This window comes from Echeneis naucrates, chromosome 1 (genome assembly GCF_900963305.1).
Source record: "Echeneis naucrates chromosome 1, fEcheNa1.1, whole genome shotgun sequence".
NCBI lineage: Eukaryota > Metazoa > Chordata > Actinopteri > Carangiformes > Echeneidae > Echeneis > Echeneis naucrates.
Genome location: NC_042511.1, coordinates 4,402,007 through 4,893,264, shown reverse-complemented (window position 1 = coordinate 4,893,264; position 491,258 = coordinate 4,402,007). Strand labels below are relative to the sequence as shown.

At 41.1% G+C, this 491,258-nt stretch overlaps 15 protein-coding genes across 16 annotated transcripts; 7 read left to right on the top strand and 8 right to left on the bottom strand.

The window, feature by feature from the left end:
* Positions 1-2,658: 2,658 nt before the first annotated feature.
* Positions 2,659-22,765, bottom strand: gna12a (guanine nucleotide binding protein (G protein) alpha 12a). 2 transcript variants are annotated; one of them, XM_029497861.1, is made up of 6 exons: positions 22,039-22,765; positions 16,243-16,461; positions 7,308-7,358; positions 7,030-7,230; positions 6,559-6,765; positions 2,659-5,698 (listed from the first exon to the last, which is right to left on the bottom strand). In XM_029497861.1, the coding sequence occupies exons 1-6, from the start codon at positions 22,357-22,359 to the stop codon at positions 5,537-5,539; spliced, it is 1,161 nt and encodes a 386-aa protein (XP_029353721.1). In that variant the 5' UTR covers positions 22,360-22,765; the 3' UTR covers positions 2,659-5,536. The 2 variants fall into 2 exon arrangements, with proteins under 2 accessions (XP_029353721.1, XP_029353730.1); XM_029497870.1 differs by lacking the exon at positions 7,308-7,358.
* A 61,214-nt stretch (positions 22,766-83,979) lies between these two features.
* On the top strand, positions 83,980-280,839 carry LOC115045525 (protein sidekick-1). Its single transcript, XM_029505265.1, has 46 exons — positions 83,980-85,447; positions 157,049-157,205; positions 159,621-159,727; positions 161,248-161,395; positions 185,688-185,821; positions 202,705-202,731; positions 209,268-209,370; positions 212,604-212,779; positions 215,355-215,438; positions 216,904-217,098; positions 218,085-218,201; positions 218,358-218,525; positions 218,907-219,009; positions 219,100-219,273; positions 221,244-221,380; positions 222,639-222,786; positions 228,677-228,817; positions 232,024-232,205; positions 235,415-235,530; positions 238,708-238,903; positions 240,747-240,845; positions 242,057-242,248; positions 245,189-245,310; positions 245,398-245,510; positions 247,227-247,377; positions 249,697-249,937; positions 250,137-250,252; positions 252,947-253,133; positions 254,062-254,160; positions 256,821-257,015; positions 263,443-263,644; positions 266,875-266,978; positions 267,135-267,205; positions 268,052-268,184; positions 269,565-269,621; positions 269,776-269,877; positions 271,489-271,604; positions 274,841-275,027; positions 275,142-275,279; positions 275,368-275,529; positions 276,162-276,287; positions 276,764-276,928; positions 277,387-277,524; positions 278,752-278,872; positions 278,964-279,093; positions 279,788-280,839. The coding sequence occupies exons 1-46, from the start codon at positions 85,297-85,299 to the stop codon at positions 280,091-280,093; spliced, it is 6,537 nt and encodes a 2,178-aa protein (XP_029361125.1). The 5' UTR covers positions 83,980-85,296; the 3' UTR covers positions 280,094-280,839.
* Positions 280,840-283,687: 2,848 nt separating this feature from the next.
* On the top strand, positions 283,688-288,950 carry LOC115045501 (zinc finger protein 665-like). Its single transcript, XM_029505232.1, has 2 exons — positions 283,688-283,861; positions 284,627-288,950. The coding sequence occupies exon 2, from the start codon at positions 284,722-284,724 to the stop codon at positions 287,791-287,793; it is 3,072 nt and encodes a 1,023-aa protein (XP_029361092.1). The 5' UTR covers positions 283,688-283,861; positions 284,627-284,721; the 3' UTR covers positions 287,794-288,950.
* Positions 288,951-289,190: 240 nt separating this feature from the next.
* gpank1 (G patch domain and ankyrin repeats 1) lies at positions 289,191-293,657 on the top strand. The gene is made up of 4 exons (XM_029510773.1): positions 289,191-290,474; positions 290,571-290,712; positions 290,803-290,878; positions 291,753-293,657. The coding sequence occupies exons 1-4, from the start codon at positions 290,058-290,060 to the stop codon at positions 292,192-292,194; spliced, it is 1,077 nt and encodes a 358-aa protein (XP_029366633.1). The 5' UTR covers positions 289,191-290,057; the 3' UTR covers positions 292,195-293,657.
* Positions 293,511-298,211, bottom strand: LOC115048893 (cytochrome P450 3A30-like). Its single transcript, XM_029510747.1, has 14 exons — positions 298,035-298,211; positions 297,840-297,933; positions 297,662-297,714; positions 297,424-297,523; positions 296,889-297,002; positions 296,705-296,793; positions 296,139-296,281; positions 295,919-296,046; positions 295,623-295,698; positions 295,374-295,534; positions 295,199-295,266; positions 294,519-294,677; positions 294,047-294,209; positions 293,511-293,932 (listed from the first exon to the last, which is right to left on the bottom strand). Exons 1-14 carry the CDS (start codon positions 298,103-298,105, stop codon positions 293,831-293,833), a joined length of 1,521 nt encoding a protein of 506 aa, XP_029366607.1. The 5' UTR covers positions 298,106-298,211; the 3' UTR covers positions 293,511-293,830.
* Positions 298,212-298,501: 290 nt separating this feature from the next.
* Positions 298,502-302,794, top strand: LOC115048902 (cytochrome P450 3A40-like). Its single transcript, XM_029510761.1, has 13 exons — positions 298,502-298,635; positions 298,737-298,830; positions 299,218-299,270; positions 299,643-299,742; positions 299,835-299,948; positions 300,278-300,366; positions 300,457-300,605; positions 300,716-300,843; positions 300,920-300,986; positions 301,079-301,239; positions 301,665-301,891; positions 302,029-302,191; positions 302,499-302,794. Exons 1-13 carry the CDS (start codon positions 298,562-298,564, stop codon positions 302,586-302,588), a joined length of 1,509 nt encoding a protein of 502 aa, XP_029366621.1. The 5' UTR covers positions 298,502-298,561; the 3' UTR covers positions 302,589-302,794.
* Positions 302,795-303,672: 878 nt separating this feature from the next.
* foxk1 (forkhead box K1) lies at positions 303,673-316,291 on the top strand. The gene is made up of 10 exons (XM_029505335.1): positions 303,673-303,688; positions 303,836-305,137; positions 308,377-308,592; positions 311,150-311,345; positions 311,456-311,602; positions 311,914-312,107; positions 312,381-312,553; positions 312,628-312,888; positions 313,752-313,925; positions 314,115-316,291. The coding sequence occupies exons 2-10, from the start codon at positions 304,692-304,694 to the stop codon at positions 314,345-314,347; spliced, it is 2,040 nt and encodes a 679-aa protein (XP_029361195.1). The 5' UTR covers positions 303,673-303,688; positions 303,836-304,691; the 3' UTR covers positions 314,348-316,291.
* Positions 316,292-317,319: 1,028 nt separating this feature from the next.
* On the bottom strand, positions 317,320-336,271 carry radil (Ras association and DIL domains). The gene is made up of 21 exons (XM_029505991.1): positions 336,182-336,271; positions 334,595-334,684; positions 334,278-334,392; positions 332,946-333,450; positions 330,193-330,308; positions 329,908-330,084; positions 329,347-329,818; positions 329,134-329,247; positions 328,590-328,720; positions 327,145-327,182; positions 326,847-326,998; positions 326,550-326,662; positions 325,854-325,970; positions 324,977-325,100; positions 322,701-322,873; positions 322,390-322,540; positions 321,359-321,585; positions 320,477-320,810; positions 319,586-319,725; positions 318,906-319,045; positions 317,320-318,639 (listed from the first exon to the last, which is right to left on the bottom strand). Exons 3-21 carry the CDS (start codon positions 334,359-334,361, stop codon positions 318,540-318,542), a joined length of 3,408 nt encoding a protein of 1,135 aa, XP_029361851.1. The 5' UTR covers positions 334,362-334,392; positions 334,595-334,684; positions 336,182-336,271; the 3' UTR covers positions 317,320-318,539.
* Positions 336,272-340,131: 3,860 nt separating this feature from the next.
* Positions 340,132-347,624, bottom strand: LOC115045806 (monocyte to macrophage differentiation factor 2-like). The gene is made up of 7 exons (XM_029505723.1): positions 347,393-347,624; positions 344,017-344,098; positions 343,674-343,834; positions 343,335-343,409; positions 343,137-343,238; positions 341,792-341,861; positions 340,132-341,709 (listed from the first exon to the last, which is right to left on the bottom strand). The coding sequence occupies exons 1-7, from the start codon at positions 347,404-347,406 to the stop codon at positions 341,506-341,508; spliced, it is 708 nt and encodes a 235-aa protein (XP_029361583.1). The 5' UTR covers positions 347,407-347,624; the 3' UTR covers positions 340,132-341,505.
* Positions 347,625-348,647: 1,023 nt separating this feature from the next.
* On the bottom strand, positions 348,648-353,713 carry arpc1b (actin related protein 2/3 complex, subunit 1B). The gene is made up of 10 exons (XM_029499711.1): positions 353,539-353,713; positions 352,892-353,010; positions 351,991-352,095; positions 351,198-351,420; positions 350,998-351,105; positions 350,534-350,770; positions 350,377-350,452; positions 349,393-349,592; positions 349,151-349,241; positions 348,648-349,062 (listed from the first exon to the last, which is right to left on the bottom strand). Exons 2-10 carry the CDS (start codon positions 352,953-352,955, stop codon positions 349,024-349,026), a joined length of 1,143 nt encoding a protein of 380 aa, XP_029355571.1. The 5' UTR covers positions 352,956-353,010; positions 353,539-353,713; the 3' UTR covers positions 348,648-349,023.
* A 1,519-nt stretch (positions 353,714-355,232) lies between these two features.
* arpc1a (actin related protein 2/3 complex, subunit 1A) lies at positions 355,233-360,917 on the bottom strand. Its single transcript, XM_029498928.1, has 11 exons — positions 360,624-360,917; positions 359,859-359,952; positions 359,483-359,587; positions 358,891-359,113; positions 358,369-358,476; positions 358,135-358,238; positions 357,916-358,024; positions 357,143-357,218; positions 356,864-357,057; positions 356,176-356,266; positions 355,233-356,083 (listed from the first exon to the last, which is right to left on the bottom strand). Exons 2-11 carry the CDS (start codon positions 359,920-359,922, stop codon positions 356,045-356,047), a joined length of 1,113 nt encoding a protein of 370 aa, XP_029354788.1. The 5' UTR covers positions 359,923-359,952; positions 360,624-360,917; the 3' UTR covers positions 355,233-356,044.
* An 8,011-nt stretch (positions 360,918-368,928) lies between these two features.
* LOC115045989 (proline-rich protein 18-like) lies at positions 368,929-369,768 on the top strand. Its single transcript, XM_029506069.1, has one exon. It carries the CDS (start codon positions 368,929-368,931, stop codon positions 369,766-369,768), a length of 840 nt encoding a protein of 279 aa, XP_029361929.1.
* A 923-nt stretch (positions 369,769-370,691) lies between these two features.
* abcg2b (ATP-binding cassette, sub-family G (WHITE), member 2b) lies at positions 370,692-376,590 on the bottom strand. The gene is made up of 15 exons (XM_029505943.1): positions 376,439-376,590; positions 376,018-376,077; positions 375,799-375,916; positions 375,571-375,726; positions 375,080-375,237; positions 374,682-374,833; positions 374,407-374,499; positions 373,838-373,989; positions 373,537-373,688; positions 372,941-373,030; positions 371,887-372,011; positions 371,274-371,428; positions 371,090-371,179; positions 370,923-370,975; positions 370,692-370,839 (listed from the first exon to the last, which is right to left on the bottom strand). The coding sequence occupies exons 1-15, from the start codon at positions 376,588-376,590 to the stop codon at positions 370,692-370,694; spliced, it is 1,854 nt and encodes a 617-aa protein (XP_029361803.1).
* A 1,084-nt stretch (positions 376,591-377,674) lies between these two features.
* On the top strand, positions 377,675-382,434 carry hapstr1b (HUWE1 associated protein modifying stress responses b). The gene is made up of 4 exons (XM_029503526.1): positions 377,675-378,089; positions 380,023-380,103; positions 380,222-380,497; positions 380,618-382,434. Exons 1-4 carry the CDS (start codon positions 377,894-377,896, stop codon positions 380,854-380,856), a joined length of 792 nt encoding a protein of 263 aa, XP_029359386.1. The 5' UTR covers positions 377,675-377,893; the 3' UTR covers positions 380,857-382,434.
* Positions 382,435-407,391: 24,957 nt separating this feature from the next.
* On the bottom strand, positions 407,392-490,409 carry grin2ab (glutamate receptor, ionotropic, N-methyl D-aspartate 2A, b). The gene is made up of 20 exons (XM_029499885.1): positions 490,317-490,409; positions 489,366-489,596; positions 471,246-471,470; positions 470,990-471,148; positions 435,076-435,242; positions 434,839-434,973; positions 434,635-434,734; positions 432,689-432,894; positions 429,412-429,526; positions 429,102-429,304; positions 424,295-424,463; positions 423,160-423,313; positions 421,700-421,825; positions 419,395-419,624; positions 418,625-418,785; positions 415,941-416,128; positions 414,988-415,226; positions 413,114-413,297; positions 412,026-412,818; positions 407,392-411,944 (listed from the first exon to the last, which is right to left on the bottom strand). Exons 1-20 carry the CDS (start codon positions 490,332-490,334, stop codon positions 410,945-410,947), a joined length of 4,803 nt encoding a protein of 1,600 aa, XP_029355745.1. The 5' UTR covers positions 490,335-490,409; the 3' UTR covers positions 407,392-410,944.
* Positions 490,410-491,258: the final 849 nt, after the last annotated feature.

The window sequence follows — 491,258 nt, the reverse complement described above, 5'->3', positions numbered from 1 at the left end:
TCATGATTGTGTGTGTGTGTGTGTGTGTGTGAAGGGCAGAGACAGAAACACAGGGAGGACTTGGCTCATTATTAAATATCAGAGTTCAGCTGTAGGCCCAATCAAAACAGCCTTAGGGAAACGTCAGCTTAACCAGAATCATGAGACCAAACTCACTTTCACACACACACACAACTATACTCAGATACAGCGCTCAGGTCTGAGCTCGCCAGCGTATTCCACAGACCCTGAGTTTCAAATTGCCCCGAGGTATGATTTCAACTAGAAAATAATAATTAGTCCACTGGTGGGGGTTTAGTGTGCAGGGGCCTTGGTCCTGGGGGGTCAAGTGGCAGTTTCTCTGTATTTAGATGGTCTCGTATGGGGATGTGGGAGTTGATAGTGTGTTAATAAATACCAGGGATGAGATAAATACAACCACTGTGTGTGTGTGTGTGTGTGACTGTGGAGATATCCTGCTCTGTCTGGACGCCGTTATCGCTAATTATTTCACCAGTTTGCGTTTTTTTGCCTTTTTTTTTTTCCTACTGCTCAGTTTTCGCCTGACTGATGAAAAAGGTCTTTGAGGAGCTGTAAAAGTCCCGTGTAAGTATTTTAATTATTTCTCACTGGCAGCAAGCAGAAAACTGCACTTTTATCATTTTTGTTTACATGAAATTTTCTTCAAAAGCTGCATCAGCTTATCAGCACATCTCATCAGACCAGACGCAGGCCCGTTTGCCCCAGTTGCCCCTTGGGCAAATACTGAACTTGAGAAGATTCCTCACTGCTTTACTTCTTAGAGAGGATCCAAATATTTGTACGTTTTAAAGTTTACAGCTAAAATCTACTCAGTGATGTTGGGTAGGTGAGACAGTTTTAAGCTGATGGGTAATATGTTCTGATACATTGGGGTGGTTACTAAGGTGTTGCTATGGAGTCCCTCTCCTTTTATTAGCTGGAGCTTCAAAATGATGCTGGATTTGGCAGATGTTTGGTTTTGGGCACTGCAATTACACAATTAAAATCTGCTAATGTACTAATTTGGAGGCACACAACTGTAATGTCCAGCACATGGTGGTAGGTCGTGACATCAAAATGAAAATCTATGAGTTGCTCTAATTATCAGATATATCCGTCCTGGGGGGTGAAAATGGCACAAAAGAAACATAAAGGAGGAGATACCAGAGGTAGCTGAGTTTTTGTTTAAGGAGATGATTATTTTTTATGTGCAATGACATAAAATTTTATATGAAGAGTAAAAAACATAAAAATAAGAGTCTTTTTTTGCTCCAGAGAAGATTTTGATGTTACAATAAGAAGCAGTGAAGGAGAAAAACAATCATAACATGGAGCAGGGTGACGAATCCATCCATTATCTGGACCACTTAACTGGGGAGATCGGGGGGGGGGGGACCAGGACAGGCTGCCAGTCTATCTATCACAGGGCTGAACTATGGAGGCAAACGACCATTTGATTTGGATCACCAGTAAACCTCATGGGAATCAAACCTAGAACCTTACAGCTGTGAGGCGACACGCCTGCCTTCAGGGAGAAGAGTTTGGCTTCTTTCTGAAACATTAATACGTTTGTATTCACATTTACATGTTAGAGTAAAATCTGATAACGTCAGTATGTAGGCCACTGGGAACACGCGCTGAAGTGAAACTCGAGGACAAAATGTCCTGCGTTGGCCTCTGGTTTCAGAGACCACTGGGGATCTATTTTTCTGCTCCCTGCTTCTTCCTCTCATCTCCTTTGTAAGATACTGCAGGACGCTGGTTTGGGTTTCTCTGATGTGTGTGTGTGTGTGTGTGTGAGACAGACAGAGAGGGAGGGGACCGGATCGAAACAGGCAAAGGGATGTCGTCCTTACAGTCTCTCCATTTTGGGATCACGACAGGAAGTGGGCTCAACAGAGGAAACATGACCTCCCCCACCGCTCCCTCCCTCCCTCCCTCCTCTTTTACTTTTTCTTGTATTCCCTTTTCCTCCCTTTGTCTCCCAGGCTGGGCCTTCATATTCATATGCTCTTTTCTCTTTTTTGGTTGCAGAGATCATGGAGGCATCCGTGTGTGTGCGGTGTGTGTGGACCTTAAATTATATTCTACTCACATCCTGTATAAATAAATCTATGTGATTTCTAAAACAACGCTAACACTGAGCTCCCTCCCTCTCTCTTGAGACTTACTGTCTGTTATGTATCAGAGCTGCTCTGATTAAAAGCCAAAGCAAAGGTCAGACTCTGCTGGGTAACAGAGATATTGCTTCAACTTCAACTTTACTCTTATGCCCAGTGGTGTGATAGCTTTAGCTGATGAGCTTCATATGATATTACACGGAATAAGAGCCCACAGTTAGTCTCCAGGCTGTACATCAGTTTAATGTTACTTATCAGGAGCCTCAACTCTTAACCCCCCTGGATTTGCTTGTGTTCATAAATAGTGATCAAACTGTCCCCAGGACGTAAGGAAAAACACATTTGAGTTTTATTTCCTTTTCCTTCATGAACTCCAACTATGTTTTGAAGTCCTCAGCCATTTCACCGTCTTTCCCCTCTTCAGCTAGTCTTCTTTTTTAACCACTTTCCAGTTCAGAGGTTCTTAACCTCTTGCTTTACCATACACACATTCAGATACACACAGACGCCAACACTGAGAAAATAAAGAAACAGCATGTCAGCAGAAGGCAGTGTATTTCACCACAGAGCACAGAGCCAAGGCACTGGGAAACAAAAAAACAAGAGCTGAAGACCTCCCTCCCTCTCTTCATCCTGCTCGCCTTTCTGAGCCTGCCGCCTGTTTATTTGTTTCTCTGCCTACCTCCCCCAGACGTTTTCCCTTCTGGTCATTTCCAGTGCAATAACGACGCTTATAAAACAAAACAAAATCCCAAAAAGTGGAAAAGGTAAAGTTAGTTAATGACAAACATTACAGCAACATTACATTTACAGTGATACTGTTAGTGGCGTGGTTTTTTTTTTGTTTTTGTTTTTTTTTTGTATTTGGAGGTTAACACACAGTGTCAGGCAAATACTTAGAGTATTCTATGTACAGGAAGTATAAACATGCACAACAGGGCCATAAATCGCTACGAACACACACAAAAACAGACTAATTACACAGGCGTATGGAAGTGCTCATGAATAGCCTCATTCCCCTTCAGGCCGTTCAGACTGAACACTCACGGTGAGAGGAGCAGCTGGGTCTGACTGCTGTGCACCAAAATGCACATCAGGAAAATGCTTGGAATCAAATTTTCTCACCGATCCGCTAGCTGAAAGCAAAATACTCTGAAACATACTGGAAAACATCCAGGGAACCATCCGGGCTAACATTTGAACATATTTTGAAAATACCTTCTTCTGATTGGCTGACGGGACACCGACAACCACTGATTGCTTTAAAATCAGTGCACAAGTATGTAAAATCGCACGCAACCACAGAAACGGCACTTTTTTTTTTTTTTTTTTATTCATACTACATTGTTGTGAACCAGACTTGAAAATCACTGCAACTAGTGATTACTTTCATTTGTGATTCATCTGGTGATAATGTTCTTGATGGCTTTCTAAATCATTTGGTTTCTAAACCTGCATTAACGGTCTGATTCGGCCACCTGGGGGATTTTAATAAGCTGCGGCAAACCGTTTAGTGCACAGTTGACTAGTTTCAAATCCAGGAGGAACCTAAATATTTATTTTGAGTCATATTCCTGGAAATATGATGAGTCCAATAACTTTATGTCAGTAGTCTTTGAAACTCTGTTTTTGTTCTTCACCGACTCCTAAGGGAGATATGAGGCTGTTCATCTGCTAAACTCTTCATAATGTTTGCCGGCTTGTCGCCGTCTGTCTGCTGTGTAATGCAGAGCAGAGTTCATAAGAGATTTATTCCTTTGAATAAAATCATTTGCCCGTTGCGGCTGCCATTAAAAGCAGTGACACTAAACCCCTCTGTGGGCTGTAAAACCAAAATAAAGAGGTGAAAAGATGTTTATATGCTTCGCTCGGCTGAAGGGAGTTGAAGAGTCGATTGATAACTCTCTGTGGGTTCATCACTATGAGCAACCTTTACTGTTCACACAATAATGTTTTCCAATGGCACTGTAAAAATATTGACTAGTGCAGCTTTAAAATGTCAGGGACTAGTGAAAGAGCTGGAGGAGACGTCAGCAGCAGCTGTAGCCTAAAGTGTGAACCTCTTTAATTAGACAAAAACCAAATATAAATTACCACATCATGACCTTTGTTCAATTAATGAAGAATTATTAATTCACTATCAAGATTGTTGTTGGCATAAATTTCTATTTTAGTCCAATTACTGGACTAACCAAACATTCCAAATGTACCACATCCTTAGCACGATAACGTCGTCCGAGGTACCCAACGATGGAAAATACCAAAGAAAGAAGAAAATATCTCCCCGTGTGTGATCATCTACGCACGTTAGCTGCTCACTCTTGTTTGTTTCATCCACTTGTTAGCATTTTGATCTTTTGTGCCAGAGCCCTCATCCCTGCAGCTACAGTCTGTACAGTAAAGTCCAAAATGGCTGCCAGAAACAGGAGAATAAAGCTGACCAGGAACAAGCAGATTAACTGTATCCAAAAGTCTCGTTAAGGAGCCTCTTCATACAGTGCAGCTCAGGTCAAAGCCCAGCTATTGTGCTGTACATATTGGGAAGTTGCGGTGATGAACCATAATTCATACAAGATCAGGAGCTGTGTGTCTTTAAGCCTAAAAGAGTCTCTAATTTGACTGTCTGCTGTGCCTGCTGCAGAGGGAGGAGGCAAACAATCCGTCTATTGTATCAGAGATGAGGAGGACTAGATGAAGAGGGACATGACTTTCTGTCTGCAGCTGTTCCTCTCCTGTATGACAGCAGGACAGAGAGAGAAAGGGGACATCAGATAGATGAACGTCTTTCCTGACGGGAACACTTGTGCAACCTCGTCACATCGCAGAGCAGATGACCTTCACCCCTCTCTCTTAAACACATGCACATTAAGACGGGCCATTCTTCAGCTCACTCTAAGAAGCACCCCACCCCCGCCCCCACCTCCGCCTCCGCCTTCCTGCTTGCTCCTCGCACAGCTTGATCCAGCTCCATTTCAACAGTCTGCCTCAGTTTAGTGACAGGGTTGTCATCAGTCATATATACAGCTGAGAAAAAACACTTTCAGTGCTGACGTCGTGTAGTTGGTGCTTTTCTCTCTTTTTCTTTACACATTTATCATGTATATTGAAGAAAGAACACTTGAGAGTGCCTAAGGGAGGAGAAGGTGGCTGTCTTTCCAGCATACAAACTTTTTTAGGTTAACGTGGGGGTTTGTCCTCCATCACCCTCACAGTTTCCACAGGGAATGACAGGGGTCCAACAGATCCAGAGTCACTTCACGGTTCCACAGGTTCAGATTTCAGATAGATCCACTGTGTGGCCCAACTGACTTGTCCACAGGTCACAGCGAAGCAGACCGTCTCCTCCCGGCTCGAATTCGTGGCTGGCTTCACAGTTTACAGTCAGAGATAGAGGCCGTCGCCTGCCGCAACGAAGGTCACTGCAGCATGATATCTTTGAGGTTTTCCTGCAGGATCGTGTCCTTGACGGCATGGAAGACAAAACGGATATTTTCTGTGTCCACGGCTGTGGTGAAGTGGTGGAACAGCGGCTTCCCTCGGTTCCTCCTTTTACGACTGAACGACTGCACCAGGAATGCCTGGAAGGAGCGGAACAGGAACAATAACTTGATTTCTTAAATGTCATGGAAACGAGAAACTCTGTTTCCGTTATTGAGTCTGGACTAGATTTTCCCTGGAGAAAAATGGATAACCAAATGTTTAATCTACTCTATATGTACACACATTTGCATCAGGAAGACAGACGGTGTGAGGCAGGATGAAAAGAAGCAGGTTATTCGAAGTACCAATTTATTATTTATAACCACATAAATAAAAAAAATCTAAAGAAGGTTCCAGAGTTGAGCATATGAATATATTTGTACTTTCTGCATTTTTGTCACTAGATGTTATTGTATCACAGCTACATTTAAAACCAGGAAGTTATGGTGTGGAGTGATGGTCTAACAGTGTATTTAAACGTGCTTCTTCCTGAATCAGGTTCCGCTGAGTACAGAGACGAGGCAGCATCAATGCCAATAGAGCTTCACTTCGGGTTTTCCTGCTCGCAACCATTAGTGGTATTAACAGAAAGGCGCTCATGTGAACACACAAGTTCTACACAAGTGTAAAGATGATGAAAGGATTTCTAATTCTATACCGAGTTTGGTGTCGACCTGTTTTGATGTAACTCATTTGATTTGATTTAGATGACCACACCCAAAGGGGATGTAAACTATCCGATCAATAGAAGCACCAAAGTATCCCTAACTGTGAGTGTTATTTCACTGAATTTGGAAAAACGCATCTCTTCAGAGATACAGCCCAAAAACACTCTAAATTATATTTGAATAGAATGCAAAGCTAAGTTGGATTGTGTGCCTCCTTTTTCTGGTTTTGAAGTTGAACATCCACATTTGGATAATATGCTCCTTCCCTGAATGTGTGTGTCTCTACATACCTGCACGTCCTCTAGCCTACGAGGGTCTCCTCTGAAGTCGGGAAAGTTCTTGCGAATGTCCGCTGTGCGGATTTTGTCCACCAGCAGATCAGTTTTGTTGAGGAAGAGGATGATGGACACGTTGAGGAACAGCTTGTTGTTCACTATCGTCTCAAAGATGTTCATGCTCTCCACCAAGCGGTTTGTCCTTCGATCCTCCATCAAGACCTAGAATTACACACATTTTTTTTAGGTTTTATCTGCGCACCAAATCAAGAGCTCAACCTTCATCATGTGACTTGATTTGAACTGGAGCCTCGACTGAGGAAACAATCAAGGTTCCTCAGACAACCACAAAGAGACCTTTGTGTAAATCTTAAATGAAGCATATCTTATTTTTCTTGTCCATTTTGTAACTCCAGAAGTCAACAGAATAATGATCGGACTGTCTGTCCAACCTTTTAAAATCTCCATGTCAGTGTATCATGATACCTGGTCATACTCAGATGACGACACCATGAACAGTATCGATGTGATGCCATCAAAACACTGAAACCACTTCTGCCTCTGAGACCTCTGCCCTCCCACGTCCACCATCTTGAAAGGGATCTTCTTGATGACAAAGTCGTGCTCCACAATTCCTTTAGTTGCCTTCCTTGCAAACAAAATGTCCTGCTTGCTTGGGATATAGTTCTGGGAAAGAAAAAAAAAAGTTTTAATAGTGGAAGCATTGCAGAATAAACTCTATCTAAGCAGTCGTCGTGACTCACCAGTTGTCCAATACGATCCAAGTTATCCAGGAAGTATTTCACTGACTCACTCTGCAGACAGGAAGAGAAAAAAAAAAAGCATTAGGGGTGAAAGTGTCTTATTACGCATTAACCAAACAGAAATGTCAGAAGACACAAATAATCCAGTTAACCTCCAGAGTCTGGTCATTACACTCGTTTCAATTCTCATTCCGTCCATGTTCATTTTTCATCTTCTCATAGAAGTTAACTGATCCAATAATGCATCAATCGATTCAACAGGGGACTGAAAACACGAGAGCAACGTTAATCACATCAGTCCCATCATATTTTTTGGAGCTGCTTTCATGGCCAGGCCTGACCAATATCAGCATTCTGAATGTGACTGTATCCAGATCTGAGTTTATGTGTGCTGAGTGTTTATTGTGTTGTCTTTAATCACATTTAGGGAGCTTGTTCTCATTGCCACAAAGACACTCTGTTGACTTTATGACTCCATAAAAGTGTGAAAGCAGATATTAAAGCTGCACTTACCAATATTATCTTAATGACAGAGGATGAAATGAGCATGTGATTTATGGGGCTGTTTGGAGTTGGTGTTTTAGTATTTTTGGTGCATTGTTCAGTGTTCTGGGCTCTTTCTGCTCTCACCAAGTTTGATTTAACAGGGACAAAAAAAAAAAAAACTTTAATAAGCCCCGTTGCACCCCCTGCACACCACATAACAACCACACACAGAATTATCTGCTCAACAGGACTGGTGGAGACCAACACCCAAGCTAAAAGAACCAGTCATTTTGGATTTATTTATTTAGAGGCAAGAATCACAACTACTGCAAAGGATGTTCCTCTAAACTGTTAAAGAATCAGTGAATTTAGCTTTAAGATTTGACCAAAGAAAGTCGAAACTGTCAGTCGAAACTGGATGAGAAGTAAATTAGGATTCAACATGTGAGGTTTTACTTCACTTGCAGGTCTTCACATATGCACCTGAGATTTTTCTGGCAATTTTTCGACACTCCAAAAATTGTTCTTTGTGTATTCTTGCAATTTTTGCCTCTTGGTGACAGTGAAAACAAGCTGTGACCACAACATTGACATCTCATCCCCGTTTAGGTTTATGTGGGGAACTTTCTTCCCTAACAGTTTTCAAATGGAGAAATGATTCAGCAACATAAGCATAAATTTGGGCTGTTGTTTCTGAAAACTTGTTTTTGTCTCAAGAAGCTCCCGGGGGAAATGCGTGCTCCTTTAGTCGCTGAATGCTCCATTAGGTTCCCCAGGTAGCTGCTGCCAGTGTCTGTCTGCAGTCTGGTGATAGTGTCAGGGGGTGTTTACAGTTTTTCACTGAAAACAGCTGCCTGCTGTGGCGGGAAATGACACTACGAGAAAATGAAACAGAATAGCATTTTTGTCGATGAACAGCCAGAGGCCACCACAACAGTCTGTACAACTGAGGAGAGAGGTGATAATTCTCCGTCTTCGTCACTTCCACCGTCTCACTGAACTGTTATTATTCAGAGACACTTAAACGTGTCGCTGGAGTTCAGTCCAGTTCTGCTTGGGAAGCAAATCAATTAACACAACTCTTGAAACTTGACTTGTCATTCATCACATTTGTATTCATTCTTGTCAATAATACACTACAGTGGCGTAGTAATGTGGCTTAAGTGCAGGCTGTAATTGATAATACAGTTCAAGAAATCTTCATCAGGCTGTTAAATGATTCTGTTACTGATGGGAAAACGGTGGGAGGGGCATGTTCCCAAGCACAGCTGTATGTGTTGTTACGGATATATAAATTAGATACTTTTACACGGGCTGCAACTCACGAAATGAACAGAAACACAACGAAGCCAGGCTTAAGATGAAACCATAGCTGTGCAATGTCCAAACTACCTTGATTATTCTTCCACACAGTTATGATTCCTGACTATAGCTAAAAATGAAATCTCTTGCTAAACACACACATTCAACAGGAAACAGCTGTGTGTGAAAACAGTGGGGAGAGACATGGGGGATGGAGGGATTAGCAAGTCAGACAGAACTGAGTTACACAGTCATTTTAGTGCGCGCGCACACGCACACACACACACACACACACACACACACACACAAAGGCCTCATGGCATTATAGCCTTATTCCTCTTTAAGTCCGTGACAATAAATACTATTTCCAGAATTTGTAGATTTCAGTCTCTGTCAAACTCCTTGTGTGGCTGATAACGTCATCTCTGTCGTCCCTAACATGTCCCGTTACAACGAGGAAACATGACCCCTGTGCTGGTGAGATGTGACCCTGTGACCCCGCCGCTGACCTACAGTGTCACTGCAATAGGAAACACCAAGCCGGATGCTCTGATTGGCTCAGCAGGACATGAGTAGAAGGAGGAGGAGGGGCTGGTTGGAGGGAAAAGCAGGGAGCGGGGGAATTCCCAGAGATGAAGGGATACACAAACACAGACAGAGAGACAGACATATTTCAGCACGCGCATAGACACACACGCACACACACACTGATCAATTTCACAGGCAGTTTAACTGTCATCAGCAGAAACGAGACAGTCTGAGCATTCATGGCAGGGAAGGCATTAAACTAAATATCAAAATAAATTCACTTTATTAGGCCAAAGATCCATTTTAGTGCCTTGTAATGCAGATCATAAGTAGTAAAGCTGTAAAATATAGCTATAGTGTGTGTGTGTTCAAGTGAACGTGTGTGTCTGTGTGTAGCTGAATAAGGCAGGAGGAATGCCTCCATTCAGGGCTTGTGTGGGCAGATTAGGGGCTTTATTACAATAAAGACAGAATAAGCTCACATTCTGCAGTGTGTGTGTGTGTGTGGCCACAGGTACATGTGTCACTAGCTGTGTGTTTGTGTGTGTGTGACTGGGTGTGCCACCACCCTTTCTTTCATGACAACCTGACAGTGAGACTTCATTAAAGTGAATATCTGAGTCTTAATCACAATTTTGTTTTACTCTGAAATGAAAATTGTTTTATTATCTTCATAATTTCCCAAATTTTTATAATTTCTTCAAATTGTTGGTTGTGTGAGCAAAAGGTCAAATTAATTCGGATTCAAACATATTCCATTTTTAAATTCTAAAAATTTCAGAGGCAGCTGTATGGAGGCAATTCGACAAAATAAGTATTACTGATCTGTGTTTTTTGTGTGCTTGTATATAATTTGTGTGTTCTAATATTTTTCAGTTTTCTTTAGGCGCACTTTGTGTGTTTAAGGTTCTTAATGTCTGGTGAGCACAGCGTTACTGTAATAAAACTGAAGCATGAAGCTTTGAATCCAAAACTTAACTTAAGTAACACCCAAACAGACTCACATATAAAGTACTGTATATACAGTGCGGCCAATAATAAGCTGCTAACACTAACAACAGCAGACACACACAGGTTGAAATCTCATCATCCCAAACATATGGAATTTGTGTTTCAGCCTCTTTGACAGCCTTTTCACGTCTCTGTTGAGCTTCAAAGCTCTTCAGCTCCTGTATTCAGGATGTCTTAGCTGGAGACAACAGCAGAAGTTTATCATCACAGCATGTTCTGCAACTTTGTTTTTGTCAGGCAAAGGTGGTTTAGATGTTTATGTCCTATCAACGCCTCTGTTATCTGGGTGTGGTGGGGACACCAGTAAACAAAATCCTTACACACTCTTGCTTTGGGTTCGTTTTTCTGTCACCATCTCCACGCTCTCTGAGCCCATCCCCCGGCTCCTTCCTACTTTCCACTCCCTTCCTTTGCTCCCCTCTTTAGACTCTCTTTCCCTGCTCTCCTTCTGTCTGCCTGTGGCCTGGCTCCAGCTGTGCCTGGGAAAAGCTGACTGCGGCATCCCCGGAAAGGCTCTCTGAGAGTGGAGAGACAGTGAAAGTTTGGAGTCTAAGTCAGCACAATGACTTCACGGTAGACTTTTTTTTTTTTTCTTACTTTCAAAAAATGCTAATTAAATGACTTATTGTCAATGAATCCCACGAATAGACGTGTTAGCCGATCTCAGTACTTCTTTTTTCTCCACATCCTCACAACGCTCAGCACCCAAAGCTGAAGTTGGAGATCTTCAGAAAAGTGTACAACTCAGTTCTGAAAAATGGGGGAAGTAACTTCCTGAAACATCTGTTCACTTCCCTTTTTAGAAAAAGAAACAAAACGAGAGCAAATTATGCATTTTTGAGCACTATATTTAGTCAGAGGGCCACAAGGGAATTCCTGGATTTTTCAGGTCTTATTCTTAGAATTGTGGTAATTCTGACTATGGGTCGTGTTAACTTTCCACTGGGTACCTCCGTTCTAATGATTTGGAAAAACTTGACTCTGGCAGCACAGAGCATTCTGGGGCATGCACTGCAAACCTCCTGATGTTTTCCAAAACCCCCGGGTTAGCTATTATGCCTGTTAACTGTGTAAAGATCTACTTCCTGGGAAACCTGCCAACTAACTTAACAGCTGCCTGTTAATCTCAGCTCATCCACTTGTGGTTTACTTTTGATATTGCTATCAGTGGATTGCTGATAGCATGTAAAGAATAGTAGCAAACATCAGAAGATGTATTTATATTTTGACTTTACATTTTCTTTTCCAAGGAAACCAGATGCAGTGACTGAGTGAGAGCGAAGCTGGCTGCACTACATGACCAGCTGTCCATGCAGTAATACAATGATGCAGATGAGTAGTTTGTAACATCAGCGAAACAGCTAGTTTGTTTAAAGGTCCCATGCTGTCTAAAGTGAGATTTTACTGTCTTTTTTTATTATTATTATAGAGGTCAACGATCTTTGTTAATGCTGTGGATGTGCCAAAGGCTCAGTCCCAGAAAGATGCAAACTGGTAACTGGCATAAAATAAGCTGTCAGGACTTTGGTCATGTCATAACTACAGAGTGAAAACAGCCAGTAGAGCCCACCTCACCCCCCATCCAAACTGGCAGGATTTAGTTTATCCATATAAACAGGCCAATTCTAACAACCATGCTAATCAGTGCACCACTCCGCTGCCCAGTGTTTACCTGTAGCCTGTTACATTTTCATTTGATTGCTCGGAGAACAGACCGCCAGAGGAGAAGCTGTGAAACTACACTGGGAAGGTTTTTGGTTTTCTAAAGACACACAAAAAAATCTTGTGGCTATGGAAAATGAAACATCAGATAAGCATCAAATATGGGACCTGTAACACAGTGTGCTGCTCTTTACCATCATCCGGACGTGTCTAAAGTCACATTTACCGAACTACAGCGGTGTGACTCACTGGTCAGTCACTCCTCAAAGACAAACCTTTTTTTTTTAAATGCACATTGTATATACAACCGAAGCCATGTCAGCCACAGCGACATTGCTCACTGATGAGTTTTGGGACATGAATGAATCTCTATCACAGAGAGGCAGAAGTTGTTTCAGGCTAACAAGACAGTACTTGTTCAATTCATTTGGTCTTTTCATGACATCTGAAAAGACAAAGTACAAAAATATCAAGAGTGTTATCCTTTAAGCTGGAATGATGTAAGTCTGTACAGCTGGAGCAAACGAGTTTTATCACCATGACTCCAGATAAGACACGGCTGTCTGACCCATAGCTGTGCACTGACATCTCACACGTGCGCACACACAGATACACAAACGCACACATACAGTATGTTAAGTGAGAGGCAGACGGAAGTGGCTTCTGTCTGACTCCAGATTATTTTGTCACCGATAAATGTGTAATGAGGTAAAAGGTCACATTTGCAGCTCGGAGCAGATAGTATCACTCCAGCATCACTTTTAAATAAAGAACAAATAAGCTAGATGCCACAGCCGATACAAAGCACACTGACAAGTAGACCATCTGGTGAAGCCGATGGTGTGAGACATTCACTATGTTGGCAATATGGTTAGCGATCATTCATGACATTCTGTTGAACCATTAAGAGTCATTAACAATCTGTCTGGCCCTTCACAGCATATTTGTAGACACTTGAAGCAGCAAGTGGTTTTCCAGCCGCTCTGCCGCTCACAAATTGTTTTTTAAACTACAGTGAGCGGCGCCTTTAAAACCGTCACCATTTGTTTGGTTCTCCATAGACAGCAGAGAAAAAGACTGACTGAGATGTGTGGAAAAAAAATAACACAGGACGGTCTGACTGGAGACTGTGAGCAAGCTGCTAGAGCTCCTCTTCTACTCTTTCTGTGACAACTCGAAGCAAAGATGTCATGTCGTTATTTAAAGTGAGCCTACACCAAAGCTAAACTTATCAGACCCAATCACAAAGAGACAAGCTTCTTCACGACTCCAACTTGAGTAACTCGACTGAGCTTGACTGAATAAATTTATCCTGTTTGATGTTGTGTCGTAAAATTCTTGTAAATCTTTGAAGCGGCAGCTCAAAGCCAACGTTAGCGTGTTAACATGGTGCGGTACAAGGGGGTTGATATTTACCATGTCCATGTTCACTGTGGAAGCCTGCCAAATTTTACTAATTAGGCCTAACCATGAGGCTCAGGAAAAGGTTGATGAAGCTCTAATTTTGTTGGTATTTAATGAGCCAAGTAAACCCAAGTACTGGACAAAATCACCCATTACTTTCTGACCTAATTTTGACCTTATGTTATTCAGAAAAATAATCATTAAGATGCTGTTTGGTTCCATCCAGTTGCTTTGCTGCACGAGTGAAAAACCTGAATCCGCTGACGATGCACAGGTTTGTTGTTTGTGAGATATTTCAGTCTGGACCAAAGCAAGTGATTGAGAGACACTGCTAGGCCGACAGCTGCCAGCTAAAAGACATCACAGCAAACTGAGACTCAGATCTTAACTTCCAATCAGCGAAGCCTTATACCTCCTGAGGGTGAAAAGAGAGAGCGGGCTGCCAATGTAGCATAAAGATGCTCAGACATCAAACCTTTCAAAGAGCTAAGTTATGAGAAACCTTCAGTGTGTGCAACCTGCTGGTTTTCATCAGTGTCTTTTTTTTTTTTTTAATATTAAGGTTGAAAGAAAAAAGAATGACACAGCAATTTACAAGCCATTTCACTTGGTGTTTGGCGCAGTGTAGTGTGGCGGGCGAAACTTGACAAGGCTCTGCTTCACCGTCTCCATTTCCAGTCAAGAGAAAAATAATTACATATTTGGAAAGTGTCCAAACAATGAAAGGAGAGAGGTGAGTTACTCAGGAAAAATAAGAAATGCATCCACAGGCTCCACTCAGCGCAGCACTCCTTCACTCAATTAATGGGTTCAAACATCCAGCTGCTCCATATGAAGCTTAGAGCATGTCAGGGACTATTGTCCCAGTGAGGACTGGCTGAAGTCCTCCTCTTCACTGCAACATCACTAACGTTATGTGTTCAAAGTTCACAGCCACAGGAGCTAAAAGGCAAATTTACACTATGCAAGTTTCTTTTTAAATTCAATTTGTGTATTTGGTATGATTGGCCAGTTTGATAGTTCACAGCAGGATGATGGGAAGAGGAATAATGTATGTCAAACGCCCTGCGCTGTACGTGTGTTAGCCAGAAATAGCCTTTTGCCACTGCTCTGACACAGAAAAGGCAATGTTAGATTTTCATACTGATAATATAAGTGAGTAAGTGAAGAATAAGTTGAGCCCTACTCAGTCATGGGTCATTCACTTGTTGCTCTTTCGCTGCTGTGACGCTTTAGTGGAGACGCATAATGTCAGCCAGTGAATATCTATGAGTAAACATGACTCTTGGTCAGTGAATGAACCGCAGTCTGTTTTTTTATGCAGACATTCATGAGAGGATTAGTGGAAGTGGCTTATCTTTGTAGCCTGGAGGGCAGGACACACCCAAAGAGTTAGAAGGTCATTGGGGAGCAGAAAAATGACAAAATTATCCATTTTCCCATGATGTTTTTTTTTTTTTTTTATTCAACACATGTTCCTCTTTAACTGGTAAAAATATATCAATAAATAAGCAAATAAAGAAATCTGGGCAACATGGTGGAGTGATAAGTGGAAAGTTCTGGATTCAAGCAGAGGACCTGAAGTCCTTCCTGTTCTCCTGGTACTTTTGTGGGTTCCTTCTGGTTTCTCTGATTTTCCACAGTACAAAGAAATGCACCGCAGGCCAGTTAGTGACTCTAAACTGTCTGTCGACGAGAATTTTAAGTGTGAATGTTTGTGCGTCTCTATATTTCAGATGTGAATGACTGGCGACAGGTTCAGGGTGAACACCGCCCTCAGTCAATGTCAGCAGGGATTGGCTCCAGCCCCCCTGTGACTCTGTATAGATACACAACACAGACACAAGAAAACTGGGACTATATCTCCATTGTTACAATTATTTAGTTTTAAAGGGTCAGAGTTGTTTGGAATTTAGTGATATGACTGAAACTATGGGATTGAGGTCAGAATTCCACTTTGGTTTATTTGCTTCATTAAATACTAACAAATGTAAGATTCATCAGCTGTTCCTAACGTTTAGTCCAAATCTGCAAACATTAGCATGCTAAATAATCGCCTTCTCTACAGCATGTGAGAGAAGTGAACTCCTGTCATGGACAGGTGGACATGAACAGGTTGAGACAGGATTATGGAAGTTTAAATAAAATGTTCTTGATTATGTTTAAACTCTGACTGAAACAAATGTATACAAAAACGTACATTTTGCTGAAATCGCTTATTTAAAGTTGCTGTGTTTTAATCTGCCAAACGTGCATATGTGTGAGGCGGTGAATATGTAAGTGTATGTCTGATTCTGTTATTTTTTATATCTATCCTCTGTAGTGCACTTTGTAAATGCTCTTTCTGAGAAGTGATTAATAAAGTAGAGAAACTTTTGTACTGTCAAAATCCATCATTCATCTGTAAATCCCACGAAGGAGGACATGAACCTCCTGGGGGGGATTCTGCAGTTAAACACATGTCTGGAGTCAATAAAAAGAAGTTGATCCTCTCACATTAGGGGGGGAAAAAAACCTGGAGCCTGCTCCCCGATCTACTCACCAGTTGGAACTCAGAGCGCCGTGCATAGGCCTCTTGTATGCCAGTGTCGGCCCACAGCGCGCTCAGCGCCATCACATACAGCTGGAACTCGCTGGGTTCGACCCCCGAGGCGCCCACGCGTCCTTCCCACGACATCACCAACATGCCTTGCTTCTCGTTCTCGCAGATCTGCCAGCTGATGCCCAACTTGTCCCGGGCGTCCACCAGCACACGCATGCCCTGCAGAAGCACAAAACAGCTGTTATTCCTAATGTCAGCAATATCATATAAATATTTCCTGACCACATAAATGAAATGAAAAAAAAAAAAACAACATTCTGCATGTGCTGCTTCCAGAGATGAACACCACCACTGAGTGTAGTGTTACATGGAGTAAGTTTAACAGCAAAGCACATGTCTCCAACACACACACACACACACACACACACACACAGCTACTGGTGGTTTTATGAAGAAAACCCATGTAGACTGATCTGTGTGGGAGGTCTCCTACTGAGAAACCAGCACACAGACATCCATTTCAGTTTCAGTTTTCATCTGTTTCTCCTTTTGTTGTTGTTTTATTCCACCATTTTGATCCAGTCTTTCCTGATATGTTCTGTAGCCAATTTAGTTTGAAGTTTTTTTTAAGCGACAGTTCTTCTTTGTACTTTATTCTGAAATTCCCAGATATCTACCATATTTCACAACATGTTAGTTTTCACAATATAATGTGTTACTGAGCTGGTCTAAGTTTATTGATTGACACGACAGAAGACTTGTCAGCAAACATTATCAGTGAGGTACAAAGTGTTTTAGGAGGTTAGTGAGTCTGTCAGTGACTCGTGACAATCTAACCCTTGTGGTGCAGTCAAGAGTTTGATGTCATATTCACAGGGTGTTACATGCCCACGACGTCAAGTCACTGACACAGCTCAACTCTGTCTCTACAAAGACAGAAAATCCTTGAGAGAAACACAAAGCAAGGAGAAAAATCAGGCTTAGATAAGGAAATAAGGACCTTCTTTTCAGATAGGTGGATTTACAGCGGAAGAAGAAAAAAAATAGCCAGTCGGTAAAGATAAATAAATAAATAAATAAATAAATAAATAAATAAATAAATAAAAGACAGTTTGAAGAAATTCTCACCACTGCAAATACTGTGTGTTTCTATCTGTGCTGTGGTGTGCTCATTTATGACCTTTTCCCCCTCTTTTCTGAATATATATGTTTTGTGTGTGTTTTTTTTTTTTGTTTCTTTTTTTAATGGTAGGAATCAGTAAAACAGACAACACAACCCAAACAACTGAGGAAACCTCACACTGTGATGAGTGTCAAACAAAAAGACACACGTACACATAATCTAACACATGCCGCTCCAACACCAGCATGTTGGTGGTGAAATTTCTTGACAAAGAATCACCGTCCTTGAGTCACACTGAGTCATGGCTACCGTAACCATTTCATTTTCTCTGTATGTGAACTAGCATAAACTTCATCAATTTACCAATCTGTGATCTCCTTCCTGTAAACTGCCCGTTTCCTGCCAGCTAGTTCGTCCGTCTTTCTCGGCCTGTAAAAAGTCTGTGGTCTTGCCTTTATAGTTTACATTTCTACACTAAATACAATAACACCGTATCAAGTTGACCAGGCCTGTCCTGTTTCAAAACCTCCTCCAAATTCGGACAAGAAATGCTGCCCTTTTTTTGCCCAAATTTGGAGCACAATACGACAGTATCCTCCTCAGTCTCTCGTGTGGACTGGCCGGTTTATTATGGGACATTCAGGTGACCCAGGTCAACATTCAGGTCAATAGTGAAACTGTGGGACTAATAAAGGTTTAAACTTTTTAGCATGTATATGCATACAGGTTGTCAACAGACATTTAGACCATGACACAAGCATTAGTAACAGTAAATAATGAATCATTCTGATTGTGGTGTTTTACAGATAATGCCATAATAATGTTTTAATCTTTACTCCAGTGGATTCTTCTCTATTTGTCCTTCATGCATGGACGTGAACTGCAAAGTGTATAATTAACACTAATCCTTTTTTATCAGAGGTATCTCAACTGCTTGAGGAGGACTTAGTGGTGATGAACTTCGAAAGGTTTGCCTCTGATCGCTGATAAAGGCCTTATGAATACAGCATTCATTTTACATCTCTGTGAGGTCGTAGTTTTCAGGCTGACCTCCAGCACATGGGACGGTCTGTGTTCTTTCACAGGATGTAGCTCTTTTCCCGGACTCCAGCCTCTGTCTGTGAAACTTCGTCTGAACTTGTCTGTTTGACATTTACAGTAGGTGTAGCTCATAGATAAGTACCAGAAACACCAATATTCAGGGACAGGGGACTGTTTCACAACCTTACCCCAGACACTGAGGGTGAAATCTGTTGAAACACATACAGATGCTAACAAAAGACCTGCTATTTCTGTCAAAATGGGCCTAGGAAGACATGTAAATTTGATGTCTGAGCTGACAGCATGTACTTTTATAGGCACGATGTGGTTGACAGCATCTGCTTACTGGTTTGACTGCGAGCATCACAGGCCTTTGTCTTTTAGCTCAGTTTTGTAGTCACACAGGAGCTGCCTTCCTGTATCGACGTTGTCCATCCCATCAGCTGCAATAACCTCCTCCTCTACATTTCACTGCCTCATTGTCTGCTCGAAACACACAGATATAGAGAACATCACTCCCATTGTGGAGCAGACCACAAAAACTCTCAGAATACAAAATGAAATCCTGCGATCAGAGGCTCGTTTCCCTGACCAGAAACAGACCAGTGTTAAGTTGTGATTAACCTCTTCAATCTGCACAGCTTAATCAGTATCTTTTTCTGTATTATTAAGTCTTTGAGTTTTCAATAATGCCAAACATGCTGAGCTTTGGGGAGTCAATAGTTGAAACGCCCCCTGGGCTCAGCTGATAAAGAATATACAGCATATGAACCTCACAGAGTGGTCTTACTTTATCTGATTTAAGCTTTTCTTTGCTGAGGCCCCATGTGATGATTACAGCATAGTGGTACATGCTAAATCAGATGGGAAAGAGAAATAAAGTTTATCACCCAAATCAGTTACTGACACAATGCTAAGTTAACATAATAGCCACCAAAATAATGGTCACACCAGCCGCAGTGAACCTGTGACCAAACTAAACAAAGCAAAAGCTTGTTTTATTGCTAATGAATTGAGCTTCTTAGTTGTGAGAGCAGGAACATGCAACATGCTCCTTCACAGTTTACACACCCCCACTGGAAAGCTATTAAAAAAAGGAGAATTAAAAGAAATGTGATGACAGCGAGAAATTGCATAATTTCTTAATCTCAGACACACCACTTGCAACATCACACCTTATTGATGGAGTCTGGGGTAAAAAAAAGCTAAGTGTGAAAAACGATAATGATATAAAAACACAAAACTCTGCAGAAAGAAAAGAAACACGTGGGTGAAGTGGCTATTTGTAAGTTTTCTCTGCGGCTGAATGTGTTTTCCTTTGGTGGTGATTGTCACTTAGCAGCATGCTGTTGAATTTACAAGACAAGAAGTTACTATATTCTTCAGGGCAGACTTTACACAATATTGAGCTGCTGTAGCAAATTCACAAGATGGACTAATTGTCAAAGAGGTTAAAGATGGGTCATTGTAATTAGAAACACTCATTGGTCCATATTTTAGTGTAGAGCTGTTTATTAATGTCTTGCTACCTGCAGTTAGTGTGTTCAGTTTGATGGCACTAACTTCCACAGGCTGCAGTTTTTCAGCTAGTTTGTTTGGCTTAACTTGTGAGAAATAAATGATTTCACTTGGAGGATTACAGCAGAGCTTTATCCGTTACCAGAGGTATAATTACTGGGACTGAAGGAGCAGGACCACACCTGAACTCTACCCCTGTTATTTATCTTTAGATGCCAAGTAATGCCACACACCTGTGTGTTCTCACTCAGTTTTATCCCTCCTTCCTCCTCGCTTTGTTCTCCTTCTCTTTATTTAAGCTCCAATGGCGGGAGGCTTTTCTACACCAAACAGGTGACGCTGATCCTCCAACAACGCCCTGAACTGTGGGAAGGCACCCTGGTAATTCTGGTGTTATTTATGATTAAGCATCATATCGTCACCTCCAGGACTATAGTTGTGAATACATTATCTATATTTGATGCCATATGTTATTCCAAATTATAGTCATCATACAGTATGTTCAAACACTGTTCAAATACACATTTTTATATTTTAAGTTGAAGTGGCTATATCAATGTGCAATGAGATTCTTAACATGCCTTTTCCTTGGGCTGGATGTGTCTAGTTAAAATATGTCTCTATCCTGTTGACTGTTAACGTCATGCAGCTTAGAGTTAACAAGCAGCTAATGCAGAAGGAGCCGAAATGATCAAACAAAACTAATCTTTGAAAATTGAAGTAATTTTTGAGCAAAATTTCCAAAAATAATACAAATTAATAAAAATGTTAGATCAGATTAGATAAGCAATGTCATGACACCACCAGACAATTAATTGATTATTCCACAAAACATTGACCACTAATTAATAATGAGCATAATCTTTGTTATGTTACATGTTATGTTATGTTGCTATGTTACATCCTGCAGTACGGCATTAGATCATTTTCAGAATGGCAAAGATACTTAGAGGCTGACAAAATAAAATCAATTGAGAACAAATTAACTCTCAGAAATCTCTTTACCATGCAGAAATGACACTCATTTCAACTCATTCATTCATTCATTCATCCATCCATCTTCTGCTGCTTTTCCACTTCTGGGTCACGGGGACAGGCCAATCCCAGCCCACATTGGGCGAGGACAGGGTCACCCTGGACAGGTCCCCAGTCCATCACATGGCGAACACAGACCAACAACCACTCACACTCAGACCTACGGACAATTTAGAGTGACCAGTTAACCCAAACATGATGTCTTTGGACGGTGGGAGAAAACATACAAAGTCCACACAGAAAGGCCCCCTGGCCCGGGAATCAAACCCATGACCTTCTTGTTGTGGGAGCCACTGGGCAACCACTGTACCACCACGCTGCAGTCAGTGAACCTGACTTTCAATTTTTCTGACAGCCGACCAAATAATCCAAGATGTCAACATGGGAATCTGCAAAATTTCACGGTTCACCACAAGTGTGTGTTAGTGGAGGAAATACCTGACAGAAGAGTCAGTGACGGCAAGAATCATCTGATTGTTGTACAGTGATTTGTGGATTTGAACTCTTGAACAGACCAAAGTTTTAGAAGTACAAATGCGTGTACCTACTGGTCTGGACAAAATAAACATTTCCATGTGGCTCTCTGTTCTGACACGCCGAACATCATGTTTCTCTGCAGTATAGATGGTGGTGGAGTGTATTAGGAGGTGGGGGTGGGGGGCAGGGCCTCTTCATGCTCTGTTGGAGGGGGTAGGGCGCTTAACACTGCCATGGATGGGGAGAAGTGCAGGCTCTTATCATCTTTGTGTGTGTTTGTGTGTGGCACTGAGGACGGATGTGCTCATCCCTCAGGAATAGTCTGGTATTGTTAGCTGGTGAAGGAGGCCCGGCCATGACAGCAAACAAAAGGGGGAGCACACACTGACACTACAGGATAAAAATATGCACTGTGTCAACAAACCTCTCAGTGTGGGTCAATCAGCTTCTGATCAAAAAACAACATCACGTTTTAGAGGAAAAATGACAGCAGATCATTCAAATGAAAAGGAAAGTGCGTCCAAACTTTTGAGCCCAGAAGATGAAACTTTGGACTTCAGGCTATAAAGCTGTGTTTTGGAGGCCTCCGGCTTTGTACTGACCTTCAGTATATTCTCATAGATGGTGTCCCGGAAATCCAGCAGCGCCTTCTGATCAAACTCCTGTCCGTTGATAATGCGCATCTGTTTGAGAAATGTGGACTTTCCGCTCTCTCCGGCCCCGAGCAGGAGGATCTTCACCAGCCGGCGCACAGCTCTCCTCTCCCGGGCGAGCATCGCGTCTATCTCCCGGCTCCTGCGCCGCGCCTCCCGCTCCTGCGCCGCGTCCCTCTCCCGGCTCCTGTCCTTGCCGCCTCGGCCCGGGTCCCGGCTGGCGTCGGCCGGCAGCAGGCAGCGGCTCAGGGTGCGGACCACTCCCGACATGGCGAGTCGTGGGAAAAGTTCAGCGAAACTTCGGTGGGAAAATGTTCATTCTAGGACGTGACCTGCGGGGTGGAAACGGCCCGGCCCGGCCCGGTGGCATCCACCTGACCGACAACAGCGTCTGTCCTGCCGACAAACACACAAACGGGGTCTACATTTAGATGGCGCTTTTCTCTAACGCTCAACCGGCGGACAGCCCGAGTCCATTTTGGTTGGACCGCGCCATCAAAAACAAAAAAACTAAACTAAACTAAACTAAACTAAACTAAACACTCAGGAGAAAGTGGCACAAAGTCCAACACTTCTAAAGCTTCGATGTTTCCTGCGCGTCTGATCATCCAGCAAACAGAGGAAAGACCAAACTAAACAGCCAGCGGTTTGTGAACTTGAGCGGCTCCTCCGGGCGGCGGTGGGACGGTCACACCGATGAGGGGGGGGGGGTAAACTACCGGCCACCGCCGTGGGGGGGCGCCACCCTCCACAGCAGAGGACTGAGGTTATGTTGACCCCCCACCACCCCCTCATGTCCCTTCATGGAAACGGTTTTCCCTGAAGGCAGATGCCTCCCCCAGCAGGATAACACTCCCTGCCAGACTGCACAACAACAACGGCTCAAAAAATGGTCTTCAGATTCCCCTGATCTCAGTCCAACCCAGCATCCTGTGGTCCACTGAACCCAGAACCCAACGTAACTTTGACCTTTGCTATTGACCTCTTAGTGCCAGAAACCGCAACACACCTTCTGAGGCGGCGTGGAGTCCATGTGTGGACAGGTGGGGGCTGTTGGGGTGGGAAACAGGGGGTCATAACATTAAGGCTGATGTGGAAAAAGTTGCCTTACTGTCGCCATAAATCTTACAGTATATATCTGCATATAGAGCCTGCAGGCCCCTGATGAAAAATTAAACATTCCCTACAAATATCCAATCAAGGCCAACCAGTTTGGATTTGTTTTTCATTTATTAAACATTTACTGCTCCAATTAAACGAACAAAACAAACAAACAAAAAAATCACTGGGAAGTGTGAAGGGAAGTGAAGCATTACAAAAACAGAAACAGAAAAAATAACCGTCTGATGATTACTACTGAGAGCAGGGTTCTCAAACCTTTGCATACATACATAATTATTTAGGATAAAGAAAAAAGTGAAGCTTTAGAGATTATGAGTTGACAGTGTCTAAAAACACAAATCAAATGTAAAAAAAAAAACAAACAGTTTCACAAACTGGGCTTCTGCTTTTGTATTTGCTTTTGTATGAGTGTTATCAAGATATATCTGAAAGAGGAAAGCACGCTCAGTGAAACTTGCTCTTAATAAAGCTCGGAAATCACAGAGTAGCTGCAAGGTGGCCGAAACGGATGATTTGCATTCTAAAAGCCAATTCCTCACGCTGTGTTTCTTTTCTCTTCCTGCTGTCAAACAGCCAAACAAGCCAAACTGTAGCATCAGTCCGTGCACAAACCCGTCCATGTCCCTGGGAAACTTAAGCCTCTCATTTGGCCAAGCTAACTGGAGACCCCTCTGCTCCACAACATCCCTGCCAGAGAAACTGTTTGTCTCATCCAGGATGCTTCAGGGCCAGTTTCACTACTAGAATAATCAGTTTCCCATTCGCCAGTTGGGTCCACAGACCTCGAGTACTCCAGCAGACACTTCTCTACCCACTAACTGTTTGTTGCTGGGACCAAGATGGTGATCGTCTGCCAAAGGAAGTGGGCCCAACAATACCAGCCAGCTGGACGGGGCAGCAGACATTGAGGTGGGAGTCTGTGAGGAGGTGTGAGGGCCATCAGAGAAAATCCATTCGGATGCCATCACTGCTGAGCAATGCAAACAAATCAGCATCTGAACCCTTCTGTGATCAAAAGGAAACAGTGCACCAGCGTTCTCAGCCGCTGCCGAAATTTCATTTCAATCATCATTTTATTCAACTGGCATGGCCTCATCTTGTTACAAAGAAACCAGCACATAAGACACGCTTTCTTTCTTCCATCTAATGTTTTTGCAGAGATGTGAAGAAATAAATTACATCAAAACAGATGCTTAGATGCCATCAAAGCCAGGAAAACAGATGCCAGGACGGATTTTAATAGAATAATGCTTATTTAGGGATGTGTTCTCAGCATTGTTCTCCTCTTTCACTACTTCTAATTTAAATGCACCTGCGTTGTGTTTTCTCATGATTAGTGATGCTATCATTGTCCCCTTACAATCATTATAACGGTATGATCAATGTACCAAGTGTACATGTTTTAAGACTAAGGTCATATGAATAGAAGCACTGTACTCATCTAAAGCCAGCTAGAATTAAATTGACAGAATGACAGCACTAAATTTTCTTCAAACAACTGATCTGAATTTGAGGGGAAGAACAAATGTAAATGTTTCAAACATTTTCCTCTTTAGAAAATGAATGATTTTACTAAATTAATTGGCAAAATTAATGTAACATTACATAGTGGAGCCTAAGGATAGCCCAAATAATAGTGAAGTCACAAAAACAAAAGGGCAAAAACTAATGGAAGACAAAGTTGCATTCTCTATGCAAGAATAGAGGTTTTTTGAACACTAGCAGGACCCTGGAACTGGAGTAGCTAAGTGGAAATAATATAACCCCTTGTGAATTTTAATATTTGGCCTTATTATCTGTGCTTCCTTTGTAAAAAGCCTGTTGTGAAAAGAAAATAGATTGAATTAGTGCCCTTGTGTGATATTCTGTGATACAAGCCTTTTTGCAAAATGAAGTTTAAATGAAATTGACAGCACTCTCATTCTCATTGTGATCTAAATAACATGGTTTAAGCTGGATTTCATACAGACAAACCCCTACAGGTTACACTTTGTCAGAACAGCAACAAGGCCAAGCCTTTTCTGAAAGCACAGGGAAAAAACTATAATTGAAATTGTTGAATACCAAAAATTTATGTATTTTTTGCAACATTACTAGACAATTTTGCTCTTTATAACCCTGACATCTCCAGTGTTCTCCATCTGAACCTGGAGAAAAAAAAACAATTCACATGTGAATGCTTTTTATTGACTTCAGCTCAGCATTTAAAATGATCAGCTGCCCGGCACTTGGTCAGCAAAGTGGCACCTCTGATGGGCCTCAGTTCAAGTGTGTGGTGAAGAACCTCTCCTCGGTCATCAGTCTGATCACTTGCTCCCCTCAGGCCATCCTGCTGACACACAACTCAAAGCCAGGTCCAATAACTAACTAACTAACCACATCATCAACTACACACGACACCACAGTAGTGGGCCTGATCAGGAACAATGATGCTCTGTCCTAAAGGGAGGAGGTGGAGGAAATTGTGGACCAGTGTGGAAAAAACAGCCTGGACCTGAATGTAAACAAAACAAAGAAGGCTATTGGTGACTTCAAGAAAAAAACAGACCCATCAGATTTTATGGGAAGGAATATGCTGCCTCACAAGGGCCAGTATTATCATCAGGGACAGGGTGCCCCCCCCAGCACGGACTGTTCCCTCTGCTGGCCTCGGGAAGGAGGTACCACAGCCACTTCTTATGTCCTGCTTTGTTTTGCTTGTTGGGCGTTTTCTTGGGTGGGTCAGTGTATTGTTTACATGTTGTTTTATGACAAAATGATGTACTAAAGCCTTGTTAATTTGTTTTATATATGAAATGTTATATTCTCTATTTGCCCATTTTTGTGGAGGGATATTTGCTCTGTTGCGTTTCCTGTAATTGTATTTTTTCCTGGTTACAGGGTTTCATTGTGCAGTTCAAAGCGCTTGTAGTAGGTATAGGGATTTTAAATATTTGGCTATAGGTAATAAATAAAATTAAGGTTCCTAGACTTTGTACCCTCGAAAGACAATGATCAACAGCTAAAACACCTTCTGGGACAGAGTTTCATGTGATCGTGCAGATCTGCTTTCTTTGGACAGAGGGCGCTGTTAGATTAAATTTGAAACTTGGAAAAAAAAAACTTGCGCGCATTTTTACACACACAAACACACATATAGACGTGTGTATATGTATGTCTACAAAAGTCACACTTTTATCACTCAATTAAAACAGAAAAGGAATTCAGATGCTGTGTGAAATGTGCTGTCAGCAGGCAAAGTATCAGCAATGAACCAAGACGAAGCTGAGTAAGTCACCCTAAGAACATCATGTTCATTATTGACTTAGTTGTGGAGTTTAGCAATGTGAAAGACACACACAGATACACACAGAAAAGATCAAGTTATTCTGTTAAATGACTCTCTTCTTTAATGAGCAGTCGTAGCAGTCGCTGGGACTGGTGGAGTGTGAGTCTGCACATATTTGTGTGTATGAAGAAGTGAGTGACGCAAGCACAAGCTTAAAATGAATCAGGACAGGAACACACTCCTTTTCATGTAATTAGCCTAAAAGCCTTTTCATCAGGGTTGTAACCACAGTCACACATAAACACTAATGGATATCACTGCACCAATATTCCACATTCACCTCTTCACACTACTGCAACATACATCTGTGAGACGGAACCCATTTTCTCCATCTGATTTTGTATTTGCATGATTTATTTGTATGCTAATGAATGTGGGTAGGCATGTTGAGTGTGTGTGTGCAGAGGAGAACAGGGCCGGAGCGACTTCAGCCAGAGGGGGAAGCTTGGGGACGTAAGCATGTTGCCTTTTTGTTAAAAGTCATAACGACATGACTACGGATCCATTCTGATGCCTACCCTGCTCATCATCTTCTCTCTTATTCCCACTTTACTCTGATGTAAAAATTCTTATTCAGGCACACTGTCTAGATGCCCATCTGACTTGAGATACTTTGGCACCTAGCACACCTTTTGTACCTGACTGAAATGCCAAACGGCGCCGTTAGCGTTGACTGACAGGCCCACACTCCAGCCAGCACAACATGCTTCTCTCCCTCCTGTTTCTAATGGCAGAGCTGCTCTCATTGCTTGATGTCAGAAAGATAACAAACAGTGGGCTGAGTGGCAGTCAGCATACTGTATGGAGGAGCACAAAAGTTTTTTGTTTCTGTATACGGAAAATTAACAGAGAATCATAGTTTCATTCTTCATAGTTTGATGTAGTAATTATTATTTATAATATCTGACACCAGGTAAAACAGGCTATAATTAATATTGTTATTATAATTAACATTGACATGTTCATAGCAATTCACCTAGGCTCAGTGCTTAGCTCCAAGAAGGTTTACAACAAATTCAGCTCATTGTTTCCATCTTCCCACAAGTCATTGCTCTAATTAGTTCTATGGGCCCGCAATGCTCTAGCTGCTTATCAACAACAGCCAACAAACATTGTTTTCAGCAAGCTAGTGAACATAATGAAGCATATAGAGACTGAACTGTACCGTTTCACAAGCAGTTTGTGGACTCTGAAAACAGCTAGAGTGAAAATTGGACTTTACCTGGGGCCAAATATATGCACTACGCATATGCATACACGATTGTGTCGGTACACATTGTTAACACGATGCATACTATATACACAGTCTTTTGAGTCTGATCAGTATGATGATTCCAGTTGGCAACAAAGGAGAATAAAAGTGTGAATTTGTGTGGTATTTTATTTAGTTCTTTTTTCTTTCACTACATTGTGTTAGGACATAATATAGTAATGTAAATATAGACTTGTGCATATACACACAATTTCAGGATGGTTGAGATGTAAAAGAGAAAAACACAAATGACAGATATTGGTGGGGTTTTACAAATCTGACTCAAAGACTGTATCTGCATGGTTCCTGTTTTGTCTGTACAGACTTTTGCACCTAAATATACAGAGAATTGACACGTCAGATTTTGCCCCTGGTGCCCCAAGGAAATCTATGAACCTCTGTAAATGCTGGATGTTTTGTTGTATTACTGTTTGCTCTCAAGTTCTCTAAATCAACTCAAGATGTGATATGTTGGTCTTACATCCCTCTGCCTTGAGTGGCAAAAATGTATCACATATTTATTTGCACAGATCTGGGAAATGTAACTGTTTGGATGGTTCAAACCACAAGTTGTCGAAACTAGTTAAAAGAAATGGACATGGCAGCTATTGTCCTATTTCTATGGCAGTTTTAATGAAGGCCAGTTGAACTAGGTGCTTTTGCTGCACAGACCTTTTTAACAGTTTGAGTAGAGAAGATAACAAGTTTAGTTTGGCCTTCTCTCCAATTAATTTGACCTTTATCTTGCAGGTGGTAACCAGCCTTCAAGTTTCCTGGAAGAGTTTGATGATTGCTTGAATAGACTATGACTTTGACATGTCTGCTTCCTGCTTAAAGTCAATGTCATTTTCTCTTTACAGTAACTAAACCTTTTCCAATCACCTTTTGCTTCCACTTTCTTTGTATGAAGACAACTGAATTGTAAATTCCATTATGGGTCACTTTGTGATCATCGATGCGAACTAATTTATCTGATGGTTTAATATCTCTCATGTCCTGCCCTTTTGGATGTTGTAGCAGTGACATCATTCTATCAGAGCTCAGCTATTTCTTTGGTAAGTTTTCTTGAGTGTAATACAATCTTAGACACTTTAATTTCACGTCTGCTGTAGGTAGTAGGAGCACAATTTTGGAAAGTTAAGTCTATTGATGGGTCAAAAAAAGAACTGATAATCTCTTCAAAATTATGCTTGATATTGCTCACTTAACAAAAATGCCAAACATTCCCTTGTGAGCATTTGTAGCTTTTCTCTCTACATGTTGCTCGAAAACTTAGTGTCTTTGAGTTTCGAACTGCAGATGGTCCAAATCAAGCAACCAAAAGAAGTGACCTTGGTCTCTGGGACGCTGGAATGACATTTATACTATTTTCAGATATTCTAATAAATTATGAAAAATTATTTATACATGAACTTATGATGAAATGAATCATTAATAATCATTAGCTGTAGTTTGATTGATGTATGGTTTTGTCTTAGGCAGTGGATGAAAAAGATCATTCTTGTTCATGCCTGCTGGTGTAACTGGCAACGACAATGTCAAAATCCCACTCAAGCCTTGAACAGTTTTCCAGCATGCTGGCACGTGCAAGTCCACTGACAGTCTACTGTGGAGCTTCTAACAGGCTCCTCATATAAGAAGAGGTGAACATGGTATTCCAACACCTCACCTCCCACCAGCTTTTTCCTGTCTGCAAGCCAGAGTTTGTCATTTTACACTTGAAGCATTTTGCTGCCACTCTCATTCAGAGTGAATTAGCCTGGATGGAACAGCAGGGTTAGCTTTGGTTGCTGTATGACTGAAATAATAAGTGGGCAAAAATTAAAAATTCAAGGTTGAGCTTTGTACTGTTACCATGCAATTTTATTTGTATCTCTGTGGCAGTCATGTAACGGGTGAAGTACTTGAAAAAGAAAGATGAAGGTTGTTTTTTTTTTTTTTTTAAGTAAAAGAAAGTAAATTAAAAGAACAGGGAATATGTGATTTAGTGGAGAGAAGGTGATGTCATGTGCTTCTTAGAAAATAGACGTTTATAGAAATGTGCACTTTGCACATCTCCTTGGTGAGAGAAGATAGTTTGACAAAAAAAAAAACTAAACCTAACCCTAAAACAAAAAAGTACTGTGGGATGATTTACATGGTAGAACTCAAAAGGGAGCTGAGTAAACCTGAGGAGCCCTGTTTTGCCTGTTGCTTAAAATGGCATCCAACAATGAATGACATTGGACAAAAAAAAAACAAAAAACAAACAAACCCCAAAACAAAACACAAACAGGAACTGCAATATAGAGCCACACTTCAGGCCCCCTACCCATCCATGATACACTCACACAGGCAGAGTGCATATAACATCATGCTCTTTATGAGCTTTGTTGCACCTGGATGAACTCCAATTTGATCATTCATAAACCCTCAGCATGCTTCAACAAACTGGATAATACGACTTGTTTTTCAAAAGAATCAATCCCTTACTTTTTTAAATTTATTTTTGTGCATGGGCATGTACATACACGGTGGACATATGCTGTTAAGGATTGGGAGAAGATGAGGTCAGAGGCGCATGCATTAAAATTACATAATAGAAGATTAGATTTAAATTGATGTCATTTTTAAACCACTCATTGAATCTGTGCTCATCAAATCTCTGACATTAGAGGATCACAGACCAGGCGGCCCATTTTTAAAATATCAGTATAATGTGTTATATCAAGTTTGAAGCAAACATATCATCAGCACTGACCCACACCTCCCTTGTCCCTTCTAGCTTTCTGCAAAGTGTAAAAAAAGGAAAGAAACAACTGAATAAATTAAGTCTGCGAGTACACAATCCAGCAACAACCATTAGCCAGTGATGCAAATAATGCTAACGCTAAGCACGCTAGCAACAGCAAGTTAACAAACATTACAAACAACGTTATTTACACACGGAGGAGGATAGCAGGTTTTGAAGATCAGCTGCAGCTCTGTAGCATCTTGAAGGTTTTGATGATCTGAGAGATGACTTCATTTATCTGTACTGATGTCCTCCATTCATGACGCCATCACTCCTTTATATACAGTTTGATCTGAACAGAGACGCTTCAGTGTGTATCACTCCGCGTCACAGGTGTTATAGCTCCAACAGGAAGAGGTGAAGTTTTGAATTCATTCAATAAGTGTACAGGGTTGTGTAAAAACGTGTAAAGTTATAAAGTGCAGGTATACTGTTGTTGTATGTGTTGCAGAACCCCACTGTCTTTTTTTGGTGGCGGTACTACTTGTGTTGGCCGAGCCAAATAAAAAATAAAATGTATCTGACAATTCATTTCCTAGTATTTTTTTTATTATCATTATTAACAACAACAACAACAACAACAACAACAAGATGTTTGCAGAACTGCTGTATAAAAACCAGGTATAGTATATTTACTTGACAAAGCTACTTGTACTTGCATTGATGTAATATTTGCCAAACTGAAGTAGTGAAGTTGTGTACTCTGTCCACCTCTGATAAAAACCATATCAACATGGCCGCAGGCAGAAATTGACGTCTCGTAGAAATCAGCTGTTAGCGGCGGCGGCCGGCCGCCATGTTGGTGGAGGTAAACAGTACCTGCCCGGTTAAACCGGAAACCAGCCGCAGAGACACCTCAGTGGAGGAGGCCTCTCTTCTTTATACCCGACCCCGGAGCAGCCTTCCGTCCCATTAAGGACCTTCTTCAGGTCACCGCGTCCGGACTTACCGCCCACTTGTGCCGGCTCGGAAAGCTAGTTTAAAACAAACCGGAGGGAGCCGCCATTTTTGTTATTTTAACGGACGTTACCTTTTCCCGTGGACGAAGGCTGGAGGCTTTCAAAGGGAAAGGCGCCGAGGATAATCCTGGATCTTTGGCAGGTGGGGCGTTACTTTTATTGTTATTTAGATTAGATTTAGTTATTTAAGATGATGGATGATTTTGAACCGGTCCAAAGTGCAGGTGACGGACACATCCACGGTCCTGCTGACCGCAGTCACAGCTGCTCACAGGAGTCTTTGAGGGTTGTTTAAATACCACCACATTTACATTCACACCTACAAACATTGTCGGTGATTTCTGGTTTTTAGAAACCAGCAGCTGCCTCTGGGACTTCATACTGAGACATGAGGGCTTAATGAAGCCGTTGTAATTAAATAGGCCTCACCAGTCAAACGCCTCCAGGGAAGATCAGGTGTACTAATGAAAGTCGTCTTCAGGTCCTGGTAGATGATCTGATAAGTGTTTAGTTTGAAGCAGGCCCACATTGACCTCTTTCACTGCAGACCTTTCAAACCTGTCAATCAGGTGCAACCATTGCTATTAACTGTGTCTGCATTTCAGCTATATGTTTAATTCCCAGAGCTCTGGTAGACATTTTTTTTTTAAAGGCAGACAATTTGGGATGCCATAGCAGGGAAAGCACAGGTGTACCCGATAAAAAAAGGCTGCATTTCATTTAGAGGAACCTGTTCCAAAGTCCTGGTAGTGTGTATTCTGATGAACTGTCATAGCTTAATTAAATCTGCTGCAGCTCTGCTTTCCCTGCTATGACAAATCAAAATGTCTGCTGCACATTTTTTTATTAAAAGACAGAAATGGACTCCTCATTAATGATGTTATTTCCGCTTCTTTTTCTGCTACGAAGGGTGAAAACATCTGAAGTGAAAAACAGCCTGTTAGTACACAGATCTCATCACATTATTCCCAGTATAGCACCATCAGACCCGAGCAGAATGTAATCAGCCAGAATAAGTGAGCACCTGTGTGGTTGTCACATTTCTGACTTACATGAAAGTCTGATAAAGGCATTGGTCTGACCTGAGCAAGTTCATATGTTTTCGTAGTAGACCACATGGACAGCTTTGTAATATTTTAGTGCGCACAGTCAAGCTGTCACATTGAAGACAATTTGTTGCAGCACAGACAGGTGGGACCTATTTTGAGACGCTCTCATAGGGCCATGTGGGCATATGTAGTGTGCTACTCCGTTTTTCATTTGTGTTGTTGCACCTGATTGGGTAGAACAACAAATAACAAGACACTTAAAGTAAAAACTGTTCAGTTGGGCATAAAAAGAATTAAAGCACACTGTGTAACTTGTGTTTTCAGGCGTTTCTCAGCTCTCATTTAATTGAATAAAAGCCCAGTTACATGTAGGTAATGTAAGTCTGTGTATATATTAGCGGTGTGCCAAAAAAATCGATTAAATTAAGAATGTGATTCTCATTTACTACAATTCAGAATCGATTTAAAATGTATACACACAACTTATACACATCTGTGTGACTTATGAATTACACAAACTGTTATAGCGCGATCACTCTGTTTAATAAATATCAATAATCAATATGACAGGGTGCGAAGAACTCTGTTTCAGCAGAATAGTGATGTGATTGTACCTTAACTGTCCTTTCAGATTTGATGCACTGTCTCGTAAATTGATACCCCGTTCACACATTCACTATCCCCTATATAATGGGCACTTAATAGTTTACTCTATGGGGGTCAGTAAATTGCGATTTTGGACACTGATGGATCATCTTCCTTTTAGTTGTATGACTCTAATTTTCGCAACTATAAATGTGTCACATTGCTTTATGGGGTTATTAGCAGAAACTAGTGTACATACCATTGACTTTTTCCATTACAGGAATTTTAAGGACACTATAGAGCATAAACCTCACAGTTGGGTATTAGGAGCTTAAATAAAAAATAACCAACAGTAACAATATTACACCATGCAATAATTAGGGAATGCTTTTGGGCACAGTAGAGTTTCTTTGACCCCAGAAAATCACCAGCATATCCCCACCAGACAGCAATCTGAGAAGAAGTCTAATCAGCTAGAACGATTGAGCTTGCCTATGTGCAGACCCTTTAATATTAAATGAGCCTTAATGACAGGCCACTTACACGGTGCCCTTTTTGAGCAACTGTGGGATTTGGGGGAAAATTTGCTCTGAGTTTTTTTATGGTGAGGGTTTTTTTTTTTTTTTTTTTGTTTTTTTTTTATTAATGTCTGGCTGTGCAGTTTAAAAACGCACTGAAGGGCACCTGAAGGAAGAGTGCTTAAATACATAGTTATAATGATCTTGACTGATTTGAGATTTGCCAGGACAATGTGGGCAGACACAAAACATATGCTATTGATGTTGTCTTAACAGGAGTGTTAACTGGTCAGTATTTTGATTTCCGATAAACAATCTGATATAATATAATTGCATTAGTGTGTCTACCAATGATTGGGGTGTTTTTTATTTTCACTAATATAACAAAGCGGAGTCTGGTGTTTCCACAAAGTATTTCATCTTAGCAGATCATAAAACATTGCTTTGAGAGACATTTTCAAAGTTCAAGATTCAAGAGATTTTGTGCTTTCCCTTTCAAGTACTCAAAAGCAGCATTTTGAGTAATTATGACAAAAGAGTTATGTTTTAATAGGCATCTGTTTGGTTTTTATTATATTTTGGGTAGAAAAATGGGAGTGAATTATAAATTAATCCTTAAATTGTGGTGTTAATATCATCACTATTTAAGTTTTATTTTTCAAGCTGAAATTTATAATGACCTTTGGTGGTTTTTGACTGCCCATGCACATTTTCACAACAGACATAAATAACTGAGTGGAGACACTTGGAGTGATAAAAAGCATGTTAATATATGACTACGTTTTTAAGCTTGGCTGAGGTGGAGAAGTTGGTTTTTGACAAAAGCAAACTGCAGTATGAACAGACTTGGCAAATAAATCATGGTTTGTCTTAAGCCTGTGACCTACATGTTAATGTAAGGGACAGAAAATGGATGAAAACTTTAGTGTAATCAGAATATTATATTCCTAGGGATGATTAATAAATGAAACCATTAAACATATGAAACATATTTTCCATTATCTTTTTTCTGCATAGTTTTTCACCTTCTGCATTTTGGTGGGCATTCTTTTATTTATTTTTTATTCTTTATCTTGTTGGACCCCTGTAGTGGTTTTAATGGTACTCAACTGGATAAACAGCGCCACCAACTGCTTATCTTGATTAACTAACTCCCAATATTTGCATAGTAGCATTGGATGGAAATGCAGATTTGTATATTGCTTAGCCATTTTTTTTTCCAATTCTTATTGCTATCTCTGCACTCTGTCCAGTTAAACTCCACAGTGTGGTTGCATGTTTAACCCTTCCTCTGCAGGTTTGTTCCCCTCTGCTTTTAAACTTAATAACTTTACTTTCATTGAAAAATCAGAGCGAATACAACATGATCTCAGGATTGATGTGGTCATCCTGTCCCACTGCAGTAGCTTTGGTTTTATTATGTAAAACATCTACTGTGTCCACTTCGTTAAAAATGAGTCAAATGTACGATGCTACAAAAATGAATGTGAATCCACAGAGATAATGTTGCCTCTGCTACCACCGTAAGAGAAGATGGGCAGCAAAAAAGTAATTTTTGTATATAAATCATTTTCAATTACTGTTCACAAGGTGCACTTTGTATTTAGCCAGAGTTTGTGTTTCAATGGTCAATGGTAGTTTTATCTGACCAAAATGCCCAAATTGTAGCATTTGGTAGATTGTAAATATAGTGAATTCATCGCATCATCCTCTCAAACTGTTTTGGATAATCTAGAAAATTGAGAGTCTTGTTTTTGTAACCTTCAGGTTGCTGCAGCAGGAGTTAACTCATACAGAGACGTGGAGTCACACCAGGAAGAGAAAGTGGAGCAGAGGGAGGCGAATGAGCAGAGATAAATGGGTTGAAAGACACATGAAGGAGACACAGAAGGTGAGGTGGACAAATGACATTTTTATTTTCACCTCAGTAAGGGAGAGATGGAACAGCTGGCTCCTCTCTCTCTCTCACACACACACACACACACACACACACACACACACACAGTGATACATCCACCTTCGTCAGGACTTACTTGCATTCCCCTCTTAAATCTCTCCAATAGGCAAAAAATAGCCAACCCCAACTTCAAACCCTAAAACCAAGTCTTTACCCTCACAATGATCTTTAATGGTGTGACAGAATCCCCTCACTGTTAAAATGTGCCCACTCTGTCAGAAATGTTTTTCCTAGTACACACAGACACTCACATATGCACACATTTCCATCCGTTCATATTGGGATGAGATCATGTTGAGCACAAAGTAAAGAGATCATGATTTTTGCATAATGGATGTATTTGTGACACTGTGGGTGAGGATGTGTGTTTGATTAGTTCTACATCTACGCTTTTCTACATCGCTGTGTCACCAAAACACTGCTTGCTTGACACACACACATGGATTCATGCACATCCACATGCACACACCGTTGAAGGTTAAGACAACAAAATGGTATTGCAGATAGCAGGTACAAAATCCCTTTCCTTACAAAAACACACAAACGGACATTAATGTGTGTGTGTGTGTGTGTGTGTATGTATGTGTGTAAAATGAGGAACTCTGCCATTTGGGAAAACCAATTACTTCAGGTAAATAATATAACCCCTCGCCCCTTAAGCCAAACAATGAATTTGCTAAGCGAGAAGGCCTCCTCTTTTACATTAATGCAGCCAAACTCAGAATTATTTTTGCATGCTTCAGAGTACGTCACTTTGACTCTCAATCTTTCATCACCCTTACGACTATACTAAATTTTACCTTGGAAAATGAGCCTCAAGCTCTTATGTGTTTGTCTACAATCTAGTATTTTGTCTATGAGGATCAGCAAATATCACCTGTTATTTGGTTTCCTTGTCAGCTCTCACAAGTTTAGATGAACTCTATCGCATGCTCTCACACACACATTTCCCCCTGAGACCGGGTGTAATTATGAGGTTGGCCTGGAATGGTTTGATAACTAATAAAACAGAGATTTCTGGGGAAAATAAGGAAGAGAAAATTAAAGTGTTGGAGTGTAGAAATTCTAATTAAAATAATGCAGAGTTTATGGTGTACAGGACACAGAGACGAAGAGGAGGAAGGGAGGGGAGGGAGAGCAGGGAGTGAAGGAGTATTGGCATTAGAGCAGGAAGGGAGGGGGGAGGTACGCAGTGGGTGAGGAGGAGGGTTATCATATTTTTACAGAAATTTCCTCATTTAAAATCTTCATTAGGTATTCCCTCACTTTATATTTGTTCTGTGCTCTTCCATCACGCCACGGCTGCCTCTGGTGCTCGGCTGTGTGGCGCGATAGAGCCTGCCTCATTGTGAGTGCGCATGTGTGTATGGGAGTGCACGTGCACGCACGCACGTGACAGTGTGAAACAGTGCGAGCAAAGCCGGCATGTCCAAGTACGTGCATGCTGGCTCCTGATTATCCTTTGAGTTTATTAATTACAACTCTTTGTCATTCACCCAGGTTCTATCAGTCGCCACACAGAACACTCTTCCCTCCTCTTCATCATCTCTTTCCTTAGTTTCATTACGTTTCTGTCCCCACATCTCCTCCTCCTCCTCCTCCTTTTCTCACTAGAGGAGCAAACACCAGTTTTGCATCAAAGAACAAGAGACTTTCGCACGTGACCGAACAATTTACTTTTCTCCGCAATCTATCTCTTGCAGCTGTCACTTCGGGACAGACCTGTTGATTTGATCATCTTTGCTCCTCTGTAAATAGGTCTGTCTGGCTTTAATCGTTTAACACACATAGGCAGTGGTATAGATTTTAATCTGACTAATCCTGGATTACAACTCAGCTCTCAAACATTGTATGTGGGAGTGTATTGGCGTGAGCTCTCCTTATATTTTAAAGAGTCTGTGTGTCTATCTTTTTGTAGCTTGTCACTTTTTATTCTTTGTTCTTTACTCTGATCCCTATTAGCTTCAACAAAGTCCTTGCTGGTCTCCCCAAGGTTCATAGAAACTAAAGGGAAGCAATTTAAAGATCACACATTAACAATAGACCAAGAATAGGAAGGGAAAACATAAGATTTACTTTGTGGTTTATTCAAATACCCAAATTTCTTATGCCTAAAATTTTCCCAATAACGAAGCTCTGGTTGTTGTGAAAATAGTTAAATTAGGGTAAAAACACATAGAAACTGGACGTAGTTTGAGGCAATGAAATAGTGAGATTATTTCCAGTATAATAAATGTTCTATTGTGACTGACCTTGATCTAATTTTACTGACGTCATTTAATTACTATTGTTGGTGAGATTATCTTTGGTGTTTGTACTCCTATTCCTCTTTGACAGTTCGTTTTAGTGAGTGTCAACTGTTTTGTGTTTTTTGTTCTTTTCAGAGTGGCCATCGGCAGAAAACGTACTTTATTGTGTAGCACATTCCAAGCAGAGAAAATATCTAGAGAAAACAGTTTTTAATTTGTCTGTGGCCATAGCACAAGAAGATGGACTCTGTTAACCTGATTATATGACCAGGATATAACCAATGGATTGTAGTTTGTCACAATGCGGGTATGGCATATTATTTCCAAATTACATTTTGCATAATATAATTCATGCAAATTTTAATTTAACCTCTGCAGTTAGCTATGGAAGTTATTCCCGCACATATTAACTCAGAAAGAATAATAGTGGACTAATGTGGCTGCTTACATATTCATGTGCAAACATGTCTGTGTTTGTTTTACCTGCTAAATACCGTATGTAATTTGACAGTATGTTTGTGTGGAGGAAATGAGATGGTATTTGTTCTCATTCACAGCCCTGACATTTTCATTTTGAGAGAAGTGAACAAATTATTTTTCTCTCTTTTCTGCAATATTTCTGTCTCTGTCAGTCTCGTATAAGAATTTCTTACCATTACGTTTGTGTGCATTGTTGACACATTCAACGTGTGTGTATATTTTTGTGTAACTGTGTGCCACATATTAACACACATGTGACCTCTTTCCCCTGTTAGCTCCGCAAAGGCTTCAGCTTACTTGCATGACTGAACATACACAATGCTGTTGTCCAAGAAACTAAAACACACTCTTCCCTGACCCACATGTCTGTTATTGCTGTCTGTCGCCCACTACACTACACTACACACACATCAAAATCTGAGGTGTCGATAATGAAAACGGCAAAACCTGAAAGAATTGAGAATGTCAATATTGTGTGACAGACAACCCATTTTAAAATGATCATACAAAATGTTTTCAGATTCAAGACAAATATTATATTAGAGCTGGAGCTTTGTCATTTGCATCGCTGATTCATCTGCTGAACATTTTTTTTTTGATAAATGGTTTTGTCTATGAAACACCAAAACACTGTTGAACAGTCCAAAGACCCCAGAACCCCTTGTATATTCATTTTATAATTGAGAGAGACAAAAAATATTCCCATTTCAGAGTGAAGTCTGCAAAATATGGCATATGCTCACTATTAATGATTAAAAAAAAACTAAAATTATAAATTCTTGCTCAATTAGTTTTCTATTGATCAAATCCTGATCAACATATGATATAGATTTACCTCAGACACCATTATCACCAACTTAAAGTCCTTGTGCTTAACTGCAAAGGGGCTAAAAGTATTATGATTCAAATGCAAATAAGGGCTCTCTTAATGCCCATCTCTATTGCTTGTCACACCCTCGTTGATCAGCAGGTTAATCTTGAACCTAATTTGTCTCCTGATAATCACACAGGCAACCTAATTTCAGGATGGTTTTAGGTGATTATCTTCACAGATGATCTTAACTTTACAGAAACAAATGCACACTGGTTGTGACCACACAGAGTCCAAATCGTGCTCATTAAAATGTGAACTATTTAACATTTTGAAATCCTGTGCGATGGCAGGACACCACCTGTCTCATATTCAATTCATCCCTGATGCTAGATGTGCTGTTAATGCAGGCTTCAGTCACATCACATGTTCTGCATCAGCAGATGTCCAGCTGTAATGGAACTCTAGATATTCAAATGTCATTTTGGTTGAGATGGTACCACGATAAACTTTGTATATCTTTGTATTCCTCAATTTCATGTTTGGTGACAGGAGATGTGATACCAGGCTCGAGTAAACAAGATATCAATTTCTCTTAACAATACTTTTTTCTCATTAACAAACTAAAACAAATTTTAAATTTGTCTCAATTTTAGTTTAATTAATAGTGAACAGTCTGGGACAACTGAACATTTATCAAGGACAAGTGGTACTGTAAAGGGAGGGAAGTAAATTGTTAATCAGTGGTGCCAGTTAATGGCAAATGATATAAAAGATATTGTAATACAACAGTGCAACAAGGTTAAGATTGACTCTAATATATCAGTGTGACCAAAGCCAGTGTAAGACACCACAGGCCAAAGTTCATGGTCAATATACTCATTGACCATATAGAGAGTTTAGTTTTTATCTATTTATCAATTAAAAAAGAATTAGTGACAAGGCTTGTTGGATTAAGCGTAGATGAAACTAGCAGAAATCAATGTGAAAGCCTCTAAGGTATCCAGCCTGCCAATCAGTGGTGATTTCGGTGTCACTTCTTATACAGCTGTTTGGCTCAAAACAGGTTACTTCGATGCCTGTTGCATAAAAATTGCACACTTGCATGCTGTGTAGTTTACTCAGAAAAGAGAAATAATGCAGAAAATTATAATAATGTAGCTTGAATACTGTTGCTAGTGGTGATGTTATAAGGGAGGCGCTGCAGAGATAAAATGTGTGAATAGTAGAAAAGCCATAAATTAACATGCATGACATATCTCTTGTCTTTTTTCTAGCAGAATTTTACAGCCCATAACTTAACTTGTACTTACGTCATACGGATCTAAAATTGTTTACAGAGTTCTCTTTTGGAGATGTATTCTTGAGTAACTTTCACATTTTTACAGCTGGAGCATCAACAGCTTCTGTAATGTGGCATGTCATTTGAGAGTAATGACTGGTTTGTGGACTGTCAGAACAGGTTCGTGAGACATGCTGTTAAGTGGTCACATCAGATTTGAAAACAAACAGCGATAAAGGAGCACGTTGTCAATCTCTCTAGGAAACATGGCTGTTCATAAGGAAAGTGACAGAAATGAGAAAAGTGTGAAGTACCAAGACTGGCTTCTTTCTTGCCTCTGCAAAACTGGCCAATCATGACACGACGCCAGTCGAAATGTCTTAGCAAGCATGAGGCTTTTAACTTAAAAAGTTCTACAAGTAGCCGGAGAGTCAAACTATAAAAGGGGTCAAATGAGTAAATTGCAATGAGTTTTACTACCAAGTAAAACTCTTTGTCATCAGGTTTAGGGAAACATTGTGGTTTAAGCAAACAAACAAGACACAAGATTAACTGGTAGCTTCAATCAGGAATCGAATACATGTGTTTATCTTCCTTTTCTTTCACTCCTGTAATAAGTAAGTTTGCCAATAGGAAGACATTCCCAGACACACTTTGTGCCATTTTATTTTGAAAGGCCAACAGCCAACAGGGGATATCTACCACTTAAACAACCAGTGGGGCATCTAATGACTAAATGGGTTTGCGTTTATAAAGCTGAATTTCAATAGTGTCATAATTCCCATTGCTGTATGCAGTTGGTAGGTATGACACTGAGCGGCAGGTTTACGTCTGTGTCTTTGGGTTTATCCTGCAAGCGTTTAGCGTTCAGCAGCAGACAGAAGCTCAGTGTCTGTCTGCTGGTCTGTATGTCCACTCACCACACTCTGTTATTCTCTGTTTATGCTTTAATTAGTTAATTAGTGTCATGATGACTTTTGTCAGGCAGCTTCAGGCCTTATTTGTAAACACAACCCTGAGGACTCAACAAAGCAAACACCCCACCACACACTCTCACTCACACACATTCAAACGCATACTTGCACATATAAGCATCAAATTAACATTTAAAGAGAAAAATATCAACAAAACCAGGACAAGGGAGCATGGTGCTGTGCCAAAGTCTTCAAAGCCAACTTCTGACAGAATTCTTGATGAGTCAGAATAAAACAACATGAAAATGAGAGTAAAAGCAGAAAAACAAGAAAACATCATTCTCTCTCTCCTTCTGTGTATGTGTGTGTCAGCCCTGGCTTTCATGTTCACAACTATGTCAACAGCAAATAGCAGAGAGATTATTCTTTTCTATTTTCTTTGATTAGGCACTTAATTATTAAAGCTGTACATTTATGAATGAGTGGTTTTTTTCTCTACTGAAGAAGCACTTAAATTTTATCTTTTCATTAGCTCTGCTTTTATGCTTATGTGCACGTTTTCCACTTATGTGTTGTTATAAAACAGCCTGCAAATAGATTTTTAAAGACACATTAGGCTGTTAGGAATCGACTGTCATTGTTCATAGAAAATAATGTTAAAAAGCAAACTTTACTGGGAGGGTTAACCCTAAAAAAATATGGAAAAAAACAGTACAGATGTGGAATGAAAACATTATTAAAGCCTGGATAAATTTACCAGAAGACACAACACACACTGATCAACCCAAAACACTTTAGAGAACACCAACCTCAAAATTAACACAACAGAATAGTTTGAAATTTTTGGACCCATTATTGACTGGAAGTGATGGCTGACTGTTAAACCAGCAATACCAACACCTTGAAAGCTCATTAACAATCACATTAAGACTTTTTGGTTTATTCTTGACAAAAAACAACATTACTCCCTTCAAATGTTAAGTTAGAGTTGTGTCGTACATTGTGTTTTTGTTTTGGGTTTCTTTAGATTTAAGTTGCTTCCAACATCAATAATTTATATGTTCACAAACCTCATAGTTTGTATTTGATTGATCAAGGTGATGAGCGTCCTTATATGGGTTTGTTTTCGTGTTGATAAGATATAAGCATGTTAATTGAAAGATGCTGCATGTCCTGAAGCAGTTTTTCTTGGTCCTTAGAAAATGGAAAGCCCATGCTTTACAAAGATGTCCAGGCAGTGGCATGCCCCTTACATTTTTACCATGCTAGATGCCTAAATGCAACAGCCAGGTCGATAAGCACCTGTTTATCTGAGTTTGGTGTGGGAGAACATGACTGGTCTCAACCGCATCCAACACCTGTGGGATGAGTTTGGTCCGGGTCTTATCAGCCACCATCAGTGTCTGAATTAGTAATGCTCTAGTTGGAGGAGTGGGCAAATCCCCATGGCCATGCTGCTGAGATCCAAGATCATCCAAGAAGAGTGGAGGGTATTATATCCACAGATTGATTTTCACAGGTGTGTAGTGTGCATTGTTAAACTGTGTTTGGTGCTTTGAGCTCAGCTACTTGGCATGAGGCTTTTACCTTTTTCCTCTACTCTTTATATATGTAACTGTCTGTATACCTGGTGTTAGGGACGATGTGGAGTAGTGTATCTAGAATGGGTCATTGACCAGCAGTGACAGGGTGGGCAGTCAGAGCCCCAGCTTCTCTCTCCACCATCCTTGAACTCTAATTGATCCAGGCGGTCAGGCTAGCAGCTTTTGTGTGGGTGAATGAGCAGCTAATTATATAATCAATTAATATTTATATATTCATCTAATATTAATAGCATTCCGTTGGAGTGATTTATTAGCAAGTGAGGCCAGGTACAAACATGTAGCATGAAAGCCATTTTAAGTCATTTATATTATGCATGTATATGGGGGGGGGGGGGGGGTCCTAGTCATGTGTTTAACTTGGGAACCGTTCTGTAAGCAATAGCTCGCTTTAGTCCTCGGGAGTGACTCTTTATATCACCTAAGGAGATTGTTTGCCCCCTGCTTTGTGTCAGTCCAAACAAGACTCCTTATCTGTGATGAGTCTGTTCCAAAGGTCCGTTCCACAGTTTGCCAAATGTGCCATTTTTTTCGCCCACCTGCTATCTCATTATTTATTGGGTTTGTACCTTCAGGCTTTCTCCCTCTATGGTTTTGCTTGTCTTCACTTTTTGAATGAAACCTCAATTAATAATATTTAACCTCAACCACTCTGCCCCGTGGTTTCCATTCAAATATCGATGAATGATTACACCGACGCTCACGGTCTAAACTTTTATGAATATACTTTATGTTATCTACAAATTAAAAATGTTATACAATCAGAAATATAAATAAGTGGAACTTAATGTTCCACTAAAACTAATACACAAGCAGCAATTGTTATTCCAGGTGATCACCCATCATTCTTTCCAAAAAAGCTTTTATAAATACAAAGATTGTACTGAAGCACAGATGGCGACCTTTTCATCAAAACACTGATCATGTCACCACCTTCTCAAACATTATTTGGATGCTATTGTTGTTGCACCTGTTGAGGAGAATTGTCTGTTTTCTGTAAATGATTCAGTAAAAAGCAGAATGAGTAGCTATTTCACTGCTCTATTCACACTCAAACACATACACAAACATGGCGTTAGTAACATCTGGCTGTATATGTTTATTTGTCATCTTGTAGTCTTTTTATGCTCTGCTGGACACTCATTGGTGTCTGCATTTAAGTGCTTTGGTTTGACAACATGAAACCGTTTTTTGCAATTTATATGTAAAGCTGGGAGTAAAAAACATCAGCTGCAATGATACACAGTGACACAGAGAGAGCTCTAATTGGACAGAAGGTTGCTGGTTGACAATGTGTGAGACTGCTTTGCAAACAGTGTGTGTGTATGTGTGTACATGCACACATACCACTTAAACCTGAAGACAAGACACCTTGTGAGATTTTTTTATTTTTTTTATTTTTTTTTATTTTTTTTAAAGCAAAGCTTGAAAGTAAAACTGATGTTCAGAAAAGTCTATTCATCGGACTTGAACAGGCGCTCTGACTTTCTGCTCCTGTCTTGGCCTGTAAACTGTGAAGAGCTGAGGAGGGGGAGGATTCATCTCAGGGGCATTCATACAAAAGCAGCTAGTGTGGTTTTCTGTAAATGAAAGTTTATACACAGAAATTACAGGACCATAAATGTTCCTATTATGAGTCAGTTGGCACATTCAGTGAAGAAGTATTTGCACCTTTCTTGGTTTCTTCTGTGTACTAAATGGTTTCAGAATATAAAACTACATTTGAAATAAAACAGAGATGACCTCTCTAAACATCAAACCAAACTAAATAGTGATTTAATTTGTAAAATTAAATAAGTAATCCGACACCCATATCTCCCATTGATTCCCTAACCATAAAAGCTGCTTATTTAATCTTTTACAGCAGCAACAGCTGCATTTTGAACCACTCTTTCATGAAGAAAATTGTGGGATGCTTTTTGTAACTGAACTTCCATCTTCCAAACACCTCCACACTTCCACAACTGGCAAAACTGAGAGATGGTTTCATGTCTTTCTGTGGCAGCAGTTGTCCATGTTCCCTTTGACACGGTCCTGAATGAAGATAAGAGAGGCCCACAGTTTAATACATGTTTTCTTAGCTGCTTAGCATGCTCTTGCTTCACTATGGTGCCACGCTTTCTTCACGTAGTGATAATGGCTCTCACTGCTTCTTTACAGTCACAGAGCCATAGAAATATATTTATAGCCCTTCATGGACAGATGTATTTCAGTCAGTTTTTTCCTCACCTTTTTGCAACTTCCTTTCAGCAACTTCTTAACGCTGAAAAACTTTTCCACTAATGATCAGTAAATTGGACACGGCTGGTAGTAATTAGGCTGGGTATGTTTGCTCCAGCTGAACCCAATTATCAATAAAGTTTGGTCAGATTTAGTGATTACATTTTTTGTCATTTTCTCACATGCCCATTTGGTGTTGATTTACTTATTTGCTCCAATAAGTAAAAGTATCATTTAATAACTGCATTTTGCATTCGCTTAATTTTTGAAAAATGAAGAATGCATTTTAACAGCACAGCTTGTTTATATATCGATCCATGAGATATATTTTATGCAGATGGATATGTTGCCGTACAGTAGCAGTAGATTTTTAATGGCTGACCTTATGCAGCTCTTCACCTTAGACATTTCCATAGAACAGTTCACTTAATTTGTCTCTGTGGGCTTAACTGAATATTCTCCCTCCACACTGAGTAAAACAAACACAGCCATCTGCTAACCTGCGCTGGAGAAAGCACTCACCTCAGAGGAAAGATCCACCGATTATGCAGTCGAGCAAATGACATATTTACAGATTGTAGGATTGTCAGTCCAACGGTTCGTTAACCCCTGCACTCCTATTTCAGCATTCTTAAATGTAATGATAAATAGTTGTGACTTGGTGACATGACTTTTGGGCATTGCTGTAGAAGCTGTAAGTTGAAGTGAAAAGTTTTTAGAGACAGTTGGTTAACTGAAAAGGCCTGACAAAGCCATTTTAAACAATAAGGCCAATATTTTATACTTATCACGTCAGTCCACCATACTGCCACTTTTCTGAAAAGATAATTTCAAACCTGATTAAAGTCATGAATTATCCAGGATACAAGTGATTTTTACAGATATGGCATCACGTCATTTAAGACAGAGGTCGTTTGATCAAGTAATGCAATTTCATCATGTTAAGGAGTCAGTGAAGCAGAGAGGAGCAGCAGCTTCATCCCTCGACAGCACTCATATGATATGATGAGCTGCAAAATCCAACCCAAGACGAGACAGGTCTTGTCCTCCATTATTTTACAACCTCTCTTTAAGGCTGCTGCAGGGTCTCTGCAGTGGCTTTGTAAGAGAGTGATTACCTTTTTTTTTTTTTTACCCTCTTCTTCTTCTAGTGATCACTCAAAATGAAGCAGTGTGTGCTTATGACACCTCATCACAGGTCCAAAGTGTTGAGTGAAGTGCTCTTCAGTCTGAAAGATGTATTTTTTTTTTTTCTCAAATTGCCTTTAAACTGAGACTCAGTCATATGAGTAACTTTGGGGGAGAGATTAGGTAAAATTATCTTATCCAGGAAAAAGCAAAAAGAAACAAAATTTAGGTAAAGCTCTCCTGTCTCATTAATCATCACATCGTTGTTGGATATATTTTATGACTAGTGTTAACATTGACAGCCAAAAAGGCATATTAAAATTTTTGGTGATGTCAGTTTTGGTGGTCTTTGTCAGTAACAGTGACATTTTACTCACATTTTTGCCATGCACAGGCTTGTTCACAGTTCTGGTTAAAAAAGGTTAAAAGATTAGCTGATATGCGTCCATACTCATAATATTACTCATAATATGTGTCAACAGGTGCTGCTCTGATCCTATAATCTGTTGAAGAAGAAAAATGAGGAGAATTAGAGCTGTCAAGAAATATAGAGGATGTCAGAGTTGTGGAAAAAATTTACTAATTCTTTTTGATGACAACAGGAAGGATCACCATCAGAAACTAACATCAATATCACGTTGCTCATCTTGATAATGTGATGTCTACAAATCATTTTTGTAATTTTGGGTGCGCGTTTTCGTATTTTGCCTCGGCTGATTTGCTACTGTCTTGTGTCTATTTGTCAATGGATTATAGATTTATTTAGCGTGTGTGTTTTGTTTTTTTTTGTCCCCCCCCCCCCCCCCGAACCATTGCGTTCACACTGGATGTGTTGTTTCTGCTGCCAGCCTGATTCACTTTGCAGGAAACCTGGATGTTTTCACTTCCTCTTCATGTTAAATGGATAAATATTGAATTTATTTTTGACACAAAAAGGCTAACATGCCACTGTCTCCATATGCAACCACTAAAATATACAGTACTATTTTTACTAACTATTTTTGCACTTGTACACATATATATATGCGTATGTGTATCGGATTCAGCCGATACATAGACTATCATACAAAAGTTGTGATCAACTGTTTTTAAAATAACACGAAATGAAAAAGACATGCGTCACACAGCCAGTTTGTTCACTCTAATCAGCTTACACTGACACCCAAATGAAAACCAAGATTTTCTGCATCTTCTGAACTTCTGAATTTTGTAGAGCCGAGAATACTGTTTTGCTACTGAGCTCTCCAGCACCTTAGTATGTCTAACTATAGTTCTTTTATCGGCTATGTTTGTTAGAAAAATTGACTGTCAAAATTGGTTTTGGTCACATACACTAACATACACCACCATTTGCTAAGAAAATCAATAATAAGCAAATCAAAATCTGGGCTGGGAGTCACTGGTGCAACCTGTACAGTATTCTAACTTCCCTCAGCACAGGTAAACTTCATCCAAGAATGTTTCTTGTGCTTTATGGGAATGGTACTTTCAGAAGAAAAGAGAATAAATTTGCATTTCCCCTGATAATCAGTCCAGACTCTAGGAAAAAAAAAATCTTCAAGACAGTAGCAAAGCAGATGTACTTTTACAGTAATCCCCTGATTTCCAACACACAAAGCTCAGAGCTGTCTAAAGCAGCGTCTGTCCGTCTTTCTTCTTTTCTCTGATCTGGTGTAAACAAATACATCAGTTCTGAGTACTCCAGTTATATCTTACCTAACATGAAAAGAGAGAGGGGCATGAAAATAAAGTGAAAGGAGAGCGAAAAGCAGAGGCGCACACTCAAAGGCAGACAAACCAGTGGAGAGTGACGCAAAGGAGGCGCTGGATTGGGGCTTGAGAGCTCTCATACATCATCTCATTACGTGTGCTGTGTTTCTGTGTTGGTGTCGTGTATTTTTATATTTCTCTGTGTGTATCCCAGTTTGTACCAGTGCCCCATGGTACATTTCTTCATGGGCACACATTTACGTGTTTGTAAATGAGGAGTGGGCTGGTGCATGCTATTATTTGCAAGTAAATGTTTCTTCTGCTGAATTTACAGCTGCCATCCATCATGCATTTCCATTGTCCTCAAATGCTGGTCTGTCACTGACTGACATCAGGATACATGGCATCAGATTCAAATAAGGTCTCTCTCTGAGCACAAACGTTGACTGCATGAAAGGGAGTACAGACTAAACACTGAAGAGTGGTTGATAACACAAAACGGAAGAACAGCTGAGTCCAGACCGCATTAACCGAGAGATGATATTTGACAAACTGCTGTTCTGATTTCAGATTAGAGAATGGATACCTAAGTTTTTGAAGGCGGAGTAGCAGAGCGGCTATTAAAAATCTGTGGTGCTCTGTGCTTGATGTACTAAGATGTCTTAATAAGGTCTCACTGCAACAGCTTCAATGGGCCTTGGCATTGATCCTACATTTTACAGCTTATTCCCTCCTTTGGTGTTTTCATGATGGCGGTGAGAGAGCTCTGGAACACTTCAAAATTCTATATCTGTTGAGAAATGGCGGCTTTGAAGTCCATAACATACGATTAACTTCATTTTCAATGCTTCCCAAGCTATGCAGTGACCCCTCGCGCCCTGTGGATGGGGGCAGTGTTACCCTGAAAGAAACCTGTAGGATAAATGTGATCCTTCAGAACAATTTGGTTTTAGTCCACCGTGCACCCAGCGGACAGGCACGTTAAAAAATGTCCCCACAGAATAACAGAGCCATCAGATCCCTGGTGTACTCCACACACTCTATACACTTGCCCATTTGTCAAGAATATGGTGAAGGATGACACATCTGACTGTATCACTGTTTCCTCATCAGTGGAGACTAGTGTGAGACAGAACTCTCAAATGTGCATTCATCTTCATAATGATGAGTTTATGACCCTTCTGTAACATCGCTCTTTAACAGTGGATGGACTGTCACTCACACTGTCTGACCACGTCCTACGTTGACACTGTCACCACTTTTCCTTACACATCGAATAACATTATGAGCATTATTGTAATGAATTTCTGACCCTTTTTTTTTTTGTTGTTTTTCTTTCCCTCCACACACTGAAATACACATTCCCTTTCGTCAGAAGCACCTGTATTTCTCATGTGTCCCCACTTATTTAATCAGGTATTTTCTCTGAATTGTTTATGCGTGATGCCCCCTAACAAGACATTATGTTTATGTTGCACCACCCAAATTACTTTCTTGTCAGCATAATTTGGAAACAGATTTAATCAATGTACCTGCTGAGCTTAATACATATTTACTGAACATATAACAACATATTTCATTAGTTTGTCTACAATATGTGCTCATAGCTACAAACCATGATTGTTTGTTATGATGAAGTCCAGGAACTCAGCTGTATATGGAGAATAATTTCCTTCAATATCGACAGTCATTTGAATCACAGGAGAGTGTAAGATAAGTGTTTTGTATGGATATTCATGCACATTACATTTCCTTAAAATAATATTTAAAAAAAGTATGCAATCAAACCTTGACTGAGACGGGGTTGTCTGAATCCATTGATTAATCAGGAGCTGTCATAAAGGTAGATGGGTTTCTGTAGAATGCATTTATACCTTTGAGGAGGTTAGGTTAGGTTTTTTGTGGAAAATAGATTCAAAGTCATTAACAATGGAGTGTGGAGATTTTAATATATCATACAGTTGTAGTACCACACATAGGCAGGATTACATGCTTGCAGGAATGTTTGCAGCTCAAAATTGTATCAAAATTTCTGCATTGCACTTAAGGCATTTTTTAGCATTCAGCATGTGAAACCTGGCAAGTAAGTACTGACTGCAAACATCTGAAAAGTCTGATCCAGCAGATATTGTAAAAATTTGATGAACATGTTAGAAGGAGAGGGGGCAAATTTTCTTTCTAATGCTTTTATTTATCCATGATAAGTTTGATAAGCTATCATAATCCATAATAATAATAACTTTACCTCTGCACCTCAGAGTTCAGAGGTTTTGTACTTAGTAATTGGATATCTACTGCCACTGGATCTGGAGATAGACCAAAAACTAATCAGTTCCTTCTTGGCCCAAGTTCCCACCAAATGTCACTGGAATCTGTTGAGTCTTCTTTTTTTGGTAACTACCAGACAGACAAATAAACACCAAATATAAGCATCTGTTTAGTATTTCTGTTTATTTCTGTCAATGTTTATCTGTCACTGCTACTTAGCTGTTCCCTCCACATACCACAAGAGAAGGGAAAATGTGTCACTAAGATTTGTTCAAGCCTAGATCTTATGTTTGAAGCTTGGAACACATCACATGATTTAAAGCCCAATTATAACGCAATTTTGGCCATGACCAAGTGGTTTCCAACATTGTGGAAGGACTGTGTTGGTCTGCAGAAGATAGTCCAGGTTACGTTGGAAAGTCAACTTTGATTATCATCAGTGTGTGGAGCTTTTTATTTTGACGTATCACTTGACCCTTGAACATGCTATCAAAGCAGTCAAGATAAATTTAAATATGTCTGACTCTTTGGAGTGAGATTTAATTCAGCAATTTATTGTGCTAAACAAGTTTTATCTGAATGCCATCTGTTGCTTTGATTTATCAAAGGCCAGTCGTATGAATGAGTGTCTCCACAGCTGACGTTACATTTCTGTTTTCTATTGTCAGCTTTTTTATGTTGTATGTCTCAGTCTTTGCTTGCACATATTTGGCTTTTTGTGCAGCGGTAACGAATGCTGTCTGGAAACACCCTCAATAAGCCTGCATCTCCATGGTGCAATTCAAGATGCACTCGAAGGCACAAAAACATATTCAAAGGCATAAAAACTTATTTGAAGGCACTAAAACTTATTTTGACAAAATAAGTTTTATTTTGTCGTCCGTTTATTGTGTATTTTACAAACTGTACTCCGATCATGTCCACGTTAATTCCAGCACAGACAGATGACTGGAATGCATCCAGTGTGTATCTCTTTTTGTGCATAAGCCTATGCTTGCTCTCATATTTTGTAGTGCTAACAGCTTGGCTGCAAGAGACTTTCCCTTTTCAGTTTTCCAACACACACGCACACACACACACACACACACACACAAACACATGCAGGATATAATATGTAGTGACATGTTTGAGTGGAGCTCAGAGACAGAGTGAGTGAAGCGAGGAACGTCTTTAATGTAACACCTACTCATCTACATCAGAAACAAACAAGTCAAAGACGACACCCCTTCAGACAGACTTGCACACTGACTCATAGCATCATGTGCACACAAATACACACGCACACATACAAAACAGGCTGCACTGCAAATGGAATATACTCTATATGCAGCCATGCTGTCAGATGCTGGTACCAAATAATCAAGGACAGACATGGGGGAAATTGAGATGCATAATCTCGTTGAATAGAGTGTTTCCTGACCTTCTCTGCATTGGGAATTAATAGAATACCAGTAGCAGATGCTGATATAAATCTGGTGGACTGCTAACCACTGCAGAACATGCCAACACAATATCCTTTGCATAACCTTTAAATGAAAAGCTAATTAAAACGTTAATTGCTTTGTACTGTGCACTGGTTTTCACAACAACAAATGTCCCTCTGAAAATCAAAAAAATCTTATTGATGACTTGGCAATGGATATGTTACGTCATATATATGTCACGTTACCTTCCAGTGTGAGGGATAATTACTGAAGCAGTGTTGCAACTGCAGAGTGGCACTCTGGGTCGAATGAGCTGTTGTGAATGAAGGCTCTGATATCACTGTAGAGTCAATGAGATGAGACAGACTATACAGGCAGTGTCAGTGATGGAGCAGGTTGCTTTCAGCACCCTTTCTCCTTTACAAACCGCTTCACCTTCTGCTTTCCATGTGTCTATAAATACTTTAAAAAGTCCTAAGATGTATGAATGGCTGCATCTGTATGTAGTTTTAATGTAATGTGGACTTGAAGAGGGTTCAACCTGGCTAGCAGAAGTGCTTTATGATGCATAGTGACATTATTGTCATTGCGTGTCACTGTGGCAATGTTTTTCTTGATTTTATGTTTGCTAGTTTTTTGCTGTAGTTGTTATTTTGTTTGTTTGTTTGTTTGTTTTTTTTTATTACCATAACTTGCAACCACAGATCAGACAAGGTTACACTAATGAGATGGACAAGGTATGCATGACAAGTAGTAGTGGATAATAAATGAATCTGCTCCAGGTCGTGTGTAAATAAGAGGCAGTAATATGCCATCTTCATTTTTAACGTATAGTGCATAGCCATGGTTAGATTAACCCATGTCTACAAATGGGAGAGCTTTTTTTTGAAGAAGAAAAAAAAAGGTAAAGTGTAGATACAACTCTGAAGGAGAAGAGACTGACTGATCTGATTGGGCTGTAATATATTTCCCTTAGTCACAAGAGTGATTTAATATAATTAAACCGACAACCTGAAAATAAAAACCAAAACAACAACAACAAAACAAAAAAAACAACAAATGCAGAAAACAGTGGTAGGTAATGAATTAAATCAATGTGATCTTGACTTAGCCATTTATGCTATCCACCGCCTGACCTACACAGAGCACCCATAAATGTCAGGAATCTGTTGTAATGTTTATTAATAGTAGTGTAAAAAACTGAACTTTGTCCATTTCATGATAAAACCTCCACTGCTGTGCAGCACATTAAGTAAGAATGAGGAGCAGTAGCTTGGTACTACTGTTAACATAGAGAGGCTCCTGGAGACTTAACATCGACAAAAACACAACAGAGCACTCTGCTTTTCTCAGGAACACAAACACACACACACAAAAAAATCAATTCAGCAATTATCTTGTCACTAAATTACATTTTAATTTCATTACTCTGACAAAGGAAGAAGAGTCTAAGAGACTTCCAAGTAAATGCAGTTTGTTAATTTCAGAATAAAAAAACAAAAAGAAAAACCTCTCCTGTCTCACATACCTGCCTCTGTTATTTTCTGTTAGTCAGACAATGACCTTCAATCAAGGCTGTCAGCTGAACTGTCAGATATGTTTCATTTGCAGCTCAGAAGGAGAAGGCAGTTGTCAGAGGTTTGGCACACTGTACAGGAGTAACAGCCGTAATATAGTGCTTTGCTCTCTTTTTATTGAGTCAAATATTGTTTTGAGGGCTACAAATTCAATCTCTCAAAAAGTTTGCTCCTTCCCATAAATCAACTGACAGTATCCATCCATTACAGCAACTCTCCATTCAAGCCAGAATCAGTCCCTCCCTTACTTGGCTCTGAATGTTACACAATTGAACAAGAGCCGTTATGACAACATCTTCAAACTGCTATTAAGAATGTGCTAAACAGGATCCTGAGTACACTGAAAGGTCTATAAATAATCAAACTGCCAATATTAGCAGGTCATTATGTAAATTCCAAATGGTCCATAATATATGGTTACTAAGTCATATTTTAAACAATTGAAAAGACATATCAAGACCTTCATATGGGGCAACTGGACCCACAAATAAGAGTCCACATACTGTACCCAACGTCAAATTTCTTATTTTACTGTTTTCAAGAACATTTTTGGATTGAATTAGTGAATTTCAAAACAAAACAAGGAACAGCTTGTTACCCTGACCTTTTTATTTAGTTGTTTTAGTTGTTCTTTACCATTGAGTCTAAGCGTCCAAGCATCCTTCTTAGCCTGCTTTTTCCCATTAGGTAATGATTTAAATTCAGCAAACATTTCTTCTCCTCTTCAGACAACCACTTGTTCCCTCCATCTCAAAATTATTCTGCCTGCCCAACATAGCACAGGCACAGTTTATTATTCTTTAGCAGTTACCAGTTTTAAGGTAGGAATGGTTCCTTTGAAAGCTCAAAGTTGTATTATAATTGAATCAGATTGTATCCGAAGTTATTTCACATTCTCTGAATCAGTGAATTATGGAGAAAGGCCTCTTGAATGGGAAGTTGAATTTCAAAACTTTATTCCAAAACACATGGGCTGTGTGTAGTTTCTGTCAGGTTATTTAGCACTGGAGTGAATTCAGCATATGGCATCACATCCAAGTGTTAACCCTGATAATAATGCAACAGAGCCCACTAACTGTGATAGGAGAGAAACAATGGCGATCCCAACCTCCAACAAATGAATGGTGGCAATTCTTAAAATTAGACAGCCACAGTTTGGTGGCCATTTTACAGAGTGAAGGATAGAGGCCTGCGAGACATAATTCACATCATGTCCAACACACAAGGGCCACAGTTATCACTAGGATATATGAGCTGTGTGAAATCATGAGGGCAAAACTAGCTAAAGAGTTGGATCTCACCTCGACAACGGCACTTACTCGTGACTACTTGACATCACTCAGAAATAATAGCTACCTCAGCTAGTTATTTCAATGAAAAGTGGAAGTGAGTTCAAATAGTTTGGCTGTCATAGTAACTGAGGAGAAACATGATTCTGCAGTTTGATAGATGGATAGGGCAAAGCAGTGGAGCCCTGAAAATAAAGTAAATGCATGTAGCACAGAAGATAATTACAGCCGCGAAATAGCTGCCAATTCGCACACAGCATTCATCGCTCTGTCAGTGTCTCTGCAGAATAGTACACTTTGCAAATGCAGAAAGCAGCTGAGCTACTTAAAGTGCAGCTCACCAAACACAGCAGAACCTGTGAAACAAAAGTTACACATGAGCTGAAGACTGAGTCACTTGGGCAGCACCTGCCAACTTGATGGACTTGGACTTTGGAAGTGGCTAAGGCTGTGTAAAGAAACCAACAGCCCATAATAGATGCTGGCGACATTGCTGCAGCCCTGCAAGTAAACCTCACTTTCCTCCCTCTGTCTCCCTCAGGATGCTAACTCGGGTCAAGCTCATTACTTAGAGAGGCATTGTTAATGTGTGACACAGTGCTAGTAAATAGCCTACTAATATAGATTACCTTTTGCCGGTGCTTTCAGATGAAAAAAAAAAAAAAAAGCCAGCTATAATTGTTGTTATATAATTCTTTTGTGTCTGAGTCATAATGAATGTGATTGAGTCCCTCACATTTCATACATTTTGAATTGTGTGTTTTTGTTGAGTGGTCACCACCTGTCTCAGGTGATGGCGCACTCAAGAGCTGACCATGCCCACACACTGAAGTTTCACCATGGAGATGGTGAAACAAACAGAGCATGGTGGAACATTTCCACACTCCTCTCTACAAGTGTTAAGGTGCTCAAGTGCCTGCACAAAGCTGAGAGAGCTGAGACACGGGCCATGATTGCTGGCATTCTTAAGGGAAACATGTTTGCACAGCGACCGGCACAAACAGCAACGCCTGAAGCTCCACAGAAGAAAGCGGCTCTCTTCAGAGTCTGAATCTGATGAGGAGTAGGTCTGTTTTGAGACATGTCTGCAGGATGAGCGCACTCTGTCATCTGCATGGTGGATTGTCCTCCACAATGGTGGTACAAACATGCGGGGGAAGCACAACAAGCTTGCCTCCCTAACTCGCAAGTACTTCTGCTACATGAGTGCCTTATGAGAGCTTGGTTCACCTCTCAGTCTGCTGAAGAAATGAGCAGCATTGTCATCTGGAAATGTTACCAAATTTGTGTTGTGTGTTGAGGCAACTGGCTTGGTTCAACAAAATAGGAATAGTGCAAATTTAAAATAATCTGAGAAGGCCAATGTGCTGTTGAGAAATTAGCTTGTTTAATAAATCCGGTTTGTGAAGCAGGTTTTGGTATGGAAAGAGGTGCTACATCTAAAATCTGTGTTTTCTATTTCATTGTCAGCTCAGTTTTGTTTTCTCTGTTCAGTATTGCTCAGCCTTGGTTTGAATAAAAGCCTAGTAAGTGCAGTTTAGTATGGAACTTATTGTGTCCACTCCTCTTAACAATAAATAAAAAAAAATCTTTCATGAGGGTGAAATTTCAGGAGATCAAAAAAAAAATTATTTGTGATTGTTCACGTTTAACTACACAAAGTCATGTGATTATGTGATGAACAGCAATTAAATTTTTTAAATTGCTCAACAGTCGTAGTGTGAATGTGCATGCAAAATGGGGAAGCTGACTGTGTGTGTGTGTGTTTGTGTGTGTGCGTGTGTGTGCGTGCATAATTGGTGATTCTGACCAGTTTCGACGTCAACACGGCTGCATCGGACAGCTGAACAAACCCATTACTCTGGCTCAGTGCTTCTGACACACACACAGTGACCCCCAGTGACTTTAGTGTACCACATGACCTTCTATACACTCTGAAAAAGGGTGGGGAATGAAAGAAGTGTTGGAAATGGAATAAAAAAAAAAAGGGGGGGGGGCTTGAGATTGAAGAGTCAGAAGAGCTCTGGAGGAATTCTGAGGTTAGAAAGACTGTTTTGAATGAAGACACAGTGTGTTAGAAAGAATGAATGAATTCTGTCTGTTGTCAGTTGAGGGATGCATTGAACTACCTCCTACCCATTTTCCCACACACAATCTCAAGCAACCCTCCCTGCCCTGTACTACCATTCCCAGGTGTTTGCTGTGATGAGAATTTGTAGTGAATGTGTAGTAGGCATCACTTTGGTTCAGACATGGCTAGGATTCACAGGGTCGGGGTTAGGCATTCAGTTGTGATAGTTAAGGTTAGTGTAAGGACTTGATGAATGCATAACCAAGTGTTCTCACAAAAATAGGCAAACTTGTGAGTTTTGTCCGTGTGTGCATTTGAGTTTGTTTGGAAGGTGTAGGCATTAAATTGAGCGATGGAGAGCGCTCATTGATTTCCACAGTAAAGGAAAAGTAATTTTCTCTGGGCTGGAGTCAATGTGCACATAACTGTGTGTGAGCGTGTGTGTCTGTGTGTGTGTGTGTGTTTGTCTGCTGTATAGGTGATTGAAACAGTGGTGAGAGAAGAGTATTAAAAGACTTTATAGGCTCTCCTCATAGATATATCACTCCAAAATCAGTTGATAGCAGATTATAATTGCAGCAATAAAACAGGAACACTGCCTGAACAGTCCAAACAGAAGCCCCGCTGAACCTCACATGCTTTTATTTGTGGGAATGTTGAAGGTCTCGGGCCAGGTTTGCCTCTACAGCTCTAAATTGCTTTCTAGTGAACTGGTACATGACATTTTTCAACTTGTAGAAAGGAGAAATACACCGTTTGCCTCAGCCAGCAAGTTGTATGGGTGAGTTAAGTGTCAGTGGCTCATGAGATTTATAACACACTGCTGGAAATTGAGAAGCTTTTATTATTATAAAATATTTTTTATAGTGTAAACACCTGCGCTGTCCGCTGTCACACATCCTCCTGTGATGAACATGGACCAGGTCTTGCGGCTATTTCATGATCCCAGTGTAAACACAATTATTGTAGTCCGTCCTTTATCTGACTATATCTGACCTCATAAACCCCTCGTCCTTACCACGTTACAGCAGCAGACACACTAAAAAATAAATCAGGCTCCAGTTTTATTTTTTTCCCATTAATAACGGTCAGTTCCGGAGACACACAGATGACCTTAGTGATGAAACATAACCAAGGTTAATTCAATATAATCTGCTCAAAACGTGATTTATCTTTTTGCCAATAGTACAGAGAGACACACTGTCTGGAGATATTTATCTTATTGATTTAACGGCATATTGTTTATAAAATGTATCATGCATCAGAAAACAGACATTGTTTGGACACATGAAAACAGATAAATCTCCTAATGATGGATAGTGGTGATGGGTTAAGTGATAAACACTAAGTGAAGACATTAAGTGATACATGACTCTTCATGTGAATGTGTACTTGTGCATGTGTGACCATGTAGTCCCACTATTCATTCCCCATCAAGAAAAAGGACAAGAAAAACACTTCATCAGGAATCAGATATATAATTGAGCGGGCTGGTTGTTGCGTCATGAGTGACCTTACATTCATATCTCTCTGCTGACTCTGCCGTGTAACGTGGAAGGTGTTGCTCAGGCTCATATTGACAAACTAATTGATCACACGACTACAGCTCCCATTAGACATTTTCAGCATTTTCCAACTCATTGTCAACCATCATTCTGCTGTTTTGGTTTGTTGTCAGCACTGATCGTCGCACCGATTGACCCACTGTCAACACTGTTGAGCATTTAGCAGCTGAACAGACAAATTGAACTTGTGTTGCTTTCTTGGACAGAATCTGATCCCTAAATGAATACTACTATTCTCTGTGTCTGCTGGATGCAAAAGTGGGGAACCATTTCCTCTGAGATTCATGATGTGTTATGTGAAGAAGGGCTCGTGTTACACTATTGTATCCATTGCTATTTCATTTCATAGTTTCATTCTGATTGTGTGTAATTCTAACAGAAAAATCCAGCATAAAAAACTGCAATGAGTTGTCCATCTTGAATTTCTTTGCTCATTTTATTTGGTGCCTCAGTTTTACCATGATTGAAATAATGGCCAAATGTAGAGTTACTGTGCATCTTGTATCATGTCGGTGGATGGGAGGAAATATTCCAATAATCTTCAAGTATCTGCTTTACCATCAAGCTTTGATCTCTGTCCTTGAAAATCAAAGAGCAAGAGATTCTTTCAAGGCTGCCATTTTTTTCACAAAGGCAATCATAATAATTATCACAATGAAACAGGAAGAAATCCATAGTAGAACGTGATGCAACATAAATACAGATAAAAGACGCTTTGATTTTCACACAGAACATTTCCGTGCACTGCCAGCACAGCTTTGGCACTGCCAGATCACACAATACCTTCACTCAATGGCTTATTTTAGCATTCAGCCTGATCGTATTGTTGATTGTATCTGATTTGATTAGTCAAATTACAGTAAAACCCTGAATGGTGGGAAGCACGGCTCACCTATGCAATTGCCACTCATACAATTAAATAGCCATTATACAGTTAGAATATCATAGGATTATACAAGGAAACTTTGTACCAGTGTCCAAATGTGCATACTGGTGAAATACGAGAAATGTTTTATTCACCAGATAACACTCTGCCTCGCTTCACCAAACAAATTTTTCCGTTGAGCTGACCTATTTCATTAATCATTGTCACTGCCAAGCAATATATCAATTGCCCTGTTTCTTATCAACAAAATTACTTGTGTTTTCTTGTAACACCTTCTTGCTTATTGTTATGGGTGTCACATTCAATTGGTGTTCGTGACAAGATTTGATAAGCCTCATGTACTTTGGGTAAACCTTTTGTAATTTGCAAAGACATTTCTTCCTGTTCTTGCCTGAGTAAAGCCGAATTCTTAATGTACAGTACATTACAGGTTCTGCAGTTTGTATATACACCCTGCTGTCAGTCTATTAGATAGACTTTCTTTAAACCAGTGCATTAGAACCAATGTTTACAGAGCAGTATGGACTCAACTTCATGATCTAATGTACTTCAGTGATGTTGAACCATATTGCTTTGCAACGATAGGTGTCTGTTTCCGACCTGTTAATATCAATGAGGGTGGAACACAGGAGCAATTTGTAAGTTTTATTTGAAATGGGCTCTTGTTGGACCCAAATGCAGCACAATGGCAAGAGATCATTTGTAATGGTCTTTACTGAGTAACTCACAGCAACATGGCAGATAAGGAGTGAGGAGTGAGTCTGTGGCGAGGAGCATGGTTTGGGGAAGCAGAACCGGGACCAGGGAACAGCACAGTTCAGAGTGAAGTGCCAGGGACTCAGGATGGTCAGGCGAGTGGATACCAGCAGGGAGCATGGAGGAATGCTGAGCAGGTCTGGAGGCAGGTGACCAGAGGCGGGGGAGGGGGGGGATAAAATAAAAAATATCACTGAACAGCCAGGGAAACAGGCAGACAGACACCAGAGACGCTGGTTGGGGACGAAGGCTGAGGTGATTACCAGGGCTGAGACAGACGAACAGGTCAAAGGCAGGCAGAGTCAGCAACGGGAGATCAGTCTGGACAAAGGTGCTGGAAAGACCTGCATGACCCAAAGAACAATCTGGAAATGAGTGTCTGGAGGTGGGTGCTTATTTCCAGGGTTGATTACTGATGAGGAGCAGGTGGGGAAGGTGAGTGGAGGTGAGTGGAAAGTTCCTGGCTGCAGGTGAATGGAAAAAGCAGGCAGGAGACCGGAATGGATTGTGACATTGTTGTTGCTAAATGGCCAAAGCTAGCAGTCTAGAAGACACAATGCAACCACAGCATCATATTTCATTCCTTTACTCTATAAGGGATGTCCCCAAAAGTGGAAAGCAACACTTCCATTAACTCTATCACATTGTTTCTTCTACTGAGGCTTGGACACTAATGTACTTGCTGGCTGTAGCATCCAATCTGTCCTGAAGACTTCTCATTGCTCATAGGACCTTTTATATTATAATAACAATGATGGGTGAAGCTCTTACCGTGTGAAAATCACCACCTTCAAATGCCTCTTTACATGGTGTTCCTAATAAACTGACATCGGAGTGTAACCCCTCGCTTTGAATGATAAATATTCTTGAAAAGTAAACTTCAAACTTTCAGATAGTTCTGGTTCCTCAGAAAGAGAAAATGTGTAAAACACCCATATTGAAGCTAATGAGAGCTTTTGGAAAGCCAATAAAGTGGAAGTGGAAGTTAAACATTTTGTTGTCTTGGACTGAAAAAATCATCAAATGAAATGCTGTGTTTGTAATCTTGGTAAATTTATCTGCAATTTTTGGGCAACTATCATCTGTGAAACCTGCTAGTGCCGCCACTTATAAACTGCTCGTAAGCAGCGCTTGTAAATTGCTTCTGTGAATCGGGCCCCTGATCAGCTGTTCCCTCAGCCGTCCACTTTAGGATCTTTAAAATCTTCACAGTTCATCACAAGTTTTTTTTATTGGGAACAGAAGGTTCATTAATTGGCTCTTAGAGGGGGATTATGTAAAACATGAACTGCCGAGCTGAGGCTTTTAGGATAGTCAAACTATATTTTGGGAACTGTAGAAAGAGTGTAGAGGAATGTAGATGAGGCTGGTCAAGGAGCAAAAAAACACTGAGGAATTCTCTGATCAATGTTTTCCCATTCAGTCAAACTTAGTCCTATAACCTAATGATAAAAACATTTCATGGGTGTCTTTGTCTAACAATTATTTTGCTAATGAATTTATTGAAATTCATTTGTCATTTTTATCACTCTGCAGTACTTCAGCAAGCAAAATGATGTCAAAACTGAACTTAGTCTGTTGCACATTCAGTTTGAAACAACACCTGCACAGAAAATCACTGAATGTGAGGTTTGAAAAAGCACTATCTGTGTCCCTGATGAATATTTGAGTAGTTTGCAGTAGATAGTGATGCCATGGTTGTAAAGAACTGAGTAATGTGTGTTACATTAACATGTTATTCAATGAAAAGTGTTTCCATCCTTATTGCAGTTTAACCACATCCGCACTTCATAATGACGCAAATTGCTGTTTTCTTGTAATGAACTTCAATTTTTTCCATCGGTAGCACTCACATGTTTTTTCTCTCAGGTGTTCTTAATAGCACAGCTTTCCCTTCACAACTAATCTGTTTTTCTTTCTATGATAATTAGTGTTCCAAAGTTTCACTGACAGATCAATAAATAAAACAAAGTCTTTATATAGAGTAAATTCAATCAAGATGAAATTGTCACAAAGGAATATAAAAGTAATAGTTTGCTGGGGTTTCATGTGCTCGTAAATGTAAGTTTAAGCAATATTTTTTTATCCTAATTCATTATGAACCTAATGGACAGTGTACCATAGTTCTCATTGAGGAGCTGGGCCAGTGGAGTAAATAATAGGAAAGAAAAACTTCCATCTTATCCATCTTCCATCTCATAGATCACTTGTGTACCAATTAAAGGGGGCGACACAGACGTGTGTATGTATTTAGATAAAGAGGGTCTGGACTGTGAATTGAATTATTATTTCAGGCTGGGAAACTTAACACCACCCCAAGTCATTCTCAAAATCCATGCAATATTTCCCACTTAGCCATTTTACAGATTTATTCTGTTACAAAGAAAGTGGGGGCTGCATAGTCATAATAAAAACTAAGGTATGGGCACGTACAGTGCTGCCATAGTTCAGCAAGATAACCTTCACGCACAGATATGGAGACAGAAGAGGGCCGACAACTCACTCCTGCTTGTTATATTGTTGCTGGTAAAGTTGACCGTTCATGGCTCGGGCTGAAATGAGCCTCAGGCCACCAGAATGTGTCCTTTTTCTGCAGATGGGCTGTCCATCGCCATGTGCAGCAGAAGTTTACTACGGGAGTAGAATTTGTAGATTTTACACTCACACAACAAGACATGTATATCCTCAGCTGCATCTCCCACAAAGTGACCGGTGGTGTCACAAGCTCCTCCACCCAGTTGACTGTATTAGTGTAAGTGGAGCACATCACTGCTATAACAGTTAAATGAACCCCAGGAAACTACTCTAAGTGGGAGTTTGAGGGTGTTAATGGCATAACTGCTGATATACCTGTGAAAGCCTAAAAAATGACATTTTGCACCAACTAACAATGCAAGTAATACCTGCCATGACGTTTCTTTGTCTCTGTATGACTTCAATTCCTGCTACCTAATTTCATTTTCACTGCTGAAAGCTTCCTAACTGTGCCATCACTTTGCATATAAGGCGGCAGCGCTGCTAATTTCCCTGTCAGTCCTCTCTGTGGGACCTTAGACCTTATGTTTCGTGTCAAAGATGTAGACATGCATGGCGGCAAACACATTGTTACACATTTGAGCACACGTCCCAATAGCCCGAGGACAGCCTGGAGCAGCTCCAATTAACACTGGCACTCACTAAACAAAAACCGCAAACTCCTCTGTTCTGTAAATTTTTGGGGGACTTTCAAAAGAGGGAGCTTTAAAATCTGTCCTTCAGGGGGAATTGCCGCCCTAAAGCAACATGGCACAAGAGAGACAAACACACACACACATGCACACATTTCCACAAAGGGATGTTTGATTAGTATTTTTCCGACAAGTTTTTATCTTTATTACCATCGTCATCATTCTAACCTCCGCAGTAATGAACATCTTGCCCTGAAGAAAAAAATACACACACACACACACAGAATGGCACGTGTACAAACAGAGATGAGCACGCACACTTCTATGTAATGGAAGGCTGAGTGTGGGTGGAAGAGAAGAGGATCGCTGGTAAGGAAGGGATAGAAGGTTGGATGTTAGGACAGGGGAAAGGCTGAGGGAAGATTAAGGATGAGAGCAAAGTAAGGGGGTGGAAAACAGCGGTATAAAGGCAGAAGGGCAGAGGGAGGTACATGGTGTGTTGAGGAAAAGATGAAAGGAGGATTAAAGGACACAGAGTGAAAGTGGGAGGGCAGGAATGCATGGTGGGAAGAATGGCAAGAAGAAAAGGGACAACAGCTTCAGCGTTAATTCATCTGGCCTGGAAAGTAAGAAGTGAAGGAGGGAGGGGGAAATTAAAGAAAGAATGACTAGTCTTGAGTGGGACCACTGATTTACATGATAAATAATGGAAGGACATAAGGGATTGCACTGCTAAGAGGACAACAAGAGGGGTGATGAGGAATTGAGTCAGGATGGATGAAAGAGACTCTGTCTATCTCTTGTTTCTCAAGAGTCCAGAGAGAAGGGAAATGAAGTGAAAACAATGTGTGGGCTGACACAGAGCTTATAGATTAAAATTAGATTAGCCAAAGCAGAAGAATTTTAAATAACTCAGAAATATAAGTATAAATATTATTAAATGTGAGAAGATCCATAAAGACTGTTGTCAGTTTAAGAGATTTCTTAATTTTTCACTAAATATTTCAGATCGGCACCTAAGAACACCCACAAGTACCCCAACTATTGCTTTAGTTTCAAGTACGTTCAGTGCTGTGTGTAGTCATTTCATCTGGTAAATACTGTATTCAAATTGTAAATTAAATTAAATTAAATTATTCTGATTAATGAAAGGACTCTCTGGGATGCTTTTTCTTGTTGTTCTGAAGGCAACATAAAGAAATAACTATCAGTCTTGTGTCTCTGTGTCAAGTAAAAAAATGAAGCATCTCTGTTTGAGCTTTCAGACAAAGGGTGTTACATTGTGCAGAGGAAAGCCATTATTTTCGAAGCAGCAGGTTTGGTGGGCCGCCCAAATAAACTGAACTCTGACCCTGAATTACAATGACGTCCATGGTGTCTTTCCACTGGTATTCAGATATTAATGGGTGGCAAAAGACAGTCAAAGTTTTACTGTTGCAAAGCATGAAAGTGAATTCATTTTCTGCAAGGCTGAAAACATCTTAGAAGCTAGAAAATTAATACTGTGATTTTGTGCTTAGTGTGGTCCTATGCAGCATCCCAATTAGCAGCATGGCGAGGTTTCCATCCTATGTACCTTCTCATCATTAACCAATCATTAATTTCCCACACTCTTGTTATGAAGGTACTGGCTAAGGTTGTCGGGTGTGTTATCTTCATTCATGCCTCATTACATCGTTATCACACCCTCATCTAACCCTCTGATTTAAATAAATAATTGTAGTTTGGTTGAATTTGTTCGAAAAATGTGTCCTCAGGGAAAATGAATTTACAGCGCAGGCACGAGAAGACACATTAAAAACAAATAAAAAAAGGCTTAGTCCAGTCATGATAGATAGTTATAATAAGCAGGGATCATTATTTTTGTGTGAAAACAAAGAGAAATGGTATTTTGCGTTAGTGGAAAAGTAGATTATCACAGTGTCTAATCACCAAAAGTCATTGTTTTCCTTTTTGATTTATTTTTGATTTTCTGTGAGGTTTTTGAACGTCTTCTGGTTAATTAGATGATGATCACCACCACCAGCTGTACAAGGAAATGTAGAATTCATTCAGCTAGTTTTGTTTCTTATCTTTTCCTAAGTTAAAATAAATCAGCTAAACTGGGCAAAAACAAACAGCATGTGTTGTTTTAAGCATGAATTGAGAATCTGTGTGCTGTTGTGTTGGTGAAATTTTGGTTTTGCAGGCAGGCCATGACTATGGGTGTTACATTTATTTTATATGTGGTGAATTTAGCAGAGAGCATCAGGATAGTATATTAAGCTGAGCTACAAGTGTTGAAGTATTCACTAGTGGCCTGAAATAGAATGGCCTTGAGCAAGCGAATGCTTATCTCCAACAGTGCTACAGCTCTGAAGATGACCCTGCACCACCTGTGGCTACACACACGCTCCTTTGGTCAATCAGTGCTGCATTATGCAACATTGATGCGGCTCAGGCTGTGTGGAAACTCGCTGTCCAAATCAGATTTTTGGCATCAAGTCATTTGGTAAAAGCAAAAAGATCCACACAGAGGCTTATTTTTGCAAATCCAACTTCCCTTAGTTTGTAGCATATCTTTTCATTTTTTTTTCACTGCCTTGCCAGCTCCACATCATTCCCAGATCCTCTTTGGCTGCAGCCTACTGCAAACAATAGAGAAAAGTCTTTAATGAAGAAGTTGAACTCTGAACTTTAACTCGAACTTGACCAGATGTGACAATACAAATGATTTAATACGTCTCTATAGTCAAACCTTTTATGCACTTCCATCAGCCGTTAGAGGCGTCCTCTCATGAGAGGTAATGGAACAGAAGCACTTAAGTTAATTAAGCAGCCTTATCTATGGTCCCTGCGCTCAGAGAAAAAGACCCGTTTGAATTGGCGATAGCTACATAATTACCCTTTATCTGCACGTGGAGGGGTTAGGAGTTATTCGATGAAGAGCAGTTTTATTTAAGAGAGAACTTGAATATCAATCGTCGGTGCAGGCTTATATGTTTGTGTGTGTGTTTTGTGTAATGAATATGTGTGTTCATGTTATGTGATGAGGGGTGATTAATTTTAAGATGTAATTATTATTGTCTGCTGTGATTATTGCTCTGCAGCCACGAAACAAAATTTGATGCCCTTTTCCACATATATAAGTATTATACACACATACACACACACACACAAGCAGACTTAGACAATGTTGAAGCAAGTCAACAGTAAATCTAGTTTCCATTTAATTGAGTGAAACTTTTGTCCATCTGGTCTGAGCACCGAGCTTTCTTCTCTGTAAGACAGCTGATGAAATCACAACGAGGCTGCGTAGCATTTCCTCTGGAAGCTGTAAGTATGTGTGGATGAGCTATTGCCTCAGATTTGAAGTATTTAATCTTGGGAAAGGTGCCACACTCCTCCTTTGGTTTTATAATACAGTCTTTGGCTCTTGAATTGAGAACAGACTTACACATTACAAATCCTACTTTGTACACTCCTGCTTCCCTCCTTCCCTCCTATAATGAAAAGACAGATTGTGCCCTTATGAAAGTGGCCTGGCAGCTGTTATGAAAGATTCGTCTGGTAGTTGAATCTGACTCAGACTCACTATTTAGCAGTGAAAAAAAAAGAAAAAGAAAAAAGAAAAAAACAGAATTTGTCGCGGTGTTATTAATCAGAGGATATCATTGATAACTGATGCTGCAGATGACTCATTAACAGTGAATAATGCCATATTTGTCACTGTACATACATATGTGCTGTGCACATGTAGCCATATCTGTTCCCTGTGACCTTGACTCACTGTTAAATTTGTTGCAGAAAATGCGACGCTTGCCTTAATGCTGTTTGCATTTCCAACCCTGCCTCCTTTAAATTACTTCTATATACAACTAAACTGCAACAGTAAGTGCAAGTTTTGTTCATAATTGCTCGCTGATTTAATGTTCAAAGGCAAAATGTTTTCCAAATGAATGAAGAGCTGCTTTTATTAACAGTGGCAGAGTTGCTATGAGGAGACTGGAGTGGATACCAGGTGCATTAAATGCACAACTCAGCAACAAAAGGAATTTGCATAAGATCTGGCTTATTTATTGTAAGCAAACGTGCTGAAATCACTCTTTTCTGTAGCATCTTCTAAATCGATCAGAGAATATATCAATTTTATCAATGTAAAATGGCACCATTTCATTTGTGACATTTTATACATGTTAGACAAAGACATTTGACATTTTGAGCTCAAAATTCTCAGATATGATGAAAATAGTTTTTTGTAAAGCCAGAGTGACCTTGAACTTTGACCACCAAAAGTAAAATGTTTAAATGAAATTTTATGCTAAATTTGGCAGTTTCTCAAAGCGTAATTTTTTGGCAGACAACCGGAAACATCTCACCTCCAGTCTGAGCTGTTGCCAGCACAGAGGCATAAAAACTCAGTTATCAGGCTACACTATACAATTAAATCATCCAATCAGCCATCCACGTGATAGCACGTAAAGTCATGTAGATAAAGGTCAGGTGCTTCAGTGACCAGCTGCTTTGACTGAAACACATGATCTCCGAGGATCTTAACATCCACCGGTCTCTAGAGTTGTGTTTCAGAGAGGTGTGAAAAACCGAAACATCCAGTGAGCAGCAGAAACACCCTGTTGCTAAGGAGAAAAGTCAGAGAATAGACCGAAAACTGGAATAAATGTAGCCTAGTCTGATGACTCTTTATTTCTGTGGATGGCGAGACGGATGGCAAACCACTGTGACTTCTGCCATTGGTTGTTGGCTGCAATTTAGGTGGAGCTGACCTGGTCTTTACTCTATCCTGATTCGTCAGGCAGGTTACTGTACCAAACCTGTACAGTAACCTTTCTGTGATTTAAAAAATATTTTATCAAGCTATATTGAAAGCTAGCAAATGAAACTCATGAATGAATCAAGTCAAAAACGGTGTCAACATGGAGCAACGGAACATTTCAGATTTCAGTCAGGTGTTTCAAATAATGAAGTGCACGATGAGTGTTGAAGAAGAAAGAAACACACAGCATGACTTTTGATGCAATAATTATGTAATTATTATAATAGTTATAATCAGTGAATGTCACTCACAGAAAGATGTGTTCATAGAAATGACACAGCAGTGCTTTTGTGGCTCCACAGGGAAATAATAAATGCTATGGCTTTGAATGTAAGAGGTGGAACAGTGACGGAGAAAAGAGAGAAAGAGGAAGGACAGAAAACAGACATGCAGCGAGAGCTTGATTGGGGATTTAAAACAGGAAGAGAAGTGAAAAAGCCTTTGATCAGCACGGAGAGATGGAATAAAGTCACCTCTGTTCCATTACTACCCTGTTGCTGTGAAAGTGGAAGTGGATTGTGTGTGTCCACAGGGCTTTGTCACACACTGAAAGGCCCAGTGGTACACACACATGTTCAATCTATTTTCCGTTCAAAGACACGCTCATCCAGGAACCGTGATAGTCAGGCTGTGATAAACGTTAGTGTGTCTTTGTATATTGTACAGGGTGGACTCCATTTTGATCTTGCCATTGGTCACCTCCTCTCTCTGATTGTTGAATAGGGTGAGTGGCTGCAGAGGAAACTTCTCAACCAAGGAAATTCCTTGATTTTATAAAATTTAGCTTTTGTCTCCTCAGCTCACAGGTTTGTGACAGCATTTCAGGTGAAGTTAAAATTTACTAGCGCAGCATGTATCAACACAAATCAATTACTCTAACGCTCACTGTCCGTTTTCCACAGGTTGTCTGAAATTTATTTTCTTGTTCTCTTCCTGCTGTCTTGCTTTTGCTGAGACACCAAAGCAAGCAGGTGCTTGATGGTGTACTTGTTCCTGACACATGAACAGCAGCTACCTGAAATAATTTGTTGGTCTCTCAGATTTTTGAAGGACATGAACAATTTATGTCGATGGAGTTGTGTTTTCAAGAGCTCTGATTACAACACAACACAATTTGTCAGTGCCACAAACTACAGCCTTCACAATGGCCATTAGATTAAATCAACACCCTTGACTGTTAGTTTTAGCCAGCTGTCCCAGAGCCCATTCACTGCATTGGAGACCGTTCTGGAAAGTGTTATTATATTCCTGAGTTTAGAAATAGGCTTCACGGGTGTTTGCTTTTATTGGGCTTGAGTAAACTTTTTTTTATTTTTGTGGGAGCCACCTGGGACTCTCCAAGCAGCAGTTAAACCCACTAGGTGTGCCTAATAAACTGACAACTGAGCTTAGGCACACATGTTGGTATAGCTTTTTGAGAAAAAATGTTGATGAAAACTGCTGAATGTTGACTTCTTCTTATTCTCCAATATCCTCTGCTCATCAATATGCTCATAAATAATCCAAACAGGTCGAACTGGTGTTTGAAGATCTCCACTTTGGTCCAGGCTGAATTATTTTATATTTGTATAACAATTGTACATACATTGAGGTTGAAAGTGAAATCACTTGGCATTCATTTTGGGGCAGACAGGTCATGGTCTTTGTTGACTTTACTTTTCATCTGAGATCAACAGCAAAAGGAAACTACAAAGTACAAACTGCTCACATGCATGCAAGCAGTAAAAAGGTGCTGAGAGTGCTTGTTCTTGGTAATTAGAGGTCAAATTTCAAAAAGGTAATGCATTTGTTTCTTGTGAGTGAACAAGTACATTCTTGCTAAATTTTGGGCTTGGAATGAGAAAATAATGCATTCCTGCAGTGTTGTTGCTAAGAGCGACAAGGCAGTGGATTTGTATTCACTGATGAATCAGTTAATCAGCGATCAATGGCTTTTGATAGCTACTCTACAAATCAGAGGTGCTCTGTGTGCTCCTTCAGTTTTGGTTTTAGCCAAACGTGGTAATGTTTCAGCAGTGAGTATGACATGGTGTCACTCACACACACAGATTGTAAATCAGAAGGTAAATCAGGATCTGTCCTACACATAGACATGCATATTTCAGTGTGACAATTTCAAAATGGTACCCTCAAATCCATTTTTCCACAAACAGCGGCCTCATATGTGGATTACACTACTGTTGACCAACACAGAGCCAAAGGTGTAATTAAAGAAAGCTGGCAGGTTTTCTCTTGGTCGTCCTATTTACAATCTCTCAGCCATACATCTCCATCCCTCCTGTTTTGATTTGCTCCTCCAGCAGATTTTCTTCTCCAGAGGCTGAAAATCCTTAAATGGGATTTTTTTATGCTCTAACAAGAGCATGTGATGACACAAAAACATGAATGGAAAAATGTATACTAAATCCAACTCTATCTGTCTTGCCTCCCTCTCTCTCTTTCTACCCTCTATGGTGTGTATTTTTGTGTGTGTGTGCTTTACAACAGACTGTACAATGCAACGGGAACAGAGATTGAAAGGGGATTGACTGAACTAATATCTGTCAGCATACTACATCTCCGTGGAGACAAGACGTTCATTTGACACATGCATATACAAAATGAACACACACAGGCTAAAGGTAGAGATTCTCTCCCTCTCTTTGTGTATGTGCAAACATAAGTGATACATGAGAGCGATATGTCGATACAAAATATAAAACATTAAGCACTGTATATATTACCTCACTGTTTTACAGAGCACCTTGCTCATTTTTCATTGAAGAAAAAGAAGAAATGGATGCAGCGAGAAAAAATACTGATGCTGATGGGCATTAAATATTCAGTCAATATCTATTATGTAGAAGAATGATTCCCCCCTTTCTTTGCGTTTTCACCGCACCGTTTCTCTCTTTCTGCAAAAATGAAAGACTAAGATTCCTTTATATGTTGTCGGCAGAAAGTTGAACTTCATCACCAAAAACCACCATTGCCAACATGGCAATGACTTACTCTGCAAAAAATAAATAAATAAATAAATGCGGGGGCGGGGGGGGGGGGGGGGGGGGGGGCGTAGGGATATGAGATTTGTCAATCTGAGTCTCAAAACATGTCAGCTGTACAATAAACATGTTCCTGCTTTAAAGTGGGGCAGTTTAACATCACAATCAAGCAGCCATGTATGTGAATAGCTTCACATTTTGGTACCTCCATGTTGGCTTCATTTTTATGATGGAGAGTCCCATTTGGTCCAAGTTGTCCCAGCCCGAGCCTGATCTGGTTTTAATTTTCTTGGCTGCTGATTATTATCATCTAATTTTCATTTAAAATATGATAACCAGAAATAAGGCCATACACCTTTTATATAATTCGATGATCTTCCAGGGTAAAGTTATGTGTCTTTGTGTCTCCGATATCAGTGGCTTTCAATCCTGTTGCATTTATTTTGAAAATACATCCTCCCCCCATCCCCTCCACTTGGCATGACTTTTTAATATAAACACTCACACTCCATAAATCAAATTCAGATGCAAAGTAGACAAGTGAGTCCTACTGAAGGAGAAAGCTTGAAACTGAAAACAGTTGCCCTTATCCAGGCACAATGATTAATGATAATAAATTCATAATGAGAAATGAAGTAATGTAGATGTTCAATCAAAGTCTAAACCCAAAATATAGTTTGTGACTTGCTTTCTTAGCATACTGGGCCATAGAAAATAAGAAATTACAACAGTGCATTTCGATCTACAGACTGGTGACAAATAAAAGGAATAGCCTGTCCATCGGAGTCGGGGTTACAATTTATTGTCTCGTAAAGGAGAGTGGCACCGAAAATCTAAAGTGATTATTGATTATTTATAGACGAAAGAAACATTTCAGTCTTCCTCAAGGTTCACCTTTTACTCATCTAGATTTCATGGAGTATTTGCTGAGCATGCAAATGATGTAAATCGATCTCAAACCCAGCCATCTTTAAAATACCAAAAAGGAGGGAGGATCTTTTGTAGGGAGGCTGCTCCCCCGTTCCCCACCCTGTAGTGCTGCAGAGGCTAAGTAGCTCACATTTCACCTCACTAAGACAATTGAACTTGGTGTTCCTTTAAAAATTTGACTGCTCTGTGGATGTGCTTCTAAAGTCGATGATGCTGTTGATTCATTCATTCTCTTTGGCCATGTAGGAGTGGACTGATCTTAGATATTCTCTCAGATCAGATTGCAAGACTTCAACTTTTTCCACAAGTTAAAAACTTTATTTTGGACAACAGAGGAATTGTTTTCATGAAGATAAAGGCCCAGTTATTGCCGTGGCACTAAAAGCTGAGAGCCGGCCATCAAAATGAAATACACTATTTTCAACATATACTTTTTGGCCAATAATTGATTTTCTAAAACTGATATTTTTGTAGCACCATTCCAGCGTGAACAGTGTGGAAGTGGTTAACCAGACCGATATGAGAAGACAAAATTTTCACCTTATTCTGCAAGCCCCATCAGTTTCACTGGCCACTGGAACAACACTTAACTAGTAGAGCAGCTGTCCATCCTGAAAACATCCCAGTTTTGGTTCAGGCTTGCTGCTCTGTTACTCTGGAAATGCGGGATGTGTAAATAGGCAACTTATTGGCTTTTCATGTCAGCTGAAAAGGTGATGATACAGTCTGTCAGTATTGTTTTTACAACTTATTTCTGCTGTCCCAAGTGGCACAAAAAAATCTGGTAGAAGTTGTTTATTTCCTGCTCTACTCACCAAGCCAAGTTGCTTGACTGGCAACATTTGATTTTGAGCTGAACTGCTTTTGTGCACAAGTTTGTTTTGGATTCCACCCTAAGGTTACAAAATATATCACAGAGGAAACAGCATAAGGATGTGAGGATAAAAAAATGTCGTGTCAGGAAAAGCAAGGATGTTTCTAATAACATTTACCTTTGGCTAGCTTGGATAGCAAAAGGACCCTGAAACAGGAGTATATAAATGGAACTCTGAATTATTTACATTGTGCTTTCTATGCTATGAAAAGGACCTATAGTGTAACAAAACATTATTTTTAATGACTGTGAGATTTTTGTGGTTGTGAAATGAACATCTTGAGGCTTAAACAGCCTCTCAAATGAGCCGCTGGTCCTCCAGTTCCACATGTCTCTTTGTTTCCTCCCCCTGCAGCAATTTAATTACATTGCAGGTATAAATGAGTCAGAGATTAGATGGTGGCAATGAAAACCAGCAGAGCCTTTGTTCCTCAGCGTTTGAAGTTTAGTCTGTAACCTGCCAGGGGACAGAGAAAACTGTTGAATGTGAAAACAAGAATAAGGAGGGTAAAATGAAGAGAACGGTGTTTAGTGAGATAAAGTGTTTTCAGTTGAATTGATTCTCAACCAGTGCAGCTGAGACTACTCACACACACACGTACAGATTTGCACCAATGCCACTCTCCAGCTGCACGTTAAAACTTAATGCTTGTAAAAACCAAAACCAATCAAATCTCCTCCTGGGTGAGAGGGCAGGTGTTCAACTGCAGTTGGCAGCTAATTTGGATGTGTGTATTTGTGCATGTGTTCACAAATATGTGTGCCTGTGTGTGTGAGTGGGTAATAGAGTGTGAGGTTGTGTGGGAAATCCACTTCAGCGTCAGCCAGCCATTCCACACATGCCGATCTTTCGGGGTCAGGGCATCCACTGAGCCCGGGATCTGATTGGTTCCTATGATCCGGCCGAGAGGTAGCAACCCAACACAGTCGCTCAACCTCACTCACTCACTCACACACACAAACAGACAAGCATGCTGAAATTCACTTCACGCCATGGTGTTAACGTTTTTGTGCTGATTTTTTTTTTTGATTAATGCAAGTGCACACAAACACGCACACACTTTCTCTATGCGTTCAGAATTTTCGAAACAAATCAGCCACTGAGATGAGGGTTTGGGTTGCCTGAGGGGGGCAGTGTGGCTCTGTAGTCCAATGGGAGACAAGAGGTAGAGGAGATAAAAGATGAAGATAATCTCACCTCCCAACCTTCACCTTTCCTCACCCAGCATCACCTGTTTTTCCTCACACACAAGCACGTCCTGAGACTAAAACCGATGTGTCACTGTCTCATCTTTTACTCTGTTTATGCTGCCTTCAAGGTTCCATAAGCTCTTATCTCTGTGCACTGTAAAATGAGCTATATCCTAAATATAACTTGTTATACATTCAAGGGCTGTTGGTAAAGAAAGGAAAACAAATTCCAGAGATCTGCAAAGGGAATTCAAATGAATGTCCTTCAGTACTTCTGAACAAAAAATATAACCTGATCTCTCTTTGGATGAACTGGTTTCCAACCACTCTCTCGCATGTGTCAAGGCTCTGCAGAACAGAAGCCAGTACTTTCCTTGTTCATTGTGTATTGTTCACTTTGCGTTTGACATACTAAACTCCTGGTAGATTTTTTTTTTTTTTTGGACAACAGCAGCGAAGACAGCCTGTGTGTGTTTTAGTTGAGAGACACCAGTAGTCAGAAATGGAAGATGTGAGGGAGTGATATGGTGCCGTGATGTGCATCATCTGTGATAGATGCATGCATGCAGAAAGCATGTCAGAATGCACATGCACCAGTTCAGCTCAGCCAAGCGTATACATGTTCAGTGGTACTGCGTGTGTGTGTGTGTGTGTGTGCGTGTGAGCTGGGATCCGTGTTTAACCCTGAAGCCATGCATGATTGCTTCATGGTTAAAAAAAAAAGTGCATATATTTCTGTTCCTCAACACACACAAAGTACCAGGCTGGATTCCGGGAATCGTTTCGGGAGAAATACACTTATTTGGTTTTTGACAAAGATGTTAGCTGAGAAAATCAACACCAGTCTGACCTGTGTACACTAAATCTGAAGGCCATCTTGAAACAGCCTGCATGGTGCTGTTCACCAGTAACAAAATCTGCCTACCAGCAACTCTAACTCACTCAACATTCAAGGACCTCGTCTACAAATCATACACGGTAAAGGTCAGTCTAACTGCCAAAACAATCACTATATCATTTTTCTTTTGGCATATAGCTCAATGCCAGGAAAAAATCAGCTCAGGTGTTAGTATTAACAGCTGGACAGTTCCAGGCCGCCTGCTTCCTCTCGTTTACGTTAACGTTCATATCTCTCTTTAGTGTTAGAGCAACAGGACCGTCAAGGAGAGAGTAAGTGGGGTGACATGCAGCACAGGCCTGCAGTTTGGATCCTCATGGTACGTGGTCAGTCAGGTGACCCGCTGATGGGCCACTATGCCTGTCTATCCTGCTGCTGCTATTGTCAGCCTGCCGCAGACCTACGTCAGATACAGTATAGTGGGATATGTTAATTATCAGGGAGATTCTTGTATAGGGAAAGTGTTTTCTCTCATGATCTTTCCATGGAGCTCTGTTTCTTCCTTTTTCTGCTCTTTGTCTTTCACCTGACTGGATGAAAAAACAAAAACAGCTTAAGTAGAGAACTCTTGATGTAAAATCTTTCAAAAATGAATGAGTCAGTCATAGTTAGTCCAGGTCCTTTTGTACCATTCCTGCCACTATGCTCACTGAACATTTCAGCCTCTGTTAGCATTCAAAAATTCGTATTGATCAGATGTTGAAACTTGATACTGGAGTTTTCAGAGCTATAGTGTGTGCAGCAACATATCGACTGGAGCCAAACAAAAATGAAGCAATGTAATGATCCAGTCTAATGAAAGCATGCGCTGCACAGTAATTAACACTAAACAAATTAATAGCTGTGAAACTGATGGGCCTGGAACTACTATTAAAGGTCAAGGCGCTGAGGAAATTCTGTCTGATCCCAGTTGTTTCTGGTCTGAATTAAAAATCCTTTTGTTGTGAAGCAATAAGAACTAAACTGCACTGATATGACCTTAGAAAATAAGCCACTGGAAGAATTCATTGCTGGCACAAGGAGACTCTTCATTGTTATTCTGAGGTGTTTTAATGTGTCTCCCTGCAAAACAAGTGCCACACAGACACAATACATTTTTATATCACTATTCAGTCTTTGCACCTCATATGCCTCATATGTGGGAAAATGTTAATTATGTGCTTTAATAAAGAAGCCATGATGCACCTAGGTAAATATAAGCCTCAGCCAAATGTATCTGTAGAGGAAATAAAAGAGAACGCATATAAGGAGGAAACAATGCAGATTTCTATGTTTGCCATTCCCAGGGGGAGAATGAAATCCATATGTGGTTTAAAGATGAAATTGGTTCCAAATAAGAAAAGGAGTGAGTTTAGAGGAGGATGAGTAAAGGGCAGCGAGGTGGAGACGTTGGGAAAGATGGCTGAATGGAAAAGGGGAACTCAAAGCTCATGTTGTGTATCCCTCTGGGCATGGCATCACTTTTCAGTGAGGTCCCTGTAATGTTGTCCACACCCTGCAGACTTGAAGGGCAGAGAACAAGTGCCTTTGGGTGTCCCAACTGAGCAGGAACAAACGCTCTTACAGGCCTGCGTGTTCAAGCATGGACATGTGCTCCTCTTTTGTTTGCTTTCCTTTTATGTGTGGTTTGCGGGTGTACAGTGTGTCCACTCCAGCTCCCTCGCCTCCACAGTGTGATGCTGGATAATTGTAAGTGATTGCAGGTGCAGTGAGGAGTCTCAGAGTTTGATCCCAAATGTTGATGCTGCAGCTCCCTGAGACCAGCTGCAAGGTCTTACAGTCAGTGTGGACAAATGAAGAGCTGACCAGCATGAGATGAGGCAGATTTCCAGATTAACTGTCCACTTTGTTGCATTAAGGTTGACACACAGCCGGAGCTAAGAGATCAAGCACACGCATCTACAAAGAAAGTAAAACAACAACCAAAAAAAGTACACCCACAGACTCATTGGCCAGCACACAGTGGGAGCTTATTGTTTTGTGTTTCTCTTTGCACCCTCTCTGCCTCGTCCACACAACCCTGAAGTCGTGGGTTATATTTTCCCTGTCTTTACTTCAATAGCTTCTCTCTGTGTGCTTTCCTCACTTACTGTTCTTAGTTCTCCTTCCATAAAAGCCCAGACTGATTTTCACACCCCTTTTTTATGTGCTTGACTCACTAAAAAAGTGATCCCTCTCCGCGATCCTCCTTTTCTCCCACCGGCGTTACACTTATCCCCACTTCCCTCCCTATTTCTTTGAGCCTGTTACAGGTGTGACCTAACCCCTTACAATTCCTTCTTCATTTCTTTCCTCACACCCTTTTTCACATGAAAGACTTACCGATACCCGCAGCTCACCCCCATGCCTGCTCTTTCTTCTCAGTGCACCCTCACCTTCTCTTTTTGCCCCAGGAGATTGAATAACAGGAGCCAGTGGTTTTTGGAGATCAAGTTTCCATCTCCCTGAAATGCAAGAATGCAGCGTCACCCTGGGCTACAATGAAACTAAACAATAAAGCACACACTTGGGTGCACAGACAGAGAGGCTCACGAGGCATCAGAGCAGGCCAATGTAAGTGTGTTCGATTAGAAAATTAGTTCTATTTATTCAGTTTATTAGCTTTTAATGTTCTGTCTCCCCCTGTAATTATTTTTCTCATAAATGTGAAGGAAACAAGAGAAGGCAGATAAAAGAAACACATCAGGATAGAGACAGGAATATAATTCCTGTGCACAAATGCATTCAAGCTTATATATATATATATATATATAGAGAGAGAGAGCTTTAGCTCTTCCTTGACATTCCTTGACATTTTATTTTTAAAGTAACAACCAAAGCCTCAACAGAAACACCATGATATGGTGTTTTGATATTTTAACAGAGGATGCACAGTATGTGGTACTGGTGGAGGCCATGCAATCTGGTTAGGTGTGGTGCAAATGTTGTATTTAATCATGATTCTTGTCCAGCAGCCTGTGGCAATTACATGAAAGAGCATTTTATTTAAAAAAAATCACAGATTGTTCTGATGGGAACAAAAGATCTGAAAGCAACAGGAGTAAGCAATAGATGATTTTAGTTAGTTTACCACATTTTTGCTTTAAAACTGTGTCTCTTTCACTCTCTGCAGCCACTTTTCCATTGTGTGGTGTTTTCCCAGCACTCCGCTCCCATGCCAGGTCAGTTAATATTGACATTATCTCCCTTCACCACGATGACAGCTCCAATTGCTGGAAGCTGCTCATTAACTCAACATGGGCTTGTATGTGTGTCTGTGTGTTTGTGGGTGGGTGCACACATGAACGACTGTGTTGATTGCCTGGACAGAAGTCATTAGCTTAGTCAAACAGGTGTTAAAGAGATCGGGGATAGTCCCAATGTTTGCCTCTGAGAGAATAACAGCGATTGGTGTCATCGTTCAGTCCGATCAGTGAGCCCTCTATGGAGGTCATGTCATCACTGCACTATGAGTGTACCGGAAGAGAGTGTGGGAGATCTGTGTGTGTGTGTGTGTGTGGACAACAGCAGAGCACACAGAGAGAGATTTGTTGAGCAGATGTAGTGCAATGTGTTGGGATAGATGTTCATGCACATGTCAGGTTAGATATTCATCTGAGCTGAAGTTAGAAAGATTAATGTGTGCCCAGTGTGTGTGTGTGTGTTAAATTATATGTGACTCTCTTTGGCTGAGAAGCTATAACAGGATGTTTTGTTAATAGGGAGCAATAGATGGATTGAGAGTAGAAAATGCAGTAGTAATTGTAGTGGATACACAGATAATTGGAAGCTGAATTGGCTTCAGAATTAGAACCTGTGAGCACTCAGTCAGTCGGTGCCTGTGAACCAGATAACCCAGTGAGTGAGTGAGTGAGTGAGTGTGTGTGTGTGTGTGTGTGTGTGTGAGTGAGAGAGAGTGTGAGAGAGTGTGTGTGTGTGTATGTGTGTGTCTGTTGGCTAGCTCTGTTGCCCCACTATAAGAAAGTTGTGGGTTCGATTCCCGGCCTGGGGCCTTTCTGTGTGGAGTTTGCATGTTCTCCCGTGCCTGCATGAGTTTCTGTGTACTCCAGTTGGGCGGGGCAACATTGACTCAAATGACTTGGATCACTTTAGTGACTGACGCAGATTAAACCGAGTTTACCGCCACTAATAGAAACTGGACACATTACAAAATAAAGCCCAATAATATTATGCTGAATGAATGTTCCTGCAAATGATGCCAAGGCAAATTGTTTATATGTGCTCCTCTGAGTTATTGGCTGAGCATCGCAGGTATGAAAGATTGAGAGCAAAGTTATGAACATTTCAACTCATGATAGATTGCTCAGTGTTACATGCTACAAATACTTTCACACATTCAAAGGATTTTTTCAGATTCAAGAAACTTCTGGATTAGCAGCAGCTTCTCCAGTAATTAAACCTCTTTAAATGATAAATATAGTCAAAATAAAATGTGTTTATGCAGTCAGTAGAATCTAAAACTGTGCTGTGTTTTTCAGAAACTCATTCATTTTTCTTATATAAGTCATGAATTAGACTGGACGATCAGCATTTTTGTATTTATTAGTGTTCTTTCTGTGAATTCACATTTAGAGGTTTATTTGATAAAGGCCAGAGACTTTGGAAAAGGCTAAAAAAAAATGGCAATATGTGCCCTTGGTCTCTATCACGTACTTGTCCTTACAAAATAAAAATACATTAATTAAACATATTTCTGCAATAAAAACATTCACAGTGATTAATATTCGATGAAAACATCTCCAGTATGGACTATGGAGAAAATTTGAATCTGCCATAACTTATTACTACCTTCTTACTTAGACACAGCACACGAGACTGGAAACTTTTTCTTTTTGTAATGAGTTATGACTCGAGTTTACTGAGGCAATATATCAATAATAGTAATAGCTTTGAATGGCTTGTCGCTTCAGTTACTGTGGGTGTATTGTGGATGTATTCATAAATGAACAGAATTTTGAATTTTTTACCAAAATCAGTATTTTTACATGGTTTTTATCAAGCAAAATATAGCCTAATATAATTTACCCCAAACATTATCCTTGTGAATTTCGAGCCCTCTTTCAATTTATGATTCGGGTCAGTTCTGGGGAATATTTTCCCCTGCAGCGAAATGTTTTAGAATGCTGCTTACATTCATTCACAAAACATTACTGCAATATCTATGTCCTGCTGCCGTTTGAACACAACAAATTAAAAAGAAAAAAAAGGAAGTGAGAGTTTTATGAGAAATATGGGCTTGTGGAGAAAAGCACAGGGAATCTGTAAAAAATGAGAAACAGCTTTGATGAAAGCGGAGGTCACAGGTAAGCTGGGACATCATTGTATTGAGAGTATTTGTACAACGTCAAGGACGCCACACAAAGTGGCATAGAAAGCTGTCTTTTTTTTTTTTATATGAAACATGGTTGCAAACAAATTAAAGTAACTGTTAAAAAAAGAGAACAATAACTTTGCCTATGTAAATCTGAAAATTGTGAAATGGTAATGGTATCATAGCAACTGGGATCCAGAATTTAGGAGCAGCCCGTCACTGTCTACAAACACGTTGCTTTGCTGTTGCGAAGAAAGATGACTGACGGGGTGACAAGTAGGCCAAGATCCAAAGGAGCAAAGACCAGTGGGTGGGCCGACAGGGTGGAGCAGGCCAGCCAGGTGCATGGTTGTAGAATCCCAGAGAATCCAGAGATTGACAAAGGTGGTGTTGCAGAGTTGTTATGATTGTACAACCAGGCAAATATGGCAGAGACCCTGCCTGACATAAAAACCAATTAAAGGCTGGTGCCATGATACTGGGAAATTAGACAAAAACAGACTACGTTGTATAAAGTGTTGAGTCACCACAAGCTGTGAAGACACACTCCCTGCTCCTTTACATAGATTCTGTCAGTCTCTGAAAATCTCCAATCCTCTAAGTGTTAAGCAGGGCTGAGACTTTCAACTATATTTATCAAACTTTTATGAAATAGAGTTAAGGTGGCCAAAATCAATATTTAAAACATAACTTATAAAATCCAGGGAAAACGTACAGCTTGTAGTAGTTTATCTACAGAGAATTATCACTGAGATTTGTGCTCTCCTCAGCTGTACAGAACTTTATAGTGAGTCTCATCTCAATGTTTATCTGTCCAGTCCACACATTTACCGTTTTGGCTCTTTTTCACTGTTCTCACAATTTCATTTTCTACTGCAACAGGAAAATGTTCTCACAGAGAAGGCTTTTAAAATCCCTCTGCACCGTGCCTGCACAGCCACAAGCAGCAGAAAGACGCAGTTTGAGACTACGTAAATAAAGTGCAGCATTTAGTAACTGAAAAGATATTTCCCCCAGGAGTTAGTGGAAACCAAAAACAGAGTTTAATATTTGAATATTAGACTTAAATTCACCATGTTGCCAGAACCAGACTTCAAATTAATAATAATCTGCATGACTGTAACATCAACTGAAAGTTAAGAAAGAAAATATTACAGTAAAAATGGGTATGTCTGTGTCATCTGCGCTTATTACTTTACCAGGGAAAACATCCATGGAGACATGGTGGTGCAACATGCTGTGATCCGCAGGAGAGGACTCGCTCCCTGTGTAGATATTATCAAGGTGCCAACTGCTCTGCTGGGGTCCACTCAAGTAATTACGACATCAAAATGCAAAACAATAATGCAAATTGAAATCCAAGACAAAAGGAAGCATGAAAATGAGAAAAACACAGATCAGTGAATCTATGACTGATGGAAATAACGACAATATCAAGCAGTCATGATATATCTAATGAATAAACATTAGGTACGATCAGATCGTGGTACCAGAAAAACAACATAAATGATAAACAATGGGCACACAAGGTGATTATACACTAATGAAGACCTCCCATAATAGAGTCCCCTTACACATCTTAGATCTGGGTGCTTTTGTATTCACTGAAGTACTGTATAAAAGTCCTATTATGAGGTGCTTGTACTGCGCTCACATGTTTAAATTATTGTTACTTCACTTTTCTACTACGTATAGGGGGGAGGAACAGTGGTCAGTGGTTGGCGGCATTGCGTCACAGCAAAAAGTTTCTGAGTTTGACTCCCAGGCCTTTCACCTTGCACCTGCATGGGCTCTCTCCATGTACGATGGCTTCCTCCCACTGTCCAAAGGCTTGCATGTTTTGGTCATTTGCTGACTCTTAATTGCGCGTTGGCCTGAGTGTGAGTGGTTGTTTGTCCCCTCACGTCTTTATGTGTTGGGGTTGTGATAGATGTGGAGACCTATTGATGGTGTACCTTGCCCCCTCGCCCAATTATAGCTGGGATTGGCTCCAGCCGACCCGCAACACTGACAGAGGGGGTGGATGGATGTTTCATAGGCAAATGTTGTGTTCTGCTCTGCTGGATTTGTTTCATAAAGGCGGCTGCTTTTTTAGGTATTTTGCAAATTCAGATTATGAACACAAAATATAACAAGACAATTATTATGTATTTCTGTCATTAAGAAAGACTAAAATGATATGAGTACTTTTAGTATTACATTTGCATTACATTTTGTTAGTTTTTTGGCATTTTCACGTCAGTAAATGCTGAACTTTCTAATTGAGTTCCTTTAACCAACCAGTCATCAACCAGTGGATTTACATCTGTCATGTCTTTGTACTTTAATCAATTCTTATTCTGCAAAAATCTCTAATAATTCTACTAGCAATTGGCATGTGAAATACACAACACTTCTAATATACATTTGGGTATTGATAAATTTTGACAAAAATTCTCAAATTAAATACAGTTAGTCGGCTAAAACTGTCCCCTGGCTTATTGATATTGTGTCATATAATATAGTAATCTGGTTGTGAAAGTACTTTTAAAGTAGTAGATGGTGATTTGAGTGATTTGATGAGGAATCCAGAGCACTATCTGTGGTCTGGCAGTGCAGATGGAGCTGCAGAACCGTTCCATGGAAACTCCACGCAGTGTCGTAGCCACTTTATTTGAAACAGAATGTTTGAGACCAATTGCCAAATGAGCCTGGATGGAAAGATAAATGGATGTGCTGAGGTGAAGGTACTCGAGGAGAGTGCGTTGGGGACAGCTAGACAGCCTTGGGAGACTATTTGGTCACTCAGGGGATGGAAAGTCTGTCTCAGTGGATTTATTGAGTCAATAAAAGATAAGGTCACTGTGTTGTAGGCTTTAACATTAATGTGCCATTTAATGACCCTCAACATGGAAGCAACTAGGTTATAACCAGTACTAAGATATAGCTTAAGGCGGTTATTTTGTAATGAAGCAAGTGCCTGTGTGTGCAGCTGGACCACCGGTGATGCTTCAGAGAGTTTCTCCTTAGTAAAATAATATATAGTCAAAATTCTTTGAAGTATGTGAGGTGAAAAAATCCTGGACTCTACTCTTCTCATTTGCAGTCCTGCCAGCTACTGCCTCCTAACTACACTGACATAACTACACATTCTCTTTAAAAAAATGTTTTAGTGAAATATAAAACCTGCAAAAATAATCAGACAGAATAAAATAACTAAACTGACAAAGCCACCAGAGGCTGTACAAAGGGAGTGGGTTTTCTTTATGTGAGGGTTTGCTTTCCTCTCCCATCAGCAGTGTCGCTTTCAGAGGGAATTTAGATATATGTTGAAAGAAAATCAAACAATAAAAAAATCCTACATAAGTCATTCTCTTCTTCCAAGTCCCACCATGGAAAGAAATGTAGCCGTTGCCTGAGAGCAAAAAAAAAATGGTAATGAGGAAGGGTGGGCTGTCAAATTCAGGCTATTTAAAGTACAGAATAATTTCATGCAGTACCCGAAAGAAATGTAAACAATTTTGCTGTATCTTCACTTTTTGACAATACAATTATTGCATTTGCTCAACAGAAAAAAAAAAAAAAAGATGTGATGACTGAGTCTATGAGGGACACAATTAGAAAGAAATGGGTGTGGAAGCAACTTACTGCCCTTCAATAATTCTGTATCGAGTAATGTGCATAATAAAGCTGTGTGTGTGTGTGTGTGTGTGTGTGTGTGTGTGTGTGTGTGTGTGTGTGTGTGTGTGTGTGTGTGTGTGTGTGTGTGTGTGTGTGTGTGTGTGTGTGTGTGTGTGTAGTGGGGGGTCCCCGTTTACTCGGTGCTGCTGCGCGCTCTTCCCGCCCCCTGTTTCAGACTGACCAATAGGAACAAAGGAAGCTCCCGCTCGACCAATGAGCATCGAGGCAGGATGGTGAATAGAAGTTTAGTTTGTGAGTTGCGGGCAGATTGACGGAGGGAGTGTGTGGATTTAGAGTGAAATGAGTTTATTCAGACATGTTTGTTAATCTGTGTGTTCCCGTAAAGTCTCCTCACGCTGCTGAACACGGTTAACCAGGACCCCCCCCACACCACCACCCTCTGAACCCGCAGCTGTGTGTGCGGAGCAGGGCCGGCTGGCAGGTGTTCAGAGACGGGGACACATCGCTCCAGTCGGCTCCCCGAGCCTCAACAGGGCGCCGGACACGGCCGAGGACACCGGCCCAAAGAGCCGCCAACCGGGAACAGAAACTCCCCGTGAGTACCGTCAACCCTGCCGGAGCCGAGTCCCGTTTTTAAAGTGTCCGTGGTTAAAGAAAGGCTGCCGTGTCGCAGTGAGAGTAACGTGAACGCGTCGGTGTAACGGCCGACCCCCCCGCCCTGAAACCGACCGTTACTTCAAAAACAAAACAAAAAAACAAAACAAAACTCCTTTTTGTTCACGGCGGTAGAAAAATCTAAATCATGGCCTGGAAAGTTACTCCAAAGGCAATTCTCTTCTGTGGTTGTTAACCTGTTGTATCACCCCCCCCCATCCATCCACCCAACACCAGCACCCCCAGTAATCTGAGATCCAGCGCATTACGGCAAGTCAGCGTGTCCGGTAGCCGCGGCAGGAGTCCCCTCTGTGGGGGAGAGGTGGATGATTTCCGCCGGTGAGCAGTTAATGGGGATCTGTAACTTGGGCTCAGAGAGCACAGAAAACTACAGACATTCAACACAGTCAATTACTGAATTGATTTTTTTTTATTGCTCAGAGGCCAAAGAGCGGATGGATAATTTATGTGTTTTATCGCTTCCCAGTTAATACTCCTGTCGAAACAGCCAAATGATCGGCGGGACAAATCCCCGGTGAAGACATCAAAACAAAGGCGGATTTGAGCGTCTGTCAGAGAGTAAGCCGATGAGTCCGAAACACACTCAGATGTATTAATTCTGAGCTCCGATCAATCCAGATGAAAATGAGGTGTAGCAGGGCACACACGGACTCCGGCAGCCGTGCCACAGCAAAGACGGATTAACGGGAGGACTGACTCGTAAAGGAAAGTCTCCTCACACACACACACACACACACACACACACACACACACACACACACACACACACACACACACGCACACACACCCTCAGTCTCGTTCTCACGCTGCCTGCTGAGGTTTTTGGACACCGGAGCTGGGGAGTCTCAGTCGGCAGTGACAGCCGTGAACTCGGAGCTCAGAAGCGCTGTGTCCCGGTTCTTTCCTGCCCGGAGAGACTTTCAGCAGCAGAGCACCAGCGGACACGGACACGGACACTGTTGGTCCCGAGCGATGAAGCCGGGAATTGGCTGTCCCGCTGGGCCCGCTGCAGGGAGGCTGGTGATGGTGATGGGGACCGGGACGACCCGGAGTGGAAGCCGATGTTTGCCTCTCTTTCTCCTGCTCCTTCTCGCCAGCAGCTGCCACATGTTGCACGGCCAAGGTAAGAGCTGGGTTCAAATGTCAGATAATGCAATGGAGAATATTTCTATTCATGTATCAGTTGAGGTCTGGCTGTTTAAACAGCAGTATTTGTGGAATTATGCAAACTGTTCTGTCTGAAAACACTGACAGGCTCATTTGTTACTCGGACCATGGTGACTGAGGGAGTGTGAGATGATGACTCCAAGTATAAAAACAAGGGTGTGATTTATTAGACTGAGTATACAGTAGAGTTTATCCCATTACTTAGAATGTGTCTTTGTCTGCATGGGGGAATAGACACTGTGGGGTGTTTTTTGTGGCTCAACAACCTTTTTTTGTAAATTAAGCCAGAATGACTGTGTAGGAGGAGGAGGCAGGAGGGGGTGTGGGATGCCTACTAAGGTTCATGTGTTTAATTTGTTTTTATTGTGATGATGATGCATAGATTGTAGGATGATTGTTGGATTATGGTATTGAGGATCTGTATGGAGGGGGGGCAGGCTTACAGCTTCCAGGCACTGATAATCCCCTTCTTAGTCAATGACCTGCTTAACTATACAAATGTACAAACACATATATCCTTGCAACTGCACATCTTTATTAATTGGAGTTGCTTCCCATTAGTCCTGTATTAAGCCTGTTGCGCTGGAAGGCATCCAGATTATTGTTGGTAACTTGTGACTGCATTATTTTACTGTGAAGAGTAGCAACATGAGAGAAGACAGATATGATGAGATATCAATATATGGCCAAAGCTGTTTGTGGAAATTGTGTGTTGCCATGTTACATTAATTTCTGGGCACTTCTGCAGCTATAAGGAGTGATGGAACTAAACTACGTGTGTGTGTGTGCGTGCATGCATTTCATGGGATCATGTCAGAGTGGCAAAACAAAAGCACAGAAAAGGTCAGACTGATGTCAGCACTCAGTTTTCTCTGGGTCACAGATGGTGTGGTGGGCAGAATATAAGGCTGGGGGTGATCGGGAGGAGGTGGTCTCAGGAATGTCTGTGCATGTAAGTGTCTGTGTTTGAGATGGGGTAGAGTTATTTGTGACCGCATGGAGAATGTGTGTGCACTGTGTGTGCAGGGATGTGCCTATGTGAGTGAAAAAGAGAGCCAAGGGAGGAGTGCAAGAAAGTCATAAGAGGGAGGCAGCGTGGCAGGGGGAGAAAAAGGTGTTGTGGGAAAGGAGCGGAGAGGGGAGTGGCAGGAAAAGGGGATGAGAAGGAAAAACTGAGAGTGGTGGTGGGGGGGTTAGAGAGGCAATGCAGCGCCCCATACTTGTCACTCAGAAAGCTGTGCCTGCAGTTCAATCGATGATGACGGTATGACAACATCTCTGTGTGTGTCAAAAGTTGCTCTGCTCTCCCTTCTTTTCCCAGTCATCACACTCAGTCTCTCCCCCTCCCTCCTAGGTGTTGAGGAGTAGGTGGAAGACAGAGGGATGGTGTGGTTGCAGAGTCAGCTCCTTCTGTCCTCCCTGTAATGTCAAGGTCTCAGCCACAACACCCAAGCTACCACCCCCACCCTCAAACCCACCAGACTCTCTAAGCTGCCTTGGCTCAAAGGGGTTGCCCTATTGTGAAATGACTATAGCTCAGAGTGGCTGGCAGGGGTTGTGTTTGTGTTTGTGTTTGTGTGTGTGTGTGTGTGTGTGTGTGTGTGTGTGTGTGTGTGTGTGTGTGTGTGTGTGTGTGTGTGTGTGTGTATGTGTATGTATGTATGTATGTATGTATATGTGTGTGCTGGGGGTAGGGGTGAATTGGGAATTAATGAAACTGAATCGGGATGAGGCTGCTGGAGGGGTGGGGGTGGATTGTGTGTGGTTATTGATTTGATAAGCTGTGCCAGGCGGCCAATCGAAGGTTGTAGATTTTCCAGGTTCCGACCCCTCTATCTCCAGCATTTATTAGGATGTTTTATTTTAGGAGGAAAAGGATGAAATTCATGAGCCAAGGTTGATCCTCCTGATCTCTCCCCTTCACTCTCTCTCTCTCATTCCCTTCTCCCCCTTCTCCCCCTTCACATCTTTCCCTTTTTCACTCTCTCCCTCTTTCTCTCAGTTAATCGATGCCCACACCCCTCCTCATAAATGCAAGGCTTTATATGAGCCAACTCGCGTCTCTGGAAGCACATTTAAATAAGCTCATCGATCTTTCATTTTAGAGTTTAAGTGACGGCAGCATTTTACTGTCTCTCTCCTCCTCCTTCTCTTTCCTTTCCTCCACCTCTCATCTGCTCACCTCTGAACACTCCCTTATTTATTCATAACCCCTGCCTCCCTCCTTTGCTTCTCTGTCACAGAGTAGGTCCTGCTCCACAGCTGTTTGACTGATTCACGTTTCCAGCATCGATATAGACAGAGCCTCATTCTAGACTTTACATTCTGGTTGAAGTCAGGAATAGCTCACATTCAGTTTGTTTCAAAATTTAAATCATACTCAAAAGCACTAACAGGGCTCCACAATGCCTCAACTGTAATATTGAAGTTATTATTGCAAAATGAAAACAACAACTTCCCTGTTCAATAGCCATGCATTCCAAGAAAACCACTGGTCTTCATCATCTCTACCCTTGACCAAGGTAATTGCATTAAATCGCAACTTCATGCATAAATCACAACTACATCTTAGCTTTTAAAGTATTTAATTTCTCTCTTCAAGATAAACTTAAGGTCACAAACATGTTTGTTTGGCTTCTTGTTTTTTGCGCTTGCTAAAGTAAAGTTTTGTTATCATTGCTTAAGTCAGAAGTTTTCTTAAGTCTCAAGTAGGCCAAGCAAAGTTTTGAAATGCCGTGCTCTTCCACTTAGTACATCTATCAAACTGATTAGGTTTGATATGACACGTATCATTGGCTTAGCTAAACCCAAGCTTGATGCTGATTGGACCACTGGACATGCTTAAGTGAACCGAGGCCACTGATATGACATTTGGGCGGTGGGCTGCGGCCTGGGAGAATTCTGCATTATGTCAAAATCCAAATTGAATAGACTAGCATGCAACTTGCACATGTGCACAACCACACACAGACATGCACACACAAAGTCTTTCTGTCTCATCAGTGTCAAGCAGTTAAAGCGGATGTGGAAATTTGCTTAACCATGTTGTAATGAGGATAGGGTACATTAGAGGCCTCATCTAACTGATTATCATCGACCATGCTGCACAACCTTACTGTGACTTTTCCACCTCCTTGGCACTCTTATGTCTGTTTTACATGTTTTTATTTTATTACACTGATGTTCTTACTCTGTGTGGTGACCTTTGAAACCAATGTTTTCAGAACAGTTATGAAGCAATTTGGATTACGGCCTGTTTATTTTAGCATGGTCCGTTACTTTAGCATGCAACCTGGGGATTTTGAGTCATTGCAAACAGTAAATTTAGGTTCTTTTTTTCACACATACAAATTTAATCTCACATTGCTGTGGTTCAAATTCTGGAGGCCTTGGGAGAGACTTATGGGCCTGATGGATTGTGCGTGTGCATGTGGCTGTTGGAAAAAGAAGGGAAATTATGGCTGAGAGGGCTGTGTATATGTGTATATATTTGTGTGATCATGAGTGTGTGATTTTGTGTGTGTGTGATAGATGTCAGGTTAGTCAGGTCTAAGAGGAAGTGAGGTCCCCGGTCGACTCCCTTATTTCCTGTCTGTCAGGAGGAACAAATCACCACACTTACCTGACACTTTGTGGTCTGTGTGTGTGTACCTGGCTGTGTGTTTGAGGGGGACATGCGTTTGTGTGTGTTGACCTGTCTCTGTGTGTGCTCGATCTGGGAAAGAGATTTTTGTCTTGACAGGACTGCGGACTACATTCTGTATGTGTTGCTGGCAGGTGTGTGTTTGGGTTAGTGTGCATGTATTTTATGTGTCAGACTTGTACTAACCTTCTTTCTGTACTAAGTGTTTTCTTCTAGTGGTAGAAGAAGTCACAACTATAGAGAGGTCTTTTAATGGAAAGTAATTACTCCTGGGTGTGTGTGTGTGTATATATGTGTACAAAGGAGAGTGAAGCAGGTGCATCCAGCTTGTCTTCTTTTGTTCAAACACAAACTTGCTGTTGCTGATATTACTCTTTTTGTGAGTGATTAGTTTGGTTGGTGAGGCCACTTAAAGGTCAGCCGATTCATGTTTCCTTGTATTACTCTGCCTGTGGTCAGTTCATTCATTCATCTTCTGCTTGTTTCTGGGCCACAAGGGTTACTGGAGTCAGGCCCAGGTCACACTGGGCGAAGGCCGGGTACACCTGTCAGTCCATCACAGGGCCAACATATAGAGACAGACAAACTCACATTCACAACTTAGTCACCAATTAACCCAAACATGATGTCTTTGGAAGGTGGGAGGAAACCTACGCAAGCACGGGGAGAACATGCAAACTCCGCACAGAAAAGCTCCAGGCACGAGAATCGAACCTACTACCTTCTTGCTGCGGGGCAACAAGCGCTAACCACTATGTGGCCATGCTGCCCCCTGTAGTCAGTTACAGTCACAAAATACATAACATTAGATGTATGCCGTAGATGCATGTGTGTGTTTGTGCCCAGTCAGAATATTTTCCTGTGTGTGGAAATATGCTATTTATGGAAGTTTTCCTCAAAAATATCCTTCAGAGCTTTGAATTATGAGCCAAGTGGGATACATTCTGGTCTCCCACTGCCTACCTCTCAGCCTTCCTTCTTTTTGGTCTTCATTTTTTGTGTTTTGTGTCATTCAGTACTTCTCCTTTTTATTTTATTTAATTTTTTCTTGTCCCCCCATAAGGGACTAAAGAATCCATTGCTGCAGGACCACATAGGTGGAGTAGAGGCTGTTTTGTTGTTTAGGCCTTTGTGTTTATTACGTAAGATAGCAAAAGAGGTTGTTCATCCACTCTGTATACGTTTTTTTAGGAGTTAGGTTGGGCGGGGGGGCAAATAACTGAAGCTTTTAGCTTTCAGTAGTTTTTAAGGCAAATTTACAGTCAGATCTCCAAATAATGCAGAGTAAAATGAAGTCTACTTAGTGCATGAACTGAACTGATGAAAGATATCTCAAATCTGAGAAAGAAAGGGGTATGCCCTAGGAGATGTGGGCACACACACACACGTCAAACTATTTGTCAATGAAAATGTGAAAATGTGTTTATGATGTCAACGTACAGTGGTTCTCATTAGTCTGTTTACTGTACGGCAGAATGATGTGAGCCCAGTCATTTACACACAGTTTATGCACAGTTGTTCTTAGTTGTGTATTAGAAGTGTGTGGGATTTGTTGTGTCACTTCAACAACTCCATAAAGAGTTTGGGTTAGATTGGTTTTCTATGTAGAAAGCCTGAATGTAACTCTGTGCGATATCAATAAACTTGATTTGATATACACCGTTACTCACTCACTGAATTGGATATCAATTTTGTGGCATTTTGTTGGCCTTGGGGTTTTTTCTGTTGAACCTGTAAGCATTTGGTTAACATTTGGTCTAACATTTGGTTAGAACTATGGCCATTTTTCCATTCACTTCAACACAATGTGACTTTTGCAGTCGCATTTTAGCATTACCTTCAGTTATCAAACCTGGTGTTTGAAACCAATTTTTATACATATTTTTTGTTCGTAAAATTTAGTTTTTATATATTTATTTGTATAGTTCTATCAATTTTCTTCATCTTTTCTGGCTTTATCAATCCTCTTTTCTTTTCTGCTGTAACATGCACATTTCCCTATCTGAGGGAATAATAAAGGATTATTATTTTATTTTTTATGGTCTCTGGTTTTGGCTGGCATGTTCTGCATTGAACAGGTGAAGGGGATATACAACAAAATAAGCTTGTTGTTTATCCCCACTCTGGCTCTCACTTAACACTCAGTGATGTACCAAAAACTAACATTACTGGGGAGCTGATCCGTCTTTGTGTGCTGTACCCATTTTTTCACCCCAGGTTTCTCTTGTATTCAGTGCAACTGAACAGCACACCTGTCAAAAGATGTTGGTGTTTCACTTGTTGCACTGCTCGATAATAGGAAGATATGGTAGGTTGTGTTTATAAGCCTTGTAGAGAGCAGGCTTAAGGTCAGTTCCTGTATGACTGCACGATATGAGGAAATCTAAACTAACATTCGTTAATTTTCTGGTGCCTAGCAAGGAATCCATCTGACATGTGGCAAAAAGAAAATTTATGAACAAAATCATTTTCTAGAGTAGACTTGCTGTGTATAAACTGGAAACTAATGTAAATGAACAAAATAATATTCCAGACATGAAAATGCAGAGAGAAGACCACTGACTTCAGTTCATCCTCGTGCTGCTGCTGATGTTGCTTGCAGGTAACGCTGCAAGAGAGGGCTTCCTTTTACAACAGGCATTTACTCATAGCTTAAACACTAGAGCACTGTGTTTGTGTAAAAGAAAGTATGGTGGCATGATGAAGGACACTCATTAAGTTTTGAGATTTCATTAAGACACTTTTTTAGGACATAGTCATATTGTGAGGAAAATACATGACATGATTATTCAGTGTGTACTCGTCTGTTACTGTTGCTTTTTAATGTTAACTTACCATGCAATGAAAAATTTATATCAATGGCCTTCATTATTTCTGAAAAAACATGTCAACTTGTGAGCAGAGCTGGAAAATTACAGGTCAGAGGTAATGAATACGAGGAGAAAGAGACCTAATGTTGAGTCCTCTAATGAACATGATAAACAAAATGAATAACGAGGAAACCAAAGATGCCAAATAAAAGATAAACGATTCACAAAACCCCAAGCTTCTCAAACGTGAACCCCACCCCCCAAAAATATATACTTATATATTCATGTGAATAAGTCAGTCTTTTTCTGAATATTTTACTGATTAAGTTTCACTGTTTCTGAAAGAAGATGCAGCCAGAGGAAGATAAGGCAAGACCTCCTAAAAGAAACCAAGAGCTGCTGTGACAGGGTCATCATATGTGGTACAATTTATGGGGCTTAATGGATTTTAAAACTTTAGAACATTTTTAGAACTTTCAGCATTTGGAGTGCAAAGTGGTTACGCAGGGCTGAATGCCTCAAAAAAGTACCATGGACTGGATTAATCTTTAATCAAGGAAGTGATTACATGGTTTTCATATATGCAAAAAATGTTTTGAAACGTTCACTCATGAGCTGCAGGTTGTGTTCTGGACAATACCAGGTCCAGAAGAGGAATTAACATCCCATGTAGCCAGTCCATTAAATTAAACTGAATAGATGCACTTTTCACTAAATGTTATTATGAATTGGTCTATTGGAAATGGTTATTACACAGCAGATTTCACACTGGAGGTTACAAATGAAGAAAGGAATTTCATTCATAATTATCGTCACTGATGGTGACAACCTGTAGTATATCAGCTACAATGGTTAAGATGGTTTCATTTTCCTGATTGAGCTTACAAAATACACATGCAATAGACTGTGTTCAAGGAATGGGTCCTGCATATATATTATATGGATAAATACAAAAACAATAATTACAAGTCTATTCATGTGATATATTTGTATGCCTCATGCATAAATATTTTCATTTTATGTAAATTATAACATTACACCCTCATATTCCAGTCCATTTGGTATGAGAAGAATATTGAGTACAGGACAATGAACACATACATCCACATTTATACTTTCATAAATTCAGATTTACATTTTTAATGATGCTGAAATCACATGCTAATGTGTCATATGTAAGGTAATGTTGGAAAGGATTTCTATTCACAATTCACAATTCAACAATTGGTGGAAGTACAGTAGCAAGTAGCTGGAGATACTCATACTGAGACACTCACACCCTCCTAACACCCAGGAAATGTCTTCAAATCCTGGCTTTGGACTGTCATTCATATGGTGGCAGCATGAGTTGAAGGTTCAAGAGCAGTCTTATCGTGAGGTGAAGAAAGCAGCTCTCTCTACCTCATGTTTCAGACAGTATTGGAATTCAAGCTGGCAACTTTCCAGTGGATCATACCCAAGACTGTCTCTTTATTAAGGGACTTTCTTCTGTTTATCGCTCTCTGCTTCGTCTTTACCTCCTCACCTCACTTTTCTCGTCTGCCTTCATTGTAACCGATGTAACTATGGCATTTGCAGGGTGTGGAGTGCAGATTGTTCAACAGAGAAACATTGAGTACAACCCCCATCTTGCTCACCATACCCAATGCACCTGGCTGAGGCTCCATTTGTTTGTGTTTGTTTTGATTGTGGTTGGCGCCATCTTGCCATTTGGATAAGACCTTTGCATAGTGAATATCTAGTCACGGAATATGACTAAGGTCAGGTGGGGTTGAGCAGATGAGTGGGACTGTACATCGTTGTATGTGTGTTAAAGCAGTATGATTTACTTGTTCAATGTAAGGGCTTCACTCTGCTGCAGGTGTGTGTTCTCAGCTTGATGCATTTGATCTGCCACAGGTGTTTGAGAGGGTGGCTGTGTGTGTGTCTTCCTGCATGTGTGTTTGTGCACACCTGCCTACCTGTGGTGATTTATATGATAGGCTCAGAGCAACAGAGAACTGTTTCTCATCTAGAAATAAGCAGGGAGGACTATAGTTAGTGTGTGTGTGTGTGTGTGTGTGGGTGTGTGTCTAGCCAGAAGTTTTTAGCTCAGTCCTTTGATCCAAACTAGAGGTGAGCGTACCTCTGTGAGGAGCTAGCCAGCTGTATGGAGACTTGGCTGATGCTACTGAAGTGAGTATATGTGTGTGTCTACGAGAGTGTATGTGGGGCAAGCCAAGTGCCTGGCCAGACTCAAGAAGTGTTGGCTAGTGTTTGTGCTGCATGTATACGTACAGTACACGTGAGCAACACATAATAATGTGCCTTCATCTATCAGTTTCCTGACACACAGCGAGTGCTGATGTGAATCAAGCTCTGTCTTTTATAGTACTAGTCATTGAAAATGACAATGGGAATACGTTGATTTTCTTTTGAAAGGTTCAATCATGAATGCTTTAAGAAGGGTCCACTAAAATTCACACAAATGCTGCCTTTTGTGAAATGGGCACCAAATCAGTTTTCTTTCCATTTCCTGTAAATTCCCTGTGATGTGATTATGTCTCTCTGTCACTGCGCTGATTCCAACACTACCATAACATCCTTGAAGGAACTGCTAACTCATTTTCAAGGTAACATACCTAAATGCAGAATAACTTGTTTAATTTTTTTTTTTTTTAAGAGTTTGTTGAAAATGTCCATAAATTATTTGTGTTTTATAACTATCTCCTTAGTTAGACCCTAATTTAGATCTGTGATTTAACTTTTTGCAGAGTGGCGCTGACATTATAATTTTACATCTGCACCTCAGTGCGTTAATTCCATTTTAGGGAGTTACATGTAGGGATAAGCAGCTTTCTGCAAAAATGATTCATTGCATCAGTGCTGACAGGGCAGTGAAGTTGTACACACCATCCGGCCATAAAATCATTAATCATATTTTAACAAACCACTAATCACTCCCTATCAAGACAATGAGAAAATCTGGACAAGCTCCCAGTCAGGTCTGGACTATTACTGTACATTTATGCTGGTGGTTCCATCTGCTAGTTATTCCCTTCACAACTGCAACCTGCTCTCCTTTAAGTATAAAAGTTATTTTTGATGGCTGACATATGGAGTTTTAAGGATGCTAAAGAGCAAGGAGTTGGAAAATCACCGGGATCAGTTTAAAAAAAAAGTCATTTTCAAGATTTCAGGTCGTTGTATTGTTTTGCTTTTTGCTTTGATATGCATGGCTTCATGTTGTGTACTGTGTACTTAGTTTCACCAATATTTGCTGTTCATCCGGTACTGCCTTTTTACAGTAATAAGTGGTGCTAAAGACCAATTTACTAACTCTGGTCTCACTTCCCTCCACATCATGTTTTTACTGAATTGGAGCCAGTGCTAATTTGTGAAATGCTCTTTTTTAAAGGCTACATTGTGTTGTGTCACAAATATTATAGATATTTATGACACAGATACTGAAGATACTGGATACTGATAATTTTAACAGATACTGTTAACTGTATACTGTTTCAGTGGCATGGAATTGAACAGATATTGATTAAAAATGATTTGTCCCAAAACAGAATAAATGTGGTGTTGATTGATGGATGAAGAAATTAAATGCAACAGACAGATGAGAAAAAGTTCTGGCATTGTAAGAGAAGTAATCAAAGTGAGAAAAACAGTCATTTAAGAAAAAAGTGTGTGGAAAGAAAGAATAGGTTGTCCGTCATGGAGTCAATGAAAGAGATGGATGGGAAGGAGAAGACAGCTCAGAAACAAACCAACGTAATCAGAACACAGTCTGATTTATTTGGTCAAGACAGATGAAGTGAGTTCCTCAAAGATGACGACTAAAAAGAGAGAAAATAGTTTGTTGGCTAATGGACTCACTTTATCCATTTTCCTTACCATACTTCTAATCCCCTCTTACTCGCTTCATCTTTATTTCCAGTCATTACACATCATTCTTTTTTTTTTTCTTCCCTGCTTGTGTTACATCTTCCTCCCCTTTCTACCACTTATTTCTCTCCTCCACTCTCAGTAATTGGGAAGGGGCGGTGCACACGTATTCATCTCATTAAGTGCGCGCGCATGCACATACACACACGCACACACACTATTCTCACAGACAGTTTGTCATCCTGTAGTAAAATGAATGTGTGTTTGGATTGAATCACAAGTCATCTCTCACAAGATTCATTTTATCTTGTGAATGTGGAAGCAGAAACAGGGAAAAGCAAACAAATGAAAATAAAATGAAAGCATTCAAGTGAAAGAGAGAAATTAATTATCCTGTTTGCTTGCTGATGCAAACCCTTCAATAGCACCCTGTGTTGAGCTGCTGTAGAATTTGCACACCCAAGTGAACATTTCAGGATACACACATACAAAGATACACTCTCGCACTCTGTTATCTTCAGTTTATTTCAACCTAGTGGCTCAGCTGTGTTTAACTGTTGGTTGTGTGCTGTCTCAACATTCGTTTATGATGAAAAACTTGGTTCAAACAAGTCGGAGTTGATTAAGAGTTAAGAGCTGCCAACTAATTGCATGCATAATAGCACTTGTCCTAGTACCACCTGGGTGGTGCATGCACATTGTATGCCAGTTGCTGCGGTGAAAACCAAAATGGAATAAAAATCTATTGAACTAAATGTTTGTTAGTTAAATATTTATCTATCGTCTCTTTGTTTTATCTTCTTTACAATACTTACAAAGCTTCTCAGATGTGACAATGTATTGTCCTTGCTAGACATAATTTTAAACAGAATGTCTCTAAACAAAACTACTAATCTAACTACGAATCTAACTTAGAGGAAGTTAGATTCATCTCTTTCTCAATTTTCTAACATCTTTCTCTTTTTTTACATTGCTATTATAGTTTGATGATGCAGGAGTAGGCTTATTGCCAGTGTACTAATGGTAAGTAAAATTAAATTTTTCATGCAGGCCCTTTTAAGATTACATCATGCATCTTGTGCTGCTTTCACGTGACAGAAAAATAAAAAATCTTTAATTAATCATACATTTAATTATCTCTTCTTATAAAAGAGGACAAGGGATTTATCAAATGGACCACATTATAAACAAAAATCTGTAAACGAGCCAAATCACATGACAGGATTATTTTTTAAATAGATGATACCCAGAGTTTCCCTGAGAATGACTTTGGCAGTATACAGGGAGCCAGGTTGATGTGTTTTGATCTCTTCAGTTTAGTTGTAATTCAGAACTGTCAAGTTTTTAGTGTAGTCTTTTTTCATTATAAAGAAAGTTATTAGTGGAAAAGAGTTGTGTGAAAAATTTATAGCCACAGAAACTGGATTTCTTTCTGTACATTAATATCTGGGCTTTGATAAAGTAATGCTTCAATAGTCTGATTTATAAAAATGCTCTTCTGTCTGTTTCTCAGTGTTCACACCAGCTGCACAGCTACACCTGGTGATACAGTAATTTTCATACTAACATATTCATCTACAATATGAACCTCCTGCACTGACTTTGGCTACTATGATGGTAAAAATTACTTGTTGACACCCCCACACTATTTCTCAGTACAGGAAATTGGATAGAGGCCAGCATGTCATGGCACAATTTATTTGATTAGTGGTGTTTTATGCAATCACTGATGAATTGTGTTAAGCAGCTCATTCACCTTCTTATAAGGTCTGCAATAGAAATGTGTAATTAGTCAGGGTCAGCAGATCTTAGGACTGAATGCCATAGAACTGTATCATGATTGAATACTTCTCTGTTGAAATTCTTTTCTTGTACAGTTTGATTTTTCTTAGAGGACAGTGTGACCGTCATTATCTACTACTTCAGACAAAGACATGTTGAATTAAGATTGAAATAAAGATGATGTTGAAGGCAGAGTTGTCTAAGCAGAATTTTGTTTATTGGAATTCTCAGATGTAGCTGAGAGGAGAGTACATGCAAGGCTGTCAAGATCGGTGCACATGAATATGAAGTGATAGCTTACTGAGGATGCCAGGTGTGTCTCTACCTATGAAAGAGGAAGCCATAACATTAGAGGGTTAACGTCTCAAAATAATACAGCTCTCCATTCCAATATGCTGACATCTTGTAGATTTACCTGAATAAACGTATTTTTCATCAGTACAAATTAGAAAAACACGTTTTCCTATTTCAGCGAAAGAATATGACAAAAACATTATAATGAGAAGAAAATCAGAGTTAGATTAAAACTACCACGTAAACAAAATTTTATATAACAAGGGAGAAAGTTGTTCAAGAAAAGATCGACGCATAGATTATTGCCCATAGTTACTGATATTTTGCTCAGGACAAAAACTATAATTAATATATAAACTGTGGAAAAGTCCATAAAAATGTTCATTGGCTCCCAATAGGACAACGTACCCGTCTTAGAGAACTGAGCGTTCTTCACATTGTCCGTTTTTAAGTGAAGCTATAACAGCCATTGACTGTCATCGCTGTACCCACCCGCCTGCTCAGTTTTTGAGAGCCAATTTGTACCAGTCGATGATAAATAAGTCACGCATGGACAAAAGAAGGTCTGACTTGCACAGTGAAACCACAAATTCTCATGCGGCCAGTGTAGCATTGGTATTATAACAGTAATCTATAATAGTTTTCTGTAATAATATGTTGTGTACTCTGAAAGGCTCTGTGTGGGTTTTGCTCCAATAATCCACTGTTCTAAATGTCAGTCCATGGCTCTAGGCAAACATTATGCTGATTACTGCAACCATCATTTCTAAACAGCTCCTCATGCCTGGCAAACACACCTTGAATGGCTTTTGTTATTGTGTTTGTATGGGTGTGTGTGTTTGGACCTGAAATTTACTGTTCACTGTAGTCGTTGGCCAAATCTACTTGATTATGTGCTTTCAGAGTCACTTTATTTGACATTTTGGCTTATTAGGATGTCAGTTGCTCATCAAAGTGCCTGTGTGTGGGCTGTGCTTGTGTACCTTGTTCATCGGAACATTTTTGTGCATCGGAAGTGTGGATAATCGCGGTGTGTTTGTGGATGTGAATGGGGTTTTGAGCCACCTGCTTTTAACAGGCTCAACACAATCTCTGTTGGAAGAATTTCTGGTTCTTCAGCTTCTCTTTCTGAGCTCTCTCTGCCTCTCTGTGTCATTTCTCCTTCTCCCTTACTTTCCCCTTTTCTCATATCATGCTCTCCCTGTCCATTGCTAGTCTAAATCTAATTAGCTCTGATCATGAATGTATTAGGCTTGTGTAATGACACACCTGGATCTCCCTCTCCTTTCACACAAACGCACAATCACATTCAGCACACAGCAGCCATTAGATGCCAACCTCTATTGTCATCAATGAAAAGAGTGAGGGAAACGGAGCAAAGGGGTGCTATGTTTTGTTTGTGTGTGTGCTGCTGGATGAACAATACTGTGTGGAATACAAGACCAATTCATTTGTTCGTGTTCCTCGTATTTCCCTCCAGCAATGACTCTCCAACACAACAAGAAACATATTGAGCTAATGTATCCCAAAAATTAGAATCATGTAAGAAAAGACAACTCTGGGCATCATGTAGCAGCTTCTATTAAAGTTTTAACAAACAAACGTTTACTGTACATAGCTCTTATTACACACATATGGGTTAAAGGGGAATATCCAGAAATTCTCCTGAAGCAGTACATTGCATTGCATTGCACATATATACATATTTAGAGAGACAGACAGATGGACATATTGTGAAAAAAGAGCTGGTTAATGTGCTGACCGAACAGCAAAACACAAATTTAAGTGGATCACAGTGATGCGTGTGCTTTTTTTTTTTTTTTTTTTTTTTTTGACAATTTGACATGCATTAAAAAAAGATGGGCATGCATCAGAGTTTACTACTCCACAGGTTTTCAAAGTTCAAGGAGAATCTCCTTTCATTCATTCGTTTGTTTTTTTTTGCTCTCTCATCCCTTTTGGTCTGACTGTGTCTTTCCATACTGTCAATCCCCACCTCCATCCTCTGTGGTGTCACATTACATTCAGTCTGCAGAAACTTTTCCCTTTTTCATTTATCCCACACCTCTCTTACTCTGTCACTTTCCACCCCCTTCTCCCTGCCCTGTCCTCATTTCCTCCCCTTTAATCTCACTCCTTGTTGCCCCTCTCTACCTCCGGCTCTATACAAGGAAAAGGGGGTGGTAACTCGTTCCCTAGGGGAGATCCACAAACTGCACCCTTTGGCACCAGCTGTCTCTGTGAGGCCCAGTGTATGGTTACTATTTGTGGTGCCACATGGCTCTGGGTGATGGATTTCTCTCTTATGTGTGTGAGAGAGTTGGTGAGTCAGAGAAAAGGGTGTTTGGTGAATTTGGTCGGTAACTCTATCTTTGACAACATGCAACTAAAAGCATTAGGTTATAACAACTGCCAGCAGTGGATAGGGCTTTGGGCAAGGATAGAAGGACAAATGGGGTGTGGTGCTGAACAGCTGTGTGTATATGCTTTTGTATTTGTGTGTGCGCATCTGTGTGACTGTGTGCGTGTATGTCGATAGCCCATTCCTTCAACGCCAGTCACTGTGTGAGCACTTAGTGATTATGGTGGCCCAGCGTTCTTAATTTGTGTAATCACTGTTTAATTGGCATTGAGGAAAACACATTAATTAGACCAGAAGAAGTCTCCGGCTTCTTCGTGCAGTCATTCATTAGTCTACTTCAATCACAGGCAGCATGGGAGCCTGACATACTGCGTTGCAATCACAAGTTTATGAAGCCACAAGGATGGCAACTTACTGGGCACACATGTTGCCATAATGCCACTTCATGAGTGCAATTACTGACACCTTGACCTGTTTAAGTGATGTGTGAGGGGGTTGTGTCACCAATTACAAAGGTGTTGAAAGTGTAATTTTCTTCAGTATTTAAATAGGTACTGTAACTACTATATAGTAAATACTGTATATATCCAAAAGGCCAGGGATGAAAAAATAAGAGCGAGAAAGCACTTTCTTACGGGTGCTATTGCTTCTCCTAAAGGAAGGAGAACAGAAAAATAAAGCAGTTTTTCTGATTATTCTAGTGGATAATTTTATGATAATCTGAAATTAAGAGCATTATCTGTTAAAATGCAAAGCCACTTTGATCTGTTGGAGAATAAACTGGTTTTAAAGGGATTTCTGTTGAAGTGTGAATCTTATGTTTTCGCATTAGAGCAAATCTGAGTTAATGTACACCACAGAATCAACTGAGCTGTCTGCAATAAGTATTCTTTTCCAGTTTTAGAACATGAATGGTTGGCTTCATACACAGGGCTCCTGAGTAAAACCAAGATTTTATTTATTAGTTAAAACTAAGGCTGAGAATGACTACTAAGAATATTGTGACATATACACTACAGTAAATTGCTGTACTTTGTTTTAATTCAGACACTTAGAATACTGTGTTCCCTTCATACTGTTCATTATGGCATAGACTCGGATGATTAGTTGAGCTTTAGCTATCTCTAATTTAGTGTGCATTTGTGTGTGCATTTTGGCCTGCTTGTTAGCGCCACGCAAGAGCCAAAGTGCAGTTTTTAATTACAGCTCTCTGATAATTTAGAGAGGAGGAGAGAGACAGCACGGGAGGAGAAAGAGAAAGTCATGGAGGAGGGTTAGTTTAATCTCACAGTTCGTTTCACCCATTGCTTTTGGGTTTATACTTCCTTTTAAAGACATAAATCACTGATCATCCAGAGAAAGACTGAGCGAGAGAGAGAGACTGTTAGATTAGCAGCAGTGGTTATATAATCATAATCAGATTATAAGAACATTAGCTATAATTTCTTTCTCTGTGATAAAGAGGTAAAAGATGGAAGAATTACATAGGGGCATTTCAGCTGGCCAGCTGTAGATGTGAATAAATTGGGTCATGGAAGCATGTATGTGTGTGTTGTTTGTATGTGCATGTATGTGTGAATATGTGATTATGCATCAAGTGAGAAAATGTTTCTGTTTGTCTCTTAAGTACATCTGCTCTCAGTGACTTCACAGTGTGTACCAGCTGCTCACAGTTGGAGCATCCATAAATATACAAATAACTCATGAATTCATTCATTTAGTCCCATGTATGTCTGGCTATCTGATCTTAATATTATACTGTCTGTGTCAACCTGTGTGCTCAGTATGTGTATGTGTATGTGTGTGTATGTGTGTCATAAAAGTGTTTACAAGAAAGAGGAAACTGGATAATTTTCTCCTCCTCTTTTCAAACATTTCTCAGAGGAAAGGATTGGGAAAAGGAGAAGAAGTAGAAATCAAGTGAAGTTGGAGTAGAGAAAGAATAAAACATGGAACTTTCCTTTTCTTTCCAGGCCAGTGATTCCCTAATAGGAAGTCAGTCATTTCTGTGGATTTTTGTTCTAAATTTGTTAGAGGGAACCATAAAATGAACCTGAAAATTAAAGTGTTGCCAGCTATTTATAAACAAATTGAAACAGTGCTGCACTTTTTGCCACTTTGACTTTCCTAACGTCCTCCCTCTGGCCATAGAGGAAGCTGGCAGCAGGGAAGAGACAGCAGAAGAAGAAAGTGGGTGTTATTTCAAGTAAAAACTTTCTTTCCTCTATTCATGGCGGAGCAAGTGGGTGATAGGGGAGTCAAGAGAGCTAAAAGAAGATGGGGAATGCTGCTTTGTGCTGAAATCCAGTGTAGGCTGCAGGACGTTATAAATAGGCACGGATATGCATCATTGACTCGAGGCTCTATTCTGGTCTTTTCATGTAAGTGTGGTTGTGTGTAGAATTATGATTGTGGTGGAGTGCGTGTGTATTTGTTTTGTATATTGAAAGAGTGTGTCTTCACACCTTAGCCAGAAACAGGAGTGTTAAAACCTCTCTGGCAGTGTGTGCAGACAGCGTTTTCACTCCTTTCTCCTGCATCTATCTCCCTCTGCCACTCAGTCCATCCTAGAGGACATGTTCTGAGACATTTACACCCTGGTTCTGTCCCTGTGATATTTTCTCCTACCCCATGAAGCCTGTTTTCCCCACCCGTCCCTCTGTTCTCTCTTTTCCTGACATGCCTTCAGAGACCCCACCACACTCAACCATCAACCCCCCCCCAGTTTCCATCATCATCCACATCCTTTTTTGTCGATCCCTGCTTCTCTCTTGGGTTCAGGTGTGTCTAATCAATGTCTAAGCTCTTTAATCCTCTCTAGATGCTGCGCTGCCTGGTGTCTGTGAGTGTGTGTAAGCATGTCTGCCTGATTGTAGTGTCCCTGTATTTAATACAGACAAAGAATAAAAATAAGGGAAGTCCAGGTAACAGATGAACTCTTCTGGATGAATTTGCCTCCTGTGAAAGTTTAAAGTGTCCTGTGAAAACAGAAGAATCTTTTTCAATATCATTGCATAGATATCAGTTTGAGAACTAGAAGTAAACTTTCCTCAGTTTTTGTGTTATTCTACTTCCCAATCATGTGACATACCATGGTCATAAGTAGTGCTTGTAAGAAAAGCTACTGAACTTAATTGTTGCGGCCACTTCCTCAATGATTTTAATGCTACTTTCTGGGTTGAACAGTGAGTACCCCCCCCAAAAAAAACAAAACATAAAAACAAAAAACAAACAAAAAACCCATTGTTAAAACAAAAAACACCTGTATTGGCTACAACAAGGGGGATAGTTTCACCAGTGGAAGAAAGTTCTCCATTAGATTAAGTGGAAGAAAAGCTTTCTGAAGTTTGTCACAGCAGTATGGCTGTGAACTGGCTAAAGGCTGTTAAGGGTTTAAAGGTCCTCTGGTACTAATAGCTGGATTTGTAGTCTGCTTAGCCAAGTTAATGACAGGGTCATCCAGGGCCCCAACCGTCACTTTCTCTCCCTCAAACTAATCTAAAAACTTTATAGGGATTTATTAATCTCTCTTTCACTCTATCTGGATGTGTGTGTGTGTGTGTGTGTGTACGCGCATGTGTATGTATGCTGTAAGTGCCCAGGGCAGTATACACACTCATATGTGCTTAACTCTGGTCTCAGTTCAACTCTTCTGGATTAGCTCCTGTCCTCTGCTCTCGTCACCCACCCCCCTCCATTTTTAGCATTTTCTTTTAGCCGAGGCCACATCTGTTTCTGCTGCCATTCATATGCATTTATTCACACTTATTGCAGCAAACAGATTTTTTTCTCTTCCTCTCCCCTAGTCTTTCCCCTCTTTTTCCCTCTCTCTTTCGCTCTCTGTCTCTTTCTCTCTCTGACATATGGCGGTGTGATATCCACACCCGCAAGGCTCTAATTTATTTAGCTAACGATCTACCCCCACCCCCCCTCGAATGCAGAATGAAGGTCTAATCTTTTCCTCTTTCTTTGCCTTCGTCTCTCTGCCTCCTCCCTTTCTCCTCACGCTGTCTATTTTGGCTTGCCTCATCTCACCTGTTGTTCCATACGTGTAAACGAACACACACACTCTCTCTGTTGTTCAATCTAATAAAGCAGGGACACGTCTTGTCAAGCTGGTTTGTAAATATTTAGAATGCGTTAAACTGAAAATGGAAGCTGGTCTGTTTGTTCGTCTCTGTGTTTATCTATAGATTAATGATGACTAAAAATGCACATTGTTTGCATATACAGTTTTTCTTTTTGTTTTTTTTTTTGTGAAGGTGTGAATAGGACGTTCATTACTTCAGGGCTTTGAGTTGTTTGCATGAAGTAGTACTACGATTCAGAAACTATTTAAAATGTCCCAAAATTGATTAAAAAAAAAACAAAAACAAATCTGCAGGCTGTCTTCCTCCATTCTGTATGTGGGACATCCTGACATCACCACATACGCATGCACAGCAAGCACCAAAATAACGGAGGAACAAGAGATTCAACCGGCCCCATCCTCCTTGAAGGACGGGGTCTGGTGTCTCATCTAGTCTGGTCTGCAGGGGTCCAGTCTCTGGTCTGTTCTAGTCTCTAGTCTCTGCAGGGGTCCGGTCTCTGGTCTGGTCTGGTCACTACTTTCTGCAGGGGTCCGGTCTCTGGTCTGTTCTAGTCTCTAGTCTCTGCAGGGGTCCGGTCTCTGGTCTGGTCTCTACTCTCTCCAGGGGTCCGGTCTCTGGTCTGTTCTAGTCTTTATTCTCTGCAGGGGTCCGGTCTCTGGTCTGGTCTCTACTCTCTGCAGGGGTCCGGTCTCTGGTCTGGTCTAGTCTTCATTCTCTGCAGGGGTCCAGTCTCTGGTCTGTTCTAGTCTTCATGCTCTGCAGGGGTCTGGTCTCTGGTCTGTTCTAGTCTTTATTCTCTGCAGGGGTCTGGTCTCTGGTCTGTTCTAGTCTTTATTCTCTGCTGGGGTCCAGTCTCTGGTCTGGTCTCTACTCTCTGCAGGGGTCTGGTCTCTGGTCTGTTCTAGTCTTCATTCTCTGCAGGGGTCCGGTCTCTGGTTGGTCTAGTCTCTAGTCTCTGCAGGGGTCCGGTCTCTGGTCTGGTCTGTACTCTCTGCAGTGGTCTGGTCGCTGGTCTGGTCTAGGTCCTGGGGTAGGTCGCTGTTCTTTGCTGTAGCCCAGTCCACTACTCGTCACAAATTAACCAATTAACTTAGACATGTTCAGGTGCCCCACTGGGAATTGAACTGCACCCACTATATACAAATTAGCACTCCCAAAAAAAAAAAAAAAAAATAAAAAAAATAAAATAAAATAAATAAATAAATAAAAATATAAATAAATAAATAAAAAATTGTTGATGCAAAATGTCGGCCAATTCTGTGTTATTCCCTGTTTATAATGAGTTGCGTCTTTTTGTGATTGTGAATTTGATAGGGGCCTATTTACCAAATGCCTGACATCAGCTTCACAGTGTGCAAGGTTTGCAAAATGAGGAACCCATGTTTAACTGTATTATTATTTATTTTTTATTATTTATTTATTTTTTTTAATAAAGAGACACTTTTTGTAACTTAAGCAATATGTTATATTGCTTTTATGCAACAATTCCATCTAAGCATGGATAAATGTTTCAAGCTTATTAAATGTGAAAAAGACACTTTAATGTCTCCATTTGTCATCCTGTCTCTTAAAGCAGACTGGAGTAGATCATGAGGAACCTTTGCACAACTATAGATTGAAGCAGAATCAAATCGTGAGATAGTAAAAGATTCCCACCCCTATATCCAACATGATGCAAGTGCATCCTGTCCACTTAAGCATTTATAAATCATGTGTGGTTGTGTTATATCTGCATCTGTGTATATTTGTGTGTCACTCCAGGTAATACAGGAGGATCAGATCAGATTTAGGTTTTGATCTCTCTGCTTGACTGCTTTCAAGAAATAACACTTTCACACCTACATTCACACACACACACACACACACACACACACACACACACACACACACACACCTTCTCCCTCTGCTAGTTCTCATTTTAATCCCTTAAATTATCATACTGGTGCTTAGCTGAGGTGCATACCTTGCATTATCATTAGGACCAGGCTAATTTCCATCGGCTCTCATCGCCCCTCCTCTCCCCTCCTCTCCCCTGTGTACTTGAAGTTTGCAGAAACAAACTAGAGAAAGGCTGAGTGATGTACTGCTGTGGACGGGGTCATTGGAGAAAATGTGTTTTAGCCATAGAACAGTGGAAGGATGCACTTATGTGTATTGGTGTGCACAATTTGTTCAACTGCGGAGAAAATATAACATTTCAAAGTAAAGGGCTGTTTCATGTCAAGATGAAGTGGTGAAAAATTCAAGTCAAGTACATGTTTCACCTGATATTAGCTTTTTTCCAGTCAGGTATAAATTCACCCAACATTATGTCACATAATCAGACCCCACTGGTCCCTCTAACAGATTCCACAGACTGGAGAGGAGTCTGAAATTAAGTCAAGGGATGGTCAACGAATGAGAGAAGAGATTAGAGTAAAGTTTAGGCTGCTCTCCTGGTAGCCATAGCAACACATCCACCCTTGGACTGGCTGGTATGTCTGTGAAGGGACGGGGATCGGCTGTAGATGTCAGTTTGGATCACATCAAATTATGGTGGACTGCAAGTTCCATTAGTTACTATATGCACAAGATTACCAGTGATGCTCTTCTGGGAGCTGTTGAAACATTATTAGAATCTGTAGTTGTATGAAAGTGTGAATGAATGTATTGGATAGGAGTAAGGAACTCTTTACCTCCTTCTTCTGTGTGTGTGTTGGTAGAGCAGTATTGCAGTTTAGTTTGATTTGGTCCTAAGAGGCAGCTTAATAAATTGCTTTTTCTCTGCATTAAATCAGTGGGGAGATATTTGATTGGGAACTAATTTTTGACTGTGTGAAATGGCGTGTCTGGGGTGTGTATGCATGTATGTGTCTGTGAATGTGCTGTTTGTGTCAGGTGCCGAATTGAATTGTATTCAGTCTATTTTTATTCTGCAGACCTAGCAGGGAAAAAATCAGCTTCAGAAGGAAGTCAGGTGTGAATGAAACTTGCCTGTAAAAGGCATTGCAAAAGCAGATGCCATGAGAGCTGCTCTCTTCCCCTCCCTTTTCTTTGTTAACCCCAGTGCAGCTTAAAGAAACATAATATTTGAACTTTGCAAAACATTTTTGTTTCACTGACAGTATAATCTGTGTCTTTGTTGTTTAAATGAGACAATTTGTTTCTGTGAATATGTTTGTATATTTTTTATTTTGTGAGCTTATAGCCAATGTTAGAGACAAAGTAATTAGCTAAGTGTTGTACTTATTTCCAGTCCAACCTGCAGTAACTTTGTTTTGTTTATTCAAATAAGGTATCATGTGTTTGTTCTTTACTCAGGAGTTTTGCACATTGACTGCACCAGAAGTATGTGTCTGTATATGTGTAATGTTAAGCAAATGTGTTTGTTTACATTTCAAGCTGCAAATGCAAGGAATATCTTCAAGTTGCATGGCTTTTTTGTGTGTGTGTGTGTGTGTGTGTGTGTGTGTGTGTGTGTGTGTGTGTGTGTGTGTTATAACTCCATATGTGTACTTGGACGAAAGCAAGTGCATGTGCATTTATCTGCACATGAGTTGTAGAATTCATTAGCTATAACACTATACTTTATGGGTTGCTCTCTGATGGTGGACGGTTTTATTGGACCACTAATTGCCAGTGCAGACTAGATTGTGGTATGTGTGTGTGTATTTTAAAATGGAATTTGGTTTAGCTGATTGGTTCTCACACTCCCTAAAAAAGTGTTGTCATTGACTATTGCTCCTGTGCTTTTTATTTTGATATGTGGTCATATGTGAGTGCACCTTTGGGGTATGTTTTTAATGATATGGATCTGTATCTGTGTGTGAGGATGTGTGTGTCAGTCAGAATGGTAGGCAGGCACGAGCAGATGCAGATCAATGCAACTATCAGCAGTTACATTGATCTATAGTTCTGTTAAGCCTACTAAGCGCTGATCAAAAAGTCTGATACATTATGTGCCTATAGCGCTCCCATCCCAATCCTTTTACTGTCCCCATCATTCTTCCTACTATCGCTCTGAACTGGGCTGAGATGTGAAACTAGAATCTTCTAACATTGCTTCATGTCATTACTGCAGCCACTTCAAAATTATATCAGCACAAAAGGTTTTCCAATGATCCAGTGATACAGGACATTCATTTCAATTTCTTTTAGACAGGACTTGTAGCAGTGTTGACTCAAAAGTTGCTGAAGTTAGTTACAGCAAGTACTGTGTGTAGTTTTCAGTACTCTTCCTGGCAAAGGAATGAGATTACAATGCCACATGCATGTACAGACACACACACACAGACAAGCCAACCTCTGGCCAGCATCCCATCCAAGGTATTAGGGGGTCTTAAGAGGCAGAATTTACTAATGACTTCCTTTATCTCCTACAAACAGCTTTAGACCTGATCACTGAGGCTCTACATACACTCTCATACAGCCACACACAAACAACCAAAAATACTGTGTGTGGATAAAAACAGATAAGCTATAGCAATGTTAGACAGTTGAATTGGTAAATTTGTTTTGTCAGAATCTTTCTTCTTTTTACTTTTATGTTTGTTCATTTTTATCTCCGTACGTACACACAGACTTTCATTCATCAGGTCGTGGCCGATGCTGGAGCCAGCCCCAGCTCACATTGGGTGCAGGCGGGGTACACCCTGGACAGGTCGCTAGTCTATAACAGGGCCAACACACAGAGACAGAGCCCAACAACCACTCACACTCACACTACAGACAGACCTACAGACTATTTGGAGTCACCAGTTAACCCAAACATGGGAGGAAATCTGTGTACCTGGAGGAAACCCACGCAGGCAGGGGGAGAACCGAACCTGCCACCTTCTTGTTGTTGGGCCCCAGTGCTAACCACTATGGCGCTGTGCTGCCCCCACACAGTCTTGTGTGTCAAATTCATGTCTCTAATACTACTTTTTTTTACTGGAAAGATGAATTTGTGTAAAGGGCTCTTGCCCTGTGTCCTCGCCTATCCACACTGGCTGCCACTATGTTTCCATTGTCTTTTGTTTTGTATTAGTAAACTAATTTACACCACTAAGGGAGAAAGAGGGGGATGAATAAAATGGAAAGAGACATAAAACACAGAAAAAGCAGTGGGAGTGTGGATTGAGCCAAGGCTTTTATTTAAAGAGCTAAGGCAGGATTTGCAGTAAATAAGTCCGGTTAGAAGATGGGACTAAAAGATGGGTTCAAGATGGGGAGAGGGAGCTCGAAAGAGATTTGAGCGGATGAAGAATGAGGGCAGCAAAGCCTGGTTGCTCATCTAGCAGGCTCTAAATACAAACATACAAGGACATGTTTAGATACAAGCATTGTGGAAGTAATGTAATATTCAGAGCTTTGAACACATTTAATGACTTGGAAACCTTTAAACTTTGTTTGCCCCACCTCCACTTATGAGGGGAATTGCTTTGCCAATTTGCAGCTTAGAGCCCTGCCACTACATGCCACTGAGTGGGCTTAGATCTGATTGACCATCTGTCTTTATATCAGATGTAAACCTTCCAGTGTAGACCATCAATATCTCTTTATCACAGAGTAGACAAGTTGAAGTATGCATGAGTGTGACGAATGTTTGTGTATATGTAGAAAGCACTGCCTAGAGATAATGCTGGACGTCTGCGTTCAGGCAACCGTCATCAAACAACTCTCCTGTTGCCTCTTGTTCTCCTTTCATTCTTTAGTTTCCCTTCTCTCCACTCTGGTAGTTGTTTGGGCAGGTTTTTGCAGTTTTGCACAATGTGCTTTGTTTCATGTGAGCAATCTGTATCCTCCTTTCTATCTCCTGATTTCTCTTGTCTTGCTCATCTCTGCCTTGAGCTGGGTTTCATGGTAGCATGAATGTGGCCATAAGCAAAACAAAATTTTGCAGACTGGAAAGTGAACACCTGTTTTGCATTTCTGCTCCGATGTATGGATGTGGTGTCATTTTTGCATTTCAGACAAGATGTAATTCTAAAAATGTGAGTATCATTACATACATTTTCCTGAGGTTACTCTCCAGATTCAGTGAATTCACACATGCAGCTACTGTATAAATTAATTAGTATTTTGTACATTACCACACAATCAGCCATCAGTTCCCTTAGTTGTTATTTTCTGTAGGAAGAAAAGAAAAAGAAGAAAGAAAAATTCATCACCAGTAATTTTTGGAAGCTGTTGAAGTAATTTCTTAGGCATCGATTTGTTTGTGATAGATTATCAAATGTGAGCGTATGCTGCAGTTTTTCTTTTGTTAAGATTGTAAATTGAATGTCTTTGAGTTTGGGACCATTGGTCAGAGAAAGCAAGCAATTTAAATGTACGCTATGCTTTTGAATCCTGTGATGAAACAGAGTGTGAACTCAAAACATCTCACTTTATCTATTGATTTATCTGTGTAATTTTGTCTTTACATATCTGCATGTTTCATTTGCTTACTCGTTCATTCACTGATAAGGAGTGGTACCATTATTGTCTTTTCTTAGTATGAATGAGATGGATGAAAAATGTTGCTCTTGTGAAAGTGAAAAAGAAAATATTCTTTGGTTATTTTATATTCTGTCTGCATGATGATTTGTTACCTGATTATAAATTGGTTGGTGGCTTTGTATTCAGTTGGCAGATACAGGAGTGTAAGTGCAAAATGAAGTGAAAACCTGAGTGCTGAGAAAATGGTGGATCAGTAGCAGTCCAGCAGGGTCAGCAAGGCAAACCTAATTAGATATTGGCTGAAAGCAGCATCTGATTTTAGTCTGTCTCAACATCCTTCACAGTCACAGTCATAAACTAACATAAACTCACAGGTCCACAATGGCCTCTTTCTGTGTAACGAGGTTAGTGGATAGCCTCTGAATGTTGGAGAGTTTGAAAGAGCACTCAATCCCCTGTGATCTGAAATTGAAAACTGATCATGCAAAGGCTTTCAGACTTCCTCTGCCTCTTTTACTTTCTAGCTGTCTCCGTCTGCCCCTTCTCTCCGGCTCGCTCCTGGCACATGTCCTGCTGAGACGATGGAAAAGAAAATAGACAGTCACGCACTTACGTAGTCCCACAGAAAACTGGGAACTTCACTCCTGCCATTTCTCAGTCTGGTGCCGTCAACTCTTATGCAGACTAGGTCGAGCTGTTGCAAACCTGGGCTACTTTTCATAGCTTTAAACCCAGAGTGCTTTGTGTGTCTAGGACGCAGTTTGTGTCTGTGTGCGTTCATCTTTGTGTTTCTGTGAGGGTGTGCGTTTGTATGAACACTCTCCAGAGGGACTGTTATCTGATCCATTGAGATGAATGGCCTGTTTGTATCTCCTCTATACAGCTGACACTATCAAATAGCCGCTGCCTTTCCCTCTCTTTTACTCTCTAGCCATCATCTAACCCTGTTGCCCGTTGGTCTCTTCTTACTCTATTGCGCCCTCATTTGTTGTTTACAAGTCGAGCAAAGGATGACTGGCATTTTATCTTCCAGGCGGGAGGAGCTGCAAAGATAGAGGAGACAGGAAAAGAGAACCAGAGAGAGAGAGATTCAAAGACAAAGGGGTGAAGGAAGCCTCTCTGTCTGCCAGTATCTGTTGCTGCAGGGCAGGAACAAGGAGGTGTGTGTGTGCATGTGTGACAGGGAAAGTGTGATGGTCAGAATTAATTCAGACAGACCATTTGATGCCTGAATGACTCCAGTTCCTCCTACTAATGCTCCAGTTTTTCTGTTTCTCAGGTTCTCCCCTTTCCATGTATCTATTCATCTACATCATTATTGTCAACTTGATGACTTAGTTTTTCCAGTTAGCTATAAACTTGTTGAATTGGAATAAAGTCACTGGCAGCTGTTTGGCTTGTCAGCATGGGCAATATTTGGTGCTGTTTGGCGCTCAAGCAAGGCAGCACCCAGTGAATTGTCTTCCACATTTGCCAGCATTTACATATTTCCTAAAAATTCCACTTAATTCAGAGAGCTTCACCCCAGACGTGAAACAGTATTTATGATTAACAGAACACTGTAAACAAAACTGATTCAATTTAGCACCCTCTGAACTCACAGAGTCACAGGAGATGTTGTGAATTCAGATAACGCAAAACTGGGTTGCCCAAAGGAAAATAAATATAACAGTGTAACAGGACTTTTAGTTCAGTATTAAACTAATTTATCACTGTTGAAACAAGTTTTATCAGTATATAAGCAAAATGTTCAATGACGCCTCAGCCTAAAAGTCCACTGAGCCCCAGTGGCTGGTGGTGGGTCAGCCCACTTCAATCACTTGTTTCTGTTTCTCCACACTGATGCAACATTCACTGTCTCCAGTCTTCTCCAATACTTAGTCCTGTGTGCTGAGTTGGAGGCTATGCCTCATTAGTAAACATTAGCAGCTCAACTAGGCAATAATAACAGCTCCATAAATCAACACTGTTCCAGCATACAAGTCTTACTAGCATTATGGACCGTTCTAATTTATTTTTCATGGGTAACACTACAGGTCGGTTTACTGGTCTATCCACTCCTGTTAACAACAGATGGCTGATAATGTCATTGTTTTTGATTAATACATTTCTCGATGGTCACTATGTCTATTTTCCTCTTAACTCTTGCTGCAGCCTGTTTTGTAAACATCACTGCCTCTGAATGGGAGTTAGAATTACCCATGTGCTTGAGCATTTTTGTCTGCTTAAAATTGTTGCCAGAGGTAAATTGGTACTTATTGTATTTACATCAATGTCAATTGTCTTGTATCTATTTAATCAGAGACAAGGCACTTTTCTTGTGTATATGTTTGTTGCGGTGTTGTACTGGACTATGCGGGTGATAATCTGTGGTGTTATTGAGAGTGTTATACTGGGAGTTGTATTCTGTTTCTATTCTTTTGACTGTCAGACAGGCTAATCCTATTTTCTTCTTGCATTTGGTCCTCCTACTCTATCCTCTGTTTTCCTCTTGTGTTTTCCTGCTGAATAGCCAGGCTCATGGGATGCTGGCCATATGATTCCACCTTTGTGTCTTAAACAGCTCCTATTCTACTCTATTTCATTGCTTTTTATTATTTTAGAAAAATCAATGTATTTTTTTCTTCGGCTGCAACTCTCATTTCTCCTCCTATTCCCATTCTGACATGGCTGAAGGAACAATCACTCCTTTGTCTTTTTGTTGTCTGGCTTTACTTTTTTGATTTTAGCTTTGTGGTTTTTTTTTTTTTTTTTTATGTGTGTGAGTATGAAACTGGGTGTGTCCGTGTGTCAGGCACCTTATTTGATGTTTATCTGTAGTGTACTAATAAATCATTCATAATGCAGCTTGTGTTTTTAATTAAACTTGCATTCAGATGCTGTCGTCACAGTTGTGCCTTTTTGATGGTGTAAAAAGAGGCATAAAAGCATCTCTTTCTGTCTCTGCCACCTTCCTTCTCTCTGGTTCGATCTGTTCTGCAGCTGACAGGTAATTTATGAGAGGGAGAAAGAAGGGGGCTACTCCGACAGACCTGGAGCATGCGCGCACACACACACACACACACACACACACACACACACACACACACACACACACACACACACACACACACACACACACACACACACACACACACGGGGTAAATCATCACCTTGTCTGCGTAACTGATAGTTGAGTTCAGAGTTCAGTGACCAATACCTGACATCTCTCGATATAGATTTATACATGCATGCATGATCATGTGTGTTTTTGTTTACATTACGTTTACGACATTAGTGCATGTCCATCTTCAATCTGCGTGAGTGTATTTTTTTTTGTGTGTTTGCCACTTTTTAAAATTTAATTTAGGAGTCTGTGAGTCACGTGCATAGGATGGATTAATCACAGGATAGATAGATCAATGTCACACACAACCACAGACATGCACACATATGCACACACACACACACAGAAGGTAATTCATATGGAGGTTAAATGTTGGGTCAAGTGGCAGAGCTGTGGTGTTGGCCTCAAGGTCAGTGTGGGTACTACCCCTACCTCCTTTCTCCCTCTAATAGTCCTGTCATTTCACATAAGTTCAATCAGGACAACAAATCCACCTCAGCTCACACCTCCATCATTTCCACATTGTGCACTTAAAAATTGCAGCTTTTACTCAGTTTGTGTTCTTAGTTGTGGGTGGACTCCGCATTCTTTAGGAACTAAAACGTGATGGTGAAATTATGAAGAGGCAGAAAACAAAGAGATAACAAGGTCATAGGTAGTATCGTTTCTTTTGTGAAAGGTTTTTCGGCATGTGTATGTGTATTCTCTATTCTCTCATGGCTGATGTGTCTTTATGGTTAGTGCAGAGTGTTCAGAGGGTAGACAGTGTATATATCTTTGTGTAGCCTCTGAATGTATTGTGTTTTTAAGTATATGCTAATGTTTTTATCTCACTGTATCCAATCCTGTTTTTCTAAACTGAAACCCTCAGAGATGTATTTTTGGCTTTTGTTGTGCTTGAATGTGCTTATGCGTTTGCGTGTGTGTGTGCGCGCGCATGTGTACACGTGTGTGTGTATGTATGTGCACATTAAAATGTTTCATCCAAGAGATCAAGGCCTTAGGTCAAAATGATAGTGGAGTACAATAATAGTTTTTGTCTCACCAAATTATATGGAAAAACCCTCAATCAGCATTTGTTTACTGCTTTCTCTGTCTCACTCTTGCATTCTTTCTCAACACATAAACACACACACACTACTTGACCCAAAAAGCATGCATAAGAAGTTAGGCAGTAAAAAGGCTAAACCGTCTTTGTAAAAACAATGTGGATGAATAGTTCTTCGTGTTCTTTGTGGCTGTTTTGTTCTTTATTTTTCTAATTAAGGGCCACAGGGCAATAATGGACTTACCTGCTGTGGGGCAGTATATATTTACTCATTACTGTGTGTGTTGGTACATCAGTGAGTGTATCGCATTTATGTCTTTTTGTTACTCTTTTGTCAACACAGCAGCTTTATTGACTTTACACGTGTTCATATGTAAATGTACATGTTTTGTCTTACATACAAACACAACATAGTCTGTTTGTGTTCCTGGTTGAGTGTGTTTATGCTCACATGCTCTCACACACACATTTATTTATATGTGTGTATGTGCATATCACCATGTGTGCTTCAGGCAGGATGGAAGCAGGCTCTTGACATTTGCCATATCAGGCAAGCTTCAACCTTCTTTCATGTCAATTAAAGCAATTAAGAGATTAAGTATGTGAATAGAGATTAGCATGAATTACCATATCTGAGGGAGGGACTGGATTACTTCCTCTGTTCCCTCACTTAGTCTCACACCTTCTTCTGCTCTATCTTATCTCAAATTTACTAATTTGTTCAGGGGAATCATCCAAAATCTTAAAATACAATTTTTTTCAGATTTTACTGAACATTGTTCTGTCTTTCACGGGTCAAAAAATGAATCACATCTATACAGTAGAGATCTTTCGAACATGACAAATATGTGTAAAATAAAGAATAACTAAATTAAAGCAAGATGCATTTTGCCTGAAGGAATGAATGCAAAGTTCTGGTTTCTCACAGTGGTCGTGGTTAATAAAAGAGCTCGATGTTATCCAGTTTGCTTCAGTCTTTCAAGCCCATTGCACTCACATCACACAACCTTGTTGACTGGTTTACCCTCTGTGAGGAGAAGGATACTTTCACTGCTCCCACTGAGTGGCTGAAAGTCACTAACGATGATGATGATGCCATTTTACTACAGTATTTCAGCATGTCTGCTTCTACCAACATGCTTGTGAGCTGGTGATGAGCTCTGATCACAAACACAGTCTGAGCCTCTGTATCAGACGTAGGGAGCACAATAGAGGAGGAGATTCAGGAGATAACAGGCTGAAAGAAAGATGGTTCAAACATTAGTTGGCTGACAGACAGAGTGGCGGCATAAGTAGGAAAAGTTTGCATATTCTATATTCATCCAGTGCCTTCCTTCAGAAAAACTCAATTTCAACAATATCAGAATCTGTTTAATTTCATAGCTGTTGGCTGTTCATGCCATGGCAGTATACAATGATGCAACCTTATTTATTTGTTTTTACGCAAAGTTATTTTATTTATTTTACGCGTGGACTTCTCTTAAATTCATCACATGATAGTGATGTGATGTAAGTGTGAATTGTCCTTTTTCAGTTTTTCTGATCCTATTAAAACAAAATGCAGCCCTGAAGCAGCGTGATACTTCTCCCACTTGTCACGAGAAAGAATGTGCCAAGAGCCGAAAGAATTTCACAAGCTGATACTGGAGCTGAGAAATAACTTCAAGATCCACCCAGTAATGTCAGCAGCCCAGTCTGATAAAATACTTAAAAGCACACAGCGAACAAAACAGCCCAATTACCATGATCCTGTGGATCCCTAACTGAAACTGGCAGTATGGTGGACATACAGCTCACACAGTGTATGTTGACTCAGGGAAACATCATCTGTAGAGAGAATGTTCATATCTCTACTAGGGTGTGCAATTCCAGCAAAACTGCTGTTCTGCCATTGCAGGGAACTATCTGACTTTTAATCAACAACCTCAAACTAATAAAGTGAATGCAAGGCCCGTGAAAAATTCTCCAGTAATTTTGGACTGACTGCCTTCAGATTACAGAAACGTATTTCAGTGGCCAATGATGAATTGCATTTGTGAAGTTCATGCAAGTAGAGCTACTGTGTGTGGACACACTTAAACAACGTATCTGGTAAAGATACAATCAAGAGAAACGGTCATGATTTAAACCTCTGACATTGAAGCACACAACCTTCTTTGCTCTCAAACGAGAAAATTTATCACCAAGGGATTTGGTGAGTTAGCTGGGTGTTTGCTCTTCTCAGGAGCTCCACCCACAGTGCAGCAGTGCTGGGTCTCTGGGTTGGCCAATGACATGCTGTTTAATCGTGGACTCAAAGTAACTCGTAGGTGTGAATGTGAGTGTAATTGGTTTTTTGCAAGACAACCTTCTGATCGACCCTCCAGACAGTACTATGTCTGATCAGATTGGTTCTATATTAAACCCAACCCTCAAAGGATAAGCACTATAGCTAACATACACACATCTGCAAAGGATCACCCCCAGTGTTTTCCCATCATTCAAAAAGCGTACCTTTTCATTTAGTCTCAGTGAAGCATATCTAGGCCTTGCCTTTTGATATCACCAACGGTCTGATGCTGTCTGTTGTTTTTAAGAAACGAACGATGCACCCATTTGCACAAATTCATACTGAGCTGACTAAACTAGTTCCTTTCATCCTTTGACTGCTTCTTTCAAGATAATTTTTTAAACTGGTACATTTATTCATCTATTTTGCTGCTTGTTTTCCAGTCCTGCTGAAGTGAGAACTAAAGTGCTTCTGTCAAACCAAAATAGAAGCCTGAGAAAGGTGCTCACACCTGTCATAGAAGAATACAATTAGACGTTTCTTTTTGAAACTCCCATGAAATGTAGAGTTAAAGTGAAAGGGAGAGAGGCAACGAGAGAAAAGATGGACATTTTAGCACATTGTCACTAATAGAGTCCATTTCTTTAACCTCAATGATTTAACAGTTCTTTTGGATGGATAGAGGCTGTGAAGGAGGAGGACCGCATGAGCATTTTAGCACTTCCTGTCGTATTCCATCTCATAGTAATGACCTCTAACCTTAATGATTCATAGCGTAGGAAGGGACAACACATGCACGCATAGATTCACCTTTATACAAACTCAGTCTGACAGTCTTCCAACTCTACTGAGTGCTTTTTCCTGAGAAGAGTCCATGCACCAGCAAGCCTCTTCATACTCATTCACTGGCACTTCTCTGCTTCAGACCTACCATCTCACACTTAACTCTCTCTAACCTATCATTACATCATGAAGTAGCCTCTGACAAGTACAAGTTTAAAGACACAATTTAACTTTCGTGTATCCAGACTTACAAAGTTGCTGTTTAGTGCTGTGTGTGTGTGTGTGTGTGTTTAAGTGAGGTACTTTAACTGTTGTGCACATCTTGTTCTACAGACTTGTCCTAATCACCTGCTAAAGTGTCTGTGTTGCCCTTCTCATCAATCACACCCTGGACTTCTCTGACCACCTTTACATTTGTATGCATATGCACATGAGACCTTTCAATGATGAATGCAATTTTGCTTACTGCCTGTCTCCATCTTTAACTTCACACACCTCTCATACATTCATGGTCACACAACAGGTACACAAAGCACATGCATACACACACACACACACACGCGCCCATATGTGCACACATACATTAATGCAATATCAAGCATTCATAAATGAATTTATTATTCCTAAACGCACATTTCTTGTTGACGTAGCTCTGCAATGCTACACAAGTGATGATGGGTGTGTGCACGTGCGTGTGAGGTCATAAATCTGTAGTGCTGGGTGAAATGTATGCAGGTCCCTAAAGGCTGTACCAGTGAAGACAGTGAATATTTCTCTGGGTAGGGTAAACATTGCGGAAGGCTTGCCCTCTCCTCCAGTTACTGCACCCTTAATGCCCTCCCACCCCCACACACTGTTCCTTCTTCATCTCAAGGGGAGATGAATCTTCAGGTATTTTAAGTTCCTTTGATAATCCCTTTTCAGGGAGCCCATCAAATAACACGCATGCATAAACACACACTGGCAGACAGACAGGCAAACACGCTGGCATGCCAAGTGTCTGTCTGTCTGAGTGTGGTTGACGTGTGGTTGTGGAGGTGATCAGTGAAAGGCTGATCCAGATCTTGTCTATTTCAATGTCGAGTAACATCTTTAGCATGCTTTGCCATCACATCACATTACATCAAATCTCATTACGTCTCTTCTGATGGAAGACTGTCACAAACACGACCCCAGTGACAGACTCGTCCTTTGTGGTTGACTCATTTCTCACTATCGTTCATTTCTATCATTTTCTTTGTCCCTGCCACACTTCCTTATCACTACCCACATTCTCTACATCTGTTCCCCATTGTATTTCACTAGCTATGCCTTTTTTTTAACCTCCCTCTACACAGACATATATTCTCATACATGCACACACAGTGGAACGGACAATAGGGTGATAGACGGTCTATTGAGAAGTAGAAATTGCTCCCTGCTGATTTGAATATGTTTAAGTTCTTAATAGCTGCAAGTCAGCATAATCCACTGCGATAAGCTACGCACAGACACACACAAGCACTGGCTGTGCTTGTGTGTGTTATTCCTCCATGGGTAGTATAGCATTAGTAGTGTGCAGGGTATTTACCTTTGCTTCAGTGACAGCAAAGCACTTTCTCCATCTTCTATCTTTACTTCATACTTCCATGCCCTCATCCAACTCCTCCCCATCACACCCCCACTTAAACATATATATATATATATGGATACATATAGTTTTGTTGACATCTCTCCTGAGTTGCAAAAGCAGCATTTTTTCACACTGCATGAGCTCTTCCTTAACGCGCTCTTTACTTGGGTGTGGGGGCTGAAATTATGTCAAATATAATAATATTATATTAATGTAAACTGCTTTTTTAAGGCATATGTTCTCACATCCATAGTGATGCCTAGTATAGTCTTCTTCTCTCCTAATATTTTTGTGTGTGGGTGTATATGTATGTGTTTGTGTGTTCGCATTTGATCACTTGTGTTTTTTGACATTATACTTGGGCACTAAACATCTTACACACACCACATTCACGCACACACACCTCTGCACAGACACGCAGACTCACAAGTAAGTAGGCTGGTAATATTCCTTAGGCGGAAAAGCTGGTCTGTGCTTGACGACCTCATGCTTTCCTAGGGCTCCAGGAAAATTGTGGTTTTGGGAAATTTTGATATGCTGTAGTGCATGACTCTGCATGTGTAGCCACGTGTGTGTGCACGTGTGTGTTGCACAGCATGGGTGGGAAGATTTAAGGTTTAACAGAAACTTTCTTTCAACTTGGGCATCTTAAATGAGCTTCCACTCACCAGTTTTCTCCCACCTTACCTATTGTCTGATAAATTGGTCTGACGCACACTTTCCACTTAACACTACTGTCATCATAAAGACGAGCACATAAAACACTTCAGGATGAAAAGTCATTTGGTTTTAATCATTGCTTTATTATAATGTGGTATAATCATTTTAGCTTTGAAAAAGTCATGAAGCACAGAAATGTCTGCCTAGTTTATGAGATTGTGCATGTCTTAGCTCCTCCTCCTGTGTTTGGCCTCTACGACTTCAAATCTAGTGCAAACAGAGCAACTAGATGTGCAGCTAGGGGGGACCGCACAATCCTACGTATAAAAAGTACATTTAGCCAGGATGCCTTTCCATAAAGAGCAGCATGTCAATGGAGTCCAGTACCACAATCAATCCTATTATTATTATCATTGCTACATGTTTCCCTTTACTGGGTTTTATATGCTGCATTTGCACTTTCTTTTTATCAATACTGTATATGCTCATCATCACCACAATTATGTTATACATAATAAATCGAATGCAATTTGGACACAGAACATACTTTATCAGCATGTTAATTTAAGAGGTCATGGTGCTGACACTTTGTCTTTCCCTCTGTGTTATCACAGACTGAGAAAGAAGCTGTGATAAAATAAATATTACAAAATATCCCTCCACAAGAGATCCTGTGCCGCTGCAGGAGAATTGTTGTTTTCAGCTTGGTGCTAGACTGCAAAAAGTTGAAAATGTGTTTACTTCTGTGATGAGTACAGAGAGTTATTCACTTTATGCCTCATTAGAGAGAGATGGGGCGAGAGAATGAAGAAAAAAGAGGAAAAAAGAGGGATGTAGTCAGTGAAAAGATGTGTGTGTACACGTGAATGTTTGTGTCCAATACCAGTAAGTTTACCAAGCAGATAGTGAAAGTGTTTCAAAGAGAACTTTCTTCATTGTATTTCTGCCTCTGTTTTGATGGAGTGTGAGTGTGTGTGCATGACAGTGGGACACAAAAAGAGACAGAGGCCCTGATATGTGGCACCAGAAATGTTTTTCTGCATTTCCTGCTTGGGTGACTGTGTTTGCCGTCATCTTGTTTGTTGTGCCTAGCCCATAAGTGCATAGGACTGGAGCGGCACCTCTTAGGTTCATTGCCCTCTAAACGGCTTAGTACAGCAGTGACCCTGAGTTGCTCTGTGATGAAAAAAGCTTGAGAGAGAAGGCAGAGTTTATGTTCTCTTTCATATCCCGATTTTCTTAAATGGGATTGGCCCATTTCGCGGTTGATTCTGTGCTCACATTGTGTTCACTAGAGCCTGACCTCTCTGGGCCTTTTGAAACCTATAAAAAAACAATATGTACTGAAGGGCTGGACAATAATACAATATCAATATAAATTGCAATAAAAAAAAAATCAGTAAGGGTGGTTTTTAAACACATTTCTGATATTTCGATGTACAATATTTACAGCATCTGCCACTGACTGACATTCATCACAGGGCACTGCCATCATTTCATGGCATCAAGCTGAGAGCCAAGAACAGAGCATAACAGATTGTGTTGGTCATGACATGACATCACCACAGGCTTACAGCCAGTGGCTAATGCTAAAGGTGAACTCTAATCGCTATACAAATGTGACCGAACAAGCTTCCACAAGTCATCATAAAGCAGAGAGAAGAGAGTAGGTCAGTGGTGTGGAAGACACTTGGCTGTTGCATATGCGTCTCAACGTGCCACAAAATGTGCTGGAGTGGAGCTGCCCAGCAGCTGGAACTGTCCACCTGAGCTGTTCCACTGGGGAGAATATTCTGTGAGCCTGAAGATGAGAGCTGAAGCCAACAGATAATCAGCCTCCGTTGTGAGCATTCTTGGTAGTTTTTCTGTGACCGTTATTAAGTTCACATCGATATCAGAATTATATCGTATCAACTGACAATACAAAATATATTGTTATGTAAATCTTGGCCATTTTGTCCGGCCCTACTTGGTTATATAAATGTTAAGCTTAAAAAATAAACTGTGGAGGGATTCCTTGTATTTTGAGTGCTAACCAACTAAGTGACATTTTACAGTACAATGTTTGAGAATTCTTGAGAGAGAAAAGACTTGTAAGAGTGGCTGGATTACATATCCTTCAAATCCTACAAAAACCCAGGGTGAACTGGTGGATTTTTTTTCTGTTGTTAGTTGCAACATTCACACAATTAAAGAAATCTGTTTCCAACTCAGCCACTGACAAATGCCATTGATATCTGCGGAAAAGAAACCACTTGAACATAGTATACCTTGACATGTTGAAAAACGTTACTGCCAAAGTACACTTTTGAAGTCACTTTTATTTTTCAACACTATAAAGAGTCTCTCTAAAAATATGTCTCACCAATGGTTACCTTCCAATATAAGTTGCAAAGTACACTTCAAAGTGCTGTTTTCCAAGCCCAATAATTCAGTTTTAAGTTATCTCCACAGAAGAACCCTCAGCGTAAACAGGCCTCAGCAAAAGAGTTTTATGGATGAAGTGTTCTATGATGGAGTTTTCTGTCTTTACCTTTCTTGGCCTTAAGAGGAGCTTTAATGTTGGCTGCATGGAAAGAAGGTTGATGACAGTATGAGTGCGTAAAATGACCTTTCCGTCTAACAACAAAGGTTATTAATCACAATTATGCCCTTAAGCAAAACACAGACCTTAGGGGTCTCGACACAGGGAATTGCACTACAGTTTGAGTAACATTAATTGCAGTGATTTTGGGTTGGTTCTTGGCCCTTGCTGCTATCATGCATCTTCTCAATGGGCACTATTAGGACCGTACCGTTCTTAAAAGAATGCATCATCAGAAATTGATGGTTTGAGTATCAGACACTAATTGCTTGTATTGCTTGTAGGTGACTGTAAAAACTGTAGCTTGATGGCAGCTACAGTCAGTTTGGACTAAGACCAAATGGAGTTCATGCCTGTCAAAGTGGTCTTTCCTTTTAGCCCCACTTCTTACCAGATGGCAACTGAAATGCACAGTTTTGTTGTTTGCCTCCTAACTGAAGGGCGAGGAGAATGGAAGGGATCAGTGCAATTGCACGCTCACTGAAATTGTGTGTTTTTTGTTTTTTTTTTTCTCCTGTGGCCTTATGACCATTTTCTGATGTCCTTCTCTGTGTATTTTACTTATTTCACTGTATCATTTCAAGTCAAAATATACCATCTAAACTCACCAAAATATACAGATTATAATTTATTCCCTTTCTGAAAAAAAGCACAACAACATCAAAAACTCTTGGCTCCTCATTAAACCACAGTACCAGCACAGCAAAGGGCAACCATAGCTGCTTTCCAGTCAACAAAGCTCAGAATGGTCCAGCAAAATGTTTATTGTGGCTCAGTCTTTACTGCCGCAGTGTACAGTGTAATCCTTTGAAATACTCTGTAACCATCAAAATACCTCCAACCTTCCACACAGGATAGGACACCTTTAAACAAGGAACTGAAGAATTGGGCTACTTTACTGGAAAAACTAAAAGACAATATATCTGCTGTGGTAACTTCAATCTTTACAATGCCTGAAATTGGTACTACAAAAACCTCTGTGCAGTGTCTTTGTGTTTGATAAGCCACAAAATTTTATATCCAAGTTTGTAACACACTCACAATTCACCAACATGCTGCAGCAGAACAGCAGATAGATTGAATTGTGTCATTAGAATTGTATCAGCCAGTTTGGAGCTCTTTAAAAAAAAAAACAAAAAAACTTTCTTTGTATGTGTGTGCCTAGTTGTGATGGTACTGCCACATGCCTCTCTCTCTGCCCTCCCCCTCCCTGTCTCCTGGTTAATGGTTGTATAAGTGAGAAGTGGTATCCAGGGAGGTGATTGCGATACCCCAGTGGGCTGAGCGGCAGATGGACCGTTGTACTACCAACAGTGCCCCCCGCCCCCCATCGACACATAACTTCACTGTCTTCATTAGCCGCCTCAGAGGTTATGGCCTCATCTTCTCCTGCCTCTCCCCCTTCTCACCTTCTCATCTCCTGTCTTACCCAGTCACCCGTTTGCTTTCACCTCTTTTCACTTTATCTTTTAAACCTGCTGCTCCATCAGTGGTGTCTCAGCCCTTCATTTTCCGTTTGTCCTCTTAAGACTCTATCTCTGTCCTTCCTTCCTTAACTTCCTCCTTTGCATCTCCTGTTGTGCTGACAGTTATCCCTGACTCCCTTTCTCCCTTACCTGTTGCTCCCTAACCTTTTCTCTGACTCCCCCCCGTGTCCATCCATGCCTCTTTCCCACTCCATCTGTTTCTTTCCATTCCAGCCAACTGACCTGCTCCATGGTATTATGGGGTTTCCCTGTGGTGGTTACCGTTGTAGTCTCTGACAGGTGTGTGCGTGTGTGTGTGTGTCCCATGTGTATTGCTGCAGGCTTTCATTCAGCATTAGAGATTAGTGATGGCACAGAGAGCAATTCAGGGCAAATATGTCCCTGCTGTCAGTGACTTGGAAGTCAGCACTTTAATTCTATGATAACTGTGGCCACTAAAGTGTGTGTGTGTGTGTGTGTGTATCACTTAGTTTCTTCCATCCCAATGGAGACTTCAACCTGAATGCGCAAAACCCATGGGGACTCAAGTAGCCTTGAGAACAGAAATTGGGGTCTCCACAGGTGGAGACTACTTTTGGTTAGTTGATTTTAGGATTCAGGTCACTATTGGGTCATTGTGAGGCATTTAGTTGGCATGGTGAAGAGTACAGGGCAAGGAAAGGCATTGTGTCAATGACGGTCCCCATGAGGATAGTAGAACTAATGTGTTTGTGTGCGTGCAGATGGTTGTATGAGTGGCTGTGGCTGTGTTACTATGTCCAAGTGGTATAGAGGAGCATAGAGAATGAGCTGTCATAACTGGTTATGTCTCATTATAACACCTCTTAAAGGCTCCCCAGCCACAAAATGAGCTATTTTAGCACTGCTGTCCTCACTTATCCCAGGCCGAATGTAATATTAGTGCAGTGTCTCATGCACACATACACTGTAGACGTGAACTGAAAGAATCCAGAGTTACAGATCAATTATAGTGATTGTGCGTGCTTGTGTGTGTGTGTGTGTGTGTTTTTTTTTTTTTTTTTTGACAGAACTAAAGACAGTATTTAAGTTTTTCTGAAGACTACAAAGCGCATTGTGGTGGAGACCTCCTGACAACCTCCAGTTCCAAGCAGCTCTGAGATGACAACAACGATGGGGTTTTTGCTTTCAACACATCACTTTGGTGCGCTCAGACTGCAGGGGGTGGGGGGGGGGGCTGCACAGAGGTGAGACAGACAGTCACTGAAAAACAGAGAGAGGAAAATAGGTGGAGGCAGCAGGTTAGGATAGGTGAAGAAGCTGTGCATATGGGAAATTTAAAAAAGGGCTTTTGTTTCTGCATTCCTGTGTTTGTAAGTGAGGCTGCAACACTTGTATTTGACAGAAAACTGTGTTTAAGAGCAAATAAACCTGCCTGGTGAGAAAATTAGAAATATATCTCCCAGATCATACAAAGAGACATCAGAAAAACTTAATGGCGCATGTTGCAACCCTGAAGAACTGAAGGAGGGATCTGTAGAGTAGATGATTGTATAAACAGTCATATATGTTTGAACAATGACCAAAGGATAGGAAGTGGGATTTAGGTTTCCAGGATTTGATACCTTTAAACCTTATGCAAATCTTCCCGCAGTAAATTGTGTTACTGCCCCAAAGCTAAACTCAAGTGATCACCCCTATTACGTCTGTTGCCATGAGTCAGTGGCAGTACTTCCACAGCATGTGACCTGAGAACCTTGTCAATCTTATGATTAAGTACACATCAAACTGGATTAACAAACATTACAGATGCTATAGTGTGTGTTCACAGCGCACCAGTCTAACTTCTAACTAACTGATAAACAGTCAAACACCCTGAGATGTTTACTTGATGATGTTACTTAGGAATGATTGACGTACATTTGACAACATATTTCTATTTCTATTTCTTCTTCCTCTTTCTTTATGACCTAAATGGAGGCTTGATCATGTTTCATTGTGTGGTGGGGAGATCTACATTGCATCAGCTGCTTTTTTTTTTTTTTTTTTTTTCTTTTTTGCAAACCAACATGTCTTGCACTTGCCAATTTACTTCCTTACTTCTAATACAAGGACTAAGATGGAATAAAAAAAAAAAATGAAATTACTCTTTCTCTCCGCTCAGGCTATATTTTTGAAATGCAAACGATGTGGGAATACAAAGTAACTTCACAAAGGATCAGACACATTTTTTCCCAGATAATCTCAGCTGCACTACAGCAAACTGCTTGACAAATCATGGAATGCAATAAATACAGGGAAGGTAAATGAGAGGTCAGAATGCACCAGGCTGCAGAACAGACTCGCACTCCTCGTTGATGCATTTGACCCTTTGTACTCTCTTGTTTTCTTGCTTGACAGGACAGCTAGATAGGAGGGTTGATAGGGCCACTGGCCTCCATGATAGGTAGAGGTAGGCACTACACAGCACATACTGACTTGCATTTTCTCATTGATCCCATCCATGCATGAACGGGCACATGCACACACACACGCACAAGCACATAAAGATGCAGGGACTGGATAATAATCTTGATTTCTTTGAATCTGTGGGAGGACCCGTACCCAGTGATTGACTCATTTATCCGGCTGCAGGGGGGGCTGGGAAGCGGCCGAAGATCCTCAATTTTTGGATGAGCGTGGTTGACTTTTGTCAAATTGTGCTGTTCTTTATGCCACCAGCTCAGTTGATTTAAAGGTCTTTGCAATTTTGTGTGTGACCCAGTGTGTCTGTGTGTGTTTGTGTGGTATTTTCCAGCTCACTGTGTGAGGCAAGTGTTGGCAGATTGCCAGGCCCAGGCACTACACACAGAAGATGTAGTCTCAAATGGCAAACCCAGATGCTGCGGCTCACAGCCCTTTTTCCATTTGTATTTCTGTTTCTACCACACCTCCTCTCTAGATTTCACTTTGTGTCTTATTTCTTTCTTCTGTACGTTAAAACAGTGTCAAAGAAAGAGACAGGAAAGTGTTTGTAGCTGGAGGACAGTGTGTGATAGGCAGCTTTGATAAGTGAGGAAGCTGGACTTTGATCTCTCCCCTTTGGATTAATGCAAAGTCTCAAAACTCAAAAATCCACTGACACACCATTCCTGTTTCAGCACCACAGGAGAAACTAGATCCAAATGTGAGAGATTGAGCGTGCATCCCCTCCTTTCCTCTCCTCTTCTTCTGTCCTTCCCTCTCCTCTCCTTTTTTCTCTTCTCCTTCCCTCTCGTTCCTCTGTATTGCTGATGAGCTATGAATTCAATCCTCAGACATTTTCTGGCTATAAAAAACACTTTGCAGCCTTTTTTTTTTTTGGTTTATGTGCATGGCTCGGTAGAGGAGAGACACCGTTACAGTGTTGCATTTATATACAACCCTGCACTGTTGCCCACAAATTCAGAGCATTTGTTGATTTTTCTGTTTCATGTGTCATATATTTTGAGCGATATTTTCTTTCCAGTATTTTCCCCACATTCCCTCCAGAGGAAAACATGCTAAAACTGTACACAGAATGTATGACTGCAATAAAGCATATACTGTTTCCTCTCCTGGCCTGTTTTTCTCCCCTGCTGCGCTGCTACATGTTGGTTCTGTGTGGTTGGACATGTCTGGTCCCTTAGGTGAGTTGAATTTTTCTTACAATGAAGTTCATTACAAAATTACGGAGACAGTCAGAATTTCAAGGGCTTTTGTACGGAAGTCTTGTTCCTAATTATATACAGTGTGTATAAACTGCATATCATGGTTTTACTTGAAGTAAGTCACCATTAAATCTTGGCATATCATCAATTAGGAAACATATGACTGACTTTTGAGCACCTGCTGTAAATTAAAGCAGTTATGGTGGTGTGCTCACACTGCTGAGTAGTTATGACCACTGGCTGTTAAGTAACATGTGTCCCTCCTGCACTGTAATCAAGTTCTTGATTCAATCTGTCTCTCTTTCTGCTTCCTAACTGTATGAGCTGCTGATGTCCCCCAGTTTACCATGAGTCTTTATCATCATTTACAACTGTGAACACCACGTCAGCATGGTAATGGTTATAATGACTTTAACAATAACTGTGCAGCACTTTCAAACAAAGGTGAAGATTGAATTGATGCAGTGATTTAAATTTTCCCACTTCATTTATACAGATGCAATTTTTTTGGTAAGAACTGTACACAATCACATCTTTCCTCCTGTTGTGGCATTTTAATCCTTGTTATCCTGACAGGATAGCAAAAAAAAAAAAAGCAGAGATTATGTGCCCCTGTGCAGTGCTTTTTTTCATTGTTATTGACGCACATAAAAAGGCTGTGGCTCAGCTGGTAGAGCAGGTTGGCTGTTCCTGGCTTGGCAGTTTGATCTCCAGCTCCCTTGAACCCAAGTTGTATCTGGAAGAGCATCTGGTAGAAACTCATGCCAAATCAAATATGTGAATGATGATCAGCTGGGATGGGGTCTCTCGGGAGCAGCCAAATGACAGCAACAATGGCTCCCATAAAAGCGCGGCAAACCACCAACATAATATTCATTGTTTTGTTCATCTGCTGATAACACTGACATGTCTTATTTTGTAAATAAGTTGCAATGGTATGCAAATAGGCAAGCATTGCACGAATGGGTTGGAATATAAAGAAAATGTAATGCAGCCCTGTTGTGAAATATTTTATGTGTGGTCATGGCTAATCAACTTCCACCCAGAGAAATTTTTAAAAGAACCAGATGACGTGCTGCTGTACTCCCTACAATCAGGGTTTGTTTTTGTTTTTTTGCTGCGAGTAGGTGGTCTTGACATAGCCCAGTGATTTTATTTGAGGAGAGAACTTGAGAATGGATCTGTGCAAACGGCTGCAGGCATTATGTTTGCATGATGACATTATTCATATTCCCCTCACCTGTATAATGGGTTGAGTGGTGGCATCGTATACACACTTGGAAAGTTCTATGGATTTTGTGGCGTTTTAAATTGAACCAATTTGGTCCTTAGAGGCACTAAGAAAGAAGCTCTGACTTCAGAAGACTCCTACACTGAATATGTAACAGCACAATTTGAAGATATCTGAAGTCTTTCCAGTTATAGTATACTGTATTTTTATGCAACACCTAACAGTCCCTCTAGATTCTGACAGCTCGAACTTATTTTTAACAAAATTAATGGTCTTCCTACATTACAACTTTGAACTGTTGACAGTTAAATATGAAATACCATCTGAAGCATGAACATTGTGACTATTTACTATAAATTGTTTTTCAAAATTACTTTGACACATTTGGACAAAAACAGCTGCTTTGAATTTTCTCCTCAATTTCTCTTCACTCTCTGTTTCTATTTTTCGGAACAGTGCTCATTGCAACCAGCAATGTAAACTGTAGTGATCAATTTCTTGCAGTGGGGAGACATATTTTAGACATCGAAACTTCTGAAAAATAAATTAGTATTCGAAATAAACTTGTATGATGTCCGTACGATGTAGTATGTATGAACAATGCATGGCCATTGAAAAGACCTAGTCCAAAGTTATTCTTTTATACTATAGAATTGCCAAAAATCTTCTACATCATTCAGTAAAATGCAGTGCTTATTGAGAAACTACACATTAATGTTGAATTATTGTCCAGGCCTACATGTGTACCAGTGATTTATGTGATTTTGCGAAGTCTGTGTGAATGTGTTCTTAAGTAAACTGCTGCACAAAATGCCAATGCTTTCAGTGGAGTGAACCCTGTAGGCAGAGGTGCAAGTGTAATTTCTGCCACTGAAACAATTTTGTGGCACCCAATTTGTACTGATTATAGTGTCATAGCTTGCTATTGAATTGCATGACAAAATGCGCATTGGAGCACTGTTGGCTTCAGTGCCAATAGAATCTGTTTTTCCTCCACCATTGTTTTCTGGCGTTGGCCCGCCCCATTTAACAGCAGCCCACCAAATTAGCCTTTCACAATTACAAACAAAAAAAGAAAAATTGTGTTTTAGTTATGTTATTTAGCGAATTTATGTACATTGTTTCATGCTTTGTTGTATTTGGTGGTGTTTATCTGCTCTCCTCTGCTATCAGTTTCAGGGTATCTTAGCCCCTCTCTACAAATAAAGTGGAGTGGAGTAGAGGATCGATAGATTGGGTTGTGACAAGCTCGTAATAAAAGCACTAAAGATGGACAAATGTCGACCTAAAATGTCTGAAAGTCAACCTAAAATATCTGCAATCAGGTGACAGTGGTGGAGTTGCAGGGAAGCAACTCCATACAGAGCAAGCTCTCCTGCTGCCCCCAACCCCCAGCCAAAGAAAGCATTAGCAACAACGGCTCCCTGCTCCTGTTTCATATTTTCTCTTTGCTGGTATAAGGTGACTTGGCTTCATCTGTAGTCTGGCAAAACTGACAGCAGAGAAGCCTTGAATAATTTTGAATGTATTTGCAGTGATGTTTACTCCCTAATTAGATATATTTTCATGGAAATTTTTTTAGAAAAATTGTGGCATGGCTTCATAAGTATTTTGTTTTACTGACATCATAAAACCCAGAGACCCAAATGTTGATTTGCATCATTATGTCAGTGGCAATTACTATTGACTTTTGCTTCTTGCTGGTGAGTGGGCCAAATGTTTGCAAGGACTTATAGCAGCCATAACTGAGGGCAGTATTTATGCTGACATAATCACTTTGGACCATGCAGAGAGCTCTGGTGCACAGACACAACTGAAACATGCATGTTTATTTTAATGTGGGCATGTCACGATGTTCATTCTGTAATAGATCTACAGCACTTTGGTAGAGGAGAGTGTGTGGGTTTCATTAAGGTTCCATTACGGCTGTCATAATCAGTTACCAGACATTATTTATGGTGTATTGGTGTCTGTAGGTGTTTGAATGGAAAGGTGTTGACATTCTATGTTGCCTTTTCAGAATATTGTGACTGATTTGTGTTAAGAATTGATTACGAATTGATTGATTACTCAATTGATCTCAGATATTTATTATTAATATATTTGTCACAAAAGTAGAATTTAGTGGACATTTTGAAGACATCACTTTGGCTCTGGACACGCTGATGAATAGTGATGATGAACAACAGTGTTTCGTTGTTTGACATTTTATTAAATAAAAAGAATTTTAAAAAAGGAATCCCTTATTTAATCTCAAATGAAAATGATATATCATGTACTTCAAGTTCAGAACCCACCACTTAAGAACTGATCTGAGGGGGACCCAAATAAAGTCAGCCACCAAAAGTCACAAATAGAATAAGACCTGAAGACTAACAGAGGGAAAACACCAGCAGCAGGTTTAATCAATTAACCTGCAGTTGTGGTGGAAAAGTGCTGCAGAGTAATAATATTAATAATAATTATAATGACTATGTCCTCAGAACCAATGCAATTGATAGGCCTAAAATAATTTGTTTTCTATGCTTCAGATAACAAATGAAGTACGCTATTGGCAACGGGGTGGTTGAGAAATTGTCAAACCTATTTAGGTTTAAAACATTTATTTCACAAACTTAAATCCTGGAGGCTATTGATTTTTCTAAAATAATCTTGGCTGCCTTTCTTGATGCCATGTTCGCTTGGATTGATTTGGATCCACTTAGGTCCTGCAACAAGACTTTATCTGATCCGATCATACACAGAGGAATTTGGACATGGTCTGACTTGGGTCCTGGTACAGGTCTTGCTTCCTCTGAAGACCTCCACTGTGCTCCACCTGGTGTTCTTGTTTCTTTTTCAGTGTGCTCTGTCTCGTATGGCAGCCTTCTTTTTTTTTTCCCAATCCCATTATCTCCCTCTCTTTAACCAGCCTTACTTGTACCACGTTTCTTATCCCTTTTTCCTCCTTTTTCTCCTTTTCTCTTTTGGTCTCATCATTCTCACCTTTCTTTTTTCTCCATCTCTCACACTAATCCGCAGAGGACGGTATGGGTCTGCTCTCTGGGATTGAAGGAAGCAGAGTTTAATACCCTACCTGAGTTTGTGTGAGTGTGTGTGCGTGTGCAAGTATGTGAGCAGCTTTGCGCATGCTTGTGTGCACAATTCTTTGCTTGTGTAAAAAGGAAGATATTGGTCTGCACATAAAATACGATTCAATGGTGCAGCGTTGAATTTCCATTTCTCTCAACTGCAGAAAGAAGCCATGGTGGCAAGACAGAGACGACAGAGTTTGTCTTCTAGTTCAAACTTGTATGTTTCTCCCCACTACCATACACACATTCACTGTAGAGAAAGAGTGTGAATGATATATGGAGCTCTCGTCTCTGATAAGCTTCATCCATGGCTCCTTTCTATTACTCATCTATTGCGCCGTTCAGGGGATCTGTACTCTTGTTAGCTGGTCGATGGCTGGGCAGGAGTAGAGGCAGGAGGAGGTGGAGCAGAGCAGGTTCCAGGCCTTCAGATGATACTACTCATTCTGTTAACTCTCCTCTTCTTCTCCTCTCCTTCTTCCCTGTCTTTTCCTCGCTCTCTACATCCATTTCGCCTTCCCTTCATTTCCCAGGCAGTAGAAATTACTTGTCCCCTTGCAAGGGCGCATCATCAATCCCATGATTCATTGCATGTTGCCATCATAATGGCAGCTGCTTTGATTGAATCGAGGGGGCGCGTGCGTTTGTGTCTCTGCTCGGACACTATTGCGTGCACGTGAGAGATGACTTCTGAATGAAAGGTTTATTTTTTTTAACCTTTTAAAAGCCTGTTTGTCTGCCCTCCACCTCTCGCACGTGCTCTCTCTCTGCCTCTCGGCTTCTCCCCCACCATCTGTCTTGCCATTCCACCCACACTCTATAGTTCTGGAGTGGTGTTTGTTTGACCCTCCCTTGTTTGTCTTTCTTTTTTACAGTTTTATCAGTCCATTTTGCATTAAAAAGTAATGCTTCAATAAATTGGGTTTTTTTTTTTGTTATGGGCATGTTCATAATGGGTAATACACTCAAAGAAATGGAAGGGCTTTTGCTCCCTGTTAATTCACTGCTTACTAATGCACATCGTTCTTCCCATTAAAGTCTTATTCACTGTTTGTTTCTCTCTGTCTCCTTATTTTTTATTTTCATATTCTTAAGTATAATTTCTTCATTTACCCAATTTCACTCATGCTAATGGCTCAAATGTTTTCTTGCCTTTTTTCTTTTCTGTCTCTGAGTATTTTTTCCTCTTTGGCAGAAGTGTGATTGGGGTTAAGATGTCAAATAGATGTTGGTGGATGTATTTGACTTTTTTGTCTCTATTTTCAAACAGTGTCTTATTTTTGTGGAGAGCCAGTCCTAATTCCTGTAATTATAGAGTTCTTGTCAGATTTAAAACTCAAACACCTGATTTCCCACTTTGTGTTATCTTAAAATAATAAAAAATTGAAATTATTAAAATTGAAATTATTAAATTATTAAAATAAATGTGAATGGACAGTAACAAGATGTGAGGGAAAGTCTGTTTTGATTTCCTTAACAAAACAAACAAACACATGCACACACACATAAATACATATTTTATATTTTACAGTTGTCAACAAAACATACATATTGTACTGTAGGTGTTACTTTTAAACGTGTCTTTCAAATTTCCCCAATAGGGATCAATAAAGTGTTATTATTATTATTATCTTATCATTAAAAACCTTTCTGAAACACAGTAAGTCTGTGCTGGTCAACTCTGTGGAATAGATCAACATAAATATCATGACAAAAGGAAGATGGAAGAATTTAGAATCATAACACATGCAATCTGACTTTATGTAACTCATGGGATTACTTGTCTTACTGCTGTCATGCAGATCAAATTTTAATTTTGCAAGCAGTACTCATGGGTAGCACGGCAGCATAGTGGTTAGCGGGTTCGGTTCCCGGGCCACGGGCCCTTCTGTGCAGAGTTTGCATGTTCTCCCCGTGCTTGCGTGGGTGTGAGTGTGACTGGTTGTTGGTCTCTGTCCGTCTCTGTGTGTTGGCCCTGTGATGGACTGGTGAGCTGGGATTGGCTCCAGCACCCCTGTGACCCAGAAACAGATAAGCAGTAAAAGATGAATGAATGAATGAATGAATGAATGAATGAAAGCTGTACTCGTGCTTGGTGAAAGCTTGGTGACTTTCCAGTGGAGAATGGTGAAAAATATTTGATAGGATTTGACCCACATGTACTAGTATTTATCACACAGGCAGTTTTTGAGGTGTTTTTGTGGATTTACTGTAGATGACAGATAACTCTTTTACAAAAGGGCTGCAGCTAATACTCAGCTGCCATATAATTAAAGATGAGGTCACTGGTATCAGCTGATTGAACCGTTGAGCATTTCATGTGGGCTCATCTCACATGATGATGTCATTCACCGGCCACTGTATTGATTGCTGTGGCTGTTGCTGTGCTGCCTGACCAATCAGTCCTGATAACCGCCTGGTAAATGTCTGCCTGTGATTGACCATGTATTAGTGTGTTTGTTAGTGTGTGTCTAACAAAAAAACAGAAGATAGTAAGGCTGAGAGAATTAGATTGTCACAGATTACTCTCATGCAGGAGACCAATATTCAAACAACAAACACTCACACACACACACACACACACACACACACACACACACACACACACACACACACACACACAAATAAACACACAGGGGGACTGTGGCTTTGCTAGGCTGTTTCGACCAGTCAATAGGCAATCAGCTTGGTGTGTATGCAAAAGTGGTGATTCCCTCCTACCTACCACTAAGTGCTGTCAGATATCACAGCAAATTGGAATCATCTCACACATAACGACAAAGACCCATGCACACACCCACACCACGGGTAGAGGAAAATCATTGATAGATGGGACATAGTTGTTTTTTTTTTTAATCCTTGAATGAGAGTATGGACATAACTATTGCACAAATATTCATGTAGGATGAATTTCATCAGCTCATAAAAAGAAGCTGTCATCAGTTTTTTTTTTATCCTGTATTTCACACGTCAGCTTCAGGCTGAATAGATAATTTACTTAAAGGTCTATATCTTAATAGAATGATAAAGGCTGCCAAATAATATCTGAAGGTCTAATATCTTGTGATAGAGGGAATTATGGAAAATGTGAACTTCTGAAAAAGGCACTTATTAATGTACAAGCTGTCAGTTTTGGTCGCAGTTGAGGTTGCGTCTTTGGGGTATGATTCCCCACCACCTCCTCTCTCATCTCTTATTCACCTTCTCCACCTACCTTTATCTACGTCCTCCTCCACTCAAAACGGCTCCTCTAGTGACACAGAGCACAAGTTAAAACACACCACCTGTCTGTGTGATGAATGAATCAATGTGGGATAGGAAGGAGGACACCATGGGGAGGTAGAAGATGAAAAGGTCACACAGTTTCCTGAATCAAAACCTCCAGTGTTTGACCATGGAGAGTGCTGGTGGTGTTCTTTCAGGTCTCTATTATCACTGACATCAGACGGTTGGCCAACTGGAAGAACATGGTGGTAATTCAGTGTTTGTGGGGTTGGAAGAATGGCTCACACCAGGTGCTTCATGAGCTGAAGGAGCCACAAGAATTATATGGTCCTTTCCTGTTTCCTGCATGATAGCAGCAGAGAACCAAAGGTAAAAACATTAACATCCTGAATATTCTTTGCTCTGTTAGTCTCATTTATTGGCTAAACAAATCATGAACAACAATAACAGTTTTTAATGCTGATTAATGCTGTCACACGCCCAGAGTTTTTTTTTTACCAAAAACTTCGCCAATTCTTTGTATCTTGCACAAACAGGGATGCAGCTAATTATTGTTTTTATTAGAGATTAGTGTGTCAATTAATCAGTTAATTCTGAAAATACAAAACACTGAAAAACATCTATTACAATTTCCCAGACGTTAAAGTTACATCTTCATATTAAGCCTGGAAGTTATGATTATTTTCATTATTGTTTAATGAGAACTTACTTTCTTGATCTGTTAGATATGCTAATGGTGTTATATTTGTTATTTTTTTTGTTTTTTTTTATTGTTTATTGATTAATCCTTGAGAATAAGAATCCTCACTCACTCACCTAAATCCTTAAATTTAGGGTTAGAGAAAGATTTCAATCCCAAATCACACTTTCTACAAAATACTCCCTGCTCTGAAATGGCCATTACAATGAAAATATCTATCTCTTAGGTTCCCTTGAAAAGCAAAACCAATCATGATGCTAAGCTTTATTCAACAATTGGCATCACTCTCTCCTCACAAGTGTAAATACAATTCGCTTAAATGTTTTCTTAGAAATATAAGGTTTTGAAACACAAGACTGGCTCAGTTGGCTCAGACTGGCTCTTTAATTTTAAGGAAAAATAGAGGAGAAGATGAGTGGGAGGAGGCTGAGGAGGAAGAAGGACAGTCTCAGATGAGATACGGGCTACATTACTTCACCATGTTCTCAGCTGGGTGGCTGGACGGAGAATTCAGTCTGACCTGAGCAGCTACACAGCTGCAGCTATCATCTGTACATTCAAATGAGAACCAGTAATTGTACACCACATCTCCTTATGCTTGCATACTTTATTGGGGATTGGACTGTAATACTTTTCTGGTATTTTCTTTTTGCTCAAAACAAACATATTTGATGAAATTTTACTGGAGGAAAAAAAAGTATATTTAAGAGTTGGCATCAAAGTCAAGTTAACCTTGTCTGTGCTGATACTAATACTGATACTGTAGTACACTGCAGTCTGACCTATCAGTTACTCAGTAATTGTTGGACAGTATTACTACTCATTTTATTCTGAGAAAAGAGACATGATGTCACCATGTAACAGGCCATGGTGAAAGTCAGCTCGACAGCAGACTCGATTGTGAAATGTTGGTATAAGACAACATTTTTTACCTTTACCTGGGCCATTCCACTCAGCTGCTCTGGTCCAGAACTGCTCCATCCACCAGCCACTCTTTATTGTTCTACACTTCCTTCTGTAAACTCAATTCAGGTATTTTCAGGCCAATTCAGGTTTTGCATGTCAAAGCAATGTGTGTAACCCTGAATCCCTCTCACACACACTCTTCTCCAGAATATGGGGTATGATGGGAAGTTGGTGTGGAGGCTTGCAGCGACTAGTTCTGATCTCAGAAAATTACCTACAGCGAGGAACAATATTGCTTGTTATGTAGATTAGCTTCTGTGGACAGATAAAAACAGGAGGCAGGATGCAGCTTAATTTCAGCTTTTCTTCCATTTTTCATTTGCATTTGAATGGATATGGCTTTCTATTTTGTTTCCTAACTGGCAGCAGTCAACACTCAATATACCAAAGTCACCAACTATCAAGCTACCAATCAGATATTCTAAGTGGTATTTTGTGTTGATATCCATCTGTTGTTTGTGGGCAGAGCTATCCCTACAAATTCCTACAAATTTGTGTCATTTAATGCTTTGTTTGCTTTCTGTTGGAGAGTTTGTAAAATTTGGTATTTTTGGGTTTGTGATTTTGTTTTTGAAAACATGCCAAAAATTCAGAAATGTGTTTCAACAAAGCTACATGTTGAGAGTTGATCAGAAATTGCAGCTCCTTAGTGAATTGCCCATTTTGTCCAAAAATCACTTCAAAACGGAAAGACTGTCAGTTCCTAATGACATAAAACAGTCGTTTTAATTCAGAAAATATTTTTACATCTCTCCTTGATTATTGATTAAAATATTACTATATAGTACATAGAAAACTTATGACTGATTTTGTCAACAATGCACACAAATATTGAGAACTGAAATGAGCAACCATTGAAACAAAACAGTTTCTACATCTCTCTCTTCTCACTTGTCGTCCTTCTTCTTTATCTCTCCCTACTGCCTCCCTTTATCATGCAAAAGTACATTCAACAATACATATGCACAAAAAGAGCCTCTCATTAAAGCTGTTTTTCTTTCAGCTCCTACAGCGCATCATGCTTCTTTTTTTTTATGGGATGTGGTTGCATTATAGTGGAAGCCTGCTGAGTGGCTGTCCAACTGTGGTCAAGTCTTCCTCCTTTCCTTTGCTTCATTTCTGTCTGTCCAGCATTTGCTTTTCTTTACTCACCTATTCTCCAGCTATTTTTTTATTTAAATATAATGCACCTTGAGTTTTTGCCTTAATTACTTCTTACTGATTCTAATGTGGGGAAGTCCTTTCCCGTGGCCTTCACCTCTTCACATCACATTCCTTATCTTGATCTCTCCAAATGCACTTCTTCATTATTCTCTGCTCATTAGATATTGCAGGCATAGAATCCACAAATCATCTGCAGTAAAGTAAGAGACAGCAGATAGACGGGAATGGTGATATTTTTTGGGAGGGATGGGGATTAATAATGAAAATACAAATGAGGAAAAAAGCATGAAAGACAGATAACAGTAGATGCACGAGGGAGCTGAAGAAAGACAGTGAGAGGAAGAAGAGGCGGGCATTGTGGAAAGCTAAACCATCTACTTTAGCAGGGAGTAGATAATCACTCCTTCATAGTTCCTTAGGGATGAATAAATGCAACGTGCGCAGGGACTGATAAAAAAAAAAAAAAAAAAAAAAAAAAAGTAGGGGGGTAGTATTTAAAGAAGCTAGTTTATATAAAGCTGTGGATGGAATGAGTTTGCAGACCTGAGCTGCAGAGCTGCAGTGAGCTGCAGTGAATTAAGTTGAACCAATCTCTGGCTAAGATGCATTAGGTTACTTTGACTGGCTCACCATGAGTCATATAAACATTGTCTCCAGTTGAGCGAGAAACATTTTCTTACTAAATCTCAATCTCCCTTTAATTATTTTGGGCACATGAGTTACATGGCTCTGCCCTGAAAGAGATAAATCATAAGATAACCCATCACAGCCTCACAATACTAATCCCTCAGGGACCTTTAGTTTATTTAAAATCAGACTGTTATTCCTAATTTCCCATGTTGGATGTGTTTGATTTCTGATGTTTGAGTACCTTATTACTCACATCTTAATTTGCTGTTGATGGTACTTGTTGTTGCGAGCTCAGTTTCTCCACCTGGAACTGGATGTTGTCTGGATGTCTGTACAGCATTAATTCCAACAGTACATCACCACAGTCTGGTCATATTAATGACAGCTGCTCTGAGTTTCTCTTTGTTTGGCTTTTGTCACCTTTGTCAGTGACAAACAGGTGGTTTGCCTTACCCCTGGAGTCTACCGAAACTTTGCTTTCACTAACTGTTTAGACTAGCTGTAGAGACTCCAAAGTAAGAGACAGATCTTACCCATTTGCCTTGCAAGCTGATAAGGAAGTACACAGCTGCATTATAAATAACCTATTCAAGAGGATAGTTGCTGCCATTCTTGACACAACAGATAAATGGCAAGTGAGCAGTGTGTGTGTGTGTGTGTGTGTGTGTGTGTGTGTGTGTGTGTGTGTGTGTGTGTGTGTGTGTGTGTGTGTGTGTGTGTGTGTTTGTGGGTTTGACACTTTCTGGAGGTTAATATACGCCTGGTGTAACGAGAGGGAAATTGCTTTATGCCACTAGGCCCTTGGGCAAGAACAGCACAGTTATGATGAACAAGAGTTCTACAAAGCCTTCACTTAAGATGCTACCACACACATACAGTATGCACTCGCACACACACAAACGCACGTGTTCTTATGTTATCCACACACTCATGCACATAATAGGCATAGACTGACAAGAGCCTCGCCCTCTTTTTATTTTGTGTTCAGTGAGTATGTCTGCCTTCAGTTTGTGTGTGTATGTATGCACGTGTGTGAATGTCAGTGAGTGGAGCTGTCACAGAGCAGATTGTCCCATCTCTCATCATGGCATGGTCGTGGAGTGGGGGGAGGTGGGGGGCTGGTTGTGGGCAGCTTCATGTCTTTGCTGATATAAAACCCTGTCAACTGGAGACAGGACCTGTCATTGTGCGTGCGTGTGTGTGTGTTATAAGTGTTGCGTGTAAGAGAGAAAGACTGCCTTTGTCAGGCAGTCAGGACTGTGAGAACCTGTTTGAAAGCAGTCTAAAAGGTCAAAGTTAAGTCAGATCAAAGCGCAGAGAATCGTGTGTTTGGTGACTGAGGTATGGCCATAAAGATGAAAGAAGTACACACACTCTAAAAACATTTCAGTGATAGAATCAGGGACAATACTGTAATCCAATGTTGGAGTAATGAATGTTCCAATTAGTCTGCACTTGACAGTATGTCCTCATAGCGCAGCTTTTACCACCTGGTGTGTGTATATGTGTATTTGTGAGTTCTTATGTGTGTTTGTGAGATATATTCCTTGTGTGCCATCTATCTCTGTCTTGCCTGCTCTCCAACATTCACAGTAAGATTGCAGCTTATTACCTGTCTCTGCAGTGCTGTCCCGAGGGGCAGCCATGGGATATTGCTGCTCAGGGAGCTATTGTGTGTAGGTCAGAACAGCATTGGCCCTCTTATGCTGCAGCGGCCACAATCTGCCAAAACCTGCATGAGTATAACCAAAACAGGCATCATTTTTTTCACTTATTATTATTATTATAGTTGATTCAGACAAAGGAGTTTCACTACACATTTTTCAATATGTTGAAAAATGCTCAGCCTTCTGAATCAGATATTCACAATATGTCAATATTGTATTACAGTTGCACCCACTTTTTCCTGAACATGCTGTATGCAGAGCAATAGTAAGCAGAAGAAGAGCAGATATTATAATTTCAATGAGCGAATGCTGAATACTTGTAAAATACTGTTTATCAGAGGACAGGGGACTGTACAGTATGTGTGTGTTTGTGTGTGTGTTTGGCTGTGCGACTTACTGTGGTCTTGCTGGATATATTAATTGACTAATGAAGCCAGAGGATATGCCTTTGCCTTTGCATCACCTAGAATTAAAATGATTCATTAATTGATCAGTTTACTGTAAAAAGTGAGATCAACGGTTTAGGCCGAGATGATCTGCAGTTAGATACTAAAAATAATTCTTGTTTGCAGTGAGATGATTTATGTTGGTGGTATTAATAGTAGGTGAGGCTGTAGTCAACATGATGTGTCTCAAGTCAAAATAACTATGCTGTATGAGTTTAGCATCAGACCCAGATCCCTGAAGAAGACAGTGGGAGCTGGCTCCAGATGTGTTGTGGTTGCTTCAATAACAGCGGAGTCACAATGCTCTCTGCATGCGTTTACACTTTAAATTAACACACTGCCTGCCTTTTGCATGAAAATCATGTGTGTTAAATAAACAAGCAAGTTCTTGGCAATACTCATCCTGCTAACCCTATTGTATTGTGCATATTGTACACCACAATTGTACACTCTCACCAAAACTTTGTCTCTCTTTGACTTGTCCTCCTGCAGTCCTCTCTTTGACAATGAATAGTCAGTTGACATTTTGTGAGTCTTGCAAAAGAAAGGATACTTTGGGAGGTGCTGAATTTGTCTGCTTCTTGTGCGAAGTGAAAATGTTGTCCCTGTCACAGTTGCTATGCCGTTAGCTCCGACACTGCTCTGGTGTGATTGTGACATTGCAGCTGCACATGCCTGCATCTGCTGAAAGATCTCAGGAGAGAGAACAATTTTGGAAAAGTTTAAGCGGTGCAGAGGTGTAAAGTGTGACTCCTTCTGTGAATCCACACCACTTTTTCTCTTTCTCACAAATCTGGAATTTGTGATTGTACATAAACATAAATAATGTTTTCATTGGGTATGGAATACAGAACTTTATGCCTTTTTACTTTATACTAGATTCCATCCATCCTTCCATTTTCTACCACTTTTTCATTTCCGGGTTGCAGGGGGAGCCAATCCCAGCTCTCAATGGGTCAGGGCGGGGTCACCCTGGACAGGTCGCCAGTCCATCACAGGGCCAACACACAGAGACAGACAGACCAACAACCACTCACACTCACACTCAGACCTACGCTTTACACACTTTAGAGTCACCAGTTAACCCAAACATGATGTGTTCGGACGGTGGGAAGTGACCCATGCAGGCAGGGGGAGAACATGCTAACTCCACACAGAAAAGCCCACAACCTTCTTTATACTAGATTATTAATTTCTATTAATATTCAAAATATTTTCTGCATCACTTTTATAACCTCCATCCTCTAATACACATTAAATAGATCAAAAATGAAACCATCCATCCGATTTTTAAATTATACCTCATTATATAAACCACAGAAGCTGAAATTGACAATACATGTTCATACACTGTAATTATGCAGGTTATGTCACACACAAAAATTACCAGTTAGGCATTACATCTTTGGATTTCTGAATTCATCAAGTAACATTAATTTACCTGAAGGGTGTACGACTTTTACTTTGACATTATGAAATTGATTTGATATGACATAATCTAACTTTTGAAGTTTTTTTTTTATCAGGATTGGCACTTTAAAAAGGAAAGTAGCTTTTAATATGATGCAATACAGTTAAACATAAAATAACATAGATTTCACATTAGTTAGTTCAGATGTGAAAACCTTCTATGCTGCATAAATCTTCTAATTGAACCATGAAGCAGCTGTAATAAAACTGCTATGTATTTTCTGCATGAGCTGTGTTGAATTAAAAGTTATTTTAATAACTTATTATAGCTCTTGCAAAACAACCTCAAACAACAACTTGGAATATGCTCTTGTTCATTATGTTGTACATATCAGTGAGGTGTCTTGGTTATGATCCAGAAATCAACATTAAGTTAGTTTAAGCATTCTAACAAGGAGATATGCATACATCATGGCTAATTAAAATGCATTGCAGATAATATTGAAATGTCGTGTTATTTCCAAGATTTAGCTTATTTTAGCAGCATGGAAGTTTGGTCTCATAAAAGAGATCATTTTGATCTCAAGCATCTGTCTGGTACAATAAAGATAAAATAAAATAAATTAATAAATACATTTTGCAGGCTTGCATTATCTGTCTGTGTGCAGTTTTGTGCTTTTTTTTTTTTTTTTTAGTGAATATTTCTCCATCTCATTTAAATCGTCTTGTTTCAGTTAAATCTTGCAGCATGAAGGTTTCACGTATTTGGCCCATTTTATGGAAGGGGGAAAAGTATTTTGCTTCACATTTATAGTGTTGAACATTTTGCTTTAGGTGCTGTTAAGCAGTTTTAACATGCAAGAAAAGCTCCGGAGCAAATAGTTGGAGCGAGGAGACTGCTGCAGAGCGGAAAGAGATTGCAGAGCAGGGAGGACTAACTGCCAGGCCCCCTGCTGATTAGCTTGATTAATTAGACCTAGACTTTATCAAAGTGATATTTGGGGTTTGTATGAGGCTCTCTGTAATGATAACATTTGTATGTGTGCTGTCATTATGCGTGCTTACTTTGGCAAACAGCCAGTTTATTCTGGTCTCAGGTCCATAACCCTCGTCATACTGATTTACTTTACTTAAATATTACAGCAGTTTTTTAAATAATATCCTTTTAAGTCTTGATTTGTCAATGTCACCACTTAACAAATTGAATGTCACTCTTAGTAGTGCAGCCTGGATTTTATCTTATATTCTTTATAGATCTGAGTGTTCGGCTGTCATGCCTTCCTTGTGGAGAGTCATTTTTTCATCAGCACTCATTGACACTTCTTTTGAAATCCCAAGAGACTCCCTCTTTTTTCCCAGCAATGCATGGCTTGTCAGTGTGTACCAGAGCTGGAGGTGTCACAATGCCAGAGACCCAAACATTAAAATGTTCTGGACATTTTTTACTCCCACCATAAATTCTCTTGCAGAATGCACTGGAGGAAAGGAGCTAGAAAGAAGGGCTGAGTTTAAGTGGGAGAATGACAGGTGAAGGTGAAGACAGCGGATCATGACAGACACTTCCCAGTTTGGACAGACTTCACATATTTGTTTCCTCTTTTTATTTATTTTTTTTTTTATTGAGTCCCTTCCTCTCTCTCCAAGACCAAGACAAAGTTATTACGGTCAGACCACAGAACACTTACAGTGCACTTGTAAAGAGAGTACTGCTGTATGTGTTTATCATCCGTGGTGATAAGCCTTTCAAACAGACTGACAGATGGGCTTCACATGAACTCCTTTGTTTCTCTTTCCAATAATTTCATATGTTATTCTCCATTTTTCTTCTTTTCCTCTTACACTCTTACACATTTCTGCTCTTGCATATCCCCACAAACACACTCAATTGCTCTCACACCCAGACACATATCGCTTTACTCTCTCACCCCTTATGTTCGATCAGTCTCTCCATGTCTCTCTACGCTGCCAGCCAACAGTAAAGGGCATTTTCACAGCACTGCTGTGTCTCCTCCATTAGCCATTCATGAGCTTTCCTGGCTCAGGTCTGTATACCTGGATCGGGGCATTCAGGAGATGGAGTGGCTGAATGAATGTGGATTAACGAGAGTGTCACGTTTAATACAGGCGTGTGGTCTCACCAGGAGTGACAGAAAGTGAGTGGGAGATTGAATGCTTGTTTATCTCATCAACCGACTAAAGGAAAAGAAGGTCCCGACCTGCAGCAATTTGTTTTGTATGGCTGAAACAGAAGATGGGTTAGCTCTGTTTTGAGGATGCGTCTTAAGCGGTAAATATATGCTGCCAAGAAATGATAGCACATGACCATGTGGACTTGTTGATTTTTCTTTGTTTTTCTTTTTCTTTTTTGCATATGTGCATAAACAGCATTCCTCTGGGCTCACCTTTTTTCACCATATTCATAAAGTTGAATGAAAAAAATAAGAAGAATAAATGAAAGATGGGGAGACTGCAAGGAAACAGTTAGTGAAAGAAAAGTTTTCAACACAGTGTAGTACCAAAAGGTGAGGTAAAGCTTGAGCAGGGGTCAAAAAATCGCAGAGAAATGAGAGGGCATTCAGTGAAGTGAGAGGGAAATCACTTGTCTCCTGAAATCACCTGTCTTTTTCAATCTGTAGTTCAACTGAGCTGAACTAGAAAGGACAACGGATCCCAGTGATTGCCTGCTCTGTCTTCATATATGTCTTTTCCTGCAGCATACTTTATATCCACAGCATTGTATATAGACTGCTGCATGCCTGAAGGATCAACAACTCTGTTTTGTTCTTTCTGCACACAAATACACACACTCACTCATGCAAAAAACATGTGCACACAGTCACACATGCACACACAACTCACCACACTGACCACACTGAAAGGCAGGACTCTGAACGATGAATTCCTGACTTGCTTTAAAGTTTTCTTTTGTTTGTTTTGTTTACATTTATTTGAGATACTTGTATGTCAGTATATATGTACGGCCAGCCAAGTTAAGAATTTATTTGATCAAAGCAAGTTTTTATTTCTTAACAATGTGAAAAATTCCTAAATTGCAAAATTGAGATGAATGTTTCCTCTGCTCTCAAATCCCAGCTGTCTGTAGATACAACAGTAACATAGGCTGTCACTGGCTCTCCTTGGAGACGTCAGCATTGCTGTGCTTTGCCAGTCAGCAACAAGCTTGAGCAATGGCAGCAGGACAACAAAATAATCCTGTAGCATTTTTTTGGCAATGTCCAACGTTGACCACTGCTGTGTAAAAGTTATAAAAACTTAATAAATAGGCTGAACCCATTTGGGGAGCAGAGGTTAATGAGGTTAATGACAATCACTGATAGTCCTCATAGTCCTCAGTTATGGAATTTCTTGGCAAATTTAACTCCAGTCATTCACTATCTCATATACATGTGCGCACACATACACACACCCTGAATGCAAAGATTCACCCTGTATTTCTCTCTTTAACCTGACATTAACATCAGGTTATTCAGAGTTTGAATGAGTTGTCCTGTCTGTTTGCATTATGTTCTGGTCTTGTTTGTCTGAGTGTGGACAGTTCTGAAATGTTATTTTTGGTTCCTGTCTGAGAGATGGCCAAGAATTTTTTTTTGTCCTGAAACCTTGACCTTCCCCACTAGAGTTTACTCATGAAGCTCTGTGTGGTGTATGCATTTTCAGTGTTATTGTGAATATTATTCATTCATTCATCATCATCTACCGCTATCTGTTTCAGGGTGACCAGTCCCTCACAGGTCCAACACACACAGTTTTGTAGCATCCTCACTTGATGGGGGAAAACTTGAGTGAGTAAAATGACTGAGCACCCCCCACAACACTGCTTATTAAACTGGGACAACTACTGCTATTAATGATTTTTTTTTCTTCGGGAATATGAGAAAAGTATGCCTGCAAACAAGTGCAACTCACAGTTGGTCTCAAAGAATATTTGTGACAGCAAGATGATTAAAGGTATTTTGAACAACCATCTCTTTAGACCACCGTCGCAGGTGCCTCTTAAGTTTTTACCCAAAAGAAATCTAAAAATACCCCACAGCCACATCGAAAGGCGAAACAATAAATTATTCTGCAAACAATGAGCGCATATGCTTCAACCGCTTGTCCAACTGTTTTCTTAGTCATTATAAGTTGACTTGTTTGCTATTACCTGAGACATCTGTGCTGGGATAAGTATGTTACTGGCCTTCTATGTATGTCGCTATTTATTCTGAAGCTGTCACAAATGCTTAAAAACATGGAGGGAAGCAAACAGCCTGAAAATAAAGTCGTATTGTATTTTTTGCAAGGACGTTTGTCATTGAATTAATGTGTCTGTAACAAGAATATTTACAGACACGGAGTCTGCCCTTCAAATGGCATGTCGCTGAGCTGCCCTTGTCTGATGAAGGAGGGAGGAAAGTTGAATGAGAGAGACTAGGGAGACGTTGTGTGTGTTGGCAGTTGCTGGCAGATGTTGTCTCTGTGAAAAGGAGGAAGTAAAAGAGGTAAACATCCACATTTGCACACGCATACTTGCATTCAAGGAGCATATGGACTCATCCACAGTCCGCCATTCGTTCACAACATACAACCAAACAAAAATGCCTACCTCATACCGAACAACAATAAATTAGTTAAAATACTTGAAGGAAAATGGGGGTTGGACAAAGAGGGACAAAGACAGTAAGTGAGTTAGCAAGAGACGTAGGTCAGGGGAAGGGAAACTCAAAAGATATTTAGCCCTTTTTTCACACCCACACAGGTATCAGATAAATGGCATTGTCAGAGGACATAACAAGTTCCTTTTGAATAAAGAGCTATGTTTCAGTCCTGCTGAAAATCAGTGCTACAGGGGAGAGATGAAAAGGGGATGGAGGTGAACAGAGGGCAGGGATGGTGGAGACTGATGAAGGCAGATTTGATAAAAGACTGGAGGGAGAGTTGAATCGGTGACTACTGTGGAATAAGGTTGTGTGATGGGTGTATGAAGAGCGCGGACAGTAGAGAAAGACTTTCTGGTTCTTGCCTGAATTTTTTCTGGCACCAGTATAAATGAAGTGGAACATGAATTACTCATCGCCAGCATTGACGTTTGTTTCCCCAAAGGGCTGAATACACAGTTTTAAAATGTAGTTTCTCCGTCAGGTGACGTCTGACATTCTTCAACAATCAAGGGCTTGTTGTGTTTCTCTTTTTACTTGAGGAAAACGTTCTAACTTAGGAATTACTCATGTCTACATAGAATGCACTCATTCATTCTGGTAGTCTGTTTTCGCCTTTTCCTCCCTTCCTCTCCTCTGGGTTTAGTTCACATTTAAACCTCTGCAGTTCACATGGTTCATTTAGGTCACTTCACGTGAGAGTTGTGACATTCACATGAATAAAATTAGGAAGAGGTGTGAACCTTCTTCAGTGTTATGCATTCTAAGTGGCCGATAGCCTGAAATATTTAGACTACCTACTCAAAATGACCCAAAGGTGAGATGCCTTGAGAATATGGTGTCTTTTGCTTATGTCATGTGGATACTATAGATATACTTGGTATTTGGAACCCCCCCCAAATGCTCAATAAAAACTAAATACATAATAAATGCAGGGATGAGCATTCCTTTATGGTTACAAAATCTTTTGTAGTTTCTGTGGACAAGTTGTAAGCTGTGGCTCCCGTCCATGAAGCTAATATCAGCAGCACAGCAGCTCAAGAGACCGATACTACAACTGACATCACACACAGTGCATATCTTGGTAAACCAGAACCAGAGGACAGTTCTACGATGCACTCACCTTCGCTGTCTATCTTTTTGCTGGTCTCTTGTCTGCAGTTCCATTCAATTTCATTCAGAACTCCACATGGGAGAATGGACTGCTCCTTTTTCTCCCTCTGGTAATCCTTAAATTGGCACTATCTGTTAGCATGTGCAGGATTTAGTATCTCTCACCCCCATTGTACCTTCCCCCATCTTTCCTCTAGTCTTCTTCATTCCCTTGTCCCGTGGACAAGCTGGAAAAGTGCCATGTGTCTCCTATTTCCAGAGCCAGGACTGTGTAGGAACACTGGATTGTTTTTTTTCTGCATTCACAGAACAGAATGCTAACGAACCGTGAGGGATGTTCACTGAATCTGCCAAAGTGTTTCACCTTGAGTCACTCACACGTGATCTCAGTGACTCTCATGTTATTCACACCATGTGTGCATGAGTTTGCTAGTTTGTTATTAAATTCATTAGTCCAATAAATGTCAAAATATTATTCTAATGAATACTTCAAATGTTGCCTGATTCTCAAGCGGAGAAAGTTTTGTTAATTTTCAGTTGTTTCTTTTTGTTTGTTTTGTTTGAGATCTTTGGAGACTTTTGTGAGCAAAGAGCTGGACACAGATGGAGCCTCTGGATCCATAAACTTGAAAAAGTTGAGTGCAGAGTGAAAGAAAAAAGTGATGCACTGTTTAGGATGCTGCCCCAACTCTCCAGCTCCCTGTGTGTTTCCCCTCGTTCACCCTTAACTTCTCACCTCCCCTTCTTTGCTCAGGTGACCTTCTCCCTCTCCCTGTCCTCCTCTGGCTCCTGCACCCCCCTCCCCTTTCCCCCTGCCTGGTCTAGCAGGCTGTCACCGTGAAATTCTTGGTGCCGCGGTTTGGATCTCTGCCTTTAATAATGAATGAAAGGATACTATTCGTCAATCACTTGAATACCACATAGCCCACAATGCTCAAGGTCAGGACAGTGGCAGCTGTCAGAGGGGATGATGGCTTGCACAGACAGGTGTGTGGAAGGCGCCTTGCAGATGCACCTCACATATACGCAAAAAAGAGCACTTGAGCCTCACTAAAGGACGACCAGGTGAAAATTTGACAAAAATGGGGGCGGGGAAGAAAAGGAAGGATGCTTTTCATCTACAGTGTTTGGCTGAAAAGATTTGATGTGATGTAGAAGTTAAAACAAGACAGTGAACATAGTCAAAGCAGAAACCGTGAGAGGAAAAAACATACGGATGAATTCAGTTGTTTTTTTGGATTCTCTCATTATCCATGTGGATCTAGGTCACCTGTGTGTGTGTGCAGGTGAAGTCCAACAGCTGTAATGTGAAAGGGGGGTGGTGATCGTGTCACACATGTCCAGGACCAAATGGATATTGTCCCCAATCATGTAGACCACTTCACTCTGTCCTCTTCTATTTCCCTTCTTTTGATCTGTCTTTGAATGCAGCCCTGACTGAGTGGATTGGTAATATGTTTATGTTCATACAGGTTTATTTTTCTACCGATGGGGAGACAGTTTTTAATGAGGGGCTGTAATGAGGGAGTTGTAAAATCCTCAGGAAAAGATAGCAAGAGGAGGGAGTCTGGGGGATAAAAAGAAACTGCACACTACAAGAGAGGAATAATTATTGTCTGCGTGTGTTTGTGTGCCATTTTGAAGTATCAGAGTTTTCATAGTCACTTGTGTGCACAACTTTCTTTGGAGAGAGAGGAGCGTGCCATTTCAGCAGGAGGTATTTATTTCACCCCCCCACCCACCAACCCTCTCATTCACCTCCTTTCTCCTTGTGTCTGCCTGTCTGCTCATCAGGAGATAGAAGCTGACAGTTGTTTGAGTGTACGTGTGTTTTGCTGTGTGTGCGTCTCAGCAGATGTGCCCGGCAGTGTGGCCAACCTCTTAAATGTCACTGATCACAGTCTCTTCCGCCTGATTACTCCTCCCTCCTCCCTCATGGATCGCCCTACACAATTCCAGATATCATCTCTCCATCTCCCACTCAGGATCTACAATCCTTCTAGCCCATTTATTACCCCCTTTTTTTCCCCCACCCATCCAACTGCACTGCCATGTGTTGTGTAAAATTACGCTGTGTAATGTGCGTTATTTTACACAGCACATGAGTCTTAAAGAGTACACACACAGGCACACACAAAATCTAATGCACAAAAAACTAAAATTGCTTTGCTGCTTTCAAGCTGATTTTTGCAATTAAAATTGTAAATATCATATTAAGAATTGACATGTCAACTAGATGTCCATCACATAATACACTTACACACACACACACACACACACACACACACACACACACACACACACACACACATACACGTAGCTATACCGTACACACACATACTTACATTGGCATTAATTATTAAATGTGGCAGAAAGCAATAAACTGGAATTTTAAAACAACTGCTCAATCATAATTTTGCTTAACATCCTAGATTTGCTTCGGTTAATAGAACTACACACTGGCCAACACTAAATGGGCACAGGATCAGTTGGCAAATGACCAAAATCAATATAATAAAGTTTTAATTATTCACATTTGCACTTTGCATTTATGTATTTTGCACCTGCTACTATACATATTACTTGCACAACAAAATTTGAACCAAAGCTCAACCTGCTGAGGTTCTTTTTATCAGTTATCATGATTTTGTCAGTAGATGCAAATTCAAGTATGGTGAGTTTTTTTGAATGTATTTGAAAACCAGACTGTTCACTTCAGCATTTATGTGCTCATTTGTGTGTGTGTGTGTGTGTGTGTGTGTGTGTGTGTGTGTGTGTGTGTGTGTGTGTGTGTGTGTGTATCCATTTGTTGATGGCAGAGCCGACAAGTCTGCAGTTTTGGCGTCTGCCAATCAACACGTCAGGATCAGTTATTCATCTGTCAGTCCATCACAGACAGCTGTCAGTCAAACTTTGTAGAAACCATGATTGGTGCAGGCAAGGAAGGCGCTGGCAGCAGGGAACTGTGATTGGCTGTCAGAGCAGGAAGTGAGTTTGGGGAGGTGTAATCCGGTCTTCAGGGAGAGATGCGCAGTCTTGTAGGCAGTCTTACGTTCAGTAGTCAGTTAAAGTAGCTGCCAACATCCTGTCTGCCCCACCCAACATTCATTCCATTTAACAACTAATGAAGCAGAGGATACTTCTTGGTTCTTAGAGCTCTGTTCTGTACCTCCAGTCCAGTTCCCTGTGGACTCCTCGTCTTATAGTTCAACGGTGGGTCTGCTGTGGACGTGTGGGTTTGCATCAGAGCTGCTTTGATTTCATCAACAGATGAGGCAGCAGGTGTTTTCGCCCATATCACTAAATATATACCAATAGATATGGTTTCTAAAGATGCTTCCTATATTTCAATATGTGTATTGTTTACAGCATCTGTCACTGACTGATGTTCATCAGAATGCATCAATACATCAAATTTGTCCGCCATCTGAAGCTGTTCACCTCCATAGAATAACCTGAGAGCTGTAGAAATTTGAACCAGCCTTTCATGTGTTTCTCTGGATGCTCACTCTCTTTTCTGCATTCTGAGCAATTTTCATATTCTTTATTGCGGCTTTTTTTTTTTTTTTTACACTTTTGTTACAATCTTTTTGCACAAGAATAGATAATCAGTCTATTTTGTAGTTTAGATATTAATGTTGACAAAGACATTCATTGTTGGCATTCTTGGCACTTCTTCTGAGACTTGTATAAAAGTTATATTGATATCGGAATTACATCATATCAAATGATGATTTGAAATATATTGTTTCGCTTCTTGTAGCATAAAGTTCTTGGATTTTCGTTTTCCATCAGTTACATTGGAATTGTGAGAAAAAGGGACGAGAGGAATCAGTATAGCAGGTGACGACTGTTTCCTTGTTGGCAGATGAGTATCGTGATAAGACAGAACCTTTTGTGTGGACCAGCTGGTGTGGAAGACATAAAACCTGCCGCTGAATCAGTCTAATGGTCTGTTCTCTGATCCAGTCACTGACTCCTCTTTTCATTAAGATGATATTGCACATGCCTGGAGTTGTCAAAATTACCTCATAGGGGAAACAGTGGAAATTAGTTTAAGAACAGTGAAAAGCAGTCTGAAGCAGAGCTTTTTCATAATCCAGTTCATCAGCTTTCAGGTCAGAGCAACAACTCACCTGAAATTCACCTCACTCTCCTGAAGTCCAGTTTCCTCCAGCTCTCCCTGCAGACTTTGCACTTCTTACTGCATATTTCTCTCAATGCCCTATTTCAGTCAAATGCTGCATTTTACCTTGTTATCGTTCTTTTCTGTCCCCATTTCAGGGGAAATCATCAAGATAAATGGTTATTGATGGATGTCAGTCCTGAGTGGAATTTAAGATTGCTAATGATGCTCTACTAATAATACTCAGGTGCAGTGCCTGTTACTTCTTATTACTGTGATGTGTGCCCCTTTTCGACTGTTACCCAATTCTTTCTATCAGCTGTATTAGTGACAAGATTTTTGTATGTTTAAACTTGACTTCTGTGAACTATTCGATTGGGAAATGAAATCTAATTTTTCAGCCTCTCCGCTTACACTGTTCAATTAATTAGCTTTTTCCCCCAATCTTCATTTTCTGACTGGTAGCAGCACGCCAAAAAGCTCAACTCATAATTCTTCCTGTGGGCGCACACATTGTCAGTTAAATTAAATGTTTTTTAAATGCCTGTTGAAACAAGCGCAGACAGACTTATTAGATTAAAAAAGGAATAAAACTCATTTGCACCCCATAATCAAATAGACTGCTGTTACCACTGTTTGAAAAATGCTTAGCTATGCAACTTTTACTGACGTATTCATAGAAAATGACTGAGAGACTGATGTAGTTATTTTCCCCCCTTCAACTTCATGTGTCGAAAATGTAGTGTGAAGGGTGAGGGTGAGTGTGTGTGTGTGTGTGAGACACAAAGAGAGAGACAGGCTATCTGCGAATCAGTATTCATAGACTTTTGCCAGGCCTGTCTCACAGTAGGAGTTCAGCGTATGAAGATAAAGTGATTTTTCTTGAGTGAGTGACCCTAATTCTGACCTGACATCCATACACACTCGCACTGTAGACACATACACACAGTAGTATCCAATAATTAAATAGGCACAGCAGGAGTGAGAGATCAACTTTGGCTTCATTGCTGCACTCTCTCTTTGTGTGCTCTGAAATGCTTTTACACCACAGGCTTTTCTCCATATATCTGGAAGCAAACTGCACCACCTAAAGTTTTGTTTTGACTGCCAAAGGCAAACTGGACAAATTTCAAACATCCAACAGACACAATATAACAATCAACACCTTGAGCCATACTATTGGCCAGTGACCTCATGTTGAGCCAGAGAAAATTTCACACCTCACCACAGCTGTTGCAATGAGATTTTGAATTAATTTTGGAATGTTTAATGCAGCACAATGTAAGAGTAATGATCTTTACTGGCCCATTTGTAAAGGACAGGTCATTTAGGGCCTAATTTACACTCGTTGTGAAAATGCAGAGACAAAGTGGAAAGGAGATAGCAGGCAGGATAATGGTGGACGTACAGCCCTGGAGCAGTGACCCTGCTCCTCTTCTCCTCCTGTCCTTTCATCCCCATCTCCACCCTCCCTCCTCTATCATAGCGCTCATCTCCTGGCAAATTGAATTCCTCCCTTGTATCTGCCTAAGCAGCTTCATAAGCCCGACCTGAGAGCAGAGACGTACACGTTACAGCAGTTCAAGTGTGTGTTTACGTGTGCACACGTGCACGTCTCCTTCTTGAACGTTCCTCCATGATCTGGAGGCCAATATCCCTATTAGGCAATATTCTTCCCAAAGGGACAACAAAGAGAGGACCTTGAGCTGCCACACGCTTTGACAGAGAGGGACCAAGGGGCGAGAATAGAAGCAGGGAAGAGGAAAGGCACAGAAAACAGACAGACAGATGGGTGGAGGAACAGAGAGAAAGACAGATTAGGAAAGGGGAGACTGTGGGTGAGAGAGAGAGACACATGTTGACTCTGAGTGACAGAGAAACAGCAAGGGAGAAAGAGAGACAGATGACACTAGAGAATGAAAAATGCTGTTAGCTGACCTTGTCCCTCTCAGACGTGATGTTCTTTATCTCTATTTGTAGATCCTAATGGACTCTTTTAAAATGGAAGGAAGTGATTAAAGGGCCATGAGGAAAAGAGATGGGAGGCGCAACAAAACATTCATCTGAGCACAATAGGGAGTATATGGACAGTGTTAGATATGTGAGATGGAGAAACTGAAAGCAAAGAGGTACAAAATGTCCATTTCTTCTCTGTTTGTGTGGTCTGCAAAATGCAGACAACGGTATTCCTAATTGAGGGTCATTTCTGATAAGCTGCTATTGCAGTCTGAGCTGCTGTCTCTCTTTGTTACACACACGCAGGCAGGCAGGCAGGCACACAGGCAGGCAGAGGTGAGTTATGGTGCTGGTCAGCAGTATGACATTGGAGTCTGCATTGCCAGCCATCGTCTGTAGAAACGAAATATTCCAAATAAATCCTTATGCTCACATGCACACTCACACACAAGCACACACACAGAGAACTGCATATAAATCTATCGTAGATGGAACACTTCCCACTTACATGAAGCAGGCAGCTATCAATCCTGAGGAGAGAGGGAGAGGCGGAAACCGTTGAAAGCAGAGAAAGAGAGAGGGAGAGGCGGAAACCGTTGAAAGCAGAGAAAGAGAGAGGGAGAAGAAGGTGGCCCTGAGACATCCACAGGGACTACGGAATAAGGATAGAAACAGGAGACAATGGAGACAAAGTGACAGAGCTGGAGGGAAGGCAGAACTGAGAAAGTTGAAACGGCAGGGAGGAGAGAAGATTAAGTTGACAGGAGAAGGGGAGAGAAAGAAAGAATGTAAAACTCTGCCTTAGAGTTATAGTCCTGTCCATTCATACTGTAGCAAGCAGATAAGCCTGCCCTCCTTAACCCGCTTTGTGCGTGTGTGTGTGTGTGTGTGTGTAAATGGTTGATGGCTTTGAATAAATCTCATTGTCTGCATCCCCCTTCACCCTTACCCCACCCAAAGCCCATATGCAGATACAGATTTTTTTTTGAAGTGGATCCAGCTCTCTATCCTACTGTGTTTGTGTTGTGTTGTGCCAGGTGTGACAGAGTCTTCAGCTTTATGCCTCTTTGGTTATGTTGTAGTGAGCCAGCGTAGCCAAACGTTAAAGACTGAATGCCATCATGCAGCAGCTGCACCTGAGCCAGAGTAGATGCACCATGAGTGATAATACTCAGTTTCTCTATAGAGGAAAAGAATAGATGAGACTGCACAATTGTAGATATATATATATAAAGGTTGTGTGTCTAACTCCAGTGAGCAACTTTTTCATCATGTCTGTAGCTGCTTCTTCTGAAATGACAGGATGTGCAAACTCATTTCGACTCATCTGTTTGAAAGTAGACTGACTAGCGTTTAACCTTTGTCTTTATGCAAATCATTATTGTGAAATATGCACTGCCATTTGATGCACTTTACTTGATGCCAAAGACAACGCTGATACTGTGTGCAGATAGACGGGGTCAGGTCAAATTACATCCCGTAATTTTAAGGAGAAAATGTGATTGAACCTTTTTTCCGGACTGCTGGTGTACATCAGTGCTGGGAAACTGGATGGGTCGAGGCAATGATACACATCATCATGTAGGCTACTGAAGCTTGGGCTTACATACACTGCTGTAGGCATAAATGTTGTTGACATGTATCATCTACCGTGAATGTGTTTTTTTTTTTTTCCTGCTGCCAGGTATCATTTGAAATCAGTGATGATCTATGATATTGGATACCATCAAATATAGCAACGTCAGGCGGTGACTTGTAGTTACTGTTGTTATGAATGTCCATTTAAGATCAAGTCGATGGGAAAATGAGAGATCAGGAGTGGAAGATGAAACTTGTATTCAAGTCCTTATAGCCACAGTCTGCCAGAGGAGCAGAGGAGCAGCTTTAATAGAGTTCACTAATGGAGTGAGGATCTCCAGCCAGAGTCCTGGTGAATCCCACAGATGTGTTTAGTCAGATTTTTGGCTGCTCCATCGCATTAACATCTTGTCTCCGTACTTGTAACTACTGAAGGTTTGAATGAGAGAGGCAGAGGAAGGGTTGGAGGATGTGGCTGGAAAAGCAAGGCAGGAATATGTGTAAATAATAAAATGTTTTAAGTTGCTGCTTTGATACATGCTAAAGGTTGTGTTTGTATTTGCCTTGACATTTGCTAAATGGCAGTTCTGAACATCACTGCTGAATTTTTAGATTACAGTTTGAAGAGGAGATACATTATATTATAATAAACACGAAATCAGGTTTCTGCTATTAACATTCTTTGTGATGGCCAGACACAGCAAAACCTTTGCTGCCACAGCGGGAAACAAAAATAAATCAATCCAACAATCCATCATCTAAAACAACGCCTTGCTGACTCACTGGAAAGTCCAATTTTCACCTCGGCCCCACAGACACAGGCGACTGAATAACACTAGCTTAATGGCACTAATAGACTCTAAAGTCTTACATTTTCATTTAGCAGACGGTGCTCAACAGTACAGTATTACTACAGTATGACAATGTCATTTAGCTGCTCTCATAAGGCTGTCATAGAATGAGCTTATTCAGCATTTTTCAAAGAAAAGAAAAACAGATGATGTTGGTAAACAGAGCAGGCATTTAGTTAGATGAGGGGAGACAAACTTCTTGGTTGGTCCAGGAAACAAAGCAATAGAGGTTTTGTTTTTTTTTTTGTGGATGAATGCATCAATTTACTCTGTTGTTCAAGAATGGCTAATGCCAACTTTTTCCTTTTTGTGTCTCTTTTTGTCTATCAGAGGTGGCCCCTTCCCTGCGTGGGGGCGGATCAGGGCAGCAGGTGATGTTGGAGGGAAACCGTCTGGTGCTGACCTGTCTGGCCGGAGGCAGCTGGCCTCTGCAGTACCGGTGGACTCTCAACGGCAGCAACATCACTGACTGGACGCCACACTACAGGTCAGCTAACACCAACTGGCTGTGCCTGACTCTTTGTCATGGATCCCTCTGTTATCTCTAAGTGCACGTCTGTGCCTGATGGTCTGTCTGGCATCTTTTCTTCTGAGCCATGCCTGTAAGATGGAAAAACAGCTGCGGCAAAAAAAGCTGTGCCCATTAGTGATGGAGTGTGTTCAGGGAAGGTCAGAACATTTAGATAGCGGAACATGAAATTAATACAGTGGAAAGTGAGATTAATAATTACATTAGCACTATAAATATGTATGTGGGGAAAGAAGAGGAGAAGCAATCAATATGTCTGAGTTTCTGTCTCTGCTTTCCTCTCTGTACCTCGCTGCTTCTCTTCCTCTGCCACTCTCTTTCTGTCCCTGTGTGTGTTGGTAGGTAAGAGCGAAGCAATCCCTCTCGGCCAGACTGCAGCTGTGAAACAAAATTGTTTTTCGCATCATTCAGAAATAGAGGGAATCTCGGGAAAGAATGCACACTGAGGGAGGAAGAGGTTGAGCCAGCATTTTGTAGGCAGTCGTTGTTCAAGCCAGGAGGCGTTGTGTCACTCTGGACCGCTTTCAGTATTCTGGCTACATTAGTTTGGTGAGGCTGGGGCTATGTTGAATTGGCAGGCTGTGTGTGTGAGTGACCATCTGCAATTATAACCTGATTGTGTTATACTCGCTCAACTTCCACATTGATTAATTTTTTCCACTGTAACTTGATTGTAAGCAGGGTCAGTAGATACAACAGTTATCTCCTAATTGCACAGTTAGTGATTCAGACCTCAGCACCTTCTGCTTGTGTCGCAGCGTCCTTGAGCAAGACAATGAATCCCGCTTGGTCCTAACTGTTTGCCTTATTGCTTGCACAACAGCTCATTGCCACAAATGTGTGTGTTAGAAAGATTTTGGAAAGAAACTGAGTGAAAACACAATATGAATAAACAAAAATAAACAAAGAAATATCTTTTCCCCCAATCTGCTTTTAAATAATAGGCAGCTACTTTGATTATTAAAGCAGAAAGGCCAAATATTTGCAATGTATCCTCTACTATGTGAAGATTTGATATTCATTGTTGCAGATGAATGTTTGTGTGTTTTAAGATTGCTGTTCAGACAAAGCAAGATATCTAAGCACCTTACATTGAGCTGTTATGAAATATACTTCTAATAGGTTTGTTTTGTTTTGTTTTCTGTCTTTGATTATCAGATTAACTGCAAAAAATCTTTGTTGTTTTCAGTTCAATATCAGTTACATTTTATTGACTGAAATTTTGAAATTCATTTTGATTTTTCCACAAATCATAATAAAATCAAATCACATTATCATCATTTATATGACTGAACTGAAATTGTGACTCATATTGTAATCACTACATCTGCCCAAATGATATAGATGTGATTAATTTTTCACACCCTCCAGCCTACTTCATTAATTATATTTGAATAATTGGTTTAATTTGAAATAACGAGATGTATTGTTATGAATGCAGATTGATAGAGCATGCTGGGTTTGGTGTTTTTATGCTGTAAAATCTGTTAAAGCTGTTCTTGAGTTGTCCTGAGTCACACTGGGAATTTGACTTCACATGGAGAACTGTTTCAGAGAAATTGACTGAGAAATTATGGTATTGATTTGGGCCTCTCAACACCGAACTTTGTGTTGAGTGAGACAAATAAAACAAAAAAACAAAACTTGGAAATTCAAAAAATATTGTGCGGCCCACCGCATGCACTTGTTATAAATGTAATAGAACACAGGCAGAGAGAGAGATGTAGCGTCCAGTATCAAAATCTGTTTCCGGATGAGAGCTTCTGTGTAATGTGTCATTCCTGATTCAAATGGAATTGCGCGTGCGAGTCTTTGATGTATGTGTGTGTTTTTTAGAGTGTGGGTTTGTGTATGTTGGCAGCGTGCACTGACAGCCTGGGAGTTAAACACTTGGCTGTCCTGGTATTCATAATGAGCCCCAAAGCGATGTCCAGTTTTACTGTGTCTATCCTGTTTGTGTGCGTGCGTGTGTGCGCGTGTGTGTGTGTACATGTGTGTGTTTGCCTTGTGTGGCACCAACCTAGATCCTATGCCAAGCTTCCCATTAGTGAAGCACAGTCCATTAAAGCCCCATTAACAACCCCTCTTAGAACGAAAAAAGCATGCACACAGTGGAAAGCATTCTCATACACAGCACAGCAACACACAATACACCGTACACATGCACCTTCTGTTTTTGGGAAGCTTTGACTAGTCGAAGCCCAATCTATTCTCTTATCAGGGTCATTCAAGTGAACTGCACAGGAGAGCACACATATGGACTTTCCTTCCCTTCTGTGTCGCTGGTCTCTAAACATCACTCCTCCACCCAAATATACAACTTTAAACTGACACACACCTTCACGACCACCTTTTCTGTGTGTCCATCTCCAGGTTGTCTGTCCAGTCTCTGAAACGGACTGATGCTGGCCTGTATCAGTGCATGGTGAGGAACAGGATGGGAGCAGTAATACACAGAAGAACTGAGGTGCAAGTGGCCTGTGAGTACACATCCACACACACACATTGGCAAAAGGTGTAGACACCATTATAATCATGCTGGTACAGGAGCTGTTTTAATGACACTGAGGAAAACTTAAAAGGGGCATGGAGTCAAGCAGCTTCTCTTTTAAAGTCCAGCAGAAATAATTTTCTTAGAAATTTTGTGTCAACTTTTATTTTTCTTTTGGGCAATATTTTATTATTATTCAAAGGAAAGAGAAAAAAGGCCTTTGGATTTGGATTTCTCCTTTCTCATTATGAATCGCACGCTAGCTGGAATTTGTATTCAACATTTTAAAAAGTATCCACACAAATAAATTGCACAAATGTTTCCCTGAAACAATATATTTAGAAACAGTGATTTACAAGCTACATGTTAGAGATACAGATTTACAAGTTAAAATGAAATTGATCAGAACAAACAGAAATCTGAGCAGGCCATTTTGACAGTGCTGATATTTTAGGGAACAGAGAATAGGCCAAAGTGGAGGAATCTGGCATAACTCTTTGAGGACATAGATTTTGACAACATGTCAGGTTTATCCTCTGAGCCTCCCTTCAGTGGAATCTGTAATTTAGTTTTCCTTTCATACCTCTTTCTGAAAAAGTGAAACATGTTCCTGGGGTTTACTTTCCATAATATGAGTCATTAAAAAAGTACAACTTCCATCAACCTGCTGTGGATAAATAGATCATTGTATCTTTGGCATTTTTTCATGTCTGTTAGATCCACTAGTACCTTTCAGCGTTGTGTCTCCAGGTAATCTCTGCTGTCTGAAGCTTCTACAATGTGCAGTACTTTTCTCCTGCCGTTATCACGGACATGTCTAAACTAACTGCACGATCCCTCAACTCACCCATGAAGTCACTTCATCTGTCAAGCTGTGACATTTATCCCACAGAGATCCAGGGAAAAAAGAAAATTGTGTCCACCAAAAGCTGCTATATTATATAAGCCGAGATATTACAATGTTTTCCAAGCAATTATCAGCCATATCCGAATTAAGTAAATCTGTCTATCACTCCATCCATCCATTCAACTAATTAACTAACTAACACGAAGTGAGCTGCACAACACACTGTTGAGGCAGAAAGGTTTTGGTCCAAATCTGTGTTTTTGGCACAAATGGCTGTCTTTGAATGAGTCTTCATGACTCTGGAACAGACCCAGGAAGTTCAGGTTATTACACCCTGCACTTAAGTCCTCACTGTTCAAGTATCAACTGCTACACAGAAAAGGTTTGCAGACGGGTCTCTAGAAGAAATAGTTTGTACTTGTTGTGCAGTTAGCGACCAAGCTTTTCCCCTTTCCAATCAATAACTGAATGATATTTAATCCAAAGAACAGCCGAGTGACAGTAAGCAGCACAGTAAAGAGAAAATGTCTCTGATGACTTACTTTGTGACATCTACCATGTTAATATTATTACCAACAAACCAAACAACACACTTCTGTTTTGACCCAATGTAACTTTTTTTTTGGCATCTATACTAACGTCATTCCTGATCTTTTCTCCAGTTTTGGGGAACTTTTCCACTGAGGAGCAGAGGAAGACTGTGACTCAGGGCAGAGCAGCTATCATCAGCCCGCCACCTCTTACTTCTTTCCCCCGACCCTTAGTCACATGGTTCAAAGATGGACAGAAGATCATCCCCAACAACCGAATGTAGGTGTCTCTTTCACTCTTATTCTCTCTCTTGAACACACTCACATTTATATACTGGCCTGAGGAACAGAATGAAATGTGTGTTTATAGATAGATAAAACTTTATTTTACCGTTTTTTATCTCAGCGTTGTGTTTTTAATTAATGTGCTCTAGGAGGACAAAAATTCTTTTTAATCCAAAGCTCAGCAATTGTGAGGAATAGTAAGTCACTTAGATAAGTGACCTTCTTCATCAGACATTTGTACAACAGTCTTCATACATTTTTGGGACAAGATGAAATTCATGTTTCAATGCATCACATCTAAAAGATTATTTAGTAATTTTAGGTGTACTGGAAATCTTCTTTATGTTAATTGTTCAGCAGAGATATGAGGATCTGTGGATGTGTTGTGTAAGCTGTGTTTCACAGCCTCTTGCTTAATGCACTTGTCTGGCTCCTTATGAAATACTTATGATTTGCATATTGCTCCTTAGCTGCTACAGCTATTCTGTCAGTATTGTTGTTTTGAAAAATGTTCAAATTCTGTATTAATAATGTAATTAGTCAGAGAAAGCTGAGAACTGCGATTTGTTGTGACAGGTTTTCAGTTTGCTATGGATGAACTTAAATCATTAAAGAAATGTACCTTTTTCAGTTTACTCAGTAAAAAAGCTGTGGAGAAACAGATCTTCAGCATTTTCATCAGCCTGCTTTCACTCTGAGATAACTAACTCGCCATTAAGAGCACTAACTGCTCCCCTATGTGTTATTGAATGGAATTGTCAGTGGCCTTGGTGTAGACATAAATGGTCAGACAGCACATTTTCACTCCTTTAATAGCAATCACCTCTTTGAAATACTTTTGAAATACTTTGTGAAAGAGGCTTTCTCTCCTCTGACCAGACCATGCACGTGCCAGTGCTGCATTCATGAATGCAGTGAGTGTAAGCACACCATCGGCTGCCTGGTCAAGAATTGGACTTCACACTGGCCATTCAAAATTATCTAAAATTATCTAATGCGAACTGTTCCAATGACGCCATCCATTAAGAACAGCTTTCCACAATACTCAGTTTCTATTCACAGTATTACTATCTCCAGTATCTAGCAGTAACATTTACTGCAGAAGTTAATAGCACAATGTGAGACAGAAATGCATTGCATCTGATGCACTGATCTACTCTCATTCCTGTAATCATCATTAAAATTAAAGGACTTGGAGTGTTTGTATGGACAGAGACCTGGCTGCTTTTCTTGCTGCTCTCCAATACATGTCCAATACATGTACACCCAACACATCTGCCTGGTAACCTAAAGATGCTCTTTAAAAATGATAATACTTCATAAAAAGATGTGTAACATGTTTTACCCCTCCCCTTACACCTTTTAAAATTAATATGGTGACATTTACTCAATATTGGTAGCATTCATTCTTTTGCTATTTCCTTCATCTTAGCAGCCACTGTACAGTTAGAGTACTTTGGCATTGCTCTCTTGCTTTGTGTCTTTTGTATCCTGAAGTTATCTTGAATGGTGATTTGTTTCAACATCAACAAAGGATTGTCTGTTTATTTCAACTACAACAATGTCTGTTCCTAGAATCTGCCCAACTACTGCTAATTTTGAATTTATAAATACATTTTTTCGCCCACCTGACTGAACACCACTAAAAAAAAAAGGCCTTTGACTTGCTGTGTTTGGTCACACCTTGCATATGTCCACGAGGAAAAAAGATATCAAGAAAGACACGCTGCCCAATCCAGCTAAAAACTAGCTTTATGTCCAGCCTTGTTATTTTATGATCATTTGTCATTAGTTCCCATCAACTTTGACTTTGCTTTTTTAGTTTGAATGAACATGGGAAAGGACTCTCCTGCTAACTTAATTGGCCTTCACTGAGTGTGACTTAATGGCCTGCAATTATTTTGCTGCTCAAGACACAGCATACATTGAAATGTTCAGAGTATCACCACTGCAGTGCTTTAGCCTTCTTAAACCTAGCTCCCTGCTGCTATCCATTAAAAACAGAAAACAGTAAGTCCTTTGTTCTGCTTACTTTAACTAATTGTTTTTCCTGACTAAAGCCCATTTGAACATGACCGAAAAACTTCCATAACTTGGAAGATAAAGTTTCTGCAAGAGGAGTGCTGTTTCTGTGGTCACCTTCACCTTTTCTCAAAATCACACATCCACAGTAAGAGCTCTTCTGTCATCAATGCTTGTTATTGAAATAAAAAAATGAATATGTGACCAACATCATATTTATATGAACTAAAAAAATGCTTCCTTTCACATCCAGCTTGTGGATAGTTGTTAATGCAGCACTGATGGCAGGGTATGAAAATCATTCAGAACACATTGCCAGTTCCCTTTGTAAAATTTGGCCACTAATAAGTCCAGGTGCATGTCCAGGCATACAGATTTACTGCAGACTTGGGGCATGGTTGAAAATAAGTAGCCTTTCTATATCAAAAGCTTAATGAAAATTCGTAGCTGCACAAAAGGTCACATACAGGCTGAAAAAACATCTTTCATGGAGAGGAACAGGACACCGTCGCCATTTGAACATGGGCATCATGTGCGACCATCCAACTAACGCTTTTGAAAGAATGTACTGGCACCTTGCCAACACTGGTACCTAATCTTGCTTTACGACTGACATGGAGCTGTGATTCATTACTCTTCCTGGAGTTACTCACGATATATTATCATACACATTATTCATCTATTCTAAATTGAGCCTGACTGGAGTGGAAATCTTAGCAGTAACTGTTGATCCTTGTTCATATGAGCATAAAGGACAAAGTCATATGAAATATCGATCCTGATCTTATGTGATCTGTTTAGCAGGATCAGTGTCAACTTTATTGCACATTAAAAAAGCAGAAATATTATGTTAAGGGGAAGGGGCCTGTTCTGGAAGCTCCACACAAAAAACCAGACTAAGACAAGAATCAGCAGACAGATTAGTTGTCATGTAATTATGGCAAAGGATCAAAACATGAAATGAATAGTGATAACATAAAATAATGCATGCTGAGTTGGAGCTGATGTAGCTGCAGAGAGTGCAGAGTAAGCACTAACGTAGTAGTTGCTGAGGTAGGTTAGCAGAGCATTTAAAACACAATATGATTTGACAGTGAAGAATTGGCTGTCACAGTTTGGCAGGTGATAACATTGTGTCCAAACCTGTAACTAATGTAGCTTCGTTAGCTCCGTTCCTCTTTTCCCATAATTTGATTATGGTGAAGAGTCTTAGCATTTAATTATTGAGATAACTCATTAAATTCTCAGGTTACATCAGCTATTTAATGCAATCAAAATTGTTTCATCTGAATACAGCACTACCTCCAGCAAAGTCACAAAAATGTTATGGATTGTTGTGAAGTACAATGTTTGTGACAGTCTTAGAAGAGAAACTGGAGAATTGTTTGACACCGTGCAGATCTCAACCCTTCATGTAGGAGGCATTTTGTTTAGACCATGGACGATGTTATGCAGAAAGGGAAACATGTCACCTCTAATATTTGATATAAATCATTCGTCCACCTTCTCTTTAAGTCTATGCCTGGTCCATGACAATGAAGGAGTAAAACCAAGAGATTCAGTCAGTCAGTATTTCATATGAAACACAACTCTGACAGACAGCTGGCACAGCCACCAATCAGACCATTCAATTAATCCAAAGGAAAATTCCACGCTAAAACCTTCAACAGCTGATTACAGGCTCCCATTTGTGAGTAGACAGAGTAGACTTTGATAAAACTGCCCGTCATATGTGGCGCAGTCAACCTAAATTTAGCCAGCAATGCAGTGAGATGAACATAGTGGTTGTTTTTACTGAATAAAGACTGTCTTCGTAAGAAGTTAGTAACATTTTTTGGTATTCATTCAGTTGGCCTGGGAAATTAAGGTTGTATAAAGATCTTTAAAATTGAAATTGTAAATTGAAATTGTTCGTATTCATCTAGCTGTCAGCACATGCACTGCAAATACTCACAGCACAACTGAATATCGACGTGCTCCAAATACTGACAATTTTTGTTGGGATTGAAAAAGGGAATAATCATGATTCAACCGACCCCATGGTGAAGACGTTTATTTTTGCACCATTTCCTGCTGTGATCGCTTTCAGAGCACAAACACATTAAACAGAGGTGTCACCTAGCCACCTCTGCGCGGTAATGCTAGAAACATAGAAGCAACACTGCACTTGCAAGGGCGAGCTGCAGCCCCAACACAAGTTTTAAAAACACAATCACAGGATAAAGCATTTCACAGCTCCAGCTCCAACACATTAAAGGAGCCAAAGAACCAAGCTGAGGAGCGACAAATTCATTTCAGTCTGCGTGGCAGCTAGCAGCACAGTCTCTTTCACCTCTGTGTGTGTGTGTGTGTGTGTCTGTGTGTGTCTGTGTGTGTCTGTGTGTGTCTGTGTGTGTCTGTGTGTGTGTACCCTGTAACTATCTGTTGTGATATTGTCCCTGAAGTTCTGTGTGATGTCTCAGTGCTGGCAAAGGCTTCAGTCACCCTTTTTTTTTTAGCAGGTTAACCTGCATGTTTGAAAAACCTCCACTTACACTAGTTATTTTGTCTGTAATGTGTAATGTACGAAAAGGTTCCTTTGTTGTATTGTGGGTGTTTGAAACACATGTATTGTCTAATAGATTCATTTGTTTATTTTTTTCGTATGGGTGAATGGTAGAATTATTTTGAAAGGGGAAGTTGAACTTTTGATCACAGCAATTTTCTTTCATCCTTTTAATTAAGCTTTTTTTCTCTTTTGGTTTTTCATTTTTTTAATTGCTTTTAGTGTATTTGTTGTTATGCAGTTTTGTTTTGCATGTTGGGTCTAATGGTCCTTATGGCTGATAAAACCAAACCTTCACAATGGGCAAACTTTAATGAATAAAATCAACTTAATGAGTAGTTAAATTATAACCCTTTAATCAACCTTTAATAATAGTTATATCCAAACAGCAGTTCATGTTTTAGTCCATAACACCTATTCACACTGCATTTTGGATGGCACTGTGCAGCTGCTAGAGAAAAAAGTTAATTGAATAAAAGACACAAATTGAGAAGTTTCTGAGAAGCCTTCTCTCCCCATTGATTTCTTTATCACAAAGTGTGCTGCACTCTTCAGCACAGTGGCATTGGCAGATTGTTTTGGTCCAAGAAGACCTGATTGGTTTGCAACTTTTGAGCAGGGAGTTATTGTAAACTTCAAGCTTGTTGCACCAGCACCTGTATCCATGGCAACAAGATAAAAATGGCAGTTGGTTCTGTCACTTGTGGAGTCAGTATATTTTGTAATAAAGAAGTAATTTCAAAGATATTAATAGGTAGCTAAAATGCATGTCGTAACATTTCATTCTCAACCCACCATATTTTTCTGTTTCTGCTCGTTCCGAAAAATTAAACGCACTTGTACAGTGACAGGAAGACTTGGATGATACTGCCTTATTTTCTGGTATTAATACAGTCTAGATTAAAAAAGTATCTCTGCGTTGAGATGAAATATTCTGATTTGTGTGCAGTCCACATATATTCACCAAGTTGAAGATTCATGCATAATTCTTACTTTGAACCCTCACAGAACAGACTAATTTGCACCTTTCTGCACAGCTTCTCTCTTTCCTCAACAAGGCATGTCTTCCTCTGCCGTTCCTCCTCTCACCTCCCTGCTCTGTCTCTCACTCAAGATTATTCTCCACTCTGTTGTTCTTTCCGATGGTTCCTACTTTCTGTCTCTTTTAGTCATTATTATTACCATACATTGTGTTCCTGCATAAACTCTTGAACTGCTGACTGCTGTGGTGCGTGCACATACACGCACGCACGCGCACACACACACACACACACACACACACACACACACACACAGACGCAATCTGTCTCTGTAGGCCAGTATCAGTTGCGTCTACCTGGCTTGAGTGTCTCTGTGTGCACTCATGCGTATCAAAGCCAGTGCACTGAATATTTGCACGGCTCTGTGTGTGTAATGGTGTGTGGATGTGTCCGTGTTTGTGTGCGAGGTTACGCTGGCTGATCCTGCGGTCCGGTGAGACAGGGCCAGATGGTGCCTGGCGGTTGGCTGTCTTCTTGGTGACCGAGCTGATGATGTCGTTTATGAAGTTTATTGATCCGATATGCATCACTCCCTGAATCCCCCGCCCTATCCCGCTGTCTGTCTTTCTGCCTGTCCCACTGCTCTGCTCTCAATTTATGTCCATGTGCTTCCTCCAGTCGCCACTCTGCATATCCAGCACACACAGTCTCCATCTACCCTACCCCCCCCCCTCCCACACACACACACACACACACACACACACACACGCACGCACACACACAAACACATCTTGTATGTCTATGGACATTCCCCAACTCCCCAGCCCTCAAAATACTGGCCAGCAAAGAACTTACAAGCTGTCACTTTCCACACTCTCTAATCTAATGGAGCCCTGACTCTGTGCCCCTTCCATCTTCCTCCTTCATGCTGCTCTGCCATCTTTCTGATTTGCTACCTCTCCCTTTCCCCACATAAAATGTTTTTCTTCCCTTCATCCTTCCATTTTCACATGGACTGTGAATTTAAGACATATTGAGTCTGTTTTGGTCTCTGCTGTCCGGCAGCAGTCAAAACAGCTTTTGAAACAGTGCTGTCACTTCGGTGCTGCTGATATATATTTTTAGCGATGACCTGCAGTCCAGGTCGAGAAGAGCTTACTGCTGCTTTTAATTAGCTCTGAGGCCTGTGGCAGATGGACGTGAAATGATTCAGATAGCCAGCAGCTTCAAGAGGACAGCCAGGCTACAGAGAATTAGAACACTCCTTTCTTCTTCCATGGGGGACACAGGGAACCAGACTGATCAAATAAAGGCAGTGATCTATGCAGAAGCATGGCTGGGAGGGCAGTGAATATTTTTCAGTTTCTTGTTGTTGCTGAGTTGAGTGGTGCGGATGGCACTGTTGTCACAGGTGGTCAGTGTCAGTCCTCGGCCTGATGAGATACATTTGTCCTCGCAGACCTGGCCTAAACAGCCATATGCTGTAGGTGTGTGTCTTGACGTTCATTCATTTTAATTTGTCAAACACCACTTTAACACAGGTAACAGAGGGAGCCATTCATTATTTTGCCCCTATCCATCACACATGCTCAGCTGAGGTCTGAACAGAAGGAACTTTCTCGCTGTATGAACTTTGTGAGCAGATGTTGTGTGTGTTTGTGTCTGCTAGTGTGTACACACATACCTGTGTATTAGACAAACAACAATTAAGAAAAAGCCGGGATGTGTAGACTTAAATCATACCCCATCCGGTGGAAAAACAACCGACCATTTCAAAAGTCTTCCATCCACAACAGCCCTGCCGCAGTTCATAATGACTCATTTTCTCACGGTAGCCAAAGGGGAGGATCAAAGTGCCTGAAAAAGAGGTAGAAGTAGACATGAAAAAAAAAAAAAGGTTACAGGAAGTGAATATAGAGTAAAGAGTTTAAGCTCATCTGAATCCATTGTGTCTGGAACTTAATCTCTGGAGCCACCAGAAGCTTAGATACTGTATGTGACTTTCCTCTCAATTAAATGATTTAGTTACTTTTGGGATTATAAAAAATCCCAGACATGTGAGATATTAGGATGTATGACTGCAGTAGGCATAGCCATGTGCCACGGTGGTGTCTACTTAGTGTATATTGTATTGAACAATCTTGTGTTTCTCTCTTTCTTAAGAGATGGGTTCAAAGTATGTACCAGTTCAGCCATCATTTGTCAAGGTCTGCCTATCGTTTGTGTACGAGGCTGAAGAACTAGATTCTAGTTGCCTTGTATCAGCTGCAAAAACACCCACCTGATGAATGAAGCTTTGCAATCTTTCTTCAATCACCACCTAAATGGCATCACTTTACCCTTACCTTGCATCTATGTGAACAAATCAGATTTTCTTGGCAACAAATGTCCATATATGTCTTATTTGACATCTTTGTTTTAATACTGACAATTTCATAGAAAATGTTAGGTTCATACTCTTTTTTTTTTTTTTTTTTTTCCCTTTTTGAACTAGGCTGCTGGTGTCTTTAAATAATTGTACTAACCTTGCTGTTTTAATTGACAGTTCCAATAATGTTTTTTGTGAGTACAGCTACAATTTGTTGTCTCCCGAAATGGAACAAGAGGAAATATCCATTGTACTTATGTCAGTTACCTGAACAAGACATGTTAATTGCCTTATTATCACTAATAGCACTAGGCATTAGCTGAAAGGTACACTAATGTAATGTGAGGGAACAAACTATTTCCAATTGAACATGTCTACATTGAATAATTATGGAGAAAAAAAATAAGGCCGGACGTAAAGCAACATGAATCCTTTTTTTGACGCCTGCCTGAACTTCATATTTTCCAGTTTACCTCTCATCCCATTCCACATCTGTGCTCCTCTCTCCCCCCCCCCCTTCTGCCCATCCTGTTCCATAATTGAATTGCTCCTTTGGTCCTCTAATGTGGCGGCAAATAACAGAATGAAAATTCTCCACTGTAAACTCTTCCATTTCCACTTCAATATCCCACCTCTCTACATTTCAATGGACATATGTCTCTTTCTCTGTCTCTCCCTTGTTTGTGTTTCATTCTCACCCTTGCTTTCACTTTGTCGTTCTTTCTTGTCAGTGTTGGCAGTTGTTGATCCCAGTTCAAAGGAGAAATTGTAATCCTGGTATTCCTCCCTTCACCTCCAGCTCACCTTAGCTCTTGAAATGGAAATTCTGCAGAGATTTGGATAGAAGTTTAAGATTGTGCCAAGGACGTGGACTGATGGTGTTTCAGTGTTGGTATAATCTTGCTGTTTGGTGCTTTTTAGAAATAATTATTGCCCAGTGGAACTAATTGGCTTAATGGGCGCATGAGAGCAGCAAAGGCTGAAGCCAATGCACTTCAGCATGAGAGACTCAAATTAAAAGTTACGCATTTACGTTTTGCAGAAGAATCTACTGCAAAACAATCTGAGCAGCATTCTGATCTAAAAGTTTGACTTGGTTCGCCTTTTTCTTGTATTGTTAATCAATGTTGTATTGAATTGCTTTTCGTGTTTGGTGTTTATTATGGGCGTCATGAAGGCTCCGTGGAATGCAATGTGATTCAAATAGGGAATAAAACAATATCAGCATTCAGAGCCCAACCTAAGAACCACATGCATGAACGTCAAGTCTTACTGAATCAGCAACATGAAAACAGGTGCTCAATACACTGCTCACGATCTGACAGCTTAATACCTTCGCCTTAACTCCTCATCTTAGCTTGCACTCTGAGCCTCTGCAGCAGTTCTTGTGGCTGTACGCTACATTCAGACCTGACATTGACTTCAGACGATCGATGATGATGCTAGGGTGTCCTTTTGTTTAGTTTTGTTTTTAATTACATATTTTCCTTTGTCAGTTGGCCCGGTCCCAGAGCATGAATCCTTAATGGTGGACATTGGGAGAGCTAATGTGAGAGACAGTTACAGTAAAAACTAAATGTAGTTTTGATGTTCCAATGGCCCGCTGCGATTTCTCCTAATACTCCAAATGGACAGTTTGACAGTGGATGATCTCTGCGCTTCATCAGCAGTGCTCATAATTTTCCACCCTTAGAACAAGTGAGCTGAATCTGCAACACTGGCAACATTTCACTGGCAGAATGTAACCTTAATTTAGGAGGTCTCATTAAGAAACACCTACTTGTGTGGAGAAGAAGTTTGTCCTGTTTGAACTGCCACAAATTATCAAAGTTTTGTGGCCTGATCATTTCTGCTGGACTGACTGGTTCGAGTTTATTTTTCCGTTGCCTTGAAGAAGATTGCAGCTCTTTTCCTCCTCTTCAGCAGCACCTCTCCAAGTGCACTGCACGCCGCAGTGTACCGCATGACCACATTGGTGCTCGCAAGAAAAAGGTGTTTCCTGTGAAAACACCTGCCAGAGTTATACAGACTGTGAGGTTACAGTGACTTCACAACACATTAATATAATTTGATGTCACTCGTCAGCTGTCAGCCAAATGGCTGATGAATGAGCGACTGAAGGGGAGGAAAGTATGAAGCAGCTGATGCTAATCCACTAATGTACAACTTCAGTATTCTGTTAATGCAAACTTTCTCTCGTCTTTCAAACTAAAAGTGTTTCATTGCACTCAAAGCAACATGCCCTCATCACCTTAGAATCTTGGAGCATTTTGATGCATGGCTGTCCTTAAGCCCTCAGTCTGAACACCCACTTAGTAAATATGTTCATGACCTACCAGTCTCCTTCGGGGCACAATGTGTCCCTTGATACAGTTGGAACTCTAAATAAATTGCCAGCAGAGAGTTTCAAAATGGGTCTTGAGGTTACTAAGCTGTAATTGGAGAATTTAATATTCTGAAAACTCTGATTTTGTTTTGGCAATAAGGTTAAAATGTTAGTGTCTTCAAATTGAATATGTGTATGTGTCTTTGTGTTTACATACAGCATATCTGAGCTAATATGCATAATGTATTCAGTATTCATTTAGTTTACTAACCATTTGTCTACATTTGTAATCAACACTGTACATAATTGGAGAAAGGATTTTCTCACAGTTGACTCAGGCTTTTTCTTTTTTTTTTTATCTCCTTCTCTTTGTGTCTAATTTAGGTCCAGTGTCATACATTTTATCTGCTGAGAGACTGGTTGTTGTTAAAAATTGGCTGGAGGCAACTTCTTGTTCTACCACCACACTATTATGCATGAATTTTGCAGTAAAGAAATCAGATGACTTGTTTAATTTTTAATATTATCACTGTACTGCATGGGGGGGTGTGGGAGTGACACGTGTGGCAAAGGGAGACAGGGAACCAGGGGTTGCTTTAATTGCATTGCATTTTCTTGTAATATTATTCATCCTCAAGGTGGAGTGGGATAGAATTGCATTATGAAGACAGCACTTTAGGGCCTGCCGTCGGACTATGAATATTCATTACTTCTTCTGCCAAAAGCAATTTGTTGTAGCTTTGTTTGAAACTGTTGATGTGTTTCCCAAGTCTGTAGGCTATAAGAGGACCAACATGGACAGCACAAGGTAAAAACGTTGTCTTTTAATAAATGACAGTTCCTCTCCTATCTTGACACAGAATTGGGTGGATATTTTAAAGTAGATAGCACCATTATTTTCCCAACCTCAGCTCGCAGTCAGATACATTTGTTGTTTGCTGAGATAACAGCCTCAGTGTCAGGTGAATTTGAGACTCCTCTCATCTGTCCTTAACGCGTGTCCTTTGCTTATAACTGTGCTCCAAATCTGCTGTCTTCTTTCAGCCACTTTTTTCAAACAACTAACTTTTTTTTTTCAGTAGATAGAAAAGACATTCACTCTGAAGCTGTACTTAATGATTCTTCTAAATGACAAAGGCTTACCCTGCCTCACACACTCAAGGGAGGCAGACAAGCAGCATGAGACTGAGGAGGACGGGCTGGAACAAAGAGCTCCCTAAACTGCAGGAGTGCGACAGGGATGATTGCGTCGCAGTTTCAAAATATGTGACAATTTACTACCATGACTTTTTAGCCTCCTTTAACATATTTGAATGATCACAGACTAATTGTTATAGTCACTATATTTGAGGAGCATCAAATGCATACTTTATGTACTGTAACAAGCCTTAATGGACCACTGTTTACATTTTCCAAAACCCCTGACCCGGATAATGAAACATTGTCTGCATCTAGATATCTCTGTGGAGCAAAACATATGCAAATTCAGGATGTAAACATACCACACATTACCGTGTCACTGAATTTATGATGGCTCGCATTTTGATCTCAGACATACTCATCCACAGCTTATGTGTGCAGTTTGCCGTGTTTTATTCAGGTCTTTGAAGAAGTACCACTTACAGTCTGAAGTTGCCATCCACTCTGCTGCACAGAGGCTCATGATCAGAGTACAGTAGTGGCATTCACAGCAGCTGCAAACCCCTTTTCCTGGCAAAAACTAACAGGCTGCTTTTTTTTCCACTCCTGAAACGCTGATCTGTCCACCCTCAAGTGAAAAACAAGCACATTCTGTTCTATATCACATGAAGTGACCCCTCGCACATCCTGTGCGTTACTAGTCATGCTATCAGCACGGCTCAAGGGACATCTGTTGGTGAACCACTTTGGTCCACACTGAAAAATCTTAGCAATTATTGGGTGTATTGACCAAGTCCAAACAGTTTGAACCCCGCTGACTTCAGTGATTCCCCGACCTTTCCCGTAGAGCGTACAGCTCATTGGCTTTCACGGTTAGAACCTTTTTATGGACGACGGACTTTGGCATACACAATGATTCCTCTCAGTCATTTTTGTTCTTGAGTTTAAATAATACATTGCTTGTCGTATTTTGGAATGGTACCCACAAAATGTGCGACACTTATCTTTGCTCCCCACAGGACAAGGCAAGTGACCTTAGAGATCCTCTTCCCACCACAGTAACAGATTCACAATTTGTTTTAAGCACTATAATCACTTGAAATTTGGATGGTTGGATCACCTTTCAAATTTGGCACAACATTCAGATGAGTTATTACTTTGGCAAGGCCTTACCTTTTCAAAACTACTGACAATCCCATCAGCCTCAATAGTATTTATTGCTAATTGAATATAATGACAAGTTAGACCAGTTTAACGTGAATGGATAGTATTTCCTTTGCGACCATGTTGGCTTGCTAATGTTTAGCATCAAGCTAAAGGCACAGCTGTCCCTTGTCAAGCTGCCAACATATCTTTACATTTTACAAATAAAATACTTGTAGATTAATTTGGACTGTTCTGAAAACTTAATACCAGGTGTAAATCAAGCTCCAATTTCTTTACACGTGTAGGGCTGTAGCTGTTGATTGTTTTAGAGTATTCTATTAATCATTTCATAGATGAGATAAGTAGTCGAATAAATTGTTTTGTTTTATCACACAGCAATGGTAAAAAAAAAAAAAAAAAAAAATTATTATTATTATAAATTATTATAAAATAATAATAATAATTATTTTTTTTTATGTTAGGTTATGTTACATTATATTACGCTACGTTGCCTTACTTTGTGTCAGCTTGATGGCTTTCAGTTCAACTGCTGCCTGACTGAAAACGTGCTATAATGGTTTTGGTATGGTTCCATTTTCCAGCGGATGCACGGCACAATGTTAGTGTTTTTGTGACTTGAAATGGTCCCACACCTTTAAAATTTTCTGTTCCTTCCTTTTTCAGTCCCCTCTTTTCTTGGCTTTGGTCCAGCTTATCTATGATCACGCCACTGAATTCTCAGTAATAACCATCCGTGTGAAACACAGGCAGAGTGTGTCGGGTAATGAGAGTGAAATGAATTAATCGAAGCTTCGATTCAAGAAAAATTGCCTCGATCATTTTTTGTTATCAAATTATTCAAATAACTTGAGTAATCGTTTCAGCCCAATGTACAAGTCCATTACTTTTTAACTGTTTGACATGTTTGGTAGTCCCTGTGTGTCTCAGCTTCCAGGATGTGCAGTTAGTGATTCTCTACTCATCTGTTTCTGTCTGCCATTGAGCAGCTGCTTCTGTCTGAACTGATCACTCAGAGGCAGGCAGAGAAGAGAGCGAGAGAGGCTGCGGCTGTGCATATGTGGGTGTGTTAATGTGTCTGTGTCCAACCTGCATAGCCCGCATGCTGATGATGATTCATGTTAAAGATGTGAATTTTTGAGAGGTGCACTATTTTTTGTCTATATCAGATTTGCCCTTTTTCCTCTTTCTCTGCGTCCTTTTATCTTGTATTTGTCCCGTGTGGTGTTTCCCTGCCTATATCCTATTTCATCTCAGGAATCATTAATCCCCCATTATATTACTGAGCCAACACATCCCCACACGCCAGCTTCTGTGTGTGCATGTGTGAGCGTGTCCTCTGTCTGAAGTTGTTAAATATTCTAAAGACAGAGACCTCTTTTAATTATCCACTAATCACACTTTTAATTACCTGCCACACACACACACATCCATCATTGACCAGTTTGTACACACATGCAAACAGATCCTGTGCACACAAATACACACACACACACACACACACACATCTGTCATCGGAAAGAGTTCTTAACCTATTGACAAAACAGAGAGGGGTAAAGCAAAAGGGGAGTTTAAAGAGAGAGAATGAGAGACGACAGAGAGCAGTGAGGAGAGAACGATGACGGTAGAAACCATGAAACAAATGAATGAACAGATTCGGGAAATCCAAAATAGATTACATAAAGGAACAGAATTCTCATAAGGTTTTGACAGCGTAAAGTTTTGTTTACCATCCTTCTCATGTATGTATATCTTTGGACTTCCTAAACATCCAGCCAGACAAAAAGGAAGAATGATGATTGACTAGGAGTGCCACAAGATGACATCCTCCAAGATCTGAGAGATGGATCAATAATTAGAAGGTCACAAGTTTCTTCTGTGTCACAAATAAAGGCAAAACTTTTAGCATACCCTGCTCCTAGAAATTATATTGTGCTGCAACCTCTTTGCTGATGTATTCTCGTGGGAGTTTTGTGTTTATGACTCAGGGGCTTATGTCAAGGAATAAATGCTTTCACTGTATGACCTGCTGTTCTCTGTTTTTTAGTGCAGACACTTAGCTGTCTTACTCTCTTTTCCTCCTTTCCTCTCCCACTTTCTTGGTTTTCACTGCTTCGTCATGCTATGGGATTTCTGTTCTCCTCATCACCTTGGCTCAGATAATTACAATCGACAACAACCAAATACACATTCACTCACACCTCCATCATGCTCATGCACATTGTTGCATGTGTGTTGGTCCCTTATCTTGTGCTGTTGCGTTCGCAATGACATGAACGTCAGCTATCCATTTTGCACTCAAGTCTCTTGGGCAGTTTTTCTGGCTCTAAACAAACAATTGGCCTTTCGCCAAAGTAGGCGGGGCTGCAGCTGAGGTAGTTTTTATGCCGAGCAGGTGGCTTACTGCAATGTTGGTTCCTCTCTAGCATGAAATTAAGCTTACATTTCTGCCTGTTGTGATAAAATACAAATGGAAAGGAGAATCTTTATTTTGTTGAATTGTATACACACAAAACTCAAAAAAACCTTTTCATTTATATCATAGAGGATGCATTTGTTAAGACCATTTTGTGTGGTTCAATTAATGTTTTGAATTTCAAGATGCACAACAGTCTCTGTCACCCTGTATGGTTCTTGCAGAAGGAACAGGTAAGTGCAATTGATGCACTCGCTGACAGTGTAGCTGCAGGGTTTGTGCACATTACAAGATCTATGAAAGCAAGTGTGTGTAGTTATAAAATAATGTAGATTACATTGTTTTCATCTGTAGGCAGACTCATTTTTTTTTATACTGTATTGATTTTCTATCACCACGGTGACAAGAATATCAGTTAAAACGCCTTGTTTTAGCGAAGACGCCGTAACTGTGTGCTTGTGTCGCTGTTGACAGTAAAGCAGTGGCATTCTGCTTGTTTACACCATACTACTGCTAAAAACGCTTGAAGCTACAGCAAGCAATTTGTCTGCTATCAGCTATAGGAAAGTATCCATAGCACCAGATATTCATAGAAACAACAATGAAGCAATGCTCAGCTGACTGTGTGACTTCAGATGTGCAACAACTTCTAAATCAGGGTTGGTTGATAGGAAGATACACTCTTCTGTGGCATTTGTGAGCCTACACACCTTTAGTATACCGTTTTGTGTCCCTCCCTGTTGTATGAAGTCATTGTAATTCATTTTAAAAGTCAATGAGCAATCTATATTCTGAGTCTTTTTATAAATTAATTGTACACTAATATTGTGTATAAAATAGTGAAAATCTCCTGTTTTTTCAAAGGTCTTATGAATAAAACAAAAGCAGCATATCCTGATGTTTGAAAAGCTGTAACCAGCTAATGTTTCGAATTTTGGCTTTAAAAACATTCTAAGTGTTTATTTAATTATCAGAATAGTCACAGATTAATTTCCTGCACGTCAGCTAATCAAATTGTTGCAGTTTTTTAGATTAGTCTAAAGCATTAATTTCCATCTAGTTATTTCCTTCTCATTTCATAATTGAATTTCCAGAATTGTATAGAACTGCATCACGACTTCTGAAGTAAGTCTTACAGGCTGGGCTACGCTGAACTTTCCTGACTCACTCTTCTCAGTAAATACCATCCATGTAACCAAGAAAATCTAACACCTGCTGTGTGTCAGCTACAGGAGCCCATCAAAACGTTAATTCTCTCCTGCAGATAGATTGTGAAAGCCAAATATAGATCACATGGCCCGGTGTCACACTCCTCATCTCAGGTTTAAACAGTCATACAAACCAGAATTAGAAAATGACAGCTCATATTCAAGTGTGAAGAATAACGGGTGGCTGTTCAGCTGATCTCGTTTCCGAACAAGGTGTGCTTCTCCATCTGAGAGAGACCATGAGACAGAAAGACAGCAAGAGAAGTCACCGCCAGTTCTGTAGTTAATTTGAAGCAGACGTAATTAGTCCTAATTAGGATAATAGCTATTCGTCTAGAGATCCTTCCACCTAATGGGACTACAGCAGTCACTCAGCTGCTCACAGACACAGGCTCACAAAAGGACTTGTTACCGTCCATCCAACTTCCCTGCTGCAAGAATGTTGCCTTGTAGATTCAATGTATAAGCAGTTTTGACAAGTATTTGTACGATGAATGCTTTTTGTGTTCATTTACGTGAACAACCACCTCTATTTGCTAACGGATGACAAAAGAGACAGACAGCCAGACACAAGCTAGTGAAAGAGAGGAAGTGAGTCATGGAGCTCCTGTAGCTGAACAAACAATGAACGGAGGGAAAATTGTTGCCCCTCTATTTACTCAGCATCAAGCCCTCACTCCTCCCTCCTCTCCCCTCTTCCTGCCCCACTTTGGTTTCCTTTTCCTCTTTCATTGCCTTTCCCTCAGGCCATGCCAGAGGACATTAAACGAATGCAGTCTGTCCAGCAGCCTCTCTCTTACTCTTTTTTGTCTCATCCTCCCTTTCTCTCTCATATGCACACACATAGCAATTACTTTCAGACTGCAGGCCTAGGGCTGTGTGGGTGCAAGGATACTCCATTCTCCACACTTCCCGTGTGCTTTATAGAGGACTTATTGGTGATGGCAACTGGCCAAGCTAGTGTGCAGCCACAGAGGAGTCTCCTCTCTGTGTTCGTTTGACCATTTGAAGGAACTGTAAAGGAGATTCAGGAAGCAAGCCTGTGATTTAGGTGCTGTGTTAATTGCAAGTCACAGAACTGTAGAGTGTGTAGGGCAGAAGGTAGGGAAATGTTTTCTGAGTCAGTGAAGGAGCTGTTAAAATCTCTCACAAACACATTAGTGTTCATTACTGTTGTAACCTCTACCATCTTTCTTTTTTCCCCTTCTCTTTCTCTCTCTCTTCATTGGACTGCTGCAGTCACATATTCAAGCTGTATTTCTCTGAGAGGAAAATCATCAAATTTCATCAAGCAGAACTAGGACATTAACAGTGAATAACTTTAGATTGGGTTGTGAGTTATTAATAAGGTGTGGACAGAAATGGAAATTCATTTTTGACATTTGATAGGAGTCATGCACTTTATGGCTGAAGCTGTGAAATCCTCACCTCAGCTGTCTCTTGGTGGGATTATGACCCATTACAGTGCCATCGCTTATCAATTTCATGCCAATGGCAATCAGTATTATTGCTGTTTTAAACATTATGACTTCAAGTTGGAGTTGAGCTGAGGGTTAACAAATTGTTTGGATGTTATCAAGATTTAAACGGCTGATAACTGCCTTCAGTTTAATGCAACTAAAACATACGCTCCTGTAATTTATTCTGAAAAGCAGTTAATGGGTTTGTTAAGTGGTTGTGTTTAGCATAACCTTTAACATGTCGGTGCCGTTTTTGATTATTCTCTGTCATTTGATGATTATCTCAGCCGGCACCAGCGATCATGTTTTTTCCCCACATTGCTGAATTAAGATATGTGCTGACCAAGGCTGAGATGTATACAGTTATCATGCTTTTATTTATTTTCTGGATTCCTATGCCACCATCTTGACTAAAGATAAACCTTATCGTGTCTGCACGGGGCTCTGATCAGATTCCACACCCATTTTCCCAGTACCCCCTCTACAGGGGGGTACATCTCATTGCTGTCATGATTTGAACCCATCGGACCGTAGCTAGGTTTTTTTTTTTTTTTTTTATATTTTACAAATAAACATCAGATTCATTTTGTTAACTATGCATTTAACTTGAAGCAAAAGCAAACATTCTTATCTTATTTATTCGCACAGAAGTCAACCTTGCTGCAGTTTTGTTGTATTGAGTACACAATGACAATAAATGGATCTAATCTAATCTCTAACAACTCTGTATGCTTTTTGCCTCTGCTCACCACTAACAAGAACCATCCTTAATCTGAAACAAAGCTGAAGTTCCTTCCAGACCCAGATCCTGATAGACTGAGCCACTTGAAACAAATTTTCTCATTTGTCTAAATTTAGTCTCTTTAGTGATTTTTGTCTCTCAGATTTGTTTCAGCTTCAGACTTTGGGCTAGAGGTCTGGACAAGGCTGCTACCTGCCGTTTTCTCTCGTTTGGAGTGGAGCACTGAGCAATGACCTCAGCCACACCCAGCACCTTGGAGATGAACTGGAACGACGACTGACAGTCAGGACCCATTAGTGTCACTGATGGGCCTCTTTTGCTTTTCTTGCTGAATCAGAGTAAATCCCTTCAGTCAGGTTCCAAGTCTTCAGGAAACACCTCCCAGGCAAGCGCAGGTCTCTGTGGTAAATGAAAGTAGTAGTTATGTTCAAACATTCATATAGTTTATTTGGCTGTCCACATAATTTTGGCCATGTACTGTGGCTCAGAGCCTGACTTAGTAGATGGAAATGTGTCCAGCACTGAATGTTAAATGTTTCCCTGTTAACATTTTAACGTCGTCCAAAGGTTTTGCCGTGTTTTTGTTGTGATTTGAATTGAGATAGGACAGATTCAGGTCCTATAAATGGTTGATGCACATTTTTATTGCATCAGCAGCCTGCTTCCATTATTTCCTCTCATTTGGTCCAACTCCACCAGGCTTATTACGGGGAATGCAGAATTGCTTTGTGGATGATTTGTTTTCTGTCTATTGTTTGTTACGAGATGAAACGGAAACAGACATGTTTTCTTTTAAGTGTTTGAGGGATTTATTTAAAAGCAGGGAAGCCCATCACAATCCAGCCACACCATCCTGTTTAGCAGCAGCTACAATAGTAAATGTATGATAGCTCACATAACATTGGGTTTGTATGGGATGTAATTCACTGACAAGGTGTGCTTACACTGCGCACAACAGTTCCATGGAGAAATCTGAAATTCAGATGCTTGAATTTGTTCGACTTTAATGCGCAGTGCATCATTGAGGTTTGTTGTGTGTGAGGCCAAAACATTGTTTATATAAACAAACATTAACAGCTTAGTTGTATTCCATTGTTAAGCTATGCTAGTTATTTGCAAAGAGCTAGCAGGCATTGTTTTACATTTTATTGGTGGAGTGATTCTTGAACGTGAAACTGCGAATTGGAAGCATTTCTGTGCACTACAGTATTGCTACGGTAGAAGCAATCTCTTTTTCTTTAGACTTTCTAAAAGAATACTTGAGCATCTCTCTAGAATTTGACACAGAACACACTTCACTGTTAATGCCAGCACCCATAAATAAGGATTTAGATTTCAAAAGTTTCAGTTCCATACCTCATTGAACTTTTAGATGTATTTTTTTAGTAATCAGACACTTAAACAAATGCTTAATTTTAAGATAATTTTTGAGGCAGTGCAGACTGAGCAAGAGGATTAAAGAATGTTCAACAAATTTACTGTAAAAGAAATCTTCAAGGTCAGGCTGTGTCAACAATGGCTTCATTTAAACTGTGCATGGAAAATCACTAAAGCAGTCACTGTCAAGCTCCTGGCAGCAGAATGTCAAGAGCTCCTGGCTGTAGTCCAGGTCTTCGTCTTAACTCAGACTGTTTAATCCCATTACAGAAACAGATCCGTCTATTTTCCTAAACCACACATAACTGTTATGGGAAAAGTTCGGTTCTTGTCATTGCTTTCTCTTTTTGCTACCAGGCTCATTTTCTTTTTTTCCTGTACTCTTACATTACAGTAGTCTGCTGCACCTTATATTATCTCAGACTTTCAGCTTGTCTTTGTGCCCAATTTACCCCACATCCTCACAAGAGCAACTTTCTGTGAGCCATTTGCCACCATCCCTGAGGGAGTCCATCCTCCTAAATCAATGAAAAATACCAGCTTCAACCACGAGAAGCAACCGAACCGAACCAAGAAACACATTTCCTGATGGATGACTCACATTTATCCTCACGACGTCCAGTGAAGTTACAAAACAAAGTTTGCATTTTTTGTTTCTTGATTTTTTTATTTTTTTTTTTTTCTAGAGGCTTTAGTTTGGAGTTGTGCAGATAAAGACAAAAAACATAAGCCAAGAAAAGTGATCACAGCTTATTTTGATGAATATTGTGCTGAAGCATCCCCGTCCTTGCCACATTCAAAACAATGCTCTGTGTGCAGCTGAGTTTTATAGTTACCAATTACTTTGGGATGGAGAACACCACACCACAACTCAAGCTGACAGGCAATTTTGAGAGCCTGAATGTTTAGAAAATTTTAATACCTCAGCCCTGTAAAGTTTGTCATAAATAAATCCTCAGATTAAGCAGGGTTTTGCTCCCCCCCCCAACAGGTAACCCCCCTTCCTCTGCGTGAACATGCACACACACACACACACAGTACAAATCTGCGTACGTTAACTGCCAATCAGTCCCACAGAGGATGTATTCATGTGTCCACAAACATCCTCTTGAATGGTCCTAACTGTGTAAGGGCCGCTGTGAGAAGGTGTGTTCATGTATGTTTACACAACATCTGTACGCTGCATGTGTAGGCAACAGGTTATTGATTTGCTTTGGAGAAGCTGCTGTCTCTACTCAGTCTACAGTGGCGTGTATCTCCTCCTGCCCTGCTGTCACACTGCTCTGCCCTCAGCCTGTGTGTGTCAGACACAGCAAGGGCTAAGAGGGTGGCACGATGCCTATTAGAGATAGAGAGAGAGGGCAGACAGGGCAGAGGTAGGCTGTGTTGGCAGGAGACCTGAGGCAAACACTCTTAGATATAGATGGGAAAAAATCTCTGACTCACTCACTCATCTTCTGGCCTGTGACATGTGTGCGCTAATTAGCGCTTGGCACACTCGTATGTGTGTGTGTGTGTGTTCAGCTGTCTGTTTTGCAGTGTGGACACCCATGAGTGTTTATTAAATGAGTCTTGGAGCCAGACACTTAATGTAAGACCAATCTGGCTTGGTACTTTGGTTCAAAGAAGTTACGGAGGAGGAGATGGGAAGTAAGACATGACAGTTATATGGACTGAGGCGGAAGGAGAGTTTGATGGAGAGGTAGCTCAAGGGAGAGAAATGCAGGGAAAATTGGAAGAAATCAAGAAAGAAATGTGCAGATTGTAATCTGAGTGAGGATGGAAAATGGGATTTCAGGGAGTCAGAGAGGCTGTTTTCTATTATTTGAGTGAGGATGAGGGAAACAGGGAGGAATGCAGAAAGAGGGAGCGGGATCTGGTTGATTACAGTATTTTAATTTTGCTCCTCTGCCTTAGGATAAACTGTCAAACACATGCACATAGACACATGAACACACATAAGCATGCAGAGTTATGCACTGCTTTTCAATTCAGTTTGTCTTTAATTAAAAGCCAGACAATTTTGTCCAGTTTAATTAAATGTAGAATTAAAGACAGCAGAAAGTTGCATGTTTTATTTAATCTCAACCACATTTCCATTCAATCAGAGCGGAAACACACATGCAGCTCTGTGCACAACTGTTTTAGTGACTGTGTGTGTGTGTGTGTGACTGACACATATATCGTAGCTCTTAGGATGTGACAGTGTAACCACCCACCAGCTACTCGAAAGAAATGGGGGCATTTTATTATTTCTTGAAGGGAATTCCAAATGAGTTGAAGTCGTCTATAATCTGTGCTCCCTCGCTTCTTATTGGCTTATTTCTTTCCATGTTAACTTTGTGTTGCTTTATCTAACATGTAACTTCCATGTGAACATTTAATGGGAAATCAAGCCTTAGAAGAAAATAGTCTAATAAATCACTGTAGCCATCAGCCTGTGTTATCAGCAGTAGTTTCACATGTAAATAGGACATATAAATGGCTTCATGGAAATGAGGAAGGATACTACATGAACAAATGCTTTTAACTTCACAGATTTTCTGATTTTAATATACTATCTTAATTGGTCTTATTGCATCCTCACCCCCACCCACTCCATTCCTTTGAATGTTAATAACTAAGTGGATTTAGATTCCTGCAGACCTCCCAGGCTCTCTCCTCCCTCTCCCTCAGATACTGAGGGCAAGTGCAGACAAGCCTTCGCTGTCTATTAATCAGCATGTGCCGGGTAAAACAGATATGATAAAATGGGCTGGTCAGTGCAGATAATGAGCTTAACAGCTATGAATTGCATTATAGACATAGAATCTTTTACTTCTGTTGAACAGGTAAGCAAGAGGAGGAGAAAGGTCTGCTGAAAATCATTTCAGGAGAGAAAAAGAAAGACGAGAGTTAAGAGAGAGAGAAAGTTAATTACACACATACACTCATACATGTACACACAAATGGAGTGTCAGTGTAGGGGTTGAGCCGCTGGCTGTTGTGGATGTTCTCTTGGGAAATCACCCTGAATAAAATTACACCTGAGGAATTCTGTCCATATGTGACTTAGCTCTGTAGCTCTGCTCTTTTCTTCTCTTCGCTCATATATATCATAATCAATAGTTCATGTAAACATAAAAGCACACCTCTGTACTTGGTCACTGGATATAAAGCTGATCTTAGAGCTAGATCATGTCAGTTGTTGTCTTTTCCGTATTCCAGCCTACAATTTATAACATTACAGCAAATGAAATGGAATGAGTCCATGAACTGAATGAACTTGCCACCTGAGGTGAAAGCCACACATTTATATTGATCTATTACCTCTCATACAGTAACAAGGCTGCATAATGTCTGTAAAGGCTCCTTCCAGCTAATCGAAGCCAATATAAGGCAGGTGACATACATGTTTCTGATGTTCATACACGTGGTAGTGCTGCACGGAATCATTGATTTGAGCCAGAATAAATGGAGTGGAAACCATGTCTATCAGGTACAAAATGACGCCTGCAGGCCTTGTTTAGGAGTTTATCCATTACTGATATTTCAGCACTGCTAAACCATTTTCACAGGAAAATAGGCCCATCTTACACACACACTCATGCTTATGTTTTTGTTTTTTGTTGTTTTTAGAATGATGTCTTTCTAGATAAAATTGTCATAATCATGGCATATCTTTTCTTCTCTTATTTTTTATTTGTGTTGTCAAAAACATGTTTGTTCCTCAGAGCCTTATGATGATGCCCACAGAAGACAGTCTTGGTGTAATTGTGTTTCAGGAACACAAAAACAAACTCAGTCTATAAGAATAAAAGACAGTCATCTCAGTCTAATATGCTTTTATTCTCCTTTTAGACATATTGATTTAAATTCAGTGGAGCCTCTATGGTTCGGAATATTTGGGGGATCTGGAAAACACATGTAGCATCACTAAAAACATCAACCTGTTCTCCGTGCCTAACAGCAGCTGTTCCCAGGCAGACAAGCTCAAACGCATGAAAACCTGAGCATTACAAATCTATTTTTTACCCTCCTCAGGTCCCTAATGTTGCTTTCCTCCTTATCCACCCTGTTTCCTTCCAAAATCAACCCTTCCTGTTATGCTTCCATTTAAAAGCAGCAACACTACACAAGTCAGTTTCCAAATGTTGGTTTCTTATGTCTGTGTGCTCATGTGAGGACCGTTAGATCATGTTTTTATGATTGTGTGTGCTTATATTGTGTATTTGTGCTGTATTGATTGCTGCATGTACATGGGGAAATGAGGATGGATCAGTGAAAAGACGGGAGAACAGCGATAATACACAAACAGCAAGAATATTCTGAAGAATGAGAGAAATAAAATGAGCAACATATCAATCTGAGACACGAGGAGAGATTTATTTAAGCTTCCAGAATCCTTTTTCCTTTCTGATGCTTGTATCCAACGTTCCCCCCTCCCCTTATGAATTCAAAATGATCCGTGTACCAAATACTCTCCTCTTGTCAGAGTCTTAGTTTGAACAGTGCTCTCCTAATCCCCTGTTGTCTGCGCCTTTTGCTTGTGTCCTACAGAGCAATCACTTTGGACAATCAGCTGGTTGTCCTGGCAACCACTGCAACGGACGCAGGACGTTACCATTTAGAGGCTGTGAACGAGATGACAGGAGAGAATGTGACGAGTCCTGCCATCTACCTGAGCATCTCAGGTAAAAATGAACAACTTGACTCATTCAAAAGGCTTTTGGAGAAGACAGGCAACACGGCTAATTAGCAGCTTGTACGGTTGAAGCATCGGTCCAAGTCAGTGTTGTATGAAATTATGGGATATATTTAAATCACACCGCAAAACAGAGTCTATGCAATCATCAAATGACTTTGATCAGATGAGTTTTGTTTAGCGGTAGCAATGAAAGGCATTGGCCATAATCTAATTTCACAGCCAAGACTCAACAGCATTCATTTTCACACCATTTTCTTTTTTTCTTTTTTTGTGTGTGTGTGTGTGTGTTTGAGCAACAAATGTGCAGCTCTTCTGGACAAAGTTTAGCCACTTTAGCAGGCAAGAGGCTCCCCTCTCACTGTCTCTACTTTGTTCTTTGGGCTGATGTGTGTAGCAGCAGGTCGTTACCCAGAGAGAGGCTTCACCGTGCTCCAGAGACAAAATAAGAAAGACACTCTTGCGTTTAACTTTCGCTCTTAGTGATGGTTTTATTTTTACTGTAACCATCACCATATTCAAAGTACAGTCTTTTTCTTTGACACTTGTGTTTGGTCAGTTAAAAAGATCTGTATTTCATTACAGCATTATTAGGGTTGGGTTTTCATATTGGTAGATATAGTATTTTAATTGATCTGAATCCATTTTAATATAAAATATCTGCAACAAAGATAGATATATAACTGGCACTATTTCTAGGCTAAGAGAACTATACTGAGTTGGTTCTCTGTTACTGTGAATGTAAGTGTGATGCAGCCTTGAATGAGATGAGAAGCAAAGGATTATGTACCCGTCTGACAAACAACTTTTTCCAGTTACCTGATCCAAATACTAAGGGAGGTGATTCTGAATCATTATGTTCAGGCCTAAATTATTGATATTGTATGAATCCCTCTGAGGTGAGGTAGACAGATTGTTTCATTAGACAGAAATCATCATGTTCTTGCAGAAAAACCAAAACGAAAACAAAACATGCTCCTCTCACAATTGATGTGTAATGCCAAGTAATGACACAAGCAGAGAGGACATAACCTGTGAAGAGCCTCCTTTTATTTTATCTTCCAGGAAGGTACTAACGGTGCTGATATAATCTGAGCAACATTCAAAGCAAAATTCAACATCGGCCACCATTGTGAAGTCTGCTTATCTAATGTTCTGAACGCTGCCAAAAGAATCAGATAAATGAGAAGAAAAAAAGATTTGCCAGGCCTAAAGCTTCGCAAACTCATCTTTATATTTTACGAGAACAGTTATTATCATGTTATATGACATGTATTAGAAGAGAATTAAAATTAGAATGGACTGAATTGTCACTATACAGTGAGGCGCGTTCAACAAAATGATATAGTAGGTGCTCTAACCAAACCACAGTGCACAGCTAAAACAAATACATCCAATCACAACAACAAACAAACCTGGAAACACAAAAACAGTAACTGACAAGCAATCAGGACACAGGTGACTAAAACAGTTACCTACAGAATGTTAGAAATCATAAGTGATATCATTTTGTAATGTTAGTAATTGGAAACCTCGTCACTCAGAATGAATGGTTAAGGTTGGTGCCTGCGCCGCCATCCCAGCTCACTTTACTGCTGCATCCTCTTCTGTATCTCCCCTGTTTCTCCTTGGAGGCCTCAGTATAGACAGTCCAACAGTCCTTCAGTTGGAGTGTTCACTATGGTTAAATGAGGGAGGAGGCAGCGCTCTGTCCCTTGTGGCTGTACAGAGTTTTAATTAGATTCTCTTTACAGGGTTGTATCCTTTGTCACAAGTACATACACACACATTGACACTTACCTCCACTCACACACACACAATCTAATAAATATATACGCACAGCACCTTGTTACAGCTGTCAGTGAGTAGAGCTCCCTTGGGCGTTTTTTTTTTTTTTTTTTTTTTTTTTTTTTTAAGGGTAATGTTCGGCTCCAGTGATCATTTCTCAGCCATAAACGTCAGCAAGCTTGTGTTTATGCTTGTTTCTGTTAATCGTCAAGTGTTGTAAGATTTCTTGCAATAAAACAGCATATTTGATTCAGGTATTGTTCTTGAGAATGGGAAGTAGAAGAATTAAATATACTTACTTAATACGCTTTTTGTTCATTTGTACATTGTCCTTTTCCTTCCATTTCCTGTCTTCTTTCTTTTCCATTCTATTAAACAACCTGTACAGGATCTGAAGGCTGAAAATCGTAACTGTCAGTCAAATTTTCCATTTCTAAAAATGTTGTCTGTCTTCAAAATTCCCCCAGAATAAATGAGATACCTATTTTCTATTCTCCTCTTTCTCACTCTGATTCGAACATTGTGCTCAACAGAGGAGAACAAGCGAGAAAGAGGACAGGTAGTAAGAGACAAAAAAAAAAGAAAAAGAAGTAATCAAGTGAGTCATGATGCAGACTGAAGGATGTCACCAACAACCTGTTAATGTCAGGACTCCTGAAGTAGAAATCTTTTTCTGAGTGAGCGCGCGTGTGTGTGTGTGTATGAGTGTGTTTGTGTGTGCACTTGTGAGAAGGAAACATTCAAACACAGTTCTGCTTAAGTCACATTTATGCTGCGTTACAATTGTCTTATTTTTGGCTCATCCACACAGTCTGTAAGAATCAGGAAACATGGTGGACAGCAAGCGGCACGACCTGCCTACTTGACATAGCCATTTTTTGCATGTCCCTGACCGCAATGCTGTAAGTGTGGCCCAGACTGCTGAAAATAAAAGGCACTAACTGTCATCCTTGGTTGAGCTGCAACAGCCACAATTGATAGCAGCTCAACAGCTTGGTGAGAGGTCACACACTGTAATCACTGGAAGTACAGCCTGCCTCTAAAATAAACAGCTCCTGGAGCTTTTTATCACCACTGCCAACATATGGTGCTACAGGAGACATTTTCAGTTTGCCGTCAACAGCAGCGGGAACATGACGGATTGGACAGAAGTTGGAATTTAAATATTCAAAGATGAACATGTGCTGCACAAGGTGGCCAAATATGAAGTCAATGCAGCAAAGCATATCAATGCAGCAACTCCAGGGACTGAGGGTCAGGCTCAAGGTGCAATCCTCCGATTATTCAGTTACAATGTGCATGTTTGATTCAGTGTGTGCTTGCATTAGAGAAACAGAGTTCTAATGGCCTCAGGGTATTTCTGTTTCAGGGAAATGAGGATCCCCACTCCAATTAATTAAGCTCCATGCATACCTGACATCATTTCTCCCATCCTGTTTCTCTTTAATAAATAGACACACATTCACACAATCACACACACTTCAGCCTGCCAATCAAAGCGGCAGTCAGCCTCCCTGTTGCCCGGAAGAGTGTGCGCAGCTCTGCGCTCCTCTTTAGCTCTCAGATGTAGAGGTCTTTGTAGATTTCTACATCAGACCATTACAGCAGCACAGAGACTAGAGAGGGAGAGACAGACGCACACACACACACAGAAGCACAGAGATATGCAAACATACACATATGTAAAGGATACATGCTGAGAAATCACTCAGCATATGTGGACATCATCAAAGATGTGCACTTTACAGATTAAAGAGATGAGACAAAACGGTTCCAGCCATCAGACGCCGTAGGATAAAAAATTTAAGGCGTGATAAATATAATCCCACATGAATGGATCTAACATATGAAACAATTGGAGGGGAGAGGGGAGGCGCGCTGGGTAGAGAGGAAAAGATGAACAGAAGGCAGGATAAGAGAAGAAAGGGTGGTTAGGGGCCGACACATATATGCTGATACAATTACTGTAGCACTAAATGCTATCTGAGCTCTGGGCTTAATAGTTGGATCAGCTGCCTCCATCTTTTCTATAGTAAGGAAAGCCATGTCACGCTTGTTATTGTTCGCTGATCTGCAAAAATTAGCTCAGAGTATTAGCTGCATGCATAGAAACACTGTGAAGAGTGATTTTCCTTTTGAAACAGAACTTCAATTGTTGATGAGAAAGAAAATTCTTAACAATTGATCCAGCAGAGGCCAAGATGTTCTGACTTTTAGGCCCTACGTGCAATTTATACCATATTTTCCTGAACCACTGCTGCTTCATAAAAGGCCACATCTTTCCAATGTCCGTGTAGTGCAAAGGTTACCTCTTTCAAACCTACAACGAGGACATTCATCTGAGCAGCACTTTACCTAACGAAAGAACTTATCTTTTTTTCAGTAAATCTGTAGTGTTCCCCTTTAAAATTAACAAAATATAGCTTCTCCATAATTACTGTATGGTACTCAGTGAAAACTGCAAACAAAGTTTCTAAAAGAAAGTTCTTGTGAAGACAAGAAGGTTGGAAAAAGTTGTTTGAAACTGTCAAACTAAGCCTTGGAGCTTCATAGTTGTGCACAGCAATGATTTGCATTATATATTTGATTCTGCTGCATAAAGAGAAAAGGCAGCATGTTATTTTCTCTAATACTGTATGCAGTAATGTTGCTGAATAGAGCAGAAGTAAAAAGATAAACAATCTCAAGAAGAGCTAGTGATGCAAGAGTGAGACAGAAGGGACTGCTGAAAAGAAAGCTCAGAGACCGATTAACTTCAAGTGCATTAATGCATTGTAGGATAACCTTATATTCTTTTAAAACCCTATTTATGGTTTGTATGCATTGGGAAGGATGTGAGAGTCTGGAGGTGATTATGTTGGCTTGGTGATTGAGGAGAACCTGCCTGAGTTTCATTATGCCTGCTGTTGGAGGCCCCCCTGGTGTCTGTCGTCGTTACGTCACTCCCATTGTGTCCCGCATAGCCTCTATTCTCCTCCAACTCCCATCAGGCCGTGCTTGTTGCCCTGTGGCCCTGAGAAGTGATGGAGTGGCCTTTGTCAGGAGCTGAGGAATAGACCCATGTAGCATCTGACTCAGCATGACCTCAGGATAACCCACACACACACGTTACGTACACACTCAGGGTCAAAGAATCTACAGCAATTACAGAGGAGATTAAAAATAAAAGGTTCAGTGTTGAAATGCAGATGAACACCGTATGTACACAGGCTATTAGGTTCGAAAGCTTTAACCAGAATATGGTGTAAAGTATCTAGTGAACACTGAAATCTGCTTCTGTGTGTGTCTGTATGTGTGTGCCTGTGCTTGGCAACAACTGTTGTGTTGTTATTTTTGTGTGCATGTGTCTTTGTTTCATTTGTTTCTTTCTCTAATCATCTTCCCGCCCTTCCAGATGTTTCCTTTCCACATCACTGAGTCTTAAATGAGAGCCTGCCGCGGATCTGTCTGTGCACGTGTGGCTGTGTTTGTCTAAGCATCTGTCTGTGTGTGTGTGTGTGTGTCTCTTTGCTCCAGGTCCCATCCCAGTTGTTCTGTGGCGCGTCTAATTGGAGGTATTTTAGTATCCCTAGAGAGTGTGTGCAATTGTACATTTGTGTGGTAGAATCTATGTGGTTGGTGTGTATCCGTGTTTTTGTGTGTGCAGTGCAACGTGTCGTCAAAGACAGTGACACCTGCCACCCTCATTTATAAGCTATAACATAGGATCAGAGAATCGCTGTGTCCCTGTGTGCCGCCAGTTGTTTCCGGTGCTGCAGCTCTCATAATGCACTCCAAGTAGTTTGCATTTTGCTGCATCATGCCTCAGTTGGCTTTAAGGAACACCATAGCAACCCCTAACCAACATGGCAACGTAATGATCTGTGCCTCAGTGTGTTCTACGTGAACAGACAGTCTGCAGCTTCGAGTGTTGGATGGGGAATATGTCCCCGGAGCTTTTAGTCAAACTAGTGAGAGCAGAATAGTGACAGACATGTCAGAGTTTTTTGGCTGGTGAACCCACATAAACAAAAGAAATGCCAAATTTGGAGGTGTGTTCAAAACCACCTCCAGTATGAGCACAGGTGTAAGCACTGAACGGTGACACTTTTTTTTTTTTTTTTTTTTATGCTTTTAATTCATTTCCAGCAGAATCTATGGCAATGTGTAGAAGCAGCTGCCAGTATTCTTTTTTTAATGCTGAGATAAAAAGATATTTTTGTTAAATTTAGTTCCTGTCAGCTCACCGGTGCTTTAGCTGCCCTCAGATCAGAATAATATGTATTAATAGAATATTAATCATTTAAACATTTTTAAAACTTAAACTATTTGCACATTGTGGTAGAACAACCCATCATGTTCAACCAAAGGTTTTTAATGTTGAGCAACAACAGAATTCTGAAGCTGAATAAATGCTTCACACTGCAGCAAATACATCTAATCATGTCATTGTTCAGTGCTGAACCTAAAAACTGAGCCCCACATGAAAGGAGCATTCATGTAAGATTTCTATGCAAACCTCTTTTGAGCCTGCATTAAAATAATTTGTCAGTTAACCAGTCAGTTGATGAAGCAGCCAGCAGAAAATCACTCTGGAGAGATCTTTGATAGTTGAATAATTTTGTCAAATATCAATAAAGAAATCCAACATTCCCAAGAACCTTATCAGATACTGGGGCTTTTTTGGGTTATGCTATTTTAAGTTCAATATGTTGCAATTTTTAAATGCTTAGCAGTTATTGATGTGTGGACCCTGTTTATAAGCAGGATTCACTTCATTCGTACAGCAGATGTCATGACATTTTCTGACTGTGCAGAAAACTTTCTGTCAAAGCAACAAGCATGGAAACTTATTTTAGTCCTGTTGTTTGTGCATGCTGGCAGTATAAGACAGCCAGATACAGCACTTGCAGCAGAAAACAGATTTAGACAGGTTCCTTTGAAAACAGACTTTCCAGACAAAAGAAAACACCACATGGGCTTCAGATGCTGCAGTGTGTGCAGGCTTACTTGCCAAATATCTCAACATTTTCGCACAGCAGCCCTCATTTTGCGACCATCTGTGATTACTCTTGAATATCACATGGCTGGATGTATTAAGTTAAAAGGAAGCTTCACTTTTGCTCATGTGGTTCATTAAGGAAATTAGATTAAATCCTTAATGTCCATGACTCTGCTCTGTGTACTTTCCATTAAAACAAACATGAGTGGTGTCTCATGCAGCATCACAGGGTATCATTTCTTCACACACCTTTTGTGATTATTTAAGTTGCATACTTTAAATGTGAAAGTGTTTTCATAAGTAATTATAAATATGCAGGCCAGACTCTGGTCTCAGCTTTTGAAGTAGATTTCTCTGGAAGCCTGCATCCAAGTTCTCCCAATTCTGATGTCTACAGTCGGTATCGTGAAGGTCACTTAACAGAGTCACTGACGCATTTAATTGCATGTAAACTTTGATTAATGAATGCCAGTATGCTGGAGTCTCAGAGTGTTTTTACATGCCTACATCTATTACCTTATGTCTGGTAGGTTAATTTGAAAGATCTAACCTTGTCTGAGGACACATTAGGACTACAACAATCTCCTTTGTATCGTGAGTCTAGTCATTTGAATTCTACAGATGTGGAACACACATTCACAATCAGACAAATAGGCACTAATTCTCAGTGGTTTTGATAAAGAGGCTTGGCTAATGAATCAGCGCTTTGATTAATTCTTGCTACAACTGGTTGTGTCTGGAATTATTATATTCAATATTTCAGTGGCAAAGGGATCAGGCTTTTCCTTGCTGATCCCCATCTCCTCTCTGTCTGTCTTATTTCTGTTTCTCTTGGTCCCTTCCTAGCTTCCCTCTCTGTGTAATGAGGCTTCTCTGTGGTTCTTTAATTAAAACCCTAGTGTACAGACAGAGATAGATGGATGGAAGGACAGAGAGAAAACTCACTCATGGACTTTGCCAGTATGACAAGCAGATTGTGTGGCAGTGTGTGCATGCTCTACTTGTTCCCCCTAGTTATCGATTTAATTGCAAGCATGTTTCACAGCATGATGAACTAGATTAAGACGGATGCCCGTGTGTATTTTATAGAAGAGCACCCACTCAAACAATCTTCAATATCTTATTGCATTTACAAATGAAACAGTCATGAGAAAAAAGGGAGGTATCAAAAAAAAAAAAAAAAGCCAGGTGGCGAGAGAGGTGTCCAGTGGGAACGGAAACTAGGAAAAAAGGTGCAGACAGTGGATGTAACAAGTTTCTAGGAATCAGTGGACTACTGGAGGCCCTGCCAGTGTTGTTTACTTTCAGACCAGTCAGGGCACTGTGGTCTGGTGAGTTTGGTTGATTTGTAGACAGGGAGGGACGTTTCCACTGGATAATATATAACACAGTAAAAACTACAGAGTGAGCGATACCGTGGTCAGATATGGTTTTTTCATCAGGGCTTAACTCACTTAGCTGTTACTTGGCAGGGTAGAGTACACCCTGAACAGGACCATGGTCTGCAAAGACACACAGAGACAACCATTCACAACCATTTATTCAGTATTTTGATTTACCTCTGTGCAGAAAAGCAGGCCAATTTTCCGTAGCTTACACTCAGTGCCGATTTTATTGCAACACTTGAAATGTTATTTTTCTGAGCATTTCATTAAAAGTGGCTTCACATGTTGTGCTGGATGCTGTGTAGCTGTTTACTTGCAATAATTCTGACAAACTTTCTATAAATCTTGGCTCACAGTTAAAGGGTGTCAGATATCATGACTGTGCTCATTTAGCTGCTGACAAGAAAAGGCTGATATGAAATCCTAATTAAAGGATTCAAAGAGCCAGTGTAAAAAATAACTAAGGAATCCAAACCATTATTCATCATACATAAGGGTGTGAAGTTAACTGAAACAGGATGACCAGATGATCACACCCTTCGTTTCTTTGAGTTCTTAATGCATTCAGTCATTTCCTAGGTAGCTGCCAGCAGTTTGTTTTGGATATTTAGTTAACTGATAAACAAATATTGACGTGTCTTCTGAAATCTGAAATGAGAAGACTGATAACAGCATTAATTCGGCCCTTGATTTTATTGGAGACAGTTGGGTGCAGGGAGGTTGTTGTGATGAGACAATTTATGTTTTAATTTGCATTCAATGGTGCAAAGGCACGCTCCAGTTAAAACTGTATGTTTTTGTGTGCAGAAGGAACAATTTCCCATGTTGATATTCATTTGTTCAGTGAAGAGGTGCAGCAACGTGTACAGGAACAAGCAGGAGGGCCGTGGAGAGATGTGTAGTTATTGTGGAGGACCCAGACACAAATGAGGTTGATGCACCTCTGAGACTGACTAATGTTCACCTACAGATAAACACTGGCCACAGTTTCCATCCCTGCTCTCATCTCTGAGGAGATGAAACGCACACGTCAAACACACAAGAGGTGCTGAATGACGTGTCAAGTCCACAGAGGAGTAGTGTTGTGTTCAGGGTCTTAATCCTGTCAGTCACTGATGCGTTCCTTATTTCCACCTCACTCACCTGCATATGTTTCAGTCTGCGAGTGTTAATGAACATTAATATTCTGAATAGGACTATTATTCCTGCTCAGGCCTTGAGTTGAACGCAGCGTTTTGAAGACAGACATTTAACACTTTTCCCACTGTGTTCACCAGTGTTGTTTCATTCTGATCCTCGTCACTGTGTGGAAATGCATGAAGCTCTGTGGCACCAAACTGAGAAACCCAACGGGGTACACTGCTCATATGCCAGCTTGTATCAAGTACATATTGACTATATTCCTTTTGATAAACAGTTTTTTGAGGATCCCGAATATAAATGACATATTACTGTGTGTGCCAACACACTCATTGTCTATGTGCGTCAGTGCTTCCTGCTGAGTGTAATAGGTTATAGGAGTAGCAGACAAGTCAGCAGATGTTAATTTGAAGCAATAAAGGTAGAACAGAAAAAGAGACACAGGGGAGTGTGTGAATGATGGGGCAGGGTGGCAAGGGAAAGATTGGAAAGAAGGAAGGGAACAATGATAAAGGAGGGGCAAATGGAAGATATTTTATGAGGAGCTGAGGAAGGGGAATATGCTCAGGGGCCGAGGGGAGGTGACAGGGAGACAGAGACGGGTGACTGCATTACTGCTTGGAAACAGGAAAACCAAGTGGAAGTGAGGCCATCATGTGCCAGAGCAGTTTGACACTGTCCTGGGGGATTGATTGAGTCTCTTATTGTCACTCCAGTTAAGAAACTGAATCATGTTTCCAAAAAATATTCCCTGATTAAAAGTTACAATGTTGGAAGGTGCCTGTCCAAAAAACAATGCCTTTCGACTAGGTTGCTATCTACTGAGGGTGACGGCCGTACCATGTGATTCACATCATTTTACCACACTCGATTCATCATGAAACACTGACACAAGAGTAGAGCTTAATCAGAGTCCATTTTTTTCCAAAAGGAGGTTAAAGCCAAGCAAGCTGTCAGAATCTGGCAGCGGTACCAAAACACAAAGCAAAAGAAAATCTGAAAACAAGGAATGGAATCAAATACACAAGAAAGTCACATTAAGAAATGCTGGAACAGGGAGCGAGACTCAAAGACACAGGTGAAACACATTAGGACAGGAAAGGACAGGAGGACTGGGCTGAGATGCAGATTTCAAAATAAAACAGGAAATGTCAAAACAAGAACCTAACTAAAATCTGACAATATTACTAACTGGTCCTGACATTCATTCATTCATTCATTTATTCATCTTCAACCACTTTATCCGTTTCCAGGTTGCGGGGCTGCTGGAGCCAATCCCAGCTGACATTAGGTGAGGGGGGGGACAGGTCGCCAGTCCATCACAGGGCCAACACACAGAGACAAACAACCACTCACACTTGCATTCACACTTGCAGTCAATTTAACGTCCTCAATTAACCTAAACATGATGTCTTTGGACGGTGGGAGGAAACCCACACAGACACAGGGAGAACATGCAAACTCCGCAAGAAAAGGACCCCAGCCGGGAACTGAACCCGGAGCGGCACATAGCATCTATGTGTTTCACTGACACCACGGTCCTAAAAAGTGTGGGTGGTGTTTTAACCACACTTTCGTTATTTCAGACAGCCTTGCTAAAATACAGCCACATTTCACACCCACTTTCTAATCTACACACTCAGCCATACATAAGTGGGGGTGCGTGTTTTTCCTCTTGTCCCTTGTGCCATCAATTTGCAGATTAGGCAGTATTTCTTGAATCAGGGTTTGAGATGAAATAAGCACTCACTAAGAATTATTGAGAGAAGAGGGGGTAAAAAAGAGGAACAGATGAGGCTGCAGTGAGATCAGCACAGAGAGGGATCAGGCACCAGAGGGAGTAAAGAAGAAGAAGAGCTGAGCATTGAGCAAGTGTGAAATTGGGAAAGCTTTAAGGGTGATAGAGATGGATAGGGAAGGAGAAAGAGGGGCAGAGTGTAAAAGTTGAAGATTGAGAGGGGATGCTGAAAACAGGAATAAATCAACATGACTTTTAATCCAAAAATAGTTTCCGCACTTTTCCTCCTCCCCACTCATCCCCACACTCATCCCCACACTCCTCCCCCACCTGGTTGTTTGGAGTGATTGAGTCAAAGTGGAGATGTGTGTTCACGTATACTGCAGACACACATTCACGCGTAGAGCAGCGTGAGCACTTGCAGACATATTGTGGTCCAAAGACAGACAGATGATGTCCATTACCAGACCCTGCTGTCCAGAGCCGCGGTGGAACAGCTGCAGCCTGATCTCACTGATCTATCACTGTTCTAATGAATCTGTTATAGCCAGGCCCAACTAATCAATCTTTGAGCCACTAAATCAATTAAGCCATTAATCAGACAGAGAACCTCACTCTTCTTGTCCCATTGAGCGATAGCTTTACATATGCGCATGGACATGAAGACACGGACATAAAAACACCTCTACACATGGAACAAGTGAGTGTGAATTTCATTTGCGAGTAATTAGTATATTTTCGCAAGAGCCATATCTTAATGACGCACTCATCACTTTCAGGAAACAAGAACATACTTGAAGGTGACATACTGCAGCCTTCTTTGAGCGAGACTCACAGTTTATTTCCTGTTTTGTTTATATTTTTCTATATTAATTGTTGGGAACTCATTAGTATGTTTTCCAATTGGAGAATTTATGTTTGGGTTTTTTTCTTTAAATTGCCTTTGAATTGTTACTCTGACAAAACAAAGAATTTTAAGAGGTTATATGAGATTGAGTCCAATGTTAGTTGGCGTATTTTGTCATTCTTTTATGCTGTAACTAAAATGGTTGGTCTGTAAATGTTGATTATAGCACAAAGTCTCTAAATATCTGTGAAACAAAACCCAGAAATCCTATGAAATGGACTTTAACTACAAAATAATCAATAATAGCTATTATCCTTACTTATACCTTGTAAAAATATGCTATGTACACACTCTTAATTAACACACACACAAAAGGGAGTTTTCCCAAAGGGGATTAGTAATTCTTAGTACAGTATTCATATTTTTATTCCACTCCAAAGACAGTGAGATTGTGAGTGAGCGCTTTAGTGTTCGAGGAAGTTCTCCATTGATCTTTCACATTCCTCTGGGCCTCGTCCTTTAACCTGCTGCCGTGTAGTAAATGAATGGATTGTGATAAAAGCTGATGCTACATGGGGACCAGTGAACGCTGGAACTGGACTAATACTTGTTTTTAAAGGAATCACTGAGAGTTCAGTATTCTCTTACATATGAGCCTCATTGAGTTATTTCAATATGTGGGACAAAGTTTGAAGCAACAGGAAAAAAGTAGAGGAAAGACAACAAAGGGAGAAGGAGAAGATTACCCTGCAGCATTATGGATGGAGCAGAGAGAAGAATAAGGGGGCAGTCTGAGTTAGTGAAGACACATTTCCTGTTCTTGTGTCTTGAGAGCCCTTCTTCTATCTTGTGTTTCACCCTGATGTAGTGGGGACAGGACACAGGAACACAGACGTATAGCTGGAACTCATTACTGCCTTTTTAAGATACACCCTTCCACTTCAGCTTCCCCCTGTCTAAGAATTGTCTTTCATCCCTCACTTCTCTTTTAATATTCTTGAGTTGCTCTTGCAGGATCAGAGGCTTCGTATTTTCTCTCTCTGTCTCATATCAGAGGCAAAAACTTGCAGAGGCAACTCTCTTCTTTTGAATTGGAAATGATATCTCCTTTTTATACCATCATTAGGCTCACAGCATGAATTGAACTAGATCTAATTCCCATTTTCGTTACATGGCACTGTCATGTTTTTTGTTCTCTTGTTTCTTTTTGAGGATGAATGCTTGTTTGTTGACTACTTTTGATGACACTTTTTATTCATCTACTTCTTTATGTTACTCCTGAGGTGATGAGCGATAATGTTTAACAAGGGGTTGGTGTTTGTTGTTTTTTGTTTTATTTGTTAGTCTGTTTGTTTGTTTTGGGGGGTTTTTTAAGTCTGCATTTGAGTGTTCTCCTCTCTTTGGACACAAAAGAAGACAAATTAACGAAGAGAAAGAATAAGAGAAGGAGGATGTTAAAAGATTAAACCGTGAGCATCCTCCACACTAGGATGATTGACACCTGTAAAATTTCACCTCTACACATATGGGACATAGCATATCAGCGCTCATTCTTTGTGTGAAGGAGAGTCAGAGCAAAAGACACGTGTCAGTCAGGTTGTATGAAAAGCAGAGTCGAGTGTGGAAACATTCTCACTGCTGTTTATATCCTGCGTATTAACGATTACGCTGCTCAGTTCTGTTCAGATTTACAAAGTGAGACAACCTACTGGGTGTAAAGAGAGCAAGCATATGGACTAGAAAATGTTATGGTCTGGGCCCATCAGGAATTGAGCTCTGAGCTCTCAGGTCAACTCTCCTGTCAGCTTATTATTTTACTGGACACAGCTTTGTGTTTGTGTGTGTGTGAGTAGTTGTATCCACGAGTCCTTGTGTTTCTCTCATCAATTTGTTAGAATAAAATAGGAACGTTAGATTTGTACGGCCATTGAATTTCAAATGGGTGTGTGTGTGTGTGTGTGTGCTAATGCACATGTGTGTTTTAGAGTGAGAAATTGGAACAGAGGGAAGGCAGAGTGAGATTGACAGGGTAAATTGGAATGGTAAGGGTTTTAAGGTTGAACTCTTTAAAACGGCAGAGACAGAGAGGAAGAAAAGAGCCGAACATGTTGCTAAAAAAAAAATTTTTTCACTCGGGGAAATGTGACATTGGATGCCAACGTGAGTGGATGGCGAGAACAAAATGAGGCAGAGCAGCAGAATAGATTTCACCAAGGGCGAGGGGTGTCATGTTAGATGTAGTTGGAGGGGAGAAAGAAAAGGTGGGGGAGGGGAGGGGGTGCTGTTTGTCAAAAGGTGGGAAGAGGGGTGAGTCATGGAGGTTCTGCACAGCTGGGGACTGTGGGGTCAGCACCTGTACAGGTCAGCTGGGGAAGTAAGATCATGAAACATGACACACATAGCAACAACTACCTCCACACATACAGAGGGACAGGTATGTGCAACCGTTGTGTTGTAAGGCAACACACTGAACAACCCCAACATATATAAAAGGACAGGGACAGGTTTGTAGGATTGTTGTGTTAAAAAAAAAAAAACACAGTACACAACTATTACACTTATCTGCTGCACACAAACACATACACACACAGTGGCAAGTACACACAAAGGACATGGTGACCTGCTTGTTTGTAGGTCCTTCAGGCAGTAAATACACAAGCGCAAATTTATGAATACAAATCATTCTCGAGGCAGTGTGGTAGCATAGAGGTTAGCGCAGTTGCCTCAAAACAAGAAGGTTGCAGGTTTGATTTCCCAAGCCTGTGTGGGTTTCCTCCCACCGTCCAAAGACATCATGTTTGGGTTGATTGGCAACGACATTGTCCGTAGATCTGAGTGTGAGTAGTTTATCTCTGTCTCTGTGTTGGTGACCCCGCCCTCACCCAGAGTGAGCTGGGATTGGCTCCAGCAGCCCCTGTGACCTGGAAACAGATAAAGCAGCTGAAGATGAATGAATGAGCGAAATCAGACTCAGAGCTAAGGCACACTGTGGCAGACACTAACATCTTCACATCAGCTCAAAGTGTATTTTAAACACATCACTTTAATATTATTCATGCTGCTAAGTGCTATTTCATGAAAACACAGGCTAAAAGGTGGACCAGGAAAACACTGTTCACCTGTAATACAGTCGTTACATGTTAACTGTCTGGAAATACACACCAGTAACACAAACACAAAAATGATCTCAGCCACTTCAAAGATTTTGAGAAAACTACAGGAGAAGTGAATGTTACTGGAAACGCGTTTAGTGGATTTAGCCCGGTAAACATCATGAATCCACATGCAGTCTCACTCACACTCTTTCTGTTGTCCCCTCATGTCCCTATTGTTTCTCTGTTCCCATTTGATACTGAAGATGATTCACTGTGACACATCATTTGAATACACATGCAGAACTTTGTGCCCCAAGACAAAGCCTGGATGTTTCTGTGTGTGTCTGTTTGCATTGTGTGTGCTGACCCACTTCCAGACCCCCCCCCCCCCCAAAAAAAAAAAAAAAAAAACAGACCTCCCAGTACTGTTGAACAGCACAGACCGTGCTCTTGACTGATCCAGGTGTGTTTTTTTTTTCAGAGCTAACATCTGAGATTATCTTGTATGAAAACAATCTAATGTACGCATCTTATATACATTTATGTTTATGTCATAGACTGAAGATGAAGATGGACATACTGTAGTTTCTGATGTCACCCATTACCTGGGAATAGCATCATTTGCATTTATCTGTGTTTTATCTGTCAACACAAGTGTTCCCCTCAGTATAATGTCTTATGGCTTCTTTCCTTCAGACAACCAGCAGAAGACTTTTCTCACAAAGTAAAATCTGAAATTGGTGAAGATGAGTTTCCTTATTTTGTAATTTAATAGGAAAATAAGATAAAAACTCTGTGAACTGGCCTTTTTTCTTAGCTTGTGAGTTTTTTAAAGGTGCATGTTGGCTTTTTTGGAGGAAGAGTGAGGGCTTTATCTGACCAGCTGTGTTTTCTCGGATAGGTCACACAGTATCCACGCCCTGCTTTGCTCAGCCATTGAGAACATAAACTCGAGAGTAAAATGTTTCCCGAGCTGATGAAAGATGCCAAAAATCATCCAGTGGAGCGGCCCCTGATCGTAGTTAGATGGATTTCAGCCCTGCCCTCTTCGTCCATTTTCATCCAGTCTAGGCCATGGACATATTTGGTCAGCACCAAAGTTCAGAGATTGGAAGCCCAGCTTGAGCCCACAACAGATTAATCTTTATTGACAACAGAAACAATTACAACGATGAGCCTCTCTCTCCTCTTTCCTGCGTGTGTGTGTCGCATGCTGACTGAACTTTGTTCTGAAGCTGATGTGCCACATCAGAATCTAAATAAGGCCCTGATGCATGTTTTTTTAACACACACACTTTCTTTCAGATAGAAGCACACACAAACACGCCCAGTACTGTATTCAAGAGGTGAGTGGCTTACTGGCTGAATAGGAGCACAAAGGGGGTAGTGTATTGATAGATGAATAGTGGATGTAGATTTTATGCCAGTAGAATGTCAATGCCATCATTTCCTCAAAGCCTACAGCGTTGCTTCCACCAGATGTATGACAAATACAGTGAGAAAGGCAGAGCAGGGGGAGAAGAAAAGAATGAATGAGAAACAAATTTTGCTAGCTGGCAGTTGATGGATGTGCTGCAAACAGCTTGTCTTCCTCTGGACTCCATGATAACACAGCGCTTTTTCTTCCTTTCTCATTCATTTCTCTGTTTCTTTTTGTCTGTTTGTTTTTTGCTTCTTCTCAGGGAAAGAGTTTCCTCTTCCTTTGTCTCTTCAACTAGGCCAGCTGATTTGTAGAAGCCTGTATTTTCTTTTGTCTCTTTTCAATGTGTCTTTTTCCTGCACCCCATAAAACACTTGAAATCTAAATTATATCTCTCTTGTTCTCCCCTCTCTCTCACTTCTTATCTCCCCCTTTCATCCCACTTCTTTTCATCACATTCACTCTGGCTGATGGACAGTTGGCAAGAAGAACCGTGGGTCAACAGGTAAAGAACCCATTTACATTTACATTATCTTCCCAGCTCTCTGCCTGTTTCTAAACAGAGGCAAATATTTCTGTGACCCTTCGCTCCCACCAGAAGGTCAGAGCTAAGGGCTGCTCAGCTAAATGCTTTTCTGAAGGTCACATTGGCAGCAGTAGTGTGTATTGTACATGATGTAAAATATGTTCCACTACTGCAGTTTCACAGTTTTGGCTTCATGGTTGCTAAGAAAACCTGCAGCTGCCCACCTCTAACCTCAAGGTCAGCCTGCTCTATGCCTACCGAGTGTGTCAGATAGTAAAAGAATCTGAGGGTTTGCAGTAGTGAGTGGGTCTAAAAAACGGCACAGTGTGTCTTTGCAGGCTAATGAGTGTTGATTTGCCTCAAGATGTATCTTGAGCTCACATGTCACCGTTAGCACAACTGACAGATGAGATACTCTCGGGTGAGACATCTTTACAAGGAACAACAACAAGATTTTGTTTTAACTTATTTCTCCTGCTTTGGTATATTTTCGAGACTGAGGCAGAAAATGTTAGTAGAACTATGTTCTGTTTTCAGTCAGAGTTAAAGAAGCGAAATGTAAAAAAAAAAATTAAGCCTACAGTAATTGTGCCGCACAAAAATCTTTTAGACGTATCATCCTTCTTCTTCACTTGCTGATTTAAAGTTTTAGTAGTTATCATATCTGTCATTATCTATTCTGCACAGGATATACAGCTCTTAAATACATCTAAAATAGTCTAGTTACAGTCTTGGCAGGCGAAGATATAGCATCAGAAGTGCAAGTTCTACAGGGACAGCTTGGGTTCAGTTTAGTGTTTTTTGTAGCTGGCCAGCTTCTTCAAGAGCGCGAGTCATTCTAAATCCCTTCTTGGAAATTATTTATGAATATGTCTCCTCTCCAAAGTAATGCTGACAAAGGGTTAAATAGGACAAAGCCTGTGGTTTGGCTGTGTTTAATTCAGGTTGACTCAGTAAATTAATTTAGAACTAATTATTAAATCCGTTTTAATATGTGCTGTCTAAGTTCTGCTCATCACTCCCAACAATGAGATACTTAGTTCTGCACAGCAGGGACCGGGCAGTGACGAGGGGAACCCTGAGTCAGACTCTAAAAGGGGATGCCAGGGTGGAGGCGGGACTTTTTTCAGTGCTACATGAACAGCAGCACTGGCAGCAAGTGACAGGACAGCTCTGAGGCGTGGAGACAGTACTCCTCCATAAATGAAAAGGCTGCAGAGGTTCCATGTTGCAGGGAGAAGAGTGTGCCATTGGAGTATGGTGGCTGACTTTGGTTGACTGCCTGAACAAACTCGCAGGCGTCACTTCATATGGGCGACACTTTGTCTGCCTGCTACGTCTGACATGCCAGTCGATTTAACTGCAGCATCACATGAGTGTGTCTATTACCTGGAATTGGCTAAATCCCTCTAAGGTGTCATTCATCTCTACGCCTCCCACAGCCATCCGCCACTGAACCAAAGGGATTTTTAAATATCAGTTCAATCGAAGTTGATGTTGTGAAACAAGGTGGACTGACAGGAAAAAAGGAGGGTCAACTCACACAAAGCAACAGACTCTTACTGTACAGGCTACCTGCACACTGAAGTCTGCAGTTCACCACTGTGAGTGCATTAAGGGCATTTGTGATTATATCTGGTTTAGGTGCATTTACAGACCAGCCTCCCTCCTTCCAAAAGGAAAGCTTTTCACACGTGGGAGTGAAAGCATGCGAGTGCGATTTCACTGATGTTTCCACATGCCACTCACTCATTCAGAAATTATACCTGGAAGTGTCAACCTGATTTTGAGCACATATTTAAAAAGATTTGGACTGCAATATGAGTGATATGAAATCAGCAATAACTTGCGGGTGACGTAACCAAATGAGAGTAAAATTTGTGCAACCTGCTGGTGGTGATGCCATATAGTCTGCAAACACTGTAATTTCCTGCTGCATGCTGAACAGCAGGCTTGGAGGGAAAACATCCCCACGTTGCCGGTCAAAGGAGGAGCATTTCCACCTGCACACCGAGTGTCACTATTTCTGTAGCAGCTGGAGGTCTGCAAGCTCAGTGAAAGGCCACGCATAAAGCGCCACATACTCAAACATAATGTAATGGATTTGTTGCTCAATATGGCGAGCACACTTTCATATAATATCACTTGGTCCTTTTAGAGCACTAACCATCTGCAAATGCGTAAGTGCCTTCACTTTTTTTTCCATAAAATTTAATCTTATGAGTCATTGATAAATGTAAAAGATCTTCAGAATTAATGGGGTAAAGATGTTTTATCTTAATTTACCCCAATGTACCAAAAAGATCAGCAGGCATGAAACAATTGCACACGGCCATATTTCAGCACGGTGGTGATGAAATGGTGCCTCATTAAGTCACTGTGGATTTTGTCAAACAGCCAAAAAACCGCAACGAATATAGTTCTCAAAATTAATCAAATAATCACTGAGCACTCCCAAAAGTTTCAACCCTGCCTTGCCTTTCCATTCCTACTACATGTGTTCTGTTGCTCCTGCTCTCGTCCTTCCCTTGCTGTTTCTCCCTCCCTCCATCACTTGTGTGGTGCAATGACAGAGATGGATAGAGGGTTTGGCAGATGAAGAAGAGATGAATATTTAACATCGGGCATCTTTCTCACTGCTTCCTGTTGTCTGTATCTGTCGTCCCTCAGGGCTTGGATCTTCTGCTCATGGTGTGTGTGTGAGTGTGTGTGTGGTGTGTCTTGGTTTGTGGTTTTATATTGGCATTCTAAGGCAAGTGTAGTCAGACGAATACACTTAGCTGTCAGCATGCAGCATTAATGAATGCAGTGACACAAAAACATTCCCCCACTCTCACACTCATGTAGCACTTTCTCAGGAGAGAGAGAGAGAGTGATCAGCCAATGATCACCTTCTTCTCTCCATTTGTTTCTATATATGTTCCAGAAAAAAAAACTCTTTAAAACATAAAGAATTCAGTTTCTTTCACCTCTAATTTCTTTGTTGTTGTTGTTGTTGTTTTTTTTTTTGCTGCTCTGTAAATCTTTCTCTTTCTAAACTTCGTCCTCTCCTGTTGTGTGTGGTCTCACTGTGATATGTGTTAGTTGGCTGTGAACCCTGCAGACACATATCTGACAACTCTATTAATACAGTCAACTAACCCCCCTGTGAGCATTAATATGTGTTTGTGCATGCTAAGAGAGATGTGTGTGCCTTCACCTCGATGTCTCTGTAGAGATTTGTCTCAAAAGATTTATAGCCAAAGGAAGATCACTCACACTCACACTCACACTCACACTCACACTCACACTCACACACACACACACACACACACACACACACACACACTGGTCTACTGACACTAGTTTGGAGTTTGGAGTGACTGACAGGTTTAATAGGAGAACAAGCTGTAATCTGAGCGAATCCATTCAAAGAGGGATTACATCCTAATCTGTGGAGTCTTTCATCTCTGTCTCTCTCTGTTTATCCATCTCTATCTCTTTCCTGTCCTAAAGCTACATCAATCCTTCTACCAATCCGTTTTGTTTTGGGTTGTTTTTTTTTTTTTTGTTGCCCCTCGCCTCCCTTTTATCGTTGCCATCCTTGATTTAATTTGGGATTTTTCCATCAGAACGACACGCAGACACACACGCACATTCTCACACAACTGTGTCACGTCAGCAGCACTTTACTGTCAATTAGCTATGATTGCCCTGATTAGATCATTGTAATGTTGCAATACCTCACCGTCTCTCTGGTGCTACAAACTACACTCACATGAAAGTGGACACAAAAACTCGCAGATTTGATGTTTATCTTTTTTCCCCCTCATCCCCCCATCATCAGGTTTGATTTATTTTTAAACTGCCTTAACAGCTCCTCTTTTTATCATCCTCCTCTCTTAATAAATCCCCAAATTGTTGTGATATTACTTCATAATATTTCAACCCAGAAATTTTTTCTGCCCCCCATCCATCCATCACTTCCACTCCCCTCTCGCTGCCACATGGTCTTTCTCGTTTGGGAAAAGAGGAATCCACTCAAGTTAGATTAAACTGCAGGACTATCTTTGTAAAATCTTTACAATGAGCCTTTTAGCTGCGACAGATTACACACACACACCATAACAGGCCTGCCTGTTTGAATATTCCTCCCCATTTAAATTGAGGGAGATTAATTTAATAATCCCTGTTTAAACAACAAAAATGAGAAGATAAGAGGATGATAGGGAATAAGGGAGGGAGAATAGGCAGTAGGGAATGTGAGGTACAGATGAGATGAATTGATAGCAATTTCCTCGGAGAAAAAGGATGTTAGACACGCTGACAGAGAGAAGAGAAGAGTCAGATCACACAACCATATGGCATTCTGCTTTACCCTCTACTTCTACCATCGCGTCTGTCACTCTAGGAAGAAGACCATCTGCACAGCCCCCTTTAGTTTTTCCCACCTACATATATACTCAATCTCTTTCCTCGCAGTCCTTTTCGCTCCTTTTTCTCTGTGTCCTCCCTTGTCATAGTGTTTCTTCCATTTGTCCTGTTCTATCATTCTGCTCCCCTCAGACACATAACCCAAGTTAGCCGGTTATGTTGACATCCCCCTTCCACTCATTATACACAGCAGCTGCTGCCATTAAAGCCGGACTGATGGCTACTAATCCCTGTCTGACCTCTGCTTCCCACAGTGGATGGCTAATGGACACTCCACTCCTGCTCTTTCTACTTCTACCCCTGCCCTCTGTCATCTTTGTCTCTATTTTTCTTCCACCCACTCCCATTTTTAGTTCTTAGCTTTCAAACTGAAGCATGCCATATAAAATTTTGCCCGCTCTGAAATTAAGGACAAAGTGGTATTGTTTGTGTTTGTGTGTGTGTGTATATGTGTGTGTGTATATATATATATATATATATATATATATATAAGTATGTGTGTGCATTCTCAGAAAAGAGACCCAGCAGATCAACTCAGCAGGCAGATTTAAAAGTACAAAGTCTTAGGGAGAAAAACAAGGGAAAAAAAATCCAAGCAGGCAAACAAAGTAGCAAGGGTTGAGCGAAGGCAAAATCTAAAAACCACGCACAAGGTCAAAAACAAAACCAGCATCAAAACAGGTGGTCAAAGAACAGAGCACTGGAAAAAAGACCGGACAGACAGCCAGGCAGAGTAAGTGTGTGTGTGTGTGTTTATATATATCATTTTATGGAGGAGCTAATAAGAGGGGAACAGTAGAGCAGGCGGTGTGATTGACAGGGCCTAAAATTACAGCAGAAAAACAATGTGAATGCACAAACTGCTTTACTTAATGGATGAAATGGCGATTGTGAAGACTGAAACTGAAAACCGTGTGTGTGTGTCTACATGTGCATCTAATATTCTATGTGGCAGTGGGATATGACTTTTCAGCTCTTTCTCTGCGATTAAAAAAAAAAAAGTGGAGAGTGAGAAAGAGGAATAAAGAGCAGAGTCAATTACCACCTTTCCCTCCTTCCCTTCAAAAAGGAGATCAAAGCTGCTGCCCGCCTCCCCCTGCCTTCGCTGCACACCCTCCCTTCCTTCAGGCACTATCAGAGTCAGCCTGTTAATTTGTCCTCCTTACTCCTCCCTTACTGGAAATCTACATATTCATGTTCATTCATCAGATATACATTGTAGTCATGATGTTCGTACATTTTCAAAACATTTTTACAGTTTTTTTACCACTCATTTGTTTTGCTACACATTTGATGACAGTACAGTTGTCTTTCAGGCCATAAGTAATGCCCAAATCATCCAATCACAATGTTGCAAAAATAGCATTCTACCCTCCAACAAACCTTTTTTGGTCATAAATCATTTTTCTTCTTCTCATCCTCACACCACTGTACTCTTTTCTAAGCACTAATGTATCTCACACACACCATCCTCTCACTGCACCCTGTTTGGTAGTGTGTTTCTGACAGAAGAGTGGTGTGTTTGGCAACAACATCTCTGGGTTTGTGGGTGTAGTTTTCCTCCCTCAGTCCAAAGAGGTGTGGGTCACGTTAATTAGTGACTCCAAATTGCCCTGTTTGTGTGTCTCTGTGTGAGAACTGCTGATGTCCCCACATCTCACCCACTGTCAGCTCTATCAGCTACAGCAGTACTTAATCTAACAGAGATCGAAATACTAATATATGGCTAATGACTTTTTAAGTGTTTTTTCAATTTTTGGCAGCATTTTTTAAGGTAGAGCAGTGACACTGCTGAAATAAAACTGGACCAAGTTCAGGTGGGCACAAAGTTATCTGAGCAGACTCGCCCTGGTTTGATTCTGAGTTGAGTCACGCTCTTCTTGTCATGCCATTGGCCGTCAGTCTGTCCCGTTTGCTGTCTGTCTGCACTGTTCTGCCTGATAATACAGGCACAAAATGCTCAAAAGACTAAATGTGCCCCTGGGTTAGATGCTGCACATGTAGATGACTATAGCAGTGTGTGTTGTGATCCATGGTTGAGATTATGCTGCTGTGTGATTTATGAGCTAAACCGACGCTCATATTTTTTCCCTCTGTCACAGATCCTGAGTCAGAGCTTGTGATGCCAACGATTGTAGTTGGACCTAAAGACACAACAGTGGTGGCTTTGAACGAGGCAACACTAGAGTGCATCGCAAATGCCAGGTAACTTTCTTTTATTTACATGCACACCAACAACTGTACACAACAAGACACACATATATCTATATATATATATATCTACAATTCCTTTCCTGCCAGACAGCATTATTTTCTTCCAGGGCAATTAGAGGGACACTACATAAACTCAGAGCTCAGCAAGTCTCTTCCCTCAGTATTAGTTTGTAGACACACTGACACGCACACACAAACACCAGTACCAAGTTAACTTGACAGAAGTTGGACGTCCCATCTGACATCAGCACAGAAGCTAAAATACACCCACAAATTCACACTGCCCCATGCCAACACAGGAGGTGTACTGTAGTCTGACTCAACAGATGTTTGTCAAAGCAGCAGCAAAGTCTGTTTCAGTTCAAGAATTGCCAGAAAGTCAATTTTAAGCAGTTTCCACTCATTGCTCAGATCCACACTGTCCGACCTCCCTCTGTGTCCCCTGCAGCCAAACAAGGAACTGAGCTCCAGCTCTTGTGTAATTGATGTAAAGGAATTCAGGTTTTGTTTTTCAGTGCAATGTGGATGTACTTTAAACAAGCACCAATTTCCAACGTTGTGTGTATGAATTAATCATTGACATTAACACAGCAGAACTACTTCAAGATGAATAAGTACTGTCAGATTTCTTTGTATAGCACCAAATTGTAACAAAGTTGTATCAAGGCACTTTACATATAGAGCAGGTCTAGACCAAACTCTTTATAAAATTATTTAAAGAGACTTAATAGATCCCCCCCCCCCCATGAGCAGGAAGAACTTCCTTTAAGAGGCAGAAACCTCAGCAGAACCAGGGGGGGTGGCCATCGGCCTCGACCGGTTGGGTTGAGAGAGAGGCACGGGGGGAGGCAAAGTTGGGCAGAGTAGGGTGAGAATGATAGCAGGAGGAGGGGATATTCAAAACAGGTGTAGGGAAGAACATGATGCTGTATGGAACTCATGAAGATGTGGGAGCAGCAGGCAGCAGGAACATGGAGTAGTGATGATTCACCACCTGCAGGATGAGGACAGGAGCTGGGAGAGGCAGACTTTGGGAAAACATGGTTAGTGAATGCAGTACACATGCTTAGAAGTGGGAGAAACAGTTTCAGTACTTGTAATGTTTTCTGTCAGACATAAATTTCACTAACTCTGTAGGCATAAGGGCGGCTACACAAGTAGCTGCACAAGGTGAATGATATCAACACCCTTACCTTTCTTCACATGCTCACAGGGACGTGGGCTTAGACCAGACACGCTGAATGACACTGGGCTGCCTTGAACATATCAAAGCACTGCCAGCCAGAGTGGCAACAGCTCTGAGCTGTCGGGACTGTTTGTGAATTTTTTTTCCCTTGATAATGCTCTTTAGTCTGGGTTAGTCAGGGCACTTTGTTCAGTGTGAGCTGAAGTCCCTTTAAAATGTCTCTTAGTAACTCTGAACCAGCATTTGACCGATGAGTAACGAAGCCATATTCCTTATAAAAGAGAACTACGTATTAAAAACCAGGACAACAGCAGGGTGCATTTCCATCGTGCAAATAATGACCCAAAGTTTAGACTCCATAGATTCATCTTTTCCCAAGTAATTTGGTCTCTGTATTCAGCCACATTAGTATTATAACTGAAGACAAATCAGTACAGTCTCCTGCATTTCTTCTGCCAGGAACAATCCTTTCCACAGGGACTATTTCAGATATCAGAGACGCAGCCACTGAAAGATCACTCCAGAGAGATAATTTTGTAGCTCGGGAACAACTGAGAAAGACAAAGTATACCATTGCAGTTTAGAAGAAGGAGGACCACAATCTGTAAATCAAATGCAGTGCTCCAGTCTGAAAGAATCTGCTATCCAGATCCATTGCCCATTAATCAGTCACACACTCCAGTGCAGTCCAGGTAGAGAACTAAAATAATTAGGAGCTTGACTGAGAACAGCCAGGACCAGTAGGCCTAATATAAAAGAGCTTAAAAATCAGCTTTTTGGTGTTGGAGTTAATTTTTTGCTGTGGGTAAGATCCACTGAGTAAGCACATTCCAATTTTGACATATAAGTCTCTCTGTATATCTAATTAGTTCTCTTTCCAACTTTATCTTTACTTTGAGGTGCATATCTGAGGGAGGATCAGCATACTTCTGACTATATCTCGAAAAAATGGCTAGTTTTTTGTCTGGCATTATATATGTACTGATTCCTAAATAGACTTGGTTACAAACACATCTAAATTACTTACTTTGAAGAACTAAAATATGATGCATATTTGTTGTTGGTGTGATTTACTAAATTGGCCTGCTTAGCTCTCAAAACAGCACCAACAGAGAATACGGCTCTGATTTTCCAATCATCATATTTCCTTAATACGACTGAATTAGCAGCTTGTCTTCACCTACTGCGTGTCACCTAATGATAGCACTTTGTTCATCATCTTATGTAATCAACAAAGTTATTGCAATGATCATCATAATCAACCAACGCCTTAGAAACTGAAAGAATGGAATAAAAATGAATCAGAGAAATTTAACATGAATGCTGTTTTGGCTAATACGTATTTGGGAATGTGACTTGCATTTCAAAAGGAAGCTTTTTTGTGTCATTAATAAGACAATATCATCAGTTTAGATTGGAAGACAACTAATGAGACATCTGAACAGATTCTCTGGCTGATTGTTTGTTTGTTTGGTTTTACAAACCCCTCCAACCTAAACCTAATTGCTACAGTTATCAGCAGTGCACGCCTCAGTCCTTATCACCATAGCATCTTATTAATGAGCATTTTGGTTTGTGTCATTACCGCTTGATTAATTTTCATAGTTTAGTATTTGTAGGAAAATCCCATGACTCTTCTGTGACTTATAAGCTGTCTGAAACAGAAAACAGCTGCTGATGACATAAATAGCTTTTTCCTAGTTTTCACTTTAGTGCTGTTTTTTAATTCAGGGTGATTTGAATTGTTACTGTATTAATGCTTTGTTACTCATAATAAACACTAAAGACGTTGTTTGATCAAATCAAAATCTTGTTCTCCCTTAGAAGCCATTTTCCCAAAATCCAAAGAAACTGAGTGAAGCTCCTTCATGCTGAGGAGAGCTGACTGCTCTGATGTACACACTGTCATCACTCATTTCCTGCCTTATTGACAAATAAACTGATGGATTTAATATGTTGTAATTGCCTTCTGTCACTCTTTGGCTTTTTCTCTGATTCAATCGTTCACTACTTCTTCTTCTTCTTCTTCATTTCGCAGACCGGTGGAGAGCCTTACAGTGTCATGGAAACGTGATGGGCGTCGACTCGCCACTGGGCGTCGGTTCACAATTTCTGCCCCAACCTCTTCTGACACTGGGTTATATGTTTGTGAAGCGTTGCTTGGCAACAGCACTGCCAAACTTGTGGAGGCAAAGGCCCACTTCACTGTAATTGGTAAGAAAAAAGTCTTACACACACACAGACTGCGCAACATGATTATCCATGATTATCCTAGCAGGCTTGACCATCAAGACAAATGACCTCAGCATGTGCCATTAATTCCTATTTTAACCTTGGTGCTTTTTTGTACATTTTTTTTGCTCCAAGCACTCTTTCATTCTGTTTATTCCTTCATTTATTCTTACTTCTCTCCTGCCACCATGACTGTGAAACAAACCCAGGCAACAACTGTCAACTGCAGGGCTACTAGAGCTGAATCTGTTGTGCACACCCACCAAGAAACTGTCCAGCGTGGTCACACACACCTGTTACATTCATGTACACACTAAGTCACCCGCGTGTGATTACTAATACAAGCATCCTCATACAAAATCACAAAATGACGGCACCGGCACACATGCCCATTCACCCGACGGGCTAAATTAGTTTTGTTCCCAGGAGTCGCTAATCAATACGAGAACACTGAAAGCACTCAAACAACAGCGCTCTTGTCACAATCCTCTCCTGTCCTCCATATCTGTGTGTAAATAGAAAACAACACAGGCAGGCAGCATGCGATTGATGAAGCGAAACTTTTCTCACCCAGTTTGTCAGCATCTTTCTGAACTGCTGCGATTATCGAAGTGAGGGAGTAATGTAATGCCGAAAACAGGCTACCCATGCCTACAGAACACTCACTAGTTAGAAAACACTTGCCTAAATATTTAAACCCCCACTTGTTCTTCGTCTATGGCCCTGCACTCTCTATTACTAGTTTTTACACCCTTTTCTCCAAGTCCTCCTTTCACTCTATGTTATCATCCTTCATTAGGCCAAGAGGACTGTTAAGGCCTGCGTGGCAGGGGCAAATTCTGCATGTATTCATACGTACCAGAGGAGAGGCGAATGATGAATACATTAGAACTGATCCCCTTTCTGCTATTAGATCAACAGACCTTTATGCAATGAAAAGGATTCCTAAACAGAATAGTGTATGTGTCCCTGTGAGAGAAGGAGACTGCCTCAAACGTATTCATTATTCAGTCTCATTTCTTTTCTGCCTCAATCCCCAAATCAGAATATATATGATGCTCCATGCTCATGCCATACGACTACGGTTGCAAACAACAATATTCCTGTTGTTCTTCTCCATCTTTGTTTTGCAGGCAGACAGCAGGGAATCCACAAAAGCTTAAATCTCTAAATCCAGCCACCCAAACTCGCCAAAATGTGTTGTTGTATTTTTTCGTCTAGGTACTTGCACTCACCTGACTGAAAGGGATTAACGTGTCTGTGTTATCGGTGTCACGCCACGAGGCTGTTATTCATCTCTTGTTTTTCTTGTTCTCTTTTCATTGTGCACTCCACTTGTTCTCTTGTCAAAAAAAAAAAAAAAATCCACCATGCGCAATAAAGATAAGAGATGTACATACGTGTGGCTTTAAAAGTTCCTGCAGAATAGTAAAGAACTTTCAACTCTTTTTAGCCACGTTAATAATGTAGCACCAACATGGGAATTGTCCTTACCTGTGCACATGCGCACACATGCACCCACACAATGCTTGTCTAGTTTTTTATTTCCACATGAGCTTACCCAGGAGCTGTTTGAAGGAATGATGGAGTAATTGAAAGATAAAAATTGGAGGAATTGGATTTTAATCTTTCTCTGTAAAGTACAATAGCGTTAAAATCACAGCCCATAATTATTGTACATGGAGCCTTAGAAAAAAGAGCTCAAGTAAAACTTGAATCAAAATCTTTTCTTTCCATGAGAATAATATCTTTGTGACCAGCGTGCACATTGATTATTAATGCATACACTGGACATTTCATTTTCCTCAGTCATTTTTCACTGAACAGGTGCCACAACTGTGTGGAGCCACTTTTGCAGAGATGCCAGACTGAGAATGAATTAGCGTGCCTGTCTCCCCCTCCCTCCTCCTCGCTGCAATTGCTGTGTCAATCTCCTGGAAAATATTAACAAATGTTTTTGGAAGAAATGTAGTACACTGTGGTAGCACTGAGTAAGAATATGTAGCAGTCAGTAATATTTTTTTATGTAACGTAGCATTATGGTGATAAACCAGAATATTAGCATTCTTATATTCACATTCAAATCAAGTGAAATTTCTCTGAGCCTCTGTGAGAATTTAAGGAGACGCTGGTAAAGTTGTTTAAAGGGAACAGTTATTGGCAGCAAAATGGAGTAGTTTAAAAAGGTGATTGTTTCCCCTGAGAAACTCGGAAAGTGTGTTTTTCTGTGATTGTGTGGAAGTCATTTCACAGAGAGCATAGACAGAAAACCTGCCTTGCAATGGCACTCAAGACACTTAGGGCCAAAAAGCTGACCTGTTTTTATCCCACAGTGCCAGGGTCTACTGAAGAAGTCTCTTCTCTACTGAAGACTAAATACTTGTTGAGGGCAAACTCCCAGCTTGAATTTTCTTCAGAAATTTAATGATTGAATATGTTTTCTTATTATTAATAAATCAAACATTTTCATGCAGCAGACGGTGTTAGTGTTTGCCGTTCATTTCAGATGTTATTCTACAAATGTAGCCATACAGAATGCTAACTCTGTTTTCTGCAGAGCCCCCGTCTCTGACTGCTCAACCCAGGAGGAAGATCTTTGCTGAACTTGACAGAAATGTAGACATCCCCTGCCTTGCTACAGGTACACTGTGTGTGTGTGTGTGTGTGAGCATCTGCATTAGTCTTGAGGTTTCAGCAAGTTACTTATGTCAGCCCACACTGAAAGCTGGGGGCAGACATCCTGCTGTAGGAGTGTGTTTCCATCCACTTGTTTGTATGAATGTTTTCCATTTGTGCTTAAAAACATTAGCAGCATTGCAAGAAGTTTGAAAAAAAAAAAAAGATTTAAATGTTTTGTTCTTTAGCAAAAAAAGCAAAGAGCAACAAAGTGCAAATGAAACAGACGCAGCAAATAAATCATGATCTACATGAAGCAAGTCAAGCTTCTGCTCCTCTAGAACGATGAAAACATCTGACGGGTTATGTTGTGTGAGATTTGACAGGCACTCACTTAATTGTGTTAGCTTGCTGCACACTCTTTCGTTGCAATGGTTCAATTTGTCAACCCATCAACCCGTTCTCTGCTGATGTCTGTATCCAGATGGGTCATAGAACTGCTCTTAGTGCCGCGTCTATGCTGCCAATGAATGGGACAGTTTGTCACGGGTAGTGGTCATGCTCTGTCAAGGTGACTGTCCATATTGCATTATCCCGAGGTCTGACGTCATTTAGCATGTGAATCAGTAAGATTCCCAGCATCCTGAGCAGTGACCCCACACTTCTGTTAGTGAGTTTAACCATCTTGCACCAAGCTTGAAAACTCCACTTTTTCATAACTCTTGTTTTTAAATGGATTACGTGAAAACTCTACTTAGAGCCCCGCCGGACTAAAAGCTGCTTGCTTCCTCACACACACACACACTGAGTGAGTTTATGTCCTTCCTCTGTAATCTGATACAGTGGCAGTTTAATTAAATAGCAGAGGCCTGGGGGTATGGAAGGAGAGATGGAGGCAGGGAGGAGGAACAAGCAAAAGAAGAAAGGTGTTGTGTAGAGTGACAGAGTGAGGAAAACATGGATGGGGTGAAAAATACTTTACTCGTGTCTGTGAAAGCTTGACGCCAACAGATTGAGAAAGGGTCTGAAATTCATCTTTTCTTCCCTAAGACACCCACTCACTCTCTCTCTCTCTCTTGCTCTCACACACACACACACACACACACACGAAGTGTTGAGATGGAATAATTGCATGAGCCCCCTGCCAAATCTGGCATCTCAGACAGGTGGGTGCTGATACTGTAGGTATTAGGTGTGCTGCTCTTTACCACATATTTTATTCAGGATGTTTTTTAGCCCCTTATGTCACCCTTACACTACCGCCCACACCACACAATCAATATATTATTAGCAGTCATTATGCCTGCATGCATATTTAAAGAGAAAGATTGGATAACAGCGAAGAAAGATTGGCAAAAAAAAGATTGTCTGGTGTTGTTTGGGAGATGGAGCAATATGCTCAGCAGCAGGTCAGAGCAGAATGGCTGGTTATTAAGGAAATTGAAAATTTTCTCCTTCTGTGTGTTTGTTCTTTGTACGCACATGTGTAGGCATCCCCCATCCCAGGATAGAGTGGTATAAGGACACAGTTCCTCTTTCCAAATTGGCCAACCCCCGCTACAAGGTCACCACAGCAACTGGGTTGACAGTGCGCAGGGTGCAGCCCGGAGACGGAGGAATATTCCAGTGCTTTGCTCGTAACGCTGCCGGAGAGACCCAGATACACACACAGCTCCTCGTGTCCAGTAAGTTTTTCTGACACTTATGCAATCTTGTATATATAATCTAGCAGTAGAAACTCTTGTTCTCTGCAATTTCTGCAATCTTTTTTGGTCTGATTTCTTCCTCTCTTGATGGTATTATTAGCTTCCCTACTTACTTCCTCCTGTTTGCACGTTATATGTTATTTATATTAGCTTACATTTGCTGAATTGAAGATTTCTTATCAATCAGCACCCAGTTGCTCTTCATGTGGTCTATAAAAAAAGTCACACCCAACGTTTCCTCAAAATATTCAGTTTCCATTTAAATAAAACAGAAAACAAAAGAAAATAAATCATGTTTATTATACTATTTTTCAAGTGTTTGTTCATTATCTTTCTGTTGCACAAGTGACTGACTCATTGATTTATTGCTTCAGCTCAATGTTTCTTACCACCTCAATTCATTCAACTAACATGAAGATACATGCAGCCATTTGCTGCTGATATGCATTGTGGACTATGACTAAGTGGCCACAGACATTGAAAATTTCATTTGAGAATAACTATTGTTTTGTTTCACAAAGGGAAAATATGTATTAAAGAAACAGCTGATCACAACTCACCTGAAACAAAACGTTCCTATTTTAAAATTCAGGAGGAAGTCAATGTCAGTTAACTGATCTGCCTGTTCTTGATGCTTGGCAGCTGGTGAAAGTTTATATGTATGGTTGTATTTTGCTCTGTAGAGTTGGGTTCTGTTTAGTGAGTGTTTGATTATAATTAAATATCCCCCTGGAGATCCCCCACCACCACCTTCCACATTTATGCGCACTCACGGAGCCCCAGGTAATGAACAAAGCCTCTATTGATCGCAGAGAAAGATTTCACGTTTAGACCAACGTCATCCTTTCCTTTTTCCATTTTCCTGTTTTCTCTTTGTCAGTAAGCATCAGCCATTTTGTACTCAATACCTCGCCTAAACAGCTGCTCTCTCTCCTGTCCTCTCATGCTCTGATTCTTTGTTTCAGGTGTGGCCCCCACTTTTACATTCCCCCCATCTGACCAAACAGTAACTGACGGTAATACAGCTGTGTTTGCATGCCAGACAAGTGGAGCGCCAAAACCTGCCATCACTTGGAGGAAAGGTAACAGGCCACACATGCTCCATGTTACATATGACACAAACACACTGACGTACACCCAGACACACACAGAATGTGTATGTAATTAATTGTGTGTAATGACTTCATGATTTCCCCTCCGCTCAGGCTGATTTTCTTACCGTCTCTCTCTCTCTATAGGATTGCAGGTTTTAGCCAGTGGCTCTGTCCAGGTTCCCCGGTTCACACTGCTGCAATCAGGTGGATTGCAAATTCAACCAGCCAGTTTTCAGGATTCAGGAGAATACACCTGCATCGCCTCCAACTCGGAAGGAACTATCAACTCCACTGGCACACTCACTGTTTGGAGTAAGACACATGAGTGCACAAAAATATATTAAACTGCTCAATATACATTTGCTAAACAGACTAAAACAGACATGGAACAGTTAATTTATCTGAAGCTGTCCAATTGCATTAACTCTGGCTAGTGAACAGCAGTGTGGTTGGTTATTGATGCTGTGGGCTGGTGCTAAGTTAAAATGAGCCTGTGATTGGCCAAGTAGGAGGATGATTGATTAGGCTGGGAACTTATTGATTGGTTCATTTTTGTCAGTAGGCCTGTATGTATATATCTGAGCAGAAGACAGGAAGAGAACACTAAACAAGTTTAATTTAAAGCAATGCTTTTATCCCACCTGCAACACGTCCCTACTCTGTGTTTCACTCTTTCTCTGTGGTGTTTTGCAGGTCGTACAATCATTTCTGTGCCTCCGACAGACCAGCGTGTTATCAAAGGAACCACTGCTATTCTAGCCTGCAATGCTACACATGACCCCAGAGTCAATATCAGGTAGACTTTTGTCATTATACACCTTCCTCCTTATTTTCCATATGGTATAAATAAATACAAATAGAGCACAAGTATACCTCTATGTTCCAGTTTCAAGTGGGATCGTGGTGGTGTGCCAGTCCTTCCAACCAGTGGTGGCCGTGTTTCTGTGCGCCAGAGCTCTCTCACTATTGGCCAGACTTGGTCAGGTGACATTGGGGATTACACCTGCACTGTGACATCACAGGCCGGCAATGACTCTCGATCTGCACGCCTTGAAGTCATGTGAGTTCCAAGAATCCTGAAAGCAGTTTGAAACATGTCACCTGTTATATCTGCCCATGGTGTATAATTCCTGAAAAACAACATAATAGAGCTTCCCATTTCTCAACAGCTTGTTCTCCTTTATATAATCCAGTTTTGTTTTTGATTTTTGAGAGAATTATCTCATCTTAGATTTATGTGTTAGTGATATAAGTAGTAGATAGTGAAATGCAGAACAGAACATCAATCCAAAAAAACTAAGTGTGACTTGTTTTCTTCCTTGGGATTGAGCACAAATAATGACTTTGACTTTTTGTGAAGCAATCAAGTGGGAAACAGGTGATCCCTAACTAGCAATCTGGGTGATTCAAATTGGAGATATGATTGGCAGGGAGGGTGCTTTGGAGTGGAGCACAGAAAAAATTCTGGAAATGATTGGCTGTACAGAACAGAACTTTGGCAAAACACAAACAAAGTATCATCTGATTTAAATTTTGCTTAATGAAATAATGGCTTGTTTCCTATAATAACCGTGCACTGTTAGGGGCCAGACACACACTTAAACAAAAACACATCAATACCCTTAAAACTGTAAGGATGTGTGCTAATGTAGGAATTACAGTTAAGGATCATGTCTGTACATGCAGCACACTCACTGCTATCTGCTGCGTACAGTGACGACGTGCATTTGTACGTATATTGTGTTAATTTGATGTATGTGTATGGAATCCTGCAGTTCTGGGGAAAAACATTCAAAACATGTTCCTTTCCTGTGTGTGGTATCACTATGCATCCCTGAAACTCAGATTAAAAACATGGCACGCATATTTCAAGCTTATCCCAGGCTCCGTTCAACACAGCCTCATTAGAGCCAATGTGAGAGAACGCTGTCAGGTAGTGGCCTTTATATATTAATAGGTACTTGTATAATATATTTATAAAAGGCACTTATGATATATTAATACAATTGCAGGGTAGGAAAGAGATAAAACATGAGTCCACATCCCTCTGAATTATGGAAAGACAAGAGGTTACATGTGTCAAACTCAGAGGGAGGGAGGGGATCTCTGTTTATGGCTCTGTGAAAACATGTGGGGAACGCCGGGATGTCTGTGCGACTGCGTGTGTGCAGTTGTGTATGTGTATGAGTGACATTCTCGTTAGCTCAGTATCAATGGGTCATAAAGGCTAACAGACACCGGTGGTTGAGGAGACAGACTAATTACCAGCAGGTTATTGGTTCAACTCCCGCAAGACCCATCCATGTGTTGTGAATGCTTGTGTGTGTGTGTGTGTGTGTGTGTGTATTTGTGTGGGCTGTGTGAAGGTAGTTGTGCTAACATTCTCTAAGCTCATCCATTAATTAATACGATCATGTCAGCTCAGAATAGAAAACATCGTTCTCATTTTTCCCTGCTCGCTCTCTCTGTGCCTCATTCGCCACCATCCTGCTTCTTCCCCTCCTGTGTGCTGCCCCCCCAACCCCTCCGCTAACATTATGTCTTACTCTCTATTCAGCTCTCTCCCATTCAACTCCACTATGTACTTATGTCACTTTCTAACTTGATGCACAATTGAATTTTAAAAACTAAAACCAATTAGAAGCAAAAACAAAACTTTGCATAATAATCTACACGGTGGACTTGAGTTTTCCAATGATTTCTACAACTGCAAGTTGTTGCCATGGGAGTCCGTCCTCGCCACCCATTCCACATAATGAAGGTGAAGGTGACAATAGCAGCACATCTCATCATGTAGCTAGCTTTAGAGGTACTGGAGAGCATATTTTGTTACATTGAGTTGACTGAGCTCAGCTGTATCCTGTCTTAGTGCCAAGATAACACAGCCAGCAGCACTCTAGCGCTTCATATTCAGCATACAGAAAGCAAACTTAAATCCCCCCTTAAACATTTGGTTGTGGTTGAATTACTAGACGAATATCTGTGAAATTCACACTGCATGTGCTCTTTTCTTGTTTTTGTTGTATTCAGTGAGCTGCCACACTCCCCTCGCTCCCTGACGGCTCGTCTCAACGACTCTGACTCCCGCGCCGTCCTCCTGTCCTGGCTACGCCCCTTTGATGGGAACTCCCCTCTGCTGTCTTACCTGCTGGAGCTATCTGAGAACAGTACGTGGGCATGTGTGCGTTTCCGTGTGTGTGTATGTGTGTCCAAGCGTTCTTTATGGTCCCGGTGTGGCAAACAGCTGTTCACTTGCTGTCTACCAGGTACTGACACACACTCATTTACAAGAGGCCGACATATGGAGAATGTTGTTGCTCCGTAAATTAAATGTTCATCCAGGTTCCCTATAAATAAACTCTTAGCCACATACACACACACACACTCACAAACACAGCCTCTCTCTTGCGGCCTCTCCCTCTTTTTCTTGCTGTCTTTCACTCTCTCTCCCACAGATGTTTTAACAGCAGGCCGGCTCTCTGTCAGAAGAGAGAAGGACTGAGGAAAAGACTGACAGGAGACTCAGACTGCAGGGAGATGGCTGTGGAGCTGCTCTAACTCCCACTCATGCTCTAAACTAATGGGGTGGGGGTATTGGGGAACATTACATGCAGAGCCAAGTGCTTGGCACATGACTGTGGGAGCTGCACTGATGGACAAATGTCAAATGTTAATGTGGTTTGACATTTTAAGTAATCTTCATTTCGATAACTTTTGGGGGCAGCAGCATGAACGAGACTTTAAGTTTTCTGCTGTCATCTCAGCGGCTGCTCTGTATACCAAAGTGATGTGAAAAAATGATGCATTATCATGAGAGACAAGAAAAATGTGGCGAGGGTTAAAACCAGCGTCAGAGGAAGAGGAGGAATACTGAGTCTAGACATCAATTTCAGCAAAAACTAAGCACAGACTGTGAAGAGTCCAATGTACTGTAGTTTCTGTTTTATTTGTGTGAATGTTGTGTATGAGTTTTGGGGTTATTGTTTTTGTTTTCTTTTGTTTTTTTTGCTGCATTATGACTATATGACTATATGACTATAAAGGCGATATATTTCTGTCAGACTCTCATACATTTGATGGGTTTGCTTGAAATGGGACTTAAACTTTCCCACCCTATTATACCCATAGACCTGTGGCTGGTGCATTGATAATACTGTAGCTGTCTGTTGTATCTTGAGGAAAAAGATAAACTGGAAACAATATACAGCAACATCTGTGCTTCATTATTAATCTCCCTCCTCTCATTCTCTAAACTTTCTTTCATGTTGCATCCTTCAGCTTACCACCCTTCATTCCTACCATCCATCCTTCTTCTGGCTTTTATCTATTCCATTTGCTCTTTACTTCTGATTCATGGGTTCTGAATCTTTCTGTTTGTCCTGCCAGATATTATCAGCTCGTATCTTTGTCTTGTCTTGGGTCTAGACTCTCCGTGGAAGGTTTACCTATCAGAGGTCGATCCTGCAGTGACTGAAGTATCAGTGGGAGGACTCACACCTGCCAGGACCTATCAGTTCAGACTTTGTGCTGTCAATCAAGTGGGCAGGGGTCAGTACAGCGCCGAGACACAGAGGTAGGTTCAGGATATGCACATTATCAGACACACACAGTCATTTACAGGCACCTGGGACACACACACACACACACATCACAACCCTTTTACTCAATGCTTCTTGTGAAACCACCCTACTGTTTCATAGATTTTTTCCAAAAGGACATGAAACCAATTTTTTATGTAGAACATGCTATGATTTGTGTGAAGTACTTTTTTTTGTACCCAGTTCCATCTCTGTGTAATAGACTTGGTCACACTGCCTTACACAAACTGAAACCTTTCTACAGTCTAAAGGCATAGCGTATGCACCTGCACACACTCTAATTTGTGACTCCAAGTGTGTGAATGTGCGTGTGAGAGTGATAGTGTGTATGTTATCATGGGGATGAATAGGAATATGGGATTCAGAATGGGGATGAAACAGGGATGGGTTCTAACAAGGCGAGGGTGAAGGGAGCAGTCCTTTTTGTTTAGAATCCATTTCCATCCTTTTCAATGAGCAATTTATATTCATCACATCCATGCTGTAGATGTCTGCATGTTTGTGTGTGTGTATTTTTCCGCCAGAGTCCTTTCATTGCACATAGTGAACTAAGCAGCAAAAATGATGAAATTAACGGTTGTGCATGTCTTTGTGCACAAGTGTGTGTAAAAGGGAGTGTGATTTGGCCTAAAAAGTAAATAAATTGCTGTGCAGATGTTTTATGTTTTGTGTGTGTCTGTGGAAGAGAGAGTGTGTGTGGTTGTGTGTTTATCCCAAGAGAAAATGCTAATGGGGGTAATTATGATGCCTTAGCACTGATGGAACTGGATAGAGTGAAAGAGGGTTGGAGGAGGTGTGGCAGGCCTCTTAACAAGTTTGCCCCTGAACACACACATACGCCAAATCCCTGACACTCATGCACAATACAACAGATGTGGTGATTCATTGTAAAGTAGACACCACCATCTACACACACACAAAAACATGGTTTTGTCTGGCTGAAGAGACTGACCATACACAGATGCCAGTTGTAGTTCTGCCAAATAGACTCTCAGCAACAACGGCAGCTGTGGACAACAGCGCATGCACACTCGCACACGCGCACACACAAATACACATACCCACATTTAAGCGCAACTAATACACTTCAGGTTATAGTCCGCTTCCTTTTCCTTCCTTGCAGCTCTTTGACACGCTACTCAAGTTTTTGTTGCACATTCTCACCTCTGTTCTCTTTTTATTCAAAGTATTTGATTGCTTCTTATTTTCTGTCAATACCTTTCTTCTACATGTACCAGGGTATTGTGTCCAATAGCCATTCTGCTGCCTAGTTTACAATCCGAGGTTGGTTGTTAGTGGCCCTGGAGAATAGATTGGATTGAACCTTTCCAAATGAATGACTGGCAGTAAGACAAGTCATCACTGGTCAGTGTATTACACCAGATGGATACCTCTCTTTGGTGGGTGTTTGTTTCATACGTAACTGCGCACACTCTCCTTCTCATCTGCTGGATGCTCGCCTGGATAAGACATGCACATGATTAGTTGCAGATGCCAAGGGGAGGAAGAGTGAGGCAGAGTAAAAATGTCCTGCAGAAGTTAGGAGTGCCAAATGAGAAGGATGACAAAATGCAGTAATGTGGACAGAGTGAGGGAAGGGAACAGAGAGTGAAGAAGACGCTTGTAATATTGATGACAAAAAGCCCTTATTAAAGTTTGAACGTCCAGCTGCTGCTACACTCTCCCTTTCTGTTCCTGTCCTGATTAGACTCTTTATCCTAACAGTATAAATGCATGTTTTTTCTTCTTACCCCATTTGCCCCTCCCAGTCATTACCATTGGCTTTTTTCTTGCTTCTCCTTATTCAGGACAGTTCACATGAGCGATGCATTGCAAAGAAAGTGTCCTGAGAGAGAGACATCCACTTATTGTGTACGAATGTGATCAAAGCTAAAAACATTATCTGTAAATACAGAAACTCTTTTCATTAATCAAATTATGCCATCTGGAGTGCCACACACACACAGATATGCTAATATATAATAACCTACACTGAAACTCTAACCATCTGAAAAGACAAGGCAAAGATAATGCAAATAATGGTTTGAACTCTGCCCTCAAAACCAGAAAATATAAGGTGCAAGACAAAATACACTCGTACACACATTTTGAATAAGCATACACATTTTCAATGTGCATGGAATTGTTTAATTAATGCCGAAGAAGGTTAGGAGTTTTGAGACGTACAGGGGATTTGCCTTTTGCTGTGGCCACAGATTTGCTAAAGTTACCAGCAATTTTCAGCAACAAAAAAATGTGAGGTGACATGAGACAGAATAGGTTGATTAGGTAACAACCAGTTTTAACAAACGGTAATGGCTCACCACAGTGAAATGTCTGCATAACAGTAGAAAGGTTCATGCACTGACACTTTCCAGACAGAGGGTAATCAGATGTAACTGGCACTAGCATACATCGATTACTCATTGTTTGCAAAAGCTCTAATCAGGTTGGAATTAACTAAACCCATAAACTGATGGACCACCCGTTTTGATGCAGGTCATTAGTGACTGCACTCATCATCCATATAATCATGTTTGTACACAGATGAGAGCAGGTAAACTGTGATTATTTGTTTTGGGAGAGAGAAAGAGGAACTACAGTAAAAATCTGTGTGTGTGTGTGTGGGGGGGGGGGGGTATCTTTTCATGGTTAATTTATAATATGATACAATAAATACAGTTTTATGTCAGTTTTATTTTATTTATTATTTATATATATTTTATTTTTATTTATTATTTAATTTTTTATGTTCTTCACGCCAGTATACACCAAGACAGACATCTACTGTCATATATGAATGGCTTTGAAGCAGTTTTGCTGGTAATACATTCATGAAGAATGTCTTCGACCCCTCAGGTGATAAAACCACAAATGTAATGATTATTGATGTGACAAATACAAGGCACATAAACAGCAGGAAATGTGTGCCACAGCTGGTTTGTGAGAGCTTGCCCAAAGTGTGCCAGCCTCCTCCATTTGTGCAGTTTTTAACCTCCAGCAAAACAGCACAACATTTAAAGGAGGCCAAAAATGAGCTCACTTTCCTGTAATCTGACACCTTAATCCTTAAATGTCAGATTATAGGAAAATGAGTTCACTTTCGGGCTTTCATAGTTAGCGCTGTTGCCCCACAACAAGAAGGTTGTGGGTTTGGTTCCTGGCCTGGGGCCTTTCTGTGCAGAGTTTGCATGTTCTCCCTGCGTGGGTTTCCTCCCGCCGTCCAAAGACATCATGTTTGGGTTAACTGGTGAGTCTAAACTGTCCGTAGGTCTGAGTGTGCGTGTGAGTGGTTGTTGGTCTCTGTCTGTCTCTGTGTGTTGGCCCTGTGATGGACTGCTGACCTGTCCAGGGTGACACCGCCCTCCCCAAATGTGAGCTGGGATTGGCTCCAGCACCCCATGACCTGCAAAGATGAATGAATGGATGAAGCTCATTAATCCAGCTGGTTGTCACATCACATCTGCTTTGTTTTTTTTTTTTCTTTCTCTCTCTTTTTTGTTTATTTCTACTGCCCTCTGTTTCTGTCACTCTGTTTCTCAGCCCTGCTGAACCTACATTTTCCCATCATGTTTGAATACAGGCTGACTTAACATCCTGGTAACACTGTTAAATTTCAGAGTCGGTATGTTTGTGGATTTAGTGAAAAAGCCAGTGGGCACTAAACTGTGGAGAATGACACAGATAGAAACTTTTACTAATTCCCACAGCAAAGAGTCTCACAAAACTACCACACATACATACACACTCTAATAATGCCCTCTGTAGCTTCATAACAAGGAACAGAGAAAGTGTGTCGCACAGTGTTCAGACAGTGTAGTTGTATAGTGTGGTTGCAGCCCATGTATGGGTACTTTATCGTGAATTTTTGTAGCTATTTAGGAGGCTGTGAAGTGGTGCATGAAGAGGTGCCGGTGTTGGGGTTTGTATGTTTAATCTCTTGTGTGATGTTGATGTCCTTATTCTGAACCTAATGTATGAAATATTTACTCATGAATGGTTCAAGCGGAATTAAGGCAATTCATAGTTTCAGAGTTTTTTCTATCAAGTAAAAAGTGTGTCAGTGTGAATTTCTGTGTTTTATTTGCAGCCAAACAGTGACTGTCTGAGCGTGAATTTGTGCATGTGCATTAATGTATGTCATTAGTTTCTGTCAAAGGCAGTGGCACAGTTGAGGATTATATATACCCCATTTCCAGGTGGCTACAGTAACGTCCATCTCATTCATACACCACCCATCAGACTGTGGATGTGTGTGTGTAGATGTCTATGACTGCAGCACTGGGTGCTGCCTGACAGTGCCTAGCCTAATGGAAGTAAAGCATAGCTGTAAAACCACTGGCCTGTGCCATATATCCGCCTGCAAAAGTCTCTAGCTAACAGCTTTTACAGCCCTACTTTTCGCACATACATATATATCTGCACACATATTTATAGGCACATACAGATTCAGACACACAAATACAGAGAGCCATACCACAGCTAATGGCTCAGTAGCTTATAGAGAATCATTCAGGGAGAGATGTGGTGCAGAGGGGAAACAAGGGGGGTCGAAGAGAGAAGGTAATGTAAATCTCCAGACATAATCCATGGAAGGGAAAAGACCATCGGAGACAGGAGACTATCTTAGGCTTGGAGAAATGTGTTTGTTGTGTCATTTGTGTTGTGTTGTGTATGTGTATGTGTGTGTGTGTGTGTGTGTGTACGCAAGAGAGGGAGAGAGAGAGCACATATGGCTCTGATTACATTAGCTGAGCTGCTTACAGTAAAACCAGAGGCTGACCAGCTCAGCCTGTGTGCTCTACCAACCATGAGAGGGCTTTGAGCTTTAATCACGGACGGGGCTGGGAGGGGAGGGAGGCTTACAGAGAACAGGAAGGAGGAACAAGATGAGTAAAAGATAGATGGATGAAATAATTGAGGCCAAAAGGGTATGATGGATGAAGGTCGAAAGTTTGCAGATAGGGGAGAAAAAATGGAGAAGTAGTTCAAAATGTCAAAGGAAATATAAGAAAATGGTTTGGATTCAGGAAGAGGGCAGAGAGAGTGGCAGATCTTTCTCTCCCACTGGAAATAAAAAGACAAGCTCTCTACATGTTCCCTACTAATGGTGGTTAAACTATTGCTGTCAGTGTACGGATGGATTACCGGGCCGATTGTGGTGCTGTAGGGAGGAGGTTAACATAAAAACTGCTGTACACTTACAAAGAGTTTAAACAGAAGTAGGAAAACCACTGATCATAAAAATCAGAGTGCAACATACAAACAGTAAATGAGACACAGACATCTCTTCTTCTCTGCTGCCAGTGAGACACTATAGTGATCCAAGTCGTACTGGGTTCACAAACGCTACATTTGTTGTTTTAAACACCCAATCTGAGCTCAGTCATTCCCAGGAGAAATCCTCGGGAGCACTGGAAGTGATGCGTTTAACGTTTTCCTTCAGCAGCAGCAACGGTGGTTTGCTTGAAATAAATGATCAATATAGCCAGCAGTGAAAAATAAATGTTTTAAATGAAATTGGATGAGAAGCCATGACGAAGATGAACACAGAATTCAGTCAGAGATGTATCTGAGCTGCTTGAGCTTTGAGGTGATTCTCTACAAGTTTCAGGTCTGTCCCATGAATGTCTCCAGTGATTTAGGATTAGCAAAACTACTATAAAATTCTCTTTTAGCCAAGTTACCTAATATACTGTTCCTGTCTGTCTCAGTGAGGTTGGCTGCCAGATGAAACTTTGAGTTTTTCAGTAATACAGATATTCTCATTACTGACATGAATCCTATATAAACTTAATCAAACAGATTTTTCTCTCTGCTCTTTCTCTCGTTCTTCTTTCTCTGTGTTTGGTGTATGTGTTTTAGATTAATGCTCAGGGAGGAAGCACCCAGCGCGCCTCCAAAGAATATTGTGGCCAGTGGACGGACTAACCAGTCCATCATGGTCCAGTGGCAGCCTCCACCAGAACCTCAGCTCAACGGAGTCCTCCGAGGATATGTCCTGAGGTAAATAATGACACATACACACTGTATGTAATACTGTAAGAAGCTCTGGCTGGTTGGTGTTTTTACCACAAAGTGCTTTTGCAAAAAATTTGGTTCAGAGGTTTGTTGGCATAGTGACTACCTGCTGGCTCATTGATAACTACAAAAACATTAGCTATTCAAGTTAGTGCTAGTCAGCCAAAATATCTGGTGGTAAAGTAAAACCCCTCAAACGATGGACATCGTTTCATTCAGTGAGTTTATAAAAGACGGTAAATAAAGCTTTGTGATGGTCATTTAGAAACAGAAGAAGCATTTCTCTTCTGTGTAACACTTTAAACATCAACAAAGTAAGTTAAACAATATTGAATGGTGCCACCCGACTGATGGCCTGTGATAGCTTTGTGCATAGAGGATGGCTGGTCACAGACTCAAGTTGAAGACAACACAAAAAATAGTATTTTCTTCACCAACAAAGTAACTACTTGCTGATAAATATTACCAAAGTGTAAATAAGTGGCTCAAAGGGTTTTGTGGTTCGCCCACTAAGTAAGTAGGTTTCACCGACCACACAACCTGCTCCAGTTATTAGGCAAGATAGGGACTATATGTGTAGAGAAAAGGCGCTATCTGAGTTTGTGTGAGTTTGTGTGCGCATGACAAACAAGTGTTGTACATAACAGCACTGAAGTTTCAGAGAGTCAGCAGAATAACTGTGATAATTCACATTTGTAGTAACATTATCAGTGTGCGGGAGCACCTCTGATGCAGTGTGTTAGCTGTTTGAGATGGGCTGTGTCATTGGATCTGGGTGATGAATGATGAGTGATCTCTCATCGAGAGAAAGTCAAAAGTGTATGTGTATTTCTCCCATTAACTTGTTGTTAGCAGTAAAGGTTGTTGCGGTGATAATTTAATGTCGGCATCCTTTGCATGTAACTGATGCTTGCGACCCTGATAAGCACACACACAGAAAAACGCAGACATACACTCTAAACAACTGACATTTAAAATCTGTTTTTGCTGTAAATCAAGAGAATTGGAGGAGATCGATACACTTACAAACAGAATGTCACTTAGTTCTGTTTTTCTAGCTTTTGTGCTTCTTCATTGTACATTTTTTCTGCTCTGACAGGTACAAGAGAGACTGTCAAACCATAAGCAGTTGTTTCTACACTCCTGCCCACCTTTGAAACTGAGCGATTATCAGAAATGCTCCCATGTTATTAAATTTAAATAGCCATTCAATGTATTTGTTATTGTATTGTGGGTGGGTTCATTCTCAGAAATATTGACAACCAGAGAGAGACAGTTTTTGTCCAACCCAATGTCATCATTAAACTACAGAAACAGTTAAAAAGTTTTGAAATAGTGTTTTTTCTATAACTGTGACAACTGTGAGAAATAACATAACAAACCTTGTATTCATTCTTTTTCAGATCGCCTATTTTCAATGTTAGAAGATGGCACAGCTATCCTGTGTATAACAGTGGCTGCTGGGTTGTGTGTATGAGGGAAGGGTTCTTCCCATCATTTAGAAACTGTCAGGTTTTATGAAGGTTCTTCACAAAATGCTGAAGGCTGCAATTTTTTCTGAACAATTTAATGAAAAGAATTGAAGCAGCACTGTGTTTACATGTGAGGAAATAACCTACACGGATGGATGTTCGAAACACGGACCAGCTGAGAAATTGTGCCATGGGGGTATTTTAACTGGGATACTAAAGACCATGTCCGCAGAAAGACACCTACAGCACATGCACATAATTAGGAAAGCCTCTGTGCAGAAATCTACAGAAATCTGATGTACCAGAATTATATGGTAAAATATATGAGATCAACTTTTATGTCACAGGATTCATTTTTGTAGTCATAATGCACAAGATTTAAAAAAGTAAAGCCTCTGATCCTGATAATCAGATATTTACTAAGTAAATACTAAGTAAGCACTAAATATGCACTTCTTTATATTTAAATTTTGAACTACTGCACATTGTTGCATGCTTTTGTTTAAGTTTTTATATCTAATTAAATATCATTAGTTGCAGTTCTGGTGTTTGGTTAGGGTTAGGGTTAGGGTTAGAGAAAATGTGGCACATACAGGTGCATTCTTTCTTAGTTTTTTATTCTATCTCTCTGTTTCTGTCAGACAAGTGCTCTTTACAGATGCTCAGCCTCTCCTTGGACCACTGTCCTTTATTTTGTGTGACACACTGTGTGTAATCAAACTGTCGTCAGCTGCCTTGCATGAATTTGCATATAATTGTGGTGGAAGTTTTCATATTTTTATCCACATTTGCTGTGTTTTCCTCCTAAGCTCCAGAAATCAGATGGAAATAGAAAGACACTCACACAGCTCCATGGTGTCACTTCTGTTAAAATGTTTATAGGACGGATCATCACTCCTCCTCCTGCACATGCCTTTGGATTCTCCTGTTCTATTAGCTGATCCTCAGAGCCCCCTCCTCCGCCACCCACAGTTTGAGTGTCAGTGTGTCAGTTGTAAAGAGACAGAGCAGAAAGGGCTTATTTCCTCTCCACTACAGAGATCCCCTGTCAGCCATCAGTGCCCTCTTGCTGTGTGTATTTATGCTTGTGTGTACGAGTGTGTGTTCAGTGTGTGTGTGTGATAGAGTACTAACTCAGCCAGTGGGATGTTAAAATATGCTCCTTCTTTAAAAAGGTTCCCATATTAAACAACAACATGTGGAGCATTACTCCATTCAGCTCCATCAGATATGTATAATACAATAATACAATAAAAAGTGGTATTACACCTTCCCATCTAGTTGAGTCATATATCCTTTTAAGTGGACGTTTATATCTTATGAGCAGAAGCGAAGGTCTTGAAGCTGCTATTCTGAGACGTCCACCTGGCTTGAAGGGCTTTTATCCTGACATGATTCAAAGGCATCTACACCAAGAGAAAATTTCTGAGCGGGCGTTTTTCTGTCTCTTAAATGGCCAACACCAGATCCTTGCATGTTTAATTTATTTCAACATCTGGGTTCAGCCCTGTACATTAAGGATGTCATTAAGATTTTATTGTAACATATAATAAAATATCGTTAAGCTGTGTGCAAAGCAGCTAATAGCTGAGGATGTTTTACTATGAATGAAGGTATTTTACGTTTATTTCTTATATACACTCGTTTGAACTGACTTACAGTGACTTACTTTTTCCGGACAACCCAACCCAGTTTGTGTGTGTGTGTGTGTGTTCGTAGGTACCGTCTGGCAGGGCTGCCAGGGGATTATCAAGAGAAGAACATCAGCAGCCCAGAGACCAACTACTGCTTGCTGAAGGATCTAATCATCTGGACACAGTACCAGATCCAGGTGGCTGCCTTCACTGGAGCCGGCCTGGGCATCTACAGCAGCCCTGTCACCGAGTACACTCTGCAGGGAGGTGAGCGAAGGTTTTTTCTGTTTCACTTATGGGGGCCAAAGCAAATGGAAGATGTTCTCACACATTATGTAAATCACCAATTCATTAGTACACAAAAATGGTATACACTGCTATTCTTGCATGAATACTTAAGCAGCATTATATTTGCCTTTACATTACTGCTGTAATTAACTTCCCAAAAGGATTTTGCTTGCTCCTACACTCATTAAATCCTGGACTGAAACAGGCATAACAGCAGGGAACGCCTGCATTATGTTTTTACTAAGTTATTATGTTATATTTGGGGGTAAATGTGTCTACATTTGAGGCTAAATTTGAGTATTTTGTGGTGATCAAACAATTACAGTAAAAGATTTCTATTAAATTGTAAAAAAAAAAAAAAAGAAGAGCCAGCAGTTGCTTCCCTTATTCTTGATTGCTGACAGCTCTGACAGTGAAAATGCCGGACTTCGGTCACGCCAGTTGGGAGACGTGTCGCCTCTTATTATTTCTTATTAAAGTTTGATGTGAGTACACATACACAGTACATACACATCACAGTTACAAGCAGCCATGATCAGTCCAGCCACAGGCTGACAGACTTCGCCTTTAGAGATAGGACAAGGTACTCATCTTTGACAGGAGCTAGTCGACGCAGTTAAGACTTATTTTAAAGTCACTCCGGAGGCATCCCCTTAAAGGCATATCAGCTCCAGCTATCTGGAAGGAGACCCCAGGGGGCGACCCAAGACATGCTGGAGGGACTACATCTCCCTTCTAGCTGACAAGCACCTTGAGCTGGATTGGCTTCACCGGGAAAGTGTCTATATTACTCTATAAAAATATTATGATATATAATTTTGTGTTGATTGTAATAAACATTCCTGCACAGAGTAACACACTTTCAACTCTTCAAATGTAAATCAAAGACGTGGTTGTGAAAGAGGGAAGGAGCTAAGGGAGGATTGTAAATGTAGAAGACAAGAAGTGGTCGTTGGGGTAAATCTCTTTTAAACATGTGCTCTTTCTTCCTGACTTTTATTCCGACAGTAAATTATCATTATTACAGATGGGCTGAGCTCCACACACACACATACACACACACACGCACACGTGCACATAAAACTCACAGTCATTATTACAAGAGTTCAGGACAGGTTTATAGACTCAGGAGAGGGAGTTAGGCTCATTAATTATTCTAATGTGGTTTAATGGGAGTGGCTGCAACGGATTGGACATTTTCTCTCCCTCACTATCTTTGAGGGTGTGTGGTTGAACTCAGGATTAGACTCTGATAACGTTGCTCTTTTCCAGCTCTCTCACATACAGCCATAAGTGCAAACTAAGATTTCTCCAGGGGACAGAGTTTAGTGTTTTATCTGTAGCTGTGAGCTGAGAGGGGTTAGAAGCCGCTCCCCTGGAGTACAGTCAGCATGGCAGGGGGGGAAGAGCATCTTTAATATCAATTAATCTTCAGTCTCCCTCTCTGTCTTCTCATGCCTTGGTTCACTCACTCTCACTGCCTCTTGCCTTCCATTTTTCACTGCTTTTCGTTTTAGACTTTGCTCTTAACTCTCTTTCCTCTTCACTTTCCCTGCATATCGTCCAGCCACCCTGGCTGACATATAAATTGTAAAGGGCACTCCCATCATGCAACAGTGCATCATCACTCTGTGGCTTTCCAGTATCAGCATAATCCCTTTACTATTTAATCACCGTAACACGTGTCCACAAGCACGCACGTACACACAAACAAATGCTCTTTAGTGTTTTCTTGGAGCCTTTCCCTTGTGCCCCCAGCTAATTCAATGTAAGATGCAAAGATTGATATGCAGAGACAGAATCGCACACACGCAATAAAAAAGAGATGTTCAGAAAGAAAGGGAAAAAAAAACCACTCTCTTAAAGAGACCCTGTTTCTTAGCGAGGATGAATGTATCTGTAGCTTGTGAGAACCAAACAAGCTGAGCTCTTGTTGACCATATTTACCTCCTGCCGGCTTACATTTTCCTTCAGATTGAACAATGAAATTACCATACATTGGAAAAGTGCCACAAAATACAATGTGCATTCGATATTGTTACATTTTGACTATCATATCGCTGAGCAGTCTTTATCCAGTGAATGACAAATGCCTCATACACACTTTACACACCCTTCAAAAAAGCTTTGGAAATTACAACTCTTCTGATTTGGCTTGTCTGAAAACGCACATCACAGAACTTTTAACTGTTGAATTGATTCCTTCCTATTCCTAACTGCTAGTTTTTCATTGACAAATTTCATCAAGGTATTGCGGCATCAGTTCCAGACTATAATTTTAACAGAGCCTTAATTAAAAGCAGAAAGTAATAATAACCAGGTAATGAGTTCAGGTGAGAGACTGTATGATTCAGTGTTGGAGCTTTCTGGAGCTTTCAAACCATATTTACAAGTTAAAACTGGGATTTTCGATGATGCAGTTTCAATTTTGTCTTCCAACTTAAATCTGTCTTTGGAGGTGTCCACCTCAATGGGAAGTGCAGTGTTTCCATTGTAGCTTAAGCACATGTTGATAAAACATCATCATTCTTGGTATACAATGTAATTTATGATCAATAAATCATGATGAACTATGAAGGCGCATCAACCAGGTAATAAAGGTAGATAGTTAGGTGAGTAATGTGGCCTCAAACCAACAAATCCAGTGAATGAATCTAACTTTCTATGGCCTCCATCTGGCTGCCCAAGGTCACTGAATGAAAAGCTAAATAGATTTGATTTATCCTTTTAGGCATCTTCTTGAACCATAATTTTTCAGAATCAGTCACTGATGGGTCACCAGCCTAATCTCACTTAGTCATTCCTACAGTAATAATATGCAAAATGCATAAATGCAAAATACAATAGATGAGAGGAGTCTCTTTGAGAAATTAGGTCATTTTGGAACAAAGAATAGAAGGAAAGGTTTGGCATTTAGCTTTTGCAAGCTTAGCAGAATATTTTAATTAAGAAAAGAACTCCATTTCAACATGAAATGTTGAAATATGGCACTATTTGAGGTCTTTTAATCCACTTCTTTTTGAAACTAAAAAGGCATAAAGGAAAGCTTGTTTATTAGTCCTGAGTGTTCTTGGAGCTCAGGGCTCTGTCGCTGTATGTTTTTCCAGTGTCTCTAAGCAGTGCTTCTCTTCCTTCTCTTTCTGGAGCCATCGCAGCTAAATATTTTGTTTTTGTTTGTCTGTATTAAGTTCCCACAGCCCCTCCGCAGGAAGTGGAAGTTGTAGCTATCAACTCGACCACGATCCGCTTCACGTGGAATCCTCCTCCTCAGCAGTTTATTAATGGCATCAACCAGGGATACAAGGTAAGCCTCTGAATGAGATGAATGTTGTGAGACTACTTATATTAATAACTGTGTTTGAGCATTCAAAATGCGGTCTCAGAAATAATCATAATGAAGAAATTCTATGTGAAATATGTGCAGGCTTTCATGTGAAGGTAAAACTCTGTTCTACTTAGTCGACGTATAAAAGAGGCAGTGCAAATTCATATTCATATTCAATTATACGATATGTTCTGTTTCAGAAGAAATATTAAGTTCAAAATGTCTGTTATCTTCAACCTTCATCATCAACATCTTAACAAAAGCAGCACTTGCCCAGATATTAAAAGTAAATTCTTCATCACAGGTGTTTCCAATCCCTGGGTAATTTTGAGCAACCTCCCTTAAAAACATCAGCAACAACTGTAACGGTAAATCCAGACTGTTAGTACTAGTCTTGTAACTCAAAGGTCATGTCCTTGAATGTCCTTGAATGCACGGCCTCACTCCTCTTTACCCAAAGTCAAGCATGCCAAAAAGAATTAAATATGGAGGAAAAAGATGCTGAGAGAATAGGAGCTCAGAACTAGAGCAAAATAAAATAATAATAAAGACGCTGTGAGCAGGGTAATGGAAACCAGGGTTCGAGTGAAGTATTGAATAGTGGAATGATCTATTCTGTATGTACTAGCACTGCTATGTGATTTATTCTTCACTTCGGTGTGGCAGCCAACCCCTAAGGAACTGATTAACATGACAAAGGGAAGACATCACGATCTTGCTGTGTGTCACTGGGTCTGTGTGTTTGTGAGTGTGAGTGTCTTTGTTGGTTGATAAATACTATATGGTTTTTCCATCTGTTTGATGTGGCTGTCTGATCTCGTCTCTGTGTACCACAATCAACAATTCCAAATCAGTGGAGCCCTTTGGAACTGGCACATGTGGTTGGGTGTCTTTGGATGTGTTGTGTGGTTAGAGGACAGTAGATAATGATATTAATTAAAACAGGACATGAAGCAAAGCCTCATTTCATTTCATTCCCCCACACATCAGTGAATATATACAATACCCATAATAGTATAGCTCAAAACTGATGAAAGCCACTTCTGCTGAATTCCACATCTTTCATGCTCCTGATCTAACTGACTTGAGATTTATACAAGTAGGAATAGTAAGAGGGCATTGACTTTGGTAATCGTATGTCTGTCACTGCGTATTGACGCTCATATTTGAGGTTTATTCAGAGCATATTAACAAAGAACAGAGCTACAGTTTTCCGTTACACACATTGCATTTCACTTGAATTGTCATCTTCTTTGCAAGATGCTGCATCAAAGCTGTTTTAACAGAAAATGATGATGCGAAAATATATTTAGAAACCTTACTGAAGTTTTTTAAGTCTTGTACCACAGACTTGGGGAGGCCCGTGTGGCAGCAGAAATATTGAACTGACCTTTGCTGTTGTGTTGTAATGTACCGTATGTACTCTTTAGCAGTCTTAGGGCTTCCATTGCAATCTGGGCCAGAATAGACACGTTTCTACAGCAACAGCAAAACCAATCTTCCCGGCACCCTTTGAAAGTGGACTAGCATCAGACGCCTGAGGCTGCCAGATCAGCACTCTTACTGCACCCAAACTGTATTGTACTGATAATGAATTACAGCTGAGAGCCTATTTTGACCGTGACAACCTTTAGGCACAGAGAAAGCAGCTACTCAACTTTATCTTCGCATCACCAGCTTTTTCCTCTCAGCGCAATGCGTTTTTAATTGGTCACTTCCTATAACGCACTGGGAGGGTAATATAAGGCAGAATATATGCAGCAGAAAATCATTTACTTTGTTCATCCCAAATATTTGTTATTATCTGTTAAGTCTTAACTTACAGTTTTATTCAAAATTAAAACAATATGTTGTAAAGAACATTTGGTGGTGTGCTGCTAAGACCCCAAAAAAAAGCACAGCATGTCACAGCAATCAGGCGTTGAGCAATATCGACTGAGCAACTCAGCGCAACATATACATACATGCATATAATGTCAGTGTCTTATTTTCAGCCTCATGACAACTCTATGATTATTTTATGTAACTCTCTTGTGTAAACTTTATTCTGCATTATACAGGTTATAGCCTTTTTGAGTGACGGGTTAGTTATGTTTACCACAAACTGGCATTCACAGAAGTCTCAGCTCCGCTCACCCCAGTTTTGAATTACCTAGGCATTAGGGACAGACAGACCAGCGGCACAACAAGCAATTAAAATAAGGCACATTGAAAATATAATTTTATTCAGATTTTAAACATATGGCATACAGTTCAGAGTTTTTGGAGTTGATTAATTCTGAGAACCAGATAGCAGCAAAAACCGTGTTTATGACCACTCAACAGAATTCCATCAAAGATTTTAATTCCATTATCATATAAAGCAGGCCTGTTCTTCAGTGCATTAACACACCACAGGCCCTTTGCACTACTTCATTCCAAAGAAATTTCAAATTTCAAATTTTAGGTTTTTGAATATGATAAATATTTGTGCTGTATCAGAGTGTTGCCCCTGGCTTATCTCTCATTATGAAAATGTAAGTGTACCCTCTTCATTGTTTCTGGTTGTGGCTTAACACACAAACAACACAAAATACTGTTGTCCTGAATACAAATAAAGTCTCACAACGGAAACAAATTAACCTTTCATTAGGCGTTTAGTTGGACTGATAATCAAACTTAGTGTTTGTACTTAGATGCTGTTATGACTGGTAATGGCCTGCTGGCAGAACTTATGTTAAGTGCTGCATTCATAAGTAAATAAATGTTTACATTTTAATAAGTTGGGGATGCAGATATATTTCCTTGGAGTGAAACATGAATATTGTTTTGCCATTCTAACGAGTTTGTAAAAAACTTGCGGAAGTTTAAAGTTTGATCAGCCCTATCAAAGCCCTTGGATATTACCCTAATTTGAAAAGGTTCACCATGTTCCATACTGTTCTATTAGAAAGTTGTGTCTCATAAATACAATCTGGTTTATAATATTTGGATTTCATAGCCTGAAGTTTAAAGTACTGATATAAAACTAATGTCCAAAAATAAATGTGGGAAATGTACAACAAACAAGACTAACTGGGATAAACATTTTAAGGACAGCAGTGACTGCTTGGATTCAATAGATAAATATTTTTCATTTAGATGTCAGCAGTGACTATTTTTCTTCATTCAACACAGCTGCTGGTGTGGCCGGAGCAGTCCCCAGAGGAGATCATTGTAGTCACCATCACCCCAGATTACCCAGGTTCACGCCACACAGGATTAGTCAGTGGACTCAAGAAATTTACCTGGTACTTCGGCGCTACTCTCTGCTTCACGACACCTGGAGACGGCCCCCACAGCACGCCCACCCTGCTGCAGACACATGAGGATAGTGAGTTAAATAAACCCAGACACGCATGCACACTTCAATTTGAGTAAATCCAGAATAAAACAGAACGAACACTTTTTCGGGCTCTCCTATGAATAATAATGAAGTGTATTGACTTTCTCTGTGTTTAGTCCAGCTGTTTCTATCAGTGTGATACACAGCTGTGTACACAATATCTACGCCCCAGCAGCCCCAGTATTCTCTTAGGCTCCTACTCTATGCTCACTCTTTTTTAATCTTTTTGTTCTTTGTCTCCCCCTCACACCTCCTATTTATTTTCCCCCTACTGTTTCTCTTTAAAAGGAATTGATTCATATGTTTTCAAGTGCACTGGCATTTATTGCCTCCTGTTCCAGGGATAAATGTAACACTGGCCACTCCCAGTTGCTAGTACACATGCACACAGTCACACCATCAAATAAACACAATAGCCTATAGGCAGGCAGACAAAGAAATTATTACCAACCAGCAATTATCGAGTGGGTAAAGGGATATTAGAAGCCAAGCGTAGACAACTCAAACACACATCAGACGCATACACACTCACGCTGATGTGCACACAGCTGTGGACAGGTATTGATTGGCTGCTGGGTGTGTCGAGGGGTTAACGGTGGGTGTAATTCTTGCTTGATGATAGCTTTGTGTGTGTGTGTGTGTGTGTGTGTGTGTGCGCATACGTAACAATCTACCGTTGGACTTCGAAGCCATTACACACCTCCTGAGAGTGGCTCAGTTAGACAGCGGCAGATATTCAGGGGTCTGCTCTCGGCCACTTTACTGACGATGCTATAGTTGTATCTAAAACTGTAGTTTTACTTTGTTTATTTAAAAATGATTCATTAGTCTAATTTTAACTAACAGTCGTAATGGTTCATGCTCTGCCTCATCAAGGCTGGAGTAAGAATTGTTTTTCCAAGCTCTCTTCACTGAGAGTGGTTTGCAGCCTCAGGCAGGCTTTCCAACTAGAAGGCTTGTATTTAACAAACTAATTACTGAATGGACTTTTGTTATCTTTTTGTAAGACAAGACAAGTCTGCATTTGGATGCTTGACTTGACTGCGTCTATATTCTCAAATTTCATGGTTATCCATCATATAACCCTTTGCCTCTAACACCAGAGACCTTTTAGTCACCCTGGCTGCACTGGGATTGCTTTTGATGTTCTAGATATCAACAAGGAGCAGGATTTGAACCAGATTTTGGCAGCTTATGCTGGGTTCAACCCATGGTTAAATTTGTCCAACATCAAGATGAAAGACTTAAAGACTCTAAGAAAAGAAGTGGAGGTGTCTCTGACCAAGTAACTGTGTTTGAGAAGATTGGAAGATCTCAAGATGTGTGTTCAATCCTTTTAATCCTGAGGGTTCGCGTGCAACACAGGGAGAAGGCTGAAAAGCTCCTGGTGCAATCAGCACTGTGTTGTGTGCATTTTTAAGTCCTGTATTGTCAAGTTGCGGTTTTGCAATTATAAAAGAAAAATTGGTATTGTATAAACTTTATAGAAATAGTGGCTTTCCCTTTAGTCCAAAGGTGTGTGTGTGTGTGTGTGTGTGTGTGTGTGTTGCTGAATGTCTCAGATGAATAGCTTAATCGCTCTGCAGGAAGAGGGTTAGAGAGCCGTAGACAAATTGAGGAATGACAGGCATGCATGCACACCTGAGTGTGCGTGTGTGTGTGTGTAGTGCTCAATCGGAGATGGTGTGTGAAGCTGAAGGGATATTTTTTAAAGTTACACACTTCAAAAAACACTTCAGCTGCTTCTGCTGATTACTGTTGAAAGCCTTAAAATATAACTGATATTATCAAATGTAGATATGCATAACACACCTTTCCTTTTGTTTTTCAGCACCTGGACCCGTTCATCATTTGAGCTTCACTGAGATCTTGGACACATCGCTCAGAGTCAGCTGGGCCGAGCCGGAGGATAGGAATGGCATCATTACTGGTACGAGCATCACAGCCTGAGAGTACAACTGTGAGAGTTTCCAAAATGATAAACAGCCACTGAGCAACTCCACCCAAAACTTCTACTCTTCAGTGTTATTTTCAGCCCCATTAAGAGAAAGTATCTCAAATTAGGTTGACTTAGTGTGTTCTTGTCAGAAAGTAAAGCGCACAATAAATAGAGATAATATGCTCACTGTTTCCAATTAAAATGTATTTATCTCATATGGACAAATATAGAGTGAAGAGTGACTAATTAAAGTAAAAAAAATAGTGAAAAGCATCCCCTTGGGGGCAAACAGCAGTGAGGAGGAACGATAAAACTCCCACAGTTTCTTTAGTATTCTCCAGTTAGTCATTCCTTTTCCTGTCTGGCTTGCACAGACATACACATGTCTCATACTCTGTTTGTGTACAACTGATTCATCATCAGTTAATCCCTTCACTCTGCAGCCTGCTTTCTCACATTATCTCCAACATGCCCTCATCCCATGCCTCCCAACACTCAGGCCGTTGTTTCTGTTGCGTATCTCAGAGCTCGAGGCGAACCATAGCTCCCCCTCCTCTCCCTCACCAAATTCATTTCTGCCTCTGTGGCTCAGTTCGAAAATGGTGTGGGTAAACACGACAAGCTGCTGTGAATTAAGCGATTGACTTACATTGCGTGTGTATTAATGTGTGACATGAGTCGACATGGCTGCAACATGTTCATCAGCACCTACACAACAAGATCCAAGCGGAGCAGCATAAGGCTGCAGTGGCCTCACAATCAGGTGACACACTCAGGAGTTGGAAAATGGTTATTCAGTCAAGGTCACCTTCCACATTTACTCTTTTCTCCTCAACCTGCTTTTCATCCAGCACCTGGTAGGCAGGGAGACTGATGAGGGACTACACTCTCTCCAGGGCTTTACACACAAGTGTTCACACACACGTTTGACGGTAGTGGAGTGTAATGCATGGCTGTGAAGATGTAAAGGGACAGATAGGGATTTTGACGGTGATTACCCCTCCTGCCATCCTTTTTGGCTCTGCGCTCCTTGTAATGTGTAAGTGTGTGTGTTCGTACACTACACACTTTCCCATTCAAATGAATAGGAAAGTTTGTCCAGACTCTTGACTGGTCATGTACATGTGTGCTTGTGTGTATTCATGTCTGCTCGCGGCGATATGCATGTTTCCTAGCACAGCATGTATGTCTCTCCCCTGCAGGATATGTGTTGTGGTGGGAAGTGCCTCACTTAGAGTCGAGTCTTGAGGAGCGTTCGCTCTCCAACTCCACCCTGCAGTACCAACTGACTGGGCTCACCTCCACCACCACATACACACTGAAGGTGGCAGCGCTCACAGCTGCAGGACGGGGTGTGGTAACATCCTCCACCATCTCCACTGGAGTCCCACCAGGTACAATAAGTGCACACAAACAAGCACCCACACACGCACATTGGAGCTTATGACAGCGATCTAAAGAGAAAAAAAAAGATTTTTGCTTGTGTGTGTGTATGAGAGAGTAAGAAAGAGAGAATGTGTGCAGAGTAAATATGACTGATGAGCTCTTACAATGCCATTGTCTTTCCTCAGGCTGATAACTGGCTGTTACTGTGCATCCATGAATCATCACCCCCACAACCAACACACATACACACAACCGCACACTGGAGTTAGTAATTTAGAGAGTGTCTTAGAGAGCGCCTTAGTGTGCAGTTTATTTGTGTGTGTGTGTGTGTGCGCATCACATGCACACTACACTTGTGTGTGCATGGTTAGTTTGTATGACTGGACTAAAGCCAAGTTGCAATCATTATTAGAGCTGATTAACTGCAAATGGCAGTTTAGTGGAATGCAGTGACGGGAGAGAGAGGGCAACAGACAATCAAAGACCTGTACTGACGAAAGGAGAACAGATAGAGAAACGTAATGAGGGAAGAACGGGGAACACAAAAATATGCAATCTCTGAAAAACAGAAGACCAAAGTCTTTCAGAAATGGACTGAGAGGAAGAGAGAAAGCAGAGGAAGAAGAAAAACCTGCCTCATCCAGCAGGATTTTTGTCCTAACATTTTCTGATGACTAATTTATGAATAAAAGCAGAAAAAGTGAAAGCAAGATGGATACAGACAGTTTTTAGATTCAGAGGTTATTCATTAATTCATGAAAGCAAAAGAGTGAAGGAAAGACGGAGGACGGAAGATTAGGAAAAAGAACTGAAGAATGAGCAGAGAGAGGGAAAGACAGAGATCCTCTTAGCATAGATTCTTGTCTTGTTTATTTATTCATGTATTCATGGAGTTGAGAGAATTTTGTCATTCATCTGAGCAATGCAGCTGATATCATAATTTCCACATTATAACTCTTACAAGTTTGCTGCATGCACTTACAGAGCCATGGTACTGATAGCTATAATTTGTCTTTTGTTGTGCACATGTACTTGGCAGGATCCAGAATAAATATTGCTTTGTTTATGTAATAGCTGGACCCAGTCATGTTATATAGTCCTGTTACAATAAAACTCCACTCCGATACGCTGAAGAATCCGCCTGATGTGCTCTGGTTTACTGGTGTACTACAACACATGGGGTGTGATTTAACACATGGGCTTTACAGATACGTATTCCACCACTTTCAGCTGATATGTTTCTTGCGATGCTACAGCAGAGCTAGATGGATTACAGCAGATCACAGCAGCGTGCTTACAACATGCAGAGATAGAAGTTTTAAATAAACACAGTGAGAAAAAAAAGGTTGAAAAAAAAAAGGCTGAGGAGTTCGGTCTTGTTATCAAGTGAGACAATTTAGTGCAAAGTGGATTGGGACGATTATTTGATTATATAAATTTTATTAACAGAAGCATTTTCTCACGTTTGATTGGATGTAACTTGATAGAAATAAATAAAATAAATGAATGAGAGCATCTCTGCAGCAGTTGTCACATGTGCCCCCTGCCAAACCAACATCAGTTCAATTCAGAAGCTATCAGTAAAGAAGGCCATTCAGAGCCAGCTATGAATTGGGTGTGGCATTTGAAATGTGGAGTTGTAAATCTTTCATTGTGATATTTGGTTCCAGCTGAAGTGTGCATACAAACCATATTATTCCTCCGTGATTTATTCCAGGTAAAGAAAAAAAAACAACTCACCACCAGGAGAAAATAATAGTTGCTTGTTGCTAACCAAATTCAGCGCAGCTTTCAGTTTGAATGTGCCAGAAGCAAATGCTCAGCACGCCAAGAAGCAAACTTGGGCTACTGCAGTGATTCTATTGTCAGATACAGTTCTGTGTCCTGGAAGCTGAATTAGTTGATTTCCAATTATTCTTTCTTTCCAATTATTGATACTTTAATGTTTTAATTGCCTGGAGAGCAGCATTTGGCAGTCATTGTCTAGTTATTTAACTTTCTTCAGCAATGTTTTGTTTTGTTTTTTTTTTTAAGCTGCTTTTATACATTTTAATCTCACATTGTAGACCTAAAGTATGGAGACATATAATATGTCAGGTTCAATGGTTGTTGTGTATGTGACAAGAATTGAGACAAAGTAATCAGGTATACATTTCAATACATCTTGATTTGGTAGACAGCTTTGAATGGACGGAGTGTTTGAACAGGACTGGGGTCATTTTCAGGCCAAGTCCTCACGTGTTTAAGCGTGCCTCGGTTGTGATATTCAGCCTGTCGCCAATTTCTTGTCACTTATCTTCCCCACAGAGATGGAACAATGTTAGAATCAGAATGGCTCCAACATAATTTATGAGGCTTGCAGCGCACTCAGACATTTATAGGCCTTAAATGGACTTTTGTGAACTGTGCATTTAATTCACCTCTCGCCTCCACTAGTGTACAAATTTATCTCTCTGTATTCTATTGTCGACCTCAGGAATATTAAATAAATTGCTCTAACACATGGAGACATGCAGTGCCCTTGCTTTAGTAAAACTAACATTGTTTTTTGTTATAAGAAATGTTTTAATTTCCTGTCTTAATGGCTCAGCATGGACATACTGATACAGATCATGAACCACTAACTATTTCAAGCCTTTGTTATAATAAAATCATTATCAGCCTATTATTAGTGTTGTTGAAATTATATATGAGCCATGTAGCAGCTCTGAAAAAGTCCCAAAAAAAAATCCCTTTTGATTCAGAACCACCAAGCAGATGTGATTTTTATTGTCACTTATTTAGTTATTTGTAACTTTAAATTTCACTAATATTGTTTTTTATTTTCATATGTGGTACTATTGCAAACAATAAACCCGACAATTTGGGTCAAATGATATTTTATTTGCCTGAAAGACGACATACAAAGTATGAAATGAAGTGCTATTCTCTCTGTTTTCTATCTGTAGAACTTCCTGGGGCACCATCTAACTTGGTGTTCTCCAACATTAGTCCTCGGACCGCAACGCTTCGGTTCCACCCTGGTCCTGATGGGAAAACGGCAATATCACGTTGGATCGTAGAAGGACAGGTACGTGTGTCAGTACCTGTGAATCCTGAAAGGCATTACGGAGGAAAGCTATTGTTTTACACACAGAGCAATATTTCTCTGTAACAGGTAGTAAAGGAGGATGGAAAGGAGGAGGCCTGGAGAGTTGTCTACCAGAAGGACAACCAGCCAGATGCCGACACACTGGAGATCCCTGACCTCAATCCATTTACTCAGTACAGGTGAGTGCAGCATAAGTGCCACAACATGCACACAGGCACCCAAACTCATTCTCACGCATCTCACTCTCCACCAGTTTCTGCAGTATTGCTAGACCCAGGTGAAGTCAGATAAATCACAGAGACACACAGAGAGACAGTTCCATCTGACACTTTTCTGTTTGTCAGCACCTTCACAGCAGCTGCATGCAGATCCTTATTACCCTCCCAGACCTCGCTAAAGGGGAGGAGAGGGCTGATGAGAAAGCAGGAAGGCCAGCAGAGAACATTAAAGAGGAGAAATTAAAGGATAAGAGACAAGGAGAGAGAGGAGTGTAGAGGGGAGTACGTAATCCCTGCAAAGGGGCCGAGGGGGTGCAGTTTGTAAATGTGATCTATCACCATTCTTAACAGCTTCCTCCTCATTCTCCCCTTCTCATTCTCCATCTGTCTGTCTGTCTCTGCCTCTCACCCTTCATATCTCCATCTTCATCAGTAATAGGTTTGTGGCATTGGTGCACACATTGTACACTCAAAGGGATTATGTTGTCACAAGCGACACCATTGGGACATGAGATGAAGTGATGCTCTTGTCTGTGTTTCTTATCCCCAGCTTTAAGGCCCTCTTTACACTCCACAATCTATCTCATCTAAGAGCTCATAGACGTAGTCTCTCTCTCTCTCTCCAACACTCACACCCACAAAAACATGGATGCATTTAGAAGTAACAAACTCAACAGATGCTCTGTCATGGGTTTATTTTTGTGTCAGCAGGTCTGAGAAGTTTCTAACTATTGTTTCTGACGGATCTTTGGATTTCTTGACAACAACAGTCCTGTAGTGGCCTTTTTAAAATGTCTTTTTAAAATGTCTCATATCGAGTGTTCCACCTGAGGAATTACATCAAGTATTTTTATTTCTAAAGTATATAGAAATAAATGTATATTTCCATATATTTATTTATATATAATTGTATATTATACATAATATAAATATCAGAAATCCTCACAAACAGTCCAAAAATATTTTCTATCCAACTCTTAATGTGTGAAGTATTACTATCGTGTCACCTATTGAACCTCATTGTGGTTTCTATAATAAGTAAATATAACAGCAGGTTTCACCTTCTGATGCAGCATCTCAGGTTTTTATCACTACTTTTACAAAAACACTGTTTAATTAATAATTATTTATTCAAAAATATATGTGTATTATTATTATTATAAATAATATAATGAATGATAGAATTAAATTGTATACTAGTACTACTACTAATAATAATAATAATACATGTTTTATTATTATATTTATTGAAAATACGTAAACCCCAAACTCAAAATTTTGAAAACTTTACTCCATTTTCCAACTTTAGCGCCTGACCCAGGAAGAATCATCGCCAAGAAACCCTGCGTCCTCCTCCCTGATTAGTTTCATCAATATGAAGTTTCAAACACAAGGGAAGAGAAGCTGATGCAATTTGTATTATTACTCTATGGGAATCTCCATCTAGAGCTACAAGTCAAACTAAACAGTTGTGTTCACAGGCAGGCACACAGCTTCATATTTGGCTGACTGTAGTTTGTAGTAGTGGGTGATTAAATTCAATGTCCCGATAATATCTACACCAATTTAATGGACTGACATCAGCATCACCCAACAGTTTTTTCCAACTTAGGAAGTTCTTCCCAATGAAGCACAATGAACTTAAACCTGATCTGATCTGGTGTCTGTGCTCCTCAGGTTCAGGATGTGTCAGGTGAACATCGTGGGGTCCAGCCCCATGAGCACCCCCTCCAGGCTGATTCAGACTCTACAGGCAGCCCCTGACACACATCCTTCTAACCTCACCCTCCTGTCTGCTACACAGAGCAGCCTGCGCTTCAGCTGGAAGGTACTGCAATGACACACATGTGAGCGTGCTCACACACACACACACACGCTTAAATCTGAAACAGTAAAACTTCATTTACAGTCTTTCAAACAGTGCTGGTTGGACTGATGGGGATTTTCGGTCTCTCGCTCTCTCTCTGGATATTTGCTCAGTGTGTATAAGCGAGTGCATGTGTGCTCAGCAGCAGCAGGACTGAACAGGTTGAGTGGCTGACAGCCTATAATCAGTGCCTCTCTTGGTTATCAGTACTAAAACTAATCTGTCATATTTCCCATTCACTATGTGGACCGCTAGCAGCACAAACTGCAATAGAATTTTCTCCTTACTGTCTTTTCTTCTTTTCTTTTTTTTGCTCTCATTCCTGCCCCCTGTCCCTCTCTCTTTTCCTCCCTCTCTCTTTTACACCACCTTCCCCTCTTCTATTATAACATAAATGGAGGGCAAAGTATTTTCCATTTAAGAGCTGGAATGAGAAAAAGAGCCTGTCAAATCAGACACAGACACTGAGGCGCTATGGGCTACCTGTACAGCATGCTAATGGGATTTTACCTGCATGTTAGCAGCCAGCCTGAGCTTTGCTAGGTTCTCTGCTGTAGTGAAACCATCACAATGGTTTTAGCTAAGGCTATTATTCTAAGCTGCGTATTAAGAGTAATAAAGCTAATGTGACATTCTGTATTATGGCACCTAAATGCTAAGCTGAGCTAAATCACATGGGTATTTAAAATGACTGGGTGTCTCACTTCCTTATCTGTGGCATAGCACAGAGCAACCACTGTACATTGTTGCTTAAGATTTTATGCAGAATAATAATATTGTGAGCAAACCGAACTTCCTGCCTAGGTGGTATGACACAGTGGCTCCGTGGACGGGGTGAGAGGGAAAAGGTATAGACAGCAGAAGGAGGAGGGGTGACAGGAAAGGGGAGTGTGCGCAACTTAAAAAGGATGACGGGGCGGTGAATAAGACAGGGTTGGTGGCACAAAGAAGGATCAGAAGACGGGATGCAAACAGAAAAAAAAAATTACAGGAACTTGAGAGTTTGACTTTAATCACCATGTTCTTGACAAATGTGAAATGGTTGACCGTGTGTGTCTTTGTTTGTATCACACTGTGAGACCTAAACTTAATATTCTACCTATGTTGTCAGGACTTGAGCTTTTCACTAAGCTTTTTTCTACACGAAAAGATCCTAAAATGTCAATATTTGATAGTTCTCTATGACAATTAACTCAACGATTTACTTTTGTCCAGACAAAATAAAATAATCAGAATATTCCAGTCTGTTCCAGAGAGCAATGCTGTGAATTTAGCACCATTTGCTTTTTTGGTGTGTTACTGAATGAAACTGATTATTTGAGAAAATAATTGTCTGATGCAAAGTCAATGGGCAGCACGGTTAACTGGTGGCTCTGAGTTGTCTGTAGGTCTGAGTGTGAGTGGTTGTTGGTCTCTGTCTCTCTCTCTGTGTTGGCCCTGATGGACTGACGACCTGTCCAGGGTGAGCTGGGATTGACTCCAGCACCCCGCGACCCGGACACAGATATGCGGTTTGATGAATGAAACAATTCCTCCACAGTGCAATGAAAATAATTAGTTTATTCTTTTCTGAGATTCTTGCTTTTTTGGTCACAAATGTTTAATGATGCGCAATGAAACACGCACGGTGAATGCATAATTTTCCTCTAATGGCCTGAAGTCATATTAGTAGTACCGCTCCCTGTTAGTTATGATGAACTGTGTCACATTGTTTCATTGAACATTTGAGGTTCTGTGTGTTTTACTATCATAATTTTATTAATCTCAGTTTTACCAAAATTGGCTCCTTGTTCAATCTTCCTTTCAGCCACTTTTTTATATGGATATTTCTTCTTTCATTAATCAGAGTCAAAATTAATTAATTTCAGCGCAGCACAATGTGGCCAAGTGCTGACACATTATAAGAGGCTTGCAGCTCAGGACTGGCACACTGACCTTCATTTATTGAAGTCTTGTAAAATAAACTACTAAATTAAATCTACAATTCTCATTTTCCTGAAATAACATACAGCGTTTCTAAGTAGGCATGTTAGATATTGAAAACAACACACCCTATATATATATATAGTATAAGTACACGTATACATACAGCTGGAATGATAATAATGTTAAATATGGCTGGAATGGAAACAGACCAAACGTACTCAGAGTAGTATGCAAATGTAAGGAAGTGAACTCTCATTATTTCTATGTTCTGTGTCTGACAAGCAAAAAGGAGAAATGGCTTGCGTCTTGCTATTTTCTTCTTCCACCTGATTTTTGATCTTTGTTACTTTTCAGCCTCTTCCTGAGTCTGAGTACAACAGCAGCCCAGAGACTGTGGGCTACAGGCTGCGTGTTTGGAGGACAGATGGACAAGGGGAGGACAGGACTGAGGATGTGGAGGGAGCAGGGGGGGCCACAGAGGCTCCAATAGAGAACCTGAATCCATGGACCCAGTACCAGGTTCAGATACAGGCCTTCAACTCCATAGGACCTGGACCGTGGAGCACCACTGTTGCTGCACGAACCGCTGAATCTGGTACAAACACAAACCTCATTCACTCCAATTTGATTGTAACCAACAGCACCCTTCTGGTTACCCTCAACACGGTTCCTCTGTTCTAGTTTAGCAAACTACAACTTGAACCAAATGAGGAAATTAGATGAAAAAGTAGCTAAGCTTTGTGTGTGTGTGTGTGTGTGTGTGTGTGTGTGTGTGTGTGTGTGTGTTTCCCTAGCTCCATCTGGATCTCCAAGGAATGTGACTGCTGAGGCAGTGAGCTCTACCCAGATCCTCCTCACTTGGGCTCCTCTCCCTCAGGCTCAGAAGAATGGAGTCCTACTTGGTTATAAGGTCTGTAAAGCACTCAAACATATACACACAGACACACAATCCCACCCTGGCATTTTCATTTTACCCCTGTCAGCCCTTTATCACCTCCTCCAACAACCCCACACACTCTCACATACACTGCAATGCACACAACAGTCTGATATAAGAGGAATGTGATGTAATATTCTGTAACTGCTCCAGTCTGTTCTTCCTTTAAAAGCACCCAGATACTGTAGGTGTGCTGACACCCTTTCATTCTTTAGCTTACAGTTGTAGAAAAATGATTAGATTATACATTTATTTTAAAGAAGTAAAAATAATCAGAAAGCCTGTGCGTTTGGGGACAATTTTTTAAATTTAGATCATGAACTCCAGCTTGGAGATTAAAAGATGATGTGTTGAGTACACATGCATCATCTGGATACATTGTGGAGAATCTGCTTTTGCAAATTACCCCACAATCTCTCCACGTGCCAAATTAGAGCTTGTTCTTTTCCTGGATTTTAGTATTAAGTTGAATAAGTCTATCTTGCTGCAACCCCCAGATAGTGATGTAATTGGCTCACACTGAAAAACAAAAAGCTTGTTAATCACTGTTAATGGGGAGGTGAAAGGGGTGCTAATTTGCACCACTTCCTGGCAGTCACACACACTTGTTTTGTACTCAGTGTAGCTCAACCTGCCTTTTTCCAGGCTCCCACACACACCTTCCTGGGGTTTGTTATAATGTACTCTTTTCCCTGTTTTCTTTTAAAACGAACAGAAAAACGTTCCTATTATCTGTATTTTCACATATGTAACTCCCTTTAACATCTTTATAAAGTAAACTTTAATACAGTTACAGCACATGCATATAAAAATGCTATTGAGCAAAGCTCTTAATTGCTCTTACAAAACAAAGCAGAAAAAGGCTTTTAGAGGAAGGGCTTTATCCACCGACATGGACATGGACATGCTGTGGCTGTCTGGTTTACAGCAGTGCCATCCAGTAATTTAAAATTCTTTAGAAAATTCTGGTCATATCATGTCATCAGCCATACCCAAAGCACCTCACGCCCTCATCTGTGTTTCCTCTGGCCTTGCTGAGGCTCATGCTTACAGCAGCAGTATGCCAGCCATGTTAATAGACGGGAAGTGGCTTCTAACAGCAGCTCTTCAACACCTTCCACCCCCAAGTGATGCTGAATTGTTCTCCAGCTTCCTCCTACGCACTCCTCTTTTTAAACACATAAGAGCTGACATTTTCCTTCAAAATTGTTTCAGACAGGACAGGGAGTTCTTGAACAAGAAACAACAGCCCTTGACGCACATCCAAATTGTATCCCGTTACCAATGAAGGAACGTTGTGTGCTGATTGCAGATTTTTTTTTACATGTGGAGAGTATAAACACCATTTTAATTCAGAATCAGGTAAAATATGGGTCCAGTGATATTTTAGGTTTCTCTCAGGAAATCCTATCAACGGACTTCAGCAAAGCTTTTGACTTCTGTAGCCAAAGTCAGAACACAACAACTGGTTGAATTTTTATGTGGTATTGATGAATACTGCTGTGGAAGCTGCTCTTTCATGTGCTGTGATGTACTTTAATGCTGGTCATTGAAATGATTTCATTTCATATGATCTATGTTATAGATCACGGCGGCACAGTGGTTAACACTGTTGTCCCACAACACGAAGGTCGTGGGTTCGGTTCCCGGCCCGGCCTTTCTGTCCCGGTGCCTGCGGGTTCCAGCTTCCTCCCACAGTCCAAAGACATCATGTTTGGGTTCATTGGTGACTCTAAATTGTCCGTAGGTGTGTCCAGGTCTCTGGGATTGGCCCCTGCGACCTGGGAGTGGTTGAAGATGAATGAATGTATGAATTAATAATCTAGGTTATATAGTAATTGAGGTGAGGGTGTTACTATAAGGTCTGCTTCCATCATGCAGACAGTGCTGCTGTGGGCTGGCAGAGTGTCATGATTGCCTGAGTGCACCACTTTCTGGCAGTCACACCCCTTCTTCTACACTCAGTGTAGTTCCCCCTGCCTCTTCTGGGCTCCCACGCACTCCCTGCTGGGGTTTATTTTCATGCACGCCACGTCTTTGTTTTATTCTAAAATTAGGGAGGGCACCTACCTTTTGTCTGTATTTTTGTGATATTGGGTTTTAGTTCAGTCGCACACATTAGCAGCAACAGCATTCACATTAATTTGTACTCATATTACTGGTTAGGTGGGGGATATGAATCTATTAAAAACTCAGCTCCTGAGAGGAACATCCGTCTGTTTAGCTGCTAAATGTTCCACCTTGTTCATCACATAGTTGCTAACCTTTTCTGTCTGCTGGTTGACAGCAGCAGGTTTGTAAAACTTTGTTACTTAAACAAAGACACACTATAAAGCAGTAATACTGACCCAGCTAGAAGATTGAAACACTGAGCTGAAACTTGCTGTAAAGCTTCGTACAGTTTATGGGAACTGCAGAGATAATTATCGGCAGGTTCATCACTAGGAGCAATTCCTTTCACATAAAAGCAGTCCTGCAGGCCATTATTCGTATTATAACAGCCTAAGATTGACATTTTAGTTGGAAAGGAACAAGCTTGGGGACGAGTGCTACAGGGGAGAAAAGTCAGGAAAATATTGAGATTTACTCACTATGCAATGGACTATACAGTTTGTTTATGTATACATATTTGTGATTGTGTGTATGAATTTTTGCGTTTGCATTCAGGTGTTGTACAATGAGAAGGACTCAGATGATCCCCCCAGTGTTCAGGTGGCAGAAGGCGAGGGGAACATGTCGCTGCTCCTCAAGAGTCTCCAAAAATACACAGTGTATGTGCTGCAGGTGCTGGCGTACACACAGATGGGCAACGGCCCCCTGAGCAACTCCATACTGCTCCGAACCAAAGAAGACGGTACGATCTGTGTGTGTGTCTGTTTCAGTGTGAGCACTGACCTTTGTGTTCTGCAGTTTGTTCAACACTTTTGGCTTCTTCTCACCTGTGCGGCTGCTTTTCACCTCTTCACACCTCACCTGTCAACACAGCCATCAGGCCCAGTTTTTCCCCACTTCACTGATCTTCCACTGGGTTCAGTTCACCCATCAGGCCCCCACCGCAGTCTAAACACAGAGAACACTCGATTGTGTAGGTGTGTGCGTGTGTCTGTCTTAGTGTTTGCCCATGTGTGCAGATCTCTTCAGATGCAGAGGTGTGTTAACCATGACAGACTGTTCAGGATGCCAGCAACTCAGACTGAGTATATCAGAATAATGAAATACAAATAGGCACCAACACACACACACATACCAAAGGACACGCACTCTCATACGCATTCATCTTTTATCAAACACTGTCGCATTTGAAAAGTTTTTCTCATTTCAGGATGAAGAAAACAGGGAAGTCAACTCCTGGCAATGTATAATGAACCTCCTTCCTGGCTGTCACACACACACACACACACACAGATACTGTACATACACACATCTACACACCTGGAGTCACATTATTATGTATTTGGTGGTGTGAGACAGGCTTTTTATCAGGAACAGAAGTTGGTGTGAGGTTGAGAGAAAATTACATTTTGTATTTTGTGTCTTTTAGAAGTGCCTCTTAAAAATGTGTGATGCTCACTATATATGTGTGTGTGGACAGCAGTGGAACGTTCATCTGTGATCCTTGGTTTTGCCGTACTAATGTATTAGAAAATATGTGCCTGATGTTTAGATATTTTCTTTCTTATTATACTATCGAAGGAGTTTGTTTGTGCTTCTTCCTGTCTCTCTATGTATATGAAATTATGGTTTCATTCTTTGCCAACTCCCTTCTCTAATTTTCTCCCCAGTCCCAGGGCCTCCTGTCAGGATGGTGTTTCCAGAAGTTCGATTGTCATCAGTTAGGGTGGTTTGGCAGCCACCCACATACCCCAACGGCATCATATTAGGTACAAAAACAAACACAAATATCCAAAAAAAAGCACATATTTTGATAACATTTTAATCATAATCTAAAGTTTCACACTTGTAGTGGTGATAGATTTATTTTCACATACTGAAGGACAGAGATCAGCTATCAGAGGGAATGAGTTAGCAGTTTTGAACAGACACACACACACACACACACACACACACACACACACACACATGCTGCTGTGATCTTTCAAGGGAAGGAAGGAAGTAAAAGCCGTAAAATGGAAAAGAGCTGATTCTGTTTTTAGCTTTCAAACAAGGGTCAGCTCTTTCTACTCTCCACTTCACTGCTCAGGTTTGTTGGTATTTATGTGCGTGTGTGTCTGTGTGAGTGTGTTAAACATCAAGCTTGTACCTTAGAAAAGGGTCATTATAGCTGCTGAAGCAAGACACCTTCTCTAATGCATACATAAACACATATATAAACATTAAGAGCCACACGTATAACCTGTTTCCAAAACCGCAAATCACAGTGAGCAGAGTGAATCAGGAAAAACAGATAAACGAAGAAGAGACGCAAGGTGGAGGCGAAAGGAATGTGAGAGGCGCCGAGCTGGAAAGAGAGTGAACAGAAGGGGAGAGACAGCAGAGAGTAGATGTATGGAGGTGAGAGGAGGGACAGGTGTGTGTGTGTGTGTGTGTGTTTTGCACAAAGAGGAAGAGAAAGGTATTTGTCCTCTCAGTGGGGATGGACTCAGCAGGACAGTGTGAATGATGTGTGCCTATATTGTATAAGGGAGGACATTTAGTGAGACTCCACTCTGTGACAAAAGGATGTGTAGGACACACAAACACAATCCTGCTGTGTCCTTGCTGAGTGTGTCTTCGTCTGCGCGCTGGTGTGCGTTTATCCAGATACTAATAACCGAAGTGTGCCAGTTTCTTTAGTGCTGATGACCGCCTCATTTCTCCTTGGGTTCCCAACCCATATGGCACTGATACAGAAGGTGGACAAAGAAGACACAAGACCACAGAGGGTGCACAATCTAATTTGGCACAAGTCATTTGCGTTCTCACATGTCCTGTCTATGAATATAATACACCCACACGCACACTTTCAAATACACACTGCATCCCATTTCCACACCACATACTAATTAGACTTTAATTTTCACTAAGTGAGATGTTCACTGAAGCCACAAAAGAAAGAACTTTAAGAAGTTGGAATGCCTGAGGAAAAAGTGAATGTGCTATTGATGTTCACTGTTGTCAAAGGAAATGGGGGAAGCTACACAACATCTTGTCTCTTTACAAAGTTTTAATGGCAGTGGCATTTCAAAAGCTCCAGTTTAATGCCTGTCGCCGCACGTTTTGCATCGCTGGCTGTTAGTACAAAACTGTAAACAACACTGATTTATTGGCGAAAACAGCCAAGGCTGTATGGGTTGGAGGCAAAGTACAAAGAATCTGCTCTCATGCACATAACTTAAGCAGGAGCGCTGCACTTGTTAAGATTTTCATCAACACAGACAAGGCCAGCAAGCTATGACAAACTAAAAGAAAAAATGGATGCATATACACATTTGAATTGTTTGAACTATGGAGCAATATGAATTTAGAGTACATTTAAACCTGTTTGTGGAGGATTCACAATCACTTTGTAATGGATCTTAAGCTTCATGTGTCTGATACCATCTATGTTCTGATGATATCCCATACACAGGATGATACTGTGCTCTGACCCATTTGTTTAGATGCAAGAGGATTTGTAGTGTAGCTGTTATCCAATAATCTTCCACATGGTGCGCCCACATTAACATACAATCAGACTATCTGATGAGATTATAAACCACACAACCAGATTATGTACCTCTGAGCAGATTACTATGACAGTTTTACTGTGACCCAATCCTAGCACGCACCTAACACATTAGCGAGATTTCATATACAGTATGTGTGTATTTGGTGTACAATACAATCTTCATATTAACAGTCTTTGTGAGTAGGCAGTGGCCTGTGGAAAGCTTGGCTGGGGATCAGTGGTTTAAGGTTGTGTTCTCTGTGGAATGATATTAGTGTTATTACATGGCCTAGTGCACATGAGATGGAGAAACAGACATAGGCCATATCCACTATGGGACACAGCCAAGGGGACAGAAGATGAATGATTATAAAATATGTGTGTGTTTACTGGGGAATGTCAGGATATGAGCATGTACTGGTCAGTCACAAAATGATGGTTTCCTCTCGTTCTTTTGTGTGTGTGTGTGTGTGTGTGTGTGTGTGTGTGTGTGAGACAGAGAAAGAGTGTAAGGGCTCCATACTGAAGTAAAATGTTAGAGAGTTGGGCAGCACTGGTGGCTTTAGAGCGCTTGCCATGAAATTGTTGCGCCCCTACGTCGTTCAAATCAGGCCGGAGACTTAAGCAGGAAGTCATTCCCCTCTCTTTCTCAGTCCTTGTTTCCTGTCAGCCTCTAAAGGCATAAAAAAAAATCTTTAGTTGAATTGTACCTTTTTGAGCAGCAGCAGAAAACCTTTTTTTTTTTTTTTTTTTTTTTTTTTAATCTTTTATTGATGAAATGAAGCTGTGTGGTATGTACTTGCAGAGCTGTCTGCAGGCTTCTTCCTATCTCATATTGAGGTGTCTTTGATTCCTGTGTGCTCTAAGGAAGGCTCTTTTTCTTTCTTCCACAAGGCTACCAGATCTCCTACTGCCTCGACAGCAGGGACACTCTGCGCTGGACCACGGTGGAGGTGGGGTCCAACGCTCGTCAGTTCACTGTTACAGGACTTTCCCCCGAGCAGACCTACGTGTTCCGACTCACCGCTCGCACCGCCGTGGGCTGGGGGAGAGAACAAGAGGCCCTGGTTGTCACCACTGAACGTAGAGGTACGGGGGACACACATACCATGTCTGCACATTATTGTTGTTACTATTTCCAAATTATTTAAAAAATGTGCAACAATTATGTTGAAATGAACTAGTGTAGTCTCACAGTAATAGCACACGCTGAAATGAAGATTTGTCTTTTTGAAAGCATTTAGTTGCATCTGTGCTGAACAAAAAAATCTGCTCTAAAAAGGCTTACAGGCACAAGGCTGCTGTTCTTTTTGCACCAGCCAGTATAATGTAATTCTGAAACTGTATTAAATCACACACTAATGGAAGCAGTGTAACAAGTGTTTTGGTTTTGTTTCTGTTGGAAAAGAGTACTTGACGATATTGCTGGGTAATTGAACTAAGAATAATGGGGTGTAAGCTTTGGATCTGGAAGTAAAATATGGTTTTTCATGCAGCTCACTACGAACTTATCATGCATGTCATGTGCCATTAATGCCACAACAATGTAATAAACTCTAATGAGATCCATTTTCAATCATAATGATGAATAAGCAAATATAAAATGTTCAATTAGATTAGATGTGAAATTCTAAAAAATGAGCCAATTTTGGGCAGAAGTGACTTGATTAATGTGATTAATTTTTCCGTTGCTTTTACCTTTTAAATGGTTGCCATTAGAAAGTTCTACTATTCAAGACAGCCACAATGACTTTACATTTTGTCCTTGTTTTCATACTAACTTTGATAATGAATGTTGACTTTGATTCTAAAACAGAGTGGTACATTGATCAAGTATTATATTATTTCTTCCGCCTATCCCAGTGCAGGAATAATATCAAAAGGTCAAGTGAATTTTTACCATTTTAAACTTGTATGTTTGATACTTAAACAGTGTAATGAGTCACTATGGGAAGTCTTTGCAGGGATAAAGTTAGGTAAAGCAGAAGCTTCTGGGACGGAGCTCATAAAGGTTATCTGTGCTTCGACAACAAGTAGTTAGTGGTCGGACATGTAGAACCAATTGTTAATGGTGGACTTTGACACAATATAAAGAGTATGACCTTTCATTGTGTGGACATCTTACATGCTGAACAAAACAAAATCACATTTTGAGGCCCCAATCAATGAAGAGCTGCGCTAAATATACACATTGAAATTGCTCGGAATTAGTGCTCCTGTAAGGCTGCACAATTTACTCAGCCATGTTTGCTCAATATGTCTGTGGTATTAGGTATACTGATAACCTCTGCTGAGTGGAACAACAAGGCTAATTATCCTATTTCCATCAACTCTCTTGCAACACTGGCTGAGATCTCATTGGGTTTATCTGCTGTTGTGGCTGGGTCAGAAAAGTTACTTGGCCTTTGTGGAAGAGAGCAGATCAAAAAGCAAAATCTAACAGCTCTAAATCTATTATTAATATTGCTCAATATGAAGATATTTAGACTACACTAACTTTGTACTTTGTAATTCTGGTAATTTGGGATTTTAGAGCACCAAAAATGTTGTTAATTTCCCTCCAGTATTCTGATTTTAGCAGTCACAGGCTACATAATAACACCATTTTAAAACAGAAACAGATTTTGACAGAAATTCATGCCTAGATATAAGAAGCCGAGCAGTGACTGTCACTTTCCCAAGGTTTTTTTTTTTCTTTTTTTTCTTTTTTTTTTTTTTTTTTTCAAAAAACCCTGAAACATTTCATGCAAGATAGCCAGTGGCCAGAAAGGAGGAGCAGCTCTTTACAGTGACTTGATTTTTAAAGAAGCGCACTGAGTCAGAAGTGCAGTTCCTTTTCATTCAATTTTGAAACAAATAAAAAGTCAAGTTTTTATCATCCTCTGATTCAGAGGTCGTGATTCTTTTTATCTTGTCTCGTCGAGACTTCTCCACCTCTCCGCCCGCTTCAATCAACTGCTTTCATGTCTTCAGCTTATTTCAAATTCAGCCCTAAGCCCTCAGCCATTTCAACTGTAACCAAATGAAGATTTACCTGTATACCAAAGGTTACAGTAAAGCCAGCTGCTGACTGCAGCGGTTTTGACCTGATTCATCCCGAATGCACCCCTCCTGACAGCTGGAAGAGGAATCAGTCCCTGGACATGGGTTGGTACAGATTATCTGCTGATCTGATTGTTATAAATATCCCGATCCAATGTCCTGTGCTACCTTTAAGCTCGTCTGGGCCACCCAGATAAACATCAGATATATTAAACATTTAGTATTTCAAATCAGGATGATTACAATGTAATTATTGGGACAATTTCTAATAATGAAAGTGGGGCCAGAACATGAGCATGGTTTATTATTATTACGTTTTTTACTGAGTACGTCTGTTCTCGTGTCTGATGATAAACAAACTTTAAGAATATGCGACAAGTTTGTCAGACCCTTCATGTCCCTGACGAGGTCAGTTTTACCAAAATGCAAACTCTTAAGTATCTAGAGATTTTTCTAGACTACAAAGTCCAGTTGCCCCAGATTTAACTTTCTCTGAGAAATATGACCTGGATGACAGAGAACCTTCACAGAAATCCAGAATAGTTCTGGAGCAACTGGTGAGATAAAGGTATTTATCACTTCTATCAGGACCCTGCAATTTTTATGATCCCTTTTTCCAGTGATGTGATAGGTCAGTAATTTACCATTTAATCTGGTCACCTTGGCAAAATGACCCACAGTCAGAGGAAAGCAAAGCAACAGTTAAACCTGATAGATTTCAGGGGCTCGTTGGTATAGATGTAGGTTACTGAATGTGTTTTTGTCAACTAGGTAGCACAAGTGTTATTATGTGTTACACCACATAAATTATTTGACCGACAAGAGATGAGATTATACGGGAAATACTGATAGGGTGCCAAGATACGGATGGCAGTGTTATACAAACTGAGAGAACACCAGTCAGGGTGTGAAGATGCAGGTTTTAGGAAATAATTGTCTGTTGGTGTGTTTTTTTATTATGAAGAGAACCAGAAAACATGAATGACTTAAGAACGGTTGTAGACAGTGGAACAGTGTTAGCCAAATGTACAAGCCATCACATTACAGCGTTACAGCCACAGACAGCGTGGTGGATCACTACAAGTGACTGTCAGGGAAGCTGATAACGGATAACAGTACACACAGAGGACACAAGTGTAACACAAAGAGGCAAACTTGTGCTCTGAGATCGTCTTCAATAAGTGAAGACAGACTCACAGGCAGGTGTGCAGGTAGCAGGCAGCTAAAGCAGGCTGCAGGACCACAGGAAAACCTCGTGGGAGATGAAACAGACAATCCGACAAGGGGAGTGAGCAGGAACACATTGTGCATGGATGAATGAGGTGCAGGTGAGGAGAGCTCAGGTGACTGATGGGGAACAGGTATGTGGACAGGCAGGGCAGAAAGGTGAGTGTTCACGGGGACAGAGGTGAATGGAAGAAGGCAGAGTTCTGTCTGTAAACATCCGATCATTCACTCCTCCCTGCTTACCATCCAGGGCCTCTCTGTGCTGGAATAGATAGTGGGGTTCTCAGTAAATGAAAAATACTTTAAGAGACTGCTTAGAATGATGGATCGTGTTATATTTTGTTGGTGCCCGGCGGTTGTAGAATACTTTTTAAAACAGCAGCTCCCTGTATAGTGGATCATACAGGAGTAATGAGTGACTTTGGACACAGATGAGAGGAGAAATAAAAACGGGTTGGAGATACCTTTCACATTATAGGCTGTGTTTTGAAAGTGTAGCCTATAATTTGGTATAAAGATCCTAAATGTGTACACACATTTAGGAGACAGAGGTTAGATAAGTATTACACTCTGTCGGGAAAGTAATATTGCTACTTGATGAAGAGAAATGGAGACCGAAAAGGTTTCAGTTCCTATCACACCAGAGTGAAATATCACTTTGATAATCACTTCAAAAGTTCCAGAGTTTCAGTAGCCTAACGCATGAATAACTTTTAGTTTGGATGTAGCCACCACCTTATTTGTCACCCCTGATCTCTTTGTCCAATTTTCTCCATCAGACTGGTAAAGCATTAAAATGCTATAAGAATCCTGATATTAAACTGTGACGGTGAAGCGATTTTTTTTTTTTTTTTTTTTTTTTCCTTTATGAAAACCTGGAATCATTATGTCAGATATTCTGTTTGGAGCTATGAGCTTGTGTAGTGCATTTTAATTGGATCAGATATCATAACATTGGCAGCATCATTATCAGGATTCCTTTAGAAAAGAATTCAGTGGTTCCCTGTTCCACTTCAGTAACATAATGGCCCATTCTCAATGCGAGATAGACAGAATAGCCTAATAGAGATTTCTTTCTGATGATGCTGAAGAGACCAGCTTAATCCCTAGAAAAAGAAAATTGGTTTTTTGAGCGTGCACGTGAGTGTGTACGTGTGCAAGTGTGAGTGTAAGGCATGAATGGACGTGCATGCATGTATTATAGAGAAAGCCGCAATGCTCCCAGAGAAATTTGTCTGTGCTGATGTTTGTCTCCAAGGGGGTGATAACTGATAAGGTAATGGACAACTTATAGGAGCATATTTAGCAGCATTCATTCCCCCACCCTCTATTCCACTCCTTCCTCTCCTGCTATCGAACCTCCTCCTCTTCTCTCCTTCGAAGCAGTAAAATAGTCATGTAAGAGCTGAGAGGGTAGCACATGTTGTCACAATAATGAGTTGATTATCAGAACATGATCTTTACGGTGGAACGGTACCAGAGGAGAACACGCAGGGAGACACAGATGGTATCAGAAACACAAAAGTCAAATCTTGAATGGAATGAAGATTAAGGGTGTGAGGGAAAAGGGAGGCAAACAGATTTGACTTAAATTACTTGTGATAAGTATGAATGAAAGGAAAGCAAGCTTGTGTGTGTCAGTGTGTGACTGTGCTTGTCTGTTTGTTGTTTTGTAGTTGTTGATTAATTAAACTTCAGAGAGAATCAATAATGCTTTTATTTTTAAACTTAATCAATAGCCTTGTGCATTTGAAATTGTGCTCCCCGACTGTGTGTTTAACTGGTGTGTGTGTGCGCACACATATGTGGTTACACACGTCCACTAATCACACAGCTACTGCCAACACAGTTGTACAAAGACACTGACTCTCAGAACCATCTTTCATCTTCTAATTGAATAGTGAGGATACGGACGACACACACCCTGGCAATCTGCAGAGAAATTATTTCTTTGATGCCGCAGTGGTTAGATGTCTTATTTCATTTATACATATGTATGCACAGCAACAATCTCTCTGGTGCGTACGTTTTGTAAATGTAGACTACCATGTCCCATGTTAGCAGTTATCTGCAGCATATGGTCCATGATAGTCTCCATTTGTCCAAGTGACAGTTAATTTAAATACGTAGAAGGGAAGTTAAAGGAAAAACCTTAATTAATGAATGAAGGAACATGTTGAAGGCAGATGTTTCTGCACTGAGCAGCTCCATGCATTTAGGTAACTGGCTTTCAGTTGACTCTTTGCAGTAAGCTCATTTCCTTTCGATGTTAGATTCTTTTGATTGGAGTACAAAGCAGACTTCCCTGGCTGGATGTTTACAACAAAAAATTGATTTCTTCATCACCTCTAATAGTTTTTGGCATGCATGCATGTGTATGATAAAGACTTCAATCAGAGAAAGAATCCCTGTTGCTCTGAAAAAATAACAGATCACTGCATGTGGCGACGCATCCTTTATTCAATATAATTCCATCCACAGTCTGACCGTCCAAATTGAAACTAACTCAACTTACCATCCAGAAGTCAAGTGAAATCACTTTTGTTAATATAATACATTTACAACCACCGAGGTTGACCAAAGTGCTTCGCAGGCTAAAAGCAATAAATGATTTCCTAATGAACAGAAAAGGAAGTCTAAATATATCTGTATCTCTGTTCCCACCGCCATCATGACTGTTAACATTTATTCACTGCGTGGAGAGGTTCTACTATCTGCAGGACCCTCAACACTCATACATCTATGATAACAATACCAGTTAGAAGAATATCTTCCGAGCTGTTGTGAAGGCTTCTAATGGCTGAACAATTTACTGAAACAAGTTCCTGACTTTTTCTTGATGAAGTGTGTGGATGTTTTTTCATTTGTTTTTCTCCACCCAGAACCTCAGTAACCTATCACAGCCCCTGTTACACCTTACCTTAGGTCTATCCTCCAGTTCTTCATCCAACTGTATATCTGAAGGGAGAAGTCATATAACATAACTAAAATAACAGCCACACTTTGTTTAAGTAAGGCCATAATTGTATGTATGGATGGGTGTTGGAAGGAATGTGATGGAATATCAACAACACTATCGAGTGCCTGGTTTTTTTAATAAAATAATTGCTCAAGAAATCTTCATTTCTCACTCATTTGTTCCTGTCGTTTTCACTTTTTCTCCCTTTCCTGGCCTCCCCTCTGGTTTCTTCTCTTTCGTCTCCTCCCACCCTCATCTTTTCTCCCCTCCTCCATACCACACCTACAGAGCGTCCCCAGCCACCCAGGAGGTTGTCTGTTCCACAGGACGGGGTTCAGTCTCGCCGTGTCCGTCTCGTCTGGATGACTGGTGGCTCAGGTTCCTCCCCCCTGAGGTACTTCACTCTGCAGGTCAAACAGCTGCCCAGCGGGGACTGGAACACACATGTTGCTGACATCCCGCACAACATGACCGCCTGGACTGCTGACAGGTACCCACATGTGCACACTGATCTGGAATGCATTCAAATTCAAGTTAAGCCCATCACTAACATCTCTGTCCTTCTCTTATTTGGAAGGTTTACACGCTGGCAAACTTAACCATGATAGCATTGCATTTTTGCAAACATCAGTTAGTGAAATTTGACACATTGCTTATCCAAGTGTGTAAGATAAGCAGCTAAACCAGGTTATGTTAAAATGAAAATGCTCCTCGTTATCCCACACAGTCACACGTTCTCTCTTACTCTGTCTTCTACCACAGCCGTCAGTCAGTGAGGACTTTTTCCAGTTTGATTTAGCTCAGTATTGCGTGTGCACCGAATGCTGCATATTTACTTTAATAGGTTCTTGTTTTAAAAGAAGGATGCTTGAAAGTATTTTGAGAGCAGAAAGCTTGAATGGCATAGCAACAGTATCTAAGGGGGCACAGAGCTCACCTAATGGCCATTAGGCCATGTCAACCATCTTTGGGGAGAACATGAATAAATACTTTTTTGTTTCTTTTTTGTTTTTCTTTAATTTGCTGTCAATTTAAAGCCCTAACATGGAAATGTTGTTGACATGTTAGACTTGAATTAGTCAGTCTGTGAAAATGTTTTCATGTTTATGCATCAGTGGGGAGAAAGGTGAACAAAGAAAGGGGATACAACGAAATGTCAAAGTAAAGACCAGAGAATTATAGCGCAAGCTGATAGATTTTGTTCGGTTGTTTGTTTGCTTTTTTAATTATTATTCAGCACTTGAAGTAAAAAGAAAAGGTTTGTGGTGCAAAAAAAATGACCAGGGAGAGAGAGTAATCATAATCACTGCAGAAATGTGGAAGATCTCAGTCACCTAATCACAGAAGAACAGCAGGAACAGCTCTGTTTTCCTCTTAATATTTTCTAACTCTCGCTTTGTGCTTTCAAGTTTGTGCCTGCAGTTTATCTATTCTCTCCCTCCAATTTTTTTTTACCTTTTTCATCCATCATCCCTCTTGTCGTTGCCACCTCCTCCCCACCTACATCCATTCATCAACAGCCAGTAGTATAAAAAAAGCCTCACACATGTATTTATTCTTCCATTCATCCTCAGGAATCCCCCCAACACCAACTCATTTCATAAACGCTGCCACCATTTTTGTTGAATTTCTTCCTTTTCCTCTCTCTTTTTTTAACTTGGGCCTCTCCTCCCCGATGAGTGTGTCGTCATGGCAGTAGGTGATGGTCGCCAGCCTGGATGGCTACAGGACCGTGATGAAGTTTATTTTTGTTTAGCGTGTCTTCTACTTTTTGACTGCATGTGCACCCTTGCAAGCTATCACAGGGATGCTTGAGATGCTGAAGACTGACGACTGTTTCTGCACCAGCCGGTTTCAAACCTGCCTCCGGGGCAGTCGATGTGCCATGTTGGCAGTGCTGCTGCTGTTCTTTTGATGCAGCTTTTTAGCTCATTCCCTCACTGAACGCTTTCATTACAGTGCTGCATGGAAGAATTAGCGTACATCTCCGTGTGCTCGTAGTCATACTCACTTGTTATCTGTCTTTAATTGTTGTTTTCCAGTGAGACATCTTTGGAACCAAAACATTGAATTCCCCAGGCTAGTGCACAGACACAAAGCCCACACACACACACACACACACACACAGACACACACACTTTCAAACACTGTCCTTAACATCCTCCCAGTGCTCTTAGTACCCCACCATCTTAGAGTTTGGTGCCTTTGATGTTCTATTCCTGCGATACCCACAACCCCATAGGGCCTTTTCTTGTCCCTTATTGGGCCCAGCTCATTATTATACAAGAAGACTTTTGAGCAGTTATCCTGTCGCTTGCTGAATTTCTAACTGATCCCCTGAAGTCTCCTGAGCGGTCTGTAAATAATGTCCAGAAAGTTGCAGGTAGATGTGTAAGCAGGAGTGAAATTACTTCTTATTACAAATTATGAAATTGCTCCTGTTAACTTGTGATAATAACAGGATACTTTAATTAGAAATATAAAAAAAATGACTGTTTTGCAGCTGAGTGTCCTTCATAAATTCAAGTCAATTTCCCAAAGTGTGTGGGAGATGGCTCATTTATACTATTAGCCTGTTCTAAGGCACCAAGTGGCAGACTTGTTCAGCGGGTCCCTGCACAATGGGTGCATGTTTGTCAGGCTGATTGTGAGTGGCTCTGGAGTAAACTGTTTTCAACATGACTGATGTAAATTGTTATTCTGGGTTTATTAATGCTCTCACCTTGCATAGAGGAGAAATGCAGATAAGTTGTGGTAGTGTGGCAGCGAAAATGCTTCAGCAGGGAAGACAATTAGGAAAGGTGTTAGATAATTATTATTCAAGACCTTGTCTGATCTTCAAAGGCCACTGAAAGAGCAAAACATGGCTTGTAGGAGGACAGAAGGTGGGGAGAAGTTATTTTCAAACTGTTAAAGTACCCAGTGGAGTTTTGATGAGCAGTCTTCTTTGTCTTATGTAGAACGTGTGTCTTGTTTCTGTGTTCTGGTAGAGTAAAAATACAAGACCTCAAGCCTCTTTGCAGGGAAATAAATGCATTCAGTGTGTTTGTAAGTAAACAAATGATGTTCAGTAAGAAAGTTGGGGTGGAAACATAAACTCTGCCTGAACACACCTTCATTTGTTTAATCTCGCTTGTACAGTTTAGTGCAAATCAAATTTCTTTACAGCTGACTGATAAGTAAATGAAGATGAAATATGAAACGGCCAAATAACAGCTGTGAAACTGTAGGAAACTAAAGCACAGTCGTGTAGCTAATAGGAGCCACTGAGGGGTGATTTTCATCCATGGCACATCTTTTAAGTGAAAAAAGACTTGTACATCCCATGTGATGTGGGAATACTCGTGGTGAGCACTCAGAAGTTAGTATTCACTACTGTTGATTGATGTTCAGAAGGTGCTGCTGGTCCTGAGGGGACTCCCACTACGACATCCCTTCAGCTGTAGTTTTATCATTAAGGTTTCCTTGTTTCGTTGCGGCTTTATTGGCTAAATTTCTCTATAAATTGGCTAATAAATTCACAATGAGGAAAGTACAGCAGGTATTCTCAGAGTTTAAATGGAGCAATAAATACATTTTGTAGTCGAAAAAATGGGGATATAATCTTTGATGATTTTTTTTTTTCTTTCTTTGTTTTTTTAAGCTTTAAGCTTTAAGCTAGAGAAAAGAAAGCCTTTGGTTTTGTTTTGTGTCAATCCGTTTAACTGTTTGTGTGTTTAGGTTGAAGCCCTTCACATCATACAAATTTCGGATGCTGGCTACCAACGATATAGGAGACAGCGTTCTGAGCAAAGAAACGGAGACCGTTACAACTCTACAGGATGGTGAGAGGCTGCAGGGCAGGACAGGAAGGAAGCAGAAAATGATGCATTGTGTAGATTTTAAAAGATAACAGAGAAGATCTGTGAAGAAGTTGACAGATGTAAGTCTGTCTGTTGGTCTGTTTTTACCCCCTCTCTATCCCTTTGTGTTTCCTCCAGTGCCTGATGAGCCCCCAGTGATCCTTGCAGTAAAACCAACAACCACCACCTCCGTCCTGGTGCAGTGGAAGGTATTTTCAGAGTAACAGTCTCTTAGACTCATGTACACTGTATACACTCAGACCTACACGGCGAAACTTTACAGTACAGGTTAATCACTTGTTTGGAGAATGAGGCCCCAGCAGGCTTGCTATGTGCAGTGTTTGTGCAGGTGTTGGTGTTGTGAGTGTGTTTGTATCTGTATCTGTGGATGCAATTACCATTATTACTGAAGCAGCAGAGGTCAGAGGCTAACACTGGCAGATTGGAGAGATGGAGGGAGAGATGGATGAGCAGACGCAGGGACAGACAATCACAGGTAGGGGAGAAAAATGTTCATAGTCCTAATGAGGATGCACCAGCAGGAGTGATGTTAGAGGGCGAGAGAGGCAAACACTGGCAATGTCCAACCATGGAGGAAAAAGAGAGAAATGCAAGATATGTAAAAACAGTGGTAGGTTTAAAAGCTGTGCCGATCTGTGAAGAGACTCTAAATGCAGCCTACTTAACAGCTTGTTGCACTTCCGCCTCTGTTCAGATAGGCCTTCTCTTTCTCCTTCTAGCCTTATGTCAAAACAGAGGGAGATAGTGGAAATAACAAAGTCACCAGCAATTTCATCATCCTTTTCAAGGATGCCAAATCCAGTGAAGCATCACTTTGTCTGTGCGGGTTACAGCCAGACCAATCCAGCGGGCCGTTTAAAGTGGACTCTGCTGATAGAATACTGCTCCTCCTGCCTGCCAGCTCTCTGTCAGTCACCGGGAAGGAAAATTAGCCTACTTCAGAACTCTCAGAAGCGTTCTATGTGAGAAATGGATCAGCAATACTTGTATGTGCCGATGTGCCTGAATGTGTGTGCTTGTCTGCATGTTTCCAGCGTCCCAGTGACGACAGCATTAACGGGGTGCTGACTGGATACCGGCTGTACTACAGAGAACTTCCAGTGAACGCCTCCCCTCTCTCTGAATCAGGTGTCCAGATGACCAAGAACACCAGTTCCCTCATTACAAGTGAGTAGCAATGATACATATAGCACATCTGTTCTCGCTTGAATATGCAGAATACAGAGATAACTTCCACTCTCATCACTGCAGTAATTCCTCTTTACAGACAGTGGCAGACTAAATTAAGATCTCATTATTATCTAGTCCTTATCCAGCTCCAGCTTAAGTCAGTTTAGTTGCACTAAAACTGATGATAACAGTCAGAATCATCATTACTTGATATTTCATCTATATGATGCAGGAATAAATAAGCACCCATGTTTTTTGATGGGATGTAAAGCTACTTAGATTTGTATCCAAAGTACGATTGGCTGTTATTTTGCTGTTATTTACCACCACAACCCTTTTTAACTGCTCTGTTTACATACCTACTAGGGGGAAGATTTTCTCTGGGGCCTTGAAAGCAGCATGGTTATGTAGTCCAGGCAGTGAAGTCCTTTTGGAAAGAAGTTATTAACTTGATTGATCAAACTATATCCAGAAAATTGCCACTGGATCCAAAACGCTTTGCTCTAGGTATATATCCTACCGATCCAGAGAGTGTGTGGTCATCCTGGCCACATTTGTCATTGTCTGCAAATGAAAATTCAATAAATACATGTTTAAGAAAGTGCAGGCAGTAGTCAGCTGTGCCGCCATATGGAGATTTATTTAGAGCAAATTAAGTCCCTTACAATTAGTGTTTGGTTTGGAAAAGGATAATAAAAGGCCACCAGGCTCTTTCATGAGTGTGGCTCTTAATATTGCACCACGCATGCTGCTTTGAATCTCCAAAATTTGATAGGTCTCCTCTGTTACTAGTTAAAGTTTGGGCTTATGTTTTCCTGGGTTTAGAGAAAGGTCAGTCTATGGTTTTGAAAAAGTTTACAGCCAAAATTAGTGAAATAACTCTCACTTCACAAGCATTTCTCTGATTGTATGTTTACTCTGCTACTCTGAAATCTTTTATGAAATCTGTTATGTGCAATCACACAATAAGCAATGAAATAGAAGATGGAGGGCTTACAACTACAATGTTTGTCGAATGTTTATAACCTGAAATGAAAAAGTTTTCCACATCAGAGCATGTGAATTGAGCTGCAAGTGTGATAGTAAAATGTTCTACCTCAATGCCCCTCATCAAACCATTGTTTTTTATGAAACTACCTGTGTTGCTCTGTAATATTGCAAAAATTGATTATTATACAATATGCATCCTGAAGTGCGTTATCATAGATCTGATTTACAAGATGGACAATTGAGTGTCCATCCAGTGAGTCTGACCAGAGTACTGAAACATAAGAGTCTTTCATTTTACTGAAGGGCATAATGATCCCACAATTAATTGTTAAACTTGAGATGTTTATTGATTTACCCCGCATTCATTTTTCTTTCACTCTTCCAAAGCCAAGAGCACCTTCAAGACAGTCAGCAGCGCCTCACTAACCGAGTTTGAGTTGACACGTAAGTCATATAAGATGGACCCGGAAAATAACGTTTTTATGTTTTAGATTTAGTTTAGTTTAGTTTAGAGGAATCACTGTCTGAAATGAAGAGTCAGATGCAGTTATTTCAGATATTGAATACACTATTTTAAAGTCATGTTATTTCTCTATAGAGCTAAAGAAATTCAAACATTACCAGATTGTTATGACAAGCTACAACATCATCGGAGAAAGCCCCCCCTCCGCTCCAGTTGAAGTGTCTGTTGGAGAGGCAGGTATGTAAAAACAGAAGGAACTGTTATGATTTCGGTCCATTGGATGATGGGATACGGTTGAAATCTCCTGTGGCTGAAAATTGTCAAAAGGTCCTGCCTGGTGCTCTTGTCACTTTCCTCTCCTTTCTTGCTTTATCGTCCACACTTCCTGCCCTGCTTTCAATTCCTATGACTGCGCTGCCTCAAGGCTGGGTGCTCCGTCTGTTGGGGGACGGTTAAAGCTTGGTTTTCATCACAGCTAAGAATGAGGTTTAGGCTTAGGTTTAACTCTGCAAATGAAACGATAATGCAAAATAAATGAAAAAACAGGCTCTTAGAGAGTTAGTCTTCATCGTCTAATACACATCCCCACACACTGACAAGTGAAACATAACAAAAACAAGTGCAGAGTTCCCCTCAGCAAGCTGTCACTGTGGGCACCAGGCTTTTGCCAAAGTGAGCCCTCCTGCTCCTGCACCCAGAGGGTAGTACATTTAAGGAGCAGAACACTGGGTGTGTCTCATATGCAATTGAATTTCTAATGTATTTGAGTACTACTGAGCCCTGAGAAGTCGGGAGTCACTGGTGCAGCATCGCTTACTTGAATCTGTGTGAGAGAGTGTGTTAAAGGAACAGGAAGGGCATCAGAGCAGGATGGATTGAATATTATGTGGATATGACAGGAGGAGGAGATGGGGCAATATTTAATACCTTTTTTGTCCTTTATATGTTGGTTGAGGCCAAGTTCATAGTACAGTGTGAGTCTGAAATATATGAAGCTTTCAACTGTTGTGTTTTTATATGTATATAAACAATGAAGGGCTGCTGGGGAGATTTATTTTGTTTTCCCAACATCAGAATAAAGCTGGGTTAAGTAGTGATTGTTGAGGACTGAATGGTTGTCTTTGAGAAGGGCAGTGTTGTCAGAGTATTTCAGGTGGGTGGAGCAAATTGAATCAGATGGTGATGAGCTCTGAGTTGGTGCAGCTTCTGAAACATTAGCTGAAGTCCACAAAGAGTATTTTGGCAAAAATACCTGAGGAGGAGAAGGGACAGGCGGACCACAGCATCTTCTGTGCCCATCCTGGCCAAAGGAGTCTCGTTGTTGGTTTACAGCTAGCAGGACATTGTGTAGCAGAGGATTCTCCTGTTTACAGATAACGCAGACACAAACTGCGGAGCTGTTTCACAGATTTGCATGTTACGACAGCAGCACTCGAACATTTCTGCAATTTCTCTCACATTCTAACACCCTTCACCAATCCAATGCTGCATTTGTAATCAAAGGCCTGTGTGTGTGTGTGTGTGTGCGTAGAGTTAAGGTTATACATATCATATACATATCACATGCGGAGGAGTAAGAGGTGAGGATAAGCAGCAGAAGTGGGAGGAGGTGGCAGAAAAGGCTGGAGGGGGGATGATGAAATGGGGTGATATGGCCTTTTCTCTTGCCTCCGGTGCACACTGCTGAGTGTTCATGCATATGTGTGTTAGAGCTGAGTAACTAGTTTCTGCCTTAGGCCTGATCTAATTGGAATGATAGAACACATCTTCTCCACTTCCAGCCCCAACATCCAGCTGCACACACACACAGTCAGTAGCATCCTAACGAAACACCTCTCCTTTCTGCAGCTCCATCGGTGGCCCCCCAGTCCATCAGCGTGTCCGCTGTGTCTCCCTCCATCCTGGAGATCACCTGGGACACACCCCCGCTGGAGACCCAGAATGGACTCATCCAAGGATATAAGGTGGCACCGAACAAACAAACACACATACAGTATACAGAATTGCCTGTGGCAGGTACATGCAGGACAGAAAGGGTGTGTGTCTGCCTGTGGTAATAAATGTTTATGTCTGCATATAAAATCTCTCCTGCTATTGTTGAAGGAGATTTGCCCTGCTGCACCTTCGACTGTCCTATAGACACAAAAGAAGGAAAGAGATTTAAGTCAGAGGAAGAATCTGAATATCCTTTAATGGTTTCAGTATCACTTCCCTGCCCGTCTCTCCTCCTCAGCTCTCCTGTCCTACCCCCTCTCTCTTAGTACTTCAAACACAAGGTTATCTGTCCTGCTTTAGACACACTGATTTCTGCAGGAGTGGAGGGGGAATGGTGACGAAAGAAGGGAATGTAATATTTGCAGAGTGAAGGAATGAGACGACCAAGCGATCCCTGTAGAATCCTGATTAGAGAAAAGGATCGAGGGAATACGTTTAAACTAGCAGAGATGGATGGACACGGGCAGGGGAGTGTGAGGCAGAAGGGGTTAAGGAGATTAAGATGAGAGAAACAGAGCGAGGAAAGAATGTTTAATTAATGAATAGGTTCTGACTTCTGTTAACGTACTTTTGTTACATGAGCAGCACAGACGCCGGGTAGCACTAAATGTAAACTTCAGTACGGAGTATTTTTCAGCAGCTGAAGCTCAGTCAATTGTCCTTGAAGCCTTGTCAGACACTGGGAATATGATGGGGAAGAGGCAACGAATAATACCAAACTATGCAGGTCTTATGCAGAGCAATCTCTCAAATGGACATAAACAAAAATTTGTACTTCATAGAATATTATTTGAGCAGCAACAAAAATCTTTGGCATGAATAACTCAAATAAGTCATTCGTTCTTTGATTGAAAGAATCCATAACTGCATATTTTTCTCCCAGTATGAACTTCTTTTTTTTTTTATGTCATAGCGACAGAACACCAAATGCTTACGAAAATGGCTCCGTTATTTATAATCGAAGCTCAGAAGAGAAAGAAATAAAATAAACAAGATAAACCAATTCCTGTCGTGCAAAACAAGCATCCAGCTGCTGTTTTTCATCACGATTTAAGACCCTAAATCACCATTTTGACAAAAGAGATGGTTGAGAAATCCATTTAAGTTTCTTGATCTTGTCAAATCCTATTGAAATCACGTCCACTCGTGGCAACGTCCAATTGTTTTTTAGACTAATCCTGAGTGTCTCGCACATCGCGAATACCAAAATAGATCTTTAAAACAACAGGGTGGATGCTTTTTTACTCAACCATCAGAATGAAGTGGCATGAAAGATATTTCCTTTTTTTCTACAATAATAATGTTTTAAATAGAAATTCATCTTTTTATGCACAACTAGGTACTTTTTTGAATTGAGCAAATGGATGAGTTACTCTGTATCTCATTACTTTGAGCTCACAGAAGGGCAGAGATGGTTTAATGCTGCCCTCAAGTGCCGCTTACGAGCTGCTGCGTCGAAATTTGAAAGTCCTAAAAAAAAAACAGCAGAGGAAGCCTTTTGGTACTTTCTGTCAGGAATGATCACAAAATAAAGTTTTAAACTCAACCACACAACCACAGAGTCTGTGTTTCAGGAAAAAATCACACTGTTGGATTTATAAGTATATGTATATAAAATTCATACAAACAAAGAAAACCACAACAATGAATTCTTTACTTCATGTATCAAATTAAACATCAGCATACATCACCTCTGAATATTTAACAACTTTTAAACATCATTGCTGTATATTGGGCATCTTTAAAAATCTCCTTGATGTCTTTGCAGTTATTAAATAGATTTAGTACTTTGTACTTAATCCAAGGTCTCTTACTGCACTGAAGCTTTTGTGGAGTCCTTACTTGTCAGTGGTGCTGGATAAATAACTGACGATGTCCCTTTTTTGCAGCCTAATGTACACTCTGAATCCATAAAGTATTTTCAAACGGTCACTGTATGAACATAGTAAGAAAATTAATTAACTGCATCACACTGCTTGTTTCCAGCTGATGTGACACTGATGCCAAATACATGAAATCAGTCATATTGTACCCATTTTAAGGTCGTCGCTTTGTAGGACTTTTGTTTTTTCCACCCCAAAAATGGCACTAAACAAAATGTGTCTGTGCTCACGAAGGTGATCTGTTTACAATTTTAATGAGCTGAAAAAACCACGTACTGTTTGATGAGACACCCAGGTGGCTTCATGTCACTGAAAGGTTGTCAAGGAAACTGTGCTCACACAGGTCCTGAAACATATTTGGTTTTCCCAGATTCTATACTTCAAGCTTAAACATTGAATTTTGAAGAAATGATCCACCATGAGAAGAAATCCTGTAACCCCCGCTGTGGCTGCTCTCCCTCTGAGAGCTCAAAGGGTGTATACAAGATACTTTTTCTTATTAATATCTAATTCATGAAGCTGAACCACTCCAGTAACCTTTCTATTAGTGTGTATCAGATGCGGCAGCACAGAGCGCATGGAGAAAGTCAAGGCACTTCTCATGTCAAATCAGCCATTCTGCAGGACTCTCAGATGGTGTTTAAAACATAATAGATAAATATATTCCCTCTACTGGGATTAAATGAGTTGCAGTGATTTGTAAAGGGTCAATTCTAAAGCAAGTGGAACCATTATGAGCAGGAGGCAAGCTGTTTTAATGCACCAAACTGATTATGTTATTGGATATGCATTTATATAGGCTGTTTACTGGCAGTAAAAGATCAAGTGTGCTGCTCATCTGTTTTCTTTCATTTTATAAAGCTTGTTTCATTAAAAGTGACTTACACCACACTGCAGAACTCACAAAAAAGTATTTTGTTTTCACAAATTTCCCCCAAAACGAATATGCTGTATTTTCTGAGTGGGGATGATTTTTTTTTTTCACCCTTAAATTGCGACATTCACAAGCTACACACTGATACATCACAATTTAAAGAAAAATGAGTTTCTCAGTCATGATGATAACTTGGATAACGTGATTGCTAAGTGCTATGTCAAGTGACTGAATGAAGAGTAAAAGAAATAGAGACAGATATAAAATTGTACTGCTAATGTATAGTAATAGATTTATAGCATAAAACAGAACAGAACAAAGATCAATGCATACATCAGGACCAGTCAAGTGGTTAAACTGTCAAAAGCCTAAACACTTTCTTCAATATGGATTGATAAGGGGGACAGACAGCCGGTGTAGGTGACAACATTAATTTGCCTTGTTGTAGATCCACTACTGGGAGAGAGACAGGCAGAACCAGAGTGAGAAGGTGAAGATGATTTTCGTCCCTGACACCCATGTGCATCTCACCAACCTGACCAGCTACACACCTTACCTGGTCACCCTGACAGCGTTTAACACAGCAGGAGACGGACCACCAAGTGATCCCCGTGGGGCTCGCACCCTGCAGTCCGGTACGGGCCACTGACAGTTCCTTTGCTAACGTCAAACTAGCAAGCATCATATTAGAGGTGTTTTATGGCCTGTGTTGGAATTCCTTTCATTTGTCATTCTCTGTGTGCCTGCAGCTCCCAGCCAGCCGAGTTATCTGTCCTTCTCAGAGGTGACAGGAGGAAGTGTCAATGTGTCCTGGGGAGCTCCGCTAACTCCTAATGGACAGCTGGAAGGCTACAGGGTCGTCTACCAGCCAACAGCCCCTGTTCAAGGTTTATAGACACATACTCATAAACGGGGCCAAAAACTCAGATAGAGGAAGAGACTAACATCTCTTTTCATCTGTCTGTGTGAGAGCAGGTGTGAGTAAAGTTGTGACTGTGGATGTGAAGGGCAGCTGGCAGCGATGGCTCAAGGTTCGGGACCTGGTCAAAGGAGCGACATACATGTTTGGTGTACAAGCTCTCACAGTTAGCTATGGTCCACCCATACAGGCAAATATCACTGCTCAGCCTGTGCAAGGTAGGCATGGCCGTTACCTCGTGTTTGTTTGTGGCTGTTTCCTTATACAGTCATGTTGTGGAGACTCAGCTAGCTGCAACCAAGATCATTTTCTTTACCAGTTAGTCTATGCAGGTTAGTTTTGTTTCGTTTGCATGTTTTCCCATCGCTTCTTTTATTCTGGCTACTTCCTGCAGTCCAAAGACATGACATTTGGTTAACTGGTGGCTCACGGTGCCCAATGGCTGTGAGTGTGTCTGTTTTTTTGGTCTATATATGTCAGCTCTGTGATAAACGACCAGGATTTGCTCCAGCCCCCAGCAACCTTGCACAGACAATAGATGGAGTTAGCCTCCTGATTCTTCTCTCTGTTTACAGAGTAATTGTTTTGTCTAGGAAATAAAAAAAAAAAAAAATGGGAAAAATGCTATTTGCATATGAAATTTGTTAGAGCCCAAGGTGATTTCTCCCAAATGTTATGTGGTTACTGAGCAAAGGTATAAAACCCGTAGATATTCTGTCGAATATATTAATTTTGTTACATTTACCTCAATTAACTGACAAACTAATTAAACTAACTAGCAGTTATTGTAAACAAACGTGAAGGATTTTATAAAATAATCCTCAGTATGTGCGTCTGTGTGACATTTTAGGCACCCCTGGGTCTCCCATGGAAATGTCCATCACCAAGACGTCCTCTGCTCTGAATATTCACTGGTCAGAGGGAGACATCGGTGCAGCACCTGTAACTGGATATGTCATTGAAGCCCGTGCTTCAGGTTAGCATCAACACCATATCCACAGAAAACTGAACATCATCACATTCAGCTCGTTCTTTTCTTTAATCAAGAGAGAGGTTAAGTGCCACCCCCACTGTGCTAAACTTTACTTTGCACCACTTTCTTCAGATTCATTAAGACCTGCTGTGCAAATCAAGCCAGCAGCAATTTTCTAATAAAGCTTAGCAGAGGTGTAATACAGCTAGTGAATATATGCAGGAGCATCCTGCAGGGGAAACAGTAGGCTATAGTACAACTGCTTCTGATAATCCCCATTTTAATTTTAGTACTCATTTTATTAGCAGTAATAACAACATTCAGCCTCACAACACAATCATCATCTGAAAGCAAATGAGATCTTATTTCTATTTATATGATTTTCTTCAATCACATTCGCTGAACGTCTTCTGTCTTGGATGTCCATCCAACTCTCTACTCCTCTCTCTGCTCTCTGGTTTTTCTGTCTTTCCCTGCAGATGAGGGGGTGTGGGATTCCTTCATCAGGCCCCTCCCTCCCAGCAGCAGGTCTGTTTCAGTGCCGCTGGAACGCTTGAGGTCAGGGATCAGCTACGAGTTCAGAGTCATTGCTGTTAATGGCTTTGGTTATGGACAGCCAAGTACTCCCTCTGCTGCACTCGCTGGTAAACACACAGAGACTGACTCACTGCTGCATGTTGGGTTAGTTAACAAACTCAGAGTGCTCCAGCCTGTCAGATGTGGGTTTTGTCTCGTTTTCTAGCTTGTTGGATCCACTTCAGGTAATGATTGTGGACTTTGTACCTTTGGGTTCTTTTGCCATCTACAGGCAGTGCTGTGCAACGACAACTGAGCTTGTCCTGTAAACCATCATGTTAACAATTCCAAGTTTAATCCAGCATAAATGTCGCTTCCTCTTTCTTAAACAATGACCTCAATTACATTGTGTTGGCTTCTATTTGTATGACATTTGGACAACTGAGCGCCTCAATGAAATGGTGGTCTTCAGAAAGCATATTTACAGACTGTGAAGAATATTTCTGGAACTGTGGATGAAGCTACATGATCAGGATGGACCAACACTTTGTAGCTTCCTGATATGTGTCCCTCTCTGTGCCTGCAGCACTATCGGAGCGTCCCTTCTATGAGGAGTGGTGGTTCCTTCTGGTGATGGCTTTGGTGGGACTCATTCTCATTCTGGTCTTGGTTTTCACACTGCTGCTGCATGGACACAGCACCAAGTACAAGGCCTGTGGCACAGGTCTGTGTGTAATATCTCTCAGAATCTGTACTGACAACTTAAATGTCTCTTTTACGTTTCACAGGAGAAAATTTAAAAGACAAAAACATGACATGTCTTAATTTTAAGCATTAGCAAGCATTGAGGAAGGGTAATAATAATTTCAAGGGCATCACCATTCCTGTAGATCTGTCATTAGATAAATCTACATATCAGCCAGGTGGAGGGAAATATGGTCAGAAGCTCCCCTTTTCTCTGCAGAAATTACAGTGATGAATAATGGCCAGACATTTCTGGGATGTTATAATTCACAGTGAAGTTGACCTTTGAATATAAAATTTCATCATTTAATTTCATCCTTATGCACATTTGTGTTAAATCGTGTCCTAATTTGTGTATGAACTTGTGAGTTATGTCCAAAAGCGTGTCATGTGAGGTCACTTTGACCACCACTGAAGTCTGTCAAGTTCTGTTACTGTGTTACTGAGGTAATAAATTAACGCCAGTAACGCCTTGTCCCAGTGGACGGAGGGGAGGACCTGGCTCTAGTCTGGGTTTTGGTGGTGCAGAGGTATAAAAATGTTATCTCTGTTGTTTCATACTCAAACCTGGAGCTTCTGTTTGAGCTCTCGCCACCTCCACAAGGTGAGTCAGCGAGTCCAGCAGCCCGGAGCTGGAGGGATCAGGGCATGGGCTTCCCTTCCTGCGATGTTCAATACAAAATGAGTCCTAATAAGGAGGTTACATTCGTACAGAAACGTTGGCACAGCCTCTGTGCAGTGCAGCAATCAAAGACGTTGAGTTGGTGTTGGAAGAGAGAGAGCAGGCAGTGTGACCACACAAACGTCAACACAATGGAGTCATTGAAATTTTTCTGTAGATGGTTTTAAATCATCCAGAGCGTCTTGGTGTGTCCCAAACAGCAATCATATTTCTTCCAATTGAAAACATGACAATGTTTCCTTTATTCCCCCTTTGTTACGATTTTTGGTGCCCAAATGATGAAGGCTTTCTGTGTGCTTATTGCCTGAGTGCCCAATTATGCATCCGTGTTTCATTTGATTCTCCTCAAGCTGGAGAGGTAACTGAAAACATGATGAATAAAACAAGAGATCACACATAAACTCTGTACAGAGAGAGAGGAAGAATTTCGGGTCCATTTTTCAGCTGCTGCCCATATGAGCAACTGAAATGCTTTTAGCCTTTTTCTGAACTAACTTCATCTGATTCTTTTCTGTTTTGCTCCAGGGAAGCACGTGTCCTCGGTGGAGGAGTCTGTAACTCTGGACAACGGAGGTTTCACAGCTCTTGAGCTTAACAGCAGAGCCCTCAACACCAAGAACTCCTTCCTGAAAAAGAATGGGACCAGGTGAGCACACACACACACTAATGGAAATCATTATAACAAGTGTATGATGGATTTTAAGGTTTGGGGTTTTTTTGGGGGGGGGGTTGCGCAGGTCTCCTCCCAGACCCAGTCCAGGTGGTCTTCACTACTCTGATGAGGACATATGTAACAATTACAATGGAGCCGTGCTCACAGAGAGCACCACCCTCACTGAGAAACCCACTGAGGTCTCTGAGTCAGAGGTATTTCTCTCTCTCTCTCTAAAAATTGACATCTTTCCCAGGAACTGAAGTAAATCTGCACTTATCCTTCTGTATAGCTTTATTCGTTTTTGAAAAACCTTTTTGCAACATTTTACAACCTAATTATTTAGCACATTGGAGAGATAACGTGAAAAGAAATGAAGTGGGGGAGAGCACCTCCAATTTGCTAATAATTTACCACCTAACTTTTATCACAAAGAAAAAAATTCAAGTCAGCCAACCATTTTCATGCCTCATGAAACAATCTTGTCATATTCTTGGATAATGAACACAAAATATGTTGGACGGACAAAAGGAGTGACAGAAAGTCCTCTAATGCTGCATGTGTAAGACAAACCATTTTAAATCTGATTATCCGAGCCCTCCACCGACATAATATGTCCAATTGGATAATATCATCCAGATGTTTATGCTTCAAGTCCTCCCGCTCATTTTTTCTTCTGAGAAATAAATAAATGACAGAATATCTCCAATAACAATCAGCCTTTATGTGCCAGGGGCGTCAGACTTTAACACATATGGGTCGTGGTGTACATGACCCAGGTCCCCGGGTCAGAGTCGAACCCATGACACTGCAGTAATGTGGCGTGTGTACCCGTGTGCTGTCTGGACAACAGAGATTATGCTGCCAAACCAGCAAACTGACTCCTGTTGTGTGTTTGTGTGCGTCCAGTTGACAGACAGTGACTATGAGGACGAGCAGCCGAAGCACTCCTTCGTCAACCACTACATGAGCGACCCCACCTACTACAACTCCTGGAAGCGGCAGCCCAAAGGCCTTAAAGGGATTGGCACTCCTTTTGGCTACGAGGAATGTGCCACCGCAGACACGGAGCCGTACTACCAGACCGTGGTCACCCAGCACAGCACAGGTGGGGCGTACACACCCACAGGACAGCCGGCACACACACATGTCAACCCCAACACCAATCCGCCGGGGTCACGCACCCCTGTGACGGGATTCTCCTCATTTGTCTGACTGTACAGACCAAGCTGCAGAAAACTACACACACACTCACACACGTACACAAAATGAAGGAGCGGGGGCTGATGTGTGTTTGGTGTCTAAAGGGGAAATAGCTGACGTCTCCTGAGGACAGGGGTGGACGCGATCCGGAGACGTGGGATGGACTAGTGACAAAACAGACCTTCATGCCCCAAAGAACTAAAGCTACACTCCTCACTCACCCTCTGCCCCCGTTCACAACGATCCTCAGTGTCGACGAGTGTGTGTGTGTTACTCTCCTCCTGTCTTACGCCTCTGTGCTCGCACACACAGTTACTGTTCTCGTTTCCACACATTCACGTCGATGGTAAGACCAGATATTCATGCCTGTTCCAGAGACTCTGCAACGAGAGCTGAGATCTAGATGAGTCGGTTTTTGTAAATGAGAGAACTGGTCGAACCCAGAATTTCTGCACAACGCTTCTTCTCTGTTTTCTGTATTTACACAAGTGCACAAATACATTCACACAGATATTGTCTGATGCACCATTTCAGTATCTCCCACTGGGAGGGAGGAACTTTAAAGGTGAGGAGAATTATGAGGGGGGAAAAAAAAAAGACAACCCAGAAGGGAGCATCTTTTGTTGACAGACTGGTTCATGAACACAAACACAGCTGTCAGGTATAAAAGACCACCACACAGAGGAAAAAAACAAAAAAAAAAACAATCAATAATCATCATAGTTGATAAAGAAAGGAGTGCAAGTGTGGGTGAGGGTTCTTCAGCACTTAAGGCATTCTCAGTGAGAGTGTTGTGTGGTTTCTCAGAGGGATGTGTGATGTTTGGGGTCTGAGCTGGAATAATGAAAATTGTGTTTTTTACTGCCTACTGCCTGTTGTCAGTGTTCTTTATTCCACAGCTCCCCAAGACATAATATTTGCACTGAGCCCGATCTCACACTTCATCTTTAGTCTGCTGAAGTTTTATTTTTTACAAGTCCGAGTGTGTGTGTGTGTGTGTGGATGTGTGTGCGCGCGTGTGTTTAAATATTGCGTGTGTGTACAAGCATGTGTGAAAAAGTGGCTCTACGTGCCCCGTTCACCTGTCTCTTTTGTTCACTGCTAAACAAAGTGTGCCATTGTATGTATGTTTGTATTTTTAAGATGGATTTTGTACAGGGGAATCCCTTTTTACTTGTGCGCTGTTTTATGTATTTCTTCCACTTTTGTGTAATTCAAAGCAAATCGTAAAATGGTACAGAAGAGAGTTCACAGCTGATGGATGAACAAGAAAACGAAGAGACGGAGTCAAGACCATTTAACAAGTCTCATAAAAGATTTAATGCAGTGGATGAATGTGGAACAAGATTACAGGATGTTTTAGCGAATCATTCTTGTTCAAACTGAACGTGATTGAAATTTGAACAACGAGGCCCCCTCACTGTCTGAACCCTCCAGCAGCCAGGCTGACACACGTACTCTGCAAACGGAAATGGTCCGGAAGTTTTTGCTCATGTTTGATTTAAAGATTCTACACACACCCGCCCGCAGCCTCCCTCACTCTGTCACGCCTGTTTTGAGTCCCATACAACATGTGAATAAATGGTCATTGTTTAACAGCGTGTCTGTGTGGTCTGTTTAGTGCCGGGACAGCGCACATGTCCAGGAGCATCGCCTCTTATGTTACATTAACTGAATTAAATATGTGCTTTAAAACACGAGAACGAGCTCTGAGTCCTCCTGAAGTGAACTCACTTATCACTTTTAACCAGCCTGCACTAAAAGAAGGGAAGGACCAGCGCTTTATCAGCTGCTGTCTGCTCACTGTTCTGCTGAGTGTGTGCACAACCTGTGTGATATATTTTTCCCTGAATTCACAGAAACTGATTCCAGCAGGTAGTTCAATTATTAAACAGTTATGTAAGAAGTAATTCAGCAAAAACAAAGTGCATTAATTACAGCTGTGGTAGACAGTTTGGAAAGTGCCACGCAGATGAAGTAGATTAACCCTTAACTTCATTAAAATAACCGTGTTTTAATATTACAACACTTCAATATGTCCTGCGCTTAGAACGCTAAAGTACAAATTTGTTATCAACAAAATGCACATAAAGAAGAGCAAAAAGTGTGACTGCTCTTTTTATATGATCTATCTGCTAAAACTAATGTATCCAGATGGAAGCAGTGATTTACTGTGGGTGCTGGAGGTGGAACAGCTTTATAATCCTCCTTAGACAGTTTTTTAGTTTGTTTTCCAGATACTATCTGAGAAGCCATGACGTGAATAACGCAGAGGAAAGGGAGAGGAAAATAGTTGTGATTTATAAATCCTTTTTTTTTTTTTTCCTTAATTTGTCATTAGAAATTTTACTCACCTGGCCCTCAGACTGTTTAGTCTGTAAGATTGCATCAGCTGTTCACATTTAAACTTCAACAAGACGCTGCTTTAAAGCTTTTATGTATATTAATAAGGAAAGTAACCCCAGCTGTTAAAATCTGTGATGTTGAAAATAAAGTGTCAAAATAAGTAGTTTGAAGTACCTTCAAATGGAAATATTCGACTGGTTATATGTAATGTCACTTCAGTGAGTGAACTATTCCACCACTGCTGCCGTATATAATCAGATGAATAGTTGGTTCACCCAAATTACAAGTGGCACTCTGACCAGGCGGCTAAATTTGGCTGTTTAGGGGGTTAAAAATAAAAGTGGACTATTTCTGCCTCCATCCAAATGTTCGAAGAATTCAAAATTGTGCCTGGAAATCCAACAGTAATACAATATGACTTACCAAAAACAAACATTTTATTTTGCCCTCAAGCACTGTTGGTTGTGCAGCAGTGAAGCAAACACACACACACACATACAAACAAATACAAAAGAGAAACAAGTCAAGTAATTCAGTCAAAACAATTTAGAAATAAGTTTGCATACAAAATACACATATTTTTAAAGCTAACATTTAAATATCAGGTGTTACTCATCCAAAAGTGATTTCTGTCTTTTAAATACTTTCACTTCACTTCCCAGATCCAGATATTTTTATGTGACACACAAATTAATCATTTACTCTACAGTCATCAGTCGTCATCATCATATAATCAATTTATTTATAAAACAGCCAATACAAGTAGTAAGTAAGTTTTTTTTTAGCATCTAAGATTTTATTTTTCATACTAACAAACGATTTGGGGCCCACTCAGGCAGGATTTGTGTGCTCCAAATCTTTGGGCTTATTCTTAAAGTAATGAGATCAGACCTAAAATCTGAACATCTGGCTCTAAAAGTGTTGTTTATAGGTTATGTTCTGATCTGACTTTCTGTTACTTCATCTCAAGTCCCACCATCTAAGTGCCAGTTTTTTTTAGATGGTGACTTGGATGGTATATCTTTAAAGTTATCATCACTTGGCAGAAAGCCTGAAAAGCTACATTATTTTAAACAGGATTATTTGCGATGAGACACTTGAAAAGTAGTAGTTCTTTCCAACTCCGAAGTTACATTAAAATAAATATATTTTATAAATGTGTTTTTCACATCCTCCCCCTCGGACAGCTCTCCCAGCCGGCAGGGGGCGCCGGAGGGCGGCAGGATCAGATCCAGGAAAGCTGCTGTGGTGTCCGGAAGAAGGACCATCAGCATGGCGGATCTATCGCTTCCCTCCGCGGATCTCACAGCAGCCCGGTGTCAGGTCATGGTGTCCCGGGGAGAGCACTCGGTCCGCCGGCACTGACGGCTCGACCGGCCGCCCTCTGCTGCCGGACGGCCCGCTCGGATCGGGACTCTGACCCGGTTTAGTTTGGTGAGTTGTCGCCTTCTCTTCCTCCTCATCATCATCATCCTCATCACCCGTAGTGCTGATAAAGAGGATCCTTCCTCCGGACACAGCTGTCCTTCAGGGCTCTGCTGTGTCTGTAGTTTGTGGTGTGTTTACGGACACCTCCCAGCTGCAGGTGGTGTGGTGTGTTCAATGACACCTCCCAGCTGCAGGTGGTGTGGTGTGTTTACGGACACCTCCCAGCTGCAGGTGGTGTGTTGTGTTCAATGACACCTCCCAGCTGCAGGTGGTGTGGTGTGTTTACGGACACCTCCCAGCTGCAGGTGGTGTGGTGTGTTTACGGACACCTCCCAGCTGCAGGTGGTGTGTTGTGTTCAATGACACCTCCCAGCTGCAGGTGGTGTGGTGTGTTTACGGACACCTCCCAGCTGCAGGTGGTGTGGTGTGTTTACGGACACCTCCCAGCTGCAGGTGGTGTGGTGTGTTTACGGACACCTCCCAGCTGCAGGTGGTGTGTTGTGTTCAATGACACCTCCCAGCTGCAGGTGGTGTGTTGTGTTCAATGACACCTCCCAGCTGCAGGTGGTGTGGTGTGTTTACGGACACCTCCCAGCTGCAGGTGGTGTTTTCTTATTTGTTGTAGTTTTTTTTTTTTTTTGGGGGGGGGGGGGGGGCAGAAAGAGAAACTGTACTTTCCCCCACTCCCTGAATGAAGCACGGCACAGATTCATGCCACCGCAGTTAGAGCTTTGAGACTAAACATGTTTAACAGAAAGCTTCCTCTTCTAGACTTCGGTGGGATGTGACATCAGGAGCTCGAGCCCGGACCAGAGAGGGTAAAACTAAATCTGTGACAGGGAAAAAACGGACTCCAGAGACAAAGAATGTGTGAAGTGAAAGAAAAATTAGATGAGGAGGTGATGAAACAGGACGTCTCCTCTGAGCCGCTCCCCGAGCCTCTTCTAATAATCCTGTCCCCGCCTCCACCTTTCTTAACTGTCGCAGGTGAACCCAGCATGCTTTGGCGCAAGTGGCTCAAAGCTTTTGAACACTACCTCGAAGCGCTCTGTGAAAACGAGTTAGTTGACTCCAGTAAGCGTATGCTTCTCCAGAACTGCCTCGGCCAGGAGGGGCAGCATGTCTACACAACACTCATCCACAGTGACGCCACGTATGCAGCTGCCATCTCTGCCCTGACGAGTCACTTTGACTGTGACCATGCCTCTCAGATGTACCGCCTTCAGTTCCATCGGAGGGCTCAGCTACCTGGAGAGACTGTAGATCAGTTTGCCTCTGCATTAGAAGAACTGCTGAGGCCTTGCAACTATGGAGACCTACAAGACAAAATTATGTTGAATCAGCTCATTGAGAAAACAAACTGCCAGCAGCTCAGAGAGCGGCTCCTGCTGGAGAGGGAAAGGCTGACCTTGGCTGCAGCATTGATCATTGGTAAAGAGGTGGAATCTGAACAGTTTGGTGTTCACGAGGTCAGTGTGGATATTGGAGATGATGTAGACGCTCCCGTTCAAGGAAAGGCAAAAAGAGGACGACCTCGCCGTGGGGAGAGAAGAATAAAAGCCAAACCGCGCTCCACAAAGGCCCCAGGAAAACCATCTAGACGCAGAGACTATGACAGCAATGACAAGAAATATTACACTGATCATGATGAAGATGACTCTAAGAGTCCTAATGACACTAATCTGTGTTGTGATAAAACCAGCGATAAAGATGATAATCAAGCTTCATCATCATCGCAGAAGATGGAGGAGGAAGACTGTAACAAGGCCAGTAATGATGGCACAGATGATGACGATGAAGACGAAGATGAAGACTTTGTCATTTCTTCAGCCAACATAAAAGGTCCTCACTGTCCCATCTGTGTCGGTAGGCGCTTCAGAGATACTAACAAGCTCGCCAGACACATGAGGACACACACGAAGGAGAAACCATACAAGTGCCCCGTCTGCACCACGACCTTCAGTCAGTCGTACCACATGACCCGTCACCTGAGGAACCAGCACGGCGCCGGCCAACACGTCTGCTCCGTGTGTGGGAAAAGTTTAGGAAGCTTTTCAGAGCTGCAAAGTCACAAGAGGACACATACGTCGCAAACCCTGTCATGTCCTAACTGTGGTGAAAAATTCACTAGTAATAGTGCACTTCTTACTCATCTCATGTCACATGGAAAACACCAGTGTACACAGGCAGAAGCTCAGAGTGCCCAGCCAAGTGAAGAAATAAAGACTCCAGCAATAAATGAATCAAGTAATGAGAATAATAAGAGAGATGATGTCAAAGATAATGTTGCGGAGAATGATGCAGAGTCTGGTAATGAAGACTCTTGGGATAAATCATCTGAGGTTGAGGTTAAGGCAGAAGGAAAAGACACAAATAAGAAAGAAAAGGTCACCTCTAAGTCTAACACAAAAGGCCATTTTTGCCCCATCTGTGTCGGTAGGCGCTTCAGAGGCCCAAACAAACTTGCCCGACACATGAGGACCCACACAAAGGAGAAACCGTTCACCTGCCCGGTCTGCACTTTGACCTTTAGCCAGTCCTACCACATGACCCGACACCTGAGGAACCAGCACGGATTGGGCCAGTACATCTGCTCTAAATGTGGGCAAAATTCAAGTAACTGGCTGGAGCTGAAAGCTCACAAGAAGACTCATTCAGTTGAAGGCCTGACATGTCTGGCGTGTGATAAACTGTTCAAGACCAAGGCGGCTCTAATTAGTCATCTCAAACTACACAAGAAGGTCCAGCCCAGCCCTCGAAGCCTCATCTGTAGCGACTGTGGCAAAGTGTTCGGTCGAATGTACCATTTGAAAAGACACATAGTGACGCATCGCAAAGCAGCAAATGGGGAGTGTTACACGTGTCCCGACTGTCAGAAGAACTTCGCCTTCCCAGAAGATCTAAACAAACACATGGAGATTCACGTGAGGGAGAACAATGGGATGTGTCCAAAGTGTAACGAAACCTTCAACTCTCCTGAGGAATTGGAAACACACATGGGGGTCCATGAGAAGTCTTATACCTGCAACACCTGTGGCAAGAAGTTCAAGGTGGAGTATGCACTGAAGAAGCACGAGCAAGGCCACCAGAGCGAACAGTACTACTGTTCCCTGTGCTGCAAGCGCTTCATCAAGCTGTCTCACTACAAGAGACACATTCTGGTCCACGACAAGCGGGAGTCTAGATGTCCACATTGTGACAAAGTCTTTCTGCAGGTAACAGCCTTGAAATATCACCTGCGGACGCATACTCAAGAGAGACCATACCAGTGCACCTGCTGTATTGAGACATTTGAGGTGAAGGAAGATCTGGAGCAACACTGTCTGAAACACAGGAAGTTCAAAAAGGAGAGGCCGTACTCGTGCACTCGCTGCGATTCTGCTTTCTCCACGTTGATGGAGCTGACAGAACATATGAGCTCCCATGAGGGGGAACAGCCATCGAACTGCCCCGTCTGCGGCAGGACTTTCCTGAACAAGAACAAGCTGGAGAAGCACCTGAGCATCCACTCGGGGCAGAGGCCTCACCTCTGCTCCATCTGTGGCAACGGCTTCCCCTCCGCCGCCAGCCTCAAGCTCCACGTCCACATCCACACTGGAGAGAAACCTTTCCAGTGCTCCCAGTGCAGTAAGAGCTTCAGGTCGTCCAGCGGACTGCGGCTCCACAGCAGGCAGCACATGGAGGTGCGTCCCAGCTACGAGTGTCCTGAGTGCGGCAGGACGTACGGTCGCATGACAGAGCTAAAGATGCACCAGCGGTATCACACCGGGGACAAACCGTACTCGTGCACCTGCTGCAACAAACGCTTTATTAGCAAAGACAAACTGAATGTTCACATGAGGATACACACAGGGGAGAGACCATACTCCTGTCCACACTGCGGACAGACGTTTACACAGACCGGGGACAGAAACAGACACATCAGTAAATACCACTAGATACTGTAACAACACAACTTGCTTTTGTATTACCATACTTGTGGTTTTGCATGTTTGTATGGGTGTGTCATTAAAATCAAATGTAGATCTTTGTCATATAATCCAAAAGTTATTAACAAACCTAATTATACTAAAAGCCCAACTCAGCTAGTTTTAAGCTTCCAGTGAACACTGGATTGTCATAACTGATTGGTTATTGACTGGTTTTGCGTTTGACTTTTGGGATAATTAAAGTATTTGGATCTCTGATACAAATCAATGCCATAAAGATTGGGTAGCATTCAATAACCAGAACCTCAATGATAAATAAACGAAAGCCACTGTTAGAGAAGACAAATGTGAAATGAACACAAGCTTTGTATCGATTCATTTGGATCAAAACTTGTCTGATCGAAAAAGTACAACCAGTCTACACGAGCTGTCTATTTTCTTTTCAATTCCAGATAGTTGAGATATATTTTGGTCACCATAAAAAATGTATTGTAGAGGAGTGGTGTTGGATTGTGCAGAGGATTCTGGCCTTTGCAGGTTACTGCTATAAACTAAGCATTACCAGGGGATGCAAAAACATGCAAAACCATCATTCTGGTTACGTACTGTAGTGGAAGTATTCATTGTCGTCATCCAAACTGTGCCATTTTTTTTTTGTTTGTTTTTCGTGGACTTGCTTCAATAATACATCAACACTTAATGAAATCTGCATGAGGGTTTAGGTCCCTGTTGTTCAGCACCCCTCTGCCTGCCTGATGCATCCTTCTCATTACAACCTTTCCAATCTTACCAACAAACCGGCACACTAATAACAGACAGGACTTACATTAGTCACACACATTAACCTCTGCTGTCTGGAAACCACTACGGTCACTTCAGTGGAAATAAACGACACTAAGGAGATTTCAGCGATATTGTTTAGTTCTTTCGTTTTTCTTCTTTACTCTGAGTATGTGTTGTCTTGATATGTTTGTTTCTCTTCACTTTTTGTTCTCTGTAACCAAACATTTTATAACTGTTTAGAAAAGTGCCATAATAATAAAACTATTATTTACTGTAGCAAGGTGTGTGACGTTGTTGATAAAAGTCAAGTAATGATTTGGGGAGATGCTTATTGCCAACACATACTCTATACATGAGCAAATAGAGTTTGATTCTGGATGTCCAAATTCTTTCATTTGTCCCACTGTGGGGAAACGGCATGTTAGAGATAAGTTAATTGAACTGCATTATTAGAATTATATTCAAATGATACTAGTCGACTCTCTCTCCATATAAACCACCAAATTATCTATCGGGGAATGTCTCACCATTAATTACTCAAATGAATGAAGCTGGCAAGGTTACATAACTGTCAAGGCAGTTCAGGCATCCCAGGCAGATACCTACCATGAAGTCAAGAGGGCTTACCATAATCTCCAAAATAAGAGACGGACAATTTTTTAATTCTGAACCAAGATGAATAAAAATAAATACAAATGATAAGTTAACATGAAAGTATATTTGTGATCATAAGGTCGGTTCGGTGAGTGAACATGAAAAGAAAGCTGTAGTTAGTTTGTTAATGGGCCACCACAGTGAAATCCATCCAACCACATGAGGGTGCTACTGGGCTTAAACTGAGAGGGACGAAAACTCACAACACAACACAACACACACATTTGTTTGTAGGAGGTTTTTAATAAAACACTTAATGATTCCTGACTTACAGAATATCACACTTCCATCCAGATATTTAAAGGACTGAAGCATTTGATGCTCACTGATGATGATGATGATTATTGGCAGTATTGATTCACAGAGTTCAGCCTCCAGGCCGACAGGTGGCAGCACTCAGATTCGTGACGTCACGGTTTACAAACAGGAAGTCGGTATCGTAGCTTCAGGTAAAGCTCTTGAAGCTCTTAAAATGGCAGAAAAGATTTAATTGTGTTCCCGGTGTCCGACTTTAAAGGCAAGTTAGTTTTAAACAACTTGTGCAGCTTTAACTAGCCGAGTTTTTAAGGTAACCTCCGTTTAGTAACCGCCTGTGTGTATGAATGCTAATGCTAACCTAAGCTAACTACCTTGGTGACGCCAAGCAGGCGGAAAGCTGACTCCTTTATTCAGAAAGAAAATACGAAAAACAGCTTTTGGTTAAATATGACGTCGGAAATTTTATTTAAAAATTAGCTTGACAAAAGAATCCCTCGTCACCAGTTAGCTAGCAGACGGATTGTCGGACAGAAACAGCTCTGTATTTTAAACGCTCAGTCAGATGACAGTTCGTCCTGATGGCTGCTTTGGGCTTCACTCCTGCCAGTCAGCAGGATGTGTTCAGCATTGAAACAGCAGGACGGTCCGGCACTTTGACAGGAAGAGTCCTCAGCGGAGAAGAGGCCAGACAGTTCTACGAAACTGTGATGAAAGAGGATGATCGAGGACGAGAAGGACCGACGAGTGCGTTCAGCCAGAGAGAGTCCTCCAGACCAGACACATGTGCACACAAAGCCAGGAGAAGGAGAAGAGCAGCAGCTGAAGAGCTGCAGCATCGAACCCGTTCAGATGTGGAAACACGGGCCGCTGGAAGCGAAGAGTCCGCAGAGAGAGCTGCAGAGCTCCGGGGACTCAGGCTCCTGCGCTGTGCCCAGGAGGGGGACCTGCCCGGCATCAAGGAGCTGCTCTCAAAGGGGGTCGACATAAACTTCCAGGTATAATACTGACATCTTGGTGTGCTTTCAAGTGACGCCTGAGAATATTTGTAGTGTTGTTTTGTTGTATTTACTTTCTTGTGTTCCATCCTCAAGGATACTTTCTTCTGGACAGCTATGATGTGTGCCAGCTGGTCTGGACAAAGAGCTGTTGTGAAGCTACTGCTGCAACATGGAGCAGCCTGGGTTGGAGTGGTCGATATGCAGGGCAGGGATGCCAGAGACCTCGCTCTGGAAGGTAGAAACATGCAGCTTTTATCACAACTTTATATTTGTGTTTGACTGTTTCAATAAAATCAAACTAATCAATGTGTAATTTTCCTCCCAGCGGGCCACAATGAAGTGTTTGAGGAGTTGGAGAGCTACGGGAGAAGTCCTCAGAGAGAGACACATGCTGAAAGCTGGTTAGCACAGTCCAAGTTCTAAATCCAAATCAACAAGACATCAATTAAATGATTTTAGACAGGCTTAGCAATACGGGAACACCTGTTCTGTTTGTTTAACACCAAACACACCTCAGTTCAGTTAAACAGCAACACAGACTGCGTCCTCCAAATGGATCTAAAGTGATTATCAAACACTACATACTGGATAGTACATTTTTAGTAAACACAAAAACTCCCTTACAACAAACTTTGCCCTGCCTATATGCCCTACAGATAATATCTAACTAGCCCAGTGAGCAGTGATAGCTAACATGTCTGTGGGGTCATCAGGTGGGAACCTCCTTTCACTGGTGTTTCGTCTAGTTAGTCCCACGACACCTCCAGGAGGCTAGACAGTGATCACTGGCGTCCCAGAGTCACCCCCTAATGCCAGCCATCACTGCTCCTCACACAAAGGCAGCTATCTCAAGCAGCACTACCGTCAACTACTCTGACCTCTCACCAACTGCACCAGTGAAAGCGGGGTGGGGATACAGACCCTGGTTCAGGTAGGGGGCATGAAAGTGTAGAGGGTGCAGGAGGTGGAGGACAGGCTACACCAGCAGATTCAGTAAACAAATAAAAGGTGACATCCCATAAATAATAGACCAAAATAATTGTGAAGAGAATGGGTAACAAGGACTCTGGATTCACAACTGTCAGTTTGGTTAAAAGATGTGTCAACAATTTTTATTTACTCCTACTGCATTATAGAAAAAAATCAAGAGGAACAGTTTCCTCTAATCCTTTATTGCCAGTTTTAACAGGTGGAGTAATTACAGCCAGCGGTAGCCGACTGTTGTTTGACGACAGATGAAGGGAACATGTTACTTTAATATTTTTCTGTCCTCAGTGCTCCTCAGCCTCAATGGTGTGAAGTGTGTTGCAGCGAGTACAGCGGGAGTCAGTCATCGCATCGCTCATCCACTCTGCATCAGTTTAGTCTTCGCCGTCCACCGCCCACCCCTTTCTACTGTCTGCCCCCCTCCAGCAACAGCTACAAGATGATGGTTCGTTGTGGCTGGAAACCAGGAACAGGACTGGGGCCAGAAGGAGAGGGGCCACATCAGCCGGTGCCAACTGTGCTGAAGAGAGACCAGAAAGGTCTCGGCTATGGACAGATGAAGAGAGCCAAAGTCACACACTTCAGAGCCGGGGATCACGACGCAGTGAAACTGCCGTCCAAGGACAAAGAGGAGAGGGAAGGAAAGGGAAAGCGGAAGAAAGAAAGTTGGAGAAAGGAACAGAAGAGTAAAAACTGGGAAAGAGATTTCCGTGCCTCCTTTTATCTTTGACACCTGCTCACAGCCTAAAAGCTTTTCTCAAAGTGTCTCAGATGAGAAGTATCAGTTTGTAGCATAAAATAAATACCATGGCACGTTCTGAAGGGCTGGATTTTTATCCATAGAGACAGTTGTTCCTGTTCCTTTAGGTTGTGTAATCACCTATTGTGGTGCTTTTACCCATGACTCACTGAGACTGTTTCAAAGGTTACATAACAGATTTTTATTATTGAAAAATAAATGAGCCACAGAAAATGCTGATACTAATAATTTATGAGTTGGGAAAGGAAGTACTTTGTTTTGTTTTTTTTATAAAGGTCAAAATGGTGTGTAAAAAAACTAAATAACACTAGACATAATACAAGGCCGCCTTACAGGGCAGTATAAAAACCAAATCACATAAAAAGTCTCATGAAGTTATTGGTTTGAAAAGAAATGAGATCATTGTAGGTCTGAACGTGTTAAACAGTTACTCAGATTTAAGTTGTATCTGTTCATTTTCCTGACTTGGCTGCAGTAACCAGGTGTCATGAATGGAGAATATGTTATGCAACTATTCAGACCTCTCCTTTTGTAGCAGCACCAAGATCCCTCTCACCTCAATCAGCAAACCTATCTACACGTGGCTGTGAGTCAAACGGTTGTGCGTGCCTGCTATATCAGCTTTTCACCTCAGCTCCCATTTCTTCACGTTGTTTTCAGCCTCTGTGAGATACTTTTGGTTGAGTTGACCTCGAACAGTAAAACAGGATATACTTGCACCAGTTTGGACTGGCTGAAACTGACGTCCTTTCACTGCTCACCTGTTGGTTTTTCACATTTGTTAGTGAGAACATTAATCAGGGCACCTTAATCCCCGTGCAAGATTAATGACAGTCACTATGAATACAGGAATAATTAGGGAGTGTTTCAGTCCACTCTGGCCCCAAAAATGCTCTTTGGTCTGTGTTGATAATCAGGTTTTTTATTTGTAGAGCTTAATCTCCTGCTCCACAAATAAGAAAGGCAAAAGTCATATTATGTAATGCAGATCAATGTTGTGTTATGTGAAAGTTCAGCCTTGAAATACATCATAAAGCTGAATCAGCAGAACAGATGTAATTAAACTTTCTCTTAGTTTTTAGATATTTTTTATGTGTTTATAGGTCTCCACATGTAATGTGTCATGTCCTTTGACTATTTATTTGACTTTATACAATCTGTTTAGTTCTGTTGGCTGAGGCAGTCACTGCTAAAAGAATCTCATAACATTCAGAGGTTGCTTCCATGCAGCAGTGAAGTTCTGCAAACAAATCAGGGAAATATGATGAACAGAAAATATAAGTGTGGGAATGATCATTATGTGATTGTCAAGAGCTCAGTATAAAGAATGTGTTTATTATTATTTGTTTATTGTAATACATGCTGTTACTTCACAATTTTACTAAATATCAACAATGCTGTTGGGTCATCTGTACATCTGTCAAGTGCTTTGTTTTATATATATATATATATATATATATATATATATATATATATTTATGGTTTATATATAACATTTTGTATTTTCCAGATTGCATCTCTGGGTTTTTTTCCAAAAATCAACTGTCGATACAGATCACATGACAAATCCTTATTTCTTTCCAGCCTTGTTTGGTACTGATGATCACTATTTGTCCACATGTTCTGAATCAGTTGAACGAGGCTCCAGCTTTAGTTTGATTGGATGTAAAGGTCCGAGTATCCCGCTGGCATCCATCTTCAGAGGGATCTGTGGAATGGACGAATTCAGCGAATCAGAAACTCTTCATTCTGCCATATTATATAGCAGAAAAGGCAGAGACCGTGATGACCTCAGCTTCTGAACTCATTAAAAAATATTTACCATTGTCTCCTTGCAGACTGAGAAGCTGAATTTTTGCAAAACTTCCACCAAGGCTAATTTAACCAACAGCAGAGCGAACCGCATCCCCAAACAGTTCCTCGGCCCCATGCCAAACGGCAGGTAGGTGTACGGATTGATGCTGTCTTTGTTCTCTTTGCTAAATCTGGGAAACAGTGAAACAGCAGAAAGTAAAAAGTTGAATATTCCTGCAAATATCTGAGGACAAAATGTTCAACATGTACTTGATTCTATAACTTTTTGCTTTTCTCTGCCTGCTACATGAGCCTGTTTTTTATTATGAATTAAGGAAAATCTTTCATTTTCAGTCTGACTCAGCGTTTGCCTTTGCAGTCCTCTAAGAATAACATTTGTTTTTCCCTGACCCTTTTTTTTTCTACAAATGATCTTTGAATTGTTTTATATCTTGTTAAACAATTTGAACATTTAAACACTCAGACGTTTCAGCTGCTACCTCTCAGGTTTGAACTCCTCGGGCTCGGGCCACAGTTCAGGATCTCGGTGCAGAGCGTAGACCGGAATCATCACAATCATGTCCTTTGGGATTGTGAGGTCATTGATCTTGACAGTCTCTTTTGCTTGCCGCTCGAGACGTGGGATTGGAGGGGAGAGCCTAATCACAAATAAGGATAATGTAGTTTGTAGTCCTTCAAATGACCCCAAACGTACACGCGTCTTATCTAAACGTTGTATTTAGGTTGCCCCAGACTTCCTCTGTTGTTTTGCTGGATGAGTAGATCTTGTTTTCTTTTTAGCAGCACGACTCCACGTATGACAACGTTTTGGATCAATCACACTTCCTGGAGGTTGCTCTTTAAATTTTCCATCAGGTCAAAATTTGGATTCCCTGCTAACCTATCAGCTCTGGCTTGTTTTGAGGCAGCCAAGGAGACCATAACCTGCCAAATGTTAATATTTTATTTGTAAACATCAATCAGCTGTGCATGCAGTCCCACCGTGCCGCTGGCATGGATGTAGACTTACTGCGCATCCGGAATCATTTTTCTTTAGTGGCAGAGGCATCAACGGAAATATAGATCCTCAGGCCAGATTTTATCTACAGTTTCACTGGCATTGTAACTAAATGTAGACTTGACATTGAACCAGCTCAGATCATTATAAGTTTCACGTTACCTCAGGCTTTCTTTGATCACAGCATCTAAATACTCCATCTGCATCAGAGCTTCGTATTGGACCGGACCCTGAAGAGTTGTATAAACTTAAACACTATTTTTAAACACGATTTTTTTAGAAAACCGGTTTTATCGTGAAATAAAATGCAGAAAGCCACCAGAAACTTCCTCACTACCTTACTGGGGAAAGTAGTGTCGATCTCCTCTTGCAGACGTTTCGTGATTTCAGGATTTCTTGCCAAGTTGTAGGCCAAGAAGGTAAGAGTGATGGCACTTGTCTCATAACCCGCCATCGCAAACATTGTTAGCTGAGAAACAATCTCACTATCAGAAAGGCCTGTCAGGATGTGGAAACAGAAAGAAAAGAGAGGAGAGCGTCAGTTATTTTGCTTCTGTATTTGTGGCTGATGTAACTGTTAAATTACCTTGATTCTGCTTTTCTCCTCTGGGCCCATTGACCGTCTGTAAGTTGGTCAAATATTGAAGCAAATCTTGTGACTTCTGAACGGATGAGAAAGTTGATTGAAACGTCATGTTTTATGTGGATGATAGGTTGTGTTATATAACAGAGATTAGAGATTTGAAAAGTGATACAGTTTTTGAGGTTATTCTTCCATCCATCTTCATCTGCTAATATCTCTGCCTCTGATTGTTACAGATTTTATACGATACTGCTGTCACGATTCAGCATGAGGAATATAATAATCGTTATGTTCCAGACCTGGTGTGAGCTTCCTTTACGTTCAGCTCTGAACTTCTCAACAATCTTTTTAAAGTGGCCAGTCGTAGTCCTGGAAAAGAAAGAGACACCCAGAAGCTCCAAAAGAGGAAGAACGACTGGAAAACATCCTGAGACAGAAAAAAGGTAAATATTTATAATTGCACTCACTAAAGCTCCCAGTGGATATAAAGAAAAATGGTTGGATAGAAAAACAGAATACCTTGGAAAAAAAAAAGAGGAATAGAGAATCTGAACAGGTTGGAAGCCTGACTGAGGAGGGGACATGAAGGGTTGTTGATGAAGTCCATGTCCCCACCAAATCCGATGCTGATCATAATGTCCATACTGTACGGCCCAAAGAACCTGAGACACAAACATGGTACTGATCACAGCTTCTTAATAAGACGGCACAGTCAGGTCAGATGCATTTAGAAAAGTCTTCATGAAAAATCACAGATTTTTGAGCCTCTCAGAAGAAAAAAAAAAAAACACCATGGTGGTGTTTTTCTATAATGGAAACTCAATGTTATTTGGAAAATTCAGCACAGCTCAGGTTGAACTTTCAAAGCCTAATTTACTTCTGTTGTTGGAAGAAAGCTGTAAATTCACAAGTGCACAAGGACTTGAAACAGGTGGAAAAAGCAAACTGTCCAAAGGTAACACAGTTCACCTCCTACACCGTGACCTTGTGACTGTTTGCATACTCTTGTGGTTTTGTCATGCAGCCATCTCTTTGTAGTAGGTTTTATTCATTAAATATTTAATAACCATTTATTCGCTACTTACTCCTTAACATTAATGACATCATTGTTGGCCAGACTGGACTGTAGCTTCACTGTTAATTTGTGGGAATGATGTTTCATGATGTTAAACATCTTAAAAAGAAGAACAGAGAAGATGAAGATTTAGAATAAGATTTAGGTTAAATTTAATCTACCCAAAATGTGTCTCAAAGAAAGACGAGTCCTACCTCTTTCATACGACCAGAGCTGAAGTAGGGGCTGAGGACACTGCGAATCTTTCTCCATTGATCATCCTCAGCGATGGAGACTGCATCGCTGAGATCCCCATTCAGACGCAAGTTCTAAAGGATCATAACGGTCACATGCTTCGAACATAAACATTTATTATTACATTTCACTTTGGTTCATTGTTAGTCTGACAGATGTGGGTGTTAGCACAATAACTGGCTTTCAGGATGATGTAAAAGACTTAAATTGAGATTATTGGAATCGCAATTTGACGTATAACAAATCTTGGAAATCAGTTTTTAATGCTTTAATTTGCTTACCTGATTTTTTTTTAATTTGTGTTTTTCTGGGTTTACCAAGGGGAAAAATATATTTTTTTGTTATGGACAGTAACCATGCGTTTCACACCCAGTGACCTGACAAACATGTAAACACATTCTCACAATTTCTATTCTTTGCTTCATGATGAATTACAAAATAAAGAGTCCTGTTCTGCTTTATGATTGCATTTGATCAACTCTAAGTTCTTCTCACCCTCCGGTTGGTGAAGTGGGTGAGGCACTCCTTTATAAGGACAATTTTCAGCACGTCAGGATCCATCACAGCCAGTACGGGTTTCCTGAGCTCATACATGCTGGACATTTACAGAGCAGAAACTACATTTAGACTTCAGGCGTTCAGTGTAAAACTCAGTGTGACAAGATTTGCTTTCATTCGGATTCAGCAGATATCAGAGTGATCAGCTTGGTGTTGTGTTTCTTTTTTTACTCACCCCCACACTTTTCCATACTTTTGTGCCAACAAACTATCTTCTATGTAGAACACCTAGTAATTTAAATATTGAGTGTTAGTTATACATTATATACATTATAGCTTTCACCCTCATTCTGAAATATACATTTTTAATGAAGTTAAAAATTATTCAAAATTGAGCAGAACTATTGACATACAGGGTTCATCCTGCCAACTGTGCCGAAGTACATTTTTGGTTTAGGTCCAGGGATTCCCAACTTCTCAAAGACTCCGTATGTCCAGTGGCCGTACCTTTAAAGAACGGGGAGAGAGTTAAACCATCAAAGTTAACGGTGTTGTCCAGACTCCTGAAAGGAAGGAAGCTTTGATTAAAGCAAATCTCTAATGCTTACATAACAAATATGCAGCAAAATGTGATCAATAAAATCCATGTTTCTAAAGAGAAGAATGGAAGAAACCCCATAATTATCTCCTGCTCAGTGAAGTTATATTGATCTCAGTTTGTCCTGAAGTGCGACTGCAACAACAGGAAGTTGTTCCTTTCCCTTTTTTTAACCCCTTTGTGGCCCCTCAGTAACACACACAAGAAGGACATTTGTTTTGTTTTTTGCACAGAAATATGCATTCCTGCAACACTCAAACAAATAAGAGGCAGGAACAAAAAAATGCCGATTTTTTTATTATTATTATTTAAATCTAAAGCTGTTTCTTCTCTCTTTAACAGAAGCAATGTAATAAATAAAGCCACAGGACTGTAGTGTTACAGATCACAGCTAATGAAAGATCATAACTCCTGCCCAGTCTGCCTGTCAATCATTCACCCACCTGGCTCTCATTGGCTCAACTCTCACACATTTAGGAATGCAACCGGACAGGCAGCTTATTCGAGCTGCCACTGACAGCAGAGAGGGACGACGACATGATGGACTTCCTCTCGTATTTCTCTGCTGAGACATGGACCCTCCTGGTTGCTTTCATCACATTGTTGCTTGTGTAAGTGTGTGACAATATTTGGCCAAGTATATTTGTACTGTGTTTATGTTTTTACTTCCATGTGTGATAATGAAATCTCTCTTCTCTGTGTTTTTTTACAGATATATCTATTGGCCTTATGGGACTTTTAAAAAAATGGGCATCCCTGGTCCCAAACCACTGCCTTTTTTTGGCACAATGCTGTCTTACAGAAAGGTTGGTAGAACTTTCCCTCCATACAACTCACCAGCACCGCAAAGCAAAAACTCCATTTGGACTGTAAAATTTCAAATGATATAATATTAAGGCAGCATTACTGTTAGCTAATATGATTAGTATTTGTACTGTAACAACGTATGAGAAAACGTAAATTTAATATGAAAATAATTGTCTTTTAATTTTACTGTAGTATCTATAAGTTTCAACTTCAGATGTAAATAAGTATAAATAAGTTATTTGTCTTGTAAAATTTTTTATTAATTAAAACATCAGACATCAGAGCTTTATTTAAAATGGTAAAATCCGTACTTTTTTTAATATTTTAATATGTACAAACATTTCCAAGCAGGTGGACTGTGGTTTTAATCGGTGTGGTTTTTCTAGGGCATCACTACCTTTGATGAAGAATGCTTCAACAAGTATGGAAAGACATGGGGGTGAGTCTGTCATACAGTAACATGTTTATGATGTTGTAAAGCATTCATCTGATTGCTGTCCATAGAAACTCTGGTCTACCAGCCTGTTTCCACTTCTCTGGTTTTTCCTGTTCGGCAGCTTCTAAAAGCTTAGATCAGGGCTCTTCACCCAGTTAGCAGATCACCCTACCACACAGCAGCTTTGGGGAGTGAGTTTGTGTTTGCTGACATGAGACACCTTCACACAATACAAAGTGAATGGAGAGCTCCTGATTGTTTTCCCTTCCGGTGGGCGTGGCTTTTACAGTCGATTATTGGCTGCCTGTTTAATAAATATGTGACTGCATTATAATCTCACTGGGCCTATTATTGTTCTTTTCTTATCACATATAGCATTTTTGATGGCCGTCAGCCTGTACTGTGCATCACAGACCCTGGCATGATAAAAACCGTTCTGATTAAGGAGTGCTACTCCCTCTTCACCAACCGCAGAGTATGCCCACATTACATAACTCATTTGGTCACTCATTCCAACTGTGTAGTTCACTTGCCCTCATGTATTGTTGCTTTCTAAATGTATTACAGAACCTTCGTCTGAACGGACAGCTGTACGACGCCGTGTCCATCGCTGAAGACGACCAGTGGAGAAGAATCCGCAGCGTCCTCTCACCCAGCTTCACCTCAGGAAGACTGAAAGAGGTCAGACCTTCCTCCTCCTCTTCTTCTTATACTCTGGCCTTTTTGCATGTTCAGCAAAATATTGTTTCTACCAAAGTCTGGGCAGTACATTTATTTGAATTTTTTTTTATTTTTGGAATGGTCAGTCCTAAAGAGAGGAAAGTATTTTGAATTCTGAAATCGCAGAAAAAATCTTTTCCCATTTCAACCTTCGGTGACTCTCCGATTTATCCTGATGAAGAGGAACAACAACAACAGCTCTCTGTCAGTCTGGTTGTCTTTTCTAGTTCAAACTTCTTGACATTTTTTTATTTGACTGTTCTTTTCTATCTTTGTTGGTTTTTGCTCAGATGTTTAGCATAATGAAGCATCACTCTGCTAACCTGATAAGAAGCATGAATAAGAAGGCAGAAAAGGGAGAGGCCTTGGATTTGAAGGAGTAAGACCACTAATGACTGTGACTGATTGCAGATATTGCATAGCCTCAGCAAAAGGACAAGGCTGACTGATGTGTTTGTGTTTCCTTTAGGTTCTTTGGGCCTTACAGCATGGATGTTGTAACCAGCACAGCATTCAGTGTAGACATAGACTCTCTCAACAACCCCTCAGATCCTTTTGTCACTAACATCAAAAAGATGCTGAAGTTTGACTTTTTGGACCCTCTTCTCCTCACTGTTGGTACAGTATTCATTTCACCTTTGTAAAATACAGTTATTAAGAAACTTGAAACGTGTTTAAAGACTTAATGCGAATGTTTTCTCTGGCGTCCTTGTTTTGTGTCTTTTCAGCTGTTTTCCCCTTCACTGCACCTTTTTTTGAAAAACTGGAGTTTTCCTTTTTCCCTGTCTCTGTCACCAAATTCTTCTATTCAGCACTGCAGAAAATTAAGTCTAATCGAGAGGCTAGCAAATCAAAGGTATGTATGTATGTATGTATAAGCATACTCATAAATTTACCAATATACCAAATCATTCATGGATGTCTGCTTTCAGAGTCGTGTGGATTTCCTTCAGCTGATGATTGACTCCCAGAAAAATAATGAAGTAGGCCAAGATAAAGGTGATAAACATATACACAGCAGCAGTTCTGTAAACACACAAAAACACAAAGTAAAAGCTATTCTAACTCCCAAATTCTTGTTATCTCTTCAGGTTTAAGTGATCATGAAATCCTTTCTCAAGCCATGATTTTCCTCTTTGCTGGATATGAAACAAGCAGCAGTTCTTTAACATTCTTGGCTTACAATCTGGCGACAAATCCTCATACCATGAAACGCCTGCAGGAGGAGATCGACTCCACCTTCTCTAACAAGGTAAGTAGAGAGTGAGGAGAGGACAAAGTTTGAGACAGCAGCGAGTTTTAAAAGAAATAAATTCAAAGCTGCCTTCGTTGGATTTTAGCCAGCTGGAGGCAGGAGACACACACTTCATTCGTTAGGCAGTATGTGTCAGCAGACAACTCATAGATTACATTACCTGGTGAATTTCCTCGAGCAGCCGATATGGTAGATGTTTAACTACAAACATCACGTCTGCTTTTACTTGATGGGTTGCATACAGAGGTTTTTGTCTCAAAAGGCTCCACTTTTGCCCGAACTAAGATGACAGAAATAGAACTTGCAGGCTACAGTACAACTGGAGCGATATATGATTATTCACTGGTTTTGTTTATGCTGTGATCTAAATTTGGGTGTCAACCATCACAGTAATGCTCACGTGTGTCTGTGTTTTTGTGGAGGCTCCCATTGAGTACCAGGCGTTGATGCAGATGGAGTATCTAGACAGCGTCATCAATGAGTCTCTCAGGCTGTACCCAATTGCACAACGTCTGGAGCGTGTGGCCAAAGAGACTGTGGAGATAAATGGCATTGTGATTCCAAAAGACATGGTGGTCATGGTCCCTGTGTGGCCCCTGCAACGGGACCCTCAGCTGTGGCCCGAACCAGAGCTGTTCAAACCTGAGAGGTATGAGAGGGATTTATATGTTTGTTTCGTCAAAGCCGCCAATAAATACTTAAAACTGCCACACAGAGGACCTGGACTCTGCAGACCTTTGTGTTGTTTCTGCTCCTTAATGTACGTATTTGTACATATATCCACAGGTTTAGCAAGGAAAACAAGGGGAGCATTGACCCCTACACATACATGCCTTTCGGAGCAGGGCCCAGGAACTGCATCGGGATGCGATTTGCTCTGGTGATGATGAAACTTGCATTGGTGGAAATCCTCCAGAGGTACAGCTTTGCTGCGTGCAAAGAAACTGAGGTGAGACAACAGATGTTCATGTTCAGACCCAGAATACTGTTGTTTGCTATGGTGGAGGAGTCATCATGTTCAAACATTATCTTTGCCTAGCTTGATGGGGATATTAAGGCTTTTATGGAATTAAATTTCTGACCATCAAATTTAATATATTACTGATACTGACCTCAAATGACTTACAGCACCATCTAAGTTTTAGCGTGAGATTTCCTCCAACTTGTTTGATTTAAAATAACAAAGCTGTATTTTGTCTTTAAAAAACAAAAACTTTATTCATGCTTTTTTCTCTTCACATGTAATGCTGTGCCAGATCCCCTTAGAGCTTGACATCCAGGGTCTGCTTGCGCCAAAACGACCAATCAAACTGAAGCTGGTGCCGCGCTCTGAACCTTCCAACTAGAGCCAACAATATGAAAGATTCTTTATAATTTTTTTTGTGCATATACAGAACTAATAGTTTTTCAGTGCAATAGCACAGTCTCTTTTTTGTTCTTGTTAAACTATTTTCTTATTGACCTAAATCCTGGATGAGAAATCTTTTAATCTATGCTTACAGTAAAGAATGTGTTTTCCTACATGTAATAAAATTACTGTTAGAGCAACATATGTTGTAGTCGGTGCAAATGATTCAAATGTGGCTGTATGATTGTGGTATGACAGAGAGCTTTAGATACATACACTTACGTTTTGAAAACATGAATTGATTGTCAAACCTATAGAGCATCATGTGTGAGCTTTGGGCTTTGGTTATGTAAAGAAAATAACATCCATGTATAACATGGATGGGCCAAAGGAGTCTCTGTAAGAAAGGGCTGGCCATATTTTCTTAGTGAGTTAATTAAAAAAAACAACAACAAACACAAAATAGCATCAGTTTCTTAGCCTTCTGTAATCAGCAGCCCATCGGCTTAAAGTCTGTCCATGGACACCATCACAGATGTTATCAGCACCAAAACCACGTTTTATAAAGGAAACATTCACATTTGTAGCAGGCTGATTGCACATGTGTTTACCATTCCCCCCATCTTTGTACTTAATTTAGGAAAATACATTCTTAATTTGAAAGTCTGACAAGACCTTCATTCATTTATCAGACAAACAATAATTTAATTCATTACCAGATGTCTGTATTAAAGTACATGAGGCGCTGTACTGCGGATAGCATTGTTGTGTATTTAAGTGGCTCTCCTGTTCTGAATATTATAATCCAGCAGCGTGCTCCAGTGGATGGTTTTGATTTTTATTAATTACCTTATTTATTTTTTAATTCGACCACCCATGTGCTCCTGCTCCTTCTGGAATCCATTATCCGAGTTTTTCAGCCATCTTGTTCTTTCCATGTTTATAAACAGAGGTTAGCGATAAAAAGGAGTCAGAAAAAAAGTCGGAGGTGGGCAAACCAGCTTCTCTGCAGACACCACATGGCTCAGGGTTGGACTCAGGGAAAGGCCACCTGCAAAGAGCTGAAATCTGTGATATTCCACCGAGCCGAAGTGACTGGTCCGTTTTCATTCAACAATATTTAGCACAATGTGTACAACACAATTAAATCTAGCCGTGTCTGTAATTGGTGTGATTTAATAACTAGGCTACAAAATGTTCATGTTTTTTCTTTTTTCTTTTTTCTTCACGGAACAATGTGCAAAGATACTTTTCCACGTCTACAATCCTTAAAAGAAATGAACGAGAACGAATGCAGGAAATGATCAGTTCTGAAACACACCTCAGGAGAACACGAATCTCCAGATGTCACTGAACTCAGCCTCCATGTTTCTGTTGTGACGACACAAACTTGTAGCCAATCGACAGAGGCGTCCAGATGTGACGTTCAAGGAACGGAACCTGCAGCTGGTGGTACGTGAAGGATTAAGGATGAGCGACTAAGCAAAGGAAAAGTCAGAATAAATTATTGGAGACGACTTCACATGGACTGAGAGTCAGTTAGCATCTGAAAAGTTATCAAGTTCTTTTCTCCAGCAGCACAGGGTAGACACTCGTAACAGCTCCAACACACATTCTCCAATCTGCTCAACACTTTGCACACTCAGCAAGCCTGTGTGTCAGCTGTGACAGAGTCAGGGCGCCCCCTCCTGGACACCGGAGGTCAGCCTAAAGACACCAACATCAGCAGATTTCTGATGTTTACAGGCTGCGTTCTCCACGTTGTGCACTTGGACAAACGCCACGATGTAAAACTGACAGACACTCACAATAAACTGCACGGACGCCGCTCACAACAACGAGTTTGAGGTCTTGATGTTTGTTTGGGGTTAGAGTCCGGGAACCGAGGGCCCGGTTTGCATTAATACGAGGGGTCCCTGAACGCAGCAGCAGCAGCCCGGCTCCAGCAGCGGCTCCGCTCCGGGTTTTGCGCCGACCCGGACTCCATGTTGTTCCGACGGCCGCGGAGTGAACAAGTGCCGAAAAGCCCTCACGTTGCAACTGTGTGTGCGAGAAGTAAAGTGTGTTTGTGTGTGAGAGTGTGTTGACCCTCCGAGAGAAGATGGCAGACTACCGGGACGATACCGGAGCTCGAGCCCTGCTTGCCCTGCAGTCTGCGCCGTGCAGCCCGGTGCGCGTCGCGGTGACCTCGCACGCCTACCACCAGCCCACGTTCGCCCTCCTCGGTCCTCCGCTGATGGAAGCCCGGACCGACTCCGGGATCCTTCCCGTGCGCCTCGCTTCTCCTTCCCCGCAGGCCCTCGCCAGGCTCGAGGGCCGGGACTTCGAGTTTGTCATGCGCCAGAGGACGGTCACCATAGGCCGGAACTCGTCGCACGGCTCCGTGGACATCAACATGGGCCACTCGAGCTTCATTTCACGGCGACACCTGCAGATCACCTACGACGAGACGAGCGGCTTCTCCCTCCGCTGCCTGGGCAAGAACGGCGTGTTCGTGGACGGGGTGTTCCAGCGGAGAGGGGCGCCGCCGCTGCCGCTGCCCAGAGAGTGAGTCCGGTCCGGTCCGGTAGCTTTAGCCGCCAGCCGGCTAACTGCGGCTGCGGGACTCCTCTAATCTTCACCCCAACTTTACGGCTCGACAGCTCCGGGAAAACAGTTCATTTTCTGTCCGCTCTGTAACCCCCATGTCACCGCAGCTAAAACACCAAAAGACGCGTGTTGGTTTCTCTTTTCACATTTTTCTGGTTTGTTTGTTGTTTAATGGAGATGCTGTCTTGATTTTCTGTCATGGAGGTTATTTATAACGTCTGCATTCAAACGGGAGACACATCCTGAAGTTTGCCGTGACAGCCTTTAGATCCGGCGGCTGTTCGGCTAAAAAAAACACGATTATTGTCGGTTTGGTGCAACATATTCAATCTGTACGTTTCACTTTTAATTCCAACAAAGTTTTCAGACTGCGCTGAGATGTTTTCGGGCCTCTGATGAATTAACACGGACGGTTTTAGCTCGTAGCAAACTTAGCTTAATGTGGCCTAACTACAAGCTAGTTAGCGCGTGCGTTAGGAGGTAGCCGTTAGTTGATATTTGTTGTCATTGTGCGAGAGGAAAAAAAATACATTTTCCACATTGTTGAACTATAAATACTTTTCTTTTTGTAATCTACATTTGTGTCTTTTTGTTGTTGTTGTTGTTGTAGTTGCTGGACAAAACTTGCGTCTCAGCGGTTTTCAGACGGATAATATTAGCTAGCAAGTAGTGAGGCTGTTAGCCAACGTGTCGCCGTCACGTCAACAGTAATGTAAACAAACGCACCCCTGACAGTTGAGCTCACGAGACGTATGCGGAGAGATGTGTTTGTTTTTGTAGTGGAGCTTTATACGTGTTGTATCTGGGTGAACCTTGTCGTGTTAATTGTGGGCTTTGGGGGTTTTCTTAGCTTTAATGGCGCTGCAGCACCGTCAGAAGTTATTATTTTTTAATGCTCACCGGTTCATTTAACGCAGGCTCCTTCGGAGAAACTCAAAACTTTGACTGTGTGTGAGTCGGTGGCAGGGTGGGGCGGAGGGCGGTGTTAGCAGGGTTGTGTCCTCTTCCTCTCCGATAGGCTGTCCACTCTGTTTGGGGGTGTGTCGGCCACTCAGTAGGAAGTGCATGCTGACATGACATCCTCGTTGCAGGCGCACATGGAGTAAACACAAGACATGCAAGCCGAGGCCCCGTCCAGCACAGCCATCTTTGCATGTGTGGTTTTGGCTCTGCAGCCTGTGTCAGTCCAGATCACAAACCGAGCCGTGTTGAGTCAAATCTGGAGCGCGCCAGTACATGTTCTTAGCTGTCCTGATGCTTTTACAATAGTTACAACATTTTACAACAGTGACTCACATCGGGTCGATCAGGTGATTGTTTAGCTGGAAGACACACTTCTGTTTACAGATTGAGCCAAAACAAAACATAAAACAGCTGGTTTCTTTGAGTATTCACCTGCTTCAAGTCAATCGTGAAAGGGCACCCCAAAGTTGCTGTTTTGAATTTTTTTTTTTTTTTTTTTTTGTGGGGTTGGTCTATTTCATCGTGATTGACCTTCAGATCCCAGTTTTTTCTGTCAAGGTCCTTCAGTATCCTGAGTCAGCAGCAGTTTTAAGGTCCTCCCTCAAAATCTGGATTGGACCAAGGCCTGGACTCTGACTTGGCTGCACCAGGACATTAACTCTGTTGTTTATAAGCTCTTCTCATATAGAGTTGGGAATGTTGTGTTGTTGTAAAACAGATATCCCAAGTTATAGTTTTTCTACAAGTGATAGCAGACTGTGTTTATGTATCTTATTTACCCTCTACTTAGAGAACCTTAAATTGGCCTGCAGCAATAACACATCCACCCAGTGCAAGAATCTCACCACCATCTTGGGAACAATTTATCCTGTGTGATGTGCAGTATTCTGTATGATTACAAAGAAGATTAATTTTGCTCCCTCTTCTTAAGGTCTTCCTCATGCCTCATAGCAAAACCTTATTGAAATGTCATGTGATTTCTTTCAACAGTGGATTTCTTTTTGCTAGCAGGGGCTGATGAAGCTGTTGTATATACAGTCTCTTTCATCTCAGCCAAGAAAGCCTGTAGCTCCCCCAGAGCTTCCACAGGCTCATTTCCTCCCTCACTGTGGACACTCAGTTGTTGGGGATGGCCTGCTTTAGACAGAGACAGCTGTGAGCGGTCTGTGCATGGATCTGGTTTCAGATTAGCAGCAGCAGTTTTCAGGAGACAAATTAGGGAAAATGGATGGAACATAGTTTTATCACTGACTGGTGCGACTACAAGACATTTGTGATCCTTCTTTTCACTTGTACTTCTTCATGCTGAGGCCTGACTCTTATGTTCACTGGAGCTAAGCAACCCTTAAATTAGGAGAGATTCAGTCTCTTCTTCAAAGATGATATCATTATTGCCAAAAAGATTCACTGCACCGAATGCTGTACCAACTGGGAAAAATAAAAATTATGTATATTAGTAAATAAAGGTTACATTTTAAAAAGAAAGAAAAATCCTCACACATATAATTATTTTTAAGTGTTTTGTTTTGGCTGAAACCAACTTGGGTATTTTACTTATCCATGCTTTTATTGAGGCAGTTGTTCAGACCTGCGAAAAGAAGAGAAAAGGAAATCCAGGCTAGCAGGTTTTGTGTCTAGAACTCTAGCTCGGTCTGGTTTTCTTGTCCATGAAAGGTGTTGACAATAGATATTGTGTCTATTATAAACAAGCCCCTGTAGTTAAAAGTTAAAAGGAAAGTATTGTTGCCTTAGAGATTTGATGTTTCTAAATACAGAAAGAGCCGCGTTGGACTCATACCTACTGTGTGTAACTTAAAAGTATATAATAATGTTTGAATTTTGCTTTTGTGCTTGGAGACCATAGTCGGCAAAATAATCTCGTCACAAGGTCCATCTACCAGCTGTTCTCAGGTTTCAGTTGACTCGCGTGATCTTCCTCAGCAGATGGAGTTTGCCCAGTTGTTGCTGTGTTCTAATGTTTAAGAGACTAAGTCTGTAAAATGCTCTGAAAAGGATCATCTGTACATCTGCTGTTCAGGACAAGTTTGTCTGCTTAGGAAGATCATGTGATCCGATAACAGGCTGTGGAGCAACAACTGCACAGTCCCTTGTAAAGGCTTAGCTGTCAGTTATTGTACGAGGTAAAATGTGCTAATAACGTTTTGTCTTGTCTTTCTTCCATTTTCTGTCTCATGGCTCCCACGATCTCTACCTCCTGCTCCTCTGCTCTGCAGGTGTGTGTTTCGTTTTCCCAGTACGGTCATCAAGATCCAGTTTATGTCTCTCCTGGAGGCCGAAGAGCACAGAGAGAAAGAGCAACCCTCTCCTCCCCCTCGCCAACTTCTGCCACACATTTCACCTCTTAAAATCAGCATTCCCACAGTGCAACAGCATGAAGATCACATCAGGGCATTTGGCTCTCCACTGCCTTCACCCACAGGCACCATCAGGTAAGGATAGACCCTCAGAGACACACAGATATGAACACCAACAGGTGCACCTTCCTTGATGCATACACAGTGTGTAACATGCACACTTAATAACTGGGCAAGTAGGTTATAAAAAAAAACGTCACTTGTGGTTATTGAAGGTCGGTGCGAAGCTTTGATAACTAGATTGATTGATCATCAAATGGATCGATTAAAATATATGTTTCCTCTCTCTAGCTACTTGAATTTGAGGATTTGCTGCTATTAGTTTTTTGTCATTTTTTTCCCCTCCTTTTGGTGGAATACATCTTGGATTATTGTGATTGGATAGGTGCATTGATGCAATTTGTAAATAGAATTGACAACATATATTTTTGTTGCCACTGTAACATTGATTGGAAAAATTGCATTTAATAAGATAACTCAAATACAGCAGCATAGAAGAGGAAAGGTCAATAAATTAAATGCACCTCAAAAAATGATTGTATACAATTTCCCAGACTGAACTTTCTCCTGAAGCAGAAATGATCATCTAAGTTTGCAGATGTTATGGTGAGATGGTTAGATTATATGCAAGTGGTTTAGCTTTCCCCCTCTTCTCAAATGTGTGTTTCTGTATTGATGTTAGCGTTAACATCTGTGTTGACTTGAAAGTATGTGTTCCGGTTTCATCGGTTTCAAAAAGCTGCTGACTTATTCAGCGAATTTTACTGAAAATATGATTGAAGGTTTATTCGTCACTCATGCCCTAAATCTGTTTAGATGGAAATCTGCACTCTAATCAGCTGTGATAGCACGTTTGAAAATCATGGCTATATAAATGTTTGCAGCATGTGGGCCTGCAGACTGTGGTGGTGCTGAGTGCACCCTCTGCTGGTGTGTGTGTATCCGTGCATTATACATACCCACCAATGTCAGCTTGTGTGTGCATGCCTTATATGGAATGGCTCTAGCTTTGAGGCGCACGATTGGCTATCAGGCAGATTGTTTTGCCTGCGGGCCGCTTTTCCGTCCATTCGTGGTTTCCTTTTCTGAGCCCCCCCACCCCTCCCACTCAGGCCTCGGCTCCTGTTCTGTTACACGTGAACAAACACACACACACACACACACACACACACAACACACAGAGCAAAGACGTTTGCTCGTACATCTCTCAACCACTTTAACTGTGGCCTTTTTCGGGCAGATTGTTGTCACCTTCCTCATCAGTGCACAAACACAATACATAGAGCGGAAGAGTAATGTGCCCAAGCACATGCTCCCTCTAAAAACACCAACAGTGTCTTCACAAGCTGGTAAGAGTGACTTTCCGGTTTGGCAACTCAAAAGAACTATATATAATAACATTCCTCCTCCTGTGAGTGACTTGTACTGCTGGCCCATGTGCACAAGCAGAGGGGGTGAAATGGTTGCTGTTAGAGGAAAGAAAAGATGTACCTCGTTCTCTCATGGAGGAACACAACTTAATGAGTGTATAATTAGAGATACAATGATGTTTTTTTATGTGTGAAGTGCCTGACAACAGTGAGACAGTTCTGTTTCTCTTCATTCCTGTTGCAGAACTGAGCGTACTGAGCCATTTTCAAAACACAGCCTGTAGCCTTGTTTCCTCAGCCAAAAAATACAAACATATTGTGTGTCTCCCTCTGTGTGTTGCTCTGTCTATATTTGTGGGTCTTTGCTGCCAAAGGCAAATCAAAGCACGCTGACTCTCCCAGAAAGCAGTGTTGACTTTACTTGACAGCAACAGATAAAAGCTAGTTAATAATTAATGCAACAGTTTGCCCACTGTTCAGTATTTTATGATCATTTTAAATGTCTAAAACAAAGTGGATCTCAGCTGCAATGATTTTTCAAACTTAGGTCCTGTTTATGCCTATAAGAAAACATTACATTGAACATGTAAAGTTTACATCTCACTGCGTTACGCCAGCTGGATATTTCAAATTAAATGTGAATTAAACTATAGAAAAAAGACAAAAGGATTCACGTTAATTTCCTCCAGTCATATTCAGAGATGAGTGAAAATGAAGAATATAGATAATTTTTCAAATTAGCTTCAGTATTTCAGCTTGCACACTATATGAAATGTACCTCAAAAACTAAAATATGACCGTAAATGGCAAAGCTTCACTAACTCTATCCTCTGCTATTTTAAGGCCTTCATATACATAAGTAACATTTCATATATATAAAAAAAAATTGCAGTTTCAGCCACACTTAGTACTTAACTTTTTCATTATATTTCTGTTATAGTGTCAAAGGGCCTGTTTCAGAATGGGATTATTAAACATTTAGAAGTGATAAATGAATACAGGACAGCTGGAATTGAACTCTGTCAGGCACATACAATAATTTGTGGGGAGCTGTTAACATCACCTTGATTTTCAAAACAGATTTTTTTTTGTTGTTGTTGTTGTTTTGTTTGTTTGTTTGTTTGTTTTGCTCAATGATTTTTATGAAGCTGTAAAGTGACTCGAGAAAGATCATCTTGTTCCGGCCGTTACGGAAGCTTTCAAAAGTGGCCTTCAACCATCATTTAAAGACACTTACACAGACTCCTTCTTCTCTTCTTCAGTGTTCCTAACTCGTGTCCAGCTAGTCCACGTGGGGCAGGGTCATCAGGGTATCGCTATGGACGCAACGTGACCTCTGACCTCCAGTTAGCAGTTGAATATGCCGCCAAGGCTGTTTCTGAGAGACGGAGCATTTCTGAGCATAGAGGTGGGGGATGTGAGCAGCGGGGGGAGTCAGCTGGTGGAGATAGCCCCAAGGTGAACAGCTAGGAGTAACTAATTACATTTACTTGAAGAAAGTGTTACTTTCTTACACAATATGCTCTTGAGGACGTATGTTCATTAATACCTGTGTCTTGCTCTTTCAGGATGAGACCAAGCCACCATATTCCTATGCACAGCTGATCGTCCAGGCCATCTCTTCGGCTCCAGACAAACAGCTGACTCTCAGTGGCATTTATGCCCACATCACCAAACACTACCCCTACTATCGCACTGCAGACAAGGGCTGGCAGGTAGGGATTTTTGTATGTTTGATTTATTACATTATGGTTGTGTTTTTGCCTAAAGACACATTTGTTAGTTGATGTATGAAATCCATTATATTTGTGTTTATACACATAGATACACACGTGGGTGTAATTGTAGATAAATGTACTGTATATGTACAGTGGTCTCAGAAGTTTGGACCCATTGTATGACCAATATATAATTCAGTATGTATTTGGTATGAAGGTGTGAGTTTCTTTTTTTATTAATTCCCTTGGCTCTAGGTTTTAGTAATTCTATGTGCCTACTGACAAAATACTTATTTTACCTTCCTCAGAACTCAATCAGACACAATCTGTCACTCAACCGCTACTTTCTGAAAGTGGCCCGCTCTCAGGATGAACCTGGGAAAGGGAGTTTTTGGCGTGTGGACTCCGCCTCTGAGAGCAAGCTGGTGGAGCAAGCCTTCAGGAAAAGACGACAAAGAGGGGTGGCTTGCTTTAGGACGCCATTCGGACCTCTGTCTTCTAGGTGAGACGGTGACTGCGTGTGTATGCACAAGCAAACACGAGGCTGTCACACGTGTGTGCCGTCTCTGAATTCTTGACTTGGTTAACTCTTTCCCCTCCTTCTCTCTGCTTCTGCTCCTTGCTATCATTTGATTGGATAGAACAAAGTAAGTCTAATTTTTAGGATAATATATTCAGCAGAAGGTATTGGCAGTGAAGGAGCTTTGAATGTTCCCAAAAATCTCTAAATATATTAATTGTATCTTGGTCTCTACTCTCTGCCTTCCTTTTTCAGAAGCGCCCCTGCATCCCCGACCCACCAAGGACTTCTTTCTCCTCCATCCAGTGGTCTGCAGACTCCTGAATGTCTGAGCAGGGAGGGCTCTCCTATCCCCAATGACCACCATGAACAGCTGGCTAACAAACTGGCGTCTGCACCTGAGTACAGATATTCTCAGAGCGCCCCAGGTGAGCACCCACACAATGAATGCAAACAAAATGCACTGAAACACAAACAAATTCTAACTTTTCACACTCTATAGGATCTCCAGTCAGTGCTCAGCCTGTCATCATGGCTGCACCCCCTCACCCAACAATCCTGTCGTCAGGCCCTGGGAAAGCCCTTGCTTTGGTTCCAGGTGGTGGTGTCCAAGTCCAGCCCATTCACATGCTCCAGAACCCCCCTCAGCCCTCTGTCACCATGATGCGAGTGGTTACAAGTGGTCCTGCACTTTCCAACCCTCCAAATGGTTACAGCATTCCCTCTGTTGGAACATCGGAGGGCAAGGGCAGTGAGCTCAGAGGTACGGTTTTCTCTTCAGGAGAGCTGTTCTCTTCTTTGGGACATATTGGTCTTAAATAATTCTTGCTTGACTTTTTTTTTTTTTTTTTTTTTTTTTCTTTTCCCTACAAGCAATGAAGAATTAACATTTTAGAATACACACTTTTTGTGTTTTCCTTACATATGTCCTATTCTATAACCAGTTTTTTTATATACAAGTGTTATATATTCCATTTTTTATATCTGCTAAATAAATCAAATCACGTCAAAACAAATTACCCACTAAATTCACACACTGAAGAATTCATACGTTTGTTTTAAGTATTAAAAGATTTCGGATTATTGTATTTTTCACTGGAGACGCAAAGACATCTAACTAACTCTGTCAGTTTAGTTAAGTAGGAGTTGTTACGGTCAGTAATTCCAGGAGTGAGGTGAGAGTTTTTAGGGAGTAATATAAAGTAAATCTATGGACGGAAAAGGGCAATCATAGAAATGCATTTGGTCTCCTTCAGGAAGTGCAGAACAATGTATGTACCCAACCAAAAGTCAAATAGCTCCATCAGGTTCAGGTACATAACCATTAGGAACAAAAGTGATAGTGAGATAAAGCCTCTCTTATATTTTATGGCACATTATATGATGATTTGAGGACTGTACTTTTTAGTATAATGTCCTTCATTTGGATGGATGAGCTGTGTTTTAGGAGTGAACTGTATTCGTTGTCAGAATGTGTTTGTTGTTCGAGACGATTGAAGTGCTTAACATAGGAAAATATCCAACTAAACTTTTTTGAAATCAATATTTTCTATCTTATCTTGGTTGTGTTTATGGATCAGCGCCTCTATAAACATTTAGCATGTTTGAAATATATTTTTCCCTCAGAAGCCCAGCTGAACAGAGAGCGAGTGATCCAGACTGTGGACAGTGTGGTGCAGGGCGGGGATGTGCGCAACCTGGTTCCAGGTTTACATCAACTTCCTGTTCGTCCCGTCACCCAGAACGGCAAACACACCACAGCTGCTGTTGCCACAGTAACCAGCATTGCTAATTCATCTGGTAAGATTTTTGCAGCGGCATGCAGGCTGAATACGTCTGATGATTTATGATCAGTTGCCATTTTATTAGTTATCTTTTTTACTAATCTAAAGCCACAGTCTGCAGAGGCTGCAGTCAAACTGTGTCACATCACATTTACTCCAACTAATTATCAAAACTGCCTTTCTCTTGATCCCCCCCCCCCCCCAGGCCTGAGTAGCCCTCTCCAGATCTTGGCTGCACAGGCCTCCAGCTCTCCCCCAGTGCTTGTGAGCAGACAGCCTAGTGCAGAAACCTTGGCTGAGCAGCCAGGCGCACCCCAGGCCAAGCGGCCAAAGATGGAGGACGAGGGCGGGACTGATTCGACTCAGCACCAAGTCACACCTGCTCAGCAGCCAGTCATTGTTGCTATGACATCACAAACCCATGATCCAAGGAAGTAACACCCAGGCCTTCTCACCAGGTACCCAACGGACAGCCTCCTAATGGTCCCCTGCCTGCTTCACCTTTTATACTCATTTGATATGACTGCAGCCAACATGGCCAAAAATGTACAGGCAGCCTTTCTCCACTGGGGATTAAATTCTAAGGAACATGTATTTTGATGTAAAGTAAGATTTCACTTTCAAATAACGCTGAAGTTAAAAGTAAGTAAATCTTTCAGGACTTTTTCCAGCTCTGCAGCTTTTTTTTTTTTTTTTTTTTTTTTTTAAAACACGTAATCCACCATTCACTGATGACACAAACAAGTAAGGACATTAAGCATATGGAAGCAATATGCACATTAAAATCATTTCAGCACTACTTTTACTTATGTGAATGTTTGAGAATATCTCAGATGCATTGGTTATTATCACTCTCAGGCCAAAGAACTCACCTCTCTTGCACTTCTGATTAGATTCACTGCCTGATTTAAACCAGAGAATGTAAGTTCAGAGTTTTCAATGGCCTGCATCTACAGAAAAAACTGTGATGACCGGAAATGATATATTGTGTAGTTAAACTTTTTTGTGGCTGGAAGGGTAGAGAGAAGGCTTAATTGCAGAGCAGGTTAATGAGTCTTGGGAAACTGTTATGAATATGATAGCACTCTTTGTAAGGCAATCCTGAGAGAATAAAATGAGACAGGTTGCGCATTGCTCTCAGAAATGAAACGTGAATATTGAGGCAAAGACCAGAATGTGAGGTGTCTTCTCTAGAAAACACACAAAGAAAGAGACACCTTTTTACTAGATAGAGATGGGAGGAAATCCCAGAGTAACAAACCAGGACTTTTTTAGTTTTCGCTTCACTTCAGCTGAGTTTGGTTCAGCAGTCTAAAGCTCTCCAGGTTCCAGATGATCTGGGTAATTGGGCAGTGAAGTTGAAGCAAAGAAGGGCAAAAAAAGAGGCAACTATTTGGTGTTGATTGAAGTGGAGCTAACCTAATGTAGACAAACTGATTGTTTTAATTTTTATTCTTGTTTCAGTAGTGGTAAAAGGAGAAATGGAACAGCCTGTGCGTACTGTTTTTGTCTTAGCACAGCGAAGCATTAATGTAATAATCCACAAAGCCTTAAATATTTCTACATTGTTTTTTCTCATTTAATTTTAACCTTTAGATGGCTTTACCTTTTTAGATTAACACAGCGCTTCTTTAACAGTACATTATCTGCAACACTACAATGGTGACAATTATGTTGCATTAGTAGACTTGTATCAGTTTTATCAGGTGAAGGGCGGGACCAACACACGACCACACAAATTTCAACTGCTCTCTTGTCTGTTTTTTGTGTTCTTTTTTCTCTGTGTATGGTACATTAGACAGCTGTTCTCTTCTTAGCTCCCAGCTCTTTTGCTTTCATTTCTGCTTCATTCTTTAAGACCCCTCCCTTTTCTCCCAATCTACCTCTCCCCCTCTCCTCAGCAAGCGGTCTCTATCTTTGCAGTCTCTACAGAGGCATCAAGCTGTTGGCAGATCTTGTCACAGACACTGCCTTAATTAGATATTCAGCACTTTCGTCACCCTCTCGACTTTCATTCTTACTCTGCCTTTAGCTTTTCCGAATGTTCTCACACAGGCCTCACTTTTAGCTGGCAATCAGGCACAATTTGCGCAAGACTTCAGTGATTGTTGTTGCACATTATATAAAAAAATTTAAATAAAAAATGCATAATGATTGTATGCTGCTCTTTCTGCTAATGACAAAGCTATTTAGAAGGTATTTTCTCATTTTGGAAAAAAGAAAAAATATTTTGCTATATGTAAAAACGGCTGTCATCAATACGTAAACATTCTGGAAATAGAGAAGTATAAGTATTTTTAAATGTTTTTGTTTTGTGATTTGTTAAAATGTGTAGCACAAATTAAAATTCCTCATTGATGTAATTATTCTATTGTGTCATGTTACATCAGCCATGCTGGGTCAGCTTCTGATCCCAGTTACATAGCAGTTTATATTTGACTTTCAAAATAGAAAAATTCAATTACCCAACAGTCTTTATTCTTACGTACCATCGTTTTAACAGTATAAATAATGACCAAAGAACAAGAGACATGCAGGTCAACGTCATACAAACTTTGAAATGCACAAAAACAAATTTTAACTGCAAAGTTGTGAATCAGAAATTGAGAGTAAAACAAAACTTGTAAAAAAAAAAAAACACTTTACCTCCGTGTGTTTGGGTGTGAGGATTAATTAAGAAAAAAAAGATGGCAAAATCCCATTAAGTGTCAGCGTTAGTGCTGAAGTTATTACAGTAAAGTGTAAAGTCATCAAAATGTCCCACATGCCAAGGTGTTCCTGCTTTTTACTCCGGTTTGCTAATTGAATGAGTGGGTTTTGGTTGTTGGTCCCATTAAAAGAAGCTCAGGGCAACTGGGCATTTACGACCAAAAAATAAACTGAGAAATGAATAAATCCAATTATCACTGAACACTCAGCTGCAGCTGTAGTCAACAGAAGAACAACTGTCCCACAGTCCTTGAGTCTCAGGATGTGCAGTGTTTGAAAGTGATTCTGGAGGGTCACCGCTGTAGATGTGCTGATCCTGAGCACCTTGGGGATATCTACAGAGCCGGGTTCAGGGAGGAAGGCCAGCCAACACTGGAACTGACGAGGTGAGGCTTTTCCTTTTCAGTTTTAAATTAATTCACTTTTTCAAAGGTGACCTGCGAAGGCATTGTTCAGGCCGGGACGCCTTGTAGGTTCAGCACATAGTCGTAGTTGTTTTTTGCATATGTTTCTTGAGATTTATGTCTCCACATTGCATTAGAAAATTTTATAACTTCTCAGAAATTACTCATTTGCTGCCAATTCTTTCAGATATGTCCTCCACAATTGCTGTGAAATGTTTTAAATTGAAATTTTCAGTACAAATTCCATTCAATTTCAGTGTGTTGAGGACAGAAATCATATTGACTCATTTGAAAATGTTTTGCAAATAACACCAACATCTGCTTTTTTTTTTTTTTGGTAAGGTGTGGTGACCCACACCTTTAATGAGCTATTTTAATGGTAATATGCAGAGCACAGTCTGTATTTGTATTAATTGAATCTGCGTCATTGAACAAATTGTTTACAAAAATCTGTATCTGCTTGAGAAAACAGTCTTTTCCTTATCAGTAGATTTCATTTACTGATAATATATTTCAGAAACAACAGTGACTCATTCCACCAATACAGCTTTTCTGTCCAAACAGTAAGTGAGCAAGTGTTAAATATTTACAATTATTTACACCTTTGTAACCAGGTACATACAGCATATATTCTCAAGAAACGTTGGTTCATACAAACCGTGATTGTGCATCAGAAACTGAAGGACGATGCCTTAAATTTCAGTAATCGATAAATGATGTCCCACGACAGCAGCTCGTCTGCTGGAGGTCGAGCCTCAAGTGTTCATCTTCTGTTCAGTGGAGGTAAAATTCAATGATGAGGTTCAACGTGAACAACGCTCCAGTTTTCCTCCTCTGCCGGCCTCGCCCACTCTCCAATACAAAACATTCATACACAATGAATGAGCAGACAGTGGTGATGCTCCTCCAGACGCTAACAAACAGGTTTATAAAACATCCTACCGTAAAAGCATTGTGTAAGACATCCGGCTTTCACTGAGCTAGTCTCTACTCGTACGGTACATTTGCGTTTATGTCCAACAGTCTCAGAGCCCCGTTGTCCGGGAGCTGAGCAGTCACTTCACCATGCTACGTAACGCCTGAACTGCTAATACAAATTATTCTAAAATACAGGTGAAAAAGGTCCTATGTGTACACATGCTTCAGGGGCTGACTGAGGATTTAAAACCCTCCAATAGACTGTGCTTTTAAACCAAATCAGACTGCATACTGGCTGGTTGGACCTCACCCACCTCCAACACTGATTAATTAGGCAACTTTCTGTGCAGCATATTCCTTTGATGTTGCGGTGGTTTACAGATTCTGTCTGTCACACAGACCCTGCAGGAGTCAGCGTGAGGGAGGCAGCTGTGGAGTGGAGTCATGGAGAGTTATCTCCAGTGTGATTGCTTGGCTTTGTGCTGTGCTGACATGAGGTTTCACATTCATAATTCATGTGGCATATGTACGCACGGGTGTGTGATTGTGTATCTGTATCCCTCACTGTCCCGCGTCTCTCAGCTGGGCAGTGGAGGTGGTCAGCAGGAGGAGGCACTGATCTTCTCTGAAACTTCTGGGTCAGACTTGGCTACCAGAAAGCGAAGTCGACCTCCTCCCAGACGAATCAGATCCACCGCGCTGCATCGAGCATACAGGAGGAAGTAGGCAGAGAAAAAACAGAGTCCAGTTACATGATGCTCAGCAGAGACAGAGTACAGATGAAGGAGCACCACCGTCTGGGCTCACACCAATCAAACGAAGAAATCAATTGGCTTAAGAGCCTGACAGCGAGTGAGAAGACTGCTCACTCCATCATTTGTGTCAGTATCAACCAGCAGTATCATTAATCGCCACCATCTTAATGTTAAAGGGCACAAACAGCACAACTGGAACATCGTCTGTACCTCTGGTAATCTGCTCCGATCAGACTGGTCCCATTCACTGCCAGGATACGGTCTCCGATCCTCAGTCTGCCATCTGAGGCAGCAGGTCCATCGGGGATCAGAGTCCGGATGTAAATACCTGGAGCGTTGAGAGGAGTGTGCTGCAGGAGGGACAAGAGCTGGTGTGAAGTTTTTGAAACCCATTTTTACCACAGTGATGGAAAATGTGTGTCGTGTGTTACGAGCTCAGAGCTTCAAATATTGATGGATTCAAGCAGAAACGCAGTTGTTCTCTCTTTCTTTTCAGTAGCTAATGGCCTTGGCATATATCTGATCGAAAAAAAAAAACTACTTCATAATGTAATAAAATCAGATTTGACAAAGAAAATGCTTTAGATTGTTATTCTTCGCCTCTTTATAAGAGGTAAGCTCTTCGTAGTTATATAACTAACTTGTCTGTTATTCTTTCGTAACTGAATGGCAGTATATAATACATTCATACATTATTTTATGCCTTAAAAATGTGTACATAGAAGTTATGAATATATAATTCCCTAATTCCCACCTTGTTGTCTGGAGAGAACGTATTTAAACATTTTTTCTTTTTGTTTGTTTTTTTTTTTTATAGCAAAACTTATTAAAACTTGGGCTGAAATGTCTGATAAAATATGAAACGTTTGAAAGTTTTTTTTTCTACTCACCAGGCCATCGATGAGTCCCATTCCCAGTCCATACGGTCCCTTGTCCAGTTCCACTACAAACACCACACACAAGTCATCAGGAAGGGGAGGGGCGCCAGGGGAGGATACAGGGAAAGGAAACTCACACCCACTAATACACCCTGCAGAGGACATGAGCACCCAAATCCACAAAAACACACAAACACACACACACACACACACACACACACAGAGGGTCTCGCTATGGGGTTGGACAAACACAACGGGTTTTGCTGTGCAGAAGAGACACACACTGGTAACCAAGACAAATGTGAAGGTGCAGCTACTGAGGAGGTCTGACACGCAAACGTCTTTCTGACAAGAGCCTGCAGATGTCACACTTACTGCACTCTGCACACACAGTGCACAGTGGAGACACTTCACATGGGACACACATCAGCAACTTATAACAACAAGACACCTGATCAGGCAAGAAGGTAAAATTTAGAGCTGCATGATTGATTTTGACCACCAGGGGACAGATAAGCTCCTGAGGACAGACCTCAGAGACCTCTACAACAACAGTTAACATGTTAGCAGGCTGTGAACATCGAGCACATCTGCAACAGGTGACCAGTTTCATTTCTGATCCTATTCAGTTTCTGAACACGATGGAACTTAGTCTAAAGTTAGCTATCATTTTTGCAACGCCATCTGAGTCCTCCATTTTATCTCATAATCATGAGAAATATTTCATATAATATAAATATATAATATAACTTGTTTCCAGGTTAGTTATATATGTATATTTATATTATTTTTATGATCTTTCCAATAGTTACAGCCTTGGACTTTGGTGGCAGTGTGTCGGATTACCGCACACTGCTCACATTCCTGTTATTTTGTCCACTTTCTGTACATAATCCAGCCTACCTTCCAGTCCATTGGTGATGAGTCCGTTGGTTTTCTTACTATCTGCCGCTGTTCTGTTGGGGCAGCCATTAGTCTGGGTGTTGGGGCCTATGATTGGCCCAGGGCCTCCTCCTCCTCCCTCTGGGTACAGCGGTGTGTTAGGAGGGGTCAACAGGCAAGATGGATCTGGATTTGCGGTTCGGGAGTGGTGAATGGTGCCGTTCCTTCTGAGGCTGTGTGTATGTACTTGGCCTGGGGGTCTGTCTCGTCCTCTCTCCTCTCCCGTATCTGCCATCGCCTCGTCCCCAGGACCCCCAGAGCGGGGGCTGCTGTGGGCTGGAGGCAATATCTCCCTCTGTGTTGAGAAGGGTCAGAAAGACTTAAGAGACTCGTACAAGGTCGTTGAAAAATAAATATTCCTCCTGTCATCTAAGGTAGAGCCTGAATGGAGTAGAGTACACTAAAAGCACCATTATTTGATGTATCTTATTTAGAGATGATTAAAGTTTTAAGTGAATCATAATATAATCATTTACATTTTTGCATATTTGTGAATGTATGTGTTTCTGTGTGTGCATGTATGTGCACAGGGTGCAGTAACACTGGGGATTATGGTCTAGTCAGCCGTTCCCACTAATTAGACAGCCTAAAGACTAATCAGATTAACAATGATTTAACCATGTCTAGGTTTCTGCGAGTGTGTATGTGTGTGTGTGTGTGTGTGTGTGTGTGTGTGTGTGTGTGTGTGTGTGTGGGCTGAAGTAGAGGGTTTTTGTCTTTCATTTATGGGATTATGAGGAACTCCTCAACCACCACAGCTGCTGAGGCACATGGACTGGATTACTGCGAGGTGTGTGTATTTGACAGTATGCAGTATGTGTGTGTGTGTGTGTGTCTTGTGACCTGAACGTCGGGCCAGTCAGCTGTGTTGGTTCCATTGGAGTGTGTGTGCACGCTGGGAGTGCTGGTGTGGGTTTGCGTCTTGGTGCGTAGCCCCCACAGGTAGTGGCGGATGTACAGCAGCTGTCTGTAGATGCTGTCCTCCACACACTCGCCGTCCAAGTCCACTCTGAATCCAGCGCTGGGCAACACGATGGGAGGATGGTTCTCGAAGCTCTCCAGGAGGTCCACTGAACACACACAAACTGATGTTAGCAGATGAACGCACACAGTCATGCATACACACAAATAACACTGAGGGCCTGATCCAGGTTGCATCAACCTGTCACTCTTTCAGCTTAATGACTAGAAACCAGCTTTGTTTCTGATCACGCTCTGCCCTGTGTGTGTGTGTGTGTGTGTGTGTGGGAGGGCGTACTCAACACCTGGATTGCGCAGCAGGTGAACAAAACAGGATAAAATTATGTAATAATAACCAACAACATTGTTGGTTTTGAATGATATGATTGATATGACTGAAGAAAGAAATCACAACAGTCCTGTAACTGTTCACCCTGAAGGTTGTATTTTACAGAAGTGCATTGCTGCCTTTTGTCCACCTGATACACATCAGGTGGACAAAAATAAGACCAGCCTCCAAAATAACCAAAGTTCAAAAAAATCCTCTCAACTGAACAAGCTCCCAAGCTGAACATTATAACCTTCATCAGTGATCAAAAGGACATGAACCAAAATCAAGATATGGCATGTTGGCATAAATGTCCTTCTAAATGTCCCCCAAACCAAACGGACATCGATTTTAGTGGATGTCCTTATTCTGACTCATTTACAATTCTTTCATTAACACCCTCCAAGGACAACCTGCCCCTGAATCATCAGACTGTAGGCGACCTGTAGTCTGAATAAGGCGAGACATACTCATTCATCCATCTTCATCCACTTATCTGGGGTCGGGTCGCGGGGGCTAGACTTATATACATATATATATATACATATTATAAGAAGGGCTACAGAAACAAAATTCAGACTTCTACCTGTTCGGTATATGTAAGCCTCGTCCTCACTGCTGGGTTGCCATGTTGGAACCGGGCCTATTTCCACTGTGAGTTGGTACTGAGTGAGAATCCTGTGGAGCTGGACTGGTTTGAGAGTTGGGTGCTCACTGGACAGTGCTCGCCAACTCAGCTGCCGATGGAAAAGAAGCAAAGGGAAGATAAGTCAGACATCCGGGACCCTTTTGTAAAACAGCAAAAAATGAAATAAAAGGAGGCCAGACATTTTGTGATTACTCATCATTGGCTGTATGTTACAGAACCAGAACAAACCCAGAGTGTGCGTGTGTTACCTGTGTGAGCTGTTGTGGAGATGTGGCCAGTATAGACACAGCGCTGTTGAGTTTGGTGAAGAATTTGTCAGCAAGATGTCCCAGACCAGACCTGCTTGCCCACTCCATTACCATTCGCAAACACGCCTGAATCTGCAGCACCTTGGACCGCTGGAACCAGCCCCGAGATGGACCTGCGCGCGCACACACACACAAAAGTTGGCTTATTTCATCAGAAACACTGCAATGAATTTCTGCATTTGGGTGGTAAGTGTGCACGTCTGAGAGAAAGGCAGAGTAAAACAGACTGTGTGTGTGTTTCTCTGCATGTTTATGTGAGTATTGTACGGGAATAGAGATATTAATTTTTAATTAAGTTGATATTGAAGTCAATGAAACAATGGCAACAGCCACCAGACGCTAGCTCCTTGCAGAATACAAATGGACTGCTGCAGAAGGGCTCAGCTGAGCGGGTGTTCTGTTTTACTGCACAGAAAACCAGCACACAGTCTGCATTCCTTACGCTGCCTAATCCTCTCTGTTGCTGCATCACATCATTGAAGTGAGAGAAGTTTTGAGGGAAGTTAAGCAGATGATAACTCTAAATCTAGCATTTGTCAAGCAGGCATCCCATAGTTTGTCAGTCTGTCAGTGCATTGCCTCCCTGCAGTCATAATGCCTTTTTAAGCTTTCTGAAATCCCCCCAAAGTGAGCTCAGGACTCTGGGCTTTAGGACAAACAATGACAAACAACTGGACTAGAGCTGGGAGCCTGATTTTTAAATGGGCTGAAATATGAAATAGATGTAGAGCTGTAGAGCTCTCTGGGCAGAAAAAGTACACAAGATTATGGATCTGGTCCGTCAGCTTTTGGTGGCTCACAGTTTATAATAATTGGTGGTAGAGATGATTATTGTTCAGTACAAAAAAAAAAAAAGTTTAATTATTTTAATACAAATGAGACATGTCAACAAGCTTCAGAGAGACAATAAACTGGCAACATTATGTGAAGACAGCTCTCACATAACTCTTCAAATATTCCACCATATGTTTTCGATGCACACACACATACATACACACGCCCCCTTGTAATAGGCTTATGTCTCGGAATACAGTAATCTACATGAGGCAGTGCAAGCAGACGAGACATCACTTAACCTCTTAGCCAAGGTGTCATAATCCTTCATAGTAGCTAGTTTACATAAAGACAATCACCTTTAGACTCAAAAAACCACCGTACACACTCAAATGAACAATCCAAAAAAAAACAAAAAAAAAAAAACAAGAGCTATTCATTATAATTACTTTACAAGATGTCACAACACATAAACACAATCAAACAAATCAATGACAGAGCAGAACATCTCTGCATCAGTCTTCTTTCCTGAGTGGTCTTTCTGTTTGTGCGTGTTGTTGGAAGGGGAATGTGAGTGAGCAAGCAAATTGTGTGTGTGTGTGTGTGTGTGTGTTAGCTGTGTTAGCTGCAGACAGCCCGATGCAAACGTCAGCATTACCTGCTACAAACTCACTTCACTGTTACCATGGACACCATCAGCAGAGAAATATCAATGAGCCACAAAAAAAAGGGAAGCAAGGGAGAGAAGGAAAAGGCCAGAGAGACGGGAAGACGGCGGGGGGGTCGGCGGTGGGGGCGACTGGGGACCCTCTGCATGAACGTAAAGGTATTTCTCCGTCTCCCTCTGCCAGACATGTGATCTCTGCTGTCTCCACCAGCTAATGAAGACATATACCGTGTGCAGAGTGTGTGTGTGTGTGTGTGTGTGTGTGTGCGTGTGGCTGCAGATATAAGGTGAGGGGATGGAAAAAGGAAGTGGCTGGTAGTCAGACACCTACATACAGCTGCTGGTAAATTTGTGTTTTCTTTATTTAAACAAGGTAGTAAAGTATTAGGAAGGTGATGACAACAGCTGAGTGGCCTTCCAGCCCTTTACCCTTCACACTGCCCTTCACCCCTCCTCCCCTGCTCTACCTCTTTTTGCTATCCATCCATTTCAACCTCCACCCCTCTTTGTCTCACCCCCTGATGGCCAGATGGAAGGAAGGAAGGCAGGGAGGAGGAGGAGGAGGAGGAGGACGGAGGAACAGAATGCAGATAGGAGAAGGGCGTTGAGGACAAATCTGGGTTAGTCTCCGTCAAAATGCTGACAAGGACACAAGGACACACTGTCTCAGTCTGTCTCACAAACACTAACAACTGTATGAATCCCAGGGGAAGGTCTAATGGAAGAGAACGTATGTGAGGGGGTTTCGTTTTTGTTTTTTTTTCCATTGACCTACCTTTGTCCATTAGCTGGTTAAAAAGCGACACGTTGGAAAAGAAAAAGAGGTAGGCAAACATCTGAGCCTGGATCTCCGGGTGGACCTGGTAGCCCTGCAAAAGCTCTTGGGTATTTTGAAACACCTACACACATGCACACACACACACACACACACACACACAAAGTGATGTGCAGAGAAAAAGACAAAGATTATACATAATATAATATTCTGAACAGCAGTTCATTTAATTTCTTCAGTGAAGCTATAAAGAAGTAAAACATTCAAGCCAAACACTTTAATGTGAAATGTCTTGATATGTGCATCCATTAACATCAGTGACTGAGAGAACAATCTGAACACATGACATAAAAAATGCAGACAAGAGACAAACATTTTGCTGCCTTGACCTTTGCAGGTATTTGTCACCTCATGTGACAAGATTTCTTGCTGTATGAAGCAAAATAAAAGAGAGGCGTCAACAGCCCAATCTGTCCGATGGACCAGTGTATCTATTTATAGCAGACAATATCTCCCTCCGGTGCGACTGCGGTTGATGGCAAATTTCAAATTGGACAATTATAAATATTCAGAAATTCTCAATTTCTTCTGAACACAGAAAAAAAAATTCTGAGAAAATAAGAAATATGTCAGAATATTGACCATTAAATTATTTGAAAATTATTTTTTATTATTTCTCTTAAATTTTTAAATGCAAGACTTTAATGTCAATGAGCACATCTTTCTGTTTCACATACACATCCTCTTTGCATCGTGCATTAGATTTATCTGTTCTACCTAAAACAAAGACATCACACTTCACACTTTGTGGCAATGTTTGTTCAATCAGCAGCCCTGACTGCTCTATAGTACAGTATACAGAGCGGGATGTGTTTACCTGGAGGACTCTGCGCACAGGTTCAGGAAACCCTACACCGCCTTTCCAGCAGGGCTCAGAGCTGTCCACTGGGAATGGATTACAGTCCAACAAACCTGGTAACACTACATAAAGAGCCTTGACACACACAGAAACACACAATTGATTATGGAAGTGATCTGGAAAATATTCAGAAAATATTCAGATTTAATCATATTCTTACCTCACCTAGTCATAAATTATGTGTGTGTGTGTAAGAATGCAGATCGTCTCTATTTATGTGGGTCAGTTATCGTTTGGGTTACAGAGGGGTGGATGATTTGAGGTAAATTTCCATGGGAAGTTCAGCTAGAGAATTTTGGAAATATTGGAAAGTTGGAAACTTCACATGGGAATTATGGGAATTAACTGTAAATTATTTAAACAAACTGTATCATATCAAAACATTATTCAACGATGAAAAAAAAAACAACTCACAATATTTATCAAAATTTATGCTACAATACAGTTTCCTCAGTTATATTTAAGTTTCCTGTTAAAGACCAACCTTGGGTTTTTGTAAATTTCCAGTTTATTTCCATCTGTTCATATATATTCTTATTAATTCCCATGGAAAGTTTCCAGCCTAGTTATTATTCATGCAGCCCAGTTTGAACAACAGGATAAAAATGCCTTGATGATCAGGAGGATGGCGTATTTGCCACCGTGACAGATTACCTTGGTGATATAGTAGACACATTGTTGGAAAGTGTACATAATCACTTCTTCCAAGATAGTCATGGCCTCCTCATTGGCTGATATCGTCGCCGATAGTAACGACTCTTTTGACCCTGCACAAAGATGACAAAGACAGACGAATATGTATACTGAGACAGAGGGAGTGTTGTAGCTGCACTGCCTGCAGTATCAGTACCTACTGGATGTCAGTGTGAATTATTACTCTCCAGCCATGTTTTCTTCCCTCCCTCATCAGTCACACTTTGTGTGTTGGTATGTGCGTATATGCGTGTGTACCTTGCATCGTTTCTATGCTGTGTGTGTATGCCGGTGCTCTCTGCTGTATAAAGTAGAGGATCTCGATGGAGTTGGACATCCAGAAGAAGATAGTCTGCAGATCTGGGATCAGGTCTGAGATACTGAGTAGAGACAGGGAGGCTGGGTCCTGGCTACATGGACACACACACACAGCCACAGGGGAGGGTTAAATACGGTTAGGTAGAGACACTGACACAATGAACACACTGACATACATTGTACAAAAACACACACATGCTCTCTTCCTTTCAAATGCAAGTTGAAAAGCAATACTCACTGCTGAGCTTGCTTCTGAGCCAGCTCCTTTGTCTTCTCCTGAAAGGTGCACACACACACACACACACACACGCTGCAATTAAGTGCTCATTAAACTTTCAGGATGTGCGTAGGAGAGGCACACTTTGTGACGCTATCACTAACCCAGCGAGAGAAATAGCACGATCACATTTACAAAACCTTGCACGCTCATAGTGACACATACTGACAGTTACCTTCTGCCCTACTGGCCTGAATCTAATATGACCCTAATTATAAACACAATGCAAAGACTCTTCAGGAAAGACAGCAGCAGCATCATTTTGTACATCAAATCTCATATATTTAAAAGGCTAGGTTCTCTGGCATGGGGTCCCAGAGTCCCTAGCTTTGATAGCAGAGGTTCTGTCGTCTCTATTTAATAGCCTTGATCGAGGGACAGCTCAGAGATTCATGCCAGGGGACTTCAGGTTGTGCTTTGGCTCACAAACAGCAAGGAGTTCAGAAATACCTTTTAGGACCTTCAATGTCAATCGTTGTATAAAAAAATATTAGAAGTAATGGGATTATGAATTAGCTAAAATCTTCACTGCTGCAGTCTGAACCGGCTGCTGGCAAGAAAAAAACCTTTGGCTCAGGTTAGTGAATGGATACGGAGAGAAAAGTGAACTTAGCTGATATTATATCTCTTATCTCTCATAATATCTTGTGACACTAAGGAGTCAAACCAAACTTCTAGCTTTTGGCAACATGTATAACGTGTAGGCTGCCAAGAGGACTGAACTGCTGACATTAACAAATCAATCACACTGAGGCGGTTTTCAAGGCTACCTAGACTGCTTGTGTTGGGGTTACAGAGAGCTGAGTATTATCCAGAAAAAACTCATGAATCATCATTTGTTTATCAATAAATAACATCAAAGAAGCTGAAGCATGTATGCCAAAAATAATAATGAACCTAGAACGGTAACTTGAGGCACGCCACAAATAACATTCTGTTATTATAATATTCTAATTTCTGTTGTGAACCAGTACTATATTCAATAAAGTGATGTATTGTTAATAGAAACAGAGAAAGTGATCTGGATAAGAAGTGATTTGAATCACCAGTGAAATGCCTTTGAGTCTTTGGGCAGCTGTCTCTGATGCACCACTAACATTCAAGAGTATCAGAAAAGAGCAGTCACCAGAGATCATCAATAAAACCAGAAATGGCCCTCTGTGTGTCAGGATTAGATCTAAGTGATTAAATAAACAATATAACAAGCTCAGAAGCTGTTTCTGTGACAGGCAGTTCATGGCACAGTTGTATGGGAATAGTGTGAGCGTCTGTACAGCACCTATGAAATGTAACCCTGTCTAACTATTCACCTGACCTGACATGGCTGAGCAGTTTCTCTCCACGGGGGTCCAAAGTACCACAAGAGACAGTGAGACACAGAGACAGTTAGACCGGCAGACACTGACCCATGCAATGGTCTGAATTCGCCGCACAATCTTGAGCAGCAGTTTCCCGAAACTCCCGGGTGGGAAGGTTGAGGCGGAGTGCTGTATGCACAAACACAGCAGGTAGGCCGGTGTCAGCTTATGGTCATCGCCTAAGAGCAAGACAGCGGTTTGAAGGGTCACTGATCATCAGACAAGGAACACGTCTTCACAGGATATTTTTTAATAGCTTGATTCTGTATTCACTGTTTGAGTTCTACAACCAATGAGAACAGAATAAAGCTGAAACAGGGCTCTTACTCATAGGAATGGGCATTAGCGCTCTTGTCACCATTTTCCCTTTTCTTTAATATGAAGGCGTGACTGTGTCATAGATTCGACCCTGGTGTCTAATTTACAGTCTCTTTGCAGTCCTAGCTTTGTCGTAGCAGCTAAATAGTTTTTCAAAGTTTAATATCTAAAAACATCAAACTATCTGCGTGGCTACAGACGTCCTAGCAGTTGTAAGATGTGCAAAATGATCATGACATCAGGTGACCTAAAAAGGTTTCAGTCTTAGACAAACCTCCAGGTTCAATGAGGGACACGATCCTGTTTAACAGCTGGTCTTCATGAGCCTGGTCAAAAACCAGCTGCAGCTTCCTTTTCTGACCCCCCCCTCCTCTTCCTGCTCCACTTCCTTCCCCTCCGGTCAAAGTAAGGGGTCCTCCTGCCACGGTGCCCCCGCTGCGAGGCTTCACCAGGTGAGGTTTGAAGCCACGTCTGACCGCCGGAGCACTCGACACCTGGGCTCCTCTGTCCTTCAGCACAGAACCACACATCTTACAAGTCTGAGCTCCTCCCTCTCCTTCCTCCACCCCTGCGTCGTAAAGCTGCCCCAAGGTGCGAAGGCGTGCCAAGGTCTGAGCTGGCAGCGGCTTAGCACCCGTGGGGTCCTTGTACAGGAAGATGTAATGCGCTCCAAAGGAGAGGAGGTCACCGTGTCGCAGCGTGGTGGAGCGCTCGCAGCGGGAAAAGTTCACCAAAACGGTGGCGTGGAGCACAGGCTCAACGGCAACACAGAACCGCTGACTGTCTGCCAACTCTTCTCCCTTGTTGTTGTTGGCATGGCGACGGGGTGCAGGGACTCTGCGCAAGCGGCAGTGAAGGGGCAGGATGTCCGGAGAAAAGAGGCAGATGTTGGGACGAGCTGATGGAGTCTCCTGGCCGACCGTATGCTGCTCTCTGTTCAGCAGGTACACCAAGCAGTCCTGCAACACACAACACCATCAACGTGACCACGATGACGCAACCAGAAACGTCAGACGTCTGGAAGCAAAATCCCATCCATGAGCTTCACCTGTCGATTGAATCCCTGCAGCAGCAGGATATGTGGTGACTGGTACAGCGAGTGCCTCACCCCTCCTTGACTCCCCTCCTCTTTCCTTCGGCCGCTGGAGGCCGCTTCACGCTCTCTACCCCTCAAAGGCCCCGGCAGGGTGGAGTAGTAACGTTTGGGCTCATCTCCTACTCCCAGCTGAAAATACATGCACACACAAGCATTCAAGATTCAAGGCAGGATGATAACAGTGTCATGAACTATAACAATCAATCATCCTGGCTAAGCTTCAAAGTGAGGCCCCACCTGGTTGAGGCTGGTTTCACTGAGGCTGCGACAGAAGGATGAGTTGCTGGACCGGGGCAGGGTCAGCGTCCCCTTCGCCCTGTTCCTCTGGAGCTTACGCGCTTGAGCATTAATATCTACAGGACAGCAGGGAGGAATAGCAAGCAAGAGAACAAGGAGGGAGAGAAAAGGGCGAGAGGCAGAACCGGTAGAGAATAACAATGAGCCAAAGGAAGAAGCGATGCAAGGAGGACAGAAGAAAAGAAAGGTAAAGAGCAGAAAATCAGAGTAAGGCATGCTTAACTGTGATATGGATTGTTAAAATGTAAGTTTGACTCATGAGTGAAGTCTGGATTAAGTCCCTTCTGAGGCACAGTCATGTGTGAACTGAGTGGAAACTGAGTAAAACCAGTCAGATGAAGTAAATGGTGCTGGATACGGCAGCACATGAGGCCGATGGAAGGTGAAGTCAGGTACGAGGACTGAGGCCATGCGATGGCTCACACAAAGTTTGCACACACACTCATACTGGTTGGATTACTGGCAATGGGAGTGGCACTGGTGACAACGCAGGTAGAGGTGGTCTCCATGGCAATGACTGACAGCCACCCTACCTGAGGCCAGTCCCCACCTTTAGAGCTGGACTGTACCACTCGACCAAACCGGAGGGGGGAGCTCCTGTGTTTGCCGAGCCCAGACCGACCCATTAGAGCCGCCAGGAATTGGGAGGTTTTGGGCCCTACAGCAGGGTGGGAGTAGTTAGGAGGCAGGAGGCTGAGAAAAGACCTTCCCCCCCTCACCAAAACACCAAGCACAGAATAACTCCCATAAAGACACACACAAACACACACACCATTGGCACTTCACAAGACATGCAGGCATTATGGAACAAAAACGGTCTTAGATGCTTCTAGTGAGTCACACCGCTCACCGGTAAAAAGAGATACACAGTTAAAGGTGAGATACAGGATTTTCCTTCTCACAGTCACTGTCAAATAGGTTGACATGAATATTTAGTGTCTTCTCTGCTTTCAAGTGCGTCTAATTAATTTGCCTGTGATATGTTCACGTAATGATACTGAAAATCCTTCAGTACCTTTAAAGTGGTATCTCAGCATAAAAAAGTGTATTTGAAAATCGGCATAATTCACACATGCACATGCACAGTCACACAAACACTAAGAGCAGGAAAAACAGGATAAATTAGAGACAGAAGAGAGAAGGAAAACTCCAGGTTGTGTGACTTTTGTAAACACTATAACACATCAGAGAAAGGGTTAGTGCCAAAATTTTCAGATGATAAACAGAAAGGTATAAGCTGTAAAGAATGCCTTAAGTGGAAAGGATAAGGCTGGTAATAATCTTTTATTCTTATCGTCAACAAATCCAATTTAAAGAACAATACCAACTTGATCTAATCAATACGGTCTGTCCTGTCATTCATTTGTGCTGAGGAACTCCAATATTGCCAAAACTTGCCACATTTTTCCTTCGCTACAGCGATTTTTCCACACTTATCATCCCATAATTACCTAACCTGCACACCAAACGTGTCTTCACCTCCTCTTTAAAATAATCCCCAGTAAAAGCATGATGTTCTGCTGGATTTGGAGCAAATTTTGACATAACTTGGAGAACATGACATTTATGAAAGCTGCAATTTTTTTGTCACTTCCTAACTTTTAAGTGCATCATGATTTACTTGTTTCATCTGTAGAAGTTTCTCTTTTTGACTGATGACATTTCCTTTAAGTAGAACCAGTTTAAAAGGCATTAAAAAACAAGAATGGAAACATGTTTGGGGAGGTTTCCAGGGTTTCATGCTTTCGCAGGTTGGTTGTCTTTTCTGGTGTCGACAACTTATAACACTGTACCAAACAACAATAAAAACTGTGAGATTGCTGACTGACTCTCGAGCTACCACAGAAGTTGACATAGCAACCAGTAACCCCGGCATGCCTCATGAGAAATGTTAGTGTTGCTGCAAAGTGCAATGTCTGACAGCTAAGCTGAAAATCCTCTCTCCCATCTTTCTCAACACTATTATTCTCTCACTGGTCTCACAGGACGCATGGGGATGAGTGTGTGCAGATTTGTGCAAATGGCAAACTGTTCATCAATTATAGCAAACTCATTTCACATAAAGGCCACTGTATGATTCCCAAAGAGAGAAAAATCGACAGAGATTTACCATTACTGCAACTCAGATGGAAAATCATAAAGGTTATTTTCATTTACATATTATAATGACTCATATTTCTCACAAAATCCGAGGCAGAGAAACTGTTTTATGAATTAATAATACACAGTTCAGGTGTGAGTCAGAGAAGTTATAAACCAGAACTCATAGAAGCAGAAATGTGTCATTCATAAAAATGCCACATGCATCCTCACTTCTGTCTGTCCAAGCATTTCAATTGCACCGTGTGCGTCTGTGTGTGTGTGTGTGTGTGTGCATCTCTCAGACTAGAACTGAGCACTAAGAGAAACTGAACATGTCTCTTTAACAGAAGATCAGATGTATTAACGGTACAGCAGCTCCATAAAAAACAGACTCTCATAATCACTCACACAATCAATATTTTCTCTACAGGAACATCTGGCAAATATTCTTAACCTGCATCTCTCACACACACACACACACACACACACACACACACACACACACACAAACAGACACTGCAGAGGAACTAACGAGCTGTGCTTTTCTGCTGAGTTTGACATGTTAAGAAAGGAAAGAATTGGACCAGTTGTGTGTGTGTGTGTTTCCTCACCAGCAGTGATAGTATCCTTCTCTTTGGCGTTGAGTTCCTCCACCTCTGCTCTCCTGCGCAGCTCAAATCTGCGAGCGTGTCCTTCTCGGGGCTTCCACAGCTCCTGGAGCAACAGCGGCTTTTCATTGTCCCCCAGAGCACGCAAGCATTCAGTCCGCCACCCCCCTCCCCCTATCCCACCTCCCCCCTCCAAACGTCCGATCACATCGCACAGGACATAAGAGTGAGCAGCATCCTTGTTCAACGAGTAACGCTCGAGTGCCTCTTTGACCAGTTCCTGTGCACTGGAGCGTGGCGTGGCCAAAACGCTCTTGTAGTTGGCACCAGCACAGATTTCATCTCCAAAAATCTTCAGCACTCCCGGAGCCGAGCTCTGCGTGGAGAGTTCGGCTGGGTCGTCCGCCGGTCGCTCTGGAGGTTCAGTCGTCGAACGCCTGTCCGCACGGGTGTTCGTTCCAGTTTCTGTCGGGACGCGGTCTCTGTAACTCAGAGTGCGGTACAGGACCTGGAGAACAGACGGACAGTGATGAATTTACTCTGCACATATCACACATCACAGCATCATGTAGAAGTTTTTGAGACTTCCATCTCTGTCATTTCTGCCAAACTGGAGGTGAAAATAAATTACACAGCAGTCTTCACCACCCTGATCAACCTCATATGAACTAGAATCTACAGCCATGTTAGCAGCAGCACATACTCACAATAATCCCACTGTCAGTGTGGGGCTGTTCACTGGCTTAGTGTTTTAGCACTTTGTGTTGTGGCTATTGGGTCATAAACTAAAGTAATGACCTAATGAAATGTGTCAGCTGATGATGGCACGAGATGGGAATTTACAAGGTCCCTACAATTCGTCCAAAAGGGAACACAAAAATCAAAAACAAGCATCATGCCAGTGCGTTCGTATGTTTAGACATTTGACTCAAAGCCACAAATGTCAACGTCATGGGAAAGTCCGGATCATCAAAGTCAGGAGGATTCATCCTCCAGTCACCATGAAGGTCCATAAATATAAAAAATTTACAATCGATCCAGCAGTTTCCATATTTCAACACTAATGCCTAAAGCCACCAGCACAAAGAAAGAAAAAACAACAACACAAAAACACCGTTAAACACCAAAAAAATAAAACTACATAGATAAAAACCTCAAGAGACAAATGAGAAATGTTTGTATTTGGTTATCGAGGTGAACGGACCGTTAAAAAAAACTTACTACTGCTATCAAACGTTGATGAATCAATATTTGCTGGAGTTTGTTTTCTCTGCTTATTTACTTCAGGAGGGATTGCCGAGAGTGAAAAAGTTCTGATCAGCGTGGACTCCTTACCTGCGTGAAGGTCCGGCTCTGGCGTTTCAGACGGCTCTTGGATGGGAGGGACATACTGGCCCCCGAGGAAGAACCGTAAAACATGATGCTGCTGTTGGCTTCACGAACGCCACGACTAGGGAGAAATGACACACATTTTAAATGCTTCATTTGAATACACGACAGAGGATTCAAATATTTACAGAGGTCTCTGTCTCACACACACATGTTGGGATCATTTGTAGTGCTGAAAAGCAAAGAAATGAACTCTAAATCTACATCTGTCATGGAAGATGTATCCCCACAGAAGCATGCATGTGTGTGTGTCTGTTAAGTACCTTGATGCAATGATGTGTATTCACCTCTACGTGCAGCAGCACCAGGCAAACAGTTAGAGCTGAGGATTCATTTCACTGTCACCTTTCACTCTGCGTAAGAAAAAGAGACATCCTTCAGATACTACCGCTGTGAGGTTGAGCTCTTAATGATTTCTTGAGCGAGCTAAGCTGTTTTTCACGACGGAGTCAAAACTGTAAATCAGCATCATATTGGCCTAACATGAGTCTGTGGGAACAACGGTGGAGAACTCAGAGCAGGTTAATGTCTTCATAACTAGAACTGTTCTGCTTATTTAAAACTCCTGTTGTGTTTATATTCAGTTCCATATTGGAGAACCAACAGATGGTTATTTCATTATCAATTAAAATATTGATTTTTGAATGTGTTGTGTTAAAGTTACACATATGACTGAATGATATAGTTATAATTATAATTTTTCACATATTTTTCAAACATCAAGTAAGAAATCAAATACTTTATAAATTAATGAAAGCAACATTTTGCTTTTTGTTTGAAGTAGTGCAGCAACAGAGGAAATTTTCACAGTTCAGATAATGAGAGATTAACTCTCTCTGCGTCCAGGTCATCCATGTTTATCTCCATAAACAGGTCTGTTTCAGTCCATCTCCCTACAAACTCACACACACACTTCACGCTTGGCTTTGGATGAACTCTTCTGACCGATGAAGAGCTTTAATGCTGGTTGGATCAGGAACATTTCACAGCCAGTGCAGCAGGACACTTTGTCATGGGAGGAAAACAGAAACCTCCTGCAGCTTTGGTGTTTTTGTGTCTCTTCATTTATACAGTTTTGTTTTGTCTTTTCTTTTCAGTAAATATTTGGCAATCAGCCTAAAAGGTGTTGTTCAAGATGACTCTGCAAGCACCGGTGGGATAACGTGACTATTTTAAATGCCCGCTAATCCACCATAATCTGCCGACTTGGCCGCAGTTAACTCAATCCTGGGGGCAACAAGCAACACACACACACACACACACACACACACAAAAGAAAGAAACAGGGGTGGGTGGGGGACTAAATTTTGCATTTGGTCGGTTGTATGCTGTGACCCAGGGAGGTTGTGTTACATTTGCTAACCCTGTCACAACTTCTCCACCTCCTTACTTTGTGTGTGTCCTTGTCTGGGCAGCAAGAAGGTCACAATTAAAGGCTCCAGGAAAAAGTGGACACACATAACAGGATGGATATTATTATGGGGCTGCCCTTTATTCACTGTCCGTCTGTTTACGACTCTGGACTCCGTGGTCGTCAATAGCAACCGCCATGGCAACAAAAGGCAGGAAGAAATCCTCAGAGATGAATCTGATGAGTCTCCAGGCAGCCCCGGCCTCTAATTATTATTTCATCACATGAATTTATCAAAGATCTTATTAAAAAAAAAAATCCACACACGCCGGGTCTGATCTTCAACACAACACAACACAACAATCACATTAAACGCTGCTCGTGCTAATTATGACAGATGTTGATGCACATCGCTCCTGGAAAAGTTGAGGTGTGACCCCCGCAGAGTGAGCCCGGTCCCCGGGGGGCCCTGCTGGGCGTCTGGTGAGTCCATACTCACGCTGTCTGCAGTGCGTGGCTCCATCGCGCTGCCGGGGAGTCCTCGTCGGCTCGGCTCGGCTCTTATCTCCCCCTGCAAGGCAGAAAATCCCTGATACGGCGGTGGGAGAGAAATACAGAGGAAGAAGAACAAAACAAAAAAAACCAAACAAACAAACAAAAAAAAAAACACCCCAGAAATAACCCAGCTGCCCTGATCCGAGCGGCACCCAGCCGTCCGAGGCTCCCTCCCAGCCCCGTTAACTTGGACGGCCGCCACCCCCGGAGAGCTCCCGCCTCTGTGCGCACATCTCCGCCGACAGCCAGCCCAGCAATGCCGGCCGCCTCCGGCAGCCGCATTCCCCCATCCACGGCCGTCCGCCGCCGAGCCGCGACGGAAACAGCCGAACCTCTTCGGCTGCACCTGCTCCGCACCCGAGCGGGAGGAGACGGCTCCGCCTGGCGGACAGCAGGCGGTGCGAGCCCCGGAGAGAGCCGGAGAAAGCCGGAGGGGCCGGAGAGAGCCGAAGGGAGCCGGAGGGGCCGGAGAGAGCCGGAGAAAGCCGGAGAAAGCCGGAGGGGCCGGAGAGAGCCGAAGGGAGCCGGAGGGGCCGGAGAGAGCCGGAGAAAGCCGGAGAAAGCCGGAGAAAGCCGGAGAAAGCCGGATGGAGCCGAAGGGAGAGCCGGAGAGAGCCGAAAGGAGCCGAAGGGAGCCGAAGGGAGCCGGAGAGAGCCGGAGAAAGCCGGATGGAGCCGAAGGGAGAGCCGGAGAGAGCCGGGGAGAGCCGGAGAGAGAGAGACACAGCACTCTGGGAGGGGGCCACCTTTAACACATCAATGTGCTGAAGCTTAAACTTTTAAAAACAATAAACTTCAACACCAGGATTAGTCCTCATCAGCTCTTGGGGTTCACACAGAAAGGACCTTTTCATAACTCACAATTATTCTTCTGTCATCTCTTTGTGGAGTGTTTCAAGGTAGTTTGACTGATATATGTAGTTAGGAAGTCTTACAATTACACTCCTCCTCCCTCAAAATCCAAAACCTATAAATTTACAAATGTTTTTCATTTCAGACTAACTACAGTGCACAAGATGTCTCCCACATGGCTGACAAACCAAGTTTTTCACATCATGTCCGCTGCAGGAGGAGCACGATGTTTAAATTACGGTGAGCATAAAGAAAGAGAGAGAGAAATGGCAACGACCCAAACAGATTTTTGACTGTGTATTATTGTGACTATGTTCATATTTGACATAAAAGTAATTCTTGTACTTGAAGTTGCTGAAGGTTGCAAACGGCGTCAAAATAAACAAACAATGGTCCCTTTCTTTGTTAAATGTACAAAAAAATCAAACTGACTCACGCAAAGTATCACATTTAAATAGAAGCAGCATATTCTTGCTTTGAAGGGACAAAAGAGTGAGTAAAGTCAGTAAAGGACATACTTTGACAGCAAAGTTGTCAATGAATAGATTAACAAGCATACATTATTATTATACATCATCCATTCCCCACATGAAAGTTTGCATTAATCCAAATAGGCTGAAAAACAGCCCTATTGAGAAATGTCTAAACTTGACAGAATGATGAAATATAAAGATCTGAGATATTTCAAAAGGGTAAGCATTTTAGAAAACTGAGTCCTGGAATAAACTGCATGAAAAAGCTTTTTTATTACAAGAGGAATAGAAAAGATAAAAGCATTGTTGGCATCATATAGGCTCATCACTGCACAAAAGCACCACAGCCACAAGAACTAATATGAAAACTGGAGAAAGAGACAGAAAGGAATAATATAAACAGTCATGTCAGACCAGAAAAATCACCAGCAGCACTGAGAACAGAGCCACAATCACAGAGCATCTAAAAACGATGTAGAGAGGGTCCATGAAGGCTTCATGGAGATTTTATAAAAGCACAGAGCTCTATACAAAGTCCGGTGGGCACCTTATGTCTGAACAAGACACATATTATAACCAAGACAAGACAGACACACATCAAATCCTCAAATATTTCATCACAAACCTGCCTGTGGAACCAGTCTAAAGCCTGGTGAGGTCCCCTCAAAGCGCACAGTTCCAGTAAACACTGAAAGATTACTGGAGAATATATCTGAAGAGCTTCTCTCCAAACTGAGATACTGTAGTGAGACACTGAGTGGGTTCTGATGTTAAATGATCATTCCCTGCTGCGTTTAAAAAACCCTCATGTGTTCATTGGCTGGTTTCCCCCAAAATAACTCATTTCTATGGTTGAATTTTTGACTTCCTCGCTGGATCCTACAGTACAACACTGCATTCATTTTTTTAGGTTCTGAGGAATTAACAGAACCGCTGACTGTTCAGATTTGTTCCATATAAGTTGAACAATATCATCACTTCAATCAAAAGTATTTTTATTTTCTCTAAATGTTTCAGTTTTTCAGTCCAATTTCTGACAGTTTAGCATGATACCTTTAAAGAGTTAAATCAGAATCCAACAGCGGATCCAAACATTTCTTAGATTCATATTTTGCATTTTTCCTTTTTTTTTTTGCTTCTAATCTTTTCCTTATTCAATACTCCGCTTATTTGAAAGAAAAAAATATGCACCACACTCATGCCTATCACAGTGTTTAGATGGAAATGGAACCGCAAATGTTGTGTATTTAGCAACAAATGAAGTTGGTTTTGTAGCTTTGGTGAGCGTATACTTTCTAGTTCTCATTATCTTGACCGAATTAAAGTTCCAGTTTTTCCTATAAATATTACACTTACGTCAAGCTTGCAAAGAACTTTTGGGGCTGTTGCCCTACTTGGATGGTGAATAAGCGAGTGAAAGGGTGTGGAGCAACACCAATAGAGAAAACAGCTTCACAGCTATGTGGTCACTGTCGTTGCTGCAGACAGCACCAGAACAGCAGCTTTAGTGGTCGCTGAATGTGGCGTCATGGGCCTTTAAGCCCAAATGATCCAAATCCTGAGAGACAGACAGCCGTGGAGCGATGTTGAGCAGGAGCAGTGGTTTTAAAAAGTCATTTTTCGCACACCTATCAATAGTAGACCGTTTGACCTTTTGGTCCTCTAGCCACGTTAATCACACAACACAAGCTTATCCGATACATCATGTGCCACCACGTACAGTTAAACACTGAGATAATACACACACATTAAAATGTAATTACGTGTTCAAGGTACATGCATTCACATGTAAACATAGACTCAGCCGATTACAGGCTTTGGATTCATGGGAGTCATATTATATAAGATACATACAAACACACAAGCGCACGCGCACGTGCACACACACACACACACACACACACACACACACACACACACACACACACACACACACACCTGAGATGCCTTAATATTGGGCCGGATTGTTCAACAATACTATAGCTTCAGTTTCCTTTCAAGTGTGAGACTTTTATGGTAGTGGTGTGCTATCAGTTGTGGCAGTAGGTCAGTCTTCTGGCAGTGCTGAGTCAGACAGCGGTTTTCCCCTCTGAGGTTCAACCCTGTAGCTTTGACAAACTCAATCAAATGGCTCCCATTCTTTTAGGATGGAGATGACGATGGTAACTGGCTAACACAACGAGTACACTAGAATAAAAATATAGATGAAGTCAACATATATTGCACGTCTCTGATAAATATATACTGTAAAAATCATACTGATGACATCTTCACTTACTAAATCTAATCAATGACAGTAAACTATCAGAATTTAGCAAATATTCTCAGTGATCTACTGAGAAGAGCCTCGTAAAGGTGGAAGCACAGGTAAAGTCTTCAAGACCAAAACCGTGAATATGTTGAACGTCTTGAAGGTTTTAACATAAAAATATCTTTCCACAGTCATGCTTGACTCTGAAACCACAGTAAATTACTGACTGAAGCAACCACTGTTAAAACCATAAAGTGTGCTACAGTGTAGTTAAAACAACTAATACCGCTAACAGTAATAATACTATCTAGAGCTCTGAATTGGAATAGTAATTTACTGATTGACCTCTTAACTATAATCAAACCACAAGACGCCATCTGTTGATGATGATGATGCTTTAAATTATATCCTAAAACTAATTATGATAATCAAGTCAGCTCATTGTAAACATTGTCTTCCTCTTGATGTTGATAATAAGACAATGTCCCCAAATTCAGCTTCTGAACCCTGAATCTGGACGTGCACCACAAAGAGAGCGATCTCCAAGAATAGTTTGTTAACCCCTGATCATTGGAAAGAACCCAGATTCTTGCAAAATAAATAAATAAAATAAAAATACTTGAAATGAACTGAGGTGGTAAAAACTAAAAAGCTGTGTCCCATTTCACAGGCTGCTTCCCTTGAAGTCCAGATTCATCACAAACAGGCTGACAGGGCAGTTTCAGTGCAAAGGCTCCTCCAAACGCAGCCCTGATTTTTGAGATACACAGCCAGAGTTTGCTTTGCCTCTCTCAAGCGTCCTACAATCTATTGCATGCCGGTCAATCGCTTAATGGTGCGTTCAAATGTCCTCATCAACTCGTGAACTCAGAAAATATCACAGAACCACATCATTTGTATAAGGTATTTCACTTCAGGTGCTCAGGCTGGTGCAGCAAGTAAATAATAAATGGGGCACAATTTCACCAGGGCGATGATTCACTCACTAAAGTCTCCCTGGACACGAGTCCACCTTGGAATCCAAAGCTCGGCTCGATAAAATCTGATACACTCGACCGAGGCATAAACTTTCCAAGTAGCAGTGAGATGTCATTGGATGTTTTTGCCCCGGGCTTCACCATGTAGAGGTTGTCCTAAACTTCTGATTGGTGGAGACGGCCTTACTTTGATTCACAGCTCCTGCTCTTCTCCTAAAAAGATGCCGGTCACGCCTAAATTCAAAGATAAGGCCGAGGGCTTTTTTCACAAGAATGAACTGTACCCATTGACAAAACAATCAATAAAACTGAATTAATGACATTCCTCTGTTGGCCTATTCTTATGGAATGAATCATAGGTTTCTATAACGATGTTAACGATAAATGGCAGGGATGAACTTGGCCGTTCTTTCCCCCTATAAGGCAGGAAATGATGGTAAAACTGAGTGTGTTGCAGATGAACTGAAGTGATGTGGAAATGTCTCACAGCTGTTCACCTCGAGTTAAAGTAGAATTCAGTAGTTTTAAACACTGAGGGATCTGAGCTGATGAGTTGATGAGGGCTGTTTGAATACGTTAGTTTTGGTATCGTTTGGGGAAGAGGTACATGGTTGCCTCCAAATGAGGCAGCCCCTGAATTTGAACACAGCTCAAATCATCTCACTGAGGACGCCCAAGCACGGTGGGGCTACTCCCTGTGAGGTCAGCGCTGATGTCATCTGGAGGTCTGAACCTGATTGGGTGGCTGGGCATAGAGGTACTTCCAGATGGCGTAGTAGTGTATGGCTGCTCCCATGGCTACAAAGAGGTGCCAAATCGCATGAGCGAACGGGACGATGCCATCACTTTTGAAGAAGACCATCCCCAGACAGTAGCAGGCTCCTCCCACCAGAAGCTCATACAGCCCTGACTGCTCCGGCTGTAAAGAGGCAGTTTAAAGTTCCTTAGTTTTCAGAAACTTTGGAGCCATATGGCAGACTGCTGTAAAATAACGGGCTCACCATTGAGAGGATGACCAAGGCAGGAAAAATTCCCATCACCAGGTAGCATATCAACTCCATGAGCTTATACCTGATACAGAACAATGTTTAAGGACAAGTGTTCATTATTGTTACAGCATATGTGATAAAATAATCTCAGCTCAAAGGTCTCATATGGCTTAAACTGTCTCATAAGACTGATGTGCTGTAAGTCCTGACCGAGTTTTGAATGATTCTGCAGCAGCTGATGTCGCAGCAGCACAAACACATCTGAGAGCTCGTCTTCTATTGATTATATGATACTGCACCTACTTCTCCTACTCATTGTCTTTGTTTTCTCCAATAAGATACCTACCTCTTCTGCTTAAAGTGGTGTTAATGCTAAATTTATGGAAGTTTGTGTGACGTTTCACAGCAAGACAAGAGATCCACATCAGATTTCTTCTGGTCCCCTCTGTTCATTTGCTGTGCAAAGAATATGCCAGCTAGTGATAAATGTCTTTAGAGGTATTCTGTATGGCTTTAATATTTTAAAAGTGCAGAAGAAAAATGAAACAGAATAGAAGATGGAAAATAAATAAGTATGCCAAGCTGCGAATTGAACCAGAGGACATGCTCTCACACAATATGGCAGCGAACACTGAGCCATCAGGATGCTCCCTGCTTAATGCATTTTAATGTGAATGTCTTCTAGGGTGGTTAATGTGCTCTATACATCTCTACCTTCATTCTCGGATTTAAATATTTTCTGCACTCAGCGGTTTTATCGAATGTTTCGTAAAAGGTCGTCAAAGCAACTCAGACAACAAGGTCTTCTCCTGTGCAACTATAGCTAGTCCAAAATCTCCTGCTTCTTCCGCATACAGAGTAACACGTAGGCCCTATCAGAGATAGTATAACTGTGAACGCTCTCTTTGCGACGAGGGACAGTATAAATATACCGGCAGGATTTGAGACGTCCTCGCTTTTCTCCAATGTAAACCTGAAACTCATTGTAACTGAAACTATTCTAGAGCAGATATAGTAATTACATCACCATTCAATGAAAGATAATATTATACAGAGTACTGACAGACATGCAGGGTTAGTCATGGCTTTCATTACATTTGTATAAAGCTTTTGTCTTATAACTGAGTAAAATAAAAGATCACTCCCACTCTTTGGCCGTGTTTAGCTTTCATTGAACATTTATTTTAATTTGCCTTAATCATATAATTAAAGTCCCAGTTTTTCTTTTCAAGTATATGGGAGGAAAACAGAAAAAGCTAGAAAACCTTTGAGCTGAGATTGAATTCTCGCAAGAAGTAATACTAATAAAAAAAAAGCCTGACATTGATTAATGTTGATGTTGAATGTATGAGCTGACCTCTCGTGGAAGAAGAAGACATAGGTGGTGCCAAAAGAGGCCATGACCCAGACCAGCCAGCGCATGTGGCACGCCCAGGGACCCAGCTCCCGCAGATTCAGCCTGGTTAGGTATCAACAGGAGGATATATAACGAAACACTTACACACCTCCTCGACACATAGGTACACACACACATTCAGCAAGCGAGGTGGTTTACCAGGGGGCGTAGGAGGCGGCAATGAAGAAATAGATGACCATCCTGTCACACATGTGGAAACAGTGCTCCACAGACCTGAAGAGAGACACAGATTATACCCACAGCACCAGAGTCTTTTATATCTCAAACACAATGATGGAGCGGTGACATATGCATGCAGTCCAGAGAAGGACAAAGTGTCCAAAAAGACCACATGAACCATGACATGAAAAATTCAGCCCAGTTTCAGTCAACAGGAAAATAAAAAGCCGCATCTTTTTTTTTTTTTTCTTTGTGCTTTTGTGGCTTTTAAGTATCTGCAGCATCGCAGTGCAGTCGTGGTAATATGTGCTTTTTTACCGTAAGTGGCTCTTCTTCCAGGCCACAGTGTGAAACAGGGTGGAGATGATGAAGAGCGAGCTGAGCCCCGCCCCGTATACCCAGGCCGACAGCCGCTCCCATTGGTCCTCCGACTGGAAGTGCAACAGCGAGCTGCCCAGCAGACTGGGTATTATCCATAACTATGTGAATTCACGAGATAAATGAGACATGACACACAGAAAGACAAAGAGAAAAACATGAATGCACCAATGTAACCTGCACTGTGTGTGGTGTGTCATTTATCTGTTATGTAATCACATTAATAAACAAAGCTTTGGGTGCAATGATCACTGTCTGTGTTAGAGTGAGTGTGTGCACTCACCGCATGTGTGGCACAGTTGGCAGCATGCTCATACTCTGTGGGCTGGTATCTCTTGTTAGGAGGAACACGGTTGTTCATAAACCTGGAAATGCCACAAATCAACAAATGAAGTTTTATGTATCCAACAGCATGTTTTTCTTATCTGTGGAGAGGCAACGATTAGTTGATCAACCAGCAATTAGTTTATGCAACTATTCTGACAAAAATTCTCTAGTTTCAGAATATAAAATATATTATATTTTCTTGTTTCTTGACGGTGACAGCAAACTGAGTTTGGCTTTAGAAAACTATGATGGACACTTTTCTGCATTTTCTGATAACCCAGCTGGCCCATCAATCAGAAAACACTCAACTGAACTGAACTAAAACCCATTCTCAAGATAAATTTTTTCGTTATATGCAACAATAAAACATAATATACCGACTAGACGAGCTGAAAGTAATAAAATAAAAAAGCTTCTAAAGAGATGTTAAAAAAAACAAACTATCTTGTGGAAATGATACATGATATTTACATTGATTATGAATTCATTTTAATTCATCTTCTGCTCCATATCCCTGATATTTGTATCTCCGCGGTGCTCATAAGATTTTACCCCACCCGGTCCTTAGCAACGTGTGATCGTGCTTCAACTTATTGCCATGGTTGCTGTTGCCTGGCAACAGAGGGTGACCACAGACTGACTGAACCAGAGGTTTGTCCTGATGATCTCTTTCATAAACAATTCACGTGAACAGATGCGCCTGTGTGTGCGCATGCACACACACACACAAACACACATACAAGCTCTGTTCTCTGTTCTCTTCGAAAAGGAGCACTTTGCACAGAAACCCAAACAGACGCACATCAGCTCAGGAGGTAGTGCTCCATCAGTGATGTCACTGTTGTCATGGAAACCGCTGAGCAGGGATACCACACCAGAAAACTCCTGGTGTCTTTCATCTTTCCCATCTCGCCCTCCTGTTCCCTGGCTACGTCTCCACTCTGCCTCCAGATGATTGAATTAACATGCAGGAGTGCAAATGGGCAAAGATGTCCATCCAGACACACAACACACAAACTACAACCCCTCCCTATTTTCATGCTGCATCTTGCAGAGCCAGATTTCATAAGAGACCTAGATTTAGTGATGTCTCTGTCTCTTCCTCTCTCACACACAAACACACACATTGTTCGACATCGGAGGGACTGGAGATGAGAAATAGACTCCCTTCAAAGGGAACACAGCTCAAATGAAATATTCATATACAGAAATTAAGACAAAGGAGAGTCAAAGATGTTCCTAAAGATGTGAGAAACACTTCATGTGTCCGTACTATAGATCTATGGAGGTCAACATCTCTCTGGGAGGTAAAGCACTCATTCACATGTGAATGTTCTCATGTACACATTGCCTGCAGCACGCTGGAAACTCAGCAGTTTCAGTATGAGCAGAGTTACATTACCCTTAAAACAAACTGTGCTGTCTCTGTGCTGTTGTGCAACACAGTGGAACATGATGTTTTCCTCCCACACTTGAGCTGTTGCAAAGAGGGAAAAAAAAAAAATCATATGATAATCATATGTTCACAAACAATCGACCTAAAGAAAAGGTATAAAAAGATCGCGTTCACAGAATGACAACAGTGTGACAGATTTTAATCAGCACAGCTCATCTGTTCTTTCCTCTCTCTGCTCCCGTGTGCTCCTTTTCCTTCAGCAGCTGTTCTCAAAGTGATGCTCATTTGGAGCTATTAATACTAACTGACCCAGCCCAGAAACACTCCGTCCTGCTTCCCCCCACCCCCCAAAAAAAAAAGAAAAAGAAAAAGGTTTTGTCACCCTTTTTCCAACTAACCCTAACCCAACGCTGAACTCACACTGTCTGTCTCTCTCTTTTGTGTGTGTGTGTGTGAGCCAAGGCCCAGCAGGCTTGGCTGGGTCATTAATGACTTCATCAAGCTGGCTGATAATTAGCAGGCCAGAGGCCAGGCAGGGAGACACGGAGACGAGTGGACAGAGACGAGCAGAGCTGTGGAAGCCTCATCATAACTCCTTCAACAGCAGCAGGGAGGACAGAAGGACATCTCCCTGCTTCAGCTGTCCACAACCTCGGTCCGATCACGGTCAACCTCAATTAATTTTAAAGCCTATTTCATGTCCTGCTGTGTGTGCAAGTACACAGCAAGTGTATACAGTAACGGACAGTGGGGTAAAAAAAAAACAAAAAAAACATAATTAATCGAGCCATTATTTTCTAATATCTAAAGGTCTTCAGGTTTTAAACAGTATTTTGTTGTTTTAGGTATTTTTGAAGACATCACCGTGTGCTCCAAAATTTTCTGATTTTTAAATGATTATTTTTTCAGGACAGGGTAGAAAGACGGGAAATAAAGGAACAGTGAGAGGGAATGACATGAAGGGCGTGCCAGCTCGACTGGTTGTATAATATTTTCATCACTAAATTCCCATCCAAAGTTTTAACAGGCCATGTTTTGTCTGCGCCTGCATTTATAATTACATGAACTACATGAAAAAGCAGCAGCTCTTCACGTTTGAAAATAAGTTGAAAATAAAGAATATTTGCTCAATTGTCTCAGTTGTTAATTTCATCAGAGATTATTTCAGTTCTGATGTGAAAATGTGAATAAAGAAGGAGACAACAACAACAACAGGACAGTCACTCGAACAAAGGAAATGTTTTCATTTCCTGCTGCAAAGTGATAAAGAAAATCACCTGCCACCTTCTTGATTTATTGGATTTATCCCTGGACTCCTCAACGATAAGAGGCCATCCTGCAGAACAACTTTTATCATGTCAAATAAAACGGCATTGTGATCATTTGGCCACAGCCTTCGTCTCTGCTGAAGCACAACAACACAACAACACACTGAGCTCACACTCTCCACACATGCAGCATTTTGTTTTTGTTTGTTTTTGTCAGAGGCTAGAAAAAAAAAATACTTGGGTTTAAAATGTGATTTAGATTGCATCTGTTTTTTTTTTTTTTTTTTTTTTATCAAAAGTTCACATTTCTGCTGAAGACTTCAGCTTTTGTCAGTTTTATATAATTGAGCCTTTTGAACTGTTGGTCAAAAAGAGAGAACTGGGCTCTTTTAACAGATATTATTAAGACATTTAACAATCCATGGACCGATATTGAAGATAACAGTCTGATGTGCTGTGACAAGCTCAAACATGGACAGAAAGTCAAAGAGCCTGAGAAGCTCAGAGAAAAGGGGCAGAAGAGACAGGATGAGGAGGTGGTGGTGGGCTTCACCGCAGAATTATTCCATTAAAAGGTCTTAAACAGATGACACACTCCTCTTCCTCCTCCTCATCATCACAACAACATGAGACCTCCTGGATCACAGAAAACAGAAAACATCACCCACCTTACTAGATTCATTTACAGGAGCAGTGAGCAACAGATGACAGCAGACGGACGGACGGACCGACGGATCTCCTCCTCCGACTGTGGAGCCTCAGAACCGCCTCGGTCTGATCCGGCTCGGATCGGACTCTGGCGGGGCCGGTCTAACGTAACGGCGCCGTTTCACCCGGTAGACGTCGTCGTCGTCGTCGTCGTCTTATCCTCATCTCAGGCAGCACCGGGAGACGGACGCATCCCGACCGAAGCTGCCTCCAGAGGATCCGGTCCGGAAGTGTGGGCGTGCGGGGCCGGACTCTGAGGAAGGAGCCGGTTTGCCCCCTCCCTCTGTCGGTTCACCTCATCACGACTCGGTGAGCTGTTTTTTTTTTAATATTCACTACAGGATGCTCATCATTTTCTGAGGGACCGGCTGGCCGGTGAAATAATAACATCACCTCTCAGTTACTGTCAAGATAAACAGATCTGCACGAAGACTTCTTAATAATAATAATAATAATAATAATAATAATAATAATAATAATAATAAAAATAGTTATTATTTGGGGGGGGGCTTATTCAATGTCACAGTTGTGATCAATGCAGGAGATCCGCCATCATCTGATTATTGTCATGTTAAATATTTAATGTGTGACAGGTGTAGGCTTGTTGAACTTGGTGGAAAATGGATTCAGAAAATATTAAATGCTGTAATTTTCTGTTGGTGGATTGATTGGTAAATGTACTTAGAGTATTAATGTGTAGATTTTTCAATAGTTTATATCACTGTGTTGGACAAAAACTGAATCTATTACTTGTTGCTACACTTGTTGTGTACTATTTGAAGATTATTGTAAAGAACTATCCAAACCAGGTGTCTGAACTTAATAAATGTATTTTTGCTGTATTGTATTTTTGCTTTTTAACCACAGATGTTCAAACTCGGCATGACTTTGAAAAGCTGTGTGATTTTTTTTCCCAACGCAAAGCTCAACTTTTGAGAAGATCCTCAGAAGCAGATTTGAGCATCTTCAGCTGAAAACAGGGGGAACTGGTGCAAAAACTCCACAGCAAGAAAGTAAGTGGAAGTTCAGTGGAGACTATGAGAGGACTGTTTCGACATTAAACGCTCATTAGCCGCTCACTGAAACCGCCACAGCTGAACTGACCCTACAACAGCCATTTAAACCTACATTATGGTGTCGAGCATTAGAGGTGGGTTTATAACGAAAAACGCACACACTCCAGAATCTACCTCTAATAAACCAAACTTTGTTGAGTACTGTAACAGCAATCATTTATTAAATGCATATTATGACCAGCATAAGCTTTAAACATGAACTGCAGCATTTCATGATTAATATAAAATTTCTGCTTCAAGCATTCAGCTCAGACTGAACTGTCTGCGACTATAACTGATCTAACTCATTAAGTACCATTTGCAGACCTGCAGTCAGTCCCTCTGTAAACAGCTTTGACTTTGACAGGGTCAGCAAAGAGCTCCAGAGGGATGACAATCAGTGTCCAACCTGAGTCTGATCATTTAACTCGTATATAGAAAGATGCCTGGTTAAAATATGGCCAATAAGCTTTGTGTGATTTCCTTCATATCTCCAGAGGTTACTATACTGAAGCTGGTTTAATGTCATCTCCATTTCAGACTATCTTCAGGTTCTTCATTGCAGACTCCAGAGTCTGAAATAAAGAAAGAGAGATATTCAAAAATAGGTCTAAACTTTGTCTGTAAAAATAAGCACATCAATGTCTGCAGTGTGTTTGTTACCTTGACGTCCCAGATGCCCATCCCTCCATCCATACCAGTGGTGCAGAATTTGGTGCACTGGTTTCTTCCTCCTTCCATTACGGAGATTTGACTGAAATACAGTTTGAGACAACTCAAACATTGTGTACAAACATATGAGGATCCAAAAAGAAGCACAAATTTTTCTTTTTCCTCTTAAAAAACTGAAGAAGATGCATCACTCCAGTCTTAACTCACTCAGGCCACCTCTTTCTTCTCTTTACCTGATGCTGTTCTTGTGCAGCGTGTTCAGGTCCTTTTCAGTACTCTGGGTCTCAGAGGCCCGGCGGTCCAGGTTCTGGAAACGTTCCCTGGCACTGATGCCCTTTTGGGCTGCCTGCTTGGGAACATCCAGCTTGCCGCCAAATGTCAAGCTGCCCTTGGCACTGTCGTACACAAACAGCACCGGGTAACAGTCATGGCCCTGAAGGAAGAACCACAGAGAGAGATGAGGATACAATCGGGTGGAGCTGAAGAAACAACTATGTCGCACTTAGCTAGTTGTCGGACAAAAACTCAGAAACTCAAACCTGCAATGTGTCAGATCTTCCAAATGATTTTGACTGTAGCTGATGCTAATGTTGGCAGAAATCACTGCTCTGTGATGAACATCACTGAGACTACATGCTGACTTCTTTATGATACTGACAAATAAAGTTAATTCATTTTACACATTACCATGACAAATATGTTTCTTGTTTTACAGTAAACGGCTGGCTGGAGATGAGGGGGAAAATGATGGAGGATTACATACCACAAATTTGATCCACAGACATTGCAATCATTTAGATAGCGATGTTAACTTCAACGAGGAAGCCCTTTTAACGTCCTCAGGCTACTGACTCAGTCTGGTGTCATCTTGTAATGGGCAGGTGTGGCCACAGAGGCCACTGTTAAGCGAAAACAGTACTCTCACTTCAAATTTAACTTTCTGAACCCTGGGTCAAGCTTACTTAACTTTATGTTCTTTTAAATGTATGTGATAAAAACTGCTGAGTGGAGTTTTGCCCCTATTTTCTCTTATTTTTTCCCTAATTTAGCCTTATTAGCAGCAATTGATCAGATTAAATACGAATATAAGTACAGGCATGAGGCCAAATTTTTTTTCTCTTATAGTGTTTTTCAGCAGTGACTGGTCCTGACTGAGGAGCCAAACAGATGAAATGCAGTGATTTGTTCGGAATAAAGGATTAATAGTTAATACTCACAGCTGCTACTATGCTGCTCTCAGTAATGAAGGTGACACACAGAAGAGGAAGTGTCTCTGAGCTCAGACTGGTCACCCTGTGAAAGTCACAGCAAAGGTCAGTGTGCGTAGATAACACGCACACAAACACGGGGAGACACAGGTACACCCTCTCTTACGTGCCGGTCTTGCCTCCCTCTGCGACAGACACCGTGGAGTCGTGGGAGGTCCAGGCCAGGCGGTTGCCGGAGTGTGAGAAGCACACGCTGTGCACCCAGCCGCCGCCTCCTCCTGAACTCTGACCTACAGCTCCAGACCCTCCAGATTCAAACAGCATCTCCCCAAACGGCATCTTGCTGCCCCAGGGAGTGGGACCGGGCTTTTCCTCCACCTCCTTAATGTAGGCTGAAAACACCCTGCAAGAGAGAGGGGTTGGGATGTGAGCAAGAACTTATGTATGATTACCGTGATTGTTAAATACTGAGAAGTAAATAAATAAACAATAAATTCACTTTATATTTCTGATTATATTTTAAATTATTACAGTTTCTACATTAAGTACATGAGCACAGGAAATGTCTGGGGCTGCATCGTGATAAAATATAATAAATAATGTGGGAAACCTCTTTGCTTGTTTTGATACCTGCATTTGAAGTCGCAGGATCCAGCAGCCAGAAGGACATTATTGGGGTGCCAGTCCAAACTGAGGATGGTGGAACGGATTGGCTTCTTGATGTGCTTACACACCCACCTGTAAGAAAGCACACAGCACGTTAGTTTCTCTCAAACCGGCAGTCTTTCATACACACACGGGGGAGAAGAGGTCGTCCTTTAAAACCTCACCAGTCGTTTTCCTGCTCAAAGTAGCAGATGGAGATGAGGCGAGAGCCGCTGCCGACGGCAAACTTGTTCTCCTTTGGTGACCATTTCACGCAGCGAGCTGCACGATTGATCCTGAGGATGACCAGGGTGGGCTTCCAGGAGCCCTCTTTAAGGGTCCACACGTAGGCGTTACGGTCTGCTCCGCAAGTAACGATACGGTTACTGTCTGGAGCCCAGTCAATACCTGCAGGATAAAGAAACTCTTAATATTTTATCTTTGTCCTTACCCTGTGATGTACACATATATTCAAAGCAGCAGTTTGAGTAAACACGCCCATTGTCTGATTTATTTATATCATTAACACTCGTTATGCTGGATTAAATTTATTCAGTTCATTTAACTTGATTTCATGTTTCATTATTGGTCCTGTTAAAACAGATGTTTTGTTGTTTATTATGTGGTCTTTGATAAGCTTCAGATCCGCTACTTGCCAGCTGTTTCCTTCTCTTCAAACTTTGTGCCAACCTCAGATGCTGGTAACAGCTTCATATGCAAATACAGACATGAGATGGTGTCTATTTTTTAATTCTGGTAAAGAAGCTAAAATGAGTATTTACAAAATATATAATAAATCCTCCTCTTTGTTTAATAGATTCATTGGCAGGGGACACTATAAGTTTAAGAAGATGAATTCAACTGACAATGTTTCTTGTGACATAAGAGGGGAAAGACCTGCCCTATCTGTAGCTTGTATTTGTTTGTGGGCGATTGGCATCAAAGCTGTGACAGGTCACTTCTGAGCACGTGTCTCACCTGTCACCTGCCCATTATGCTCCTTCAGCTCATGAATCTTGGTCCACTTGGTCCCATCTTTCTTGTAAATGTGGACGTCATGGTTGTTGGGGCAGAGGGCGATCTCTGCGGCACAAAAATCATATTGAACTACACCGTGCAGCAACAGAGAGAGAGCAGTGCAAAAGAGGAAACTCACAGGCAAAAAGAGGAAATTCACCAGCGTGGGGAAAAAGTACAGTGTGATGGACAGGAGACGTTTACGCCGGAATGATCAGTGGAGTGTAACACAGAACAGCTGACATGGTGCATGAGAAGAGAGAGAAAACTAGAGGAATACAGAATGTATCCGCCTCCAGGCAGCTCCACAGACACATGGCATCTTTAAATAGATAATGTGCAAGAACTGGGACCTTCCTTCCCATAATGTTGTAGCAAACTCTGCACTGGTTGTAGTCAGCAGATGAGTCAGAGCAGCAGTGTGGGCGCTTTACTGTGGAGCTTTGTTCTTTAAGTGTTCATCTTCAGCGTTCAGCTGGAAGTTGAGTGAAGCTACAACTGTATGAATCTGTGACTAGACCACAGCTGCCTGTTACATTCGCATTGCCTAAAAACCAAAGCGCTGCTCAAACCAGCCAAATATGGCATTAGTTTCCTACAGCCAAAAGAGCACAAAGGCCTCTCAGAAAGAACCCCGGACGCCACCCTGACTGTTACAGGAAACAGGAAATACCTTCTGCCACCTGGGAGCCAATCACAACCCTCGGTCTATTACACCCAGTTGTTCTTTGGTGCAGATTTGAGCTGAAGCAAGATGTTCCATGATGTCTGCTTTTGAAAAAGTGTGCGCTAAAGATGGGACGACTCAAAGCCACTGAAGTACAGGCCCAAGAGACCAATCAGAAAAGGCGAGCAGACTTACGGGTGCGATCTTTGTTCCAGGCATGGCAGCTAATTGGTTCCAGCAGGAAGCTATGGTACGCCATGGCCAATCAGATGTTTGAAACAGACCAGGAAGTGGGGTCCGAAGAACAGTCAAGTCTAGAAAAACAGAAGTCAAAATATTCTTTTTCAAGGATAAAATGAAAACAGTCAAAAGCGAGAATTAAATTCACTTTTTTTTTTTTTCCCCCCCCAGATTCAGTCACAGTTGTCAGCAGTCAGAGACTATTTAAGGGGTTAAACCAACAATCAGCTGACTAACTCTGTGCACAGAACACTGAATTTATCTGACTCAGGTTGTGTTAATAAAATCCAGACTTTTAGAAACATGAGAGGAATGATGCAGGTCAAAGGGTAACACACATGTTCAGACAACCTCACAGTTCAAAGTGAGTACACAACCAGGAAATCACTTCACACATCCATCACACTCTTCAAAAACCATTTTAAAAACCATTTACACGTATTTCATCATCCACATTTTAGATTCAGTCTAGTGGCAGCAGGGTCGCCTGTTTTACACTTCCTGCTTTTTCCATCACAGTTATAAGTGTGTGTGGTGGGTGTGTGAGTATGAGATGTCTAAACATACTCAGTCAACTGTTAAATATTTTCTAGGCTACTTACCCTAAGGGCAGGACAGAGATGAATGGGTGAAGAGCTAGAATGGACAGAAAGAGAGAGAGAGAAAGGAGAGAGAGGCAGAGGAAGCCGGCAGATCAAATAAAGACGAGGGTACTCAGCTCGCGGACTCTGGCCAGTCAACGCGAACGCCAACGACAGAGTGAGCTCAGGAAGAGAGAACTCCAGAGAGGGAGGAGAGGTCAGAGGGGGAAGTGGAGGAGGGTACAGTGAAGCTCTGACGGGGAAACATACAGGAAGTTAGTGCAGGCTTACGCTCAGGGCAGAAAGATCATGGGTGGCACGTTCTAATAATGAAAAAGACTGGGTAAGTAAGTAGAAGTTCTGGCTCAGTTTAAAACTAGGAAGGGAGGGAGGAGCAAGAGCACCCGGTGACAGTATGCATTTAAAAAAAAAAAAAAAAAAGGGGGGGTGGGGGGGCTGGGGGGCAAAAAAAATTAAGCATGAAAGCCAGAAAAGAAAGGGGAGGGACACTTCTGCATAAAGAAAGAGGAACAAGTGAGGGGAGGGCAGAAATGTAAAAAGGGGGGGTGGCTTCATGAATGAGGCGTGGTCGACTACACAGTATGTTTTCTACTGGCATTTCCTGATTTTCTTCAGATGTCCCAAATAAAAAGCGTTTGTGCTTTTCTATAAGCATCCCATCACATTTTCTCATTAGGTTGGAGCTCAGTGGTCGGATGGTGTCCACATTAGGACACGTGAACTGTAGCATTTCTGACATGACATCATTTCCACCATTTCCACAGTGAGCAGGAAGACTACAGAAGTGGCAAACTCAAAAGAAAACCCAGAAGTATTGTGACTGTTTTTACAAGGCGGATTTGGTCTTTGGGGTTTCAGTAGCACGTTGAAAAGACAGATTATAATGTGTATAGTAGTTTTGCTTTTTTTTTTGGTTAAATATTTGGGCTTTATTAGTGCACATGAATATTTCTTGTTGGTATTTAGAAAATTACTGTTGTGATGTATGAACTTAAATGTATACTTTACAACAGTAATAAATAAATATGCCTCTTTAATGCACAGTCCCTGATGATCTAGTTAGCTCTGGCTATTTATTATTACTTTTTTTTTTTTTAAACTTCTGATCCTCAAGGATTTCTTCTCCAGTTACATCCTCGTATGTGAATCTGAAGCTTCTACAAAACCGTACATGCACAACAAGGTCCACAAAGTCATTTTTGATGGTGGGGTTCTTAACCATTCGTAAGACAGAGCAAAGTTTGTTTTAAGGTTGTCGTATTCCTACTTGACAACGTTAAGAAACAAAGAAAATAGGTGAGGAGGGCTGTGTCTGAGTAAACATGGATGTAAACAATACATGAAATGCAGTAACTGGCTTTGCAAAAGGTGAATATGTAAAACATATTTGTCAGGCTTCAAAAACATGCAACACTTTCTGATGAGAAACCCGGACAGTAAGCATTGCCTGTCTGTTTACAACAAACCTCCACAGGACATCATTACGTTTTCACTTCACTGTGTAATCATGTGCACCCTGAAGTTTTCAGGAACAAAACCCTGGTGAACATCATCTGGAATGGACCAACCAGCCAAAAACAAAGCTTTGAAATTCTTAAAAAGAACCAAATACTACTGATGCACATCCACCAAGGATATCTGGTTACTATCCACCCACTGTGTTAGAGAGAACGCAAAGGAAGAGAACAGCCGAGTGAGTTGTGTACTGTAAATGTATTTTGTCTTTATTTCATGTCTACCTCATGATCAATTACATAGAAATCCTCCATCTTATGTGGTTTTAGAGTAGCTACAGAGCCCAGTGCTGCCCAGCCGTGACTCTGCACAGAGTTTAGACAGCTGCTTTCTCTCTCCACCATCAGATCCTGTACAGCTCTCTACAGCCAACCAGCAACATGACCTCAGAATATCAAGAACTGGGTTCATATCTGAACAAGACTTTACCTGCAGGAGAGGATCAACTGTCCTCCAGGAAGTAAACTGTCATACCCTCCGATCTACTAAACGCTGACATTAAGCGATCACGTTGAGGTTAACCTGAGGAGAAATACAGTCTGATTTCTGGATAAAACGCACCTTTTAGTGTTCAGCTTTTGGTACAGGAGGTTAGAGAACATAAAAACACACATTTCACGTCATGTTTAATACGTGTCAGAGGACCGTCCCATTTTGACACCTGGTTAACCTTCATTTTAAAAACAAACAAACAAAAAATTAACAGTGATGTCACACGTCAGCTCAGTGTGTGTGTGTGTAGTGTATGCATGTTTGTGTATTTTAGTGTGCGAGTGTGTGTGAGAGCGTAAGCACACACCCACAAGAGTGTGTTATGGTCTGATCAGTGCTTCAGCAGACACTCGATAAGGTGGTCAGTTATGTTACTGTTACTGGCTGCGTCGCAGGAGGGGAGGGGAAGAGGTGGAAAAGGGGAGGAGGGGTGAGGAATGAGAGGGTGAAGGGGCAGAAGTGAGGCCGCAGCGTCTCTTCATTCATTCACAAGATTTCTTCACATGATGCGGAGACCCTGGATAGAAGCTTCTAGACTCTGAAGAGGTGAACAAGAAAAATACAAAACAGAGTTAGAGCTGAGAGGTGAGCTGAGGGGAAAATAAGACGACAGCTCACATCTGCACTCACCTTGAAGTCCCAAATAGTCATTGCTCCATCGATGCCTGTGGTGCAGAACTTACGACAATCCCTTTTGTCTCCCTCATAGATAGACACTTGGCTAAGGAGCAAAATTGTAGACACACACAGATCAGTTCATATACGTGATGAAGTTGAAAATCATCATGATGGATTTCACAGTATTGCCATGAGTGCGTGATGTAATGACAAAAATCTGATCCCGAGTGACAGATTGACATTTTGGTAAATGAATCCATGACTGCTGACAGATAGATACTGGCCACCTGCAGGAAGTCGCTGTACATGACCAAGACACTGTCACCAAGCCACATTGAGACAGAACGTGAATTAATGAGTGGGTGGAGCTGTGGAAACACCCAGCTTGATGCTGCTTACTGAGGAACACAGCTGAAGTATTTTCAGTGTAGATACATTTGGGGGGCCCGAAGGTGGAGTTTTCACCTTTGGAGGTAGAATCAAGCTAGCTGTTTCTTACTTATTCAAATCATTGAGCTAACTAGCTGCTTTTTGTTCCTTCCGACATTTAACTTGACTTATTTCAATTTCTCCCGTTTAGAACTTTATTCATTTTGCTCGTGTTGTACAGTTTGGCAAACTATTCTGCTAGAGTTTAGAGAGAATGTAAAATAGACAGTGAGTTACTGCCATTAACTGATTGTAATTGTGTGTGACCTACGTGATGCTGTTCTGGTGCAGTGTGTCCAGGGCAGTGTTGCGGTCCTCAGTGGTGGCTCTCTTGTCCATGTTCCTGAAGCGCTCCATGGCAGAGATATTCCTCTGGATACTCTGCTTGGGGAGGTCGAGCTTTGACACAAACGTCAGTGTTCCCCCATCGTCACAACGGAACAGCATTGGGCAACAGTCGTGGCCCTGAGAAAACAAACAGCATGTTTAAGACGGTGACTCTTCCTTACATGTGAGCACAAGAATCTATTGACAATGAGGTTTATCTCACCGCAGCTACAAGACTGTTCTCCGAAACAAAAATGACATTGAGGAGAGGAAGGAACTCCGTCTTCAGCTGTGAGGGACTGAAGACAAACACGCAAATTAACAAAATTTAACAGGCAGAAAATAATCAATACATTCAAAACTTTTGCTGTTACAGAAATCATAAGAATTTCATGAAAATTAAAAAATAAATAAATATAAGGCACTCTGCTCTGAGTGCTGTCACAAAGCAATGCATTACATGGAATAAAAAAGAAACATTTGAGAGGTGATTTCTAGGTAGACAACAGCTGAGCCACATCCAAGGCTAGACTTGGATAATGACGGGCTGTCAATAATTTCCAGGTGGCGTCAGTTGAGGGGAGTAGTGCTTCAGCCTGAGCAAAGAACAAACAAGGGCTGACTGAAAACCTGCACACACTGCTCTCTTACTGGTAATTTCTCAATGCAGTTCTCTTGTTTGGTTTTGTGGAACAACATTTTGTGTTTTGTCTCCTTTATTACTTCTTGTTATACGGGGTACCTGACACTTCAGTTGGCTCTATCCAGCAACATCTCCCTCAATACAATACCAGTTTAGTATATAAACTGTGAATACTCAGTGTCAAAAACTACATAATTTACTGTTCTTAAATATATCATTTCTGACTTCGTCTGTGTGGCTGGAAAAAGATAGAGCTATCAGTTTAATTCTAGAGTGAAGTATGATAAATAATCTGGGAATTAGCTGTGAGGAAAATATAAATGAGATCCCTCCATATGAAAAAATAAATATACCTGGCAGTCTTAGAGCTGTCCACCACAGTGACAGTGCTGTCATGGCTGACCCAGGCCAGGCGGTTACCGGAGGCTGAGAAAGACACAGAGTGGACCCAACCCCCTCCACCTAACAAACACAGCGTGCACAAAAAGGGAGCGCTGGCTTAGTTTGAAGAGTCACTGCAAGTCGTATACAGCCACATTTTCACTGCTACACATCAAAACAGGAACACAGACCTGCTCCTCCAAATTCTGCTAGCACAGCCCCAAATGGCATCTTGCTGCCCCAGGGTGTAGGGCCTGGTTTCTCTTCCACCTCTTTAATGTAGGCTGAGAACACCCTAGAGGCAGAGAGGGAGGGGTGGAAACAGTAGATGCAAAAGGAGGAAGGGGGATTCAGCCATTTCATTTTCATTCCTTATTCTGTTTTTCAAGTGTTTAATTCTTTAAAGACTTCCTCGTGATTTTTACCTGCACTTAAAGTCACATGATCCAGCAGCCAGCAGGACATTGTTGGGATGCCAGTCAAGACTGAGGATAGTTGAGCGGATGGGCTTCTTGATGTGTTTGCTTACCCACCTAAAGCACAAAGAAAATCGAACATGTTTTTTAAGGTAAAATAAAAGGCACCATTTGTGAGTGTAACACAGGGAAGATGTTCATTCAGTCGCTGTGAGGTTGTATGGGTGACATAAGACAGCCCCAGCATAGACACACTGTGTCCTGTTACACTCAGAAAACAACATCTGGGGAAAAAAAACGTATCGATGAACACAGTGACCCAGAACAGACTGGCAGAGTATAGTGAAAAAAGTCAGATGGATACATCGGACATAAGTTTTAAATCTACGATCAAAAACTGTGTTTCAAGTAATCAGTAATGCCAATATGACCATAATCATTCAGCTTTACTTGTTTCTGCTATTGTTTTCCAGTTTCAACTAGTACATTTAGAAATTGGCACAGTTTATTATTTATTTATGTTGGACCTACCAGTCATTCTCAGACTCAAAGTAGCAGACAGAGATGAGTCGAGCCCCACTGCCAACTGCAAATTTATTCTCCAGTGGAGACCACTTAACGAAGGTGGCAGCTCGGTTGATCCTGAGGATGACAAGTGTGGGCTTCCATACCCCCTCCTTCTGGGACCACACGTAGGCATTACGGTCTGCTCCACATGTCACTATACGGTCACTTTTGGGAGCCCAGTCGATACCTACAGCCAAGACACAAAAGTGCATTGTTACAAGTAAACACCAAACAAAAGCTGGCTTTACTTTCTGTAATGTGAGAGTTTCTCTCGTTTCTTGACAGCATGGCTTTGAGCTGCTTTTGGCTTGTTTTGTTAACACAAGATGCTGATAGTAAAAAGACAAACCAGTCACTGAAATAAATGGCATGTATAATGGATTACCAGTGGATTATGATTGCACAACCTTGAGCACTCTGTTGCACATTGAACATTGTATATGTACATTAAATCTGTTTCAAATTGTGTTAGAAAAAACAGTTTTCTTTGTGACTTAGTCATGGAAACAGACAGCGATTGAAACATTTCAGTGGTTCAATAACACTTTATCTTTACCCGTTATGTGTCCATTGTGCTCCTTCAGCTCGTGAGTTTTGACCCACTGGTTGCCACTTTTCTTGTAGATATGAACTTCATGGTTATTGGGACTGATGGCAATTTCTGCAAAACAATGTGAGAGCAGCAGGTGAACACAACGCCCTTAGAGATAAGAAACAAGTTCGACCAGTTCCTCGTGTTGGATAAACACTAAAATGGACAACTTTATGGAAATACTCTGAACTGTGGTACACTCACACACACACACCAAAACTTCCACGGTGTTAAGTCTACTCTCATAATGGAATCAAATAATATTCCCATGCAGCCGTCTGAACTCAGTTATGGTGAGGTGGTGTGCAAACAGAGGAAGGAGGGACCAGGTGAGTCTTACGTGTCCTGTCGCGGTTCCACGCGTGGCAGGTGATGGGCTCCAGCAGAAACTGATGAAGGGACATCTTGTCAGGGTGCGGTCCTTCAGCTGATCTCTGCCACACAACAAAGACTTCACTTCAACAAACAAGCGACGTGCCAAATCATGAATGAGAAGACTTTGTCTTCATCCGCCTGAAATCTCGGTGGGCAATGAATGTAGATAAAATGAAATAAACAAAAACACAGATTAAATGACCTGGAGCGGACTCGCCGGTGAACTGTTGTTAACTTTGTTGCGGCTTTGGTCGACGCTGTGTTAGCAACTTTTCATCGGATAAACTCAGTCACAACACCGAGAACCTGTTTCTATTAGCCCAATGTGAAGCTAGCTGAAATACAACCAAGCTATCATTAGCAAGACAACTTTCACCACACAGTCAGGTTAAAAACACTTGTTGTGGACTGGGACTGACTCACTCAGCTAGCTGATTTAATGTTTCTGTGGTTGGGCTGCTATCAGATCACCAACCAATCATTTCACCCATGAATGGCAGGTTAATGGAGATGCTAGCTAGCAGTTCGCCGGTGTCATATAAACAGGCCCGGCAGTCGGATGGATCAGTCGGGTAAATGTTTTGTCCGTCCTGCTGCCCACACGTCTACCCCAAAAGGCCTCCGTCCTCCGTGTCGGACCCGGGTCTGTCCCCGCGGAGGAGCTGCCTTTCACTCCCGACGGTAGCTACAGCGCTAGCCGCGCATCCCGCTAGCCCGCATGCTAACTCACCCCCGTCGGTCCGGTTCTCCGAGGGCGCAGTCTCGCGAGCCGGCGAGCTAAAGTTACGGTGCCGAGGGCAGGTCGGATCCGGAGTGGACCTGAATTCGCGGACTCTGGTCAGTCGACACGAATTCGTCCAGGAATGTCTGAGGGAATGTCAAGACGGCCAGCAGGACACGACCGGAAACATCCGGCAGCGAAGTCGGCAGCGAAACCCGTGGACGCCTGGCTGACAGCTAGCTTAGCATCATCACGCTAGCTGCTACATTCAACTGAGTAACCTGGTTTCACGTCCAAGTCCAGAAAACCACGACGGCCGTGGAAGAGCTCCTCTAGTGGTCCGAGTTGGACCCACCAAAAACCGGTCCAGCCGGCCCCTCCTTCCGTTACAAAACACCACCATCTAGCGCACCGACGGGACGGAGCTCCGGCAGGTCGATCCGGTTTCGGGGGGCACAGCACGGGGAGAGTCTGGATCTACCGACCGGGCGAAGAGGCTCCCCAAAGATTTCACCAAATACCCAGAAAAAAAAACTGCTTCGGATTGAGATCTTCCTACCACACCCCTTCAACTTTTATTTAACATTTGATGAGAAACAAACACGTGTACTTAAAACATTTTACTGATATTCTTATGGCGCTGGAAGATGGGAGGCTTTTATTCAGCCTCATATTGTCTGACAAATAGACTTTAAAATGTCTTCTTACCTCCGTCACTCTCCCATCCTACATGATTTGTGATCCTTTGTCCACGTACTATTTCTTTAGAGGACATATTTTGCATCCTGGTGTGAATGAAAATAGGACCAACCCATTATGTCACAGTGAGATGCAAATCAAACCGGATTTCACTCACTGCTAACCAGTGAAAACATGCAACAGTTGGTTAGTTTGCCTTTGACGGGCATTTATCAAGAAACAGGTCACCGAAAGCTCCTGTGCATTTTTGTTTCTACAAGTCTATCAATCAAAATAGAAAATGAACAACAGTTTAATAATTTTAAGGAACATTTATACACCAAAGAACTATTTCATTACAGATTGCATTTTTTGCCTTTTTAAATTAATGTTTTTGTTGTTAAACATACACATGAAATATACACAAATACCAAAGAGGATAAATTTAGAATAAACTGTCTAATTCAAAGAAAACTGCCAACAGGCTTATTTAGAAGTACAATAGCATCAAAATACAATAAAAGCTATTTTTTTGGCGCTTTAAAATTATTTTCAATGGAAAGCCTGTTCACGTCACTGATGCAGAAAATACTAAATAATATTAATAGAACAGACACAAAATTACAAATTAAAGATTCAGTACATTCTTGCCATTGGATAATTCTTCTCAAAGTCGGCTCCACTCATGCTGTTGATGTTCAGATGCAGTTTTTGATGAGGTCCCGGTTACACATGCCTGGTCTACTGCTGCTGTCCTGGAGCTGTTGGCTCTTTGCTGTCCAGGGAAGCAGGTGCCAAGATGAAATTGGCACTGGAGTTCGTTACTGCCAAAGTCAGTCTGGTCTCCAGTTTCTGGGTAAAATAAAAGGGTAAATCAGAATATTCAAAATGTTCATGTCTTTGGAAATGAATGTGAAAGGCTATGCACATGGAGCTGCAGCTGCCCTTGCTCCACTCATGGGTCATATATTGACTATGCATTAATACACATAGTGTCTCTTGTCCATATGCTTATCGGGTTAAAGTCAACCACACAGAAAGAATCTTACCTGTCTTCCTCTCCTAGGTCAGCCATTTCTTCCAGCTCTTTTTTTGACAGATGCTCAACTACTGCCACTCCTATACAGTCTCCAAGGGCATTTACAGCAGAATTGCAGCGATCTCTGAAAGAAGCAAAGCATATGAAACTCTAGAACCAGACATTATCTGCTTCCTTAAGTTGTTTGATATGTAAATGAAGTAATAATTGCCAAAACCAAAGTTAAACTTACAGCAACCATTCTATTACCAACAAAAGGGAAGCATCCCTTACAGGAATCCCATTGACTGTTAAAATGAAGAGAGTAGTGACTGTTCCTGTAGCTGGGATCCCTGCTTCTCCTATGCTGGATGCTATTACTGTCATACTGTAGAGAAACCACAGAGCCACATCAGTGATCACTAGACTGGACAAAATTAAAGTGTATAAACAAAGCAGAAGTGCAATTAACCACAAATAATACATGAATAAAGGTTAAAGAGTGACTGATAAAGGTTATAGAGTGAAACTACATTCAACTACTTCTTCGTTGAAGACACAATACTATAGACTAACATACATTTCAGTCCACCAATTCAGTTTATGTCTTTCAGATAATATTGGGCTTATAAACTTTTTTTATGTCTAACACAAATATCTGTTATCTCTCTGCCTCAAATTGATTCTGACACTAATTACCCCGAAGAGACACTGGATTAATACACACACACACACACACACACAAAACGCCCCCCATAAAACAAAACACAGTAAAAACTCTTATAGCAACACCTAGTAAGAACTAATTACAATTACAAGCATAATCAATGTTGATACCTTATTTACTCTTAATCAAGTGGGGCAGAGACATTGAGAAAATGGCCTTACCCCAGCGTAAACAACTGGCTCCAATTCAGTTTCATGCAGTTAAGTTGGGCAATGAAAGTTGCTGCAGCCATTTCATAAAGGGCTGTTCCATCCATGTTAATATTGATCCCAATGGGGAGCATGAAGCGGGTGATTCTTTTGTCAATCAGGGTTACGTTCTCCAGACATTGGTAAGTCAGCGTGACTGCATTGCTTGAAGACATGAGGCATTCTTTGTGGATTATGCTATATTTGCTCATATTTATTATACTCTGTTGAAGACAGAAATAAAGATTCTACCTGCGTGAGATGAGCATGGTCCTTCGTAAAGCAGGGAAAACCCTTTTTATGAATTTAAAGGGGTTGCGTCTCACAAAGACAACATAAATAAGTGGTAGAACAAAAACTCCATGGATAATGAGCCTGGGGAAAAAAGAGCCAAATGCTAATTATACTAGATAAATGAAAATTACTCAACACAAGTGTTACATACCCACTCATGACCACTGCTATGAACATCCCAAGTTTGATAACAGCACCAAAGTTATCTCCAACCTCAACAACGTAACTTGCAGTCATGAACATCACTCCTATTGGAACAAAGCTGGAAAGGAAACAGCAGACTGACAAATTATTTAGATTTTTTAAAGAGAGCAAAAGTTGATTACAAAATGAGTCAAAATTAACTCAATAGTGTTTCTGAGCATGGGAGCTAAAACAAACCAAAGCAGAAAACACTCAATTTTGATGGTTGAGTTTGTGTATATTGTGGGATAGCTTTTCTCTGTCTTTCAATCATTCAGAAAATATTGAAGCAAGAAACATTCTGATTTGATATTCCACAATTTCTAAATATTATATTTGCATATTCTATGCAGTAGTTTAGAATTCCGCACAAAATATCACCATACCGTATTATCATTCGAACCACATGTTTGGTGGCTTCTTTGAGAGCATTGAGGATATCCACAAGAGGTTTAGCTTTTGCTCCCATCCCTCTGAGGGCCAGTCCAAAAATAATAGACCAGATAATTAGGCCCACAGTATTGCTTCCATCAACATGCTTGCTCACCAAACGCAATTGTGTGTCTGTCTGGAAAAAAAAGGGAAAAAATGAAAGTCACTAAGAACAAAAGCCTGACAGAAATTCTGTTGAAAATTGTGTGTGTCACCATCAACATTGTCTTAATCAGGGCAAAGGGTCAAATTTTTACCACATCCATGCTAGAATTGTAATCGGTGTCTCTAATTTCAACCTCCACCCTCTGAGTTTTGTACTAAAAATGAGAAAAAGCACATCATTAGTGTTAGCTTGTCTCTTTCATGTATTATATTGCATATCACATGCCTGAGTAATAATACATACCTGTTGAAAGCTAGCTAGAAGAAGATTTTTTGGCACCATGTTTCTATTATAAGTAAAAAAAAAAACATGCACTGTCATGAAACTGAGTAAAAATGTTAGTTAGCTGCATATGTTGACAAACCTAGGGAGAAATAACAGGATACTATCAAATGTAGTGTGAATTCTAGCCAGATATTAATGATTTTAAAGCATCTCATATGTGCTATCACTGCTTCAAAAAGCATTTATTGAGCCAAGTCAGCAGGAGTACAGCTGACTCAAAACCTCTGAGCAAATGATCAGACAAGCAGCAGAAACTGAAGCCCAAGTGTAGAGAGAAAATAGCTGTGGTAGGAATCAGGGTAGACTGCCAGAAGTCTACCCTGATCCACAATACCCTACCGTATTAGATCCAACAAGGCATCAATGGTGGAGAAGACTTCCTCGTCGTCATCTGTCTCTTTAAAATCATTTTGAGTGACCCCAGGCTTCACCAGCAATACCAACATTAATCCTAAAACATAGTTGAAAATAGGAAGCAAAAAAACACGGTGGGCTGCACAGTAATGAATACAACAATAGTGAATGTGATTAATTACTTCAAACAGTAACAACACATCTATCTACACACACACACACACGAACAAAAAATACATTTTAACTTTGGATAAAATAACCACAACTATTGAAATGTATTTATATGCATTTATACGAAGATCAATGCAAACAAAGTGCATTAATGTAATGTAAAATATTCTTACCTATACTCACAGACAGAACAGTGGTCATTACAAAATACACCAATGCATGTATGGTGATTTTTCTTGAGGCACCAGTCAGATTACAAACCCCTGTCAAAAAAATAACAAATAAAGCTCAGAGTTAAATGAGCAGTAAAATTATATCTCTTTTAACTTATGGAAAGCTCTGGCAACATAGTTATTGTGTATTTCAACAATGAGAGTTCATATCTTTGATTTGCTAAATATTATATGTCTAAAATGTCAAGTTTAATGTAATAACTAACAGCTCAAAAGACACTAGTGGGCGTACCTGTCAACACACTTGTCACAATTAGAGGAAAGGTGACCAATTGTAGCTGCCGCCTCAGTAGCTCTCCCGGAAAGCCAATGTATGCTTTCTCAAGGGCTGACAGTTGGACAAAGGTCTTTAGAAGAATGCCCAGGCCAATCCCTTTGACACAACAACACAAAAAGTGGTTTAAAGGTTTTAATAATATGGATTTTAAATTGAAGAGCATATGTGAATTTTACACAAATGCATTTTAACTGCACCATATAAAATAATTTGAGAACATTCAATGATTAAAACGTCCACCAGATGATGCTGTGTGAATCAGCGACCTCAGACACATTGTGTATTGTGAGGGACCACACCACTGCTTAAGAGCAGGAGGCTGAAGACTTAGTCGTGGTTTTGTGTGTGTGTGTGTGTGTGTGTGTGTGTTGGGGGGGACTTAACCAAACTACATAGTATATCAATTAGCAATGGTATCTAATCAAAGATTAGTTGAACTTGAATCATTTCTTACCGAGGAACACGGCGACCAGGCTGAAGACAGTGAGGATGTTCCATCTCCGTCTCAATTCAGCTGTTTCCATTTCCAAACGTTACCAAAACGTCCTAAAGATTGTTTTCTTTAGGAGCTAATGTCAGCAGCTAATGTCACAATTAGCATGCCGGCTAACCAGTTTAGCATCGATTAAAGAGAAAATATTCATTTAAGCGTGGCATTTAAAAAGTACGCACTTCCATAAAAGGCACATCAGTATACTTTAAATATTATTATGTATATTATTTTGCATCAATACTCACGAATATAGAAGAAGAAAGTTTATTAACTGGCGACTTTCTGAGGCGAAGAGATTCGGTTTATTTTGAACGTTAAGTAACGTCAACGAGTTGACGGTGCGTCACGTGACCGTCGACAGCATGGCACGTTGGCATGGCAACAAATAAATAATGATTTGTAGATACAGAAAAAAATGTAAATCTGCTGACATCTACAGGAGATATAAATGGATCCTGTAAACACATACACACAAATTTACACCGACCTCACGTCACTGGTTTTATTAACCAACAATACAGTTAAAAACTACTTTTCTCTGTAACTCTATAGAAATTGAAGTATGCCTGTTTTGGAAATAACAAAGGACATGTTGAGAAACAAAAAAAAAAAAAAAACGTGCTTCAGCAACATCTTTAATGCTCCCTGCCATCGATTCTTCTTTCTATCTAAACGGGAACCTATTTATTTATTTATGTAAGCTCCCTGAATCAAAACAGGGAGGGGGAAAAGATTTTGGTTGTGTAAAGGTTTTCTGATAAAACTTAGACTGCACTTTTGAAAAAGACCATCCTGCCATTGGCTCTTGGCTGATGAGCTCTTCAACCAATCAGAGAAGAATTAATGACACCTGGCAGGCCTTCAGATTAGCTGCTGGTGGCTGCAAATATCAAAACACATTCAGGCTTTGAATCAGGCTTTAACAGCTGTCTTCTGTGGAGTAGCACATAACTTTGTAAATGGAGTTTTTATCAAACGTGCATGAGCCACTCTCTACACCTCCACCTTACTTCTTGCCAGGTAAAACACACCCTCAGCATGCTTGTCTTACAGAGCCTAAAATAATCAAACAAAACAGAGCAGGCAAAGCTTAAATCTTTGTCTTTTTTTTTTTTTTTTTAGATGAAAGTCAAACACGGCAAGCTGTACAGATTTACCACATCAACTCAGCTTTCAGCCCTCCACCACCTTGTCCTTCCTTCTTTTCTCCAAGAGAGAGCTGCTCCACTCGAATCCCACCTCCCCCACCAGGTACATGCTCGTTTCCTCACTGTTTTTATTTTGAATGTGTGTTGGTGACATGAGTGTTATTATTTTTGTCCAATTCAATGATGAGCTGATGAGTGTCAGCCTTTCCACTTTGATTTAAATGCTTCGGATAGTTTTGCTTTTTATATTTGATGGAATATCATGATTTCTGAAATGTGAGATTTAATTTTTTTTTTTAATTTGTCAGTAATGGAGCCTGAAATGTAACTTCAGTTTAAAGTAAAATAAAAAAAAAGTCATTTCAATCATGTAGTGTCTCCTCTCTAGTGTCTGCTCCGCCTTCATCGAACCCTAGGCCCAAATTTGTGAGCTATGAGACTGAACTTTATCGCTCTCCAGCCCTGACAACGTGCCCTTCCTGTCAGACTCAGGTCACCACACGAGTTGACTACCAAATCGGAACCCTTGTGTGGCTCATGTGTCTTGTTTTTGTACTATGTGGGTGAGGAAAGGCAAATTCAAATCTGATTATGCAACTAGGAACAAAGATGGAGACTGATGCATCATTTCTCTCCCACAGGTTGGTGCTTGGATGTTGCCTGATTCCATTTTTTGTGAAGCGCTTCAAAGATGCCTATCACACTTGTCCCCAGTGCCGGCAGGTTCTTCATGTCCACAGGAGGTCATGCTGTCAATGAACATGCATGCCTAACTACCATCAGTTTAAAGCTTTATTCTTCACTTTAAGAGAAGTTTATACAGACTGCTGAAGTAAAATATGCTTACTTCTTCAAGCTTGATCAGGATAACTTTACACAAATATATTAAAATATATAATAGATAGAAGGGATATATAATGTCCTGAACATATTTTTTTTTAAACTCTATTTAATCATTTTTTGTAACAAAATCCTATCAAATAAATGCTTTCTGTGCCAATCTTTTTCTCCCTTTTTTTTTTTCCTGTCTAACCTAAAATTAGTTCACAAGAAGATAAATTTCTAAGTTTGTGTGCGTGTATGTAAGACCATTAATTACTGGCTTTCTTTCTGTTGATGAAGCTCACGAATGCAGCTAAATGCCATGTTAAAGGGCATAGCCCTAAGTTACTTTTAGTTTTCAATCCCACCTTACTTCCTTTCTACTTGTCAATACATCCTGTTTGGGTTAAGCCTGCATGTGTACTTGCAATGTGTGTAGTGTGCGAACGTGCCATGACTGATGACACCAGTAAGGGCACCGGCAGATTACAAGTGAAGGTTTTTTTTTTTAGCTCTCTGAGCCTGGGAGCAACAAGCATGTGAGAGGCAGCCAAACCCTACATTCCCATCCTCCGAGGTCACACATGCCTCCAATGCTGAGCCACACCCTCCTGCCTCTCAGGTATAAGACGCTGTTACGATGTCAGCTCTTCCAGAGTAAGTGAGCACGACTGGATCTCTCGCAGAAACACTTTTGTGATGACCTCTGCATGGCCGAGGATGCATCGGAGTATCTCACCTCCGTCAGAAAATCAATATCCTCCTTTGTGTCCTCTTTGCTTTTCTTCCATCACTTCAGCTGCAAGACCGAACTCCTCTCCTTCTTGATCCTGTGTGTTGCTAAAATGCCGTTCATCCCACCTGTGTCTATTGCTCACTCTGTGTCAGGTCTGACAATGAAGGAGAGACCCATCAGCAGCAGTTCATCACCAGCCACCCGGACCAAGATGAGGGCCCCAAGAGAAGAGAAAGGCAACTCAGTAAAGGACCGACTAACTCTGAACCTGAAACAGCTGGGCAAAAAGGGCCAACCTAGGAGTCATCTGCCGACGGCCAAAGGAGTGCCTGGGGCAGAGCTGCATGCAAAGAAAAGGGACAGATTGGTGCCCTCATCGCAAACAGACAGCTTCCCTGCCTCCAGCTCAGATGGGTCCCTGTCCAAGACACAGCAGCCGAAACAGGCCAGCCAGCGCTCTTTCAAGAGTCAAACAGAGGTGAAGACAAAGACCAGGCATCAGGAGGAGGCCAGATTCACCCTGACACTCACACCTGAGGCTGTTCTGCTGCTGCAGCGCAGGAACAGCGAGAGACGACAAAGATCAGCAGCCAGAAATGCTGAGAGTAAAGCTGATGTTTGTGGAAGTGCCGCAGATTCCAGGAAGCAGAGAGAAAGCTTTTCCAAAAGGCATCAGCCAGCAGCACAGAAGCACAGCACTGCCAACAGCAGAGGTGCTGTGAAAACCAAAGCTGATGCTGAACTGGGAGACATAAGCTCCATTATGAAAATCTCCCTTCTAAATGAGCACCATAAGTATGATGATGTGGAGTATGAGGAGGAGGAGGACTATGGAGTAGATGAGCGTGTGGTGTTGAAATGTACTGAGTGGCTTCGTGGGCTGGAAAACATGCCCGTGGCTGTAGGGAACAGCCTGAATAAGAGTGCAAGCAGCCTGAAGAGTTTTTAAAGGTGACATGAGAAACACGGCTCAACACGGTCCAACCTTTGGACGCCAGCTTCGTTTTGGTGATATGGTCACTTGATGATTGTTTGTAACTGGACCCATTGAGAAATATTAGCCACATTTTGCCTGAAGCCTATCACTTTTCCTATCACCTTTTCTCAAATGTTTGCACGCACTTTCCTATTTAAATAAGTGTGTCCAAACTTTTGCCCAGTACTGTATGCCAGGCTGAATGTTTACAGGAATGTGTTTAAAGTGATGTAGAAACTTGGATATTTTTATTTATTTAAATGATGCAGCCATAAAAACACAAGTTTTGGATTTGAATAAAATGACAAATTATGTATATGAATAAAGCATCTGTGCATTTAAGGTAAATTGTTCATCACATTTTCAGTATAATTTTGTAACAAAAACGTATATTACACTAAAATACAATTTAAATCATTTATAGGTTCTATTTGAAATGAATAAAATCATTATTCTCTACTTGGAAAACTGAAAGGCGTAATAGTTTTTTAACAGTGTCAATTAATTGTACATTTGTTAAAGCTTTTCTTCACTGCAGCTAATGCCACATACACTGTAAGTAGCTTTGTAAAGTCTTAGATGCTGGATTGGCTGTACATTTCCTCGTGCACAGACCAAGTACGCTTAGTGGCAGCTTATCTACCTGGGAGTCAAATGTTAAAACACGTGTTTGTTTACGTTTGACGTGTGAAATACAAACACACAATCACAAATACACAGGGAGAATCCATGTTTTCTGTTTGATATTTTAGCTAAATAATATTTTAAATAATCAAAATAGAAACCTTATTTAACCTAGTACATACATGTACAATAATAGCTTTCTTTATTTCTTTTTTCTCCCAAACAAAAGAAAGAAAGTGCATCGGTGGCGTACATAAAGAGATGAACAGGCATCATTTCCAGCGGTTGATTCGTTGCAGTTGCACATAGGCCAGAAACATACAGACAACTATGATCCCCAGCAGAGCCACCGGGTTCTGCCAGAAGCCCCAAACAGAGTGGTCGATTTCCTGTTGTTCCAGGAACAACTCACCTGGTATGCTGCAGCACAGACAAGAGAAGCTCAGTGTCTCTGTATGTGTGTGTGTGTGTGTTTTAAGGAGTGGCAGTATTATCACACTTACGTGACGTTGTTATTGGTGAACAATTGTCCTTTCATTTCGTTGATGAATGCCGCCTGAGGGAGACAGTGAGACAGAGCTGATAAAGACATATTAAACTTATCCCCACTGTTCTCACCCTCAAAACCACAACACTCCCCCTATTGCTTTGTATATTTTCCTTATCTTACATTCATTCCATATTTGAAAATACTGATCCATTTCAGCCAGGACAGCCAGCTCAGCATGGAATTGAGATTGACAAGATAACCACTGAAAACCTAAAACAGAGGTAGGGCAGGGGACAATCATAAAATACACTCATAAAAGCACATGTATAATACAAAAAGTATTGCAGGTGCCTTTGGGTCTTACCATCATGAAGACAAAAGGTAGAGCAATAAGGATGTTAGCCATGGCAAATGAAGAAACACTTGCTGAGACAAGGAAAGCCAGACTGACTCCTGCCAGACTGACCAGAGACATGGTCAGAGCAAAACACAGGAAGGCTTCAAAGGGAGGCTTCAGGCCTGACAGAAAAAGAAAGGTTGACACATGTAAACTCATGTCTCAGTAGCTTCCTCCTGGTGGGGTGTAGAAGGGAATAAAGTGAAATGAAAGGTTTGAGAAAAAAATATGTGGGATCACAGATTATGGCAACGAAGACTAGATCCCCTTCATCTAGACTTTTCCTTTTTCAACACTGGAACCACCTCCAAATAAAGCTAAGCCAGTGCAAAAAGAAAATCTGACTGTTTCCTTATTTATTATGTAATATGCTGCTTTCACACTGAAAGTCAAATGAATAAAATATCAAAGGCACTAAGCAGACAAGGAGCTCTCTACCAGAGCCTTAAATAACTGCAGGTAAAAATGTAATTTCATGGCGGTGATTACAATAGTTTTTCATCATCCATCAGATATCTACAAATATGGTGTACACGGTGTATGGTGCACACAATATGGTGCTCGTATGCAGGTGAATTACCCATCATGTAGTAGGCGATGGCTGAAAACACAAAGATAGGGATAATGCGGTTGGGGATGAGATCAGCAAAGACCTTGGACAGGAAATAAACCGAAGTACGATAATAGCCGCTGGAGTTCTCGTGACTGCAAAAAACATGAACAGAAACTCTTATTAAATAGTTTATGATTAAAAAACTGGATACAAAAACAAATGGATACATTTGGGTATCCATTTGGACATTGAGGAACCTTCAAAGGGCATATTGCAGGTTAAAGACCACTTTGAATTAATCTTTAGAAATATAACACAGGAACTGTTTATTTTATCAAAATATATTGTTAAATACATTAATTAGGCTTCTAGAGTCCTTTTGTGAGAAAATTTTACTTCCGCATCTGAAAAAGCTAAAGTGGAAGTGATGCAGGCAGAGGGAAAGCAGTGACCCTGTGCAATAGGAAAACAATGGATCCCAGTCTCAGTTTTGGCACAGAAGAAACATTAAATGTGTACAATTACACACATGACGGACCGCAGCCCGATAACTACGAGCCTGTTATGCGCCCCAGAGAGCAGGGGAAGAGGAAATAGCTAGAGGAGAGATCGAGCTTATGTAATATTGCGTTCACGTCATAATATTGCACAGATTACCATCATATGTCCGGCAATAGCAAAATTATTAATGGTCATATATTACAGGCAGGAGTATTGAGGAGCTCAAAACTCACTTTTTGGACTAAATTTGCACTCTTGTGTCTTTTTCGAACCGCCATAAACTTTTCAATTAGTGTTCTTTAGACTAGATTATGCATACATAAAAAAAAAAAAAAAAAGTAACCTGCGATATGTCCTTTAAAGATTCATATCTATGGTAGGAGCCTTAGGGTTGGGATTGTATGCCACAGATATGGGAGTCAGAGATTATTGACATTTGTTTTTCTCTTTATTTTTTTATAAGAAGAAAACTAAATTGAACGATTGAATGTCTTCATTGGCATAGTCTTCTGCAATGATGTGTACCTCTGACAAACAGGCGTGTGTGTGCACGTACTTACAACCTTTATCTTTCACTCACATGAATATTGCTCTTTCATTGATAAAGAGTTCAACAGCAGAGAGATTCCCAAATACCATGTTGATGATAAGGAAGAAGAATGCTCCACTCCTGTCATTGAGAGAGAGAGAGAATTATCTGATTATCATTTCATCTGATAGTGAAGCAGAAAATGTCAGCAAATGATACTCTGACCTGTGTTTTCTCCCCATATTATAGCATCATAAAGGTTATTTTGTCATCTTGACATTTTAGAGGCTTATCCCACGCATATGGATGATCTGATACTGAATTTAGCTATCATATCCCAGTACTTGTATCCTTGACTTTAATGTTAAGTCCATTTCTTTGATATTTTTGGCATTCTTGTCTTGACAGCTTCCACTTATAGAGCCTTTCTGGAAAGCCTTTTCAAATCTGCCACCTCAGCCCATCAATGACCCAAAACATGTACAGGAAAAACCTTCAAAACAGCAATGAACAGAATTGTATTATCTTCTTTCATTAATCAGCTGTAATTGGGCCTTGAGACGGGTTGGGGAAAGGCTGTGGCGTAAAGTGCAGTGGCAAAAATAGAGTAGAGTTAAAACTGGGTTGGTAGACTGGCCACACAGTACCTGTTCTGTAAGGCCTCAGGCAGCGTCAAGGGCATCTGGTAATAAATGAGTCCCACCAGAATTGCAAAAAAGATGTTGAGAGCCAACTGGGCATAAGAGGTCTGCGGATTCCTCAAGGTGTTCCGCACGGTCCTGGCACACACCACACGCAGCTGTTTCTCACACACACACACACACAAGGAGAGAAATTATGAACTGGGTTCATTCAGCGGGCAGCACAGCTCACTCAAGACTGTGTCATAAAATTATGTAAATATGTTCAACATAAAATGATTATGGACTGAGATTTGAGTTGACTGACCTGATAGAAGAAAGAGGTAGCATACCTGGCTACCTCCTCTTGACCTTTGACCCCTTTAGCAACGCTCTGATTCACATGGTCCAACTCCTCAAGAACAGTCTGGCACAGCTGGGACTGACGATATCTTGTTGCCAGTAGGTTTTTGGACACAACTGTAGAAAGACAGAGTAGCTATAAGAACAATGTTGAAGATAAGACCAGACAATATAGATTTTTAAAGCCATTAACTCTTCCCAGTAAACAGGGTTTGGTTAATGGCAGATAACATGTGAGGTCATTTTGGTCAAACATGATGAATTGATCATTAGATGCATACATAAAAGCAACATTTTCAAAAGTCTTTTCATTTAAACAAGTTCCAGATTATAATTTAAATCAGCCAACTATTGAAAAACAAATATCAACATGGCTCTGAATCAAATGTTATATGAAACCTTGAAACTTTTAAAGCTGTCTTCTTTCTGGCCAAATTTAGCCAATTTTATGTGGAAACTCGCATGAATCATACATATTTAATGGTCAGGTTGTTAGGTTTACATAATTTGAGATAAGTGTGTGTGTTTTTATACCTGCATCGTCTGACTCATATCTTGATTTTGCCTCTCCATTTGTGATATCCATAAAGAAATCAGCAGGGTTGTTGAAGGGTTCAATCTGGTAGCCTGTCCAAAAACACACATGCACAGATGCAAATATATCATTAATGCAATATGTAACACTCTTGTAACACAGTCTAGTCTCTGTATGGCAACACAATGCCTTTCTATTTTTCATATAAAGATGATCAAGAAATATTCATAGTCAAGGGCCTACTCTGTTCATGGTAACCAAACTCATTATGTACCGAGGTTTGTGAAGTATTCCAGTGCATGGTGTGCTGCTCCTGCATACACCACCTCCCCCTTATGCATCAGAGTCAGGTGGTCAAATTGTCTGAAGATGGAGTAGCGAGGCTGGTGGATGGAGAAGATTACAGTCTTTCCTCTCCTGGACAACCTGAACACACATTAAAAGTGTGTTTATGCCCATAAAGTTAACAACCCAAGTATGACAGTAAAAACTGAAGATGCTAGAGTTTCTGGGATCATAAAAAATGACTGCTCTATTCAAAATTAACAATACACAGTACACTGAACGCTGTTTGACCCCATGCTTCCAGCAGCACTGTATGCATCACAATTTATATCATATGGGTGAGTATGTAGTTGCTTAGTGTGTGTTTAATTCATAATTATGTTGTACTTTTGCAGTAGCCCGATAATACAGTTGGCTGTGTTGGAATCCAATCCAGTGGTTGGTTCATCCAGAAACAGCAGAGAAGGAGAAGTGATGAGCTCCATCCCGATGCTACACCTCTTTCTTTCACCTCCTGACACACCACGTAGAAACTCTGTCCCTATCTGCATACAAACACACACACAAAACACACATAAATCCCTTGGCTACTAAGCTGATCAGCTAAGATGGTGAATAAGTAAAAACTTCTATTACTGTAACTGAGGAGTTTGTTTTTGAATATACACACTTGGACTATTTTTTAACTGCCACAGAGGAAATGTATAGTTTGTCAAACAATAGAGCTAATATATTCCCTTTTCCATTTGTGGTTTTAACACTGTTCACCCATACGAAAGTGGTGAAGATCACATTTTCCTTTGACAGAAATACTTTTGTGAACTACTTTCTATATTTGTTTGAGCAGAGCTCTCAAAGTCTTTCAACAACTTATATACCTTTGTGTCTGCACAGTCTGTAAGGCCCAGGTCTTGTATGATCGCATCAACTCTGCTCTGCTTATCTGTGGTTGTGTGATGCTTAGGGTTGAGGCGTAGGTTGGCACTGAACGACAGATTCTCTTTCACAGTCAGAGTCCCCGTAAGGATATCATCCTGGAGACATGAGGATGAAACTCTTCAGATATGTATGTAAAAACAAATTTGTATGCGTTTATATTTGTGTACCTGAACAACATATGCCGAGCTGAGTCTGAGTTCAGATGTGACAGCTTTTCCATCTACCAAGACATTTCCTTGGCGCAGTCCAGCAGGGTGCTTTCTTCCTGCTATTACATCCAGTAGACTGAAAAAATAAATAAATAAATAAGACAGAACATGATAAATCATTTGGCACAAGTGAGACAGTGCCTATGTTGGTGTGTTTACATACACAAGAATACTTACGATGTTTTACCACTTCCTGTTGCGCCCATGATGGCATTCATCCCAGGTCTCATGATACCGCTGCAAAAAATATATTGATTAGTGTAGGTTTTCATTAATCTTACTACTTTTTCTGAGTCTGCCTTTACTTTCATTTAAATAATACACAAGCACAAGGATGTTTAAGGAGTTTGATGCAAGTGGTCCCAAACTGTAGCCTTAAATTTCTTTTTCAGATGTTAAAGAAAAACATGACCGTGAGTTATAAAATACTGCATAAAAAAAAGGAAAAATAAAAAAGGGAGCACCTTGAGTGTTAGGGCTTTAATTCCACAAGGAATTATAGCATCATCCATTCAGTACCCAGTAATAATGCTTTTAGCTAGATATACGGATACACCAAAGTGCATGCACATACCCACAAGCAAGTTTCCTATCCTACCTGACATCTTTGAGAATATATTTTTCCTGCCCTATCTTGCGATGGAATTTTGTCTCCTGAACACAGTAGTGCAAGTTGCTGAATGTGACAGTTGGCCCTCGTTCCTGAAAATAGCCATCAACGTCACAGACAATCTGCTCCCCTTTAGACATCCTTAGGAACTGCGGTGTTGTCCACACAGAAGGCAGAAAACAGAATGAGAAGAGAGACGTGTACAATTCCACACAGACACCTGTGCAGTCTGTCAAGGAGTGACAGGTGAGAGAGCATGCAATCAGTAAGCTTCTGTCATAACTCACCTGATCTTTGCACAGACTTGATCTTTGGCCAATTGATTTGTGGGCGTTGCCAAAACAATAGCATGACATTGAACTTTCCCTCAAAATCTCTACCTTATTAATAGGTACATGAATGAATGATAAAGTTGTTGTGATGGACCATACAAATAAAGTGAGATCATGCAAACATATCACAGTATTAACATATCACCCCTAACTACTACTATACTTGGTTCTGTACGGATCCAGAAGAAAATGCAATGCCTGTTTGTATATCCTTGAAGAGTTTGAGACATCTGTTTTGATGGTGAAGGTTCCATTAAATGGGAGATTTTGTTCTGTACAGAACTTTTGATGCCAAGAAAAAATTACCTATAAAAAAAAAGATGATTTGAGTGCCAGAACCCCTCCCCCTCACTTTTTTTTCCAGTACTCCTAATATTTATCTGGCTAACCTTTGAAGGGCGCCCAAATTAAAAATATTAACATTAAAATGATTCACACCAGAGTACTACTAGTCTTCATATAATTCATAATATTTTACTTACTTTTGACAGTTCATGTAAAGATTTTGTACTTTGAAGCCTACTGGCACTTCCTCTTGATGGGAGTCTGTTTGCACTGTGGTGGTGATGCCATTCCTTGAGCGGAGGATCCCAGTGCCTCCTCCACCCCTGACTGTACCCAGATGTTGGATGATGGTGATGTTTCCTCCGGCAGACTGCCCCCTGTCGAGGAGAATGCCGCACGTCAGACTTCACTCTCCGTGCAGAAGAGCAACGTTGTTTTTCTCTGACCTTTTCGCCTTTTTTTGCCGCCGTCCAATCAGGCTTCGTGCTTGTCGCCGAGTCCCGCCTAGAAAAATCGACGCAGCCAATCCCGATCCAGCAGAACGGCAAAACGGGCGTGGCCAAGTCCAGACATTCTAAGGTGTTGTCATCGCGTTCTTTACTTTGGCGTGTTCCTCACTGGGCGTGCGGACGTCGCGTTAAATCCCCACAATGTGGCTCTAGCACCAACCACAATTTTATTTTCTGTGTAGTGTTAGGCTTTTGCCACGCTTATTTCTCACAGCATATAGAAGAAAGACGGCTCAGCGGCTCCGGAAAACAGAACGATCTCGTATTTCACACGAAGTGCTAGCTCGTGGGCTACTAGCTAACGCCTTACGTTAGCTATGGAGGAGAGGAAAGAGGAGGGAGAAGCGGAGATTCAAGAGCACGGCCCCGAACATTGGTTCTCCAAGTGGGAACGGCAGTGCTTGGCAGAGGCCGAGCAGAGCGACCCAAACGAGGAGGAGACGGAGCAAAGCCAGCAGAAGCTGTGGCACCTGTTTCAGAACTCGGCCACCGCGGTAGCACAGCTCTACAAAGGTCCGTACTGAACACACTGAAGTTCGGGTTAGCCTAACTGTCACAGCTAATGCTAACGTAGGCTAACCCCGCTAGCTAACCATACCGCCGGGCGGAGAGCGACACAAAGGGCACCGGCTAGGCTAACCGTGTTCGCAGCTGCTCTTCTGCAGCTCGACCGGCTCGGTTCGGTCGTTGTCTTGCGCGGCGTCAGAATGTGTATTCTTTTAAAACTGTTAATCAGATCCGCGATTCTGGGAGTTTCTTCGCGTACCGATATCATGACCCGGTTCCCCCGGCTGCTAGCTGAGAGAAGCTAACGTTCCCAGCTGCCGAAGCTAGCAGCCGGTGACCGTGTCCGAGTGCGGGACAACAGGGCTGGGTCCGGCTCACAGTGGCCTGAGCTGCCCGAGCTGTCAGCCGGCCTGTGTGGCCGAACAGATTGATTAGCAGTTCAGCTAAGTGGCTCTCAAACACCGGCTAACTCGGCTGTGTGCGTGTGTGTATCTGCGCCCAGCGATGCCAACACATTTGCCCTCCTCATGGCTCACACCAAAATGTTTTTGTCCATTCGTTAAGAGATATCTAGCTCGTCAAAATGGCGATACACAGGGAGGAGTTTTCCGACTGAAAACAAGTCGTTTGTTGACGGTCAAATGCGGCCATAATTGTCGCAGTGGTGCGGTGGATGTTGACGAGTTATCGACACAAAGACGTTTTGTCTCAGCACTTAATTCAATAGACTTTTGGTGAGGACTGTTTTGTTGTCAATATCCAGCACAAAATGGCGAAATGATTAACGTGAACGTTATTTTGTGAGGCCTCGTTGTGTTGCTCATCTGCTGTTTTTAAATAGCTATTACACTGATGTTGTGTTTCTTTGAAATTGTATAGTTTTCTAACAGCCTCTTATTAGCATATATTGAAACGGGAGATAAACTTGACTCAATTTCATGTCTGTTGAAATGGGTGACACCATACTTGGTAAAGTTGACCTGCATGTGAACAACCCACCATTGCATTGTCCACTAGCTACCATTCATACCTCATTAGACCCTACAACTTCATTCATTTGCAACAATTCCAGCTGTTGTTAAAATGCATAAATTTTTTGTCACTTAAATTATGTTTTATAAGATGCTTCTGATTTCCTAATGCAAGTTCCTGTAAGCCTTCATCAAACTTTGTATCTCCCAATTATTTCTACAAGAAACATTGTAGACACCTCCTCCACATTAGATGCAAAAAATCACCATGAAATTGAAAAAAAAAAAAAAAAGTAAAATTAAGACTAGTAAAAGGTTCTTAACTTTCACCCCTGCTCTTTTGGTAAATTCAACCCTTGGATATACTTCTCATAGCTACCATTGCAGTTATCTTTGAGTTAACTGCTTATTACTTTTCATGTAATAACACCTTGAGACGGTCACTAGTACTGGGATTTGTTTTGAGATGGAAAATATTTGCTTCTGAAAGCAACACCAATTCCAAGTTAGTTTCCTCTTTGGGTATATACAAGCACCGTTGGTATAAACACTTTCATTCTGTCAAGATCAATCATCAGTAATGCAACCTGTGTTCATCAGGTGTTTATGGTCTGTCAAGATTATCCAATGTTCAGGCAACCCAGCCAAGTTTAATCATACCCCATTCTCATTTTCATGCCATCTCAGCAACATCTGTGATCTTTCTGATGGCTCTAATTCCATCCAGTCCCCTAATTCCCTGCAGCTTGAGTGACCTAGAGAGGAACTTCTCTGGAAATCCTCTCCTTCAAATCGCTATGCAGTTGCATCAGCTCCTCCAAATCCTGCTACAGAATTTGCCTGAGACTGTCTTTGCAAAAATTTCTATATTGAATACATTCAAGCTTTGCAAAAGGATATAATTTTTATGTAGCAGCACTGTTGTGCAGTCGTCAAAATCTGACCAACATTTTATAATTATTTTACAGATAGAGTATGTCAACAGCAAGGCCTCTCTCTATGGGTGCCCTTCCAGAATGCAGCCACAGCTGTCACTAACCTGTACAAAGGCAAGTAACTTTTAGTCTTTCTTACTGTGTCTAAGACAAAATGTACATGGGTGAGTTCATAGTAAATTAAATTTGATGTCCAGATTTGCTCAACACTTTTGTTGTTGTGTGTTACCAGAGAGCATGGAGGCCCGTCAGCGGAGCTATGACCTGGGCATCCACTTAGGCTATCAGCGCAGAAATAAAGAGGTGATTGCATGGGTTAAGAAACGCAGAAGAACTATCAGACGAGAGGACCTCATCAGCTTCCTGTGTGGCAAAGTTCCGCCACCACGGACAACTCGGGCCCCACCTAGGGTTGCCATGGTGTCCTCAAGCCGACCCTCCCCTCCTGAAACGGGCAGTTCTGTGGAGACTGACCTGCAACCCTTCAGAGAGGCCATCGCACTGCACGGTGAGCCAGTTTGAGTTTACAACCAATGATTTTTAAGAGCGCAATACCAGAGTTTATAGGCTTTTCTGTAACTTTATACATTCTTTCGTCTCTTTAAAAAAAAAAAAAAAAAAAATTTAGGCCTTAGTGGTGCCATGGCAAGCATTTCTGTGCGCTCTGGCCCTCCTGGTTCCCCAACTCACCCTGCCCAGTCCCTCAGTCGTCGTAGGAATGGTCTTCATGACGTGGACCTCAACACCTTCATTGCTGAGGAGATGGCACTCCATTTGGATTCCACGGCCAATCGTAAACGAGGTCCTGCCCCCTGTAGTGATGTCATCACAGACTCGCCCACTCATAAACGTAACAGGATGCTCTGAACTTCTCCTAGACCACTAATCCCTCTTCTGTCCTCTCCTTGGTGGCCGACTGGACAGCTGATGAGGACTGATGCCTTGGCCAACCACTGAAATCTTCCTTCTCTTCATCTTAGTTGCAATGCTACAAATAAAGAAAAACTTAGTTATTACCGGCCCATGTAGTACTCCCCTTCTTTATTTTCTTTCACCTCCTCACACCTGTTGTCTCATACAACTCCCCCATGTTAAAGTTTTGTTCTTTGGTAGATATTATTTTTCCTGCCGATATTTAGTTGCCCCCAGAAGAAACTGATACAGAAGTGAGCATCTCACACTTAAAATCCTTAAATTTCATAATGTTGCTTTCAGACATCATGTATTAGCAGGGCTCCTTTGTCCTTCACATCTTACAAGCAGATGAACCAGGCTGTTGCCTACTGTTGGCTGTTCCCTTATTCCTCAGATGTACTTCCTCCTCTTCTGCGGAGTGCTGGCCAAACCAGACAGGACTGAAACTTGGGCTCCTCGGGAGGCTAAACTGCCTCCCTGTTGTGTGGCTCCACTCAAAATGCTTGTCAGCGTGTGTATCTCATTCTGCTGCTGCTCTGTGTGTTTGCGTATCTGACAGCAGAACTGCCACTTACTGTGTTGTACTTGTCTTTGCCTTTGAGAAAGCTGCTACAGTATCTCTGGTTGTTGTGCAACAGTGGGTGCCTGTGTGTGTGTGTGTGTGTGCGTGCGTGTCTTTCTGTGTGTGTGTGTGTGTGTGTGTGTGTGCGTGCGTGCGTGTGTGTCTTTCTGTGTGTGTGTGCGCGTGCGTGTGTGCGTGTCTTTCTGTGTGTGTGTGTGTGTGCGTGCGTGTGTGTGAATGCAGGGTTCTGGCATATCCAGCACCCACTTGACCCATTTATTTCCTGTTTTACTTAAATTTGTTCTATTTTGTCTTTAGTTGCTTTTTGCAGCCTGAACCAGGGTTTTATCACAAAGCAGGTCAATCCACTTTACACAGATAATGGTGATGACTGTTACTGTCTCCCAAGTGGTGGAATGACAGGAGGTGGCAAAGCAAGATCCATTTTCAACACAGGTTTCTTTGCTGAGCACTATTGTCCTGAATGCCATCTAAGTTTTTGTATTGAGTTTATAAAAATTCAAATATTTAGTTTCCCCTATCAGAAATTTTTGCTTTCTAGTCTTCTGGAATCTGTCTTGCCAACTCTGTTTACATTTGTCCCATTGATAGCATCTAAACTGGTGCATAATTGTTTTTTTTTATTTGTACTTGGGTTACATGTTCACACGTGATTTAAGCTTTAAACTTGGAAAATTTCAGGGGACAGTTGCCTGTTAACTAATGGGGCCAATGGCTATGATTATTTTACTGTGTCTAGCCAATTCATGGACTATTTGGTGCAAAGGGTCAACAAGGCTTGTTTTTGCTAGTTTCACACACTGCTTTGTGATACAATCTTGTGGGATGTGTGTAAATAACATGTAGGTGCTCTTATATGTGGTACATATTGTAAAAAGAAGTGCAAATCCATTGGGATGTCCATGTACAATAATAATTCTGAAATTAAAAGGAAAAAAAATCGTTTACACTGTCTTGGATTTTCCTACTAGCTGTATGTGTTTTTACTATTTCAACTTCATTAATCTTCTACCACTTATCTTGGGGGGTGCTGGAGTCAGTCGCAGCAGGGTGTACCACCGTTGAGGGGCCAACACACACACAGACGAACAACAACTCAGACCTACAGACAATTTAGAGTCACCAATGAACCCACACATGATGTCTTTGGACGGTGGGAGGAAACCCACAGAGAACGGGGAGAACATGCAAACTCCACACAAAGGCCTCAGGAAACCAGACCAAACCCATGACCTCCTTATTGTGGGGCAACAGCGCTAACCGCTGTGCTGCCCTGTTTCAAGTTCATACTTTACATTTTGCTGAATAATTACCCCCAGAAGTGACATTTCAGTGTATTACCTTTGGCCTGAAAGTGAGGATAAAGTGTTCAACCAAGTGGAAAACCCTGAGAGCTGTAGTCATTATCTATCACCATGACTGCCTGCTCAGTTAAGTGTATTGTTCCTTAGACAGCCTCTTCCGTTATGTCTGTCAGCGGAACAAAGGGTCGACTAAAATCATAGTGGCTATGCATTTCAATATGCTACACAGAATAGTTTAACAAGCCTGCCAACAAACTTAAACTTAGAACAGTGCGTAGTTCAACCTTTCCAACACTTGGGGGGGACACAGACTATATTCTACTTTCTGTTTTCCTTTTTATGCTACCTTATTTATAGAGACCAAAATACCACAATAATAGCAGGATAATAAAATATAATTCAAAGAACTTTTAGAACAGAACAGTTCTATTAAAACTTAAAAAAGTATGCATGCAATTTTTAACTCCTTCCAAGATATGAGATGTTTGGAGGAACTCATTTTGTTCTCAGCTGAATGATTGTATTTGTTTAGTATGTGTGTTAAAATTAATGTCTTTTTTCAGTTTAACTTTAATCTGCCTTGTATAGATATACATATGAAAAATATAATTTTATCTGGGTATCATTTCGACCGTATGAGTTTTGTTTCGAGGACAAATTATGCAACTATGTAACAAGTAATAATATAAAAGTAATATCAAAGAGTTAAACAAACAGTTACAAAAAATCTGGTGAGTAATTACAGGAAGCTGGGGTTGCTACCTAAAGCAAAAATATTAATGTGATAACCACATTTTGTTTTGAAAACCTGTGACCTCTGCCAAGGACATTGTGTCACCAGTGTTCAAGAAGTAATTAACAGCTTTCAGTGACATTTTCTGAGCTTATCCTTTGACTTGGGAATTGCTCTGACTAATTTCATTTTCTTTATATGTTTTTGCTCTTTTGTTGGCCATAATACAGAAAAAAACAGTAAGCAAGGTACACAGTAATATTTAAAAATCCAATTACTGTGTAGTCATTTCCCCATAAATTACTGAAAGAGGGAAAGCATTAAGAATTCAAAAAATTATGTTCGACTTAAACACAATAAATATATTCCAAACCAAGAGTGTCAAAAGAGACCCTTATCTGCACTCCTCAAAACTTTAAGGCTAAAAATTTTTCTACAGTATCTACCCCTTCTCTGACCCTTCTTGCCCCCAATTAATTTTTGCTCGGTCCCTAAAATAACCCAAAAAAGACTTTTATCGTAGAAGTCTTTGCAGATATTTTGTTTCATGCCCTCCTCTGATCTGACAGCAGGTTTGACCTAAGTGCCAGCGTGCACACACACACACACAAACACAGCTCCTGAAAACTAAGCACTGCAGTCTATCTTCACTAAATCACTGCCAAAGAACACGAGAACTACAGACGGCGATGCAGGAAGTGCCACAGTCTCTGATGTACTTGAAGAAAGCTACTAGGCTGACAGTTCACACTTGACCTCATGCTTTTTTTGAGTGAGTGAACGCCACTGATTGATCCCCTGACTCTGTCAATCCATCACTGCAGATGATGACAAAGAACTACACTGTCTTGCACCACATCCAATGAGAATATCTGCTTTTTCTTTCCTCTTCTAAGACTGCATGGTGGCTTTTGTTTCATCATGTATCTGTAGGCTCCAAAAGCTGCTACTTGATGGAACCATGGAAGAGGAGCAGAGCTGACCGCAAGCTGTTTCACACTTCAAAAGAAGCACAGTGCAACTGCGTGTGTGTGTATTTGTGTGTGTGTGAAGCAGAGAGAAACATGACGAGGAGCAACAAGTGTCTGAATGTTCCAGAAAACCCCTCGAAGATGGCCATCTGGGCTCCACTGATATCAAGTCACACACATATAGGTGTCTCCTGTGCCTTCTGGTCTGAAAGAAAGTTGGTGCTGTAGTGTGAACCTTTATACACACAAACACACATACCAAAGGCCATTAGCAACAGTGATTGTGGATCTGTGTGGGCTTGACCATTAGGGAGTCTTCAATGGCAGACAGCTGGCGATCAATGATGCAGTTAGTTATCCCCTGTGTGCATGTGCGGATGTGCACTGACATACACAGCGTATACACAATAGTTAATGATAATTGCTGCACCAGCTTGCGCTAATTGATAGAGGACAGCATATAAGCATGCATACACACAAACACATTAATGCACATGCACACAAACAGAAGCCAATCAGGCAGGCTGAAAATGTGTCCCTGGAGAGATAGAGCAGCCAGAGAGCAGTGGGAGATGGAGAGTTGTTGGAGGAGACTGTGAAGGAGGAGAAGAGGAGGAAGAGAGGTTAAACACTCCCCAGGGACAGCTGCTAGTCAGGGTTCTTAGTTTTGTGCACATCGGCTATGGTAGGTGAGCAGTGCGTGGCGTGCATGAAAACACAAGGTCTGAGAGATTGTCTCCTATTTTTGGGTCTGCTGTGTTTTTTGTGAATGTTGTTTCTCTTCAAAAGGAGCCTTCACCCCTTTTCTTCCCAACCATCTCTCCCTCCTCCATCCTTTTCACCCAAACATAAACATACTTGTACAGACAAATATACAAACATACAAACACACACACACACACACCAGATCTTCTGAGCTCCCTGCGCTCTAACATGTCCCTGTGTTCTACAAATGCCGTGGAAAAAACAAAAAACAAAAACCTAACCCACGAACTGATCACCATAGCAACACGTTATATATCTTCCAGCAGCATTTATCCACTCCAGACAGGAGGGGTTGGGGTGATGGTGGGGTAGAGGCAGAGGGGAGGTGGAGGTTGTGGTCGTTGGACAGGGGAGGTAGATGTGGTGGTGGTGATGGTCGTGAGTGTGTGTGTGTGTGTGTGTCAGTGAATGTTTGTGCATGTACATGTGTGCGTGCATATGTGTGGGGGTGGGGGTGGGGGGGGGGGGGGGAGGGTCATTCAACTCCTCCAAAAATGAAACGGTCAGTACAGATTACGGGTTGCAGTTCATGAATGTTACCACACGGCGGCAGCAGCATCCAGCGCAGCACGGCTGCAACATCACTTCAAGTCAAGTGGCATTCAGTCATGTGCCACGCAGAGCTTACAGGCTGCAGGTTTCATCCCAGCCAAATACTACACCAGCTTATTTCAGTTTTTATTAGAAGGCGTGCCAATGTGTGAAACGGACTTTTTATGGTTTGAAGGCCTGCCTGAGTGTATCTTTATGCCATATGAGCGGTAACCGCTGGACCAGACAAGAAAGGTTCAAAAGAAGAAGCAGTTCCCGTGCATCCTCAAAAACATCACCAACCAGTGGGATGCTGGGCACGTATGAAAGGATGGAAAAAATCATTGAAGAGGAGAAGAAAAAAGGATGGTGGGGCAGAAAGAGAGCAGGAGTGATAGCAAGGTCCCCCTCCTCCCCAAGCATAAGGATTAGATGTTGTGCTGCTGGCTGCAGATGCGTTTGGGCTTGATTCTGTGCGTGTGTGTGCACACTGTGAAATGTGTCAGACTATGTGTGTGTGTTTGCTGTTGTATGTGGGTTTATTTTTTGGGCTCAGGAAGCAGGTTAAGCAAGGAGGGGGGAGAGAGATAGAAGAAAGGGAAGGAGAGGGGAGTGAGGAGGAGGAGGCTGAGAGGAGGGAACAGGATGAAAGGATGTAGGTGAGTCTAGGAGGAGAGGAGGCCTAAATCCTCAATGAGCTCCTGGGAGAAAACAAGGAGAGACACAGAGAGACTAATGATGTGAGAAAGGGGAAATGTAGACAGAGGAAAACAAGAGACTGACACCGAATGTGTGTGTGTGAGTAAGCAAGAGACATATAGACCGGATGGGGGCCGAAAAGTGGAAGAGCAGCACGAGTCGCTTTGCTCACAGGTTTATATGGAAAACCCAACAGGACCTGACGAGTCTGATAAGATCAGCTCCTGTACATGTTTGCTCACTCAAACACCTACACGTCCACACAGCCCTCACACACACACACATACTCACAGTCCCACTTGCCCTCTCTTCAGCACCGCTCTATTTTTCCAATATTCTGAGCTTACAGTGATATATTTCATTTTGGTACATTCTGAATCGTTCAGTAGGTTTTACCTGGTCTGACTTTGTGAGCCATTAGCCTTCAGCAGTGTCCGACCTGTGCGGTACCCCCTGTGGGTCGATGTCTCAAATTCAGAGCCTCGTGGACGCTCCTCTCCATCAACGTGGAAAAAGCACACCTGCAAAACAGAAAAGGTTGTTTTCAGCCCAGCGGTTTTCGTCAGCACCCTGTTGTGCTCTTCTCTTTGAGGTCAAAGTTTTGAAATGTGTCAATGAGGTCAGTTGTTGGTGAGCAATTGGCTTCAATGCTGAAACTATTAGTTAGTTTGGGAAATTAAGGAAAATTGATAGAGAATAAATTACTGAAGTAATGTAATTATATACATATCTATAAAAAAAAACAGTGTGTTGTTTGTGGTAGGCCAGAAAGGACTAAAAGCTGGATAAAGTTAAGAAATCAACGGAGAACAAAGAGTGATTTTTGGGAGAACTCCGACCACAGTCTAAGGTGAAAATGATCCTGTTATAGTAGAGCACACAATTGTTGTCACATGTATACTTATCCTGATCAATTTGTGCTTTGGCGTTAAAAAGTTGCAAATGTTTGAGATGCAGGGCTGCCAGTACAGGTGCTTTGAACATCCAGTCGAAGTGACACGTTTCTGTTTCCCCGACTTAAAAAAAAAATAAAAATTATATATTAAGGTTTTTGGATGGTTGTCTTAGCCTCAAGTGACCAAAAAATGTTTTTGTTAATTATAGAGGCAAACCAAAGAATCTGCTGGTGGACATGAATCTTGAATGAAACCGACAAGCTGAGATAGGAGATATTTTAGGCATGTTTGAGACGAAGAGAACTTAGAAGAAACGGTCCAGTTCAGAAGGAGCTTAGAGACAAGAATTGGGAAGCATCAAAGAAGTATGAGAAAACCTTGTGGTGACTCAGGGTGAGGAGGCAGATCATTGACCTGGCTGTGACCAGCAAGTAAAGGGACACACTGATCCTCAGTGAGATTACTGTCTGAAGGTAGCAGGATCATTTCCTAAAGCTGCTAGACATATAATTTGGCAGGCAGCGGTTGAAGATTACGGGTCTAGGACCATTTCCACAGTAGAGGTCAGAAAGACAGCATATTAGCGGAGAGGGCATAATTTTAATTTCAGCTTTGAGGGAGACATCCACTGAGAACAGTGCCAGTCACCACAATTATATTCTTCTTAATGGGCCAGAATTCATGTGCTTAGTGTAGTTTATCTACTCTAAGTCTGATACTCAATATGACATGCTGACCTGAACAACTAACTGAGAAAAGAAGGGTTATTTCAGCTTTTTCAGATTTCAACAGTAGCCGTCAACATTTGTGGATAAAATATCGTTTTGAATAACACACCTGCTTATAAAATACACATATATGAATGACACATAGTTACAGCAAGCAAACACTGCAAATCCACATAAGGGGCTGAAAAGGCTGCATAGCTGCATATCAGTGAAAAAGTGAATGAAGGGAGTTTAAGATGTAAACACATTTTCTCATAAAAGTATTGGGTCAGGAACCTTTTATTATCTCATGATTCGATTTGATTCAAAACGATTTGATCCATAATGATTTCTGCTTCAATCTATAGTTGTGCAAAGGTTCCTCATGATCTACTCCAGTCTGCTTTAAGAGACAGGATGACAAATGGAGACATTAAAGTGTCTTTTTCACATTTATTAAGCTTTAAACGTTTATCCATGCTTAGATGGAATTGTTGCATAAAAGCAATATAACGTATTGCTTAAGTTACAAAAATAAAAGTGTCTCTTTCTAAAAAAAATAAAATAAAATAATGCAGTTAAACATGGGTTCCTCATTTTGCAAACCTTGCACACTGTGAAGCTGATGTCAGGCATTTGGTAAATAGGCCCCTATCAATTCATTATAAACATGGAATAACACAGAACTGGCCGACATTTCACATGAATTTACAACATTTTTTTTTCCAGAATAAAAAGGAAAGTATCTGTCAGGCGGGTCACGATTAATGCACACCCCCCTACCCATGAATGAATAAATAAATGTGGTAACTTGAGTGGGCGCGGTTCAGTTCCCAGTGGGGGCACCTGAACATGTCTAAGTTGATTGATGCAAATGTGCCTGGTGACCTGAGCAGCACGGTGGCACAGTGGTTAACGTTGTTGCCCTGCAATAAGGTGTGGTTCGATTCCCGGTAGGGGCACCTGAACATGTCTAAGGTAATTGATTAATTGGTGAGTAGTGGACTGGGATACAGCAAAGAACAGACATCCCCCCACCCCAGCTCATAGACTGGCCCAGACCGGACTAGAGACCGGACCAGAGACCGGACCGGAGACCAGACCCCTCCAAAGACCAGACCAGACCAGAGACCGGACCAGAGACCAGACCAGAGCAGAGACCGGACCCATCCAGAGACCAGACCAGAGCAGAGACCGGACCCCTCCAGAGACCAGACCAGAGACCAGACCAGAGACCGGACCAGAGCAGAGACCAGACCCCTCCAAAGACCAGACCAGAGCAGAGACCGGACCCATCCAGAGACCAGAGCAGAGACCGGACCCCTCCAGAGACCAGAGCAGACCAGAGACCGGATTCCTCAACAGTAAATGATTTTCGTTGTCACGTTTACCACGACAAGATGGTTACATTTTATCAGATAGTTATAAATGATGAAAAACTAAATATGCAAATTTCGACTTTCAGATGGGAACATTTCTGTTTTGTGTAATATTCCTGTTTTTTGTTCAGCCATCCATCCATCCCAATCTTCTAATGGGGACTTTCTTGCTCTACATACACCACACTTTTCCCCACTGGCTCATGTCGTAACTACTATTGCCACTAGATGTCACTTAACAACAAAATGTAACCATGGGTCATTATCAGCTGCTGCTCAAATCATGCTAGGATTTTACAGGACTATCAAAACAGCTGGTTAATGGAGGTCTTCACAGCGTAACAACTAGAACAGTAATGTGACAGGCTGCAGCCTTTCTGCACAACATTGTTTACAGCGAAATGAAAATAATGAAAATTATCCCATTGAAAAAACTTCCTCTTTGGAGGAATCTAGAAAACAAACAAAAACCACAGGCCCATGTCTTCCATTCTACTGGAATATAATTATATCTATCACCCCAAAAAACGTATTTGAAGACAGCGGAGTTCCGTGAAGGATAACTGGATACTCCAATTTATCAGGAGAGTGGGAATGCAGCCTCTCATCCTGTGGCGTTGTGGCCGAATTACTTTTGGGTAAATGGACTGCACTTAAATAGTGCTTTTCTAGTCTTATCAACGACTCAGAGAGCTTTACAACGGAAGCCACGTTTAGCCTTTCACGCACATTCATTAAGTATTTTCAACTGCTATTCATGAAGTCTATTCACTACTAATGCTCATATAGCACATCTGCAATACATACCAACACTCATAACATAACACAGGATGCTAAATTAAGGGTTGCCCAAGGCCACTTTGAGCACTGAACGAACCACTTTCAAATGAGTGGACGACCCGCACCACCTCCTGAGTCACAGCTAGCCGATAGCCAGGTCTGTCCAACACATGGACTGTCGTGTAGGTTTCCTTTACATTGTTTCCACTCATTGCACTGAGAAGCCTGGGGCGTTAGGCAACGCAAGATTATTTATATAGCACTTTACATACACAGACAACATATAGAGAAAAGTAAGAGCAGTGACATGCATAAAATCAAAGTCATAAAATAAATCAATAAAATTGATTAAAAGAATATGCAGCTGTTTGGATAAGTTAAGAGAAGTACAGTGCAGGTTTCATGCATAAGGCCCTCAACTTCACTTTAAAGGGCAGTGATGTCAAACCTCAGACTCAGATGGATGTCTGAGACAGTGCACTGCTTCACTGCTGCACCCAGTGGTGGCACATCCAACAAAACCAACAACACACAAGCGCTGCAGAAGTTCCATTTACTAATTTTAACAAAACAATTGCAACTTATGTGCCATGGCAGCTTTGCAGCTGTCAGCACTCTCAATACATTGTGCACTCTTTGTTTGATGGCATGAATGACAAAGTTCATGGTGACTTTGAAACATTATGTCTCTCTCTGTCTGTTTCTCCTTCTCTCAAATGGTTGAGTAGGGTAGAGATTGTCGTGGACACTCTATGGAGCTAATTGAGGAGCATAAATGATTTATATGAAATATCAGGGATGACAAGTCTCCTTGTCACTGCAGAAAATTACACCTGTGGTAAGTGGAAAGGCGCAGGGGAAGATGAGATTTATCCTGACGTGCTGTTGTGCTTAAAGGATAGGTTATGAATTTTTTAACTCCAGCTCATACTCTTATGGCCATATGTTGAAAGATACTGTAATCATTCCTCCTCTTGATGCATGCTGAGGAGCGTTCCCTTCATAACACAGACAACCATTCAACGTGAGAATGTATTGTAAAGTCAAATTGAATCTGATATGAGGCCTCATCAGTCTGCATTAGCTTTCATCAAATGGGTACTTTTTATCAAGTTAGTTTTTCAAGTATGATTTTCATTCTTTGTATTTCCCAAGACGTGTATCTTTGTCAGGCAGCAGTGGAAAGGTAATAATGAAGAAATTAGATTTCTAATAAAAAAAAAAGTTGTAGAAGTCTTCCAGTTGGTTTAACTCTAAGAAATGAATACTTCATAGTATAGAGATTGTGGACATAAAAACATAAATACTGTGTTATTTTCTAAATATAACAATGAACGTTAATCCGCTGTATACTCGTATGCAACTTTATTAGCAGCATCCTCTCTGCCTCCTAACACTCTCTGGTCGCTATGGTAACGTTTAACATCGTTCAGACTCAGATGATAAATAAAACAGAGAAAAAGGTAAGTTATTTACTCCTTCACCCGGTACCTCCTGGTACCAAATGACCCACGGACCAGTACCTGACCGCTGGGACAGCTTTTTACCAGCTCAAACACATCAGCAGAATTTAAAATTATGTCACCCAAAAAGACCCTCACCCACTCCTTCATCTCCAGTGGACTCGATTACTGTGATGGTCTTCTGACCAAACTCCTCAAAAGAAGCATTTAACAGCTGCGGCTCATCCAGAGAGATGCTGCAGGAGTTTTAACCAGAACAAAGAGATCAGAGCACATTACAGCAGCTTTAAAATCTTTACACAGGCACCGAGTCAGTCACGGAATACATTTGACAGATCACAGAACAGTTTGGGACCAGAATACAATTTTTAGATGTTTAGAGAATATAAACCTGGCAGGACTCTTAAATCCGTGGACTCAGATAACATTTAGCTTTTAAGCTGCAAACACGTGGAACAAACAAGTGGAGGTTAAATCAGCACCAAATGTCACACTTTTAAATCCAGGTTAAAAACATTTCTTTTTTCATGCCTTTATGCACGAAACCTGCACTATACTTCTCTTAACTTATCCAAACAGCTGCATATTCTTTTGATCGTTTTAAATAAATAATTTTATGACTTGATTTTTTGCATGTCATCACTGTTCTTCCTGTTTTCTGCTTGTATGCAAAACACATTGACATATTTTGTGCCTGTCCTTTTACATGTGAAGAAAATTTTGTGGATATTGGGAACACCGCTGTTACTCTGACAGAGATGGATGGGGATCACTGTTTTCAGACAGGGTCCTGGACAGGTTTTCACTCTTAAGATTGACAAACTCAAAGAGCAGACAGCTCCGAAGCAATTTACCCATAAACGTCAAAAAAGCCAGTGTTGGTCACGCCTAGTTAAAAAACGTACACGTTTTGCAGAAGAAGTCTGTCCGTCGACTCTGTGACACTGAGTCGATCTGTCCAGCTATTGTGCAGTGCTGCATCCAAATTTGGGTTCTGACTCCTGCCTTATCTTTAAGCACACCAGCACTCCATCTCTGCCAGCACAGAGCCAGCTGGAGCTCTGCTCATTTTCACACCTGACTTTACCCTGGGGCCATGTGGAGCATTTCAGTAAATTCACAACATGCAAGCTGGAATTTACACCAGTACATAATTTTGTCTCATCGAAGGATTCTTTTTTTTTTAAGAGGCTAATCAAAGGGAACCTTATTTTGTATCCAAATTAAAAGCCTCCAGCAGTTGTTCCTGTGGTTCCAGGGTACAGGGTGAGCAACTAGACAGCAAACAAACAAGCTGCAGAACACTCCTTCTTTTGAATACATTTGGACCTTTAGCCTCCGAGGTAAAGGCTTGGATTCCTGTGAAGAAAAACGGACCCAACTGTTGATCTTGACCCTGATTCAGTCAGCATATGACTGACCACAGCGCAGTTTGACAACTCTTCCCTCACACAGATAACAGGAAGGCTCCAGGGAATTTGTTAATCCTGTGTAAATGTGTTTTGTGGATTTAGAAACATCTTACCCCCATTTCCCCTACGGTATCCTGTCAGAGGCGCTGCAGGAGTCTTAGGTGCCAAGGTGACTGCTTTGAGCTTTCAGTCCTCTCACCCTCAGAGAGAGAAAGCTGTGTCCAATCTCCTGGCAACGAGTCAACTTCAGAACACAGGAATCCCACGGGAGCATCTGGAAGAAGTTGGAAGAAGTTTTCAAGGGAAGTAGCTAGGAGTAAGTTTCCTGGTCTGTCCTGAACCAGATCACTGATCAGAAAGTGAATGGTGGATGAGCAGTAACGTGTTTTTTAAAAACAGAATAACTCCTTTGATTCACAATAATTAAAAACTAATTTCACTTTTCCCCATCGGTTTCCACATATTTAATGACCTTGTATGGATATGAAATACTTGCATGGATACAGTAACTTATTGTTGTAAAGCCTTCAGATTAGCCCTAAAACAATGTCTGAACCCATGCTCATCGTGTTGTTGGCAGGAGTCCACTTCTAATTACTCAGTGGGTTATGCCTCTAATGGTTAAACAAAGGCTTTTGTGCTATGCTGCTGCTAGAATTATAAATTATGAATACATTAGCGAGTAACACAATGCAGTATTATAGTGACGATCTCCTCATCCAAAGCTCATTGCTCTTTGACTACTATGATGAAAATGAGGCGTACATTAATGTAAAACTTTGATATAAATGTACATGACTTTCTGTAATTCATGGATTAATAAGCACAGGACTTATGTATGAATAAATGCATGACATGAACTCACTCACAATGCTGATGAAAGAGTCAAATGCGTTGACTTTGCACCTAAAAATTGGAGTTAAGATAATTAATATATATATTAATATGTAACTGATACTTTAATTCGCCCATTAAGTTAAACGAGCCCTCAGTATTACCTCATGCCAGAAATAAGGACACTAGAAACAAGTTGTGTTTATCTTTTAGTCATTATATTTCTGACATGAGTCTGATTTAAGTCTGACTTGACTATGCACTGACTGATCTGCATCCATTACAGCAGCTCTCTAAAATTACAGCTCTTCCTCTCAGGCATCTGTGACTACCATTACTGAGTCAGCGTCATTACCAACCTATGGTCAGTCTTCCTCTGTCAAACACTCGAAGAGGCCCTCTGAAATAATAATTGTGTCCACAGACTCACAGAAGTCAAGTTTAAAAACTCCCTGTCCTCAGACCCTAATCATTATTAAATATTTTAACCAAATGTCAGATCAGATGTTTCCACTCAACCATATTCAGTGTTGCCCTTTTTTTTACTGTTGACAGTTGGTTCAGTGTAACAGCTTCACTTGGCATTCAGAGTGTAAATATTTAATATCAAGTAATCACCACATAAGAACTACTCAGAGATGTGCAACTTGTTTTAAAGTTGCAATGCACAAATCCCCACTTGTAAACGCTTACCTTACAGCTTAGCGAGTGTTCAACTTCATCACTTGAGCTCCAACTGCATAAAATTACATGACTAGAACTATGTGTATGCAAAAAAAACAAACAAACAAACAAACAAACAAAACTGAAAATTGATCCTTTTTGTCATAATTATGAAAAGGTGTGCAAATGCACAATTTGGCTTTGTGACTCACACTCATTAAAAAACGGGGCCCTTTTTCCGCTGCCATGATGAAGCATAGATGAATGGATGGATGAAGACATTCCCTTAATCCATCAATTTGCATACAGACATTATCAGGCATGCAGAGAAAAGAATGACAAAAAGAAACACAACCTCACAGTTATCAGCGAACATTAGAACAAGAGCTAGAGACGTCTTCATTAGTCTAAAGAAAATTGTCAGAAAACTGGGTCAAACTTAAAAAACAGGTGTACACGATCAAAACAATGTAAGTCGCACATTGTTTTTGGGCACAGGCATTATTTTACATAACTGGGCTATTATGGGATATATAATATATGGGATATATTATGGGATACAGTTGTACACTTCCGAACTATAAAGTAAAATCTAGACACCAGTATATTTGCTGACAGATTGTATCATTACTACTCACTGTAAGACAGTATTTAGGCAGAATGGATTGCTCGGGTTACATTCGTTTTTTAAACTTGTATTGTGCTCTTTTTTTTACATTTGTGTCAACTTTGCGAGAAGCAATAAAAAAGTAAAATAGTCTTTGAAAATAGCCTTTGAAAAAGTGAGTGAGCATGTCAATATGAACAAAGTGGGCTGCCGCTGCATTTGACGAGTTCTGTTAATGAGAGTTTTAAAAGTTTTGAACTTTAAAAGATCTGGTCGCTCTGTGTCAAAGCAAAACTGAATTGCAGTTCAGTCCACATAAATGGTTGTTGTTCTAAATGTGCAATTAGTATGAAAAATGAACGTTAATCAGTTCTAAAGCAACAACTGACTCATGCTGAGTCATGTATTCATTAAAGCAATGATAAGCTATGAAACCAAAGACGACTGAGCTACAGCGGTGCACGTTTTTCTCTCCTTAGCTAGGTTGCTTCTTGACAAACCTTCTGCTTTCATGCTATAAACCGAAAGTGTGACTTTTTACAGTAATATCACCTAATGTTACTTTCAGAGTGCGGCAGTGTGTGTGTGAGTGTCAGCTTAAGTTAAAGCCTGAACATCAGGCCTGTCTGTGTGTGTGGAGGCTCTGACGCTGACACCAAGTCCACAGGGGTACAGACTCTATTAGGCTTTTTCAAAAGCTGTCATATGCACATAGACACACACACAGATGTGGAGACTGTGAGGACACTTCCAGCAGATACAGAACACTCTTAAACAGTGTCTCCTTCTCTGTCTCGCTGCTGTAGATCCCTAAGATGGCGGTCGTCACTGTCACTGACGTCAACAGAGTGCCAGTGTTTCTTCTCTTATAACAGCTATGTGACTGACTTCTCTGTGATGAAACAAAACCTGACATGATAAAAAAAAAAAGAGCAAGAGGGCACTAATATCTTACAGAAGTCAAATATCTGTCTGTGGCATGATGCCTCTTACTATTCTAATTTGATGTCGGCCATCACTCACTCTTATTCCCTCCCTTGGTTTCACTCCCTCCGTTCAGCAGCATCCCTGTCCCTTTCTTTTGCTCTATGTCTCTTTCTTTCTCTCTCCTCTTCCTACGCACGCCCCCTCACCTCCTTTCTCTCACCGTTTGATCAGCGGAGCAGTATCTCAGCAGGAGTATTTAAGGAAAGAGAAGGCTCCCCTGCTTTATTCTCTCTTTCTTACCCCTCGGTCTTACATTTCTTTGAGCTCTTGCTTGTCCCTCTTTCCTGTTTTCTTCTCACTTTAATATTCCCTGTTCACTCCTCTTTCTCACAATTTCATCTTTTTCTTCCAACATTCTTCATGATATATTATTTCACACTGTAACCAGCATGCATGTGTGTGCACCTGCGTGTGAACAGAGAGGGTACAGTAATATTGTTCAATTATTAGCATGAGAGTTGCTTCTGACTCACTCAAACTAACCTGATCCCCAATGACCTACAGGACTGTGCACAAATACACACCTGTGTGTGTGTAATGTGAGTATTTGGGTAAATTGTAACTGTGTGTGTTTACATTCATTCATCCATTTCCGGGTCGGGGGAGTGCTGGAGCCAATCCCAGCTCAGACCGGGCGTGTGTGTTCACAGGATTAGGTTAAAACCGATGACTAGACTTCCTCGTTAAAGGGTGAACCCTCACTGGCAGAGTAAAACAAGTTTGTCACGAGGGAGAAACTCAGTATGTTTCATGAGCACGACCTACACGCTGTTAACTTTGGATTTTGAGGGTGAATGTGATTATTCTTCACGCCCACAGGCCAAGAGAGGCCACAGAGGCCAAGTCAAAGCTTGGAATGACTCGAACTTATTCTGTGCAAGTTTTCAAATTATAATGAAGGTTCCAAGGTCTCCTGAGATATAAAATACATTTTTAAAACTCCTAAACAGAACCATTTCATTTTTTTTCTTTACAGGATAATGTGACATAGCTTTCGTTGTCCACGCTGTATGATACTGTTACCGATATGGAATTAAGGTGATTTTAATAACTTATGTTCTTATTTCAAGCAGAACATTTTGAAACCATTTGAACTGAGCCCCTTGTGGTATGTTGTCATGTGTGTATGTACAATATTGTATATGTATAAGCAGGTTGCAGAGAATCTGTTTAAGTTCCACATCAAGGCTTAGGAGACGTGTCACAGGACAAAACTGTTCATTGGATAAGACAACTATTCTCACTGAGCCGCAGAACGACGCCTGACAGCCTCACACACCTCATCAAGTATTTAATGCAAACTATGTTTCATGCATGGCTGTCTGCATGTGCCATCTGAGTGTGTGGCTGTGTGTGTGTGTGTGTGTGTGTGTGTGTGTGTGTGTATGGTAGAACAACGCTTGATAGTAGTGTATCCTCTTCTGTCTCTTCCACACACACACACACACACAGATGATGCTTCCAGAGTTCAACTGGCTCTGCCCATCACCAATGGCAGCAGTGCATTGTGGGTAGAATAGAGCATAGTAGTTAGAATGAAAGGATAAGAGGCCGTCATTGAATGAGAGTGAGTGATGGCACAGATGCAAAGAGACAATAGAAAAGCATCTACTGTAAACCAAAAGAAGGTTAATACATTTAGGACCAAATGTGGTGTAAAGTTTTTTTTTGCCGTTTGTTTTGTTTCAGGAGGGGATAATCTGTGGGCGTCTGTTAGCTTTTCACTTTCACAGCAAATCCTTTCGCTGATTTCGCTCTGCCTTAGTGACAACTCTGCTTGTTGGGCGCTGAAACTGAAGGACTGACAAGTGCAAGACCAGGAAGGTGAAAAAGTTGCCCGGCCTGGAAAAACCTCCCAGAGACTTCCTGGCTGTTTGGTTTTTTTTTTTTTAATCTGAGCTCTGTTTCTTCTGGTAACTACCCCGTCAGCCTGGAAGCCATTTTAGATAAAAATGAATGATCCAGACCAGGGGTGGACAGTAACCAAGTAAATTTACTTCAGTACAGTTTTTGAGCATCTGCACTTCACTGTGGTATTATTTTTGGGGGATACTTTTACTTTCACCTCACTATATTTGAATATTTGGACAAATATTAAATTTTTTTCCACTACATTTCTATTGATGCTCTCATTACTCGCTAATTGTTTTTAATTGTAATTGTTTTTGTAACACGCACACCGTTGTGTGTGAAGTTGCGTACTGTGCCCACCTCTGATCCAGACTGTGACCTCATGACGGATTCACGCGCGCATCCATATGCACTCACGTGCTGCCGAGTCCAGTGTGAATCTAATCAACCTAATTATTTTATCAGCAAAGTTTTAACTCTATAAATGTTGATTTACTGAAATGATTCAGAGATACAGACTTACATCAAAACAATAACTTCTTCTTAGAAAAATATAAACACATTTAAATCATTAAAACAATGAATTTGTGCATCCATTTCTGTTGTATTACCTTTTCATTTAATGTTTTTTAGATTTATCTAATTCATATAATACTTATTTTTGATTGTTTTATTATCTGAAACACCAACTGTATGTTTCCATCTCTGAACTGTGGCATTGTTGTGTTTGCCCAGTTGTTTAAATTATTTTTTCAGACTTATCTGTCTTTTAAAATTTACCCAACTGACATCAGTCTGACAGTAAATATTTAAAACCATCATATTAAGAAAAGATTATACATTAATAATATTACAGTTTTTATTGCCTGTATTTTCTTTCTTTTTTTTTTGTGTAATGTGTTTCAAGTACCAATATTTATTTTAGTGACAATCTAACCTTTTTGAATATCTGTTTTTCAATGCCTGTATCTCCCTCTTCAGTTTGCTTTGCTTCGGCCTTTCTGCTGGCCTGGGTTTCTCATTTTTCTGACAGGTACAGGTGTCCCACTGAGCCAGGTGTCAACATAAATGACAAATATAATCAGCTCCTCTAGGTGGTCTTATTGCTCACATGCCACTACACCCCGCCTGCTTTAAATCAACTCCCGATTAAAGATCCGCCCCAGGAGCTCTGAATTATAGCTACTGTTCACTGCTGGGTTATTTAGTGCCTGTTGCTTGTTATTCTTGTCCTTTAGCATGAAGTCCTGTAAGAGTCTCAATCAGCCACCGGGCTTCCTTTTTTCCTGTTTCCAAAGCAGGACATTATCAGTTAGCAAAGACAAGTCAATAATTGTTGTAGGTGAGAAAGATGACATGACTCGCTGATCTCTGCATTATATGAGAATCAAAACACTGACCATGTGGGGAGACTCATCTTTGAATGGGGCAGAATTAGCTGGCAGTGGAGAGAGACATGGGTCCATTTCAATGACTGACAATCTGACTGCTCGTGGCAGAAGATGAAAGTTTCATCGGTCTGACTGGCTAACCAGTGAGGAGGCATGCACAGTACCAAAACCACTGGTAGCTCACTTAAATTACATTCATGTGGCTCCAATATTTTTCCATTTAAATGCGCTGAGACATTTGTGGGGATGTGTGAATTGAAGAACAAGAGGCAAAATGTTAAAGCACATTGTTCATGTAACTTAACTGAAACTTTATCTGCTGTGCATTTAACCTTTCCTTTGTGACCTTCAGTCTAACCATCTCCTTATCTGGGATCGTCCACTGGCTCCGTTTGCTCTTTAAACCCTGTAAACCAGACAACAACTGTAAAGCCATGTGAATGAGGCTGTAGCACACGGGACTGTTGCCTTGTTTTCAGCCTTTTCTAAAACATTAATTCATCCTCAAAGAATGGATTAAAAGTGGCTGCTCTAACTTAATCACCAAATGCCTGGATAGTCATCCTATTATCTACTGTGGTGGCTGTAGAGTTACTGCTAAGGCCAGGGGCATATCATTAACCAGTCCCATTTTGTGCATCTCATGTATTAGCATACATTCAGGTCACAGAGGAACCTATTAGCTACTGAAAAAGAGAAAATGAAACCCAGAAGGTCATTTAAACGCACTTATCACTGTTTTTCTGAATCTCCAAAGAGTCTTCTAACCATCAGGATGAATTAATATTCTGGACTTCTGCGCAGTAATAAAAAAAGTTTTTTAACCTTTTTCCCAGGTTGTGACTGTTCAAGTAGCTGAGGGCAGCCATGTTTGTTTTGATCGGACAGGGATCAAAAGTTTTTTCTTTAACTCATCATTCACTGAACAGATTTTTTTTTTAATCAACTTGATTAGCAGAGTCTTTGGGGATTCTGCAGATGCTGTCAGAACAGGCGTTTGTGTTTTTCAAATATCCCAATGGCTAACTATCTTTCAAACAACACATAGGTACATATGTGACCCAAACGTGTATTAATGCACAAAGATGAGCCAAACAGGAACTAACATTGGTGGCTGGTTTATAAAGACATGCACTGTGTAGTATTTTCTCATTTTATCGTACATTGTCACGGATGCAGTTGGACTTTAGTAGCAGCGCTGTCTAAAAATCTCCCCCCTGTCAGTAGTTACACAAACCTTTCTTTTCCTGTCAAGAAAGTTGCATCCAAGGTACTTTGCAGCATGACTGGCAACTGAAGGAAAATATACTCGCACAAAAAAAAGCAAACTGTTTCATGAACAAAACAAAACCATGATGAGGTAGATGCACAAACAACAACATTGTTGTCCATGTCTCAGCAACAACCGAGGCTCCCACAGTTTGCGTATCACAGCAGAAAGCCACAAATAATGTCTCCATGATTACGTAGAAACGATCTGACTCAGGCTGAGCGCTCCACGCCGGCAGCAGACGTTACAGTCAGCATGAAACTCTTCAAACACTTTGGACCGCTCCACAATCAGCACCTTGGACGCAGACACGGCGCTGCCTCGCCTCGTGCTGTCTGCAGAGAAGATGAAATCAGGAAATCTGATGATTATGAAGACATCAAGACCAGATTTCCTGCTGTATAAAACAAAATAGAATTGTGAAACATTGTCGGTTAGATCGAAAAGATTGTTCAAGTTGCCAACATTAGACACCAGCGCAGGTTTCCTTTTAAGAGAACACAAAGGGAACAGACTTAAGTTGGTACAAGTATTCCTCGTGCAGAAGTAGTTTTAGAAGCAGCCAGGCTGACTTCACTTATTTCTCCATGTGATTTTGGAAGGGGATACCTGAGATGGGTTAAATAGGCTCCATACAATGAACGTGACGGATAAATTGCTCTAAATATAAGTTGTCTAAAATAACAGTGTGATAATCGACAGACCGATCTCATAACAAGTTTCATCAGAAGCTTTTCTGGTGTTTGTTCAGCTGTGTTTTTTTATGAACTTGTCAATATTCCCTTTTCTGTTTTCCTCAGTATTTTAAGGATCCCCCACTCGTGCTGTCTTGAAAGCTGATTTCATCTACCAATGCCAAAAAACTTCCAGAACTTGCAGTCTCAGAGATACTAATCCCAAAGTTACAATTAAAAAGGTCTTTGTGACTGAATTTACCAAAAAACAAAAAAGTTGTTTATTCTTGGGTGGATCCTAAAGTATCCCTCATTCCATTATTTGATTAATTCAGGTTTTATTTTCTTCAAATTTGGGGGGATTTTCTTATCATGTGTAGCATTGTGGTGTAACTAGAAACATTTTAGTCCTTGACCCTAAATATTTGATGGATGGATGGACAACCTGAAAACATATTACCTGTCACTGGTGCAGATGCTTGAAGGTACAACTACTTCCCAAAAAGTGGAAGTCTGCAGAGCTCCGTGGGGATGTTTGTTGGTATAATACCAAATGTAGATGTCCGTAGAGATAAGAGGAAGTCACGGCTGTGAGTGAGCGACACCGCTGCACACACCAGGATCTTCAGCATGACAGTAGAAGTCGAAAAAAGAGCGAGATTACGCATAAGAGCACGTAGATCTCAAAGTTTTTTGCCCACATCCTGAAGATTGACAGCTCCAACGAGACACAGCAAAAAACGAATGTAAACGTTAAAAAGCACACTTGCTACAAGCACTGACTGCAGGGTCACACACTGAGGAGCGCCCCCTCTGATATTTTTCTACTTGACTGTGTTTAATGTCAAGGGAGTGAAGTAAACTAAAGCATTTTGCCTTCATCCTCTCTCTCACTGGGCACAAATAAATGAAAAGTGACAGAATGATTTATCTTCTCAGGTCCTGCAAATTATTCCCGCAATTTTGTTTTCCTTCTGCAAACAGATGACAAGAACACAATATACTTTAGTTGATGGTCTTTCTCATCACTCACAAGGTTGTTAATGTTGTGAATAGAAGAAAACACTGTGAATTTATAGTCAGAGCTCTGACAAATTGCCGTTTCAAGGAAGTAATTAGTATAGAAACTATATTTAAAATGAATGCCGTCCTCTACAACAACTAATGACCAATAAATTAACCTTTATGGATGACAAACTCAATATTATCACAAAAAAGTACACACACCAAAATAAAGTCTGTGAACATTAGGACATGGTTTCACGTATAATTGCTCATTTCAGTCACTCACATGTACAGGCTGTCCTCGTTTATTTGTCATGGGGCTCTTTGGTTGGGGGAGGTGGGTGATGCCCAGGGGTGAGCACTCTCCCTGGGGAGTGCTGAGTGCTTCTGCCTCTCCCGCCTAGAACTTCACCATTTTCACAAGAGACAAAACAAAACAAACACAACAAAACAGTGCAAACACAGTTTGCACAGTATTGTGCACTGTGTCACACATGGAGGGGGGGGGGGGCTGGAGATCTGTGTCCCTGCTTCCCATCATCCCTCAGCAAGCAGCAGTCAGGTGGAAATCCACTATTAGAATAACAACAATGCTGCACCCTGTATGTGTGCGTCAGACTGGATGTTACATTAATGGTTTGATTAGCCGGGTTATTAAAGCTAAATTTACTCTAAATGTTCTGCCTCTATTTTTGCACCTGGAAGTGCCCTGATTAGCATACAGCTATTAGCATAAACATAGCCTGGTAGAGCTATTTACGAGAGTGAGTGTGTGTGTGAGAGATAGAGAGAAGAGGTGAGACACAGACTAGTTGTCATTAGTCACGTGTGACACCTCTCCTCTCCGCGCTTATTTAAGATTTATGGCTCTCGACCAGGGAAGCCATGTTGTTTTTGTCGCTCCAACGGAGCTGACTGACAGAGGCTTTGGTGTCAATCAGACATCAGGACGTCCGCCATCAAAGCTGTGGATGGAGCCAGATATTAGATGGGCACTACACTGATTTATTTCTGTACTTCCATAAAGTTAGAGGACACGGATGAACAACAGAACGATCAAAGTCAAAGACACCAGAGACCAACTGTGCAGATTTTTAGCTGGTTTCAAAAGTCATGGTCCAAAAATTATAATGTCACAGCATAAACAACCAGTTGCTTTCTAATTTGCCTTCACAACTCTATATATATATATATATATATATATATATATATGTGGAGTTGAGGTTACAGTTTGTTTGCATTGCCCCCAAGTGGAGAAAATCATTTAATGCTGTTCTAACCATCAGTAAACATGGCATTCATTTTAAGCCCTTCATTTCAGAGACGGCTTCTCATGTTGAGGAAAGACTGATGACTCGGCGCTGCAGTGAAATGAACTACAGACTGTAAATTGTAGGAAACCACATTGGTGGAAAGTAACGACGTTTAGTCAAGTCCAACATCATATGGCAGGTTTTCTACTGAGCAGTACAGCGGCACAGTGATTAGAGCTGCTGCTGCTCCACAACAAGAAGGTCGTGGGTTCGATTCCCAGGACTGGGTCCTTTGTGTGGAGTTTGCTATCACTTAACTGGAAGTGAGGTAGAAGGTGAAGGGATGTTTCCTGTTACTTTATAGTTCTGCTCAACATTTTAGGGGCAACTATTGTACAAACTTCATATTAACAGATTAACGATACAGAATATATGAATTCATTCATCATCTACTACTCATCTGTTTCCGGGTTGCAGTTGCTGCTCTGGAGCTCAGCTGGGGGGGTCCAACACACAGAGGCAGACGGAGACCAACAACCACTCACACTCAGACCTACAGACAGTTTAGAGTCACCAGTTAACCCAAACATGATGTCTTTGGCTGGAGGGAGGAAACAGAAAGGCCCTACGCAGGGAATCGAACTCATGACCTTCTTGTTGTGTGTTGTGCAACAGCGCTAACCACTCTGCCGCCATGTTGCCCCAAAATATAATCAAGCCATAAATTATGATGTATTATTACAGATTAAGATAAATGCTCAGCGAGCCCCGGAGGGAAATTCACCAGCTCAGCAGCAGAACAGAAAGCAATTAAATGATCTCCACCGTCATCCACTGCAGCAGAATATATAGTGTTCTGAAATGGGCCAATATGCATAATACATGCTTTTACTTTGGCACTTGAAGTACTTTTCAATGCTAATACTTGGTTTTTGTCACAGTGCAAAGCAAATAAAATCTGTTTATCGGCACATTTGAGGTTGACACTCTAATTTAATACAACAAAGAAAGTGTATGTACACTAAAAGTTTGTGTGTTTACAGGTGAACTTCTGTAACGTGTTTTCAGACTCTGAACAGTGCTGATCCTCTGGACCATCTCAGATAAGGTGTTTTATGATACACAACTAACTAACTAAAAAAACCCCACAAACTTATGCACAAGCACATAAAGGCTGTGCTGTCAATCAAACATTGTCTGTCAGCGCTGACTAAATCCTGCACAAAGTGCAGCATCAGAACTGTGAAAGGAGCCGCGCCGCCCCGATTCAGAGGCCCAGAACAAAACGTTATCTTAACTACATATCAGCTCTGAAGGCAAAATCAAAATCCAAACTGCCCCCCCCCCCCTGCTGGATGGATGACTTTGATGGTAAAATGCTGTCAATGTCCATCAAATCAGTACAAGCATGGATTTCCAAACACACACACACACACACGGAGGCTTCAATGTCAACATAAGGAGAACACTTTAATTGTATTTTTCTTTCTCCTCAAGCTCACGATATCCAGGGGAATGGGAAAACATTTTCAAGCTGAAACACACACACACACAAAGTGAGTGCTGACCGCTGGAGGCTGAGAATAGATGTTCTAAGTTGGACTCAGTTGATGTAACTATTACTTCTCTTTTCTGCTCTACTCTCCCGGTTCATGTTACACCTATCTCGTCTTCTCTCCCTCCACCTCCTCTGCTGCTCTCTCCTTTCTTTCTATTCATCTCCTTCCTCTCTCTAACTCTCTCTCTCTCTCTCTCCCTACCCTTTCCTCTCTGACTAGGCTCAACTCACTCCAGTATTTTTAGTATTTGTGAGTAGGCGTTGCCAGGTCCTTATGAATTTTCATGGGTTTGTTTAGTGTGTAGGCTGACACACTGCTCTCTCTCTCCCTCACACACACACACAGAGTCACAACAGCTTTTGTACACAAAAGTACATGCAAATACACACACGTGTTAAGTGTGTAGGCTGACTGCTGGTTAATGAGGATGTTTGGAGTCTTGGGAAGAGCCGGCAGCCTACAGCAGGGCCTGTCAAAGTCAGCACCATCATCCTCATCACTCTCCATCATCATCCTCTCTCCTCCTTTTCTCCGACTTAGGCCTCCTGTTTTCCCTCTGACTCCTCTCCAGCCGCAGGGCTGCTCAGATGGAGATTCTCTTAATTCAGGAAATTAATTATCTTCATTTATCTGCTTCATCTCACACCCCTACAGTGTGGCTATATGTGGTGCAATGTGTGTGAGGCCAATACACACATGCACTGTACGAATGTAGCATGTTCCTGCAGGAGTACAAAGGACATGTACTCTGCTCCTGTGTGTTACAGTAACTGCATTACTGAGGCAGTTCAGTTGTATTAATGAAATGAGAGTGTGTGCTGTCACCCGTCCATTAGTGAGGAGCATACGGATCAAGTCAGGAGGAGTCAGGCTGCCGAGGTCTCTGGGGGGGCACAGAGGAGCACACATGATCATACTGAATCTGTGCTCCGTTTCAAAGAAAGTTTGGACGGCTGCAGTGGGATTCCTCCCGTCTTTGTTCTCCTCTGGCTACAGCCGGTCTGTGGCTTGTGACAGATCCTCCAGCCTCTGCATGCATAAGTATGTGTGTGTGTTTGTGTGTTTCTCTCTGCTCCTTTCTCTTGTCCCACTTCAGCCCTGATTAGAGCGTCCGTCTCCTCAGGGAGACAAAAATATAAAAATAAAGCTTTTTACCGGAACACTGATCTACACACACACACACACACACACACACGTAGGGACACATTATGAAAGCCTACAGATCCCCCCAAAACTGGAGACACATAGATAGACTGACTGGTTGATTATTGCAGCTCCTACTGCTTAACATATGTAGATGAATATCAAACTCTGAGTGGAGCCAGAAGAGACATTCGTAAGCCATCAAAATCTTTCAGATTCATCTTCATGACCTCAAACAACTGTTAACGTGACGGTTCACTGAAGTGCCTCAGACTTGTTTTATAATACTCTTATGATGAATATTTATTTTTAAAAACTGACCAATGAGAACAACAATGGAGAAGTGTGACCAGGAAATGAAGCTGTATCAGGATGGTCAGGACTTCACTGGATAAATTGTCTGTTGGCTTGTAACTGGCAGTGGCTGACAAAGCATTCGTGGTTGTGCTAATTCAAAGTCCTGATCGCCGTGCTGACGAGGCTCGAGGTTTATTTTTGCGGCCCCTCATAAAACCCAGGGTCCCTTTGGTTTTATGATGTGCAAAGCACTGTCTGAATCTGTTTTTATGAGTCTGCCACAGGTTCACTGCAGCTCCAAGGAGGAAACACAGTGATGGCTCTGATGGATGGATACAGAATGACATAAGACATAGAGTCACTTTGGAAATACACTTCTGAAAAAATATGTTGACTTACTACTCCGTTGGCGTCCATTCCAGTTTCCTGGTCCTCCTCGTCAGTGGATGGACTGTGAGATCTTGGAAACTCTGTAAAAAGCTTTTGAATGAGTCTGTCAGATTATTATTTTTCATACCAACCCAAAAATAATTCTTCTAAATGGACTACAATTGGTAATTATATTTATTTTACATGAATAAATAACACATTTAGAAGCACCATGTTCAGTAGAACAAGCCTTGTTTTTATCGGCCCACTTGAACAAGTGTTTACACAAAAATCAGTAAGTCTGGTTAAATAATTGATAAATATGTCTAGATAGATAATAAGAGATTAACAGCAACTTTGGTTCTTCATTCATCACCTTTCTGTGAGGTTGTCATAAAGTCTGCAGTTACAAATGTTACTAAATCAATAATGTTTAATGGTTCAGCTTGTTCAGCTCTTCTTCTTCTGACCAGTTTGTGAACCATTAATTAGTTTGTTGTGACGCTGTAGCCCTTTATAGTCAGATAGACAGATCAAGAAGACCCAGACAAGTAGAAAAATGTAACCTTTACTTATTTACAGATTGTACAGAGGTACTGAGTGACACGGTATTTACAACACAACTAGTAGCTTAGAAACCCCTGAACTTATACACAAGTGAGATACACAGCAGGGAGACCCAGAAGACAACACACCAACGATCCACCTGCTATATGTGTGTGCACACCCGGAACATCTTCCTCATGTTCCACGATGACAGCCAGGGGGGACGCAGGAGCCAGGAAACGACCCCCCCCCCCCATCCCGCCTCGGGCCCCGGTCGGACCGACCCAGGTGGAGGGGACGCTGGGACGTGTGGCCCAGTAGGTATAACTCAGGGAGAACTCAGGTGTTGCAGCAAAATAGGTACCACCAGAAACACGAGCACATCATGCAATTTAAAAAATAAAAAAAGAAAAGAAAACGGTTGGCATAAAAATCTCTGTGATGGTGGACATACAAACCTCATCTACACACTCTCTTCACCACAATAGCATAAACCCAATGTGTGTGTGTGTGTGTTTGCAAATCTGCGTGTGTGTTATATGAGTAAGAGCCAGGTCAAATGTTATGTGTGGGATGAAGGGAAGAGGGTTCAGAAAAGTGTACACACACACACACAGACACACACAAACCAAACCGAACTCTAAATACACATAACATCCTCTGTCTTATATAAATGCCTGCACGGTGTAAAACACACACACACACACACACACACACTCTCACTCTGACGTGGAACAGCACAGACTCGTAGTGGAAGAGATCTATGTGGGTGGGAGGGGGTTTATATTAGCCGCACAGGCTGGACTATCATTATCCATTCAGCGTGATTCAGATGAGAGACCCAGCTACGGGCTGCCAGTTAACCGGTGAGCCGACCAGGACACTTAACTAGTCTTTAACCAAACAGTGAGGACTGTACAGTGAAGTCCCAACCAACCAACAACACACCAGAGGAAAATAAATCAATAAATCAAATCTCACAAGAATCCAAAAACATGCCAGTCTCTTTTTTTAAGAAGCAGAATAAAAAGCCACATTGTTATTGAAATGAATTCAACACTAAATATCATTCAAATCAAACAAATTAAATCAGTTCTTAACATTTAAAACAAAGATTTTTCTGTACAGAAGTATAATATTGCAACCTGATATTGTGCATATAACTCACACACCAAACCTGTTAAAGTCACCAAAAGAGGGGCAGCGTTCACCATTCAAAGGTGAATTTTTTTGTTTCACACTGTCTTGCATTCTTTGCAGCCAAATGTATAGATATGTGTGTGTGTGTGTGTGTGTGTGTGTGTGTGTATGCGAAAGAGAGAGAGAGCGAGACAAAGAGAGAAGATGAACAGAAAATAGAAAGAGAACAGACAGATGCTCAGCTAATAGGTCCTTTTCCCATCAAAATCCGTGTACTCAAAAATCAATGCCCTTACTCAGTAGATTATGGAAGTTTTAGAACACTCATACACACATTTCCATCTTGTCGAGCGTGTGTGTGTCAGTGTGTGTTGCCATGTGACTCTGTCAGCTGAGACACAGTGCCCCATCCCCGCCAGAGAACCACACAAGAACCAGCTACTCTGGCACTCGTCCACAAATATTAATCTGATGAGTAAATCTGCAACGGTGAAGCAATCAGGCTTTAAATTCACTACGGAAACATTAAAATGGGCCTCGAGCTCTTTTGTTCAACATAGAAAGTTATTAGAAAAAAGTACTGTGTCCTACGAGAGCGGGCTGTTGAGTCCGATGAATTCTTACGACTACGGATATTAAGTCATTTCCAACAATATGTTGAGTTTTTAAACACCAAGATGATACAAAATCTACTCGATAAAAAGAAGCAGGGAAGGAGCAAAAAAGAAAAAGGAAAAATTTTAAGGAAACAAAAGGTGATGAAGGGAGAAGGAAAGGCTTGAAAAAGAAGAGAAAGATTAAGAGTCAGTGTTGTGTATACTGTATGATGCTGTACTCATTATCTAATACCGAAAAACTTCTAACCTCACAATAGAAACAAAATGAATTTGTGCCCTTAATGGTGCCCTAAAACCCGATGTCAAAGAGAAATAAGAGAAAAGAAAACATCTAACCAGCGAATGACTGAGAATATTCATATTTTTTTAAGTATAAAAGTGTTTTTGGTCAAACGTCTGTGGTAGGTGGCAGGATATAAAATCTACAAAGTGCACAAAGAGAAGCTATCTCATAGCCTCGACACACACACCCACCCTAAACTACTATCTTAGACTACTGTGTATGTGTGTGTGCCTGTGTATGTGCATATATATTTGTGTGTGTGTGTGTGCACATATGACCCTGTATAGGAGTTTAACTGTAACACAGGGCAGTAGGAAGCATGCAGTATGACCTGAAGGCTAGCTAAGAGAGGAAGCAAGGATGCTATACTGTACTGTCACCTGATCTAGAAACACGAGAACACACGCTCTCGTCCTGAGAGGCGTTTTACTGGCGGCCATGTTTGGTCCACTTTTTGGAATGTTCAATTCGCTGACATCAACAGAAACCAGCCGTCGGTTTCTTGTTTATTTATCCGTTTTTTTCTTTTTAAAACTCCCCCCCTCAAAAACAAACATGTTGCATGTGTGTTCACGTGTTTGTACATCTGCGGGCAGGTTCCGCCGATACACTTCTCAGACCTGCGTCCTGACCAGCTGCCCGCCTCCCAGTCTAAACTATTACATAGACAGTAATTTCCATTCAAGTCAAGGTTTACTCTAGTGTAGGTAACTACTCTTTAAGCCATGCTGGCAGTGCAGTTTGGAGGCTCAGACAACATAACGGTTGACTGTAGAAATCATAGTGCAACAGGAGAGTCCTAAGAGGAGGCGGCTGTGTTTGGGTGACTTATGACTGTGTGTGTGCGCATGTGTGTGTGAAATCTCAGAAAGAAAGGGGATTTCTGTGCCCCCATCATCTCCAAGAGGCGGGTGAGAGGGCAGGACAGGTGGGCTCTTCCTCCAAACGCTCCTTTGTCATCTTCCATCAGATCCCACCGTAAAGTGTCCCTCTATCTGTCCTGTCAGACATATTGTCCGTTTTTGCCTCATTGCCCACAGCTGGGGCAAGTACACACACTCACACTCACACAGACGCTTCATCTTGTGTTGTGGCCCGAGGTGTCCCTGTGGCCCCAACCCTGCCCTCTAGAGTGTGATAAAGAAACAAAGACCGTTCACCTTTTAGTCACCCTTTGCGTGTCTGTGTGTGTGTTTTAGCATGTTGTCGTCGATGTGCTTAGAATCAGAGCTGCCTGGTCCGATCACACACACACACACACACACCTCCTTTTTGCATGCGTGTGTGTTGGTGTCTTTCAATGAGAGTAAGCGTGTTGTGTGTGACTCTCAGACATCAGACTCGATGCTGGGCATGCGGCGGTAGAGCCGGGGCCGGTTGCTGCCTGCGCTCGAGGCTCTCGGTGCTGTCACGTAGCTCATTGGCTGAGAGGCGGCAGGAGGGACCATGTAGGCCACCACGGGGGGCTCCTGCTGAGGGTAGAACACTTGTTGGTCGATGTGGCCGCCGAGCTGGTTAACTTGGTGGTTGCCATGGTTACCAAGGGTCATCGACATCGGCATTCGCTGCTTGTAGAGCTCGTGGGCAGAGCTTCTCTGTGGCAAACGGGTGACAGCCTGGGAGGCAGGATCGCGTTGCGTTGTTCCGGGGGCTGATTGGAGGAAAGGGTTGTGCGATGGCCGATCGGGGAAGAGACTCTTTGAGCGCCGGGGGAGAGGCATGGGGGCATCCAGGCTCTGTGGGTGCGATGGCGACGGAGAAGGGGGGCTGCGGCTGCTGAACGGACGGTCAGAGCGCATTGTGAGAACATTAGCGTAGGCCCCCTCGTCCAGGGTCAGCTCCCTCTCCCTCTCTCTGTCGGGCAGGCTCAGCCCCCGCAGGTGAGCGTGTGGCTGTGACTGCCGCTCGGGAATGCTGTCTGGAATCATGTTCTCATAGGAGTGCTGACGACTCAGCTGGAGGTGCTGAGCCGATGAGGAGGTGGGAAGAAGAGACGGAGAGGAAGGGGATGGCTCAAAGTGGCTGACCAGCCCGTCCCCTTCGCCTACCAGGCCCAGCTCGCTCTGGGGAAGGTAGTGTGTAAACATGTCCCCGCTGTGTGGGTGAGTGTGTGTGTGGGAGTAGTGTGAATGGAGGTGGTCTTCGCTGATGTCGTACAGGTTTCCCAGGTGGGCGCAGGCGTCACAGCGGGCCTGTGGCGAGCGGACAGTGTAAAGGCCGGAGTAACCGGTCAGCTTGGTCAGACAGGACCGGCAGTGACCAGGCCTGATGCCTTGTGTCCCCGTACCTGCACTGGGCGCTTCAAATGAACCAGTCTTGTCTTTCGCACTGAAATGAAAGGGGTAAAAATGATTTTACAAAAAAGACAAAGTAAAAGTAATTGAGGGTCATTTGTGATGAATGCGTTACCTGCTGTGTGTGTAGGTGCTGTACTTCTTGTCCTTTAGGGAGTGCAGGTCAGCCTCGGCGCTGTGACTGTGATGCAGCAGGCTGGCGCTCAGCTGCAAAATAGGTGCATCCCCCTGGTGCGAATGTGTGTGAGTGTGTGAGTATGTGCTGTCAGGTGGAAAGAGGTCAGGAGGGTAACTGTGGTCGTCACCTCCCCCCTGGCTGTCTCGCTGGTAGGGGGGAGCTGATTGGAGACTGGCCTGGTCTGAGTCAATGGAGTAGATCTTGGTTCCTCCACCCCCACCTCCTCCTCCCCCTCCCCCACCCCTCTTCCTCAGTTGATTGATGGGCTTAAATCCACCCCTCGCCACCATGGAGTCAGAGTCTTTGTGTGACTGCGGCCGGCTGGAGCACTCTGAGATGTCGGAGTGCGGCGGCTCTTCGGGCAGGTAGCGCTGGCTCTTCATTGGTGGAGGGCCAGGTGCAGATGCTTGGGTGGGGCTTTGGCCAGGGCCAGGAGACACGACGCTGGGCTGTGTCTTCAGCGTCTCCACACTCTTCTTCCACAGGGCTCGAGGTTTTGACGCAGAGCAGGCGGGTCCCGGGAGGCGGGTCTTACCGTTGTCATTGGTGATTGACAGCTGAGGCTTGTTGGGGCTGGTCTGAAGGCCAGGGGGGTTTTGGTGCACAGGAAATGGTGCAGCATTGTTAAGGAGGTTTTTGTGTCGCCCGGACAATGACAGGAAACCCTGTGGACCAGCAGCGTTGCTATAGAGACCAGGACCCTTTGCAGGCAGACTATGAAGTGAGTTACCTAGGAGACAAGGAGAGATGCACCTCAGACAGCAGATACAATAGATGGATCTTTGGATGGATGCTCAGGCAGTTGGGTGATAAATTATCTTTTGCTCTGGCATGCTGTGTATACCATCTAATGTCTTTCTAATCATGAGGCGAGCTCGTGCATGACAGTCAATGTGATTAAAGCCCCGAAGTCCACAACAAGGTGAAGGGAGTCACCTTTACTTAGACATTCACAGTCTGAACACAGCAGCACGTGTGAGAAATATTATCCAAGGTGCCAGTGTTATGAAAATACAGCACGGTACCTTTCCCTGACATCACATCTAGGATGCTAGGCTGCAACAGGACAGTGTTGCGTTTGGGAGAAGACAATGCAATGGACTTGGCAGACTTGAGCAGGTGGAGCATGTTGGCTTGAGGACTGAAGTCCAGCTCAGGAGCCTTCTTCTTCATATCTATGTGAACACCATGGATACAACTCCATATACCCTGTGAGGAGTGGAGGGGAGTGGAGGGGAGGGGAGGGGAGAAAGGAGGATGTTAAAGTGGCATAAATAAGGAAAATGAGTGGGAAGATAAAATAGTTCAGACTTCATTGTCAATCCAATGACTTCACAGGGAAAAAAGCTCAAATGTGCAGGAAATTAATTTCCATGTAAAGTCAATCCAAAGAGACCTCGGCATCCTCTCGCCCAGTGAGTTTACGCCACACCTTAACCTCTTTTTGTTTTGTAATGTGGATAGAAGAGATAATCTCCCCTTTCTTCGATGAACTGCTTTGAGAGGCGCCTGGAAAATTAAATTTAGGTGATGATGTCACTGGAGGGAGCCTCTGAGTGCAAGGAGATGTTCTTCCTACAGCAGAGCCACTTAACCTCCTCCATCGCTGCTCCAACGGCATACACACACCACACTCACTCACTCCTTTTGTAAAACACTTAATGTATGAAATGCTGCTCATCTGGAATAAAAGCCTAACACACAGACATGACGTATGAATAATGAAAAAATGGTCTGTATGGGTGTGCCTATTTTGGTTTTCTGTGTGTACACATTGCGGTTTGTTTGTACATTTGTCTGTTTTTGTGTGCGAATGTCTGGTCAAGTCTGCTCCTCACCTCACTCTACCTGAGAATGTGAAACTTTGTCAGGCCAGACTTGTGTGAATGTACGTATTTGGGTGAGAGAAGAAAAGACTTGTGCCTGTGTGTGTGTGTGCGCGCGTGCATGTTTTGTGAGGATGTATATGAGAGTGTGTCGATATTCTCATCCTCTGAGCTGTTTGATTCCTCCGTCCTGTCGTCCATATGCGCAGCAGTAAATTCATCTCAGCCTGGCTCTATAATCACACTGTCACCCCTTTCCCTCCTCACACACTCACACACACATACCCTCCTTCTCCTGTGTGTGTTTCACAAACAAATCCATATACAGATGTCCACAGAGTCTTAAGTCAGAGTCAAGAGTTGTGTTTTCACACAACTAAATGCTCTCTCACTGTGTTTGCGTTTTCATTGCATCTGAGGCGCTGTTAATATTTGGCAAATTTGATGGATAAAGGATTAAAAAAAATCATCTGCTTTGTTCAAGATGCAATTTAACTCACAACAACACAAGAAAGAGAGTGACTGTTTTTGTAATTGACTGTGTGTGAAGTTTGAAATGATGCTTAATATCACAAAGGCTCACCACCTGTCTTCAAAGTCATAATAACACGGTGAGGTTTTTCTGTCATTCCTCTGCTGCAGTATTTAACCATATTAAAACAATTTGCAACACAATTTAGTTTTATTCCTCACACAGAGTCTGTGTATTTAACTTGCACTCGCTTCATTTAATCTTTTTTTTGAGCAGTTGGCAAAGTGAGCTTTCATGTTTCAACATTAATAACTAGACAAGAAATTCCCATCTAAAGTCTTGGATATTGATATTATAACAACCAGTGATTTCTTCCAGTCGGAATCAATGCTGTACATTTGTTGAACTCTTGAGGAAGGTGTTTGATCAGTACATGAATTCTGGCACTCCAAACTCTAAGTACTACGTCTGAAGCATAGCGTGCAAAAACAGCTGCCTGGAAGCGAAACGGGACTTACTTCCTGCTGTGAAAATACCGCCAAAAATCCTGGGAAAGGGCTCCTGGAGAGGGAAAGAGTTATTAGAAATGCCTTTTCCTCACCCTGCTGATAGTGAAGAGCAGGCCGGGCCTTCCAGAGCAGACGCCAGTGAAGCAGTATCTCAGCCTCCAGTAAAAAAGGTGCTCCGAGATGAAGGTGAGGATGGATAGTCCCATGGCTGTGGCCAGCATGTAGAAGACCCCCGCCATGTTGTCCACATCCAGCTGGCTGGACATCACCTCGTTCTTCTCGTTATGGCAGATTCCAGTCAGCCACTGGGCCTCCAGCTCCTCCATCTCACCTGTTGAAATGGTGGAAAAAAGGCCAAAAAGGACAGTTTAAGATGGAAGCAGTAGAGGTGAGAAACAAGACAGAGGAGGGAGGAGACAGTACAGGGATGCCTCATTACAAGGGGAGATAGAGAGGAAGGGGGAGGAGGGAAGGAGAGGTGAAGTGGTAAATAAATTGTAATGGAAAGGAGACGGGACTTGGGAGTGAGAAAGGTTCGCAGAAGGAGGGGGAAGAATTGAGCGTGATGGAATGATAAGGAAAGATGGAAGGAATTATTATCAGATTGAGCGCATATGTGTGTCTGAGTGTGTGCAGGTGTCTTTCCTGAATAAAAAGGCTGGCTGTGCAGCCAAGCTTTAGTGATTTCAGCAGTTTGATTTCTGTCTGGCTCATTCTCTTTTTTCCATTCGCACCCTCTCACAGCTGATTATGCAGAACAATCCGGAGGAGTAAACATAACAGGACATGTTGAGCGAGCACACACACACACACAAACCCACACAGAGTAATGATGATGAAATGGTGTGTTAAGACTAGCCCCCAATAGCTTTCTGACAGAGGGAGAAAGGACAGAGGGCGAGTGCTGGGGGAGGGAGAGGAAGGAAGGAAAGCTGAGCAACGGCACAGCTGTAGAGACACTGAAGGCCTGCAACAACCTAGAAACTAAAAACTTCAGAGCAGCGTGACAGATGGAGCAGAGCGAGGATGCGTCCAAGTGCCTCACCGTCTCCTATGATGCCCAGAATGGCCAGATCAACCAGCCGTTTCCAGTAGGACCCTTTCTGAAGGGCGATGCCGTAACCGGTGGTAGCGAAGATGTAACCGCTGCCAATGGTCACCAGTTTACAGCCGTCGTCTCTGCCGGCCATGTAGTTCAACACCGCAGCGTCATAGATGAAAGCGTCCAGCTTTCTGTAAGAGGAGGGCACAATCTGGATTTACAGTCAAGAACAGCGGTTCTCAGGCCTGGAAGGAGAATATTGGCAATGAGAGAAAAAGCAGCTTCTATCAGTTTTCGTTTTTAACTGTTGAATTCTGAGTCATTCTCCTGTTGAAGCCTCTAAAAGCTTCTCAGATGACTTATTGACATTTATTGTTGCTGCTCAACACTGAGATTTGGACCAAATTTGGCAAAGATTTTTTTTTTTTCTTTCTCTGTTTTGAAACATTTTCATAAATTTCTTCAGAACTAATTGAGAATTATCCAGAAGAAATCTGACATGTTTATGGTTTTAATAAAAGTGCCATTCCATCTGGGTAATACAGCACCCTTTATTCACTGTGTTACAGAGTTAGAGAGTTAAATGAGCAGATCAGTATCACCCCATCAAATATGAAGCTGCTATGGAAACTGCAGGGGTGAACTTCACCTCCTGGAAACAGCTCAGCACATAAACACCTCTAAAACCACTGTCATTTATTTTTTTTGGTGGACTTTGGTGATTTGAACTCTTTTAGTATTATACTTAAAAATAAGTGAAAGAATATCTCATATATTAGACCCTAGAAACATCATAAAAAGATAAAAGTTGCCTTTTTAAAATGTAAATGTATTCATTAAACGAGTGCGTTGGATGTGATTCTATTATAATTCCCTGTATTTGTGATCTGTCTGACATATGTGACATTTAAAGCACCAGACCGAAACAATCAAACAAACTTCACCACTTCCAATAATGTAGTCACAATGTAATGACTGCAACACTGTTCCTCAGATCCATGAACTAGCCACTGTGCTCTGGTTTCTGGGAACTGGATTTTCTCATGCAAATCAGATTTGGACTCGGGCTATAACTGAGACTACTCTCCAGTGTGTGTGCTGGAAAAGTAAATATTCACGCACAAGAGGATGCCTTTGCTCAAAGAGAGCTTCACTCACACTTGCAGGTTTTGTCATTACTCTGAAGTGACACTGTGAATTCCAATAAATCCCCCCATGTAGGCCTGAAACCTCTGAGCTCAGCAAAAATACAAGTTTGATGTATGACTCTTAAGCAAACACATTGTAACCAGGAGCTGATGGAATCGCCCCCTATAGAAACAGAGCCCTGTTTTTAACTTCATTATGGAACAAAAAAGGTTTTATATAACTCATAGAATAAACCCTGGTGATAATCACCCTGCCCCAGGCCCTTGAGATATATACGCAGAAATGTGAAATGCCTTGAATTAAACCGTTCACCACAGTGCATAAGTTAAATGAATATATCTGGTGTTGCAATAGCTTGAATTTTTTTCCTGCACAGAGAATTCATGCCTATTATTCATCCATGTATGTTAACATTGCATTTGAAAACAATATAGATCCATTACAGCAGTACAAAATTTTTCACTCCAATGACCCCCAAACTTAGATAAATTAGAACCTGGACACCTCATCAACTAAACGGTTAATCATATATCATACTGTCATTGTGTTACTGCGATTGGAAATAAATTGCTGGGGATCCAGAGAAATAGAATATGCTGCATTTTAAATATGTAATATGAATTTAAAATGCCACGTTTTAAAACTTTGCCGAAATTTTGACTGCTGCATTTACGCCCAGTTACATGTTATTTTATCCAAACAACCATTTCATTCATTCATCTTTAGGGGTTTCTGGGTCACGGGGTTTGCTGGAGCCAATCCCAGCTCACTCTGGGCGAGGGGACGGGTCGCCAGTCCATCACACAGAGACAGACCAACAACCACTCACACCAGCAGACCATTTAGAGTCACCAGTTAAACTCTGCACAGAAAGGGAACCGAACCCATAACCTTCTTATTGTGGGGCAACAGCACTAACCTCTATGCTGCCGTGCTGCCAACCATTTTCTCTTCAAAATTCAATTAACCACTGATGAATCTGCTGAACCGGTTCATTATACAGTTTTGATCTTGTGTAAACAAAGCCTCATAAAAGAGATATGAAAACAACAAAGCCCATCTATTTGATATGCAGTATCAATAAAATAATTGTCGAAATGGAAAAGCAAAAAGTAAAATGGTAAAAGTAAAGGCTTGTAGAAAATACTTTATAGATGAAAGCACACAAAGCTAATGAACAAATAAAAGCACTGCAGCCATCCCTGTATTAGCATATGTTTAGGACAGAGAATAAAGGTGGCAAACTGCAGAACAAATTACACTCTTTGTTTTGGCAGCTCCTTCTTTTCAGCAGCAGCATGACTCCTTAATGAGCACTTGCAGACCTCTGCATTTTACCAAGTGTTCCAGTGACAGAAACACTCAGCACAGTTACTGCAGCATTTTAACATGAGCTGGTGCTGGCACCCATGGGGCCTGCTTTCTGTGATGTAATGTCTTTTCACATGTTCTTAAGCATGCTGGCTGCGAACAGAATTTTCCTCTCAGGTATAATAAACCTCAACCTGATATGAGCTGGTGTGACACGTTAACAGTACCCGGTCTTGAGGCTGATCAGTGCATCCTGGACGCCGTTCTGATGGTATTTGGTCATGTACTGATGCATATCTGGGTAGTTCTTTCTGATGTTGCGCTCAGTGCTGCCGTTAGGAACCGTCCCAAAGCGAAATGGGGGGGAGTAGGAGTATGGACTCTGAAACTGCGAGGAGAAAAAGAGGGAAAGCAAAGGAAAGGCAGATTGTTTCAATATGAAGGCGACTCAAAGAAGAAGAGGGGGAATGAGAGACATCAAGAGGAGATAATGAAGATGAGGAAGAACGGAAGTCCAAGTAAATAGGGGAGTAATAGTTTGTAAGTGAAGGAGAGACGCGGGGTGAGGAAAGAGGACGGAGAGTGGACAGTGACAAGAAGAGACAGAGAAGAAGAGGGAGGGGGAGACAGTGAAGTGGACTCATCAGTCATCATCACTGTGTCCAGCCTAGTGTAAGACTGGCTGAGGTTCTGCTGACACTGCCAACCTCTGCAAACTCCACACAAACCCAAACAGAAAAAGACACACACTGCTTTGATCTATGCAGCCTGTGTGTGTGTGTGTGTGCGCGCTCTGTGCTTGCAGTGTTGTCGTGGTGACAGATGCGGCCAGAGGGTTTGGGCTGCTGAAGCCCAAGGGCGCTCTCCTGAGAGTCCTGTCTGGCCGCAGGGCTGGCATCCATTACAAAAGCAGCCCTGACTATGAGTGCATTTAGTTTCTTCTGTTTGTGCGTATGGATGTGAGTTTCTGCGTGTCGATGTGTGTGTGCAATCCCACCTTTTTGTCAGACAGTCCAGTGACTTGGTCCACGAACTCTTCCTGGATCATGAAAGCAGCCAGGTTGGCAGTGTAGGAGGCCAGAAAGATGACGGCAAAGAAGGCCCACACTGATACGATGAATTTACTGGTGGTGCCCTTTGGATTCTGCACGGGGACTGAGTTGTTGAACACCAGACCCCACAGCAGCCATATGGCCTTACCAATGGTGAATGATGGACCATGTGGGTCTGAGGGACAGAAGGTGAGAAAGGCAGCAGAGCATGGGGAGTGATAAAAAAAAAAAGAAAAAAGAAAAAAGAAAGAAATGTCACAAAAACAACCAAGAAGGAACAGGCCTATACAGGATGAGACCTGAAATTCACATTCCACCTGTTTGTTCTGGGCAGATATTGAGGTCAGTGCTGGTAAAAAATGCAGCAATGTACATTACTACATACATTTCAGTTTTCAACCCTTAACAGCAGCATTCATACTGAATAAATAAATAAATAAATATAAAATCTATACAAGTACCAATTCAGTGGTTTGCAACTCATCACAAACTTGAATAAATCTTCTTGAATAAATAATAAGGTACAATAAGGGCCTCATGTTTCCATTTGATGCATTTCATATTACTCTGATGTTGTATAATATGGTTGTGTGGTCTTTTTGATTTCATGGGAGGACTGGAGGGGAACTGTAACAGCACCTTTTTTTACACATTCTGTGGTCATTACGGAGAACAGGCCTTTGGCTTAGCAACACGAAGAATAGCTCATTTGGTCATGTATATCTTACTTCACGGTAAGTGATTTAAAGTCACAAACAACTAGGGTGCATTTGGCGAGTAGAAAGTAGAAACGATTTTTATGTAGAAAAAAGAGATCAGTAGTGAGGTCTGTACTTCTGACGTCAGCATCAGAACCCACACAGGGTTGAAACTTTGAGTTTTCTGCCAGACAGATGTTCTCTAAAACACCTTTTATCTCACAGTGTCTTTGTCTGCCCTCACCTCTGCTAAAATCTGTTCACAGATTTCATCCACACAGTCTCTCTTTGTTTCCAATTACAGATCTTTTTTACACAGATACAAACTTTTTCTCTTCTTATGTAGATGTGTTTTTCAGGTTGCTTTTCAAAGGTTAATGCACAACTACAAAATCTGAAATTATTTGTGAACAAGCTCAAAAGCTTGTGACCTTTAAAATGAGTTTGTAGAGATGCTGGATGCTAACTGATTCTCTAAAACCTGCCAACTCAAGAGGATCAACCATCACCAAGTTTCACTAAAATATGAAAAACAACAGGCACGTTTGCTTCAAAGTTGGCTGAAATTGCAGAGACTTACTGCTGCAATACAATTTGGTTTTCAAGCAGAGAGAAGCATTGCAAAGCTGAAGTGACCTACAAACTGGATTCAATCATTTTTTTTGATGTTCATGCATTTCAGCTAAAAATGTTGCACCGGGTAAAGCCGTGAGCTAACTATTGAAGGAAAGCTCTGACCTTTCTGGAAATGTACTTTGCTTGCTGAAAATTACGTGCAAAAACTGACATCACTCTGATATATCAGCCTGCATCATAAACAATCGGCAACAGGCAGCAGCTGATTAGCTGAATTTAGCGTAAAGACTGAAGTCCAGAGAGAAACAGCCAGACCTGCTGATTGAACAATCTGAGAGAGGAACCACGACTGAAGAGTTACAGTTATGGCACATTACTTCATACAACCTCAATATGCCCGTTTACAACAATTTATATTTATACCTGTTGACAATAATTGAGTTCAGCCATTTGCAGCCTTACTGCCAGGCTTCGTAACAGAGTTATTATTCTTATTTACAAAATGCAGAACTATTCCCTCAAAGATACATCTTTCTCAAGAAAGGTGAAACTACTGGTGAAGAAAACGTTATATAGGAAATCTCATGGTTGACAATTGTTATTTAGTTAATGTTGAAGATGCACTGATCAGATTTACTGGATGGTTATTATACACATTCTACAGCTGGATTGGTGTAGTTCATTTGAATGTTAAAATCATCTTAATTCTGCGAAATGACGACGATATAATCTCCATTGCTCAGCCATTAGTGCAGCTTCAGGCTCAGATTTTTGATGATGCCTCAAATTATAGCTGAGCTAGTGAACAGTTTTGGGACAGAGAATTTTCCTTGCTCTGTAATATTAACCTAACAGCGTAAAGTTAGATAATAATAGGTCACAGCTTTGGCTTCCAGGGAAGCTTGGATTCATGCTGCTTGCTCTGGGGAGAAACGATTGGTGTGATACTCCTGTTGCTGCGTGTGTGGAAGACTACCTTTGCCTTGGGCCAAGTTGCGGTTGAAGCCCAGAGGACTGACAAACTCAAAGAGGAAAACGGCGATGGCTGTGACGATGAGCAGCATCACAAACATCATCACCCAAACTGATGCACTGAAGGGCTCTGAAAGGATAAAGAGGGAGATAGTTCAAATGGAGCACACGAGACTGTGGAGAGAAAGGAGATGCATTAAAAGTGAAACATGGAGAGAGAAAGGAGACAGACTCACAGAAATAAAGGAGAGGAATCCACACACACAAAAGGAGTGAGAAAAAGATGATAGGGAAGACATTGAGGAGAGGAGAAAGGGAGACAGACGAAGTGAGGGAGAGGAGGGGAGGAGAGAGAGAGTTAGTCACAGAGAGTTTGACGGAGCACATTTCCATATTTCTCATTATTCCCTTGGATGAGAGCTGAGAGAGGGAGAGGCCCGGGGCGGGGGAGATGGTTGAGAAAGAGGGGCGAGAGAAGGAAGGAGAGAGAGAGAGCAATCTGAGTGATCTGATGCGCCCTGGTGTGAGCATGTGTATGTGATCTACCAGTGTGTGATCTGTGCATGCGGGTCTGCATGTTTTCAGCGTGTAGTGGGGCAGGAGTTCAGAGAGCGGGATGAGTACCAGAGACACTGAACCAGACAAATTGTATGTGTGTGTCACTGTATGTGTAAGTATGTGACTACCGGGGTTAGCGAACCCTGAGAGATTGTGCGCTGAGGTGCCTCTAATATGAGTGTGAGAAATACTGAACCGTCACTGATACCCTGGGCCAGGCTCAACACAAAGTCCCTCACTTACACATACAGTATATTTCCTTTTGAACATACACACACGATGCATTCACCCCTTAACCTGCATGCAGCCCAAGCACACGGATTCTCCACACACTCCTGATTTAATACACAAATGTCCTCATATATTTGTGCACTATTTTTTCTTCACACACATGAATACTGACACATGGCTTCATACATGGGGATCAACACATGCATGGTCCAATACATCCCCTCGCTCCCTGCCTCGCTCCAGTGACAAGACAAAACATTAGACGAGCACAAGGAATGTTATGGTTCCTAGTCATCTGAACAACTGGAGGAGAGAAAGAGGAGGAGGTGGAGGAAGGAGATGAGAGGAGGGGAGTATCAAGACTGCTTTGTCTGAGCTGACTCCCCCCCCCCCAAAAAAAAAAAAAAAAAAAAAACCAGCTGGCACGCTCCACTTCCTCTGCTCGTGTAGAAATATTAATGTGCTTAGGGTGTTGAGGCCCAGATAAAGTCAGAGTACAAGTGGAATTTGGCCAGCATATACTGTCTGAATAAAATATTCCATTTTATGTGAGGGATTTTGCCAACATGTAAGCACCTCCCCTATTTTTGGCCCACAGCAGTCAGCCTGGAAAGAAAGGGAGAAAAGAGGGAGAGAAATTTATGGTTGAGGGAGACAAAAGGGAAGACAGATTACCAAGGAAAGCAGAAGGAGAGACTGTCCCATTGCTTCGAGACACCATGACACTGATGCCTGTCTCCACAAAGGGCACAGAGAAGTCAATGACCTCTGACCTCTCCTCGTTGATGGTCAATGATCCGACGGCCATTACTGCCTTTTTATACACCACCTGAAAAACAGAGAACGATAGCTTTATCGAGCGCATGACTCACTGCCTACACTGACAGAAATGAATACAGTGAGCTCAGTAAATATTTGGACAACGTCATACGTCACTGATATGGACCTTGTTTGTATTTTGTGAGATATTGCAGTGACTGTGGGTACGAACGCAGAATGTCAGCTGTAGTTGGAGGGCATGTTCTGGTCAAATCAGATGAAAAGTAAATATACAGCTGTCTTTTTACTTTGCCACCATTTCTAGGTATCTGAATATATCCTGACAGGTGAAGTTCTGCTCCTTAAGCTGTTGTTTTTATTTATGTAGTTTTTTTTTTTTTTTTTAGACGCTTTACATTTAGCTTTAATTTTAATCTGTGACTGAATAAATCCTTCCCAGTAAAAATGATCACTAGTGATCAAGTAAGCTAAAAGGAATCCTGCTCGTGTTGAAGAGCTCCTTAATCTTTACCTTAAAGTGGAAATAAAGAGGTATTATTGACTGTATTAATTATAGGTATAAATCAAAAAGTGCAACTTAATGATGACAAATTAGTTTTTAGTGGCAATTCACGAGTGATAGTGTTTGAGAGGAGAAAGAAACAGACATAAATTACATTAAACAAACCTTTTAAAAAAAGGATTGAATTACTGAAATTATTTAAAACCCTCTCTGCTGACTTAGATTGCGAGCGTTTTGTTTACACTTGAATCCCAAATTGTGGTGTCAACAGATAAATCTGATTGCATATTTTCAAGAATCGATTCCACCTCACTTAATTCTAACTTTATTAAGTATGAAGCAACAGTCAGCAGCCACTTAGCATGAAGACTCAAAGCTACAGCTGAAGGGCTTTATTTGTTGGAGTGCTAGTAGGTGTTTTATTACACAGCTGCAAAGACCTGGTCTAGTGGCTTCTCTTCATTTACATCATTTCCAGCATTTGGGCTGATCTATGCTAAATGGCACATAAAGAAAGGCAGGCAGTACCTCTCCAACCATGCCGTTCCAGACATTGTTGATCTTCTTGCCGTGTTTTCCATTTGTGACCAGATAGAGGTCGTAAGTGAACTTGACATTCCTCGCTATCTTCTTCAGGATGTCAATGCAGAAACCTTTGCAGCACTGCTTAATGTAGGAACCTCCTAATGTGCTGTTACTGCAACACACACAAGCACAAACACAGTCAGGTGGTATGTATATATATTTTGATAACAGAGGACATTTCAGTGTTACACAAGCGAATGTGTGGTGTGTGATTGTAACTGTACTCCTGCCCTGCTCATTCCACATCTGCCGGTTCCATCAAACTGTAAAACTAGAATTATAACAGTGCAGTGTAACCATAAATACTGCTAAAGGGCAGACAGAGCTCACACGTGTGTGTGTGTGTGTTTCCCGTAGTGCCAGCTATCCAAACCAGATGAAAACACAGGGGTACTGAGCAGATGCTGCCGGGCTTTAAATAGAGCTGGGCTCTGCAGAACAACCAACCCACATGATTAAAATATCAGCTGTCCTTCCCCTCTTCTCTTTCCTCATTCCTCCATTCTGCCCTTTTCTCCCTCCCGCCTGTCCGCGAGGAGCTGGTTCTCCAAAACTCAGAGCATTTCTACATTTACCACAGCCACACAGGCAGGATGCGCAGAATGGAAACTGATGTTCAAGTAAACCTTCCTGACAGCCATCCCTGAGGACCACGGAGCAGTGAACTAAACCAAATTGTTGAATCAAATGATTCTCATAATCTATTAAACCCTACCAGCAATTTCAAACACATTGCCATGAAAACTTAATTCCATTCCCATGTCAGCCATCTTTGAAGTAGTATATATGGATTGGGAGTTACTGTGTGACCTTTTCACTTGCTATTTCAGCGGAGTCAAATTCAACAGAAAGTTCATAAAGAACGGAGGGCTTCATGCGCAGAGAACGACTGTCAAAGAACTGAGGAATCAAAGCATTAAAGGATCTTTGAACAGCAGTTGACTCGATCTGTGGCACTGCGTAATGTTTAAGAGAAAACGAGGACAGAATAAAAAAAAAAAAACATATGTATATATAGATACACACACACGTGTGAGTCTGCATATGTACAAATGAGCCCCAGGTGTCCTGATGCACACATACTGTATACAGAAACTCTTCCCAGCTGAGCCCTCTCATTGCCCTTATGTCATTATGTAAACACACTAACATTGGCACATAAGAGCACACACAGTGACAATAATGGATCCCCTGAGGTACGCATACAGTACATCTGTTTGATTCCACGTCATAATTGCATCAACACAAAATTAAACGGAAGTAGTGGCTGAGTAAATGTGTCATTTACGGATAGCTGGGTCTATCTACACATGTATGGACGCACAGTTGGCGGGATGGAGAGGCAGCAAATGTAACGTGAACGAAGGCCTAGAAGAGATTTGTCATCCCGCCTTCTGACTACGCAAGACTTTCCACAGCGATCGCTCCGGAGAAAGGTTGAGAAATCTCGGGTCAGGTCACAAGTTAAACTTTCAATGCGCAGTGATTCATTCGTCTAATTGTCCGTGCCTAAATTGTGTGTTGTCATGACTACATTGATCAGAAACTCGGCGGTTGTTGTAGTGCATCTCTTTCTTTCTGAGTCACCCTGACAGAAAAGCTTTTAATATGGTTGATTCCATTTATTAAAAAAAAAAGTCTTTAGATCTTCAAAGTGAGCAAAAAAAGAGATAAAGACTTCCCTGTCACATTCTATCCCCCTCTATCCATTCCTAATGATTATCCTGAACAAATTTAACTATGTTCTATTGTCTAGTTGAAATGTTGACATTCATTGAATTTACCACAACAATACTGTCAGTCATGAGTGGAATACTTAAAAAAAAAAAAAAAAAGTTGGATTTTAGTGCAGTGGCTACTGATCAACCAGAAAAACAAAACTGATGCAGATAATGAGCTGGTGACAAATAAATCAGCAGCAATTGTGCTTATTATTTATGTACTCTGGACTGGCTGCTTACAGATGAACGGCGATATCAATCGTAGAAATTAGCAGAGACGAGACAAAAAGCTGCCTTGTCCTGTCACACAGAAGCTCCTTTTGAGGTGTCCACATAGAGCAGATAATTGGAGCAAAACTCAACATGTCAAAGGAACAAATAGAAGATTCATTAAGAAATATTTCCACTATGTTTGCACACTTGAGAAGGCTCCAACATAAATTGAAAAGCTTGTTCTATTGTTTGATGTGTTGATGCTGAGAAGAAGGCTCTAAAGCTGTCTGCGGAACAGATTTTTAAAAGCTTTCGTCACACCCGTCAAAACTGAAGTGATCCTTATAACAATGACGATCATCAGTCCCTTAATAAATCTATACAAGTGCTGCATCTGCAGCATAATGAATGAAATGCACATATGATATTTAGTTTCACTGTGACATGACTGCTCAGCTGAAACCAGAAGAATTTCTAACAAAGGATGATTTAAGGCATCCAGCCTGCTGCTATTGTTGCAGTGCAGAAAGTGATATATGCACACAGAGGTGGGAAAAAATGTCCTTATACGTTAAAAGAAGTCACATTGACGAAGTAACAAAATAAAATAAAATGAATGAATGAAGAGTGAATTTGGGAAACCTTACTGTTCCATTAGCAGAAACTTTATCAAGAGCAACTTGGTGCACAGATACCAGATAACAGAATATCTCTGGGATCACATCAGATAAAGACAAGCTAGAAATAAGAAAAGAGGATTCTTGGTAAACAGATAAGAAAGATGCATTTTAAATAGCAGATGCAGAATCAGCATATGGGAAACATGGATATTCAGGCGATAAAGGCAGAGCAGATACAGAATATTTCTGCAGTCCCACCTGGAGTGGGAAGGACATTTCATTATTGAGCAGTAGAAAGTAGAGTGAAGGCCAGGTGAAACAATGTCACTGCCACAAGGAGTACACAGCTGAGCGGACCGTTATAGCACAGCAACGACCGGTAAATACGGATAGACCACAGCCTGCAGATTTGGTATCACCTCCCCGAGGAGCCTTGAATGCCAGGACCACAATTTAGAATTTGATGTGAACAGACACCGGCAGCCAGCCGAGAGGGAGGTGGGGGAGCATTGGGAGGCAAGGCAGGCGGCAGTGTCCGGGATGGTTTGTAAGTGCTGAACAGAAAACTTTACGAGCCTGGCATGCTGGGAGTCGCAGTAGTCCAGATGGGAGATGATAAAAGGTATGGCAGTGTGTCAGGCTTAGCTAAAAGCTAATTTTTTTTATCGTCATATGGATGTAAAAAAAAAAAAAAAAAAAAAGGCATAAATATTCTAAGTGAATTTTAATCATCACTTAACACTTCAGCAATGAATTCATAAGACATATTTCTCTTCAAAAACCATCTAAACTTGGATTTTATGCTTCAAATTGAATTTAAATGTTTTTGTTTTAAATGTAGTTATTCGGGATTAATTTAGCCTCCAGATCTATTTGGTCTTTTTGGATCAAAAAATTCTAATTCATCTTTACATACCATACCAACCATTGGGTATCCTCATATAACCCCCCCCCCCTCCCGAAAAAAATATATAGAAAAATCAAAAATCCATGAAAAATGGAAATTGCATTGCCTACCTTAAAATATCTGATAATTGCTTTTTAATGTACAATTTAACACTATAAAAATTCTGTGATTTAGTCCTTTGTAGATGTAAAGTTATTCATGTTAAGTTTCTTATTGGACTTTTTTGCCTCCAAACAAAGGCATATTCTAAAAATATTAGTATAACATGCAAAAACAGAAAATTCAAATATCGTGATGAATAAGGCAACATGATGATTACAGTATAAGGACAACATGCATCACAGGGTCAACAGATAAGCTGCATTATTCATTAGTATTCACAGTATTTCAAACCGGTAACACCATCAGAACATCTTAAACAACACATAATTCACACTGAATTAATGGCACCATGACAAATGAACAACACATGGAGTTACAGCAGTAGCAGACAAAAATCAAGTGCTCCGACAGATGAGCACAAGCAAGTTGACAGCAACACAACAATTAATTATTAATGCTGAGATAGAATTTTGCTGTTGTGTCAAATAACACATCATAGTAAGTGATGAGCGGGAAAACCAATATACACCTTGGTGTACCTTGGCTTTTCTTGTCATATTATTTCTTTGTCACAATAAAGAACACATACATTTTCAAGCCAGTTCTAACACGGATAATAGATTTGTGTTCAGTATTGACTGGTGTTTTCACGGCTACTGTGTGCATATATTAGCCACATAGATTTGGTTTTCAGTCTGGAGGACAAACAGATGGTGAGTCATTATTATATAAAGTAAAAATGAGTGGGCCCAGTATAGCTCCTTGTAGAACAAAAGTGGACAAGCAAAGGGCAGCTGATTGACGATTATGGTCTCAGACAGATTGAGACCAGCTTGAGAGGTGTGATTCAATTTGTTAGAAAGAAAGACTGAAAATGATACCCCCCCCTTCCCACAAAAACAAAAAACAAACTCAAAACAAAACAACAACTTTGATGCAGTAGATTACATCAGGAGTAATTCAGAATTCCTTTGTCAGATCATAAAACAACACCTTCTTATCCAACTGAGATTTAACTTGTTCTGGGGATCTGTCTCACCTCCTGTAACTGGAGGTGTTACAGGAGGTTCATGGTACCTTTAAACAAGTGTGGCTTTCAAATGGCTCTTGATTTCATGTGAGTAGTGGGTAGGTAGCTGTATGTGGGTGTATTTGTTCACTAACACATCGAGTGTGTGGGTACTTACTTTTTGACGTGTTTGCGGCAGGGCACAGAGTTTCTCATGCAGGTGCCGGTCAGAATGTCCACGTTATCGACAATCACAAAAGGTTTCTCCTCCAGGGTGACGATGGAGAGGTGGTTTTCATCTGCATCCTCGTCCCCGAAGGAGTTGTACCTCGGCCACACGGGGAACATCAATGCCAGGGTGCCATTTTCCCATCTGCCCATCTATGTGTGCGTGCGCCAAAATACACACAAAGACACACACAAAATAGGGAGCAGTCATCTTAATTGAAGCATTCTGGCTTTAAAATTTCCGTGCATCTATTTGTTACCTTCTCCCACATCCTTTCACTATTCAGGACGATGACAACCAATTTGGGGTTGGCCTGGTAACCATCTGGAGTAAAGGATAAATCTCGCCCTTCGTTCCAAACATGCATCATGTGTCTGAAACGCATGGGGGGAAAAAAAAGTAGGAGGCTGTTACTTGCTTTGTTTTGTATCTGTTAAAGCGTTTGTGGGCAAGAGCAGATACATTTGAAATAACAAGTTAAGTACTCTGTAATCACTGCTGGACTATCCTCTTCAAATCAATTCTGTTTTCACCCACTGTGTGTGCATGCATGCCTAAGTGTGTGTGTGTGTGTGTGTGTGTGTGTGTGTACACATTTATTTACGTGTAGGAGGAGGAAGAGTCAGAGGCCACATCTCTCCCATCAGCATTCTGCATTGATTTCTGTACAGATATATGCCTGAAAGACTGCCCTCACTCTCTCACTCACTACAGTTACCCTGCATAGACAAACAGATCCTTTGCTGAAACATTTACACACCTGCTGAAGTGATGCGGCAGAGAGAAGTAAATGAATCAGTATCGCACACAGTGATGTGGGATTAAGAACACACTCGGGTAAAACAATTATCAGAAGGTGAAAATGTTCTGAATGTTAAGACTGAGATAATAGCATGCATTCCCGATGGAGGGAAGTAAAGCTGTCTAAGGAACTTTACTAAAAAGACTAAATCACATCATTGCCTTGTGTCCTTTTGTATTAGACATGGTTTGATTTATTTTGACACTGTGTCACACACGATCGGCTGGATGATGCTGTATGACTGAAATATCATCTGACGGCTATATGTATGCAGAGAATTATTTTCTTTACCTGTGGATCTCATCATTTTACCCAAACACACATTAGGAGGCATACAGAAGATGTGTAGAATTATTGCTTAGTTTTTCTAAAACATAGGAACAGGTTTATTTCTTTGTTTGTTTTTAGGCCAAATAGCACAAAAAAAGACTCCTACATTTACTCAAATATTCCAACTGGAAGTCAAGATACATAAAGGAAATAGTTGAAATGCTCCCCTGAAGGTGAAAACCATGATAATTACACCACAGGTGGGACTTTAAGAGGAGATGTATTAGAGTGAACACATAATATTGTTGTTGGACAGTGGATTACAGAGTGGTACATTAATCATCTGTTTTCACGGTGGCCTGGAAACAGATATCAACGCATGTAGCACTGAGAGTAAATAAAAAGTCCCTGACTCCCTCACACACAAGCACCGCAAAAACACCTCTACAGTGTGCCCTCCCCCTCTCAGTAAATAATGAAATCTTAAACAGAGTTAAATGTGAGAGGCACCTCTGTGCTTTTTGACCGAACCATCCCATGTTACTACAGATTACAATGGTTTTTGACGGTTACTGTCATGTCACAACAAATATAAAATTTTCTGTGAGAGAAATCTTCTTAGTGCAGCAGGTGATGCCCTTGTCACAGAGGATTGCCACTGCTGAATACACAGAGCAGAAACAGTGTTGCAGTCTATTCTGGGAAACCGCTGTCTCCTCCTATTTCAGGTTTGTTACCATTTCGTGGAGAAAGATTTTGATCTGAACAGATAAGGTTGGTACGTTTTTTTTTTTTTTTTTTTTTTGTGGCATGTAAAACTGATTCAAAGGGGTTCAATGATTTCTACATTTCTGTGTGCAACACTATTTGCATTCACTAGAAACATATATACACACACATTACCCCCTTTTGTGTAAATGCCATCTTTAAAAAGTGAGTAATTGTTTTTTATGTTCTTGAAGTTTGTTGTTAGCCATTGTGTCACTGTGTGAGCACTTTCAATAAAGTATGAATGAAAAAATAAAGAAAGCCTCTTCCCAAATCTAGTATTTTGGCAGGGAGCATCTTTGCAGAAAAAAAGTGACAGTTTAGGGGTTTGCATGCTACAGTGGCTGCATCAAATAGAATAATCTTTTGAAACTGACTACCAGGACAAACCCCCCAAAAAGTCTGTACCATTGTGATGTCCAAGAACTAGAGAGTGGGATAATAATTCCTGTCAGGCAAGAATGACAAGGAACCCGGTGGGGCTGACGGTGTCTTTTAAGTGGCAGATTATGTTGTCCTAGTCCTCTCAACCTCACATTGTTTATATGCACACTGCGGCAAGATTGTATCTAGACTAATGTATGCAGAATTATGATCAGAGTCCCACCACTTCCAAATCCAACCTGACAGTTTATAACCACCAAAACTGGCTGCAGTTGTTTTGACAAATATGCAAATTCAATCTACTAAATTAGTGAGACAAATGACATACCTTTGACAGGAAGGAAGAAGATTGCTCTGAAAAAGGTAAGGGCTGCTATCGATGTCCTGAGTTATATTGGATAAACCCGTCAACAACTGCAGCATTGCATATGCTTTGATATATTCAGTTATAGGCTAATAGGAGAGAAAAGCTGGCATAATAAAGCCATAATAGAGAAAATCACTGTGGCTCTCAATTCAAATGATGCAACTCATAAATCAGCATAGAAATGCAAAGCCTAGCAGCATGACCTTCATGTGTTAAGCCACTTCTATATACACTTCTGATTTAATAATCATATTTGAGCCAATGTATGCATATTTAAAATGTAGTCAAGAACACCACTGACGGATGAGCGTACTTTCATTTTTGTCTTTGTGTACCCATTTGCCCTTCCCTCTTGTGAAAAGGATTCCTCATCACAGGGGCCTCAGAGAAGAGCACAAACACACGCTTACTGCTATGAAATGTGTCCATACAAACAAAAACAAATATGCATACATTGACCAACATATATGTGCCCACTCACTGAGCCACGTACCAAGAAAAAAAAAACAACAACAAAAAAACAAGAAGAACGCTCGTAAAGGCTGCTGTAATCCTGACTTAATGAGGGAGTCCAGTCACATGACGCAATGTGCACACAGAGAAATACACATGCGACACACACAAAGAGCTACATAATACAGAGCAGTAAGAACATGCCTATGTTCAATTCTTTGTCTTGGGACTAAGGCCAAACGAGCTGAGCAGAGCACTGTGAATTGTGAACAACAGTGAATTGTGTTAAATGTTGTTAGATATCAGCGTGTTTAACACCGGTGTCATTTCTGCTTCCTTCCACTCATCACATAAGTACATTAAAAAAGAGTTGTGTAAGACTTCTCAACTCTCATCTACAAAGACAAAAAGTTATGCAAGTCTCTAGACCTGAATCTCACTACCTCTCTTTCCCTGTCTTACACACACACACACACACACACACACACACACCTGCGCAGGGCACTCGGTGGGAGCTTCCCTGGGCTCCTGTCTGACGGTGTGCTGTAGCAGCTGCTCTGGGCCTCTGGCAGCTCCCCCTTCTCCCGCAGCATGGAGGTGGCTGCAGATGAAATGATGCCCACTCCATCGCGCACCCGTGTCTCCAGCGGGTACTCCCAGTCATCATAGGACACGGAGATCATGCCCAGGGGAAACATCTGAGAGGATAGAAGAGGAGATCTTAGGAGCAGCCCGTGTAGTGTGTAAAATTCAATTTTACTCCAACTTGACATTTCTATTCCAATTTTAAAGGTGCTTATGTATCTCCCACAGGTGTCAAACAGATGATTTATCAGTTTCATGTTGCTTGATGAAATAACTCATTGGCTGGCTATTAAATTCTATTAAAAGTCTGAGAAGACTGTATGTCCTGAAAATGAATTGCTCATTCAGGTGTTTCCTAGAACTTGGAACTGTCAAAATAAAATTATTGTGATTAAATAGCTCCCTGACTTTATCTCGCTAAACCAGATTGCAGCAACACCAAAAAAATTCTATAGCAGTAATCTCGCAGTCTAGCAGACGAAATTGGTTTCAGATTATGACTGAGTGCGAACTGTAGAGACTGATCAAAGTCTAAGAACAAAATCGAGACATAAAAAAACCAACATTCAGAAATTAGGAGTTGAGGAGAATGATGGGACTGGAAAAGGAAGACAAAAATACTGAGATGCTTTTCTAAAAGATAAGCAAACAATGGATATGTTTCCATTTTTAATGTGAGGATAACATTTGAGCTGATTATGATTTGAATTATTTATACACATTTATAACCTTTTTGGATAATAGCAACCTTGCTGTCCTACATTTTGAGAGTTAATGTGTGTGCAACACTGTCAAACATCTTATTTAGGTGTCGAACAAATGTTAAGTACAGAGAGGATGTAAACAAAGCAGTGTGAGAAGTGACTGGTGCCAGATTCACCAAACTAAACAGATGATATAATTTATATTGGTGTATCTGTCATCATTATTTATCTTGATCCTGCATTAGGCTTAAGGGAACAAAGTGCCATTTTGGGATAGAAGCTTATTCATCTCCGTCAAAGTGTTAAATGAGAATATTGATACCACTGGAGCATCTGTTGTTTAAATTTCAGTCTTTAGCCTGCAGCTGGTTAGCTTAGCTTAGCACAGAAGAAAGAGCTGGGGTGCTCTGAGACCAGATCAGAAGAGACCTCTGAGGCTGTAGTTGGCAAACTTTCACCAAAAAACTGAGTCTAGTTTTCTGGTGAACCATGCAGATGGTACGGTCAGACAGTGTGGGAATTCTTTAACTGGCTCACTTTGGGTCCTTAATATCAATTAATCATTGTTTTAATGCCTCAGTGTGAGCTTTCCTGACCATGTGCATCCCTTCATGATGACAATTTACCTCTTCTAATGGCTAATACTGCAATCAGGATAATGTACTGTGACATAAAACAAAAGTAATCTCAACTGTCTCCATGAAAAATGAGTGAGTTCAGTGCTTCAGTACTTCAGTACTGAACTCCCCCATCACCAACTCTTGGTCCATTAGAACACTTTTGGGATGTGATGAAACAGGAGACGGGCAGCGTGAATGTGCAACTGACAAAGAAATTATGCTACTGTATGCAGTCGTGTCAATGTAGAGCAGAATCTCAAAGGCACATTCAACATCTTGTAGAATCCATGTCATGAAGAATCAAAACTTTTGTGAGATTAAATATACGCCCTAAACTGTATTGGTAGGGCGTCCCCAGTAAGATTTTTCACAAAAGGTTTAATTATTGCTTTAATTTGCATTTTGTCTTCAGCAGTGGATAAAGGTGAGAAGGTAAACAGGACATCAGGCGACCTGCAACAGCTGAGAATAAGAGAGAAATACTTGTCTTGAGTCAAACCACATGCGACGACGTATGGAGCATAACTACCTCTGGGGTAAAATCTGGGTTGCCAGTGGTAAGACTGGACACGATCCAGATGTAACCAGCTCCTATCAGGCCCAGAGAGCGAGCTTCCTCCAGTATGTACCTGTCGAGGAGTAGAGTCAAGGAATTAATAAAGATCCACTCCGGAAATTTGTCAGGAAAGAGAGACAGCAAAAGCCAAATGAAAGGAAATGCACAAAAACTCACACAGCCTCATCCTTGGAGCAGTACAGCAGTATAACAGGACTCTGAATCCTCTTGAGGGCAATGTGTGATTTAGAGTTTGGGTCACCATCTATAGCGTCGAGAGTCACCACACTCTGCAGGTCCCAGCGCACAAAACTGCAATGACACCCATTAAATAATCCGCAGTGCTTCATAAGGTCAAGAATGAAAACAGAGTGTGTATGTGTGTGTAAGATCATATCGGGGTGTATACATTACCTGTGATCCACAGTTACCCTCAGTGTGCTGATGAAGTCCTGGTACCCGGGGAACTTTGAAGTGACGATAGAAAAAACATGCCAGTCATACTCCTCCATGATGGCGAGCATGAGCAGGGCCTCCTGCTGCAGAGCTGCGCCGAACTGGAAGAACGTGGACTTCTCATCCTGCGAACGACACACAACCACACAGCAACACGGACAGTCAGTCAGCAGATTTTTCCAAGAAACTGAATTAATTGCAGAAAAGAAAAAGAGATGAGCTGCAACTCAGACTCAAAAAAATCTGATACACTTGGAAGAACTGTATTCAGCTTTTGCAATTAGTGAGTCAGACCAAGAGATTGAGCGAGATAAGGGAGACTGTAAATGTTAGAGAGGCAATGAGAAAAGGAGGAGGAGATACTGGGAGTGCAAGATTCAGTCAACAGCTGAGGCTGCAGTGCAAAGGAGAGAGTGCTAGCAACTGGGGGGGCCTAATGGTCAGAGATTACTGCCTCATGACTCACAGCTTTGATCCACTTCTACCCTGAGTAGCCAATGTAACAACAACCGTGCACTCTCTTTAAAGCTAATTACACAGATGTATCGTAATATGCCGTATTAATGAACTGTTACAATGCTTTAAGTGTTATGCAACATTGAAATGTAATGTTAAGTGCAAATAATATGCTTTCAGTTCATAGGCATCTTGTTTGAAGTCAGCCGATATCCTCCATAAACCCTGGCTCCAAATTTCACAGCATTCATTTACAATGCCACGTACAGTTCAATCATTTAGCCTCGGCACTGCAGGAAAACGGAGTAGAGTAGAGTGAGAGTAAGCAGCAGTGAACATTACCAAGACCAAAGCATCTATTAAACAGAATGAAACCCAAAGTGAGTGTGAAATAAGTTGCTAATGATTGCAGAATGTATGTTTGCATAAAGTGTAAACTGAGCTTCCCCCTTGGGACACAACAAATATACAGCAACACATCCACAGGAGAGAAGAGAGGCGAGAGGGAGGAGCAGCAGACGGGAGGAAAAGAGAAGCTGAAGGGGAAGAATGAGAAAACGTGAAAATGTCCCAGTGATGTGGTTGAGCTTGAGATACCTACTGCAGAGAGGTGGAGAGGAGCGAGCGTGTCACTCTTCGCAAGGCACTACACACACACACACACACACACACACACACACACACACACACACACATGCTGTAACACCCCTTCTGCAGAGGGCATCAAAGAATGTGACACATTAAACATCAAAGCCCTCATAAACACACATGAAGAATCAGCTGCCAGCTCCCAACACCCTCGCATCCATGTGTGTGTGAAGTATGAGTGGAGATATGCATGTAAACTCGAGCCTTGTCCTTTAGTTTAACAAAAAGCTCTCAGCCCCGGTCATCATAATCATAAAGACGGCCTCACAGAGATTTAACTCCCCTCGCCCCACAGAGCAATAAAATGTTGAAGGAGAAGGAGAAGCAAGGAGAAAAGATGAAATTCTACTTTAAAAACATCCATCACACAGCTTTCATCTCTTTGTGTGTAGGTCTGACCGTAAATGTGTGCGACTTTTTACAGGATTTAGTTTTAAATAATAATAAAAAAACAACAACAACAACAACCAAAATAACTCATGCATACAAATCAAGATGTTTTACATACACACACACACACACATATAGGAACATCACAAAGTCCAGCAAGACCATCTCAGTAAGAACGACAGTTGTGCACAGAAGAAGTTGGTAATTATTTTTCAATATGCATGAAAACTGACACACATGGCAGCCAGACTGCTGCATCCACCTTTGTTTTCTCTTCCAGATACAGCCACAAAACATGGAGATTTCTTTAAAAGTGCTGGAACCAATCCCAGCTCACCCTGGACAGGTCGCCAGTCCACCACAGGGCCAACACAGAGAGAGACAGAGACCAACAACCACTTACACTCATCACCAGTTAAACCAAACATGATGTCTGTGGACGGTGGGAGGAAATCCACAGAGAACAGCACAGAAAGACCCCAGGCTGAGAACCGAACCCACGACCTTCTTGTTGTAGGGCAACAGTGTTAACCACTGTGCTGCCTGACTCATTAAGTATTCTTTGCTTTTAATATTATTGTGAATTCAATTTAATAAAATAAATTGTGTATTTTTACTTTTGTTTGAAAAGAATAAATTATTGTAATACAAAAATATGCATATATAATATTTACTTAAAAACCTAAGAACACTTCCTGAGGACACAAAGTTACAAAGTTTGCATGCAGCTACTAACCCAGAGACAAGTGAATCAACACAAACACAAAATCACTGGAGGATAAAATGCACAAATTTTCACATTTTTCAAAGGTTTTTCATGAAGATTATAATACTACTTAATTTTAAAATAACACACACACACAGACATACATATGAATTGGACCATGACAGAATGATGATACTGTGGAGTTGGTTCTACATGACACACATGTTCATAACATGCTTTTAACATATTTAATATTTACACCCGTCATCATGGTTTAAAAGAGGGGAGGAGAGGAGGAGAGGAAAGCAGGGGGGGTTTAGAATGAAAGAGGAAAAGTCTTTTAGAAAACTGAGAGGTGAAAGGGGAAGATGATAGTTGCTGGTGGTTGCTGAATTATAAAGGATAAAAAGAGACGTTGACACAGACCTGCATCTTCTCATCAAATCACATAAGTCCACCAAGAAGCTCACATATGAATAATGCACCAATAGAACCAACACACACACACATAAATGTATTTCCACATTATAACCCACATACCTAGAGATTTTCTGATGACACTGGGCATCAATTATACAAACACAGTGAACTTCATGTTGAGTTTCACATCCACCCACACATGTACACACAGCACATACACATGTGGAGATGCACAAAGGCCCCTAAAAATACAGCTTTACTCATAAGACAGTACACCAATGAATAATACACCATCAAAACCAAGACGGTATCTCCTCTCTTTGTCTACGCCCCCAATCACACACACAAAAAGTCTTGGTACATCGATGAAATTTCATATATGTTAACAAAAATCAGATTGAGAAAATATGAATGTGTGGAGAGAGCTGTAGAGATTCAGGCTAATTAGGTACAAACTGACACATTTCTAGAAATCCCTGATAAAAGGAGTCATGTGGGCTACAAGAAAAGGAGCTAAATCCTGCAAGTCGTGGAGGTGGATGACGAGTGAAGTGAGCAGCCAAAAGCTCAGGAACCATATTCAAAAGGTTGGTATACAATGAGAGTGGAGCTAGTATGCAGAATAAGGGCCAGCACTGTGGTTTATCAATATTTAATGCAGCAGGTCAGTTTGGATGGAGCAGCTACATTAAGTTGGCCTGACAAAGTATGACCCCATACTTTGTCAGGCCAACCTCCAATCCTACTTAAACCTGCATAAAAAAAGTGCAAACAAACTAGCAAACTACGACTGAAAAGTATTTTCCTGTGTCAACAATCTAAAGCTCCTGGTGGTTTTAAGGGTCGCGTGCAAAATGCAAAAATTAGTCAGCTGCCAAAAAAGAAAAGAAAGAATAAAACGGTCAGTGGCAGCACTCCAAAAAAGATTTCCAGCATGAGATGCCACCTTAGGTGGAGAAATATAAAGATTAAAATGCATCCCAAAATCATTGTGGTAAACTGAGCATTAATATTCATTGTCTAAGCTGTGCAGGGAAAGTGGATCCCTGAGGTGCGAGGTGCAAAGTGGATGTACCTGACAAAATACCACACACTCATTTGGAGTCCATGTCATTAGGACTGAACAATAAATTAAAATCATTTTGTGACCAAATGTAATATCCAAACAGCAGGAGGTGAAATTGTTTTCTTTTCAGTTCGAGGTAAAAGGAGTCACAATATGCCATAACTTAGTGGAGATACAGAGCCAGTGTAGCCTACAAACCATATTCTCCAGACATACAGACCTCAGCAAAAATGTCTGTGCCATTATTTTTCTATTTCTCAGTTTTCTAAATGAATCCTTTCATTCAGGTGCATTGAAGATTTTTCCCAACAGATTTTTTGTGAGTACAACTATTTGAGTTTAATTTCACAAAAAGCTATTTGAATAAATCCCAGAAATCCCTGTCGGTGATAGACTCCTAGAAGAAAATAATTGTCAAGTGCCTGGTAATGCGTGGCGATCAGTGGAGATCATGGTTGTTTGACATGTTAAAAATACATCTGAGAAATATCTAGAGAAGTGAAAATGTGAACAATGATCAATTTCAGACTATGTTTAACAGAAATGGCCATTCTCACTGTTTTTGTTTTTTTATTTTGGTCAAAATATTTGCTTTTATTAATATTTTAGTTTCACATCATTCAGTCCAGCTGATGTGAATGCTTCCATTAAAAGTTCACATTAAATAATAAAATCCTACTTGAACCGTAGGTCATGGCTGTCTCATTTACAATGCGGGAATTCTTGTGAATATTTTCACCCCCTCAAATCTGACAGCTTAACATGTGAGTGTGTGACAGAAAACGTCAAAATAAATACAATCAAAAAATATCTGAATCTTTTTTTTTCCTCCCCTGTGACCTGGAAACGGATAAGCGGCTGAAGATGAATGAAATGGTTTTTTTTTTCCCCCACTCTTTTCTTCTTAAAGGTAATGACAAACTAAACATTTTAGTCTATGTATTTACCATATCTTTAGTTCAATCTCACATCAGCTGTACATTTTCAGTACAGAGCTTCTTATGAATGTCCCAGCTCTCATTTGAACACAACTAATTTGACCACCTAATATTGCACATAAAGGAAGCTAACCTCTGTATTTGGTATTTGGATACCAGGGAAGGAAAAATATTCTCCCTCTAACGTTGGGCGTTATCAGTACAATTAATATTAATTCAACAGTGCAGGTTAGTATGTTAGGAGGATGAAAGTAGGTACACTAAACAGGGTCCCATAAAACATTCAAACCGAACTAAAGAGCTACACTGGTAGACAGGACATATTTTCTGTTGCAGTCTAATTCTCTGTCAGGGCTCAGCAGATGTTCTGCAAAGCCTAGTGCTAACAAATGCTGCTGTAAATCCATCCGCTAACAAAGAATTAGCCCAGAAAAGCTAATGGAGGAGAGTCTGTTTCTCACTTGACCAGCATCAGAAGGAACAAAGAGTTAGAGAAAACTGTTCTACTGTATTTACTGAGAAAATACCCGTTGTTTTCAAAAATACACGAGTACACTGACTTATCCTAACTGTACTGGGCCTTCTGGAGATTGACATTACAGTTTTATGAGCAGACATACATCAAACATGTAACATCAAACACCATTCTTTGAACATTTCTGAAAGCTGTGAACAGGGACTGCAGAGTCGACAACCTCCGTCGCAGACCCATAGCATTAAAAATTCTCTTGACACTAACAGAATGTAAAGGCAGGTTCTGCTAACAAGCAGAGGTCCCTTATGCACTGAAAGCTCTTCACTTTTAAAATACAGGGAGAGGTCCCAAAGCCCACAACCACTACCCGAACATAGACTTTCTGCCTTCCCAAGATTGACAGGCAACTATAACATTTAGTTTGCCAACAGTGTCTCCCAATGCCAACAAAGACTACTTTAGTATTTAACAAGAGGTGAGTCCCAATGCTTAAGTCTTCTACAGTATTTAACAGCCTGGCACTCCCCATGCAAACACAGAATAGCATTAAGCACACCACAGAGCCCCGGAGCTATCTTCAGCTAGCTCAGACTACTGAAGCATCAGGTCTCACTGCCGACTCAGACAAGCATGTAATGGATGGAGGCGCAGCCCTCGAGTGAAGAAGCACTGGGCATTACAGCCGAACCTCAGAATCTAATGTGGGACAGGCAGAGGACATGTTGCCCAGCTTTTTCTCCTTTAATTCAGCACTTACCTTTGATGTTATTTACGATGAGAAAATGGACCTACCGTAGAAGCCTGTTGTTTTGTTGTTGCATTTATTTGAATTTTATGACTTTTGGCTCAAATGCTCCAAAATTTGAACCTGAATTTTCTTAGATCTGAAAATGACCACTTCAACCTCTGCAACATACGTTGTTTTGGAAATGTCAAATTTGAAAACCCTAAATAAAAGCTTAACATTAGACTTTCAAATTTAACTTGTAATTGTTACGTGAGGGCAGCACGGCAGCATAGTGGTTGGCGCTGTTGGCCCACAATAAGAAAGTCACGGGTTTGATTCCCGGCCTGGGGCCTTTCTGTGTGGAGTTGGTATGTTCTCCCCTTGCCTGTGTTGGTTTCCACAACTATTTCTTAATTGACTAAACTTCTAATAGCACTTTTTGCTTCCATAGAGATTGTGTTTACCTCCCATCCAGGTACTTGATTTGTATTTGGGATGTAGTGCCTTGAGCATTTTAGGCAAAGTAGAAAAGTGTGATAATAGTATAATTGAACTTTTCCCCATTGTCATTAATAGCCATTAAATGTGAATGTGTATTGCTGCAGTCAGAAACTAATTCACTCTCTTCTACCTCATGTTTACCTTAATAATCAGGAAATAATCAGGAAAGTCATAAAGTCACATTTGTTTTCAAAAATCCATTAAAAAACTGCTCGCACACTTTGCGATGCCTTAAAGAACCTACAGTCATCCATCATACACATGCAATATATTTCATTCCTGTCAACATGTCATTTGAGGGTTTTTTTTACGGTTTTGTTGGGAAATTTTGAGCTGCGAAAACAAATTATCAGTTACTAATGCACAATGTGATTTATTAATCCCGCGTCACACTCATGGTAATGTTCCAGAGAAATGTATTCAGTGATTAAGCTGGCCAAAATATCTCTTCACCAGAAATCATCAACACCAGCTTCTGTTTAATGTGTTAGCAGGTTCACTTTTATCTAATACTCACTACACCGAGGCTTCTAAGAATCTCAGTTTTTCAATTATATATCTTATACTTCAGTTGAATTACTTTCTTAATTGGTACAGAGGAAACTGTCCACAATCTATTACTAGGTAACAATAATCTTATATTCTTTTTGAAACTTCCAGTCTTCATCCAACTGGTTTACTAATGCTGAAAAACATGTGTTTGATTTGTCTCCCAAGTTGGATGCCACGAAAATTGAAATGGTACGTATACAAAAATTGCTGAAGAATAAAAAGAGAGCTGTTATCAGACTCCAACAAATAAGAAGTAAAAATATGCAGCTGTAACAGCCTAATTTTTAGGTTGAGACTGTGAAACACAAACAGGCTCTTACAGCATTTCGATTTAATTACCAAAACTTTCTAATGCAAATGTTCTTAGGAAGCACATTATTCGTAATTGGGACTGCAAGTGAGCCGAGAAAGTGTTTTCTCTGTTCTCCAGATGAATAAATGTGAACATCATGATTGAATGGCTGCTCAGGTTAAGAATCTATATAATCTGATTTTGAAATCTAATGATAAATAACCCATATACAAGATGCTGTGCATATGTCCATGTTCCTGGGTACAATTCATCAACTGTCCTCTCTAAATCAAGAGCCAGGCTCTGCAGTGAGAACTCTGTCACATATGGTGCTGCATCAGTGTGCAACTGGAATATTGTAATGAAAGAGTGTAATTATTTGGCATGGGACAGGAAAATTAATTTCTAGCTGAACTTTGAAAAAAGCACACTGTATTGAATGGAAGGAGCGGACTTGGCAAGCGCCAGCAATTAAACCTATGTCCTGAGTGGTGGCCGATGGTCGTGTGCATGGTTGCTCCTGCCCATTCAAGTGTCAGAACGCTACTCACGGCACAGGCTAATCACAACACCTGTTTAGAAGAGATTACAGCAGGATGTGCCAGAGAGCTGAAAGGCCTCTGCTTTATTAAAGCTGAAGTGTCTGTCCAGGGTCCACATACACACACACACACACACACACACACACACACACAAACAATACATATACAAGTACAGGAATAGGATGTCTGCCTATATATGGTGTGTGTGCATGTGTGTGATGCCACTGCTGCTTGAGTAATAATAACTGTCTGACTTATAGAGCGTCAGAGAGAAAGAGATGTTAATGTTATTTCATCCCCCAACACGGAAAACAAATGACACAGGCAACCCTATTCCTCCCTCGGCTTCTCTCTTCCCCCATCGGTGAATGAATTTAAAACAGCTCAAGAACTGAGCAAGACCCTGCATCCTCCTCCCTCCTCTGGCAGCCTTCATTGGCAAATCAGAGAATTGCCAGTTTGATATTTATAGCTGAAATGCCTTTGGGTGAAAAGAAAAATCGCACTCTCTCTCTTACTCTCTTTCTATCTCCCTCTCCCAGCCCACTGATGGTGACTCTGTTGGACTTTAGAAACCTTAGGCCTGGTGTAAAAATGGCAGCAAGCTGTGAGTCAGCCCATCCCGGCTGACTACCTCAGAGTTGATTGCTGGACCATGTGAAGCAGGCCAAGTGCTGCAGGTATGAGGACAGGACAGGCAGTTGGGGTTGGGGTCAGGGCACTTGTCCAGAGCCACTGCAAAACAAAAGGATCTGGCTGGTGTAGGTCTGCAACGAGCCAGATGATTAATTAGACAGTCCACAGTGCGTGAGTCTTTCTGCTGTTACAGAAGAGCTTCAGGGCATGCTAAATACTAAAACATTGGTTTATCCCATTTTGGTTAAAATTACATTAGCCGTGTGTTTTTTAAGTAAGTTGTTGACAGCCGAGGCACAATGTTCACTGAAAAACGCACAATTAGTTTATCAACAGCACAGGCATCCAGGGGGCTTGTCGGTCGGGTGCAGGGTGGATTCTGGGAGGAATGCTGGAAAGTGGTGAAGGAGTTTTGCCGAGATTGTTTGTGGGTAAAGGGGGGGGGCTTAGACAAATCACTAATTCTGCAGAGGGAAGAAGAATGCTAGCTGAAGGGGGATTCATTCATTATATATAAGCCTAACTCAGGTCTTTTTAAGACTTTTTATACCAAAAACACTCCCCATACTATTGTGCACACACTGTTTCTGAAATACACACATAAAATCTTGTGGCTATATTTAGTTTAACCAGCTACAGGCTCACGCTTTTAAATCCTCCTTTCACAGGCCGGGCTGAGTTTGTCTGGATGTGAGTCCATTTCTTCCACTGGTTTCCCCAACTCTCTCCTTCCATTGCCAATCGCACCACTTGGTCTCATCGCTTTTGTTCACAAGACAGTCACCATCCACTGTTACCATGGCAAATCAATGGTCAGTCTACAGATGGGAGCAGTTTCATTTCTCCCTAGTGCACACACAGACACACACACAACGTATTTGTTCCTCACTTTGGCATTCCACCACACTGGTAATGGATACAGTAGGTGTCTGTGTGCTGTGTGGCTGAGTGTGCATGTGCATGTGGTCAATGTGTCAGAGATCAGATAAGTAATCTATTTCTTTCACTAATTAAAGGAAGCAAGGCATCCCCAAGGAAAAGAGAACATCCTGAATGTCAGGGCACGGTGTGCTAGATGTGCTTAACCTCAAACCACACACACACGCAGACGCGCAAACGGGCACACTCACATGTGCACATTATCTTCGCTATGCGTCTGTGGGGATGGTCTGTACATGTGTATATGTGTGTGTATGTGCCAAGTTGCTAAGTGTCCACTGGGGGAGTTTGAGCAGCTACATGGCAGATGCTTAAAGCCAGTGGCTATTAGACAGCAGAGCAGAGATAATAGGCTACGGCTGCCATTACCTACTACGCCCTATTAGCCAGTACCCAACCTGGAGACAAACAGACAGACACACAAATGGGGCAAATTTGTACTTGCACATATGTATGCTTATGTCTGTATCTGTGGGTGTGCATGAGTGCGCTCTATTGGGCAGCGCATGCTTGTAGGGGTAGATGAGAGAGCGAGGGAGGAGACGGGAGCAAAAGAGAGGAAAGATTGAAGGGCTAATTTACCGGGCCTCATATTTGTGAGACAGATCTTTCCCAGATGGGGAGGGAGGGGAGCAGAGGTAAGGCACGAAGGAGAACGGGAGGAAGTGAAGGAAGTGCTAACACGTTCAGAAAACAAAAGTGCGTTACAGTCTCTGTAAGCAAGAAGACGAGCTGAGAGTTGACAGGGAGAGCAGGGGGGAGGCGGTGAGAGAGTGACAGAGAGAGACAGTCAGAAGGAGGGAGAAAGAGAGAGATATGCAAGAGAACCCCTCTGTGTGACGTCCAATATAAAGAAACAAGAAAAAACCTCAGCTCCAATTTCTCACTGTCTGCAGTTGACGTTTCTTTGTGTGCATGCATGTGCTGAGGAGAGTGTGAGTGAGACACATATCACATGCTGGCTCTGTATATCCATCTGCCTTTCCATCCAACCCTCCTTCCATCCTTCTGTCACCAGACAGTTTGATGCTGCAGCTCTGAATGCAGCCAACAAGGCTGCTCCTGCTCGAGCAACAAGCCGAGGAGCGCCGGTGCTGGAGAGCTGGGCTTTCACTCCACAGAAGCACAGAAGCAGCACAGTGGGTGAGAATTAAGGCTTAGTGATGACGACCATGATGATGACGGCAGTGATGATGATGATCAGACACTGTTTTCTCTTCATTTTCACATCCTCCTCTTTCTCTTTCTCTGTCCCTTCTGTCTCTGCCGCTCTCTTTCTCCTTTCCTGCTCAACACACTTTACAGAAGTTTGAGCCACTGGGAGATCATTAGCACAGGATCAAACCTCCAACATTCACTGTCCACACACACACACCCACACATATAGGCTGCCAAAAACCCACAAAGCGCGTGCGCACACACACACACACACACACACACACTAGTGAGTGGGAATATAGACCACACGCCCACACAGAAAAATAAGAAATGGGGGCACACAGAAGAGCACTGCAGCTTAAAATCCAAAAATCAGAGTGAGAGAGACTGTGTGTTTAGAAAAGGACACTGATAAGGGTTCTGGTGAGACTGGGGGGAGAAAGAGGATTGACTGAGCAACAATTCTTTGTTAGGGAAAAACAAAAAGTGTGGCAATGAGTTAATCTCAAAATGTTTGACAGACGTATGTGCACGCTTCACCTCATGCACATAAACGGAGCGGCCACCCACACATGACAGGCCCATTCAGTGACTCCAAGCTGCCTCTCTCTCCTACACTCAGGCTCGCGCACATAAAGAAGAGTTGTATGAGCATGGATGCGCACAGTACTTATATTCCCCTCTTTTCCTTCTCCAGACAAATGCATTCATGCACGCTCCTACATGGACACATGCACAGCAGTGCCTAAACGTGCACAAACGCACAGCCACGCACACACACAGTCACACACAGTCTTTCCATCAGGGGTATCTTCAATAATTCAGTCTAAGGAAAGTACACAAGACTGTTAAGAGTGTATTCAGTGCTGGCCTGAGGGCCGGCCACTGCTCTAAAAGCATGATGTCACTGTCAGCCTTCTCCTCCTGTCCCGTTCCTCATCCTTTTTATCCATTCCACTGGCTTCTTACATCCTCTCCTCCTCCATCTCTTCCCACTGGTTAAACTCAGTTTTGACGGCACATTTGATGTTTAATTGGGTCCAAAATCATGATGTGTGTATCCAACTGAGCATGTGTGCACAAAAGCTAAAATAGAAAGAAGTTTAAACAGTATTAGAAGTTGTCATGGTGTAAAAAGCTTATTTCAACAATCTGTTAAGAGTTAGACGAGCCACTTTTTCTTTTCTTTCCCCACTTCTGTCTCCGCTAATTTCTCCCCCATTCGTTCCATCTCATCCTTAGTTCATTCCTCCCTCCTCTTCCGTCTGCAGGTTTGCCAGCTGTTCTGCTGATCCACCAAAGCCTTTCTCAGATGTAGGTCACTCTCTCAATTAAGGCAATTAGCAGCAGCAGGGTGAGACTGAGCTGCTCTCATTCCAGCAACAGGAGCCATAGGCCTGTATCACATGGGTAGCTCTTAACACTTCACTTGGCACCTGCTTGAGCTTAGGCTAGCACCAATCTGCCATTATTTATTTCTACTAGGCCAGAATTGCCCCCCCACCACCAATCCGCCCTTCCCTAGAAGAACAGAGCCTCACTGTTCAAAGTATACCCCTAATTCAAACTGGATTAGTTTAACGCTGTGCGTAATTTCATGGATCATTCATACAGGATGAAGAATCTCTGCTCATTGCTCCAATGTAAAATCCCCGATCCTTCCTGCGCCGTTAAAAAAAAAAAGAAAAAAGCACAACTTAAAAAGTAAACCCAGGAAACTCAACACTGCACACTTCTAGTCTTTGAGGTCAAAAATTTTACCGCCTCCAGTACATGTGTAATGACAATCTTCTTGCTGCCAGATAGGAAACCCATTATTTCAATTACAGTGGTGTCACTTCGAACTGCATTGCTATTATCAGATGACATTTGAGCTGATTGCTCGATTTTTTTTTTCTCTACACTGTAAGACCACAATTGTTTTTGTTTTAATACTACTAATACGGGGTGTCCATAAAGTCTCTCTACAACTTAAATGAACAGACAAATATGTGGAAATTATTATGAGTAGATGTTTAAGTTTTTTTCCATACACCTCTGCATGGGCACCATTAGTTGCATGAAGCACATCTAGATGGTACTCGATTTCTTGCTTGTTCGCTGTAGCATCATCTCATCAGTGGTCACAATGGCATCAGGGATCTTTTGCTTTAGGCTAGTGATATCCCGTATCTTTGTTCAATACACGATATCTTTAACATAACCCTACAGAAAGAAGTCTGGAGGACTGATATCTGGCCTTCCCTTCCATGGGTTAGGGCATTTAGCACTACCTATTTCATCAGCTGGGTTCCTGAAATACACAAAGGCAATGTGATTAAAAACTTCGATAACCAGAGTACATACAACAAATCTAATTAAGATAACTCATCAATTGCCTTTGTAATATTTTTTTAATCTGTAAAGAGACTTTATGGACACCCTATACATTCAGGGATGGAAAAGACAAGATGCTGGACATTTATGTAGGAATTAACCAAGAGAATATTTTTCCATGGTCTGAGTAGAGTAGAGTAGAGTAAAACCAATCAAATGAGAATGTAATCTCTATAAAACTAGCCGGACACATGATGTAAGCATCTGCAGTGTGCTGATCTGTAATGCAATCTTTTAGGATGTGTCAGGCCTGTAGCACCTCTGGCCATAATTAACCAGCTCTCGTGATGTAGGCCTCTCTCTGACTACACCCGATCCAAATCCTCTGCTCATGAGCCTCGCACCAATAACAGCTGATTAGTCCTGGTCTGCAGAACAATGTTCTAGGATGCATCACCATCAGCTAGCCCTGATAGACCCCTGGCCATCATTAAACTGCTGTAGTGAGGTAAGCCAATTTCTTCCATACTGCTCATTTCCTCTATACACACACACTCACACACTGCTGGGGCAATTAATAATGGTTTAATTCTCTGTTGTTCATACGGTTAAAGATATGTGCTTACTTATGCCAAACAAATGCACTTTTGTTATTGAATATTAAAGTTTTCAGATTTTTTTTTTTTATACATTTAGGGGATTTTTTTGCCTTTGTTTTAGACTTGTTTTTTTGTTAATTTGCAGAGAGGCCAACAGGAAAGAGAGAGAGGAGGAATGACCTACAGGACAATTCTGGCTTGGATTTGAACCTGAGACACTGTGATTACATGGTGTGCTAACCACTTGACCACCCATCTCCCCGGAAATGAAAGGAATGGCGAGTGGATGATGGAGAATGATGGAGAATGTACGTGAAACAGGTTGGAAAATTGATTGAAGGCCCAGGCAGAGACATCTAACAGGATATTGAGGAAATTGTGAGTGCCAAGTTATCTCACACCTGACAGACCGAACCCCATGTTCCCTTCAGTTCCAGAAAAACCTGAATAAATGAGTGGAGCACTATTCCATATGTAGACACCAGAACCAAGGTGCACAATTAACAACCCATGATAGTCTGGAGCATAAAATGCTGAGCAGGCGCAGATCTGATTCTAACTTAGTATGAACCTGGCAAAATTAAAAGGTTGAGGGGATTTATTGGTGGGGCACTGAGGGCTACAGCATCAGTGATGAAACAGTGACAAAAGAGAGCACGTTTATAATTATGGGAAAGATATCAGCAACTGTGGCCAGATTTAGTAGCAGTGTAAGTCAGACTTCGTGACAGTGATGCTGGTGAGCTAATGTTGATGCAGGATGTGGAGAGACCGTATCTGCAATAACTGTGTCCACTGTTGGAGATATATTACGGGAGGGTCATAAACCCCTCATTATGAAGACTAATGCACATTTGAGAGTTTGGTCTCACACTGGCCTACAGTTATGAGGTAAAAAGTGATATAGTCAGATGAGTGATGTTTTAATATATTCTTGACAAGCGGACGAGCTTTGTGCCATGGTTTTGCTAAACTTGTGCCCTGGAGGTGGGGGAGTGGTCTCTTAATGGATTACACCACCTCCGTCGTCAGGGCACCGGGGGTCACTGAAGTTTGACAAGCATGATGTGATCTTTCCTTTAAAAGTGGACATTTGGAACAGCAATAAGCACCTCTGATTTCTGATGTGGTCTGACAGAATATACTCGACCAAACTCATTGTAAATATATATATATATATATATACACACGTGTGTGTGGTCATCATGTTGAGGTTGAAATAAAATAAAAATAAAAATAAAAAAAGTCTGTTGGAATGAGTCGTACATGTAAGCAAAAATGATCTAAGATCTGCTGTTTGGCAATGATGAGCTGCTGTATCTTTACACTATTAATCATCTGCCCTGTGACTAATGCTGATGGTGTCATACAAGTGCTGCCTAAGACAGACCATGACACACTCTCTCTCTCTCTCTCTCTCTGTGAAGGGTTCATACTGTACATCTTCACATCCATTTCTCTCACACTTGTTCTCTCTCTCGCTCATCCTCTCAGATAACTTCGTAGTTAATGTTACCATATATGGTTCAATTGTTCTGCAAGCCCTCTCAATATTCTCTCTCCCTGCATTCTTCCTCCTCTTCCTCTAAAAGATCTAATATCACTCTGATCAACTGAGTTTCTCCATTCTTTTTCTTTCCGTCTCTCTCTCTCTCTCTCTACCATTTTCCTTCCCCCATGCGTCCTTCATCCCTCACCCACTGTCTCTTCCTCTGCTGTTATTGCCTCCCTCATCCTCTCTCTGTCTCTTTCTCTCTTTCTCCCTCTCTGATCTGCTCTGAGAGTGTTATTTATACAGCGACAACCCACGCAGAGGAAAACAGAGCAGAACAGAGCAGTGAAGGGAGTGTGACTTGCCAAAGTGGGCATCACCTCAAAAACGCAACTCTGCTTTCCTTTCCTCCATCCATCCATCCTTACACCGCTCATTTTCTTTTACGTTTTTTTTCCTGCCCCTGCAACTCATCACAACTTTGCTGGTCATACTTTCTGATTGAGGTTGTGCGCAAAATATTCAAAAGTTTAAAGGCAGCGGTATAAATGGAAAGGGGAGTTATCAGCAGCACATTCACAGTGGGGATGAGCAATGAAAACATAAAACACAAGATTTAACAAGGAACACTGAGCTTTCTGTACTTACACAGCGTGTAATATGGGAGGCAATAGGATAAAACCATGATTTGTATTTTTGTAAGGAATTCACAGCATGGTTATCATGGAAAGCAGCTGCCATCTCAGATACAGAAATGCTTCAGTTTTTTTCGGTCGGTTTTCTCATTTGGATATTGAAATACCTTATTACGTGAGCTACGTCAGATCTCCGTTCAGAGGTCAGAGAAGTCGGACTGTGACTCATAAGTTGCTGGTGTGATTTATTGACTGGCTGTAAAAATCTAATGAAAAATACCACACAGACTCACTCCACCTTACCTTGATAAAAATAGAAAAATAAATCCCACTACACATATTTCCTGCCTCTCCTTTCTTTTGCAATCTTATTTGGCCTTATTTTCTTTTTCCTATCTTTTCTTTGTCTTATTTCTCAATAAAGCTGCACTTAGTGGCCAATTCAATGTGCCCCAAAAGATATAATATGCTGATAAGCAATCTGAATTTGAGGCAAATAACCTTTACCAACGGTATAAGGTCATTTATTTTACTAATTGATGTTATGGCTCTTATTGGTAAAGAATCAATTATTACTCCTGTTAATCAATTCATCAAAAAGTCAATAAAACATCAGAAAATAGTAAAAGCTTCAAATGACTTGCTGAAAGGTGAAAAAGGAGCAAAGCAAATGTTAACCCTTTGTCGAACAAGTGACTAATTTGTTACCTTACATGGACGTACCATATTTGTCACTTGCCCAATATAGGGTTAAAACATGAAAACACTTCATCAGTTAAAATAATTGATTATTTAATAATAAATGACTATTTAAGTTTATTGCTTATGTTGCTCACTACTGTGAATTCTTTACCTACTTCCTACACATCTGGCAAACTAGAGAGATTTTTCCCAGATAATACTTCCACCCACTCTCAAGGACTTTCTGGGGTCGCCGGGCCAGCTAGAAAATATAATCAGCTCGCCTTCTTTTTGTTATAAGGAATCTCTCTTCCAAGGCGATGCCTCCAATGGGAAGCACAAAGACACGCTAACCACGTTATCTGTGCGCAGAGCAAGGCCAGCCAAGCTGCAGAGAAGCAGCATTTCTGTAACATGTATCAACTGTTTCCTTGAAACAGCTTCTAGCTTGTGGACGTACAACAGGTGAATGCTGATGTCGGATGGATTAGCTGTCTTTCCCACCACATTCTGCTTCAACACCTACAGCAGCTGCCAATCTTCCAGCTTCACTTGCACTGATACGTCACTGTGACCCTGAATGTATTCTCTTCGTCACCTGATACAGCTGCTCCCTTCAGCTCAGGAAGCCGCCTTATTTTGTGAAACAACCACAACCTAAGAGTTGAAGATTTCAAAGCCGCTTCACAGTCAGCAGTCAAAGGCTCAACTGCACATTAGTGGTCATGAGCTGATGAGGACAGAAGGACGGCACCTTCTGCTGTTTGCTGGAAGGACACGATAATCTCCCAGAGTTCAAGTTTTTTTTCCTCAGCCCACATCTGCAATTCCCTGTCCTTTCTATAAATGCAGCCCTGTCTCTTAGAAATGTTCATATGCTACTAAATTGTGGCCTTGGTCTCTGGATTATATTCACACCAACTTGTCAGAGCATTGCTCCAAACGCAGAGAATTAATGAATCACTACAGTTATTAACAGCAGTGTAGTCAACAGGAGGTGGTTGGTGGATGGCAGATGTACAAAGCACAAACCTTTGCATCCTGACTCCTATCTGTACTTAGGTTGAGTTAGGTATCGATGCCTTACGGATATTTTAATTTGCCAAATACATAAATAACATTTGACGAAATCTAAGTCCACTTGCATTTCCTGCAAAATTATAATCTCTGTTGGGAATTTGGTGTATTTGTTTTTAGGCACCAAAAATGACCTTTCAGTATAGTTTTACATCTCTCTCACGCTTCTCTCTGTGGCTCTGAAAAGAACCAGTTGTTTTATGTCAATCTCGGACCTCTATTCCGATTGGCTGACTGTTTCCTGACGGACAGCCAAGGAACCACAGCCAAACAGATGGTCACATTTGGACTGCAACCCACCATTAGATCAGTAGTAATTGACTTTAGTAACTAGTTTCTAATATTATTGATTTGGAGTAAATTATATATTTGCTTCCTGGTGTTGAATACCTGTGTAGCAGTTCCTCAACATTTTTCTGTCTAGTAGCTCAGTGATGGCATAACAAGTTGGTGTTGTGCTGTTAATAAATTTACAATGACAACAAGAACAACAAAAAATCTGGACAGATGGCTCATTTTAAGTCACAGTTGCTGAATACAAGGCTTTGTGCATCTCTCCGTGAACTGAGCATTTAATACTTTAATTCAGCTGCTATATAATTACAACAAAAAACAATAAGCAAGAGACCAAAAGCAGAGAGTCGGTGCAAAGAAAACCGCTTTCTCCTCTCTTTACACAGACCAAATGTATTGGATTAAAGTCTTCAATGCGGTACAAATTATAAGATACTTAGTGTTACTTATTGCACCTATGCTAGCTGCGCCTCTGTTCAATATCCCAGGTGGCGAGGCCACAAGACAGCACCAACCTGCTGCTTCCTCAGGCTGTGCTCAGACGGGCTATGGGGGCTATTGAACAACAGGTGCCAGGAGCAGAGCTTGGCTATGAGCTCCACTCCCAATCCAGGATCCAAGAGTGAGAGCCAGCCCCCCCATTATCTGTTCGTCTCACTGCCATCGGTACTGAACAAAAAATTCCACCTAAACAATTCGAGAAAGACTAATTTAGTAAGTAAAGCTGAAGAGGCGGTGTGTTTCAGCAGCCCCACTCTGCGACATATAATTATTAGAGCTGTCAAATTCTATGCACTGAATTTTTTATTTTATTATATTTACAGATGTTTTTTTTTTCTTCCTTCTTAATAATATATCATGTGATTGCACTAATTAGATAAACCCTCTCTGCTTCAAGGTAGCTCATTAGAGACATTTTTTGCTGCAAAAGCTCAGAATGCCAAGCTACTGCAGGAAAGTGTGATCTGTAAACGTTCATTGAGTGCTCCTCTCCTGCATAAGTGGAGTAATACTTCTCTGCATTTTAAGAAGGCCTGGGAGCTTGATATTGTTCACACTCAATGACATTTCAACTTTCTCCACACTGTAAGCGACAGACTAGATAAAATGTCATGTGGGACACAGAGACAAATATTGAAAATGAGCTCAGTTGTTTGCTTGGATGGAAGTGCTGGAGTACAGGAATCAGCTCTCCATGGTACATAATTGGACACTGCTGCATTTAGTGTGATGTTAACAAATCTAACGCTCTGCTTCTATTTTCAATACATATCCACCAATTCCTGCACTTTCCTCTATTATTTCGATCACTGTCTACTTCCCCCTCTCTAAGGGCCAGTTATTGTGTTTTCCCCCTAAAGTATAGAAACAATTATTAACATTGAGGAAGAGGAGTGGAACTGACACCAGTACAGTATGTCATAGTTATTGTCTTTGTTTCCCGGCACACCTTCTTCTGTTCCCTTTCTACCCCCCAAAAGGAAGCACATAGATGATGGATGCCTCGAGGCAAGCGCCTATGCTCTTTGTATATATGGCACAATATCTAGATTAGATGGGGATGTAAAAAAACTTCTACCTATGTATGCAAGTGTAATCACTTATTCTAATGTGGACTGGAATGACAGCATATCTGTGCAACTGCTTATGCCATTATTATATATGCTCTTGCAAATCCACGTCATTGAGTTGACTGAGCAGTCAAACAACTGGCTGCTGGCTGTTACATGCTCAGTGGAGTTTAGTTTTTAGGAAATCAACTTTAACTACAATGTCAGAAAAAATATCTAAAAGTCATTCTTCTTTCATTATGCATTTTGCAATTGTTTGCACCTGGGAGATGATTGATGTGAGACTGTGAAGCAGCCATAGCTAATTCCCTCAAGTCCTGCAACTTTGTCAAACACTTCCCTAACTATGATTGATCAGATTGTATTCCTGTTGCAGTAATTGGCTTATTAGACAACTGAGAAGTTCGGAGGTAGCCCTGTACCTATGGGGAGTAAAGTCTGGAGATGGCACTTCTTTTTTTGCGTACCAATTAAAGTGAGTAAATGCATTTGGCAGTAGCTCTGGAAAAGTATGAAGAATTTTCAGGCAGTAATGTATCCTGGTTTCAGATGACAGTCAGGTAGTATATAGTTAGTCCTCCCTGTGGACAGTGTCCACGGACACTGCTAGGCGTAGAAGAGACTTGTAGCATATTGATGTTGTTGTCCTCGTCAAACTGCATGGTCTATCATCGAGGTCAAACAAGTGGGTGGGTCACAATATGCAAAGGAATAAAAAATAAAAATAAAGACACTTGTCTATCTATCACAAAGTGTTAGGCACCCCGTTATCTAAAGTTATCAGTGAGTGGTTGCTTGGTTAATGAATCAAAATTACAGCTATAGCAATAACAGCTCTGTCAAAGAACTTATTATTTGTGTAGCGTTAAAGATCTCGAAGTGGCAAATCATTGTGGCTCCGCCTGGCTGCCCTGCTGTTCAACCTTCATTTTATTCATGGTGAATATTCTGTGCTGTTTCAGTTTTCATTTGTTTGTGACGTGTTCCAGTGTCTATGTAAACTCTGGATTTATCTGTAATATATAAAAGATTTTACAAACATATGGCTTGATGTTTCTTAAATAGTTGGCGGTGACTGTTTGTGTTGATTTGAATTCCCATCACTGTCGACCAACTTACAGGGGAAATGTCATTTCCCAATGATGGCACCTTGGGAAATGCTGTTTTTCATCTGCTCTACTGAGAACATGTTAACACCAAAAAATATGTCCTGAGTTGAATCACAAAGAATTTATTTGCACATTAACACTGAAATTAAAGTTAACTCTGTGATTAGTAACATTTGTGTGTAAATCAGAGAATATAGACAAACACGGCAGTGCAGACACCGTTTTGTTTTTTCAGGGAAGAGCGCCTTTAATTATACAGCAGATGTTATTTTTCTGTACCTGTCTTTACTGTTCATCAGTAGGTTTCCATATAACATCTATATTGCATATGGAAAGCCTTTTTAATAAAATATCTAATTACAGAGAATGGCCCAGCGTTCCTCTGATGACTTCCACACCTTGTTTCTCTACATCAGAGATAAAAGGAGCTCTATTACTCGTCATGGTGTGCATCATTGTCATCGCTATCATCACAGCTGTCACCATAGTCCACATCATTATTGACACCGCAATCATTATCATCACAAGCAACAAACGAGCCTTTGAAATAAGAGATCATTCTTGTGTCGAGGAGTTGGACTATGACGTAATCAGCATCTCATTAGATGAAACAAATAAACGAGAGGCTATTAAGGTTTGGGTTATTTGACGTTTGATTACGTGAGGTGGTAAGAATATTACCTGTATCTGGAAACACTGGAAGTGAAGCTGATAAACTATATTGCGCGGCGTCAGCGGGAAAAACATGGTTGTTCTGCAACCTTGGACTACCAAAATTGAGAAATGCGCTGTTTTGACAAGAAGACAAAATGCTGAAAATATTACTGACGAATCTTGCATTAAATGGATATTTGACATTTTGTGTAAAGCACATCCTCTGCTTCTGTACAGGGGCAGCTGACTACTTCACACACTGACTATGCATGAGAAGAAACACTGAAGATCAACAATGTTCCCAAATACAATAGGAGATGCCAATAATCTATGCAAATTTAGAGATAATGGTTCTCCTGGTCTCAGTGCTTAGCGTTACATCACAGCAAGACGGTTCTGGGTGTAAAATTTATTTGCGTGCACTTCCACAGTCAAAGGACGAGCATGTGAAGTAAAAAATTGTACCTTGGCCCTTGCATGAATAACAGGTTTAGATAAGAGATGGATGGAGTTCACTTGGTAGACCGGATTGCTCCCACAAAAATATTTTTGGTAAACTGCGCCTGTATATTTAGGAACTAAAGCTTGTGTTTACTGTTTATAAGCTGGATATCACTGTTCTATTTGTCTGAATTGTTTACATTTATTGATGCAACAATGTTCTTCTATACAGTTGTACATTCCCTCAGATGTTAGAACCAAAATTTAATGAGGGGAAAATCAATCGAGACTCAATAACTAACAATGAAATCTTACCCATTGTGTTGCAATGGCAGACGTTACACGGCACATTTGGAGGAAGATGAGGACAGGCCAACAGGGAAATAAGGGCTACCTTCCTGGATGCATTTGTAAGCCTGGCAGCAATTCACTATTCTAGTTGCATGCAGGACACACTGATACATATGTGCAAGGAGTTACAGTAATCCAAGTAATCCGGAGCGGGGAAGATAAGAGGCAGTGGCTTCAGAAATGGAGATGTGTTTGAGATACTGCCCTGTAGCTGGCCGGTGCTCCCAAAAACGATTGATGGGTTTTTTCTCAAGCATATCAGCAAAAAGTAAACACCAAAGTCCCTTTCATATAAAAAATGTGTTTTACTTATCGTCACCTCCCATGAATTTTTGTCCCTTAACATGCAGAATAATGCAAGTGTACAGTTGTAGCACTTAAAATCCAAAATGACAGACTGTTTTGTCATAACCATTAAGTTGAAATACCAAACTCGTTTAAAAACTTATTTACAAATACAGCAGTTTCAGACTCACAATATTTTGATTTTGGAGTCATTATTTGTTCTCTTTTTGCTTTGGTTTTGGTCTCCACCAAATATCTGTACCGTAATGAATCATTATCTGTGTCTGGTTGTTTGGGCCTAAACTGTTTTTGACCTGGTGTTAACATCTGTCTTTGGAGATCTGATCACAAGTGGACAGCTATGTTGTGGCTGAACGCACACAAATCACATGTGAAACAAGGAACTTACACAAACATTAACAAAGAGTTGTAACACTCAAGTTACTGTTTCATATTCTTTGGCCATTTTCACAGTAAGTTTAAAAAATATTGGCCATAGCTGCTTTGAAAGTGTTTAGTGATAATATTGAAAATGTTTTATTAAAAATAACAACTAAAAATAAAATTTTCTTATCACGTTTATCTGTATGTATTTACCACAGAGCAGTGGATTAGTTGTTACTAGGAAGAAGCCCTTTGGAGTTGGAGCTGCACTGAAGTGACCCGATCCTCCTTCATGGGTCAAATACACAAGACAAATTCCTCCTCTGGGATTACTATAGTTTAAACTAACTTTAAATTAACTTACTTGGCCATTTTCTCCCAACTCTCATGTTAAATTGAGTATGGAGAACTAGACTGATTAAATAAAAATCCCTACACAGAATTATCCTTAATAATTCAACCACCTTTTTTGTACAAATAGGATTTCAGTTAATTCTTTTATAGCTTTATATGTAGAAAAATGATCCATGAATTTATTCTAACAAATGCAACGTTCAGCACAGCTGGTCCCATGGTCTGGTTCAGTGGCGATATTTTCAGATGAATAAGGCAGACAGAGGACCCCATATTTACCAACTTAGTCTAAAAAAACAGTTTTAAGGTCAGTGAACACATTTTCATGAATAAAGCTTTTAAGAATTGTTAGTCATGACTAAGTGAAGCGGCAGAAGGAATGCATAAAATAACTTTTTTTATGAAATTAACTGAGTGGAACTCTGTAAGACATCTGACATGACAGACAGAAAGAGTGCCTAGATCTGCTCCTCCGTTATGACACCAGCTAAGCCAGGACAGAGCTGTCGACACCATCCCCATGCTCAAGACAGTCAATTATGACGGTATGATTTCCCATTCTGATGGTAGCACTGAAGCCTACGAGGGAGAGAACAGCACAGCCAGAACCGACAGTTGGGAAGAAAATGTTTCCACATAGTGAACTCCTGAAACAATGACAATTTCCATAAATGTTTTTTAGCTGTTGAAAAGAAAGAGGCATATAGCACTATATACAAAAATAGAAATATGGAACTGGCCTGAAGCTGCTGAAAAGTGTATCATTTTTTAAGAAGCAGGCCCATTGCATGTATAAAACTGGATGGGACAGCCCCAGTGGCCTCAGAGCTATTTACAGTGGAGATGACACTTGGGCCGACAGTATCAGGAAAGCCCTGAAGGAGGCTTATGGGGATAATGACAAGAGGCAGGTTGTAGATTTCATGTAGGAAACAGTCTCTATTAAGAAAGAAAGTGCTCAAAGCAGCTCAGGACAGCAGAATGTTCCCGAAGAATAAAACTGCAGTGGACAGTTGTAGGGCACACAACTATTGCCAGTGTGAGGAAGGAGGGCACAACGCATTTATAGTGTAGAACAAAAGTCCCAAGACTACCTGATCCAGAAGACAACAGGACTGGTCATTTGTTTAAACAGCTTCAAACTGCCTATGCTCAACTGTACAACACAGCATTGGGGGAGGGAAAGGGTTAGCAACCAGGTACTTCTACTCAAGTATTGTGTATTTCTCCCAATTTCCAGCTAAATTATAAGTTTTTACCACTACATTTCCAGAAATTTAGAATGTATTTTAGGCTGCACCCAACTGGATTGGTCCACATGTTTTGGTCTCCAAGTGAGATTCTGAATTCCAGGTGTGTGTTCATATATTTTTACTTTGTTGTGTTTCACGAATTTATTGTCTTGTTGCTTGATAAAAGCTTCAGCCATCATTGTCTTTATAATATAAGAGATTTTTAGACGCCCTCTGACCAGCTCTGTCAACAATTGGAGGCTACAGTGAATCACTATTAGACCTTGCTGAGACAAAAGAAGTTTTGAAAAAGAGAGTTCACATTGGCTTTGCTTTCCGCTGCTGAAGACAGCTCTTCGGTTCAATTCAGTTCTGACAACTTCATCCATCCCAAATGGGCAATTCATTCACAGCTTTCCCACATTCATACAAAGAACGACCCATAAAGGAAACATTACAAGACATGCGGGCACGTAGAATCAATAACAAAAATCAAATAAATAAATAACAATAATAAAACATAAATTTCAACAACTAAAATAGCAGAGGGAATAAAAGACTTTGCATTGTGATTAGTTATGCTGTTGGGCACATTATGGCGTCAGCTGGAAGGCTGCAGTAAGAACTCAACAGAATGATCTTTTTCCTTTCTCGGACACTTGTTTCTCCCAGACTGTGCCCAAATCCCTCAGCCGAACGCCAGTAATTTTATAACACGCTTTAACCATAGTGTTTAAGCTGTTCTCCTCCTTCACAGACCGCCCAATGGACCAGCAGGTAAAGGAAAAGGTTCAAAGACTTTAAATAAAAGAACAACAAAGTTGCACAAAATGGTATCACAGACATCAAAAATTTGTAGCTTTCCTATTAAGTGAATTCCTTGTTGACCCCATTTTATAATCAGCTCCGCTCAGAACAATTGCATCTAGACAACGGCTCCTTTGTGCCAGTAACAGATTTACATGTGAGATAAGACATCAGACATTTCAGGGCTGGAAATATTATCTTGCTGAGTCAATAATGAGCTTGCAATATACTTTGAGCCAGGTTTACTGCCCGGTTTATTGTCGGCTTATAGTCTTGAGATCCACCCTGTTTTATTAACATGGTACCATCTGTGCTTCTAAACAATCAGCTTGACTTTTCCTCGAGATTCTCACATTTAAGTGACCCTGGAGAAAGACAAATGTGCAGATGGGTGCTCAGAATGGCCTCTGAGAAAAATATCATATACAGCAAATAACCAAATAGATTAAAATTCAAATCAGTTAAGTCAGAAGGGGGGTATTGTTTTTCCAGATATACAAATCTGCTATATCAAAATAAGTGTTTTGATTCAATTTTTGTCTGTGCGAATAATTTCAACATGGCCCGTACAACTGCTAAAAGTTGTGCCATCAGCTGGTCTGACAGGAAAATAAACACATGCATGCAAACATACCTAAACACTTTCTCCTCCACAGACTTTCTTGCCAAAAACACAGACTCAGTACACAGTACATGGACAAGCTTTCCCCTTGAAGCTTCTTTGAAAAGATTTATAGATTCTTAAAATAGCAGTGTGGTCTGTGAGCACAGGGATTAAAAAAAGAGAGAGCTACTATAGAGCTGCTGTAGTGTGACATCACACAGACAAACACACACACACCACAGCCCTGCCATTGCCATTTCATTGTACTCTCCAACTGGGGCGTGAGAGAAGGAGGAGAGCAGGGGGGATGACAAGAGAACAGTAAAGGGGATAAGGTTGGCAAGAGGTGAAGGGAAGAAAGGGAGCACCAGACGACTTGGAGGGTGACTGACAAATTAAAGTATATAAGAGAAGGATGCAAAGGGAGAAATACGGGGAGCTTGGCGTGTGTGTGAGAGATGACAGTGTGGCGAGGGGAGGAGAAAAAAATGAATAGCAGGCAGATTTGTGTGGAAACACTGTGGTCGGGTGGTGTGTTTGAGGTTGAGTAGAGATGACTGCTGACAGATCTGAGTGATTCATCAACACTCCTGCACACACACTTTTTCATAAACACAGGTGCAAAGCCAACAGCTCCAGCCACGGTCGTTCTCTCAATGTGCGCAAGACTAAGGGACCTGTTGGCATTAAGCACCATCCTGCTGTTCCATCACACAGCACACACAGACTACGGGACAAACCAACACATACTGGGGATGTGTGCCTAGCAGCTGCAGCAGCTCTTCTGTAGAGAGATTGACATCTTCGGCAGCCGGTTCCAACGAGCAAATAACAATAACTGAGACTCACTGCCAACACAGACACACTTAAACAGCAGACAGTTGCACAAGTGCTGTTAACACTGGCAATGTTTTCCAGAGGAATTTAAGCAAGACACATGTTGCTTTATTTTTACAATAAAACATCGATAAGTCAGAAAATAATGTAAGCCTAAGATTCAAGTAATATTAACTGCTTTGGTGTTTCATACATCAGGACAACTCAGATGAATCTGCTACTTAAATCAGGGCATCTCATCATGACTGTGATAATCTATCTAATTCTAAGTCTGGAGATCTCTTACGGCGCCAGATACTTTTATTTCCCAATCAAGGCTTCTAAGTGCCAGAATGGATACACTTCAAATAATCAATGATTCTGTGAAGTGGGCACGTCATATTATTTATAATCAGTGTTCACCTTCCATGCTCTTCTCTTAGAGACTGGTCTGTCTCTAATTTAGAGCTCTGGTATAACTAAATGATGACATTTAAAGAATGTTGACAGTAAAGAAGAATAAATGCCACTACATGTTAGTATACCTGTGATAAAATATTAAGTGGTCATGGGAATTATGGTTGCAAGAAGTATTACAGAAGCAGTAACTGACACTGCCAGGAAAATTTTTGCTAAATTTCCAACTTTACTGCTGAGGATAAGTCAAGGAGGTGGCACTTCTTTTGCCCGTTTTCACAGTGGCCAGATGTAGCAGTGTAGTTCAAACCTAGTTTCACAATTAACTTCAGTTGATGGTGAAAAAACTGCAGGCAGAGTATTTTGTGTGTGCGTGTGTGATTGTTTCTGTGCTTTTTAAAGATACCATTGGTTTTCTTTTCTCCAACTGTGATAAACTGTGATGAACTCAGACCACCGGAGTTGACAATGGCATTTCAAACGGCCAAAATTACTTCCTGCTTTAGACCCACAAATGACACTATGGATTATTTCACATTTACTAATAAATAGTTTGAAGTGTCTGGCTGAGGCATTTTTCAGGGACATGGGCAAAAAATAAATAAAAGTCTTAATTCCTACTGAAATGAATTGGCGAGAAGGTCATGGCCTATGAAAGGGTCACGGCAAGGCCTTAAAACTTTTGATTGCCAGTTGAAAAGGGCAATTTGCATCCAAGAGGAAAAAGGGCAACCCAGTCCTGCCCCCATGTACGCCAGTGGTTGTCAGTGTCAAAGCTGGCTTCTATGACGCAGACGCTCCACAGTGGGAATAAAATACTGGCTTAGGCTGTTGTGACTGAGCAGACGGGCGACGAGCCACAATCATAAAGACCGAGGTGTGGGATATGAGCTGTGACCAACAGTATTTTTGCTTCAGTTGTCTGGCTGGTGTCAACATAAACCAACTTACTATGATTGTAGCTTTACCATAGGCAGCTTTTGTTTATGGATTGTTAGTCCAACACCAGTGAAGAAAGATAGCATTTTATGCAACAATGGGTGGGTTAAAACTTTCTTCACGGATTATACAAGGAAACAATAAAAAAAACCACAAACCACAATGTTTTCGTAACACTATAAAATGACACAGCATGTTTTTGCATGGCTCTAGAAACTTAGTACTCAGATCAAAACATGTAATGCCTTGCCCAACAAATTCCTGGGCTCTCGTTACAAGTCTGGCCCTAATACATCCACATCTGAGCAGATCTTGGCTGTTTCCATCCGGTGCTGGCTGATAGCCTGGAGTATATTTTTTGTGCCCGCCAGAATTGGTCCAGATGTGGAAGCAGCATCTGACAATCATGCTGTACATGGGCCAGGCTGTGGAAACGGCCATATAGAGGGCAGGAACAAACACAAACACGTGTCCCGTGGGCCAGATTTATTTTGCTATCTGGGTAACAGCCTCATTGCATGGCTACTTGGTATACTGCTACTTTAACTGGCAAGCTAGCAACAAACATACTAGCATGCTGCCAACATGCTATGGCTCATCAGCTTATTTTCCATTCAGTCCCAGGAGAAAGTTAGTTTTCAGCATTGTAGACTACATCTAAATCTCTCTCTGAGCTAGCAACTAAGCTACCAAATACTCAGTTTATTTTAAGGATTTGTGAAAAACAAACAAACGAATTCTTACATATGAGGTTAAGGAAACGTGAACAATGAAACACAGCTAATAAGCTGCAGCAACGTTCTCCATTTTGTACTACTGGAATGTCCCCACTGTAAATGCTGGAGTGGCTGAAGCAGATGATGACTCAGTACTGCAATGATGTGCATGTTTTAGCAGCCACTGATTGAATATAGCAAACAATGTAACTGATTTAATGTTGTAATTGTTACAAATGGCTAATATACATTGTGACTATCATACCAATTCTACAGTGCAATTATGGATTATTATGTGTGCTAACTTGCCAGGCATCTAAAAATGCATGCAGTCTATAGGTAGAATTGATTAAGATCTTACACGAGTCACCTGAGTGTCCTAATTTTTCAAATTTAGCCAGTCTTGATAACCACACATGTAATACTGCTAGACATACAGGCTCTTTGTGTAAGTAAACTGTGATTTCTCTGGGAGCCACCTTGATAACAATTGACCTTTCAGACTTCATATTCACATCATTAGATGCAAATGTTTCTCCCCTTTAAGCAATAATGTCCTGGGTATGTATAGAGTGGGAGAAGAGTGGTAGGATTTTATAGTCTGTAGCAGTTTAAAGGGAAAAAAACATAACAAAGCAAAAAGCATTTCTGTTCTCTTATCCTTCAAGACAGTGATCCATGTAGCAACATTCAGACATAACACAAAGCAATTTTTGTATTCTGTCTACATCTGCGATTTTACCACAAAAGAAAAATGGGATATCCTGCCACTGTCCTGGGCGGGCTGTCCAGTCACATGTAACTACCCCTTTTTTCCCATTTATCAACAGGATGCTTCTCTTATCATCAACATTTCAGTTATAGCTACAGTACAATGAAAATCACTTCAGTGATAGCAGAAAAAAACAGCTATTACAGCAAATAAAATGCTTGCGAAGTGCTATTTACTTGGCCACTTCCTTCAGAGCCATGAAGTCACAATGCAAACTGCCCTTAACGCAATAAGGGTGTTATTTTTACCAGAGTTTTTTTGTAATGTTACTGCTGTGTTGTGTTTTTCTTGGCACTCATAAGAGGTCCAGCCTTGTGAAATGTGATGGAATTAGTCATTCATATCCTTGAAATGCCAGATATTTAATCAACTCGACGGAGAGGCACAAAAATGTATTTACCATCAATGCATATTTTAAGCCACAATCTCTTTTAGAATTATGGGAAGGTCAATCATCTGTCTTTTGGATGATGGCTTATTTAACTCCTGCACAATCCCCCAAACCAAGGCAAATATCCACTGAGCCTCTGTAAACAAGTTAAATGATCTCTGATGTCAAATACGCAACTGTAATTCCGCACCAGGATAGATGGGAATACAAGTTGTTAAGGTTGCAAAGGGCACTGATTGTGACCAAAGCTGATGGGAAAGACACAAGTCGAACCGACAGAAATCAACAACGCAAAGTTTGGGAAAAAAAAGGAAAGTGCACTGGAAAGCAAAGCATCTGTGACGGAAAATACTCTTCCAAAGATGAAAAGGATTCACATTTAAAAAGGGATGATGAGGAGTGGCTGTCTCAAATCCAAAAAAATGTAGCAAACATTCCAATTGCCCCGCAAAGATGAAAACCACTCCAAGAAAAAACACGATGAGGTGTGATGCTGCAGCTCTTTTTTTTCCCTACTTCCACACAGCGCATAGTGTCAGTGCCAAGATATAAATACAAACATATCTATAACAAGAAAGATGACGATTCACTTCCGTTTCACATGTTTCTCTTCTTTCTTTTTTGCTTCATTTCAAGCTGTTTTGTCATGGTTTGCAATTTACTAATTAAACTGGAGCTGAAAATTAAAATTTGCTTGTCTAGGTATGTTTCAGTTTTAAGAGTTTCTGTTTGAGTAAAAAAAGACTTCATTTACTGTACACTGTTGAGTAAAAGCGACCTACTTTGGGATATTTTTAAATACATCTTCAGAAATATATATTTTTTTATTTTATTTTTAAGCATATAGTATATATAGTTCTTTCCATCTGATTTGGATCGGTAGGTAGCAACTGATATGGATACAACTAAGATGTAAATTGGACAGCATTAAACAAACCGAAGTGATCAGAGGATTTATAAGCAGCTGTGATTCAGCAGAGTAACCAAGCTGTCTGCATCCTGCTGCTTACCAGATGTTGACTGTGATTCACACTTTCGTTGTTTGTTGAGCAAAATTGATCATGAACTTTCCAAAAACAACCTGAAAACAGCAGTGTGGACAAATGCGTCATTTTCACACATTGACATTTCTAAATTACCCATTTTTGCGTGGAGGTAGTTGTACTTGTTAGTGCAGAGACAAGGACATGATCTCTCAGCTTCACAGCTTCCACTTGTGTACAGTGTGATGCCTAGCCAAGCTGCAAGGAAGTGGGCAAAAGACGTGCAGTGAAAACACAGCCAGGGAACCTGAGCAGCCAGCAGAACAGAACTAAATGCTGCGGTCTGGTTTAGTCGCCATAGCAACCATAGTAACCCCCCTCTCCTCTGCTCTCTTTCACACAGACGCACAAACCCATCATCCAATCTTACTTCACAGGGGTTCAAGGCTAGCAAGATTTCCCAAAACCTCCTAATGCATCTGGTGGTTTTTCTCACAGCCCATGCCAACAGAAAATTAAAAACCATAAATGCGAGAGCGGAAGACACGAGAAGACAGAAAGACAAGACAGAAACTCAGGACGGGGTGCCAGTGGAGAAAGGAGGAAGACGGAAGCAGGAAATGATGATCAGAGTGAGATAGATGGCTGGAAGAGACAGTGAGTCACAAAGAAAGTAGAAGCTGGAGAGCAAGAGAAAAAAAATGAGGGGATGGTGGGTAGAAAGTGAGTGAAAGACACAGCAGTGTATCTTCTGCAAGTGACAGCAGGTGAGGGGAGCAGGTGTTAAATATTAAAGCGACCCAGCAGAAGACCTGGGCAAATGCCCCCAACTGATATGGGACATCCCAGGGTGGGACACACACATGCTCACATGAATGCATCCACGCGCACAAACACACACACACGGGCACACACGGACACCAAGGGGCAGCATCCCACCACAGTGGCAGAGCAAAGCCGAAAGAACATACATGTTTAATTCACAACCTTCCACTTCAGCATGTTCGTGTTCTTATGCTACACACACAGTGTTACCCCCCTAACCTCTATCCCCCACACACCAAAAGAAGCAAGTCAAAAGAAGAAATGAACAAGGTTTGGCAGCGAATGAGTGAGCACATATGGGGGCGAGGTAAAGCCGACAACATTTCTCATTTCCCATAGCGGTCCCTCAGTAATGGAAGTACAACATTCCAAACTAATGTGGGTCCTCTCCTGGGCTCGCACATGCCCTTTCTCTCCATCTTTTCCATGTTCCTGAAACATGTGTGCCTTCTCCAAGCACACCATCTGACTTCCAATGGATTATTCCTGGCTTTTCCACCCTGATATGCCTAACATGGGATGATGAGGAGGCAGAGGCAGAGTGACAGGAACCTGTTGTAGCAACGGTCCACTTGTTTTCTTTAACAAAAGAGGATGATGCCTTGATTTGTTTGGACTGGACCAATCGGGGTGGAATTTATTTTGAACATTTGCGATCCTGGCAGCCGCACACAGAGTACACAAAAACAAACACTGGGAAGCTAAAACAATATTACTGTCAGCAAGACTTCCAAGGTTTATCCCAGGCCGGCAGATCAGATTGTTTTGATTGATGAACGATGAACAAAGCCTGTGTGTGCACTTAGTAGCTTATTGAAGTCTTCCTGACATAGAAATCTGTGGATGAGGAAATGTTTGTTGAAGTGTTAGAAGGCCATCTGAGGACATTTGCACATTGGGATCAAAAGGAGGCTGGATTTTTGCCCTGAAAACTGCTCATGCTAAACGTCTGTGAAAGCTCTTTATATGTGGGTCTGGGGTCTACTTCTTATGAGCAGCAGTTTGGTGCAGGAGGCAGTGGACTTAATCTCAGCCGGGGAGTTGAAATAATGATTGAGATGGACCATGTAGGGTTTTGGTTGCGTCTTGTATCTGGGGGCTACTGCTACATGATCCCTCCCAAGTTGCGAAGCCTGTACTTTGTTTACTACTGTTTATTTATATAAATATAAATATTAAGATTGTTACACTGCAATATTACAAAACTGCTGATACTTGTGTTTTTGCTAAAGTGGAGAAATGATTGGTTAGTTAATAAGCAGGCCCTGGAGTAAAATCTCAACTATGGAAACAAAAAGGCAAAGTGCAGCTCCGTTAATTGGAACGAAACAACAAACCCTCTACTTCATACAACTTGATATGAGCACATTTATCCCCTGTTAAAAGTTGCAGAAAAATATTCTACTATCCAGAGGAAAAACACTCAAATTGTAGCTGAGCTCAGAAGGACATGGTGTGTAAACTCAAGAAAATCCTTACAAGTAAAAACTGCTTTTTTTAAAACCCGAGGAGTCGTTGCAGCTAGTCCCTGCTCTCCTCAATCTCGTTTATCAGTTTTTAAGGGAAGCCTGCAATGCTTGCTCCTGTTTATGTGATATTGTGCGATGGCTCCACGGCCAGCTACTGATAAAAATGACAAGCAGAGAAAGCCTTTACTTGAGATGTGACATAATCATGACAGTTAAGTTTGCTTTTTGGCAGCTTAATGCTGCGTTAACACCAAGCATTTCACACATTGCACTGCCCACCTCCATGTATAGCCATTATTTTAGAGCACTTGCCTGCCTGCTTGTTTTTTTTTTCCCCTGTGTTTTCTTGGCACCATCTTCCTGTATTTTGTGCTCTTCATCTAAAACATGATATAGAGAATGTGATACTCAAGGCACCACATGATGAGCTGCTCATTTTTCTCTCTGCTCCACTGTGGACTTGATTGTGACATTAACAGAGTAATTGTATGTGTGTGTGTGTGGAGACAGAAAGAGAGAGCGCACAGTGCTCTACCAGCTATATCATTTGTTAGCAGACAGTAATCAGGCTGAATTGTTACCAGCCCACTGAGATTTCTTTCAATCCTCCAGATTACCATTACGCCACTGACAGCAGGTTTGGAGGCAACAGCCAAGAGGTATTCCATTATTACATGGAGCCATTTTTCCTTCTTTTGGTTTCTTTCATAGAAAATTATGTTTGTGGAGTTTGGCTTTTTTATGCGTATCATATAGCAAAATCATAGAGAGGAGCTAATATAGCAGAGAATATAGTGACAGAAGAGCTGGATTATTGTGATGACCGTCGAGTGCAAAACATGTGTCAGCCTCACTGAGATTCCTCATCACATCCCTAACAGTTTGCTTTGCTTCTGTCATCAGGCAAGACAGAAACATGCTCCAATGCACCATCATGACTGGTGCTGAATTTATTCATTGAGTAATCAATTACTTAATCAACAGGAAATTAATTGCCAACAATTATGGTAATCACATAATCCTTTCAATTATTTATTAAGCAAAAATAGGAAACTTTAACTGCTTGCGGCTTCTAAAATGTGGCAATGAGCCGTTTTTTTCTGTTTTGTCTTTTCAGTGGCTTTAATATTAACCGTTTTATTTTAAATTATGTCTCTTTGTCAGTACTACTGCCAAGAAAAGTGGATGTGCTGTTGATTTTTATATGCTGGCTTCTGATATGATTTCTGAATGTATATACAATTTGTCAAACAGCATCACTCGATAATGACAGTACTTCTTAGTTGCTGTCCTTGTCATGACATGGCAGAAATGATTGGGGGATTAGTCACATCTATGCTCAGAATGCAGATGAGGAGATTCATCAATATCTTTTCACACCTTTTGCTCACAACAACTGTTTCCTTCTGGCAGGTGCAGTCGACCTAAAACCCAACCACAATGATTTTTCAATGAGTTGCTGACTCACTCAGGTTTCATAGCCACCTACCAGTGGGCTGCTTTTACCCTTCGTTTACAGCAGGCAGGACAAGCCTGCAGGAAACGTGGCAGGAGGGCGGGTTAGTTACAGCATGCAAACACTCACACGTGGGAGCTGCCAGGAATGACCACACTCGTGTACTATTGGACACCAAATAGTTCAATTCGAGCAGCTGGGGGTTAAGTACCTAGTTTAATGGCACATTAACAGCAATGATTGAGAAAAACGAACAACATTATTTATTTTCCCTATCATTACGTTCTCAGTGGACTGAGTTGGGTAACCTTCTTCTAACCTTTATCCAAGTCTCACCATTTCTTTTACTTTCATCCTTCCTCTCTCTCTTGGCCTCTTTTTTTGCGTTTGGTCTCTCTTTCTCATACTCCACACACACACACCGCATCCCCCATCAAGTAATACTTCAAAAGGCAGCTGTATTGCGGCAGTTATTGGTTCCTGTGTTTTGGCTGCTATACCCTGAGAGATTTAAAAGCTAAAGAACCAGTTGTGTTTTTATCAAAGCTTTTTCAGTCTGTCTGTCTGTCAGCGAGGTCTACAGAGTCAGTACCAGAGAGAGTATTGTGCTAAGAGATGTACAGCCCTATCTTTGCACTGAGCATCACTCAGAAAAAGAAAAAGGAAAAACAAAAAACAAAAAACAAATTCCCAGTCTTAAAGGATATATTCCCTTTTTTCTAAAAAAAAAAAAAAAAAAAAAAAGAAGTCCTTTTTAACATCCCACTGAACAGCAGATATGATCCGACTACATACAGCACAAGCTTTTTTTTTTTTTTGCTTTGCGTAGTTCAGTTTTTGACACAGAAGAAAACACATTATTGCATATTTAAACTATGCTTGATCATCTGTTAAAATAAAAAATAGCAAAGAATGTTCCATAGTCTATGCAAAAACTTCAGCTGACCTTTTGAATAATTTACTTATAAATGTGCACGATGAAGCCTTTTTCAAGGCCTATTAACATACAATTGCTAGGGGTGATATCAGCCATCAATTCAAAAACTGATTGAACTTTTGCCTTCCAACTTGCTGTTTTGGCAGCATTTCTCAAAGCTTAAACAGAAAAAAATAAAATAAAAATACCCCAACCCATTTCTGAGAGCACAGATTTAACAAACACACTTCCACAGCCTTCCACTGTGGCACTGTCTCATCTAAAATGTGCTGACTGTAACAGTTTATAAATTACTTCAGTGAACCATGTCCATTTTTAAGCCAAAGAACCTCAATACATCCATTAGACGTTTGGATGAGCTTAAAGTTACTCAGTTGAAGGAAAGATACCATTCATCAAAGGCTGTGGTTTGTCATTATTTTATATCCCCACCAGCTGAAGACACTTCCCTTTATCTGTAGAGTGGACAAGTCAAATTTATATTTTTCTGCGGTTTGAGGAGAGAATAATTTTTCATGCTATAGCTGGGAGGATAATGTTTAATCGTTTGTGATGTCTCAGGTGGGTTGAAGTGTAAATACCAAAGCTGACAATGAAATAGGTGTCTGACCAAACATACCAGGACATCTGGTAAAAAAGAAAAAAGGAGTAGGATGAAAAGTATTATCCTTAAACTTTTAAAGCTACCTGAGATGAGGCACTACAACTCCCTAATCTCACTTCCTAAACACAAGCGTGGTGTTTTCAAAGAGGCAGGACTATGTGCTGTTTGTTTGTGTTTGAGTGAGCTCCTCTGTGCTCGTGTCAATGATCACTCACCTTGTCAGCCATTATCATAGAGGAGCCTCCGTGGACTCCCAGGACTGGAAGCTGTGTCTGAACTGAGAGGAAGTCAAGGATCTGGGCAATGGCCTCCTGATCGGTGCCATCAGCAAACACAATACCGTGGAGACGAGTGCGTGACAGAAGCTCACACACCTGGTGACACAGTGAAACACAATCAGGTCTAAAACTGTCGGTCTCATAATCAGCATGGGTATGTGTAGTACTAATGAACGTTCGCAGCACTTTTTACCTGTGTAATCACAGACTTTGGGTCTGTCTGGTTGATCCTCAGTATTACCACAGAGATGTCAAGGGCATCATCAGGGCGCCTCGGAGGCCGGAGCTCCTGATCGGAAACAAGGCGTGTTTGGCCCATGATAACACCCACACTGAGCCCCGGAGGCTTCTGGGACATCACAGGCACCAACATCTGGGAGAGCAGGAGTAACATCCAGCTCACTACACCCATCATACCCTAAAGGAAAAAAAAAAAAAAACAACAAAGCAAAACACCAGAAATAAACAAAATGAACTGCATCTTCTTAAAAAGATTTACAAAATTAAACCTCTCAAACCCAACTTTATGTTACTAAGCAGCCTGTCACAGGCACAGATGAGACACATAGGACAGGCAATATAATATTGCAATCTTAACATTTTATTTTTTTGAACTTTTCAAATCTCATCAAATATGTATTATCCAAATCCATATCCCAAAAAAAATTAGCAAGAGTTGACTAAACTTGTCTTATATCATGCCCTTGTGTAGTTTATTCTTTTAGACAATGTTATCCCATATATACATATTATCATATTTATTCAAAGTCAAACAAAACCTGCCTCATCCAGGCAACTTTGTTTTGTTTTTTTTTTTGTTTTTTTTTAAGAAATTGAGTAAAAGTTTTATAAACTGACTTACGAATCTGCTTCAATTTTTCATGGACAGAATATATTTTGAACCAGCAAGATAACAAGTCACACATATTCCATACATGTCTTGGGGTTAAAAAAAAACAAACAAACAAACAAAAAAAAAAAACCCAAAATGCACTAAGTGCTCTGATACGACCCGCCAGCTTTTTCAAAGTTTGTACTTCATATTTTGAGAAAAACAGTGTGACTCAGATATGAGACGCGATTTTTAATCATTAATGCAAATCTCAAGTGCAAAAGCAAAGATTATAGGAACAAAGAGATGTTGGGGCTCTGAATGTACAGTTCTGTCTCCCACTCTCCAGAAATCTGTTTCAAAGTGTGCCACAGTTATTGGACCAGGGTTAAACCTAATGTTATTTTTGCGATAATCTGGCCTTGGAAAATGCCCTAAATCTCTCTTCCACTGTCTTGCTTTATTTGAACATAATCTGTGCCCATAGGCAAAATTCACAGTCAAGTGCTAGCTATTAATGGATAAAATAACCCTGAAATAAATGTAATCTGATTTTACCCCGTCCGTGGTGGTATAAGGGAAAACACTCCAAATCGCTAAAGGCACCCAAGTGTCTGCATCAATCAATAATTTTCACTGAGATAAAAAAAAAAAAGTCAACTCTTTTTCAGTACTCAACCAGGTTTCAGTCTAATACAGAGCAGTCAAAACTCTGGTTCCCAGTTTCAGCTTACTCTGTTACCTTTTCCTGTAATGTGAGCAGATCATAGAGAAGCAGATGAGTAGAGGAAATGCAGTGTGAAATGCCTTGAGCTGAATGAAAGCTAATGAAACCATGATGTGAATGCTACGTTGCATCTCAGCCAATTTCTTACACCACCACAGTCCAGCAGTGCTGAAAAACACCCCAGGAGGAAACATCACGTCCACAAAATTAACCTACTGTCTCTATATCTTCTCATCTTTCATCTTCCTCATTTTCTAACTGTGAATCCCTGTCTGCTAATCATCGCTATTAATTTTCTCTAAATGCACTTCATTTTTACTAAATCTGTCTTCTCGGCTTGGTTAGTGTTGTGTGTATCTGATCCATGTCATCTCACACCCGGTCTAATCAGGCCAGTTAGCTAAGTCAGTACTTTCCCAGCTTGCCCTCTGCCTTGGTGCCCACAGACTGCCCTGCAGCTCCAGCAGCACTTAGCATACGCCGCTAAATCACACACCGCTATACTCCTGTCTGAGGAAATTAGTGTCAGCTCCAATCAATGGGGCAGGGTTACACTAACTTTCCCTGCAGTTAGCATCAGCGCTAACATAACTAGGAGCCATAGTGCGCTGTGCCACAGCATCCAAAATGATCAACATAGCTGGAGAACTTTGGGTCACTGAGTGTTCCCGCAGTCTCACAGTATTTGCATTTGCCCTCAAAGTCACATCCACTGACTCCTATGATTATCTTCCAAAGGAGATGTCATGAAGGGTACATATTTCCCTCTGTGTTAGCATTTATGGTAGCGCTTCCACCCTAATGAAAAATGCAAAATGTTAAGAATGTAATATTAGGCAGGTCTAATTTTCTAGTATCTTGCCAACACTAAATGAGTTTTCACTCTATAAAAATGCGGTATACCGGTGAGATATTCTTTTTAATTGCCACTTCCCTGCAATAAAAGGAAGCTTTTGTCTGTCCTCATTCAAACATATTTCTTAAATTGCAGGAGTTGGCCTTTAAGTGCAAATTAGTCTTGTCAAAAAATGTTTTTATTTTCATGGATGAAGTTACATTTGGATTTGTTCAAATGATATCTCTGCTGAGGGGAAACAACACGCCCAGTGCTGAAATGGAAGCTGGCATTAAGAGGCTCCCAAGCTCCTTCAGTGACAATGAATCAGAGGACATCTTTGCACACTGTAATATAACCCCCGGGTTATTTTCCTCAGATACAAGGGACTTTTTTGGTTCAACAATGTTAGCCCTAATGCCTATTAAATAAAGCTCATGTGGGTGTAATTGCTTAAATTCATCAGTCCACAATTTGATTCTTTCACTCATCGCCAGTGAAGCAGCTCTACGTAGTGTCTCAGAGGACACCACAAATTAAGCTCTAGTTATGCGGGCCTTGTTTCCACAAAATACATTAAAGTGATACTCCACCCAAAAATCTGTCTTCGCTGGCTTGTAATGGGGTTGTAGGTAGTTAGCTTGCCCAGAGAGACACTTTAAATGAGTTCAGTAAGCTACAGAGCTGATGCTTTTTCATTTTGGAAAAAATTATCAAGACATTCCCAGAAATCTAACTTTAACTTCAGCAGCATATGACTGCCCATTGATTAACCCATCATTATCCAGTCACGCTTTGTTTTATGAGTAAATATATGTGAATGAAGTTCCACTGTCACTTGCATCATACAAAGAATTTTTAATTTGTAAGATGTTTATCTGAGATGAGTATCTGAATTTGTCAGAATTGCAACTGCTCTTGATTTAACAATGTTGTAGAAGTAGATAAAAACTGTGTTATTAAACCTAAAAATGGTTTATTCAGAGTGTGTAGAAGTCACCTCTTAATCTTAAAATCTTAATCACCTCTATCTCTTGGGTTATCAACACTTTCTTAAGGGCATGTTCCTTGAGTAAGAAAAAGTTAAATTTCACATTAACACGAAATCCATAAATGGATGCGTACTGTACTTTGAGATAACGGTTCACTTCAGTCTCAGGGTGAATAATGTAGTACACCTTTGTGTGCAGTGGCACAGCCACTTGCCACCTAGTTTTTTCAAGTTTCCTCTAAAGTTAACGTCCATATTACCCGATTCCTAACTCAGAGTGTCAGGGACAGATTTATGTGCATGTTTGCACTAGCAATCTGCATGAAATTAGCGTCTGACTTACTGAAGCAGTAGCTAATTATCAGTAACCAAGACAGTCTTTTTGGTGCATTCTGGAAATAAACAAGATCTGAAAACATAGAGAGGGACTCGATGGGGAAATGAATCAAGAAAGAAATCAAAATGTCGTGGTGCTAAAATAAGAATCCTCATTAAATGAAAATTTTACTTTCCAAACCATTTACTAAAACCCTGATTAAGCGATAACTCTAATTATTTGGGTGTTTATTGCGATAAAATAACCGCTCTGTTGGTAAAATCGGTGCGTAAATGTACAAATGTCATTGCCATTTTGCAATTGCCAGTATTCATCACCTCAGATCAAGTCAAGTTGAGGTTTAGAAGTCTTGACCACAAACCCACAACGCTCCACCCTAGATTTGCATTTTGTAAAAAAATACAGTTTTTGTTTTTGTTTTTTTTACTATTACTGCATTATTTTTCTTTCTGTAAAACTCTCAACTCTAATTTCTTCATCATTGAGTGTCCTTCAAACATCTGTTGTGGTAATACTCAGCTTTATTATTCTCTTCCTTACCCCATACAACCTTCCTAAATATATAATTTACATCTGAAAATATTGCTCTGGTTGAGTAAGCCTTAATAAATGCCCCTGAATGTGCAGACAACCAAATGTGTGAAATCTCCCGTTATCTGTGTTCCTCCTTTAAACCCTTAATGTATTTGCATGAGGAGGAGAACACCTTACTTCTCCTGTTTGTAGAATCACACTCTCAACTGTTAAATTTTATTCCAGTTTATTCCCCTCTCTCTATTTCCTGTCAGCATCTCTAACAATTACTGCCTGAAATAAAGGAATAACCCCCCCCCCCCCCAAAAAAAAAAAAACAGTGGTCTATTTTCAGTTTTTTTTTGTCAAACTGGGTATTTGCTCATTCCTCTTGTACAAATATAAAACCATCCACAAAAAACTAAAACACACAGACACAAAAAAACTGATAAAAAAATATAGTTACATGCTATCTACAATTCTTTTCTCATTTAACATGCATTATTCTGTTCAGTCTATTTCAATAATTATTATCTTTTGTTTTTCAGATACAGATGAAGTGAATCTGATTTTATGGTAGACAAACATTAAGAAAAGGACCAAACGGTAGTTGGAGAAGAATGGTCAGTTTGTCTGTGTTCCCCACTTGTAGTGCCGACTCTTTTAAAGAGGAGCACTTCATTGTAATGTTTACTGGGGAAAGATACAGTGTACAGAAGGTGAAAGCAGAGTAGGCCACCCACCCTTATTGTTTCTTAGTTTTATTTGGCTGCTACAGTGCTGTGTGAAGCTACAGCAGCCAAGCCTGTGACATTACTGACCATTCAGTGCTAAGTTGAGTTTCAGTTTGATTAAAAAAAAAAGAATAAATAAGTAAAAATTACAGCACATTACAGATGGTAGTGTGACGTGTTCAAGGACATATTTGAAAATGTTTAAAAAGGTGCAGAAACCTTGGTTTAAGAAGAAAAGGATTTCTTTGTATTTTTCATTTCACAATGAAAAATACCAAATGTCCTAATGTCTTGTAAACTCACTGTAATAAAGCGCTGCTTTGTCATCATTAGTACAAAATAGTACAAATAATAATTATAATAGTACATGTGGATGTGGATTTCTCATGGGCTGCTGTGGGCACGTCAGATATAGTCCAGAGAAGTTGAACAGGTAAACCACCAGTCAGCCTCAGATGAGAGGCAGGCAGGTAAGATTTTAAATAATTTTCCAAAGGGAATCAAAAAAGACTGTTAGTCACAGTCAGACATCTGTGAGGAGGAGACCGGTCTTTTCTCCACTGGAGAAAAACCTGATTTATTAACATGTGGAGGATACTTAATCTATTTCCTCCCCACATGCTTGTGATGATGATGATGTAGTTTTTATTGGCCTCCTATAGACGAAGCTGAATTGAATGTGCTGTGCAAATACACTGTTTACTTTGGATATGCTTGTTTGCATGTCAAAGGTTTAAGTTAGGAACATAAACATTGTTCCAGTGCTTATGAAATGTGATGTCTATGTGTGTGTGTGTGTGTGTGTGTGTGTGTGTGTGTGTGTGTGTGAGAGAGAGCAAAATGAGATGTTGGGTAGAAAATCTAGTAGACAAGCAAATATTGAGAGAAAGCACCAACCTTCTCAGTCTCGCACACACAGATACACATGCTCATGCTCCACGCTGTATCTGGGTTAAATGGGTTTGAATAATGTCTCTGATACTGACAGCTTAGCATTCATCCATGTCATTTAGCATTTAATCAATTTGAACAGATAAAAATGATATGAAACTCTTGAACCATATTTGAATCCTTTACAACCACAGGCCAAATTTTTATGTATTTAACTTATGTAATTTTATGACAAACAAGTGGCTGCTGATTGGGGTGATTTATTGATCCAGAGTTATTTCAACTTATTAATAAACTAATCCATGCAGTGGGCCCTTATTAAAAAGGAAAACCTTGAAAACACTGGAAGGGAAAGTAACACAAAACAACCTGGTTCAGGCTGAAAGCTTGTAGTCGTGTTGGCAGGTGTCAGTTCTTACTGCTTCACTGGCTTCCAGTGGACGACCTAGCACGTCATATTCAATTAAATACAGGATGTTACATGGATGGCCTCCCAGCTACAATTATTTTAGGAGGGCAAGAGACGACTCGTTAGTTTTCCATTAGTTTATAAGTTGGCTTTCATATTCGGTGATTTCATTGTCAAATGTTTCAATCATGAACCAAATATAACAAATGTTGTCATTTACATTGTGATTTAATTTATGGGTGACCAGTATTCTTTTTGTGATGCATTGACTGTTAATTTGATTACATCTTAATGGTTTTGTCAATGTTTTCTGGTACCGTGACTATGTTCATCCTAATGGAGGTTAGTGGACTGTGTAATCCTCAGTGACACTGATGAAAGTTATTCCAGGACTTTGTTTAATCCTTAACACACTCACAGATGTTGCATTTCACATACCATTTGAGAAGATTGCCAGCAATCCAAACATGGTTGATACTGAAACAAATGACTTGCTGCATTTAGTTCACAGATTTTTCCAACAACAGACTGAAACAAGGTGTAAGGTACTTAGATATGGACAGTGGGAATGTTCTTCTTCACTGAGAAACAAATACAACTTGCCCTGTAATTATTCAAAAAACAAACATTAATCCTATTGAACTTCTGCTAAATGAATAATCTTAATACAGATGCACTTTCACACTAAATATTTAAATATACTTTTTCTGACCTGGGAGTGCCAGGTTTTGTCTTCCCCGAAGATTGCTCTGCATTTATAACAGAACACTGCGTATCATTATCCACCCACCCAGACACTGAACTGCAAAACAGATTTTGGTTGCCTTGATTCGACAGCAGAATATGGTAAAAAGGTCTCATTTGAAATATCGCATTTTATTTGTTTAACATCGACAGAAACTCTGAGTGCCTTCCTGCTTGTCTTTGATAAAACCTGTCTGCCTGCTCCCTGCTCCTCAAAACAGTCCTTTAAGAGCCCAACAACGTTTTTCCACATCAAAATTTCAGCAATGCAGAGAAATGGGTGTTAGGGAGGCACACTTTTGGCCAATTCTTTTTTCTTTTTTGCTCGTGGTACATTTTAAACCAGGGGAACAGAAAATGTCCGCGAGAGTTCTGTCATTCATATTTCATTGGTAATAAATATAAATAAACAAGGACAATGTCAAACACCAGGAAGGACACGCTGCCTGTTTCTTTGGGGGGACTGCAAAGTGTGTTCTTGTTAGTCTGCATCTGTATGTCTATGCGGTTGACTTTGAGGTTATTTGTGTTTTTGTGTAGCATGATGTGATGGGAGAGAAAGACACAACCCCTGCAGAGGAAAATAGAAGGCAAAAGTTGAGGGTGGAGTGAAAAGAAGTTATTGTAGAGCTATGCCAAGGTGCAAAAGTGCAAAGTTTTGAGCAGCATAGTTGGAAAAGTGGCATGAGGTAATATTATGATCTTGTGTCACTATGTTTTGCATTAGAAGTACTTTTCAAAGTATAATTTAATTATGAGGTTTAAGGTGCAGACATTTTTATCTTTAGGTATGATATTACATGACCCCAAACCCCAACAAGATCATGGCACAGCATGAGACTAAGCCATCCATCTTTATGAATATACAATGCGATTTTTCCCGCTTTCAATTATTGAAGGAAGCTAAAACATTAAAATGACAGAGGACGGTTGTAAGACAATCACTGGTAAGCCTTGTTAGACAGTCTGATGTAATGATGAAATAAATTGTCCTTTTAATGTTTAACCAAAAACTGAATTTGTACCCATTTTCATGCATGACAAGCGAACCAATCTCTTGAACAATCTATTATGGATGAAAGTGAAGACATTTATAAATCCACCATTTTTTCCTATAGACTATATTCTGATGTAATAAGTAAAGGGAACAGAAGAACTGTTACACCATTCAGGAAAGATTCACGCATTTGCAAGACAAAAAACAGCTGATCGCTATCAGTGATTTCTGTTTGACAGAACAGGTCTTGTCCTTATTTGCTGTCACATATGGAAGACTTGGGATGAGTTTATTTTTTTTAAACCTTCATGATGAAACATGGTCAATGTAGCATTTTCTTTCCCCACTTCCACATCCTCCTGCTCAAGCTCCTTTCAAACATGCACATAATCACGTAAATGTGCTGCCAGCTTTACATGTTAAGCTCACAGCAACAACAGCCAGCATCCCTTCCCAGTCCAAGTCACGAGCTAAATGGCTCCAGCAGCACAAGGTTAAACACATTGACTGTATTTAAAAGTCAATGTCCATTCCAGGGTTATAAATTGAAGCCAATGCTGGAGAGCCTTAAACCTCTAATGAACATCAGGGTGCTACTCCACTCGTTGCAAGTTGCAGTCTATTTGTATTGATTCCTGTGAGAAAATGTCCCCTGTTTTCTCTTGATTTATTACTTCAAGCAAATGTCGTTCTAATGGGTTTATGATCCCGGTATCTAGTTTCAAGTCTTCTTCAATACGACATTATGTCCATTTATTAATAATGGCAGTCATAACCTAATGCACACCCTACTTTATGGGCTATTTTCATCTGAATGGGGCCATGTGATTAACAGATTGTACAAGAGACAGCAAGCTGCCTGACAGTTGGGGTTGAATACAAACTAGTTTGAATCATCCTGATAGAGCCTCCTTAGGCTTCAAAAAACCAAGATGGTTACCTGAGGCTTCAAAACAGCAGCTCAAAAACCAACTGGTTACATTATGAAGGGTTGCGACTTAGTTATATTTAGTCTCTCTTATGTAATTGCAATACCATATGGATATTTAAAAAAGAAAACAAACAAAACAAAACTCAATCAATATCAAATAATGTGAACCTGCCAATTTTAAGATCAGTAATTATTTATCAATTCATTAAATTCATAAGCAAATTATTCTATAGAACGTGAAGATCTAAAAACTCAAGCCATGTGTCTCCCTAAATCCCAATTTCACAAATAAAATGTTCCTCCATAGACACTATTATCAGAACAGCAAAATGTTGAAGCGTTCAGCATGTATGCAAATAAGAAGTAAAATGACAGTCTGGACTTGTAATTCCGTGCTTGGACACTATCAGACACTTTATCTAATACATTGTGGTCAATTGATGCTCATTTTATTAAGACTTCGATGGCAAAATAAGTTTTAAATCCCATCACTGGTGAGACCTGAAAACACTCATTATTTTTCATTTCATCAATGTTGTACCACGTCGTGGCTCTTTTCATAATGGTCCTGTCATGTTTAAATAGAAACTTTGAGAGCATTCACATAAAAAGGCTGGCGCTGTGTTTGAAGGCAAAAAAAGCCAACACTTGAAGGCCGAAATATTCCAGATATGACTTGCATTGCCCCTTTTTTTTCCTCTTGAAAAAGAAAGGTTGATTGAACAAATTTCCCTTGATTTTAAAGCCCCATTATATATATATATATATATATATATATATATATCACACAGAACATATTGCTTTGAAATTTTGGTTTATGGTCAAGCCATACATTTAATGGCAGCTTTTCAACTGTCTCCAACATGCAGTCTATCGTCGATCATTCATGTCTGGGCACCAGTGTCTGGTAAACATATGTTTTTTGATGTGTTGCTACTGACGTTAAAAACTGCACTTGGCAGGAGGAGACAGAAGCTTCAAATGTTCCAACATCACCGGATGCCCCATGTGGCTTAAACAGCATCTGTCGCCGCAAAGGGAAGCATTATATCTGGAGTAATATATTTTGGATGATCTGCTGTTATGGGAATATTTCTGGCCTCTGCATCTTTTCTCCTCTGCCTAGCTAAGGTCTCAACAAGAGCATGTCAACTAAAAAACTATTGGCTAAACACTGACACAGTAAATCATGTAGGTACTGGGGTCCTATTAATGTGGAGAACTGGTAAAAACTGGCCACTTGTTAAATCCTGGCTCACACAAGATTTCTTCACTGGACAATTTCTTAAGACCTTCACTGCATTTAGTGCCATTTGTTTTCAATATTCCAGATAATCAGAAACAAATTTTGTGTTTTGTCTTTAAATTTGTCACACATATTATAATTATTGGTCATTGTGTTAAATGGGCAATCCCAATGTGATCTAAGGGGTTTTTAGATTACTTGTGATTATCAGTGCCCCTCTCCAAGGCAAGCAGTATATTTCAGAAAATCTACTAAGGCACCGCAGTGCCTGGTTTTTATCGTAAATGCAATTACTGCACACAGATCTATTGTTTGTAACTCCTATAAAACACTATGATTCACAAGATAATCACAAAATAACCCAAAATAAATCAAAAGCAGAATAAATAAAAGCTGAGTCAGTGGACCAGGAAGTCTTATGTGTGCTGTGTTTCTAAAAATTGGACCAAGGACAGAGACCTTTGACTGAGGTACAACATTGAATTACAAGAATCTAAGTGAGAGGAGATAAAAGCATAGATGAATTTCACCAGATCAATCATGGATAAAACACCTTAGCTTTGGTAGCATTTACTTCTTAGAGAAAACAACATCAACAGCTCTTCAACTGTGTGCTAAACTTTCCCTCATGATGATAATTTTCTGTGTGTGTAGATCTAGGCGCAGATCATACTTACATGTAACAGACCCATCAGACCCAAATTTGCATTAAGCAGCAATGTGATTTTTCCTATCAGTGAATGATTGCAACCGACAAGCTGACACTAATGTAACAAGTTACACATGTACAGCAGCAAATCTTACCTTGCTAGCTACAGTTTGCTATGTAACCGTATAAGCACAGCAGCCAACAGGAAAAGGGAAGAATTGTACACTTCAACGTTATCAGAACATCTACATTTGTAGCTAGCTAATTAGTCTTGGGCCTCTTTTACTTTTAGTCAAGAGTAAAAGAGGCCTTTGCAGTTGGAGTTATTACGCTTTACCTCAGTTAGTTATCTGAACAAAAGCTGGAGAGACTGTGTGTCTTTTTTGGTGTTCTTGTCATCATGCCTGATAACACAGGCAATAATTTTTCCGGTAAGATTTTGTCTTCATCCATTAAAGGCTGATTGTCAGAGTGGAAATGAGACTTGTGTGCCCAATTTCCAAACGAGTGGCATTTATAAATGCAATCATGCACACAAAAGCCTTTGTAAGTCTAATGTAAAGAATGCATTTTCTGTGTCTGGTTCCTGGAGGGGAACATGGTGTAAATTCACAGATATTGCTTTTTGGTTCTTACATTATTAATCTTTGTTTTCAAGAAACACAGTGTCTCTGCAAAAAAAAAAAAAAAAAAAAAAAAAAGGCTGCGGATGACTCAGTGGAAGAAAGCAGAACTTCCCTTGACCTGGAGCATGTCATTTGTTGACAAGCCCACTTGCTCTACCAACCTGATTCGCAAAATCACTGTATCGACACAACATGAACTGCAAAGACATTTAACAAGACACACACCAGCCCAAGAAGCCATTTTTCCAATGCACAAGGATTAAGAAAGACAAATTTGATCCATTTGGTCTGACTGCATTTAGAATGGCTAGAGAAGCCACATCATTGAATAATTTTCTGTCACTTGTGTATGGGGGGAGCCAAAAGGAAGTCAGTCAGCTTAGATAGAGTGTCTAACATGCATACTTATAATGGGTCAGTGTGAGAACAGCTCTGGTGCAGGTGCTTTATGGGCCCAAAAAGAAGCATCTTCCATCAGAACGAGTAGTGGGCCATGGATGTGGTGTGCAGCTTCTATAGCTTAGTTTGGATTTTGTCTCTGTCTTGCAGGAAATAATCCCAGATACAGCTTCAAAACAAAATACATTTTATTCCTTTAGGCTATGTTATCTCTGTCGTCGTATATATAGTTTCATGCTAGATGCAGTAATACAGGTCATTTCCTCGACAAAGTTTATGCCATTGTTTTCTTTCATCATAGTTTATAATCTGCCCTGCTAGCAAGAATATTTGCAGATTGCTGTGAGTTACATTATATATATATATATATGAACTCTAGACTGGTAGGTAGACAGCTGTTAAGAAGTAAATAGCTCCTAAATTGCTTCAAATAACTTCCCAAAATGTCATTTTTGGTTCCCTATATTTACATTGAATGTTTTTTTTTTTTCTTTGTTGGCCATTTATTCCTTTATTATTTGGTAGAACAGTGTAAAGAGACAGGAAATGGGGCAGAGAAAAGGGAAGAAACTCAGGAAAGAGTACAGCCTGTCTCAAACTGCCAGCTCACATGCTTAGAGCACTTGCACCCTTACCACTAAAATATCAGGTCACCTCGAAACTATTTTTACAAGAAATATGATATGTGGTCTATAACAAAGCCATTTTACTGCTTTTGAAGCTGATGAAATTCCTAATGAACTTAACATCATTGGGAGTTAGTACTGAGCACACAGAGTCAGGGTTTCTTTTTGGTAATGTAGCTGCTGCTCTTTGGTTGATAATACAGAAGAATATAATTTTCAGCTCCACAGCCCCCCAACGTCTAATAAGTTGATGTAAAATATATTAATCATCTCAGTAAGATATTTGTGTTCATTGTGATGTAACATGCAGTATGTAAAACATGATATTATGAAATAGGCAACCTTCCTTCATCAAATCAGTGTGTATTAGTCACTTACAATTATCTCTGTTGGATCGGGGGGGGTAAGTTTATGTAACTGATTTGTTCCTCGTAGCCATGGGAAACTTAACCAAATTGGATTTAAAAAGCTCAAGAATGTCTTAAATAGGACAATGTTATATCAGTGTGAACTGAATTCTGCTGTCTGGAGCATGGGCTTCAGATGTTGAGTTGGCCAAACTGATGGCACCAGGATGGCACCACTTTGGCACCTTAAGCTTCTTCTGGAGCCTGGATAACCCTCAGACTGACAAAGTGTAATAGACATCACTTAAGGTGAAAACTAAGCCTTCTCTGATGCTGGCAACGTGCTCACTCCCAAAGCCACATAGTATGCTTAATACTAATCAAGCTAATTCAAGTATGGCATTCACATAGACTCAGTGGGGGGTTCATCCAAAATGAAACATCCACCATTATGAAAGCCTTAAGCCTTTAACTAAAAGTGGAACACTGACATCAAAGGAAAGTATATCTGTGTGCTTCTTATTTTTAACAATGACCACTTAGTTGCAATACTAAGGTAGCATTTTTACTTCTTTCAAAAAGGTATGCTGAGAATTAGCAACCAAATCCACAGGTCTTCTTAACTCCATGGAGATCTTCAGTGATTTCTGTCATTGTTTTCATCTTCCACCCAGAGAAGTTTAAGAAAAAAAGCTCAGATGTGCTGCAGGCCTATATGACAGTGATGCCAGGCAATAAACAAAGCATTTAGCAGCTAAACTGAATGTTTTCACTCAGAAGTGTTGTTGACCATGACTGGTTGAACATGAGTGAATATTTACCATAATTTCTCAGTTATCTACAGACACATCTCTGAATAAATGCCTATGTTTGTTACATTTTTGGATGTGTAAATAACTTTTTGCTGACAAATTCATCAACTTTACAGGGCGGTAATTTGTCACTGTTGCTTCGCTTGTTTTGTTCCTGCCAATTAGCCAGTAAAATATCAACACATTAAGCTTTAAAAATCATTTATTTCTCCTGATGCCTGACCCCAACTAATCAGTCTTCTTGAAATTTGTGGTTTTAGTGTGGATAACATTGATTTAAAGTGGAAGCCAATAAATACTGCCTCCACAACACATTTGCTGTAAAGCTAACAAGGTGAATTACAATATAGGCATTTCTGTTTGCGCTTTTGCCCTGTTTAGATAGCTTTCTACAGTTGATATATAACGGATGCTTTCTGATGAATCATCATTTTCTTTGAGCTGAGCCAGAGACCTAGAGACATTAGACCTATAGTCTATTGTCACTCCTGTTCAATTAAACACATAGATTAATCAACTGTTTAACCATTAGGTGACCTCATCTTTGACAAGCAATGTTATTTTGAGGGAGTTTTCTCCTCTCCACCTGATGAGTAAATGACTCCGGGTGAGAGCCACAGCTACTGCATTAAATCTTGAGCCACACAGACGGCTCCTCTGGAAACAGCTGTAGTTTTCTGCTGATACTACTGGAGCCAGGGCAGATAAATTCAGACCTTGAATGAAGGAACAAGTGGCTCTGTGTTATTAGCATCTGCACTTGGGCAGATAAAATCATGTTCCTTTGTCTATGGTTAATGAACCAAGAGCGTAGTCACACATCCCTCTCTGACATCTTCTCCCTCTTCTTTGGGTAGTCAACCTATTTTGGAGGGTAAATTAGCCATAGCTATCGCTGTAAAGTACATAACGAAATCATCAGGGTTTGCTGCTTCAGATTTGAAGCGACATCAACCTATTGATGAGTCCTCCTTTCTCCCAGATTAATCAAGCTTTAACAAACATCCTCAGCATAAAACAACCTTGACTCAAAGGCTCTTTCTTCACCACTGATGATAAGAGATTCCCTAAAAGTTATGAGTGACTGCATTCCGCCTGGCCAAGAAAAGAACAGCGTGAGCAAAATTATATTTGGGTCTACTGTGAGTAAGATTGAAAGGAAATGTTCAAAGTTGAACTGAATGACCGATGTAATCAAAAACAAAAGCTTTCCGCTAAATGTTATATTAACGAAAACTAATGTAGTGTAACCAGAATAAAAACATAAATGTTCAAAAAGACATTTCATTGCTCATACAGCTGGCCCCATTATCTGAACCGGTGGTGTTTTGGCAGATTTGCTGATCAATTCTGATTAATTCATACTTAAGATGTATTGGTAGCAATTTCTTGGTTACAGATCTATTATGCTCATTGTGTCTCTAAACCTGCCCTCCAACCACCACTCAAGTCGGATGAAGATTATTCTGATCCGCAGGATCAAATTTATCTGCCTTTGAGTCATGGGAAACACAGTTACAAGTTACCATAATGATTAAAGGTAGGATTTGATTTCCAAATCCAAATCTTAGCCTGAGCAATGAAAATTATTATTTGTCGGGTTTCAAAAACACTTCCCATCCCATCACTGAAGTTTTAAAATACTAGACTGGAATCGGATAAGAGTTATCTGGAATCTGAAGCAGAGTGAAACGCTTTAAAACCATTGTAGATGCAATGGAGGCGTCTACTATTATCTATAGACATTAAGTTATACGCCCATGTGGTCAAACCAGATGCTACTGATAGCTGCAATGTGCACACTATAGTGGTAATTACTTCTATGATGCAGTTCTGGAAAGCTTGTTTATGAATCTAAAACCAGCATCTTTTGATATATTTTTTACCTAATATAAATTCTATGGGGGTTCACTGCGGATTGAGGAGCATCCACTTTCAAAGATTTCCAGTCTTCAGATCTTGTAAAAACACTGCTTACTTGTGTTTTATGGAATGAAATGGTCAGAATTACAAATGCAAAGATCATGATGAAACATCAATTTCATTCTGAAAATACCAGATCAAGAACCTGTATTAGCCAACTAAATACCACTATTGGTGACTAACTCGTTAAATGAGACCACCAACTGTTTTTTGATTATATGATTAAATAGCGCGCATTCATAAGAGGCTTGTGGGTTATTAACTTGTTCACAAGACTGGACTGTTGCACATTAATATACAGAAGATCAGTGGGGGTCAAATGACTCATTATCATACGCCACTCAATCCTTTTCATTGGTAATTGCTGGGAACGGGAAAATGAACACACAAACTTTCATCATCTCAAGACTCATGTGAGCATCGTTTGACATGTGATTGTACAAAGACAGCAACTGTGAGGACAGGGAACATTTTTGTCCTTCCTTCTAACAGTGAGCAAGAAGTTCAATTTGTTGGCAACAGAGTTAAATCTAATCAAATTTTAGTCGTGAATGCTTTCGGGACAAGATTATCGATGCAACGCAGCACAGGCACAGTAGCAGGTTTAATTGACTTTAAAGTAAGCACGCACTCGGCAGATGACAGCTAGCGGCCATGCCAGAGGCCTGGTGGCTGCACATAGTTAGGCGTGACACTTTAGAAAGAAACCCACCAGAGCCCTTTATTTTTTTTAAAACATGCAGTTTGTGAACTTCAGTGGATAGGGAGCTCCGGCTAAAAATACTTTACAGATAAGGGGATTATTTGCTGTAGCTCTTATAACAGGATATGTCAATACCTCCTTCAGGACAAATACAGCTACAATGTAGGGCATGAAGGTGCACATTCCACCCACAGGTTCTTTGGTTTCTCTCTTTTTTTTAAGCATCTTTATAATTATTCCTTATAAGCTCTGCGTTGCAATTGTGAGTATGTACTCCTACCTAAAATCCTCTGTTTGTTCAAAAAAAAAAAAAAAAAAAAGAGGATGAGGATTCTTTGTTGGTTTTATCCTGATATGTGTCACTAAAATAACTTTATCTCAGCCACACAAAAGAAAGTGTCTCATTCTAAAAAAAAAAAAAAAAAAAAACCTGGAAGGTGAGAGAGCACTAGTGGCTTGGTAATTATGGGTTATGATTAAAGAGCAGATTTTAAAGTTAAGCTATTTTCTTGATGTGCTGCTCTTTAAGACTATGCCACAGTGGATGGCCAAAAATAATAGTGATACTTTTGGATCCATTCAGTAAAACTAACAGTTGAACAAAGGTAAAAACTTTTCATGTACCATGAATGACAAGAAAAAAGACTCGCTCTTCCTCCACTTGCAGATGTGGAGATTTTAAGCTAATTTTGGGCTCTAGTTATAACATTGTTTTCCAAAGTACATAAAAAAAAAAAAAAACAGAAGAGTAAGCTCTTAAAATATAAATTTACAAGAAAACTATGTTTAGCAGAGCCATAAGAGAGAATGGCCCCTTTTATAAATCTGTTCCCAGCAAAGGCACAAAACTTAATGTTTATGTGACCATTACAAGGCTCACTTGGGTAAAATGAAAATAAGCCGAAGTGGGCTGCTCAGGTTACGGGCTGCATACCATGTTGGGAACGGCACACTTAACAGTAAGGATTAAGTGTGTTTAAATGCAATGAAGCACAATTCTGTCTCATTTCTGACATCACTGACAAGATGCTTCCACATGATGAGTTCTGAACTACAGTGCCTGCTTTTCTAGCAATAGAAACAGTTCAGCAAGCAGCTTGAGAGATGTCTTTCAGCACATCATTTTAACACGAAGTCACACTGGTACCAAAATGGGACTCTGAACATGTTATGCATCACATTGGTGAGATTTTACATTTCTATGTTTATCCTTTTTAACTTTCTGTCTGTTGTAGCTTATTAGCAGACTCAGAGAGATGAAAAGTGTGGAGGAGAATGTTCTCTAAGGTGGTCACAACATAAAAACTTAAAAGTGAATAGGAAAGTAGGCCTACTATAAAGTACACTGAAGGTTTAAAGGTGTTATGACATCACACACATTTATATTGATGAAGACAGCAACAGCTCTCTGATGCTACTGCCTTTATGCCCTACAGAGTTGATCTCCTTTTGTGTCATCCCACTATTCAAGAAAATAGGCTACTGCTGAGCACATCATCAGTCTTTCCTCCTAGTTCTCTGCAACATCAGAGAGTCTGGTATGGCATGAGTGATAATTTGCCCAAAATGATGATGATGAATTTCAGCTACACGCACTCGCACACAATATTTCATGTTGGAAATTATAGGCGTTCCTTTGCAACCAAGAATAATTAGTCTGATGGCGAATTATGGTATTAAGGGCTATGTATTTTGTCATGTCAGGCTCTTATAGTTACCCCCATTTAACATCTGTGTGTGTGTGCGTGTGAGAGAGATGGCTTCCATGTCCCTGAGAGGAGGAGAAGGCACTTCGTGTGTCAGACTTGGCACGGGAAGCGGGAGGAAAACGGAAGAAAATGTGTTTCTACAACGTGACTGCATTCAAAGCCTGAAAACTGTAATTTGAGATATGAATTCATTACAGGGCCTCGCATCAGCAGCCGGGGATAATGTGATGCAACAGCGCCGCTCAGCGTCTCCCGGCGCTCTGACTGTGTGACAGCCCCCCCCCACCCCCCACCCCCACGATCACCGCCAGCCTTCCAGTTGCGGTCCTTACCTTCGGTGTCACAAAGCCTGGCTGCTGCTGCTGCTGCTGCTGCTGCGGCTGGTTTGCGGTCGCGGAGGTTTTGCGCCTTCTTCTTCGGAGTCCGTGCGCTGATTGCTGGCTCTTGCCGCCTTGGTGTGCGCGCCTGTGCGGGCAAACACCGCGACCTGTCCGTTCATCACTGTCATCTTGGTTCCTTCTCACAGCGTCAATGAAACCGGAGGAAAAGTGTTCAAACTTGATCTGAGAAATAAAATAAAAGACAACAAATAATCAAATTAAAAAAAAAATATCAGGGGTTCATTGCGTCCAGTCTGTTAAAAGCGCAGACTTGTTGAATTGGACTCCTCTATAAGAGGACGCGGGGCCACAAACAGGTACCTAAATATGATCTGTCAGCACTACACTGCTGTCCAGCATGGTTTTATTCATGACTCATTTGCATTTTAACTGTTTGAAACACATCAAGCACCAGCTATCCCATAAAGTCCTTTTATGTGCGTGTGCGCGTTTGGAGATGCTGGAGTAAAGGCTTACTGGATGGAAACGTTGAGAAAAAACAAAAGTTGAATTCAAAGGCAGAAAGGAGTCAAGAGTGAGCGAAATTAGTAGGTACTCTCTCCTTTACTGTGGGTGCGTCAGAGAGAGAAAGAGAGCTGGGGGAGGGAGAGAGCTCAGAGCGGATATTCCCCTCACGCTCCTCTCTCCGGTGCCGGGCTCGGTTATGTAGGGCATGCAGCAGGTTGTGTGTCGGGGACTCGGACGAATGAAGGAGCACAGACCGACCCTCCCCTCCGCTGCTCCACTTTGAGGAGAGTGAGTGTGCGGCATAGACTGTTAGTGAACCACTGAAACCCCCAACCGGTGCTCAATTTTCCGATCTTCAAGCGTCAAGAGGAGAGAGTTAAGATCAACCAAAACAAAACACACTAACACTAATCCATCCTAATTCGGATGACTTACCCCATTCCCGTGACACATCTCTCCAGGCGGCCAGGTGGAGATGACATTGCAGCCTGTTACTCCATTCGGGTGCCCTCGGCAGGAGTGGGAGTCACAAACGACTCTCCTCCGTCAGATTAATCCATCAATTTCACCTCCATCCAAAGCCTCCGACCCCCCCTCCCTCCCCTCACCCCCAAAAAACAAAAAAAGAAAATACAATAAAATAAAAAAATAAAAAATAAAAAACACACACGCGCACACTACCACACGGATAAATCCACTTGTCTGCCTCTGAAGATCTTCCCCACCACCACCACCTCTCCCCCCGGTGAATAGGTAGTATTCCTCTCGGTAAAGATGTCAAAAACACCGTCCGCTGAACGGCTGGGGAAGGGGTGGGGGGGTGGGGGGGAGGCGGAGGTGATGCGGGGGCCGAGCCGTTGATTTGCGGGGACGAGTTGGTTTCTACAATCCAAAATAATCGTTGGTTTGGGATCTCCAGCGGCAGCCCCGCGCGTTCCGCAGTGAGGGCTCGTGGACAGCTCCGCGCGCCTCCTCCTCCTCCACCTCCACCTCCTTCCTCCTCCTCCTCCTCCTCGCGCAGATTCTTGGGAGACTGAAGAGGGGATTCCGTCACAAACACCAAAACACACACACACACACACACACACACACTCTCTCTCTCTCCCTCCCCTCCTCCCACTTTCTTGTCTCCCTTCACGCGCTCTCCGAACGAGCTCCGCACTTCAAAAAGCAGCCAAAACAACCGGGAACAAGTTTAACAGGGTCCAGTTGTTTCTGCGGCTTTCAGCGCCGCTCCACGGAGGTGATGCTCCGGAGAGAGGAGGAAATGATCTCCGGCAGCCTCCTCGCCCCGCAGCCCGCCTGCCCGCCCACGCTTCGCTGGCTGAAGGTACTTACACATCAGCCTAGTTAATTAAACATATGGGCACCGGGCCT

What these genes read in the sequence shown, in the direction of transcription:
- foxk1 (XM_029505335.1), top strand. Translation starts at nt 304,692, where the DNA reads ATGGCAGACTACCGGGACGATACCGGAGCTCGAGCCCTGCTTGCCCTG. An exon ending in CTGGTGGAGATAGCCCCAAG is followed by an intron (nt 311,346 to 311,455) that starts GTGAACAGCTAG and finishes TTGCTCTTTCAG; the next exon opens with GATGAGACCAAGCCACCATA. An exon ending in CTGCAGACAAGGGCTGGCAG is followed by an intron (nt 311,603 to 311,913) that starts GTAGGGATTTTT and finishes TACCTTCCTCAG; the next exon opens with AACTCAATCAGACACAATCT.
- hapstr1b (XM_029503526.1), top strand. Translation starts at nt 377,894, where the DNA reads ATGGAGGAGAGGAAAGAGGAGGGAGAAGCGGAGATTCAAGAGCACGGC. An exon ending in TGTCACTAACCTGTACAAAG is followed by an intron (nt 380,104 to 380,221) that starts GCAAGTAACTTT and finishes GTGTGTTACCAG; the next exon opens with AGAGCATGGAGGCCCGTCAG. An exon ending in AGAGGCCATCGCACTGCACG is followed by an intron (nt 380,498 to 380,617) that starts GTGAGCCAGTTT and finishes AAAAAAATTTAG; the next exon opens with GCCTTAGTGGTGCCATGGCA.
- radil (XM_029505991.1), bottom strand. Translation starts at nt 334,361, where the DNA reads ATGTTTTACGGTTCTTCCTCGGGGGCCAGTATGTCCCTCCCATCCAAG. An exon ending in GTGAAACCAGCCTCAACCAG is followed by an intron (nt 330,085 to 330,192) that starts GTGGGGCCTCAC and finishes ATGTATTTTCAG; the next exon opens with CTGGGAGTAGGAGATGAGCC. An exon ending in CAGAGGAGCCCAGGTGTCGA is followed by an intron (nt 329,248 to 329,346) that starts GTGCTCCGGCGG and finishes CCGGAGGGGAAG; the next exon opens with GAAGTGGAGCAGGAAGAGGA.
- arpc1a (XM_029498928.1), bottom strand. Translation starts at nt 359,922, where the DNA reads ATGTCCCTTCATCAGTTTCTGCTGGAGCCCATCACCTGCCACGCGTGG. An exon ending in GTGGAACCGCGACAGGACAC is followed by an intron (nt 359,588 to 359,858) that starts GTAAGACTCACC and finishes ATTGTTTTGCAG; the next exon opens with AAATTGCCATCAGTCCCAAT. An exon ending in GACAGCTCTAAGACTGCCAG is followed by an intron (nt 357,219 to 357,915) that starts GTATATTTATTT and finishes GTTTGTCTTCAG; the next exon opens with TCCCTCACAGCTGAAGACGG.
- LOC115045525 (XM_029505265.1), top strand. Translation starts at nt 85,297, where the DNA reads ATGAAGCCGGGAATTGGCTGTCCCGCTGGGCCCGCTGCAGGGAGGCTG. An exon ending in GACTGGACGCCACACTACAG is followed by an intron (nt 157,206 to 159,620) that starts GTCAGCTAACAC and finishes GTCCATCTCCAG; the next exon opens with GTTGTCTGTCCAGTCTCTGA. An exon ending in CATCCCCTGCCTTGCTACAG is followed by an intron (nt 215,439 to 216,903) that starts GTACACTGTGTG and finishes GCACATGTGTAG; the next exon opens with GCATCCCCCATCCCAGGATA.
- LOC115048893 (XM_029510747.1), bottom strand. Translation starts at nt 298,105, where the DNA reads ATGGGGTTTCTTCCATTCTTCTCTTTAGAAACATGGATTTTATTGATC. An exon ending in CAGTTGGCAGGATGAACCCT is followed by an intron (nt 297,715 to 297,839) that starts GTATGTCAATAG and finishes TTAAATTACTAG; the next exon opens with GTGTTCTACATAGAAGATAG. An exon ending in GCTCTGGTCGTATGAAAGAG is followed by an intron (nt 296,794 to 296,888) that starts GTAGGACTCGTC and finishes CTTCTTTTTAAG; the next exon opens with ATGTTTAACATCATGAAACA.
- LOC115048902 (XM_029510761.1), top strand. Translation starts at nt 298,562, where the DNA reads ATGATGGACTTCCTCTCGTATTTCTCTGCTGAGACATGGACCCTCCTG. An exon ending in CAATGCTGTCTTACAGAAAG is followed by an intron (nt 298,831 to 299,217) that starts GTTGGTAGAACT and finishes TGGTTTTTCTAG; the next exon opens with GGCATCACTACCTTTGATGA. An exon ending in ACTCCACCTTCTCTAACAAG is followed by an intron (nt 301,240 to 301,664) that starts GTAAGTAGAGAG and finishes GTTTTTGTGGAG; the next exon opens with GCTCCCATTGAGTACCAGGC.
- arpc1b (XM_029499711.1), bottom strand. Translation starts at nt 352,955, where the DNA reads ATGGCGTACCATAGCTTCCTGCTGGAACCAATTAGCTGCCATGCCTGG. An exon ending in TTTGAGCAGGAAAACGACTG is followed by an intron (nt 351,106 to 351,197) that starts GTGAGGTTTTAA and finishes GCTTTCTTACAG; the next exon opens with GTGGGTGTGTAAGCACATCA. An exon ending in GAGGGAGGCAAGACCGGCAC is followed by an intron (nt 350,453 to 350,533) that starts GTAAGAGAGGGT and finishes TGACTTTCACAG; the next exon opens with GGTGACCAGTCTGAGCTCAG.
- gpank1 (XM_029510773.1), top strand. Translation starts at nt 290,058, where the DNA reads ATGGCTGCTTTGGGCTTCACTCCTGCCAGTCAGCAGGATGTGTTCAGC. An exon ending in GGGTCGACATAAACTTCCAG is followed by an intron (nt 290,475 to 290,570) that starts GTATAATACTGA and finishes TCCATCCTCAAG; the next exon opens with GATACTTTCTTCTGGACAGC. An exon ending in GAGACACATGCTGAAAGCTG is followed by an intron (nt 290,879 to 291,752) that starts GTTAGCACAGTC and finishes TTCTGTCCTCAG; the next exon opens with TGCTCCTCAGCCTCAATGGT.
- gna12a (XM_029497861.1), bottom strand. Translation starts at nt 22,359, where the DNA reads ATGTCGGGAGTGGTCCGCACCCTGAGCCGCTGCCTGCTGCCGGCCGAC. An exon ending in GGCGCTCTGAGTTCCAACTG is followed by an intron (nt 7,359 to 16,242) that starts GTGAGTAGATCG and finishes TCCTGTCTGCAG; the next exon opens with AGTGAGTCAGTGAAATACTT. An exon ending in GTAGGCTAGAGGACGTGCAG is followed by an intron (nt 5,699 to 6,558) that starts GTATGTAGAGAC and finishes CGCTCCTTCCAG; the next exon opens with GCATTCCTGGTGCAGTCGTT.
- LOC115045501 (XM_029505232.1), top strand. Translation starts at nt 284,722, where the DNA reads ATGTGTGAAGTGAAAGAAAAATTAGATGAGGAGGTGATGAAACAGGAC.
- grin2ab (XM_029499885.1), bottom strand. An exon ending in CAAAGTCTGTGATTACACAG is followed by an intron (nt 471,149 to 471,245) that starts GTAAAAAGTGCT and finishes CTGTGTCACCAG; the next exon opens with GTGTGTGAGCTTCTGTCACG. An exon ending in AGGGTAACTGTGGATCACAG is followed by an intron (nt 434,974 to 435,075) that starts GTAATGTATACA and finishes GTGTCATTGCAG; the next exon opens with TTTTGTGCGCTGGGACCTGC.
- abcg2b (XM_029505943.1), bottom strand. Translation starts at nt 376,590, where the DNA reads ATGTCTAAAGGGGAGCAGATTGTCTGTGACGTTGATGGCTATTTTCAG. An exon ending in GGAATACTTCACAAACCTCG is followed by an intron (nt 374,500 to 374,681) that starts GTACATAATGAG and finishes GTTTTTGGACAG; the next exon opens with GCTACCAGATTGAACCCTTC. An exon ending in AATGAAAGAGCAATATTCAT is followed by an intron (nt 372,012 to 372,940) that starts GTGAGTGAAAGA and finishes TGTTTTTTGCAG; the next exon opens with TCACGAGAACTCCAGCGGCT.
- LOC115045989 (XM_029506069.1), top strand. Translation starts at nt 368,929, where the DNA reads ATGCCGTTCATCCCACCTGTGTCTATTGCTCACTCTGTGTCAGGTCTG.
- LOC115045806 (XM_029505723.1), bottom strand. An exon ending in TGGAAGAAGAGCCACTTACG is followed by an intron (nt 343,410 to 343,673) that starts GTAAAAAAGCAC and finishes GTCTCTCTTCAG; the next exon opens with GTCTGTGGAGCACTGTTTCC. An exon ending in CCTTGGTCATCCTCTCAATG is followed by an intron (nt 341,710 to 341,791) that starts GTGAGCCCGTTA and finishes GCCTCTTTACAG; the next exon opens with CCGGAGCAGTCAGGGCTGTA.